This window comes from Cheilinus undulatus, linkage group 10 (assembly GCF_018320785.1).
Source record: "Cheilinus undulatus linkage group 10, ASM1832078v1, whole genome shotgun sequence".
Taxonomy (NCBI): domain Eukaryota; kingdom Metazoa; phylum Chordata; class Actinopteri; order Labriformes; family Labridae; genus Cheilinus; species Cheilinus undulatus.
Window position 1 is genome coordinate 27,919,133 of NC_054874.1, and position 576,716 is coordinate 28,495,848.

The 576,716-nt window shown below is 39.1% G+C and overlaps 5 protein-coding genes across 8 annotated transcripts; 2 read left to right on the forward strand and 3 right to left on the reverse strand.

The window, feature by feature from the left end:
• Positions 1–6,602: 6,602 nt before the first annotated feature.
• On the forward strand, positions 6,603–43,724 carry LOC121516557 (putative methyltransferase NSUN7). Its single transcript, XM_041797904.1, has 13 exons — positions 6,603–6,828; positions 9,046–9,421; positions 17,232–17,290; positions 21,157–21,287; positions 21,402–21,554; positions 22,155–22,338; positions 23,247–23,481; positions 26,604–26,747; positions 28,400–28,501; positions 31,792–31,927; positions 32,507–32,630; positions 41,282–41,546; positions 42,390–43,724. The coding sequence occupies exons 2-13, from the start codon at positions 9,076–9,078 to the stop codon at positions 42,818–42,820; spliced, it is 2,310 nt and encodes a 769-aa protein (XP_041653838.1). The 5' UTR covers positions 6,603–6,828; positions 9,046–9,075; the 3' UTR covers positions 42,821–43,724.
• A 137-nt stretch (positions 43,725–43,861) lies between these two features.
• LOC121516555 (amyloid-beta A4 precursor protein-binding family B member 2-like) lies at positions 43,862–121,888 on the reverse strand. 3 transcript variants are annotated; one of them, XM_041797902.1, is made up of 15 exons: positions 121,702–121,888; positions 112,905–114,151; positions 110,646–110,839; positions 108,621–108,764; positions 107,896–107,990; positions 107,678–107,738; positions 100,813–100,959; positions 100,363–100,490; positions 70,446–70,451; positions 62,379–62,493; positions 55,065–55,140; positions 48,442–48,522; positions 48,214–48,329; positions 47,925–48,107; positions 43,862–44,918 (listed from the first exon to the last, which is right to left on the reverse strand). In XM_041797902.1, the coding sequence occupies exons 2-15, from the start codon at positions 114,118–114,120 to the stop codon at positions 44,742–44,744; spliced, it is 2,739 nt and encodes a 912-aa protein (XP_041653836.1). In that variant the 5' UTR covers positions 114,121–114,151; positions 121,702–121,888; the 3' UTR covers positions 43,862–44,741. The 3 variants fall into 3 exon arrangements, with proteins under 3 accessions (XP_041653836.1, XP_041653835.1, XP_041653837.1); XM_041797901.1 differs by having other exon boundaries at positions 110,646–110,842; XM_041797903.1 differs by lacking the exon at positions 70,446–70,451 and having other exon boundaries at positions 110,646–110,842.
• A 1,526-nt stretch (positions 121,889–123,414) lies between these two features.
• On the reverse strand, positions 123,415–135,268 carry dele1 (DAP3 binding cell death enhancer 1). Of its 2 annotated transcripts, none has more exons than XM_041798136.1 (12): positions 135,062–135,268; positions 132,848–132,965; positions 132,325–132,427; positions 129,330–129,474; positions 128,969–129,172; positions 128,785–128,852; positions 128,568–128,661; positions 128,323–128,465; positions 128,069–128,227; positions 125,431–125,523; positions 124,496–124,655; positions 123,415–124,328 (listed from the first exon to the last, which is right to left on the reverse strand). In XM_041798136.1, the coding sequence occupies exons 1-12, from the start codon at positions 135,090–135,092 to the stop codon at positions 124,072–124,074; spliced, it is 1,575 nt and encodes a 524-aa protein (XP_041654070.1). In that variant the 5' UTR covers positions 135,093–135,268; the 3' UTR covers positions 123,415–124,071. The 2 variants fall into 2 exon arrangements, with proteins under 2 accessions (XP_041654070.1, XP_041654069.1); XM_041798135.1 differs by having other exon boundaries at positions 132,848–132,983.
• A 5,784-nt stretch (positions 135,269–141,052) lies between these two features.
• Positions 141,053–160,516, forward strand: bicc2 (bicaudal C homolog 2). The gene is made up of 19 exons (XM_041798208.1): positions 141,053–141,329; positions 145,219–145,265; positions 145,608–145,677; positions 145,800–145,879; positions 146,113–146,274; positions 146,369–146,422; positions 146,648–146,863; positions 148,172–148,423; positions 148,559–148,690; positions 148,989–149,178; positions 151,231–151,364; positions 151,460–151,665; positions 153,473–153,578; positions 154,055–154,094; positions 156,922–157,085; positions 157,753–157,975; positions 158,061–158,221; positions 159,735–159,834; positions 159,950–160,516. The coding sequence occupies exons 1-19, from the start codon at positions 141,053–141,055 to the stop codon at positions 160,078–160,080; spliced, it is 2,745 nt and encodes a 914-aa protein (XP_041654142.1). The 3' UTR covers positions 160,081–160,516.
• A 5,131-nt stretch (positions 160,517–165,647) lies between these two features.
• spock1 (SPARC (osteonectin), cwcv and kazal like domains proteoglycan 1) lies at positions 165,648–371,161 on the reverse strand. Its single transcript, XM_041797800.1, has 13 exons — positions 371,036–371,161; positions 370,397–370,531; positions 288,818–288,826; positions 273,271–273,316; positions 240,348–240,428; positions 216,849–216,963; positions 204,703–204,835; positions 196,831–196,951; positions 173,003–173,122; positions 172,532–172,753; positions 171,379–171,441; positions 170,740–170,877; positions 165,648–166,930 (listed from the first exon to the last, which is right to left on the reverse strand). Exons 2-13 carry the CDS (start codon positions 370,526–370,528, stop codon positions 166,734–166,736), a joined length of 1,377 nt encoding a protein of 458 aa, XP_041653734.1. The 5' UTR covers positions 370,529–370,531; positions 371,036–371,161; the 3' UTR covers positions 165,648–166,733.
• Between the last annotated feature and the right edge of the window lie 205,555 nt (positions 371,162–576,716).

Sequence of the window (576,716 nt, forward strand, 5' to 3'; positions counted from 1 at the left end):
ATCACATTTTATAAATTCTGTATTTTTGTGGCCTCTTGTTTTAGTTTAGATCTTACTGAACCTTATTAGACTTCTACAAAGGTATTAATAACTTGGTTTCCTTATCATTGGTATTGTTCCATTTATTTATATGCAAATTGTATTTTTAATGCAGTTTCCTATTGCTTCTAACACTTTAAAAAACAAGCAAACAAAAGTATATTTACCTGCTTCCCCATTAGTATCTGGTAGTCAGAGTGGTCTCAAGCCTTAAAGCCACATTTTTCATCACAGTACTGATTTGTGACAGTAGAGGGCGCTCATCTCACATCTACAGTGTGGCAGTGGCTCTTCAGAGCTTTCTTCACTGGGCTCCTTGAGGCAATGAGTGTACAAGATCTTCACCTCAGAATTATTCCCCCAGACTTTTCATTATCTACTCTGCTGTGATTCATTCACCGGCTTATTTTATTTCTGCTCATCCACTGAAGGACAAAACACATGTTTTATTTGCTGTCATTCCCTGATTAAACTCTGTTAGCGAATGTAAATTTGTCAGTAAAAATAAATAATCAGGCAGCAAGTGTGCTGATTTTTCTTTAATGCCTCTCCAGTCTCTGCTTTTTTAAGCAGTTATATTAAGCAGAGGAGACACTTTCATGTCCACCTCTCTTAAGTGGTTAGCATTCTGATTTCTATTCCGATATATGTGTGAATATATTCTGCTCCCAGCCTGAGGGAAGCCGACTAGATTACGTTCCATTAGTGCCCAGTGAGCTGCAGGGGCCACAGCAGGCTATATCACTGTAGGAGACCAGGAGTGGTGTGAACCAAGTAATTTGGACAGGTGTAGCTCAGTCACTGATGGAAAGACAGCTCTGGAAGAGCAACCCAAAGTCTCACTTGTATGTACTGTATATCACACATACATTTATAAACCAAATTGAAAAACCTTTTTTTTATTGTGCTATGAATTCCTATTCCTATTGTGCTATGAAAGTGCCCATTAGCACAGGAGTTGGCAAGCTATGCCATGCCAAGGACCCTCATGTTGCACTAGCTACTGGCAGGAACCCCCCTCTAGCAAAATTTCTTAAATTCCTGGTACATTTGGATGGCATGTTATGTATGCATTAGTTAGAACTGATAGGTCTTTGTCTTTCTCCTTTTAGTGGTATTTAAAAAGTACATAGATTCAGTGATCATGAACATCTGATCAGACATAAATTCTTTTATAAATGTAGGTGTAAGTTGTTTGTAATATTTTTTCTGTTTTGTACCTTTTCCCTTCAAGTGCTTGTTCAACTTTCCAAAGAGTCAATTGATCTTAGCTTTGCCCCCTGGGATTTCAAATCCAGGGGGGATGTGTGGGTATGTGTTTGCCCACTGGGCCCCAAAAATAACTAAATCCACCACAGTAATCAGACATTTTAAGTGAAAGTGAGTGGTTGTATTTAGTAGTTTCCTCTTCCCCACTGCTCCCTTTCCTAACAGGAAAACGTCCTGCTGTGAGGAACAAGTGTACCAAGAGGGTCTGGAAAATTTGCTGGCTATTTACCCTGGAAATTTCAGGTTTGCATGTGTAATAAAATTGTTAAGGTACATTTTGACATAGAACTCCCAGCTCTGCTATGTTTTATCTGTTGTGATCAAGGCTTGATTGCTCATGTCTATTGATGCTGCTGCTTTCCACAAAAGCTCCACTGTTAAACTTTCAGTCTTTAAACATTTCTACTGCATTTAGGAGTTAGACCACACTAATGTGTTCAAGTATAATTCAGACAACAGGGAATCAGAAAACTTTTACAGTTAATCGAGTTGGAAACTTTTGCTGATTGAGACCCGTTATTTCAGCTGTAAATAGTGGTCTCAGGTGCATGTGAAAACAAAGAGGGTGTTCAAAAAGCAGTTCTCCTTCATACCATCGGCAAACATGTGCTGTAAATGTACAACTTCCTTGCAGTTAACCAAGTCCTCAAGGCTTTTCAGACAACTGCAGCCCTCTGAGAAATGTGTTTGAGAGGCATCTGTTTTGGTCACATCAAATGACAGGAGGGAAATCTGTAGACAGTTTCATCACAGAGCTTCGGTAGAAAAACAAAAACTATGACTCTGGTAAAGTAAAATGAAATGCTTGGATAAACCAGACTATTGTATAAAAAAAATGGCATGATACTGCAGAGAGTCACAGAAATATGTAGAGCAACAGAGCAAGCTGCGACACAAAAAAACAATGCAGAAAGCACAAGTCATACACGAGGTTCCACTGATGCCGTAGAGAAGCAAAAAGAAAAAAGAGATTGGATGCATAGAACAAAAGCAGCAAGTTGCATGCATCAATCAGAAACAGGTGTGGAAGAAAGCATACGCTACATTAGAGTACTGCTTAATGAAGTAGTGTGTCATAAATGTAGAAAGAACAACCACTTCTTCAATGTATATCAAGCATCCACCAACAGTGCTTACAATAAACAATAAGGATGTTGAGTTGTAAGGACCGAAGTGAACTCCTGCTACATCAGACAGCTAAGAAGTCACAGAGGGTGCTGTGGGACAGACTAGGACTGGTATATGGTACACAACGGCCAACATCAGAGCCATGAATGGATTTGAAAGTCGAGCCTGACGCAAGGGCTGTCCATCTTCCAGTGGATGCCAGATCATAAACAGTGTAGGTTACTTTTGAAAGCCCTTGCCTGCCTCCAGAAGGCTCTGCATCCCTGGAATGCAAGACAGTGAAGCATGAAGCTACACTGAACATCCCTGTGACTAGTCAGACTGACATGTCAATCACAGGCAGGGCAGCACGTGTAGATTTGTACCTGGTAAAAAAGGGTGGAGATTCCAAAGCCACCAAAAGCTCCAGCCACCAAAGAGGAATTAATGAAGACGCATGCATCATTATTTACAGAGCTGGTTGAGTTTCCAGGGGTTTATCATAAACACATTAACTTTGAAGCTCTTCCTTTGGTGCATGGTTGCAGGAACATTCCCCTCTCAATTGTAGAAAAACTTAAAGATAGACTAAATGTACTAGAGAGACGAAGCTCATTAAGGCTTTCACAGAACCAAGAGAATGGGTGAAAAACTTCAATGAAGTTTTACTGTGTTTGGACTCTTGAGATCTGAATAAGGCTGAAAGAAGAATTACTTCAGTTCGACACACATGGAGATGTCTGCAGCAAACTATGGGTTAAATCCATCAGATTAATCTGGATGAGGCATCTTCAGAGTTGTGCACCTTGAAAAAAGTGCTATCTCCTTAGGTTCCCTTTTGGAGTTTAGTGAGGTGATCCAGCCAAAGAACTGTGGGATCACTGGTGACATTCAAGATGTATCATCATAGATGACATCATCATTTCTGTGTAGCGTATAAAATCAATAAAAGGGGGTAAGGGTGCAGAAATGAATATTTTATATAGGCACTGTACATCCAGAATCACTGTCACAAGAAATAGCATACAAGAAGATGAAGAGATAACCCAGGAGATAAAAGCACTGTATACTGCAGAAGCTAAGGACCCACTAAGTTGGCCCATACTGAAATGACAGGATGTACAGCAAAACACTGGAGACTGGATAGGATCACAGCTATGGGCCAATATGACACAACATCAACCAGCAGGGTGGTACTGTAATGGTTTGGGACAGAATTATCATTCCAGGACAATCATCTCATTCAAACTCCATCCAGCTCACCAAAGAGTACAGCAGACCAAGGCCAAAGCCAGAAGAATCCTCTCCTGGCCTAGAATATATCCCGTGACATTTAGAAGATGGTGGAGAAGTGTGCACAAAGTCAGAAGGAACCCTTCTTCACACATGAGATTTCAGAGAAAGACTTTCCGGAGAAAAGGTGTCATTTGAGGAAGATCAACCCAAATATAAGCCCTGTTGAACTGTCAGTGGAGTTGCTTCCTCAGGGTGTGGCCTCAAAGACTGTCCAGTTTGCATAGTAATTGATTGCTGTCTCCTGCAGGTGTCTGCAGGGAAACTGACACTTCTCTATCAGTTCCTATAGGGAACTCAGTGGTACAAGTTCTTTTTTGTCTGCTGTATTTTAATTAAAACATTTATTACAATTTTTGAAGATAGTGAAAACTCATAAAGCCTTTTTTTCTTTTACAAAATGCAGTTACTGCAGCTCTGTACTCTGCTCTGCTGATAGGATATCCAACAGTTTTTATATTTAAACAAACTTTGTCAAATGAAATGGCTTCCTGGTGAATGTATATGTGTTTTGAGGGATACTAAACCAGATCTGGGCTTAATTACTCATGTCTGTTTTTGTTGCTACATGCAACAAAAATGCTCAACAGTTAAACCTTCAGTCTTGTCTCAGTGTTTGACTGACTATGTGTTATAGTGGTTTATTAAACACTCATGCTACTTTTGAGAGATAGAGCACACTTAACACACAAGACAATGGGTTGTGTTCCCACAAAAAAGGTCCTACAGCATAGGAACGAGTCCCCAATTTCTAAATCAAGTCAAAGATGTAATCCATAAACAATACATCCATGAAGATCCATACAGTGCTTCCATCTTTAAATGATAGAAATATTTTAATTTTATTAACAGCCTACACTCTGGAAGAATTGTTGCAAGGCATGGATATGGGGAGGGCTGAAAAAATCTACTACCCTGAAGGTTCCCAAGAACACGGTAGCCTCCATTCTCAAACGGAAGAAGTTTGGCATAACTAGGATTCACCCAAGAGCTGGTCTAAGCAATCAGGGGAGAAGGGCCCTGGTGAGAGAGGTGACCAAGAACCCGATTTTCACCCTGACTGAGCCCCAGAGATCCTGTGTGGAGATGGGACAAAGTTCCAGAAGGACAAGCATAACTGCAGTCTTCCACTGATCTGAGCTTTACAGCAGTGACTAGAGGGCAGACTCTCCTCAGTGCAAAACACATGAAAGTCTGGAGTTTGTAAAGGAGCAACTGGAAGACTCTGACTGTGAGAAACAAATTTCTCTGGTCTGATAAAACCAAGATTGAACTCTTTGGCTTCAATTCTAAACCTTATGCCTGGAGGAAACTAGGCATTGCTCATCACCTGCCCAATTCCATCCCAACAGTGAAGCATGGTGATGGCAGCATCATGCTGTTTTTTTTTTTTTTTTTTTTTTTTCCAGCAGCAGGGACTGGGAGACTGGCCAGGGTTGACCATGACGATAGCCCTAAGCACACAGCCAAGACAACACAAGAATGGCTTAGGGACAACTCTGTGAATGTCCAGAGTGGCCCTGCCAGAGCCCTGGCTTGAACCCTAGTGAACACCTCTGGAGGGACCTGAAAATGACTGTCTAAAGGCAGTCCCTATCCAACCTGACTGAGTTTGAAAGGATTTGCAGAAGAATGGCAGGAAATCCCCCAGTTCAGATGTGCAAGGCTTGTTGTGTCCTATTAAAAAAAACCCTCAAAGCTGTTATTGCTGCCAAAGGTGCTTCAGCTGAATGCAAGGGACTGAATTAGTGCTGACAAAATTTTTGACGAATTTTTTATAAAAATTAGTCACAAGGGTGAAAAATGCAATTAAAAAAATGTATGGTGATTATTTTAGTCTGATGCCATCACATGACTGGCTAAAGATGCTTTGTAACTTCAATTGTTACACATGCAAAAAAATCTCTGTGCTCCTGATTTAAAAAAAAAATAATTCTATGGATAAAAACCATATCCTACAGATTAACACCATCCTAGATTGACTAGAAAGTGGACAATCTGTCCTTTGTCTCAAATTCTGCTGTTTCAAAAGCTAGTAGAAAGTTTTGATGTCATTCAGAAGCATGTCCCTTCTGACTGTTTTGTTGCCATTATCTTTAAATCTACCAGCGATGCAAGCTTCCTAAAATCATTGACATATAAGACTAATTGTGATTAATTAATAACAAAGCCTACAATTAATTTGATTATTTTTTTCAATCAACTCAGCACTAATCTGAATACTTTTTTCAGTGTGATATTTCCGTTTTTTCTTCTTAATAAATCACGTAAAATTTTCTAAAATCCTTTTTTCACTTTATCACTACAGGTAGAGTGTAGATCAAGGAGAGAAAAGATCAATTCAGTGAATCGTAGCATCAGGCTGCAATGTTACAAAATTGAAAAAAGTGAAGGGGGTCTGAAATATTTCTCAATGTATGGTAGATTACAGATTTCTGTGGAGTGTGGATCTGTTTCATATGCTGTCACCCAGTAGCCTAATTGACATGTCCCTTTTGCAGGTCACACAGGATCCCCCATGTTCCTCACTACCTACGCCCCTGCGTCTGCAGAAAAAAAACTTTCTTCATGCACCTTTCCTTTAAACCAGCAGTCAGCTGCACATCTGTAACTTATTTTGATATATTTGTGTCCAGCAGCATCACTATTGGCTTTCCTTCGACATACTGCTCTGTAAAATGTAACAAGCTGAATATGATCCGGAAAGACACGGACACCCAGAGTTAAGGAGATTAATTCTTCATCCGTGAAGAGCAGGACCTTCAAATTAGTATGCTGTTGCCATGGTGATGGAAGAACGCTAATCCGGAGAACTGCACAACGTTGTCAGTCTTTAGTAAAGTTTGTTTTCAGATGGAGAAACGACCCAACAACTGACAGGGAGCTTTAAGAATATACGGCAAAGCGACACAGGAGCAGGATTAGTGGGCTGCACAACATCTGTAAAGACGAGCCTCGCCTCATAACGGACCCAGATTTATAGTGAGAGCTGTTAAAAAGTTTGTGTCGAGTCAAAGTTAACATGACAACGAACGGCTTAACTACGTCGACACGCATCAACAGTAACGGATTCAGAAAACAGAACTTTTAGGAAAGAAGACGGGGCTGTCTGCTGTTGAGGTAACGTGAATTACACTATTTCTCAGCTGCAAACAGATAAAAACCCCTTTAATGCTTCTTGTTAAATACGACTGCTGAAAACGTAACGGACCCACAACGGTCGGCTAAACTATTTATCAGAAAACGTGAGCTAACGCTAATGGACCAGGAATTTTGAAGCCAATCCCTAGCATACTAAAATGTTCATCTATAACGTTAGCTTAACTAACATTAGCTACTGAAGTTGCTTCGTAAAAGTTAGTGTTTTCTTAGTAGGCTTTAATCTGACTGTGAAGGCTAGATTAATTTTTAGCCAACTGAAATTTGCTTATGGGTCATTCTACAGAATCCTGCGTTTTTGTGTCCTTAGTCTTTACTAAAATGTTTTACGTAGGAAAACAACTATAAAGACTTTCTGTCTGTTTTTTGGTATTTCAACATAAAACAACATATTAGTTGAACAGTTATACTTTCTTGAGCGATAAATTCTTTGATATTCTCATTTTAACCTGTGCTATAGATGCCAGACACCAAATACGTAATGAATGCCTGACCCTCCAGGTCATGTCAAGATGGCGAGAGCAGTATTTTGATTTTTCTGTCATTAAAAAACAAAAATGTATACATGATCAGTTATATAATGTAAAAGACATGAAACAACAAAATGGTAAATAAATATTATCTCAGAAGCATGTCTGGTGTTACTGTATTAAAAAGGGTAATTTATTTTGAAATTAAATCCCTTGACTTCCTGTAGCTTTTTCTTGATCATCTATGTAGAAATGCCCAGGATAAGTGCACTGACTATTCAGGGGTTTTTTCCTCAGAAATATTTCAAAAGTGTTTTGATCTCACATGAAGCCCTTTTATAGCATCACCGGCATTACCTACTTTTTTGTCAGAATATTGTACCAAAATAAAATAGAATAAAAAGCATAATTTTGTGAGTATATCCTAAATATAAACATATGGGTTGACTTCATGTAGCAGCATTTTTGTAAAATTAGTTTAAAAAATCTCGGTGGTATTACCTCATTGGTGTTACCTCCCCCCTGTGTAACACCACGATCAGACTGACTCCAAAGCACAGATGAACCTTATTCAAAGCTGATTATTACATTATTTTGCTTAAAATGATACCAAGATTTCACAACTTTTGACTTTATTTACCATTGTCAATCCTCTTTAGGTCAGGTATAACTAAATTAAGTGCAGTTGAGAAGCAGTGTCTGTACAAACACTGTGATGTCAGTGGAATCAGTATACGGTTGTCTTTAATAAAGTCAAACAATGTTTTTTAATCTTTTTACATGAACTTAGTGTAAATTCTGGTCTTTGATTTTTATGCTAATTGTGAAATTTAGACTTCTGTAGTAAATTCAGTTGAAGAATAAGGAACTTTGAACTTGTGTCACTGGTGTCATCTAATGCACTGGTGTTACTCTGGTGTTTTTTTATGTACATCACATTTGTCACTTCTGGCATAATTTTACTACAAAGACAAGAAAGAAAATTTGAAGCACTGTCTCTAAACATTTTTTTCATGATCATTTCTCAAAAATGTCATTTTTTACAGTAAATTTATGGTTGCAAAATTGAACCATTATCAGTAAGTAACACTTTAAACAACAATTTTGAAAAAAAACTTAAGGACCATTTTCAGCTTTTCACATTCCTATCATTCTTTTGTGACTCTCATTACATGTGCTAAATAGATTGAGATATAACTTTTCATAAAAACCCTCTAATATTGCTGACAGGTTAAGGTAACACCAGAGACAAAATCATTCTCATTGTTATCTTTAAGTGAAAACCAAAAAATATGAAAAATCATGAAGCTATTCTTAATGCAAATTCACAAAGCCAAAAAGTTACTTTAAGTGTTAGAAAAAGAAATACATTGTTTTTTTTTTAACATATTGCAACCTTTAAAGAGCATGTTTCTGTAGAATGAACCATTAACTAACGATTATGAAAGATTAGCCAGCCGAAACATAGCAAGATAGAAACATACGTTTGTAATTCAACATCAAAAGGAATTAAATGTTAGAATCTGCTGTAACCACAGTACTAAAGGTATCAAATTTGTTCCATTTCCTACTCTATTGAAATCCAGCTAATTCTGCGAACACTGAGTGATCATGTTAAATATTAGTTAATTCAGCTCAATGAACTCTTGATAAATGGCTATTATTTTAAGCCCTTGAAATAAGCCTAATACTTTACAATTCCTTTCAGGTCTCAGAGAGGAGATACATCTCTAGAAATATGGTGAAAAAGAAGACAACTACAGGGCATCCAAACAGCTCTTCCAAGACAAAAAAGTCAGGCCTCAACAATGCAAATGGCAAGGACCGGACTCCTGTGGATAACCCAACAGGGAATGATGCCCCTGCTGTTCCTACAGACCTCCAGACTGTTGGAAAAGGTCAGCTAGGCTTTCCAGACAGAGTTTACCTACTGGCATCTGTCATCTTCCAGAATAACCACCTTGATAAGCCTGCTGCACAGCGGTTGGTGAACTATGGCAAAGAGAGAGGGATCCCTTTACCTGCAATCAAAGATGAGGAAATGCAACACACAGCTTATGGGCTTGCTTTCAATACACTTAAGTGTGAGTATGTTCCTGATCAAGTGAGTAAATCTGGTACATTGTTTAACTCTTTGACTTTGTTTGTGTTAACTTTATAGTGAAAACATCAGCAACAGGACATCAGAAGCACCTATTTTGACTAATTTTAGGTATATTGAATTAAATCTTAAACCTATTTGATTCCAGGCAAGCAAACGGCCATTTGAAGTAAGAATGAATGGCCTTGGGGACGTTAATTGACAAGTAGAATTGGATATAGATTGATTGATGAAGGGCAAGTGGAAGAGAAAAAAGGCTTGAATGACCAGTGGGAATACTGTGCTCTGCTGCAAATCAGTTTTAGCCATGATCTGCTGTCTGGGACTTGGGTGGGGCCTGGGTGGCTAAAGTCACAGGGCTGTGTAATCACCATGGCGATAAGGGAAGGGAGGTGCGCCAACTGTCAGTGCAGGGAAGATGGCTAGAATCGATTTATGGGTTCTTAGTGGATGGAGAGGTCAGAGTGCTGGAACACCCCTGTAGCATTGAATGATTTTGTTCCTTCTCACGATTCATCTGCTGAACTTTGAAAAGCCGTGGGCCTACATGTCCTACAATTAATGTTAATCACCTGCAAATATCCATCATCACAAGCCTAAGTACCTTGTTGCAGTAACCCTTATTAGTCTTACAGCTGTAGGTCATAGAACTTACAGTACAAGGTGAGAAGGGCAATGATAATAAGAGAGAACTTGGACCTCTTTTTCTAAGACCTTATGCATCGACTTTTTTTAAATTTATCACTTTTTTCTCTGCTGTAAGAGGATGCATACACTTACCAGGATAAATAATTTGCTTCACTTTTGAATCAGGAGAAGTGTAACTTTTTAAAGAGTTTTGGACTTAAGCTAGAAAATGGTATGTATCTGCGTAATGAAAATACCACATTTGTTTTTGAATTTAATCCCCCTTTTTAAGGGCTTTCTAAAGACACATTTTCTTTGCCTTATCAGTTTGTGTAAGAACAGTCCAACTCTTTGGCTCCCATCCCTTTTTGTCTGACATTTCAACCTCAGACTTTTTTATTCTTAGATTTTCAGACTCAGAAGAAAGGAGGCATTAAAACATCATTGTATTGTTTTAGGATTATAATGTGATACCTGCACAGGTTGCATCATAAATGATTTTTAAGAACACATTTTTGCATGATGTTTTGGAAAAAGAACGACCCGTTTTTGTCTACCTTGAGCCAATTATGTGCCCTTTCATTGCAAGCTGACTGACATCACATCAAATAAGTCATGTCTATGATTATTTACGTTCAGATTCCCATAACCTAATACATATTTTAGTCACATGTTTGATTCACTCATGCTGCCCGTGTGATGAAATTGGGTGCAGATGAAATGACACAGCCTGGAAGCCAATGTTAATCTCTGCTTTTCCTCCTCCCACGGACAGCTAGACTTTTGGTGCAGAAATTGATTTTCTTGTGACACACACCCATGCTGGTAGTCAGGCATACATACGCAGACACACAAGGCACGTAATTCCTTCACTTCCTTGGAATGACTGATCCAAAATTGAGCTGAGGTGGGTTGTTGACCAAACCAAGAAATTCTTCCCTAGGGAAGAAAACATGCAGAGCAAAATGTCAATGAGCTCTTGCATTGATTTTTTTTATTATGACCCTTATCTGCTTAATACAAAACAGTGGCCAAATGAGCTCCAAAACAATATCTTAGGACACCAGATTGTCTGGTGCTGTTATTGTCAGTACTGTAAATACAAACTCATAGAACTGGTGATGATGTTTCCCCTGGTGTAGATTTGACATTTTATTGAGAACGACTTAGCTGAAATGAGAAATATTATGCACCAAATTCTTCACTCTCTTCTCCCTTCACTTTCACTTGACTCTGTCTTGTTTTTACATCCTCAGGGCTTTTCTATTTCATTGACCTCCATTGTCTCTTTGGAAAGTCTTTCACTCCAATCTGAGTGAGTGCCTGCTTGATCACTGACCTAGAGGCACTTTATGTTCTCAGGGTTCCTTTTCATATCTACTCATACCTTGTGCTCTCAGTTGAGGTCAGATATATTATGTTATTGTTTTTTTTTTTTTTTCGTAAGAATTCTTTTCGGTAACATTTAGTTGACCTTGTTGTTGGTCACAATCCTTCTCCACCATCTCCCTGCATTCTCTTTGTTTCCACTGGCTACTCCTCTGAGTATTTCTGCCTCATTGTCCATACTGTCCAACCAGGCATCCAGACGCCCTTGTCAAATGACTGTGGCTGCTCTCTGTGTGCGACAAGAAAGGTTCTTTGGACCACTTTGTGCTAGTCTGGATTTAGAGCTTGAGGAAAAGGCTGTTTTTTTTGTCCTTGACCACGGTCAGAGCGGTTACCACCAGTATACCTCAGCAAATATTAAATTGTCCTGGTAGTTACTATATAATAGAGTGAGATAGATTTATTTGAAAGGTGATTGTATAACTCATGGCAAATACCTTTTTTGGCTGGTTGTCTGGTAGATTAATGTGCGTCTGGGTGTACTGATGCAGTACAATGGGAAACAAAGAGCTAGCCAAAAGAAAAGGAGCCTGGATTCAGGTCTGGCTTCTTCACAAAGGATCTGTTTGATTGCAGTCACCATCAGTCACTGCTCATTGTGTAATACCTGGATGGATGCCACAAAACCCATCAGCTCAAAAGCTGGCCTGTGTTGACCAGTGCCTCTTGCTGGTAAATGACTGGACTGTTATATGACTGGGTTCATGACATTTTTTTCAGATGTTCTAATTCAAAATTCGGCGTCTGCTGTGTAAAAATTCACATGTCTAGTGATTAATAGCGGAATTTTCTCTGTGTTTTTACTCAGCCTGCTGTGTGTGATTTATAGCATGCTGAAGACTATGCCCTCTAAAGACTCAACCATGATGGGTCCCTCTGGGATCTGTACTGCTCTGTGTGCACTAAGTGCTTATCTCTACAGGGCTTATCTTTAAGACCTTCTGCAGTAATGACCACTATTATAACCCCCATTGACCTGTATCAGCTATAAATCTGACCACAGCTGATGTAATAAATTTATAAACAACAAAAGAAAGGCTCTTTTTTTTATTAAATGCAAACATTTTGATGCATACATGGCTGTTTTGTGTACATGTGGATGCAGCTAGAGCTTAAAATTGATATCCCGATATATTTTAGCTATATCCCGATACATGATATATATCGCGATACTTTGAAATGTCCTTTAAGTGTCTGTATAATATTTAATTCAGCGCCAAATGACACTAGTTTGGTGATTAAATAGACTGTTCTATTGTATTTTTAATAAAATTATATGCAGAAAGGGCAAAAATCAATATAAAGTCAAATTTAACACACTGTTTTATTTTGAAAAGGACTTCATTCAAACTTCTACTAATAAATCAAAAATACATAAATCATGAAATACTCGGTTTTCTACAGTGTATTCAGTTCTGAAATGTTTTCTGTGTTATGTTCATTATTGCTGATTATAAAATGATTATTTTCCTCATTAAGGGTGAAGCAAACTTTTAAAAAACTCACCAATCCTGCATGCAGACGATGGCTAAAGCCCTGCAGTCTAGTCCACCTTTCAGGCTCACAGCTGTGATTATGTTAGTCCGTTATCTGTGCTGATGAAAGCTGGACCAGTTTCTGACGAGATCATAACATGGGAGCATCTTTAGACCTTATTTATGAAGCTATCCTGTGGGATGATGGGGGGATAAAAAGCTCATTTGGAGGCAGGAACATTTTAACTTCTCGTTGTGGGTGTTTTGAACTGTTAGGCTGAGATAAGGCTCTGTAGTTGTGGAGAAGTGAATCACGTTTGTCCGCTGCTGGGCCGTCTTCTCTCTGACATGCAGGACTCTGGCAGGGAGTTTTAGCACAATGCTCGTGCCCAGGCAAATCATGTATTCTGGGTGGTGTCTTTATGAAATGTTTAAATCCTGGCTTTCCAACAACACTGGGCTCATGTCTTTAGTGGCATGTTGTGTTACTGCCACCATTATCTTCCTCATTAAAGCGGAACCCCTGGCAGATGACAGACTGGTGCTGTTTCCACACTGTTTCCGTCTCTGAACGCAGGTAACTAGCCGCTAACTCGCCACACTGCTCTGTTTACCCGTAGTGTTTACCCCCTCTTTCCACCACTGACACAAAACCTGCATGTCTTTGTTGTGAGAGATGCGTTCAGGGACAATGGGAGAAGCGAAACTCCAGTCTGGCTTTTTTATGTCTCTTTGTCAGCAGTGGGGTTCTCCTCAGTCTCCTGCCATAGTGCTTCATTTCATCCCTGTCCCTGGCCAGGGAGATTAGCCACAGTGCCATAGTTATAAACTTCTTGATTATAGTACGCACAGTGGACAAAGCAATTTCAAGATCTCTGGAGATGGTCTTGAAACCTTGAGATTGTTTATATTTTTCCACTATTTTGCTTCCTAAGTCCTCAGACAATTCTCAGCTCTCCTTTCTCTTCTCCATGATTGGTGTGACACACACAGGCACACAACACAAAGGTTGAGTCAACTTTTAGACATTCTAACTGGCTTCAGGTGTGATTTTTATATTGTCAGCACCTGTTACTGCTACAGGTGAGTTTAAATGAGCATCACATGCTTGAAATAAAATGATATACCCACAGTTTTAAAAGGGTGCCAATAATTTGTCTGGCCCATTTTTTAAGTTTGTGTGAAATTATGTCAATTTTGTCTTTTTTCTTCGGATTTTTTTGTGTTGTTCCAATGCACATAAAGGAAATAAACATGTGGATACAAAAACATTTGTAGATGCAACAATTTCTGGGAGAAATGGTGTATTTTCTGTAAAAATTCCAGGGGTGCCAATACTTTTGTCCATGACTATATTGCCCAGCTAGTAGATGGAGTACTACACAGATGTGTTTGTTTGCCCTGCCCTACATGCTATCTATCCAGAGTGCATCTGGCTGAGACCCAGAGTCTAGTTTGGCTCGGTTTGTGATGGTGTGATAAGTTAACAGCAGTGTCTGTGGTTTCCATGGTGTCTGGATGGGCTCTATCCTGAGCTTACCTTCTCCTTGCAGTTTGAGTGGTGAGTCTGTCAAGAATAAGAATTACTCTGCCTCAAACGATGTATATGTACTGAGCATGAATAATAGTGTTAATAGCAGGGTTTTACACGTGCCCAAATACCTTATTTTTGCCTTTTGTTAATACCGAGCTGGAAACACATGTGAATGTACACATTGTAGAGATGATCTTTTCTCCTCATCTCCAGTGTGGAATAAAGAAAGACTGTGCCTGCAGAGAGGCTATGGTATCTGCTGAACTTTAATCCTGATAAGCCATGATAAACAGATTTATTACAGATATTACAGATCATACTTAAAGGGAGAGCCCATTTTTCACAGATAGAAACCGGAGGGATATGTCTTTCTGATTTTATGTGTATTTATGAAGAAGAAGGCATCCTGTTGGTTGGCAAGACATCTGCGTTTCTCATGATATGACATGCAGGGCATGAGGATGCTAAACTCTTCAAACCATGCAGAGATCACCTCTCAAAATGTCATACCTATCCATTTCACACTGCTGTTGAGATTTGATGGAGGCCAGGCAAAGTGAAAATAAAAAGCATTTCCCAAATATACAGCACTGAATGAAAAATTAAGCTCAGAACTGATTATAGATCTAATCTTCATAAAATCTATGAAGATGACCTGCAGAAATATAACCACACATTCTCCAGCATCTATCATACTCTGGATTGTGTTTTTGTAAGGGTATATTCTCTCCACAAGTGAGAACTTGACGTGGTCGACTGCATTTCTACATTTTTTGTTAGTCTTACCATTAATTATGTCAATAAAAATCTTAATCAGACACACCTCCTTCTCTTCAGTATTTTTGATGTGTTTTCAAAGTAAGCTCTTAATTGTAGATACCAGTAGACATCCTGCCTCTCTAGGTTCCCTTTCAGTTGTTGAAAGGACTTCAAACCTTTATTATTTGATTTAGAAGGATTTGATGTGATCCCCTTATTGATTCATTGCTTAAATCTGATGTCTAGTTTGGCTGGTGTGAGGTCAGAGTCATGAGCAATCCAGCGTAGTATTCTAGTGGTTTTTTCACATTTTTTAACCTTATATTTTTTTATGCCAGATATTTAAAGGGACAACACTCCGTTAAGAAAGCTTATCTAAATATTTATTTTGGAGAGTTCTGTCTCCCAGAATAGATTGAAGTGGTATATTTGAGTCTGCTCCAAGTTCCTCCATTTCTTGTCAAAGCTGGGGTCACACCAGCAAACCAGTAGTTGTGCTGCTTTATAATAATTTTCCAGGAATGGCTTAGCCATTCACCTTGATCCTTTGGTAGTTGTGGAGTCAGAAGTCTAGTTCCTGGTCTTTCCTTTTCCCAGATAAAATTTGAGATCAGTCTGTTCCATTTTGTAAACTGTTTGGCAGGTGTCTCTCCAGGCAGAGACTTAAAGAGGAAAAGCAATCTGGGTAGTATATTCATGTAATAAATCTGTTTTGTATTGTTGTTAAGCTTTTTGGATGGTAGGCTCCCCAAATACTTTGAGTATAGCTTCCGTTTGCCAGAAGCACAAACAGGAATATGTGGCACTTTTTAAACAGGTTTTCTCTATCAGTATGTGAAATCCATCTGTGAAAATGAAACTTTGGTTGTTGTTCCTTCACCTTATGAAGTTCAATTTTTCCTCAATTAAAAAAGAAGACAACATATGTGGCTGGAGCACAGCGGCTCAAAGGATTACCACTTCTACATCAGCACTTGGAAAGGTTCAGTGAGATTGTAGATTCTGGATTAAAAAAATAAAGATGTCTAAGACTGCATTAAGGATGTTCAAGTGTGCATGTCTTTTGGATGTCTGATATCTACAGCCAGGAGCAAAATAATCTCAATCTCAATCTCAATCTCAAATAATCTGCTGTTGATGTACTATTCCTGCATGAACTCTCAGTTCCCCTGTGATCTCTTCCCTCTTGTCTGAGGCTGATCAGGGCTTCCAGTGTGCGAGGTTGCATGCTTTTAGTTGGGTCAAAACTGTAGTGCCATTGAACAAGTCGCTGCTGGTGTATGTGGAAATTACCCCAACAACTGTATGTTTTGCAAATAACCCAGTGTGCCAGAGTTAATTCACAATAATGTAAAAGTGTAAAATAAGACAACTATTTCTCTCCATAGAGTAAGAACAACATTATCTGTAAGCGAGCGGTGTTCAAGAAAACAATGTAGATAACAAGACTAATACAAATAATCTCACTAATGGTGTTTATATGCAGCTGTTTATTACTTCAGATGTCATTAGTGCCATTAGTCCTTCGATTTCATACACACACTTACCCAAGACACAATAAATGACAGAAATTAGGCAAATGAAGCATCAGATTACCTCTAATTAAGCTCCAAATAGGCATTTAATCACGGTAAATTTGCCCCCTGCATCTAATTGAATTATCCTTCTAAATTAAATCTTGATCATGGAGGGTGCCTCTAGGAACCTCTCCCTGTTCATCTTAGTCTCTTTTCTATCTTTTTCTTCTAGACACGTTCTCACCATTAGATATGGATTTGTCCTTTGTAGCATATATTTTACCAGTTAATGGATAGGAGTAATTTCTTGTGCCGCTTTCTCCTGCTCTCAATAAAAGAGTCAAGATTGGTTTCAAGGGATAATTAGATACTGATATGAAAGATGGCAGTAATTCACATTACTTTATCTCAGACCCATAATTAGTAATGGAAATTCTCATTTGCACTTTTCTACCCATTTACCCGAGATGGTTTGACTCTGGTTCTGCACAGATCAAGAGCTGCTGGAGGACATCATGACTGACAGCTGTTTTTACCTCTTCCGGCAAATGGTGAGTAGTATACATGCAGTGTTTTTAAACATAGTAGTTAAGAAAAAATGGGCTAAATCCCTTTATTTATGTTGTATTAACAGGCACAAATGTTATTCTGAGAGTAGCTTGACTTAAGTTTTCGAGCTTAACTTGTAAAGCATTTGTTAAGCACTTTGATTACCCTTTGTTGTTTTTGTGTGACAGAGTTTTACACATTGCTCTCAAATATTCATGTCCTGACATTCATACTCTATATAGTCTTTTTTTGGTTGTCTAGACATCTAATCAGAAACAGAAATATTGATGTATCACACAGATGCACTCCTCCTTTCATCAACTCACAAAGCACCTTGTGCCTTTTACTTCCCCACCCTAATCAATGGCAATTGCTCCCTTTGGAGTTACACATCTTAAAGGTACTTTGTGGCAATAGTTACGAGGATTTGCTTCTTCCTTTATTGCTCCTCTCAAACAAAACGTCCCATTAATTAGTGATGAAATGTAAATGCAGTAACAACCTGGGGGCACTGTGTTTGGATGTGGTGTCTGTATTCTGCAGAATATCTATCCCTACATATGGCCTAGAGCCTTGAGTTGAAAGTTATTAGCGCTCAGGCTATGCTCTGCTGTTGTAAACGATAGATTGCCAGCACAGCAGTGAACAGCAGGCTGTTTGACAGAGGAAAAACGCTCTGCTACTTAAATGCAGAGGCATCCACAGGAGGAAATTGGCATGTACTTTTGCCCTACTTTTAGCACTGCACATAAAAGAAGCTATGGAAACAGGAGGGTTCTAACCGTCTCCCTAGCAGTGTGGATGGTGATAAAACACACACAGAGGTGTGCAAGAAGCTGGTTGAGTAATGAAAGCAAGAGGTGGCAAATGTATAAACAGAAAACAGCTGTAATGGAGGGCAGAGATTTTAGACATCTAGTCTGTAGCAAATTTGTGTGGACATATTTATAGGCATAAATCGGTGGATTAGAGCAATCCCAACACAAACACAACCACAGACAGTACACTCCCACTGTAGCCTTGTGAAATATGGCCTGTGGTGAAATGAATGGGTCTCTCTATGTGTTGTTGGCAGGTCGTTACTCTGCATCGCTCTGGTGAGACAATAAAGCTCAGACACAATGAGACAGTCTTTAGAACTTACTCTCACCTCCTTTTACACTGCTGGCATCTATAAAGTTCAACCTTGATAGAGAAAGGAGAAAGAGGTGGTGAGAGGGAATAGGCAGGGAATAGAAGAGGGGGAATTACATGAGAGTATTGTGAAAAAAGAGGGTGAAAAATGGAGCTATAGATATACCTGCATGCCTAAAGAGCCTGAGGCACATTTGATCACAATGGAGAGAGAAAATGAAGCCTAAATGCTGCGGAGGAAGAAAATAGCTTGAGTGACAATATAGATGAGAGTTAGGTGTATTATATACATTTGCAGATTAAACATCATCCAGGTTCAAGCCAAAGTAAAATGAGCAGTATGAATACTGGTCTAATGTGATGTAACTGAATTCAATCATATTCAACATTTTTAGAATCTGGCATTAACAGGTTAAGTTAGGGCTGTTTGATTTTGGCAAAATCATAATCACTATTCTTCTGATTGATACTACATGATATCCCATGCATTTATTGACCTTAAAAACTCTTAACACTTAAAAAAAGATGCAAGAAATGAAAATAAATGAGTAAAAACATGAATATGTAAAGCATGGGCAGAGTGAGGGGGTGGCTTACAGGGCTGAAGCCCCGAAGGTTTTCTCAAAAGCCCTGAATCTTTTAGGCTTGACAAAGTATTTTTTCTGCTTAGTGTTATGATTAATACATGCAGAAAGAAATCATTTATAATATACATATGGGCATGGAATTTACATTCATGTAGACAAATTAAATTAACTTTTTAAATGTTTCTTCTTAGACTGTATGCTACAGTGTAAAATGTTTTTAACACTGTATTAGATATCAACATTTTCTGTATTTTTGAAAGTATATCTAAATCTAGAACACCACATCTAGTTTTTATTCTCTTTTTTAAATGAATTTTGTGAATTTGAAACTTTTATATTTTATTCATACACTCTCCGTGTTTTGTAAATAAAAAAAGAAGTAGCAGACTTACAGCTTATTGTGGTTTTTGGAATGATGGGCACACTTTGAGAACCAAATGAATTTAGATAAATGATGCTGGTCGTAAGGGATGTCATTTTAAAAGAGGGAACTGGATCATTTTTCCCACATGATGTATAGATGTGGTGGTGTTTTAAACCTAAATTTGCATTCAGGTTGTTTCAAAATAGTGCATATAACTGCCTGATGAACAAAAACTACCCTTGGACCCTCCTAAGTTTGAGCTAAGGCCCTGGTATCAAACACCTCTAGCTCTGTCCCTGATTTAAAGTAATGATTTACAATGAAAATGAACATACAAAAAGAATGACTTTCATGGCCAAAATATTACAGCAAATATTGAAACATTGCCATATCCATGGACAAAATGAACATAACAGCATGTGGTGCAATAAACTTTTATCACAAACATGATCTTGTTTTCCGATTGTAAGAAGCCAACAATGTGATTGAAATTTGGTCGATTGCCCAGCGCTAAGTTAAATCAGACCGTGTTTTGTTTTCCATGCAATAGACCTGCATATAAAGAGACTAAACACTGCCTGCATGTTTACTGTAGGCCAATTTCCCACCATGGGGCACAGTTGCCAGGCAACTTCATGACTGGGAATTTTCCCACACCCATGGGTTTAACCTTGGTAAAGGGCAAGTGGAACTTAAGGTAGAGTGACAAGAGAGGAAAGTGTGCTGCTGAACCTATTTCTGCAACTGACCTTTGCAAAAATTAGATGAGAAGCCCCTTGAATGAATACTGAGTACCTGATAATTCCTTAGCTGCTGCATAAACCCTGGTAGTTTACTGGAGACTTGGCCCATTAGCCCAGTAGTGCAGATGTTGCAAGCTGTTGCTGTGGTGGAACACCATCTGCCACTAAAGCGGCTGGTGCCCTCCCACCTTTGGAGACAGACAGGTGAAGAAATTAAAAGGGTGCGGGATGGGGTGGCTACAGGACGAACAACAGAGTTATTGATAGGGATGAGGGGGTCAAAACCCTGGAAGGTTGGAGATTTCCCCTATATTTAATGAAGTGGGGTCAGGTTAGGACAACTCTGTGCTTATGTGTGTGCATGTGTGTTTGTGTATGTGTGTAAGAGAGAGAAGAGTTTCTGCAAACTTAATAAATTAGTCTTCAAAAGAAATTAAAACATTGCACTGCACCATTAAAATAAATGCAAAATATAGCAGTCACCAGCATGCCATTAATATGTGGTTGCTCGCGCTATTTAGTTTCTTGTTCCTAAATGTAAATATGTATTGTAGAATTAGTGACTGCATAAATATTCACCCCCTTTAAAGTGACTGACCCAGTGCAACAGAGGTTCAGCCAATTGGCCTAGTAGTCTCACATTTGGTTAATTGGGTTCACTTGAGTGCAGTGAATGTGTCTGAAGTGATTGTAGTATGGAGACACCTGTGCCTGGAAGGTCCAGTCACTGGTAAGTCAGCATTCCTTGCTACCATTACAACATGAAGACAAAAGAATACTCCAAGGACCTCAGCCAAATGGGTATTGAAAAGTAAAAGCCAGGAGATGGATTCAAGAGAATTCCAAGGCACAAAACATCCCCAGAGTTTAGTTAAAATCATTATCAGTATGTACTTTAAGCAGCAGAACTTAAACTAAAATAAGAGCTTGTGTCTCACGTTATTTGAATTATAAATCAGCCTCTATGTATGTTTCTACAGAACCATTGTGTTAAGATTGAAGTCACCAGTTAATGGTATATTTTATTCCTTTTGCCTTAGCCAGATGATCAGATGAGCCTTGTTGCTGTAATGCTCTACGACTTTCAGGACAGAAAATTCCTCCCAAGGAAAAGCCACCAGAAGGAGGAAATCATACAGGAAGTAAGAGATGTGGAGAGTTGCCTCCTTAGGTAAGGGAAGAAATAGAACAAAGAGGCAATGACAACAAGGGAAGTTAGAAGCATATGCAGAGTGCATATGGAAATAAAGATGAATATCTCCTCTTTTGTGTGTGTTTTACAAAGATGTAAAACCAAGCTGGCAGCCTCACTTGCCCGCTGCAGGATCAGACGTGACCTCCTATCCATTGAATGTTTTCTGCCAGAGAGTGTGAAGAAGAAGCAGGAGAGGTCCAGCAGCCTTCCACTGTATGCATGGGTGAACACGCAGAGGAGCAGGTCAGCACACACACGCTTTCTTCCCCAAACAGAGCTGCAGATAACATCTACCTGTACCTGCACACCTGTATGTACACACAGAAATGCACTCTAAGCATATTTTGTGCAAGCCTCTAAACACACACCTACATCCACACAGACCTTTAACTTGGGGTGCTACCAAATGTTTTATGGGCCAGGTGCCTGGCTGACATCCAATTAAACCACTGGACTGTATGTGGGTGTGTGTGTGTGTGTGTGTGTATATGTCTCATTGGTTGTGTGTGTGTTAATGCGTGTTCTAGCACGCCCCCTGACAGGCTGATTCAGTTAGGTGTAAATCCTGCTGCTATGGACAGATTCAATCAGCAGCAACCCTCAGCAGCTCTAGGACTGTAAAGGTCACTTGTTGGGACTAGTGTTGTGTGTGTAGGCGTGTGTATTTCAATGGCTTTTACTGCTGAATTTCACCATAAAAGTTCTTTCAAAGGCCACATAGAAATTTGATGTTATTATTATCTATGATGACAGTCCTCTTTGCCTCCTTTCCCCTTCTCTCCTTCCCTTATCCCTTCTCTTGGGCTTTCACTAATCTCTTTTCCTCTTTTCCTTTGCTTTTAGCCTCAGTGAGGCCCAAAGTGTGCTGAAGACGGCAGGCTTCACGCAGGTGGAATCAATTGGGCAGCTGGAGGGCCAGACCTTCTGTCAGGATCCCCACTGTGGGGATGTACTGGTATTCCCTGCTCAGCTGAAGGCTCAGCTGTACTCCACTGAGCTGCTTAGCAACCACAAACTTATCATCCAGGTATGAGCTTCGCAGAGGGAGACGAGCGCTCTAACAAGAGCAGCCTTCCTCCCTGTAGACTTCAATATAGCTGCTGAAATCTGCTCAGCCTGTTCAATCTCTGATATTATGCAGAATTTCACTCTGGTAATGGCTCTGCTTGGATTGATTAGAAGACTGACATCCCATATGCCAATGAAGATTAGTTTGCCCAGATATAGATATTTCACACTACTTCCTCTCATCTGGCCATACTTCACTCGGAGCCGTAAAGATTTCTCCAGTCTGGGAGGGGGAGAGTGCTTTAATCATTTAATTTCTACTCCATTAAAGTCAAGCTGCCATACAAACTGGAGGCAGCACACAGCACCACAACACAATTAAATCAGATTTTGCAGCCAAATTCAATCAAATATTCAACACTGCTGCTTAATTTATCACCCCTCCCATTCTCTATTTTATGAGGCCTCATCACACTTTCTCTCCCCTTTTTCTTTTCTTTTTCATTGTCCTTGTTCTTCTCCTTGTTGGTTTGTCCTCCCTTGACAAACAATGTGATCTGGATACTAACTACAGAAACTCAAGCCATCCCAGTGCACCCTCAGGAATACATCTAGCTCTATTTTCAGAGGGCACCCCATTGATTGAAGGACATCTTGGCTGTAATCTGACTGTAGTGTTACTCCCAACCCCTGCCTGTATTCATCCTTTTTACAGCTCCTGAGTATACCTGCTTTGCAACAGCTACTCCCAACTCCCTCTCCTGTCTCATCTGTCCCTGTAGTAGTGAAATTTACCCCTTACATATAATGCTTACTTTCACAGCTACACCATCTTCTCCTGATACTTTCAATTCCAGTTTAAAGAACAGAATGTTTAGTGTGTTCATCTTATGCAAAAAGTAATACATAAATTCAATGTGACTCCAGGATAAATTCTGCAGCCTAGGCCCCAATGCAGTGTGCTCCCTGCTACCAGAAGAAGGAGATGTGCTCATGCTGGGATGTTTCTCAGGCCTCACTGTCTCCCACACTGCTTCCCTTGTTTCCAAGAGATATAAAGCCGAAAGCAATAACCAGCCCACGGTCTATGTTTGTGTCAGTGACCGGACAGACACTCAGAGGAAGGACCTACAGCAGGCTATGACTGCCACTGGCTGCAAGAGTATGCATAACACAGATGAGTACAATGCTTGTTGTGCCTTAATTCTGTGAGTCCCTAGGCAATGTTTGTATGAAACAGCTAAAGTGGGAGACTAAAATATATCAGAAATCCATACAGTGCCTAGAAAGTATTTGGCCCTTTGGATGTTTTTTCCCTTTAATTGATTTTATAAATCAATCATGCTCAATAAAATGTGTTTTTTTGTCAACAAAAAAATCTCTTTATGTCGAAGTGAAACAGGTTTCTACCAAGTAAATTCAAATTGTTAAATAAAAATATGTAAGGTAAACTAAGTGACTGCATACATATTCGTCCCCTTTGAAGTGACTGACCCAATTCAACAGAGGTCCAGCCAATTGATCTAGTAGTTTCACAATAAGGGAAATGGGGATCACATTTGTGCGGTCATTGTGTCTAAAGTGATTTTAGTATCTAGTACCTCTGTCTGGAAGGTCCACTCACTAGTTAATCAGTATTCCTGGCTGCCATTACACCACGGAGACTAAAGAACACTCCAAGCAACTCAGAGAAAAGGTTATTGAAAAGTTAATTCAGGGGACGGACACAAAAATAATTTCCAAGGCACCATAGGGGCATGCCAAAACCACTCATACACAGCGTTTGGGGAAGGGGAGAGCCTTTGAAAAAAAAAGAAAAACTCGGAGGGTGATTGGATGAATGTTCTGTCTGTCACATCTTTACGGGCCAATCAAAGCAACTAAACCCGTGATGTGGCTACCAGCGAGCTGCGCCCCTACTGAAGGAGTAAACTCCATTAGAGCTGCATAATGTGAATCATGGCGACTGTAGACATGTCAGGACACGACTTTTGTTATTTTTGAAAAGTAAACAACTCAGTGCTGTTCTTTGTTCTTCTTTTAACGAAGATATGTTTTCAAGTTCTGACAAAACTGGCGCTTTAGCAGCATCCACACTAATGTCTTCTGCCATAATTGCACCGGCCTCTTGTTGCTGCTTGTTTTGTTTTCACGACTCTGCTGCCCCCGAAAGTACTGCCCCTTGACGCTGATCGGTCCTGTCACTTTCTAACCGGGCCCAAATGGTTCAGACGGGAGCTTTGCAAGATGGATTGGCCAGTGAGAAACACAGAAACAGGTGTATCCATCTGCTTTGCAAGGTTTACATCCTCCTGGGTTCAGCTAAACCCATTATCAAGAAATGGAAGTAATATGGCACGTGTAAATCTGCCTAGATCAGGCTGTCTTTTCAAACTAAGTGACTGTGCAAGAGCAAGACTAGTGAGAGAGGCCACCAAGACACCTCTGACTACTTACCACTCAAAGCTTCATGGCGAACTAGAGTTCACCAAAAAGCATATGGGAGACTCCATGTTCAAATGGAAGAAAATTCATAGTCTGTTGAGACCGGAATAGTGCTTTTTGGCCAACAAAGACAAGACACTATGTTTGGTGAACACGAAACACTGCTCACCACCCCAAACACACCATCCCCACTGTGATTTATGGTGGTGGCAGCATCATGCTGTGGGGATGCTTCGTGACAGCTTGTAAATGTAGAGGGTAAAATGAATGTAGCAAAATGTAGGAAAACCCTGGAGGTAAATCTTTTTCAGTCTTCAAGAGAACTACAACATGAGAGGAGATTTATTTTCCAACAAGACAAAGCATACCCAAAGCATACAGCAAAAGCTACACAGAAATGGTTTAAAAACAATGAGGTGAATGATCTTGAGTGGCTGAATCTGTCACAGTGTCACTCCTCTGCTCACCTGCTGCTTTTTCACGCACACTGCCCTGCTGCTCCACTCTGCCAGTCAGTCACGCCCACCCAATCAGCCAACTCTGCTCACCTGTGCTCTTAGCTGCCTCTCATGCTCAATCAAGCCAGTTTTAAGCCTCCTCTGCTCAGCCAGACTCTGCCAGATTGTTCTTAGCCCTCATGCAAGACTTTCCAGCACTCTCTATAGGATTGACTACCCGGTACTGACCCTGCCTTTCTCTGACCTCTGAGCCTCGTCTCTGCCCCTGAAAAACACCTAAGCCTTCTATCCCTGACCTCAAGTTTTTGCCTCTGTGGATTGGATTCTGTCTGCTCGGCTCCTGGACTCCTCAGCTTGTGTGTGACAGCTCTGCTCAGATACAGTGAGTGTGTTCTCCTCCTGCTGGATCTTCTGGCTCTGACCCATCTTCTGTCTCTCCCCCAGCTGGGCAGGTCTTTAAGAAGTGATCATTTATTGTTGACCTGGTTGGTTCAAGTGCAGTTTGAGCTGTGATCATTAAAGGGCATTATGTCTAATTCTCCATCTCTAGTGTGTTTCTATCGGGCACTAAAACCACCTGTTACAGAATCAAAACCCAGACCTCAATCCAATAGAGAATTTGTGGCTGGACTTGAAAAAAGCTGTTCATGAGTGATCGCCTTGCAACTTGACAAAGCTTTCGCAACTTTCCAAAAAGAATGTAGTAAAGTTGTAGTGTCCAGATGTGCTAGCCTTATTGAGACCTATCTACTTAGACTCACGGATGTGATTGCAGCCAAAGATGCATCTACTAAATACTTATTTGATGAATATTTATGCAGTCACTTATTTTACCTTACATATTTTTTAAAATTTACATTACTTTGTAGAAATCTGTTTTAAATTTTACATTAAAGAGTTTTTTTGTTTTTTTTTTTTGTCAAAAAAACCCCACAAAAAACAAATTATGTTGACCATGATTGATTGATAAAATCGGTAAAACAGGTCCAAAGGAGTGAATACTTTTTATAGCCACTGTATGCTTTCTTTGTGAGCACGTTAATACAGCAAAGTGTTAAGTTTGTGTTTAGAAATGAGTGATTGCTTCCCACAACCAGGAATAAATGCTTGAAGGGTGGTTAGTTGTTCTTGTCAGTATACCTCAGATATTATTGTTTAGGAAACTTCAGCGCTGTATCTAAACATTAAATAGTGACAGAGGATGCGATTTCAGTTAGTCATAAGGGAAACAATTAGTGTCTGTGACAAGGCCGACATTTTTGTAATTGCAAAACACCCCCCCAGGCTGGCTATTTTTCTATACCGAAGTAAGTGGGGAAACTTGAGGCATTGAGCCAGTGTGTGTTTGTGTTTAATTAATCTTTACGTGCATCCTGCTTAGACGTAAAGCTGATACTAGAGGACTTCCACTCTTTGGATGGAGGTGATAAGCGGCTCCAGAAGGTGCGTGTTATCCTCTTGACCCCCAAGTGTTCTGTGTCTGCTGTCAGCAACGTGATGGAGTTCATACTACAAGAGATTGGAGGTAAAAAGTAAACACTCTTAGAAAGCTAGACATATGACTTTTAAATGTCCATACTGAAAAATGCCTAAGGATGCTCAGTAGTGAAAATTCAGAAACCAACTGAATGTGTTCTAAGACTCTGAGGTCCTACTGCAGAACCTGCTGAGCTCAAACTCAGGATCTGTGAGTGCAAAATTAGAGGAAAACTCCTAACCCACAGCACATACACTATATTGCCAAAAGTATTCGCTCACCTGCCTTGACTAGCATATGAACTTAAGCGACATCCCATTCTTAATCCATAGGGTTTAATATGACGTTGGTACACCTTTTGCAGCTATAACAGCTTCAACTCTTCTGGGAAGGCTTTCCACAAGGTTTAAGAGTGTGTTTGTGGGAATTTTTGACCATTATTCCAGAAGCGCATTGGTGAGGTCACACACTGATGTTGGACGAGAAGGCCTGGCTCTCAGTCTCAGCTCTAATTCATCCCAAAGGTGTTCTATCGGGTTGAGGTCAGGAATCTGTTCAGGCCAGTCAAGTTCATCCACATCAAACTCTCCCGTCCATGTCTATATGGACCTTGCTTTGTGCACTGGTGCACAGTCATGTTGGAACAGGAAGGGGCCATCCCCAAACTGTTCCCACAAAGTTGGGGGCATGGAATTGTCCAAAATCTCTTGGTATGCTGAAGCATTCAGAGTTCCTTTGACTGAAACTAAGGGGCCAAGCCCAGCTCCTGAAAAACAACCTCACACCATAATCCCCCCCCTCCACCAAACTTTACACTTGGCACAATGCAGTCAGACAAGTGCCGTTCTCCTGGCAACCGCCAAACCCAGACTCATCCATCAGATTGCCAGTGGAGAAGCACAATTCGTCACTCCAGAGAATGCGTCTCCACCGCTCTAGAGTCCAGTGGCGGCGTGCTTTACACCATTGCATCCAACGCTTTGCATTGCACTTGGTGATGTATGGCTTGGATGCAGCTGCTCGGCCATGGAAACCCATTCCATGAAGCTTTCTACGCACTGTTCTTGAGCTAATCTGAAGGCCACATGAAGTTTGGAGGTCTGTAGGGATTGCCTCTGCAGAAAGTTGCCGACCTCTGCGCACTATGCGCCTCAGCATCCACTAACCCCGCTCCGTCATTTTACATGGCCTACCACTTAGTGGCTGAGTTGCTGTTGTTCCCAATTGCTTCCACTTTGTTATAATACCACTGACAGTTGACTTTTGAATATTTAGGAGCGAGGAAATTTCACTGGACTTGTTGTACAGGTGGCATCCTATCACAGTACCACGCTGGAATTCACTGAGCTCCTGAGAGCGACCCATTCTTTCACAAATGTTTGTAGAAACAGTCTGCATGCCTAGGTGCTTGATTTTATACACCTGTGGCCATGGAAGTGATTGGAACACCTGATTTCAATTATTTGGATGGGTGAGTGAATACTTTTGTCAATATAGTGTATCTTACTTTTTTCTCTCCATTAAGGTCTTTTCTGTGCAAACAAAGACTATAAATATCAGATAAAGCAGTTTTCACTGAATATCTTTGTTGCCTAGGTCCTCAGTACTTACCTTTTCTTCTTCTCCAGAGTTTTATTGATTAAATTATTTTTATTACATTGCTCCTCTTTTGAAAAAAGCCATTTTAATTTTTTTCACAGACACAGACTTGCTCCAGGACTTATCCAGGGACTCCATAGCCCAGAGCAAACTGGAAGCTCTGGTCACCCAGCAGAAGAAGGATATTGATCATGCCTTGAAATGTGAGTGTTGAACCACCTGCTCTTATGTTGACATGTGCACACACGCCCACACGCAGTATGAGCTCAGTCTCCAGAGTGAGGCCTCTCTCACCTCTCTGACACACTGAAGCTTATACTTCCTAATTATCTAATCTGGTTTACCATTAGTTTGAAGCCTGTGGTGTCCCTAGGAGATTGTCTGAGTCTTAATTAGGAATGCTAATGTTTCTGTGCACTGGCCAGCCACAGTCTGATGAAGCATTCCTTGCATATTTTAATTAAGTGATTTGTGATATTGCTTTGTACTGCCCTGCCTTTAGATCTGATAGATTAGAGACCTGCTTTGGCAAGACATGATATTGTATTCTTTACAGATGTCCCAGTTTTAACTCGACATGACTTTTTGATGATTTTTTTTTTTAATCAATGTTCAATGCATTCTATGCTTTACTCCATTCAGCAGTGTTAAATGTATGTCCATAAGCTACACTCATTAGCCCCCTGTCTGTTGTGCTGTTCCTCTGTGTTTAGTCGATGTCATGCTCATCGAGCAGGTAGAGTCTTTCTGTAAGTGATGAAAACCAGCTGCTCTAATCACACTGACATCGATTGGCCTTTGTCTACATTTTTTGCTAGAGTAGATACTTTCTAATAGGACTGTTAATTAATGGTGGGTGTGTATCGAGTTCCTTAGCTTGGTTGAGTCAATGGTTTCATTTTAGCATCTCCACACAGGCACATGCACTGAAAAATGCTCACATCAACAGATACAAACACGTCTGTAGCTCTCAGTGTTACAGTTTTAAAGTGGTCCCTTTTAAGCCGGGCATCTCTTTAAAAATGTCGTTGCTGCATACCTCTGTCTTTGAGTCTTCATTGTTCTGCCTTGTTAAGACTGATTTTTTTTTTTACATTGGTTTTGATCCAATTCGTCAAATCTGAACGGGTTTATTTTTTTATCTGCTTGGTCTTAATTGTTTCTGTCTGGTTGTAATTAGATAGACACAAAGTAATAAACAGCTCAGATGAAGGAAATCAAATCAACAAGCCAGCAGCAGTTGAAATAGAAGTGCAATGCACATACATAAACAGCTCTAGAAATTAATATTCAATAGCCTTGTTCTTCAAAGGGGGGCCATTAATAAGGAGGATGGCTCTGTTTGAATAATCAAATTAAATGGCCTTAAAGTCAGATTAAAAAAAATCCAGGCATTTATGATCTTCTCTGCCTCTGGCTTAATGTGACTATATTTTAAGATTGCTGTAGAGCTAAAGTGTCAGTAAAGCTACTGTTGTTTTGTACTTTATAACTCTACACTAAAAGACAATCTATTGGAAAAACTTAATTAACTGTGAGCAGGATATTCTTCTGAAACAAATTAGTAACTCCAACACAAACTCAAATACATCCATGCATTACATTTTGTTTAAGTTAGTTAATCTCAATATTATTAGACATGTCTAATATAAGAAAGAACTCAAAACGATGTAGCTAGTACTGTATAACCTTATTAACTTGTTTCACAGAAACAAAATGATTTGACGTTGTTCCAGCTCAATGAAAGTGCTTCATGTTTGCATAAAATATTCAGAATGAGCTAAATCTATTCTGTTATTTTTAAATAGACTTAAATTCTAGAGTATGTGTTTCCCTTTCATTAAGTCCACTAATGCTGGCCTTACACTAGAGGACTTCAAAACTGTCAAAATGTTTTAAAAGACTTTTAAAAGACTTACATCTGATGCCCTCTTACATCTAAAGACAATTTGTCAGCAAGTCACTGAGTTTTTAGTCACAGACCTTTAAGATTTTACAAAGACTACAAGACTAAAATAAGATTCCTTTTGAGATTATATCCCATCGTGCACCTTTTAGAAATTCCCAATAGCAACATTTGGGCCGAGAAAAAGATGGAGAAGGAGATGGAGTTTGGATATGAGTTAATATCTCTTATGATTTGATATTTTTGAATAATTTACAAGGAGTAAAACAGAAGGAAAATCATAAAAACGGAAGCAACTGTGCAACAACTGAAGAAGTGTCCCAGACACACTTTAGAACAAAAGTACTGTATGAAAACATGATTTGTCTCACCACAGAAACAAACTGTTCGGGCTTATTCAAAAAAACCCAATGGGATTTACTTTACCTATGGTGTCAGTCTGGAATGAACTGACAGAGAAGATACACAGACAGCTGTGCAGAGAGTGTATCAGAGTGTAGCTCTGATCAGAAGTTTCTCTATCTCTTGAGTTCTGAGTGGACATGCTGCTACTTCATTGAAATGGCTCATGCTCATGTTTTGAAAAGTGAACTGTTTGGGCATGCTCATGCACAACACTGGCTGAAAGAATGCCCTGAAACTGCTCAGATTGAGTTTTATGACCACCTTACACCAAATGACTGAGAGCACTAGAACTTTAGCAAGGCTCTTTACTCCAACTTTGGAATTTTGTCTGTGATTTTGAAATCGCTTGAAAAGTCGTCAGCATAAGTCATAAACTTTCAAAGCAATGTAGTGTATTGCAAGGAGCAAGTGTCTTATCATAAAGGAAGAAATACAGGACATGCTCTTTAAATAAGAGTAGACCACCAATTTAATTGAAGCCTGATAATTACCACAGGTAGGAAGTCACTAACTGAGTGTCTCCACTTAAAAATGACAACAATCCACCAGCAAAAGAATCCCAACAGTGATCACTGCACAACAGGCAACATCCAAACACATCTTCACACATCTAAAATACAAATAAACACTCAGCCAAGGACATGATGGTAAACTGCACCCACATATCCCCCAACATGCTACAATATTTTCAATATATATTTGGTTTAACACAGCAGTGTTTTGTACATTTTCTTGACACAAATGAATTAGGTTTAAACAGCATATTTCAGAAATGTCCTTTATTATATACACAGAGCTGATACAGTTACTTAAGCACAGGTCATTCATATGTACAGTTTCAGGCAGTTTAGTCTACTTCTTTTTTGTTCTACTTGAACTACTGCCACATATCAGATTTTAGAATTGTCTCATAGCTAATTGACTGAATATAAACATTTTGTGTGAAAGCAGCACATGTCTATGTGTGCCATTCAGTTAGAATGAGTTAGTTAAATCATTAAAAAAAAAAAAAAAAAGAAAAAAATGCAAGAAATGCCTGAATTAGTTCTTGGAGTGTAGTTGTCACAGATGTTACTGATGTATATGAGCATAATGGTTGCAATGCAGAGGCAGAATAACTTTATTATCTAACTAGCATTTACGTACTTACAGTTTCATACAATATAATTTTTTTCTGTTAAGTTTCTAAGGTTTCGGCAGTTATATACTCCACCTGTTCATCGTACTCTGATGAGAATGAAGCGGTGGTGAGCAGAGCCCTGGAGCAAGCCAAGGCCCACTCTGAGCAGGAAGGAGAGCCAAGACAAGCAACCTTCAGGTCAATCTCAGTCTGTGTAGTGCCTCTGTGCTCTGGTGTGCGTTCTGCATCTGTCTCTGTCCTTGTTTTTGTTTTTTTGTTTACTCGCTGTCTGTCATCCTGCTGGGGTGTTTGTCTGTCTCCCTTCAGAGCAGAATCTGTCAAAGGCTTGGCGCACCTCAGGCACAAACTGAGGGAGATTCAGTAAAGATATAATCAAAGGTGCTGTTTTATGTATCTAAATACTGTGAAAAGGGCAGATAAAACGCTTTTCCGACTGCTTGCCCTCTCCTAGACACTTTTTTCATTTGTTTTTGTGTGTGTACATTGGTGTGGTTGAAAGTCTTGCTGAAGTTTACGATTCCTGTAGAGTTCAATATACCAAGACTGAATCCGCTCTGCGGTAAGCTGTCTCAGTGTGCTGCCAGTGCCTCAGGCTAGAAGAAATAAAACACAAGTATTATTAATGGAATGAATCACACTTGCTTTACCAAGCTAACTAAATGTATGTACATCTACTTAGCCAATGTAGTATGTGTTTTCTGCTGCAGCCTCTCTGTATTTTAGTATCCTGTATTTCTCTGCCTTTGTTTCATCTAGGCTGAGTCCATCCCCGTTCAGCAATCCTCACCACCCTCAGGGTCAGGAACAGACAAACTCTTTCTTCGTGTTGGAGCCCTCAGCACAAAGCAATGGTTGCTTTCTGGCTGTTCTCATGAAAGAGGTAAGCATCACTCGACAGAAGACCTTTCAGAGTCAGTGGTAAACACTGAGGAATTGACAAACAAAGTTGATATCTGCATCTATTATTTATTCTTGCACTCGAATAATCTAACACAGGGAGACTGGGGTCAATTAAGCATCTAAATATTTTATTATGTAAACTAAAGACCACAAGAAAGTATCATTGATAGCACAACAAAAAAAAGGTTCAGCATCACAGCCATTTCTTTTTTTGTCTTAATGTTTATATTAGGGCATTTTTGTGCCTTTATTTGATGGAGGAGGATAGTGGATAGATTTGGAAACAGGGATGAGAGCAGGGGAGAGACATGTGGTAAAGGGCCTCAGGCTGGATTCGAACCAGGGCCATCTGGGGTGTGCCTTAAACCGCTTGGCTACCTGTGCCCCATCACAGCCATTTTTTTATGATGTGGTTTCTCGGAGGTGCTGCCTCCACTTTAAAAGGGAATGATTAGTAAAAATACAATTTTTTTTTCATGATATGCAAAATTTAAAGCTCAGTTCAGACCAAAAATTTGTAACGAGATGAGTTTGAACTTGCAACTTCTTGGAACAGGCTGTTCTGCAATGTTCTAAACACCTGCCAGTTCATAACATAGTGACTAAAGGAGACGCTGCATCATGTAGGTGGCAATGACTCTCGAAGTCACTCAGTTTAAAAATTAGGGCTAACACCTTTCATCTGACTGGACAGATAGTTAGTCAGTATGCCCTCATCTGACCAAGATTCCTGTTCGTCGGTTGGTCATGTGCTTGCGTGCAAGAACAAAACAGCTGAGTGTGCAGCTGATTGACAGACACAGCAGGAGAGAGGAGCAATGCTGGGCAATACAGGCAGAGAGACACAGTGGTTAGGCTGCAAATAACTTGGAAACAACAGTTCTTAAACTCGACATGAAGATGCAGACTTTTTGTAGGCTACTGACATGGCACTGCTGATGGTCCCTGAGTCAGCTGTCATTTTAGTACAACAAAATGAGGATAAAAATAATCAATAGTGCCTCATAAAGCTTGTTATATTTATTTTTTTAAGGTCATCCAGACCACCAGAGGGTGCAATGAGGAGCAGGTTACGATTCAAGCAAAGTTTTTTTTTTTTGCCTTTTTTTTTTTTTTTTTTTTAACCTGTGTGGGTGTAATTCTAGTTGACCAAGATTTTCTTCGGTTGACTTAAGACCTATTAAAAATGATTTACTTTTGTTGTTACTGCACAATAATTCTGATTTTACAAGAGGGATAGTTTTATTTTTTATTTAATTCTTTTTATGTGTTTTTCTCCATCATATGTGGGTGCAAAACTGTGATTCATCAATAAATCCTCCTTCTCATCACCATCACAGGGTGGCAGCGCAATGTCATGGCACATATAAAGTCAAAAATGCTTTGCTAGCTCAGTCTTATTATGACACAGATATACTATTATAACGATTGATTTTCCATGGACACTCCTGCTTACAAGTGCAGTGTGAAAACTAGGGGAACAAGTTAACTGGTGTTAATAGCCCTTCAAAACAAGATTCATATTCCCCTTTTTCCCATTTAGCTAGTTGCAGGATGTTACAAATAGTTATCTGGGACTTGACTAGGTGAATAGCAGGCAACTGCATCAGACATCTTGATTAGAGCTGTGATGGCTTCAGACTGCTGCGACTGTTACCAGCTACATTATAAAAACATCCTTTTGTGTCGTTATTCTTTGGTCTACACTGGGCTTAAAGGTCGCATATTTTTCCCCTTCAAGACAAGTTTATATTGTTCTCAGAGGTCCTCAAAACATATCTTTGAAGTTAGTTGCTGAACAAACACTCCAGTATTGGATTTTTGCATGTCTAAAAACCCCTCTGTTTCTGCCCTGCACAGAACAAGCTGTTTCTGTGCCTGTGGCTTTAAATGTTAATGCTGTCTGACTCCACCCCTGACCACACCCCTTTCAGGAAATTGATGTGGCTTAATGGATAATGCTCTGCTGATCCTGGTCTTAGCTGCCAGCTCCCTGTATTTTCCTGTTTCTCTTCAGCTGTCTGATTGAATAACAGCAATAGCCTAAAAAAAATATTTAATAAATCTTTGTTGTGGTTTTTATTTTATTTGATTTAATAGTCACTGTTATTACTCCCTCAAAAGGTGACAACATCAGTCTACTGGTGCTGCCTCTGCTTTCTGGCAGTGCAGCCAAAATAATGAGCAGGGACTAATCTCACCCATTTAGTATCGGGCTCTGGCAGCTGCCTTTTCTTCAATTACATACTTGTGCCAACAGCAGACAAACACCTGATCATTGGCTTTCCCAGAGTCACAGACAGCTGAGGCCTGTACGACGAAGCTGGATTAACACACCCGGGATATCTCTCCGCTAGCTGGATTGACTTATCAAGATATTCGCAATCCAAAAACTTTCATGAGGGATTGAAGTTAGCACTACTGGTCTACGTTTCAGTGTGTTATATGCAGGACTTAATTTGGGCCGGATCCCGCCGTAACAAGATCCGGGACCTCTCAGATCGTGACCGGCACTTATTTGATTGGATCCAGCACTTCCAGGGGAGGCAGGTGCATAATACATTTCTGCCGGCGAGTGTGTAAACAAAACTTTGCGTGTTAGTTGTGTAGTGTGTAGAGGAGTACAGACTGTGTGTGACTGTATGTTGAAGCCTATGGTTAGGCAGGCTAAACAAAAAAAAGCGTCACTTCACATCCTGACTTGTGCGCAAAAGCATCATATCGGTAAACAACCGACCAATCACAGACAATCAAGCGCTATTTTCAAAGTTAACACTAGCAGCGAGAGTTAATTTCAGCTAACAAAATGGACAAACGAACATTTATGAAGGAACAAAATAAAAACAGCTGTGACTGAGAAGTCATCAGCAGCAGTCGCTGGAACAACAGCTGATGCACCTGCAGACACTGAGTTACCGTCACCTGTGAAGCAGGTGAGAGCTGAGATGAAGAGTTAGCAACACCCACTAGCAGGCTGCTATCACGGGGTACCTGAATAACAGCAGGACAAACGGGACAGCCCATAGAGAAAAAGGCAGCTGTTCGTCCGTGTCAAAGTGTCACATATTACTATATCAAGGCAAGACCAAGTTTAATTATAAATTTGGCCGCTGTGCCTTAACATGAGCTCTTTATTTTCGCTGACTATCATTATTTTTGGATGCATTTATAGCTTTATTACGAGATAAAACAAGCTGTCAGCAGATCATTCAGTGACGCCTGAAGTGTGTGAATTCTGACATGTGAGCAGTGCAGGGCTGTAGTTTTAGCCTTTCTCCTGTCTGTTTTGGCATAGATATAACGTTGGCATGTGTGCTGTGAACTGTGGAAGCAGTCCACAAATCTTTGAATGAAAAGGCACTAAGATGAGAGACAGAGGGTCATCCATAATCAGCTGATAGAAAAGTTTAGTTTTAGCAGACAAGCTCTGATTGGATAACAGAGTAATATCTACTAAATACTAAATGAAGTGACAGGTACAATTTGATAAATAATTATTTCAACAGAATAAGCTGTTTGTTGTGAAAGTTTAGTAATATTTATGCTGAGAGAGGCTAAGTGAGCTGTCCTTGGTGCTGAAATGCGGCAGATTTGACTGACAGCTGCCGCTCAGAGAGAGAGAGAGAGAGAGTGAGATGCTGTCCATCGATGGGCGATTGTACGTGCTTTTCTGCAGCTCATTCTTTTTTTTAATCATTTAAAGTAATAGGTTGTTTGCAGTCACACGATCTTCTTGGCCCGTTTTTACACAAGGCACTGACCAAAACCGGAACTTGAACATTTACAAATTAAGCACTGGTTATATGTCTTTTTATTAATTCTATGCGGAAATTAAACCCAAGGAGTGTCTCTAATTTGATTTAGGTTTATTGTAGTGATTCCCAATACTGTCTGTGGTGTCAGAATAACCTTCCAAAGCAGATGGATACCCCCGTTTCCTTGTTTCTCACTGGTAAATCCATCTTGCAAAGCTCCCATCTGAACCGTTTGGGCCAAGTTAGAAAGTGACAGGACCAATCAGCGACAAGGGGTATGTTATGGAGGAAGAGATTAGCATGGATGCTGCTGAAGTGTCAGTTTTATTAGAACTTGACATTTCAAGAAGAACAAAGAACAGCAGTGAGTTGCTTTCTTTTCAAAAACCACAAAAGTTGAGTACTTAAATGTCTATAGTCGTCATGTTTTCACGTTATTCCTCAGTAGCTGCTAACGCGCAGCTCGATAGTGGCTATGTCAAGGGTTTTGTTGCTCTGATTGGCCCGTAGAGATGTGACAGACAGGACGTTCATCCAGTCACACTCCGAGTTTTTTCAAAGCCTCTGCCTTTTCTCAGACGTTTCCTATTGAAGCTTTCCCAGATGGATGTGTGAAACACACCCATCTGGCGTGTCAGATTGGTGTCAGAAGCCTTTTAATACATTTTCTATCTCTGTTATGCGTGTTAATAATAAGGTTGCACTCTGCCTCTGTTTTGTTGTCAATGCATTCATTGCCTAATGTTTTTTTTTTCTGCAAAACTTACTTTCTCCTTTCTTTTATGTGGCTATCTGTTGAAATCTCTCTTCTCCTCTACCTCTTTAATAAGAACAGCTGGTTAGTCCAGCTCTTTCTAGCTATGGGTGCAGTTTGTTTTTAAAGGCAAGTCTTTTCAGGTCTTAGTGACCGGGTTTCCCCACATCCTCATAATCCACAGTATAGCCATGTTTACAACATACTCACATTATGAAATCTGGTTTTACACTTACGATAGCAGTGTGAGGTTATTAAGCCATTTCACCCCCATTGGGCATGACGGAGTTCTCATGCACCCTAGCGCCTGCTCCTTTCTGGCTGTTCATCATGTTTTATTCCTCCACAGATAGGAATGAAAAGATAATCAAACTGCTGTAATGGTGCCTCAAACAGGATTTTTTTTTCTCTCCACCTCCAATAAACTCAGCTAATCAAAAGTTATTGTGGCACTCTGAAAAATGCCATAAAAATAGCAATAATATAACTGTTTGAATGCTGTCTGGCTAACATTGACTTTGATAGCAGCACCCCGTAAAGCTCATTTATGAACACTCCATACTAAAACATCTGGGGACATTAAAGCAAGTCAAGTGATATGTTTCAGCCCTCATTTCCAAACAAAGCAGAGCAAATCACTGGCGAACTTAAAGAATGTAGGCATGAACAGAGGTTCAGAAACCTACACTTATTACTTTACCGTTATTTTTCCTCATTGTTTGGTAGTGTGAGCTTGCTTAGTTTGGATGTATGCATTGAAGAACAGCTGGTACTGTTCCAGAGGTTGGTTTGGCTCAGAGTAAGACGTTTTTGCTTAGTTTGGCACAGTGGTGAAGAAATGAGTGATTAACAGAGTATGGCATAGTTGGTTAGTAGAGATCGAGAGCATGTGAGATTTTCAGAGGTGAAGGGGAAAAACGGGAGGCAAGAGAGAGTGCCTGTTGAATAATTCAGCACCCCCTGTCTGTATGAGTTAGCATCAATGAAGTTCAGGGCGTCCACAAAAGACTGCATTAAAGCATGGCTTCTGAAGAATGTTTACCTGTGTGTACAGTGTCAACACACACGAGTAGCAGTAAACTTCTTGAATGCCTTTGCACAGCACTTTACAGTTAGTATGTACACACACACACACACACACACCCCCCCACCCACACCCCCCCACACCCACACACACACACAGATGTATAGAGGAAGACAAACATTTTATACAAGCTTAATACACATTTGCATTTAAGCGCATGCAAACACCCAAAACAAAATACACGCATAAACCCACACAAGCTGCATGTCCCAGTAGTGTGTGCAATGCTAGTGAATAATTCAGGTGTTGAAGAGAGCAGTAGGCTGCTGTGTGGGCTGCTGCTGAGACAGCAGGTGACCCTGCAGCCAACAGCAAGGACATGGTGGTCCTCTCCTCTCCTCTCCTCTCCTATCCTCTCCTCTTCGAGCTCTCTTTTCCTTCACTAATGTTTCCTATAGTGTATGGCACCTTGGCTATAACTTGTAAATTTATGTCAAAAAACTGTTTGCTTTATCTTTTTGGTGCAGACTTTGCAATATAATTATTGCAACAGCACTGATTTATGATTAGGTGCTTTTAGGACTGACAAAGCACTATGTTTGCATACATTTCTGTTTGTGTTGGTTGTTTTTCATTCATTACCTCTGCCAAGGAGGTTATGTGATCGGCAGGGTTTGTTAGTTTGTTAGTTTGTTTGTTAGCAACATAACTCAAAAAGTTATGGATGGATTTTGATGAAATTTACAGGAAATGTCAGAAATGGCATAAAGAAGAACTGATTAGATTTTGGGAGTGATCAGGATCACCGTCTGAATCCAGGAATTTTTTGAAGGATTCTTTACTATTGGGAGATAGGGCTAATGGTGGTGGTCTGCGCTCTCCGAGTGCTTTCTAGTTATAATTATTATGATTTCTAGCTGGCTGGCAGTGGGCTTATCTTGTACCTGCAGACTTGAGTTTTTATCTTTTAGAATAAATTATTTTTATTTACCTGCTTATACCATGGTACTGACCAAAACACTTATGACAAATAAATGTACATATTGTATCATTTAAAATTTTTGAAACAAATAAGGTCAATTTGTCACAAATTAATTTGTAATAACTAGGGCTGTCAAGATTATTTGGATTAATTGCAATTAACTACAATTTGCACTTTATGCACTAACTGTTTTTAATTGCAATTAATCACATGCTTTACTTTATCAAACATTGGTTTAGCCTCATCACCGCCCCTGCAGCCACAGTGTTGTAAAATATGTCTAACACTGCCCCTTAATGTCTTATTTCACCTTAAAAACTTACAGACAGCTCAGTAGACAAGTCAAAAGTCATCTTCACCTTTTGTTATCAAACATTTACCTTTTTTACTGTTCACTTATTCCTTACAATCCATAACAAGTTCCTTTTTCCATGGTTCGGTACATGAACCATGGAAAAATACATTTAACATACATTAAAGTCTTCACTCTAACTTTAAAGCAGGCCCTCACCAATAATAAGTCACTTACTCTTAGTTTAAGACAGTAGAAAAATCCAAAAATGACACAACAACAGTTTAGAATGCAAACTAGTGGAATTTTAAAATGTGATAAACAGGACACTTTTAATCGCTACTAACTACTGAAAAGCTGAGATTAACTGGGAATCAAAATTGTATTCTTTTGACAGCCCCAGTAATAACTTAGCCTCACACTGAAATTTACCATTCTGTAAAAATTGGGTAGTCAGAAGACATGAGACCACAAAGTAATGGAAATACAGTAAAATGGAGTTAAAGAGTTAATAAATTCAGGATTAGCTAAGGGACCAAAGCTATAAACATTAAAATCGAAATCACAGCAGCTTCATTCAACTGTAACATTTTTATCATCTAAAAAAGCTAGACCATATGACAGTGTGACCAGACTCACACGGGCCAATTCTGCTCCCTTTTGGAGGTGAATGCTTGCTGTGGCTCAGTGAAAGGGAAGTTTGACTCGGCACAAGGTCCTGCCTGTCTCTCTGTGGGATGGAAGGGTCACTGCTGGTTGGAGCAAGATGCATTCACTGCATTGGGTCTGATGAAGACTCTGGTAGAAACTGTTGACTTGATGCTGATCCCAAAGTTAATATATAGAAATACATCTTGATGGACAATCTTAATAAAGTTAAAAAGACACTTAATGTGTGAGAAGACTAAGAAAAAATAGGCAATGGTTATCACTGAAGAGAAGCTAAGCAAGTTTAAAAACTTTGCAACACAAAGAAAACGTTTGTCAAATATGTAAGACAAAGGAAAAGTTAATATTTTTACACACCAATCCCACTATTGGATATGCAGATTTACATTGTGGTAACAATTTTATTAAACACTGCAGAAAACAGGAGCAATCATGAGCAGAATATTAAAATGTTAAGTTGTGAATTTGAAAGAAAAACTTCTCTCCTTCTCTGAAATGTTTAAACTATCAACTTAACTGACAAAACACTTACGTAGCATAAAAGTAAATGATAAGGCTTCAAGAAGAAATAGTAATAATCTTGTACTATAGAAGTAGAATGAATGATTAAAGTAAATGCGTATACCTTATTTAGGGTAAAGTAGATAATGTCTTAACACAAAAAAAGTATTTAGAGTTTATTTAAGGTGTCATAACACTCTATTGACTAAAAATACGGATTTTCCCCTAATTGTATTAATAATTCTTCTATCACTAGACTTGCATTACTATGTTATTCAAAGCTGTAGATGGCATTAAGAGTTTATAAAAATTACTTTTTGTTTAACATTAGCTGTAACATGCTGTGACAAGCCTATAACATGTAAATTAAATGGAATTTTATTACCTTTAACTGGAACATCTTGCCCTGGTTAAAGTCATACTGTTCTGGCAAAACTCCCAATCAAGATTACTTTGACTGGTATTAGAAGGGTTGTGAAGTTAAAGAACAAAGATTGTGTGTGTGAAAGAAATATATCCAAGAAATGTTGTAAGTCCAAGGTCTCTGATTCAAATGGGGAGGCATTTTGTTGGATGGTTTCTTGTTAAAGTTTGATGTTTTGTGAAATGTGGTTGTATCATTTTGGTCATGAGTGCTTTCTCACTTTTCAAAAGCTGGAGCCAGTGGTCAAAGAGGAGCCTCATGAAGTGCTTCAAAGAGCCAAAGCCACAGGCATACTGGACAGGATCGGCTCAAACCAGCCTACCAGAAAAGAGCAGCATGGGCGTACCAACAAGATGATGAAAACAGCACATACTCGCAACTATTCACCCAACCTCACTGTTGGTGTACAATCTAAAAACCTGGAGCCTAAAGGCAGCAGCAGTTCAAGTTTGTGTGGAAATCAGAAGTTTATGAACATGCAGCAGTCATTACAAGGTCAGTTCCATATGTTCAGCCAGTTTTATTTTGGGACAGGTTAAAAGATTCATTTCAGTGACTGTATTTATACACTGTATTGCTAACACACAGCTACAAGAAGTAGTATTTTCTAACTTTGTATCCATGAAAGTACAACAGAAGTACAAATCAGCATATTTTTTTCAAAATTATATTATTCCAGCAAGATTTTGAATAAAGGAGAGGTAAGGATTAAAGTCAAGTTTTAGCTGAAGCAGTTTGATTTGTAACTTTAAAAATGGAATGTCTCTAGCTCAATGAAGCCTAGCATTAGTCAATGCAGGACAAGGTAGTCATATACCCAGCTGTGATCAGCTGACAGCCAGCTGATCCAAATTATCGCCTCCCAGCTCCCACAGCCAGTCACAGCTCTTTCTCTCAACACAGTGGTGTATTTAAATATGACATGCTTCTCACTGATCCCTGCTTCCATTAAAACTGATGCACCACGCTGCTGCTGGCAAATCTTAACCCCCCCCAAACTTCTCCTTTATAGCATCAAGCTTGTTGCACCCTCATATTCAGATTCATGCTTTACAGATTAATTGCTTTTGAACAATTTTCTTGTATTCAATATGCATTGTCATAAATGTATCTATCCATATGGGGGTTTCTAGCCATGTACTCCCTGGAAAATCAAAGCACACTGCTTGACTAACCCAGTGGGCATAGTCTTCTCTGCCAAGTAAAACTGTATATCCATTTTGCAAAAAAAGGTTAACTGTATGACAAGAGTGTTTTTGACTGAACTTTAGTTTTCCCCTTTCCTCGTGCACAAATCTGGGCCTCCACACCTGAACTCTCCTCATTTGTGTCTTTCAGGGAAAATTATAGCACCTAGCTTGCAGGCCTCAAAGAACCCCACCTCCAGCTCCTCCTCATCCTTAAAACCAGAAAACACCAACCCCCCCTCCTTGTCCAAACCAGAACACATCACATTAAAGAAAACCATCACTCCTGTATTCAAAACTACAACTTCCACAGACCGTCTGCATCCTGCACCTTCTCCTGCCTCTCTGACGGCCCATATTGTCCGTCCCCGCAAAGTTCAGCAGGAGGTGCTGAAGCCTGTTGTGCTGGTTTTCCCTCCTGTTCACTTCCCCAGCCTCTTTCCCCCTCAGTGCAGCCGAACAGGATGCAGCCCCAGCTTCAGCTGCAGCCAGTGGAGGACCCCAACTCACAATGAGCTCCTCCCCCGCACACATGGAAAAATTCCCAAGGACGCTTTGGTTAAATCTCGGCCTCTGTTTTAAGTCTGAACACCAGCACAGATATAAAATAAGTCTATACTTTTAGAACAAATATTTGCTCAAATAAAGCCAGAAGCAACTTAATCTTTGTCAAGACTGTATGCAGTATTATTGTAGTGCCAAACTCCACCAAGTCATGATAATGACTCCTCTTTAAGGCCTCTGGAGCCAATTGTAGTTATCATTATTATAGCAGGTCTTTGTGTGTCATGCTGGACAGACTTACCACTGTGAGAATCTAATCAAACTGCATATATTCATGGGGTAGAACCAATGTCATTTCAATGTCACTCTGATGAACAGCTATTACATGGGGTTCTAGTAAACTAAAAAATGAAAGAACATTCATGAATCTAACCCTTTTTTCTTTTGGTAATGCATTTATTGACACATCAGATTACATTTACATGGTGAAGAGATGAGTGAAGAACAGAACTGAAAAGTTTTACAGCATCTCTCTTGTTTTTATTTTCTGTGCATCTCCTTCATTCTGATTGGACTGCGTTCACAGAGTTCATGTCGAGTGCAGGTGACGGCTCCGAGCTATAGGAGCAGTGTTCACGTTTCTGATAGCTGTGACAGCAAACTTTTACTGCTGTATGTGTGTATTTGTGTGTGTTCATTTTGTGAGTGGGAGTCATCTGGCTGGATTTACTGAGAAAGAGAAATCAGAGTTAACCCTTCCTGTCTGGCACTGATTCTGCTTTTTCTGTGCCGTATTACCACTATTCATATAGCCCTGAGCGCTTCACATCTGCCAGAGTGAAAGCTGTGATCTGGATTTTCTTGCTTCTACATAAACCTTGGGTGTATGCAAAATGATTCCTGAGGAAATTGTAAATTCAAACATAGGCAATGTGACATTCATGAGCTTTTAAACTTGGCTTTTGAAGCATGTTTGCAAAACAATTACAATCTTTAATTTAAAGCTTAAAATACATTAAATGCTGCAAAATTTTTTGCTGATTTCATCCAATCAAGGAATGTGAAGTAAATATTTTTGATTCTTTAATTTTCCCTCATTGAATAAAGCACAGAGACAGCGTTGATTTAGGAACCAGATTGTTTGTGCCAGTGTAAATCCAGTCACGTTCAAATAGAGATGACTTGTGCTGAAAGCATCTATTTCATGTGTGTTCACCACTTCTATTTTTACTGCCACCCTTTTTTTAAACTCATCAAAAGAAAAGCATATCCTGTCAAGAAAACATGCAAAATCAATGCCCACATCCATCTCATTTTTCATTACTAACATCTCATCTTCCTCTCATATCTACAGATCTTGTGCCCAAAATTCTCTCTTCCTACGTACAATCATTTACATACACTTCATTATTACAATCATGTCATTCATCCTCATCGGAGATTTTATCTTTTTCCAGTCTTTCACACATTTAAGGGCACAAATATTTTATCTTTTGTTGTTTTGGTGTACTGAAAGGTTTTGCTTGGTATCTATCGTTTCTTCTTGTAAAAATCCAATGACAGCAAAACGACATCTTTTTTGTCCTTCAGAGCTCCTGTAGCTTGGTGTCGCTGTCCAGGAGCTCCCACTGTGCAGATGACTAATTTGACAGAGGAGAACAAAGCATGAAATACACTTAAGTACTAGAAATTTGATCCTTTTGAGTAAAACATCTGCACAGGAAATCCATAAGGAGTCAGCAGGTGGTTTCCACATAGAAGCCACAGTGCTCAAACATCAGTGACACCAGCACTTCTTCCTCCACACGAAACTGATTTTTTTGAAATCATCAGGCAAACTGGATGACTGCTCCTTTCCCCTCCTCTGCGGTGGTGTTTGTTATTATATATATACATCATCATTGGTCACCATGGCTGGCAATGATACTGTGTTGTTGTGGTGATAGTGTGTGAGTGGTTCAGGTGTCGGCCGGGTGGTTACTGTGGTCACCGGTGACGGTCATTGCTGGGGTAGTTCTGATGGCTGTTTCTTGGGTTTCAGAGTGTCTATGAGAGACTGAACGCCACGTTTCACGCTGGTGGTCACCCGTCGGGTCACTGAGTCTGCAGTGGGTGAGGTGGAAGAGCCAGCACGCTGGGAGGGCGGCCGTGCAACCAGACACTTCTGATACCGCAGCTGAGGATGAGAAAAGGGTTAACAGCATGTTAACATTTGGGAAAAAATAAGGAAGTATTTACTTCCTGAAGGTTTTGGGTACTTCAATAAAATATGGTCAGGGAAATGATAGCACTTATATATCCATAGAAGCAGTTGGAGGGCCTGTGTTTATTCATGGATTTTTTTTTTTGCACTTACAGCTCTTAAAACCTGAGTTTTGCATTAGGGATGTTGACATCTGTTTTCCTCAATAGTGTCTGGAACTTCCTTGGACTATCGTCAATTAAAGAACAACTTGGTCAACTAAAATTGCACCAATTCACTGACCATTTAAATAAGCATACTATCTCAACTTTGTTTATTTTTTTTTTTCAAGATTTATATTGGGGCTTTTCTGCTGTTAACAGGACAGTGCATAGAGTCGGAAACATGGATGAAAGACATGCGGTGATAGAGCCACAGGCCGTACTTGAACCCCCATTCACCTCCCATTCAGTTTCCACTCTGCCTGATTGTCTCCATGCATTTTCTCTGCCTGTTTCCCTCTTAAGGTGTTTGGAGTTGGCTGTGAAGGTCGTAGGCTGATTCCTGCTCAGCTGAGCAGGACCTTCAGAGAGGCACATAAACCTGCCTGATTGAGATTCTCATTCTCTCAACTGGGTTTGCCTGACATCTCATTCTTTTTCTCTTATTTGGTTTGATGCACATTTCACCACAATCACACCTCACACACTCATCCATGCATTTCAGATGTAACTGACATCTCATATTTACATAGCACATTATTTATCTAATATGTTTGATCATTTTGTGAGATAAACACCTATTTGTTATTCCTTTTAATCTGCATGTGGTCTTGCTCTCTGTTAACTCCCTGAGCCAGGTGGTAACAGCATACACGGGGCACGACGTAACCACTAGGCCATCTAAACTGTTATTTCTACTTTTACCTGATTAGTAGGTGCATGCTGGCTGGTAGTCTTAAAGAACTTTAAAAAATTCCACAATATTTCTGCAACATGATAAAGTATTTTGAACCTCATTGGTGAGATAACAGAGCTGATCAGTGTAAACCTGCCTATTTTCATTTAGTAACTAGTGGAGCTGGTGATGCAAAGGGTGTCCCTGCTGTCACTATGTCAACAGAACTATTCAACCATTATAAAGACAAAACACTCATGTTCAAATTCGTCTATGTTCAAGCTAATCAAGTGTTAAAGTCCCTGTAAAGTGAAATTGAAATTTGTGTTTTAACACACTAGTTATGTTGGAATAAGATTGCTGTAAACATGTGAAAACACTGAGAACTTTGTGTGACTGATTGTGGATTCAGACCGTTACAATGTTTTTCCACTTCTTTCCTGGCTTGGTTTTATTTGGGCAGGGCAACATAGGAGCCCACAACGTCACCAGTCCTTATGGAGAATTACCCCGCCCCCCAAATGCAAAGATATAAAATCACGAGCAGTTCATCTCAGCTCATCAGAGTCTGTTGTTAGCCGATGCCACTGCCTTCAGTGAAAGTTAACAGCCAGCTTAATGCTGTTTTTTTGTTCACTGTGAGGCAAAGTTCCTTAAATCTATCAGCCATGGTGGCCTGTAGATCATTTAAAGTATCATAATAGAGAGATCTGTACCAGAAAACATTACATTTAATCCCCAATTTCTGTCTTTCTGCTCTGGCAGAGACAGGCAGCTGCGCTCTGACAAGAGTTCACCGTAAGGTCAGGGGGCAGGCTAATTGCTGCGGTCGCACACCTTCAGCAGGAACAAACACATTACCTGCTGAAGGTGTGTTTTAATCCATATTTCATTTCTCTAAAGTCCTGAATGAGCAAAAGAAGCGGGCTGTGGCTGTCTCTCTACGAGCAGAGTTCAATCTCTCATGTCTGCATCGCTATGCTAAACTTAAGTAACATATCTGATAACTTTAAGCACAAAACAGAAGAACCATCCAACTGGAGTTAAACATAGGAAAAACTAACAAACTAACTAATGTTCACTCTATTTAGATGATATATTGATTGTTCAACTGTGAAAAGCAAACTATTATCAGCAAAGTTTACACTCAACCTTCTTTTCATCATTGATACTTTTTTTTACATGGGGTCCATCAATTGGAGGTGGAGCAGAAGAAGGATTAGACACTGAAATTCTGTCAAGTTGTTTTATTATCCAGATCTCATATTCATATCATGTCATCATCATATATCATTTTATGAAACTTTGCCTACAAATCCATGCACAAACTTTAAAAAATGTGCTCAATCAGTGTGCACAGAACAGATTCACAAAGGCTGTTCTTTCCATCTGAGCCTTCAGGGGCTCAGTAGAACTAGGCAAGACTCTCTGAACGTGGGATTTACTGATCCTGATAGTACTCCCTGCAGCAGAAGGAGATCCCGAAGATCTCCTTCTGGCTGTATCAACACACCCTGACTGATCAGTGATGGCCACAGATGAGCTTAAAGGCCTCCAGTCCAGTTCTAAGAAAACAATATAACTCAAAAACAAAATACATCAGGTGTCCTTCCCAATCCTGCAAAAACAACTTAAGCTCTTCCTCTCTATGAATCTAACATTAACCAATTAACCAAACAATTGAAGACTGTCAGCCATTGAAATTTCATCAAAAAGACTTTGAATTAATTTTAAAAACATCCTGCCCTGGTATTACTAGCAGCTCTAAACCTTGAAACTGATAAAATGATGAATAAAATTAGTTTCTCCACTGCCATTGTTCTTGATAAATCTGATATCAGAAGTCCATCCTGTTCTTGAGTTTGATTGTCAGTGAGGCAACAATTTGTCTTGATTTTTTCTTGATTTTTTTTCTTTATACTACAGCTAAGCTAATAGTTTCTTATTAACTGTAGTGATTTGAGCAGTATTAACACCTCTGGGCGGCAAAACAAATGTTTGTGACTTCTGACATCAGAATTGTCTGATAAATTCACAACTTGTGAAATTTTGACTGAGGATTAGAATATTTATTTTATCCCTAAAAGTGTATGTCGAACTCACCACACATGCTGCCTGCACAGCCTCCGACACACTGCCTGCGTTGGGGTCGCACCAGAAGATATGACACTGGAAATGCTGGTTCCCGGTGTCCATGATGAAGGCAAATGTGTGCACATCCCGTCCCACGCCCATGAAGGACAAGAATCTCACACGACACTCCACCAACACCTCCTCTTCCTCTTCCTGCACAGAAAGCAAAGAAGAGGATCAGATGTACCAAACTCAGTTCTATTAAATCTTCCACTCTGATCAAGTACATCTTTTATGACAGACACAAAAAGTGGCATGCCTTTTCTTTGATGACAGCCAGAGTTGTGTCAGCTATACTCAGTATGACAGGAGTCCAGTCCTCTTTGCCTGTGGAGGACACCAGGTTGTCTATGGCCCCGTTTATGATGTCCATCCCTGTGGCCCAAACAAAAATGTGTTTTTATTATGAGACAATTCAGAAAGTATTCATAACAAGCTGCAGTATGTGTTCAGATGTTTGCATGAATTTCATAAAGACCGGGTTTACCTATGGGGCGAGAAACAGATGTCATACCCAGATACAGAACATGAAACTTCTGCACCAACTCAGTCTTTGGCATGGGAAACTCTGCAGGAAGAAAACACAAACACACATTACAACACACACACAGACACACAGTTTTCTTGCGGGGGATTTGATCACACAACATCTAACACAAAATTCCCAAAGAGAAGTCCACACATGATAATTGGCTTAAAGTAGAGAAATAAACAAACACTGGTGCATATTTTAATATTTTAAGATGTTGTTGACATGATTAGGGCATGAAAAATATTTTCACACACCAGGATGCAGGGTTTCAGAGTTTTCTGGAAGACAAACCAGATGTTCTTTTTCCTGCAGTGAATGATGTTCAAAGTGTTATATCACCTGCATTTCAATCAGCAAAGAAGTTCACAACGTTCAACCTCAGGAGCTTGCTTTTAGCAGATCAGATGATTAACTTGTGTGACTTCACAGTTTAAGATCATTTAACTAGAGTGTCAAGACAAAATATTACAAATTCACCCCTCCATGGCTTAAAGTTGGGTGTTATTTATTAATTTTAAATTGGTGGTTTGAGTGTGCCCCAAAATTCATTTCACTGCTCTTTATTCAAACACTGAAAGCCCTGAAACGCAACTTAAACTGCTGAACATTAAAGCAGAGATGGTGTATTGTAGGTGTAATACAAAGGTGTATTACAAATTACACATATTAATGCCCCAATGACAACTGAATAATTATGTCACTTTATAGAATAACTTTGAAATTTTAATCATGATTTAAATGTGTAATTTTAACATAAAAAGACTGTAAAAATATTCACAAAACTACAGTCAATCAAGCAGATGTATGACCATTGCTTCATAACATATCATGACATGACATGCCATGAAATCACATCATATCTCTTGCCATACTTATGCAGATGACACATGACTTTACATGTAAATATGACTCCAGTCCCTTATACTCAATAGATGTATCGAAGGAATCAAGAATGGAAAGACAAAAATTTCTTACAGTAAAAAAGCTGAAATACTTGTCTTTGGCCCAAAAGAACAGACGTTAAAGTCAGTGACTCAATGCACTGTTAATTTTGCCAGCTATTTAACATTTACTTCTAGTCTTAAGATTAAAATGTCTTTTAGTTTTAGTCACATTCTAGTCATGTTTAACCTTTGAGTCTAGTTTAAGTTGACAAGAACTCAAAACACTTAAGTCTTTACTTCAAGTCAAGGTATTTATTTTATTTGAATTCATTTGATTAGCCAAATTCTAAAAATGTAAATGCGAAACTTTCATATTGATGTAGTATAAATATTTAAACTAAATTCAAAATAAACTTGTTAACAAAAGTGGACAACAGTAATCAACCACATATATTTTACTCTAATGTTTCAGATCATCAAACCAATTTTTATATTTCACAAAGACAAGCCAAGTAAATACAAAATGCAGTGTTTGAATGATTACTTCACATAGGGCCAGATAGGTTTGGAACCCCCTTCCTTAAAAAAATTTATAGTCATTCAAATTTAAGTGTGATAAATATGCAAAAAAGGGGGCAAATACTTTTTCACAGCACTGTACATGTACTTTCATATGGAGTTGGCCCCACTTTTGCTGCTATAACACCCTCCACTCTTCTTGCAAGGCTTTCCACATAAGTTTGGAGAGTTTCTGTTAAAGTCTGTGCCCATTCATGCTGTAGAGCATTTATGAGGTCAGGCACTGATGTTGGACAAGAAAGCCTGGCTCGCAATCTCCGTTCCAGTTCATGTCAAAGGTGCTCGATGGTGTTTAGGTCAGGGCTCTGTGTGGGCCAGTCAAATTCTTCCACACCAAACTCATTAAAACATGTTTTTAGAGTCCTTACTTTGTTGTGCACTCAGACACAGTCATGTTGAAACAGAAAGGGGCCTTCCACAAACTGTTGCCACAAAGTTGGAAGTATAGCATTGTCCAAACTGCCTTGTAATGCTGAAGCATTAAGATTGCCTTTCACTATAAGGGGCCCAGATGAAAACCCTTAAAAAAGCCCTTTACCATTATCCCTCCTCCACCATACTTCACAGATGGCACAAAGCAGTCACGCAGGTTCTCCAGACATCTGCCAAACCCAGACTCGCCCATCTGACTGCCAAACAGAGAAGTGTGAGTTTTCACTCCACAGAACACGTTTCCACTGCTCCACAGTCCACTACTTCATTTGACGGTTGGCATTAATCTTGGTGATGTGAGGTGTGCATGCAGCTGCTCAACCATGGAAACCCATTCATGAAGCTCCTGCCACACAGTTTTATGCTTACGTTAAGTGGAAGTTCAGAGCTCTTCAGCTATGGAATTAGCAGAACATCGGTGACTTTTATGCACCATGTGCTTTGGCAGCTGTTGACCTCACTCTGTGACCTTATGTGGTTTTCCACCTCATGGCTGAGTTGCTGTTGTTCCCAAATGCTTCCATTTTCTAATAATATCACCTACAGTTGACTGTTGAATATCTGTCTTATTGAGGGTGGCATCTATCACAGTACCATGCTTGAAGTCACTGAGCTCTTCAGAAGGACCCATTTTTATCACAAATGTTTGTAAATGGAGACTGCATGGAGATGCCTAGGTGCTTGATTTCATACACCTGGGGCATAGAGTCTGATTGAACACCTGTTCAATAGTTAACAGGTGTGGCCAAATACTTTTGTCCATATAATGTACCTTGAATGCAGAGGTAGATAAATATCATGAATTTTAAATGCCCAGGAATCCAGTACTAACAAAATAATCTCCTTGATGAAAACTCAGCTTACCTTTTGTCAGAGTTCTTATCTGCAAATATTTATTTTTAGCTAGTCTTGGTCTAGTCTCTCACAAAAATATACTAGAAAAAAAAAAAAGTAGTCAACTAACATTTTTAGTCCTAGTTTTTGTCCATTAATAAATCTATTACCATATTAAAGATACAATAAGAATATGAGGATTTCTGTCCAAAGAAGACAGAAAAACTTGTTCATGCTTTATTTTTAGCTGGCTGGGATATTGAAACAGTGCTTTTACAGGTCTGCCAGAAAAAAAAATAAGAAAAAAAAAAACATCAGGCAGTTGCAGCTCACCCACAAAGCTACAGCCAAAAGTCCTGAGCAACACCAAGAGAGAAGAGCACATAACACCAGTCCTCAGATCTCTACACTGGCTTCCTGTGAGTCAAAGGGTAGATTTTAAAATCTTACCCATGGTTCATAAAGCACTAAACTGACTTGGCTCAAAATACCTTAAAATACCTAGAATATCTTATTCTTCAGTCCCCTAAAAGGCTTCCAGACTGTCAGGTTCTCTGGTACAGTCTACTAACTGTAACCAGAACCTGAACCAAGCAGGGTGAAGCAGCTTTTAGTTTCTCCACTCCTCACCTGTAGAGCAAACTACCTGACAGTCTGACGCTCTTTACATCTGTTTGCACTTTTAATCAATTATTTCAGTTCATTCTCGTCTTAGCTTCTTTTAAACAGCTCTTTCAATTCATTTACTTTCTTTTTTTAATTAAACTATAACCAATATTCTTAAGAAGCACAGTTTAGTTTCCCATTAGCAATCATGAGACATTATCATATAGAACTTAACAAAGCATCATCAGTGTCACACATGCCAAGTCAAGCCAACTTACTGGTTTAGCAGGGGAAGAATTCAACTCTTTTCCACCATATTTTCAACAGTTAAGCTAATTCCTGGCCCATTGGTTTGATAACTTTTAATCTGATCCCTTTTTATCTACAGTATTATTTAACAATTCTCGAAGAAGTAAAATCATTGCAGTTTGTGGACTCATGGGCTATGTCTGAAATCACACACTATGCAGTGCGTTACATAGGGCAATGGTTTTCAAACTTGTTTGCCTATTACACACCTAGAATCAAGCCAAAATCTCAAAGCACACCTAGCTCAAGCCAAAATCCTAAAGAATACCACACTTTTATCTATGCAATATAGCCTCTTTAACACATTAAAGTGCCTTTAGTTGTTGTTGTAGTAGTAATTTATGGTTGTACAAATTCTCACAACACATCAAGACTTGACAATGGTACAAGCCATTTTGTAGTACTTCACAAGTTCTGAGCAAGTATCACCATTACCTAGGCGGAGAGCTCATTTTATCTCACAGTGCATTGTGACAGTGGTGAGGTACCAAAGCAAGCAATATCAACTTAGCACAAAAAGGTTGGAAAAATTATGTTTGGTAGTTTGTTACTCTGTTGTAACAATACTTCTTGGCAATAAATCTTATACTGTTGGGAAGCCTGTTTATTACCCTTTTAAATGGAGCTACATGTGTAAGGAACATGCATTTTTGGGATGAGCAGCAGATCTGAGTATGTGGGTTGTGCCCCGGGAAAAACTTGCCAAATCTTTGCCAGTGTCAAACAGCTTTTTCTGCCAATGACTCTTGTTGGGTGTTGTTTGGTGGATATTGGCAATTTGCCAATTTATTCAACCAAATTGGCTGACTTGTGACAAAAGCTGGTTGAAGAATGGGATGCCATCCCACAGCAGTGGGTGGCCAGGCTGGGGCCCGTCATGAGGAGTAGGTACCAGGGTTGTATGCTGTATATGATTCTTCCACATGCAACTGAGGCTTCTGTTTGTTAAATTAATTAATTGTAAAATTGCCAATATGTCTTGTTTCTCCAGACTTTAATCATCCAATCCACCACACAACATCAAACAAGAGTCAATGGTAGAATAAACTGTTTGGCATTGGCATAGAAGATGTGGCAATTTTTTCCAGGGGCACAATCCACATACTCAGCTCTGCTGCTCATCCCACAAATGCATGTTCCTTACAAATGTGGCACCATTTAAAAGGGAAATAAACAGGCTTTCCAATAATAAGATTTATTGTCAAGAAACATTGTTACAAAAAGAAAGAATCTACCAAACTTTCTTACTTTTTGTGCTAAGTTTATATACCTTCAAATATGCTGTGCAGAGCTTTGGTGAGCAGGCAGTACTGTCTGACTACTCGGAAGAGTGCAGCCAAGATGAATACAGTTCATATTTGTGGGCATTTTAACTGAGATCTAAAGGCTGTTTTAATAAAGAGTTATAGACTTATGAAGGAGTAACGCTTGTTTTTTCCTAATGATGATGACAGACCATAGCATGTATGCACAAATAAATGAGTGGCACAAATATGCTTCAATATCTTATCTTCAAATCAAAGTAATCCATATTTTTTTTAATTTAATAATTTAGTGAAAACACACTCAATAAAACATTGGTCAGTGAATTTCATGATGTTATTTATTATTGATTCCTAGCTTGAGTTGCTGCAATGTCATTGATATTGGCAGCTAGCAAGACAGAGAGGGTGATGTTACATGATCCAGGAAAATGTCTGCAAGTTAAACCAAAGTAAAACGGCCAAAATAAGTTTTATGTTAACTTTAAATAAAGATAAACCAGCCTATATAAAATAGTCCTTTTTGAGTGTATTGCCCATTTTGCACAATCCATACTTTAATTACTGATTTCCAAAGATTAACAATTCATCACAAGCTCATCTCCATGTGATTGGGGGGGGGCTCAATGAGGGGAATCAATCAGGCGTAATTGCTTTTGCCTAGACCCATCTCATCAATGAGCTCCATTAAAACATCCCTAATATCTCTCACATTTAGTACTGGCTGTTAAAGCACTGAAAACTATGGTTGGGTGAATTATGACCGTGCATTGGGGTTCACTCATTAACAAAATATTTAAAGCAGGGCTCAGACAGGCCAGATCCAATGAGCACAGCAGGGCCATTATCTGGGTATTGGCACTCATCTCAAATCATTTTGTGATAATCTGTGTCCCAACACAGGATTGTGTAGCCTCATCTACTCTAAAGAGATCTAATCCAAATTAGAATAACTCTTTTTTAGACTTTTTATGAGCTGGTTTATCCATGGCAAACTTCACACCTCTCATTGATATTTTTTCATTAAAAACATGACCAGCTCAAGCCTGTTATAGCTTTAAAGATGTGAAGGATGTTTCACAGATAGATTCTTTGATCCTGGGGTTGGGAAGGGTGCTGTGAAGCACCCTGCCTTGCCTCAAAGAAACACTAATTGGGTTTTAATGAGGTTGGCTGCCTCCGTAAGTAAGAGCCAATACAGTTCTTTTATATTCTGATGTCGGAGCTGCTATCCCCACTCGCTCAGCAGATACACACCAGCTGAAGTTACAGTGGAGGATGAATTGTGCTTGCAATTTTTTTTCTTTCTCCACATAATTACATGGGACTGAGAGGAACAAGCACTGGGATTTAACGAAATAGGAAACGGTGAATAGAATTAGCGCTGGGAGGATAAAGCTTGCAGACTGTGGAGCGGGAAGTTGTTCTGGAGTCAGCGTTATCAGGAGTGCCAGTGAACCAAACACTGCTATCTCCTCTATTAACAAATGTTCAGTCACTCCTGAGGCGATAAGGTCATTTGTGAAAAACATAAACATGGTTTCAGATGAGAAAAGCTGTAATGTGAGACAAGGAAGCACAGCAGGGAAGACGGGACACTGCTGACAAATCCACTTCTCTCACGAGGAAACAACAAAGAAGAAGAATCAAAGAAAAGTGCGGATGTGTATACCTTGTAGGGGTACATCTGAGCCGGTCTGGGAGGAGCTGCCAGCTGCAGCCTTGGCACTTTTCCTTTCAGCCATAATCTACACAAGAAGAAAGGGAAAAAATGGAGAAAGGAGAGAAGAAAATACAGGGGGAAAGGGTGGAGGAAGAAACAGGAAAAATGGATATCAGAATGTAAGTTGTCAGGAAAGATTGGTGCCACAGCAACAAGCAATATAAGCAAAGATTAAACAAGATTGTTTTCAGGCATTGCAACACTAAAACCAACACTGCCTGTCCCTCTATACATTCCTACTCCCTTGTCCTCATGCACTCTGACCTATTTTCTTTGTAATTAGGATGTAAATCTTTAAAACGGGGTCAGGAATACAAGCTTCCATTTTCAAAATAATCATTTTATTTAAGAAGCTGGGTGCTTAAACATTACTTTATGGGACTATTTTCAGCAGAGGAGTTGTTTTTGTGTATTTAGAGCAGCAGAGCAGTTTTTTATATTCTCTGGATAAATGTGGAGCTTTGTGTCACTGAGGATAAGCTTTATCAGGCTTTGGCTACATTGGTAATACTTGTCAGGATCAATTTCTTGTCACTTTTCACACAATTTCTGACAATAAGGAAAATAAGAGATACAGCCAGTCCTTTACAGTGCTCTCTTTAAAATGATACCATTGAATTTTACAGTTTTTTAATTCTTTACTTAGCTGCAGTGAACATGCACTTTAAAGAGTCTGCTGGCCTCTGCACTGAGCTGCTGCACTCTTCCAGCTACAGATACTTGATTAATTGTAGGTCTCATTAATCAAAGTCTGAGGTGAGTCTGCATCTCTGCTCACAAGGGAACATGTGACATATGCACACACTCACAGACACACACACACACACACACACACAGAGGAAGCCCGCTCAGCACCATGCACAGCTGCAAGACTCGGGTCACCAAGTTTCTCTGCTGCAGTAAAAAAAAAAAAAAAAAGCAACCATCCAACAAAGGTAGTGTAAGGAGTCATGGCCACACATTTACACATGCTACTACAGCGGATATAGATGCAAAACTCTCCCTTCAGTTAGGAGCTGGAGATATGAAATTAACAGAAAAAAAAATCTAAATGGGTCACTGTTCCTCTGGGGGAAAAGATCTGTAGCTCCAGGTAGATTCATCCTTCACAAGGTCACTTATGCTTCTCTTTGTGTATGGTACAAAAGGCTGTGTGGCCATAGGCGTCCTCAGGTTTTATAAATGACAGTGATTTTATACAAGTATACAGTGGCTTTGCAGTGAAAACATAAATTATAGTTCTCAACTCCAAAGAAAGCATTCATTTTCCAGACTTATGTTCATGGATTAACTTTCCTTTTGCATGATTAGCTGAGTGCACTTCTGACAATGTCTTCAAAAATCAGGCTGGCTGCCCCTGAAGTATTTGGGAGTTCATATACAGTGCCTATAAAAAGTATTCACCTACTTGGATGTTTTACCCTTATTGATTTCATAAATCCATCACAGTTGATATAATTTGGCTTTTTAACTTTTTTCTTTTACAAATATCCTCTTTAATGTCAAAATGAAAGCATAAAGCAAAGCAGTGTGAATTACATAAAAATATGTAATGTAAAATAAATTACTTCATAAACATTCACCCCCTTCAAGTCAGTATTTAATAGATGCACCTTTGGCTGCAATCTCAGCACTGAGTCTGAGTGGAAAGGACTCAATCGGGCGTGCTCCTTTCAAGTCCAGCCTCAAATTTCCACAGGAATGAGGTCTGGGCTTTGACTCTGCAGCTCCAGAACATTCACCTTGTTGTCTTTAAACCATTTCTGTGTAGCTTTTGCTGTATGCTTCAGGTCATTGTCTTGCTGGGACATAAATCTTCTTCCAAGCCATAGTTCTCTTGCAGACTGAATAAGATTGCCCTCCAGGATTTTCCAATATATTGCCACATTCATTTAACCCTCTACTTTTACAAGCCTTCCGAGGCCAGCTGCTGAGAAGCATCCCAACAGCATAATGCTGCCACTGCTGTGCTTCACAGTGGGGATGGTGCACTTTAGGCCTTTAGGTGCACTCTAGACAACATTTAATGTGTTTTCTTCAACAGTGGCTTTCTCAGTGAAGGACCCGGGCAACAGTTGTTGTATGCAGAGTCTCTCCCATCTCAGCTGCTGAAGCTTGTAATTCCTTCAGAGTAGTCATAGGTGTCTTGGTGGCCTCTTTCACAAGTCCCCTTCTTGCACGGTCTCTCAGTTTGTGAGGACAGCCTGATTTACGCATGCCTAATTCTTTTCATTTCTTGATAATGTATTTAACTGAACTCTTTTTTGTTTCAATCCCCTGACTTCACTTTTCAATAACCTTTTCTCTGAGTTGCTTGTGTTCTTTTGTCTTCATGGTGTAATGGTAGCCAGGAATACTTTTTAACTAGTGGCTGGACATTCCAGACACAGGTGTCTTTATAGTACAATCACTTAAGACACATCCACTCCCCTTAGATGATCCCCATTACACTAATTGTGACATACTAGCACCAACTGGCTGGACCTCAGTCAAATTAGGTTAGTTACTTTAAGGGGGGTGAATATGTATGCAATCATTTATTTTACATCACATTTATGTATTTTTGTTCTGCTGTATAGCAAAACGCTATTTGGAGAGGATCAAGATATCCTTGACCATTCTACTTTGAAAGCCTAAATAGATACAAAAAAGTCAGCTAAACACAAACTCAAAGGCTATAATGCTTTGCTGTTTAAATACACTTTTATTCAAAAGTTAATCTAGCTGTTCCATCTGTTGTTCCATTAGTGAGAAAAATCTATTCATCTGTAAAGTTCTGTCTCTTTTAGGACCATAAAGAAACAGATTTATGGACCAAATTCTTCCACAGTCCACTGGAAATGAGGCATTACAATACATCAAACTAGGAAGAATGCAGACCAGCATGCCCCCATTTATAAATAACGTTCATATAAATCCAGTGCCTTGAATGCAGATCAGTCATGTTGCTGTGGGAAACAGTAAGCCACAGGAATTAAGCAAGGGACTGACTACCTAAACCTTCTAGAGGAGTGACAGAGTCACTCCAACGCAACAAAACAACCCATAGATCTTAACCCTCCTATCTCATCAAATCACTTAAAAATCACAGTATGTTTGGTTACACAGAGGTTTCCATGTAATGGTACAGCTCAGATAAAGACTTACAATGAAATAAAGTCTCGTCTTGTGTCTTGTGGACCCAAATCTCTGCTCGTGAGATAAGCGTCTCGTCACACCCCTAGTAACTACCCCATGACTTCCTTTAGAAGTGTTTGTAAAATGTGCAAATGTTTATGCTTTTAGGGATGTTTGTCAAATATTAAGAGTCTAGTCTAATACAGGTGTACTCAACCCCTGGCTCTAGAGCCACATGTGCCTCTTTTGTGACAATCTGTGTCTCTTTTAGGTCTAAAAGAGCTTCTTTTGACAATGTATTTTTGCCCCTGCATGAAGGCTACGTATGAGAGAGCCAGGGGGAGCAACAAAGAGGGAGAAAGAGAGACGTTCGCTGGTGCTTCTTTCCAGTAAGTATACTAAATGAGCTGTGATGTATTCTGTTAAAACTGAAGCTTGTCAAGCCATTAGCAGTTATTTTTGCAGCTGATTGCTGCTGATGCTGTTGTGCACTCATACTGTCTGATTTTTTGTAATGCATCAACACAAACAAGCCTCCAAACACACAGATCACCTGATTTGTTAAAGGACTATCAAGAAATAAACATGTCAAAACGCAGGTAACTTTATTCTAGCCTCTATTGTGAATTGCTGAACCATCTGATAAAAGAGCAGAAACAAAAAAACAAAGCTGTGAAAAGAGGCAGGGTGTGACAAAGGGTGTCACTGTGGCTCTTGAAAAAAGTATTTTTTTCATCTATGTGGCTCCTGAGTCGGGCGAGGTTGAGTACCACTGGTCTAATATTTCAGCATTAGTGACAGGTGTAGGACAAAATAAGTGAGAGTTGTTTTTGATGAGTGTCCTGAGTTAAAGGGGAAGCTTGACATCTCACTTGATAATAATAACCTATAGGCTGAATGATTTAATCTCCTAACTTATCATACATCATACTGGCTGTCCATATTTTTTTTAAGTCCAAAAAAAACAAAAAATTACTCATTGCCTCTGGAAAACAGAGCAAAGGAAAAGGGCTTCCACATTGCATCCATTACATTGTTTCCTTTATTCATTTATTCACTTTTGGTTGTTTTATCTGTTGGTTGCTTTCTTCTAGCTTTGTTGCGTCTTTTTTGTTTTTTCTTCTTTTATGTCCTCTTGCATTGAACTTGAATCTCACAGTCTTCCAAGAGCAGGGCATGTGGAGATGTGTGGGAGTTGGAGACTGTTGTTTGTTGTACATTTCATGCCCTGAAATTGTCATCTCCATAAAATATATAGAAAACTAAAAGAAGTCAGAGCGTAGACTATTTTGACATTTCAGTTTTATCTTTCAACTTTAGACATAAAAGTTTAATTTCAATTTCACAATATATTTTCCAATTTTTTCAGTTTGCTCAGCCCTACAATCCTTAATTAAATAACCCTATGAATTTTTATGCCGCAACAGCATGTTTTAACATTATCCTTTTATGTGAAAAACTTGTAACTGTCTACTGTTTTTTTTTTTTTTTAAGATTTATTTTTGGCCTTTTTGCCTTTATTTTGATAGGACAGTGGAAAGAGTTGGAAACAGGGGAGATAGTGGGGAGAGACAAGCAGGAAATAGTGCCATGGGCTGGATTTGAACCCGGGTCACCTGCGTACATGGCGTGTGCCTTAACCACTCAACCACTGGCACGCCAAAAACTGTCTACTGTTTTAAAGAGAGTTTTTACAGCTTATGAAGAATTCTGTGCTCAGCACCAAGCACAGAACCTTACAGGAGAGGAAAGAACATGCACAGAAAAATGGTTCATTTACAAAACAAAGATTCTGATGCAGTTTGGAAGACAGAAAAAATGACTATTACAATAGAAAAACCTAGAGACAAATACAACTTAATAGAAATTAAAACTTCAAGAAAACATTATGAAGTTTCTGGTATTTAATCTAAACATTAGCATCAGAAGACAATGACTTCTGTTGGCCGATGCATACATCCTCCACTGTGAATAGACTATAGCTGCACCATCTGGCTAAAGGATAAGGAGATCTCTGCTACAAACTCCTTTAAATACTTTTCATACCCAATACGGTAGCTAATTATAATAATGTTAACTGAGGCTGTAAGGTTTGTGCAATTGCATCAGGATGCTGTTATCTTGTTTTAGTTTGTTGTGCCCAATATCACACTAAATCCCTACTCCCTACTCCCTATAGACATAGTAAGCTGTATGTAGTGCATTATATCAAGCTGATTGGCAAAATAAAATGATTTCAGACACTACTCTGGCCGCCAACAATGATGTCATCACTGTCACACATTAAAAGACTTCTCAGCAACAACTTTCACATATCTAATTACAGACAATGGTATCATATCTTGTCTATTAATTTATTTATCTATTTATTGTAGGGGACAGTGCACATTAATGAAAACAGACATGTTGAAGGGGACAAATTTTACCCTTTTATGACAAGTTTAGATTGGTCTCAGAGGCCCCCAAAACATGCCTGTGAAGTTTGTTGCTGCAAAAACATTTTTGCATGTCTAAAAAACCTTCTGTTTCTGAGTCTGTGGCTTTAAATGTTACTGATCTGTCTGACTCCGCCCCTGACCACGCCTCTCTCAGGAAATGGATGTGGCTGTACTGATCATCAGTAGTGAAGGGTGGAACTTTTTCCAAGCGGGGAGGGCGGGGTGGTGCTAACTCCCCACATGACATCATAAGGGGAAAATCTGAGAGCAATCACACTTAAAAATTTTCATAGCTTTGACAGCACTAGAATTTATTAAGCTCCACATTAATACATTTTCCTCAACCTGAGCATCACAGGCCTTCTGAGTGTAGTTCAGTTGGTTTCAGCCAAGTGACAGCCAAGAGGCTGTGTCTGTATGATGTTTTGCATCATGTTGGATTTTGCTTTGACCAAAATCAGAAAGCAGAGAGAAGGGGAGCAGAGACATAAAAAACATAATCGCAACTCACACTGGCATATTAAACAGTGGACACCATACTGAACAGTTCACTGTTATATTGAGAATCGTAACATCCCTTATGGAAACCCTACAACCCAGTAAGATTCAGAGGGAATCTAACTTTGAAAGCATCGACCTTTACCACCTGAAGTGAGACAGATCTAACTCAAAAACCTCTACTAAGTAAGGTATGCAAGCATAGCACATCCTCCAAAAACTATGTTTGCTACTGTATTGAGCCTGTATTGAAAAGGTGATTTGAAACTGTCTGAACTTTAAAAATGTGTGAGATTGTGGCTTTTAGGATGCACAAAAATAGTTTTTACAAAAGAAAGAGTAATACTGAAGCTGTCGAGGCTTTTAGCTGAGAGGAGAAAAAGAAAACAGTAGTTTGAGAAAAGCATAAATCCCTGAGTTCAGATAATACCAAGCAGCCAGACTTAATGGATTCATGCCTTCTGGCCTCCTTAAGCAAGTTTCTCTGTCCCTGTTTAACCTTCAGCCACAGATTGAATTAGAAGTCAAACTAATTCACCAAATGTTTGACTTTCAAAAATTTCTTCTCATAGTTAGATTTCATTCCAATCTGATTCTCACAAAACAAAGTCATTGAAGTCAAAGTCTCTGATTTAATCTCATTTTCCTCCTCATTCAGCTATACACAGGTGCAGAGACATCGAGCAGAGCCCAAGCGTATAACGTCCTTGTTCAAGAGGCAGACAGCAGACACTGAGTAGTTTGTATGTAAGTGTGTGACCTCACTTTATGCTGCACTGCATCTATAGGGATCAGAGGTTCCACGTCTCTGAGAGGGTTAACAAACCATCTACTCTTTTGCACACAAAAACACACTCACACAGTAAAACTCTCTAAAGGAAATAGTGCATGTTCTCTGCAACCTGAACCTTATCTCCTGACTAGAAAGGCTTAAAACTTCCTCTATCTCTCCCCTCAGCTCTGGAAAAGATAAGAGAAATCTTGTCAGGGCGCTCCCTTTGGGTTTTCCTCCTGCCTGTTTGTTTCATATAATGCACATGCAAGAGCAGCGTACAAGTAACAACCTTAAAAAGTGGCAGAGGACAAACTGCATCAACCATAAAACCTTTACTTCTCTCCTCAATAGCCTCCCTGATTAAAGCTTGATAGCTTGTTTCAGAGCAGCAGATCAGCTCGTTCATGCGGAGGTGGCCATGATAATGACACCCACCTTGGAGCAGATTTCGTGGAGACTTGTTGCGATGGCTGCGGCAGGAGTATCACATCGGAACACGTGGCACTTTAAAACCCGCGTGTTTTTGTCTCTCGCCACGTAGGCAAAGTCCCTGAAAACACACAAAGGAAAACATGAGTTATTGCACTACTTTCTGCAACAAATAGGAAACAAAAAGAAATTTTTTGCACCATCATACAGTTTTTTGTGTGGCCTAGTCTAACATATGTAATTCCAGACAAATAAATGTGTCCAAAGTCTTTGAAGAAAAATGTAAAATGTCTTTTAAGAGAGAGAAAAATGTTAAGAAATAAATAAGATAAATATTCTTTTAGAATGCAAAAATGTTATTTAAAAAATAAAAGCAGTTCATACTGGTATAAAAAAGAGGTTTTATCAGACCACAAAATCTTTGTCAATGTCTTAATAAAGTTAAAATTATATATGGAGGTATATACCCACTTATTATTTTGTCACCAGAGAGTATACCTACTTAAAAATGAAGAGTATACCCTCTTCTGCAGAGTATATAAATATACTTCAGCACACACCACTACACCACTGGTTAAAGTTCCTGTTTACTGTTAAAAAAGATCTGTATTTTAGGTTTGTTGTTTGACAGGCCATTGTGTTATGAACCACCATGCCAAATTTCAGTCATGAAAAACATTTCTACGTTTATAAAATCATTCTTAACAATCATGAAAAATTGGGTGTGTCGGATGAATGAGCCGAAGCCGCACCAGTTTATGAGAAACATAATGCTCTCAGTTTAAAAAAAACTACAATCTGACAGGAGGAATCATCTGTCTGCTATCCTGCTATATTACAACTCTCTGTTTTAAGCTGCCAGAGAAACAATCACATTTATGTCATTACAGATATTGTCGAGCTGAAAAGTTTCACTGTCAATCTCTCATTCTGTATTTGACTTTTGCCATGTTATGTAAACCAATACCACATCTTTACAGTGTAAATTTGTTTTCCTACTGCAGTGGCAAGTTGGTTTAAAAAATGTATTCACCTGACTTTTTTTGCTTTGTAAGATTGCAGAAATAGACTGCAGCTTATACAGACCTTTTGCAGATGCATCACTATTATGATGTCACTCACTACAGTGTAGGTACCAAGGTTATGATAGTTTTGGATTTTTTATTTGTTTTTATTTCTTTTTCTCTTTCTGTGTTCAATTTCAGCATAGTTATAATTAACTGCTGTTTTATTAGTTTAGTTTAGTTTTTATTTTGCAGAAATGCTTCATTTTAATTTATTTTTTATAAGTTTTAGTGTTTGTTTTTTTAGTTTATCTTTTTCAGATAGCTGTCAGGGTTGAGTAACCATCATACGTTTTCAAAACATATTTAAACAGGCTCCTCTTCACTTTTAACTTTATTGATTTAAAGTTTATGTCTGAACACAACTCCAGACATAAAACTACCACTGAGTGAAGTCTTAACCAATCAAATTAGACCATCTGACAGTTAGTTTTCGAAGCACACTTTAAAGTTTTAGAAAGTTTTAGTTTAGTTATTTAGTTTCAGTTATCTAAAATGATTTCCACATTTCAGTTTTAGTTATTTAGTTAGTTTTAGTTAACTATAATAACCTTGGTAGGTACTGCTGTTGACATCAGGTAACTACGCATTTTAGCTGACAATTGCATTATTAGTGTATTTGGGAACAATAAAACTAAGAGAAAGGAACAAAATAAAATCATGATTCTTAACAGTCAGTGGCTCTATTGAATTAAGTCATTCACTTAAGCTTGTGAAGAGCGTACTGAAACAAGCTTTTCTCCAAATACAGAGGCAACACTCTTAGAGCATAAATCCGTTGAAGCCTGTGTAGTTGTTTACATGAATACCTCTTTGTTTCAATGCTATTTCCAGATATGCTCATCAGACTACATGAAGAGACATTCCTGCTAACTCTTTTTGTCTTCAGTAAGCAGAGTCACACTTTAAACTGTAGAACTGATAATCACTAGCATTAGCATTAGCATTAGCCCATTCAGTGCTTCTGTTACAAATGAGACATTCCTATGGAAAATGCTGTTTTGTGCTTCACAAAATGATTTACAGGCATCTAATAATCACATTTCAAGCTTTCTAAACTTTCCATGCATAAAATGTGCACAACACAGATAAGTATGGGGAATTTGACTATCTGAATGTTTATACATCACGAGCATCAAGATTCCTATTCAGATTCTCTTTATTGTCCCACGAGGAGAAATTTGATTTACACATAGAAAATATACAATATAAAGAACAACATTCAGAAAATCAGCAACCAAAGGTCAGTCCAGTGCTCATACCAGGATGGAAAATATTACTACCAAGTAATGTAATTGAAATGCACAGGGGATAAATGAGACCTGGAGTCTTTTTGTCTTCCTCACAAGAGCCCTAAAACGACAATCTGAGGTCAAAAGCTCAAACTTACTCTGATGCAGATGATTAGGACTATCCCAAATAGCATTAGCCCTTCTCAAGACCTGCCTGTTATAAATGGCTGTTAACACGGCCTGCTGACTTCTTGAGACTTTTCCAGCAATTTTTACAAGAGTACTAAGACAATTCTTATCAGCTAAGTTTAGGCTTCCAAACCATGCAACAATACAAAAGCTTGGAAAAGATTCAATAAAACGCCTGCAAAAACAATTGTTGCAGAACATTTTTGGCGGTAACATGAACACAGTTTATGATCAAGGATGACACAAGATAGTGGAAAAGAAGAAAACTTCCAAAAATCAACAATTATGTCTTTAGTTTTTGACACATTTAACTGAAGATAAGATTCATCACACCAGACACATCACAAAGTCGTCCACAAAAGGACCATGGTCCTGGCTCATCTCCCTGAAGGAGACAAACAATTACCGTGTCATCATCAAGTTTTACAGTGAGTAACATGCTCCTTTGGCCATCTAGGCCAGGGTGGGGCTGGACAGAACAGACTGTGACATCAGATCCAGAAAGTATACTAAAAGGGGACTCTTATTCTGGATTTTATGGCAATTAGTATTTTTCAACTAAAAATCAAGCATATGATGCTAGTCTCGGCAGGCCATGAAGTCGAGCGCTGCCATAAATGAGATCACCTATCTTGTGCACGCTCTCATCAGCTGACGGCCAGCTGATTTGCTCTAAGCATGCTATTGGCTAATCGCTCTCAAACTGCCTTGAATTACTCAAGCCTGGCTGTGCTCTGCCGCTTTCTTTGCAAGCTGCTCTTACAACCCTCCTCCGCCCCAGCTCCTCTTTTATTCTGCCTCTAACTTAATCAGTGTCATCCTGTTGTCATTGATGCCTGCTCTGCTCTGGGTTTTGCTGCTTCTTTCCCTGCCTTAGACTTCCTTTATCAGCATAGGAAGAGCAGGAACGTATGCTGTTCCTGCTTAATGCTTTCCACATAGGCTTATGAAGCGCAGGAGGATCCTAGAACAACAACACTGACAAACATAAATAACAGTGTTTATAGCCGCAAATCATGTGTTTCTTGACAAGCGGTCCTGACTGAAATAAAATCCTGCTTTCTTTTAGCAAACAAGTTTATCACCAATAATCTTTGCTATGTTGGCAGTATTCAGTTAATCACTTTGACCTGCCTCCAACGGTCCCACAGTGCTTTCAGAAATTTATAATAGCAACATAGAAAACAATTTATCTTGCCACTGGTGGTCTGGTTTGCTTTTGTGGTTCACAAAGAGATATCAGATTAATTCTGTTTCATTGTTAAGCCCACTGATAACCAGTAAAAAAGAAATCCTCAAAGGAGCGTTAATGAAACACAAATGATAATAAAATAACCTCTTTGCATTTGTAGGCCCATCACAGAATCTCATCTTTTTGTAAATGAGCCTTTATGGCATTTGCTTTTATTCATAACCTTATTTAGTTCCATATTTTGTGTTAGGGACACTTTATCCACTTTACTCTAACACACTGCATGCTTACTTGTTTTTCAACAAACAGGGATAATTTGGCTCTTAAAAGCTCTTGGTATTTCTCCTTGGACAGCCACTTCCAGACATTGCTGCACATTAAGATTAAACTATTCTTTAAGGACTTCAAACACTTCTTCCCAGTGGAAACCTTAGGCTAATAAAAAGATATGAATGGAAATTGGTATATAACATCCCCTTCAGCACTTTTTCTTGTGTTTGTAAGGACCAATATTTGACAGCAGCTGCATCATGATTTCTTTCCATTTAAAACCCCTCCTGGTGATTTTGTTCTCATTCCTCTTCCAGAAACCTCTCTATTAGTGTTTTTCCATCTTTTTTCTGCTGTTTTGTGTGTTGTCAAATGTTTTTGCCTGCATAAAGATGTCTGTCCTTGGAGCTGTCTTCTGTTCTAAAACAAAAACTTTCTGTGTCTTTTCTCTGCACCTGTGTACACTGTCAGACATTTAACAATGGAACAAAGAGCTGTGAAAATCAGTTGCACAATACTTTATGTGGTGATTAAAAAAGAAAAAGACAACAAAATTAGCATTGCCCTATTTATGTTATATTTATCATGTTTCTTTTTGAGCGTTCCTCTTGTTAGGAACTGACTGATTTCGAAAATGTTGCTTCAACGATGGCGTCATTTACAGGCTGCCATAAGCACTGTTGATGTTTTTGCAGTGTCTTGAAAAACTATTAAGGTTTTTTTGTTAAAAAAGATTACTTAAAGCTCCTCTAACATGGTAGAGTGTGAGCCAGACACAGCAGGTTTCATTCTCCACACTCATTTCTTTACTAAAACAGCGCTTGCCAATTTTGGCAACAATAACAGATGCTAAAACGCACAGACAGCGCGGCTAATGTGTGTCAGTGCCTGAGGAAACACACACTGCTGAACCTTTTACGATGATACCACACACACCGAAACATAATGAGAGTAAGAGTGACACTTTGAGAAGAGCTTTCACCCAGATGGAAACTTTATGCTATCAGTAAGTGAGAGCTGAAGCACAACTACATGTTGGTAACAAACAGACACACAAATGAGATCAAAGAAAATCACTCCTCCTCATCACCAAGTCTTAGAAACTCAAACAAACACAATGGAAAACTCCTGCTAATCCATGCATGTACTCCAGCGCTATAGGGGGCGCTGTGGAAATAAATCTTAATGAAATTAAATTAACTGAAAGAGTAAATAAAAAACAGAGTTTCAGTTAAGGTGCATCTACCCTGAATGCTTTTAAAGCATCATGGAAAAGGCTGGTAAGGAGGGGGATAAGAAATGCCCACTCCCTCCTGCCTGCTGTCCCTTCTCAGCCACAACATTAAGTCCATGCAGCTTTTCAGATCTGATTATTAGAAATTCTGTCACGATCATTCAAGGTAGATTTACCATGAGCTACCTCAGCATGAAATGATGATATGTAGTCCTGTAGAAGACACAATTTTGTATGCTATCCACCTCATTTTAAGAAACACATGGTTTGAGGCACAGGTGAATTAGTGGTTTAAGGCGCGCCCCATGTATGTGGTTGGCCCAGGTTCAAATCCAGCCTGTGGCACTTTCCCACATGTCTCTCCCTAGCTCTCTCATCCCTGTTTCCAATTCTATCCACTGTCCCCCGCTATCAATAAAGGCATAAAAAGCCTGAAATAAATATTTAACATGAAAAACAGAAAGAAAAACATGGTTCATTAGCCATCTCAGTCAACAGCATTACATTATTCCTAGAATGTCCCCGTAGCACCTCTGATTGGCTGATCCAACCTTCACACGCAAAACTTCCACATCCCATCTTTTTCCGCAGCTTGTGGGGAATTTACTGTTCTTCAACAAAATGTGATTAGAATGGAGATATTAAGATATATAATTATGTTTGAAGACACAAGACATGGTTTATTTGCAATCTCAGGCAACAGCACTACATCACCCATAATCCTAGAGTGTGACAGCATTTTGATGTGGAGCTGAAAGTATTAGCTGTCAAGTGATGTAAATGGTTTAAATCTGTAGAGGGCAGTTGCTATGCACATTTTTAACACAATGTAGACTGCACTGTATATACTTTATGTTTATAAATCCCCATACCCAGACAGTGTCATTTTTTTTTCTTTTTTTGGCATATTTTTCACACTTAAATGTTTCAGTTCATCAAACAAATTTTAATATTAGACAAAGACAACTAGAGTAAAATAATGAAGTTATTCAAAAAGTATGTCAGGGTTCACAGTATCAAAGACCTTTTTTTTAAAGGAACCCTACATGAATAGACAAGTTCATCTTGTTGGATAGATATTTGTATCTCTCAAATGTATATTGAACTAAAAAACTCAATAGATATCTGCAGTTTGACTAAATTTGAGCCTATAAATTCACCAGGAGGCCGCCATGTTTTGGTCCGCGCTGGTGCTGTGACGTCAAAGTTCCGCAGCACTCCCTATGAGCGCTCCTCTCCGTTGCTTTGCAGTAGCCGCTGTTTCAGACAGTTTTTCTACTTGCAGCTGTTGCTGCCTTAACAGCTTTCATACCAGACACGACTTTGCTGCGTGTTGTTTTTTTTCTCCCTACCGTCAAAGCTCTGTCACTCTTCCTAAGTTTTACCTCAATTCAACTTCCTACAAGTGACTGGTTTCAGTGTATAGAGGAAGTGTGCCAGGAGCTTTTCAAAATAAAAGAATAACAAACAAAGCGAGTTTCTCCAACGAAATGCTAAGTGGTCTTTTACTTTGAAAAGTGTAAACCGGAAGTGCTTTTGCACTGTTACCTTTATCTGAACTGTGTGGAAACAGAAAGCTTCATAAAGAGTAGACATTTGGGGAACAACTTTGTAAAACAGACAAATTTTAGCTCATGGCCTTCATCTGGTTCAGCAAGAAACAGATTACAAACATATTCTGCAGATGTGGACATAAATGTTTGCTACAAGAAGGTAAATATGGCTCTGTATTGATCATTTTCCTGTCTAGATGGACAGGTGCAAATGAAAAATAGAAAAGATCTCAAATTTTAAACATTGGCTGCCAGTCTGAAACAGTGGTTACTGCCTAGGAACGGTGAGGAGCACTGTGGAACTGTGACATCACAGCACCACGCGGACCAAAACATGGCGGCCTCCTGGTGAGTTTAGAAACTCAAATTTACTCAAACTGCAGATATCTAGTGACTTTTTTAGTTCAATATACATACAAGAGATACAAAAAAACCTATCTGAGATGAATTTGTCTGATCGTGCAGGTCTGTTGCAGGATGAGTCTCATTTTTAATAGCTTGTGTAATATTTTAGCTGTCTTAGATGCATGCATGTTCTAATTTTGACTCCCTTTTTCCTGATAAAAACTTTTAAAGCTGTTGCTGCACATTTGCCCCCATCAGCCACCTTAGTGGTCTCATCTACAACTGAAATGAGTGAGTAAACAGATGAAGCAGTCAGAGAGCGAAGCAGGGGCATGTCTGTCGTGTCACCAGACTCTGCTGAGCAGCTTCATGCTCTCTGCTCACTTTCACATAACCACAGACACAAACAGAAGTATGGCACGCTCAGCTGGCATTTATCACAGCGGGCTCTTTGTGTTTATGAGTCCATTATCCGGCCCGTCTCCTCTGCTTAATTGTGTGCTCACACACTTTGGGTCGATAATGCTCACTGCCTGTGGCCTGAGAGGAAAAGCGCAGTGGTTCCTGTGTGTTAGTGTGTGTGTGTTCATTCAGGGACATCTGAGCAGTGTGTCACCGAAGCAGCATGAGTGGCCTTGCTTTTTGTTCTACAAATGCTTCTTTTATGACTTCTGCACCCTCTCTGGGGGATCAAAATGCTGTACAGCAGCATGCAGCTCTAAATAGGAAATAGCCTGTGGCCAGTGTGGCTCTCTGATGATTTAACAGCAGTGATTTAGACCTTCAGTTACTTCTGCTGCTCTCCTGCAAGGAGCAACAGTGAGTGTGGGCCAAGCAAAGCCGCTGATTTGGTGCCTGGTGTGACAGATGTGATTGCGCAGGAGAGGGTGGCGAGCAAGTGGTGGTGGTATAAGTGGAGGAGTCTTGACACAACCATTACTGGAAACAATGAAGAGGCACGATCACACTTGAGCACACCACAAAGAAAAATTACCTTTCTCTGGGTCCCAGGAAGCAGAAGGAGGAGAGATGGGAAAGGTGGGAAAAAGCAGGGTGAGGAAAGGAGAGGAAATGTGTAAAAGAAAGTTAAGAGATGGAAGAAACAACAGTGTGAGAAAAAGATAGGGAAGGTGGGGAAAAAAGAGGGAAAGAGACAAAAATCAGCATTAATACTAATCTTACTGAGTCAGAAACAGATGCAACACTTTTACCTCATTCACTGTCTTCGTGTACGGTGTATGTGTGATTTGAATATGTGCACAGAAGCTCAGCTCTGTGTACTTTTCATTTCAGAGGCTTAGTATGCTGCTACTTTATGACACAGCACAGCTTTGGTGTTAAATATGCCAACACACTAGCACACACACACCTTGTTACTGCAGCTTTTCCTCACCCACCTCCCCCATTTCCCTCCACCGTTACCTCCCCTCAATCTCTCTTTCATCCCCCTTTTTTGCTCTCACTCTTTAATCTTCCCTGCAGCTCTCTCAATCTCTGCTCACTCCATTTTTTTCTTTCCACCCCCCTGAAAACGATGCAACACAGAAGGATTCATATCAACTGTGTAACTTATCACAATCGTTCTCTCTGTGTATTGTGTGACGTTTCGTTATCAGGAGCACTACAAAGGAGACACGGGCTGAAAAAAGAACAGAGGGCTGATTCAAAAATCGACTGCCTTTGATTCTTTCATGATCCACTTAGTAAGGAACACTGCATGTGTGTGTGTGTGTGATAGCAGCTGGCAGATTATTTCAAACAGGAGTCTTCAGAGTCAGAGCTGCTTCTTTAACTTACTATCTGAACAGCCGGTGGCCACCCACATGCATGCACACATGATAAAATCATCACATGGGTAAACTGGCAAAAAATTCCAGCCAAACATATTTAAATGCACCACACGAGTTATATTAAAATGCATCCCTTTTCTCAGTTCGAATTCCATCCATTTATTTCACATTCTGCTCCATTAACAATTCAACTCAATCTATTTTGTCAGTCACTATGGTGGAATTGGATTTTTTGTGTCCAAACTCCGTACCCCCTAAAAGCTACTGCCCTTATTTATTGAGACACTGCAGCAGTTCTTCTCTTCCTACCAGTAATTTGCACAAGAGTGAGAATTAAAGTGTTGCAAATGTTTTATGGCTGGTTGATGAACTGCACTACACCTGATTCAAACTTCACACCATCCAAAAGCTCCACTGTTGTCATAATCACACTGACCTTATGACTTTGAGAGTGCAAGATTAAAGCAAAAGCAACTAAAGTGCATCCATAAAGGCATCCTTTTTTATGTTCTGGCCTTTTGTCACAACACATATTACATAGCTTATACAATACTATATATAAATATTTCTATGATTATACCATTATAACAATATTGAATATATATACCGTATGTTATATTTAATTATATTTCATAACTATAATATTACTATATATATAGTAATCTATCAAAGTAAATATACCGTGATAGAAGAGAAGTGCCTGGTACCATAAACAACTAGAGATGAGCTGAGTTACACCAGTACTACATGTGGGAAAACACCTCAGTCCCATGCAGGAAAAATCTGTGGTGTTACAGCAGCAAAAGGTTTAACGCAGCGGTAAAAACCAAGATATCATAAATAAGTAAACACACTAAAAATAAGTACACAGACCATAACCGGAGCTATAAACGAATGAAACGCATTAGAGCATGGAATAAAAAATTTAAACAGCTTGGACTCACTGACTGTCTGTCTGGGATGTTTCCAAAACTCAGGACTACACCCAGGACTGTAGAATATTTACATCGTAAGTGAGTAAAGTTTTAGCATCAATCTATACATTTAAACTCCCGAGACATCTTTATCTCCCAAAATACAATTTGGTGTAATGTATGTAATCCCTGAAATACTGCTTTTCTTTCATTATTCAGCATCTATTCTCTGGCAGAGCTGAAGCTTCAGCCTTAAGAAACCTAAATGGGTGATTTTGTGAAACCACAGAATAAGAACAACAGGAAACAACACCAGAAATATTATCAAGAACACACAGCAAAAGCCATGCATGACACATTATGTGTTTACATTATATTATGTTATGTAGCGTCGCCTGGCCTGACTAAAGACAACAAAACAACTATGGCTGTCAGCATTAATAGCAAATGATTAAGGTCCATAACTAGTGCATTATTTTTTCAAAATCATGATTAATCATATTTTTATCTCTTACAGTACACTTTAGTTAAGCCACAGCAGTTTCTCTCTGTAGATACAGTGATGCTAAAAAAGTCCATCACTGCTCTTTAATGTCTAATTTCACTATAAAAATCTTACAGACAGCTCAGTAGACAAGTTAAAAGTCATCTGTACCTTTAGATATAAAATATTTACCTTTTTACCCTATATTTAAAGTCAAAAGACATTTAAAGTTTTAATGGTTTGACAGCCCTTCTAAGGTAAGGTAAGATACAATATAATTGCACTGCATGTAACGACATAACATGCAAAAGCATCATGTGACATAAATTTATGTGAAACATAATGTAGGAAAATATAATGTAACATTAGGTAACATAAAGGAAATGTAATGAGAGGAAAGGCATTGCAACAGAGCTAAATGGAGCGAAATGAAACCAAACCAAAAGTCAGTCCTCTGAAATGATCAGACCGTAACTTCTGTTGTTTTGGGAATCATTTAAAATTGCTGCTAACTATCATTCAGCTAAAAAACATGTTGGTTATTGGCATGATTCAATGTTTTATGTGAATCACATGAAAATGTATCTTTTGGTTTGCCATTTTAGATCAGACTGGAGGTGTGGCCACTATGCACTGTTAAATCGTTGAGCCAGAAAGAAAAGCAAAAGAACAGTAAGACAATAGCTCACTGTGACATTAAGGTACCTATCTTACTGACCTCAGTTAACCAGAGGGTGGGGTGGGGTTACATGAGGTAAAGACAGACAGGCAGTAAATCAGCCAACATCTTAAGATGAATGACACATGCACCTGGGAGATGTAGGAAGAGCTTTTGGCAAGAATGTGAGCAGAAATAGATAAAAATGTCGAGAGAGAGAGCGGAATGATGGAGGCAGGAAGCCAAGGAGCCAAAATCAAAAAGTGGGAGTGGAGAGGAATGAGAACGAGGAGTGAGACTCAGGGGGGTGGAGAGAGAAGTGGAGGAAAGAAAGAAAAAAAGGTAAAAAAAAAAAAAAAAGATGAAAGGTATGAAAGCTCCAAAGCAGAGAGATGAGTTGAAGCAAGACTCCCACCGCTCATGTTGTTCTCTTTCTCTCTCACACTGTGCTCCACATATTTCCAGAGCCGAATAAAGGAGAACTGACTCACTACTACCCATCTCTCTTTGATCCTGATGGCTGTGAGGCAGGCTCGGCAGGAGAGGATGCCGACGACTCACAGATTAAATTAGTTCACAGCTGCAGATGTATGGCGGTGAACCGGGTTGGAGAAAAGTGGCACAGAGCTGTCAGTGTGAGCTGCTCTGACATCAGACTGTAGTAATAGTAGTAACATTAGAATACTGTATGTACAGCTGAATGAAAATCCCACCCTCACATACTAAAACATGCCTTCAGTTTATGATGTGACTCATGATATCATATGTCTTTATTCTAGTTGTGTTTTAAGGGCTCATCCTCCTGCTCTAACTTTTTATTTAAACTGCCATAAAAGTCTTCATATAAGGCGAGTAAATAATATGTGCTGATAACAAACACGAAAAGAAAATCTATTATACACAACACTGCAAATCATCGATGCTGAGGTTAGTCCAGAAATTAGTTTTCTCCACCTCCCTTACATTGGTTTTCTGCATGATTGATACTATTGATTGTTAGCATAGATGCTAAAAGCTGATTTAATTCATGTGTGAGCCCTTTTCAATGGTTCATGCAGCTTGAAGTATGAAATAGGTTATCAGTTTACTAAAGAGCATACAAATTAGGCTTTTATATTCTCATTAATCTAGATTTATAAGAAATCAGGGTGCTATGTGTAGATTTTGTCATTGTCTGAATAAACACATATACAGTACAAGTAGTGAAAATACCATTGTAAATTCATTTTACACAAAATAATTCCCTTTTGTAAAACTTCCTCAATGTTACTTTCAAGCTCTACTTGATATTATTTACTTATACTTATTTATAATAAGGCATCCCAGATATTTGAAAACAGTAGTAGTAGTAGTAGTACTAGTTTACAGTTTTTCCACAATTGCTGAAACACTTTTTTCCCATTCTCTGAACCAACTGGTCAGTTGTCTAAACTCATTTCATTCAGGAACACTCTTTATATACAGTATTTAACAATTTTATTACAAAACGCATAGTAAGACCTTCTCCGTTCTACTTGGCGGAGAAGACTTCGCTCAAAAGATGCTCCCTGGGTTAGTCAAGCAGCATGCTTTTACTGTCCAGGGCATGCATGGTTAGAAACTCCCATATGGATGGATACATTTATGACAATGCATATTGAATACAATAAAATTAGCTTAAAATCAATTATTCCATAGTAGCATGAATCTGAGTATGAGAGTACAACAGGCTTTATGCTATAAAGGAGAAGGCTGGGGTGGAGGAGGTTATGCTTTGCTAGCAGCAGCAGTGTGGTGTATCAGGATTAATGCAAGCAGGGTGAGAATTCTCATTTAGATACAGACAGAAACTGTGGGAGCTGGGAGGCTATCCTGTCCTGCCTGAACTAACAGCGAGCTTCATTTTTTGCCCCCCCCCCAGCCAAAAACTCATTTGCTCTTTTCCCCAAAACTTTTAACACAATCTCACTCATTAAAACACATTTTGCATAATGATTATAATGGTACCCACTGGTGGCAGAAGTTAGACATAATTTAAGCACACTCATCACTGTTTAAACACAGCCAGTCAAACCTGAATTTTCCAATACTGGTTCTTAATGATGTGGGTGTTAGGCCAGTTCAGCCAGTCAAAGTTGCTATCAAAAATGGATGGAGACAATCTGAGAGTCTAAGGAGGAGAAGTGTGTGAGAGGGGATGGCAGACTTTGAGCAGGAAGAGGACCAACAGACATCTCTAGGGATGCACATTATTACAGTTTTTTCCAATTGCTAAAAAACAATTTTGCAAACTAGGCTGGTTTTATCAAAATACTTAACACAATTCACAAAATCCCACACCCAAACTGCAAAATACCTCATATATCCTGCAAAATGAAGCACTGCAACCAAAACTACATATAGCATTATCGAAATCAAACTTTTGCACCAAATAGCACACACTTCTATCATATTGCCAGATTTTTGTCTAACTAACTACACACTGTTAGGCATAATGAAAAGCTCTCTCATCTTTAGTATGCCTTGCCATAGTACTAAAATAGGTAAAATTATAGAAAATTCTTCAGATTGTTCACTTGCACAGAAGTATTTGCAGATAAACACACGCTGTTGAAACATGTTTTTTGCTATTTTCACCAAACAAGTCAATGCAACATATGCATAGCAGATATAGTTACACTGGGGTGACCAAAAATAGGCTCACAAACTGAAAATAAACTGAAAAGGAAAATTGCAGAAAAAATATGCAGAAAAATATATAGGAAAAAAAAGAGGCAAGGAAAATAATTAGGCAGCATCTTGCCACACAGCTGGGTCTGGCCACAACGCCTCATCCACATCACAGACAATATCTTCCCTTGCCAGATATCGAGGGAAGAAGCGCCTTGGTGTCTTATCCATCCCTGAATCGCACCCACATCAATTTCATCACATGCCTCTCCCATAGTCTGCACAAGCCAACAAAGGTTGCTCTGATTTCATTTGAAAGTTGTTGTCTTCTTTGGCCATGAACTCCTCTGCCAGCTCTACCCCTACCTCTCACTCTTCCTCCCCCTCTCATTCTCACCCTCCCTCTTCCTCTCTCTGCAATGTCTTCCATTGTTGCTGTCAAAGAAAAAGGTGCTCACCTGTGGGCTTTTTATAGTGCTTACTTCCTGATTGAAATGCTAACAATTAACCATTGAGGTGTTTGGCCAGGTGGCACAAATATTGGCCGATTAACTCATGTAGTGTCATTTTGAATGGCAGTGTTTTGAAATGACAAACATGTGACTTTAGGTCAGATTGTTGTGTCTTATGCAGAGAACCGTGTTCAGTGCATTTAAAAAGTGCCATTTTGAATTGCAGGATGTGTGTAAAGCAGAAAATGTGTTAGAGTTTTGGAGACTTGAGAAGAGGTTTTGCTCTCTGTGTGTCTGTTTAAATAATTCTGCTATGCATGTCATTTTAGTGTGTTAGCAATCGGAAAAAAACTGTAAAAGTATTTTAGTAATATTGAAAGATACTATAGCTTAGAAAAAAGTGAATTATCATATTGGCAGAAATGATAATCATATTGATTGCAGACTGAATGCAGATATTTACAACTGTTAATCTGGTTATAAAATTTGCCTGTACCAGCTGAAATGTTGGCTGCATGAACAGGATGAATAGGTTAGTGGTGTTTTAGGCTGGACCAACAGATGTACCTCATCTTTATCCTTGTCCATCATCATTCTTTAGACTTTAAAGTTTGTTTTAAGGGTTTGAATTTGTTAACTTGTTCAACCTCAGACTTTCAGTTGTGTGTTTTAAGCACTGAAGTTTTAGGTCTGAACTACATGAAATTCAAATACCAGTAATGGACAAAGTTCTTTTTTATAGAAAGAAAAGGAGGGACACTGATGAAAAACCACCTACTGACATCAGATGTGTAAACTATGACTGAGTTGTAAATATTCATATGGGGAAACAATAGCTAAACAAAAACAAGTAGGAAACAAAGACTCTGACACACTCTTGAAATTCTAACAGCCTCCTCACTGTTGTTTGCTACAGTGACTCAACCTGATGAAGGTCTGAGAATGCAAGGTAGCAGCGCAGCAAATGTTGGAAATGTTGAATTTTAAGAGAGAAGTGTGTTGGAGTGTTTTGTTTTTTTGATTGCTGACTTTTTTCATACTCACCTCTCCAGAGGTACTGAAGGTTTTGTTCTTTAAATATTTATCTTATGTATTTGCTGTCTTAATAATTAACCTTTTCTTGGAGCAATCATTTGCCACGGTGTTATCTGTTTTGTTATGTAGTGTTTAATGAGTGCGCTGTAGTGTTTGACCTTTAAATGCTGAGTTCAGTGAGAACAGAGTTTAATTCTGAGTTCTGTTAAGACTGTTTTGATGTGATTGTTTGATTTTGACCAAAGAATCAGAGGTTTTGTGAAAATAGATGGAAAAGTGTTCAATGTTTTAAGAAAAGGGAGAAAGAGTTTGAGAAATGTCTTAACTATTATGAAAAACTGTAATGAGGACAATGCTGTGTAATACGCAAATATTTACACAATGTAAATGCTTAAAAGTAGTATCCCTTTCCAGCAGCAGCACTGCTGCCTGTGGATGAAGCAGCTATTGTTCACAGGAGGAGAGGAAAAAAAGACACATGATTTGATCCTCTGTCCTGTTGTAACACAGTTTACCTGTGTAATGTGAAAACAGTGCCGCAACTATAAATCTCTTCCTGTACCCCTGTAATAAAAGGACTTGTTTTTTTTAAAGGTCACATATTTTACCCCTTTAAGACAAGTTAATATTGGTCCCCAGAGGTCCCCAAAACATGCCTGTGAAGTTTGTTACTGAAATACACTCCAGTATTGGATTCTTGTATGTCTGAAAATCCCTCTGTTTCACCTCTGCTGAATGAGTCGTTTCTGTGTCTGTGGCTTTAAATGTTAATGAGCTGTCTGACTCCGCCCCTGTCAGGAAATGGATGTGGCTCTCCTGATCCTCCTCTCAGCTGGCAGCTGAAAGGAGGATCAGGAGAGGAGGGCGGAACTTCTTCTAAGTGGGGAGGGCCAACTGAAGCTGGGGGCGGTGCTAACTCTCCATATGACATCATGAGGGGAAAATCTGAGAACGGCTTGTTTCAGCACACATTGAACAGGTCTACACATGAAAGGGGGAGGATTGTAGGCAGGCCAAGTGCACATATTTTTGCTAGAAAAGCCTGAAAAAAGTGTATTTTGCATAATATGTGACCTTTAAGACCTGAAGTAAAAGAACTGAAGGACACGAGTGTAGAGACGTTGCACACTGGCAAATGCTTGGTCCAACCTGCTTCTTGTTCGCTGTGGTTTCACTTCTGATAAGAAAAATAGTCTATTTTCCAATGTGAGTCAATGACACTGAAAAACAGTAGGCAACATTAACTGTTGTGCATTACAGTTAACAGCAAATGCACATTAGCCATGTTTAATACACCTTGTGTACCCTTTTTGTTAAGAGGAGATTAACAAATAAATTAAATGAGCACCAAGCTGTTTTAACATTTAATCAGTTCGAGGAAACTGAAGACCAGGACTGCTCCCTACAGTTTGCAGTAGCTCAGGGACTTGAGTTGGGAACTTGAGGGTTGCTGGTTTAAATCCTGGTATAGGCCAATGTATGGAAATGGGTTGCTGCAGAGGTGTTGGTTTTATTACCGAGTTCAGCTAAGGTGCCTTTGTGCAAAATACAGAAACCCCAACAGCTCAGGGCACATGTAGCCCCTTATATTCCCCATAATGCATGCTCCTAGAATCATGTTTGTTTTTGTTTGTGTGTGCATGTCTGGTCTATGTGTGAGCATGGCCATGATTAATAAAAATTCAAACACTGAATTTCTCCTGTGATTTAAAAGGTACTGTACATCCTCTCTCATTCTAACTCAGCAGAACTACTATTTTCCTAATAATGCTGTCTTATTTAAATTCCAGCGACTATAACGTACAGTAAAGAAAACTGCTTCACTGCACATCTTCAGGTGCTTAAACAGAGAGAAAACAGCAGAGGAGCGGCAGTAAAAGTTTTAAGAGGCAGTGGAAACAACACAAATGTAACTTGTCCCCCGTCAGCTCTGCTGTACTTTCTACGCTCCGTAGCTTCCTGTATCACTCAGCAGAGACTCGTGTCCTCTCCCAACCATCTGTCACGCACACACATTTACACACACACTTCACACAGACTTCAATTATCAAACAGCAGAGTGTCTGGGTAGTGCTGCTCTATGCTAATGCTCTTACATATGCTAATAGAACAGCCAGATGCTGATTAGAAACGTCTGAGGAGGAAGCTCCGGTGACTCTGCTGTCAGCAGAAAGAAGACAGGCAGGTGTGTGTGTGTGTGTGAGTGTGTTATTATTATTGACTGAAACTAAACGGGTCACTCCACGACTGCTGACAGGGTTGTGACTTTGGCTTCTGTCCAAAATGGAGGTTGATGTGATCCACTTTCACACAGAGATTCAACACTGAAAAGGGAACAACAGCTGGTTTGTGATTTAGAGGAAAGCCCTTTCATCACACTGCAAAGAGAATTACTAAACACCTGGCAGGTACTGTTATAGTTAGCAGCTCTCTCTGTCCAAATCCTTCTCTTTTCAAAGCTTTTTAAAAATCTCTTTTTGCACCAGACTCTTTGTTTTATAAGCTCATTAAAACCCCATATGCATTCTAATTCCCTCCTGTGTAAAAAAAGACCTCTGCTATTTCTTAAAGTTGAATAACAATCAGCACTAATGCAAAGTACACAATGAGCACCATAATCATATTCATAAAAATTACAAGATGTGGTAAATCTAGCCTACAGCTTCCACTTTAAGTGCTTACAAAATGAAACATTTCTCCTGTCAAAGCTTACAATGAGCTTTTATTCCCAAACTCCTTAATCTATATGTGCTCTGTTGGGAAATTCTTCATTTTCATTTGTCCAAATCTAATAAACATCACAAAACACTGCTGAGAAAAAACTGTATTAAAAAGTAGACCCCTGAGACTAGATAATTGTGTTTGCAGGAAACAGCAAATGTTGCCCATGATTAAAGTTAATCGTGGTTTATTGTAATGGAATGTAGAATATGGTGATAAAAAGAAAAACAATAAAAACTGACAATAAAAGACGAAAGTGCACACTTTACTGAGCCATTAGTCGGGCTGTACAGAGCTGCTGACAGATATCGACTTAGTTTTACTCTGCGGCAATATTGATGATACGTTAGTGTCCACTCTGTGGTATTTACAGAGCTGTCTGTAGTCTGCTCAGATATCCAATATGTTCATTAGAGATTCACCAGTACTAGGGTTTGAGACCAATTCTGTAAGTCAAGGATCAAAAACATCACACAAACATTAATTATGTTTTTAACAGTATTTTTTGAAGAAACATGTCAGTGTGACTATTGAACCTTTAAGTCCTGATGCAAACATTTTTAGTGCCTACGAGCATTTAATAAGCTTCCAGTATGAAACTATGATACTTACTGTTTTTCTTTTGTTGTTTTTAGCCAAATAACGAATAACAAAGGGAGAAAATTTATAAGTGACATTTATGGTGAATTTGGTGAAAATCTCCATGCCCTCAAAGTCTGGTAACATTTTTAAATAGCTTTAATAAATATGTTAAATAAAATACAAACATGAACTTATTTGCTCTGTTTATTCTAAATCAAACTATCTTTTACAATGAACACTATGGGCTCTATTTTCATAGACCAGGAGCAGGTGCAGTGCACCTGCCCTGCGCCACGCCAACGGGGTGTGTCCAGGGCATTTTGCAATTTTCGTGCATGGCGCAGTCCGGCGCAGCGCGGCGCACTCACGCCTCTGTCCCTCCCACCGGCGCAAGTGGCAAAAGAGGAAGGAGAGAAGGCGTGAGTGGGTTTAACACAGCCGAGTGTAATCTTCACCAATCAAATGAACGACTCTCCTTGCCTTTAAATGCGCTGCAGGCAAGGCGCAGTGCCAATTTCATCTCGCCTTCCCAGGAGGAAACTGATGTGCTGGTCCGGGAGGTCCAAGCTCGCACTACCAGAATATATGATAATGCTAACAGACCTCCACGGGCTGATGATTCAAAAACTGCCTGGGAGGAAGTTACTAATATTGTCAATCAAGTTTGCCAGATATTCTGAGAACTGCTGCCCAATGTAAAAAATGGTTCAATGATGTAAGGAGAAGGGCCAAAAGAAAGCTGTCAGAGCAAAGAAGGCACACAGTGGCCACCGGGCTGCGCATCAGAGGCCACGATGCACTTCACCGTGTGGACCACCTCGCGGGACAGATGTAATCTGTTCCTGTGTCATGAATAGGAGTACAAAATTAAGTGACAATTACATTAAACACAGCAGCAGGCTAATCCAGGCATCATGCTTGTGATCCACCTGCATTCCTGCTCTGTCATCGCCAAATAGGAGAACCTTTGGTAATATATTCTCTCCCGGTATCTCCTCCTCATCCTCCTTGCAATAATGTACTCCATCTTTTTAGATCGGGTTAAGAATAAAGATTAAAACAGAGAAATATGGGCAATCACAGATAAATCCTTAAGACACCAACTGACTTACATTTATTCAGCGAGCGTCTCTCTCTTTTTTCTTTTCTTTTGAATTTCATGAGATGAGAGAAGCCGAATATATACTCCTTATCGGATGCCGTGGCTGTTTGTGGTTGGCTGAAAGATGTAAACTCGCTAGTTTATCACTCCCAGCTGCCATCAGGTTGAGTTTCAATTACGTGTGACAAACATCTTTGATCTGACATCAGATGTGACGGGACTATTTATATAGATACAAATGTATATGCTGCTTCAGACGGTTCCATTAAATAGTGGTTGCTGTGATTGTTTATTGCATTGAAATGTGCCTGACACTCTGGAAACCTGCCTGTGAGGTTTTGGTGACGTGTGCGCACTGCGCGCCTGTAAGCCAAATTACCACTACATTGGGCGCGCTTCGCCTGCGCCGAGAATAGACCAGGTTGGAGCTGGTGGGCTTTCAGCGCACCTTCCGCGCAGTGTTTTGGCACGAAATTGTCACTGCGCCAAGCTGAATCTGTCGACACCTCCCCCTGGTGCGCCGCCACACCCATCTCGGCTCAGCCTGGTCTACCAAATTGCCAAATTGGCTGCGCACAGTGGTGCACCGGACAAAATTACCACTGCACGGGGTGCGCCACACTCCGCCACCCTGTGCTGCGCCACGAAAATAGAGCCCTATGTCAGATTAGGTGAGCACAGAGCCGTAAATTCATGCTGTGACTTAACTGACAGACTATACAGAGACTAAAGGTGCTGGGCTAGAATATAACCTGAAGATAACCGTAAACAAATTTCCATTGCCATTCGGTTTGTTTACATTTGTGATTGCTGTGCATGAAGAGTGTTCTATATGCTCTTATTGGTCAATGTGACGGATGCCATGGAACAAACCATAAAAGGCAGGACAAAAAACAAACATGATAGAGTTTTTGTCTGGAAGGCCTCTCTCACGTGCTCTTGATTGTTGTCACTATGATAAACTACATTAGATGTGACAATAGACTTTCAGGCCCTAAAACTCTACAACTGTTATATCAGGCTAAAATTATGCTGAAACCTTGTGGTCTGACCTTGACTCAAAAAAACCTATCCTAATTTTTTTCCAGGTCAAATAGAGAATGTCTGCCACTGCAAATATTGAGCATATAGTGTTAGTTCAGGCAGTCTACTAGAAATAGTTGATGTTCTAAATGGTGGCCTCTTTTGATTTTAAAAGTCGTATAAAGAGACATCAGTATTAATTTTAGACAGTTTCATCACCACCTGACATAAAATTGAACTAGATACCATTTACTGAGTATTAAATACTCAAAAATATCATAACCAGTGAGTAAGAGCTATAACAGAGACAACAATCCACTGATCTACAACCATTAAGCAGAATGCCATACTAACCTGTAGACGGGTTATCCACACACTGTCAGTGAGAAGTGGATAAAGTCATACTGACATTTTCCAATTCCTTGAGCTTGGTTTCAAGTCTGTCAGCATCTTGTTTTTACAGAACCAGAAATCTCCCTATTTGTGTAAAAGAGGGCAAACATTACCATGCAGTCAAGCTGAATCCCCAGGCTGTCCTACTGGCAACTTTTCATACTAGGAAAGCTGTTTCAAAGTCTTTTTTAAAATGAGACTGAAATTTATGATACCCCCCTGCAAAGAAGATTACTTTTATGCTATAAAACTCCATACACAATATCACCATAAATAATGTCCAGACAGCATGCAACATAGGTTTGTTTACAGAGATGCATCAGCAAAAGCACACAGGTCAAAGGGAGGTGTAGAGAAAACTCTCAGGAAGAGATAGGAGACATTGCTGTCTCCCTCCTCTGCACCATAGCACCCTATGCTGTGTGCAGTGCAGAGACACTGAAAAGAAAGCTGCTTAGGAGCACTTTAGTAACTTTTTAAAGCCATTTCTAAGGCTTTGGGATTCCAGTGAACTAAAGTAAGAGCCATTATCCACAAATGGAGAAGAGTTGGAACAGTAAGGGACCTTCCCAGGAGTGGCTGGCCTACCAAAATTACTCCCAGAGTGCATCAATGACTCATCCAGGAGGTCACAAAAGAACGCAGAAAAAAAATCTAAAGACCTGCAGGCCTCACCCGCCTCTAAGGTCAGTGTTCATTATTCAGCAGTAAGAAAGAGGCTTGGCAAAAATGAAATCTATGTGAGAGTCCCATGGCCAAAACCACCGCTGACCACAAAGAAAGAAACAGTTCGTCTCACATTTGCCAAAGAAAATCTTGTAAATCAGTAAATATTCTGTGTACCGATGAGACAAAAGTTGAACTTTTCAACATGGGTAAAAATTACACAGCCTTTTAGAAAAAGAACATCACACATGGTGGTGGTAGTATGATGCTCTGGGGCTGCTTTGCTGTTCCAGGACCTGGATTACTTGCCGTTATTGATGGAATCATACATTTTTCTCTCTCCCGGAAAATCCAACAGGACATTGTCCAGCCATCAGTTCCTGACCTCAAGCTAAAGCACACTTGGGTTTTGCAGCAGGACAATGATCTGAAACACACCAGCAAGTCCACCTCTGAATGGATTAAAGGAACAAAATGAAAGTTTTGGAGTGGCCTGGTCAAAGTCCAGACTTAAATCCAATTAAGATGCTGTGGAATGACTTTCAACAGGCCGATCATGCTCAAAAACACTCCAATGTGGTGGCTGAATTGAAACAATTATGCAGAGTGGGCCAAAATTCCTCCACAGTGATGTGAGCACAACCAATCATTGGGTTTAGGGGCAATTACTTTTTCACATAGGGCCAGGCAGGTTTTGATGATTTTTTTCAACCTTAATAAATGAAATCATCATTTAAAAACTGCATTATGTATTTACTCCAGTTATCTTTGTCTAATAGTATAATTTGTTTGATGATCTAAAACATTTTAGTGTGGAAAATATTGTTATCTTCATTTTATTTATTTATCAATCAGGATTTGTGGTGTTTATTGGTACAGCTGTTGGTGCTTCCTTACTTCTACACCATGTTCCACATTATTATGCAAATTGAATTTTAGTGTCATAAACATTCAATGTTTTGTTTTTCAGTTAACTCATGGACAGTATTGTGTCTCAGGGCTCTTTGGGTCTCTGAAATCAATCTCAGACACCTGTGATAATTAGTTGCCAGGTGAGCCCAATTAAAGAAAAACTACTTAAGAAGGATGTTCCACATTATTGAGCAGGCCACAGGTTTCAGCAATATGGGAAAGAAAAATGATCTCTCTGCTGCCAAAATGCCTCAAATTGTGCAAGGTATGAAAACATTAGATTTCATGAAAACTTAAGCGTGATCATTGTACTGTGAAGAAATTTGTGGCTGATTCAGAGCACAGACTGGTTCTGCAGGTAAAGGCATAATGAAAAAGGTTTCTGTCAGACAAATTCATCAGATTAAGAGAGAATTTGCTAAAATGTCATTACAAAGCAGCAAACAGGTATTTGAAGCTGCCAGTGCCTCTGGAGTCCCACCAACCTCAAGGTGTAGGATCCTCCAGAGGCTTGCAATCGTGTATAAACCTACTATTCAGCCACCCCTAACAAATGCTCATGAGCCGAAATGGTTGCAGTGGGCCCAGAAATACATGAAGACTCTTTTTCAAATAGTCTTGTTTACTGAGTGCCATGCAACCCTGGATGGTCCAGATTGGAGGAGTAGTGGATGGTTGGTGAATGGCCGTCATGTCCCAACAAGGCTGTGACATCAGCGAGGAGGTGGGGGAGTTATGTTTTGGGAATCATGGGGAGAGAGCTGGTAAGCCCCTTTAGAGCAGTGCCCTCTGTAGCAAAATTATCTTTATGCATGACAATGCACCATCTCATGCTGCAAAGAATACCTCTGTGTCATTGGCTGCAATGGGCATAAAAGGAGAGAAACTCATGGTGTGGCCCCCATCCTCCCCTGACCTCAACCCTACTGAGAACCTTTGGAGCATCCTCAAGCTAAAGATCTGTGAGGGTGGGAGCCAGTTCACATCAAAACAGCAGCTCTGAGAGGCTATTCTGATATCCTGCAAAGAAATTCAAACAGAAACTCTCCAAAACTCACAAGTTCAATGGATGCAAGAATTGTGAAGGTGATATCAAAGAAGGGGTCCTATGGAACTTGGCCTGTTCAGATGTTTTTGATTGAAGTAGCTTTCAGTAAATATGACCTCCTAATGCTGCAAATTCAACAAATGACCATTTTCAGTTCTTTACAACCTATAAAATGTTTTTTTTTTTTTTTTAAATCATTAAGACATTTGTTCAACAAAATTTGAATTATGCTCTAATGGTCGATGACTTGAAAATTATACTGACTGTCATTTGCATCAACTATTTAGGAAAATCAGAGAAAAATATCATTTGCGTAATAATTTGGAACACGGTGCAAAATGTTGAACTTTCCTTTATTAGTCATGGAGTGTCTACAAAATATCAATGGAGCAGAGTTTCTGTGTTTATTTGGATCTCATGAAACATTACACCAGTAAATCCTCCTCTGTCCACAGCAGCTCAGCGGTGCTTAAAGCCTGTGTGACAATAGAGCGAGGTAAACCCCTCTGCGACCTGGTGAATTAGTCATGGCCCACAGCCATTAGGTCTAATGTTGAATGTCTGCGCGTAATTACCTCTCTCCACTATAAACTTGTTTACAGCACCAAGATGAGCAGTGAAATGAGCATCCAGAGCCACAGGGCTCAGCACAGCTCAGGAGAAGGAGGAGGAGGAAGAAACCCTCTTTGCATCTTTGTATCATATGACACACTCTCTGTCTCTCCACACACAAATTTACTCCCACAGATAGATAAAAACACTCACAATCACCAATATAGCCCAAGGCGGCAAAGAAGTAGGACAAAAATCAAGTAGAAGTAAAAATAAAGCTGTTGTCTGTGGAGTATTAAACTGAAGATGCTTGACGGCTGATTTTGTTTACAGCAGAAACAACTCTTGATTGATTCACCTCAAGCACCTTAGTGCATTTTCTAAGAAAACACAGAGATTCTCAAAGTCAGCGGTAAAAACTGTGTTTAACTAAAAAGGAAGAAAAACACACACAAACCCGGTTTATGTTCACGCAGCTTTGTGACCCAATTCTCTGAGTCTGGAGAGAGGGAGGGGCAACACGCAGCACACACCATACCCATGTGTCAACACTCTCCGTATTTCATTACATATTTAAGAGCAGTGCCAGGCGGGAGGGTCGGAGGGATGGGAAGACAGTGGTTGAGAGAGCGTGTGTGTGTTTGGGGGATGAGGGAGGATAGAAAAAAAGAGTGATTCTGGGTGGGCGAGAAAGGGAGAAAGACGATGTCCTGCTGTTCTCTCTGCTCTTGATCATTTATACATCATACTACACTGGAGTGTGTGTGGGGGAGTCCGTGTGTGTGGCTGTGAATGTGATTTGTACGCGAGCACCAATACTCTCAACTGAGAAAAAGCTTCAGTGAGATGTCACATCAGCAAGACGCCCCCATTCATGTGTCTTACTAATGTGTATGTGTGCATCTGTGAGAGAGAGAGAGAGAGAGAGAGAGAGAGAGAGAGAGAGATAAAGGGTGAGTGGGAGATTGCAGGGATTTGGTGTGGAGTTCTGCATTTCTCTGCTCACTGGGATCATACTGTATGCATGTAGCCTAATTAGCTGCATGTGCTATAAATCATTTTGTTTCAGGCTCTCAGTAATTAGCATCCTCTCTCTAACTCTACCAACACTGGATATTCTGAATATTCCAAACACTTCACCAGAATACATGCAGATTAAGTTTTCCACTTGAGTTGAATAAGAAGTCAAATTAGGATAGACAAGAGTTTGCAAACTTTTTGATCATCAAGAAAGCATCTGCTTTTTCAAGAACATGTTTTTCTAATGTGATAGCAGAGTGATCATTCTGAGGATCTGGACCTGCCATGACATAGGGGCCGACTAATACTAGTTACTCAGGGCTGCAAGCAATACTGGTTAGAAGTATTTGATGAGACTGATAAACGTCTCCTAGGATCAGCATGCATTTATTAGGAGAAACAAAATTTATTTATGGCTGCAGAAGTAAAACTGCATGATCAACAAACAAGAATAAGTTAAAACCTAGTATGTGGCTGACCGCAACTATCTGGAGTTCCTGTTGAAATGCCTGACTGGCACAGTGATTTTGTCATTATTGTTGTTTTTTGTGAGCCAAATTTATTGTGGCAACTTAAATGTACATAGCTACATGCTGTCCTCTCTCACCCTGTCTCTCTTCTTAATAAAGCTCTTCTCTGTGTACATATGAAACACTACAGAGACATGCCCCATACTTCACTGATAGAGACAGTGTCACTGGACATTGTTTTTTTTGTTTTTTTTTGGCAGATATAAGTTGTTAATGGTTGTAAGTTTAAACAAATAGTAAAACACTAACTGTTAATAACTTTTCATTCTAAAATAAAAGAAAAACTGAGAAGGAGAATCAATTTTTTGAACCCAGGCCCAATGTATGGCTCTAGTTACCACAGTGGAGGCAGCCATCACTGCGAGCATTCAGTACAAGCAAACGCAAGTCTGTATTGCAGGGCTTATAAATATGTGTCACTCACTCAGTCAGTTACTATTTTTTTCTTACTTACTTACTTACTTATTCAGACACAGACATTACCATGTGTAGAGCTGACCTCAGCGGTCAGCCAAAGAGGAAGGAAATTAGAGGAGGAAACAGAACAAAGCAACACAGTGGCAGCAGGAAAATGCAAAGTGGTGCCATATACTCACTGTGTCAGTGGTATTCAGGCTTCATTGCTGATTGGTTAGTACTTGTGTGGCATTCAGCGAATCAGATAGTGCTGTGGCCAGGACATTAGGTAAGACCATGGAGAATGTAAAAGAAGCCAGAGGGGGAGACACATCTTGCAGCGAAGCCCAAGTAGTGGCAAAGTAGTGGTTGCAGTAGTGCCAAGTGCCATAAAAAAAAACTACCAATATTTACAACTGAAATTCTGGCAGTAAATATCTGCTTTCATCAGCTGTTAATATCTGCTTTCATCAGCTGTTAATATGTTCTTTATATATAGTGAATATAGGCCTTTGTCAGCCGTTTATATGGCCTTTATCAGCCATTTATATGGCCTTTATCTGCAGTAAACACCGGCTTTGATCAGCTGTTAATATCTGCCTTTATCAGCCATTTTTATGGCCTTTATTTGCAGTAAATATTGGCTTTCATCAGCTGTTCATATCTGCCGTTGTCAGCCGTTTATATGGCCTTTATCTGCAGTAAACATTGCCTTTCATCAGCCGCTAATTTGGCCTATATCTACAGTAAATATCGACTTTCATCAGCTGTTAATATGGCCTTTATCAGCTGTAAAAAAAAGCCTGTATCAGTTGTAAACATTGGCCTTTATCAGCTGTTAATATCTGCCTTTATCAGCTGTTAATATGGCCTTTACCTGCAGTAAATATTGGCTTTCATCAGCTGTTAATATCTGCCTTTATCAGCCATTTATATGGCCTTTATCTACAGTAAATATTGGCTTTCATCAGCTGTTAATATCTGCCTTTATCAGCTGTTTATATGGCCTTTATCTACAGTAAATATAGGCTTTCATCAGCTGTAAATATCTGCCTTTATCAGCCGTTTATATGGCCTTTATCTGCAGTAAATAGTGGCTTTCATCAGCTGTTAATATCTGCCTTTATCAGCCGTTTATATGGCTTTTATCTACAGTAAATAGTGGCTTTCATCAGCTGTAAATATCTGCCTTTATCAGCCATTTATGTGGCGTTTATCTGCAGTAAATATCGGCTTTCATCAGCTGTTAATATGGCCTTCATCAGATGTTTAAAAGGCCTTTATCTATAGTTAATATAGGCTTTCATCAGCTGTTAATATGGCCTTTATCAGCTGTAAATATAAGCCTGTATCAGTTGTAAACATTGGCCTTTATCAGCTGTAAATATCAGCCTGTATCAGCTGTTTATATGGCCTTTGTCTGCTGTAAATATCTGCCTCTATCCGCTGTAAACATTGGTATTTGTCAGCAGTAAATATCAGCCTGTATCATTTGTAAACAATGGTATTAATCAGCTGTAAATATTGGCCTTCATCAGGTGTAAATAATGTCAATGTGCCATGATTGGTATGTGGGTATGATGTGAGCCTGATATGCTGTGTAGAGGGTAGCTAACATTAGCAGCTAGCTCCACCATCCTTCATTCCTTTTAGCAGATTAATATGGTGCTTTGATATGTGGCTTGAGTATTTATACACAAGTGTAACCCTCAACATCCTACATAACACTTATTTCCATTTTCTACTTCAGAAAACGGTCATACTGCGCTGTTCCTACAATATGCTAACAGCTAAGCTCTTCATGTTTATGCTTGGCTGAGTGCCGGGAGGCTCAGACGGAGAGGCAGTGGTCATTAACTCCAACTATAGAGGCTATTAGTGGCGGGAGGCTTCATAACAGTTTTAATAGCAAATTTTTCCCAGATTTCATCCCCATATTTACAAAAAAAATGATGGGTTATTAGTTTAACTGACTTTTAAATCTTGGGCTGGCTAATTTGATAAATCAATTTAACCATTTAGCTGGTTAAACTTTATCAGGGTTAAATGTCTTGCCTTAGGACACTGACCCACCAACATGTGACTACAGGAGCTGGGGACTGAACCTACGACCTTCCTGCGAGACGACCGTCTCTACCTACTGAGCTACTGTCACCCCACCACTGGCAGTGGTAACCACTGCCTTCAAATCTGTTTATTCCCTTTGTGGACAAAAGAGTCCATCTTTCTACTGTGGATGTTTAATTTTTCAGACGCCAGCAACAACCCTCTAACCAAATTCCTATCACATCTAACATGCCGCTCAGAGGAGGAACTGGGCCTGTGCTGCGTGAATACTGAGGTTTTGAGGAGATAATTAATGTTTAGACCTGCCTCTGCATCTCTACTCACTGACAAATACCCAAAATTGTGCTTGACCACCTCTTCAATCACTCAGGCCTTACACTGTTGGGCTCACACTGATCAAATAAAATGAACTTTGGGGTCAAGAGTTAAAACTTGCCACTGCTTGCAACAGGCCACTCTGCAACAATCCTAAAAGGCTCTGTGTTCACACTGGTGCAACTTGAGGCGACGGCAGCATGGTTTTATCATTCTACTTTGAACAATTTGTTGTTGGCTTTAAAAGTCTAAAACCAGCTGTTTGACAAGCTGAAGGCAATCAACATTATCAGACTGTCTGATTCAAGCTGCAATTGTCATCAAAGCTGTCTTGTTTTGTTGCAAATCTTTGCTCTAAACCGGGCTGAAGTCTTTCTAAACATGTTCAAGTAAAATTGACATTTTGTCTTTACCATACAACCATTTTCTGGCATGGAGATTGCAGGTCTGTTCCCATTGATCCGGTTTATCTAAGAATATAAACTGATATATTATGATCCCTCATCAATCATTAAATAGACATATTCAAAACAAACCCTCCGGTTATAAAGTTTATTGCATTTAAATGAGAGAGGTTGGTATTTTCAGCCAATCAGGGGAGAGGATTGGGAATCTTTGCCCTGTTGAGATTCATATTTCACTTCAATTTCAGGTTAATCAAAAGCTGATCAGGATCTGCAAACATTTTTTGAATCATGATGATGAAATGTGAAAAATGCAGCCACACACTGTCACTCTGTTCATATAAAATATTAGAATAAAGTGTGCTATTGATCCTGAAGTCACTAAAAGGAGATTTATTTACCAGCTTCTGCAGGGCACATCAACAGCATCGCCCCCTTAAAACATAATAAAACACCTCCATCAGAGACTCCCAGACATGTTGAGTATTCAAATAAATTCAGCCTCAACATCTAAGTCCACTTCTGTAGTCTGATTGACGGGCTGCAGGCAGTGGCAGGCGTCCCGTTGTGTTCAGCCCTGTACGATCAGCCAACATCAGCATCAACTCTCATCGCTGCCCGCCGCAGCCCAGACTAGCCAGGGCTTCATCGGGGGGAGATTTATCGGCTGGTGGGGTGAGGGAGGGGCGGGGATCTATAGGGGGAACAGGGGAGTAATCCGTCAGGAAGACAGGGATTACAGCAGGTGTGCCTAACAATGCTAATGTAAGAAAAGGAGGGGAAGTAAAGGAGAAAAAGAAGATATGTTTGTGTTTTGAAGCTTTTCGTGTACCTGTGTGCATGTGTTTGAAATCTACAACTCTCTCCAGCAGACTGAGTGGGGACAGCTCCCCCCATAATGACCCTTTAGAGAATGAGCTTTTCAGGGAGGCAGGGTGGACACATCCTGACATGAGGCGTGTGTACGTGAGTGTTGAATGGAGGTGATGGATTGTGGGCAGATGTAAGGAGCTGATGTGGAGGACCGATGACTTGTACTGGGGGTGGAAGACGTAGGGCTCAAAAACGGGAGCAGGAGTGGGAAGGAAAAGGTAATCAATCACCTTGGCGTCTATATTGAGTGGGTCGAGGTGTTCGGGCTACGTCCCTGTGGGACGTCAGAGGGCGCCATGCATGTTAATTAAGGCGACTGGTGTTGACATCAGCAGGGAAGTTGAAGCTAAATTGGGAGGACTGACTGGAAAGCCAGAAACATGCATATAAACTCACTTAATTGACATAAATGGAGATGATCGCTGGAGTGTGTTCAGCGTTGAAATATTTATGATAGTGGAGGCTTGCGTGTCACTTCTCTTCTCTCCTTTTCTTTTATTTCCTTGTCTTCTTTACTTCTCTCTACCATCATTTCTGCATGCCACAGTTGTCCACAGAAGGTCAACATTGAGGGGAAATAAGTAAGAGCTGTGGGGAATAAGCAAACAGAGCCCCTCTGCTGCCTGCTAATGAATATGAATAAAATGCATGTTTGTAGCTCTGTGTCATGTGTTTTCTTCCTTCATAGAAGAAGCTCACTTTGATAGCAGGGCAAATACATAGACATGAGGGCTGCAGAAAGACACTATAAATGGTGTATGACAGAGTGTTGTCTCAATCCTAATAAGTGTCACAAGCCAAGGACGAGAAAACAAGCTGCGACTGTCCCCTGATGTTGTAAATCATCTCACTCTGGCTTTTTGTTCTTCGCTTACTGCTCCCCTGCTCATCCCTCCTTCTCAGCTTGTTTTGATATAAACACTAGGGAAGAGAGAGAGGGAAAAGTCATGCACACTATGATGCAGCTATGCACCTTCACTTAGGAGTGCATCCTCACTTGAATGAATCCAGAACACAGCAAAAGATGGATACTTCAAAAGTAGTAACATTTCAGCACTGCAGAACACACACACACATGAGATGAGTGCAGTATCAAACAGCTCCAAACAGCCGTCTCACACACACTTTGAAAATCCCTGCAGCACATCCAAACTCTTTAATCCTGTCTTTCTCAATCCCCCTCTTTGCTTACTTCATCCCTCTCTCATTCACTCTTATTTTTTTCACAAACCTGCTGCTGCTGCCAGCCTGCACCCCTACACCTGACAGCAAGGAGAGAGGGAGAGCTGGACACAGCAGGGGGCCAAGGAGTAAATGAGTGAAATAATAAAGCACAGGCTAATAAATGAAAGTGAGGCTGCTGTTAGAGACAGGGGGTCATGTGAAGACACAGAGGGAGGCAGTGATGGGTATTTCTAAATGGATGGATGGAGGGGTGAATGAATAAGAGATAGGGGTACTCACACAGCCAGACATCCTCGCTCCGATTCAGATGACTACTCTTCCTTTGCCTTGTTAGCTCCTCCGTCACGGTGACATTGCCTCAGCCCCCTTCGCCGTGATACCCAGGGAAAAATCTCTTTCTCTTCTTTTTCTTCTCCTATTTTAATCCTCCAGGGTTCTTTTTCCCCTCTTTTCTTCCTTTCCTTCCACTCCTCCTCCTCCTCTTCTTCCCTCAGCTACACCTTTCCCCCCCTTATCTCCCTCTCTGCTTGGCTCCCTTTGCTTCTCCCTCCTGGTCCGAAGAGCAAAGTCTGGCTGTATCCTGTTCAGTGCGAGCAGGAAAGCATGCGCTGCCTCTTCCTCACTCACCCCTCTCTCTCTTCCCCCCTCTCACACTCTCTCAGCACAGATTCTTCCCCTCTTCCTCAGTTGCTGCTATCTTTGTCTCTCCCTCTGTTGTCTGACTGAAGCCGAGGGAAAACGGAGAGGCTAATGATGGGACATAGAAAGAAGGAAGAAAAGGCAAAGCTGTGCAGCCAGTGGCACAGACAGAAAGAGCGCTGGAGACAAAGAGTCGAAATAGCGCAGGAGCGTAACGGACAGAGAGAGAGAAGGGGATGGAGAAGTGGGGGGAAACACAGGCACACCCACTCATTCAGCATCACCCACACACAAACAGAGTGCTCCAGATTTAGACCTATGACTTCATCAATTCAAGCCCACGTGCAGACATGCATGCACATGCAAACACACACAGGTGTGCACGTTGTTGGACTTGCTGAGTGCTCCAGATTTAGCATTATGACTTCATCCAAGAGCAACATCCCCCTTCCCAACCCGCTTAAGAGACAGGGGGACTCATTCATATTGAATTGAGCAAAGGGAGAGAGAGCGTGCAGGACAGGATGAGGCAGATAGATGGAGAGAGAAAGAGACAGGAGACAGAAAGAGAGATGGATGGAGAGAGCACAGAGAGATTAACTCATCCCAGTCGATGTCCTCCATGCATGCACGCTCAAATATATCTTTAACTCTGGTTTAAATTCACTCGTACCTAATTTCTCCATCTCCCATTTTCACCCTTGATAAGACAGGCAAAGCTGTTTTTGTTAACTTTTTGACAGTAAATCTACCTTCAGGGTTAGACAATCATAACCTGTTTGACTTTAAACAAGCACATTGTTCAGGAAAGTCATCCTGTCACATTCCGACATGCTGCTTCTTCAATCATGCACTTCACAGTTTCTAGGAGCATCAACACAACTCCACTTTTCAACAAGATTTATGAGCCTGGCTGCAGGGATTTGATAAAAAGTCAGAGTGTTTCACTTCCTTTTTGAAGGTGAAAGTGTTGAGGCCAAAATCTTCAAAACCAAAATCATAAAAACATTTAGTAAGAATTTAGACTGACCATCTCACAGCAGTGGCACTGGTCAGTAAAAGCAGCAGAACATGTTTTAAATAGTACAAAGGGTAATAATCATAATAAACCTTTCCCCTTCAAATCACTGTAATATAATGAACCCTGTGCCTCGATAGACAGCTGAACACTCCCACGCAGTAGCAGGCAGACAAGCTGTATGCATGATATAATGGTCTCCTGACTATACATTTCCCTGAGGTTTCTGCGGTTAATGTGTCCACCTCATCAGTCACTTACAGCGGCTCTAAAAGTCTGCACACCCCTGTTAAAATTCCACATTTTAGCATTGAAAATAATGCCAAGATATATCATTCCACAACTTTTTCACCTTCAATGTAACCTTTATCATGTAATAATCTATTGAAAAACCACCAAAATTTTTAAGGAGGCATAGATTTTTAAAAAAAGAAACATGGTTGCATAAATATGCACATTCCTAGTCTAACACTACATCAAATACCTTCTGATTTCTTTACAGCACTCAGTCTCTGGGTAGGAGCTGAACAGCAAAACTTTTCTCAACTTTGCAAAATGCATTCACTCTTCTTTTCAAAAGCACTCAGACTCAGATTATGAGGGTATTTCCTGTGCACAACCCTCTCCAGGTCACCCCAGAGCTTTTTTATTATATACTGTTCATGCCACATTGTGTAAATGTGTTTCCTTTCAGTTTTGGGAAAAAAAATATACTGATGGGAAGAAGATATTATTTCATTGTGTTTGGCTTTGCAGTAAGATTTAAAATTATTAAAAGAATATTTCAGATTGAAGCTTTACACGATGGACCCGCCTGATGACAGACATGGAAACTGGCCAATCCATTGGCTTTGCAAGGTTACATGTGTATGTCTCACGTGCCTTTTAAAAAATCTGTTGCAATATTTGGGGAAAAATACACTGCAGACCAAGCATTACATATTGTATCAGACAAAAGCTTATAAGACTACCTTTGGAGGAAAGTGACATATAAAAGAATAAAACAGGATGTGTGTCAAAACACAGACTGTTTACTTTCTTAGTGAAGTCTTGATTTGTCGGGTGATGAAGAGGAGGAATGAGTTTTCTAATCTGTATAGTTGTTGAGAAATGTTTCTCAACTGGAGGGTCACAATGCTGTATTCAGCAGGTCACAACAGTATGCTTAAATAAAAAAATAAAATATAAGAGCCTTTCACGCACCACGGCCCTAAGCAGACGTACATCACAAGTTTTATTTGAGCAAATTTTGGTTGCTTTCTGGACTCATTTATCTTGGGATAAAAAAGTTGGTTTCCCAACCTTAATAGTTTAATTTCTTGAGATCTCTAGAAAAGAAAAAGTTCATATAAATGTAACGAATGTAATGATGTGCATTTTAAACATGCTAGTTTTGTCCTGTCTCCTGGTTTAATCACGTTTTGTTCCATCCAAGGTAGAAACTGCAGTATTTTTCACTGAATAACTCTAACTGTTTGGGCATTTGGATTGCAAATTGTCATCCAGGAGGTAGTGGTGATCTAAGGGCTTAAACAGTTTAGAGTTTAAATGTGTGATATCAGTGGTTGCTTTAGTTGATAAAAATCAACTAGTACATTAATGGAGGAAATGTGGTTCTTTTTTGTTTAAATGGCATACATTTGTATCCTGAAACGCCACGTTTCACACATCCATCTGGGAAACCTTCGATAGGAAACATTTGGAAAAAGGCAGAGGCTTTGAAAAAAACTTGGAGTGTGACTGGATGAACGTTCTGTCTGTCACATCTCTACGGGCCAATCAGAGCAACAAAACACGTGACGTAGCCACTATCAAGCTGCGCGTGCACAGCTACCAAGGAATAACACGAAACATGGCCACTAAGGACTTGTAAGTACTCGACTTTTGTTATTTTTAAAAAGAAAACAACTCACTGCTGTTCTTTGTTCTTCTTTTAACCAAGAAATGTCGTCAAGTTCTGATAAAACTGGCGCTTTAACGCATCCACACTAAGCTCTTCCTCCATAACTGCACCAGCTCTTGCTGCTGCTTGTTTATGTCACGACTCTGCTGCGCCTGAAAGTACTGCCCCTTGTCACTGATTGGTCCTGTCAGTTTCTAACCGGGCTCAAACGGTTCAGATGGGAGCTTTGCAAGATGGATTTGCCAGTGAAAAACAAGGAAACAGGCTTATCCATTTGCTTTGCAAGGTTAATACATTTGCATATTTGTAAATCAAACAAATGTTTGCCATTTGCATACAAAGACAAAGCATTAACTGTTTTATTTTTGCAGTTTTTTTTCCTTTGATAGAAGACAAAAAATGGTACAGACAAGCAGAAATAATTCTTACGTGTAGCTGTTCTCAACAAACCTGACACACCAGATGGATTTGTTTCATACATCCATCTGGGGAACCTTCAACATTTGAAAAAAGGCAGAGGCTTTGAAAAAAACTTGGAGTGTGACTGGATTAACGTTCTGTCTGTCACATCTCCACGGGCAAATCAGAGCAACAAAACACGTGACGTAGCCACTGTCAAGCTGCGCGTGCACAGCTACCAAGGAATAACACGAAACGTGGCCACTGAAGACTTGTAAGTACTCGACTTTTGTTGTTTTTGAAAAGAAAACAACTCACTGCTGTTCTTTGCTCTTCTTTTAACTAAGAAATGTCATCAAGTTCTGATAAGCTCTTCCACAAATTGCACCGGCCTCTTGCTGCTGCCTGTTTGCGTCACAACTCCGCGCGCCTGAAAGTACTGCTCCTCGTCACTGATTGGTCCTGTCACTTTCTAACCGCGCCCAAACAGTTCAGATGGGAGCTTTGCAAGATGGATATGCCAGTGAGAAACAAGGAAACAGGCTTATCCATCTGCTTTGCAAGGTTAGTTCTCAACTGGTCTAGCACCAGAACTTACCACCACCTGCTTCATGACATTTAGCAACCCAAATCTCCTTAAATTTCAATCATAACCAAATGTTTTTAGTGAGAAAGGGGGCAGTTTAGACTTGCTATGGGGCAAAAGATTTGACAGAACAAAGATCCTTGAAAATTAAAGCACATACAGACTTTTTGCATGTTTTTTCCAGGCACACATCAGCAACTCACTGACAGTGATAGGGCACTCAAAATTTCTGCCAATATTTACATCCGATATTTTAGCCATGAATGTCAGCATATATCAACTGTAAAATTTGGCCAGCAGGCTGCATGGTAGCGCAGGGGTTAGCGCTGTTGCCTCACAGCAAGAAGATCGCTGGTTCGCCCTGTGCATGCTTGGGTTTCTGGCTTCCGCCCACCACCAAAAACATAACTTTGCAAAGCAGATGGATATGCCTGTTTCCTTGTTTTTCTCTGATGTATGTGAAACAAATCCATCTGGCGTGTCAGGTTACCAAAAACATGCACATGAGGTAAATTGATCACTCTAAATTGGTGCCTAGTTGTCTGTCTCTATATGTCAGCCCTTTGATTGACTGGCAACCAGTCCAGGGTGTACCCCACCTCTTGCCCAATGACAGGTGGGATAGGCTCCAGACTCAATAGGCTTCATCCTCAAACCTTAAATTGTGTTCAAAGGACTCAGTTCTTTAGTTAAGTAAAACATATTTAAATATCAGTATCAATACTGGTATTGGCGAAAATGAATCTGTAAATATCGGCATATCGGATATCGGCAAAATCCAAAATCATGCATCCCTAGAATATGGATCTCACTTTTGGGTCCTATACTCAGCAGTTGAGAACCAAGGCTTTACTGTACAGCCTGTACTTGATGATTATACAGAATGTAAATGATGGAGATTTAGCTACCCAAACACTCCCTGACATTATGTAATGCTTTCGTTTATCTAATTTTTTAATGACCTGGCTTTGTGGACATGCACATTTTCAAGTTCAAATACATTAAACTGTAATAATCTTTTGTTGAAATATTGTTTAAATTTGCCAAAATATGAAGAACAGCCTCACAGATCCCGAGGTGTTGACATCTGTGTAGAAAGCTGAAAAGGCAAACTTTGATTGTAGTGCACTCTAGTGGTAAGACTATGCCACTTAAACCACTGACCAAACATCTTGTCTCAGAAAAACCCAAACATACACACACTTAGACCATCCCTCTTCAGATGTGGGCTACAGTGAAGCGTGCATTGTGGTCTCACAGCATCAAATGTCATCTAAGTTACACATTATTCACCACACAATTACAGAAGATTCATGAAAGAGAATACATGACTGCAGACTTGAAACTGCAGATATTACAGTGCTGCTCAGAAGAAAAAAAAATGTAATGCTGCAAGAGAGAGACAGATTAAGTGAAAAAGAAAAAGGCTGAAGGGCAGAGCTAGCCTGGGCCAACCCTCCCCTTTCCTCTCTGCTACATGCTTTATCCATTACCGCTGAGAGAGACACACTGAAAAGTTTCTCAATCCTCTGAGACAGGAGAAAGTGGAGAGAGTCTCTTTCTTTCTCTCCCTCTTTTCATCTGCCTCTCACACACACACGCATACACAGAGCTAACATTGTGCCATTGTTATTGGCGAGAGAACAGAAAAAGACAATATGGAGAGAATGGGCAAGATAGAGACCTAAGCATCACTTAGAAGACAAAAAGCAATCATCTAAACTAAGATAGACACAGAGATAAATGAGAGAGGAAGAAAAAAACAAGGTAACAAGACATCTGTGAGTCAAGCCGTTTGCACAGCAGTTATTTTAGACTCCATTTTCACCCAATCCCTTAACAGCTGATTACACATGTCAGGAGCAGACAGCTTACTGGACTGCAAACCTCCAGCACTCCTCTCATTTGTGTGACACACATCTCTAAAGTGGATCTCCCAGAGTCTCTGAGCTCTTAGGGGTTTAACATTTAGCACTGAGAAAGGATTTTCACAGCTGGTGTCGGGATGGTGTGTGCATGTAAAGCTGTTATAGGTACATGTATCTCATACATACAAAATGCATGCATGTATGTGTTTTATATAAGCGCTAATGTCTCCAGATGTGTTTTGGCCTTGTATATGAAGTGGTTGCTGCTTGAGTTCAGCCCTGAGGGGCCCATATCAATAAGGGTTTATCCTGCACTCCCTCCAATAAGCAGCTGTGCTAACATCAGCACACTGTCAGCTCAATAGTGAAAGGTTAAGTCCACGGGACATCGCCAAATGACTGAAGGCCCCTAAGGTCCCTAGTCTGCAATGAAAACATGCAGCAATGAGCACAATTATGGTGATGTGAATGCAGTTTGTGCAAATATGCACTGAATAATAATGAGGCTGATTTCATTCTGTAATGATTAGTAAAATCTCCTGAATCAGCTTCTTACAGCCAGAAATAAATGCTCCATTCATGCATTCTAGTGTGTTTGATATGCTGTGTGTCTGCAAGAAGGAATGTGAAACCTGGAAATGCTACAAAAGCCTTATCATACAGCAACAAATTCTACTCTCCAGCCATAAAAAGATGTAAGAAAAGGAGAGAAAACGGTTTCCCTTACCTGTCGTGGTCTCGGCCAACACCCCAGACACGGATGCTACTGATTGGTTGAGAGTGAAGCAGGCTGTGGTCATCGGGATCAACAAGGGTCAGCATGCGGTCCTGAAGCACTAACAGCATCCCCTTACCCTGCAAGACCACAAATGAGGATGCACTTTAAGTTGTGCTCAAAACATATAGAACAGGGGTGTTTCCTGCTTCTCTTCAGCTCTCAAAACAGTGACAGTAAAAAGGCCAAAAACAGTGATAAAAGAGACTGAAAAATGTTGAGGGACAGGACCCCTGAAGGGCACCATATAGGGAAGATAATAAACATATTTTTGGTTACTCTATTAAGTTACATAATTGACATTTTAAATTTTGAGTTGTTAAACAGCTGCAAAAAAAGGAACAAAAAAGAACACTTGATTCACATGGAACAATTACATACTAATACAAATATGTGACTGACCTCTCCCCACACCCCAGCTGAGTCTCGTATGTCCCTCCTGCAGTAGGACAGCTGTCTGATGCAGTGGTGTACAGCCACACTGCTTCTCCCTTCACATAGGTCCTGTTCTGCCATCTCCACCCAGCCCAGAGATCGCACAGGGAATGACTGAAAGCAGCACAACACATACACATAATCATATAGACTTTTTTCACAAATATATCCAAAACAAGCCTAAGATAACCTTTAGTTGGCAGGTGAAATGTGTGTCTACAAAATATCACACTTAAAGTAGCCTATAGTGTCATGTGAAGACCTTTATGGGGAGGAACTGCCTTTTTTTTATTGAAAGCTTATTTCTGGTCAAAAATCCACAAAAATCCAAAATGTTACTGAGCAAAAACCTAACGTTCAATTCAGTTTATTCTGGGTGTTGGGATCAACCATGTGGGAGACAAAGACTCTGCCCACATGAAACTGTTAAAGTCCGTTTTTTAAATTTGGGGAAAATCTTCAACAACAACAGACCATAAACACAGATCTTCCCAGTAGCCCTTTCAGCACTTCACACTGAGGTGTGAAAAGAACACATTCTCCTGCCCCATTGGAGGAAATAGCAGGAAAACCGCAGGGGTCCTTATGATGTGGCACAGGTTATAAACGGTCCTCTTTCCTATATTTCATTCCATCACCTGTAGCCATACCATCTTCCTGCATTTTCAGCAGCCTTGCACAGAAGCCACTGTTCACTGCAACTACTGACCTGTGTTGCTTCATGGGTGTTTCCCAGCTTCAGCTTAAGTTTGAGCACAGACAGCAACTATCTGGTTGAGCACAGAGTTTTCTTCTCTCATTCCTTTTAAGGAACTTATCTGGATAGGAGAGCTACAGACAGTCCCTTGAATTTGAAGGACATCGAAAAAAAAAACTCATCTGCTGCCCCCAGAAAAATGATAGAGCCTTATTTCTCGTCAGAAAGTTTGATCCCACTACTGTTTACCTTTAGTTTGCTAGAGAAGCACCCTCAAGCCTATGTAAGAGTCATCAACACCCTCTTTTGCCTCCTGGAGTAAGAGGAGTAAGTAAGAGGCTTTGATCTGGGTAACTGTTTTGTGAAGTGTTTCATGAGCATTTGTTAAAAGCTTCATTTGTCGACCTGTTTTCTCTGCTTATGTGTTGTTGATTTACTTTGCTGTGTCCATTTATATCCATTACAGTGTCTTCACCTTCACAAACATTAGTGTGACTGCTGTAGAATGAAAGTTGCCACTGGGTTTCTGTGTGGTGAAGTGACCATACTGAGTTTGTAGAAGCAAGTTAAAGCTTTTTTTTTTTTTGCCAAACCGCACTGTCTTTTTTTCCATGACCGCCATTTTAAAAATCTCATGTGTAGAAACATCGGCTTTTTGTTTTCTCTCTCTCTCTTTCTTTCACACACATTTCGCCATGTTTAGTTTTGTAAATAGCTTGATTGTTTTAGTATATTTTAGTTGTTTGCTTGATAAGGGGTCATTGACTCTGATGTGTACTATTTTGTTGAATAATTTCTACAATAACATTTAAAGAGAAATTGTGATAATTGTGCATACACATTGTAATAAACGTTGGTTGAAGGGTCAGTGTACAATTTCACATCTTCAGTTTATTTAAATACAAATATTTATTAATTATTAATAATATTAGTATATAAGATTTAACTTTGAGACTAATTTTTGCTCATTTTTGGTTGATGTTCCTGTCTTCAGGATAGTGCCCCATTATTTATTAATCCTGATTAATTTTTGTCTTTATTTACATATATTATTTTAATAATCATTATTAATATTTGAACAACAACCAAACTTAGCATTACAAATCCCAACATGGGGGACCTGATGCCCCTTAGGGACCTTGCTCCCTGAAGCAGCCTGGCTGCAGACTCATCTGATATCCTCTCTGTAAAATCTTTGGCATTGTCATTTAGGTAGACTGGCTCAGCTAGAGGGTCTATCAGGTAGACGTATAAACAGAAAAAAATGGAGATTGGAGCAAAACTTGTCTATAATTAATGGAGCATTTGAGATTCAGGAGCAGGGGACGCTTAGGGAATCTTATTCTTGACAGGTCTCTAATGCCCCCTGCACCCCCTGTCTGTGAAGCACAGGAATTGATCTACTTCATACTCTGTCAATGTGTCTGTCATTTCTAGCACTGTGTGTATTGCTTTTTTTCAGTTGTTCTTTTATTGCTTTTTTATGCTTTTTAGTTTGTGGGATTGTCCCAATTGTTTGTTTCCCTCCTTTCTCCTGAAATACAAGAACAAAAATAATTATCTGCTACAATAAATCGTGCATGTTCTTGATGTTAAAAAATATTAAAATGTTAATAAAAAAAAACAACATAAAGCTTATTATGATAATTTCTGCAGCCAGAGTAAAAAAATGTTTGATGTTTTTGTAAGGTAGTATGTGATCACAGTTGTTTTCTTTAACATGAATCAACCACCATGACTGAAATATGTTTCTGTGAATCAAAAAGAAAACATGTCAGACACAAGATTATAGAAATTTCTGAAGTCCATTTTCCATTGTTTCATTTTACTGAATGATCTTAAAAGAGCGCACTTGTGTAAAGTTTTCAAACAGTTTGCAGTAGCCTATACCAACCAACACTCTCAATAACTCAACATAAAAGTAAAATAAAAAAATCTGTCTTGAGCTTCATGATCTTTCAGCAATGAACACCAGAAAATGTTTGGGCTTTTTCAGAGAAGTATGCACCTTACATCTCCCTGAGTTGCTTATCCCCATGTCTCCCACTAATACTTCCAGAGGTCACATATTGGATCACCTCAACTTCACAGAAGTATTTCAGGTAAAATCTAGGGGAAACTTTGCTTTCACACATGCAGCCAACCCCCAAAAAGTGGGAAATCTGGAGTGTTATGTGAAAAGAAAGACCATCCATCCATCCATCCATCCATCCATCCATCCATCCATCCATCCATCCATCCATCCATCCATCTGCATAGTTTATCCTGTTCTGGGTTGAAAGGGCCTGAAGCTGATCTCTACTGTCACTGGGTGAGAGCACCTGAACTGGTCACTGGTCAACCATAAGGCTGACATGTAGAGACAAACACCCAGTCACACTCACACCTATGGACAATTTAGAGTCATCATTAACCTGATGAGTATGTCTTTGGACCCTGGGAAGAAGCCAGAATACCCGACAAGAACCCACACATGCATGGGGAGAACATGCAACCCCACTCACAAAGGTCCTGTCCAACCTGGGATTTGAACCTTCGTTCTGTGAGGCAACAGTGCTTACTGCTGTACCAACATTCAGGAGAAAGAGGGAGACAGGGAGCTGCAGCTTCTGCTTGGGATACTCCAAAAACCCTCCAAACAGCTTGTACTGATGCAAAAGAAAAATAGATAAAACAGGTAATTGGACCTTCCACGATAAAAATGGCCAACAAAGGTCTTGGCCTCAGTGTGCAAGCACTAAAATCATATTTCTTTTTTAACTGTGTGGCAATTTCAGGTGAAAATGATTGACTCAGTATACAAAGACCTTAGATGGAGTCACACAAAGGCTTAAAGTAGAACACAGTAAGCAGCGGCAGCTACTGTACCAACACACGGCAGCCATCAGAACAATTACTGGGAGATGTTTGATTGGGGGGACAACACATGAAATATGAAGGACAGTGCGTGTATGTAGACTACCTCAGGCCAGTAGGCATTACAATCCTCTCTCTCTTCATCTCTTTGTCTCTCTGTCTCTGCCCCAGCAGGAAGGAAAACCTCAGGATACAGCCCCAACAATGCCAAGTAAACATGCACTAACATAAAGACATGCACCCAGCTGACCATGTTACTCTCTCTTGGAATTCTTCTCATTAAACTTTCAAATGCATCTGCAAAAATATCTGAATTTCAAACCCCTTCCCTGCAGGTCTCTATTCTCTAACTACCCTGCAGCTTTTATTTTACCTGAGGATCCTGAGGAAGTCAGATGAGTGAAAAGCATTTTAATTTTTTAATTAAACTAATACAAGGAAATTCTTCAAAAGCTGCATGCAACATACAGCTTCGTTTTACTCCTTTCTGCAAAAAAGTGAGTACAGTTTTTGAAGAAGTTCAGAGCTGGAGGATTGTCTCCTTGGAAATGATTGGGAAACAATTCACTTAAAGTGTTTTCAAAATATTGAACTTCCGCTTTCATCAAACATACATGTTTGAGTTTGGTTGTGATGAAAGATGGCTGCATATCTCACTGAGAAATATCCCATATCTCATATTAAATACTGCTCTCTTTCTTGATGCTGTTCTTCCACCTTAACCTCATCACTATGGGAAGACCTCTACCACAGCTCAGTTCACAAAGTAACCACTAAGTGGCACTGCAACAAACACAATGAGAAATCTGGGACAGGGAGCATGAGCTGGTTCATTACATCATTAAAAAAAGATGACTTCCATCTGTCAACTAACATTTTTTTATATTTTTTAGTATTATTACACTTTCAAACTAATTTACCGGCAAATATAGGTGCTGATTAAATGTTAAGATGTTTTGTTTCAGTATTGTTTAATTAAGGTGAATACTGTAGGTCTCTAAATAGCACTCAATTAAACACAGATTCTGGATTAAAACCCAAACAGAACTCAAGTCTTTGCAAACAAATGTCAATCACCCTAACCCTCATATTAGATTTTCCTTGTATAGTTTTGGAATTTTGCCTGAAACACATGATGTTACATGACTGTATGTTTGTTTGTTTGTTTATTAGGATCCCCATTAGCTTTTGTCAAGACAAAAGCTAGTCTTTCTGGGGTCCAACACAAAAAAAACATTACATAAATATTCATTCAACAATTATGCAATCATCAGTCTTCAAAAAAGAAAGAAGGCCTACCTGCTTAAGCTGTAAACTATCACATAATACCACCTTTACTGAGAATAATATAAAGATGATACTTCCAAGAAGTAGTAGGAGAAGTTTTCTGAGCCTTCATTCAGTTAAAGCAACATCACATCATTGTTAAAATACGGAATATGAATAGGAAGTGTGATATGGAAAAGGTTTTTAATATCAAAATTTAAAGTAATCAGTTCAGATATATTGTTAAAGAAAATAAATAATGTATTTTATAGTAATTAATTTCTATCCTTCTGGTGTTTGTTTTAATACATTTTCCTGGTGTACGGTTTGTAAATCCCCCCAAAAAAGTTGGCACAACAAGATACAATACCAAACCACACCGCACCATACCAGACCATAGCATAGGGCATAGTAGATATGATAAATGATATAATATGATAGGATATGATATGTAGCTCTAGTGAGACACGAAGAAGAAATAACAACAGCGGAACTTTTTGAGGAAAAGTTGTGCGAGTTGGTTGGAAACGCTGCCTCCGTGTTTGTCTTTTATGGAAGAGGTACATTATCAATACCTCCTCCACAGTCACCATGTTTGTTTTTGATTTTGTTGTTATCATAAACTTTGGCTCTGGGCTGCCCCCCCCCCGTGGATGTATTGGTTAACATCCATGCCAACGTAACGGACGCATGGAAGTATGAGAACAGTGACAGTAACATCGTTTGAAAAGGACATATACATTTTCGTACGTAAAGGGAGTATAAATGGGCCTTAACACAGAATCCATATGACCCAAGATGCTGTGGCATCAGTCTCAAAATATATTTCCCCCAAGGTGCAGTTAACAGAAAAGCCAGCAGATGGCAGCGGTTGTAAAACTGCATTTATGCCTCACACACCAAAAGTAGTTGGTACTCAGACCAGTAACATGAATATCAAATTTTATGTAAAGTCAGCTGGCTAAAAGCAAAGACACTGGATCATTATGGGTTTCTTTAAACACCAGAAAAGAGTAAGAATGAGTTTGACATAACTCATTTAAGCTGTAAGAAGGCAAAACACTGCAGAAACACCAATCTACACTGACACACCAGGCTGGTTAGCAGTTAGCAACAACAGCTAGGTTCACAGGGCTAATCTGTGTCATTCCAACCAGCACTTAATAACACCGTTAACTCAAAGTTTCCCTCAATCTCTGATAAGGAGACCTAAAGCAGCATGAGCTGAACAGCAGCGCTAATAAGAATGACTTCAGGCAGCTGCGTCAGAAGTGACAATAAAGCTGTCTAATCTGTAGAACTAAGGCAAAAACTCATTCATATGAATCAAGTGGGCTTATAGTAAAGTGAAACCAGAACATAATATGTAAAGTATGAAAAACAACCGCAAGAGAGACAACAGAGAGGCTATTTAAAGTTTAAAAAAAGTTAAATTTGTATTTTTAACTGTATTTGTATGTATTAATAGCTAAGTGATTATAAATAGACTATTTTACTTGGATCTCAGTGGATCTGAATTTACATTTTTTAAACTGTAAAAAAAAAAAATGTTAATCTATACCTCTTCTGCTATCCTCTAAAATAAAGAATAGTTGTTGTAGGGAATTCAGTGTAGGACATGTTTATCAGGACATTTATTTCTCCAATTATGATGCATTTTGTAAGGTAAGGTAGTGGGAAATAACCAGCCCAATACCATCCCCTACGATAAGATAAGATTCAAAGCATTACAACACAGTTCCCTTTGGATAATTTGACAACTTTGATTGATTTGTTTTGGCTTTGTTGAGCAATTATCCAAATTTAAAAAATATTATTTTTTCCCTTCAGTCATTTGGACACAATGACTATTTTCTTTTCTTGGGCATACAATCTTGTTCATAAAGTTTAAAAAAATAACCAAGTCCGTCAGAGTGAATACATTACGCTGCAAAAAAGTGGACATTTAAAATGACATGCAGCTCTGGTTCTGTGTTACATGCATGAAGAGTTAGTGTGTTGTTATGCTCTTACCATTTCTTCTGAATCAGAGACAGTGTTATTCAGGTCAACAGTCTCAAGCTGTGCTGCAGGGCTGCAGAGAAACATCAGACATCACAAACAAGTCACAACTTATAACTATTACACAAATATATTATCATGACCTCACTTAAGCAGAAGCTGAAGAATAACCAGTAGTCTTATTTCTCTGCTGTTTAATATGCACATGCACTCGGCTGTGTTTGTCTTACTTGAGTTTAAGAGAGGCATAGCGGAGTGTGGCCCCTTCAAACGCCTTCAGACTGGGATCAGGATAGACCGGATAGTCCTTCAGGTCCTGGACAGACTAACATCAGTGGAAAACAATTTTTTAAAAAGAGATTGTGTTGATTTTTCTGGTTTTACTCATTAAATTTTTTTTTGGGTAATAACTTGAAGAGAAAAAAAGTGATTTTAAGGGAGTATGAGATATTCATCTTTGTTAAATTAGCTCTTCAGTGTGACCTAGAAAATGATTACCATGTGCTACTTCCAGCTTAATAAAAGCTGCAAAGATAGCGCAGATATATCTTTCGAACTATCAAGCTCGAAGAGGAAAAAGCTTAATAAAGACAGCTATGCTGGCTGTAATTAAGGTTAACCAAAGCCAGTAATCTTACTGTGATGTGATATCTTGAGGCTATAAATTTTACAATCATGGTAATGAAGAAATATATGATCCTCTGCAGTATGCAGTGTGATTCTTCATGTTTCTAAATAGGAGGAACAGTCATAATTGTTCAGCCTGGAATTGTCAAGAACAGCAAAGGATAAAACAAAGCAAGTGCAATTACAAGCACTTCGGTTTACTTCCATTCATAGTCCATTCATTTCATTCACACAAAATAACTGTCACACGCTCATAAAAACAATACAAATATCACAAAATGTGTTTTGACATGAAAACAACCAGTGTAGATGTGGCTGTGTGTCTCACATTGGCTGTGCAGGTGGTGATGTTGAGGTTTGGTCCAGAAGAGGTGACGTCATTGGACGGGGTGGAGGAAGAGGAGGAGGGGGAGGAGCCAGAGGGCGAGGGGACCGGCTCCACAGAGCTGTCAGATATCAGACTGCTGGGGCGCTGCGGGAGAGAGAGCGAGAGAGAGAGAGAGAGAGGAGTTGAAGCATGAGAGAAAAACAGGGACAGACTGAGATGATACATTATTTATCACAAACAACTTTCTAATATAATGGACCAAGCCTATATATATTATGATGTTAAAATGGCTTTTTAAGGTTTATTTTCCTTCTTCTAAGTTCAATATTTGAACATTGAACTCTAAAAAGTAGTTTAGTGATTTCCGAAGCTTTAAAATAGTGTCTATAAACAGATAAAAGTCCCTACAGACACTGTTAGATTCAATGGAAACTCCACAAAACAGGTGGGTGGCCGTTAAGATTATTTCTCCTACTACAGTTTAGAAAATTATGGTATACGATATAAACAGTTTATAATATATACAACTAGAGCAAACTTGCACAAATTAATACATAAATGTTTTGTTAAAATGCTGGTACTCCACAGAGACACCAATGTTTGAAGAAATCAGAACTCTCTCGTTCATTTCCTGAATCACAACTTGAGACTAACCCTCCACCCCCATCAGGGTACATTAATGTCACAATTTACAAAATGCTTTAGCATGACCTTTAAGTATAATTTGCCACAGGGGCTCTTTTGTAATCAAAGCCCTTGTCCCAGCAGGCAAATTTGTTTTTACTTGAAGAAATGTTTGTGTAGATGTTTAGTATTCATATTTATACTTAAATATGCTTCAAACATTTGATTATCATGTGCCATTTCACTTCTCTAAATTAGACTTCAGCATGTTCAATGTTATATGCAAAGTTCCTTTCACAGCACTACAGTGCCTTGAAAAAGTATTCTCCCCCTTGGGTGTTTTACCATTTTGTTGACTTTATAAATCAATCATGGTCAATATAAATTTCCTTTTTGACAAACCCCCCCCCCCCACGAAAAAAAAAAAAAAACCTCTTAATAGATGTCAGTCAGTCAGATTTCAATCAGTTTGCAAGGACGGTCTGATCCAGGCAGATTTACACACATGTGCCATATTGCTGCAATTTCTTGATGATGGATTCAATTGAACTCTGTTAAGTGCCTTGGGCATTTTTTTTAAATTCCCATCCCCTGACTTAGACTTTCAATAACTTTTTCTGAGTTGACTGGAGTGTTCTTTTGTCTTCATTTTGTAATGGTAGCCAAGAATACTGATTAACCAGCGTCTGGACCAGGTGACTTTATACTGCAAACACTTGAGACACATTCACTGCACTCAGGTGATCCCCATTTCACTATTTGTGACACTACTAAACCAAATCGTCACCTTAAAAGGCGGTGAATATTTATGCAATCAATTATTTTAACTTTCATATTTTTATTTAATTAAAATTACTTTGTAGAAATCTATTTTCACTTTGACATGAAAGGGGATTTTTGAAATTTTTTGTCAAAAAAGTCAATTATATTGACCATTACTGATTTATAAAATCAGTAAAAGGGTAAAACATCCAAGGGGGTGAATACTTCTTTCTGTATTTTGTATTTCACATGTTTGACACTTTTTGTGCTCATAATTGTATCGTTATATTGGAGTAACCCAGAACCAGAGTTTCCTGTTTTCTTTTGGTTAAAATTAGTTAAATCACATTACGTTACTATATTTAATTTTATCATATCATATTACATATCACATCATATAACAATGTAATGTATCATATCTTTAAAGTTAAGTCTTCATTTGCTATTGTTTCATTGATATTTGTCCACATAAAAGTTTTTTTGTCTAAGGGACAAAGTACATTTACACTGAACCATCTGCAGTCTGTCAAACAAATAGTTCTTTGAAACTCACAAGAACTAAGTTGAATTCTTTGTTAACAGAAGGCACACATGAATATAATTCACCAGGGGACGTGTGTGCTACATGTGTCGTCTCACCTCATTGGGCGGTTTCAGGGTGTCCTGTGTGTCCTGTTGTGGGTCTGCCTCAGCTTTGGCAGAGGTGTGTGGGTTGCCAGCAGCAACAGGTCTGTGATACTGTGTGGTGCCAGTGGGGACATGCCAGAAATAGACCTCTGATGAGTCTGAGATCTCTCGCCAGCCTGGGGGCAGATCCCCCTCATCCCAAACATCTGCTGCAGGATGACAGTAGCACAAACATTGTTCATGAGTTTATCACACAAACACATACATGATGATTCATACAGACAAAAACATTTAAAGAGCCTACACACACAAACAGGGATGCTCAGGGTACATTTCAGAGATGGTCAGCCTGTCCTTACTTAGTGTCTGTTGTCATAGCAACTCCAGGGCTCATCCCCTGTAGGACGAATCAGTCCTGCCCTCTCTCTCCTGGTTTCTATTTCTCTGTTGTCCTCCTTATATTTTCTACATACACTCATTTTCTAACCATTGCTTTGTCATACAATCTCAGTAGTCATGGCGTACTAATTCCAGCTCTGCTTTCTCTGTCCGCTCACTCTGCAGTACCCCTCCCTCTGTCCAACCAACTCACTCTCTGCGACATAAGGTGCCTCACTGGGGCCTTAAAGGTTACAGCATTACTGCTGGAGGATCTGGCTTACAGAGAGGATGTCTATTTCCAAATAGGAGAAGGAGGAAGAGTGAGAGAGAGAGACAAAGACAGGTGTAGCAGATGAGAGTGACAAGTACAGGTGCATCTCAAAATGTTGGAATATCATATAAAAGTTCATTTTTCCTTCAGTGTAATTCAGAAAGTTACATTTCTATGTATTCTAGATTCATCTAATATAAAGGGACATATTTCAAGACTTTTTTTTGTTTAAATCTCAATGATTATGGCTTAAAGCTCACTAAAATCCACTATCTCTAAATATTAGAATATTGTGGAAAAGTCCAAATTACAAAGGTTTCCTAAGCCTTTGTTCACTCACTCTGGCTCAGTACACACAACCACAATCATGGGGATGACTGCTGACTTGATTGTTATCCAGAAGATGATCACTGGCACCCTTCACAAGGAGGGTAAGCCACAGAAGGTGACTGCTGAAAGGGCAGGCTGTTCTCAGAAGCTGTATCAAAGTATATTTGTTGAAAGTGACTGGAAAAGAAGAGTGTTGAAAAAAGATGTACTCAAACAAAAGTGACGAGCTTAGCCTTCAGATGACTGTCAAACAAGGCAGATTAAAGAACTTAGGGGAGCTTCACAAGGAGCAGACTGAGGATGGAGTCACTGGATCAAGAACCGCCACACACATGGGTCCATGAAATGGACTAAAACTGTCATGTTCCTAGTGTCAAGCCACCCCCAAACCATAGATGTTATAAGTGTCTCACCAGGGCAAAGGAGACATAGAACTGGGCCGCTGCTCAGTGGTCCAAATTCCTTTTTTTTTCAGATGAAAGTCAATTTCCAATTTCATTTGGAAATCAAGGTCCCAGAGTCTGGAAAGAGATCAGAGAGGCACAGAGTCCAAGGTGCTTGAAGTCTGGTGTTTTCAGTTTGAACAGTCAGTGAAGGTTTGAGGTCTCATGTCATCTGCTGCTGTTGGTCCACTGTGTTTATTAAGTCCAGAGTTGATGCTGTCAATGTCTACCAGTGGATTTTAGAGCACTTCATACTTCCATCTGCTGAGAAACTTTATGGAGATACTGATTTCCTTTTACAGCAGGACTCTTTACCTGCCTACAGTGAAGCCAAAACTATCAGAAACTGGCTTGTTGACCATAGTATTACTGTGTTTGATTAGCAAGCCAGCTGGCCTGACCTGAGCCCTATTGAAAATTTCTGGGGAAATGTCAAGAGGAAGATGAGAGACACCAGACTCAACAATCCAGACGGACTGATTGGCTCAATGGCAAAAGAAGCACCAAACAATTACTGGATGGAAAAATGAGCAGAATGTTCCAGAAGGTCAACATTTCTGTAGTCTAAATCCTTTTTTTTGGACTGATGTTTTGTGATATACTAATACTTTGAGATAGTGATTTTTTGTGTGAGCTTTAAGCTGTAATCATCAAGATTAAGACAAAAAGTCTTGAAATATTTCATTTCCTAATGATGACTATCATAAAACTTTTTCATAATATCCAAATTTTATTTACATGCACCTGTATATGGCAGAAGAAAGAAAGAAAGAAAGAAAGAAAGAAAGAAAGAAAGAAAGAAAAAAAGAAAGAAAAAAAGAAAAAAAGAAAGAATGAACAGATAACCTGTTTCCTGTGGAGTCTGAGGAGAGGGCGTCTCCTGCGACAGGGTGGTCCAGCTGGAGTCCTCATCCTCTGAAGGTGTGTCAGGAGTCAGGTCCATTCTCAGGCCCACCTTAGGGAGCCCAGTCTCAGGTTCAGGATCAGGTAGAGCAGGAGGCGCTGGTCGGTTCCTGGTCGGGGTATTCCTCTCTGCAGCTCGGGCCTGTTTAGGAGAAGAAGGCGGGTACTGCTGCAGAAACTGGTTCTCATTGTTGGGGTGCAACTCCACCTTGATCACTCTGGGCTGGGAGCTGCGTGGAGGCTTTGCAGGGCTGCGTGGACTTCCCTGGACGGGGACACATAGCTCCTCTTTGACCTGGTTCTGGTTGTCTGGGATCCACTCTGGGCTGTTTGAGGAGGAAGAGGAGGTGGCAGAAAGAGGGGCTTCAACCACCACAGGTAGCAAGGGCTGTCTTGGAGTTGGTGTGGGATCATCGTCCTCCTCTTCCTCCTCCACCACTGGCTCCACCTCCTCCTTCTCCTCCTCGCAGCTCTGCTTGATGCTGGTCTTCTCCTCCTTCTCAATCTCCTTGTCATTGTCAGGACTGGCCTGTTCTTTCTCAGGAGAGGGCTGCTGCTTCTTCTCCTCCTTTTCCTCCTTTTTCCCCCAGCTGACATCCAGATCCCAGCCCTTTTCGTGGTAACTGAGAAAGCTCTTGGTCCGTCGTCTAAAAGGAGGCAGCTGGGAGTTGTCTAGCCAATCAGAACAGGGGTTATTGATGACATCACTGTGAATCTTGCCCTCCGTATTGGCTCTGCTCAACTCTAGCTGCTGGCTTTCGGCTCTCCTCTGCATGTTGGCCCCGTTCTTCGCCAGTTTAGGGTTGGTTGTATTAAAGAGCGAAGATGAGGAAGAGGAGGAGTAGAGGGCGGAGCTAGAGGAGGACTTGGTAGGGAGGCCCCGTCCTCTAGTCACAGGCTGGTTTTTAAAGAGGTTGTCACTAATCCCCACGGCGCTCCGCACGCTGGTCATGGCGTACCTCTGACGACTCTTTGGCAAAGTGGCCGAACTTCCTGTTTCCATTGACTCTTTGATGACATCCCGCCCAAGCAACTGGTTGTATGAGGAGCGAAGGCTGAGAGAGGTGGGAGGGGTGGCGGAGGGTCCACTGCGGTTTGCCAGGCCCACGTTAGAGGGGGAGGAGCCAGAGCGTGAGAGAGGGGTTTGTACTGACATCATGACTGACTGAAGATACTCTGCAGTGATGACGCTGATGGAAGAGACACAAAGGATTAAATGATATTATTTTTCACTCTAACAAACAAATTTCAACATAACAAACTGCGTTTACACAACCAGTTAACATTGCTTACTCAGGTGTAGTCATATTGTGCTTTAGCCACAACAGTAGCACTGTGGACTTTAACAGAAACTGGATACAAATGACAAAAAAAAAACAGAGTTATTTTAACTTCTTCTTCCTTTTGGAAAACGTGCTAGAGTGGCATCATGAACAGCTGCAGATTAGAGTCGTGCTAGGTAGTAGCTGTAGGCTGATGTTGTTTTTCATGGCAGTTTTAGACTGATAAATATTAATGTCTGTCAAAAAGCAAAATTCACCAAATTACTGGCCAAGCTGCTTCATTCGTGACTCTGTCAATTTAATGTATTCAAACAAATAAAGTCTCATTTTGACTTAATTTGTCAAATTTCCTTGTAATAAATTACAGTTATGTCTGTAAATAAAATCAATTAACATATGCATAAAGCAGAGAGAATTTGTGAAAGCAAGCTGGCCTTATTTATATTGACACAGGCACGAGAAGAGTAGATATCTTCATTGTCCTCTTAATCAAAGCTGCTAGCTGTTTAAAATTTCCCATAAGCAGCTAGCTTATTTAAAAAGTTCAGGCTGGAAAATGTAAAACAGGCCCTCAGGAGGAATTTCAATAAATAAAGGTGTGGCTTATTCAACAGACCGATGTTTTGACTTTCTCTAAATTTGATTGGATAAGTGGTCAACCAATCATTGGATCATTATATACCTACTAAATAACTGGAGTTACTATTGAAAATGCCTAAATGTATGCCTACTGAATAATCACATCTAACTAAAATGCTGATGTTTAGGGAACCTTAGACTTTTAACACCCTCATGAATCATGTTCAGAGCCCTAAGGCTGAAAGATGGTGTAAAAAAAAAAGAAATGCTATGCTAACATTGCTAACATTTTCTCTCACATTTAATCATGACAACAGTTCAGAGTTGTCTAACAAGTATAGGGCTGGGCAAATAATCGAAAGCGCAGAATTTCTTTAACCTGAAATGTGTGTGTCAAAATAAGTTTTATACTTGTTGCTGCAGAGATTTTATGTTTTACACATCATGCAAACAATCAGCTGTCTTTTTTAAAACAGTTCATCTGCTCATCCTGAATTTCACGGGGTCAAAATGATCACAGTTGGATACTTTTTCAAAGACGTTCAGCCCTAATTGAGTCTAATATTATGCTGGTTACATTGTAGAGCTTTCCCTTGGAGCCCCCTGCATGTTAAAGCTGAGCCCTCTCAAAACCCGCACCAAAAGAAAAAGTGACAAAAGTGTCAAAAATCTACATTGATTCTCATTTTTTTTACTGATTAAGCCCTAAAAAGATCGATGCATGTTTTTCTTATCAACAGACCTTTGTGTAAGTCACTTTACAACTGTTTAATATCCTTTATTTTAGTCGACATGTGCAAATCTAATTTGGCACCCTCAGAGCACACAAAGCCTTGCGCTCCCCCCTGATCTTTGGTGACACATTATTTGCTGATAGCTATTACCAATTTCAAACCAATCCATCTGTGCCTGCCGAGTTTCCCTGTATTTGAAAAGCTGTAGGAATCAGCTTTTAACATTATTTACCAAAGAAACAGTCAGGGCTCAACATTTTGTGATTTTTTGTGAGTAGAATGTTTTTTTGCTTGCTTGTGAAAAGGTTGTCTAAAAATAGTTGATAATTGGGTTAGAGTATTTTTAACGCCATTTTTTTCTGGCCTATCTGCTGCTCCTGTACTAGACTACAGAGACCCCATATAACTTATTTTTCTAACAGACAGTATAAAGTATAGGCTAATATATCTATTATTAACTTGAATCAAACACACTGGATCAGTGCTTTCCAAAGTGTGGCCCGTGGCCTCCTCATGTGCTCGCAAAGGTGGGCTGGAAGAGGTCATTTACAATAAATCTAAACAATTGGCATGAGTTAAAAAAAATAAAACTGCAAATCACTTTAAAGTGAACTGACAAAAACACAGCCAGAAGAAATAACTTACATTTAACCTTTTTTTCATTTATAATGTCTGATGTAAAGAGGTGATGTAACATTTTAACTGGTGTTAATTTAACTGGACACACTCCATTAAAAATTCTACTATGTAGCTTGTTTTCTGATTAAAACAATTTATCAATACGTTCTGAGACATTCCCTTTAAGCATTGTAATTCTCTGTTAATGAAACAAGAAATGCAGAGGTAAATACTTCAGCATGGCTGTATAAAGGCTTTGGTGGACCACAGAAGATTCCCAGGTCTTCAGTTGAGCTGTAGTAATCGAGATTAGAAAAAGCTGCACTGAAGATTTCTTTTGTCTGTGTGGACATGACATCATCAGGGATGGATGACATCATCAAGTTGAGACCGTTCTGCAGGGCTGATCTGCATTTCTGATGTTGAATATAAAGTTGATGAAAAGGCTTTCTATCTGGTCTCTTAGGGGCTTTTACTGACACACTAAGGTGTGAATATTTCACACAAAAGGTGTCACTGTGGTTGTGTAAAAATATTACACAGCATCAAAGTCATTAGGATGGACTGAATTTGCATTACACTGGGGGTGAGTCACACCCTTGATGTATTCATCCAGGACTGACATTCAGCAGCCAGATAGCGCTAACTAGCTAGTCATGTCTCTTTCATCTCTGGGTGGATCAGTCATGTGATCATGAAACAGACTCACAGAGAAATAAAAACAGTGGCAGGAAATCAACAAAGACTGTGCAGATACACCAACTGCATCTGTCACCTTTGTTTCCGAATCTCTGGGAGGAAGCTGGTGAACATAGATCCACGTTTGCATGCATAGTGTATAAATATATTCTGTCAACAGATCATAAACACACACACCTCAAACAATGCTGCAGTCATCACCAGTGCTGTTTCTCAGAAACATGGAAAATACAAGCGCAGCAGATCTGGAAGCATGACAAGATCTTGGGAAAAGGCAGAAGCAGGATTTTGGAGAAAATAAAAATCCCTGGGCAGTGCACTTTGTTCATGAGGGTCCCCTATCCAGCCCCCAACCCCCTCCCTTTCACTCCCTGGGTGGCTGTCTTGGTGTCCTTCTGTCGCTGAGCCAGACAACTACAACAACCTGTTTGTGCTGAATCTGCAGTCACACTCCCGGCCTGTGACTCAGACACCAAACACTATCAACAAGTATTCTCTATCTGCACCGTGTTTGGAGCAGCGTTATCAGGATTCTCAATTAGCAGCACCTATCGCTCTTCCTACTTGGGATGTACAATGTTGGTTTTGCTAATATCGGATATGAAGATATCTCTGAACTGATTTCAGCCTTTTATTGCTGTAAAAAACCCAAGACACTGTGCAAAGAGAGGCTGAGTCAAACGGAGCTGGGAGAGGAGAGGGGAAGTAGACAGTCATGTCATTGTTTTACATTTGAGGCATTATTCAAAATGCTCAGGGCTCACAGTAAGCCTCCTTGAATGTGTGGCACCCTAGTCAGCCACATATAACCGATGACAGTTGAGTTGTGGATATTTAAGGCGGATATATGATTTATACTAGCGCTGCACATTTTGATAATAATGTGAGATTGCGATTATACTGGACAATATGGCAATTTGCGATTGTAATTATGATTATACACAAAAGCTATGATGAGTCTACTTCAGGGGTGTCCAGACTTTTTTCACTGAGGGTCACATACAAAAATATATAAGGATGGTGGGGCCACTTTCATATGTCTCACTCTGAGGATAATACAGTTAGTAAAAACCCATCTTATGATGGTTAAGATATGCTTAGTGATTGGGTATGCTTAAATGGCTAAATGGCCCTGGTCAGCCCTGGCTACTACTAGTTCTGCCCCTACAACACCATCAGTACTGCTATTGGCCTTTGCAATCCACCAGGGCATTATAAATAAAAATAATGTTATTATTTTGGTTGCCAATATGTTTTCCATTTACAGTGCTGTCTTCATTCAGTCACAAAAAATGCGAATCAATAAATTCTTGTTTGTTTACAGAATTAACATGGTAGCCCTGCCTTGTGCTGAAACCAAGCATCAAGTTCAAATGTGGGCCATATTTCATCAAAAATTTAGAATTTGCTGCAGGCCAATCAGAAATGGCAGCATTTGGCCCCGGGCCAAAGTTTGGACACCCTGGTCTACTTTCTTAGTTATCAGGGAAAATGTAGAGAATAATGAAAGTTTTGAAGTGAGTATTTCTCAACTCAGAACATTCAAATATTAACTAGCATAGAAAACCCTGACATTTTTACAGTACTGCTTTCAAAATAACTTTAAAAAGTAAATAAATAGTGGCACTATTTCAAGCTTAAAGGTCCTTCTAAGGCCTTTCATGTAAACCTTCCAATTACTACTTACAAAAATTAACTGATATTTTTTCAACGTATTAGTGCTGACATAGGACATTTATGTATGCTTTTCTGGTGCAATATTTACTCACATCTGCATGTGCAACCGTGTGCTATGCGCATTGTGCAATACTACATTTCCCACAGTACTTTATAATCTTAGACAGTAGGGTAATGTGCAATACTACATATAATTCTATATTTCTGCGAATTAATTTTGGCTATGTGCAATTAAACGAGGACCTGATTGTTACAGGCAGCTAGCATTATGCACCTTAGCACTTGGCACTTGAGCACTACAGCACTTTAATAAACACTAGCACTTTATAATTTACTGTATAATTATTGTGGTTCCCCTACTCCTAGCCTGTTTTTATTTCAGACTGTGTGTCGTTCAGGTTGTCCACGGTTAATGTTTGTTGCTTGTCTTTTAATGTGCTCTGTGTGTTTTACTCCTATTTACTGATGTTTCTTTTTTACCCACGCCGATGAAATCGGCAGGGGGTTATGTAAAGGGTTCTGTTTCTTTGTTTGTTTGTTTATATGTGTACAAGATAACTCCAGAACAGAAAGTCGGATCTTCACCAAACTTTCAGGGAATATTGGGATAGTGACAAGGAAGAATCAATTAGATTTTGGTGATGATCCGCCCACCCGTTCGGTTTTTCTTGGACTTCGAATTTTGAACACCATAGTAATCAATGGGAGTTCCTCGGTGGTGCTGCTTAGGCGTGGGTCATTCTAGTTTGTTCTATGCGTTTTACATCAACCTGCTAATGGGACTGGGGATGGAAATTAGCCATCGGGCTATAATTCCATGTATCTACATGTAAATGTCCATTAATGCATATTGTCCCATTTAAAAAAAAAAAAAAAAATCTCAAATCTCAAAACAGTTGATATTGATACCTATTATTATTAGTGCATGTGGCTGATAACCAATATTTTGAACCAAATTTATCGTAAATAACTAACTACATGATTAACTTGAATTTTATTTTGTAATTGTACTTAATTTGACAAACATCCCCTCATCTGCATAGTTTTCCCAGAATGCCTTTAGGCATCAGACACTTCTGCACCATGAGTAAAGTTACTGACTCAGTCAGAGAAGCTCCCCTGTGTTGAGCAGCTATAATACACAATGGGGGGTGTACTGATCATGACGGAGGAGGACATTCTGGTGAAGAATGCACTCCTCAGTTAATCTTACTTAAGTTGTCCAACCTTAGGTGGTATAAATGTGCAAAGTGGCACACTTTTGAATTCAATCATTTTGACAGATTATTGGTACATAAAATTCCAATACTCATCAGCTAAATGGCGATAATCGCTCTACCCCTAAAAAAAGCAGTAGCCTTTTATGCAGTCATGTTAATGCAAAACCTTACATGGCAACTGCGCTTTCATTAATCGTGCAGCACTAATTTATACTGACAATAAATTGGCTTTAAATGTCAGCAGAAGTTTTCATATCTGCTGCTATTAAACTTTTTAGGCTAATACCTGCTAACACTAATGTCATGCCAATAATAATGTGCGTCCCTCCCTACTATATACATTTCTCAAGCTAACGTTTTTGCTAACCTTTAATTATAAGGAGGCTCTTGGGGACATGCCTTCATACGTTTTGAATATTTTCTTAAGTTCTTAACTTTTTATCTCCTTAGCAAACTATGTTTTTCTTTTTTTTTTCATAAGTTGAGAATCCTGAAAAAAATCATAAAAATTTAGGCTACTCTCTCTCATGGGAAAACCATTGTTGTTATCCAGACAAGAGATAGTCATCTCTGGTCCTCAAAACGGAGTATACTAAAGTGTATGGATGAATGTCCTCTTCAGGCTTACATAGAATTATTTAGTCAGTTGTAGGAGTAAATTTATTCCTGAACCCTATCAAAGTGAGATCATTTTAGCCAGAAGCCCAGAAACCTGGAGATATTAGCCTTCTACCAGACAACAACAAACTGTGCCTGCAGCCACCAAAGCAGAAAATCAGAGCAAATAAGATGCATGACTCAGAGGATGAATTACACATCATGATACAATCCCCGAAACTCAATATGAGTAACATGCAAACAAAATCTCAGCTCTTTGTAGTCCCTTCCTTGAAATTTCAATGAGTCAAAGACATACTGGATCATCTACAGATTACAGTGCAGCCACATCTCCATTAGTTGAACATGGTGGGCCTGAGAGAGGACGAAAGAGGGGGTGTGTTGGGAGGGGAACGACTGGTTATTAGAGGGAGAACGCGGGGAGAATGACACAGCAGTTTGCAGGACAGTGGGGGCACAGTGAACAGACAACAGTAGTAAAAGCTGTTTGTCCTCAGTGAATCTGTTGTGCTCTCAAACAGCAGAGGTCATTCATGAGATGCAGCAGCTGGTCACAAGACAGCAGCAAGTTGTATACTAATTAAATAATGCATAATTAACTGCTTTCTTTTGGGCCATTTCTGCACTTTTGATGTGTAGTATGTTGTTGCTTACACTGGAGAAACATTATTAGAGAGAATATGAAGTAATCTATGTGCTCTTCTGGAGATTTACATGGATAAAATCACAGTACCACGTTTCCTTATTATTCTAGTATGTGGTGTCAAAAGAGAATCATTATTTACTCATTTGTTTACACTGTCAGCTGACCTGAAGGTCAGCCTGAAGAGACAGAACAAACATCTTTACATCAATAAACTTTCATAATCAGATCATTTCTGGATTTATACAGAGATCTTGGCCTTTCAGATGAAGCTTTTCTTTATAAACTTCCATTCTGTAATTTCTAAGGCCTCTTTCCCCAACTCTGAGCTGCACCCACTGTCTCAGAAAGGAAATGCAACAGATGAAAGCACGAGCAAGGGAGAAAATGAACTTGAAAAAGTCGATGATGTCATGGGTGGAGTATCCTAGCCCCTCGTTTCTTACAGCCATATCAATAAAACTCCCCTCTCTAAAAGGTCTCAAACAGCGACAGACTGTCTTGAAACGTAGCACAGCACTGAGGACGCAGAGGTGGAGTTGTCTGTAATGCGGAAAGAAAGCTGTCGATATGCGAGACGCAGTAAATCTTCAGCATCCAGCCCCATCACCAGCGCCGCACTGGGAGGGGAGCGCATCCCAACGAGGGCATCTATTTACATCCACTCACCGCTTCGGTCAGCCTCCGGGCTTCTGCGCCTCCGCTCCCACGACGACACACGGGCAGAGTAAAGAGCAGGGCCCGCGTCGACAGCCGCTTTTAAGTGCCAGTCCACCCGTAGCTGCAGCCGGCCGCCCGTATACGATCACATCACATCATCTAACCCTCCCAGCCCGGCTCGGTGCTAGCTGGCGGCCAGGCTGCGCTTTCTCTCTGCGCCAGAAGATCCCGGAGCGACACGGGGCGCTGTGGAGCTGCCACCCAGTCGACCAATCAGAGACGAGGACGCAGGACGCTGGGCGCGAGGACGAGACGCAACCACAATAAATCTACCGGTGTTATTTTTCCAACTCAGGTAATGAAATCACACATCATCGGGTGTTACGTCATGCAGCAGTCTGATGTGAATAGTGTGAAGAGCTATAGCAGCCTCTGTCCTTTAAACACAGCCTGTTAATTCTCATAAATTTTGTATGAGAATTTGACCCAAACTAAATATGCTAGTCTCTCTGAAGTTACTTTCGTATAGATGATGTTTACCTCCAAATACACCCATTAGTGTAGTGGTGCCTCCAGAAGTTGGTTAACTCTTAATTCATCCCCCACGTTATAAGCAGCCCAACATGTCTTCCCTGTGTTACAAACACTTGTAAGAGCATCTTGGTTCACTTAAAATGGCTTTTAGTATTTGCACATTGTCACTTTAGCTGCTTGAGGAGCATGGTAAAGTTCACAACAAAAGCATAGAAGACTACCATAGCCACTGTCCCACATACTATAGTGTAGCATGATTTGATAATAATTCTCAATTGCGATTAAACCGGACAATTATGTGATTTTCAATTGCAATTTAAAAAAAGGTATCATTAGTCTATTAGCAGAGAATAACAACAGTTTGGTGTGCATTTCTCAGTGGAAACCTACAAATATTTATTAGCATAAAAATACAAAACTACGTTTTTACAGTACTGCTTCACACATACCCCAAGAAAGGTAAGGTACCTCTGCAATGTGCAAATGCAGTGACACTATTGGAAACCTAAAAGATGATGCATTGTGAGTGAATTATTACATATTCCAGAGCAGTGTTGGGAGTAACTACAAAATGCCGTTCTAAGATTTTTTTTTGTGTTGCATTGGCGAGGATTTTGAAGTGGGTATACACTATAGAGAAAGAAATATAAGTGGGTATGTGTGGTATACCCTACAGTACATCAGTGAATATACCTGAAAACTGTCTACTCCTCAATAAATTCTTACCACTACAATTTGTGTGCCTTTAAAGCTTTTATTCTTCCTCAGTGAACATTTACAGAGATTTCAAAGTAACGTTATGTCTATTATGTAGATTTTTGTATTATGTAGGTTTATTCTTTTTAATTTTTTTACTCAGTTTGTGCGTTAAGCAGCAGAACATCCTCCTCTTAGTGCATATTTCTCTTTGGTAGCTGTAATCAACAGGCCAAACCTTCAGAAAACAGTCATTTTTCCTCTATCCTCTGAAGATACTGAGTTAAGATGACTTATGCACTTAACTATGAAGAAACAGTATGACTGAAGGTTAATTAAGACACTAAAGTAGAGCAGTATTGGACACTTCTTGCCACATTTACCATGATCCCATCTTGGTAGGAAAAAGAAATAAGCAGCCCCCTGAGATGTCTGCCACATCTAAAAGGCACCAAGATCACATTATAACAAAAGGAGATGCAATGTAGAGTATAAAACAGAAAAGCTTAGGTTGTATTACCTTGAAATAATATGAATTTGAATCCAACAACTCTTTCAGACATAAAAATGAACAACATATTCAGTTCTACACTCACAGTCAGGCACAGGCAACATATAAAATCTACTCTAATCCACATTTCACATCATATACACATCTCTAAGGCTGTTTACACCCTGCATGAAGACCCTTCAAGAGTGATCTGATAACAAGACGTAAGCCTTAATGCTAACACCTCAATGTGTTCTGTGGATGGACTGAGATTTGATTGATTGGAGACGGTCTTGCACCCATTTATTTAACCAAATTAGCCTGGTACACTCGTGTCCTGGGCAAGACAATGCCACTCAACAGGAGGAACACCTTGCTCTGGGTGTAAATGATGATGCATTTAGTCTTTTCAAACAGGTAGGTGCTGACTGCATGTTTAGGCATGGAAGTTAGCTCTGATCTCCAGGGCTTAATGAAGATGCATTAAAAATACAAAAAGTAAATGCCCACTAATAAGTGCTATCTGCTTTCAATCAGATCACCCAGGATGGATGTTAATGCAAGTTGTAAACATCCTCTTTGACCTTTCTCCTCTCAGAACTTCACATAAACACTATCAAAATACATTCCTTAGTCTGACCCTCTCACTCAAGAGAGCACTATCCTATCCCTACAGTCCACTGGCAGGCCCCTCCCACACTGCTGTTAGTGTGAAGGTGTAGAGTCGTGGTGGAAAACGCTGTGGGGGCACAAAGACTCCCAGTGCTCCAGGAGTGAGGCAGGACAGAAGCAGCAACTGTGTGACGGGTAGAGAGGGAAGCACAACTGGCTAGAGCAGCAAGAGGCTTCTGCAGTCGATGATCTGTCACAGAGAAACATGGAGCTGAGCGGATGGAGCGCAACACCACATCTTCTGCTGCAGAGGAGAGAGACAGAGAAGTAAATTACTCATTCCCACAGATATAATCGTTGCTGTCTTGGCTCATTAGGGGCTCACCACATGAAGTGTCACCGTGAACAAATGCATCAAAATGCAATGACTAATACAAATGTGATTCTCTCCATCAGAGCATGTGTGCTTACCCTTACTCTCTGTGTCAGTAGGAGATGTCAGTATGCTCTTAGCCTGCTTGTTGCCCGCTCGAGCTGCTCGCTTGTAGTATTCCACCGCTGTCTTCAGATTTTGCTGCACCCCAAAGCCACTCTCAAAACACTGACCAAGGAGGAGCAGGGCATTGTTGTCCTGCACACATGAACAGAAGTTAGCAGATTTTTTTTCTAAAACTATATTCAAAATTTACAAAATATAAGCCCTTGTGGCTGCAGCTTAAAGCCTCGCTGAAACTTTTGGTTTTATAAGGTCTGGCACCCCCTGTGGACAAAGCGCTGCACTTTCTGCTTTCCTGTTGATGTCCTGTACATGTGATAAGTAGTGTTTAACTCCCTTTTCCTAAATTCTTTCAACAGAAAGTCATATCATATATTTATTGTTTTTTTTTTTTTGTGTGTGAATGGCATACAAAGTTTTTTTTTTCTGCATAGATGCTTATCTTCTCATCTAACACCAACCCCCAGCAGCAGATTTAGGCATCAAAAACAACTCAACAGAAATCATCAACCCTACGCTGATTTTTTTGTTTGCTGTTGTTAATCATATAAGGGCATCAGTATCAATGTCTGTGTGATTTACAGCCAGCTAAAAACTCCATGCAGGAGCTTTAATGTCCCCAGATGTAAATGAAAGGACAGAAAATTGGACATTTATTATTAAAATCAAAGGAAGTCACAATAGCTCTGAGACATTTAGCAAAGGCTCTAGATCACAATGTGATATGCAGCAAAGGGGAATATGGTCCTACATTGACACCAGAGTAACTGATTGTTTTATAAATCTAGAAACAGGGATAGATGGGGTTCTCTGTCTCCTAATGCAGAGTGACTGAGGCATTACACTGGGAGGGGAAAGAAAACCGATGAAGCTGAGGATGAACCCTCGAAGCATCTAGAAAGACACTCACCCCACTCTCTGCTGCCATCTTCAGGTACTGCACAGACTTGCTCCCGTCTCTTACAGGCTCCTGAGAGTAAACGGAGGCCAAGCAGATTTGAGCCTGAAGAGGGAGAGACACAGCAAGTTTGTTTAATTCTGAGTAAAACAAACAGCAGCTTCAGATGATAGCTGTGGATTCTTTACACATCCACAGCAGTCCAACATGGCAAACAGCAATACAGACTTTATTTGTTGTAGCACAGTTTCATGCTTTCTGAGGCTTCACAGTCCTTTTTCATTTCCAGTTTTAACATTTATTCTTTGTTGTGCATGATCATGTTTGAAAATAAAACATGGGTTTGTTAAATCCCAGATAATTACAACCAAGAAATAAGAGCTTGAAAGATTTCTCTATAAACTAATCAGTCTACAGAAATAATTAACAAAGAGCTTCCTCTTTGTGGGCACTATTTTTTTGTTTGTTTTTACATTTTAATTTGCCACTTCTTTCTTTAGAAAACTGTGAAAACTTTGGCATTTTAGAGGCTGCCTGTAGACTTTTCTATGTGAATCACAATCCAGAAATTATCAGCAGAAAACTGACAGGGATGATAGGCAAACACATACGGTAGGTGTTGATGTATTTAGAGATGTCACCAAAATGCCACAATGCTAAATACAAGGCTAAAAACGCTCTAATGAAAACATTTCAGCCAGTATCATGAAATGATACTATGTTGTTGGAAAGCTTTTTATCAGTCAGGACAAAATAAGGTATAGAGGTACTCTCTCTCATTTTCATTGATTTCAAATTAAACTGATATTTAAGATTTTTTGAGCTTTTTGCTGAAAACACGTCTTTTTGAAGGGTTATTTTTTCGGCTTTTTGCTTTTATTAGAAAGGATGGTCAAAGAGAGACAGGAATACAGCAGGAGGCAGAGAGAGTGGTGGAAGATGTGCACCAAGCAAGCACCGCAACTGGGAATCATCCCCATGACAGGGGTGTCAATGACTACAGGCGCCCTGGCTAGTCATATTTCCAACAGCTTCTTCCCTCATAGGGTCACATGCTTGCTTAAATGCTTAAACAGTTAAAAATTATATGATAAAAAGACCTTGAGTGATGCTGGTTTGATTGACATTTCTCCAAAATTTAAGACAATTAACCACTAAGGCGCTAAGCTAAGGTGCTTGTGTTTTGTTTTCAACAGCTTGTCTCCCTATTTTTCTCATTATTATTCATGTAAAGAAAACCGTGAAAAAAATATTTTTTAAATATTGCCTGTAGGCTGCTGGTTTGATTGACATTATCCCTCTATTCATGACAAAAAATAACTGGTGAGACTGGAAAAGAACAAAACTGGGCCACACTAAGTCTGTGAGCCTGAGCCCTGGGCTCATCATTCCCACAGACATTTGGATCTTTGGACAGCAGAAATCACATGTTAACTTAAAGCCAACCGAGAGACCCACCTTAGTGTTCACTCATGACAGTGCATTTCACTTCTAAGAGTAAAAACACTCAAGACTTCAGTTATTAATAATTTTTCACAGATTTACAGACTGATCTTCATATTTGAAGATATGTCAATGCATTTGTATATCTATATGAGCATTTGAAAACAGTTTTGTGAAAATAATTTCTCCATTCCTTTTCACTTAAATATCACATTTAACCATGGAAGTGTGAAAGTGAGCCAAAATGCACAGTAAAGGAAAATTAAATACAAGTGATGTCATTAGTTAAGTTCTGCTTTTCCTACAATGAATTTAAAAAAAATTTGATTACTGAATTGTGATGAATGCCTAACACCAGCAATGCCTAAGTTAATGTTATTGTTATTAATTAAAAACAAACAAAATAAAACTAAAATAGAAAACTCAGTCTACTTAACTGAAACTAAGATAAAAACAAGGCTAAAAAAACCCCAAACTCACTAAAACTACACTGTGCTTACAAAACCAGCTGAAGTAAAATAAAATTAGAGACAAAGTATCCTTAGTTTCAGTCTTTGACAAGGGGGAACTGACTAACACTTCTATGATTTGGCTCAGGCATGGTGATCTTTTTTTTTTTTTATTGTAGAAGTTAAAATGGGGTCTTAACTTAAACAATAATCTTATTTTTTTAGAACTTGGGGGCACCTGGGAAACTGACTTATGGCCTTATTCAGGACTGACATTATGTGCACCTATGAGTGAATAGTTCTTATTTTACCTTCTACAATATATCTCCAATGATAGCAACGACTTTGAGCCCTACTATTAGCATAGGTATATCCTGCTGCCCCCCCTTCCCCAGCCATTGAAGTCTGCGAGTGAAATTGCCTGATTCGATCACCAACACGTCAAACAATTATCATTTTAAAATATAAAGTGAAGAGGAGCTTATTTTAAAATATTTTTGAATATTTACTTTTTCTTGCCCTTTTGGGTCTTCCTCCTAGTATAAAATTAAGAAACACAAGAACACTAAAACCAATAAAAACTAGTTTAAAATTAAAATACATTAAAAAAAACAAAAAACAGCAGTAAAAAAAAAAAAACTAAACTTCAATTAAAAACATAAATAGACTAAATAGCAATAAAAAAAGAAAAGTTCAAAACTATTATATTTAAAGGTATTCTGATGAAAGAGGTTTTGAGCTTTTGCCATGCTTTCTACCTTGGTGAGTCCGTCTGCAGCAGCCTGTTCCAGCAACTTGATGGCCTTGTTCAGTTCCTCTAAACTCTGGTGCCCTCTGCTGGTAAGGAGCAGTTTTGCATAGCGGTACTGAGCCTGCTTGTGACCCCCTGCTGCAGCCTGCTGGTAGTAATGAAGAGCCTTAAAGAGAAAACACAAGAGAATCATTGGCAGACTGATTTCTGATACAGGAGAAGGATTTGCAGTCTTACAGGAGGTTCTGCCTGAATCCTCACCTTCTCTTTGTCCTTGGCGACTCCTCTTCCTTTCTCATAACACACACCTGTGTTGAACTGGGCCTTGTTGTAACCGTGTCGAGCAGCAGCCAAAAAACATATGAAAGCTTGTTCGTAGTTGCCACTTTTGGCGCTCTCTAGACCTGCCACCAAGGAAGAGATGAAGACAGTAAATACTCATCTTTCACATTCTTTTATAAGTAAAAAGGGAGAACATACAACATGCACTCTTCATTCATTATTACCCATGATGTTTAGGATGACAGGAATACTGGTGTCTCCTACATGTCTGAAGTTCAGTGCTGCTCCTGTCAGCTTCTCCTCATCAGACAACACTGCCTGGAAATACACAGAAGGATTAAAAAAACAGTAAAGATCAGATGACAAGTCTGCTTGCTTTTTAAAACACTGTAAAAATGTGTGTGTGTGTGTGTGTGTGTGGGGTGGGGGGGGTGGGGTCACCTTGTCGTTTGCATCTCGTGTCTCGGTGTCATTTTGCCTGGCATTATTCTGCAGAGGACAGGGTTCTTCTGTGGGTAAGGACAGAAACACAGGGGGCATCAAAAACAAAACATTTCCAATAATTTAAAAAAAAGTTAGATATTTTAACATTTTAATTATAACAAGCTTAGAGAACATAGCAAACCTGGTGTAAGAGATTCCTGGTTTAAGAGCACCCTCTGTTGGTCAGAGCTGGAACAGTCAGCAGTCAGATGCTCCTGCTCACTGCTGCTGTAAACACTCGCATCTCCTGAACTACTGCTGTTTTGAGTTGCAGACTGATCCTGAATCTGTCTCTCTGGCAGGCATGAGACTCTCCTTCCTCTGGGCAGGACATCCCGCCTAGACACTAGAGAAACCAAGCAGATGCAAAACACAAATCATCAGGGTTCTGATCATACAAGCTGTAAAATAGCAAAGGCTGAGATGGCATTATGATTTGATATAACTATGATTAACATGTAGTGGGACTATGGTTCCTTCAAACCAAGGCAAACAGAACTCACAGGTCTCCATAAGGATGCGGTAGCCACACTTGTGCAGGCTGGAGGGTGCTGTTAAGGACCCAGGGCTTGGACTCAGCTCAGTGCCCGAGGAAAACTTAGAGTGGATCCTCCTGCAGATCTGCATGAAGAGAACCGCTGCAGCTCCCTGAGGAAACATTTGAGACATTAGTTCCACTGTTACTGCTGGAGTAATCAGACAGCATGTTTAAGTGCATTTGAGTGTTTAATGTGATGGCTGTAAATTCTGAGTGAAATCTGTCTTGATAAAAAACCTTTAGACTGCGTTGAGAGTTGAAAGGTTTAGAATTCTATCATAAATGCAATAATTCTTTGTGCATAGTAAGTACAAAAAGATCCGTGTTTTCAAAGGCTTGAGATAATGCCATAAAGTCATTGTCTAAAGCCCAAAGACATGCCATTTACTGTTTCAAATGTGTTGAGATATCAGGAAATATCACATTTAAGAGTCACTTTAAAGTCACTCATGCTGAACAGAAAAAAAACAGTTGTCTACTAGTGGATAACTAATCAAAACTGTTGCACCCAAAGCTTGATGGTCCTCCATGACAAACTGTTGGTAACTCCTCCTAACTCTGTAAAGCTTCTGGTACTGAGATGTTTTTCAGAGCTTTTCTCTTGTAATAAGTCGGCTGAAGCTCTGATTTTCATATTTTTGGATTATTGAGCAAAATGCTTTGAATTCATGCTCTAATTTAAAGACTTAGTAGCAGTTTAGATGCCACTTTACATTTCTGTCACCCTCATCTTTGATGTCTCTAGTGAATAATCATTTATTCCCCCCACCTTTAGTCAAAACCTTCTATATCTAATGGCAGAATCAAGGCATCTAAGATTTTAGACACATCTGCTAGGACAGCACTTTGGTACGTTATCAGATTAATCTTGAAATTTTAATCTACTTACATCCCATGTATTCTCTATTTTCAAATTAGACATAGTGAATCCTCCCTTTTCCCATGTTACCCTACCCTCCCCACTATTAAAATATGGGATGACTTTCTGACCAATCTTATCAGAAATCACTGATATCTAAAATTTGTGACAAACTCAAGAGTCTTGAAGATAATCTGTTTGTCAAAACTAAAACTGCTTGGGAGCTGAGTTCGGGGTGAATGTGACTGATAAATGGTGGGGTAAAGCTGCACATAGTAAATGTTCAATTACACCTTTTGCCAGGCTGCAGATAGTCCAATTTAAGGTAATAAACAGGGTTCTGAAACATCTTGCTGTCTTTAAACATGGGATATATGAAAAGAACATTATTGTAAGACAACAAAACAACCCTTTGCACAGTCTTAAACTTGTAATGACCGACCTAATGTCCTGACTTAATCTTACAGCCTGATTATAACCAAGGGCTTCCTAGGACATATGAAAAACAAACAGGAGAACAAAATAGAAGCTCATAAAAGTTAATTGGTTATCTTGCATCTCAGTTGAGGTTTAGTTGCAGTGAAATCTGCCTCTGAAGACCTGAATGCAGTGGAGACTCTAACCAGCCTTAAAATAATAAAAAAAAACAAACTTGTTTTCTGTTTATGAACAAGACAGCATCCCATTATTTTCTTAAAGCTTAAACATTACCATTAATCAAACAGCTTAAAACTTGAATACTAAAAGCCTCCATCATTATGCTAAATCTCATTACCTTACTGTACTCTTTTAAATAAAGTGGCGGGTACAAAAAAAAAAAGGTAAGTGGCTGGTACATTTTTAATCCATCAGCCAGAACTGGCTATCTAGTAGGGGTGGGAATCACTAGTGGCTCCACGATATGATATTATCACGATACTTGGGACACAATTCGATATTATTGCAGTTTTAAACATTTTGCAAAACAGTGAGTATTGCAATACCATATATTGAGATATACTGCAATCTGTACTATTCAACAGTTCAGCTGATTTAGCATTAGTCTTGCCATCATGTTTGTCATATTCTCGCAGTATTTTGTTTTCATGTAGCACTTCTTGCAAACCTCATGTGTCATATCCATCTCATTCATGCCCTGCTTGCATTCCTAATGTCCTTCCCCTGGTGCTCCCAGTTTGTTGTTCTAACTTTCTTGCTCAATGACCATCACCTCTCCCGATCTCAAAGGACGAACAATTGTCCAGGCAACTGATTTTATTTTTCCAGTATCATAGACTTCAGTTCATATTAGCAAAAAATTTGAAAAAATCAATACTTGGTGGACGAGATGATACGATTGATCACCAGACAAAATATCGCAATACCATGCTGTATCGATTTTTTCTCCCACCCCTACTATCTAGCTCTGGTACTGAGGTGAACTGGGGTGGGGCCTGTGCGGTCCTATTTGCTCTCTTTTTTTGTCTGGGGATTGTTATCATGATTATTTTCAGCATGGTCTAATTAGTCTTAACTGTTTCAACCCAAAGATTTAAGGTTAACCTGTGGATTTTTGAGAGAGGTAAGTGAAGCCAGTCCTCCAGAAGCTGCTTCTCTACTAAAGCAATATTAAAACACCGTCCCCTCACCCAGAGTGGGAGAGAGGCTTACCAAGGCTGTTCCTGGCTACCACCAAATAGTAGCAGGGCAAAGAGTTTATTATTTTCTCTACTACACTTATTCTCTTGTGGAGTGTTTCTTACTTTCTTGAGTAGTAGGAGGGCTTCTCGAGGGAAAACAAGTGGAACTTCAGGCAGTTTTCCTCTCTCCTGTTTAATCTGTGACTAAGATTAATGTAAGCAGCTCCTATGTTACAGGAAGACCGCTCCCTTTTTAATGCCCATAGCATATGGTATATCGATCTAACAACTATCTCACTAGATTCAGCTGTGCTAAACAGAAAACAGGATATGAACCAGATGCTTGTGCAGGAAAAAAGGCCAAAGGTGTAAGGCCTAGGAGAGCAGTTTTCAACTTCAACATAGTGATTAACTGATGAAGTCCAAAAAGCCAAACTGGACATGCTGTAAAAATAAGAAACTACTCCAAAAAAGGAACATACCCATCCCACAGCATCCAGAGCTGTGTAACGAGGAATCCCGGCATAACCAAACTGAAAGGTCCTCTGTTTCTTCCTCCCCTCTCCATCCTCTTCTCTCTGAGAGCTGAAGACAGAAAAACAGCTTTAAATAAAATAAAATAAAACAATTACATGCCTGTTTCTACTAAGAGTCTCTTTGATTAAAGCTTCATAGACATATACAGTATTTTTAAAGCTATTAACTTTTGTTTCTCTTTCCTCGACAGACTGAAGCTGGATGATGAAACCAGCTGAAAGGGAAGCACAGAGTGTGTGCCTCAAGCACAGATTGGGTTCAAAGATGGAAAAAGAGAAAAAACAAGAGAGAATCTGAGGTTTGACCTTTAAACAGGGGCTCTTTCTTCATCAAATATTGGTCAGTGCTCTGAGGGACGATAACCATACATTAAATTGAGATGCTCAGCACTTTTCTCTTTGTTCATTTCTGTCTGAGCTTCAGTCATCAGAGTAGGACAAAGAAAGAGGGAGGAGTTGTGGAGGGTACCTGCTGTCAGAGGAGTGCCGGGACGTTGAGAGGAGAGTCGAACTGTTGATGACCTCGTCCTCCACATGGTGGCTCTGTGTTAGCCGCAGGGGGACGCTGCCATGGCAACGATGCAGGACTGAGGAGCACAGGGAGGCAAAAGAAAAAATAGAAATAGCAGAATTTATGCATCGGAGATCAGCGTTTGATAGATGCTAGAGAGAGAGAAAGTCGAGTATCATATACACATCATACACTAATTATGCTTCTTAGTTCTTGTAGATTTTAGATGGAGAACTGCTACATTAAGGCTAAAACACAAATATTTTTATGTACCTCTGCACCGAAGTCAAGTTTTGGTACAGTTTCAGTATGGTAAGTAAAGCAAAACCAAACACAGAATTTATTTTTCTCAAACTGGAACTTGGAAACTTCCCTTGAACACATTGTCTAAATTGAAGCATTGCCAGTTTAAGCTCTCAGTCCTACTATGTTTTTTCTTTTTACATTTTAAAAAAATAAACTAAAGTAAATGGGCTAAATATATATATTTAAAATTAGGAATAATGCTGAAACCTCCTTCCGAAAAGTCTTTAATGAATAAAAATACTAAAACACATTTTTCAAATACAAGGTTATCTATTTTCATTGATATATTGACATATTGATACCCTTTCCTCTAGGTTGCAAATGTGTGAGTTTTGCTCCGCATGTATTACTCCAGTATATGTCTGTACTGAGAGGCCTTGGAGTATGAATTCGTGCACCTTTACATCCCTAATTTCAAGAGGTTTTTTTAGTGAGAAATATTAAACAGACAAATTTCACATTGTTGCAGCTATATGTGTCTAGAATAATTTTGCATCAATTAAAAAACAATTCATATATAGAAGAAATCAGTAATATTTACTGAAAGAAACTTGGTATTTTTTTAAATAACACATTACTTTAACCACTTCATATTTAATGAATTCAGATTATGTTTAAGGAAGCACTGCACAATTCATCTAATCGCAATTGCAAAGTCAAACTGTTAAATTAAAAAATCACATAAAAGGCAATTATTTCGGTATTTACGAAAACTTAGCCTAAATGGTTTACAAAAATGCTCACAATAGTGTTACTCTTGTACATTGTAAAAGTTTTTTTTTTAAAGAAAAGATTTTATTTTTTGAAAATATTAACTTATTTTGACAGTACTGTAAAAATGTTATGTTTTGTATTTTAATGCTATTTAATATTCGTATATTTTGAGTTGAGAAATACAGACTTCAGACTTTCAGCATTTTTCAATATTTTCTTTGACAACCAAGCAAGTCGACTCATGATACCATTATATAATTATCATACATATCATTATCGTTTTGTAGCCAATCGCAAATAGCATTATTGTCCAATATAATCACACATTATCACCAAATCCTGCAGCACTATTTTAAAGAAAAACACAGTAAATCCTAGGGACTTATGAGTACTGCAGGAGGGCATCAATCAAGAATCTGTTTGGACAAATGATTAAATTAACACTAACAACAGGCCTACAGAACAACTATTATGACCACTTGCAAAGCACAAAACTGAGCAAGCATAAAACTGCAACTCAAGTATTGTGATCTCATTTATTTACAGTGTAAATCTCGTAACAAACAGACCTACTGTCCGGGTTTACTAAAGACGAAGGCTTAGTTCTGCACCACAGCAGTGACTTTGTGGGTTTCCAATTACGTTCACACCCAAAGACATCTGAGAGACCAGAAAAACGGAGAGACGAGTTTTGTAAATCAGTGTTTAATTGCCCTACCACCAAACTACAGAGGAATATGTTGCATTATTAAAACATTAAAGCAATGACTAGTTGGAAGGAATGGCAAACAAATAGACTAACATTAAAATGGCGTACAGTAGATTATTTTATACACCCAGAATAGCATGTGTGCAAGTGTTTCACGCAAGTCAGGTTGTGTGCTTGTGCAAGCGTGCTTTTTGTATACCATGGATGGAAACGTCTTAACAGGAGCAACCTTACCGGCAGGGACCACAATAAACCGGTTTACGATGGCAGCACAGACTGCGTTATATAACGTGAAGATAAATATTTTTCCCATGACTTAGCTTGAATATGCAAAACACTATGCAGCGTGTCCTGTCACTGAACTCGACACCTGTTAATCCTTAACCTCTGTGAAAAAAAGCACTGTCGGGGACAGTCTCCAGTTCTAGTGACATTAGCCTCACCTCTCCCGACGAAACCGTGAACTCTCCACATGATGACGCTTCTTCTTCACAGGAGATTTAACGGAACGGTTGTCTCCGAAAAGGCATGTTCAGCTTCTTCACGAGGTCTTCAGGCCCCATGAACAACAGCCGAGTCCGTTTTTCTCTTTGAGGTTTGGCTTGTGGTAAATAGAGACTGTCACGAGTTGTGTCGGCAAAACACCAGACCGGAAGTGTTTTAAGTGATGCAACTAAGGAAGTTTGAGGAGGGCCGCAAACGCTTGGCAGCGCCCCCGTGTGGTTTTATTCAGAATAACAAGCAGACGGAGGAACTGCAGGGATGAGATGGCTGCAATGTGTTCGTGATTTCAGTTTGTAAACAGGTAAATTAAATTAAATTACCAAAATATCAAAATACAAAATAATAAAAACACATAAATAACATTAGATATCAATATGAAAATAAATTTTAAAGCCGTGATTATACAAAATAAAAAACAATAAAAAACTAAAATAACATAACATAGATCAAATAAATGATAAAAATGATAATTAATAAAGGAAAAATAATATGAGTCATGGTAATTCAATCTTTTGAAATTTAACGTTGCTGCCAGGCCAACAACCTATCATATTTTATTACAACATGCATTTTATATAAAAAGCATATTAACATATAAATTGATGGGCGTAGATTTAATTTTGAACAATTTAGTTTTAGATTTAATTTAGACACAGTTATATCCATTACCTTGGCCTGGGACATGGGGGTTGGGGGTGGGTTGGCATTAAAATATGTTTGTAATTTAATTAATTTCATAGTTTTTATGTGCAGTGAAGATTATGCATGAATTATAAATTTGTGGAACCTTTTATCTAGGTCATACAAAAATATGTGAATAAATTTTGTCTGCCCACAGGGCCGGGCCCCTGAAAAACATGCATGCATGTGTGTTGTATCTGAAGTATAAGTGCTAATGTCCTGGCTAACAGTCACTTGATTTTTGAGCTGAAATTGTATCAAACTATTACTTGGTTGTTCACATTATTCATTCATGGTGCTACTTTTTAACCCCTTTCCACACATTTTGCAAAATCCTTTCTTGCCACATTTTTTCTTCTTTAAATCCATTTTGCCACTGCTTTGCCACGTTTAGCCACAATTCAGCCACTGTTTTGCTCCTTTATGTCCATTTTCGCCTCTGTTTTGCAGCAATTAAACAGTTTTGCTGTTGATCACTCTTTTTGCCACTTCATGCCTATTAATGCCACTCTTTTTCAATGTTTTGCCACCAAGTTTTGTGACTTCTTTTTCACACTTTTATCTCCAGATTGCTTTTTTTTTTTAGTGTCTTTTTTTTTTTTAACCATTTTTCCCCTATTTCTATTTTTCCCTTAAATCCAATTTTTTACCATTTGTCCACACACTTTCTGCTTTGCACCTATTTTGCCACTGTAATAAGAGTGGTTATTATTAAGGATAAACATAAACATAAAATATGCTTATCACAGCTTCACTTTACAATACACCATATTTTTCATGACCTCCACTGAGCCCCCCCCCCCCCTTACAGGCAGTCTTGTGTCATGTCTAGTGGGACATGACAGTGGAGTGAAGCACCAGCCAACATAAAAAAAAATTTGTTGTGAGAATGAAATGACGCTTTACATTGCAGGAAGGAGATGCATTTAATACTAGTACCATAAGCATGAGTGTCAAAAAGTCCAAATAAAAGAAAGCATCTACGATACAACAGATCACATATCACAATTAAAAGTTTTAGACACTGCAACACATGAATACTTTTAGGGTTATTGAATTTCTTCTTTCTTAAATCAATCCTTTTTAAAAATTAAGATCACAGAGGGAAGAAATGTTGTTTAAAATGCTAGTATCTCATAAAAAAGGCACAAAAACCAGCAGGATTTATTATGAGGTTTCTAATCCAAAATTAACCACAGTTCTTTTTCCCAGTGAATCCTTCGTTTTGATTCTGCAGCACGTTCTTTAAAATACATGAATTCTCTAAGAGCAGAGGATATTTGTAACATTTAGTTCAGGTTTCTAATTCATGTGTAAATGTCAAATGATTGGTGTTGTAAGATGAATATAACCAAAAAAGTGAAGAAAGTTTCTCTCCGTCCATCAGGATGCACAAAGCGCTCAGTCCTGGATTCAGGAGTTGATTTAGTAAAGTCCAGAGCTCATCAGTCACTCTGCAGGATGGTCTGGCTTTTGTTTCCTCAGCCTGCAGATCAAAGAGTGACGCATGCACCGGCTCTTACTGGAAACACACACTCCTCCTGTCAGACAGGGGGCTTCACGAGGGGCTGCAGGGAGGAGATCTGTTGTTTTGTATTCTGATTTAACTTGGAATTATTCACTCTTTGACCAGTTTCCATGGTGACACAATCATCATGTCTTTCACTTACAATCCTCGCTGGGCAAATAAGCCTCGCCTGCAGTGGTTTCTAATGTTAGTAAGATCTGTGCACTGCCAAATAATGTTCGCTGATTCGCCGGGGGCCAAATTAGTTAGGCCAATATGGAAAACACAGCGCTGAGCTGGAAACAGAGTCCCTTAGGATCTGACTAATTGAGCAGTTTGTTTTTGCCCATGTTTCAGTCTGTGATCAGGCACTAAAGTTTGAGAAATTTAAATCAGGAATGGGGATTTAATAAGTGCTCAGCAATATTTGAAAACTCATTTACACTTTTTTGGTAACTTTTAAATAATTTCTCCCAATGCCCCTAGAGTTTCTGCTTCCTGTCTGATTTTTTAAAAACATGGACAGATGGTGCAGACAGTTTGTCTAGTGTTATCCTTACCTTTTAAAATATTTATAATTAGCATTAAAAGTGTCTGTGAGGAGGATATGATGGATATGAAACATGCTGAAGTGAATACTAATGTCTCTGTATGATCAGCAGAAGCCAGAAAGATCAGGCCAAGACTGATCATTTCAAGATTGTTATTATAAATGCCAAGAATTACTGCCACAGTTAAAAATGGTTTTATTTGTATATGTTATCTATTAACATTTAAACCTTTAAAAAGGCCAATATGTGAATGTAAAGGACTTGTTGCTCCTGAAACATTTGCCTTAATACCTTGCAGTCACTTCAGTGAATTGTCAAGGTGGCCCTTGGACTGATCATGGACTGTTTATCAGTAAGGACATAAAGTCTCCTTCCATTGTTCCATTGTGCAAATGAGAACTGAAAGTGAAGCCATCCCGCCCCCAAGGGTGCAGACGTATTCCACTATTCTCATAATTTGTAGCCAAGCCACGTGGAGGCTGGAGCTGGTGGTTTCAAGACAGTCTGGCTGCAGACAACAGATCTCAGATGCTTCCCCCCTGCAGACCTCTCTGGAGAGATTCTGCATCTGTCGGGATGAAAATACACTCTACAACTTGCAAAATAAAATTGGATTAAACTTTTGGTAAGGGTCAGAGTAAGGGTTAAGGTGAGGGTGAGGATACAAAAAGTTAAAAGTAAAAAATATATATTTTCAAATTCTAATTATAGTCTGCTTACAGGAAAAGAGCTTGTCCTCCACGAATAAAACTCTAACGTCACAAACATAACTAAGGCCAAAGATAACAAAGCTACATTAGCTATGTAGATTATGTATCTTAATCTAAATCCAATGCAGCTACATTAGCCACTTAGCTATATATCTAAATCTAAAGCAAAGGAAGCTATGATAGCTGCATAAGCTTTGAAGTAATGCAGCTACAAAACTAAAGTAGCTAAAGCTAAAGAAAACAAAGCTACATTAGTTATGTTAGATTGTGCTACATTTGCTAAAGCTAGACCCATCTTAGAGGGAGTTGTGAAAACACTGGCTCATTTTAGTTACAACAGCTAACATAGCTACATTGGCTTACTAAGTAGCTAGCAAAGCTATGTTAGCTTTAGCAAATGTCAGTGCAACTTAAGCAGGCCACCATTCACAAAACTACTTCTAAAACTAGTCTATACATAATTTAATCCCAGATTAGACAGCAGACCTTATTCTGTTTTATTTATGAAATGTGTCTTGCTCTGTAATGTTTGCAATGTGTTTTTTCATGAATGTAGCTGCCAAACTTTGTTTATGAATAGAGCTGGAAAAAAAAAAATCCTCCTTAAACGTTTTACAAAATACGTCCCTGCTGTTCTGACAGAGGAGGCGTCTCACAGTTGTCTGAGCTCTGTGGTCTGCAGCCAGACTCTTCTAATATCTGTTTGTTTGGATAAAACATTAAAGATCCCTCAGGTCAGAACAGTCCACAGAGAGGAGCTACTTGTGTTGGGTTAAAGCAGTAACTCATGGTAATCAAAAGTTCACTGATTGTTTACATATGTCTTTTGTTGTTTTCTCCCTCCACTCTGCCAAATGGGTAGAGAATGCCTCCAGGAGCCACAGTGGTCAGCAACCATGAAAATCTATCAGTCATTACATTTTTGTCACAACTCGTTAAGCTAGTAAGGTTATGTTTATATTTTCTTGCACATTATGATGTTTATTTCCTGTTATATTTTGAAATCACCTACCCTTCTCTGTGTCATCTAAGTCCTGTTCCTTATTGTCCTCCCTTCTGTGTCTGCTTTTTCCAGCAGACTGTTTACTTGGCTTTATTTAAAGCTTTGTAATCAGGTTTTGCAAATCAAGTTTTTGACTTTAAACTTTTGGAATCCAAACCCTTACCTTAGCCCTGTGCATAAATGTGCCTTTACGCACAGACCGGAGTAGAGAAAGAGCAAGAAACTTCCTTTTATCTTCCGCTCCAATATACATCACTGTTTATCAGAGGACAGGAGAAAACACAGGGCAGACTTTTGCAGCAGGAAGGTTTTTTTAGAATGTGCATAATTTACTTGCAAAATCGTGTCCTGATGTGCATAGAAAGCCGCGACAATATCACTTCAGAATTATTTGCATTTTTGTGCCGTTTATTTCCGTCGCCCTTAATGTGCAAAGGCCATAAGGCAAAAGGAAAGGATTCAAGTGAGAGATGCATGGATGCAACTTTCTGTATGAAATCAGCATGAAAGTGACATTAATGTCAGATTAGCTTGTGTTTAATGTTATAGTTTGACCGATGTCTGAGCTGTCAACACTGAGATAGCAGAGTTTATGACCTATACAGTAACCAGTCAGCAGAGGGCACTCCAAACAGTTGGCTACACTCCCAGACGACTGTTTCCCTGTCCACCATAATATACAGTTATATTCACCATGACATACAGTTAATGTACAGTCTAATGATATACTTTTCTGGAAAATAACTGCTTTTACTTTAAATAAGTTCATTTTTTACTTTCACTTTAGTAAAGGATCTAAATATTCCTCTACCCCCTGACTGGACTGGACCCCCCCCCCCCAAACACCAAACACTCACTGCAGCGTACACCCTCCGCCCTCCTCACCCATCTCACCTCAACCTCTGGAATCTCAAGCCCTCGTACGTTCCATTCAGGGGAAGGGGAGGGAGGGCAGACGCTGACTGCTGTGTGGATAAACCTAACTGGATGACCCATTTGTTTTGTTAGCTGTGTGATTTGGATGCTTTCCAAGATGTGTGCAAGTCTGGGAGTGTGTGAGATGTGTGTCTTGTCCTATCAAAGGTCCAAACTATCTATCTGTGTAATCTGTGGATGTTATTCTGGGGATTACAGAGGATTTGTTTACATAAGAGTGAGCTTCAGCTTCAGCTGTGGTTATTGTTTGTCTGCTTTTACAGTCCTCTCATAATAGAAAAAATGTATTAAAGAAGTAAAGTCATTATTCTTGTGTAAATGTATATTACAGAAGACACAAATCCTTTCAAACTGTTTGAAAAAAGGAGACCCAGAAAGATTTGTGTACTAAATTAAGTGAAAGGGGCGGGGGGTTGAAAGAAAAAGCACAAGGGGGTGTTTCTCAGCCCTTTCTTCTCTTTTCTCTCTCTGCTGGTCTCCTTGGTCACACACACTCACACATCCTCACTCACACAAACACTGACGAAGGGCTCAGTCCTGCTATGGCATCCACCAGCCCAGCCGAGGACAGCTCCCTGGCCCCGGCCCCCACAGCAACCCAGCAGCCCGACCTGGAAACTAGAATAGAACCCGGCTCAGCAGTGAAGCCTGAGCCCAGCAAGGCCCAACAAGACAGAGAGGACAGGGAGGATGAGGAGGAGGAGGAAGGTGGTGGCAGCCCTATGCAGGAGGAGAACAGCAGAGGGCAGAATCTGGACCCGGAGTGGGTGGAGGAGAGGTTCAGGATTGACCGGAAGAAGCTGGAGAGCATGTTGTATGGTGAGAGTTTGATCATTCTGTTTAACCTGATTTTTCTGGAAGTTATGTCCTTATTTCTTTTTTTTTCTGTTATCTATTTGACCCTGTGTGTCAGTCATGGCCTCCAGCAGGCTGCACTCTTGTTGTTTCCTCCATCCTCTAAACTCCTGTAACAGTGTCACCATGATTTATGACCTGTAGCAGCTCATGCATTCAGAAGTCATTTCTGCTATTATCATTCCTATCAGTGAAGCAGAGGTAGCCGTGTAAGTTATTGCTGCTCGACAGGTTGATGACAAACGCTGCCCCAGTGTCACTGCAGAAAACTCTTCCTGACAGAGAGTGACAGTCTCAGATAGAGACCCATGTTTGTCCTCACGCACTCCTGATGGGAAAACTGGAGTGTTTCTGCTGATAACTGTGAGCTGCTTAAACAAGTGTGTAAGGTAGGACAGGAAGTAGATATCTCATCCCTTCAGGATATAAACTGTAAGACAGCACCACAGACCGTAGTCTGATAGAGCCATGTTTTCTGATTAGTATATTTCCTTTTTTCTTTTTTTCCTCATTTTTGTCTCCGTTCTTTAATTTTGGTTTGACAAAACATCAATAAAACAAAATAATAAAAAAAAAAAACAAAAAAAAAACGAAACACTCAAACGTTCTTAAGGGCTCCATATCAGTAGATGAAGAAGAAAAAACGTTACCTACGGTGTGGAAGTTTGGGGGAGAATGTTTTAAACAATCACAATCCTATTTTAATGCTTCAAAAGAAAGAGATCTGGCTCAGAAACAGCACTAATTATGAACCAAAACACAAATTACTCATTAATCTACCGACTCAAATTTAATGAACTTGTAGATTTTGAAATAACTCCTCTAATGTACAAAGTCAACAGTATGATGTTACCAGACAGAGAGCTGTATGTCTGCAGACTCAAGATGTGTTTTAGTTTTATGAAGACAATCTGTAGAACAGGTTAGAAGTAGAAAAAAAAACAAAATGAGACACAGTGTAGGTTTAAAAAACTGTTTTAATATAAGATGATTATCAAATATAAAAGTAAAGTATGAACACTGGAGCGCACACGTGTCTCAGAGTTTGGATGTACAAAAGGTCTAAATATAATTCATATATATTCCAGTTCTGTGTACTTTCTTTAATGCTGTATAGAAATTTAACAGGAGCTGAGCAAAAAATGAATGTGAAAAAGGCAGGTGCAATAAGTGAAGGCTTTACCCTACACCCTTTTTTGTCTGTTTTTTTGTATATCTTTTGGTGTTTCACTAAAAAAGTATTGACTCTTTGTTTCTTTATTGTCATTTGACTAGTGTAACTGAGTTTTAATGTTAACCAATCCAAACCACAATCAACTACATTAAACTGATCAAAACAAGCATAAATTAAACTGAACTAAATCAAACCAAGCAAAAACAGAGTAAATTAAACCAGACTAAACTAAACCAAACTGAACTGAACAAAGCGAACCAAACCGAACCAAACCTAACCAAGATTAACTAGACTAGACTAAACAAGAGTTGACTAAACTAGATTAGACTAGACCAAGTTCGACTTAACTAAACTAGACTAGACTAGGGTAAACAAGACTACAATAAATAAACTAAACTAAACCAGACTACACTCAGTTAGACTAAACTAAACTAAACCAAACAAGACTAAACTAAACTAAACTAAACTAAACTAAACTAAACTAAACTAAACTAAACTAAACTAAACAAGACTAGACTTAGTTAGACTTAAGTAAACTAGACTAGACAAGAGTAAACAAGACTAAACTACAATAAATAAACTAAACTAAACCAGACTACACTCAGTTAGACTAAACTAAACTAGACCAAACAAGAATAAACTAAACTAAACTAAACAAGACTAGACTAAGTTAGACTTAAGTAAACTAGAATAGACAAGGGTAAACAAGACTAAACTACACTAGAATAAACTAAACTAAACTAAACTAGACTAGACTAAGTTAAACTAAGCTATACTAGAGTAGACTTAACTAGAATAGACTAGACTAAATTAGACTAAATTAAGCCAGACTAAATGAGAATAGACTAAACTAGACTAGACTAGACTTAGTTAGACTAAACTAAACTTGAAGAGAATAAACTAAACTAGACTAGACTAGATTAGACTAGATTAGATTAAGTTACACAAAACTAAACTAGACTAGACTAATTTAGACTAAACTAAACTACACTAAAAGAGAATAAACTAAACTAAATTAGACTTCAAGAGAATAAACTAAACTAGACTAGACTAGACTAAGTTAGACTAGACTAGACTAGACTAAAAGGGAATAAACTAAACTAAACAAGACTAGATTGGATAAGACTAAACTAAACAAAACTAGCCAGATTTAGATTTTAGCATTACTTTTACTTTTAATATATGAAGTTCTATTTTGATTGATTTTACTTATTGATAGAGATGTATTCTTGTTTTATGTTTTGCTTACTGTAAAGCACTTTTGTCAACCGTGGTTGTTTAAAATGTGCTATATAAATAAAGTTGAATTGAATTGAATTAACTAGACTTAACCAAACATAACAAAACCAGACTAGACAAGACTAAAGACAAGACTAAAAAGCAACTAAATTTGATTAAACTCAACTTTTCCAGACAAGACTAAAATAGAATTAACTAAACTAGAATGAATTAGATCAGAATAAACTAAACTTAACTAAATGTAGCTTAACTAGACCAGACCAGACTAGAATAACTTGAACTAGAATAAACTAAACTTAACTAAACTAAACTAGACTAGACTAAACATAACAGAACAAGAATAAACTAAACTAGAATAAACTCAATTTAACTTGAATAATATAAACAAGAAAAAACGTAGGCAAACTTTTTTCCATTTTGTTTTATTCTTTCATTTTCATTTTTTTGGTCTATCTTCTATTTTGAGCTAATCAGGTTCTTCATTTTCTTTTTCTTTTTTTTTTCTTTTTTCTGATATTTATCTAATTTGACTTCAATTCTGTTTTTTTAGTTTTTTTTCTTGATAATCTATTTATTTTGTTTTTGCAATGTCTTTCTTTCATTTTTGCTTTAATTTTGTCTTTTTTGTCTTTTTTGTTTGATTAGATTTCTATCTTCTTTTTACATAGTTTCTTTATCTTATGACTCTTTGATTCTTATTTCTTTATTTCTTATTTTTGATATTTATGTGATCTGACATCTTTTTATTTTTTTTAATCTTTCTTTATTGGCATTTATTTAATGTTTCCACCCTATTTTTTTTCATATTCTTTATACTGTATTTGCTTTTTGTTGTTGTTTATTTTTCTTTTCTATTTTTTTTTTTTTAATTGTTTCTAATGTGTTATAAATATTATATATTAAAAATGTGTATATACAAAAACCAAAAACTATATTTAGGTCTTTTATATCTTATATTTCATCTAATTTTAAAACTTTATTTTAAAAATTGTTTCCATCATTTTGGACTAGTGGGAGGTCCATGCGTCACCAAATGCCACAATGTGATTAGCTGTCTCCAGGCTAATTTGTGGTGGCCCCGTCCTCAGCCGCCACCTTCTCTCTCCACCCCACACTGTTCTCTTCCCATTCTTCAGCTCCAGCCAGCGTAACCCATGGTGATGGAGGTGGGGTTTGAGGGTGTTTCTTGGTGACCCCCTCCCTCTCTGTACCCTGTAAATGTCACTGAGGATCAATGGCCTTTTAAAATTGTTTATGTTCCCGGCAACCTCTTGTTCAAGTCACTCTGCAAATTTGAACCGAGTCAACATTTGCATGTTGACTTTCCACACATACACATACACTGTAAACAGAGGAATATTGTTCTGCTGACCAACACCACATGACAAATCAGACAGCAGAAATGTTTGATTTTTTGTTTTTTCACTTTGTGTCTTTCAGCTCCAACAAATGGAGAAGGTGAAACAGGAGAGCAGTTTTTTGAGAGAGTAAGTACTCCACATCAGGAAATTCATATTTAATTCCCAAAGATCAAACAATAAAACATATAATCAGCTCTGCTCAATAAAAGAGCCTAGTGTGCAGCGTTGCCACCATTTTAACATTTGCTCCATCCTCTGCATCAGCTGATAACTGGTTTTATAAAGCTGGTAATTACAGTCTTTGAAATGCAAATCAGGCTTTGTATTCTCAGATTGAACACTGTGTCTGGATGTGTTTATGGGTGTTTAGTGGTTGTATATGTAGGAAGGAGTTTGTGTATCTCTGTGGCATACAATGGCTCTCTTGTCTTTGTTTAACACACTCACCTATTGTGTTTTTTCCCACAGGTGATGAGAGAAACCGACACTCAGGTGAAATGGCCATCCAAGCTGAAGATCGGAGCCAAGTCAAAAAAAGGTTACAGCTTCAATGTTTTACACTCATCCTAGTGTTGTTTAGTTTCTTACAGATTGATTTCCCGTTGACCATTAAATGCAACACAATCATTGATTAGCATTTAAACTAAACTTTCCTTCTAGATCCACATGTGAAGGTGGAAGGAAAGAGAGCCAATGTTTTAGAAGCAAAAAAGAGGATACTGGAAGTGCTTGAAACCAGGGTGAGAGCTCTGATTTACAGAAGTCAGATATAGACATGCTTTTGTATGTTTCATGATTTCTGCTTTGCTGTCTTGAAGAGTCTTCAGCATGTTTAAATACAGCGTTTAACTTGTGTGCTTGCAGCCAAAGGGCTCAAAGTGTTATAATTTCTAATTCTTATGTTGAATCTGCCCCCATGGACATCTTTACAAGTAGTACGCATAAATCAGAGCACTGTTTCTTTATTATTCAGGTGAATAAAGTGACTCTAAAGATGGACGTGGCCTATACAGAACACTCCCATGTGATTGGAAAAGGTGGAGGTAACATCAAAAAGGTGATGGAGGTCACATCCTGTCACATCCATTTCCCAGACTCCAACCGCCACAATGCAACTGGAGAGAAAAGCAACCAGGTGAATAAGATAAGAGACTTGCAGGGAGCTGCTAAAAAAATATAGGAATTAAAACAAACTGAGTTTTAAGAATTTATTTTTGAACTTTGGGCAGGTCTCCATTGCTGGTCCCATCAATGGAGTGGAGGAGGCCAGGAGGAGGATACGAGTGAGTGGTCAATGTTTAATCTGAGCTGAGACTGCTCAGGACTGACTTTTATTTGTCCCACAGCTTAATTTCTTCAGTCCTGTCAAAACACAGTGATCAATAAAAGAAAAAATAGAAAGGCTGACTTAAAGAAGACAGATATCACTCCATCTGACTCATAGCTCTTCTTTGATTTCTGTTACATCACACCATTTTTTTCTTTCTATCCACTCTTCCTCGTCCTAGGATTTGCAGCCTCTGTCAATGGCATTTGACCTTCCTGTCAGCTTGGTGCCCCAGGCTCTGCCAGATGCGAGCTCCCCCCTTATCCAGCAGGTAGTGCAGACTCTGGGGGTCAGTGTGAGCTTCAGGGCAGTGCCACCACATCCTCAGGCTCAACCGGCTTTCTATGAAAGCTGCTGTACCGTGTGGGGCCTACAGGGCAACGCAACTGCTGTCAAGGTCAGTGTCCATATATTTTAATGATAATTTGCCTCATACTGAAAGTAGTGTTTCTTCATACCCCATCTTCTGTCAAACATATTACACGTAATTATGTTCATAAAGAGACTCTTCAACAGCTCATCCACAGATGACTGATGAATGAAGCTAACTTAAGATGATCTTGACAATCTGCATTAGTATAAACCATGCTAAAATAAAATAAAATTAACAAAACTATGCTGGTCTAAGGTTATCTAAGTGCAGATAAGCCTAAAACTCCACCAATGTAAAACTAAACTAATCTTAAATAAAGTAAACCAATATAAAGTAAGAGGAGATGAGCAAAGCTAGGCTATGCTAGGTTAGGCTAAAAGATGCTAGTAGCTTTTTGTTAACTAATTTAAATGAAAGTAAAGGTAACTAAACTGCTAAGATTAGCATAGCAAATCAAAGTACAATAAACTAGACAAATCAAAACTTAGTTCAGATAGGTTATACAACATTAAAATAACCTCAACACATCCAAGCAAATCTAAACCAAACTTTAGTAAGCTTAAATTAACACACTGACATGAGTAGATAGGTAACATTGTGTTGTGCTAACCTTAGATAAGCTAACATTTGATAGAATGAAATTAAATGAACTTAATTTACATTTACTGAATAAAACAACTGAAAAATCTTTATGTCATATTATTTTATGTCTTTAATACTGTCATTATCATATAGCCTATGACATTTTTTATATTTTGTAAACCATCTTAATCAAATAGTAAACAGTTTTTACATCTTGTATACCATCTTTATCAAATAGACATTTTGAAATTTTGTACATCATTTTTATCATATATGAGCCAATGTTTACATTTTGTAAACCACCTTTACAAATATTAGACAGTTCTTACATCTCTTATACCATCTTTATCATGTATTAGAAGCATTTTTCATCTTGTATACCATCTTTATGAAATATTAGTTGATGTTTTACATCTTGCACACTATTTTTTATCAAATATTGGACAGTTGCATCTTATACCATCTTCATCATATTTTAGATGATGTTTTACATCCTGTAATGCATCTTATGATATTCTAATATTACATGAGTTTTACTTCTTGTATCTCTTGTTGTAATTTACATAGTTTTTAAATCTTGTATACAGTTTTATTTTATTTGCATGATTGTTACATCTTGTTTACCCTCTGTATTGTTTATAAATTACTTTTGTATGTTGTATACCCTCTTTTATCAGAATTTTACGTCTTGTATTCTGTCTTTATTATGCACACATGATATTTCAATCTTTACGACTTACCCTCTTTCAGAAGGCGACGTGCATCCTGATGGAGCTGCTTCTTGGCTCTGAGCTTTCAGGTGGGATAGTGAGCAGTCAGCTGGACGTCACTTCCCAGCAGCACCTCTTCTTGCTGGGCCAGAATGGAGCTCACTTCCTGAGCATCATGCACCAGACACAGACCCAGATCATCCTACCAGACCTCAGTGCCCCTCAAAGCCCGCACTCTCTCCTCATCCAGGGAAGCCCTGATGGGGTGTGTCTCGCCCGGCAGCAGCTCATGGTAGAATGGACTACTTTTGCTTTATTTTAGGAGAGAATTATGTTTTATAATTTTTCTGTGTTTCTCTGTGATCTGTGTATCCTACCTTACTACTGCGTTAAATATTCTGTGATTTTTTTGTATGTGCCCATCCAGGACTGTCTGCCTGTGTGTTTGATGTTTGACATGCGAGAAGATGGGGAGGCAGATCCCTGTAAACTGGCTCAGATGATGCAAAACCTGGGAGTCTTTATCAGTGTCAAACCCAAAATAAAACAGACCAACAAGGTACACCTTTATCCTGTTCTGCCTTACACAGAAAAACAACAATCTAAAAAGAGAGGGTAATCTTATTTTTTTGTTTGCTTGAAGTTTTTTCATTTGTAAAATAACTTTCATTCTCAGAGTTGACTGTGGAGTTTGTGACTGCTTATTTCATATGCAGCGGATTAAATAAATAATGTTTATTGAAATATTTCTTCAATATTCACTTTGATATTGGATGCAAATCCTCTGCCCTGCAGTCCTATGTGCTGAGTTGCGTTGAATACTGATGCAGAACTTTGTATTGGTGTGTGTCTTTCAGTCAGTGGTTGTAAAAGGTTTGGAGAGGAACATTTCCTGTCTTTATGAGGCTCGTCATTTGCTCCTTGGTTTGGATTCCTGTGAAGCCTCCAAGGGAACCGAGATGACCCCTGACCCTAAACTGGCCAGCAGTGAGATCACCAACTATTGGCTCAACATGCTGCTGCAGCAGCTTCGACTATCAGAGCAGGGTGAGCGTACATATATGTAAGTGTTTGTGTAAATTTGTCTTCATTCAGATGTCATGGTGGTTGAAAAGCTAATGTGGGCAGGGTTAAAGGAAAATCCACAAAGGCATTATTGCTCACAGCAGTGCTGGCTGCTACCTCTCTTCATAACCAACTTGTGGATACTAAGGTGACTGTGATAAAAACAGTAAGTAGACTTGAACTCAGATTGGTCCTCCACAAACATACAGGTGGGAAAAGAAAAGAAAACAAATACTGCTGCATTACTTTACTTTGCACATGCAAGAAATCTTAATTTTGATTTAAAGTGAGTGTAAAGGTGATGGAGACACATTCAAGTATAATCATATAAATACTCTCAAAAGAACTTGTGACCGGAAAAGAAACACAAGCGTCTCTGACAGTGTAGGGTCATCTTTTCATCCTAGCATATTATTTCAGTGTCGCACCTTTTGCTGCATTTTTGTTCAATGCATAAAGTAATTACATCTTCTCTGCTCCACTTCCCAGTTATTTCTATTAAAAAATACAATTTCTTTCTTGGGTTTTCTGGTGAAGGATGACAGTAGTTCTTTGATGCTTCTAAACCAATTTACAAAAAGAAGGCATCTATACTCATTAATCATCCCATATTCTATAAGATTTTTGTGGATAAAAGTTTGTTCTCTCCAGCTAGTGGTATTTGATTGAAGCACACTGTTGCTGACACTTGTATTTTTAAAATCGACTGCATGGCTACAGTGCCTATAAAAAGTATTCACCCCTCTTGGATGTTTTACCTTTTTATTTATTTTATAAATAAATGGTGATCAATATAATTTGGCTTTTTTTTGACAAAACAAAAGTACAAAAAGACTCTTTAATGTCAGTGAAAATATATTTCTACAAAGTAATGTCAAAATAAGTGACAGCATAAATATTCACTCCCTTTAAGTCAGTATTTAGTAGATGCACCTTTGGCTGCAATCACAGCTCTGAGTCTGTGTGGACAGGTCTCAACCAGAATTGCACATCTGAACACTGCTCAATCTCTGTTAGGTTGGATAGGGATCGGGCGTGAACAGCCCTTTTCAAGTCCAGCCACAAAATCCCTATTACTGTAGGTTAAGGTCTAGGCTTTGACTCGGTCGCTCCAGAATATTCACCTGTTTGTCTTAAAACCATTTCCGTGTAGCTTTTTCTGAGTGCTTTATTCATTTTACACTCTACCTTTACAAACCTTCCAGGGCTGGTTGCTGAAGGCATCCCCACAGCATGACGCTGCCACCACTGTGCTTCCCAGAGAGGATGATATGTTTGTGGTGATGTGCAGTGCTCGGTGTTCCATACATAGTGTTTGTCTGATGGCCAGAAAGCACCATTTTAGTCTCATCGGACCAAAGAGCTTTTTCCACTTGACCATGAAGCCTCCCAGAGACCTTTTGGCAAACTCTAATCCAGATTTAATATGATTTTTCTTCAACATGCCACTCTCCAATAAAGCTTCTGGGATGTTCAGTGCCTTGAAAATATTTTTGTATCCATCCCCTGAATTATACTTTTCAATAACCTTTTCTCTCAGTGGGTTGGAGTGTTCTTTTGTCTTCATGGGGAAATGGTAGCCAGAGATGCTGATAACCAGTGACTGGACCTTCACAGATGTCTTCATACTAAAATCACTTGAGACACATTCACTGCACTCAGGTGATCCCAATTTCACTTATTGTGAGACTAGCACCAACTGGCTGAACCTCTGTTGAATCAGGTCACTTACTTTAAAGGGGGTGGATTTTTATGCAGTCAGTAATTTTACACTACATATTTTTATTTAATTGACATTACTTTACAGAAATCTGTTTTCACTTTGACAGTAAAGAGGGGTTTTGTATTTTTTTTCATAAAGTCCAAATTATATTGACCATGGTTGATCTGTAAAATAAATAAAAGGGTAAAACATCCAAAGGGGTGAATACTTTTTATGAGTTTTGTGAAAAGCGGTTGCTTGTGTTTCATCATGTGAAGGCAATTTTTTAAAGCAATTAAACTGTTCCTTTAATGTCCCCTCTTGTGGAACAGGCTCAGTGTCTGCTCCCATTCCAGAGGTGCTGACAGGCACTAAGCCCCGCCCATCACCTCCGCCAGGCCTACCCCCTCCTGCTGATGAGGGAAGAACAGTGCTGAAAGGAAATGACAGCCGGCCACTCGAAAAGGTTTGCTCATATCCTGTTAGTTAAATGTAACAGTTCTTAAAAATCAAATCGGGTCAAATTAAAAACCAAGAACTAAACTTTCTCCTCCTCTTCAGATTCTTGAAAATGAAGACCTGTCCGGCCAGTCAGAGGATGAGAGCTCTAAGGTCAACGTGATGGCATCGTCTGAGGTGTGTGATACAGTCAGCAGCATCAGCAGGGTGGGACAGATGGGTCGAAGGGGGAGCCTCCAGGGTCCTGAAATCACCAAGGTTTTTGTCCAGGGCAGACGCCATTCAACAGGCCAGGTGCTAACATACAGGTTAGCATTCACACCACTAACTTACACACCCAAGACATGTAATGTGTGATGTACATTGTTTCTTGTGATGGCACTGTCTGAATGACTAATATTGACCAATTTATCTTTTGTTTTGGTTTTCTGGTGCCACTAAATATCATGTAAACATCATATATGGGTTTTATTTTGAGCAGCATTAGACTGCAACTGTTTTTTATCTTTACTTGGACAATTCCAATGTCTTACTAATTCTCTAATTGATCCTGTGGGACTTCTGAGTGCACACAGCCCTGTAGTCTTATGGCCATATATGGACATTAAAGGTCAACCATCCATCCATCCATTCATTGGATGGATGGTTGGAAATGCCTTAAAGACAGGAGGGCATCCTGATCAGATGACTGAACCACCTCAACTGGCTCCTTCTGACATAAAAGAGCAGCAGCTGTACTCCAAGCTCCCTCTGGTTATCAAAGTTCCTCCCGCTATCTCTAAGGCAGAGCCAAGCCACCTTCCTGAGGAATCTTATTTTGACGGCTTGTATCTGGGACCTCATTCTTCCGGTCGTTACACAAAGCTCATGAGCATAAGTGAGCATAGACTGACCAGTAAATCTTCACCACAACAGTCTGCAGCACTACTGCAGCAATCCATCTGTCAATCTCACTGTATCAGCTGCAAACTGCTCCAGTGCCTAATGGAGGTTCCCAGCTAAGGATGCCAACAGAACCACATCATCTGCAAACAGCAGAGATGAAATTCTAAGGTCCCTGAACTGGAAACCTCCCTACCACGCCCAGAGATCCTGTCCAGGAAAATTACAAACAGAATTGGTGGCAAAGGCCAGCCCTGGTGGAGGTCAACACACACCAGGAACGTGTCTGACTATGTTGAGACTCTCACAATCATAATAATTCTCCACGTCCACAAAACACACGTGGTCATGATGAGCAAACTGCCATGCTCCCTCAAGAAGCCCTGCAAGGGTCAAGAGCTGATCCACTGTCCCACAGCCAGGAGGGAACCCACATTGTTCCTTCTGTATCCTACAATCAGAAAAGCCTCCTTTCTAGCAGCTTGGAGTAAACTTCCCCTATAGCCTCCTGTGGAAAGTTTTACATTAAAGGTACAGTGTGTAAAACTTGGGGTATTAGCAACATAAAACAGTCAGATTCTAGATCTTCATGCTAACTTATAGTTGTAGCTGTGAGCCTGTGTAGGATCTAAAAATGCACCTCTGTTCTTTTGTCCCTTCTGTGGTACTGTTGAAACATACAAAATGCAAAATTCCAAGATGATGGAGTCCATGGTGGGACCCTGTGTATGAATAAATCTCTTATCATAAGTTAATGAAAATAGAACATTTTGATATATTTACGTGGTTAAATACTAATTTAGACAGGCCTACTTATAAATACTATGTTTCAATTTTACCAAGTTTGATCTGCTAAATGCCCCTAGTGGAAATATTACACACTGTACCTTTAAGGATGTTACTAATCTGTCATGCAGCATGGTAAAAACATGTAAACACACAAACTGAGAGATCCTCCTGTGTAGGATTTCTCTAGAATCTACAAATGTTACAACCACAGAAAACTGACATAAAGAGAGGGCAGCTAGTAACCTTTTCAAGATTCATTTTTTTAGCTGAGTGTCTGCCCCTAAATGCCCTTCTCTTTGAGGCACAGTGCACTTTAAATGGAGCCGCTCCTCTTTTATACCATCTGTAATTATAGAGCATCACCGCCCTGTCTTTGAAATCCTTTGATACTTGCCATCACAGTTTAACCTTACCTTGTCTTTCTGTGTGTCCTCAATGTACTAGATTGCTGAATACAGACATGGAGGGAGGGAGGAGTGAGCGGAGGAATAGCCTGAGGAGAGATGTGGTGCTGGCTCAGGACATAACCGCTGACTCATCTAAGGCTGAGGTGAGGAAAAACAGGGATTGTAGGTCTACTTTACTGCCCCCACAAAATGATGCACTACATTTACTGACAGATTTATCTGGCCAACGTTATTCTCAGAGGACTGACAATCAGGTCTTCCTGTACAGCGTTTAGAGAGGGACAAAAGTTATATCCTTATACTTTCTGCCTCAGACTGAAGAGAAATAGAAAACAGTAGCACCATTTCATTTGTTGTGTTATGTAACCTTTCAATTTACAAATCCCTGACCCTGATGCAGTCTGATTTTAAAACCAATTCCTGTGTTTGTTTGCTCTCCGTCTTACTGTTTTTGTCATCTCTCACTCTCAAAGGTTATTGCATGGAGGATTAACGAGTTTACTGTCGTAGCACCATGATGTGTTAGCCTCTATGTGCCTGTTCTCAGCAACCAGAGGAAAAAAAACAATTCAATTTCATGCATTATTTACTCACCCTATTTCCTGTTTGTGCTTTGCAGGATTATGACTATGAGAAGAAGAAACTGCTTGCAACCCGAGGTAAGCACTTTTAAATGTTTGATTTCTCTTTTGGTCCAACTTTTGTTACAGGGTATGCACAGGCTACTGCAGCAAAGCAAAAAATGTGTTTTTATTGACCTAAAAACACATTTGGTTCAAAATAATTACTTTATATTGGTTTTTTGGTCATCAAGCAGCTGCACATATAAACCCAAGCTGTTGCTGAGGAGGGCACATACTAGTTAGTATTTCTGCTCAGCTGTTTAAACATCATATCAAGAGAAAAAATAGAGTTTCTGCACAATTGAACACATTTAAGTCATTTTATTAAGACATGATTTAATGTTATGTGATCATCCATGATAAAGTATCTTTTTTAGTTTATTCAAAGACATTATGGAAGTGACACATTAATATCCCGAGTAGAGAGAGGCCCTTGATATCTGCACTGCTCACTGCCAGCACAGCTGATGAAGGGGATCTGTTTATGTGCTGCACTGTGCCAGAGTTATAATAGAGCAGCACCGGCACTCCCTCTTAATTCACACGGGGCAGATTCACAATGCATCCAGACACAGTTGGTAAGAGCCTCTCACACACATGCACACACTCACAGGAGACAAGACTTCATCCGTCTTGTAGAGTGAGAGATACTGCAAAGATCTGCAGCCAAACACTGCTAAATTCCCTCAGTGTTGCTTTATGGGATTATGAATTAGCAGTTTGAATGGGCCATCTGCCTCACAGTCATTAAGATGCCCATATGCCAGTATATGAATGGGACATTTACTCACATAAACACACAGAAAAAACGACCCACCAGTTAAAATCAGATTGATATCACAGTCTCTGCAGTGCTTTTCAAGTTTTTATCACATTCACACATGCTCTCTGTTTCAGTGCTAAGTGTCGTGTGACTCATTGTATCAGTTGGTCATTCGGTCTGCAACATGCTGGATAAAAGCACTGTCTGTTCATCATTGAACACCTGAACCCTGGATGAGTCACTGACTTATAAGGCATTTTTGTGATTGGCACACTATGTAGGCCTCTGTTTGACACAATGTCAGAGTGAATTTAGAGTTGTGTCATTAATGCAGCTTGGTAAATGCATAAATAATTTGATGTTGAGTGAAAACTCTGCAGAGAATCAACACTCCATTCAGGACTGCCCACAAAAATGGCTAGGTCCTCACTGATGTGATTTGATAATATTGAGAATACATGCATATTGCCTCAGTAGCTAGAGTTAGTGGTAGCCTCCCCACCTTCAGTCAGATCAGCATTTTTGACCTGAAAAGTTTAGGGTTAAATTCTTCAACCAGCTCTTTCCTTTTCTACTCCTTTCTTTTCTGTAATCCCAGCTTTTGGCAGGTCCTGCCATGGCTAATTGTAGTCTGACATTACAGCTTTACTGTGTCTCAAATACTGAAAGAAAGCTCATTGTGATAAAAGCGTAATCTCATATGCACATTTGCAATAATTAATCTATTTACCATACTAATTACTAATTTACTCCATTTGCCATACTCAAATGCTGTAAGTAATTTCTCTATTCACTGTAACTCAATTACTTTAAGAAGGCACTCTGTGGTAAAGTGTCTCTCTGCATATGCACCAATCAACTATCCTTAATTATCTGATCTACCTCATATACTGTAAATCTACCCACATCCTTTGCAAATTTTATTCCTCTGATCATAGCTAATCACCTTTCTTGCACCCCTTGCACATCCCACAACTATACTATCAATGCACACCGACTTGTTTGTACTAGAAAAAATACCTAACAAGTGCGTGTACATATTTAAATCCTAATTTTGTTCTCTATAAAACACAGCTGTACTCTGCTGTAATTTTGTGTTGTCTCAAATCACCCATTGCCATTTTGCACAAACAGGAAGTGATGACAGTTTAACTGCCTGTTTTCTTCTTCTAATTCTTTTTAAACAGCAATTTAGGCAATAGTAATCCAAACTTTGTCAGCTATTTTCACCAACTATTAAATCAACATAGCTTGTGTTTTATGTTAACATTATTCACTAAAAGACCATTTATTAAATTTGCAATAAATGCCTTTACTTGATTGAAACCGTTGCTGTTAGCAGGTTAGCTAGCTAGCTAGTAAATGCTGATGTTAGCTAGCATGCTAACAGTACAATATAGGCTACACCACCAATAAGGCGTTCATTTAGGGTGCATTGTTCCACACTCAAGTCTCGGACGCTTTTTAGTGTGAGTACTGCATTTGAATATACTACACAGTGTGAATGCACTTTTTGCACTTATGCACTTAGTGTGTGATTTGGGACACGCTGCAGGTCTTTGCTGACCTCCATGCCCCCTCCATTCTGGGCTTCAGACGGTTTTCTCTTTTTTCCCAAATTATGGACAGCCTTGATCCACTCTGCTTTTTCTGTCAAGATCACAGATAAATTTAGCATCCTAAGCTTATTGTTTACTAGCATAAGTTTTTCAAATTACACACAAATGCTGGGATATACTCTGTGTTGCCCGTCCTGCATTAAAACTATCAAAACACATTCTAGCTAATAAACTATGGCAGCAAGAGACAAAACTAGCTACAAGCTGGTGAATTTTCCGTTCTGCAGCAAATATCTTTCAGGAGTTGGTTGGAAGAAAATCAGCTGAAAATGGGGAAAGATTTTAATCAGAAGTGGGTTAGCAAGTGACTCTTAAATAAATGGAAATACTACTCTTCGTCTGCTGAGTATGTTAATTAGCATGCTACCTAATGCATTAGCTGGTAAGATATCAGTTTGTGGTTCATAGCTTTAGTCTACTGTGACCAAAGTAGTTGGTGAAAGACAGTTACGATAATTTTTGTCTGTTTGTGTCATTACAGCCATGCAGAGGAAGCCTGTGGTCACAGAGGTCCGCACGCCCACAGACACCTGGAGTGGTCTCGGTTTCTCCAAGTCCATGCCAGCTGAGGCCGTCAAAGAGCTTCGCAATGTTAGCCGACGCAGCTACAAACCTTACCTGAGCACTATTAACAGCCAGCAAGAGGTACTTACGTCTTAATGCCTGCTTTAAAATAATTTGAAGTTTTAGCTGTTACTTTTACACTGAGGCAGTCTGACTTTAAGTTGAATCCATTTTGGCAACCACAGCTGTTTTTAGTTGCAGTGTAGAGAAACAAGCACCCCCACTGTGGCCCACAACATAGTCTCATTTATTGGTCCTGCCCTCTAACTTTTTAAAATATTTATCTCCATGTGTGGTAAGTGCTGCCAATTTGTACGCTCAATTACCTGAGGTTTGATACCATCGCCTCACTCAACGCAGCCACTCCTTAGCAACCTGTTGACCTATTTCAGCTCTTTAAAAGCCTTCTGAATGGGTGCTCTTTGAATGCTTAGTAGCCAGTGATGGAGATGCAGACTCACTTAGGTTAATAAGAGCAAGATTTTCACTCAGTTCAGCCAGCAGTGGCAAATGAGCTATTTTAGAATGATTAAATACCTGCCTAATGAAATCTGTGAATGGAGGAGTATAATGTCCTCTGAAACTTCTTGCAATTTGTGATCGCTTGAAGTAGTTTGTCATTTGACATCTAAGAAAACAGTGAGATGGATAGAGCGATAAAAGAAGAAGGGGATATGAACAGAGGAGAGGAAATATTTGAAGAAAAGAGACCCTATTAAATATTCAATAACACCTTATTTTCTTTAAGACATGGTCTGCACAGGTGGGTAAAGTGTGTAACGGCAGCGACTCTGACAACTGGAGGGACCGACGTGGATCCATACCTTCATCTCTGCCTGTTTCTGCCTCCTCCTCCTCTTCTTCCTCTGCTTCATCCTCCCCCTCTTCACCTCCATTGACCTTCTCCTCCAACACCTCCTCTTTCCCTGTGTTTGCATCTTCAATGAATAGAAGCAGAAATGACAAAGCCTGTAAGTACCACTTCTGTTTTTTGATTAAGTACAGATAGTCTCTATTGATTAACCTTTCCTGTGATCGTTTACTTCTTATGTGTAGCTGAGACCTACTCAAATGGCTACTTTGAAGGCGGGTGCTCATCGCGAAGGGCATCAACCTGCAGTCAGCGAAGCCCTTCCCCCCAGATGACCGATGACCTGCCTGAGCTGCTCAGCCAAATTGGCCTGATTAAATACATTGATGTGTTTGAGCAACAAGAGGTATAGAGACTACAGACTGTATATCAATATGGATGACATACGTATCTTTGTTTAGTTTAATTTATTCATTTATTTATCAAGGGACAGAGTGCAATGACACTGATCATTCATATAAAGTAGATGAAAACATGGTTGCACAGATTTAGCGAGTGGCTAATTTCCATCTGTTGTCCCATATAAAACTGACACAAAACATACATAAAAAGTCCCAAAACAAGGGCAGACACCTGACAGGACCACAGCTGACAAGACAAAGTACAAAAAAATACACTAGTGATCATTATAAAGGACGATAAATAAGTCCTATTATGTACAAATTGTATAAAGGTAAGAAAGTAGTCTATAATGTTCACATATGTATTTTAAAGTCTAAGGCCTAACACACTAGAGAAATAAAACCGTAAATAGACCCTGTTCTATGAGATATATAAAGTGCAGTGCATTATCATAAAATGACCATGGCACAGTATTTTCAATGTAGAAATACAGGAAGGCAATTGATATGTCATGACCATTACACATTAGCAACATTGAAGTAAAAGTAGTAATAAGAGTAGTAGTAAAAGAGTAACCAAAATTCATCAGTAGCATTATGTTGACAAAAGTAAAGCCAAAATACCATCTCAACAGGAACTAACACTATGCTGTTGAAGTCATTTGATAAATCAGTGTGATGGTGACAAACCTTTACGACCGACTATGGGTTTGACAAAAATTATTTGACAAGTATTTCAACTGTATTTCCCATCTGTTAACATGGAGGAGCTGGGAATGATGAATTAAACTGCAGCCAGTTAGCTTAGCGAGCTCTAAATGTTTTGGCTTCACTCCCAGGCAGCTGTCTATGGTAGCAACTTTCAATGAACCCTTTCCATCCATATTTACTTTGATCATCACTTACAGCAGTGGTTTTAAAGTGCCTGTAAAAGTATTCACCCTTTTATTGATTTTGTAAATCTCCCATGGTCAATATAATTTGGCTTTTTTTTGACCAAAACATCTCTTTAATGTCGAAGTGAAAACAGATTTCTACAAAGTAATGTCAGTCAAATAAAAAATATGTAAGTCAAATGAGTGACTGTGTAAATATTAACCCACTTCAAGTCAACATTTAGTTGTGTTTGTGGTGATGTGCAGTGTTTGGTGTCCGCTAAACTTAGCATCTTGTCTAATGGCCAAAAAGCAACATTTTGGTCTCATCTGACCAAAGAAGTTTCTTCCACTTGACCATGGAGTCTCCCACATGCCTTTTGGTGAACTCTAGTCAGGACTTAATAAGTTTTCTTCTTCCGTGGCTTTCTCTTTGCCAATCTCCCACAAAGCTTTGACTGATGAAGCGTCTGTCAAGATCAAATCTGGCCCTTGTGCAATTGTAGTTGATGACACCTGCTGTAGAGCCTAAACCACCTTTCCCACAAAACAAACAAGAACACACACTTCTGTCCCTCATCGATAAATGTGTCATTTATTATAAATGAGCCTCATGATTTAGCCTTTATCTGCTCTCATCCAGATTGACTACCAGACATTCCTCACTCTGTCTGATGACGACCTGAAGGAAGTTGGAGTGTCCACCTTTGGAGCCAGGCGCAAGATGTTACTGGCGATCTCAGGTGAGAATCTGCTGCTCCAGCTTGGACTCTGATCTGTGTCTCCATCTGTATGTTTTCTGGCTGTTGCCTCCTTTTGTGTTGGGAATTTAATGAAGTTATTTATCTTCCTGTCCAGACTTGAACAGGAGCAAGAGGAGGCTCTCAGACACACCTGCGGTGAAGCCTGGATATCTGGAGGGAGGGGCAAGCGGTCGGCTACCCAGAATCATGGATCTGGAGGTTGCTGCTCAGAGTAATCGCTGGTAAAAGCAGCCAGCAATGAGCTCCATCCTGCTGGAGATAATTCACCTCAGAGAAAGTATACAGATGTCTAATCTGCTTTCTATTTACCATAAATGGGTGAGCATGAAGTTGCCCTGAAGAGCAGCAAAGATAAGGAAACGTTTGAATCCATTGCCTTTAATCTACAGCCATACCCCAAAGGTTTTTATACGATTTTAGACAAGGAGGTCTTCTTCTCTCAAACCTCTGATTCTACAGAAACAAACTGTAAGAAACACAACAAAGACAGGACCATGTTGATCTTTTGTGGTGTCTTTTATCATGATAAGTGCCTTTCTTTAGGAAACTTCTATGCTTTGACCAGTGTTTAAAATGGTTTAACCAATATTATGCATTTGTACATAGAGATTTAAAAGAATAAATGACATTGTATTATAGTAGTAAGTGTGATTAAAATGCTAAAATCAAGGATATCCATCTTAAAAGGTTTTTTATTAATATTATCTATAGATATATGTGGAACTGGAAATTACCCATATTGCAAGGTTAGCAGGGAATCCATTAGAGAACCATTTTTTATTGAAATCCAGTGTAAACAGACCTTGCTCTTATATTCATGATCCCACCACCAGAGGGCACTGGTGTTACACTTTGTGTTCAGAAATTCAAGTCACATTTGTGTTGCAAGAAAAATGTGTTTGAGAAATAAACAGTGGAAACAGCATGAAAGAGCTTGGGGAAAAGGTGGATTTAACTTTGAAAAACACTCTTTCAATAATCAGATAAGAATGAAAAATACTTGTAGTGGTTTAAAAGGTAATGTGATGCTCTTTTAATGTCATTTCTCCTGCCTGAGTGCTCACCTGAAAGTCCTAATTCAATTTATCACCTGTGCCAGGAGTGAAGCCACCGGAACAGCTTATGAGTTGTTTAATTTATTTAACAGAGGGATTCAAACAGCTATTTAGCACTTTCAGAGGGACTTCACTGGCAGAAATTTCACCAGAACGGGATAATCTCTCTAAATGTGTAAATTTGGAGTAAGGTTTTGGTAACCACATTTAGGCAAGAGATCCAAGAAACTTCCACCGGGGGGCACGACATGAGGGGGGTCTGATCCGTTCAGATGCTCCACAAGCTGGCGGGTGCAGCTGAAGCCAGGCATGAGAGAGAGAGAGAGACACAGAGAGAGAGAGAGAGAGCGGAAGTGGTGGGCTGTGACAGATTAGTGCAAGATGATCCCTGCTTATTACAATGTCTCTGCCAATTACATAGGCAGGATTTAGACCAGTGATCCTCAAATCTGCTCCTCACGCTCTGGGAGCACTGCTGGATTTCTCTTCTGTCAGGTACTTAATTGCTCTCTCCCGTGGCTCTGACTTCAAATCGGTGCTTGATCACACAGCTAGAATGAAAACTACCTGGAAGGACCTGCAGCAATCTGCAGCCGGAGGACTTTGGAGAGCTGTTCGGACTCTTCACTGGGTAGAGTTGAAGTCTTTGCACATGGCTGAGTTCAAACTTGAAATGATCCCATGAGCTGCCGTGACAAACAGTTGAACTTCTTATTTCTAAAAATGAATCTCAAGCTGCAGCTTTATTTTGTATAAGAGCAACTGGAATAAGTAAAGATGGCACTTTTAAAGCTGCTTTAATCCTTTTTTTAATATCAATAATAGATCAAATGGTGTACCTTTGCAGTGTATACGCCTCTTGCACTTAATTGTTTTCATTTTATGGCTCATTTTGCATCACTCTTACTCTCATTAGTGTTGTTTTTGGCCACTGCTGGTTATTCTTTTTAAGCCCAAAATTTTGAACTGCATGCTATTTACTCCACCAAACAGCAGGCAGAGAAGTGAGCATATTGCTGCTGAGCACAGTCAAAGAATCATCTAATATAAGAAAAGAACCGCAGAATCTTGATCTGAAAGGGCATTTAAATGAAAGTGGAGTTGTTACAATGATCAATATTGATGGTTAAAGGCAAACAGTCTCCTAATGGAAAAATTGAAAGCAAAATTTATAATCAAACTTCCCTAAAATGAACACCTATGGGGCCAACACCTCCTCTCTTGTTGCCAGTCACTGGTCCCCATGGAGACCCCGGCCTGATGGGAGGATCCACCTGACAGTGAAACCATCTGTGGATAATAAAAAAGCAGCCAATAGAGAAATGAAACAGAGGAACTGAGTGCCCCGAGGATAAAAGAAAACAGCACATCTCCCTGACTGAGATGAAGATGGAACTCACTCCGGGAGAGTGAGTGGGTGAGAGGAGGGAGGAAACAGTAATGAGTGTGTTTATGTGTGCATGAGTATGTGTGAAAACAACATGGCTGTGTAAAAGATGTGCCTTGATGTGGCTGAATTTACAAGTCAGGAAAAATGCCCACAGAGTTCCATATGTGGATGTATCGTAATATTAACTTTCTGAATTTATATAAAAAAAATATTTCTTGCAATACTTGTAATGATTAATAGAGGTGATCCGTTATTCTGGTATGAAGATAAATGTGACTAATTTTATAAGGTTCCTATGGATTTTGTGAAAATTACATGATCAGGGAACAAAGCTTACCACATCTGAGCAACTGGTGTTAGAACCAACAGAAATAACCTGGATAATAAATGTTTTGCTGTGTTATTGATCCTGTTCCGACTGACTGTGTGGTGTTGAATTATTTAAAAAAGCTTTTAGGCTTATTGGGACTTCCAAGTAAAACATGTTTATTGAAGTTCCCATGAAAATCACAAGCAGAGTCTATCATTCAGTGGTCGGGGAATATAGGGAAGCAACATGCTGACTTCTCTGCTCTCTATTTTAGTTACTCTCACAGATATAAATGGCTGATTATAGGCAAACTTGACAATAAGTGAGTAATGTGATGTTCAGATATAAGTATGACAACAAGGATGTTGTCAGATAGACACTCAAAAACATTTCCACCTGGTAATAAATGGTTTGGTTCAGTCCAGTCCAGTAAACTATGATCTTGCTTGCACTTCCATAGCCAATGTCCATCCAGCCTCACTCATACTGATGGCATTTCGAGTAATGGATCACGTGGCTCAGCTTAGTAATAAGAGTAGGTCATACTTAGCAGAAAAAGTAAGGAAATTTGCGTTTGGTAGATTATTTCTTTGTTGTAACAATGCTTCTTGGCATTAAGTCTTATACTGCTGGAAAGCCTGTTTATGACCCTTTTGAATGGAGCCACATTTATAAGGAACATGAATTTGTGGGATGAGCAGCAGAGCTGAGTATGTGCGTTGCGCCCATGAAAAATGTGCCAAATCTTCTCTGCCAATGCCTAGTGCAACATGACAAACACGATCCCTCAGCACATCAATCAATCATAAAGTAAAATACAGTCGAATTGACAGGGTTAATTGAAACTCATAAAAAGTTAAATCTGTGGCAAGGTGGGTCTCCTCTGGCAAGAACAAAGCAGAGCCAGCCTTATGCTATGGAAATACATACTGATAAAGTATACCTAAAGTTACAGGTGCTACTCTAACACAGTGGATAACTTTACTCATGGTGCAAATGTGTCTCACATCAAAAACAACAATCCACCAGAAACATGAGCAAAAAATGTCAGCAGGGATCCCTATACAACAGGCAACATCGAAACACAACTAAACACTTATGAATAACATCTAAACTCTCTGCCCAAGGGCATGATGGGGAACTCTACCCCACAGATTGGCAGAGCATAAACCAACTGACTCTTTACAGTGGATCAACACTGAATGACTCCAAAACTGAAGACCATTTTACTCAGAATGGAGTTGACATTCATTCCATAAAGTTTTACCCGGAGATATGACCACTTGAGTTTTTGAGGTGTAAAAACTGCTGTTATAGGATGTGGAATCATTCTCTTGCTGTGTGCTACTGTGTATTCAACAGAGGTAGAACAAGTACAAGAGTATTGTACACAAGTTAAAGGTCTGTTACTCTGGTTAAAAATCAGGTAGAAGTTAACAGTACTGATAACCAAAAGTACCCAAAAACCTGCTTAATTACAGTAATCTGATGGTTTGTAGGATTTATCTCAATTCAGATTTGCAGTCACAGTTCTCATTTCTTTGAAAATGAAATTGTACTTTTGCCATGAAACTCAACCATTATGTCTCTACATACATTGTCCCTCAGTGGGTGAGGACTTCTCTCTTGCCCCATGTGTGGGGAGAGTGATTGGTTAGAGAAACCTTAAAACAACGTGAATAAACATGTATGAAACATGTATCTCTCAGTGAAGTGCCGTCTGACCAGTGTGAACTCAGCACTATAAACAACAATCTGAGGAAGTTTGACATAACTGTTCTTATCAAGTCAATGTTAAATGTAGTTAAACTATATATTTGACGTTATTACACCTTTAAAGGAGTTGGAACAAAACATCCATCTCACATCATACTACTGTAAGCAGACATGGAATTTGTGATTGTACTGAACTTGCGACGTTTTGTCCCAAACTAAAGGCTTATAACATGGCGAAGCTAACCAGGCTTCATGATATACGGTAATAATGGGGCTCTAAAGTTCAGGAATGTTGATTTTAATAACCTTTAGTGGAGACAAGCCCTGTTTCCCACATTTTTTGGTGTTCTGGCTTCATAATCCATGAAGAAGCCTGCTAGTTGTGTTAATCCCCACACAGTATTTCCCTCTTGCATGAGAGGCTATTATGTTGTCTAAAGGTCTAACTTTTTCTTGAAATTCTGTTCTCCCTAAACTCATTTCTCAATTAAAAAAGCACAGTAAAACTAACTAAAAAGTAATGTCTAATGTTTGAGTGTAATTTGTGCATCACAGAAAAACAGTCATGCACAATGCGGAGGAAAATGGCAAACACTGCATGTACTGAAGAAAGATACAATTTCTGCACAGCTTTTGTCAGAGAGGACCCTGCATTAGAAAGTTCTGCACCATCCACAATACAATGTGATGCTCGTAGTTAAACCTTTTGTCTTCTTTATCCCAAAAAGGGTGTTTGAGCTGCTGAATAGGCTGTTTGAAGCTAGAAGATTCTGTTGTCCTTTTTAGCCTCTGATTGTTGGTTCAATGTGCTTCCAAAGTGCTGAGTGGGCTGTTTAAAGGCAGCGGGGTCAGTTGTCCTATTAGCCAGTGATATCACAAAAACACTCATTAAGCTTTTATGTCCTCATGGGCCCTGCTGGCTTTCTGATTCTGCTCACTTCAAGGCGAGTGATAAAGAGTATTTTCTGCTGCTTCCATTTATGTCTGTTTCGAACAGACAAGGCTGCCATCTCAAGGTTGGAAAAGGTCAGAATTGATGGAGGGCTTTGATTGTTCTACTACAGAGAAATCTGAGCTTCAGATAAAAAAAATAGAACTAAAAGCATGAGAATGTCTCATGAATGTGTTTGTGGTCTAAAGCAGGGAAAGAGATGTGTTTTTATTTCATCATAAATCAGTGAAACCAGATGAAATGTGAGGCTTGTGCCAGCCATGGAAGAACAACAGACTTGTAAGGTTCAAAAGACACCCAAAGTGCCACTTTACTTAAATGTTCAAAGTTACAAATAAAATTTCACTTGGATGACATGGTAGAGATCTCAATTTTTAGCTTTTTACTAAACATATCCAACGTTGAGAAGCTGAACGGAGCCTCCTCTCTGCTCACCTTCACATGTCCTCCCAGCTCAGGAGCAGCTTCTTCTTCAAGTGTCCTTGCACAGTCAGTCAAACAGCCTCAGCAGCCCTACTTTTTCTTTAGCTAAAGCTGAGATGCTGCACATCTGGACTGTAGGCATTGCAGTTCACTTTTCCTACACTGCTATCACTCTGTGATGCAATTTCCTACCTCCTAAGGTTGGGAGAAGAAACCAAAAAAAGACACTAGACAGCATCAACATAGCAACAAAGTATTGTAGCAGCCAAATAGGCATCACTTTCTGTTTGAGATGCATAGAGCTAGACTTTACCAGGTAAATCTCTCTTTTACAGAAACACGATGAGAAACATGCAACAACAACGACAATACATCATTAATCTCATTGCTTCCTGGGCTTTCTGGGACATTCAAGATCAACGGTAAGTAATTTACAGTCCTCCATGGAGAAACAGAGCGAGAGAGAGTGGGGGAGAGCATCTCAGAGCCTGGGAACCTGGTGTGGGAGCATTTTTGAACACTGGGAGGAGCCCGACGGAGGAAAACACAGAACATGAGGATGAACCGCTGATTGAAGTACAGAGTAGGTAATCCACAGGCAGGCGTTCCTGGAGGGGACATATTTACATCCAGCTAATGTATCGGGGCTCACAGACAGACAAGAGGTTCTGACTTGGACATACAGAAGGAGGAGGGGGGGAGAATGAGAGATAGAGGGAATGATGGAGAATTTAGAGAGCACAGGTTTAGGGAAAAACTGAGGGAGGAAATGGATAAGATTCTCACAGGGCTTCAACAGTTGCTGAAATCAAATAGTCCCTCTGTTCTCTGTCTGAAGAAAGAGCCAAACACTTGAAAAATAAGAGGTCAGATGAGGCTCACTGAAGTAGGATTTATGGATAAGGGACAGGAGTTCAGGAGTCAAAGGATGAACTGCAGCTGAAGAGGAGGAGAGACTGGAATGGCTTCAGATCTGTGCTGAGTTAACGGGAGTTTCCTGGTCAGCTGATGGCAGATTGAAATGGAGCAGAGCTACCAAACGTAGCCCATTTCGTCATCCTTGTCATCTTCTTCGTCCTCGTCGTCCTCGATGGCTCCTCGGGGATGGATTCTTCCCCGCCTCTTCTTCTGCCGGCTCCGTCCGCTCTGCGATGGCTCCTCCTCCTGGTCGTCAAGGAGAATGACAGCACCACCGCTGCCGAAATCCCCCGATGTTTCCTGTTCCTCGTCTACAGATAGAGAAAAAGAGAAGGATGAGTTTGAAGAATCAACCACTGTACAGTGGCATGGCTCATGTTAACCTTCTTTGCTTAAGTAAATGCACACAGCTGCTGCAAAAGGCTGCTAACAAGTGGTCAGAGAGAAGGAGCTGAGGTGGCCCTTTAGCCTCCTGACAAACAGCTACTACCTGCATGCTTGCAGTCAGATCAGTCACCACCCTATTCATTTGGAACTCTTATCCTTTTTGAAGCAAAACAGATGGGCTATAAAAATGCTCAGAGAAAGACTTAGCTTTAGCCAGTCTTAAGTGGATGGTGGAGGAACTGCAGGTTTTTTGCATTCCTGCATTGTCTTCATTTCAACACCAGAGGTTGCTACTTGGGATGACTTTTTTCTTACAATTTCAATACCAATTTCACAAGATCAATTTCTGGATGAATTGTAATTTTTTTTCCTTATTATTGCAGTTGCTTTTAAAAAAGATATCGCCTTAACAGTTTCAGATGTAATTTGAAAATAGTTAAAACTTGCTATTTTTTTATTGCAATACACTCAACTCAGATGTATAGCCATTTAGGTTGGTACAACACAAAATCACTGCTACCAAGGCTGTGGCTTTCTACAGGTGAATACACAAAAAAGACAAAAGCGTTTGGTCACCTAACCATTACACCAGCAGGGACTGTAATGACAATGAATTCAAATACATGCACTTTAATATGGTGTTGTCCTCCCTTTTGCAGCTATAACAGCCTCCACTCTTCCTGGAAGGCTTCCCACAAGTTTTTGGAGTGTTTGAGGGAATTAATTCTGTAGAGCATTTATGAGGCACTGATATCAGACGAGAAGGCCTGACTCTTAATCTCCTTCCCAGTTCATCCCAAAGGTGTGCAGTGGGTTTGAGGTAAGGTCTTTGTGCAGGCCAATCAAGTTCTTCCATACCGACCTCATCAAACCATGTTGCAATAGTCCTTCCTTTGTGAACTTGGACACAGTCATGTTGGAATAGAAAAGGGCCTTCCCAAACTGTTGCCACAAAGTTGGAATCATAGCATTGTCCAAAATGTCTTGGTATTTCGAAGCATTTTCACTGACGTTAAGGGGCTATGCCCAAACCCTGAAAAACAGCCCTATATCTCCTCCACCAAACTTCACTGTTGGTACAATGCAGTCAGGCAGGTAACGTTCTCCCAACATTTGCCAAACCCATGTGTGATAGCCATTATCCCTGTGCAAATAAACTATATTTATATTTATAATCTGTACCAAAGTCTGTATCATATATATATATTTATATATTTATATGCAGTGCTTAACAAATTTATTAGACCACACTAACCCTAACCAATGTAAGGTTTATACCACAGCTGCCCTAAATTAACAGCATTGGTAATTACCAAAATTATTTTTTATGTTTTTGCAATGGTTAATACACCAATATGTAGAAGTTCTTTAACCCAAATGATATTTTTAATGCTAAGACATAATTATTACTGTTTTCCATAAATGTTTAAATTTACTGATTTACAAAAAAATTGAAAAAATAGTAAAGCACATTAATATTTCTTGATTAATATGTCAAATTATAGCTATTTACTTGCATTCCTGAACAGAAAAAGGAATTTTTGTGGTTGAATGTTGTGCTTGATTAATTTCTGACTTCTCAGAGAAGCCCAGTGAGCCGGCTCAAATTTGGGTGAATTCAGTTTGAAATCCCTCATTCCTGTTCAAAATGGAAAAATGGGAGAGCTCACTTAAAATGAAAGAGTCCACATTAAAGCACTTCATGATGCTGGATGGTCTCTGAGACAAATATGACAGGTGGTCTAATAAATTTGTTAAGCACTGTATGTGTGTATATTTGTGTATATAGGTGTGCATATAAATATCACTATCCAATCCTTAAAATATCCAACATGTACATAACAGCTGTAAATACTATTTAGATTCTTTTTAATTTGTAAGTTACATTTTAATATTTTTTATTTTGTATTTATTCATTGAACTAAATGAATGCTCTTGTTACTCTCTTGCATGCTTTGTTTACACCACTCCTGCTGCTGTAAATTTGGAATTTTCCCTTGTGGGACTAATAAAGGAATATCTTATCTTGTCTGTGATAATATCTGGTCTTCTGCTTCTTGGCTGAGTTGCTGTTGTTCTTAAACACTTCCACTTCTAATAATGTCACTTACAGTTGATTGTGGAATATCCAGCAGGGATGAAATTTCATGTATTTTCTTACTGTAAAGGTGGCATCCATCACAGTACCATGTTAGAAGTCTTGGAGCTCTTCAGAACAACTCATTTTGTATCACAAATATTTGTAAATGGAGACTGCATGGCTAGCTGCTTGATTTTATACACCTGTGGCAATGAGTCTGACTCAACTGAATACTTTTGAATACTTTTGTTCATATAGTGCATTTATCAATACAGTAAATAGTTGCAAAGGCAAAAAGGGAAAAGTTTAGGACCATCCTTTGTCCATCATTTATCTATTGCTGGTTGCCTGACTAACCCCATTTTAATGTGTCTGGATTAGCTTAGCAACATCAAACTAATTCTCATATTTCATATTCTACAGCACTGACATTAAATCCTGTCTCACAGCAGTGTGAACAGAAGTCGTCATCTCATCAGCTGCCTCCAGCATTTTGAGAGATTAGGGCTTTAAAATCCTTGTGAAGTTCAGTCCAAACAGCCTCTTTACACCTGATACAAGTGTACTCTGGTTGAGTAGTGCTTATGGTGTTAAAATCAGTTTGCTGTCCTTGTGTTTGGGCTGTGGAGCAGAAGCTGCTGAATCTCTACCTGTTTGTTATGTGCAAGGCCAAAAGGGAGAAGTCCAGACCGCTCCTGCCTGAGGCCACTCAGCCAGAGTCAGATGAGCTTGTTAGAGCGGAGACAAAGGACTGCTGCTGTCAGTGTCTGTGTGTGTGTGAGTATGTGTAAAGTGTGTGTGTGGTGGCCGGAGAGACTCCTCATCAATATTTGAAGCTGCAATTACTGGCTGTGGACCGGACTGGCATTGGAGCGAGCTCTAATCTGTGACTGTGAGTTGGCTGTTTGATTGATAATCAGTATGTCTGCCCAGATTCTTTCGCGCTAATTATTGTTCTCTTATTTTCACAGAGAAATGCCTCGGCTATTGATTTGCTGCAAAGTGCTTCTATTGGCTTTCGAACATCCCATTTGAATTTCCATAGCTGGTTTGTTAACTATGATTCTGACATACCAAAATTCTTGATTATAGATATTCTCTGTCTAAAAGCATCCTTTGCATGTGAACACCAGCCAGAAGTTCAAGTATTTATCCTCTGTGCGTTGCTTTTTATCCATGTATTAAAAATTCTTTTGACATTTCTCTCTGCTGACAAGTGTGATGGATTTTCCTACCTACTTCTCGCAAGGATTTTGTGTTTCATCAGATCTCCATAAGCAGAATATTGGATGGAACCAGGTGTATGACTGATGGCTGATAATGCAGACAGACGGGCTCTAGAGGCCTGCCTAATGCTTTCTATTCCCTACAAAATCACTGATGCATGGATAGTTCTAGAGAGGAAAAGACAAGATGCTGAAAAAAGAAGTACAGCAAATGAAAGTGAAACTGAAGCTCTTTTCTTGCTAAAGAGAAGCTCAGCAGCCTCCCTTGTCAGCAGCAGAGACAGAAGACAGACAGAGAGCAGTCCACCTGGATCAAAGTGTTAACTCTGAGAGACAGTTGGACAATAAGGGCAAATACACAGCCAGAACTGTTGTTTGGCTTTATGTGAGCATGTACTGCATAGCAGTGCTATGCGTTTGGTCCTACCGCAGTTCGGGTTGCCTTGTTTCCTAGAGCCAGCGATCTCATTGCCATATTTGTCCACGCACCAACACTGGCCAGTGCTGCCGTGACACTGGGTTGGTTTGAAGTAGCCCTCTTCAGTACAACGAGGAATATAAGAGCCTGAAGAAAGACGGAGAGGAGGATGTCATAAAGCAAGGGAGGAGGAAGAAGAGAAGTTTGGTGTCCTGTAGTTCTACCTGCCGTTGTTGTGTATTCACACAGGGAGATCAACAATCAATTACTGCTCTGAAGGTTGCAGAAAAACAACCATACATCCTGCTTAAAGAGAACCCCTCACTTTCAATAACACACCCATACACACAAACACACACCCAGCTCAGTTACCTTCATTTGACCCAGTCCCTGCTCATTTTTCATGCTGTTTTGTTGTGAGCCGAGCTGAATGATATGCCCAGTGAGGACGGATGACACGAGTACAAAATGTCAGGATGCGCTTTGAAGTGTGTGTACAGTGTGTTTAATGCTTTCATTTTGTTGTGTTGCCTTTAAAATATTGAGGTGGAGGTTACATCTTTTATGTAGACATGAGTTTGATAGCATAAAAAGTGGTCATGTGGTTAACATGACACAGACAGCCAGCTGTAAACCATGCAGACTCACCTATGAGGCCCTTCCTTCGACCTGGACTCTGGATCCTGCTCTTCTCACTTTGACACGGCAGTCCTGTAACCAAAAAATATAGAGTAGTTTTCAGATAAACATAGATTTTACATGCTGGTTTACTTTCTTACACTTCTCTATAAATCCTCCTTATAAGCCTCTGTCTGCACATTTACTGTTCATTTTACTAAATCACCTCCAACCACAGGTTCGCAGTTTTTACCTGTACATAACCAGCAGTCATTTTACTGGTAAAAAGACACATGGTACTTCTAGAGGTCAACTTTTATTTCTATTCCGCTGCCTATTTTTTCCATTGTTTTGGTAGATGAACCCCTGTGGACCTTCAGGAACTTAAGCAGCTCTGATAACTGGTAGAGTCAAACGTCTTTCAACCAGAAGGTCAGCTGAGGAGGACTGAACCCCACCCCTGCAGTCACATGGCAAAGTGTCCGTGAGGAAGAAACCATGTTACCTGAGTGTAAATGTCTAGACTGGTATTTGGATTGGGCGTGAACGGCCCTTTTCAAGTCTAGCCACAAATTCTCTATTCTAATTGTCCAGAACGTTCACCTTGTTGTGTTTAAACCATTTCTGTGTAGCGTTCGCCGTATGCTTCAGGTCAATGTCTTGCTGTCAGTAGCATTTGGTACAGAAGAGTGTTAATGAAGACAGCTAAAGGTAAATGTGAGAACTTGTTAAATAGCTGTAAAAAGGCCCTAAAAGATGTTATGTTTTTTTTCGAAATATGTCTCTATAGTATATCTCCATTTTTTTTAAGATGGAAGTTGAAATAAATGCATTAAAATGAGAATTTTAGGTCTTTGATGTATCGTTCAGCCAGCTTTAAGAGAGTGCCATCTCCTAAAAACCAATTAAGCATTGTCTCTGAAATCCTTTGTATGAGTTCAATAACTATTAGGGGGTGGTTACAGCCTCTCTCAAGGCCACCATGTCATCAGATGTGAATTTAGGAAGGAAAAAACACATTCATTTGATTTGTTTAGTTATTTATATTTTTTCCATTTTAAAATTTTCATGATGCGACAATTACATTTTTATCAATACTTGTCCTGAGAAGTCTAAATCATTTCTTGCCTTAGTTTACCATACTGTCACATCAGTGTCCAGCTTTCTGTCTCCCCCTCCTCACCTTCAGGCTTCTGGAAGCAGTAACACCACTCGTTGTTTGACAGCTTGCCATCCTTGAAAGAGTCACAGGAGTTGAAGAGGGGCTTCATGCACAACTCATACTTGTCCAGGTAAATGGCACTCAGCTCTGATTGGTCCAGCAGGAGGTCAAAATTCATGTCGAGCTTGTTGAACATCCAACCAAGCGAGTCCTTACAGATGGGCAAGATGCTTGTGTCGAAATCTAGAGGAGACAAGGAGGGAAAAACACTGACTGAGAAAAGTAGGAGTACTATGTTTTTTTTAACCACACTGAGATTTGACTGGATGTGTGTGAAGTGTGTGTGTGGTGAAAAGCTGACATGTGCAAACATGCTAACATTACAGAGAACAGAGCAGGGCTGCTGTCAAAATCACTGGCAGGCTTCACAAGGACAGAAAAGCAGGACTTTTCAATAAAAAATGCACGCATATTGAGAAAGGATGTACTCACGTCCAGCAGCGGTGTTGAGGCTGTCAGGGGATTTGAGGTCCCTGTTTGCATCAAGGTGGAGAACGCCAAACCAGTCCTTGAGTCTTGCAGCCAGGCTGTGCAGCTCTGTGTCAGTGCATGCTACATACACACAAACAAACAAAAAATAGAAAAAGGGAAGCTGTCAATCTGCTTCTATCGTCAGAGAAGGAAAAAAAAGCTCTTTTCATGGTCGTTATCAAACCTTAATTTCATTTCAGCTGTGTATTTTTCCTTACTGTGTTCTTTCTTTTCTCATTCTTGTCAAACTTCTCCTCGAGTAAACACACTGGAGTGATAACACACCGAACTGCAGCTATCTCTTGACAGTTACCATAGGAACCAATCTAACATGCCTATAATGTGCCTAAAAATACAGCACACAAACATTAGATCTGCCTGTCTGCTGTCATCTCCTCAGGTTGACTTTAAATCATGAAACACAGGCACGTGCACGCTCACACCATCAGCCGACAACTGTGTGTGCAAAATCCCAGTGGTCATCTTTCCCTTGTAGAAAAAAAGACAGATATTTTGTAGTGAGGCTACTTGAAGCTGAATGTAATCTTTCCTGGAGATAAATCTGTGTGTGTGTATGTGTTTGTGTTGTTATGCACAATCACACTCCTCTGCAGAACTAAGGACAGCTTATCAAGAAAGTCCACGCTACTCTCCACGCTACCAGCCAAAGAAAGCACAAACTGAACAATATGATCCCTCTAATTAAAAGTGTAAACCAGCCTCTGTTGCTGCCTTTCATCAAACCCCATGTTTTTTCACTCCCTCGTCCTCCGTGGGACTTACAGGGTATGCATATAACTCAAGAAAAACCTCTGCCTCAGCCTGTCTCTCTCCGCTCCTCTGTCTGTCAATCTTAGGCTTCCTCTTTTCTCTTTCTCTCCTCTGTTTGATTGACACATATTTTTCCCATTCTGTTTCTTTCTGAGTGCTTGATAAATGTGCCTGAAGGACAAGAGCCGTTATCCAACCTCGTGCTGAGGCCTCCCATCCAAACACTCCAGCTCTGCGGTGGCGGATAGAAAATACAGTAAGAGGTAGTTAGCATTACTGTGGAGTTCTCATTTCAGGATAGAGGAAGTTTGCTGATGTTTATAGATAGTTATGAGCATTTAAAGAGCCACATCTTAAACAAGATCCCAGAACTTTATTATGAGAAGAAGGAAATATGAAGAATTTAAACTGAATAAACAAAATACATATTGCAATATATTTTGACAGCACTGGGCGCCTCCTTCCTTTTGTGTCTCTATAGCTGCATTTCCATCAGGTAGTCCAGTTTGATTGAGCACAGTTTGTATGATTCAGTACACTAAACCCCAAAATAGCATGTGTTTCCACAGACACCCGTACCCTCACCTGGTGGATGAGCTGTGAAGGTCATGCATGCAACGTCACATGCATCGCGAGCCTGCCAATTCAGCCACTGAGTTGAAAAACGGTTGAGTAACAGTAATCAGTAGGAAATAAGCAGCGAACAGCTTTATTTAAGTGCTGTTTTTTTGATAACTGCATCTTAACTTTGTTAACTGTGGAGAGCACAGACCTTCAGCTGATGGAGAATGTGGATAGAAATGTTTTGAGACGTAACAGTACATTACAGTTTTTCTCCATTGGTTTGGCTCATTTCTTGAAACAGAAATTACATTCTCAAAATAACATGGACAAATCTCCAAACCACTTAGAAATTGTTCACAACAGAACTGAATTTCTCCTTCATTTCATCAAATTGCAAATGTCTTAGTACATGTCTCAATGTCTCAGTACATCTTTGCAAATGATTAAGTACAGATAGCCTGCATTTAGCACAATTTCCAAGTGAATAGATCTTGTTGATCTAAACTGATTGTTGACTTTTCAGTCTAATGGTTGTTCTCTCCAAAACATGTCAGCATCATTTCATTGTATAAGTCATCACATGCACAATAGTCTGTTTAATTCTCAAAATCAGTCAAGAACAGACTGTAAAACCATGATACCATACAGGTCTCTGGTTCACTACTCATCCAAGGATGATCATGGTGTTCCTACTATCTTACGCTCCTTTCCTCAATCTTATTGAGGAGTTTTTCTCTGCTTGGAGTTGGAGAGTGTATGAGCATCAGGCTAAAAATCAGAGGTCCCTGCTCAATGCAATGGACCCTGCATGTGAAGACATTACAGGTGATCAGTGTGGGGGATGGTTGCGACATTCACACTGTTCCTTCCCTTGTTGCATTGCAAGGGAGAATATACGCTGTGATGTGGATGAAAATCTCTGGCCAGACAAGCAGCAGGAGAGGGAGGGTGAGGACAGCGACCAGTGAAGAAGTGTTAGTTGTGAAACTCCAGCTTTATTTACAGCACTGTAGGCTACATATAATTTTCCTTGTTTTTAGTTTATGTGTTTATATTACAGAATGTTACGCTGTCTACATTTTCATTTTACTCTGATGTATGGAAGTTACTACAGTAATATGTGTGAATACAAAGTTACAGTTTCCTTGGCAGTATGAGTGCAATGTGTGATGTCAAACTATGGAGGCTACTCATACTGCAAAGTCCTATTTATTTATTCATTTATTTTATTTTCAGTTTTATACACAATTGTATTCTGTTAGCTAGACAAAAAAACTAGCACAGTAGCCACTGTCAGTGAAGGACTGGGCTATGGCTGAGAGGTGAACATGAGGGATATTTCAATGGTCATCTGCCATAGTGACAAAACATCAAAACATTTTGACTTGCAGTGCTTACACAATGCCAAAGGAACAATGCTTTTTGGGGGCACTGGCTATTTATATGACAATAGAATTTAGTTTTGACTAATAGGTGAACTGCTTTGGGAGAGATATGAGCTTTTGTCAGGTGAACTGTGGTGTTGTGCTGAACCATCCAGGTTATTTTGGCAAAAGCACCAAGAGTGTTGAGAATGTCCGGTCTGTGTTAAGAAATGAGCTAAACAAAACTCTATACTCCTTCTTCTTACCTTGAAGGAAAATTAAGACCTTAAATTTCAGCAGATCAAGCAGACAGTTAATAATATCTAATGACAACAGATCATGTATTTTAGCTTTATAAATGGTCCCCAGATGTCTGATTAAAAAGTCTGGTTTTAATTTGAAAGACTAAAAATCAGTCAAATCCATCAATACTTATCACAGAATAAATAAAGTAGACTTTGTAAATTTATTTGATTTCTATTTGGTTAAATATTGAAGTTATTTCCATGAATCCTTCATGAAGTGAACATATCTAAAGCTTAAACAGTTATGAAAAAAGTTGTGAGCTGTACCATGAGAATTTGTCAAATTAAAAATAAACTAAAGGTTTAACTGGTGTTAAAATCAAACAACATTAAGTCAGAAATCCTGGGAGCATTAATCTTATTTTAAAAAACACTGCAACCTTAAGTTTTGAAAACATGTTCAACAACCACAGAGAGATCTCTTTACAGATTACATAAAGTAAAAAGTAGATGAAAAACTAGCTACAATACAGATTGAAAACTTTGTATTTACAAAACTTCAACATAAATTCAGTTTCACATCCATGAACTGGGTGATAATGTGTACCTTCAGGCTCTGCTTTGTGTACGTTAAATCAGGTCCAGATAGAGGTTAAGAAACTTAATTTGTGGCCTCATATCAATATCCAGGGTCCAGGAAACAGGATGGATCTCTGTCCTGTCCAAATATCCTTAATTACAGTGTGCCTAAGTGCAGTTCACAGCCTGCACTTTTTTATACTTTTACTTAAGGACTTGAATCAATACTTATTCTTTCACTTGGGTGTTTTTTTCACACAAGTATCTGTACTTCTACTTTAGTAGAGAATGTGGGTATTTTTGCCATCCCTGTGTTTGCCGCTTAAGCCTACACAATTTATTCATGTTTAGCTATTCATATTCATCTCCAATAAACATAAAACAAAAAGTAAGGCAATTTATGTTTGGTACATTAATTCTTTGTTGTATCAAAACTTCTTTGTGATAAATCTTATACCGTTGGAAAGCCTGCCAGTGCCAATCAACTTATTTTGCTGTTGCTATTGACTCTTGTTTTGAGCTTCTGCTGCCAGTCAGGCATCTGATTAGCAGCACCTGTGAGCATGGGCCCTGCTACAGTGGTCAGTAGGTGTCTGCTTGAAGAAGCGGCATGCCACGTTTGACTGATCTGGATAGGGCCCGTTGGTTGGGCAACTTCAAGCTGGTGTTCCGCAAAACCAAGTTGTTTGGAGTGAGCCCTAATACCATCTCCAGACTGAGGTGCCAGGCTGTTGTGGCTGTGTACGGTTCTTCACACACTACTGAGGCTCCTGTTTATTAAATGAATAAATTGTTAAATTGTCAAAATATCAAACACCCAACAAGAGTCGATGGCAGAATCAGCTGTTTGGCATTGGCAGAGAAGATTTGGCACATTTTTCATGGGTGCAACCCACATACTCAGCTCTGTTGCTCATCCCACAAATGCATGATCCTTACAAATGTGGCATCAATTAAAAGGGTAATAAACAGGCTTTCCAACGGTATAAGATTTATTACCAAGAAGCATTGTTACCACAAAGAAATAATGTACCAAACATAAATTGCCTTACTTTTTGTTTTAAGTTTAGAATCAGTTTGATAATCCTTGTATTGTGAACTGGTTTGAAAAAGGATCTTTTTATAAGATGATGTAGCATTGTTACTTTATAAAAAGAAAAATGTAGATTTCTTATTAGTAACAATGCAACATCTGAATAAAAAATGCATCTTATTTTGAAAAGACAAAAAGGAAAAGGGTTTATTCTGCATTTTTATGGTCAGGGATAGAAAAATTAACATACTGGTTTATTATGAAATGAGCTTAAATCTGAATAAAATTTGACAGTATTCCTAACAATATCAGGAAAATCCTCATGAATCCAGTATCATAGGTCATGACATGACTGTCCTATTTGTCCTTACTGCTTTTAAATGACTTCCTTTTTGATACAAAAGAAGAAAGAGAACTGCTGTAACTCAAATGCAAATACACTGAATCCTAGAGACACACCAGGGACAGGAAATGCAAATCTCACCCAAAATCTCTGTCTCTCCCACACACGTGTGCTCTTACACTCTGATATTTACTCTAATAGAGACAACAGAGAAGATCTGTCCCTGTGTGAAGGCCTGGATAACACTTAGCTGTCAGAGGATAAAGATGTCAGCAGCACTGCATCAAAGGAGCATGCAACTACATGCAAAAACATTTTACATGCACAAACAACACAGACACAAAAACACACTACAGGGCCAGCGGGAGGGTTTTAGCAGGCATTTCAGTGATCTGTAGAGAGATGCTATCACATCTCTTATTAGAGCTGTCGGTGTTTTTTGTTGTCGAGTAATACTCCTGCTTTTTCCCCCAAACTGAGTCTACATCCAAGCATGGATGCAAAAATGCACACAGACATTTTTTATAGACAGTCTAGGATGGTGTGGTTATTGCAGCTGCTATAAAACAGAGGATGCCCCAGGTAACAGACAGCAGCCGCTGAGAGGACAAATAACATCGATCTGGCTGACTATCCGTGTGGTATTACCTCTGCTGGTATGTTACTGTGTGTGAGTTGTGTGCCAAAGTCTAAGTGTTTGTGATATAACCCTTCAGGAGGAGACAGATAACATTTCGGAGTGCTCTTCATTTCCACGGTCTGCAGCAGAGAACAAGAGAGAAAAATACCAATAGCTAAATATTTTCTGTCTCCAATTAAAAATTGTCCTCTGGCAGAGGTAAAGTGCAGATCACATTTTTTATCCTCTCTTTAATCGTTTTTTTTTTTTTTTTTTTTTTTTACCATTCTTCAAGCCCCCACTAGGATTTTCCATTGTTGTTTTTTTTTTCTAATTGTGTCATTAAAGTCATTCTTCTTTGGCTCTTTTGTTGCCTTTCAGGACTTTTTACGCACTTCTCTCCATGTCTCCATTTCAATCTCTCACCCTCTCTCTCTCTCTCTTTATTACTCTGTCATCTTTTGAGCTTCTATAGAAGCCTCTTATAACACCTTGCTCTTCCTAACTCAGGTTCTCTCGGGCTTAGAGAAGCACTTTGATATACTGTATACACCTCTCTTTCGACTTCTTTTTCTCAGCTAAATTGCTCTGAGTGCTTTGTTTCCCATCTCTCTCTTCTCACGTCCACCTATAGACTCCAGAGCCTTAAGTGTTTGTAGTTCTTCTTTGATATTGACTCCTTCAGTCCCTCTCCTCTCGCTTTCACTTTTTTCAAACTTTTGACTCTAATGCTATCTCTATCTTCTCTCTCTCTCTCTCTCTCTCTCTCCCTCAGTAAATGGGTAATAGAGTGTTTGGGACAGGCCCAACTCTGCTGCCTGTGTCTCTTTTGTTGGGCAATGAGTCAGAAAAGTTGAACTGAAAACATTCACAAGCTGAAGGGCACTATGTGCAGATTTAGGGTATGTTGGCCATTTATTTTTCTCTCACAAACATTTTCCAAGCCACAGCAGGGTCAGGCTGGCTGAAGCTGTCGGACACACTTCAAAGACTTTCCATGGACGGTTATAAAGATTACATTGCTACGGTAGAACTGGATTTGATGTAGGACTTAACAACTAATGTTGCTGCTGTCAGGAAAACTCTGATGTTTAGAAACATCTTACATAACAAAACTCAAAGGTCAAATTAAAGAAGTAAATTTAGTCATCTCATAGCTGAAGAGGTTGCTGCTTAATTCAGGGGTCACATCCTTTGAAGGACCCATCCTGCACTGGTCACTCAGTGATGCAGTCTGCTCTTAAGAGACTGCATCACTGAGTGACATAACAACCTCAAAACCAGCTGCACAGGAAAAAGCCAACATAGCTATCTGAAGATTATGTGAAGTTGAAAGGCCCCTTTTACTTTTTAAACATTAGTATTGTGGCTATCCAATTACATGTAAAAGTGTATTATGTGCAACTGTATCCTGATTAATCTACACAGTATATCAGAAAAAGAGAGGTGCACTGGATTGAACCTTTGGGGACAGAAAAATGCATTTGTTGTGTGGAGTCTTCAATGTAGGACCGCCCTTAACATGCTGGATTTATTTATTTATTTATTCCATTTAACCTTTATTTAACCAGATGGACACCCGTTGAGATTGAGATTTCTTTCACAGGCTAACTTGCAGCTGTCAGTCTGACATCCAGCAAAGATCTGTCCAACACAGCCAGAGGATCCAGGGGGAGTCAAGAAGGCAAGAAACATGGAAGACTAACAGCCCACAGCCGGCATGAAGCGACCTGCACACCAACACAGCCAGAAGCCTCAGACAGCAGCACAGACAGCCAGCAGCGATCCCTGAGCATAGCAGGCTGGACATGGAACAACCGTTACACTGGTCTGCACCCAGCAAGGACCCGAACTGGCACAAGCCCGGACAGCAGACCTACAGGACCAATAGGTTTGTAATAGGACTCCAAAGTGGAAACAACGTGACTAATTGTTCCGTAGAGAGGATTCGCAGTGGAAAAACCCAGTAAAATAGTCGTTGCACTTCTGGTTGGCAGACAGCAGGAGTGGATCCCCAGCAGCAGAGCAGGCACACGACCAGCAGGGCTGTACCAGCACCTATGCAGTACTGGAAGACGTAAGAACACTTTGCTCAAGTTTAGTTCTGGCTCAATTTAGACTGGCAATGGGTTGAATTCTGAAAAAGGCTAAAACAAGAAGTAAAAACTCAGTAAAGTTTGTTAAAATAACGATCAGAAGACGTCCAATTCAGAGAGTAAACAAATGCTATGACGTGTGGGTGGCCATCTTGGATTTTGCATTGCCATCAACTGCCTTTAAATGTTTACTCCGAAGTATGCAGTCATTCAATTTGGACATTAGCAGTGATCTTTACTTCCTTCTTGGATACAGATCTGCTTTTATTTTGACAGAAAATAAGAAACTTTAGGCTGATTGAAGATTATCACATGAAAAGGGGAATGCTATGTGTTGAAAAGGAAATAACAGAAAAGTTGAGAGGGGAAATATTTGATAATACAAGGTGAAGATAAATTTTGACTCGTCCACTGAGCTGTCTGTGAATTTTTGAAGTATATTCAGACGTTAAGGAGTGGTGGTGAACTTGTGGCTAGTGGGACAATGCAGTGACTTTATCAAAACTTCCTTTAAGGGACAAAAAAGTATGTGATTAATGCAATAAAAAAATCAGTGCACTAATTATGGATCTTAAATGCATTGCAATTAGTACATTAATGCTGATGACCCTAGTTTGGTCATAAATCAAGGCACAGAGATAATCAGCTTCAATCTGATGATGATGCAACATTTAAAGGCAGTGTGTTGCAAATGTTACATAGGCTAGTTTTCTTGGAACCTTGTGCCGCCTGTTAGAAATTTCTTGGTGATAAATCAACTATGTGTAAGTCATAGAGAAACATCTCAGGGAAACACACATTTCTGAGTGAATTTGAAAGGATGGTCACTAAAGTTGTTGCAAGCTCAGAGAAGAGCCCTGTTATTATCAGAAGAGGCTTAGAAAAACAACTGTACCACCACAACTACAGTGGCATCAACCATGTCCATGGAGGATGGTGAAAGCTGCACAGTACAGAGCAGAGCTGCTATTCATGAAGAGCCTGTACACCCAGGGGTGCAGGATAAAGTCCAACAAGATCATCAAAACCACCCTGTTGAGGCTAGTTACAAACCATTTGCCAGCTGCCACAGGGCTGTATCAGCACCACACCAGCGGGCTCAAGGATAGCTTCATCCCTCAGGCCTCAAAAAATCTTGAGCTGCCAGGCTCCAAACCATGCCACTGTCACTTTACTGTAATATCCTCACTTTAATGTAAATACATCTATATTTTTGACTACCACTTGTTTTTAATACCCCTTTAATGTCAAAATGACTTCTATTTCTATAATTAGCACAGTTTTTGTCTTACATTCTCAGTCCATATCTATTTTACTCAGTTTTCTACAGATGCTTTTACTATTTGTGCAAACTAATGGACACATCAGTAGAGAAAGTGTCAAATGAAAAATTGGAAAAAGAAAAAAAAATAATTGAGAAAAGATTTTGTGAAGATCTTTAATAAATTTGTCCCTTCTTGATTTAAAATATTTATAGAGGCTCTGTTAATTATATCATTATCATAGGGCTGTGCAAAACTACAAAAACTACAGTATGTTTGTGGGAGAGTGTAAGAAAGATAATCTGAAATCTGTGAAATCTTTCCTACATTCTCCCCCTCCTGCCCAACTCACAATGTCAAAGAAAACTGTATTAATTTCTGCTGAAAAAAATTAGAAGAAGAAACTAAGCTACCATGACTGACACCACCTCTGTAGCTCCAAGGAGCTAAAGAAAAACTTGTTTTAGATATGGAGAGTTTCAGGGTTTTGTCTGTATATATAACTGTTCAATACATTAAAAGCTTAACTATGATAGCAAATTGAAGGAAGCAGAGCAGCAAGAAGCCTTACTGTTAAAGATCTCCTCTTCTCAAATCAAACAGCTACTTCTTCACTGCTCCAGTTTATATGCCGCTGTGCACTGAGACAGAGAGAGTCTCAGAACTGATATTATTGGCTCCACTTCCAACCCATCACAGGTTGTTTGACAGTGAACTTTTACCCGGGTTGAAGTTGTAGTCGACAGACAGCCCGACACAGCGGCTGCTTTTCCTCAGGAGAAGAAGAATTGATCAGCGCTGCGTCAAATATCAAACACTGAATCGTGGCTGGGAATTACCTTCTTATCCTTCTCCTTTCCTCCCACCTGCCCCTTCACCCAACACTTCCTCACTACTTCGCCTGTGCTGTCTTTTATGTCTTCAAACTCAGATCAGCAGAATCTGGCAGCCAAAGAAATCCCACAAGCGATCACTTTCTCACAGGCTGGTGTGTACATAAACTACCAGCTGAATGTGGAAAAACAGGACTAAACTGCACACCAGCGCACATAATAAAATGAAGTAACATGTTTCCTCCTTCTTTCTGGTAAAAACACAATGAAAACATTCCCTTTTTTATACATTCAGCTCATTTTTTTAACAGACCAACACCAGCATACACTGATCTGATAACACAGGAGGGTTTGTGATATAGCCAGCATTAAAAGAATGGTATAAAGGTAACCTTGACATGTTTTTTTAAATATCCATGTTTTTCCACCCAATTTTCATTTATTGCTTGTTTTTCAACTTATTGAGAGTGTCTAGGTTTGATAAATCCATCCATCAGTCCATCCATCAAACCTAGACACTCTCAATAAGTTGAAAATCTTTTGCTTATCCAGGGCTGGGTCACGGTGGCAGCAGGCTGAGCAAGCCAGCCCAGACATCCCTCTGCCCAGCAACACTTTCCAACTCCTGTTGTGGTACCCCAAGGTGCTCCCAGACTAGACAGGATATATAATCCCTCCAGTGCATTCTTGGTCTTCCCAAAGGTCTCCTACAAACTGGATGTGCCCGGCGGACCTCCAAAGGGAGGCGCCCAGGAGACTTCCTGATCAGATGCCTGAACCACCTTAACTGTGTCCTTTTGATGGACAAGAGCAGCACCTCTACTCTTAGTTCCCTCCAGAAGTCTGAACTCCTCACCCTGTCTCTAAGGCTAAGCCCAGGCACCCTTAGGAGAAAACTAATTTCAGCTGCTTGTATCTCATTCTTTCGGTCATTATCCAGGGTTCATGACTTTAGGTGAGGGTTGGGAAGTTCAGCTCCCTCTTCCCCACAACAGACCAGCACAATGCCTGCAGTACTTCTGATGCTGCACCAATTCGCCTGTCAATCTCACACTCCCTTTAACCCTCACTCCTGAACAGGCCCAGAGACACTTCACCTGAGGCAGACTCACTCCCCACCCAGAGGGAGCAATCCACCATTTTCCACCAGAGAACCATGGCCTCAGACTTGGAGGTGCTGACCCTCATCACGACCGCTTCTCACTCAGCTGCAAAGCACCCCAGTGCCTGCTGCTGGAAGTCCCCAGCTGAGGTACCAACAAAACTGCATCATTTGCAAAAAGCAGAGATGGAATTCTGAGGTCTCTGAGCAGGAAACCCTCCTCCGCCTCCTGACTGCACCTCGAGGTCCTGTCCATGAAATAACAAACAGATTCGTGATAAGGGGAAGCCCTGGCGAAGGCCAACATGCACTAGTAATGTGTCTGACTTTGTGCTGAGAATGCAGACACGACCTCTCCAAGTCCACAAAGCACATGTGGACTGGATGAGCAAACTCCAATGCTCCCTCAAGAAGCCCTGCGAGAGTAAAGACCCAGTCCACTGTTGCAAGACTGGAATCTGCATTGTTCCTCCTGTGGCCGATGATCGACAATCGAACAATGGAGCACTCCTTTTTAGCACCCTGGAGGATGCTGAGTAGTGTAATACCCTGCATGCAATGCAGATGTTGTAAAATCAACATCTGACTTGTTTTATAACCAAGATCTCAATATCAGTCAAAATAACCATGATTATGATTTTTACCATAAAGCGAATATGGATGGGTTATAAACAAATCTTACAAGGCTAGAACTTTGTTTTTCTTTTAAAGTTGTTAAACACTTGGATAGGTCATTGATTTTCAAAATATGATGTTGTGAGCCCCCTCCCACAAACTCATACTCATATTGAAAAGGAAGTAGTGTCACTCTGGATATAATTAGTTAGCCTGTGGGCTTTACAGTCAGATTTGTGCTGTTATAAGTGTGCTGGAACAGGAATGATTCATAGTTTCAATGCATCAAAAAACACTGGGTTACTATTTCACTTAAAAACTCTCAAATGTTGCCACCTTCTTTTTTGCTAGGTCTAATTTTAGAGCAATTTCAAATATGATTTTTGCACTGTTACAGAAGTGTGTTCAGGAGCTGAGTCATACACTCCATATTTAACATAAAACATACATTTTTACTCAGATTTCACACAGTAATGGCTTAGAGGTATATGACATTTCTGACACCAGTTGTGACAACTGGCCATAAGATTGTCTAGAAGAGTCATTGCCTCCATCAGACATGTGTCACAAACATTGCTGCACATGCTGAAAGGTGAGTGGAATCAGCTGACCAAATATCAACAGTTGCCAGTTCCCTAACAGTTTGCCTCACACACATTATACCTTTGAATTTCCAGGGTACCTTTATCATTTCTGAAAGGCAAACTGAGGGACCTCATAACCTTTAGGAGAAGTTGAGAGTATGACAAATTTGAATATTAGAAACCAGAATGAGACATGTCTGAAATGTGTGCAATGAAACACAACATGGATTAAAAATCATTAAAGTCCCTAACAAAAATGAAAGCACATAAAAAGACATAATGTATGCATTTGTGTATTTGGCTCCTGTAAGGATGCTTGACTGAAAGTGTGACCAGAAAACACAGAAATCTGCATAATCCTTTGAAATACAACTTATTTGAACTATATTCAAACTGGATCTCAAATGTGCCATATATACTTAAAACATCCTGTTTAACTAGGCATATAGTATTCAGATGTGAGACTTATGCTAATCAATCATTTTTGTCCGTTGAATTAACCAGAATCTTTTCAACAGTATATTTTGCCCTAACTTTGCCTTAAATATGCAAAGTTTTAGTTTCTAAAATCCACTAGGAAGTGTCTGGGTGCAACTTTCTTCAATTGCATTTTTCCTCTGGTGCCTCCAGGCTGGTTCAGGTCATAAGATAAATGTTCCCTTCAGACGTCCTAATATTTAACTCCAACCATCAGAAGAAGCTGGGCCTGGAAACCCTCCCCAGGTCTCCTTTATCACCTTTAAATGATTAACCAAGTTTGTCACATAAAAGAGAAGGAGTGCCTCTTAATCTAGACGGAGAGGAGGTTGGTAGTGATCACCTTGAGACATCAGGGAGTGAGTTCTGATCAGATCAAGATGAAAGGCAGATGGAGAGAGAGAAAGAGGAGAAATGGGAGGCAGTGGTGTGAGGTGACACTTCTTAACAAGGTAACAGAAGGAAAATGGAATGTAGTGAGACAGTTTGATAGGAGATATGAGGAAGACAGAAGGTCAGATTCATTAAAAAGATACAAGGGTATGTTTGATTTTCTTTGCCCCAAGCTATCAGCTCTCCAGAACAATCTCTTCGGCAGTGTGTTAGTGTTAGCCCGATAATGATCAGTAATACGCTGTCTGCAGGGACAGAGAGACGGATAGAGATATAGAAGTGAGACAGGTACAGAAAGAGAGCCTGATAGAGGACCATTTTGACAGAGAAAACTTTTAAGAGCGAGGCTGTGCTTCTTGTGATTTTTGTTGTGTAGGGTTGGGTATCGTTTTACGTTACCAGCGCTGAATCCATATTTCTTAAAAGGTGCCAGTGCCTGAACAGTGCTTGAATCCAGGGATGGAGGTAGGGATTTTGGGCCCCTAGAAAGAAAATTACACAGGGGCCCCCTAGCCAGCCAGCCAAGCAAAATGTTGTGATGTTTTATCAATATCTATATGTTTTTATGCATTTTTGAACTATAATTTACGATACTTATACTTAAACTAAACTATATTAATGAGCTCTATTTTTGCTTTGGTTAAATTGAATTCACTCGTATTATTTCCTTCACATTACATTATATTATATGTTTATTAGCCTCTTCTCGCACTCTATCGCTGCCCTTTTCACCTCCAGCGTCCTCATCTTGCCCTATGTCCCTGCTTTCTCCTCCTCCAACATAATCATCTCGCTTTATGCCCCTGTTTCTTCTCCTCTCTTTGTCCCTGCCTTCTTCTCCCCAATAAAGCTCATCTCGCCCTCTACCTCTGCTTTCTTCTCCTTCATCATCCTCATCTTGCTCTCTGCCTAAGCCTTCTGTGTTTTTACCAGATTTCAATAGTCGTTGCATAGCGTTGCATAGCGTTGGACAAAGTGAGTTACAAAACACTGCTTAAAATGTCTGTTTCAGTCTTTGTAAGTGGATAGAAGGTGCCAGAGCACTGCCCCCCTTCCCTCCTCCAGAAAATAAGAGAATTTGGTTAAAAAATTAGAAATACTTGTATGAAATACGGTACAAACACCTTAAAAAACAATATAAATATGATGGTAATGAAGACTACAATGTGCAATATGCATGCCCAAGTCACATGTTTCCAGTCAGGGCACTCAGGTTTGCTCTTGTAAGTTGCACATTTGCTTCTCTTAGCATACCAGATAAAATTTGTTGCTTCAGAGGTGAAAAATTTGGGAAATATACAGTACCAGTCAAAAGTTTGGACACAACTTATTATCCACATTTTTCTCTATTTTTTATTATTTTCTACATTGTAGATCAATACTGAAAACATCACAACTATGAAAGAAAATGTATTATATAGTAAAAAAAAAAGTGTTAAACAAACAAGAACATGTTTAATTTTTTAGATTCTTCTAAGTATTTACCTTTTGCTGTGATGACTGCTTGGCACACTCTTGGCTTTCTCTCAGTCAAACTCAGGAGGTAGTCACCTGGAATAGCTTTCAGTTAACAGGTGTGACTTGTCAAGAGTTAATCTGTGGAATTTCTTGACTTCATAATGTGTTTGAGACCTTTAGTTATGTTATGCAGGGGTAGGGTTGGTGCACAGTTCCACACAGTGAAAAGACCTATTCAACTGTTCTAAGCCATATTACGGCAAGAACCAAACTAAGCAAGGTCCTTTTTCCCGCTTGTGTTTAGCTGCGTTTAGACTATTGTAATGTCCTTCTCTCAGGTTTTCCAAAAAGAGTCTTCATGATCTACTGAAGGTACAGAACGTAGCAAGTTGTGTTCAGACTAGAGCAAGTAAATATGAGCACATTACTCCAATGCTGGCCTCTCTTAATTGGCTTCCTGTTCAGTTTAGAGCTGAATTTAAGGTGCTGCTGCTAACTTATAAAATTGTGAATGGCATTTCACCATCACACCTGTCTTGGTGAACCTGTATGTACCTACACGTGTTTTGCGTTCCCAAGAGACTGGGCTCCTGAGTGTCCCAAAGGTCCTTACAAAGACGATTGGTGAGTGGGCTTTTTCCTTCTGTGCAGTTTACAGTAGAAAATAATGTATGTGATGTTGATTGATTGTTTACTGTTGCATAAGTCTTTAATTGTTTCTCAGTTTTATTGATGTCTTTTTTATTGTTTCAGTATGTTTCTATATCTGTTGATTCTTTAATGTTTTAATTGTAAAGTGTTTTTATTTGTATTCTTTTCATCTCTATTTACAGCACTTTAATTGAAAGCGCTTTATAAATACATTTATTATTATCAGTATTATTATTAACAACTTGGAAATAAAGAAAAAAATGTCATTGGTTTAATACAATTACCTATTAAGTTTTAACTGCTGGCAGTGATAGCTTTTCAGCTGTGAATTCATTTTAAAAGATAATTAGGATATCCATCCAAATCCCAGACTTCTCCATTTTGAAGGGATGGGAGTAATCTGAGGTCTGGTGCTGAAGTTGTTTGCCCCACTCTTCACATGACACTCTCTCTACAAAGTTTTGCGTCACCATAGCAGCGTTTCAGTCACACAAGGAACCTTGTCAGGATGCTGTGAAACATTTGTTTGAAGTATTTCTCTAGTACTTTTGTTGGTGAGGACAGTCTCAACAGGAGACACAAGAAATCCTCTACAGGCACTCTGCACACTGGTCAGCTTGCCTGAAAGAATCCTTGAGCAATTGGCATGTGTTTGGAGAGGATAGGAAATGTGGAGGCAGAAGAGAGGACAGCACAATCTGTCCTCCTGTGTGCTCTCTGTGGAGCTGTGAGACAGAATTGCCAGAAAATGTTTAATTTAGCAAGGGGATTTAGCCCATTCAGTCTAACAGCTCTCTTTGTTTTGACAATGTCTTTATTCAACAGTAGCTGACGGCAAATTCACAAGAAGTATTTAAATAAATCTTATTGTCCATAACTAGCACTCTTACACATGATCACTAGCAGGATCTTTTGTGACAACTTGAGACAATGTGGCTGTGTTAAATGAAGAAGCAGTGCTGCCACGGGGAGGGGGGAAGGATAAACCAAATTAATCTGTCGACGGATTAACCTTTTTCAAACAAACAGATAAACAGCAGGAATCAATTTTCTGAGCAAATCAGGTTTACAGCTCAACAGAGATTACACAAAATATAGCGATGAGAATATATAATTAACCTGTGATAACAGCCTCATCTTTGGCAGTTCTCACCATTTACCTCAGTTCCAGACTACATCTGCCTGGTGTCTTTGTAAAACAATACTGCAGAGATTTTGCAGGATCTATTTCTGCCAGTCTGACACAATGTCAAAAGCTAAGGAGATAATATAAACCTAGTCCTGTTGGCAATGGATAAAAAAGGGCAGAACCTGTAGAAAAATACAAAATTGAAGATGAAACTTGAACCCAGCACTCTGTAGAATGATTGATTGGATGTTTGAGACGGAAAATAAATGAACAGCAGATAGCGAGCGAGAAGGAGTGTGGGAGAGATGTGACTGACACACACAAAAACACACACTCCCCACACAGCCTCTAACAGAGTGAAAAATAAAGGTTATTAGTGTGGCTGAAGCAAAGGTACTCATATCTGAAACCTCCTTCTCTGCCGCGACTAATAAAAAACAATATTTGGCCTGCACTCCAAATAAACAGTATCCTTCAGCACTCACTGTATCATCTACAACTATCCATCAAAATCGATCAAGGCAGTGAGTGAGAGAGAAGATGGAGAGACAGAAACTCAACCATTAAAGAACTAGAGTGTCTCATACTTTTTCTCCTCTGCTCTTCCCACACTTCTTATTACAGCAGTGTTATCGGCAGATGGGTTGGGACCCAAGAGTGGGTCATGAAGCCCTTCTCAGCGGGTTACAGGTGTGTTCCAGGTAGCAAAAATCAGACCAAAAAGTCCATGAAACTCTTTTTATCTGTTTATTTTGTCCTGTCTTACTGATTTGTTACATGCTTTGTGCTGTATGATGTTCAACCCATGCTATCTGTCAATGAATAAATCCTATTGGTTGAAAAACATGAGAACTTTTGGTCACAATTTCACATTAAAAAATTGTGTGTCCTGAGGCTCGACCTGCTGAGAACTCATAGGTCAAGCCTCAGGTTAGTTGGTTGTTTGAGTGGCAGAGATAAACAAAACTGTAAGCTTAACAGAGCACAGCTTATGTTTGAATGCATAAGTCAGTGCTCATTTTTAACCTGAAAGGATTGGTATAAATCATTAATATTTTAATTTTCTTGCACTTCTGTAATATTACAGTTATTTTACTGAAAAGACTGTGAATTATCTAAAAAGACCCCTCCACTGCTAATAGATAATATAATAATAACTATATACTATAATAATAACTAGATAATAATGATTAATATGAAAATATGAGTGAGCCTTATGGCCTCAGCAAAGCAATTAGCTGTGCCATGATGATGAGACCTGAGATGTTTTCATGTCTAACAAAGCTTCTACAAGATCATTTATTATCTAAACTCTTATATTTCAGCTCCATGCCACTTCACTTATGTTAATTCTGCTTGTCTCACTCATTTCTCCTGATGTAAACGCCAAGTCCTCCCACACACAGATGAAGGTACACATTCACACACTCACACAAACCCATAGCACACACTTGATACCTTTAGAAATCTAGCTATCATTTTTCATAATACTTTCACAAGGAACAAAGCAAATATTCATTATTTCTATTCCGCTGGTCCATGATGACATTTTATATTGTGACTGGAAATGCTTTAAAGAAAGTGACTTCAAAAAATATCTCCCAACACTTTCAACCAATGAAATAAAGTATTTGAAATACCATTATTAAAGAATAACTAAACCTGAGAGTTTCAACTGAGGCACATCCTCCCTTTAGAATGCCATGGAAAGGACTGGGAGTGAGAAGGGATCAGACACACCCATTCACTCCTTCCTACTGTCCCTCATCAGCCACAACATAATTCATTTGATGCTACTTTTTATATCTGATTATTAACCATTCAAGGTAGATGTACCACAAGCTACCACTACCTACCTCATTTCAGAAAAAAACATGATTAATTTGCAATGATGGCCAACAATACTACATTACCCACAGTCCAACTGTGTCAGCAATGTCTCTGATTTGCAGCTAGAGGCAAATGTAATGTCTGTTTTTCAACAAAAATGAAGATATATGGATATGTTGAGCAGTATTTTCTCAAATTTTGGGTCGGGACCCAAAATTGGGTCATGAAACTGCTTTCAGTTGATTGTGAATTGGTGCCTGCTGGAAAAAAAATTGTGGCAAGGTAGTAACGATGTACAAAAGTTTTTCATTTACATGTTTCCATTCATTTTTGTTTCACTCAGTTTTCCTGGAGAAGGAGTAAAAATTAGTGTTTTCCCCTTGCAATTTTGACTTAATTATCCTGTCATTTTGGATTGAAATGATATTAAAGTCCCTCTAAAGTGAAATCCAAAATATGTGTCTTAACACACTAGATATGTTAGAACAAGTTTGCTTTAAACATGTTCAAAACACTGAGAGCTGTGTGTGACTGAATTTTGGATTTAGACTGTTAGAAAGTTGTTCACCTCTTTTCTGGCATCACCCATGGCAACACAGGGCACTATGAGGAATTACCCCTCCCCCCAACACTACAACGATATATAAAATCATCTAGCAGTTCATCTTAGTATTGTTTGTTGTTAGCTGATGTCACTGCCTTCATTGAAAGTTATCAGCCAACCAAATGCTGTTATCTGTTCATGGTGAGGTAAATTTGCAAACCTATCAGCCACAGTAATTTGTGGATCATGAAAAGCAACATAACAGACAGAAAACCCACCTCCGTCTCTCTGCTCTGGCACAGAGCCAGGCAGCCAAGCTCTGGCCAGAGTTCACCATAATTTCAGAGGGCAGGTTAATTACTGGACTGCTTGTCAATTTTCACTCGAACAAGGCACAGCAGAAACAAACATCTTTCCTACTGAAAGTGGGTTTAAATCCATATTTTACTTGTCATTAGTCCTGGATGATTAGAAGAAGCAGGCTGTGACTGTCTCTCTCCAAGCAGCCACAGTTCAATCCCACCTGTCTGTTAGCTTAGCGATGCCAAAGTTCAGAGAAGCATCCGACAATAGACACGTTCTATTCCCGCCAGGTCTGTCACAATAATACTAACACTAATCATCTCTGAAGACTTTTATTTCGGGGATCAACATCAGGAAATGAAGTGTTTTAAGCAGCAACTTAACAACAAAGACGTCTCATAGATGGGAGAAGGACAGAATTTCATATTAATAAGAAATGGAGATATAAGGAATACCTGAAGAATTAAATACAGGATGAGAAAATAAAACAGACTCTTCAGCTACTAACTACCTGTCTGTCATGATATGAATGTGATTCTCCGGGGGCTCAAAAAAAGAGTTGTAACACAGCAGCAAAAAGCAGACAGAGAAGAATGGGCGTAGCTTCGGCTCATTCGACCAACACCCAGACCATCATCAAATTTTACTGCCTTGTTTTTCATGATTTGAGGCTTAATTTTAAACTTGAAGATGTTTCTTCATGACTGAAAATTGGCCTGATGATTCATAACACAGTGACCTGTCATACAAAAAACCTAAGATACATTTATTCTTTTTAGCACTTTAAAAGGAACTTTTTAAAATGCTCAATTTCCCATGAAGTGTCTTCATCTTTAAAAATAACTAAAAAAAAAAAACCAAAATCTAAGTTATCATGGTAAAACAGAATGAAATGCCATGTTTGCAGTTATGTCCAAAATGCAACATTTTTTTAGTAGATCAATGTTAGTGTTTAAAATTTCGTGAAAATGTGAGATTTCACATTAGGGATGTGGTGGTGGGTCACTTTGACCAGTTGAGAACCACTGATGTCAAAAACACAAGCAAGTCTTTTAACAACCTTCTTTAAAGAAAGACAGTTTATTTATGATCTCAGGCAATAGCACCACATTACCCACAATCCTTCAGTGTCACATTAATATCTCTGAGTGGCGAAGCACAAATTTCGGCTGTGGGCTCTTGAGTGAAATGAACAGTTGGTTACTGTTGAGCTCTGTGGTGACAACAGATGGCACCAGATCAGCAGGTAGAAATCTGTCAAAGTAATTCAGTTGAAGTGGACTATTTTATGCTCTAGAGGGCAGTCACCACACACATTTAACAATAATGTAGAAAGTGCTAACATTTTAAAAATATTTGATTAAAAGATAATTATATCTTATATTATAGTGCTGTCAAAATTGATGCATTAATGGGGATTAATCCATCATTATGATTAATCTGATTAAAAATTTTAATGCAATTAACCCATCTACAGCGCAGATTGACCCAAAATCCCTGAAATGTCTCTGGCAATGCATTTCGGGCAGTTTGTCCAAGTAGGGTTACCGTCAAGCATGTGCAAATGGGCCGTTGATCTGGTAGTGACCAACCAACTGCACATACTGCAAGAAGGAGTTTTCTTTTCAACGACGCGCTTCCAGCTTAAAATACAACATTAACGCGAAGCATATGTTTGTCGGGGATTCTGCTAACCCTTTGGCTAATGCGTTGCCAAGCTTGCAAAATGAAATGCCATTAATATAGATTAAAAATGAATGTTATTAAATCATGATTTAATCGAAATTAATCCACAGCAACCCTGTGGTTAATCTGAATAAAAATCTAAATCGTTCGACAGCACTAACCAAAACATAAATCCTATATGCTGAAATGTCAAGATTTGGACCCTTAAGGATTTATATTACTACTAAAAACCTATGTACATGAGTTTTAGTCTGAAAAAAGTGGTCTGAGGTTTTAGTAACTTTTTTGACATCCCATTCTCTTAACAACATTATCCTCTGGAGCTTGAATTATGTCGAATGCATATTTTTTGATTTCCCAAGACTTGTGAGCATTTTTTTTACATTAACACACTTTATGTAAACATAAGCATGACATCTTCTCTGCTTCTTATGGAGCAACAGTTGTAGACACAGGTGTTGTGTGATCACATATATTTAACAGTCTAGTACAAATGTTCAAACACAACCTGAACCTGTGGCTATCAGTAAACACAGAGGAGTGATTGCACATTCAAAACTACTGCAATCTTTTTATCGTTACCATAGCAACATGATCCGACTCCACACGGTGTTTTCCTCACCTACTGCCACATCCATCTGTTTACCATTTCGTGTTGCTGATCTAATGACTGATTCTATCAGGTTTGGGAGACGACAAACACTCACTTCACTCACTCCTGCTGCCTCTGAACGAGCAAACATTTGGATGTGCTATCTCACAGCCGGTTTGAAGACTGGCTGTACTGAGAAACATACTGGCATTCATGAGAAGAAAGGGCCAAAGAATATTTTTCTATCAGAAATATGGTCAAAAGAAAACTTTGAAAGAAAAAGTTGAAGAAAATAAGACTGTATGTAGACTATGTCCAAGATCTGGGTTTCTAAAATCTCTGTTCACTCTTTAGATCAGTTCACTCACAGTCAGGCTTTCACCAGCACAAACACATAATTACTGTATATTTTCTTATGATGGTAGATAATAATTAGACAGCGCTCACATTGGTAAAGCACTTCTCTCTTACAGCAGCACTCTTTTTCCTTCATCATTCAGCCTGAAACTAATGGAGGACAGTGTCAGATAATAAGAGAGCATTAGTTAATTAGCAGACACTTTTCTTTTGTGCTTAATGTGTCTGATGAACCTCGGGATTCTTTCAAATGCTTCGCAATCATGAAGTGATTAGAAGAGACCTGTGAGGACTGAAGGGTATATGAATGGCGAACTGTTAAATATTGAAAAAGAAAGAAAAAAAAAAGAAAGATAGTGGGGATGGGTAGGAGCAATGATTGCTGATGTCATTCTAGAGTTGTTTCAGTGATCCAGCACATGCACCGTTTTAGTCTCTAACTGCTCCATTTAGTAACCTGCAGTTTTCACAGGGCCCATCTACGCTGTGCTTAAAGTGACTCAACTTGACTGAGCTGTTGCCAGCATGTGTTAAGTTGCTGTTAAAACAAGCATAATGAAAGAGTGATCCACTTTTCCTAACACACATGCCTTTGCTGTGTGTATGTGTGCTTTAGGGAAATTGATAAAAAAACACTTCTTTCTTTATTGACTCATCATACCTCGTATCAGTGTTGCCTCTACCCCATGCACATCATTTGACCATTTATCTCAGTTGTAACTGGATTAGTTTCAATAAAACTAAAGGAAAATCTAAATTTCTAACACTTTTCTATGGAGGTCTGCCAGCAGAATGTCTGACTGTATTATGGGACTTGCATGGAAAATGATCCTAGAAATGATCATAGAAATATTACTCTAACCATATTTGCTTAAAACTAGTGGAGCCCAGTGTTTCCCATCATCTACCATAAAATCAGTGTATTTAACTTCAAAATGTCAAACACTTTCTTCTGGGGGGCATGCCTCTGGACCCCTCTAGAAGGTTCAGGGTCCCCCCACCATAGTCTCCTAAAATCCCTTGTGGAAACACAGGCAATCTTGCACCAAGTTATTATCAAACCTTGTGGGCACATGCCGTTGTTCTGGCATCAAAGACGAGAAGATCACACTGCTAATGATTTAAAAAACTGGATGAAAATGAGCTATCATTAAGTTTGAGGGAGAAGAAATGCTTCTGTAAGCTGATTGGTGGTATTACAATCCAGCCATTACAGTGAATGACAGCTAGAAGAGTGTAAAATATGCATGACTAAAGCACAGTAAAGGCTGGTTTGCAATGTGTCCACAAAGTGGCTGTTAATACAATCATGCCTCATCACAGAGTTAAATCTTACCATAACTCATCATTTCATTCAGAAATGAAGCACTAGCTCATAAAGGAATGAAAGAAGCTATAATTAGAAATGATTGAAAATTACCGTCCCATGTAGATAGACAGACAGACAGACAGACAGACAGTAAGATGTATCAAACCCCTCCTTCTTCAAAAAGAGAGGAAGTCTGTAACGATAACAATCCATCCTTTTTTGAGCTGCTTTCCTGTAGATTGCATTTCTTCTCCTAAATCTCTCCATCCATCTACTGAAATCCTATTTTCATGACAAACAATAAGACAGACACACTCACTCCGTCACTGCTCCCTGAAGCTGACAGAGGAGGGTGATGGGATAGGTGGTGAGAGGGAGAGGAAATAACTTGAGTAAGGGGGAGGAGTGACAGAAAAGGAATGGAAAGACCGTGAATCACCCAAGAATTTGAGGGATTACCTGTAAAAGGGTTTGTGTGTGCATGTGTGTGGTATGAACAGTGTGTCTCTGAGAAATTCCTGCGAACCTGAAAATGGCTAAAATATAGATAACCTTCTCGCTGTGTGCACATTTATCCTCACGTAATGCTATGCTACCTTTTTCACCTCAATCTATCCATCCATCTGCCTGTTTACAACAATTTACACATGATATCAGAAGATGGAAAAAAGAGGTTAGCTTTAGTTTGAACTGTTTAGTCATTAATTTTGTAGCTTTTAAACATTATGAGACATTTGGAATATTAATATAGCAAAAATCAAATATACTCTATGTTGATAAATTATGAAGTGACAACTGCCTTAAAAGGGAGCAAAGTCAGACTCAGTCCATCTGGTGTGTCAGGTTATTGCTGCTCTCTGTCTCACTGAAACTTGCTGGTGAAAAGGGAGAAGATGAAGATCGTATTTTTGTCTGTTTTTGAGCAAAGGAGGACTACTGTGTGCAACTGCTGAAATAACAAATTAGCCAAAATTTAAAGTGTATGTATAGTCAGAGGTATGGATGATTACAGAGTTTGCTGGCAATCCCAGCATGAGCAGAGCTACTCACCAGCCTTACTAGTCCTGTGTGATGGTTTGCTGAGCTCCTGGCCAGGCAAACAAGGACAAAGCCCATCACATCTTACGGAGATCTGCTTCCCTGACAGGCAGCTCTGAAACTCCAACTTACACTGAAAAAAAGACAGAAACCCATATTATGAGTAAATGGCGGACAAAACTTTTGCCATCGTCATGGTCAGCAATGGGCCAACAAAACAGTTATGTAATGGTATCAGCTTTGAAGGTGCTTTAAAGTAAATAAACCATTCAACGCCATCAAGGTTATTCCCAGACACAACCCAAACTAAAGAAAATCAATCTGAATAGGGCAATGTTTGATCTCTCCAGTCTTTAATTTTTTTTTAATATTATCATCAAATTCCAGTACCAAACAAGAATCTTTACTCCTTCAACAACCTTTCTGAGGACAGCACTTTTAAAGATATGAACTGTTGCATTACATTCATAGAGTTTTCACTCCTACACGAAGTTCTTAGAGGTTTTCTGAAATTTTCATAGTGGGCTGATTGCAAATGGTTGATTTCTTCTTCTTCATGTCTTTCCAGACTTTTTCCTGCCAGGCCCCCAGTAAAATTTATGCATGAACTCTGGGTGAGCCAGTGGATGAACACAGAAGGAAATCCTGTGAACTCAGTGAAGCTGCTTCACACTCTTACTAGTAAGTTCTTCATCACTCATCTAGTAAAACTGTGGAGGGCTAAAATTGATATTATAGTAATTTTTTTGCCTTTTGCCTGAACAGCATAACAGCAGGATATTACAAAATAAAAAGAGGCAACGCATACATATGAATACAGTCATTACACCTTTCCCTCTAAATCAAAGCCTGTCATGATGTTCTCAACTCATTTCACAGAAAAATGATTTCATAAGTATCTGTGTTCAATTTATTTAACTGTACCTGAAGTTTGAAGTTTAATTTCTCTCAAACTGAGGTGTGTCAAGCTTCTACTGAAAACAACACATTTCCCAATGTGGGCATTCACAATAAAAGCACTCATGGCAAATAACAACTTTGTGCTACCAGTTCTGCACAATAAAAGTCCATAGTTGAAGTAGCGTGGTTATCATTTATTTAACTTAGCTTTAGCAGAAATGCCAGATAATGTACTGGGCTTCTACTTGTTGTTTCTACAATCTCATTTAACACCACTGCGACACTTAAAATAAGAAAGTCATGAGTTAAAACACACACATTTAAACAGCTGTTAAAGCCATTACACATGAATCCCTGCAACGCTGGACTCTCAAGATGAACCGAGTCGATCACTTGCAGCTCACAGCTTATGTTAAAGCCCCAGACAGGCCAACAGAGATGCTCTGCACAACAAGCACTCGCTGTATGTTGCTGTTATTACATACAGGGCAGAGAACACACACTGAACTCATTGCTGTTAATGAAACTGACTCAAACAGGTGACGTTTTCCGTGTTAAATACGCTGATAACAGGACTGGGTTATCACCTGTCACATACCACTTTACTACACTAACTGTGGCCTCGGTTATGCCTTGTGTGCAGTACAACACAATGCATGAGTCTAAACTGGTGATGTTGATCTGTCAAATTAAATTGGTTTTAAGGCAGGAACTTTCATTATACTGTTGGATTCTGCTTCATTTAGCTGTTCTTTGTACATCATATCCTGAATCCTGAGACCCCTTTATGTCTGTAAGGTACATGTGCAAATAGGCTTGTCAGAGAGATTTCAGGGGCAGCCTGTCCTAAATCTTCAGAGTTCAAGTGGGATAACGGCTATAGGGGATTTTCTTTAAGGCCAGATATGTTGACTCCACACATTTCAGTCAGGTTTGAATAATAAAAAAACAGCATTAAATCACTGTAAATCCCTTTTAATAAAAGTATAGCACCAATTAGGAGGAGTTATGCAACTATCTATGAGAAAAACTTTAGAATTAACTTTCTTTGTCAGGCTGATTAAAGGGAAAAATTTGCTGAGACAGAGTAAGTCATTTATCTCCCATGAACAGACATGTCCATTAGGAAGCCATCTAGATGTACCATTAGAAACAGAGATGCCCGCTGACTTTGTATTATTCTCTGGAGTGCAAGCCTAATACCGTCAAAAAGCAAGATGGACGACTTCAGAATGTAATTTAACTGTATAAATCTCATTTCAGGTAAGTGAGGAGTAAGAAATTGTTTGGGCTAGTTGAAGGAAAAATCCAATTACAAGATCCTACCAAGAGGAATAATGAAAACTGAAATGAGTTATGTAAATTCTATTTGTAAGATGATGACGATGTTTTGTCGGCGTACGACCATGACTGTGCATAAACATCTGTGCACATATCGTGCCATACACTGCCTTAGCGTTATGCTGCCAGCACTTTCATTTCCCATGTGTAGATCCATCATTTCCTTTCTGTCACATATGTGAAAGTGCTACTAATGCTGCTTGATGAAATTTGTTGACAAAGGAACAGTAGTCTGTCCTGTTCCTGACATATTAAATTAGCTGTCTGGGGAAGGAGACAGAGGGACAGAGAGAGAGAGAGAAAGCCCAGGAAATAGATGACCTCCCCCAGTCACTGTCAGCACACAGAAAAGCCCCATGAATCTTTATGTTTGTCTCTCTTCAGGGGTTAATGTGGTTTTGATGAAACAGTGTTTTAACACCTGACTCAGTGGAGTAAAAGAGAGGAAAGGAGAGATTGGGAGAGGACAAGGGAGGAGAGGAGAATAAAGGACAGGAGAGGAGAGGAGAGAAAGAATGATTTAAGAGGAAGAAAGTAATGGACTTAACTTTGTGGGCTGAGGCCTCTCAGGAGATAAGAGCTCTGTCCTCTTAATAGGATACTGAATGTGTGTTTGAGAGTGTGTGTGGTTACGATGAGGGAGGCATGTAATGTAATAATAAAACATGAATAAGCTCAGGACCAGCAGCTCACTGGTGAGCAGAGTTTAAGTTGGGCCACAGGGACCCATCACTCCACCAGCTAACTGAACCCCTCCAACTAAATTACCACAGAGAGCAGCGGGACTCCCCTGCCCTCCTCTCCTTTGTTCCTCCTCTTGTTCCTCATTTTACAATTTTCCCTCAGTCCAGCTTCAGGCAGCTGTGATATTAAAAAAATCTATATGTCCTGACTTCCTCTGATTCAAGGAGTCCAAGCTCAATTTACTCAGCTTGTTTCACTCTGAGGTTAAAGGCTTAACTCAGAATTTAATTGATAAACAACTAGGGATGAGATGAAGATCTTTAATTCCCATTGATACAGATACCATTGTCAAAACTCCTTAGCAACCTAAGTCTTCATTTATACAACTGTGGAGAGTTGTGTATTACTCTGTGGAAAGACTACTACTGGTAAATCCATATATAACAACTACAAACAACTGCAGATCAGGAGGAAATCATTAGCCCCCTATCAAAACTTCATTTTTTAAGTATTTCCCAGGTGCTGTTAAACAGAGAAAGGAATTTTAAACATGGCTTTTCCAAACACCCTGGTTTTATTTTTGATGATAACGTTATTTTACTCTGCACACAGAAATAATTTCACAAACCCCAAAAACTACCAGGATAAAAATTATCAGCCCCCCATTAGCTAAGCTGAAGTATGCTGAGGACAACCTAGAGAAAGATTACGCATACTGGAACATGTCTTTTGGTCAGATGAGACCAAACTAGAGCTATTTGGCTGTAGAGATGTTGCTTAAGTTTGGAGAAATAAGGAAGAGGCGTATAAACCAAAGAACACCATCCACACAGTGAGAGTAAAAGTACTATAATGTGGGGATCTTTCAAATAAATAGGAATCTTGTAATGGTAGAAGGAATCATGAAGAAACAAGGATATGTGGAGATTTTGAAAGAAAACCTCAAGCAGTCGGCAGCAAAGCTGGGTCATCCCTCTTCCAACACGACAACGATCCAAAACATACGTGGCTTCTGGGGAAGATCTACCTCAAGAAAACCAAATTGAATGTTACTGACTGGACTGCACAAAGCCCTGAGTTAAATCCCATTGAAAATCTGTGGGTTAAACTGAAGACCAAGGTCCATGCCAGAAGATCATCAAATCTAGAGAGGCTTGAGAGATTCACCAATGAAGAATGGGTGGGGATTCTTCAGGAAACGTGTCTGACACTTGATAAAAACACTACATGAACGGCTGCAGGCTGTCATCCCAAATAAAAAAAAAAAAACAAAAAAAAAAAAACAAAACAAACAAACAAAAAAAAAAACAGAATAGAAAGAGGTCTTGCACACTGCAAGGCTCCAAAAATATAACTATTTATTGCACCAATGTGACGTTTCGAGCAGAGTAGCTCTTCATCAGACTAAAGTGCAGAGCACCTCATTATATACAGGTGAAGGTAATCACATAGACAGTCACATGATCTGATTTAAGAGTCATCATGTGAACATGTTTCAAGGACAAATAAATAAACACGTAAACATACAATCCAGTGGTTATGTGCGATATTTTCAATTTCAAATGTTCAAGATATGGTGCTTATTTGTTAACCTCATTATAGAGATAAGTAAAATGTAAAAAATCCTGCACATGTATAGCTAGGAAAAGAACATATGACTGTGTAGATTGCAAAAAAAAAAAAAAAAATTACACTCTTTAAAAGTAAACAGAAACAAACACATAACTCGACTGAGAACCTTCATGGTATAATGTAATGAGCATCAGACTAGAAGCCGTCGTAAAATTACATTATTAAACTGGAGAGGCGCCTTTAAGTACTGTGGGTGCTATTGATGAATCAGAGATGAACCATCATCCTATCATATGAGGTAAATGGGGTATTGTTCATCTGATCCTGTCATTCTATGAAGCTATTACTCTGAATAATCTTAAGAAACAGATAATTGATAAAGCATGGTAATAAATAGCAAAACAGAACAGTTTATAGACAATATTACATGACTTGCACAACTAGCAGAGTATCTGCGTCTTTCTGTTCTCTGTAGGTCAGTAATGCTGCCATTTGGGAAGTGGAGGTAAAAAATTCGTCATCACCAAAGTAAATGTTAGTGATAATTAGATAGCATAAGCTAGTTAATGTTGCCTAACAATGACATTATGAAAGTATGAAATGGACCAATGAGACTCCATCACAGATCCAGGAAGTAAATGTTAAATACTTTCAGATTTGGAAGAATGCAGAATTAGGTCCTCAATATTACAATGTTTCAATCCTCAACGTGTTACCCTTTTATCAGAGTAATAACAAAGTATCTGCTATTTCATTTATTTCCATCATTAGAAAAAAAACATTTTTTTATATGTGAATAACAGGCTTTCTAGTAAAGATAACATAAACACAGTTGAACTTCTCCCCTCATAGCGTTGCTTTTATTGATTCTGTCTCCTCAAAAAGATAAAACTAAGTGTGTTGGGGTCAGCTGAAGGAACGTCCCTGACTGTAATACTGCTATTATGAAACTACAAAGAGCAAGTGACAATAGTGTGTGAGAGTCCTGAAAGCTCCCAGCTCCCAGTATTATGCCAATATTTCTTCCAAAGAAAAAGATAATAGCACAGAAGAGATGTTAATGTCTACTTATTGAAGCTGTACTGTATTGTGTTACACCACTGACATCCAGTAACTTGGTAATAATGTGAATATGGATGTATGCAACAATATGCAATGAAAGAAACTAAGTACAGACCCCATAATTCTGCTCTCCTTCACTTGAATCCACATTGACTCCAAGGTTAAATCTAGCTCTTTTTTCTGCTTTACCGTGGTATTTTTACTTTGTGGCTGAGCATTATTTAATGAAACTCAGAATGAAATTAGAGTGCATGTGTGGAAAAACATGCTGAAAAGACTAGTTATTTGTGAGCTGTTACTCAATCATTATCATGGAAATAAACAGATTAGTGAAAATGTAAAAAAGGATAAGGTTCAGAATATTATCTCACTAAAAAACAAGAAAATAACATGAAATTTTACAATGGAGCAGCTCCCAAAGTGCATTTGTTTGGAGGCCCTGCTTTCAAAACAGCAAACAATTTGAATAATGATGACGGTCACTGAGGAAAAGGTCCACATAAACCACAAATTATGAGATTTTAAAATGAGCTTTTCCTCCAAATTATGCAGCTCAATACACATTATACAGTAATCCGAATTTCTGGTCAGGTTTGAGTGAGTGAAAACCAGGTTAGTTTTCTTTCATAAAAAACTGTAAATCACAAACTTCATATTTTAATGTAGTTACTTCTAAAATAATAATGTACCAGAGGATGATGCTATTGTGTTTTTGTCCAGAATATCAGGAGAGATGTCACCCTGGTATATGAAGTCCACAAGCAGTTTCTGTGCAGCTGTGTTGCTAAATAAATACCATCTGTTTTCATGGTTTGGAATGTGTTCATCTACTAGGTATGGTAAGTTACACTGTAAAACCAAAACAGTTGAAACTGCTCAAAATTTTTTGTTGAAATTGGTAATGTTGAAGATTTTATGTAGTGGAAATACATTTTAAAGTGATTATTACTCATTCCTTTCCTACTTTAAAATAATTTTAAATCCAAATCAAAACAACATATTTAAATATTTTTGTAAAGCTACATGTTTTTTTGTCAACTGCAATTTTCTCTTATTTATATCACATCCTTTAAGCTTGAACATTTATACTCAAGGTTGGCCAATTTAAGGAACTTCAAGTGACAATGAGTGAAAAACACACAGTGAACCAGAAAGTCCTCTTCTATCGTGTTCAGCGTATCATCCATTGTATTTTACATTTGCTCCCCACAGGCGGGACTTCTCTAGCTGAGTCAGTGACTGCACTCATGGTACAAAAGTGTCTAATGCCCAAAGGCATTCTGGAAAAACTATGCAGATTAAAGATGATTTTCAAATAATATGAGTACAATGAAAAAGAATTATTAAATACTGTCTGCTTAAAACTAAAAATGCGTTCAATCATCTCAGAAAAATAGAGCTGCACCAACCCCTGCTGCTGCGGTTACTGTTGTTATGTATTCCAACAGTAAAGCCAAAGCGGCAATACACAATGAAGGGGATGAATTTTTGAGAGTGTTAGGTCTTATGCATTTGTGGTGATGATGTTGTGTCTTACAACTTCATACTCATCATTTAAAGCTGTCCTGGTATATACGCTACCCACAGCCAATTTTTTTAGATAAAAAGAGATGTAGCAAAAGTGCAGGTTATACATACTGGATTAAACAGGATTCATAAAGCTACTGGAATTTATGAATTAGTTGTAGGCAGCAGCATGTCATCATTACCATACGCAATTCTGCTTGGCTGAAACACGCCCCTCCAGTGGGATATGATCACTCTTTTGCACTCATCATTGCTATGATCAATTCCTTCACTGTGTAACCACAAGGTGATTTTGTCACACCATTATTAGCTAAGCTACTTAGATAGCCACGCGGGTAACATGAAGACTAATCTAGTACCATACAGGCAAACATATCTAATTTTGCATTTATTTGCTGCATCTATGGCCAAGGCCTCTTTCTTTCATTTTCTTACCCCCTTTACTCCACCCTTGTTCTTCTTGTGACTGCCCATTTCCCCTAGCAATAATGTTATCAGTGTCATTTGAGAAGCTGCAGGTAGACAGTTGATGCATCCCGAGGAATGCTACAATGTCATTTTTTCCAAATGGCGACTAGGACACTGCATCAACTCAGTGAGAACAGTAAACTAACCCTAGATCGTTGCACTTGCATTCAATGATGCGTGCATTCAGAGTGGTCTACTCACTCATTTTCGCTACTCATCCATCAACTGCTCACAGCAGGACAAACCCCTGAGCTCCTGATGTGTGATTCACATCTGTTAGAAAGATAGGAAGAACAATCAAAGAGAGCTAAATGGAAGGGGAGTTCTCACCTTGGAAGAGTAAGTGTGCCCATCAGAGCCACACACAGGACTTGACTGAAGTGATGAGCAGAGCCTACATTTCCCATGAGCACCAGCTTCAACTCTGTGCTTATGTCCTGCACTGCCTTTCCTGGGTTTCACACTGAAAAAGACAGAGAAAGAGGGTCAGTTATTTGGATTTGTTGAAGAGAGAGTGGCTCCTAATTATTCCTTCCATCATCTTTAGTAATAACTATGTGGGATCCAAAGCATGCTGCCATTTTCTAAGTGCTCTCACTGAACACTTCTCGCCTCTTTATCTTTGGAGCGAAGGTAGAATTAGAGCCAGACAGACTCTATACCATGAACAACTACAAAGTGAAGACTGCTGATTCTGTCCAATAAAAATATCAGAATTCATTTATAATGTCTTTTATTATATATAACAGATACTATTTCCCTTTTGTTCAAAATTTTTTTTCAGAAACTCTGCCTCATGTTTTTCTGTCAGAGACACATCTTCAATATCTGCACTAAAACTGACTGTAACAACAAAAAAGAGAACAGGTACAAAAACTCACACAAAAGCTACCGAATTAATTCTGTAATAATATAAAGTCTAATTAAATGGTACTTTAACTAACTTAAACCAGAAGCAACATTTGTGTGTAAAAAATATTAAGACCAGATGAGATGCTGCTGTGCTTTCACCTTTACCTGATGCAACTCCAGAGCGGTTTGGATGATGTTGGTTTTAAGAAACATGACTGATGATTGATTTTAAAACCTTCAAGAACTTTAGGGTAAAGGACAGTATTTACAGTTAAAGCTCAGAGTTTCAGTCCTTGGCTCTGAACTTGTGGGTCTGGACCCAAAAGTGGGTCACAATTTCATTTTCAGTGGGTGGCAGATGTGTGCCTAGAACCAAAATATGTGACAACAAGTCAGCAAAACAACCCCAAAACATCTTTGAACCTCCACCATGTTTGACTGTAGGTACTGTGTTCTTTTCTTTGTAGGCCTCATTCCGTTTCTGTAAACAGTAGAATGACATGCTTTTCCAAAAAGCTCTACCTTAGTCTTATCTATCCATAAATGTCCCAGAAGGACTGAGGCTTAGTCAGGTACATTTTTGCAAACTCCAGTCTGGCTTTTTTATGTCTCTTTGTCAGCAGTGGGGTTCTCCTCGGTCTCCTGCCATAACGCTTCGTCTCATTCAGTTGATCACATACGGTCCGAGCTGACACTTTTGCTCCCTGAGTCTGCAGGTCAGCCTGAATTTGTGTAGAAGTTGACTGAGGATGTTTATCCAACATCTCAACTATCCTGGGTTGCATTCTTTTGTCAGTTGTTCTCTTCTGTCCCCGTCCAGGGAGATTAGCCACAGTTCCATGGGTTATAAACTTCTTGATGATATTACACACAGTGGACAAAGGAATTTCAAGATCTCTCGAGATGGTCTTGTAACCTTGAGATTGTTCATATTTTTCCACAATTTTGCTTCTTAAGTCCTCAATTCTGGGCTCTTCTTTCTCTTCTCCATGCTTGGTGTGACACACACAGGCACACAACACAACGGTTGAGTCAACTTTTATACATTCTAACTGGCTTCAGGTGTGATTTCTTTATTGCCAGCACCTGTTACTGCCACAGGTGAGTTGAAATGAACATCACATGCTTGAAATAAATTGATTTACCCACAGTTGTAAATGGGTGCCAATAATTTTGTCCAGACCGTTTTTGTGTAAAATTATGCAAATTTTTGCTTTTTCTTCATGTTTTTTGTGCTGTTCCAATGCACATAAATTAAATAAACATGTGTATACCAAAAACATTTGTAATTACAACAATTTCTGGGAGAAATCGTGTATTTTCTGTAAAAATTCCAGGGGTGCCAATCCTTTCATCCATGACTATATTGGAAAGTAAGACGCAGCCACAGTCGCTGAGACAATGATGACATCGGCATACGATGAGCTGTCGGAATCAAACTTGTAATGTGGCCAGGCTGTCAGCCAAGACGGGACAAGAGCTTTGTTGCATAGTCTGACATGATGCAGCCCTTTGGAAGTACAAATGAACTACAAACACCTTTCTCCCTTTAAAGTTAACTTTTAGACTCCCGCGTGAACGACTTTCATGGTGGCTGCATGTCTTTGAGGCAGCAACTTACCCTTTAACTTTTTTCCAGCAGTGCAATGCTAGGTTAGCTTTAGCCAGTGCTAAAGCTAACCTCGAGATCAGTCAACAAAAGGAGGAAACTGTTGGCGCTACAATACTTTCAGAGCTCAAAACATTCAGATGGGAGAATAATGAGAAGTTGGCAGCATTGACTTCAGATACAAATTCTCTGGAACAATCTGTCGAGAAAATGGGGGAACGTTTAGCCCATGCCGGGACTGGATTAACCAGGTGGAGGAGGGATCTGTCTGCTCGGCTGACATGGGAATTAAACTACATATTTGCCAACAACACTGGCGAGGGCTCTTTGTGTCTGGCAAGGGTTTTCCCTCAGAGTTAAATCCAACTGGCTCTCGTAAAGTCATAGGTCAGACCTACCATGTGGAAGCCTAAAGGGTTAAAATCAAAATGTTCTATTTCTGTTCTCTATGTTACTCAATAATTTTCTTTGTTAAAATGGAGGAATGTGTGAAGGTTCTTGAATTCAAAACATCAGAAGATGAGATACTGAAAAATGCAAGGTATTCAGGAGATTAATAGAATTTCTTTCGATATAAATGGGGTACATAATCCAGTTAAGAGGAGTAAAATACTTTCAAGGTTAAAAAAACAAAAAAGAAAAATACACATTGCCTTCCTACAGGAGACTAATTTAAATGAAGTTGAACATAAAAAACTGGGGTGACTGGGATTAAGAAATGTTTTTTCATCATCACATAAATCTGGTAACAAAAGGGGAGTTGCAATTTTAAAAAAAACATTGCTATCATTTACAAACCAATTTTGGAGATAAAAGATAAGGAGGGGAGGTATGTCCTCACAAAGTTTCTGTGAGTACTTCCTTGCAGCCCAGCTGAGACCTGTTATATACTGGAGCAATCCCAGATACTCTGAAAGGTGGAAAGAGTTGAAGTTCAGACTATCTGATAAGATTCCACTACAAGCGACTGTTTCTGATGAAACACTGATTGAACATCTCATGGACAGGGCAAATCCTTTCATTCATTTATCTCTCATTTATTTGCATCACCAAAATGATTAACCTTTTTTTTTTGTGAATACGCTTATCTGTTGGACACAAAAAAGGAAATGCAAAATTAAGGAGTAGAAACATCACTTGATGAATAAAACTGATGCTTTTGACAATGGAAGCCTTGGAAATGTATTTGAAGCTGGAAAATGTATTTAATATACAATGTATCCATCCATCCATTTTCCAAACCACTTATCCTGTTTGGGTCGCCGGGGGGGGGGGGGGGCTGGAGCCTATCCCAGTTGTTATACACCCTGGATTGTTCACCAGTCAATCACAGGGATGACATTTACAGAGCTCACATTCACACCTTAGGCCAATTTTAGAGTTACCAATTCACCTGATGAGCATGTTTTTGGTGGTGGGAGGAAGCCGGAGTATCTGGAGAGAACCCACACATGCACGGGGAGAACATGCAAACTCCACACAGAAAGGCCCTGACTGGGAAGCGAACCAGGGACCTTCTTGCTGTGAGGCAACAGCGCTAATCCCTGCACTGCCGTGCAGTCCTCTTTATACAACGTAGAGCTGTCTAATTTTCTTATTTTATTCTTAATTTATTCATTTTAACGTTTACGTAAAATTTGTAAAAGCAGGCACAACATGTTAATAATGTTTTGTATTTTTCTCTTTGTGAATACTCTGGATGCCAGTATAAACAATAAAATAAAAAAAGATTTAACTTTTAATGCAGTTCAGTACAGTGGTTTTCAACCTGGGAAGGTCTTAAAGTATGCCAGTCTTTTTGAGAAACCATCTAACTTGCATGATAAAGAAAAAAAAAAAACAAAAAACAAAAAAGCTTTGTTAAAATATCTAACAGCTTACAAATAATGAATAAAACCATTAAGAGTCCCTCAATCAGTCCCTTAAGAGACAATTATACTCTGAAGAACTTCATATCACATGGAGCACATCATCTTCTTTCCTGTTTCTTTTAAAAGCTTCAGACTACAAAGCCCCATCACTGCCCAAACATTAAATATTTCCATTGCACTGATAAATAAAACAGTAAACGTAGATAAAAAATACTGTGCTATAATAATCCTGTGAGTTGATGTTTAAGATGTTTTCCTTCATCTACCGCCACATTAATCCTCCTCCTCCACTGTCAGGATCTCTGCATAAATGCAGTGAAGCAAATGAAAGTGCTCTAGTTGTAAGTGTGAGCTGAAGGACTGGATCTGCTTCGCTGGGGAATTTGGTGCATGATAAATATTTACAGAGCAAAAAAGCCACAAAAAGAAATCGATATAAAAGCCTACCCCAAATAGAAACAAGCTTGTGATCTCTCTGCTCATATTTTAATGTTCTTCTAGGTCTTACTGAGGGTTTTCCATGTTGTTTTAATTTGGAAAGCCTCTAAATTGATTTGAGAGAGACAGATTTACAAAATGACTGAAATCCTTCATGGTGTTTTTCATTATATATGAATTTTGCTTCTTATGATGCTGTGAATTAACTAACTAGGACTCAATCGTTTCAGCAAAGGAGAACAATTTATGCTTGAGACATTCTGTTTGATGGCCTCTTAATAGAAAATAAAAATCAATTTGATGGTGAATTTGAGTGAAAACAGTTAAATTAAAATGGGGGGTGGGTTTGTGAGAGGGGGCTAAGTTAGAGCAATGTTAAGAGGATTCTTTCTAGGAAAATTTGGTAAGTATATACCATTTTCTGCATTTTCAATAGACAAGAATCAAAGGCATAATGCTTCTTATTTCTTTATCAGTCTGGAAGTCTGAGGAAAACCTCTAAATAGAAACATTTTTTTACAAACTAATAGCTTTTTTCATTGTAGCACTGATTTATTAGATCAATCCCATAAATGAAATCACTAACCCTAACTGACTATATCTAACACAGTACTCTGACAAAGTACAGCATTTATATTTATGTATAATAATTAAGCCAGCCACTGTTAATGGTTTAAATCATGTCTTTCATCATAATAATTGTTTTATCAATATAAGGCCATAATGTTGACCTTCCTCCCACAAATCAGCAGTTTTACCTCCACATCACCATCACATCTTCTGAAAAAGTCAAACAACAAAGAAAGCTTTTAAAAGGATCTAATGCAAGAGAAGAAGTACATTTGAATGGCAGTAAGGATTGTAGGCATGAATTATATAGGCTAGTATATCAATTATAAATTGTGTTCTTATATCCAAAAATACAACTTACTTTACAGAATCCCATTAAAGGTGCAGTATGTAGTATTTAGCTTAATAGCAGTTAGCGAAATAAACATGGTAAAAAATTAAACATACATTTAGTTCCTTCTAAACACGTCTTTTATCACATGATTATATAAAATTGTTTTTGTTTTTTTTTTAATTAACTTGGAATAAGCTTTACATTTAAACATAGCGACCGTCCCCTCCATAGACTCCACCATCTTGGATTTTTGCATTTTGCACATTTTGTACTGTACCACAGAAGGGACTTAAATAACAGACATTTATTTTGTGCACCTCTTGTTATTAAGGCTATCAATCTTTCTCTACAGTCCAAAACCAATTTCATTTCTTATTATTTGTAGATTTCAAATCATTTTTGAATATTTATGCACAAATACTATTATTTAATTCATATTTACAAAAGATTCAGTTCACCACTTTCCAGCATGATGACTTCTACAATGTTCTATAAAATTTGCATTATTTTCTCTCACACTGCCATAACAACACAAATGTGTACAATAATGAGGAATGAAGCAAAAAAAGTAACCCGAGTTACTTTTCAAAGTAACTAGTTACTTTTACAATGCACTAACTAACTAACTGACTGACTGACTGACTGACTGACTGACTAACTAACTAACTCAGTTTTTGCTAGCAGTAATTAGTAACTATTACTATTTTTCAGAAACTTGCCCAACACTGCTCAAAACTGATCCTCAAATTCCACATACTCTGCAGCGATCTGCACTCCAAGCACTCCAGTCAGTTTTTGCACTTCCACAGCACTAATTCTGTCCATGGCACATGCCAGAAGCCCAACTTAGGCATCAATCCACAGAGAGAAGATCAACCCAAAAAAGGAATGAGAACCCACAAAGCACCCAGTCAACTTCAAAACAACACAATGCACAGACTCTCAATAGTGGCATCTTATCACTATACCAACATAATATCTTATTCTGTTCAAGCAACAGGTCACCAATTGGTCACAAAGATAACACAACACCATGGACAAAGAAGAGATTATTTTTTGAAAGATACAGGGTTTCTATGATAACATGCATCCTTTCAAAAAAAAAAAAAAAAACCCATAAAACTTTAAATGTCCTCACCCATAATAGAAGAAGAAAAAGAAGAAAGACATTGAAAAGTTTCAAAATGAAAAGCACATCCACTTTAGAAAGGCAAAGTAATCTTTTAGAAATTACTTTCAAGTTGGACTCATTATCATGCAGTTTCACAGTTCCCACACAAACTTGTAGTTCTCCTGTGATTTTATGATTTCTGGTCTCCTGATGCTAAGGACACAGGATTATTTGTATTAGCATTATCTGAATGCAATAGTTAAGGACATTTTACTCTGACTCGTTACCAATGCTAAATTTCTATTATTTTTCTGATGATTTAACTCTTATATAAAGTTTTGTTTGCTTGCAGGACTTAACACTGTATGTCTACAATATGTGGTATTAGTCTTGGACTATGCCCCCCTCCCCTGGCGGTAACATTTTCTGTATTATTTAATTATCCTACCAAAACAACCGGTTGCATTTTCAAAGTATGCAGCTGCATTTTTTTTAAGAAGAAAGCTATTTCACTCTAAATCCTGATCTGAGACTTGATGTTGTATTTAGTTTTTTGCTACCTTTTTCTTCAGATGTGATGATAAAAAAGTTTCTTGCCTGTTCTCTTCCTGCCTTAAAGCTTCACTATAAAGCTCTTTATCTACAGTGCTATGAAAAAGCACTTGCCCCCTGCCTGGTTTCCTTTTTTGTTTTTTTGCACATTTGTCACACTTACACGTTTCAGATCATCAAAAACAAATTTTAATATTAGACAAAGATAACACAAGTAAATAAAATGGATTTTTCAAATGATGATTTCAAAAAGGGAAGAAAAAAGCCATCCAAGCCTACCTGGCCCCATAAGAAAATGTCATTGCCCTCTTACCTAATAACTTGTTGTGCCACACTTGATGGCATATTTGAAAGCATTTATGATAACCAAATTAGTCTCTCTCCACATCGCTGTGGAGGAAATCCACCCCTTTCTTCTTTACAGAATTGTTCAAATTCAGCCACATTGGAGGGTTTTCGAGCATGAATGGCCTGATTAAAGTGCCATGCCACAGCATCTAAATCAGCTGTAAGTCAACTGGGTCAAGTAGGACCCTCCAAAACCTTCATTTTGTTTTTTTCAAGCCATTCAAAGGGGGACTTGCATGGTGTATTTCGGATAATTACCCAAGCGTGCTTAAGCTTGAGCTCACAAACTGATGGCCGGACATTCTCCTTCAGGGTTTTCTTGCAGAGAGCAGAAAACATTGTTCCATCGATTACACCAAGTCTTCCAGGTCCTGAAGCAGCAAAGCAGTCCCAGACCATCACACCACCACCACAATGTTTGACTGTTGGTACGTCTTTCCTTTTTATAAAATGCTGTGTAATGGGACACATACCTTTCAAAAAGTTCAACTTCTGTCTCGTCAGTCCACAGAACATTTTCCCAAAAATGTTGGGGATCATCAAGGTGTTGTTTAACTAGTGTGAGATGAGCTTTTGTCTTCTTTCTGGTCAGCAGTTGATTTGGCCTTGGAACTCTACATGGATGCCATTTTTGACTAGTGTCTTTCTTATTGTTGAATCATCACTGAGTCAAGTGAGTTTTTTTTATGTTGTTCTGGGTTCTTCTGTGACCTCCTGGATGTCATTGTGGACCTGGAGTAATTTTGGTAGGCTGGCCACCCCTGGGTTTCACAACTGTTCCAAGTTTTCTCCACTTGTGGATAATGGCTCTCACTGTGGTTTGCTGGAGTCTCAAAGCCTGCTCTCGACCAGCCATCAGTCTGTGACCTCAAGCTCAGGCGGGTTATGATCCAAATCACACCAGCAAGTCCACCACTGAATGGCTTGGAAATATTTAATAGACACATCTGATCAAAAGTGTAATTTTGTTCGAAGGAAGTGACCAAGTATCCAAATCTTCATCAAAGTGCCACTGGATGTGATTGAGGTTCTTGAAGATGTTCTACCTCTCTTCCAAAAGGGTTCTTCTGTTCTCATGTGACTGAGGCCTAAGTAAGTGAGTGTGAGTCATATTTGTGGTATCTATGCTACGGTAGTTTGTTCTTCAACAACTGTCTGCAAATATTTAGAAAGTCTGGTTTTGACCTCACAGGCCACTTAACCTCTGTTCTGCTTCCTTTAACTGAATTAACTCACAAATAAAATAATATCACACTCCATGGCTTCAGTGAGTGATGCTGCTGGGAATAATACAAACTTCAAGCAAACAGTTTGACATATTATGCAGCCAACAGGAGGAGAAATTAATAAAAAAACAAAGAAACGCCTTAAACCTAGTTCTTAGGAGCTAATGACTTGAGGAAATCAATTAAAGCCAAGATGGAGAAAATACATTCAGAAGTCTTCTGGGGGGAAATGCTTCTTCAAGTGAAAAATTGAAAACCTTAAAATTGGCAACATAACAAGGTTGAAAACACAAACAAATTGGGTGCTGACAAAATCAAAAGAGCAAGAAGATAGTTTTATTCAAATTAATTGGTTTTGAGAACACATTTCTGTACATCTGTCACTGAAGCAGATTTGATTTTCACACACTGCTAACACACAACATATTGACTTGATTTATTTTTCTGCTGAGTGTAATACGGTACGTCTGGACTTAAAGAGACAGAAGTAAAACAGCATCAAGTACACTTTTTGCGGTCATCTTATATACACTGGACAAAGACAGCCTCTCTTCTTTCACACCCAGTCTTCGTAAACAATAATACTCAGATGTCACTGATTCTGAATGCCTTACCTCAGGTAGGTGGTTCAAAAGTTGAGAGGCCCTGACGGCGAAGTCCCTGTTAGATTTAGTTTTGAGTCTCGACTTTGGAACTACCAGGGGGCCCCCTCCTGAGGTTTGAGGCTGTGGGCTGGCTTGTAGGGGGTTAAAAGTTCAGTTAAGTAGCTTGGAGCCAGACCCTTAAGTACTTTAAAAGTGATGAATAAAATCTTAACATTAATTCTAAAACTGGGGTGATGTGATGCTGTCTGTTAAAACCAACAGCAGAGATGGATTTTTCTTGGCACCAGAGAGAAAAGAGCTAGAGTGGTCAAGTCTTGAGAAGATGAGAGCTTAGATTATTTTTCCAGGGTCTTATCGGGTGAGTATTGCCTTTATTTTGGCAATGGTCCGGATATGGAAAAAGCATGGCTGGACAACTTCATTGATATGGGTTATGAAGGTGAGGTCTGGGTTAAATACTAGTTCAAGATTTTTGACTGTGGGTCTGATGTTTTCTGAGAAGGTACCAAAATTGGATTTGATGATGTGAGAGGAGTTCTGAGTGTTAAAAAGCATTTTATCAGATTTTGAGTTGTTGAGTTGAAGAAAATACTGAGCCATCCAGCAGTTAAGACACTAAGACAGCCTGTAACAGCAGCTAGGCTTACAGGATTCTCAGGTCTCAGAGGAAGATTTATCTGTGTGTCATCTGTGTAGCAGTGAAAGGAGGCTTTGCGGTTATGAAAGATTTGGCCAAGGGGCAGCAAACCCAACCTTGCAGGACACCACAGGTAAAAGTGGAAATAGAGGGGAGTAGTGACCACAAACATTAGTTCTAAAGGAAGGGATCAAAATGGCGCAGAGAAGTTGGTGAGAGATAAGAAGCTAGCAGGTCTGCTGCTATTACAGCTGAAGCCAACTTTTCTTTTTTTGTGTGTTTGTTGTGCCTGCTTCTTTCTATTCTTCACTGAGAAAAGAAGAAAGGTTGATCAGTAGTGGTTAGCACACAGTTACAAGTATTACTACCACCTAGACTGGCGGGTAATACTGTCATCTGTGGTGCTTTTTATTTTCCATTTGACTAATTTGTTGTGGGACTACGAGCACCGACCCATGACCCAAAATATCAGACTCAGTCGTGTTTACATCGAGGGCACCAAGAGCTAATGCTACTAGTGTTAAAAGCACAGCTTACATGCCTCACATCTCCTGCCGCATCTGTGTACCAGGAAGTTGGAGAGTTGGAAAAATAAGTACCACGGATGATAAAAGTACATTTAAAAGTCATGATTTTCGGGCATTTAGAATCTTAGAAAAAATATTTGTGATTCTGACGATAAAAGGATATATTTCCAGCATCTCCAGGGTCGGAAGAACAGAATAGTTAGATAAAGAGTTGTCCAGAGTGTTAAAGATTTTGCTTCTTTTAATTTTCTACTGATAAGCTAAACCAGTAACACTAAGAACGGGTACCTCTGAGGCTTAAAAGGGAGTAATGCTTTTTCAGGGTCTCACTGACCCAAATACTTTTTAAATTGCTTGATATTAACAGAATTTTCCTCATAAAATAACTTTAACATCTCATCTAACACCTTCATCTCACAGTTCACAGAGGTCTGGTTTGGTTCACACCTTGGTTTTGGGCTCGCGGTTCAGTATGGGTTCGGTTCATTGACAAAAAGCAACATAAAGTCCCAGACTTGTATATCATTCTAGATTTCCCTCTTTCATTATTATTGACTTGAAACTGACATTGGCGAGTCTTATACTTTGTTCCATTGAGTGTTATTTAGAACTATCTGTGATAGTTGGTACAGCTTGTGATGTATCAGACATAACACAAAACAGAAAAACAAAGAATGGGCATAATAAAAGCAAAACACAAACCAGCCTAATATCTCCTTATTTCAAGGTCACATATTTGACCCCTTTAAGACAAGTTTATATTGGTCTCAGAGGTCCACAAAACATGCTTATGAAGTTTGTTGCTGAAAATACACTCCAGCATTGTTAATGAGCTGTCTGTCTACACCCCTCTCAGGAAATGGATGTGGCTTAATGGATGTGGCTCTCGTGATCCTCCCAGCTGAGAGAAGGATCAGCCAACCGAACCTAGGGGCGGTGCTAACTCCCCACATGACATCATAGAGGGAAAATCTGAGAATGGCTTGTTTCAGCACACATTTTCTGAAAGATGGAGAAAGAGAGGGGGGGAGGGAATGGATTTTTCTGATTCTTGGGGGGTTGTGGACAGGCTAGGGGCACATAAAAAGGGGCCTGGAAAAGTGTATTTTGCATAATATGTGACCTTTGAAAGAATACAAATAAAGAGCACATCAAAATATGTGCATTTTAGAGCAATGGATAAAATTTTGGATTAACTAAGTGTGCTGCGACACTTGTTAGAAAGCCAGTGCAGTGGTTACTCAGGCAAAATCCTCGCTCATTTATGTCAGTGAAGGACCGCAGACTTTTTTTGTACACAGAGGATGAGATGTCACAATGGAGTCTGAGCAGAGAACTTAAATACATGCTTACAGTACTGCTCTTTACTTCATATGTATTTGCAACAGTAATGTCTACATTAATCGATGGCACAAGCAGTAGAGTCACCACTTGATTTATTTCCTACTGCTGGTTTAATAAGGTCAAAGAATAAAGAATATATTAAAGGGAAGAAAATTAGCTTAATCTGCAATTATGTCCACAGTTTTAAATGTCCTGCACTGTTGTCAGTGATACACTTAACAATGAGTAAAACGGTTAATGGCTGCTTTTATATTGTTTTGAAATTCTAAATACACACTTTCACACATAGGACAACAAATCACAATCCTATATTTCCATCTTCTATTAAGAGTTAAATGTCTGGTGTAGATTAGGGTGATTTGAATTAATAAGCATGGCAGCCTGCACGGCTTTCTAAAGCCAATATGAAGAAAATAGACGATTAATTTTATGATAATATGTCACATTCTTACCTGTGAGTCGGCTGTTTGTGATTGGTGCAGATTGCCGTCTGGTAGTCATGGCTAACACACACCTTGTGAGGCGGGCATCTCACCTTCAGACAGGGGTCCTTGGTGGCATCTGAACCTACAGGAAAAGATCAGGGGCACACTAATCACTGAGCTGCAAAGATAAAGTGGAAGCATGTGGAGCAAGAGAACACTCAAGTTGAATGTTGATGCAACAAAATATCAGGCAGTTCTTTTGATTCCACATTCATTCGTTCCACGAACTCAAGCAGACAGAAAAATAATGAGTTGGAGCAGAGAGCAAGAGGAAGGATGGTTAAAGGTATGAAGTAAGCATAGAGTTTTCCGCAGTGTGAGTTGCTTAATGAGGACTATTCTCCCTGAGTGTCAACCTCATCTTCTTCCAAATCAATCTCTGCAGTGACATTATCGCTGTGGCAGCCAGGCACAGCTGGCTGGTGTCCAGGGTGACAAAAGATCAAAGCAGCTCATTGACTCTGAGCATTGTGTCATTTCACACTAGGCTAACAGCACAAACCCACTTTCCTTTGACAGACACAAGAAAAGAAAAAAACTGAAGTAGAGGAGCTGGAAAAGACACAGTGGTAGTAAAAGAGAGACAATAGGTTTTTACTTGCAAGGACCACACCCCACATGTTTACATATAATAAAAAAAGGAAGTATGTTTGAAGGAATATGAAGATTGGGATTAAGGTGGAGGAGGAAGCATCTATTTAAAGCTATTAGAGATGCATTATACTGAAGCCTAGGTAGGTGGGAACTCAGTAAGGAGGATTTATATGGGAAATTTAGGAGTCTAAACTGATGAGGATCACCAAAATGAGTCCTAGAACTAAAAGTGAGTTTTTGGGTGACAAAAGAGATTGTGCTTATGTAGGAGCAGCATGTCTGAGAGGACTAGTGTCAAAGGGCTTGAATTGTTTGATCTGAGATGCCCAGTCTGGCTGCCTTTCAAGCCGTATGCTGCAGTAGTAAAAGCTGGAATAATGATCTGATTATAGGTGATAAATAAGGAGAACTTGGCAAGAATGTGTGTAAAACCAGAATCGAATGGCCCTTTTCCTTATTCAGAGAGAGGGAGTGGATCCCAAGCCTTTAATCTAAATGGAAATTTTGAAAAAGAAACTTGACAGTCAACACTGTTTTTTCAAATGCAATAAAAAAAAAGACAAGACTTTTCTGAAATAATAAACTGACAGTGTATAGCATTTTTACAAAACTAAAACAAATAAGTCATAGAGTAACATGTATAATTTTTATTGCAGTTCTTAAATTCTTAAGCTTAGACTATATTCATACATCGAATAAGAAAAAATAAAGCTACGAGCAAAGTATAAGGATGGTATCACATTAAGAAATGTGTATCATGCTCGAGGACGTTTGACCCAAAGTCCATCCTGCTGCATTAGTGTGTGAGTGCTCCATACTGTGCTCAAGCACTCTACAGTTCCTTTGCCCTGGCATGGACAAAGTTAATGTTTAAGTGAATTTAAGAACTGTTTAAAACCCTGTTAATTTGAGCCCAATTAACATACTTTAACTTCTGTAATTTTTCATAATTGTTTTCTCTCAGTCATCATCATCCTAGCTGCTTATCATATATTGCATTGTTCTGTTTTCTAGCAATCATGGTGGTTATTGTTTATTTCAACAAACATTTCTACTATCATTATTGATGGTCTATCCATATACTTCACAATAGGAGTTTCTTTTATGGCCATTACAGCTATAAATGTATCTTCCATTTGTTGTTTTGTTGTTTCTCTTGTCCCTCTTTCTGCTTCCACCTGATTCTCACCCACCCCCCTACGGATTTTCCAACCTGAGCACAGCTTTGGCAGATGGCTGTCAACTTGAGTCTGGCTCTGCTCGAGGTTCCTGTCCATTACAGGGAAGGTTTTCCTCGCCACCATAACAAGACTAAATACTGCTAGTGCTGAGCTCATGATAATAAGCATTGGTCTTTATAATAATAGTCTACATCAAAGTGTACAGTCCAGACCTGCCCTCCTTGCAAAGTGTCTTGAAATAACTTTGGCTATGAAATGGTGCTATACAAACATAGAATAATTGATTGAATATTTTTGAACGGTGAAATGATAGAAGGCTTTATCTGACCAAGATGAGTTCAAAAACAACCAACAGCGAGTGAAGCTAATGTTATTTTGTCTGTGTTTCAGTATCATAACAGTTCTGTGACCGTGCTTCTTGTAAACTGTGTGTCATGTCGTGATGTTGTGCATTACCATGCTAACACCTGGTTGGGCCTGGAGCAATGTGAGCGCAGGTCAGCAGGTGACTGGGCAAGGAGGACTATCGTGCCACAGCACAGTATGGGGCAACTGGCCTAATGAAAATGCGTCCTTTTGGATATTAATCCAGATTCTTATGTTACAAAACTAAAACTAATAAAGTAAGAAAACGTAAACTAAAAACAGGCATTTTCAAAAATGAAACCTGAACTAACAAACCACCATTGATAAGTAAAAAATAAAAACAAAAGTCAAAGTGAAATAAAGTACTACAGTATCATAACAGAGGTATGACCTTGGTGGCAGGCCTGGAACTGATGTATAATCTGGCCCTATAGGTTGAGACAGAGGTTAAGATGGGCATTTTAGTATGCAGATTTAGGCACATGGGTTTGTCAGCTGATTTATGATTGAAGACTGCGAGTTCAGGGTGCACACAAAAAACAAAAGAAGCCAGCATCAACATGGAATTGATTGAAATTAACTAAGCTGAATCAGTAGCCTGAACAAAAAAAGTGTGTGTGGAGACTAAGAAGGCAAAAAAGGGAAAAGAATTCAAACATGGGAATTAGGAGTGGAGGGACAATGGCTGCCAGTGAATAGTTGAATGATAGAGTTAGATGGTCGAGTGGTGACTCTTTCAGTCAAATACTCAAGTGTTGTTGATGGAACAAACCATCAACAAATAATGATAGACAAATATATAAGGAATTGGTATGGCCTATGTCTTAATTAACTTGAACAGTTGGATAGGTTCAGTGAATACATGGGACAAGGTTGTTCAGGAAACAGTCTTTTGAGGTTTTCCAGTCATGGACCAGGTGAATACCAAGGTTGAAATAGGACAGGTGAATATGGGATGCCAGTGCACCTCTACAGCCAAGAGCACATTTCTTTTTACAAGGATTTATTGGGAAATTAAGTGAAGAAATGGGATATGAGTGAGCTGGAAGATACATGGTAGTAGACTTTTGTGGCAGTAGCTTTCCAAATTGGTTAAATGAGGCTGTACAATGACAGCTTGCAAACAAACTTAACTGTCTCATCATCCTAAAAAGGCAGTCAAACACTTTAATGGAAAAAAAATCTAAAGGACCACAGCCATGCATTAAATCACCACTCTGGACTTTTGCCTACAGGGCAGAGATACAAATTCCCTAATACCAAGAAAAACATCTTTACAAATTGTTTATCCAAGTTTACATTAAATAACTTAATCAGCAAGACCACTTAGAAGTCAGTCTGTTACCTCATACTGCAGGTACCACTTACTACCATTCAGTATTTGCTTTTAGGACCTGGTGCCTAGCTTTAATGTAATACTATGCTGCCTTTGTATTCTGCTGTGTTATGTATATGTTGTGTTTAAAGTGTGTTCAGTGGAGTTTGAATAAGCCTCCTTGCCTAAATGTATTGCCTTGTTTTTAAATGAGCATACAACTGTCTGTGCAAGAAAGAATTTCCTGCTCTTTCTATTATGATGTACCTTAGAAAGTATGCTATGAAACTTGGGATGTGTGAGCTGCAAGAATGCTGCACGAGAGGGCTCAAGAGCACCAGGGTAATGCAAAGCAACTTGCTAAGGAAGATACACTAGACCACCATTACGCTTTGATCTTGAGAGCAGATAGTAGATAGACTTGTGATGCTATTGTGCTGCTGCTTGTCTTGGCCAGGGCACTCTTGTAAATGAGATTCTTGATCTTAATGAGGTTCTTGTTAAATAAATTTAAAAACAGAAAACAATCTCTTATAGCATCTTCACACACAAGCAATGGTGCTGCTGCTGGAAATAGACACACACTCAGTGCATTTATTATAAGCATGCACTCATTACACAGTACTGTCTTCATGGTAGTGGTCATGTTTGAATTCCCCACAGTACTGTTTTACTGCCTATTCCTGTTGGTTAGAGTTGATAACAGAAGGCTGAAAGAGCAAGCTGGGCCTCACTGAGAGGTGAGCTGAATTATGATGATAATGGGTGTGTTCTTGAAGGGATTGCAGGGGCTGTATGATGATGATAAAAGCACGGGTGGGTCTGTGTTTGTTGAACTTGGAGTCAAAGAAATTGTATATTATGTTACATTAGATGTTGTTTTATGTTATGTTACTGTTTCATGATTGTGTTGGAACTGACTGCAGTCTAAGCTCTAATGTGAAGTTAACCCTGCTGTTACAGCTAGGAGAATTTGTTACCTTCATTAGTATGGGTGGACTGGTGGTCACTGGGACCAAATCACCAAGGCTGTACCAGATGTATGAAAGAAGATAAAAGCCTGAATAATGAACAAAACAAACAAAAAAGCTGAAGCTTTATATCATGATCAAAGACAATCATGATTTTAAACCACACACAGAGAGTACATTTATTAACCATCGTGATCAAACCAAAAATTCATTTAAAACCCTAGTTAATTAAGACAGATAACAGAGTTTATGGATCAAAGCCTTACGCACCAGACATTAGCATGTGGTGGCTAACATCCTAAAACGAGAGTGGCCCTGTCTCCATTAGGAGCCTAATGGGATGTGTTTGAGTCACAGCTGGTGTCTGCTGTGAACATCAACTATTCTGACCTGATCAAACGATGTTCACATGCTGCTTTATCAGTGTTTAATCAGTCACAGAGGCAAACACGGAAGCAGATTTCTTGCTCGCAGTATGCCTTAAATCTAACAAACCGTCTACAAGAATGAATGTCAGCTTTTAATTTGTAACTTCTAAAAGTGTTTTTGTCAAAAGATACAGGAGATTTTTCTTTATCTTGGAGTTAGAAGAGCAAGCACACAAAGAAGATGGTAAATGTCAGAAGGCAAGAGATTCATAGCACACTAAGCAGCACATTAGTTTTCTTATAATCTGCAGAACACATACATAGATAGAACAACATATTAACAAGCCTGTGTGCCCGCTCATATTTCCCTGAATGCAGAGAGATGAAATGTCAACCTTCCCTCGTGATAGCTGTCCACTCTGCTGTGCGCTTCCAGTGCCTGCTTATTTGGGCCTGTCCTCACCTCCATCTATCAGAGCTGCTGGAAAACCATCTTATTTCACTTTGCTGCAAAATGACTTTATCACGGCGAGGAAATGAGAGATGAAGGGATCAAGGAGAGAATAGAGAGAGAAGGACTTGGAGGAAAGGGAGGCTCATTTCTGGTTAACAGAGGATTGGAGGACAATTTGGGATTATTGTATGACCTCCACCCTGCGACAAACTAGCAGCATTTCTACAAATAAATAAATAAACACAAAAAAATTATCACATGACTACAGATATTTTCATTAACAATAAGGGATTTACTTTGAAGAGACAGTGATGCCTTAAGCATGAAATCATTTTTGCTATTGTGGTGTGAGGATAGAAGTGAGGGAAATAAAGAGAAGACTGAAGAGCAGAGAATGGAATGAGGAGAAAGTGACAAGGCGAAGAGGGGGAGGAAGAAGAGGAGTGAATGGAGGAGTCTAGGCTAAAAGAGAGTTTTATTCGTCTATTTAAAGCTTGAGTGAGCAGCATTGGCGGTTAAACCAGCCAATCAATTGTAATGCAGGCGCACTGCAGCACACTCTTGCCACCTTTCTTTCACTTACCACAGTAAGAGTCTCTCATCTCCTTTATTCCTGCTCTCTTTTCTCTAATCTTAAGCATGACTTTGTTCTTGTTTGTGTGTGCTTTAATAATATCCGTGAGCAATATGAATTGACAAGCCTTACTGCATATCCACTCATCCCAAAGTGCCAAATAAAGCTCCCTTTCACACCCTACACACTGAAAATGCTATTGATTTTATGTAAATGGACAAGGTTGTCTAATGCTGATAAGACTATGCCAAATGAACAAGTGTGAAGGATTCAAGCCAGTGTGTATGTATATTAGGATTCTTCATGAGACTTTGCTTGAAAGAAAACATCAATGATACAATACTTTAGAATCCGTAGCTGATAAAGGAGAGGAAAGATGGGCATGTTTTCAATAATGTTGCAGTTATAGTTTCTAATAAGGAGCAACAGTTCTGCCACCACAAATGTGTTTAACCATTGTCCTTGGCCATGTGTAAGGGTGACTGAGGACCCCTGGGGGCTGGGTTAACACTCTGTAGTGGGTAGACAGATGGATGAGTTGGCAGAGCTGAAGCAGAGGGCAGTGAGTGTACAAAATAACAGCAGATCACTAACAAATGAGTGCAAGTAGTTCGGAATATCTATACATTTATAACACAATAATAATGCTCATGGTCGTTGTTTACATGTGCTTTTAGACATTGTTTTGTGTTGGAGAGGAGGCTGTCTGGGTTTTTTTTTTGTTATTTCTCTCTGCAGGCTGGCTGGGCATGGCAGAACTGGCAGTCTCAGCTGCAGCTCATCAAGGTTCTCAGCTGCAGCTTGTTGTTGGCCAGTCAGGATCTCCTTTTTACCACCTTGGATTGAAGCTTCAGTTGTCAGAGTATTCCTTCAGCTACTGAGTAGCAACTTGACTCTCAACCACTGCTGTGCCTATACTAGTGATTTCAACTGTGATTTTTTGTAGTTTGGATTTTTCTAATCCTGCTGTCTTTTTCTTGCAGTGCCTCCAAAACCCTGTCAGTTTCTGCCTGCCACCAGCCAGCTCACCATTGTTTGCACCTTTGTTAACAAACCTCTTCATCATCTAGCTAGTGCTCTGCTTCTGGGTCCTAATCAGCATAAACGTCACAGAATACTAGGACCTGAAATGGATCCAGCAGACATGAACACTCTTCACCAGGCTCTCTCCAACCAGGGTGCTTTAGTTGGAAGACATGACCAAATGCTAGGTGAGATAATGGACTCTCTTCAAGGACTCAGTGCTAATGTTGCTATGCTCAACACTCAGCTCAACCAGCTCTCAACACAGCCTTCTGCCACCAGTCCTCCTTCCCCAATCCCACAACTCCCATTACTCAAACTCCAGTTTAACCTCTCCTTAAAGAACCTTATGTGCCACCTCCAGAGCATTATTCCAGTGATTTAGTCACCTGTAAAGGTTTCCTACTACAATGCAATGTTGTTTTTGACCAGCAGCCCTCTAGCTACCCTTCTGATAGAGTGAAGATAGCATATGTTATCAATTAGCTTAGGGGAAAGGCGGTGCAGTGGGCTACAGCCTTATGGGAGAGTAATTCTGGGGTGTTAGCTCCTTTCCAAAGTTTCACTGCTGAGAAAAGAAAGGTATTTCACCATCCAGTGCAGGGACAGGAAGCCGCTGAATGGCTTCTCTCCTTACATCAGGGATAGTCCTCAGTTGCAACATATTCCATTGATTTTCACACTCTAGCTGCTCAGAGTGGGTGGGATGAGCAAGCATTACGGGGTGTGTTTTTCAAGGGCTTATCTGAACCGTTAAAGAATGAGTTAGCTCTCCGAAATGAAGCTGACTCTCTTGAGGGGCTTATTTCTCTAGCTATTAGGTTGGATAATTGTCTTAGAGAGAGAAACAGAGAGAAAGCAGGCCGTTCCTGTAGCCTAGCACCACCTGTACTTACTCCAGTTGCCCCTAGTACTCACTCACAGCCTCCTCCTCTTACTAACAGTGATTCATCTGCCCCCCCCCAAAAAAAATAGTTAATGCTCAGGATGGTCAGTTGATAGCCCATGTTACTAGTCGGACTGTTCCCCTAAACCTCACTGTCTCTGGAAATCATCATGAAAACATCCAGCCATATTCCACTGCATCTCCAGTGGTTCTTGGCCTCCCTTGGTTGAAACGGCACAACCCCCAGGTAGACTGGTCCACCTCCTCCATCACCATCTGGAGTCTTAGCTGTCATGCTAACTGCTGGAGGTCGGCCATTCCCACTTCCTGCAAGCTCCCCTCTTGTAACTCCTGACCTGTCACAAGTACCTCCAGAATATCATTACCTGAAACTGGTTTTCAGTAAGGACATGGCTCTGTCTTTACCCCCTCACCATCCATATGACCGTTCCATCGAACTTCTCCCTGGTGCCCCCCTCCCTTCTAGTCAGCTGTATAACCCGTCACATCCTGAGTGAGAGGCCATGGAGGAGTACATCACCACTTCACTGGCAGCAGGCCTCATCAGACTCTCCTCTTCACCCCCGGGAGCTGGCTTCTTTTATGTAGCCAAGAAAGACAAGTCACTGCGCCTCTGTATCAACTATCGAGGGTTAAATGACATCACCGTGAAAAACAAGTACCCTCTCCCACTTATCGATCCCTCCTTTGAGCCACTCTGTAAAGCTACCGTCTTCACCAAGTTGGACCTCAGGAATGCCTACCACCTTATCCGAATGCGGAGGGGCGATGAGTGGAAAGTGGCCTTCAACACACCCCTAGGACACCCCAACTGTTTTGTTTTTGTTTACCTGGACGACATCCTGATCTTCTCCAGAGACCTAGAGGAACACCACCAGCATGTCCACATGGTCCTTCAGCACCTCCTAGAGAACAAGCTCTTCGTGAAACCTGAGAAGTGTGACTTTCATGTCTCCTTTGTCAGCTTCCTAGGGTATATAGTTGCCAGTGGCCAAATACAACCTGATCCGAGAAGCAATTACAGCGTTTCCTGGGCATCGCCAACTTTTATCGCAGATTCATCCGAGACTACAGCAAGGTTGCTGGAGTTGCTGTGACTCACCTCCCCTGGATCAAATACGCCCATTACTCCCTCACCTGCTTGGCCACAAGTATGTCCCCCGTCATGGTGGCTAATGGTTTCCAACCCCCGTTGTTCCCTACACAGGAAGAGGCAGTGGCGGTGCCCTCTGTAGAAGAACACCTCAGGTGAGTCTAGGAGGTCTGAAAGACGACCACAGCTGCTCTTCGGTGCACTGCTGAAAGGAATCAGCGCCTAGGAATCGTTCCCCTCCTCCCGACTACCAGTCAGGCCAACGGGTCTGGCTCTCCACCAAGGACCTCCTCTTGCAGACAGAATCATGGAAATTGGCACCCCACTTCATCAGACCTTTCGAGATTGACAGCGTGATAAATTCCACTGCTGTACGTTTAAAATTACCCCGCTCTTTGAACGTTCACCCCACATTTCATGTCTCCCTGCTCAAACCAGTTTCTTTCAGTGACCTGCTAGTGCTCTGCTTCTGAGTTCTAGTCAGCATTAAGTCACAGCTCATTATACCGTGCATTCAGAAAAGATTTAGATCTCCTTCACCTTTTTTCTATTGTTTTTTATGTTGCAGTCTGATGCTACAGTTAGTACTGTCAGTTCATTTTTTCTCTCATTAATCTACACTCAGTATCCAAAACAATTACAAAGTGAAAACAGAATTTCAGATTTTTTTCGAATATATGAAAAATTAAAAAACAGAAGTATCACATTGACATGATTATTCAGATCCTTTGCAACAACACTTGAAATTGAGCTCAGGTGCATCCCATTTCTCTGAATTGTTGCTGAGATGTTTCTACACCTTGGAGTCCACCTGTTGGAAATTTAATTGATTGGGCAGGATTGGAATAGCACACAATTTTCAATAGAAGGCCTCACAGCTGACAATGCATATCAGAGAAAAAAATCAAGCCGTGAGGTCAAAGGAACTTCATGGCTTGAACCAATCATTAGTTATGTTTACACGGACCACTTGCAATCAGAAAAAATGCCTGATCTGAAAAATAACTGCTTCATCGACACTTTATTCTGAATTAAATTCTTAGATCCAGCTCATTTGGAAAGAAATTTCATTCCGATTGAAGGGGTGGTTTATGCAGACAGTCACTTGGATCAGCATCCATTTAAACATTTAATCTGATTGTCTCTCACTGTTTGGGGGGATTTTTGTCTTATTGTGCATGTCTGCCCCACAGACAGAAACATGGTGGGAGCAGGAAAAAACACACTAGTCTGTTGCTGAGACAACTTTTATACTTAAAACTTTAAAAAGGCTCAAAATTGTTGATCAGATAACATAAGGTACCGACACGAGACAGTAGAACAATCCAATATTTTTGTGCAGGGAAGAGTGGAAAAAATGAGCGAGTGATGGCGGTATATTTACAACAAAGAACATTTCTTTCTTCTACAGCAATTTTTCAGCTGAAGTCCAATTAGTTCAACAAGATTTGAGCCAGGTGTAGAGCTAATTTTTTGAGTTTTCTCTTCACAAGAAGCATCTGCTGATGTGAGCCATGTCTTGCAAGAACAAAAAATCTCAGAAGACCTTATAACAAGAATTGTTGAATTGCATAAGACTGTAAGGGGTTACAAAATCACCTCAAAGACCAGTCCACAGTTAAACTGTCTACAAATGGAGATGATACAGTACCGTGGTTACTCTCCCTAGATGTGGGTGCCTAGCCACATCAGCTCTAAGGGCACAACGCAGAATGCTCAGAAAGGCGCCTAGAGTAACAGCTTAAGTCTTAAAGGGATCACTGCAACAAGTCAATGTCTCTGTTCACGAGCCTACCATAGGCTAAACAGGCATGGTGTCCTTGGCAGGTCACCATGGAGGAAGCAGCTGTTTTCCAAAAAACACATCACTGCACACCAGAAGTTTGTCAAGGTGCTCCTTGACACTCCACAACGCTATCAGACTTATGTTTTGTGGACTGATGAAACTAAGGTTGGGTGTAGGAAGAACATGCAGCATTATGTATTGTGTAAAAAATGCACCAAGTACCAATATGACAACATCATCCTCACAGTGAAGTACAGTGGAGGAAACATCATGATTTGTGGTTGCTTTCCTGCCTCAGGGCCTGGGCTGCTTGCCATCTTCGAAGGGAAAATGAATTCCCAAGTTTATCAAGGTATCCTTCAAGATAATGTCAGGGAGGCTGTCCGCCAGCTGAAGCTCAGAGGAAGTTGGGTGATGCACCAGGACAATGACCCTCAACATCAAAGTAAATCTGCTACAGCATGGCTTAAAAAAAAAACAAAAAAAAAAACAAAAAACAACTTTTGGAGCACCAGCCCTGAATCCAAGAGAGACGCTGTGGACCTCACAGCTATCCATATAGTAAATCTAAGAAGTGAATTATCCATTTCTTTAAAGAAACTCTTATTAAAACCAGAATATTTCTCTAATTGCTTTTACTTTGCAGCTGTCCTACACTTGCACATATCCCATCTAACAATCTAAAATACACTATATTGCCAAACGTATTCACTCACCTGCCTTGACTTGCATATGAACTTATGTGACACCCCATTCTTAATCCATAGGGTTTAATATGATGTCCGTCCACCCTTTGCAGCTATAACAGCTTCAACTCTTCTGGGAAGGCTTTCCACAAGGTTTAGGAGTGTGTTTATGGGAATTTTTGACCATTCTTCCAGAAGTGCATTTGGGAGGTCACACACTGATGTTGGACGAGAAGGCCTGATTCTCAGTCTCCGCTCTAATTCATCCCAAAGGTGTCCTCTCGGGTTTAGGTCAGGACTCTGTGCAGGCAAGTCAAGTTCATCCACACCAAACTCTCTCATCGATGTCTTTATGGACCTTGCTTTGTGCACTGGTGCACAGTCATGTTGGAACAGGAAGGGGTCATCCCCAAACTGTTCCCACAAAGTTGGGAGTATGGAATTGTCCAAAATCTCTTGGTTTGCTGAAGCATTCAGAGTTCCTTTGACTGGAACTCAGGGGCCAAGCCCAGCTCCTGAAAAACAAGCCCACACCATAATCCCCCCTCCACCAAACTTTACACTTGGCACAATGCAGTCAGACAAGTACCATTCTCCTGGCAACCGCCAAACCCAGACTCATCCATCAGATTGCCAGATGGAGAAGCAAGATTCGTCACTCTAGAGCTCCACTGCTCTAGAGTCCAGTGGCGGCGTGCTTTACACCACTGCATCCGACGCTTTGCATTGCACTCGGTGATGTATGGCTTGGATGCAGCTGGGAAACCCATTCCATGAAGCTCTCTACACATTGTTCCTGAGCTAATCCGAAGGCCACATGAAGTTTGGAGGTCTGTAGCGATTGACTCTGCAGTAAGTTGATGACCTCTGCGCCTCAGCATCTGCTGACCGTGCTCCGTCACTTTACGTGGCCTACCACTTCGTGGTTGAGTATCACTTCCACTTTGTTATAATACCACTGACAGTTAACTGTGGAATATTTAGGACCGAGGTCCTTTCCCGACTAGACTTTTTTTTGCACAGGTAGCATCCTATCACAGTACCACACTGGAATTCAATGAGCTCCTGAGAGCGACCCATTCTTTCACAAATGTTTGAAGAAACAGTCTGCATGCCTAGGTGCTTGATTGATACATCTGTGGCCATGAAAGTGACTGGAATACCTGATTTCAATTATTTGGATGCATGAATGAATACTTTTGGAAATATAGAGTACAATTTCAGAAAACAAAATGTTGATTTTGATATGCTCCTTAAAAACTGGTTGAAGCTGGACTAATGATTATGCTTTTTTGTGATGTGCAAAGTGTTTCAATAAGAACAAACAAGAATTTAAAGGAGGTGGGTTTTTGAAAAATCAGATCGGTTACTGATACCAGCAGACACGTTATACTAGGTAAATGTGATCTTAAATCTGTGCCAATATCAGATTTATGATGCAGCCTTTCTCTTGCAGTGTGATATTAGGCCACTGATTTTGATTCTTTCATTGCAGAGTGTAAAGTGACTGTCAGGAGGCTGGTAAATGGGACTGTAGCAGCAAGTCTGGGAAGTATCTGCAGAGTGCATGTGCATGAATATGATTGCATGGTGTCAGTAAGTTGAAATTAGCAGTTTTTTTTATGTAATGCAATAGTTTCTTTATATGATTTTATTGGTTTTACAATGACCAGTTCAGTCCCGGGTGTACCCTGCCTCTCACCAAATGACAGCTGGAATAGGCCTAGGCCCCTGAGACCCCCAACAGGATAAGTGGTGTAGCTTATGGATTGATGGTTTTACAATAAACATTAGCAACATTCGTCACTATTTGACAGCTGTGTTTGAGAACTTAGGATCCTTCAAGATAGCATTGTGGTGAGACTTTTACAATCTGACTTTTAAAAACTTTTAACATGGCAAACATTATGAAATGTATGTTATACATTTCACTGCTGAGCACTGACAGCTCTGCCGTGGATGCAAACCCAGCCCAGCATCATCCCAGCTACCATCTGGTCAGACCTGCTTTCGTGCACTGAGGGGGATCAATATATTCCTTGGTTGGAACCTCATGCTGGCACAGCATGGACATAAAAGGAAATATAAACCCTGCTGAAATCAAAAGTTTGCTGCATCCAGGAAAAAAATCTATGATATTATAGTTTCATCTGCTAGAACGCAGAGATCAAAGTCATTATTAAACTCAGGAAAATATGAGCTTATATAAGCACATTTTATTTTTGTTTTTTTGTTTTGTTATCTTTGAGGGATTGAAAACTCTGTTTAAATGTACAGGGATGTTTAGATACTGTAAGAAGCTGCTATAAACCCACAAACCTGCCCTTATTCTTACTACTGTTGCAGTCCTCTACTATGTGACTTTAAGTATTGAACGTCCAATTCCCAACAGTGTACCAAATCTATTTACATATCGATTTCCTAAGTCCTCCTCCCTCCCTTCCTCCACCCACAGCTTGGTGTCCACAGGGAGTCCAAATGCAAACACAGCCGGTCAGAGGGGAATGTGACACATTCTGCATTCATGAGAAAATTAATAGATATATTATTATTCAGCGTTGTGCTTCTGTGTATAAAAAGTTGCATGCAAAAGATGAAAATATACTTTTCTGACATTAAACAAAATGAGTTCATTTGTTTCTGCTACAGCTGTATTTTTTATTTGCGTAAATGTCAAGTTTTCATTTTTAATCTTGGAATGAAAGTTTATCCCTCTGACATTCAAACTGATTCATACCTAAAACTTACAGTCTCACAACAAAGTGAAGATTTTAAAGTTGAAGTGGCTCAGTTGCTAGTCAGCTGCTAGTCAGCAATAGGAAGGTTGTGGGTTTGATCCCCAGCTCCTACAGTCACATGTGGATGTGTCTTTGGGCAAGACACTTAACTCTTTTTGCTGCCACTGCCTTGTCGGTGGCATGTAAATGGGTATGGAAGCATACGAATGGGATTAGCTAATACTGATGGCCAATTCTCCATAGCAACCTCTGCCATCAGTGAGTGAATGGGAGTGAATGAGTTGGTGTGAAAGTTTCCAATCTATTTATTACTAACCTAAATACTTTAAAATATTTTAAAACAATACAATTTCCGTCATTTTTTCATGTGAAAGCACTGAAAAGTACAAAAGCTTCAGAAACAACAGATCTACAGGTATACTTTTCACCCAAAACTTCCCTGATAAAAAGAAGACTGCAGCTGAGGTAAAGAGAAAAGAAACTACAACCTCTTTGTTAAAGGAACACTTTTAATCTAATAGTCACTGGGGGGGTCTTTCACCAATTGTCGTTAAAAAGGTATTTGCTTTACAAGCCTCTTACATAGTTTTTAAGATTCTGACACTCAGTTTTCTTGTCTGTTGATTTTCTTTTTAGCTGAGAAAATAATTTCTAGAGAACTCTAAAGAACATTTGCATGCTGATATGCGAGGATAAAATGTTTAATTTTGTACTCATTAGCACTCAGATGTTCTAGAATAAGAAGGACAAAATAAAGTATATTTTTAAATTGCATTTTACAGCATTCTATCGATTCAACACCTTTATATGGTGCAGTTTTAACTGAAGCATGCTGTGTTTGATGTTGGCTGCAATATGTAAGTTATAAATATTTATTTAGGAAGTGTAGGTGTTCTGTCATTTGACATGTATTTAAAACAATAAAAACAGATCATCACAAACGGGTATGTGATGTGCACATACCCGTTTACATGATCTACTGTCATTTAACCCCCAGACCCTATTGGATTGGCAGCAATCCTAAGCAGTAGGTAATATGTTATTTACAATATCTCAGGAAACATGAGATGGATCTCTATAGAGTAAATTGTTATCGGAAGCTCACCTTTTTGTCTACCTAGGATGGCGTTCTTATCGCTTTCAAAACATTTTTAGTCCAGCCGCAAAGCGCAATGTTTATTCAGAGCTTTGATACAACAAATCCACGCTACTAAATCCATGATATCGTGACTATTTATTATGATTTTTGTGATAAAAACTATGGAAACAGAAGTAGAAGACAACTTCCAGTAAGCCTGTTGGCCAATAGTGATGCTCCAGTTTCTTCTTCTATTGTTTTCTTGGCTATAGTGACCAATCAGGGCCAGAGACAAGACTGTCATCTGCAAGTTTGAAAAGGTAAGAAAAAATAGTTCTTTATGGCTCGCATAATGAAAAGAAGGACCTGTGCTCCTAAGATGGGATTCAGGCGCATATTACACACTGGAATACGACACTGATTTTCCAGAGATAAATGACAGTGATCATTTCTGTTATGTGCTTATCAGAAAGATTGTTTTTGTCTTATAGATAAGGCCTGTAGGAAATAAATGCAGGAAATATATGCCATTTTTAAAGTGACTCTCAGATGAAAAAGGTTAGAGATCCTTGCTGTATAGGAATTTCAGTGAGCAACACTGCAATAAATGAAGTAGAGGTTTGAATCATACAGTAACTGAACCACTGTTACCTTCACTGCTGCATTGATGTACAATTATTCATTAACACAAGTGAAAGTGCAAACAGGCTCTAAATGTTCCTGACAGATCCAGCTCTGAAAATATCTCTCAGCCATTTAATTGCCTCAACATTACCCAGTTCATGCCCACCAGGAAACACATTACAATTACAGCTGTAAGATTTTATAACAATTAAAGTTGACTGAAAATTGCCCTTTTCATTGACTTTTTTGTCTCCTTTAGTATTTCTCATCCTTTTTCACCCTCAGTGCTCCTCAAGAGACAAGGAAGAGACAGGGTTAGATAAAAACACTCTTCCTGCGTCCTCTAATGCTGGACGGAGGCCAGAATGGAGAGCAGTGATTGGATAACAAAGATAGTTCGAGTCCAATAACAGAGGCCGTGTCGCCAACAAGCCCCGTCAGACAGCAAAGGGTGACCTTAAATTAATTGCTGCTGCTGAGCCGGACACGGGTCAGCAGGGTGTTTTTGTAATCTCTAAGTATGGGTGTGTGTGTGCATTCTTTATAGACATCCTGCTCCATTGCTTTCCATTGTTTGCTCTCCCCAAGTACTGTTTCTAATAGCAAATAAACAAGTTTGATATAAGTAAACATGAGTTTCAACAACTGTTCCCAAAGGACAAATTCTCCACTGTTATCTGAAAAATGAGCATCACTTTCACGCTTTGATAAACTAATTAAAAAGGTGTTTCTTCTCTTTTACCTGGGGGGCTACAGAGGAAAACAAGAGATAGAGTGAAGAAGAGAGTGAGGGAGAAAAAAGGCAAACAGATGAGGAGGAGATAAAATCTCCTTGTCTATCTGCTTTGTGAACGCTCTTTGGGGTCTGACTGTTTGGCCTGTGAAGGCACTAGAGGATGACAGAGAGGAATGATGGAGGGATGAAAGAAATGGAGGAGGCCTCTGGGATGATGCAGAGATAGAACGGATTCACCATCCATAAAATTAATTATTGAAAACATGGGCAATCATATTATTGTGGATGTAGCTGAGGAATGGAGAAGATAAACAGGCTGCCTTCAGTTTGAATGTCAGAGAAAAAAGCGCAGTGGCTTGCGGGAGAGAAAAATATCTGGAGAGAAGAGGGCTATTGACTATCGCTTACAGACTGAATATTCATCACTGCCACAGAACCATTACACACACACTGCAGCATATGCACACACACACTTAATTCTGAAAAGCTCCAAAAGAGGATGTTTTGTGAGGCAGTTGCTGGCAGCTAATTTTTTAAGGGAACACTGTGAAGGAAAATAATAAAACGGCCTTTGAAGGCAGCTTGAAAGCAGAGGAGCATTTAAGGACAGCACACACCAAGAAAGCGACATTTATTTCAGGTGAAAGTCACTCATTGTAAACACCTGAATACATTTATATGAAACCTTCTCAGCTTGAGGCATGCTCACAATTCTTACTGTCATAGAAAATTAAAAGCTCTCTATGACAGAATGCACGCAAGTTACCTGGTTGGAGGGAGCACAACTACACACAAAATCTGCTGTAATGGGACATTTTGAATAATAATAATAATAATAATAATAATAATAGTATTAATAGCTTTGACTTATATAGCGCCTTTCATGAGACCCAAGGTTGCTTTACAGAGGAGTGGAAAACAAGACACAACACAAAAGACAAACACTAAGTTGAGTGTATGTAGGGGGCAGGTTTAGGAGAGACTGTAAGCTGTGGTGAACAGGTGGTGCTTGAGGAGTTTTTTAAATGTAACATCAACCCCAAAGTCAAAATATTCAGCTCTAAATAACAGCAAGTTTTAACCATGCTATAAGGTATTCACCTGGTCCTTTTGACAAGACTAAAATTTTTGTTCTTAATAATAATAATTAATGATAATTTGACTTTTTTGGCAAAAACACAACAAAAACCCTTTAATGTCAAAGTAAAAACAGATTTCTACAAAGTCATGTATATTTAAGAAAAATATATAATATAAAATAAGTATTCAGTAGCAGAAGTATTTCAGAAGTATTCAGAAGTATTATTATTATTATTTTTTTTACAAACCTGCTCTTGCTCTGTCAGGATGCACGAGGATCGGCGTGAACAGCCCATTCAAGTCTAGCAAAAATTCTCCATTGACTCAAGAACATTCACCTTGCTGTCTTTAAACCATTTCTGTGTAGCTTTTACTGTTCGCTTCAGGTCAATGTCTTGCTAGAATATAAATCTTCGCAAAAGCTGTAGTTCTCTTGCAGACTGAATAAGATTGTCCTCCATGATTTTACTATATTTTGCTGCATTCATTTTACCCTCTACCTTTACAATCCCTCCAGGGCCAGCTGCCCAGAAGCATCCCCACAACATGATGCTGCCACCACAATGCTTCACAGTGGGGATGGTTTGTTTGTGGTGATTTGCAGTGTTTGGTGTCCCTCAAACATTGAGCCTTTCTGATGGCCAAAAAGCACCATTGTGGTCACATTAGACCAAAGACCTTCCATTCTACCTCAAAACCTCAAACATGGCTTCAGGCTAACTCTAGTCAAGATTTACCATGAGTTTTCTTCAACAGTGGCTTTCTCTTTGCCACTCTCCCATAAGGCTTTGACTGATAAAGAACCCATGCAACATTTGTTGTTTGCAGAGTCTCTCTCAGCTGCTGAAGCTTGTAACTCCTTCAGATTAGTCCCATGTTTCTTGATGGCCTCTCTCCTACTTGCATGGTCACTCAGTTTGTGCGGACAGTCTGATCTAGGCAGATTTACACATGCACCATATTCCTTCCATTTCTTGATAATAGATTTAACTGAACACCGGGGAGATGTTTATTGCCTTAGAAATGTTTTTGTATCCATCACCTGACTTGTACTTTTCAAAAACCTTGCCAGTTGCCGGTTTTGCAGGCTCTGCAAACCAGATGCGGACAGGACAGACATGGACCAGCCTTAAATTGTTGGGCTCGTCCTGGAATTAAAACGCATGGTCCAGTGGAACTTCTTGTATGGTGTCAGAAGCTACTTTGGTTGGCCTGGTGGATCACTTGTGCAGCTCGGGTGGAGGGTAGCGAGTCCGGAGGATCACCTGCACAACCCATGCTGTGAGCAGCCAAGCCGGTGTGTGGATGTTCAGTAGGCTGCACCAACAGCAGCTGATCTAGCCTCTGCTGGCTACCACACAACGGGAAGAAGTCCTGGTGAGTGTCCGGCTCCACTGTTACTTGCGACTCAGTAACTTGATACCGCTTCACTGTGCCGATAATCCTTGTCGGCATCCTGAGGATTTCTCTCTGTGAGCATTTCTGTGGATATTACTGTGACTCTCCCGCTCCGGGTGTGAGGCTAAGACCTAACTTCAAGTCTCCCGGGTCCCTTCTCTGTGGCAGATTGGCACTGGATAGACCATGATGCTGCTACTCATGGTGCTGTGTTTTCTATTCTTGCATGATCATGCCACAACCGCCTGCAGCGCTATTGCGGGGTGCACGTCATTGCAGCGGGAGTGCTCTGCCTGTCAATTGTAGTTTCTCTCGCTTTTGCATGAACACTGCAGGCGTATTTCCCTTCACTCTTGGCGGCTTGTCTATATTGACTCTGGATATATTCAAATGGTTGCTTAAAGACAGTGAGTCACTGCACTCTTACTGCACTCTACTTATTATGAAAAATCATTTTTACCTTGCGCTGCCTCTTCTGCTGCACCCTCCCCACCTGCTCAAGCAGCTCACTTTGAAAATAGTAACAATAAGTGCAAAATCCTTATACTGTTGTTATTGCCATCAGGAAATGTTGAATCAAACCCTGGACCTGACACTCCTGTAAAGTGTTTTACACCTGCTGATTTTAAATTATGATCTGGTCTTAGGATAATACATATTAATGCAAGGAGCATGCTTTCCAAACTGGACATGATAAAAATCTGGATCAACTCAACTAATGCAGACATCGTTGTCTTATCTGAAAGGTGGCTTAAAAAGTCTGTTCATGATAAAGACATTTCTATTGATGGTTATAATGTGTTTCACACAGACCCCCAAAGAAAAGGTAGTGGGTTGGCAATTTATATTAAGTCCAACTTTGGTCTACAACTGTTGTTTTCAGAGTCTGTGAGTAAAGAGCTGGATCTGTTGGCCCTTGATGCAGAGGTGTCCAAAGATCACCATATTATGCTGGTGGGATGTTATAGGCCCCCATCTGCTCCGAGTTGTTCTCTGAACACTCTTGTAACGTTTCTGTCTAAACTGAAATTCAAGGAACTTGTGTTGGCTGGGGACTTAAACTGGGACTGGCCTTCTCCAGCTTCTGAGGTGTTTAAAGCCCAATGTGATGTTTTAAATTTGACAGAGTTAATTCAGTCACCAACAAGGCAAAAATTAAAATGTCCACAAAAATCAACACTGACTGATTTGGTTCTGATAAGTATTTCTCATAAAAATATGTCTCTTGTCCTTTTTCCAAATGATGTCAGTGATCACAGTGTGATAGGTGTTGTTTGGGACACAAGGGTACTGAAGAGTATCCCTCATTTTATTGAAAAATGCAATTTTAATGAAAAAAAGAGGCTTTCTTGCATTGCTTTCTTGCTTTCACTGCTACATAATAAAGAGGAACTGCAACTGAAAGCTGCCCGTCTGTTGCTGGGTGTAGCTGAGCAACACTGGTCTACTTATTTCACCGCATTACTGACTTGATTGAGAAAATGAATGGTTTGCAGGTGGGTGAAGCAGGAAGAGAATGGCTGGTTTTGCAATTGATCAATGTCAAGTGTTCACCTTCTTCCACTAAAAAAGGTTCCTCTTCCTCTTACTGACCAGGTGCTGCTGTCAGATGAGGAGGGTGGGTCAGTTTGATCTTCTGTCAACTTGAGCACACATCACGGAGGAGGACCACACACAGAATTTACAACCCAATTCTTCTGGCTTCTGTCTGTTTGACACATCACAATCCCTTCCTTCTTTTCTGCAGTCATACACACATGTGTATATATATATATATATATATATACACACACACACTCACACAGGAGGATGACAGACCTGGCCTCTTGGCTCACCTTCAGTGTCAGAGTTAATTAAATGTTTTTGCACTGTCCCGGACAGAGGCATTCATTAATCTGAGGCTGAAGGGTGTGTGTGTGAGTTTGTGTCTTCTCAATGAATAAAACAGGATCAGAACCATGTATCTCATCTTCTACATCTCCTCTCCTCCCCCGTCATTATCCACTTATATGAAATAGTGTTATTGTTTTCATACAACAGCACCTGATGGATTAAACAAAGCTCTCCCATTTTTTTCTTTTTCATTAAAGCATGCTGTGAAATGACTGATAAGAGAAGCCTCAAATTCTATTCTCTCTATCTGGATTTAAAGCCCTTTTAATTCTTCTTTCTTTTTTTAGCATTTTTCCTCTATAAACATAACCTGTGGACTAAAATGAACCCATTAAACTCCCAGCGAGGCCACATCACCACACAGTGACTCACACTACAGAGCGGAGAGACAGAAGAAAAATGGGGAGAAAGCTGACACAGTATGTACTGTAATTCAAAAACATCCATTTTGCTCCTTTTAAAGGGAAAACTGAGTGTTTGCTCATTCGTTACATCGGGGTCAACACCAGTGCCTTACTCATACTTATACATGCGCTACTGAGATTTGTGGCTTTCATAAGTCATGTTAAACCATTTTCTGAACAAACATACCAAAAGATTGTTGAAATTTACATCAAGAGAGCAACACTTCCTAAAAACTGACTCAGGTTTTTACAGTTTGACTTCAAAAAGATGATTTAAAACGCCACTTCTTTTCTTCTGTGGTGTTTTTTTGAACATTTAAATTTGTAATTTTATGAAATAAATTCAATTGTGTATTATCTTTTATGTCTTGAGGGAGCATGAGTTTTCACATGTAGTCTACATGTCTTTTGTGGACCTAGAGGAGACTAATGATTGTGTCCCTCAGAGGGTCATGTGAGGGTACTGTGGGAATATGCAGCCCCAGGTCGTTGTGTCCGGTGATCAGGTCCCTGTATAACCAAAGATATAGTTTTGTCTGCATTCTTAGCACAAAGTCAGACATGTTCCCAGTGTGTGTTCACCTCTGCCAGGGCTGCCCCTCATCACTGATTCTGTTCGTAATTTTCATCGACAGGATCTCGAAGCTCAGCAAGGGCGAAGAGGGTTTCTGGTTTGGGGCCTCAGAATTCCATTTCTGCTTTTTGAAGATGATGTGGTTCTGTTGGCTTCTTCAGCTGGTCGGGATGAGAGTTAGCACCCCCAAATCTGAGGCCATGTTTCTCTGCCAGACAGTGATGAAGATTTCAATTCACCGGTCAATCTACTTCCCAACCCTCACCTATGGTCATGAACTCTGGGTAATGACTGAAAGAATGAGATCATGGATACAAGCAGCTGAAATGAGTTTTCACCTGAGGCTGTCTGGGCTTAGCCTTAGAGATAGGGTGAGGAGTTCAGACATCCAGAGGGAACTTGGAGTAGAGCAGCTGTTCCTTTGCATCGCAAGAGAGGTTTGGGCATCTGATCAGGATGCATCTTGGGTGCCTTCCTGTGGAGGTCTTCCAGGCAAGTCCAGCTGGTAGGAGACCTTGGGGAAGACCCAGAATGTGCTGTAGGGATTATATATCCTGTCTGGTCTGGGAACTCCCAGAAGGAGTTGGAAAGTGTTAATTGGGGGGAGGGATGTATGGATTGGCTTGCTCAGCCTGCTCCGGCCATGACCAGGCCCCAGATAAAGGGAAGCAGATGGATGGATGGATGGTTGGATGAGCAAGTTTCTATCACACCCTCACACGGGCTTATATTCTCCTCATGTAGTTTCAATATGTTATATTTTTGTGCAAATAAAATAAGCTATATTGAACTGGAAAGCCTGTGATTTAATTTAGAATAAGCAAACCTTTACCACCAACCCCAACATGTAGGCTGAAATGACTCACTGATGTTATAAATACTCAACCTCAATCAGAGATTTGGCTACGGCTCTCTTTAAACATCAGTTAAATTTGATGGAATCCTTTGTTGTTGCACTCACTAACAAACATGAGAACAAGAACTGTCTGTGTGTTCTTCTAAAGGAGTAAAGTGTTAATCAAATACACTCAATGAATCTGAAACTTCTGGTTTCATGTTTTCTTCCACAAATAGATCCTGATGTAAGTACTGAACCCAATGATGACAATAGCTTCTTGTTGCTGAACAAGCTTACTTTGATCATCGTGTCGTGTTCAGTCATCGAGCTGCAAGCTTTATTATCTCTCTAGTCCACACAGACATCTCTGCACACAACCTCAGACAGGACTGAGAACTAAAAGTGCAAAACAGTGCTTCTTTGTACTCATGTTTTTTTTAGGATCACTGCTGACAGTAGACAAGAGCAATTCGAACTAAAGTAATGCAACAATCCATCTGAAACAACATTTACCGACTACCAAGGGCTTTACTTCCTCATTAAACCTGACAAACTCTTATAAAAACTCAAAGACAAAACTGTGAGTCAAGGACAAATCATTCAGCAATGAAATTATTATACAGCTGAATATCATGTGTACACATCAGAGCTGAATTTTATTACCCAAGTCAGATGTATCAGTAGGAACAGGTTTTCAAATGATTTAAATCTGGAGTCTTTTCTGTGGCTTTACCTTAAAATCATTCATAAATCTCCCTTATTAAAATGATGCTGTCTGAACTCACCGTCTTGTACCGCCTTTTTAGCCTGGCTGGAGTGAGCTTTGGTTCCTGGGTCTCCATGTCTACCAGGATCAGCTCCATGTTCTAAAAGAAAGAAAAAACAAATTTAAATTCTGAGGAGCTGACTCACAAAAGGATTTTGCTACTTTTGCATACACTAACCCTGTGCAAATGAAAGGAAAAAGATGTGTGAAATCCACAGAGCACATTCAAAGGGGGAAATCAACACAAACTACACTGCTAAATAGAAGGTGAACTGGATGTGCCTCTTTTGTTTGCATGTATGTAAATGAGTGAATTCATAAATTTGGAGCAAAATTGCTCCCTTTCTTTGTAAATAAGCCTTGTTTCATACAGTATCTACATCACAAAGACCTGTGATGATTGCCAACAGTAATGATTGTGCTATTTAACACCGTAGAGATCTTGTGTGTTAAATAAGGGATCGAGCTCTCTCTGTTTCTTACTCTCCTTCTCTGTCTGCTGTATTATTACAGTCTGTGTCTTAAGATAAACTTTTTATTTACAACCATATCAGTCTAATTAAAAGCTTCTCAACAGGTGCAGCACAAGGATAAGGTTTTGGCTGGGCCAATGTAATTTAGCTGAGCCTGTGATTATCAGTATAAACTGTTGCCAGTTTTATATTCTAGACTTAAAAGAACTTATCTGAGATGTTAAGAAAACATGTCTTGTCTGGTGTCAAAAAGAATGTAATTTCAAATGTAATTCTCACCAGAAACAGTGTCAGTCACTGTGGATGACAGCGATAAATACAAGGTGGTCATAAATCTTTGAAAAGTCGACCAATGTTTAACTGGGTAAAAGCCGTATCCGTGTCATTCACATTAAGCCCTCTCTCTGTTCCCCCTGGATTAAAATAAAGCTTGGTATGATCGGAATGAGTTCACTCATGTTAGTTTTATATGCCTGTGTAGCATAAAAGGGCATAAAAAGGTCAAGAAAGAATTTTTTCCTCTTAGTTGATTAGTATGGAAAAATAAAATAGGTGGCCTATCCTTAACACCTTGGTTGCTTCGTAGCGTTTATTGAAAGCAGAAATAATACACAGTCATGGATGACAGGATTGGCATCCCTTGAATTTTTACAGAAAATACACCATTCCTCCCAGAAATTCTTGCAATTACAAATGTTTTTGGACAACATGTGTTTACTTAATTTATGTGCATTGGAACAACACAAAAAAAATGAAGAAAAAAGCAAAAATTTGCATAATTTTAAACAAAACTCAAAAATGGTCTGGACAAAATTATTGGCACCCATTTACAACTGTGGGTAAATCAATTTATTTCAAGCATGTGATGTTCATTTAAACTCACCTGTGGCAGTAACGGGTGCTGGCAATAAAGAAATCACACCTGAAGCCAGTTAGAATGTCTAAAAGTTGACTCAACCTTTGTGTTGTGTGCCTGTGTGTGTCACACCAAGCATGGAGAAGAGAAAGGAGAGCTGAGAATTGTCTGAGGCAAAATTGTGGAAAAATATGAACAATTTCAAGGTTTCAAGACCATCTCCAGAGATCTTGAAATCTCTTTGTCTACTGTGCATAATATAATCAAGAAGTTTATAACCCATGGAACTGTGGCTAATCTCCCTGGACATGGACAGAAGACAAAAATTTACAAAAGAATGCAACGCAGGATAGTTGGAATGTGGATAAACATCCTCAGTCAACTTCCACATATATTCAGGTTGTCCTGCAGACTCAGGGTGCAAAAGTGTCAGCTCAGACCATACATCGTAATCTGAATGAGATGAAGCCCTATGACAGGAGACTGAGGAGAACCCCAGACACATAAAAAAAGCCAGACTGGAGTTTGCAAAAATGTACCTGAGTAAGCCTCAATCCTTCTGGGAGAACATTTTGTCGACAGATGAGACTAAGGTAGAGCTTTTGGAAAAGCAGTCATTCTACTGTTCACAGAAAACAGAATGAGGCCTACAAAGGAAAGAACACAGTACCTACAGTCAAACATGGTGGAGGTTCAAAGATGTTTTGGGGTTATTTTGCTGCCTCTGGCACTGGGTGCCTTGACTATGTGAGAGGAATACATTGCAATGTAGTGCCTAGTGTCAGAAAGCTGGGTCAGTGTCAGAGGTCATGGGTGTTCCAGCAGGACCATGACCCAAGCATACCTCAAAAAGCACCAAGAAATGGTTGGAGTCAAAGCGCTGGAGAATTCTGAAATGGCCAGCAATGAGTCCGGATCTAAATCCCATTGAATACCTATGGAGAGATCTCAAAACTGCTGTTGAAGGAAGCACCCTTCAAATCTGAGAGACCTGGAGCAGTTTGCAAAAGAGGAGTTGTCCAAAAATCCAGTTGATAGGTTTAAGAAGCTTGATGATGGTTAAAGCAAGCCATTGGTTTCAGTTATTTTTTCCCAAGGGTGTGCAACCAAATATTAAGTTGAGGGTGACAATAATTTTGACTGGCCCGTTTTTTAAGTTTTGTGTGAAATTATGTCAATTATGTCTTTTTTCCTCAGTTTTTTTGTGTTGTTCCAATGCACACAAAGGAAATAAACATGTGTATACCAAAAAACATTTGTAATTGCAACAATTTCTGGGAGAAATGGTGTATTTTCTGTAAAAATTCCAGGGGTGCCAGTACTTTCGTCCATGACTGTACTGTTGTGATTCATGAACAAGTGGTGCATGTACAGTACGTGAAGGTTCAATAACTTTCAGCACCATGGGCAGCTCGAAGTTAATGAACATATATTGACGAACAGTAGGCATCTGTTCTTCAGCCTCAAAAATGTCCTGCCACTATGATGTCAGATTGTAAAATCTGTCAACCCTTTTAATTCAAGTGAGTTTGTTGTATGATTATGACTTTCTGTGTGTGCGCTCAGGTATGCATGAGTTCATGTCAGTCTTTGGCATTTAATTATCTTAGGTGCTGAGACCTGTGTTTGCTGCTTTGGCGAAATCGAAAACAGTCATGTTATGTTTTAATCATCTGGCAGAATAAACTTAAGTCATCGCCTCTGTTCTCATAAACATTTTCTCTCTCTTGACTGATGTTTGGATGCATGTTTCTGCAGTTCTTGGTCTGATCATTGTGGTTTTCTTTTCTCTGTCTGACTCTATCGCTGTCCTGTCTTCTGTGATCTTGGCACAAAGCCAGTGATTTGCCAAATGGCTAGTGGCGATACAGGCACAAAGTGCACTCAGCTTCCAAGCTTTTCAGACATGCAAGCACGATTAGGATAAGGTGCTAAACAGAGCAGACAGCAGGTGCTAATTCTGCACAATGGTGCATGCCATTCTCTGAGATTTGGCCCAGCTTTTGTAGTCACATGTTGATGTGCCCTGTGGCAAGATGCTTAACCCAACAAAAAACAGTCCAACTTGCAATAGAGAGGTAATTTATTTGCAATGTTTGTGTACTAGACCTTCATCAGGCAAACAGTATGTTAAAAAAGGGAGGACAAATAACATAGGAAGTGGCCACACACCTGCAACCAACTTGTATTCATGACGTCAGATCTCATCAGAAAATTAGCAAAATGAACAACAATCATCATCTTCCTGATTAAGGCTTCTAAACACATAAAATGCAATTTTCAACAAGTATAAAATTAATGATTTCAAATAAGGGGACCAATGTTATTATAGTGTCAGATTTTTCATTATTTTTTTTTACTTTTTTATTTATTTTTTACTTTTTGGGTACAATTTCAGTTTACTTTTAAATTAGGGTGTACTCACACTAGGCCATCCGTGCCGTATTCTAACCGTGCTGAAGCCCATTTGACCCCCTTCCCTGTCCCCCCTTTGGCCCGCATTTAGACTGCTCAACGCATCCAGGCCTAGGCACAGATACGTCACGCGCCGACATCATGACATGAAGCATCCACCGTTGATGACCCAGTATGCATAATTGTTGTTTTTTAGGCTATAAAATAGTTACAGATTTATACGATATCTGATCTGACACCAGAATTAATTCCCCTGACCTGGAATCAGCTACATTAACTATACAGAGCCCAGTGAGGAGAGAGAGAGAAAAAGTGGTTCCTAACAGAGAGTTATCGCTCACAGCATATAATCTGGAGCCTGCTCAGAGTTCCAAGCACTTCTGCTGAATGAAACCCAGACTTTTTAAGCCTCAGGGTTAATAAACGATGTTCCGTTCAAACGTCAGCGCTCAAGATCCCACTTTCACTTCCTGGTGACATGAAATAGAATCACAGGTAGGTTATTTCAGTGGATGATAGTTTGGCATTTTAATTTTTTAATAAGAGAGGTTAAATCAGGTGTGTGATTAACCCCAGCACACATTTGTCCGCGTATTTGGCATTCTCCTTTTTGCACGGAGGATGAACTGTGTTTGTTATCCTGTCAGCTGCTGTTTGTGACTAAAACAAGGGAAGACGCTTTATTTTACAAACCAAAAATCCTCTTACAGTCATTTAAGTCTGACTTTGCCAGAAACTGGTCAAAAATGTGGACTGGACTGGGATCCTGCTGTCTCTAGCATGCAGCTGCTGCCTGGTGTGCTCTCTGCGCTCTGGAGCAGGTCCTCTTGTTGTTACTTCACACTACGTCACATTCCTGTGCTTGTGCTCCTTCATTTGCATCCGTGCCGTGCCTGCGCCCACCTCGTCCATCCGTGCCGGGGCTGCGAAGCATGCCGTGCTGAAGCATGGAACGATTGCACTGACACTGGCCAAACATACCGGACTTTAGGCTGAAATGAGCCCAGGCACGGTACGGTGGCCTAGTGTGAGTACACCCTTAGTGTTTGCTGCTGGTTTGTTAGTTTAGATCAGTTCTTATTCAGCAAAAATGCCTTGTTTTTTTATTTTAAGTTGATTTTTTTTTCTTTTGCATTAATTGATATTTGTTAGGGGTGAGACCCAAAAAGGAAAAAAAAGTAAACACCATAGAATTGTAATTACAGATTGAAAAAGGCTACTCTTCACTCATTTTATGTATTCAAATTTTATGTGAACACAACTCAAGGCCTAAAATTGCCATTGTGTAGAGTCTTCTGCAATCAAATCAGACCATTACACTCTCTAAAGGCTTTGATGTACATGCCAGTTGATATGCTGCAGTCAAAGACCAAAACTACGGAGATTTTGTTCCTAGTTTTATTCTATGTTAGCTACTTTTGTCAGCACACCATATAGTGTTAGTTTATTTAATATATTTAATTAGTTTTAGCTAACTATAATAGGCTTGAAGGGGACTACGAGTCCCAAAAGACAGACAATTTTCAGTAAATACAGGAAACAGTCCAGTAAAGCAGCGGGATTTCCAATTCTATTTCAAAACTCTAGTTTAACCTCCCATTTATGAAAAGGACCCCAAAGATGAGACACCCCTAAAAAAATCAACAATAGTTCTGAAACTTAGCAAATAAATAACCTTTCTAGTGCAAGCTGGACAGTTTGTGGGAGTTTTCTTCATATCTTGTTGGATATGTTTCCCTCAGACGTACCTGTCATAAGGAAAAGATCTTGCAAAGCAACTTCTCCAAGATACTTATCCCAAAGAACCTCCTTCTGCTGCATCACTGGCGTGTGAATGTATAAGTATGCAAATGAATAGAATAAGCTAATACTGATGGCTACCCTGTATAACGGCCTTTGCCATCAGTGTGAATGTACTGTGATTAGTGGCCTACAGTGTAAAAGCGCTTTCATTAGTCAAGATGATGAGAAAAGAGTAGCACAAGCTCCCATTTACCATTCATGCTTGATTTAAGCCATATTTCAAGAAAATGAGAAAAAAATATTGGTGTCATTGAAGAATATTTTAGCCAGTGTTTAAGAGGAGCTGGAATATGGCAATATATGTTAGCAAACTAAAAAAAAAAAAAAAATCAACAGCACATTTTAAATGTTTTGTTGTTGTTTGTATGTTTTTCAAAGACAACTCTAACATAAAACTACAACACCTCATATTTTCAAACTGGCTCTCCCCACTTTCTTGACTGATGGCTTGTTTGCCAAGAAGTAGTCAATTTAATAAAGAATAATAAAGATCTGGAAAACTACTGTTTTAGTCCAGGCTGTACAGTTGTACAAATAAGCAAAAGTGAAGTCAATAGAAAGTGTTGCTAAAGGTCTGGTTCTTTGTTTTTCTTTTCAACTAGCCAGGCTCCCTGGATGGAACCCCCTTTAAGGTTTTCTTCCTAGCTGAGCTGAGCTAGATTGAGCTTAAAGCTTCCAGGCACATGTGACTGGATTTAACTTAACCTTTTCAGAAAATCAAAGTGTTAATTCTGATTATCAACATCCTTATATTAGACAAATGTTTCGTTTTTGGGTTCGAAGCTTCACAGTCCAAACCATGGGTTTGTATTTTCGTTTTCCTGATTACCCCTTAAATCCAAAACCAGATTTAGTACATGTTTTTTTGTCTGAAGGAATAATCATGGCAGTATCATTACCACACAAACACAAGACTGAGCCAAGAGGGAGATGAGTAATGCCCCTATCCATCCAGATACAAAAACAATAATCCATCCTCGCTCTAACAAACACACTGCAGAACAAGATCCCGTGTGGACACAGGCCAGCAGAGCAAGAGCCTCAGGGAGTGAGCAGAGCAGGCAAACACTGAGGTACAAGAGGTTTGTCATATCTGTCTGTAGGCTATGACATTAACACCCTGAGATGATTAACCTGAACTCGTTTCTCTCTTATACTTATTTGGGAATACAGCTTTGATAAAGGACAGACCATAGATTGTAAATAATGCAGGAAAAGTTTTTGTCAATATGCCCTCTGCTCTGATGTCAATTTGGATTGTTAGCATTTATTCCAAGGCCTCCTGCTTTGACTGCAAGATGTCTGTCCATATATCCTCTAAGGCAGTGGCTCTTACATCTCACACTGGTGTACCCTGATGAAGTTTAGGTGTCGTGGGAATTTGTACAACCATATATAACTATATGATAACTAAATATACTTTCACATGTTTTAAAGAGGTGATTTTATAGTACATGGATAAGTATAAAGTGTGCCTTGAGATCCTGGCTTGATTTTAGGTGTGCTTTGGGCAAATTAAGTGTGAGAACCACTACTCTAAGGTTTATTTATCTTAAATAATCTTTGGGGGCTTTTATTGCAAAAAAACAGCTCAAAGGGCAGAATCCACTCTTTCTATGATCTACTACAGAAGGCATCTCCCCTTGAAAATGTGTTCAGCACTGTCTGCACACTGCAGTCTATTGATTCACAGCTTCATTTTGCTTTGAGTTCGCAGCTGTTGGTTTTGGCTCAGCCTTTCTAAACTCGAGGTGTAGGGCAGTTACAATTCACTGTGCTCCCTGTGGCTCTGTCTGCAAACATTAACCCTTTCCTAATCCCTAATTTTCTTCCATTCCAAGCTACACAGAAATGAACCTGCTTAGCTGATACAATTAGATTCATTTGCTCATTAAAATTAACAATACCCTCGGTGTGTATTTGTTTCCTCTGTGTCCCAGCATGCTCTATGCATCACTGATTACCTCCTCTGTGAGTGTGTGGTTAATTTACTACATAGGCTTAAAATCACTGTAAAATGCACTTGTTCGTTTCAGCTCTAGAGAGACTTAACACTGCGAATGCTTACCCTTCTGAAGGAACGAGATAACAGCAGAGCTGTGAGGTCGTGGATGTTGAGTCACTCTTTATGATGTGGCCAACAGGCCATTAAAAATCAGAGTGGTAAACAATGTTTAGAGAGCGCCGAGAGAGCCCGCCACAAGACCTTAGCACATTACGCCAAAATGAGATATCTGTTCCTGCTCCAGCTCACACTCCATTTAATGCACAGACCCGAGGTGCTCACGGTTGTTTGTCGTCCTATCTGTCTCCTTTCTTATCAGCTTCTCTCTTTCAGATTCTTTTAGCAGCTCCAGGCGCAGATCAAAGATGGTTATATGAGAATGTATTAAGTAGCGGCGACAGAGTTAGAGGAGATTAAAGACGGGCCGATGAGGAATGGGAGCAGACAGACAGCATATCTTCAGAGAGACTTGGGCTCAGCGAGATGGAGAAATAACTGATGAAATATAGAACAACGACGAGCCCTCTGCTGGGAAAACACAATGTCACGTCTAATCACGCTGATTGGCAATTTGGAAGCTCCAGATTTTTGAGGCTTTGTATTTGTGGCGGCTGCTGCTGCTGCCAAACCAGAGTCCATCACAAATGACTCTCTGCAGCCAAATCTGTTCCTATAGCAACCACTTATTCACCATGTAATCCAATTAGGCAGATGGACAAGAGAAATAAACACCTGAAATGAAAATTATAAACTTAACTTGTATTTTTCCCTCTGTCTGTGTCTGTGTTATGTCCTCTGTTTGTGCCAGTTCGACTCTTCCTGCTCCTCTGGACTGGCAGTGATAACTGCCCACTGGCGGCCATTTGTAATCCTCCCTTTGACTTCGCTCTCTGGATAATGCACCGCAATCACAGCCTCACAAATCTGTTGGGCATGCCCATATACAAGAAGCCAGAATGAAACAGGCTGATTCTAACACTGGTCAGGCTTACAGTGCAGCTGTTATCTGCTGCCAAGGACTCTTTCTACAGCTTCAAGGCCTTTTCAGGGCAACTCTCCAACCATTACAGATGGGACCAAGCAGATAATAATGCAGTTTATATAAACATTCAAAGAACGACTCCGAAAAGTCATAGGAATGAACAATAGCATACATGGTTTTCAGGGTGTCTGCAAGGCTAGTTGTTTCTTGTTGCATCTCAGCTCAATTAAAAACTGAAAAATCTGTTTTAATATTAATATTACAGACAGGAAGTGTGGCTGTGTAGTCAAACTTTTACGGACAAGTGTGTTCAAGACTGAAATTATGTGTTTGTTTTGTAAAAAGAGAGAGAGAGAGAAAGAGAGAGAGAGAGAGAGAGAGAGAGAAAGAGAGAGAGAGAGAGAGAGAGAGAGAGAGAGAGAGTGTGTGTGGATGTGCTAATTTTTCTCTCTTGTGGTTCTGATAGTGCCTTTACAAAGAAACGGTTGGAAGTAGAAAAGAAAGGAGCACTAATGTATTTATATATATTTTTACCTCCATCAACATGGACATGAGTAACTTAATTAAAGTTTTGGACTTTATAGACTTTGAAGGACACACGCCTGGTCGAGGGGACGAGTCAGAGCGTAACAGAGAGAAAGACAGTGAATTGTAGTGAAAATACTCACAAAGCTGGGAGGAATAGAGGAATATTCACCCTCTGTCATGACTTCCAGTCAAGTGGTGAGACCATGGGTGTTTCTGCCATGACAGTCCACACGTAGCGAAGCTAATGCTTTGTCTCACCGTGTCTCCTCCCCATCGGGGAGGGAGTAATTGGCAAATTAGTTTGACATAAAGATAAAATCTTTATATCAAAGATCTCATTAGTTACGGAGCCCTGGGTCAGTAAAGTAGAGAGGGGTCTAGCTGCAGACCATACACTGCATGGCCACTCTCACAGACCATTCATGTGAGATGCTGTCTCATTCAGAATGGAAATAAACACTAAAGTTTTCAACATAAATTCAGATTAAAAGTTAAAGTTAAAAACCTGACCTGTAAAGCCTAATGACTGAACGTAATAAATAAAGCTGTGCAAACAGTCTGCTCACAGGACAAAAGCTTGTCCTCCATGAAGAGTGTAACTTAGGAAGCTACATCAGCTGCATAAGCTGTGTAGAAAATGTAGCAAAGTTGCTAAAGCTGGCATCACAAAGCAGCTACATACTCTACATGGCAACGTTAGCTTTAACTATGTGTGCAAAACCTCACATTGCTAAAGCTAACTTAGCTACGTTAGCTTATGTAGCTAGCATAGCTATGTCAGCTTTAGCTAAAGCTAAAAAAGCTAAAGCTCCACCATTTGTGCAACTGCTTCTAAAACTTTTTTCTACACAATAGTTTAATTAGCATTTGATAATGCTGTATATTTCTCTCTCTTTTTTTTCAAGATTTGGCTTTTTGCCGTTATTTAGATAGAACACCTGAAGAGAGACAGGAAACATGGGAAGAGAGTGAGGGAAAGACATGCACTCACTCACTCCCCTAATGCTCATTATAAAGGACAACCAATGGACTAGTGCCCCTGCTATAAGAGCCAGTGCTTCACGGGGGAAATAATTAAAATTAAAAAAAAAAATAAATAAATATATATATATATATATATATATATATATATATATATATAATTTATAAATTAAATTATTTATAAAGGATAAATAATACTGGCCCCAAAGTGTGTCCTGGTATGCCAGATTACCAATCCAGCTCTGGCTCTGTTACTGTAATTGCTCAAAACTCCTTTAATTACTAAAATGGCTTTAATCTGTGCTTCATGAGCAAATCTAAAAATTTAATTTAACTGTTTGGATTAAGAAAGCCAGTGAATTTACTAAGACTTCAGTTCATGAACAAAATGTCAGAATGTTGGCCTGGTGTTTTTTCCTCTTTAATAGATAAACACAAAGACACTAATTCTATTTTGAAATGATCTTGTTTTCCACCTTTGGCTCAGTTAAATAAAGTAAAAAGTTATTGGGATTCACACCTGTACGGCACATTCATCTTAACATAAGGTCCTAGAGTGTATTATAGTGCATTATAGAAGTCTGTAACTTCTTACAGTCAGTTACGTCTTTGTTACACCTCATTTTTTTTTGTCCTGCACAGAGACAGAGTGATAGGTCAAAGTTGTTCCACCTCTTATTTACCATTGAAGGTAGTAGCAGAGGTGTATTATGTTGGCAGTGTGTATTTATTCAGAGCCTGCATGGTGGAACAGTGCTGTGTGAGCTCCTGCTGTGTTTTACATGACATACCTCTCACACTTCAACAATGCTGTAATATGCAGGTAATGTGATAAACCAGTGGGATACCAAAATTATGCAGTATTACATGCTATGTATGAGTACAAAGGCATAATGACGGCAAGAATCTGTTTTGATGCTGCCTGAGGTAACTGCAATCCAAAAGGCTGTATGTCAGTCTAGGTGTCTTCAAAGTTGGATTGAAGGAAGCCAACTGATCAGTCTTTAACTGAGTTTGTTGTCTTGGCTGATAAAGGTGGGGCAATATGATTAAAAGCACATTCAGAGTTAAACTACCTTTGGATAATGATAATTGACATCTATATAAACAGGCTACGTGTCAATCTTTAATCACACTTTATGCTTTGACCATTACTGATTTGTTATGTTTGTTAGTGGCCTGTACTTGCATCATTCACATCACACTCAACTGTAGATTATATCATGAATGCCAGACTTAAGGGTAAATTGTTCATCTTTTTGTAATAAATCAATTTTCCTTCTGAATAACAGTGCTTGCTTTTTTTTAAATTCAGTGTATTTTTTACTTCATAAAATTGCCTGTTACACATGCATTGATCTATTCATTATCTCTAGCACTTATTGTACTCAGGGCTGCATGGGGCTGGAGCCCAGTTGTCATTAGGCAAGAGCCAGAGATCACCCTGGACTGGTTGCCAGTCATTAACAGTCCAAAATTTTTTTGGGGGGTTTGAAATTTCAAGCCACAAAAGAAGCTCTGATTCTGATGGATCCAGTAGCAGATGCAACCCCATAAATGTTTGTAAGGAGCACTCTAAAAACAGCAGTCTTAACAAGTTTTTAGACAGCAGGGATTGTAACAAAAAAGTTGAAAAACAGCATGTTCAGCACAGTTTGCACACTGCGGTCCATTGATTCTCAGCTTGGTTTGGCTCTGCCTTTCTAAACTTGAGGTGTAGTGCAGTAACAATTCTCTCTGTTCTCTGGGAACCCTCTCCTAATATCTATTCCTCTGAATCGCTACTCTTCAGTGCCTCTCCTTCTGCAACACTCTATACTTCAACCCAAACAGAAACTTAGTTGTGTAGCTGATATAATTATCTTAATCTGCTCATTAAATGAGCAGTACCCTTGCTGTGACTGTGTGTATTTGCTTCTTCTGCATCCCAGCAGGCTCCAGGTATCATTGATTACTGCCTGGGATGTTTACTGACTGCACCTCCTTTCTGTCTTACAACAGTTTTTACTTTAACAAATTCAGTGGGTAAAAAACATCTGCACACCCTTCTTAAAAATAGTAGGATTTTGTGATGTAAAAGACGAGGATATAATTTCCGAACTTTTTTCGCCTTTAATGTAACCTATAACATGTACAATTCAACTGAAAACAACCAAATCTCTAAGGAGGAATTACTGAAAAACAGACAAAAAAGAAAACCCTGGCTGGATAAGTATAGGTTAGGATATGTTGTAAGATTATGTTGAAATTTAGTTCTGAATTAATTCTGCAGGGATGTACACTCTTCTGTCAAGTTGCTAGTTTTTGGCCAGCTTTTTGTTCTCTCACAATTCCTCTTACTCTTTCAGCTTCATCCACATTGTGATAAACTAACAGGATTCTTTTAGCTGAAAGCTAGAGTATGAACTTGTAACAACAAGCTGTAGATGCATTAACTGCAGCCTGCTGCCAAAGCTGCACAGTGATGAAAGCAGGCAACCAGGATAGTGTGTGGAAATGGGACAGATGCCATTCTTCCTGTTCAAAGTTATTGCACCATTAGATCAGCACTGCACTACTATTTCATAGGCCTGTAGTTGACCAAAGAAATACTTGCTTGGCTGCAATAACACCCACTCAACCAATCAATAAGTCTTTGGGGCATAAAAACACAGAAACAAACAAACAAAAAGGCATGCTATTAAAGAAACCCTGCACGTTATCACAAGATCAGTTATATCAGTGACACGCTCACGTATAATCATTGATTTACGTGGTTTCTTAACTGACATGCATGATGCTGCAGCATATCAGCCTTCATCTCCTCTTCCTCTCTGCTCCATTGTGAGCAGGTATGAGTGTGACAGGTAGACTTCCTCACCGCTCATCACAGCCAGATTCACTGCTGTAAATTTACCTTCTTCACGACCCTTTTTAACATAAAACTCAAGTTTGTGTTGAAGTAACATACAGTCACTACTTCACTGCACAACCACATGTCTCAAAAATACATCAATTTCTGGGATATATTTATATTTTCTTACTTAGCAGTATGTAAACAAGACTGAAGTAACTCTGCAATATAAAAATGTATATGATTAGACTACTTGTTTTAAGCTTTAGGGATTCTATTTATAGTCCGCGCTTTAAAATGAAAATCAAGATGTTAAATATGCCCAATAAACACTAAAGAAGAACTACACAAAAACAAAACAACAACACAAAAATAATCATTTAAAGTGGTGCAGAAATTGGTTTCATTTAATAGATCAGAATGCAGGAAAATAAAAGTTTGGGGCTTGAATATATTGTGGGAGAAGACCTCCAGACTCCCTTACCTCATAGTGCCAACTATAAAATAAATTTAAAAAAGAAAAAAAAATTAAGGATTTAATACATTGGCCAACAGGTTAGTGCAGAACGAAAAGAAAAAAAACTGACTTCTTGACACAGTATTTAAAGGGAAAAATGTTGTTTTTCTTCTCAAAACTTACAAATTTGTCTTAAAATTGAATGGAAAAAAAGTGATAAAATCAAGGTCATGATCTGGCCATACAAAAAAGTGTGATACCTTTTTTTCCATATCGTCCACCCCTACATTGAGTACGATCCCTACACTTTGTCAAAGTTATTTTTCCAGTTTAATCAATTTACCTGGTGTGGAGGCGATAAATATCACAAATGTAATCAGTCCTGCACACCTCCTAGCGTTGTCAATCCAAATTAATGGAGACAAGATTCTGGAAGAGTCTTGTAAGGAGCTAAGAGGCTAGCTGAATTTCTTTAACATTTATATAAAAAAAATCCTCATTTTGTCACAAACATGCTTTTAATTAAATGGTGGTACCCTATCAACCCAATAAATCTTGTGGAATAAGAAACTGAGCGATGATGTGCCGTTTACGAACGAGACTTTTCTATGAAACAGCTCTTTGATGTGAGCCACTGTAGCTAGCTCCCACTTGAGCGCCAGTTTACTTTCCTCCATCCTTTGAGATTATTTAATGCACATTTAAAAAAGCCAAACTGCTGCCAAATAAAGAGCCATTTGAGAGCCAAACAACCAGCTCTACTAAGCTGAGCCTAATTTCCCATCACAACAAAGAAGACTGGATGGACATCAGCTGAGGAAACGTGGACAGGATCAGTATTTAATGTGCTAATCTATGGAGAAACTGTGCTGAACCAAACTGGACTGCTTTCATGGAAACGGACCATACATGAGCAGAGTGTGACACTGCTCATCAAGGCAATAGATGGAGGCTTTTTAAATTCCTGCTTGCTGTCGTACACTGTGAGATTTTAAACGTTATTTTTTGCCTGAATCTTGCTATGTTTGGGACACAAAAATAGCTTAAGAATAAAATGTTTTTACTTTTGCACTTTGAACACTTGGCATAGCCGTAAACAGCTCAAAACAGAACCTTTTCGGTAAAATTTCTCTATGTAGAAATCACTTCTTGTCCCCAAGGGAATTTAACCGCTGCTGTGTGATGTCATTTGCAAAAAACCTATATAACAACAGCTATCAACAGATATCAACTATCAAAGCCAGCACTGTGTAATTTATCAGCATATGCAGGATAGCACGCACGTATTTGCTGAGTTGAAGCAACAAAAATGTTGTCAAATGAGGATCTTTAAAGACCAGGAGGCATTACCATCTTAAAAAGCATTTTACCATTGCTTTAACTTCATTGGATGAGACTAAAACTTCATTGAATTGTAGTTGAAACATGATCAAGTGAAAATGTTCACTTGATCCTGGCGGTAAATATTTCCATAAGAAAGCACCTGTGCAAGCTGAAGGGAGCCGATCTGTGAACACAGCAGGTAAGTCAGGGAAATACAATGCAAGTGTGTGGGTGGTGTTGATGTGACAGTTAGTTATTACTTCATTTGGCAGATGCTTTTCTCCAAAGCAACACTGATCTGAGAGGGATCAATAAACATGCATGATCAGTTAGTGTCATGATCATTAATATCATGCAACCTGTGAAAAAAAGGGATTTTCCCGCACTTGATGAGGCTTCTTCATACTCTCTTCTACTCACTACTGAAATATTTTCCACTCTATTTGTTATACTGTGAAAAATAAAACATGATGACATGAATATGTACCCATACTGTAGCACTGTAAGGCTCATGTGTGAAAGAGGGACTTTGGGGCAGAATTTTTCTTTATATTTTCAGGAGTGCATGTGTGAAAGAGGCAACAGAAAACAACAGTGCCTATAAAAAGTATTCACCTCCTTGCATGTTTTATCCTGTTATTGATTTCATAAATAAATTATTGTCAACATAATTTTGCTTTTTTGACAGAAAAACTCTTAAATGTTAAAGTGAAAACAGACTTCCACAAAGTAATGTTAATTCAACAAAAATATGTAAGGTAAAATAAGTGGTTGCATAAATATTCGGTCCCTTAAAGTCAGTATTTAGTAGATGCACCTTTGGCTGCAATCACAGCACTGAGACTGTGGATAGGTCTCAATCAGGCTTGCACATCTGGACTCTGCAATTTCACTCTATTATTCTTTGCAAAACTGCTCAAGATCTGTTGGGCTGCACAGGGATCAGGTGTGAACAGTCCTTTTCAAACCCAGCCACAAATTCTCTGCTGGATTAAGGCCTGGGCTTTGACTCATCCTCTCCAGAACATTCACCCTTTTTGTCTTGAAACCATTTCTGTGTAGCTTTCGCTGTATGCCTTGGATCATTGCCTTGCTGGAATATAAATCTCCCAAGCTGTAGTTCTCTTGCAGACTAATAAGATTGTCCTCCAGGACTTTCCTATAGTTTGCCACATTAATTTTACTCTCTACCATTACAAGCTTTCCAGGGTGGCTGCCCAGAAGCATCCCCACATCGTGATGCTGCCACCACCATGCTTCAAAGTGAGGATGGTTTGTTTGTGGTGATGTGCAGTGTTTGGTGTCCACCAAACTTAACATCTTGCCTGATGGCCAAAAAGCACCATTTTGGTCTCATAGGATCAAAGAACTTTCTCACACTTGACCATGGAGACTCCCACATGCCTTTTGGTGAAGTCTAGTCGAGATTTAATATGAGTTTTCTTAAACAATGGCTTTCTTTTTGCCACTCCCATAAAGCTTTGACTGATTAAAATCCTGGGCAACAGTTGTTGTATATAGAATCTCTCCATCCCTGCAGCTGAAGCTTGTAACTCCTTCAGAGTCGTCATTAGTGTCTTGGTGACCTCTCTCACAAGTCTCCTTGTTGCACAGTCACTTAGTTTGTGAGGATGGTCTGATCTAGGCAGATTTACGCATGTGTCATATTGCTTCCATTTCTTGATGATAGGTTTAACTGAACAATTAAATGTTGAGTGTCTTGGAATTTTTTGTTCCCATCCCCTGATTTGTACTTTTCAACAACCTTTTCTCTGAGTTGCTTGGAGTGTTTCTTTTGTATTCATGGTGTAATGGTAGTCAGGAATACTAATTAACCGGTGACTGGACCTTCCAGACACAGACACATTCCCTGTATTCAGCGGATCCCACTTTCACTAATTAAGAGACTACTAGCACCAAGTGGCTGGACCTCTATTGAATTAAGTGAGTCTCTTTAAAAAGGGTGAATATTTCTGCAGTCACTTATTTTACCTTACATATTTTTGTTGAATTGACATTACTTTGTAGAAATCTGTTTTCACTTTGACATTTAAGGGGTTTTAGTATATTTTTTTGTCAACCAGTCAGATCATATTGACCATGATTGAATTATACAATCAATAAAAGGGTAAAACATCTTACATCTTGGTATCTCATATCTTCAAGAAGATAAGAAACCAAGATATCAAACCAGATTGAAAACAGTATAAGTAAAACTGAATCAAAACTTCAGATCTCTATTGAGAAAGTTTTTCACCACGATATAACTTCGCCCTCTTAGTACTGGGTCAGCTCAGGCCACTTTGTGCCAGGAACATATGAGTCTGAGTACAGCAGATGTCTGTTCAGTGACACCCACAGGGAGAGCTAGGCTGCCTGGGACACAGGCCAGTGTCACCCACACATACACCTACTACCTCACACAGATTTAAATTTCAGCATTGAACACAACATAGGCAGAGGCCTTACAGGTTCAGCAGGCACGACCAATAAATAGGCTGGTCAATGAGCTGTCATCACGGTAACAGGTTCAAGAGGCAGTGGGAAACAAAACTATTCTAATGTGAAATAAAGAAAAGAAAGGTTGTGACATTTGAATGGGACATGTAATTTCTAGAAGTCAGCTTAATATCACGCTCTGTGTGCTTGGAGAGCAGGAGAAACATTTGGAATACAAATTAAAGTTTGTGTTTCTCGTCTCACAGGGGGTTTAGATTTCACAAAGTTAAATGAACAGCCAAACTGAAGTGCAGACAAATACTGAAATATGGCTCTTTTGATAACTGGTGCATATTATGTATTAATCCTTTTCACAACTGACATATGAAAACTGTTTGGCCCTTAGAGTGCAAAATATGAAATATTTATCACACACATTAAGGTTGCATCTTACTGCTGACAAGCAGATCTGATCAACTAGAATTTTTAGAGAGGAAAACCCCAGAGCCTGTCAGCTTGAAACGTGAATGAAGTGCAATTTACTGAGAAAATATGAAGGAAAACCTGTTGACCTATTGTCACATGATCAAGGTGTGGATATGAGCCATGTTAATGTAGAACGTGTAAGTGGAACTGGAAGGGAAAGTATTGTTTTTTATGTTAATGATTTTCTGCAGAACTAAAAAAAAAGCTGATGAAAGACAAACAACAATAAGACAACAGTTATACAGAGGGGGATGTGATAATTATAGCTAAAACTCCTACAATATTAATCAGATAGGTATGAAAACAAGAAACAAAAGATTCTCACAGGCTTTTGGTCTGTGAGTGTGTCTATGAATTTACGTAAGTGTGCCATGTTGATGACAGTCACCAATTGTTAGCTGTTATGTAACTCCCATTTGATGATCTCAATCTATCAGAAACAATAAAAACAAACTCAGAAGACACAATGAGCAGACACACACGCTGTGTGAAGTGAAGAGGTGACCCGGAAGAATGAAGAAGAAGCTGATGAGAGAACAGGGAGGAAGCGGGGGTAACGTTTAAAGAAAAGACACACAGAGAAGATGTGCACTGCAGTGAGGAAAACACACACACATAAAGCAGGGAGGCAGGGTACACTTTAATTCTCTATGAATACATTTAGAAGAGAGCAGTGCTTTAGAAAAGACTCTGTTAGTTTAGTAAATTGCCTGTCAGCAAAAAGTGACATAAAACCTCCTCTGACTCCATCGGATGCATATTGGGACTTCTTTTAACTCCAAGAAATGTGTTAAATTTTTAATGCTCAGAATAGGCTACCGTGTTGCAATGATCCACATTATATATACAAGAAAACAACTGGATCATTGATCCTTACAACATTAAATGGATCCATGTTTTGGTTTGAAAGACATTTAATGCCAAATAAGCAAAACAGTTTAAAAAATCGTATAGATAGCAATATGTGGTATTGCAATACTTTGTGTATTGCAAAATGTCTAAAATCACAATAATATCATATTGGCATAAGTATCGGGATAATATCGTATCGCGAGGCCACTAGTGATTCCCAACCCTAATTCTTCAACATTACTTTGTAAGAGTTATGGGGAGAACGAGTAAATTGTGTGAGCTCTTGTATACAATAGCTGCTAATGGAGTGATTTGTTTGGACTTTGCCACTGGGGAGGTTTTGTCAGAACTGGACATTTCTTTATTACAACAAGGAAAGAGCCCCACTGAAAGCTTTTCATGACAGAAAAGATGTTTTCTGCTCTTCTCTTGGCCTGCTTCGGCATGGGTTTGTAATCATTACAGGTGGGGTTTGCTGTGCATCCAAGGACTGCTGCCATGGTAGCTATTAGCTTAGATCTGTAGGAAAGCAGCAATTCAATGCAAACTGGGCCACATCTATTTTTAAAACAAGAGCAAAGAGACACACTGAAAGCTTGTCTTGGCAGAGATGTTTTTGCACAGCTCCAGACCGGCTTTGGCATCAATTTTTATCCACCAGGAAGCTCAACCACTAACAATCTGTGGGAGCAATGGCCTGTCACCTCAACAGTAGCGTACGTCATTTTGTTTTGTCAGGTTCCATAGAGGTGAAAAAAATAATGGTCCATTGTAAAGTTAAAGTTACCTGAATAATAACCACTCTTATTGGGGCAACAAAAATGAGTTTCATTTATGGATGCTGTAGTACAATACAAACTTTTTTTTAACAAGGAAACCCCTTTCCTAAAAACAGAACTAACTTTTTGAGGTAACTGTAACAATGTGGACATGCACATAGAAGTAAACCATTTGGAAAGATACGTCAGACGTCAGCATGCCAGAAAAATCAAGAGGAAGAAAATGAGACAACTATGATGTAAAAATTACTAAATGTAAAATGGTGTGACAAGTGGAGAAAGTGGTAAAAAGGGTTAAAAGTGGCAAAAAAGTGGTGAATATGGGTTAAACCCTTCAAAGCCCATTGTGTCATGTTTGAAAGAAGAATATGTGAGACCACTGTTCAGTTAACATGAGCAATAATTTTAGAAAAACATAATGCAATTTCCTTGCAAAACACCTAATGTATCAAATGTAATACAAAAAAGGGGGATATTTTATGGCAACTTTTTTGGGGGGGATTTTGTTAGGAGTGTTACGTTTCCCCCCAAAGAAAACACAAATTTTATAACAAAGGGCACTAATGGGGAAACTAACAAAAACTGCATGAACAAAACAAAATGGATCTTGGGTTTCTAAAAGGTGGCAGGGGTTTATTTCTCCACACTGCCACCCAGTAAGTCTATCAAAATGACAGAATAACTACAAAATTGACCCAAAATAAGGATAGGTGGGAGTCATTTCAAATAAGGGGTAAGTGAAATAAAAATATTTTTTCAATTTCCACCTCACACACAAACGAAAGGCCCTGAAACAATGTTTTTTCTTTTTCTTTAAATTAAAACACAAATAGAGAGCCAACTGATGATGCTGACCCTCAGCAACCTGCTCCCTATATAACTTCCCAGCCCTGCTGATTACCAACAGCTCTCAGCTGGGAGCAGACACATCAGGTGCGCCAAGTTTGCCTAAACGAGCAGGGTGAATTTTTTCAACGGGTTTTTGTGGGGAAAAAAAGCCATCTAGTTTCTTAAAAATCTAGGAACTTTTAAGACAAGGTTAAGTAAACAGTTCCAAAAAAATGGTAATTTTCTGGCTATCAGTTGAACTATTGGGCTTTACAGGCTTAAAGTTGCAAAAAAGGTTTTAAAAGTGGTGAAAAAGTGGCCAAAATCATGGAAAAGTTGCAAAGAGCAGCAAAAATGGGTTAATAGTGGTAAAAAGTGGCAAAAATAGACTAGAAGTGGCAAAAAGGTATAAAAGTTGAAAAATTAGTGTAAAAAATAGTTTAAGAGTGACGAAGAGGAGTGAAAAGGGGTAAAGTTGCAAAAAAAAGTGTCATAAAGGGGTTAAAAGTGGCATAAATTGGCAAAAATTTGCTAAAAGTGGGAAAAAGTGGCAAAAATGGATTTACATTGGCAAAAAGGTGTTGAAACTTTCAAAAACATGGTGAAAATGGATTAAGAATGACAAAAATCGGCAAAAAGTGGAGGAACGGTGATAAAAAGTGCCACAGTGAAACAATTTCAACATCAGCCTCAATATTAGCTTGACATTTTTTTCAGCTCCAAAATAATGGAACTGCTAGTCAGGGTGATTGGTAGAACCAATGCTACTGATCCAGCACATCATTAATAATTCACATCTGGAAAAGGCCCATTCACTGGGTTTTACACCCAATTCGTTGGGCAGGCCTGGGTACAAGTACTCAAGTACTTAATGTGGCATCATTACTCAAGTAATATTTTATCACTAGCATTCTGTACATATGCTGTTTTAAACTGCAATATTCTGACTTATTTACAGTGTGTGAGTATAATCTGACCTAGCCTACTAACATTATCTCGATTTTCTGGATCTAAATAGTGCTGAACCATGCTGTTCCTGCAAGATGCTACCAGTGCTATCACTTCACTGTAGTTTACAGGTTTAAGAGGACCCACTGACAAACTCTTTAAAGCATTTAGACCACAATATAAATGCTCAATATGTGGCCCAGGATAACAGGGCAATACAGCGACTCTGAAAAAACTGATGTTTTACAGTTTTACCATTAAATGATACAGCAGTAAGAGAAAAATATAACACACCCCTGAAAAAGGAAAGTGCAGGACTTATTGATTTAATCTCTGCAGTTTGGAGTCAGTTCCCCTTTTTAATGCATCATCTTTTGACTTCTTTTCACTGCTGTTCAAAATTATACTGCTGTCTTCTTCTTTTGCCCATTAGCTTCCATTCATATTACCCTGATTGAGGTCAGAAGCCTTACAATGAGGAGTCATGAAGTTGTGAGGAAGTGAGTCACACTGCCAGGGGGAATTTCTTTAGAGTGCCATTTAAAATAATAATAATAATACATGTATAGTAATATCTGGCACCATTTACTGGACTATCACAGGAGTCAGGACAACAATATATTTCTGTACATTTCTTCCACCTTTAAATGAAACTTAGATTCAAACCATTAACGGTCAGCACCCCCCTGGTTTAATATGGTATGTTATTATACTGATCAAATTACTGTCATACAAAAAGATCCTACAGTTGTTTGTGGTTGTTGCATTTTTAAAGCAAAAACATGCTGTGCTTAAAACCCCTTTTCAGATCTGAAACTAAACAGCTTCTTCCTCCACAGCTAATTATCACAGCTACAGTTAAATGAAAGCAACAGGATTTCTGGGGGGTTAAATACAAGAAAGGCTTAACTTATTACACACTCTCAGCATCTAATATGCACAAGTTAAATGTAAAATGCAGCTCATTTGCTGTTCAACCTTTCTAGTCTAACACAGGCAGCTCTGACTGAAGAAATAAATTAAAGTTTGGAAAAAATAATTAAAATCAAAAGGTCCCTGTTGCATTTAGAAATGATCTCTGCCCTACGGTCCACTAACAGGAAAATAAAAACTACATAAAGCAACACCAGATGCATGAAAAACTAAATCAACCAAATAATCCTGATATGGTGGTTGTATCAGTATGCTCGTGAGCAGAACAGATGCTAATTTCAGTGAAACAACTGGGCTTACACAGTGCAGTTGATTCTGATTCTTAAATTCAACAGGACTATTTTGGATCCAAATACTTGTTTACAACAACAGCTCCACAAAAACCGCTGGACCTCATTAAGCCACAAGATGCCTCAGAAAAACATTAACCACTGGTGGATTTGATGGCTTTCTGTTCTGCATCACCAACAAGTAATTCGTGATCCAGCTGATTTTATTCATTAGATGTTATGAAGGTGGGGGGAAGTGTTAACAGGAAAGTCATTCATCAGCGGACTGAATTTGCCCCCTTCAACCTTCCTGCTGCTGATTGGTCTCCAAGGGTGAACAATGACTCATTAGTCAAAGTGAGACTAGCAAGAGGTGACTGATGACACTTTGTATTGAGCTATATTGACCCCTGATCTGACCCTACAATCAGAATTGATGAGATTATAAAACTCTTATGTGCACACTCAAATGTGCAGTTCCCAGAAATTCTGTTCTTTCAAAGCTGTTATCTAGAATCTACAATGATCCACATTGTCAAAAACAGAAATATAATGTAATGTCACACCAATTTTTTTAGTATCTTTACCTTTCTCAGTCCAGGCAGATGGCTAGTGTGTACCACTGAGTCTGGCTGCAGACCATACATCTTTGATAGTCACTCTTATGGACCATTCATCTGAGATGCTATACATCTCTGAACGGAAATACATGCTAAACCTTTTGAAATAAAATTGGATTGAACATCTGTTAAAGGCATTGGTTCCCAACCTGGGGTTCGGGAGCCCTCGGGGGGGCGCCAATGATCTTGGGGGGGGTGTGAGGCTTTGTCTGCTCTGAGGCTACCAAAATTAGATTAGCAAATATTGACTTAAACCATGATAAAGCTATTAAATGTTATTGAATAGATTATACAAAGGTCTTTTGTTAAGAAAAGCATGCATAAGCCTTTTTTAGTGTTTTGTCAGTGAAACAATTCAAATCTATGTTGACTTTTGCCTGCAGTGTGTCACTTTTTCTTTTCTCTTGGGTGGGGGGCCTCTCTTTTCTTAGGTACATGTAGGGGGGCTCAGAAGAAAAATGGGTGGGAAACACTGGTTTAAGGTAAGGATTAAAGTAACAGTTAGGATACCAAAAGTTAAAAGTTAAAAACTTGACCTGCAGAACCTTAATACAAAATGTTTAATAAGGCAGAGTAAACAGCCAGCTTACAGGAAAAAAGCTTGTCTTTCTTAAAACTTTGTAAGCAAGTGCAACTTATGTAGCTCTGTTAGGTGCACAAGCTATGTAGCCAACGTAGCTATGTAGCAAAAGTCAGGCTCACAAAGCAGCTTTGTAAACTATGTATCTGCGTTATCTAAACAGCTAAGTTAGCTTTAGCTTTCTTAGCTACAGCTCACATTGCTAAATTTAACTTAGCTACTTTAGCTTATTTTATAATAACATAGCCAGCGTAGCTATGTTAGCTTCAGCTAAAGTAACAAATCTGGAGTGAGTCAACTTTCATTTAACTACTTCTAAATGGCATCTATACATGATTTAACCCTGGATTAGACCTCTGACCTTTTTCTCTGTTTTGTTTAAAATTGTTCTTTAGTCTCCAATGTTTACAATGTGCTATTTCATGAATGTAACTGCCAGACTTTGTTTATGAATAATTGTGAATTTAAAAAAAAATCTTAAACTGGAAATACATTGTACTGGCAATTACGGCAGTTCTGTTCTAAGATATATGGCATCTCAGATAAACGTCTGCGGCCAGAGTGCCACAGGGATTTCTGCCTCTTTAAATGTTTATGGTGGACTGTGAGCCTCTCTGCTTATTAAATCAGAACCATGTTGACTTTCTTTTTATGTGAAGTTTTGAGGGAGAAGTTATGTTTGGTTATAAAAAGCTGCGTAAATGAGTGATGTCATTGTCATAGATTTGTTTAGGGTGGGGGTTAGGAGAAGACGAGAAGTTTCTAAAAGCATGCTCTTCACTGAATGACCCCAATGAGTTTGACATGTTTACACTGGCTGTGCTGAAAAAAGTGAAGCTACAAGAAGGCATGGCAACCGTTGTATCAGCTGGGTAAAACTGAGACCCAGTAGGAGTGATTCAGACACAGCAAATGTTCCCAAAGCACTCTAGATTGTCTGATTGATTTCCATTATTTATTCGCAGCGTAATTGTTATGCTGTCCAAGTGCTGTTTGCGTAGGAGTGACTGCATTGTACATAGTGATGCTAGCAGCTCTGCAGCAGGGGAGCAGTCTGATTGCAGCTGAAGAGCATTACTGCAGCAGAAAGCCAAGGTAGAAAAGACAAAAGAAAGAAAACATTTTTGCTCTCTTCCATATAGAGTCTAATTGGCACAAAGCTTCTCTTTGCTCCGACTACATTGAACCTTTCTCTAGAGACATGCACAGATGTCATCTTCTCAAGAGGACAGAGTCACCTCATTATGTCCTGGACAGATGTAGCAGTGACTCACATGCACGGGGAGAACCATGGTGTGTGGGCTAGTAAGACATTAAATATTCTAGAGATAGAACATGCTTCCAGGAAGAATTCTAAATATTTCGCTAGAAAATCAAGACATGTTTCACTGTGGCCTTCAGAAAACTCACTGTCTCCCATTTGAGGAAAAACGAGAACTATAAAATGTATAACATGCATTTTTTTCTTAGCTACTGTCATCAGTTTAATCAGCTATGGTAAAGTATAGGTCTGGTTATACTAACTACATTAATATCTCTACTAGTTACTTCATGAGAGATTTATTTCACTGAAACATAAACATGTTTTATGGGGAGCCTTGTTGGTGTTCTCTAAAAGTTATTCTAAAAACACAGAAAATCCACATTAGTATTTTTGCAAGCTTTTTGCACTTAAGGGTTGTGTAAGGATTGAATCAATTCACTAAATTGTGATTTTATCCTAAAATATAGCTCTTGTACAACCTTTATGAATGTCTGACTGCTTGTGTTTTTCCTTCAAAAGCCCTCTTTTCTTCTCCTTGTCCTGCCCTCGTCCTTCTTGATGGATCAGAAGAATTTAGTTGTTTCCACTGATTGTGCCCCTGTCCTGAATTTGAAAGTGAAAAATGATGTTACTTTATTGGAAGTTTCTTTTTTTCTTAAAGCATGCGTTTAAGTATCTTAATATGATTTGTCTTTGCTCTGCTCATTAGAACAGCTTCAAATTAAGGAAATGTGTATCTGACACACATTTTTTGCCACTGATGTTTTGTACAACTCTGAACCCAACCCTGACCAAGCCCTCTCCCAGTCACAACTTGTTTTCAATACTTGTCAATTAAAGATTTGTGATTTAAAACTTGTTTTAAATGCAGTGATGGCTGCCACTTTTATGTCTGTGCTGGACTATGGTGATATTTTAGACATAAACGCCTCATCTCAGAGCTGACATGCTCTAGATATGGTTTACTACAGCATTTCGATAACCTTGCAAAGCAGATGGATACACCCATTTCCTTGTTTTTCACTGGTGAATCCATCTTGCAAAGCTCCCATCTGAACCGTTTGGGCCCTGTTAGAAAGTGACAGGACCAATCAGCGACGAGGGGCAGTACTTTCAGGCACAGCAGAGTCGTGACGTTAACAAGAGCTGGTGCAGTTATGGAGGAAGAGATTAGCGTGGATGCTGCTAAAGTGCCAGTTTTATCAGAACTTGACAACATTTCTTTGTTAAAAGAAGAACAAAGAACAGCAGTGAGTTGTTTTCTTTTCAAAAACGGCAACAGTCGAATACTTACATGTCTATAGTCGCCATGTTTCACGTTATTCCTCAGTAGCTGCGCACATGCAGCTTGATAGCGGCTGCATCACATGTTTTGTTGCTCTGATTGGCCCGTAGAGATGTGACATAGGCTGTTTTCGAATTTGCCTTCTATACTAGCAGTGCATACTGATTTGCCCAAAATGCAGTATGCAGTATGTGAACAAATGCAAAAGTTACAGTATGCCAAAAATACCCGGATGACGTACTGATTCGGGAAAATTTCACAGTATGCATCAGACCAGTCTGCTTCGCCTACTGTTACCCACAATGCAAAGTGCCGGGTCAGAGTTCGTAATAGTGGAGAAGGGCGGAACTTTAACCGGAGTGGCCGACGGTTACAAAAAGTGCCACTACCTTTTATCTTTACCTTTTTAACATGTACTATAGCGAAATAAGTTGTAATAGGGTCACTGTTGTTTTTGTTTAGCTGTCACAGCTCGTAACGGCCAGAAAGGTGCTGTCATGTGTGTCCTTTCACTGCACTATACATGCTAAGCTAAAAACAACGGCTATAGTAATCCCGAAAAATCAAATAAAAATACCTCCCAGATTTTTTCTGTGCGTAAATAGATGGAAAACACTGTAGCGTCGTTTAATATTGACCACGGTATGACGTACTTCTGTATACCTTAAACCAGCTAAACCAGGCCAAGCATACTACAGAATAACGTCCGACTGGCAGTCATACTGCATACTTCTGTCAAACGCAGTACACAGTGTGCACTACATACTGCATACTGTGTTTGGCAGGAGTATGTAGTAGGCCAGTTCGAAAACAGCAAGACAGAACGTCCACCCAATCACGTTTTCTTCAAATCCCCTCCTTTTCTCAAACATTTCCTATTGAAGCTTTACCAGATGGATGTGTGAAACACATCCATCTGGCGTGCCAGGTTAGCATTTTGAGGTTCATCACTAATTTTAAAGCTCTAACCCATCAGTGTTTGTTGTATTAATGTATTGTAACCTGGTCAAAACAGAATAGAAATTCCAGCCATCAAGACTGCCTGCCCAAGGGGTGATGTGCCACCTTCATAAAAAAACAATTGGTTTATTTTCTTTTCCATTATTAGTTTAGTATCTATTTTTCTTAGATTCTTTTACTGTTGATTTCAAAACTTTTATACCCAAAGTCAACTCCATAACTAATTATCCAAAATGAGCTTGACCTATAATTTACAAGTAAGGTCATCTTCTCCTTTACCTGATGACAACAAGTAAGGCACAAACATGCCTGGATGGTGTCTTCAGGGTTTTCGCCAACTTCAGCCAACGACTGATTGTTTGTAGAAACAAGAAACACTCAGTGGTGAGTTCAATGTTTTTGTTACAGTTGATATTGTGTGAATTCTTAATTTAAAATTCTCACCGAATGAATCTACTGGATAAGTCTACGCTGGAACCCCGGTATATAAATACAAAATCCTGTTGACGAATCAGCTAGTATGAGCCCAGTGCAGTTACACGCCATCAGTGGTAAAATATAAATGCATGCACTACTGTTTGTACTTACTTTTTAATTGAAAAGGTAAGTTGTCTTGCCAAATCTACGGATTTGTCTGATTTGAAGGTCTTTGTCCAAAATCCCTGGAATATTCATATTTTAAAAGACGTTCTCTGTCTTCTTCCTGCTTGGAGCTAATCTTCATTCAAAGGATGTTTTATCTCTGTCTGTTTCAAGGGTAAGAACTCAACTAGGAAAAAAGACCTTTATATTTGCTGTTCCTTTTGCTTGGAAAAGAGTATAAAACTGAAACTTACAGCATCTCATCTCTTTGAAGGCTGTTATTTTGTACATTGTCCCTCAAACAATTTAACTAAATAAAGTGATGACTTGGTCTCATGGGTATTTTTAAGAGGATACTAAATGACCCAGAAGCAGAAACATCTGCTGGTTGATGTTCTGTGTCATTTTTTTTTTTTTTTTTTTATGATTGTAGCTTAACTTGACCAATATTTGCTTATTTGCTCATTCATGTCCTGTTTTCTGATGTACTATTTTGCTTGTGGCTGTTCATGCTCTGTCTTTGATTACTGTAATGCTGCCTGTCTTGGCCAGAGCACTCTTGAAAATAGCTTCTTCAATCTCAGTGAAGTTTATCTGGTTAAATCAAAATTAAATAAAAAATAAAATAAAATAAATATGCACATGCTTTGCTGATGTGACATACGTTTTTTGCAGTCACAGGATTTTGATGATTTGAGGATTTTCATTATTTAATCCACATTTAAAAAGCCAAGCTGTGACCAAATGAAGAGCTGACGGGAGCCAAACAACCAGCCTCCACTGGCCTGAGCCGAATGATCAGGATCTCAAAAAAGAAAGATATTTCTTGTCACAACAAGCAAGACTTGACTGACATCAGCTGAGGAAACATGAGTAAGATCAGAGTTTAGTGAGCTAAACTATGGCAAAACTGTACTGAACCAAACCGGACCACTTGGTGGAAACAGACGTCTGTTTATACATATAAATCATATAAGAGCGCTGTGTGACACAGATCGTCCAGACTTGAGACAGAGGTTTTGTAATTCCTGCCTTCTGCTGTTTCTTTGAGATCTTTAAACTTTTTCTTTCTTTTGCCTGAATATTTCACTATTTTAGGACACACAAGTAGCTTAAGAACAAAGAATGTTTTAATTTTTACACTTTGAACACTTGGCATAGCTGCAAACAGCTCAAACATGGACTTTTTGTTACTGTTTCTCCAGGTAGAAATGACTACTTTCTCTCATCAGGAGTTATTTGCTGCTCTGTGACATCCTCTGAAAAGAGCCTATACTTTGGTTAGTCAAATGTTATTAAAACCTAAACAGCACAAGACTGGAGCAAAATGTTAAAATCTGGGGACACATGAGTTGATCAAATGAAAATTAGCATAAGGTAACAGCAGTTCTCCTGACAAACTCTGACCCAGTGAAAATAATGCTCTAATGTCAGAACAGATATTGATCTGTTGGTTGCATCGTTAAAGCACTGGCAGATAAACTACTGATTCAAAGAAAAAGCTTTTTATGGGGCAAAAGAAGTTACATGTTGGAAAAACTCAGAAATGTTTTTCATTGCCAAATGTGAAAGAAAATGACGGTGGTGTGGGAGTCTTACAGCGTCTCTAAAAAAGATTATTGGCATGTATTTTTAAGACATGCTCCTGTGGCATTTGAAGAGGACGGACAACATTAAAATACAACCAATCTCATACAAAAGTAGACAGCCGTACCCGAATTGGCCTTGATTTTCACTATAGGTTCACCATTCAAGGAAGCAAGGATGTAGCTGAAAGTTAAAGTTGTCCTTGGTTCTCAGAATACACATTCAATAAAACATAGAAATGATATACTGTGTTAATTTCTGGCCTTTTTGTGCTAAAAGACACCTTCCACTACATGCAGATTTTGCCTTTTTTTGAAAACAAAATAGAGTACAGTATGTTTGGATGCAATTTTTCAGTATGTACTCTGTTACACTACATTATTGAAATCAGGCCTGTGTGCATGAGCTACAACTACTCTCCTGCCTTCTCCGTTGCATCTGCTGTGTGGAGTCTCTGCTCAGTCAAAAGAAGCTGTGTTTTCTTTCTGGTCTCCAGCACTCTCTGAGAAAGGAGAGAAACTACAGTAAGGGGAGGCTGCTCTCATTAGGGCTCAGTATCCACGAGGAGCTGGCCCAGATAAACCTGCTCAGCAAGTCTTTCCCTGCAGAGTTACAGTTACTGTGCTAGATATGCAAAACCAAGACAGCACACATACTCTGTTACAAAGATTTAAAGTCTGTGTGCTGCTCACAGAGCTGCAGACCAATCAACTCCCTAAACTATGTGTGTGTGTGCCCATGTAAGCAAGACAGTGTGACTAAGAGTGTGAGTCAAAGTAAGCTGCTTTTTGTAATAATTGGGTTTAGTCAAGAGTTACATGCTTCTAAGAGCATTAAATACTCGGCTGTGATTGATAAAATAGGCTTGGCATTGTTGACATAGTAGATCTGTACCTCACAGGCTCACCATCACATGGTAAAACATTGGGCCATCAAAAATACTAATAAATTATCATATTAAACTACATTATAATATAATGTATTATAACATCATATTATATATTCAAAAGGCCTGCAGTAAACCAGGAGAAAAACTTGGTCAACTGAAATTACACCCACACACCGACCATTTGATTGATCGTTCAGGTATAAAAATAAAGAGAGAGTGAGAAACCTTTACTTTTATCTCAAAATCAATTCAATCCCTTACAGGTTCCTCATTGGATCCTCCTGGTAGACAAAATGATCCTCAAAATATACATAAAAAGCTATAAAAAGCATAAATAATTACTTTTAACCTCTTTATGTTGTACTAAAACAACATCTGACGCAGACACGATCAGCGAGGACCAGCCATTAATCATATGATTTTTGAAACAATGGCAAGATAACTATGTAGTATCATAGAGCCTAGAAAATATCCTCAGATCATTGTGTGTTGTTAGGAATGATATGCATGTTAGATAAAGTTCCTCTTCTTTTCCTTTCTCTTGTCTTTGTAAATTGTTTTGGACTGGTTTTCATGTGGGAAATCAACATTGGGTTAAAATATATTGGAATGTCCCACAGTCTTGAATGCACCATGGCAGCAGTGAGCACGAAGTTGTGACTGTGTCACCTTTAAATGACGTCACAAGACTCAGGTAGTGGGCAATGCTGCCACTGAGAGAATGAGAAGATGCCAACTTGTCCACGGACTGCAGGAAACCATTTCCCATGGATTTGAATAAGACTAGTCAGTGTTGTTGAGTTGAAGCCCAACCAACCTAAAATTGAATTGAACAGAGCTTGAGCCCGCCAAACCACGCAACGCTTCAACAGTGAACTAGGCCGAAGACCCAGATGACAACGGCATGCAGGTGAGCTAACCAAGCCTGTGTTTCCATACTGAAAACCAGTCCTGTTTTCTTTCCTGCTTTCTTTAATATATTGGATGTTAGGGCTTTGGTTTCTGGCACTGTTTATTTACACAGGTTTATCCCGTAACAGTGTAATAATCAATAACAATAATGATTAACAGAATGTAAGCATATATCAGACCTCATGCAGCTTCTATTTACGAAGGTGATGTGGAAAAAGGTTAGCAGGTCTTAATGACAGGGAAACATCATCTCTTCTCTCTTCTCTCTTCTGCTCTCTGTCTGAATGTAACAGACACTAATGCTGATGTGTTAATTCTAATAAGATGATAAAGGGACTTTATACAATGCTGGCCGGTGAATTAACAGGCTGTGGGAGTTGATGCTTTAATGGAGGGCAGAGCAGAGACGCGGTCAGCACCAATTCAATCCAAAAACCCTGCATCTTTGTGTTGAGTTAAAGATGTGTTGTTTCCCATTTGCTTAAATCGTAACCGTTGTGAAACATACCTCTCTGCACACACGCATGCATGTGACCAACCGACAAGCACAGTCTTGGTCAGATGAGAGTTTATTGATCAACAAATCGACCAACCAGCTGACAGGTGTCAGCCCTAATATTCAATTTTCTAATAAAGTGATATAATAGTTACTGCAAAGGTAAAAAACAAACAAACAAACAAACACAATACTGAGGTATGAATTTAAGGCCATATAAACCTAGCCCAACTGCACGTATACTGTACCATCCATGCACAGTATATTTACAGCTGCCAAGGTATTTTTGCCAATGATATATATTTTTTTCTATTTCTACAAGAATGTCGTGCAAGATGATTAAACTACTGGTCTGTGTGAACAAGCTCTATTGCATACAAGTAGTGTCTGATACAGGCTCTGCAGGCAAACAGAGAGACAAAAACCAAACAATGAAAGAGAGAGATGTCAGCTGATACAGCCCTCCTTCAGTGCATGCTACTGGGATGTAAAACTGTGTGTAGCTTTAAAAATTGTGGGAGGTAAACACATTGATGTAATCTATGGGCAAACATAAATGTGAGTAAGAAATTAAAGCACAGTTTACATAATGTACAACCTAACCATATACACATGAACACAGTATATAACCTAACCTACTATTATTCTGCGGGAAACACTGGACAATAAATACGCTTGATATTTTTGAAACTAATCGAAAAAGGAAACTGAAGCTTAACCCTCCTCAGCCATAATAACAGCACTTACAGCCTGGGTTAATTTGCAATCCCTTCCAAGGACGACATTCATTATGATGCTCATAAAAATGTACAATAAAAGACTAAGGGGAAGAAGTCTGTGTAGGTTCTCAGTCATCCAGGTTATGGTTATCCAACGCTGATCAAAGGGCAACTGGACTGGGAACAAATTCTTGAAGACGTTACACCTCTTTTCCAAAAGGCTTCTTCAGTTCTGAGAGTGACTGGGTAAGAGTCAGAGTAGCATAGGACGACTATAGCTATGCAGATGAACTGTGTGTTCACCTGACAGCCATTAGCAGAGTCGTTTCCTCCTCTGTTCAGGGAGGGGGTGCTAAGACACTTCCTATCACCTACATACAATGCAGTGCTGGATTCCTTCTGTAAACGATCCAAACAACGCCTCCATCAGAGAACCAAAGACCACGTGACCCTAACGACCCCTGAAAATCCCCACTTAGCCACACCCCCAGAAGAAACAACTCTGCTAATGGCTGTCAGGTAGAGAAGAGATGGAATGTCTTCAAGAATAAGTTACCAGTGCAGTTGCCCTTTGATCAGCGTTGGGTGTAGGGTAAGAAGGTACTAAGGATATCAAACTTTTACCTTCATCAGAATTGTTCTACATCATTTTAGGTGCTGTTGAAACCTGAATGAAAGTAAATGAGGCTCATTTGTTTGGAAAAGCTTCTAAAGGGGTTTTAAAAGGGTACTACAACAACTTCAAACAGAGCAGTATGCTAGAAAGGGCCAGGTTTTCCTCTTTTATCGTGTTTCCCTTATTAAGGTCACTGCAAAGCAAGAGCTCAATAGTAGAGGTTTTCATAGTGTAAAACTCACCTTGGTCTAGAGACTTGGCGGGAGCCCAGCTTTTGAAGTAGTCATCCTGAGTGGAAACACATCACAAGAAATTGGGTTATGAAAAAATAACTCAACACACCAAGAATATCATTGACTTATTTTGTAGAGTAGAAAGAGAACAGCCCAAATACTGAACCAGACTGCTGATAAAACATGGCCTTATTCTTTCTACTTTTGTTCTTTTATACATGTGTTCTGTTCAAATGAATGATTGCAGTTACAGAGAGGGGGGAGGCTGGTTGAGAGCTTTAGAAATGGGACACATAAATGGAACAGAGAAACATGCAGAGCACACAATGGAAGTAAAACACTTCAGTTAATACATGTATTTACGTGACAAAATTTAATTTAATTCCAAGGTCAGTGGGAAGTATTGCAGTTAAAAAAAGTAAAAAAAATGTTTAGAAAACCATGACAAAAATGAAGGTATTTCAGGAAAAACGTGTGGTTTTCATTTCAACTTATGAAGTAGTAACTAAAAATTCATGTTTGAAAGAGAAGAAGAGCACATTATTCCAATGGTTAACAAAGACTAGAGTCACAGAAAGAAGCAAATAAAATATTCAAACCAAAAATAATTGGCTTGTGTCAGCTAAGCTTAGTAGAGAAGAGGTTTGGATTTATTAAACTAAATTTTCTTTCAGAGTGGATTCCCTGCCCAGAAGTCTACCATTCTGCAGAGCAATTAAAAGCCCATTACATAAAGAGGCAGAGCTTCACCATTATTGTTCAGAGCTGCATGCATCCAACATGGTGAAACATTGGCCAATAATGCAGACAGGGCCAGCAGAGGTGTAGTGGTTTCAAGAGTGCAGTGAAGCATTAGACAGCTGTGAATGTACACTAGTCCCTCTGCTATGTGAGCTGGCTAACGTTTAGGATGGTCATTTTATCTCACTGTAAGCACGAACTTTGTGTCAGCCAACTATATTTTGCATTAAAAAGGCACTATATGTGCTTTCTAACACTCTGTGATGAGAGGCAATTTTGAGTTTTGATTGTAGACAGTGTTGCTAGCTATTTAAACTTCTCAGGGATTTTTTTGGATGACAAAGGACAAAGTAGAGCCCTGCACGGGACTGTTTTCTTCATCCCACTCCCGCTGAATTTCTGACCATTACTGCCAGCACCCGCAACTTGTGTGTTTCACTCCCACCCGCACCCGCGATGTGTATGTTCACTCCCGCCCGCACCCGCAAAACCCTGAGAATTCATGCCCGCACAGTAATAGAGATGCACTGATTTTGTGTCTTCTCCTGCAGGAGAAAACACGTCATTTTATAGGCCATTAATAGAGATTCAGACTGGGTGTTGTTCCGGCGGTAAAGGAGAAACAAAAGTGTCAGAATACATCAAAAACGAAAAACAGTGCCTTGTGCAATAACGGGCCAAGAAAATCATGTGAGTGCAAACAACCTATTAATCTAAATGATCAAGAAAAAGAATCAGCTGCAGAAAAGCACATACCATCGACACAGAGCATCTCTCTCCCTCAGTCTCTCTCTGAGCAGCAGCTGTCAGTCAAATCTGCTGCAGTTCAGCACCAAGGACGGCTCATTTAGCCACTCTAAGCATAAACATTAATGTTCACAACACAAAAACCCACTTTTTCAGTTGAAATAATTATTTATAAAACTGTACTTATCTCGCCATTTAGTATTCAGTCGTAGACATTAATCTGTTATTCCATCAGAGCTTGAAGGGCATGAAGGACAGCTGAATGGAGCAAATTACAGAAATATCCTTTATAAAAACCTGGTCCGCAGCGCTCAAGACCTCAGAAGGTTCATCTTCCAACATGACAATGACCCTATGCACAAAGCCACGACAACCCAGGAGGTCAAATCAGAGTCCTGTCTTGAACTCAATCAAACATCTCTGGAAAAAAAAAAATCATCAAGTTAATCACATCACTACGCTGTGATTTTCATAGTTTAAGTATATTTTTAGGATTTTAGATTTTTAAAGGTTGTTATTGTCAAGTGTTTTATTTTTATTCTTTTAATTCTATATACAGCACATTAAAAGTGCTGATCTGAGTCCTTTTCAATTCCACTATCGATACGTTCTATAGTTTGGCAAATATCTAAACTACAAGTGGTCTTAGCTGAGTAGTGTTTGTGTTAAAAAGCTGTGATTCAGTCTGTCACATCTATTGTATATCCCAAAAATATAAACACATTTACAACTGTATTTATTGTAGTTTCTTATCAGAAAATAAATTTTCCCATTTTTATCTGACATTGGAACCCATCATAACATATAGAATACAGATGTCTGTTTTACTGAGGTTCCCTGAACGCATCATATTTTCCGTCTTTCATCCTGTAGAGTTTGTTAATTAACTTCAATTTTGCCTATATTTTTGCCAGATTTCTACACTGGATTAATATTGGTAACAAACAGGGCTTGCTCAAAGTTTTGGAGCACTTTTCAGCATTTATCTTAGCAGCTGAAGAGAGTGGTATGATGACCATGGCTTGATCCCGTGTTGTTTTTAGCATCTTTGCTAACATTAGCAAAGACATGCTTTGCCCAAAGAGGGTACTTAAGACTCACTGTGCTTTGGTGTGAAGACCATTCCTCAGTGCATGTACCCACAATTTTGGCTCTAGCCTAACTAACATTCACCAGCTTTTTAATAGAAAATTGCTGTTAAGCAGACCTGGGTCTGTCTCCTCACTCATCACTGCTGGCTGTGTTTGACTGGCCTGTCACCTCTTCACCCTCAGGCACGTTTACAAAAATCTGCGCAGCAGGACGACAGGAGCAAGTTGTGGTCAAACTTAGTCATGATTAAATTGCATTAATATTATTATTTTTTAACACATTAAGGTTTTAAGATTGACCACAAGCGTTAACGCGGTAATGTTAACAGCCCTAATTATCACATTTGCAAAAAACAATCTAAAATTCAGTTTTTAGTGTGTCATCATGGTACTAAGACTAGATTAATTAGAGAAAAAATGAATTTAAATAATTTTAGCATCAGCCTGAAACATAGCAAAATTGAAAAAAAGTGTAACAGCTGGTAATAAAAAAAGCTACATGAGTAAAGCGAAACATTTTCTCTCTTTAGAAGCCTCCAAAAACAGACTGGGTCTAATATGCAAGCGCAATGTATGCTCCAGATTTTATGGTTATCTTTTTCATTTACCTTGAACTTCATTTGACTCCAAAAAAAAAAAAAAAAAGGTGTAAACACAAGCCTATCATACAGAAGACTCTGACAGGAAAATATGCTAGCATACACCAAGAAAGATGGCATTTTGTCACTGATTCTAAATTTTTGGTTTTATTTATTGCTGTGAATTCAGACTTTTGTGATGCTCATATTGCAAATCCACTTAGCCAGATAACAATGTGATTAGCTGAAGAGCCCTACGGTAAACAATGAATCAAATACTTACACAGTGGTTAAAATTGTTCAAAATGAAGGGTATGGGTAATTATGGATCAAAATGAATTATACTAAACATGTTTATTGATTAGGCAGTGGAACTGTTTTGAGCTGTATACCAGCACAACACAAGCGCACACAGTGGTGGTGTCTGCATCTAAAATAGTGCCTGCAGCAAACCATATGTGTGTCAGCGGGGAGTGAGCCTGTGTCAGTGACACTATGAACTGGGTAGAGAGGACCTGCTGGGTCTGAAAGCAAAGTCCCTGCCTCCTTTATTATTAAATAAAATACAGAGAGAGAGAGAGAGAGAGAGAGAGAGAGAGAGAGGTAGAGGGTGTAAGGGGTTTAAATTAAACAGTTGTAGAAAAGAGTGCAGAAAATGGACAGTTGACCTACTCATTCAGTCCTTGCTCTTTAAAATGACGACTGGCGATACTTGAGCTGGAGCCTCTAAGTTTGAAATGAGGAGATGAAACATAATTAGCTTCTCCCTTAGGTCCTCTCTTCTTTTTTCTTATTTTATGTCCATCTCTCTCTCACTATGTGCCTACATTAATGATCCTTTATGACTGTATAAGTGCAAAATAGGACATTACTGTGGCAGAAGTCTTTTCTGACTGACTCCTTTCAGACAAATCTGAGTTCATAGTAACTGAAATCTATGCTTTTACTTTAGAGCTGGGTATTTTCCACAGGATCACGATATCATACACATCACCATACAAAGACCACAATACATTAAGATACAATTGTGATTCATGATTATTTGAGATAATAAACAGCAAAAACATACAGGTACATCTCAAAAAATCTGAATATCATGAAAAAGTTCAATATATTTTGTCACTCATTTCAGAAAGTGAAACCCATATATTATATAGACTCGTTACACATAGAGTGAAATATTTCAAGCCTTTATTTCTTGAAATGTTGATGATTATGGCGTACAGATATTGAAAACCCAAAATTCAGAGACTCAGATAATTAGAATATTACAGAAGATGAATATAAAAAGGATATTTTAAACAGAAATGTCAGGCTTCTGAAAAGTATGTTCATTTCTATGCACTCAGTACTTGGTTGGGCCTCCTTTTGCATGATTTACTGCATCAGTGGCATGGAGGCGATCAGCCTGTGGCACTGTTCAGGTGTAATGGAGGCCCAGGTTGCTTTGATAGCAGCCTTCAGGTCATCTGCACTGTTGGGTCTGGTGTCTTTCATCTTCCTCTTGACAATACCAAAAATGTCTTTGTTTTACATTGGCGTTAAACGTCATCATTACAGTTTCAGTGAACTGGTGAGTGAGGATTAAACAGTGGCATACTCAATAATCGGTAGCTGCCTGAGCCTTGGTAACTAGCAACCCTGTACGTACCAAGCCTTTACAAATAGAACATAAAGTGCAGCTTGTGATCTGATCTCAGTATTGCAGTACTGTATGCCTCGTTTACTTGCATATCACATGACTCATGTCCAACTTCTTGCAGCCACTTTATTAGGTACACCTTTGACCCCCTTGTGTCCTCAGGACTGCCTTAATTCTTCATAGCATGGTTTCAACAAGGTTTTTGAAACATTCCTGAGATTTTGGTCCATATTGACCCATACTGAGTCATTTATTAACCAGAAGCAGTCACAAATGAAGAAAGCAAACACTGTCAAAATGTTGCTGAAATATCTGTGTAATTTTGAAAGTGTGAACAAGTTTGCTTGAATATTTAAAAATCACAAACAAAATGAGAAACAATCATTATTGGGTGCCTGGATCCTAGCTTGTTGTTCTGCTGTCAAATCCATATCATTGGATTAAATCTAGTATCAGGGGATGCACAACACTGATCATTTTCAAAATAATTTTAGCCAATACATTATTTCAATGTAGTTTTGAAACTTCATTCATTAAAACACATATTTTCAAGTTTGAGGTTGAACAAATTAACAATTTTCAGTCCTTAAAACACACTTAAAAGTGTGAGGAATGAAGATTAATGAAAAAAGCCTTCAGCTGACATAAGTCTGTTGGCCCAGCCTAAAAATCCACAAACATATTTGTTTGTAAGGCAAATATTTGCAGCTGATAAAAGAAGATATTTATGGCCAAAACATAATTTGTATATCAGCAGACGTTTTCATATCTGCAGATACAGACACCATCCAGTGTTTATTTATTAATTTATTTAGCAAATGCATGAAAGCACAGTCAGACAAAGAAAAGTGAATAAAATTAAATCACATGTGCATACCATGTAGTAGCATCCTTACTGTAAGTCTGGATCTCTGCTATTGTGGCAGGCCAACACTATCAATTAATATAAATTGTGGCCTGTAAACAAAAGATGTCAAAGCAACAGAAACTGCAAGTTTTAGGCAATAAATGCCAGTGTGATGTGATAAATGGTGGTTATCTAAATAGTAAATTATCACTTTTATGATTAGTTCTGTTACAGACCACTTCTAAAGGCAGTGCTTTATCTCCTCGCCCTAACTTTGTGTTTTTTTCAGTCTGATTGACTCTTACTTGTGGGACTCTGCTGCTGATTGAAGACAGAAATGATCAAACTGCTGTATCACATGGGGACTCATCTAATAGGAACACTACTTAAAGGGAATCCTGTACATTTTCACCCACTACACACCATGTTAATTGGTTGGTGCTCTCTTTGCATGTATTTTAGGCGAAGCTTCTATTTTGGAAAAGTCAGTCCAGCCTTTTGTTTGTTCTGTTTGTTCTGTTTATGGTGTTTGGTTGGACAGACCTTGTTATTTTGGCATGACCACCCTGTCCCATCTTCCTCCCCCACTTTTTGAAAACTTTCGTTGATAATTTATGCTATCAAAAATAATAATAAATATCTGTTTTGCTCACTGACACTCTTCTTTTTTGGTTGTAGTGCTGTTTTTCTTGTGCATTACAGCAGGGACATAAATTCGCACATATTTAACCACTTAATAGCTCACATATTTTCATTGCTTAATATTTTTATTCCCATGCAATTTTCAATGCCAACAGTTTTGAAAAGAGATAATACAAAGTAAGCGTGGATGTAAAAAACAAGTGTCCACATATTTGTGGCAATGAACCTTTTTGACTACATTTCCATCAGTGTGACAGACATGAAAAGCAATAGTTGTAGCTAGATATAACTTCAGTTCTGTACATAGCCAGACCTGGAGTGGTTTGACTGGATAACCAGGCCGATTCTCTGGGGGCCAGTATACAGTAACAAACAGATCATACTCTTGCAAAGCATGGGCACCAGCATTTGGGTAGTGTTTCTCCTCTCAACTTCCATCTCTTTCTGCAGCCCTCTCTCCCTCTCCCTCTCCCTCTCCCTCGACATCTCTGTATCCCTATCTTACTGACAGCCAATCAGTTTGCTTGGTTTTGAGGTCTGTCTATGTCTGTCTGACGGGAAACAAAAGCATAGAACACTGGTTCCTTTAAAATGCTTAATCCCCCCACCCAAATAGAGGACAGCGTAAAGGAGGGGATGGACAATAACTCTGGGGCACTGTGGCTCAGTAGGAAGAGTCAGTCATCTTGTAACCAGAAGGTCATTGGTTTGATCCACAGCTCCTTCAGCCACATGTCAATGTGTCCTTGGGCAAGTCACTTAACCTCAATTTGCTGCCATTGCTCTGTTGGTGTATGGATGCATTTGGATGGGATTAATACTGATGGCCAATGCTCCATAGGAACCTCTGCACAAGTATATGAACGTGTGAGTGAAAGGGTGTGAATGTGAGGCACAAGGGTTAATGTGACCTGCAGTGTAAAGGTGCTCTGAGTAGTCAGATGATTAGAAAAGTGCTATACAAGCTAAAGTCCATTTAAAAAGAGCAAGTTTTTTTGTTTTGTTTTGTTTTTTTCAAAAATCAGAACAAGTTCACAGCTTGATGGAAATGTGCCAGGTAGAGATGAATCAGGTAAGCTAGCAGTACCAGATGTACAATATAAAACACGGCTCATAACATGCAAACCACCGTCCACGTTACGAATTAATTCAGTGAGTAATGTGGTGTTATATAGCCAGACGGGTCAAAAGTATTCACATTCATTACTCAGGTAGAAGTATAGATACTAGGGTTTAAAAAGACTTCTGTAGAAGTTGAAGTATCAACTCAAGCTTTTTACTAAAGTAAAAGTATAAAAGTACTGGTTTCAAAATTATTTAAAGTATAAAAGTAAAAGTAATGTAAGGGGGAAAAAAATGCCATTAAGGACAAAAGCTTAGGCCACACCACAGGAGCCAATTCCATTCTACCATTCCATTTCATTCCACCATTCCATTCTAACCTGACATGCCAGATGGATTTGTTTCACACATCCATCTGGGAAAGCTTCAACAGGAAACGTTTGAGAAAAGGCGGAGGATTTGAAAAAAATTCAGAGGGTGATTGGGTGATCGTTCTGTCTGTGACATCTCTACGGGCCAATCACAGCAACAAAACACACGACATAGCCGCTCTCTAGCTGCATGTGCGCAGCTACTGAGGAATAACACGAAACATAGCGACTACAGACATGTAAGTACTCGACTTTTGCCGTTTTTGAAAAGAAAACAACTCACTGCTGTTCTTTGTTCATCTTTTAACAAAGAAATGTTGTCAAGTTCTGATAAAACTGGCACTTTAGCAGCATCCACGCTAAGCTTTTCTTCCATAACTGCACCAGCTCTTGCTGCTGCTTGTTTACGTCACCACTCTGCTGCGCCTGAAAGTACTGCCCCTCATCACTGATTGGTCCTGTCACTTTCTAACCGGGCCCAAATGGTTCAGATGGGAGCTTTGCAAGATGGATTCCCCAGTAAAAAAAAACAAGAAAACGGGCATATCCATCTGCTTTGCAAGGTTAATTCCATTATACTTTCCATTCCATTCTACTCTACCATTCCATTATACATTCTATTCCATTCTACCATTCCATTCTACCATTCCATTTCATTCCACCATTCCATTCCATTATACTTTCCATTCCATTCTATTCTACCATTTCATTATACATTCTATTCCATTTTGCCATTCCATTCCATTCTACCATAGTGCACTACCCCACCTCCTCAAAAAAAAAAAAAAAAAGTTTTTCTAAAGGCCATAATGACTATATTGTTATATTAAAATGTTAATGTTGAAAAATTTGGGATGCACCTGTTTCAGCCGTATTTATGCCCATTGAAAATGAACGTATTTTAGTACAATGCAAATACATTCAAGAACCATATATGTGTACTACCAACCTCCTCGCTGGTGCTTGGTTGGGACATTTCACTCCAGTTCTCTTGAGTCTCTGCCACGGACATCTTCGTACTAGGCTACATACGTCTGATATTTCCTTGCTGAAGAGTGAGGTAATCAATGCATGTTCGAAGGTGCAATGGATCGCGTACAAACAATACAGTGTCAGAATGGTGTTATGTTTATACTTCTCATCCAACCACGATCAAATTCACTCTATCTGGTGAGCTGACAGCTTCAATTCGATTGGTCAATTAATTGATCGGAAAGCTTAGGTCGACCAAGATCACCCTGGTCGGCGAATTCCCCCCCCCAAGACGCTGGTCTGGGGGCAAAAGCGTGTGAGCAGCAAAGAGAGACGTGCTGCTGGGAACAGGAACAATGCAGCTCTTGGAATTAGAGGTAGAGAAGCACACAAAGCTACCAGAGTGGGATGTTTTCTGATATTTTACAGCACTAACACTCAGAAACAACACATCAACTCGTCACAAAGTTGCAGGCTGTTTGTGTTGAAGTGGCACTGCTGAGTCTCTCTGCTCTGCCCTCCCTCACTGTATCAACTCCCGTGGTCAGTTTAATTTACCTGTCGGCAAAGAGGCTGCGTAGTATAATCTCGTTTTATAATCTCCTTAAAGTGTTCACGTTAGCGTTAGCTTCTCTTCCAGCCACACAGAAAGGACAGGTGATAAAAGGCAATGTCTGATGGTCATAAAGTCCTAACAAGAAAACTTCTTTCCTCTCACCTCTGTAAATAAACGCTGCATGCCGCCTGCTTTATGCTTGTAAATGACACAGTGTGGGCTGGATCAAGTGATCCTGTTATTAGTTACCGTTACAAACGAATGAAAAACGATGATCTGAGGTTATTTTGTAGGCTGTGTGAGTTTAAAGAGTTACCGCGCCGGGATCACAGAGATCAGAGGCAGGTGGGCGCTTATATTATATAGTAAAACGTGATGAGTCGAAAAGATACATTAATGCTTCCAAACGCTTGTTACATTCATTTTAGGATCATTAAGAGTATCAAGCAGGTGCAGTGAGGAGCCTGGATGGATTGAATTAGTCCCCAACGAGGTAAATTCTTATACTGAATGACATTTTTTTACCTGAACAACCAATCGATTAATTGGTGCCTGGGTGCGATTTTGGTCGACCAAGTTTTTCTTTGGTTGACTACAGCCCTACTATCCGGATGGCGCGATTTATCTGGATAGTTTTTGGTTTTTTTTTGAATGATGCCAAGCCGGAATGAAAACAAGCTAAAATGAAATAGCAGTAACAAGGCTATTTTTAAAATGTAAGCAGTAGAAGGTACAGATAATTGTGTGAAAATGTAAGGAGTAGAAGTAAAAAGTCAGCTGAAAAATAATTACTCCAGTAAAGTATAGATACCCAAAAATTCTACTTGAGTAAGGTAACGAAGTATGTGTACTTAGTTACTTGACACCTCTGTATATAGCCTAATGTATACAATAATAACTTCTTGGCAAATAGTTAAATGTGAAACATTGACATGTTGTACCCCTACAGCAGCTGCAGCACCAGAGTTTGCTGCTGACAGTCAGTGAGGAGGAGTCACCTCTATCAGGCAGAAAGATGACTGGGGCTTATAAAACAGCAAGACTTGTTAAACTATTAAACATGACCTTGTTATAAAAAGATAATATCATAATCCCATGGTAAGACATGATTACGAGCTAGTAATAAATATGAGACCATTTTTAAACTTGATCTTTGTGTCAGAGGCAGAGCCAGGAACCAGTAGTGAGCCCAATGCAATTGTTAGTCATAAGACACCAATGAGCCATTTTCCCAGAGTGTAACTGCTGTACATCAAATCATTTCAAATACCATTAGTAGTAATATCAAAATGTTAAAAGTGACCTTATATACTTTTAAAAAGAACAGTATGATAAAAAAATACTACAGGGTATATAGAAAATCTGATGTTGGGTTTAATACTTTTAAAGACATCTTCAGTTACATTAACAACACAGTTGCGTATGTGTCTTGTGCTGATGGTAAGACAAGAATGTGTAGTATATATATCATTGTAGTATGTAAATTAAGCTTTCTTGGAGTATTTAGAGATTAGACTATGAGAAAAAAGAAGCAGATACCATATGAAGTAGCTGAATAGAAGGTCTAATTTTAAATTAAGTGGCCTAAAAGTGGCTACCTTGAATCTAGAAGTCTCTATTTACAAGCACTGCCATTAAATTAAAAAAATGAACCACCTACAATAAGGTATAAAGAAAAACAAGATTAAAACTAGGATAATTAAGATCTTTAATTCTGATTTTAAAGCATTGATGTGTCATTGATTGACTTCTCTCTCAGCTGATCAGCCATAGTTCCCAATAATTGAGTTGCATTCATTTCAATAATTCATCTCCATAAGTCTGGAAATAATTCAGGTCAGATCTGGTCGCATCAAAAATCCCATGTGTGACTAATTTCAAATTTAAAAAACAAAAGCAGGAAAACTACAACCTCTTTAGAGGCTAAAAAAAGTAACAAAATACAAAATTCAAGACCTTCTAGACTTGCATTTTAATACTTTTTTAACACCTTAATTTTGGTTGAATTGATTGACTTTAAATACTTTTTACGACCCAGTGGACACAGTTTACTCACTCCACAGTTAAATAGCTCCAGTAAAGTGTAACTGGGAACTGGAGCAGGCTGGTCTAAACCATGAAACTCCAGGGTGGAAAATGAGTTCCAGTCCAGCTTTCACCCTTCTGAGGCTCCACCTCAGCACCCAGGGGAAACGTTCACTCACTGCCCAGTTGAGAGGTAGCCCTGGCACATGCACCTGTCCTATAAAACCCCTAAAACCCCCATGCAGGATTAATGGTTTCATGCTTTTAAATAATCAGGTGGTTCAAACAGTAATGGCAGAATCAAACTAACCTTAACAATAAAGAAATACCGAAACTAAATGCAACCACAACAACACACAAGAGACTAAAAAGTGATAAAGAAAACAAGACACAAATAAATAAAGACTTTAAAAGTGATCCATTGGCAGCTTCATCGTTTACAGCACTATTTTATCTGCTTCTAACACAGTATTCTGCACAGGTAGTCACATTTGATGTCTGCTTTTTCTTTGCAGGGCTTTAAACATCATCAAACAGACATTAACACGAGTGGTACTGCCCACATTTCAATCCATAGTCCTCGACCTTATCAAGCTACCTTTATGATCATCACCCTCGGGTGGCACACTGGCCTAAAGAGTGCCAAGAGGTAGCGGAGGAAGCTTTCCATTTCTAAACAAGAAGTTTCCCCCTAACATGAGGACAGCCTGGGTCTGAGTGGTGGAGTTAGCTTGCTCAAAGCAGAGAGGTCACCCAAGAAAAGCAGACATGGGGTGAAGGGGGTATCCTGGCCAGGGATTTTTTGCTAGAGTGGTATGTTTCACACAGCAAAATTCATGAACTTTGGGGCAACTCTCAAGCATATGTTGTTAAGACACCTCTAACACCCCAGGTTTTCATCAGACTTCCTCTATGAAGCCTGGCTGACATTCAATAGACTCTTTTTATGATTTTAAATTGGGTCAATCCTGTGCGCAGTTCCCCTGACATTTTTATTTCCACTCCTAGGAATTCTTCCACACTCTGCCTCTGTACTTGTGAGTTAGTTTCCCATGTTGATTTCAGAAACCAGGTATTTAAAATCAGAGGCCCTAAGGATGATATGGTAGTAGGTGCTCTTAACCACATCCAGACATGTTTAGGACTGTTTCTCTAACTGTGGGATTATTGAGAGAGAGAGAGACAAATGTCTCTACAAAGTTTCTTAATTGTAAATACTTTCAAAATTGATTGAGTGGAAGGTTGAATTGTTGTCTAAGTGCCTCGAGATGTTTTAATATTTCACTGTGATACAAGTCCCCAAGAACACTAATCCCTTTATAAAATCAAAACTTCAAGTGTAACGGTGATTTATCTTTGCAGAGCCCAGGATTTGACCAGATCCTGAGAGACAGATGGAGAAAGAGATAAGGGCTAAACAATAAATTGTTTTGGAAACACGATTGTAAAGTGTGTATGTTCTGACGAGAAGCTTCTGTCATTTGGTGAAATCCAGCGGCACAAGTTTTTCAATTAAAGTCTTTAATATCAATATCAGCAGTCAGAGAACAGAGCACTTTCTATGTGAGCCCTGCATGTGAAAATGCTCTGTCTACAGGTGACACTGCTGTCAGAACAGATACACTGACATGACGCTCAAAGCAGACACCCAGTTACACAAAGCCGATCTCAGATGAGTGTATTCCCTCTATCAGCAGCACCCCATCCTGGTTCTCGTTAATGCTGTAGCCACATATGGCACAGATGTGCTGCTGATTGTTTCTATTACAGCTGCCTGTGTCTGTTGGAGTGTGTGGGTCACAGCCACTGTGTAAAGTAGAAGTTACACTCATGGGGTTTGTCATGTAGCTAAATGTGACTTTGAACCTCAGTAGGAATTAGTGGTGTAATGGAACAGAAAAATTTTGGTTTGGTATGTACCTCAGTTTTGAAGTCACGGTTTGGTACGTTTTTGGTACGATAGTTCAAGCAAATAAAGAAAATTTAATTTTTAATTTTTTTTCAAAACTAAATTGTATAAAAATAAATAGGCTGAATAAATAACATTTAAATTATAAATATCACACAACCGCTAGTTAGCTTGTTAAATACGCAAATTAGCGTCTATCCTGCCAATTTCAACACGAACTTCAGCACTGGATTACTTTTTTAACCAATGGGACCTACTACAAAGTTTGGGAGAACTTTTCACAGCCCATCTAGACAGATAAAGAGGTTAGAGCCGTGTGAAATCTGAGTATAACTTTACCTATGACACAGCTGCAGACATGATGGAGACTCTCTCCCCCCTCCGAGGCTGACATTTGAAGGTAAAATTAATTTGATTCACAGAGCCAGAGCACCAGTGTTATAATTAAAACTATCTTAAAGAATAGGAAATTCATAACTAGCAGGTGAGACTTTTTGTTAATCCTCCTCTTAAAAGTGATGTTCTAGTTTGAGTGTAGCATTTTTAAACTTTAATTGATCTGCTGGATGATGTGCTGTCAGCTGCTGAACAAAGTAAGCGCGATTGTTGTTGTCTTTGTCCACTGTTGTATTTTACTGGGCAACAAAGTGTCCCTTAACAGGACATTTTTTTCTGGGCATATTCAGGCTGTTGCTGTCGTTTGATGTGGTTGTGTGGTTGCCAGGACATTGTGACAGTGAGTTGCGCTCTGGTTTTCTGTCTGTGTATGAGCTTCGTTCCACATGTATTAATTTGGTACACGTTTGTACCGTACCGAGAGGCCCGTACTGAATCGGTACGGTACGAATATATATACCTTTACACCCCTAGTAGGAAAGGTTGATGACATTCAAGCTAAACAATAACAAGAGAAAGGTGTGCCTTTTCCCCCTTTCTCCCCCTTCTTCTACACTAGTAAAGCCATTAGTCTGCGCTGTGGTCTTTGCACAGCAGTGGCTTCTTCCTCTACTCTGGGGCTTAATGATGGCCACATACTGCAAAGCCACCTACTGATTCAGAATGTGGAGTCTCGTGAAGGAGCTAGCAAATGCATTTGTTATTGGTGGATTTTACTGGTCAATAGTTGATTATCCGGATAATAAAATTCTGTTGAATAATTTCAATATCATACGATTATTTATTAGTACCAATGATCATTGTGCATCTCATAGATATAGTGGGGATCATCGCTCTACATCAGCCTGAGGAGTTTGGGACAGTTTGATGTCAGAGGAAGACTTTGTTTGGTTCACTTTAAATAAAAATTAATAAAAAAAAAAAAAAAAAAACAGAAAGACGAAAATCTATCATTAATCTTAAACATGGAGGTGAGGAAGTGCTCAGAATCTGAGAAAAAAACAAAAGAATTTCATCTACATACATCAATATTTAAATACCTGTATATAAAAGGTGCGTGTGTGTGTGTGTGTGTGTGTGGGGCTGTTTGTCTGGTGCTTCTACCCAGTTCAATTTAGGGAGAGAACATAACATTAGTCACCACAGATACCTTGAGATTATTGTATTTAAAGACTAACCCAGTCTATAAACTTCACACTGAAGTCAAAACATTCCAGGGTGGAGATCAAATAAAGTTATTCCATCAAGCCAAATGCATTTTTTGCCATCCTGCAAGATGACTGCTATAGGGAAGGTGTTGTCCTGAATAGCCCATACAATATGAACTAGTCTGCCTGGTCAGGATGAATTTATGAGGTTCTAACCCTGTTTGATAAGTTAGCTAATATTTGTAGAAATGTTGCTATGCCAGGTCACAGAAAGGATTAATTTACTCCTTTTTTCTTACGTGAGCCTCCAGGGGCTGACTTGAACTAAGCTGACTTTCTGGATGTGGGATTCTAAAAGCAATCACTGCAGCAGGAGGAGACCCTCACCACAATGGCGACTTCAGTGCCTTGTGACTGCCCCCATAGTTGTCATGAATGCACTTAAAGACCTCCAGTCCAGTTCTTATCACTCCATATCGCAGTACAGCTCCAAAGAAATACAGTAGCTCTCTCTCCAACCCTGCAAATAATGGGTTAAGTGCTTCTTTCCTATGAAAACAGCACGTGTAATTGTCTGACTGGTAACATTTTGTAGAGAACAGAGCTCATTGACCAGGTAATCGATCAAATCAACTGGAGGGTTTCAGCCCCAGTAATGACAGAAACATGCCCAGCTACCAAACCTGCATTGAAACGGTCAAACCTTCTCTGCAACAATGTCTGAAAGGAAGTGCTAGACAAACACTGCATTACGTGTGGCTTCCATGAGGTTACTGCAGTATGTTTTGGAAAATTGTTATCAAATTACAAACACAATGGATTTACTTACCTCTGCTTCCTTTAAATGGTTACAGAGCAGAGAGGCAGAGGAATAGAGGGGAGAGAGGAGAGAGAGAAAGAAAGGTCAGTGATAACGGCACAGTATGCTCTGTCTGTCAGATCCATTACAACCCGGTGTTACTCATTCTGAACACTGAGCTCAGCTCCAGAGACTCGTTTAATAGGAATCTGATTCTGAGGGTGGTGAAATACCAAAGGACTCACACAAACACATTCTCTCACACACAACCTTATAAGAAAGGCTTATTTGATGAGGCATGTAATTTGAAACACATCTAGGACAAATTGTACAGGCTTAGAGTGGAGGCATGGTTGAGAGAGAGAGAGAGAGAGAATATAAGCAGGTAGGTGGGGTTATGACTAAAAATGTGTATGGATTAAGTGTTGTTTGAATATGCTAAAAGGTGGCTTAAAGGAGAGTGATGGAGGTTTAGTGTGTTGATGGTGTTGTGTGCATGCAAAGCCAAAACAGGCCAACCTCTTGACAGCATCCAGGAATTTTGGCACCTTTTTGACATATAGAGCTTTTATGTGTAAAATAAGATAAATAAGATTTATGACGTTTGTAATACCAACATAATTTCCAAACAGCCACCAAGATATTTCCACAGCTTCCTAGGAATAGTTGCTTCTTTAAAGTCATATGTAACAATGTGAAAAAGAGAGTGTGTCTGAAGAGAGAGAGAGAGAGAGAGAGAGAGAGGGGCTCACTGGTTATCATCATGCAGTAAATTAAGAAAAATTCAGTTTGGATATCTCATGTTGAAACTGAAGCTCTCTATGGCTTTGCTTAGTATTTTTCTGCAGCTGCTTACAGTTGATGTTGTCTTACACTCTTGGTTTGAATAATCACTTCTAGATGCAACATCATCAATAACTGACATGAAGACTACCTTTTGTATCGGTGCAGTATGAGGCAAAATGTTTCAAACTGTGGGGAGTATTATTTGGAGGGGCTCACTGTTGATGAAATGGTTAAAAGACAAAAATAAATATAAATAAAGCTATGAAATCAGTCAGGGCAGGACAGGCCTGTTGTCTAGTTCTGATCAAACTACTGCTACAGCTACATTCAAGCAAATTGCTTCACCTGCACTAGCAACTGTTGACTGGCTTTCAATGCAACTAAACCATGCCAGTAATCTCGTCAACCTAACTCAAGGCCGGTTGGGAGAGGAGAAAAATTTTCTTTACCTAGAAAGGCTTTTGGTGTTGTTCTTTTCTCCACTTTCAACTAAAAAAGAAAAGCTTTCCAGAGCAGTTAAACTGCCGCTATAACTACATCTGAGCTAATCGCTCCACAAGCAGTCATCGATCACCGGCTTGCATAACAACTAAACAACGCCCATAGCTACCATCTCCATTCATGCTGGCTTTGTAAGGTTCTGTAAGTATCACAACTAACCAATTCCAAAAAGTTGACTTAACTACCCCTGGAGTCCATAGCTACAATATCCATTTTATCCATAGAGCATGGACCAGTCTCAGTGACATCACCAGTCATTTATCTAAAAAAGAGGTCTGAAGCCCAACAATGGTGGCCGCCATATTAGTAATACTTATCTAACTTTTTGGTCAGTCTAAAACAGACACAGAGATGGAGCTGAGGCAGGTTTTAAGCTTTTTGCCACAAAGTTACAACGTAGTCACCTTTCAGTGTACTCAAATAAAATGTTTAAAAAGGGGATGTTTAGATTTGCATAGTTATTTTAATACAATCTAACCATCAGTTAGCAGATCATTTATAGAACAGATATACATTGCTACATCAATGGAAAAAAAGCTGTTTTTCCTATTTGTATTGTACAAATTCTGTATCTCCACTATGTCAAGTTTGGTTTTACAGATTGTCATTACTGCAGAGGCTAGTTAGCACTTTGCATTTTTTGTGTCTCATTAATATAATTCATTTAAGCTAACTTAAGATGAAAAAGAGGTATTACTGCATCTGTGCTAACTTACCACATAGCATGTAACCCCGCCTCAGTAGCTTGGTTTGACCACCTGATGCGCCTCAGCTGTGAAGCTACCAGAAAAATACTGGACTGGATAAACAAGACCTTGTAGAATAAACACTTGTTGTTTTGTTGATTTTTTACCATCTGTTCAATGTGTGACATGTTTTCTAGCTCAGTTCATTTTGACCTGCAGCTACAAACATGTTGTGTTTACAAGAGGAAGTGTTTCATCTGTTATCATCAGATAACAGCTTTTCCCATCGTTTTCTCTGTCCAGTGGAGGACTGCAGCTGAGGTGCTGCTGCCTGAGATGTAAGGTCACAGATTTTTTAGTAGCTGGTTTTATTGTAGCTTTCAGAGGTTGCTATTAGACTTCTTATTATTCCCCCTAAGTCTCAGGGATGACCTTTCTTTGCCTTGGACCTCCATTAATATTTTAGTGCGCTCATCTTAGAAGCATTAACTTGCTGTTTAGCTCTCTGCGACACTGCCCCAATGTCATTCAAACCCTTTAAAGTGATTACAAGGAGATAAAACTCTGTCGTTATAATCATAGTGTCTTTGATGGAGGTGGTGCTGGATTTTTTTAATAGGACAGAGACTTTCAGAGTGAAGGGAGTCTTTCAGCTGGATCCATTTGAAATAGAAACACTGTGGACGGCAACCAAAAATTTAAAATGTTTAATTAAGTTGTTCATGGGGTTTAATTAAAATGTGGCACAACATCTGTCAGTGGAAATGAGATTCCTTTATTATCAAACTGTACATGTTGCAGTTTATTTAGCAGCGCCTCCATTTTAATTATAGTTAATTGACTGCATGTTTGTGTTCTAACACCTCCATGTCGCAGTGATTAAATCCATTAGATGCTGGTGTTTAGCAGCTGAATGATCAAGAGAATCTAGGCTGCAGTGTTCAGACAGTATCCTCTAAGGAGGAGAGGGACAGACACGTAATAGGAAAAAAGCTACAAATCAGCATGTCTGGCTGTATTGTGCTCATTGTGAACCCCAGATTGTTGTGTCAAGGTCAGAAATTTGAGTTCTGCTGTAGTAAACATAAAACCTAATACTTTGTTTTTGCAGACAAACACAAACATAGTTGGATTTATGAGCTATAAATGGCTTGAGCTGAGGAAAGCACTTCAACTGTGGGATAAAACACAAAATTATCACATTGTCCCAAAATAACAGAGTAGTAAATCAACAAAATAGAAATTTGGTTAAACAAATAATGCCTCGTATGTTGATATCAAAATTAAAGCTCCTATGATGACATTTTAGCTCTTAATGAAACAGTCTGAATGAAAACTGATGCTTCTTTAACACCTAAAAAGAGTGCACAAGACTCAGCAACAACGTAAGCAATAGAGTGGTGCAGTCACAATGTAATTTCGTAGGGAAAACCCAGACATTAGCATTGCATGGGTTCCCTCTGCGGTGAGCCTATGGGATTTTACAATGGGTTTTTGAATCATTTTAGAAAATAAGATCTGTGTCCGATAAAAGTTTAGGAAACTTTCACTTTTTGATATATAAACATCATAGCTGGTCCGTAAATATAACTTACCAAAGTAAAAAGCTAATGGCATGCTTTACTGAACTACAACACGGTCAACTGAATTTAACGTCATCACCCATGGATCGAGTGAGCGGCAGGTTCAGTTGCCGCTGATTGGGGCGATGGTGTTTACGATCACAACAAACGCTGTAGTCTTAGTTAGCAACCGCCTTTATTAGGACATGAAAAAATATACAATTCAAAGGATCTTTTCAGATGTATTTTATGTCATAGGACAAAACGTCAAACTCTCTTGAGCTTGTGTTCACCACAGACCTTATTTCAGGCTTTTAACCAGAAACTCGGTCAAAAATCCCATAGACTTTCAGATGAGGGAACTGGATGTGTTAAAATGCTAACTGACTGCTGCGTTTTAGGACTCATTCCTGAACCACTGTATTACACCTGCATTTTAAATTGAAAGACATCAGGAAGAATGTGCATTTGTTGCCAGCGCTTAACAGTGATGTCCAAAACACTCTGTCACTGAAACACTTCCTTCCAGCTCCTTCTCCTTCCATGCACTTTAACTCTGATGAAAAAAATGATTCCTGGTTTCCGTGCAAAATCACACATTACCTTTTGCATTGATATATGTGTGTCATGGTCGACTACTGTACAAATGACTTTGCTGTCTGGTTTCTGCAGTGTTTGATTAACCTTGCGAAGCAGATAATTTGCCAGACTCCACGTCTGTCATCAGACAAATCTATCTTGAGAAGCTCCACTTGGAAAATGTGTTTTTCCACTTCTGCTGACATTCTTCGGTACGAGTTTGTCATGGTTACAGAGTGGTGATTACACTCCTCTTCAAAAGTATTGGAACAGTGGGGCCAATTCCTTTATTTTTGCTGTAGACTGTAAATATTTGGGTTTTACATCAAAAGATAAATATGAGGCACTAGATCAGCATTTCAGCTTTTATTTCTTGGTATTTACATCTGGATCTGAAGATAGCACTTTTTGTTTGAACCCAGCCATTTTTCATGTGAGCAAAAGTATTGGAACGTGTGACTGACAGGTGTGTTTTGTTGTTTGTGTCAGGTTAATGTTTGGTGAGGATGCCTGCATATTTGTGTGGGTGTGCATCAACCTGCTATGAGACCTCAGACGGACGTTGGCATATGGCTTTAATCTGGCTTATGTTCATTAAATGTGAATGAAAACCAATAAACAAAAAAGTAAATAAAGAAGATTGATTATTTCAATAAAGTCACTTTAAAAGTTTGTACATACTGTTGCTGGGTGGGAATAATACAATGATATTCACAGCCAATTTGAGAAACAGCCTTTATAAAAACATACATGGACATATTCAGAGTGATGTGTTGGATTGTTAAAAGAAAGCAGAATGAACTTTTTCATTCATTTGATGATTACATAAGAAAAGCTAAATCCAGCAAGAACAGTACAAGCTAAGCTGCCAGAAACCAAACCGGGTTTGTCATCAGGCTGCCCCAAATACTGGACCATACATAAGTCATGAAGAGTGTAATCTTCATCAGTCTTGTTGCACATACACATTGTCTGATGTTTGAATATTTTTGCACCTGTTATGCAACTTTACTGTCTCACACTATTCTCAGCCATCTGCTGAGGATGACGTGTTAGCAACAACACGCCAGGCTGCAGCCATGAAATCAGACTAAAGACACCAGTTTCAAGATGCACAACTCTACCCATCGAGTCACAGTCTCCTTTGCTGTTATGTCCCTCCTGTTGATGCACAACAGAGAACTGATGTCAAGCCTTCCTCAAACATTATATTTTAATAGTTTTCTACAGCAGATCACTGATCAATACAGATCAGTAAAAATCCTCATCCACACCAGCATCAGCTGTTGTGATAACTGAATTTTTAGTGACAGGTTTCAAAAGGCAAGTTGTGTTATTAATGAAATGCACTACTAGAGAATATTGACATAAGATTAGGCAAAAGTAGAGAGAAACTGGAGAAGGCGGGGTGGGAAAAGTGCTGTGTCTGTATTAAGAGTAGCAGAGGAGAGGCGTATTTAAGCACCACAAATATCTTACACTTGTCAAACCTCTGTTTACAATGTACAACCTTGGCTCTGCTTGTTTTTGGACCATTAAAAGGTGCAGAAAAAGCCTGCACAGTCTATCAACAAACAAAGTATCATTGCTATTACGGCTTTATCTATAAGCAATTCGTCCCCCCCTGAACCATATAAATGAAATTCAAATAAAGAAGTGAAAAAATACTTGCTTTGGGGCAGGTTTAGTTCCTTTTGTTTTTAGCTACTAAATCAGTAAAGAAAAGGATGCATTTGCATCACATGAACACAGATAAACCTTTGATTTCATTTTACTTTAAGATACAATCTGTCAAAGTCCTTCACATCCAAGATAACCTCTTCACAGCTGCTGTCTCTTGAGTCTCCAGCAGGTCAGTTCATCTTTTCCACCCCTCCAGTTAAAAGTCAAGGGCTCCAGAACTCATCTGATAGCTGGTCTCTGAGGAAGTGTGTGACAGGAAAACGTATAGAGGGATTGGAATTGATTAAGAGGGGAAACAAGGTGTGGATGGACGGTCTCAGCCCGATGAGCTGCTCTCAGCAGAAGTAACCTCCACTTAATGTGTATCTATGTGTATTTGTGGACACGCTTCTACTCACAAGTTAGTATTGGTTTGCACAAATACTCGCATTAGGATTAAAATAGGCAAAGCAGAGCCCGGAGTGCTGACTGAGGATGTCATAATCAGGGGATGAGGATGCAAATTGGGGCCTCTCTGTGGAAACTAAACAGCATTAAAAATTTACTCTGTACTATCAGCATTATATTCATCCATCTGGATGCTTGCCCAATTCCCTCCCTCCCTCATCTTTCCTCCATAGTGCCTTATTCATTCCTCTCTTTTCTCTCTCTCTGCTCTCCACTAAAACTGTATCCTACTTATAGACAAGAACTGGTCTGGGATCTGATCAGTATGATCTTTTCAAGCTGATTTATGAGTTTTAGATAACAGAGCAGGGGAGGGAGTGGATTTTAGACACACTGCATTAGATGTCTTCATTTTTTGCTTCTGCAGCTTGAAGGAAGAGAGTGTAGATAAAAAAACACAAAAGCAATAAGATATGGTGCATTCAAGAACAAGTTATGAAACCTCATCAGTAGGTAAAATTCTGATTTGATAGAATAATATTATGCGGACAGCACTTGAGAATACGGATTGAGATCAGGATCTGAACAGAAACAGACGCCATCGCATACTACAAGTTGATTACTCATGGCAAATGAGATGTTATATTTTAAAATAAGAATATATTTAACATTAGGGATGCACAATATTGGATTTTTGTCGATAGCTGATGTGCCGATATTTTAAAACTCATTTTGGCTGATACGATACGAAGGTCAATGGAAGGCTGTGGGTGCAGGAGCCCTGTGCCCCAAGGAGGGATTGAGTGAACAGGAAGTAAAGGCAAACGCTTAGAACATTCGTGTTCTACTAATTTATTGCAAATTATACGTTAGAATCTCTTAATAAATCATCTTTATACAGTGCATGGTAGAGTTTATCTATATTCATATAAATGTATTGATTTCAAAGCAAATGTTTAAAAAACTATTCAATGAACTTAAGATCTGTCCTCTCTTTGAGGAGAGTCATGGGGGTACAGCGCCCTAGCACCACCCTGTTGACCAGCCGCCACTGATCCCTATTGTAAGGCTTGATGGTGGCAGCAGCATGCTGTGGGGATGCTTCTCAGCTGCTGGCCCTGGAAGGCTTTTGAAGGTAGAGGGTAAAATGAATGTGGCAAAATGTGGGAAAATCCTGGAGGACAATCTTATTCAGTCTGAAAGAAAACTACTGCTTGGGAGAAGATTTATTTTCCAGCAAGGCAATGACCAGAAGCACACAGCCAATGCTATCTAGAACTACAACAAGGTGAATGTTCTGGAGTGGCCAAGTCAAAATCCCAGACCTCAGTCTAAAAGAGAATTCGTGGCTGGACTTGAAATGGGATGTTTATGCTCGATCCCAGTGCAACATGACAGCTTGAACAGTCCTGAAAAGACAAGTGGAGTAATATGGCAGTGTCCAGATGCATAAACCTAATCTAGACCTATCCACACAGACTCACTGTGATTACTGCCAAAGGTGCATTGACTAAATACTGAAGGGGGAGAATATTTATGCAGTCACTTATTTTACAGTAATATTCTATTTTAATTGACATTACTTTGTATAAATGTTTTCACTTTGACATTAGAGGGTTTTGTTGTATGTTTTTGTCAAAAAACACATTTATATTGGCCATGATTGATTTCTAAAATCAATAAAACTGTAAAAAACCCGAGGGGGGGAATACTTTTTATAGGCACTGTAAGTGATGTCCTATGCACCAGCATTGTGTTCAGGTTGATGAATAAAAGAAGTTCTCAATTTGGTGCTTAGGATTTCTACTTTTTGTGCCTTTGTATCAAAACCAGTATCAGTATTGTCTGATTTTTACCAGTACCATGTTGACGTTCAAAATTTTGCTGTTGAAAACACGTTATTCACTAATAAACACTATGAAATAAATAACTGACACAATAACAGCAAGCTATTTTCTCTGTTCTATCTGTAAAATGTCAGTCAATGATGAAAATTCAGAAAATTGACAGGGCAAAAATATGGCATGCTTTAGTTTAACTTTTTTCCTTGAAGTTTAAATAAAACCTTCAGCCCAGCAGCTTATCAGACAAGAAGCAAACTAGTCTTTCTGTAATTTGGCAAAGTAAAAACAAACTTATTATTGTTATCTTAAACAAAGTTGCAGTTTCTGGTATTAATTTTCCACATGAGACTCTTTAAGAGTGCAGTTCTCCCCTCTTGGAATCTTCACAGAAGATCAGTTTCCAGCACATGTCTTTGACCAATCAGGACACAGCATATTAGCATCAAACTCAGTGATAGACACCAAGAGGGCTCCAGAAAAATGTAGCTAAACATCTTAATTGTTCCTTGTGGCTGGCTGCAGGAGAGGCGATAGGGACTGACCTCACTGTGAAAGGCCTATAAAGTTCCATTCATTTCAGAAGGACACTTTTACAAGAATATGTTAATTAGACGAAAAAGTTGATTTTATTTCTGTCTATTTCAATGTCCGACCCCCACAGCTTCAGTCAGGAAAAAGCTGGTCCTTGTGAAAATGGACTTGATGACCCCTGATGTAAAGTGTTGCTTGTGTTTAATGCTGCGATGTCATTTAGCAAATGCTTTTGTCCAAAGCTACAACATATGAGAGTAAAAACAAACCAAGCAAAGATTGAGACATGAGGAAACAATATCAGTAAGTGCCATGTATCATATTGTGACCCATGTATGGTGATACATATCATTTCACAATCACAGTGATTATGATGTTGGGGTTATGTGTTCATGGGTAACTTCTGTCGTTGGGGTTTTGTCCTTCCTGTTGCGTTCTTTCCTTGTGTTTTGCTGCTTTTTCTTAATTGTAACTCTGTTTAATGTTAAGCACTTTGTAAACCTCTGTTTTTAAAAGGTGCTATACAAATAAAGTTATTATTATTATTATTATTATTATTATTATTATTATTATTATTATCATTATTATTATTATTATTTAACGAAGAAGTAGCAAACACCATTTCCTACTGTGTGATTTCAACTGTGCACTGAACAATAATCAGGAAAATGCTTGTCTGGTAAAACTTAATTTGAAGTTTTACCAGGGAAATTAAATTAATTCCCACATAAATATTTTGGACAATGTCTTGTACATTCCATGTAAATAAGACAATCTGGGCTTTTTGAAGAGTGCTGCATGAACCACTTCATAACAAATATATAGTGCAGACTTGTGCAAGTGTTAGAATTTCTGCATAGTAATTTCATGTAGACAGATTACTTGGATCAGTAGTTGGCTAATGAGTTTGGGGCATTACAAGTTAATAGCAGTGTGACAGGAGCTCAAGCTCATTTTAATTTTAGGTCATGAAGATCAGCCTTAACTGGCTGAGTATGAACTCATCTGTCAGTGGTTCCATTACTGCTGCTGCAGGGTCACACTGAGAGCATTTACAGCAACAGAGAGAGCAGACATGTTTGCTTCATCATGGTCAGCAGGTTTATTTACTGACAGATGGTAATATGTGTGAATGGCTTAAAGCCTGGTGTGGAAAAGACTGTTAAAGACAAAAACATATCTAAGTTCTTTCCTTCTATTATGTTTTTACAAATCAACTAACAGCATAAAAAGACTTCAATCTGTAAAAGACGAGAAATGAAGTGGATCAGCTTCAAAGAACAGACAGAAAAATGAGAGATTTCTTTGAGTGCCTTTGCAGGATTTAATGGAGATGTGTAAACATGAGAGAAATTTCACTGGGGGAGCCAGTAGCCTTGTGGTTTTGTCTGTGCACCCCATTTACAGAGGCTGTTGTCTTTGAAGCAGGAAGCCTGGGTTCAAATCTTGCTTTTGGCTTCTTCCCCATCATTCCCTACCATCTCTCCCTTGTTTTCAATTTTATCCCACCGTCCTGTCTGCAATAAAGGCATAAAAGCCCAAAAGTAACAGAAAAATGACTCTGGTATTGGGGATTTTACAGCTAACAAGAAGTTTAAATGTCTATTCAAACCGTGCAAAGTTGAGTTCTTTTGTGTTTGCTTTACAGCCTGTATCTAAAGGTACATGATAGCTCTTCTCACTAAATGTAATGTTACACATTCTGCAGTATATGCTGAGCTTTTTTTCAGTTCTTGCAAAAGATTTAACAGTGAGATTCTCCAGTGTCTCTACAGCTGAGATATGAAATAGAGAATGCAGGATAATGGAGGTCAGAGTCAGTCAGTGTCACTAAGTATTATTGTTCCCATGAAAATATAACACAAAAGATGCCATTACCACAGTCCAAACCAACCCTGCACAATTGGTACAACAACACCATGGTTACACAAATGACACAAAGTGCCTGACATTTTCAGAGACAATGTCACTTGAAAAAGCCAGCAGCAACAAAGGGGCGAACAGCTCTGGCTGCTTTGCAAATCTAACAGCTAAACCAGGTGACAGAAAAAGGTGTGAGGTGCCATTTCAAGAGGCGCACAGCCTGAGGGGTAGATTGAAACAATTTCAGTTTATTTGTAGTTGTTTAAAATTGTTTTGAAAAGTTGGTGAAATCTGGTGCTGCTTTACAGAAATCCCTAAATACCAGAATGTGAGCGAGCTTCAGAAACAAAATCATCCTGATTACCCTCGTTCCTATTACACTATCTTACCAGCCAGCAAGCGATGCAGCTTTAAGCAGAAATATGTGGCACACCAAGATTTTTTTGGTTTCCTCTCACTTCCCTTTCTCAACAGAGCTTGTTAGCTTGTTTTACAAAGTGGAGATAACTGTGCATTAATAATAATGTTCGGCCAAGCACCTTAAAATATTTTTTGAAAAGTCCTGTCCTTCCAAAACACTTTGTATGGCTGCTTTCCCAGGCTAATGTGAAATATATCCCATGCAATGCATACATGAAACCATAGTTAATCCATAATCAATTATGTCATAAACTTATACTTTACTGTATACTTTAGTAATAGCTGAAACACTCGACTGGACCAAAGCATGAAGCCTCAGCTTGTTCAATCTCATAACAATAGAACAGAAAATGAGGATTTTACACCTGTTTTTATGAGCAAAAGTCCAGGTTTTTTCCAACTGGAGACTCTAAAAAGCCACTACTAATATGACTTGATCTGGTGACATCACAAGGGAGGGCGGAGACTTCCCTTCAGCCCAGGCCCTTACTGGCTATTGTTGGCTCTCGAAAGAGTAAGAAAGTTTCCTCGGAATTCTAAGGGATAAATATCCCTTACATTTCAGGCTAATTTATTTTCTTTTAACTTCTTTAATAAGCTATTTTGTCAAATTTATATAAAAGTTAAACACTAATGCACTATCAATACTTCACTTAAAAATATACTGAAGAAAATACTGGCAAAACCTAAATGTTCCAACACCTCATCTCTGTTTCTGTTCCTACCAATTAAACACACACTGAAGAAATATTACTGATTTTGAATGTCCAACAGTCCAGTACTAACATCTTTGTCTTGTTTTAGTCTCCATGATGAAACTGAATGTTGTTTTTTAATCAGATATTTTCCCATTAAAGATCTATTTCTAGCTTGTCTTACTCTAGTCTTTCTCATGGGAAATATAGGTTTAGTCAACATTAACTCAATGCAATGCCAGCAGCAAAGATAGATGATTTCACAAACAAGAAGAAAGACAAAGCATAGATTGAGGCTAGGCCCAAAGGAAACAGAAGAAAGATTGTGGACTCATAAAAAAAGGTAAGATGTCAAGGATACGTAATCATGGAGGGGAGAAAGGATGAGGCACAAGAGAGTACGGATATTGGAGTGTATTCTTCAAGGGTCTATTCAATATCGCGACTACAGTCTCAAGACTGACAGGAAGCAGCTCATTCATATGAACACACAGGTAACACTGAATATGAAATAGGGCGCTGGGAACGTACTGTTATGTATGTTCGCACAAGTTTGCCTCTTGGTTTGTGGTTAGCTATACTACCATAACACCCAACCTTGCTTTTACTAACAACAAACCCAGCTTTATCATTTCATTACAGTGTAGTGTTACCTCCACAGTGTGACCTTCTTTACAGAGAATCTGACCAAACAATAACACTTGTACTCACAACCAGTTCAGGTGCTTTAAACTTGTACAAAACTTCTTTTCTCTAGGCTTACATCCCACTGATTCCTTTCAGCTCTCTATTTTTACACTCTCCCTCATTCATCAACTCTCTTCCCCTCTCCTCCACAGCTGAAAACATCCCACAACTGAACAATATGGCTCATAGCCAAGAATCAAAAATGTGCTTCCTTTTCAATCTGTGCTTTCTTTTCACATTAATGAGGGAAAAACCTTCACTGAGCATCCTGCTATTCTGAATATCCCTCTATCTTCCCACTCTTTAGAGTTCTTTTCCTTTAGTAAACTCTCCAAGCTGGCTTTTTGTCCATTTTCCTCTTATTTCCTCACAGTTTCTGGATATTTGAAACAAAAATCAATTGATCAAGGTCTGGAACAGGAGTCTTTTTAGTTTAGCTTGGAGAGGCATCTGGCTGCAGACTGCGATGGGGGGGGCATTTTGGGCTCATCTGTTGCAGACTTCCACATCCCAGCAACCTTCAACGTGGGGTGGAAAGTACCAACATCGATTAGGGTTTTTATTAGTGTCTGATGTGTTATTTTGAATTCCATCCTCCTCCCCCTAATCTTTAGGGTTCGGGTGCCTAAACCTGATCCTCTTTGAGTTTGCCTTAGTTTGTGCTGTATTAAATTGAAATGTACACTTCTCCCTCTCACCTTTAGGGTTCAGGTAATTAAACCTTAACCCTCTTTGGGTTTTCCTTAGTTTGTGGTGTTAAATTTAAATGTATACATCCCTCCCCATCCCCCTAACCTTTAGGATTCAGGTGCCTGATCCTAAACCTTGTTGGGTGGTCCTTAGTTTGTGGTGTGTTACTTTGAATTTTATCCCCCTCCCTCTTACCCAAACCTTAACCTTTAGGGTTCAGGTACCTAACCCTTACCCTCTTTGGGTTTTCCTTAGTTTGTGGTATCTTAAATTTTATTTTATCCCCCTTGGTAAATTCTTGTTTTTTATCCTTAAAAATCTCCTGTGGTGAGAAATACACAGTCCAACCTCTGACAGTGAGTGGAAAATATACAAATTCAGTACATCATTCGCTCCACTGCAGAGGTCTGCAACAGATGAGTCCAAGACGCCCCACTAAAGAGGACTGCTGCCAGATCCTCTAGTCAAGTTGGGGCTTAAAACGGAATGAACAAAAAAAACAAAAAAAACAAAAGAAAAAAAGAAGAAAACAGGATCCACGATAAATGTGCTTGTATTAGAGTTCCAAATCACAGCCATTTTTTGATTGTTCTCTATTTCAGATGAGGTGGTTTCAAGCAGGTAATGCAAAACAAGAGAGCTAGAGACACAAGAAGAGCATAAATGACAGAAACAATTGGTACAGAAAGGCAGACAGTGAATGACACTTTGGACTTATCAAAATGACTGGCTGTCTGGGTATATGCAGGGCCATTTCAGTCCTAATGTCAAGTGACTGTAAAGCCAAACGTTTGAAGAGATGAGTGAAGAGGAAGATTACTTTAAAAAATAAAAGGCGCGAGGTAGCAAGCAAAGAAAGAAATACACTTCTGAAGGCTGAAGAGTGGTAAAAAGCACCATGAGAAAACGTGACTCACTGAAACTGGGTAAATGCGGCAACAAAACCCCTTTTAGCTATCCCGACTAACCTGCCCATGTCATTTAATGTACCTCAAAGAAAGGCATCACAAATGGGGTACTGTCACATGCACATTTTGATAATGTCTCAGCAGAGAGCCTTAAAAGGTTTGAACTTTGAAAAGGGTAAAGAAGGTGTAGTCAATAAATAAACCATAAAACTGAAAAAATGACTAAAATTTAAATAATGTTTTGTATAAAAGTTATGTTACACCCCTGGTACTGTCCTTATTTAGATGAAATTAACTGTTACTGGTGACTTAAAATCACATAGCTCCTTTTTCTCCTCTCTCCCTCCCTCTCTCTGTGTGGAGACTGAATGTTACACGGAGCCCTGAGCAACATCATCCCCCTTCCCCTCCTGCTCATCTTTTGTTGCATCTGTTTGGCAACACAGAAATACACGCCCCTACACACACACGAGTCAACCACAGCGCTGATGTTGTTGTCAGAACAGTGAGGAGAAAATATCCTCCCTTTATTCTGTGCTCTTGTATGTGGGGAGGGGACACATCACTACAGGAGACGCGCAAGACATTTTCTACCAAGACAAGCTTTCAGTGTGGCTCTCTGCTGTAGTTGTAACAAGAAATGTGGTCCAGTTCTGAGTAGATAAACCTAGATAAACCCAACAAGCCGACCGTAATGATACCAAAACAGACCGGGGATAGAGTGAAAACATCTTCTCTGTCACATAAAGCTTTCAGTTGTTGTATGCAATCACTCACGACAACTAACCCTTTCTCCCTTAACTATCACATACTCATGCCAAAGCAGGTCAGCAGAAGAGCGACAACATCTGTTGCGGAAAGTTTTCAGTGCTTCTCCCTGTGCTTGCTTTGATAAAGGAATGCTGTCTGTTTCTTACAAAAGTGTCGCTGTGGCTAACTTGAGCTAACCGTTCCACTAGCAGGCCTTGTATACAAGCACTCACACAACAAGTAACCCATCCCTCCCTAATAATTACATACTCATGCCGAAGTAGGTTGGCAAAAATGACATTCTTCATTGTATTTTAAGCACAATAAATGGCACATTATATTTTGTAATTCAGTCGTCCTTACTGTAGAATACTTGTTGCATTGCTCCTTGTGGGTTTTTGTGCTGCTCTGTTAAACAGACTGAGTAAAAGCATCTTGTTGACTGATTAAGGATGACTATTGTGCTCCTTTTATGAGGTTATTCTACCACTTGATGGTCTCAGGACATGAAAATGGGTAACAGATCGACCACTAAACCAGCTGAAATATCAAAACAAAACATGATCAGTACTGTGCCGTTGATCAGCTGATCTCACTCATAGGTGATTAACGATTGGGTGTAAGTAACCTGATCAGAGCATCCCTATATTCAACACTGAAAATACACATGCCTAAAATTTAGACATTGCTTTTCAGAGTCTTAAGAGAGACTTTAAAACAGAAAAGCAGCCTGTTCTCACATTTTAGAAAAGGAAACTTTAATTATCTTTCAATTAGCGTCTTCTTATTTTAGCAATCTTATAAGATCGATACACTGCTGTGCCCCACCACAGAGGTATTCATGGCAGCACCACCGACCTTTTGACTGACACACCATCTGAAACAGTGGCTGTTAGAGTAAGTGACGGGGATTGAGAGGAGGAAAGCAGGTGAGAAACTGAGCCACATGGTGGAGTTAAACACAGTGATGGAGACTGAACAGAGCAGAATGAGATCAAGGTGGAGGCAGAAAGAAACCGACAGGGAAGGAATAAAAAAGTCTGAAACCTTCAGCTTGTTATTCACACATTTTCTCCACACACCTCGCTTCATGTCGTGTTTGTTGCTGTTAGATCATTGCCTCCTCACAGTGTAAGCCTCGCAGCAACTCACAGTTGTGTCGAGGTCAACCTATAGATCTAAAGCTGGAGGGAAGACAGGCTGCCGGACACAGTGTGATAAATAATAGATAAGAAAGCATGTCACCAGATTAGCTTGACACGGCTACAGGTCTGCTGCCTGCTGCCTCTGGGTGTTTGACTGGGTCAAGAAACGAGCTGCAGAGAAAAATAATAGGGAAGTGCTGTTGCTTGTCTTTTTGTCTACTTGACTGCAGCTCTGTCAGACTTAGTGCACTGCCAGTCCAGGTCCTTGATTTTTCTTATCTGCGGGGTGAGCTCCACCAGAGAGTGTGCAGCCATGAGCAAGATGATGATGAAGAATAGACTGCTGCTGCTGCTAACAGTCTAAGCTCTCACACGGTGCTTTCCTGTCACTGCCATGCTTCCATAACCTCGACTGGGTGTGAAAAACAAAGCTGTAGCTGCCTGTTTCTCCTGGTAGCAGAAAAATACTCAACAGCTTGTCCTGAACATTTCCATTTTCCTTCACATTGTCTCTTTTTCTAGCAGGCAGATGTTGCCTTGTTGTCACTGTTGAGTGGTAACAAGATCTTTAGAATGAAAATTACAAACAGGGAACAACCCACCTGCTATGCTATGCTTGTGTTGTCTTCAGTGCATCTAAAGCTAAATCATATGAGAAAGTGTGTAAAGGGATTTTTTTGGAATAAAACCAGAGAGAGAAAATAACACTGAGCATCTCCTTTTCTATTTCTACTCTCTAACTGGTGGATAGATCTTCAATTTGCTACATTAGAGGGAACCTACGCTGATAGAAAGGGAAAAAAAAAACTGACTGTAATTGAATCCATATATTTGCATTGATGAGTTGTGAAAAAATGGCTCCAGAATAGAGATAAATGAAAACAGGGATGAGAAAAGCACTAAACTGAGAGCAGGGATTCACTGCAGACATAATGTATTCATATGGCAGCTATGTTTTTCTCTCTCTGTAAGTCCCCTAAACAGAGATCGCAGTGAAAACGTGTTTTTAAAAAAATGAGGAAATTGTGCAAAATAGCGTGATCGGACTAACGATAGACACTGTGTTTCTTTCGCAAGTTCTTGTCCTGGTTCAAGTTCACGCAGAGAATTCAAATACACCGATTTAAATTCAGTTAGGCTAACTTCCTGCACAAAACTGCCCTATCTTTACTTTAATACCATCCTATCTGACACAATCCCTCAGCTCCTGTCGGTATCCCATGGTGATAGCACTGCTGTGGCAAAGGACCAAGTGTTAAGCCAATCATACACAAGCTCTCTTATCTGTCCGCTCCACCGGGGAAACAAGGGGAGAGCTCAGGAGGATGCAGAGATAAATGTCCTTTCTTTACTCCACGTGCATTACTGTGTGCTGTTTAATCCTTTTCTCCTCCACATCTCTCTCCTCCACCTCAGTCCCCCTCGATAATTTTGCATTTTTCCTCTTTATTGTCACATTACGGCTGTCCTACGCTCAGCTTTTTCCCTTACATCTTGTTTCCCAACTCTTTATAACTAGCCTTCATTCTGGGCTGACTCTTTCTTGTTTCTGCTGTTGTCTGTTTACGGAGTAAATGCCAGAGGAAAATTCAAAATAAGCCTGTGGCTAGAAGGGCTCACATCACACTACGTGTGTATGTAAATGTGAGTGCGTGTCTTTATGCAGATACACACCTGTCTCTAAGGCTTTGTCAAACTAAATGCAAGTCAAATGAATGCAGAGGCAACATCCACACTAGGCCCCAGACAAGGGCTTGAACTAAACTTTCTACCAAATGTTTCTATGCTTGCTGAATGTGAACAGGAAAACAAACATTCAACTCTTTGAAGAGGATAAACAGTTGTGTGGGTTTTTCTGAAGGTCGCAAAACTATATCTACAATAAAACTAAGTTCAGAAGGATGCAAACCAACGAGTATACCAGCAAAATTTACTGGCTGATATGTACAATACTCCTTATATATGGATTGAGCTTGTTGTGTGTTGAATGAACAGAACGTTTGCCTGAACAAAAAAGTTAACAAAGCATCTTCTCTTAATATCCCCACTAACCGATGCTTTGACAGCATTTAATGCTGTGTGAAGAGCTTGAACTGCAGTCAAACTGGGGATGTTCCCCGGCAACTAATTTCAAAGTCAATTAAACACAAATTTAAATTCAGACTTGTTGACTAGTCTAAAGGTAAGAAAACTCTCATAAAAATATTCAATACTGAGCCTAAATTATTCAACACAGCTTAACGTAGAATCACTGCGTGTGCAGGTAACCAAATTGGTTTGCTGAGTGCTGCTTAATTGGCCACAAGTCACAAAACGACCAGAACTTTTTCATAAATGTATTAACAGAAAAAAATAGAATTCAAAAGTGTGACTTTTTATGTTCTGGTTTAAAAAAAGTGTTCAAAATATTGTTTAATCTCACACTATACAGTCACTGTAGTTACATGTAACATATAGTAGCCCTACTGTAAGCTATTTAGCTATTCAGTCATTTAAAAGCAACAGACACCTCATTTCTTTGGTATCATACATTTCTTGTTTTAGAGCTCACATTTCCCTGTCAGCCTGTCAAGTCTGCTGCAGGGTGACGGTGATAGCGACATGCCACCAGTGGCGGAGCCATACAATTTTCATTGGGGTGGCCGGACTGAGACCAAAGCTCACACAGGGGTGGCACAGAAACGGATATCTTTTTTTGTCCCTACCTGTGACCTCTTCTATGGCGGCAGGAAACAGAGCTGCAAACTGTGACTGCAAACAACCTATTAACCCAAATGATTAAAAAAAAAAAAAAAGAATCAGCTGCAGAGAAGCACGTACAATCGCCCATCGATGGAGAGCGTCTCTCTTCCTCACTCTCTCTCTGAGCGGCAGCTGTCAGTCAAACCTGCCATGTTTCAGCACCAAGGACAGCGCAAAATCGACACCAGTTCATTTAGCCTCTCTCAGCATAAACATGACTAAACTTTCACAACACAAAAACTCACTTATTCAGTTGAAATAATTTTTACCTCTGCCAAGGAGGTTATGTGATCGTCAGGGTTTGTTATTTAGTTAGTTTGTTAGCAACATAACTGATGACATTTTCAGGAAATGTCAGAAACGGCATAAGGAAGAACTGATTAGATGTTGGGAGTGATCCGGATCACTGTCGGGATCCAGGAATTTTTTTACGGATTCCTTACTATTTGGAGATAGGGCTAATGGCGGAGGTCTGCGCTCTCTGAGTGCTTTTCTAGTTTATGAAATTCTACCTGTCACATCATTTAGTATTCAGCAGAAATTATTCTGTTATTCAATCAGAGCTTGTCTGCTAAAACGGCACTTTTCTATCAGCTGACTGCCCGAGTAAACTTCCACGTCTATGGTCCAATCATGGATGACCCTCTGTCTCTCATCTGAATGCCTTTTCATTCAAAGATCTGTGGACTGATCCACAGTTCACAGCACACATGCCCATGTTAGTAGGGACATTAACCATATCCATGCCAAAAAAGACAGCAGAAAGGCCGAACCCAGAGCCTGCAGCTCACATATCAGAATTCACTGAATGATCTGCTGACAGCTTGTTTTTATCTCGTAATAAAGCTATAAATGCATTTAAACATAATTATGGGCTGCAAAAATAAAGAGCTCATGTTAAGGCACGGCGGCCAAATTTATAATTAAAACATCGTCTGACCTTAATATAGCAGTATGTGACACTTTGACATGGATGAACCACTGTTTTTCTCAGCTCTCTTAGTCATTCTGTGATCCAGGCATCCACTGATAGCAGCCTGCTAGCGGATATTGCTAACTCTTCATCTCAGCTCTCATCCACCTGTACAGGTGAGCTCTGACTCAGTGTCTGCAGGTGCAGCAGCTGCTGATGACTTCTGAGTCAAAGCTGTTTTTATCTTTTATCTTCAGAAATGTTCGTTTGTCCACTTTGTTAGCTGAAATTAACTCTCGCTGCTAATGTTAACTTTGAAAATAGCGCTTTATTGTCTGTGAATGGTCAGTTGTTTACCGATATGATGCTTTTATGCACAAGTCAGGATGTGATATGCTGATATGACGCTTTTTTGTTTAACCTACCTACCCATAGGCTGCAACATACAATCACACACAGTTGGTACTCCTCTGCACACTAGACAACTAACACGCAATGTTACGTTTACACACACTGCAGAGATTTATTATGTACCCGCCTCCCCTTGAAGTGCTGGATCCAATCAATTAAGTGCTGGACACGTCCTCCTCGTGTATCTATCTTCACTCACATGCACACCTTCTTCTTCTTCTGTAGTTGTGTTGGTGGTTGACATTCACACGTTGAGTGTATTACCGCCACCATCTGTTTGGGTGGGTAACTATTTGTTTGAGGTGCGTTGTTGAAATGCGTCCATATGGGAACACCTGCGTCCAAAAATGGTTCCGCATAAAAGTTGCCGGTAAAGCAATGGGTGGAGGGGGGTGGCCAAAGATTAATCCCCTGGCTCCGCCCCTGCATGCCACGGCTACGCTAGGCTCACTATCTTCCTACTAGTAGGCAAGCTAGCTAGCTTCTATGCTAACCTGATGAGTTTTCTAGACAGCTCTGTTTGTGAAACTGGAGTCAGGTGACAGCTGTTTACTTCGCTGTTGACAGTCTGCCTATCTTGCTCACACTGCTATCTGGTGGAAGATCCATGTTTATGTTTTTAATCCTCCCAGCCTGTTTAATATCCACTGGTGACATGAACCAGAGCTATATGTGACCAACGAGTGGTACCGAATGCTAGGAAATTCTGTAAGTTGATCACTGAAGAACTGTGTTGTAGAAAACCTTAAGTGTCCTTTTTTTAATGTCTTAATGGTGTTTGGCGATGGTCATTTTGAAGGTTTCGAGAATCCAACAAGGTTTAATATTAAACTATATTGTCACTTTATGCTGTGAATTATAAGCCAGCAAACAGAATATTTCTCATACTGAATAAAATTTCTACACAATGTTTTTGGTGTTTTGAAAAGAACACTCAAAACTGTGCTTGTACAAAAATGCTGCAAAGTCTCCCTGATTTCCATATTCATCACCTAAGGGTGAATCTTGTACAAGGAAAGGACAGTACATGGGGCAGGGGTCAAGATCTGACCTACAGAAAGACAACTCGGCTATTACAACAGGTCCCATACACACATGCACACAGATGGAGAAACGATTAGAATAATTTCAGATTAATACAGCACTGCTGCAGCTGAACAGAGGGAAAAAAGGATTTTAGGAACGGGTACAAAAACTCTCCTTTTTCACGGTTACACCTACCACCTTAAAAAAAAAAACATCAAGGAAACAACAGTCTGTATTAAGTCTGATCAAAGTTGGTAAAATTTCTTATAGCTACTCACTGAAACAGCATACACACACAAGGACACACACGAAACTCCACCACCCACAGCAGCCAGTAGCTAATTTCACAGTCTCGCGGGAGTGTAAAAGGCTTACTCAGGAACAGAGTCAGAGAGGGAAACAAAGGGAAAAGTGGGAAAGATGCTGATGAAGGAAAAATGGGGAGAATGGATTGGAACGGGGAATGCAGAATAAAAAAACACAAAGGGGGAGGAAAGGAGAAGAGCAGACAGAAATGAAGCAAACATGCTGGCTGATAAAGATGATGTAGAAGAGAGCTGCAACTTCAGGTTAGCCACAGTTAAGAGATGTCTGCATGGGAAATAGTACAGACTGTCAAAACTAGCACCTTCACAGTCAATGTATAAGATTTTTTTCTAACGAAGTACAAGAAATGCTGGGTCACTTTTCCATTACTTTCTAGAGGTTAGGTTGAGTTTAACCCACATGGGTCAGTCTTACAAGGGAAACCTCTATGAACAGACCTTGATTAAACCAGCTGTTGGGTCAACTGTGTGTTCTCTCTGTTAACAGCTCATTCCTCTTTGGACATTTAACGTGAACCAGAAGTGAAAAAAAAGGTTTTTCTGCAGTGTTCAACCTTCCTAATCTAATGATCATGTTACTTTGTTTTTGATCACTGCTGTTATGTCTTTGCTGTACATCTGTTTGCATGTTATCATGAAGCACTTGCTCTGCAGCTGATGTGTTAGTTATTTTTTTTTAACTACAGATTATCTTAGCTTAGTTCAGCCCTTAGCTTCTTTCATCATTGCTTGTTTTTCTGTCTCTTTGGTGTGCCAAATGTTTAGTTATTCCTCATCCTCCTTTACTGATGATGGTGTAATGATGTTATTTCTAGCTTTAGAGATGAGGATTTCTCAACTGGGAATGCAGATCTGCACCAAAGCCTTCCTTTGCAGCCCCCAATGGTGTGTGTGTTACTACATGTCATCAGGCTGGCAGAAGAAGGAATGTAAACAGCTAAAAAAATGGCATACGAGATCTTCCTTGGTAAATGATGTGGACAGAATCCAACGGCTAACAGTTCAATATTTGGGCAACAAATAGATTCCTTTACCATAGTGCGACTGGGATTACACCGTCTGTTGTATGTACCACCTTAGTGCAATCTCAGTCAGTCTGGAAGTTGTGTTCGTCACGTTGCAGTCAGGATCATTCCGGAGGCCTGTACGACAAAGCTGGATTTACTCTTGTCGAGATATCTTCAGGATTAACCCTGGATTTTCTGTACGACAAAGCTGGCTCACTTATTACCGGGATAAATCACTGCGGTAACTTATGCTGAACGGCTAACCTGCTCCGGAGCAGGTTATGTTCTGGATAAGAGATCAGCGAGTATAAAAGCACCGCCTTCTGACCAATCAGTTCTCTTGGAAAATGGCCTGCCCATTCTTAGAAGATCCTGTAGATGTTGGTGCATGGAAGAGCGCTTACAAGAGAAAGAATATTTAGGGATAGATGCAATCCTTTCAATTTACCTGATTTACCCGATGACAACCTATATGAAAGGTATAGATCAGTGATACTCAACCTGTGGTTCTGGAGCCACATGTGGCTCTATTGTGATGATTTGTGGCTGTCTTATGCCTTAATTTCAAATATTACCCCCCCCCAAAAACCATAAAAAAGAGAAACTTTGACTTCAGAAATTATCCATAGCAAGTCACATTAATCTGTTTGTTTCCCACAATTATACAGTTTGCTTTAATTGTCATCCAATTTCTGCCCTTGTTTGCCACTTGTAATCATTTTTTACTGCTTTAAGCCCACTTTGGAAACCTCTTTTTGCCACTTTCATCCTGTTATTGTCAGTTTTTCACCAGTTTTTGCCTGTTTCGTCCTGCTTTTTGCAAATGTTTGCCCTTTTTGGCATTTTTTTTCACCCACATTTCACTCATTGAAGCTGCATTTTGCTATCTATTCCCCCATTTTTCCCACCCTTTTACTAATTTCTGCCACCTCTTTCACTTATTTTAATTGCCACTTTTCACCACTTAGATTGTGGCTCTTGCAAATGTATTTTGTAGTAATTTTTGAAGAAAAAACTTTCACAGCCTCAACATTCAGGTACTTCACATAATACAGAAACATTTGCAGTGCTCTAACATTTCACATTCAGTTAGTCCATTATCAATATGTCTTGTCTCAATTTCCATAATTGATATCATAATCATTTTAAATTGTAAACAGTCCACATATACAAAGAGGCCCACACAGCACTGTTGTCACAGTTGAGCTTTATTCAAGTCTTTTCAAGTGCACCTTGACTAATGTGAACCCCAAATGGTTCTGCAGATGACATGTGACCATCAAATGATGGTCACCAGCCTTGTGGCTAAGTGGCCAGGGTCCGTTAATGACTCCCGGATCTTCAGGGAGTCTGCACTGTTGCAGAAACATGAGCCGGGTATGACGACTGTACATTTAATATTCTAATCATGTTCATAAACTGTGTTTTGTGGTACTAATCAAGGTGAGGAATTAATATTACAACACAAAATTGGCTGAGGAAGCTCTGCCTCAAACATCTGTGCCGTAATAAAGTGAAACTGAGTGATCAGAGTGCTGTCCGTTTATATTGTCCGATGAATTAATATTGTATAATCTGATGAATTTACGCATTAACAGAGTTGGCAATTTTCTGCCAGCATTCATTCCTAGTTTTGCTGTGGCAACAGTGTTGCTTCTGGTCTGGATTATTGATTTAAATTCCTCCTATTTTTGAAAAATGATTGTCTGTTCCTCCATTGAAAAATACGCTGCTCTGCAGGCTTTCTCCACGTTTGCGATTGGTCAGATGCTGCAAACACCACCCCTTTCATGTAAGCGGGCACCGATCCAGATTGGAAACCCCGGCTGCAATTGGCGAGTTGATAACCAGCTTCATCGTACAGCTAATCCGGATTGTGAATGTCTTGATAAGTCAATCCAGCTAACGGAGATATCCCGGCCTTGTTAATCCAGCTTCGTCGTACAGGCCTCTGGTGCAGCCACATTTCAGTGAAACACATCATGCTGCACTAACAACACTCCCTCTGACTCCCTGCTTACACTATCACCTGTCTATTTTATTTGCCCATGATGAGAGAGATGGCTTATAACTCCTCTCCATAAGCCTGCCTCTGGTGTCTTGGTCCAATTCTCTTCCCTTGCAGCTTTTCTCCTCCTCTGCATCCTGTTTATCCTGAATTTCAAACTCTCTGTAGGAGTATCCAGTATTGTGGTCCTTGAACCAGCAGCGTGAACAGTTGATCCCAGGTGTAAACAAAACAGGGTTGCTGCACTATGGTAAATAAGAATAAACAAGTTGGTCTTGGTTTAAAATTGCATGATTTGTTGTGAATTTCTGTTGGGAAACTCTTCAGTCCAATGAGTTCATATTTTAAACAAAAAGGGAGAAATCAGGAATTCCAAGAATAAAAAAATATAACAGATAGGTAGAAAATACTGACAAGTCTTTCATTTTATCACAAAATAACTTAAAAAGCCACCATGCTTTGAACATTGCGGTCTTCATCATAATAGTTCATAACATTTCACAATAATTTTCCCTTTAAACTGAATGCCCATTGGCAAAAGCAGCTACATCGCTGGGTTTTTCCTGGCTGAAAATAAAGCTGATAAAAGGTAGTGTCTGTCTTATTTTGGTACACATGTGCAGCTTATTTTTTATGAATTCTGATGATGGTAAAATATACATTTCTTCTATCAAAAAACATTTTGATAAAATGAAAGTGCTCTGTTCAAAATAAAATACAATATAAAATTCTGGGTGCCTATAGTTTAGAAACTTTATTTCTTTTACTCTAGAGAGGATTTATTTCTCTCTTGTCATTCTGTGAAAAAAAAACTTCTTTTTAAATACAAAATTTCTTCAAGCATGTATGTCAAATTTCATCACTCATGGAAAGTCTAATGTTGCCTATTAAAGATACAAGAGGCAAGAAGTTTACTTCTTTACCTTAACTTTAGTCTAATCTTACATAAATATAAATTATCCACTTTCCAGTTGATTCCAATAGGAAACACTCTTTGGTTAAATTAGGTCATTACAGATATGCTTTTTTCAACCATCGCAATCCTTGAAACAGTTTTTTAAAAGTGTCAAGCTGTTTGTTGACCTATTTATCAAATTCTGATTTTACGTTTAAGAAATAACCTTAGCAGCACAAAAAGTAAGGAAATCTGTGTTTGGTAGATTATTTCTTTGCTGTAACAATGCTTCTTGGCAATAAATTGTATCCCATTGGAATGCCTGTTTATTTCCCTTTTCTAAATTTGTTAGGAACATGCATTTGTGGGATGAGCAGCAGAGCTGAGTATGTGGCTTATGCCCATGAAAATTTTGCCAAACGTTTTTTGCCAATACCAAACAGCTTACATTACTGTTGCTATCGACTCTTGTTTTGAGCTTCTGGAACCCCCAGGTGCTGCCAATCAGGTGTCTGATCAGCACCTGTTATGTTCAGCAATGAGTCCAGATTCTGCCTATAGCAGTTGGATTGTAGGGTCAAAGTGTGGAGAAGATGTGGAGCCAGCTATGCTGACTGCTGCCCCGATAGAGTAACATCTTTTGGTGGAGGCACTGTGATGGTGTGGGACAGCATCTCCCTGACGGGAAAAAACAAGGCTTGTTGTCTTTGAAGGCAATCTCAATGTAGAGATATCCAGATGAGATTCTGCAGCCAGTGACAATACCATATTTCCACAGTCTGCGATGAAACTCTAAAATCCAAGATGACAACGCTCGCCCCCACAGTGGGATTTATCAGAGACTACCTCCAGAATTTTGGAGTGGAGAGCCTGCCAGCAGTCCTGACCTCAACCTCGTTGAACACTTGTGGGATCAGCTTGGGCATGCTGTTCATGCCAGAGTGACCAGCACAAGCACTGGCTGACTTACGACTAGGGGTGTGGCGAGATCTTGTACCATGAGATCTCATGAGATCAAAACACCACGAGATTTCTTGTTGAGGAAAAATCCATCTCGTGAGATCAATACTGTGCAGACAGTAGGAGCAGCAGCTCTCCTGACATTAAACAATATCAAACTGGAAGTTTAAAAGTCAAAAAGATCCCATAGTCACTTTAAAACTGTTGGTTTGACAGCTAATGAATTACCAGAGCTGATTTGTGACCCATTCAGATCATCCCTCCAACCCCCACCCCTCTTCCGCGTGCACTACTCTGACCCGCCTGTGCATAATAACTTCATCATAACGGTGTGAAATGATGAAATGCTGCTGCTGGAAACCTCCATGAGGAGAAATCAGCAATTATTTAGTTAGTATGTAGTTTCAGACTCGCTCATAGTGTTGGTATCTGTGACTTCATAACTTTGATTCAGTCGCTTTTCGCCATGTCTACTTCTCTTCTCGCCGTCTGTCAGTCACACATCCATCAGCTGTTGGCTGTTTGTATCATCAGTCTGAAGCTTAACATGTGTAGCGCAACGGGCCGTCGTATACTGCAGCAGTAAACTTAGCAAAATAAACTCTGTTTGAGTGCCATAGAGTCCACTGTTAGCTCCAAAAAGCAAAGTTAAAGCCCCAGTTAAATGTGCCCTGTTTGTTGTCTGACACCAGACAGAGCAGAGACACACACTTGCTCACCAATGCACACACATTAACACACATACATTTGAAGCATCTGTGCATCGTGTCTAACACTGTCAAAGCTCATCTGAGAAAAAAAGACCACAAAACAATAAAATAATCTATTTCTCTAAATGCCAGCAAACATGTTACTGACAGAAAGATTTCTTTTGAGTCTTTAAACATGGATGTAGGATGAGAAATAGTTCAATTTTACTAATGCAGCTCTTTCTATTTAGGTCTGTTACAAACTGTTTTAAAAATACTTTCAAAATAATCTAAATACTTTTATTATTATCCTTGTAATTGTAGCAATGAGTGCATAGTGTAGTGAATTAAAGATGTGGTAGACTATCAAAATGAAAGGTTTGATGTGAAGAGCATTTAAATGTACAGTTTGAGTCAGAGTTAGACAGGACAAACTGTGTGTAAGCATTGATAGTCTATTCAGTACAAAAGGAGTTAGTTTAAGTTTTTCTGAATAGACCTGAATGCTTTGCAGTTAGGATTTTCAGTTGTATGGTAGGTTGTAAGGACATATTATCCACCCATGTATTTTTTTTTTACAAGATTTAAAAAAGTGTAAAATCTCGTCTCGTGATGTAAGAGTTGTTAAATGAATAAATTGTTAAACTGCCAATATGTCTTGTTTCTTTAGACTTTGATCATCCAATCCACCAAACAACACCAAAAAGTCAATGGTAGAATAAGCTGTTTGGCACTGACAACCAACCCACATACTCAGCTCTGCTGCTCATCCTATAAATGCATCTTAAAAGAGAAATAAACAGGCTTTCCAACGGTTTAAGATTATTGCCAGAAAGCATTGTTTCAACAAAGAAATAATCTACCAAACACAAATTTCCTTACTCTTTGTGTTAAGTTTGGATTGCTTGTGCCTCAGAGACAGGATTTTGTGGAACAGGCCTTTATATTGTTTTTATCAGGATGTATTCCTCTCCAGTACTTGGTATGGTCGCGCTTTTTACTCATGCCAACTGGCTGTAATAAATGTGAGACCACTGGATATTAAAGGTATGATTAATATAGTACTCAGAAGCTGCGGGTAATAAATGGACAGATGGATGGACAGATAGACAGACAGCTTGATAAATAAATGTTTCCCATTTTGCAATTGATCTGTGTAACAGAACAGACTTGGTAGATAGGTTTCCCAAACTCAATTCTACGTTCTTGCTGAAGTGCAGAAACTCTGCCTGAACTTTACATTTCTCCTCTCCTGACACTTTCTTCTTTCCTGGTTGTTTTAGCAGCATCTCTTCTGCTGCACTGGACAGATTATGACAAAGTGCCGCCAACCACATTGGTGTAATGCTGGTGTTGCAGTTAGAAGTGACAAAGTCACACTCCTCTGAAAACAGTATTCTTATTAAAAAATCCTTGACAGACTTTGACAAGAGCCAAGGGCAGTGGTATGCCTGAGGGGGCTGCCCTGCAGTTTTGTATGAAGGACAAACCTGCATTTATAATGATCTTTTACCAGTTGACACCCTCGTGACAAATCACAAATTACATCCATCGCCAAGTTTGGTCAGCAAAAAGAGAGTCGGTTGTGGAGTTGTTTTCAGATATTTGCTGATCTAGGTGATCTGTTACTACAGCAGAACAGAAGAAAAAATGATGGATGTCTACCACTGAACTTTTAAATATGTTTAAATTGAATGAAAAATCAGGAAGAAAAGAACCAAACAGAAAATCACAATCCATATATAGCAGAAGAATCACACATTTTCAAACCAAGTGCTACAAATGTTGGAACTATTTTAACCAAATGTCATTTTGTATCTTCACTAACTGTCACTGAATCTTTTCAAACTGTGGACCAGAACAACACACAACCAGGCACTTTACTTTCTTTATACAACTACGAACTATACCACACTCAGTTACTGTGTTTTCCAAACCTCCACTATCAATCTAACCTTCTGTTATCTCAGCTCTCTCTCTCTTGATCTTTCACAAACAAACAACACCAGGTCCCTAACAAGCCCACATGGGGATTAGCCCCTTCAACTGGGTGATCTCTATACTGATTGGCTGAGGCATGAGCTTTCACCCAGGGGTGATACAATGTTTTAAACTGGTCATTAGATGATATCATAACCACTACATTTCAACAATCTCTGAAACCTTGTTCTGCATGAAGAGGTCCTATAAGCATGACTTTAATCTATATCATGTTAGAAATGACATAGAAGGGCTTTTCTACTTTATTCCGAGTCAATAAAAAACAAGATAAAATTTAATGAGGCCTCCTGAGAGAAGCACCCTCCCACTGCTTTCATAGGTCGATGGAAGTCTGACTGTACCTTATAGAAGTCAAACAAGGCTGCACAATACTCCCTGAACTTCTGTTAGCAAAGAAAATGACATAGGATTGCAGGATTAGTCTAGGCATGATTGCTGACACCAGAGTTATATCAATCTTTATGCAAATTTAGGAGGATCCACACTGCTTTGAGTCATATTCAGTTATAATAGGATGTAAAGTTAAAATTTAGAAATAAAGTACAGCTGTATGGCCAAATAACTGAGTACTTCGAACAGTCTCTTTGTGGAGAATTAATTTAGATATTTAGGATGTATAAAAAGGGACAAATGAGTGGCTTCTGATGAAGACGATATTATTTTCTGACATGACTGAAGTCTGATCTTTCCTTTGTTCCAAAGATTTTCCGACAAACTGTATTTTTACAAAAATATATCAGTCAGTACAGACCTTACATTTCAAAACGTGATAAAGAAATTATCCTGACTGACAGTATCAGCCTGACTTTATCCTTCTGCATGGTACTGATCACTGTTGGCGTGATCAAAGATTTCATTAGTTACTCCTAAATCATGGTGGAGGTAATGCCTGTAGCTGTTTGCTGGCAACTATGAAACAACAAATGAAGATAAAGTTCAACAAAATACACTAAGAGTTAAAGAGCAAGATATTAAGTACAACAAGATGACAAAGAGAAGTCAGGAGACCCGCTGGCTTCATATCCCCCTCCTCACCTTATGCCTGCAAATCAAGCCTCTGGATTTAATACCAGAAAGGGTTAAAGACATTAACAAAGATTTGCACACATGTACAGAAGAAATTAAAATAAAAGAGATCAAGCCTTTTTCTAAAATCTGATCCTGTGTGTGTGCACATGAGCCAGTTGGTAAACAAGTAGTGTCCATCCAATTGGTCCATCCACCAGTTGTTAATGAACAGAAGCTGCAGTAGTCATTTCCTTTGGTGGCCAGGAAGTTTCACACTTCTGCATGAAATGCTTTCGTTAACAGAAAAGCCCTTTACGTTAACAGAAAGAATTGTTGCAAAAAGCCCAGAAACAGGCACAGCATCAAATTCATATTCAAAACACATTGTATTGACAGAAAACAAGCATGAATAGCTTCGAAACAGAAATAGTCTGACCGACAGACGCACTACGAATCCAATGATGATGTTCCCAACAGATGATTGTTGTGACTGAAGTCTAAGAAAGAGTTGAGAAAATAACTGAAGCATTACCTACAGTTTACTTTAAGTATTATACCTCTATGTGGCCTTCACACATCAGAATGTTGTTCAAAGCCATGCACAGCAAAATCCCTAGTGTCAATCTAACTACTACAGAATTGAGTGAATTTAATATTCATGAGGCTCATTAGTTCAATTTACACCTTAGAAAGTATTAATATTCAAACTATCTTATAATGCCACATAATTTCCACATTAAAGTGTAATTTAAACACAACAATGTGTTTGTCCCTTTAACTTGAGGTGTTAATTTTAGTAGGCGTGTTACATAATTTGATATTAACAACTTCTGACGATTTTCATAATTAACTTTGCTACTTCATGTTGGACACCTGTGACAAGATGGGTTGTCCTCTGGTTTTAGAGAAATAGAAAGACACTCAAAGGTAGATGAAGCATCTATACCATAGAATCCAACATGCTGGAAGTGACTAGCTCAGTGCATAACTTCACTCATGGGGCAAAACAACAATCGAAATATGATTAAAGGAATCTCAGCAATGATCACCGTACAAACAGCAACATCTATAGGGCTTGTCAACTGGAATTACACCCACACACCGACCAATCAATTGGTAGCAGGGGTTTAAAAAAAAAAAAAAAAAAGAAAAATCACAAAATCAGCTTAATCAGTGACAGGCTTCTCATTGCACCCTCTGGTAGTCTGAATGGTCTTGAAAACTACTATAAGAGGATTTATGGGGTGATGTTTACTGAAAGGGCTGGTACTGGTCGATACTGAGTTTCAACAGGTGAATCTGTGCATCCCTACTTCTTCTCAGGTAATTTAATGATAATCCCTAATCAATTCTTTGGCAGTGTCTTTGTTAGGCTTTCAGAGTAAAAGAGGCTTACCTCCTTTAAAGACGTGAGTCAGCACTTGATAAAATCTCGGTTCATTTAAAGTTCAGTGTGTTAGACACCAACACTTAGAGGCTGATCTGTTCTCGTTGTGTGTGACTGCACAGTGGAGTTCTGAACGTTGTCTGTGTTGTCATGGATACTTTTTAAGAAGTCATCTTTAGTTATCTACCAGCAGACTATAAAATGTGCACTGATCTGTAGACCCATGTTGTGATATTTATTGTGACATGCAAAGTTAATGACAATGAATTTTAAATGAGCCTTCAAACAGTGAGAGAGAGCTAACTGGGGTAAACACTCTCATCATTACTCTCTCTGCTCTCTGTCCTGAACTCTCAGTCCAGTCACTCTTCTTTCAGCTGTGCTCCAGAGGAGCTGCTTTTACACGCACCATCAACTCAACTCTCTCCAGCCGCTTACTGCAAAAACACTGTATTTCTGCTCTCAGTAGCTCAGCTTTCAGAGGCCTATTCACTATCTTATACCCACTTAGATCAGTTTAGTGCCTTAATGCTTCTATTAAAACTGTTCTGTTTGATGTGCAATTAGGAGATCAGTGTAATTAGACTTAAAACATGCTGAAAATACTGGGAAGATACTGAGGATTCAAACGATCCACTTACCAGAGCAGAGAACCCTGTTACAGATACAGTATATACTAGTGCATCTCAAAAAAATTAGAATATCATGAAAAAGTTCAATATTTTTGGTCACTTGTTTCTGAAAGTGAAACCCATATATTATATAGACTCATTACACACAGAGTGAAGTATTTAAAGCCTTTATTTCTTGAAATGTTGATGATTATGGCTTACAGATAAGAAAACCCAAAATTCAGTGTCTCAAAAAATTAGAATATTACATAAGATCAATTAAAAAAATGATATTTTCAACAGAAATGTCAGGCTTCTGATAAGTATGTTCATTTCTATGCACTCATTACTTGGTTGGGCCTCCTTTTGCATGAATTACTGCATCAATGCAGCGTGGCATGGAGGAGATCAGCCTGTGGCACTGCTCAGGTGTAATGGAAGCCCAGGTTGCTTTAATAGCGGCCTTCAGGTCGTCTGCATTGTTGGGTCTAGTGTCTCTCATCTTCCTCTTGACAATATCCCATAGGTTCTCTATGGGGTTCAGGTCAGGTGAGTTTGCTGGCCAATCAAGCACAGTAACACCATGGCCATTGAACCAAGCTTTTGGTACCTTTGGCGGTTTGGGCAGGTGCCAAGTCCTGCTGGAAAATGAAATCAGCATCTCCATAAAGCTTTGTCAACAGAAGGAAGCATGAAGTGCTCTAAAATGTCCTGCTAGATGGCTGCGTTGACTGTGGACTTCAGAAAACACAGTGGACCAAAACCAGCAGATGCCATGGCGGCCCAAATCATCACTGACTGTGGAAACTTCACACTGGACTTCACAAAACGTGGATTCTGTGCATCCCCACTCTTCCTCCAGACTCTGGGACCTTGATTTCCAAATGATATGCAAAATTTATTTTCATCTGAAAAGAGGACTTTGGACCACTGAGCAACAGTCCAGTTCTTTTTCTCCACAGCCCAGGTAAGACGCTTCTGACATTGTCTCTGGTTCAGGAGTGGATTGACACGAGGAAGGAGACATTTGTAGCCCATGTCTAGGATTGGTCTGTGCGTAGTGGCTCTTGATGCGCTGACTCCAGCCTCAGTCCACTCCTTGTGAAGCTCCCCCAAATTCTTGAATGGATTTTGCTTGACAATCCTCTCAAGGCTGCGGTTCTCCCTTATGCTGGTGCACCTTTTCCCACCACACTTTTTCCTTCCACTTAACTTTCTATGAATATGCTTGGATACAGCACTCTGTGAACAACCAGCTTCTTTAGCAATGACCTTTTGTGGCTTACCCTCCCTGTGGAGGGTGTCAATGACTGTCTTCTGGACATCAGTCAAGTCTGCAGTCTTCCCCATGATTGTGTAGCCTACTGACCCAGACTGAGAGACCATTTAAAGGCTCAGGAAACCTTTCCAGGTGTTTGGAGTTAATTAGCTGATTAAAGTGTGACACCATGACTTTCCAATATTGACCTTTTTCACAGTATTCTAATTTATTGAGACACTGAATTTTGGGTTTTCTTATCTGTAAGCCATAATCATCAACATTTCAAGAAATAAAGGCTTTAAATACTTCACTGTGTGTGTAATGAGTCTATATAATATATGGGTTTCACTTTCAGAAACAAGTGACAAAAAATATTGAACTTTTTCATGATATTCAAATTTTTTGAGATGCACTAGTAGAATGTAGAACTGAAATGTCTACATTAATTCAAAAAATGTCTGTTTTTTAGGTATACTTAATCTGCTCTTGGATGGGTTGGGTGTGCCTGTTGAAGGTGTTAAAGCTACACCCCCTTATGAGAAATATGACCATCTCTCAAATAAAAAGGAAATGCTACAACTTGATGGAGGACTCATCTGTCTGCTCTACTGGTTACAGATCTCCTTATGAGCCCTCAGAGAAACAATCACATTTAAACATGATGGGCAGGCAGTTTATAGTTTTCGTTTTGTAAAATGAAAATGAAAATGTAGATATTTAATCTCTAACATTATCTTGACAGCTTTGGAAAATCCATGTTCACTGTTTTTACTAAGAGATTTAGTACCCCCCCACCGCCCCAGGAAAAAACCCCATCCGATTCATCAACGAATCAAGACAATAATCATCCGATGAAACGATGATTGAAACCATCATTCGTTACAACCCTAGCCATTCTGTTGCTGTATCTCATTCATATTTTGTTCTGCCTATTTGTGATGGACCATGATCCGTCTGTCACTTTACCCTCCATCGTCCAAGCCCCAACATGGAACTCCATCTTCCCAACCCAAACAGACACTTTCAGGTCAAGTAGATGGGCCCCAGATGTGCATCTCAGTGCCAACCACCTCAAGAATTACTTCTCGTTTTGAATTGGGAAATCTTATAGCACAAAACTGCAGTCCTCTAAGTGTATTAACTGAAGGGAGAAAGGGAGAAAAACAGATGCCAATGGCTTTAATACTGCTGATCTTTTGTTACTGTTTTGATTGAGTGCCCTCTGGTGGCAGAATTTGCAAACTGCCTCTTTATAAGCTTGCAAAGAACTCCCCTCACACTCTCTTCTTGTCAAACTTTTTCTACAGTAATTGAGTCATAGTGATGGATGACATTTCTAGAACTCAGCTGTAAATGCAGATTTGTTTTGCTTGAAGCCCTAAGACAGGAGGGTGAGGTGTTAAGAGCTGCTGTGAATAACCAAAAAGGTCTACATTGCATCTTGACATATATGCTGTTTGACATTCAGTGCAGGGGCAGAAATGTGCTGTGTTGGTCTGTCAGACGGGTTATTTACAGACGCTTCGTCAGGAAAGATCTACATAGAATGCATGATACCATACTGTCTGTTTTTCATCGTTTTCATTTTGAAGAAAATCACAGTGTCCATTTTTCTGTTCCTTGTTGCCATAGTCGTCTTTTTTCATTCAACAGTCATTTCCTTTTCCTCTGACTTCTGGAGAGCAGGCTCACCATGCAAAACTCTAACATATCTATTTGTCATGTCATCTTTTCTTGCTTATATCCTTTATTTCATTCCATTTCCTTCCAATAGCAGTCAAATAAGATTTGACACTCTGCATGCAGACGCCACACTCATAGGCTGATGGATATTTTTCATCTTTGTTGTAATTTTATAATGCTTGTTGTACCTTGTTGATGGGTATCTTACACTTTCTAAAGACACGCACTTAAGCTTAAGACAACCATTGAACAAAGCATCATTTGTGAAACAAGGGACACACCTTGAGTAGAAGCTATTTTGTCTTTATTCCTTCTTTGTCTTCTGTTCCTCATAATTATCTCCAGGCCTCCTGCTGTGGTCTTGCTTCATTTTGTAAACCCTGACACAAAAGGATATTATGCTTGCTTTGATTTGTTTTTTAATGAAGTGAACTACTTTGATTGGTAACAAGAGGATTTCTTCTTTTTTAAAAATTTATCTTGGGCTTGTTGCCTTTATTTGAAGAGGACAGGACAGTGGATAGCGTATGAAATCAGGGAGGGGGTGTGGGCAATGTCAAGCAGGGAGAGAAGCTGAATCTGGTCTACCTGGGAGACAACCTAACTGCTGTGATCCACCCACACACATTAAGTTTTAAAGAAAACATACGGTTGAGGCCTGCTTGGATGATAATCAAAGCAAAACTATGCAACTTTTGGAAGAATGAACATACTTTCTCTTTTTAAAATAAAATGTTAAATTAATAAGCAATAAAATCCCCCCTTACTTAATTCAATACACTGAGCGGTTTTGCTGATACAGCATTTCTTTGTCTGGTAGCAGTATAGCTTACGTCAGCTAATTTAAGATCATTTGGAGAAAGCTTTGGCACATTAATGCTTCATAACTGACCCTCATACGTCTATTCACATTATTTTTTTACTTAATGTCTTCTTAATTATACTTGCAGGACTTTCTGTTACAAATGTTTTGGCTTGAAAGTGTGAACTATTTTTAAGCATTCTAACAGACTAAAAAGAGTCAGTCAATTAAGGTGAACATGCATGCAGAGGAAAAGCATGTTGACAAAAAGATACTCAAGTCCTCACATTAGCTTACACTTACAATCATAAATAATGACATAATATGATGCATTTTGTTCGAGTCAGCTCTATCACTTCATGAAATATGGACAGACACTGATGATATTAAAGTGCATAAAAACACTGAAGCACATTTATGCCACTGGTGGCCCAGTGGTCAGTCTCACAGCCCAAGTGAGCGTCAGATCAGAATTAGCGTGGTTACACTGATTCCTGTTCTAGTGTTCGGACAGCATTCGAATGGCTCATTCAAGAGGGATAGCAGCTGAGAAATGAGAAAAGAAGATGGGTCTCTAAAATGGCAGACAACTTGTTTATTTAAAATGCCCATTATTACACATGGCACAGGTCCTTTAACGAAAGTAGATTTTAAATTTGCATTTCAGTTCTAAGGATATAAAGCTGTTTGAAATTTAAAAGGAAAATTAAATATGTATTTAAATACATTAAATATATATACATATTTCTGTAACCATGTTTGGGGATCCTCTATGGAAAGTTTGAGTATATTTCTGTAACTGCTGCAGACTCTAGCTGTGTTTCCATTACCTTTAGAAATGCACAAAATCTAAATAAGGCAATAAAAAATGGTACTGGAAACAATTTAAATTTCAAAAAACCTCTCAAATATTGCCAAAAAGTTGTTGTGCTCTCATGGCACAGTACATGTTGACATAAGAGAAGACAAGACTTTTCTTAGCATTATACTTACACCCCTATCTGTGGCTTTTGCCATATGTACAGACCTTGCCTCTGTACTATCAACAGTTTGTCTTTTGTTCAAAATTAAAAAGGCAACCACTGTAGATGTAATCATAACCGTGCCAACATACAACAGGTTTTAGGCTTCCAGCTTTCTTGCAGCGGAGTCTCACGAGATGAGATTTTATGAGAATTATGAGGTTCATGGCCAAAACTCTCAATGGAAACATATTAGAAGTTTTAGAAATACTGTTCTTATTTTGTGAACTATTGTAATGGAAACACAGCTAATGTTTGTGTGAAAGCACAGGACGTGGACCTTACAACATCACTGCATCATCTTCTCTCTCCTACTTGATTTTCATACATCGCATCATCTTTAAGACACATTATGTTATGGCAACAGTGAAAGTAAGTTCATTGTGCCTCACAAATAATGCTCAGTGTCAAACATAGTATGCCGTGTGACACAAAGTGAAATGTCCATGCTTTAACCATGGGCATATATGGGTAGTGACCGATTTAAACAAGGTATTGCTGCATATAATTTTCCTCAAGGAATTTTTGTAAATGAGTGTTTGAATTACTGAAGGAATCGTTCAGCCCTATTGCTGTCCCTTCAAAATAAAAGGGCCTGACGCTGTTTTTTTTCAAGAGGAAGTCTGATATTTACAGCACAGAGCACTGACTGTTGAATGGATGCAGTGTCGACAGCAAGCATGTGATGCTGTGTAATGCAGCAGGATGTTTGTATGCAGTAGGAACATGGTTTGAGGCGGACAATTAAAGTTAAAACCGAACCTGTGGTTGATTTTCAGCATGTCCCTCTCTGTCACTAATTTTTGACAGTATTCACAGCCCTGTCTCTCAGATAAAGGAATTTAATATTACTTTATTAAAAAATGCATTGAAGAGTTGATACTGCTGCTCTCAAATCTCTGCCTTGTCTTTATCTGCTTGATCCAAAGGGGTGCACTATACAGAAAATACATCGTTTACATTAATTCACATTTCCTTTTTTCTCTCCTTTGTGATTAAGTATAAAAGTATGATATTGTCTTCTGATTTCCATTTTCCTGTAGGATGCAACACACACTTTGTTAGGGCTATCTTTTCTTTAATTGAAATTTAACATTTAAAATGATTCATGATGCCAAATTTAAACTCTCCTTAATTGAAAAATTCTTGTTTACACTGCTGGTAAATTAAATCTTACTCTTTATCTTCACATCTCCAGTGGGTTCCAGTTTCTCTGTACTAGATTGTAAATTTCACACTGACTTGATTTGCTCGGATGAGAGATCATGTGAGTGAAACGGCCACGGCAAATAAGCAGCGTAATCACAAACACAATCAACAACGCTGGCATCACTGCAGTTATGATCACCATAACTGGCATCATTATCATAAAGCTGACAGAGAAGCTAATCAAAATGTTGAAAGTGGAGTAGGGAAGTAATTGAAATGGACGTAGAGGTATCTATCTTCATTTCAAGGACTAAGTGTATTTTTTATTACAAACAGGAGTAAAGCAAGGGAGCCTGTGTTTAATTTTGTGTACCTATGAGATTGTTGCAACAATGTTTATAACAGAGACTATATGTGTCAAGGCTAGAGGGAGGCAGACGCAGTAAATACTGAAACATGTTAAATCAGAAATGTTTTTGAAAGAAAGATAAACAAGAAAGAAATGGAAAAGCTCCAAAATATAGTTGATTTACTGGCAGAGGAAACTGTAAACTCTTAATAGTCAGAAATTAAGAAGCTAAATTGGATGTTTTTTACTTAAGAAGCATAAGAAGAAAACGATCATAATCAAAGCTATTGCTGGATAATTTTTGATCACATGATTTCAGTTACAGAGGAGACCAACACCACAATATCATGGCTCATGAATACAAAGAAGCACAGCATTAGTTCATGCAGGACTCAGAAGTCAACTGTCCAGCTGTAATCAGCTCACTTCAGCTGATTTATCCATCATCTCCAAGCTCTCGCAACTAATCACAGCTCATTCTCTCAGCGAGAAGGTCCACCTTACTGATCCCTTCTTCATCAATGCCAATCAAAACTTCACCTCCACCACCCCAGCGTCCTTCTGGTTATCCTGACGACATTCTGACTTATATGCTGGAGCTTCTGTTCACCGCTGACATTTACTCCTTCTAAGTCCTCCTCATTACTTCTAGTTGAATTTCACCTAAGATGCACTGTGAATAACTTTATTTTACCAAGGATCTCTATCTTTGAAGAAAAAAATTCTTTGAAAACATCAAAATCTAAGAATTTTCTGAAGAAATTATGAATATGACCCCTGAACATTTTTGGCGTTGCTGCTTGTTTGAGTGCAAACAACCACATGGTCGGTGGACAGATTTGGAAACAGGGATGAGAAAGCTGGGGAGAGACATGCAGCAAAGTGCCACACACCGTGTTCAAACCCAGGCTGACCACGTACATGGGGCGCACCTTAAACCACTATGCTGCCTGTGCCCTGACTTTCGGTATGAAACAAAAATAAGCATTTGAGAACAAAAAATGTGACCAAAGCAAAAAACTTCCGCCAAAAGTAAAATTTTAAACTTGCGAATAGATTGTCTTTAAATTTTGAAGGTTAATCTTTTTTTACAGTTCCTGTTTTTTCTCTCACAGTGATCAGACTTTCACTCTCGCTATTTAGTTTTGCATTACGCTGTCTGCTCCTTTGTTTGCGCTCCTTGAGTTTTTGCTTTGACTGACATAAATGTCCCATATGGGTGGGCTTTTTTTGGGGGTGTATCCCTATTGGCCAATGAGTTTTTGAGTGACAGCTTAGTCACTCCACATACTCCATAAGTTGTTCAGTTCATGACTAGAAAATTTAAGAAGGAAACCAGTGTTTTTGCATCAGTTTGACTGAATAATTTATGCTTCATTACATGTAACTACTGATGAAGCATGTATTTTGTCTGTGCCGTATCTGATGTTTTGTTGTTCCATACACACGTGTAGTGTGTTTTTTCAGCCACTTTAGGTGTCATCTTCTGTTTGTAAGAAAACTAGATCTATATCATCAGCTAATCCAATAGTTCAGTTGTATATTAGGTGACTGTCTCAGTAGTTTAACTTTATTTTAGAATCAATACACATTTTCATGCTCTTATCCTAAATATTCAGTACTGATGAGCATCTCCCATCAGTGTTCACGAAACCTTCACAACAGCCACAATAATAACACTGCAGTTTATTTTTTCACTTGCAAAAAAACATGTAGTTCTGAGTGGTTATGTAAAGTACAGAAAATAAATAAATAATTAAAAAAAAAAACTTGAGAAACTCAGGATCAGGACCTGAAATTGAACACAAAACCCTTAGACTCCACAACAGAGGTTAAGCATGCAGCAGCAGCTAATTTGCTTTACAAATTGAAGATGCTGAATAATTCAAAAACACGGTCCTCTAAACAATCTGAAAGTGTTTGCCAAAATCCAAGTGCATGTTGTGAGGAAGATTTGTTAAGGGATGAAAGGGGGCTCATGATTTCTCTGGAGTGCACTTGTTAAAAGTGTAGATAAGTCAATAAGCTCTGTCTTATCTGGCAGGGTAACAACACATTGAGCTCCATATGGCTGAAGGCTCATGTCAACATGCACTCAAGGGTGTTCATTTTATTCTGTTTGGAGGGCCTCTTGTAAAAACAGATCTAAGCCCCAAACATACCAACAAATAACATCATATTTATGAAACAAGAAGAACAACTTGTAAGTGCAACAGTTCACTGTTTTAACTGTATCAACCTTTAGGAAGTGAATCAAGGACAACTCACTCTTAAGTTGGCACGATAAACACAGCCCATTAGAACTAATGTCTTTACTTTCCTCTTACGCTACATTATATGAGCACTTTAGATCACTATAATAGAGAGTTTATTGCTGGAGCCTCAAGAGCTAAACAAGAGGGGTAGTATGATAAGGACAAAAACTCTACCTTGACAATGAATGCCATTATCGAGGCATAAAACTTCTAATCATGGAGTACAGCTGAGGCTCTTAATTAAAATAAACAGCTTTTAAATAAGCCTGGGTTGTTGCAGACATCAGACAACCTCATTGTGTTAATGTGGCCATGAGTTGTGGCCACGACAAGTAAAAAAATATGTCCCTTAGATAATAAAACAAACAGAAACTCTTGCAGTTGATGAGTTTGTGTTCACAGTGTTTAACAGTATCATGTCCTTGATACTTTTGGTATACTATTGCAGTAAGCAACATGAGCATCCTTGAGTGAAAAACTTTCTGTATCTCCTCTTCAAGTTTATATCATTACGCCAAGCCCCTCCCACTCCAGGATAAATTGGTTATTGGATACAGACTGTAAAAACACTGACAGCAGATCAATATATATACCACGCTTATGAAAAGTAGGAACAGGTGAGCTGCTCTGCTGCTGCTCTATGAGGACTAAATGAAAGATTGTGTGAAAGAAAAAGAGAGCTGCCAACATAACTCATATAGAAGCAAATGATGCAAGTTTGTACAGACTTGATGTGATATATATGTAGAAGGGGGCTGGTAAGCAGACACCTGATTTTTCATTTTGATCTCTTTTTTTTATAACCTGAACGCCAGATAGACTGCTTCTTATATCCATTACATTGGGTATATTTCACATTCATCTGGGCAACATCCCATACAAAACCTTTGGAAAGGGCAGGACTTTAAAAAAACTTCTTGGAATGTGATTGGACAAACATGTCCGTCAGACTAATTAAGGGCTAATCAGAGCAAAATGACAAAATGAGATAGTAGGCATGCACCGGTAGTAAACTGAGATAAGACAGTGAATAGGACTGGATTAGCAACTAGGCTTCTGGTACCCCTCAGTGTGAGTTTTTTGGTGAGATGCAATCATCAGAGTTTGTTATTTTAACCAAAATTCTGACAAAATGCTTTTGGAGCTTTAAGACTGGTCTGCAGATGCCTTCTGTTACAGTTTTCAAACAACAGATAAAACAGTGCAGGTGACATTCAATCAAATATCAACAATTATCTTATGAAACTTTACAAAGATGGCAGGTCTAGTCCACACTCTTAAGTATATTATTTACAAAGAAAGACCCAACATTAATCCACCATAAGCTCAGAATTAAGCAACATTTAGCACAGTTTCAGTTTTGAGGTAAAAGTACCATTTATCAGGGAGAAGAGAGAGGCACAGAAAGCAAGAAAATAAAAGAGCTACAACAATGAATAAGAGAAATTGGTGGCTGTCCCGGCCGTAAAGCCATCTTCCATTTTCTTGGATATGTCTAAAATGTCAGTAATGATGGTAATACTATGTAAAGAGTTAGCAGTAAAAGCATGCTTGACAGAGACTGATCATTCTAATTGTAGCCATCAGCAAAGATGATAATGAAATAGACTGGCATCTTGTTTCCCTCTCTGTAACCTGTGCATTAGTTTTGCTTTTGCTGTTTCCACTTTTTCCCCAGGAGTGTTTTTCTTTGGTGTTTAAATTCTGCACAAATATGCAAATACACCAAATGCTTAGTTTGAATTGTTTGTTGGTAAACACTGATTAAAGTTGCTGTTGCTCTGCCTAAATGTTGCTTTGGCCACTGGCTGTGCAGACACTGTTGCTGTCATGTCACAGTTGCCTGTCTTCTGCATTGGTTTCTAGTGATAAATGCACCGGTAAGCTGGTAGACACAGACAGAAAAGAGGAAACATAGATTGCAGCTTATCATGGATCTCTAAATGAACCTTGTTTTATGTCGAGATCAAGCATTTTGGTGTAATTTCTGAGCCTGCCTCTTTATAAACTAAGTGAACCAAAGTTAATTCTGAGCTCAGTTAATGGTTTGATTCGCAGGGAGAGGTTGGAGTTAGGCCAATCTCCATAGAAGAGGGAGTGATTCAGCCGTTAAAAAGTAGCCTGACAGCAAAAGGCAAGTTGATCCTACCAAGATACAGACGAGGAACACACCATTCTCTTGCTGGTGGCATAATTCAGAGCATGATGTGAGCTGGTGACTGGCCTGTTAGTATTTGGTAAAACCCTACGGCTTAGTGGCAATGAAATCTCCTACATAACTGGATGCACTGACCTGTGGAAAAAATATACAATTTTTGGCTGGATCACAATCGAAGAGTCTGGTGTATTTTATTTTTTTTGCAACAACTTGCTCGTTAGTTTATGAGGCATTTACATTTTTGCCATTTTTTGCCATTTTGTCTGGATGTGCTCTCCAGAATATTCTAAGCATCAAACATTTATTCCCTGCGGTCTTATCGATCTTATGGAACCAATCTGTGCATTTTAACCAAGTGAAAGGCACAGATTACTCTACACAGCATTGCTTTACATAGATTTACACACATATTATACGTTACAGTTACGTTAGCTTGTTTTATAGATAAGAATGACGAAATGAGTCAATGTAAACATGGCCTAACATGGGATTAATTTCTGTGGAACGTGGCGTTTCAAATTTCAACGCAATCTTGATTTAATTCATAGAGATCAGGAAAACATTAATTAGCAGGCATGAAGGAGTGATGCTAGTGTCACACTCACACCTGCCTTTACAATCAACTAAAACAGAGAGCTGCATACATGCAAATGTAAAGGCAGGGAAATCAGTGATTACTCTATTTGAAACATTTTTAGAAGGACCAAGGTCTGGACCTTGTGAACAGCACCACATCCCTCAATAAATAGGGACCCTGATTTAAAGAAATTTCCCTTCTGATTAAATAATTCTGACAAGTTAAGACTCATGCAGAGAGGTGGAGATCCTTGATAATAACTTGTTAAAACAATGAAAGAGCAGAATAATAGCAGCTTTAGATCTGTCTCTGCCACACTCTCTCCTCTGCTGACTACAGTGTGTCTAATTTCCTCTCCACTGTTTGAATCTCAGCAGTCCGTTTAGGACGCTGTCGCTTGAGATCGTCATAAGAGTTTGAAAACTTTCTGCAGAATGTCCAAAACCCTTTTTCTCAGTTTTTCTTGCACCCTGACATTTAAAAAAACAAAGCAGCGTACAGGATGGCTGGCATTCTTTGTTAGGACCAAGTCTTCTAAGCCCTCAGTTTTTTTTTAACTATTGTGTCTTGTTTGGACTTTTTTGTCTTAAAAAGTGTGAAAACATCAACCCTGTCATACACAGTCAAGCTTTAAACATCCTTTTCTTCAGGGCAATCTTGGCTTAAAGAATATATGTGCTGCAGCAATGTTATAGTCCTATGAAGATAAAAGAAGAAAAACTAAAGGAAATTATTTTAAGAAGAACTTGCAGATCAATAGCCAGGTCTGGTTTGACTTGTTTCTTCTGCACTTACTGAATGATTTTCCATTCTATCATCTACTATTTGAGTTGAAGTGCTGTAAAGTACAATATAAAAGGAAACATAGACAGGCTAATGGTAAACTACTCAAAGTGGGGCTCACAGTGAGTGTGCCCAGAGGTCAGAGACAAAGACATTGTTGCAGTAAAGAGGTGGCAAATATAACATAGCTCAGGGACAGTACATTTCATGTGGAGGCTGCGGTGGGTATCTGCTGTTTAATACTGTAGTCTGAAGGTTCTTTAATTCACAGGAGGATTTTTTCTCCTATCCTCTTTTCGATATTTAATCTAAGACTGGAGCTATACCAATTTCATTTAGAAATGAAGAACAGCAAAGGACACTGGTTCATTCACTCACAGAGGCATACAGGCTTCGCAGCAAAGAGTACAGTTGGTGCTTTTTCCACTTCACATACAGTCCAGTGTGAGATTATCCAAACAAGCAACATACTGATGACAAACTACGCCAATGACAAATGTGTAAAAAAAACAGAATGAAGGAAAGAAAAGAGAAGAGAAAGAGCTTCATACTTTAACCTCTATTATCTGCTGTGGCACAGACTATGACTGTGTGGTAACAAAGCTGTTTTCACTGTTTTTCTTCAGTGACTGTGTCTGTTTGGAGAAATCACGTCTTTGGATAAACAGTTTGGCACTGAGGTGGGTGGAGGTGGTGTTTATTCAGATCAGGCATCAAACACAATTTTAGCTCTTTCTTTGGCCTTAAATTTTGATTCTGTTTCAGCTTGCTAACACCTCCTCTTATCACAAACAAAAGCATAAAGAAGAGTTGCTGCAGCTTTACTGGTGTTGTCACAAATACAAACATCTGTGAAATAAAGTCTTCAATGTATGTATAATAAGGTCAATATGGCATTTAGAAATACTCATACTATTCTTAATAGTTAATAGTTCTAGGATCTTACAGCCCTGACTGATAATAACATCACTATTACTCTTCTTTCTCACGTCTTTACCTCATATAATTACTCAGCAGCAGGTTGCTTTTCCAACTCAAGAGTGTGATTTGAGCACAGGCAGGTCAAAAGCATGTTCTGCACCTCTGCAGAAATCGATTACACAGGAACAAGATCAACAGGTACAAGACCTTGTGTGTTTCTTACCCAGATTGAATATAAGTAAATAAAGTGAAGCTTGAATTGAACCGGACCTCTGTCAAGAGATTGGACATTATTAACTGTTAACCAACTTGAGACTCCTGCAGAGTCTCTAGCTGTAAAGAAAAGGACACACAGTAGACCGATGAATGATCTTCAAGGTTATAACAGTTACATTTTTCATTAATTTTTATCTATATTTCTTTTCACACTTTCATTTTCATTTTAGTTATTTTGATCTTTTGATCTGCTCATTTGTTAGTTTAGTTCACATTTTATTTTTAAGAAAACCCTTGATTCAGTGTGTTTTATTAGTTTAGGGGTGCATGACATTATTGGCATAATATCAGCATAGGCACATATTAGCCTAGAAAGGGAAATATCAAATATTATATAATATAATAATAATATATGAAAATTTCCATTGCCAGTTGCCAATATCAACAACTGATGTTTTTGGCTATAAAATCTGCTGATATAAACTGCAAATATTAGCAAAAAAACAAAAAAGTTAGTGGAATTTAAGGCTGGACGAACAGATCCATGACAGCTTAAGTATTTTTCTTTATTGATCATCATTCCTTACATTTTACAGTGTATTTTAGTGGATTTATTCATTTAATTTGTTCATCTTCAAACTTTAATGGTGAGTTTTAAGGACTGTGGTTTTAGGTCTCAACAACATTTAATATCAGTTTTGGCTAAAGTTAATTTGTAAATATATAATATCGGAAAACATATTGTGTCATGCATCCTTAGTTTTAGTGTAAGGTTTTTTCTTTCTTTCTTCTAAATGTATTTTATTTTAGTTAGCCTTGTGTGAACACAGTTTTAATTTGTTTTCTTTTGTGTAAAGCCTCATTTTTTATTCTTGTTCCAGTTGACTAAAAATTATTTTTATATTTAATTTGTGTTATTTCATTATATTTAGCCTAATCAATTATAACCTTGAATTGGACCAAAACATTCTGTTTTCATAAATCACCTGTGAATTAGATCTTGTTTTGAAAAGCAGAGCATCACACCCATAAAACATCAAGATCTTAAGAATTTTAGCTGGTTATGAAACTGAACAAAATTAAATTGATGAATTTATATGACAATCAAAAGCAAATGCAACCATTAGGACTAGCACTGGTAATATCTACATAGTTATTTTCTAACACTGTGAAATTGCTGCCATGGAGTTGGTGTTAGACAAGGTGTTTTTCAACATGTAGACTAAATATCATTTTTGTACACTTTCTATAGCAAAGACAATCTGGAGGTATACACCTGACTGTTGAGAGGTTGGTAAACATCACACACATGTACAAAACAAGTTCAGCATAAAAATAAGAGTAACAGCATTGTCAACACAAGGCGCTAAAATCAACACAAACCACAAGTTCTTTCCAGGAACTTTAAATACACATGTGCATCATGAAACATTTGAATATCTTTTTTTTTTTTTTTTTTTTTTCATTTGGAATTAAAGTCCCCAGAGTCTGGGGGATGATCAGTGAGGCACAGAATTCAAGTAATTATTTTTTTTTTAATCCATTGTTGTCAGTGTTTACAGTCAGTGATTGTTTGGGGTGCCGTGTCATTTGCTACTGTTGGTCCACTGTGCTTTATCAAGTCCACAGTCAACACTGTCAACTGTCTACCAGGAGATTTTAGAGCCCTCCATGCTTCCATCTGCTAAGAAGCTTTATGGAGGTACTGATTTCCTTCTCCAGCAGGACTTGGCACCTGCCCACAGTGAAGATATAATACTTGAAACTGGTTTGCTGTCGTTACTGTGCTGGGTCAGTCAACTAACCAGCCATTGGTTGGCCAACTGGTCTGACCTAAACCCCATAGAGAATCCCTAGGGAAATGTCATGAGGAAGATGAAGGACACCAGATTCAATGATACAGATGAGCTAAATGCTGCTATCAAAGCAACCTGGGCTTCATAACAACCCAGCAGTGCCACGGACTGATTGGCTCCTTTACAGGCTACATAGATGCAGTTATCCATGCAGAAGGAGCTCCAAGCAATTACTAAGTGCACAAATAAGCATAATTTTCAGAAAGTCAACACTTCTGTATTATAAATCATTTTGGACTGATATTTTGTGATATTCTAATATACTAAAATGGTGGTGAATTAAATCAAAGGAAGAGAAATTACTTTTTCTTGATATTCTTATTTAATTGGGATGCACCTGTATTTGGAAGAGCTTTGTTCATACGGGATAACGGCTTGTGTTACAGCACAGCAGGAGAGACATGGATGGGCACATATTAAAGAGCACAGAGCATGCAAACCCTGTGTGCTAATCACTAAATTAAACAAGAAACACAGAAGGTGATAATGAAACAAGCATTACTCTAATTGTACTCTCATTGCGCACAGAGAAATGTTTCTGACGAGCCTGACCTCCGCTCTCCTCCTGACTCATTAAAAAACTGTCCGCTGCCATCTGAGAGGCTAAGAGAAGCTGATGTGATTGGTTATTATACTGCAGCTTGCCCCCGTCTCCACCTTCTGATACTGTATTCCTCCTACTAATAATGTGCTCATCCTGCTTACTGCCAGGGCTGCATCACAGCCTCCGGTCACAGAAATCTGAATTGTTAATTGGACCCTCCTTCTAAAAATGTGTGTGTTGACACCACTGCAGTAATAAGGCTGCAGGCTGGCTCCAAACACAAATCCAATACAGGCTGAGTGTCACAAAGCCGAATCGAAATGATCAAAACAGACACTCTGTGGTTATATAGGCCAATGTGTGTGTGAACAACAATGTGTGTATCAGCATGCACATGCAGCACCAGTTTGCTGCTCCAAGACATAATCAAGAGTAATCTGAATGTCTTACACACTGATACATCAAAGCTAAACTAATTATACCAAACAATCTATGCTGCAAATGATCCAGTTGGGTTTTAATTTATTTTCCAGCACATTCTGTCAAAACTTGAAAATGCCAAGGATGAAATTAAAGAGCATTATAAATGGTTCTGGGTTTCAGAAGACCTAAATGCTCCCTGCTGCGTCTAAATTCTTAACTCAGAAAATAGTTACTCTGCAGCAAACCGCATTTATCTCAGGCTTTTTTTGACTAACAGCTCACAAAGTTTTGGGAAGCATCATATCAGGAAATTCAGAGTTAAATTTACCCATAGATAAATAACAGGATACATATTGAACAGCACAAACTAATAAATCCTAACTTTTGCACTTGACTTCCATGTTGTTAAATTACTGGAGAGCTTCAGTCCAAAGTTTATGTTCAACTATAAAATTTTAATGTTGCATTTGTGCTTATATTCTGATATCGCTGTGTTTTTCAAGTTACATTTTTCCGTCTTGATTGAAACCTTTTAAAGTATATTATTTTAGATACTGCAGATATCTAATTCCCCCATGGGGATCAATAAAGTTTTATTTTGTCTTGTGTCATCTTCTACAGTCAGCGACATCTGCAGATTTAGTTTGTAGCTGTTTTCCACTTTACTGTCATCTGCCAGCATGCTCACACACACACGCTCACACACACAGGCTCCTTTCACACAAACAAAACTATGTGAAGGTTTTGTCCTTGCACATCAGCAGGATATGTGTTATTATCAAAACCATAAAGTAGCCCTGTATGATCCCTCTTTTCAGTGCCACACAGGAAGAAAGACCTCTGAGAAGTGTGTGAGGTAAGGGCTGATAATAGAGCAATTATATAAAAAAATAGAGCAGTGGAAAAGGCAGTGACAGGCAGGTGGGAAAAGTAGAATGGAAGAAAATGAAGATTGATGGAAAAAAAAACATTAAAAAAATCAGTGTAGGATGTAGGAATAAAGGGTAAAGTACAAAGAGGCTTTTCTTCCTGTCTTATCATTCTAGTGTGGTAATGATGCGGAAAGCATGTTTAAAGATGTCTTTTTTTCCCACCTCACTCACAGTTTAATAACCATTCATTAAAAAACACATGTGGCTTTTGATTGGCATTCTGTTTGAGGCTGAAGATCAACGCTGTGTTTGTTTATCTCGATTCAGAAGGGCTCAGCTGGCTCTGCACAGGTGCTGGAAATAATGGAGCTGTCATCATACAAAATTAAAGAAAGTCTTCTTTCCTCTTTGTTCCCTTCCTTCTCACTCTCATTAACCTTTTTTGATATCATCAACATCAGTTCCCAGTCGTCAGCGATTCATTTGTCTGTCACACTCCGTCTTCTCTTGTCTCCTTTCCTATATATGACCTCTCCGCTCACTTTCCAATCCCTTCATTTATGTCGAGCTGTTGACACTCTGTTTGAGAAGTGAGATTAGCATTGTGTTTGTTTGTCTCTGCAAGTGCCTGGATTCATTTCTCACAGTAATGACCTGGCTGGTTATTAATGGATGATAGCAGTAATGGAGCTGTCACTTTCAAAACTCATTCTCCTCACTTTCTGCCCTTCCTTCAATCCTGCTTTTCTCTGGTAATTCTTTTCCACATTTCTTTTCAACTTTCAAGTTCCATATTTGATCAAATTCACTCTGTAGGTGTCATGGATGTAAAGTGTCTGTACATACTGTTTTATGGATATAATTAGGTCTATTTTTGTTCAATATACTTTTGATTACTATACTACACCAACCATATTTATTTAAAAGAGACTCAAAAAGCAAAATACTTTTTTTTAACTGCCTGAAAGGGTTGTATCGTATGTCCAGTTCAAATATGGTTGTTATTATGGATGAGTGTAGAGCAATACTGTTTTGAATTGCAGTGGTTACTGTACTGAAAGAGCTATAGATCTGACTGAAGGGAGCTGATAAAATTGAAGTCCTTCAATTGTTTTTGTTGTTCTGTTTTGTGTGTCTTCTCTGATCAAATGCCAATTATCAGGCATATCAATATTCTTAATCTTACATCACATTTGTTGGAGACATTAGTTGGAGGATGAGGAGATCCAGATCAGACGTACCTGTTATTGATAACTGTACAAGAGTGAGGTGGAAGCAGACAATAAGCAAAAGTTAACATTTTGTTTTGGTATAAAACTAAAAAAGCCAAGTGATGATGTTTGTAATATTCAACAGAAGTACTTCAATAAAGGCACTCATACCTAAGAGATCAGTTTCTCTGGTACACTGGAGCATTTGTAGCTAACAGCCTCAATATGATAGTTACTACTGACCACTTAACATGGAAAAAATATAGGTATATATGTTTTTGCCATGTTTCCTTATTACTTAACAATATTGAATCAACAGGTATAACTTGATATATGGCATGATACATTACAGTACGATATCATCAGATACATTATGATACAATACGTCACAATATGATGCAGTACGATATATGTTTCAGATGGAAGGTTATGTTTCACTGTAATACAATATACTAAATATGGCCCATGAATATGACGATATCACCACACAGCAATAAATGGTACATTGTAAGGTAATGACACATTTAGGCCTGTAGTCAAACAAACAAAAACTTAGTTGACAGAAATTACACCCAGGCACCAACCAATCAACTGGTCGTACATTAAAAAAAAAAAAAAACTTTACCTTATCTGAGTTTTAGTTTGATCCATGAAAGTTTCCCTACTGCGTCCCTTTTGAAGTCTAAATTATCTTCAAAATTAGCATAACAAGCTTTTTGAACACATTTTGATCACATTGAACTAAAAGAAAAAAACAAAAAAAAAACAATCATTTTAGAGACGATAAGCGGCACCTGCCTGTGACCATATGATCTCTGTGACCATGGTGCAATAACCCTTTAAACTCATATAGCCTTCAAAATAATCTGAAAAAATTGTTTTTGTATGAATGTATAACTTTAAATATTAATGAAACCACGTGTTCCTGCCTGCTCCATGGCATTTATGGGCATACATCAGACCACATGCAGTGTTTATTTACAGAGTTAGGATGAAAAAATGTTCCCAGGTTGGGCCTTAATGACCAGAAAACTTTGTCTTTTCTGTCCTCTTTTGTCTCTCTGTCTATAAGAGACACTATTGCTAATGCTTAAACTTTAATTAGATGATAAAGGGAGATGATACCATATAGCCTATTTGCTCGTCAGTGAATTAAACTGGCCATTGGAGTTGACGGAGGGCAAAGCAGAGACACTCAGCAGCTCCACTACAATACTAACAGAAAGTCTTTGTGTTGAGTTGTTGATGTCAAATTCTTTCCAAGTTATTTGGAGCCTAACTGAAATAATATAAAAAGAAAATAATACATTCTCTGTGTCACTCTGTGTGCTTCTCTCTACCTGGATTTCCCAGAGCTGAATTACTCCTCTCTTTCTCCTGCAATGTTTCTCTTTAATCAGTCAGCCACACGCTCATACCCTTTCTCACTCCATCTTACAACCCCCCAAACTGGCATTGGAAATGTGTTTAAAGCATTTGTCATAAGGATATTTATTTTTGCAGGCAAAGATGAAATGCCAAAATGTAAGAAATCATCATCGAGCTAAGCTCTGACAAAAGGTTTTGCCATGGCAAATAATCCTCCATGTCCATTTTTATTGGAATAGACAGTACTGAGTAGAACGGCCAGCTATGAGTGGGTAACTTGTAGAGTGGCTTATGCCCCAGATTGGTATGAATGATTAATGCTGTTTATACTAAGATCAGGTACATGATGCATTTCCTGCATGCATGAAAGGGATGAGCATGAGGCCAAATGTCCTTTGACCTATAACCTCCAAAATCTGATCAGTTCATCCTTCAGTCAGAGCTGATATTGATGCAGAGTTTTAAGAAAAAGTGTCCAATATATTAGTGATCAGGTCTGATCCCAGTGGGGTATTTACACATCATTTAAGAATAGACTGTGCAGTTGTGTCATCAGCTGAATGCTTGTTAACAGCAGTCAAACTAGAGGCCACAGATTTCTACCAAGTGAATTAAAATCAGACTGCACTGTAAGTTTGGGGGAGAGCCAAGCACAGAGCGACAAATCTCAGCTGCCACACTCAAGCCTGCAGGCCAAAACTGTAGCAACCAAGGCTGAACCTGCAGAGACACATGCAGACACCCTCACACGCACAAAGCCGACAAACCATCTTGCCTGGGGCGTAGTATGTGTGTGTTTGTGAATCTAGCCCAGGTTTAAATTCACCCTTCAGCAACAATTTCACACCAACCGTAAAACATGCAAAACACACGCACGCTCGCTCATTACCATGCAGGCATGTTGTGTTTTTTGCTGCAATTTACCGTTGGGAAGCTGTTATTGGAAAGCTATTTTTACTTCATGACTTCATGATTAGAGCTCAGAAAATGTGTGCTATCCTCAAACATGAAAACAACACAAAAATGAAAAGTGAAAAAGAAAGACTTACCTGTTGTGCCATCAGTGAAGAAAAAGGATCAAATGAGGCATGAAAAAAAAAACATGTTAGGTTAGAGACTGACACACTGAACGATTGTCTATTGTACACACAAGCACATTGGCACACTCACTCTCACAAAGGGTCATAAAAATATCTTCACAGCTGAGGAGAAATCCCCAAATCTCTTTTTGAAAAAGTTGCCATTCTTGTTACTCATCCTCAAAAATATCAAGTATCTCACAGCGTTACTCTCATAATAAAGCAAACTCTTCAAATTCATAAACACACAAACAAATAAAATCACACTAAATTGAGGTTTGTGATCAAAAGTGTATGCCCCAAAAAAGTTGCTGCCAAAAACAGTAGTAATCCCTCCACACCATGGCTGCATGAAACATGAATTTTCTTTGTCTCAGTTGGAAACATCAGCAGCAGGAAGAAGTGTTTCACCCACATGTACATTGCACCCACACCTTCACACAATGTCGACTTTTACTCTGACCTTTGCTGTAAAAGTAACAAACTAGGCCAGCTTTAAAGTCTGAGTCAGGAATATCACAGGCTGGAAATCCTGACCTGTTTTTCACTCCCTTGCTGAGCGTCCTTGTTAACCAGGATGGGGGAGGAAGTGTCAGAAATGTGAAGAAACAGCGCACACAAACACACAGTCATACCAACACAGACAGCAGTCAGTGAAGACACCGACTTTTAACTTTGGAGCACATCAACTAATCTGAAGAATATGTCTTTGTGGCACTATTCACTGAAAGCAGCGGTGGACATGAAGGATGCCAACATTTTGATGCTTTAATACTTTTTAAAACGTTACAACACTTTGTGTTTTGAAACAATAGAATATTCATTATTTCAATGGTCCAAATTAGTAAGCTGTACCAAATGACATCATAAGCTTTTTGTCACGATGAAATCTGAAAAAACAATTGAATGACTGATGACCAACATGCACCCACCTATATTCATATTTTCTTGATCACACCCCAATACAGTACCTGTAAAAAGGATTCAGCCCCTTGGATGTGTATAAATAATACTGGTTCAAATTTTGTTTTAACCAATATAGACATTGACAAGATACATTACTCTAGATTGGACTTTAAACTTCAGTCTTAAATACACTTAGTAGGTTAAGGAATGAGGATGAATAAAGAAAAAGACTGAAGTAGGTCTTTTGGTCCAGCCTAAAGGGGGGACAACAACACTGCCCTTAACCCCTCTCAATGAACACCAATCCAGCTTTAGCCAAAGCTAGTCTATGATTAGGTGAAAATAACTGGTACAACTTTCTTGGTCTCACTTTAGCTTGGTTGCCATGACGAGTGGCCAATGTTAATATAAAAAGTACCAGTAAGCTCCCGTCTTTCAGAAACATGATTCACATCCCCATATAACTTTTCTCCCTGAGGATCAGTCATCATGGCAGAATAATGCATTTCCTGTTTCACAGGCAGCTTAAATTCCCAGACAGAATTTCTGCTCGAATAGGCAACATACAGGGTGCCATATGGGCACAAACACATCCTGCACACAAATACAGGCAGCATTATAACAAAAGTACATTCAGCAGAAGTAAAGTGCAGAAGCCCTCACCCACTCTGTCGTTCTGAGACACAGACGGTGAGAAGCAGAGTGGGTTGCTATTGGCTGTTTCCATCTAAATGTCAATGCTCTCGCCATGAAAAGTTGTAGTAATATAGAAAGCGGACGCACAAGAGCCAAGAACATATTCTATGCTGTGTGTGTGTGTGTGTCACTGGATGAAAGTAGTTTACAGTCTTGTTCATAACTGAAAGTGCAATCAGCTGACAATCATTAAAATACCTCTTAGAGAATATTAAACATCAGACTAATTATGTTGAGTACGAGGTTGTTAATACCACTGTGTGAGTGACTGCATGTGTGTACATACCATTCATTTCTTGTTTTTAAATTAACGCTGCATTAACCTTTACACCATGTGTTTTAAAATTAAGTCAATATTCAGCAGTTTGAGAAGAACTTGCTGATGTTTGCTTTTTTACACCACAAAACATGAAGTGAAGATTTTTAAAAGGAAGGTTTTTAAACCATAATCCTCATCTTGTGCTTGGTCCCTGCTCTCCTCTCCATCATCCACATCTTCCATCACCCTATCTTCATCAAGGTCCTTCTAGAAGCATCAATTGATACCAGCCTCTTACTTAATTAGAGCTAACATATAGTAAAACAGGTTAGTGAGGCTACATGATGCTAGTGTTGCTATCCAGCTATCAACCATTAACAACAGCATGGCCTAATTCTGTTACAGTACATGCATCAAATAATTTTTGTAATGCCACTGTAGCTCAACAACAGCAAGAATATCAGGAGGGCCTAAACTGAAATGACATTCAATAACTACAGACTTGACCTAATTCTGAAAAAAAAAAAAAAGCAAACAGGTAATAAATTAAGGACAGAATCATGTATTTCCAAAGCCCTTGTTTGGAGAATCTCATGGATAGGTCTGTTGATTTCATAGCAAAATTCTGACGTAAATTTAGAAAAAAAGATGTCTAGGCAATGACAGACTTACGTTGCCCGAATGATAATAAAAAGCTTGACCTGGAGACTGAGTTGGTCAATAAATAAGCAACCCAGAACAACCAAACAACGTTCAATATAATCACTACTGTGCAAATTACAGCACAGCAAAATTACACATAAAAAACTCCAGTATTTTCTTTTTTGATTATGTATCAAAACTGTCCATAGAAATATATTAACGAAACAATCACTCAGAATATACAGGAGAGAAGCAGAGAATCAGCTGTTTACAGTGAGCCTGTCAGTCTCAGTCTTCAGCATCAAGGACAGCTCCATATCAGCACTCATTTAGCCCAAATATTTAGAAATCAAAAGCTATTAACAACAATGCATCTACCAGCAAACGCAGAAGGATCACTCTGATTCACCATCTCACCATTAATCTCGTCGATCTTCTCATTCATTATTAAGACGTCACAGCACAGCTGAGAATACAATGTGAGCTTACCTGTTCTCTTGGCCCAAACAGCCCATGACTGACAATCCTTTTGCCTCCTTAGACCCTCCTTTAACATGTGTGATGCTACTAAAAGTTCCTTAGTTTAAGTTTTTCATACTGTAGTCAATGTAATCTCCATCATCCTCTCTGCTGGCACAATTTTTGTCTACTTGACACACTGGTTATATCGCCTAAAACATCTACTTTTACGTTTCCCTTGTCCGCTCTTGTTGGACAAAAGCAAAGCTCAGATGACAACAACTTAGCTCTTCTTTTTATGTGCGAAAAATGCCCAGGACCTGACCTTTCGCCATCGGGACAGGAGCGTACCAGTTCTTGCTGCATGGCTTTGGTGCAGCGGGTTCTGATCCCCTAGCAAACCAAACATTTAGGCTTTGTCTGCGTGTGTGTTTATTGGGGATTTCTTGAGTTAGCGAGCTTTTGGACTGAATAAGGTTGCTATATGCGGGCAGCATATCCTCTCCAAGCAGCCTTATTATAGTCTAGAGCAGTCAAAGGGTTAAGACATAAAAAGGCTTCAGTTGAAAATTCATATTATCAGTGTATTTGCGCCTTCGTATAAAGTGGTGATTAATTAACAGTAAAAAGAGGTGTAACGTCGAGGACCGCAGCTTCCACTTCCTTGAACTCAGAGCCAATGTAACGAACACCTGTGCAGTGAGCCAGATTACAACAAACGCTTTATGGCAGCTACGGTAACTCTCTGAAGACAATTAACTCCAAAAGGCAAACATATAACAAACACAGAAAAGTCTGTTACACGAGCATTTCTCCCCTTTTTTTTAAATCAGTAGAATGAGGAGCCATTCTCATTGGCCAAAAACTGTCCCATAGCTGGGCGCCTCTCCTAGCATTTGCCCAAAACTGGCGCTGTCTGTCACTGCTGACCTCTCTTTAACTTTGTGAAGACTCGTTTCCCCTCATTCTGCCTCCTTTCTCCTTCATTTCTTTTGGGCACCTGATTTTAAGTGTAAGGGCAGCATCACTCCCCCAGTTTACAGTCACCATCCTCCCCTCCTCCGGGCTCGCTTCGCCTGCTTAAATAGTAATCGTCAAAGAAACTCAATTAATAATCCAGCTCTCCGTCTGCGTGATGCTGTTTGATATTCATTTGCTTTTTTAATGTGTTTGTAATGGGTGTGGATACTGCCATGTGTGATTGCCTATTTTATCAACTCAGACACATTTTTCACATTAATCCCTGCACTTAACTAAAATGTCCAAACAGTGATGGTTCAGGATGAATATAAACACTGTTACAGTCTATATCATATTTTCTACCTGCCACTCCCGTCACTTCATAAAGAAATTTAATTAAAACTTTTACTATTCTATAGTCTATTCTATATCTCTATATCTCTTGCAGAAGGTGAATGAAATTAAATATTTTCAAAGCCAGGGAAAATTAATACATCTACAGATAATGTACATGCAGAAACACCTCTATAAATTTAAAACCCCTCCATCAGAGATTTAATTTTGCATACCTTCATAAATGATTAGTAACATTATATCTGTGATAAGGAAATTCAGCTGATAATAGGTCCCTGTGCATACACATCAGTCAGGTCCCCTGCACTTTAAATGAAAAGTTCTGGCTGAATTAATCCCCTAATAGCACGTAGCCTTTGCTCAAATGGTGCCATCCAAAGTAATGCAATGTGTTCCAGTGCTGGCAGGATGGACCCGTTTTATCTGTCAGTTCCAGATAGAAGAGGCTCCTTGTATCGATCAGCAGCCTCCCTGCTCACCTTATTATCCAACTCAAAATCCATGAGACAGTCACTGGGAACGTGCCAAAGGCTGCTGCTATCAAGGTTAGAACAACACACACACACACACACACACACAAAAAAACCAAAGGAACGCAGGGAGTAAAAGAGGAGGTTTAAAGAGATGGACCTTAGTCCATGTAGGCTGCTCAGTGCATGTGGCTCATTAAAATGTGATTGAAGCTGCAGCTCCAAGGCTGACTCAGCTGAGTTTAATTAAAGCTGTCAAACAATTCTTCTGTTATCCTTAAAATTATACATGCATAAATGCATTCATTCTCACACCCACACCCATCTCGCTCTGTCTCTCTAATCAATTGAAGTGTGATGTTCCCATAATCAAACTGTCTTCATTCATTTCAGACACCTGACCAGCCGTTTGGCTTTCACTATTATTTCTGTGTCTTACCCCCCACCCACGCCTCAATCCCTGGGACCACTGCTGCCAACACAGACGTGGATGCGTCACCATTAGCGTACAGGGATGGGTGATGGAAAGAAGATGGAACTGAGAAAGGAGAAAATGAGGAGGGTGAATCCATTGCCGTGGTTGGTAGTAAGTGGAAATGTTTCCTGCCATGAGAAAACACAACCAAGAGAGCAGCAGCTTTCACTAACAACAGAAAGCTCCAGACGTCATGCAAAGACATTTTAAAAGCTACACTGTAAGACTGAGCAGTTAAAGGTTGTTTAAATAAATTAGTTGTGTTAACTTAAAAATCAAGTAAATAGTACTCAGCCACTCTAAGTATTTAACTTTTTATTCTCATAAAATCCTTACTAGGAAAGGGTGGTGTAAATTAGCATTTGCTATAAACACTATAATACTTGCATGGGGTGGCTGCTCATAGTTTGTCTCTGTATACTGTATATGTCCCTAACAAATAAACTATAATTTTTTTTTTTTTTTTTTTTTGTGGGGAGCAACTTCAACACAGCAAGGAGGATGTACTGAACCCTTTACAAGAGCAGTCTTTGTTACTTGTAGTCCATCAAATTAGCTTACTTTGGGTGGCATGATTAATCAAAGTTAAAATATGTGAAAGACATGAGTAAAAATTACAGTGGATGGGAAATATAAACTATATATTTGAACTTGAGTCATACGCAAAACTGTATTTCCACTACTTAAAACTTTTACTTCATAAGTCACATCAATTATTTAATTTTCAACTTGTGCCATTTTACAGTGAATGATCCTTTATCCAGTACTAATACATACCTATCGAGGATGGTAACCCTGTGTTTGAGAAGAGAGTTTTTAAAATGCTGTTTTCATGCATTTTGATGAGTGCAATGACTAAAGTTCAGAACATTTTGAAACAACAGTAAGTATAAATAATTATTCTACATGTCTAACCCACACAAACTTAAAATATTGTTTTGAATGACAGGTCGTAAGGTTTAATTGAAAAGATTCCTACGGATATTCAATTGAAAAACACTTCATACTCAGTAGAAAGTACAGAATCAAGTATATTGACCCTTAAAGAAGTACAAAGAGGTTGGATGGTGGCTCTTATTATTTAGCCTTTCTTACATAGACCTCCATATTTCTACTCTGTAACATTAATACTGGAAATCCTATCAAATTGTTTCAATAAGTGATGATTTTTAAATTATTCTTTCTCCTTCAAGCCTGTAATTATGTGTTAAAAACCAGAGAGTTCAAATAGGATAGAGGGGATATAACACCATCTGGTGTAAATCTGGTTACTGATGTGTCTCTGGATTTGAAAGTCAGCCTGAAACAGGACGTCCAGCCAGCTGTTACTCTCACAACACTGGGGAAGCGGACTCGCGAGCAGTTGTGCAGTGCCAGCAGAGACGGCGATTGGGTAAATTTTACTCCTACACAACCACTATTGGTCAGATCAGCAGCAGTCCATCTACCACAGAGAGTAAAAATACAACACTATGTTCAATACTTTTATCCACTTGAACTTTTCATCTTTGACCCTTGACCTGAGCAGGAATTACTCACATACTACTGACAGCAAAAAGACAGTCCAACAGAGACCAATAATAAACAGGATTCTTGCTGCAGTGGCAGGCAGAGAGGGCACTGACCATGGAGCTGAAATGTAATGCATGATTACAGCTGGAGGACTTGTTCCATCAAGGACCCTGAGAAGAACATTGATTAAACTAATATAATTCAATGTTTTAAGCAATGCTAAGTGCATGATGTTTTTTTTTTCCATCAGTCTAGTACTTCCTTTTAGACAGGCATATCTAAACTAGGGTTGCCACAACAGCAGATTATTTAACAGTTCCAGTTAAAATTGAACTGCATCAATGTTTTTTAGGATACCAGCGTTACTAAAGTACAAGTCAGTACAGGTGCTGGAAAAGGTAACTCATGTCTGAAAAGCATCTATTGATTTCCTCAACACTAAATCAATACAAAAACGTCAAAAACTAGAATTTTTTAAAACATAGTTTTGTCCTGAACAAGTTTTCACCAGCAGCAAGTTAAAGAACAGTAGAGCTGCTGGTGGCATTTTCTTTTATGCATTCCCTCTGTCGGCACATGCAGCAGCAGGGGGTGCATCACATGCTAACATTAGAAGTGCTAGTTCTTTGCATCAGTAATGTACAACTGTGTTGGGCTCATTCATGTACTGCTTGTTCTGTTTATGGCAGTAAGCAGCAAGACTTTTAGCCTCTCGTTCTTTCATCAAACAAAAGCTTTTGGGCTCTCTGTTGATTTTGTAATTCCACTGATTCAAGGAACCCTGAGCCAACATAGCTAAGTCTGCTAGACAAAAGTGAATGATTTAAAAGCTTGAGTTCATTTCTTCAATCACAAGTTTGTGATGAATGCCTAAATATCTGGGTTATGACAACATATTTTATTCATAATGATGTACATTTATCTTCTTATGTTTTAAATGTATGCACAGATGCTGATGTAAATTCAGTTAGTTATTGTGTTTAATAACCAGCATCTTGATATCAATCAAAATCAATCATCTTTAATTCTGCTTTCTGGGGCTGAATTAATGATGAGAAATGATCTGAAGTTTAATGTAAATAACCATACATGCCACGCTCTGCAGCAGAAATAACAGGGACAATAAACCATGAAAACATTTTAAAAACATTTAAAAGTATCAGTACCTCTTTTATGTAGGGGTGTAAGGATACAATCAACCTAAAATTTGATTTGAATCGCAATTTTGGGTCCATGACATGTTTGAATCAGATTACTCTTCAAAGTAAACTTTAAACTCAAAGTGTAAATTAATTTCTTTTATTTCACTTTTCAGAAGAAAATTTGAAAAATGAATTTTCTTGTGTTTTTTTTCCAACAAAGTAGTCCTATCAATTTGTAACTTTACTTTATGATTTTAAAATCTACACATTTTTCTTATTCATTTCCTTGAAGAGAATTAAACTGAGAATATCTCTATAAAATAAATAAAGCTTTTTCTAGAGAAGAAAGTAGTGTTTTCTTTCCACCACTGAAGTGGATAGCTCCACTTCACAATGCTACATTGATGATTAGCTTATACAGGGGCAGTTACATTATTTTCTGTTTGGATGAATACAATGGTGGCTGCTGAGCTCTTTTGGAAGAAAGTTGCAACTCGTCTCATTTGTTCCAGTAAACAACTGATGCAGGGTTCAGACCGTCTCAGATGGCCAAATTAAGAGTGTGGGCAAAGCACTTCATGCGCTAGTTCAGCCTGCCCCTCAGCAACGTTTACCGTGGGTTAGGGATGACAGCAGCAATTCCTGGATTTTCCCAGTCAAGCTCCCTTTCAGTAATAGCAGAACCTCTGAATTGTTTTCTCCCAGTATGTGTTGAAGACAAAGCGAGTTTGTAAAATAAAATTTGCTATTTTGCACTCACTGGTTATAAGATGAGCAGTGTTAGTCAGAGGTCCAGATGTCTGTTATTGAAACATTGTCTGCATCTCTGCTTGACTTTAAAGAGGACAGCACATCCACAACAAAGATTTCTTCTGCTTCTGCCATGACGGCTTAGTTAACCTGCTGCTCTCAGGTCAGCTGAAGAGACTTTACGTATGATGCTGGATAAGCAGAGTTAAAGACACACAGCAGCGCCTACTGTTCAAACGAAGTATCACGACACAAATTGTGCTGTATCGTTTTAAATCCCCCTTTATTTGTGTCAATTTTTGCCCTCATGATGACGGTGCTGTGTAATAAGTGCACATACAATAAATTTCTCAAAAATGTGTGCCTTTTTCCACCAGCAGCAGCACTGCCTGTGTATCAAGATGTTTTAAAAAAGTGATGAAAGAACTCCACTTTATGGTGCCGGGCCAATTTTGCAAAAGAGGAATGTGAAAAAAATATAATGACACATATAAACCTGCACGTCATGGTTTTGGATTTTTACTTCTCATTTTACCTCCACAAGGAGAGAAGGGAAGAGAGAGGAAAGGAGCCATCTGTGCCGTGGACAGGCAAAAGAGAAGACATCCGTTTGCTCCTCAGTCCTGATGTTGCTTATTTCACTTTTACTATTTACAGATGTTTATAAATATCTGCTCAAATCAGTTGGTTAGTAACATCATATTACTTGAAAAGCTTACAGATAGTAATGCTATGATTTTCTCAAAGTCAGCCACTTGGAAAATTTGAATAATTTTTCCTGAGGTGTTCAGATGAAACATCAAGACAGAGAAAATTCAGTTTTTGATAAAACTACAATAAATAAGGAAGACAAATTTATATATATATATATAAAAAAAAGAATTCATGGGCTTTTTGTGCTTTTATTGATAGAGGAGGAAAGTGGATAGAGTGGGAAACAGGGATGAGAGAGCGGGGGAGACATGCGGGAGGGCCACAGGCCGAATTTGAACCCTTGAACCACTAGGCTACCTAAACCCCAGAAATTTTTATCACAAATATAAAATAGAGATTGGCTCATATCTTTTTCGATTCATTCACTCAACCTGTCTCAACTTGTACCGCTTCTGTTAAAGATGCGTTGTCATTTTGTCTTTCCACCAAACAATGGAAAAGTGATAGTAGTACTGACAAGTATTGATAGTAGTGATGTAACGGTATTAAAAAGTGCAAAAGACAAGAACAGAGAGATATGTAGCGAATGATATCAAGGTAGTTTTTATACCATAAAATGAATCCCAAATAACTAGTAAAGATATCCAAAGTGGATGTTTTAAGGATAAAAAATCACTAGTTCCCTTGTAAAGTGACTGAAGCTACACTTATTTTTTTAGTCATTCCTCTGGCAAAAATCTTAACTACATTGCACAGAGATGTTGGTTCAGCTGTCCACACACACCTATAGAGAGCCTGGCTATTCATATATATTTTTATGTAAGGCATTATGTCAGTCTCTCAGGGCTGACGTGTTTTGTTGTCACTACCTACAGTTCCCAAGAGCTTGTAACTGTCATAAACAAGTGCACATTGATATCACGGAGTTACTAAGCTGCAAAGAACTACAAAATGATGCACTAAGGAATAAGGAATGGCACTTAGAGCTACAAGGAACAGGTCTGCCATTTCTCTATGTCTGTGCACCCCCCCCCCCCCCTTCCCAGGAGTATCAGATGAGCTGTGGTAGCAGAAACCTCCTGAATTATTGAAGCATGCAGGACATCTCTCACAACCACACATCCACACACGCACACAAATACAGTTACTGTACCCCAGCCCTCAGGGGGGAAATGAGATAATGACCAGTTCAATCTGACATGGTTTTAGAGACCATAAACATCATAGTAAGGGGGGGACTGATTGATAGGAGAAGAGTGGAGGTGAAAACAAGAGGAACAGAAAGCCAATGCTGAGTCTATGACACTCTGGGCTTTAAGGGATACTTTAAAATATGATCAGTGCAAGATGGCCTGCTTGTAAACAAAATCTGCAACATTACATAGAAATGAAGCACAATATGCTGAGCAATGTATTCAAGAGAGCAATTTGTAATTTGAATTCTGTCCATATGATCATCATCTGCTCTCATGATGGGCGAAGCAATAATTATATGCATCATCTCAATAATAATGACAGTGATTGCAGGGAACAGGCAGAGCAGGCATGTACAATCAATACAAGCATGAAGTCTCCTTATAAATCTCAAGATACAACCTCATTGTGACAGTGAAATAAAGGAAACATTCATTTATTTAAATTTATTTAACCAGGAAAAAAAACTCCTTGAGACTGAGAATCTCATTTGCAATTGTCCTGGCCAAGACAGGCAGCAGCACAGTAAAAGACATAGACATAAAAAACAATCAATTACAATCACAGTAAAAGCCACATCCAGGGTCACAGAGCAGAAAGAGGTAGAGAAATAGTAGGAATCACCATCACACTAGTCGCAGAAAAAGGATCATCATGGAAATATAAATATGTACTCTCACATGTCTGCTGATCTAGACCACAATGCTTAAGATGGACGTAGGTTTGTCTGTTTTCTCTAGATACATGGATTTCAACCATTGTAATGACATTGTTAGAAAGATGGAAAAAATGGTTGGTCAATCCACCACATTGGCAAAATAATATCTGAACCTCTATTGTTATAGATGTATTTAATATCAAATTACTTTACTCTTATTGAAATATCTTTACATGCAATCCTGCATTCAGTTTCTACAAAGACAAGCCTCTCCAGTTTCACAGTTACACCACTGAAATAGCCTGAATAGTGAACGTTGTTTCACTGCTAACTAGAGCTGAAGGATTTGGGAAAATAATCTAACTGCAATTTTTTTACGCTATATTGTGATTGTGATTTAATATACGATTATTTCTTAAGTTCCTCATCTCATGCATTTTACAAAAAAACACAAGCAATAATTCATTGTATACTTTAACCAACAAAATATCAGATAAAACCAGGGCAGATGAAATTTGATATGAACTGTTGTATTAAAGGGAATTGTAATTTTTATAGTTTTTAATAAAAACATACAAAAATGAAGAAAACAGGATTTTATTGTAGACTATTCTTAAAATATATCCCGAGAATGATTGCATGATATGTAATGCATAATATCTCTGCTGCAGGAAAAGTTCTAAATTGATATTTTGACACAAATTTCAGGTTAAAGAAATATTCCACCATCTGTGATTTGAAATTTGCAGCAGGCCATATTGCGATTAATCTAATTTTTGATTAATTTCCCAGCCCTAGTGCTAACAGTAGCATTCAGTGTAACTAAGTGGGGTTTAAAAAGATGTATAAATCCACAGCTGATGTTGGTGCCACTGAGACTGGGACATATTTAAGCTTCATGTCGGCAACTGTAACATTATTCAGCTGTTTGGGAAAACATTTTAATCATGTTCTTTAATGCAACATTGACCAACAATCACGTTTGATATTAAGTCTCTTATAATGTGTTGAAACATCTTTTACTGGTTTATCATTTAACCAGATGAATCAGATTTGATAGATGGTGACATTTTTTTCTTACAATAAACATATTAGAGTTCCCTGGTAATAGTCAGGGGGCTGAAATATCCTGAAGCTATTCCTGCTAACGTTAGAAATGTATTGAAATGTATTTGTAGAAATAAGAGAAATTGCTGTAATAGACTTTGGACATAATACTGAATCTAAGGCCTCTTTTAATCCAAATGGTGGAGTATAAAAGTCTTTTAGGACATTCAGTTACTGTAAATTTGAAGTACTTATCTCATAAAAACGTGCATATAACTGTACTCCACCAGATTTAAGAGGCAAAAATATTTATTTTTTAATTAACTGAACTAAAAAATGTAATCAAATTTGATTTGTATGGCTAAGTTAATATACAGCCTGCTGATTTAGGTTATAAAATGCATTTCTACTTACAAATTCATGTGCTATTATCATTAAGCTACTCATCTTAATAAGCTACATTTTATCATTTAAGTGATTAAAAAATGAATGCATCAGTGGTTATAATCAATATGTTATTATGAAATGACATAATTGTATTTACTTTAATAAAAATCTCTAATAGTGAGTGGTTAGTGATTGAGCATTGATTTTTGTTAAACTCTGTTTACTTAGTTTTATTTCTTGTGTTTTTGGTTTTACAGTGCAGCAGTTTGGTGAGTGCAATGTCTTTAAAAATGTAGAAGTGGAAATAAATAAGAGTGGACTGGATTAGATAGACTACAGCGTGCTATTGAGAGAGAAGGAGGTTAGTCTGTAGCCAGTAAGAATCAAATCCATAAAACATCAGTGTAAAGCTGGTCCACAGAGAATGACTTGAGACCACTTTGATTTTTGACCTTTCATATAGCACCTTCTTGGGGCGAATTATTCAAATCCCCTTCATTATTTTGGTTTCACATTAAATAACTGAAGAGAAAAAGATGTCCTCAGAAGATACAACTTTACTTTGTGTTTTGTGCTAATTAGCAAGTGTTAGAACATGATTAATCTTAGCCTGCTTACTATCAGTATGTGCCGTCATTATGAGTATGTTGATGTTAGTGCAAAGCTGACATAATAGTGATAAATAACAACAATTAATGAATTCTGACTGATGAAAAAAATGTCCATCCCAGGCCTCATTTCTTAGCTCTTTTATTTCTGATCGGGTCATATTCCACGGTAATCTTTTAGAACCAAAAGTATAAATAATGGTATTAAATAACATATTTAAGAGCCCAAGACCTCAAACTCCCAAATTAGCAAAAATTCAGCTGTGTGGACAAGCTCTTCTTGTGTTGCAGGGTACCAAGTGGGCAAATGAGGCTGCTATGAGTCATCTCCCTATCTCAGAGGTTCAACAGATTAAAAAAGAAACCAAATGCTGGCATGTGGAGTGATGTAGAGGGAGCTGAATCTCCAGGAAGAAACCTCTGATCTTACAGAACCAGAGCACCATGGGAGCTTCATTACTTGTAACACTGACAGGAACCCTCAATCAAGCACATGAAAATTTCTCACATGTATACAGTTCTGTATCTCATTTTGACATGTGTACATGATGATCAAAAACACTAGGCATGTTTTATGCATGAGATTATCCCCAGTTTTGTTCAGATGCTGGTTTCTGAAACGCATACATCCTCCCTGTCAGTTAATGCCAGCTGGTAGTCACATAGGCATGTTGACATCAAACTGGCTGCCTTTCACCAGGAAAATGAAGATATTTACAAACAACTGCAGAAATCCATGAAAATGGCATATGGTGGAAAGATAATGAGAACAACTTGAAGCCATACGGATCACCACTGCATGTTTTCATTGGCAATAATTACAAACATAACGCTTTTTCAGTGATGCAATGAAAGGCCCAATGACCAATGAGGTGTTTGACAGATTTTAAGTCAACAGCTAGTTTCAATCATTTAAATGTTTATATAAAAATTCACTGACTCCACCCCTGTCAACAGGTGTGTGGGGGCAATTTTAAGCATAGCTTGAGGCATTGATTTAGATCAGTGTTTAGACTTTTCATTGATCTGATTGGATCGTTAATCAAGCAATTGATATATCGAAATACACTGATGAATCGTCGAACCTCTAGTGGTAAGGATAGGGAAGATAAAGAATGTCTCTTTGTTCGCATGATTGGCAGTGAGAGCTGGCACAGAGGGGGGTGGCTCTGGGATGCTGGAGAATACCAATACTGATAATCAACCAAATGCCAAATATTGGCCTCAATAGGCGTCAGGCTGATAGTCTGTGTCGGGCCCAAATATACATCATCAGTACTTGACTCTGGTAAAGGAATGATTGTTGGTAGTTATATACAGTACTGTGCAGAAATTTTAGGCTAACGGTTCTTCACAGGTCCTGATGTTCCACAACTCCGGGCTGAAGAGAGGAGGGAGGGTGTCCAGAGTCAGTGTGGACACATTTGACATGTACGTGTGTCGCTCAGCAGCCAAGGTCGAGCTTAACAGCATTTCTTTTGTCTGGGCCAATGCACACCTGGTAACATGGCCAGCAACCACCAACAGTTTTCAGGTGTTTAGAACGTACACACAACAACCAGGGGGTTATGACAACCCTCCTACCCGCCCTAACAGTACCCTAGGCGATGTTTAGGGGCCACATCTACCCATAACTCCGCCCTAAAGCTGTGGTTTTTGTTTTGTTTTCATCAGATTATTTTCCCATGTCCTAAGTAATGTACAAAGACATCCAGAGCATGACCTGGGTTGTGTCAATCTTCCTTCCCACCCAATGGGGCCCTCAGGTGGGCGTACTTGCCATTACATGCCTTACTTCAGCCTCAAATTTCAGCCCAAACATGCCTAAAACCTCTGCACAGTACTGTAAATGTGATTATTTAGTCCTGCTCCCATAAGACATGTAAAAGATAGGTCTCTCCTGTTTAGTTTGGTGATAAAATATAAAAAAAGAAAAACATTCACTTTCTCACAGACTGTGACTCAAAGTCAAGGACTCAAAAAGTGTGTCTCTTGTATCAGGCTTTTTCTGAAGTTTGCGGGTAGTTTTTCCATCTCTGTAAATCTTCAGAGTAAATGAGTGAAATCAAACAGGAGCTCTTCAAAAGCATCAGCAGCTTAGCAGGACAGCTTCATATCAGTGCCAAAAAAGACTGACACACAGACAATCCCCGCAAACAGATAGAGAGAAAGAGAGAGAGACATGATGGAGAGATGAGGGAGTGCGGAGGAGCTGCCATGACAAAGCTCACTGAAAAACACACACACCATGTATTGATGATGAATTCCACGTGTCTCCCGTGTTTCCTTCTGCCCATCTGCTCTGCCCACAGTGTTGATGGGCTTCACACTGAATCCTCTCCTCTTTCTCTGTTTTTACCATTGCTCTTTTTCCCCATTTCCTCTTTCTTATCAGCCAAAATTGCACTGGTAGTCTTTTAGCTCTCCAAGATTTCTGTCTCAGTCTGTTCCACACACACAAACACACACTAGAAGTGGGTGGTAAAGTGGTATCAATACTTTCCCCAGTTAATTTCTGCTACAGAATACATTTTTTAACACCATCCCCACCTGTTTAAACTAGTGTTATGCTGTAATGCACATATGAGGCTGTCATTCTGGAACAGGCACTGATGATGACATGAACATTTTAATGAGATGATAAAGGGACTTAATACCTGTTTTTGCTGAATGGGCAATAAATCAGGGAGTTGATACTTTAATGTAGCAGAGACACGCTCAGTGCCACTTCAGTTCAAGCAGCCTGCATCTTCATGTTTCTGATGTTGTTTCTGAGTTGTTTACAGCTGTGAAACAATCAGAATATAATATGCTCTGGTGTCAGCCCTCAGACAGATGCAATCATTTCCTAAATTTACAGCATGAATAAGACTATTTTCCCTGAAAGAAATATTTGTTGGTGTTTATAGCCTCTAAAAATGAGATTCCCATTAACATTTATCTGTTTGCAATGTCTTGCAACCAGCTGTAAGCAACTCAATGTGCTGAATCCCAGGTAACATCTTCAGATGGACTGATTCGAGCTGGGACAGTTTGGTTCAGACAGCTGCAACTGTCTGTGAGGCAGTGATGTTCTTAAATGGTCCTGTCGCATCATGAATCTTTGGTCTAAACTGAGTTTTAGATGTCGCTAATAGGGGTGTGAATCTCTCCTTCTCAAGACGATTTGATTCAAAACTCGATTCACAAGCTACTATACGATTTACTGACAATTCATTAAAATACAGAACAATCTGGTCAGATCCGATCCAATTGGGTTTGGTCCGATTTCATCCAGTTAGAAACTGATTATGGAATCAAAATAACTTTTTGCTTTAACAAAAATGAGTAAAAGGGGAAAAAAGATAATTTAATAATAATCTTAGTTCATTTTGAGCTCATTTATAAAAGAGACTTAATCCAAGGCCCCCCGTGCAAACATACTGAAATCATGTTCAAGAAAGTTCTTATCACACATATGCCCAGGTGTATAAGAAGATGTGGATTGCTAGTACAAGAGAGCAAGGGGTTAAAATAATATTGAAAACAATAAAATAAAAACAGCTCTCCATACATTTTTTTTCCTTTCAAAATTCCTCTTAATGTGAGTATTCAGTCTACATGTTGCCAGAACATTGTTATCTCCCCTCTCTGTGTCTAACCGTTCTTGATTGTTTTCGTTCTTGAATTAATTCACTGGAGAACAGCTGATCTCGAGCTCAGTGAAGTCCTCCCTGTTCAATATCAATCAGTGGGCTCAGACGTATTGATTATGTCCAATCAATCAGTCTGGTTAAAACGTTACAGTTGTAAACCCCTTGAAAAAAACAGGCTGTTTCATGGTGATAACTGGGGACTTCCCCCCGAGTTTTAACTCAGAAAAGTGTTCATTTTCGGCTCTGTTTGTGCTACGTTTGGTGTATCTTAGCTAAACTTTAGCTCCGCCGTCTCAACAGGTGAGATTTATGAGCTGCTGATGTCCTTAATCAATTTTCCCTAAAGCGTACAGACGGGCAGACATTTCAAAAGTTTGCCTTCCGTCATATTAAGTCCACATGACTTGATTCCGAGGTGCAGAACTGTAACTTTAAGATGTTTTGGCGATGACCGGTGCAACACATCCAGCTACCTAGCGAGCACCTACCCTGAACAGAAATCTTGCCTAAGGGTAAAAGGTCACAGTGGGTCCTGTGAGATTAAAGACACTGAGCCAAAGCATGGCAGAATGGAAACAAGCAGCAGAGCCTCAGTGAACCAATCTCTAATGTTAAAACCGGTCCAAAGACTGATTCATACCTAGTTTTTACTAATCCAGGGCTATGCGGACTGATGCACTCGGACTTTTGACGTTAAGACCTGTTAACTGATTTATATCATATTATCTTTACACCATTAGTCCCAATTTTACACACTGTACCTTTAAATGTATTATCCCTTTAAATGCCTTATCCCTTTATCATCCTTTTATTATCCCTCACTTTTATAATGCTGGGATATAACACTGTAACTCAAAAGGGCAAAAAGATAGTGATATAAATGATCCACCTCTAACACACATACACGTATTGAAAACTTAGTCATCCTGGTCATGGGGAACAGTGATCTCTGCGTAGCTTGGATAGTCAAATCCTCCAGTGTGCTAATACATGTGTTTGTGTGCTGGTGTGTGTCCTATTGCATTTTCACACTCTTATAGATTATACCAAGGCTCCAATCAGGGTAACCAGTCCCAGTAAATATCACAAATTGATCTCTCCAAGAGCCTCAGGGAGGATGGGAAGCTGTGTGTATTTGCATAAGCATCGACACATGTGCAGAGAGAGGAGTTACATGAACATGTTCCAGCAGCCAGCTCAGAGGACCTACATGGCGCAGAAATGTGTTCAATATAGATTGGAATCTGCATTCTCATTTGAAATCAATAGCTCAAGGGAAAAATTTGAAAGCAGAAGGAAAGCAAAGAAAAAAGGAAATGGATGAAAGTATGTGTGGTGAGAGAGAGAAAGAGAGCGAGAGAGGGAGACAGTTTATTTTGAAGGGCACTGTTTCATCAGGAATTAGTCGGGTATAAAACGAGAGAGAGGAAGAGCCAGGAGAGCAGAGATGATAAACGCTATGAAGAAAAGAGAGGAGGAATAGAGAAAGAGAAATGGAGGACAGAGGAAGGAGGGGGGAGATAAGGAAGAATGGCAGGTGTTCCTCCACGTCTCAGCTTTAATTGACGGAAATACAGTGTGTCTACTGGAGAGGAGTGACTCAGAAGGTTTATGTATGTGTGTTTGTTCGAGAAGGTGAAGGTGACTCTAGGGTTCGTCATGTCTAAGCTGTTTCTCTAAACTGCATCCTGTCCCTCCCCCATTCAGCTGTGCAACCAACCAATCAGGAAAGGTGCATACACGATGGGTGCAAACATAGATACAACAGAGGACAGGCAGTTAATTTGGATGCAGTAGGAAGCTCCCAGGTGTGAATTTGGGACTAAAAAAGAATATGCAAGCTCAACAAAAAACTCATTTCTCTCCAGAAGTGGGAAAATAGGGGAAAATATGTATTACAAGGCAGCCCAAAAACCAGCTTTGAAATGAAAATAAACCGTCACTGCAGCTGTAAAACATAGTGTAACTGAAAAAAAATCAGAACACACACAAAGGAAATGCACACACATGCATGCACAAGCCTCTTGTTTTGATAAAGGGAGACAGAGGGGGTCTGTGACTGGCAGCCCCGGAGAGACTGTCATCTTGGAAAAGAGAATACCGAAGATAAGAGATGACAGCGTTTAATTCTCACTGTGAGAATGAGCAGAGACAGGCCGCAAGCTGACACAACACAGTCACAACGCACATGCAAACACACACTGAGGTTTAAAACTTGCTGAGATTTTCAATCAGATCCAACAACTAATGAATAGACAATCTGGTGAAGACTGGCATTTACACAAACGTATGCAAAAATATGCAGTGCACATCTGATGGCACTGAAAGAAAAGGTTTAGCTCGTTTCTGTAAACCTGGCAGTGTGCAAGCAGGATTGAAGACAGGATTTAGAAGAAGAGGGGGAAAGAAACGGAAGGAAAGGTGGACAGGGATGAGAAAAGCCTCTTTTAGGAGAAACAAACCAGCAGCTCAGGCGAGTGAAAACAACTTTTCCTCCTCATGGGGCCTGCCTGAATGTCAATGACAGCTTTTCTGTCACTGTTTGTTTCAGATTCTACCGAGGGACAAAGGAGGAGAGGAGACAAAACAAGATGAGAGGGGACAAAATGGAACAAACAAGGATGTTAAACTGTTTGAATTAAGAGCTGCACCAATTGTGATAGTTAGGGCCAATACTGATAGTAATGTTTCAAGAGGCAATTTAGTCAATGACGAACACAGATCACAATGTTTTTATGACTTCTTCTGGTGTGAGACTCACTATGCCAACATTTAACCTCGTGTTTGACCATGAAAACACAAGGGCTGACATCCTTCAGTCAGTTAGTGGAGTAGTTGATCTATGAGCTTTTATCCAATAAAAATCTAATTTGGTTGGGAAATTGTACGGGAGACACAGCAGAGTGAGAGTGGAGCATGCAGTTGTGGGCAGTAGGGATGTATCTAGTGACTATCTTGATAGTCAACTAATCGCCAGCTGTGGAAGATAGGTTAGCTAATCAGTTTATCCCTTTCAATTACTCCATTACTCTTACTGACATTATGTGGAATGAAAGATCTAAATACAAGCTTTAGTCTGGTAATGTTGTTAAAATGTTCTAATAAATGAAGTTTCATTTAAGTTAAGAGTTTGCTCTGCTGCATTGTAAGAGTGGACGTGCAGTGCAGCACTCTAGACACGCTTCCAGTGTGTGAGGTTGCTTCCCTTCGGTTGGAGCAAAACTGCTGAGGAGTGTGTCACAGACGTCATATATGGAAACCGGGGGTAATTTGTATACAACTCTCAAGAAGGAGAATAAGAAGGAGAGATGGCTCACTCCTCATCAATCTTTACTCTAGAAAACAATGTCATGTAAGTATCTAACATCAAAAGCACACAATGACGCAGCCAGTGAATCATCATTGATTAAATCCATCAGTGACAAATTTTGTTTTCTGGAGTGGCTGAGTCCCATGCAACCTGACAGAGCTTGAGCAGTCTGGCAAAGAAAAATTACAGTGTCCCGATGTACAAGCCAGATGGAGACATATCCACACAGAGTCAGTGCTGTGATTGCAGCCAAAGGCGCATCTACTAATTTAAAGGGGGTGACAATTTATGTAATCACTAATTTTGCATTACATATTTTGTAGAAATCAGTTTTCACTTTGACATTTAAGGGGGGGGGGGGGGGGGCAAAAAAGCCAAATTATGATCATAACTAATTTATGAAATCAAGGGGGTAACTACTTTTTATAGGCCCTGTAACTGTGAGCTGTAATTACGTTTGTTATGGTAGGAACACTTCAGTTATGTCCTCACATTCTCTCAGCTCACAATGTTTTAAAATACAGTTTTTCTAAAGACAGTCGAAGACCTTCTATATCTACTAATACATACTAAAGAATACACCCCTAAGCAGCACCTCCAAGCTGCAATGAGCTAAAATACTGGAGTTACATATGCACTAAGGCCTCTGCCCTACGTCCCACTATTACCACATTTCTGCTGATACCAAATTGGCTTGCCTATAATGATCTTCTGCTTTGTTGCTGCTGCTGCTGCTGCATCTGCCATTGTTCCAGCTGGGCCCCTCATTTTCACTTTTGTCCCAAGCAGATAACACTTTGATGTAGCAAACAGCGCAAGGCAGTCACACGCTTACACAACAAAGATGACCCTGCCTGAAACAGAAACACAGTCAGACTCAGTGCTGCATACAAATGTGTGTATATTCACTGCAGCCATTTGATTTGCATAAAAGCTCATGAAAATTAAAATGATGATCATAACTGAAGGAAAATTGAAATACCGCTGGCACAAATTATGACAACAAGTGTTTTGGAAGAAGAGCAAAAAGAGGATGTATTTACAAATTTTGGGAATTAGAAACTATAAAATTGGTCCAGAAAATGGATATGCTCTGAGAGAAAGCTCCAAGCCATCCCTATATGATGTTGGAAATAAGGCCACTTCCCTAAAAAATACAACAAATCAAAGCACTAATTGTGTTTTGGACTAAACTGGTAACACAGCGGTGGCAGTTGTCTGAAAATTATGCTTGCATGTGGTTTGCTAAGCTTACTACAGAACCCAGTTTGTTGTCATTTATTGCAAAAATGCATTGTTTAGTTTCCTGAAACCATCAAAAATTCACTAAAGAATGTCTGAATCAAGTAAACAAGCAAAAAACAAAGACAGTAACTTTGAAGGGAAAATGCTTTTGAACTGACAAAATGTGTTGGTAATGAGGACATTTTTTTCTACTTGAAGTCCTTTCCTAAAACAAGTAGACCAGACCAGAACTGCCTGCATTACTCACATCTCTCTTTATATTACAGCCCAGTTAATTTGAATAAGACAAGCAAAAGAATAAATAATAATATAATGTCCTTATGTTTCTAAATAAACCCCCTGAACTTTGACTGTCTAACGATTGCACCAGCTCCCAAGCCAACAAATAGATGCTCATGCATTATGCAGCAGGGAGCAAGTGGCTCATCAGGGATGCAGAGGGAAACATGGCTGCCAGGGGAGAACGGCAGAGAGGAGGAGCCATGGGTGAGGGCCAGGGGGGAGAGAGTGGGGGGGGTGCTATGGTTGAGGAAGCACAGGGTCATCCGCAGCTCCAGAGACAGAGGCAGAAAATGAGAGGAAGAGAGAAGAAAAATGTGAAGTTCATGACTTAATAAGAAACGAGAGGAGGGGGTGAGATTTATTGAGTGGCTGAGAAGTTGATGGACAGCTGTCATGGAGAGCTACAGTGATTCATGAATAAAAAGAAATAAAAAAGTCAAAGCATGAAGCCAACTCTGATATCAAATCAACAGTTTCACAGTAAATAAGGGTTAAGCAACAGGTACATTTGTACATTTGGAGTTGACAAGGACAAAATTGTTCCTTTTTAATTTGCACTGCAATCAATGAATTCAAGGAGTGGCATAACAAAAGACGTCTACCTCCCTGATCAGTTGCAGAGTATTCAGATGATAAACACAACACTAACTTCAGTGGTACAGAGAATAAAATATTTTTTAATTCTAAAGATAGATCTCTGCTGTATTCAGGCAAATACAGCTGCCCAGGTATAGTCTATGAGTGAAAAAAACACGTGTGGATAATCTAAGCCTTGTGGGGGGAATCTGGAATCCTTCATAACTCCCATAGGATCCCTTTCATTTTCAATTTTTTTTTACTTATTTTTTAACAAATATGGCCATTAGTTAGGAAAGACAAAACAATGTCTTATGGTATTTAAAAGTTTGAGGAAAAAAGATCCCGTTCACTGTAAAAAATTCACAACATATTCTGAGATATGTGCATGGTGTGGCTGAACAATTGACTGCATTTTCATCTTCACTATGAAAATGTGTGATATACTCCTAAAAGATGATTAAATAAATGATCCACAACTTTTATATACAAACCATGCATTCACTTATTCAATCAGCATACATTATTAGACCAACCAGAGTCCTGGTTAATCAGATGATGCTCTGGCTAACAAACATACTCCTCTGAAGTTACTTGATGCAATTTGATATGTTACATGTGAGCTAGTGCAATAACTTAACTGTGAAATATAACTGGGCAAGTCTGGTCACTGAATACAAACACTGAGGGAGAATAGATTTCTTGAAGGTTTGACAGAGACTTTGGCTATCTTGGTGGACGATTCAGGATGCAAATGTGGAATTTCAAGACTATGGTGCACATGAACAGCACCTATTTAGAATTTTTGGGATTTAGGAGATGTAACACAACCATAAAGAACTAACCAGAACACTCAAAACGATTCACTATAATCAGAAAGCAGCAACAAGTCAAGATTTAGAACATGGTGACCATTACTTTTGATGTACCTATGGACATAATGCCTGTATAGTCTACGTAGGGATGGTGAATCTGAGTCTGACTTTGCTCATGGAATGGAAGTGTGTGTGCGCAGCTACCGAGTAATAAACCCCATAGAGAACTGCGTGACGTGAACCATGGCAACTACAGACATATCAGTACACAACTTTTGTCGTTTTTGAAAAGAAAACAACTTAATGCTGTTCTTTGTTTTTTTTTTAATGAAGAAATGTCATCGAGTTCTGAGAAAACTGCAGCATCCACGCTAGAGTCCGACTGATTGATTGGCGGGCCGATTAATTGGGCCGATTATGGCTCATCACAAATTTAATCAGCATCGGCCAGTATGTAGCCAATATATTAACTTTTTTGCTGCGCGGGGATTCTGTCGCTCTGCTCCTATGTGTCCCTGCTGAACTCAACCCGAGTGCCTGGCCCCTCCCCCTCCCCTACTCAGTGTTGCCAACTTAGTGACTTTGTCGCTATATTTAGCGATTTAGAGTTTTCAGACCCCTCTAGTGACTCTTTTTCAAAAACGTGACTAGCGACAAATCTAGCAACTTTTCTGGTGTTATTGGAGAGTTTTGGAGACTCTGACATGAAAGCACGTATCGTTGTTGCTCTTCTCAGTGAGCAGCGGGTGCTGCCGTGGTCCCCTCCCCGTCCCTAAGCACTCACAGGCAGCCCAGTCCTCGCACAGCAGTCCCTCTCAGCTGCAGTTGGACTCACTCGGCTGCAGCAGAGAAGAGGACTTAAGACCAGAGAAACAATGGAAGAAACTGCGTTTTCTTTACTCCACGGTAAGCTGTGACTTTATGAAACAATATAACTCTACACTTTAGTTGCGGAAACACGCTGTTAGGGCACTTGAAGGACAGCATACTAGTTTTTACACATAAGTTTTAGAGAGCATATTGCAGCGTTTTAATGTTGTCTAAGTTGCATCTTTGTGAAATAAACAATGATAAATGCAACTGTTAAGTCACATGTCCACCATTATCTAATATAAGACTATTATACAGCGTTTTAACATCGTCTAAGTTGCATCTTTGTGAAATAAACAATGATAAATGCAGCTGTTAATTCACATGTCCACATTTGTGTTCATGTATAGTATATATGTTCTTTATTTAACCTTTGTTTAACCAGGATTTATTCCCATTGAGATACAAAAATCTCTTTTACAAGGGAGTCCTGGCCAATATATCAGTCCGCCAATATATCAGTTGACCTGTTTTGCAAGGTTAATTTTACATACTACGTGACTCTCAACAGTCTTAACACTATGATCCCGAAGGCACAGATATATTCTCATGATTGGGAAATGAGTGGTGTTTGTTTGTTTGTTTGTTTGAGTGAATGTTTAATGGAGTGTAGGGCTGACAGCTTCAATTTGGTTGGCCGATTTTTGGTCAAAAGCTTTTGTCCAATCAAGATCACCCTGGTCGGCGAGTCCCCACCTATGTGATTTTTTTTTTTTTTCAACCTGAATGACCAATCAATTGGTTGGTGCCTGGGTGTGATTTCAGGCGACTACGTTTTTCTTTGGTTGACTACGTGCCTTATGGAGCGTCACAAATTAATCCAGTACCAGTTGTGGAACCAGTATGAGAACAGGTCTCTTCTCAAACAAAATAAATGACAAAAGGCGACATGAAAGTTAAATGTTCTGTTTGTGTTTTGTTGGTTCTGGGACATTTCAGAGCAATATGGTCTCCTGTGGCCCACCTGCAGATTCTTCAGGGCCCACAAGAGGGTCACGACCCACACTTTGGGAAGCACTGATCTCAAATTTAGCCTGATTAGTCTCACATTAATATTCTTATAAGGGCAAACCAAAAGTCTCAAATTGGGTTCAATACAGAAAAACTGACATCAAATTTAGTACTTTTTAAGACCTTTTTTAATCTCAATTTATTTAAAGACTCAGTTGCATCTTCAATTTCTAACCCAAAGCTGCTTTTTATTTGCAAAATCCTGTAAAACTTTAACAAGTATCAGCCCCAGCCTCAGAAAACATGCATTTACCTATCATTAACGTGCACACATGCCTCATCACATAGTGCTGTTAACTTGCTAGCTAGAGACGAAGTGGAGCTTTAAGGGTGCACAGAACATAAACAAGCGAGCAGGCTAATGTCGGATGTGGTGGAGCTCTATCAGAATCTCACTTGTGGGCTACTACTAATAGCTACAAAATTTAAGACCTGATGGTGCTGCATTTAAGACTTTTTTTAAAGTTTTTTTTTTTTTACTTTTGAAGACCCTGTAGACACCCTGTTGAAGAATATACTGTACATCCTCTTCATAACTGCAGTACCTTAAGCTCAGGTTTCCCTAGTGACTGCATTTAGATGGATACGAAGAAACACTGTTGAGGTTTGAGGTGAATTCACTTGTAAAAGTGTTGCCCTGATTAAAAGCCTTGCTGTCTGTGGTTTTGGTGCCAGACAGGAGGAAAGAGAGCTAACTCAGAAAGAAAGAAGGAAAGAAGATACAATGGGACAAGAGACAGACAATGTAGCAGACAAATAACAACCCTAAGGTTCCCTATGTGATAGAGCAGACAATACACACACGGTCAAACACACACGTATACACACACAATAACAGCTCCTGCATTCAGTTGGTAGCAAAGCTTGAAATATTAAACATAAATGTCACAGCCTCTCCTCCTATTCATTGCTCCTCTCCTTCGCTCCTCCTTCCTATGACAGTTTCCTGTTAATGAGTTTCATTTGCACAGGGGACCACACTGCAGGTAGCAGCCTGCCTGAGCATGTACAGACATAACTTAGTGGCTCTCACATCACTGCTCCGGTACTGTAAGGGGAGCCTCAGCTCTAATAATGTTAAAGTTAGAACACTGTCTACCGAAATCTGTCGCCTAGAGAACATGTAGACAAAGACACAAACAATAGGGCTCTACGTATGAAATCAGGTTTGTTTGTTTGTTTGTTTTTGTTCAAATTCCATTGTTTAAATTTTGATTTTTGGAATTCTAATTCACAATATTGCTCAATTTTCCTCAGCCAATACGGTGCTAATGCTTCACTAGAAACAGACAGCTTTGCTAACTTTTCCAAAGGGATGTCAGCCTTAGTACACTTATCCACAAAATCCTTTACAAACTTTCTTCTTGAATCCACTGACTTGTATGAAGCAGCATTGCTTGCCTGCAGGGGTGAGGTGGCAGCAGTGTTTTTCCTCCTTGTTTTTCACAATACTTTTGGACAACAAGTATTGCGTATTTTTACTTTACAATCAATGGTATGCTTACAGAATTTACAAATCAGCATATCACCTGACACATAGAAGTCATCAGGATTTGCTGGGCTCTGTATTTTGGGGTAAGCATTGAGTTGTGTAGCTTTTTTGATGACTTAGCCAGTGATACAGGTGAACACTTCAACATGCTTGTATTGTTTGGGAGGTGGGTTGATGGGTGTTTGTTAAGTGATGCACAGGTTGAGCCACGCATACCATTTAATCATCCTTTCAAATTTCTATTTAATGATAATAGAAACCTGACCCTTTTACCCTTTAATAACTGTCTGCTATTGTGCGGCCCTATTTGGTGGGTAATACTATCATCTGTGATTGCTGTTTTTTCTCCATTCTTCACAGACTGTAGAACTGTGATGGTTCGGGACAAATACCGTTAAACCACTACCACATACTACAGCATTTATAGCCAGAGCTAATCTGCAAAGCCCATCCCTAGTCAGCTTTTAAGATACTTAAACTCAACAAAAAATACACACACAGAATACATAAAATACACAATATTCCACAATGACACAAAGTAAAAAAAGAAGCACAAGATCCCACATTACTAAAACACTGTTCAAAAACAAACTGCTTCAGTCCAATTTTAAAATAAGCCCAGTATGGATCCATTTTGAGTTCTTCTTGTTAACCATTCTTCATTTTCATCCCTAGCATAGCAGAGATCATGTTGTTGAAACACACCGTTGTTTGTCTTCCTTCAGATATTACCATAAGTGCAAGGGATAGCGTACAATGCACCAAAAGATGTAATGTTGTCATTGTTTTTACACCTAGCATACAACTAGTTTGAGACTTGCTTGCTAATTGGTCGACTATTTGGTATGTGATGTAAAAGGTCACTGGAAGAAGGTCCAATGGTAACTAGATGAAATGGAGATAACAGCATCTACTGTAGTGGAGTGAGATATATTTTGGTCGGTACATCTATTCCCTAACCTTGCATAGCAGACGGATACACCCGTTTCCGTGTTTCTCACTGGTGAATCCATCTTGCAAAGCTCCCGTCTGAACCGTTTGGGCCCGGTTAGAAAGTGACAGGGCCAATCAGCGTCAAGGGGCAATACTCCTGGCGTGGCGGGGTCATGGCATAAGCAAACAGCAACAAGAGACTGGTGCAATTATGGCGGAAGAGATTAGCGTGAAAGTTGCTAAAGTACCAGTTTTCTCAGAACTTGATGACATTTCTTTGTTAAAAGAAGAACAAAGAACAGCAGCGAGTTGTTTACTTTTCAAAAACGATAAAAGTCGTGTACTTACATGTCTACACTTGCCGTGGTTCGCGTCATGCAGTTCTATATGGAGTTTACTCCTTCAGTAGGGGCGCAGCTTGGTAGCAGCTATGTCATGTGTTTTGTTGCTCTGATTGGCCCGTAAAGATCCAACACAGAAAGTTCATCCAATTATCCTCCAAGTTTTTTTCAAAGGCTCTGCCCTCTCCCAAACGCTGTATCTCAAAGGTTCCAGATGAATGTGTGAAACAAATTCATCAGTATTAAATTTACACAATAGCATACATGCAGCCCTGTACCTATAGCCTGATGTGCAAATTTAACTACTGATTGAAAGAACTCCGACTGCAAGGCAAGCCCTGTGCTTGTCAGCTGGGTAGCATTTTGTTCCTTGCATTTCTAACATTTATGCTATTGTGGGAAAAAAATCCACTGTCCTCTGCCTCAGCACACCAAGGGTTTTTTCTCTTTCATTAACTGCACTATTAAAAATTGCTCAGTTTTATGTTTTTCAGCTACAATTCAAACATCATATGTTACTTTTCATTCACCATGGTTGTCTGACCCGAGCAAGCAAAGAATGAGGCCACGCAGGGAACTTATGATAATACTAGAATAGAAATTTCACTGAAAACCAGCAGTAAGGTGGAGTATTATGTAGCTATAGCACACCGTTGCACAAGTATGTGGTGCTCACAAAGGTGACGTATGTATAAATCAGGCTTTTAAGGTGCATATTTGGTGAAATGTGAAATGTTCTGAGAAGCTCTTTCTGTGTCTTTGATTAATTAATAGCAAGTGCAAACATTTCCAGAAAGTAAAACAAAGCTCCAGAGGTACTGTGACCTATCCAGGAGTCAACATCAGACAGCAAGTAGAGGTCATCCCTATCAATCAAAGTAGGTAAGATAAACTAATGCATGCCTCTGATATGTAGGATGTTAAACACTTTCATTCAGCTTTAAGTAGCTGTAAGGCTGTTCATATACCTGTCTGTTAGCTGTACATTTTCTTTTCCCGCTTCTCACTGAAGCTGCAAGAATGAAATATTAACGCAAACAAGAGAGCATCCATATATACTGGTTAGTTTGCATATAGAGTAAGCTTGCCAAAATGGCCTAACTTTTATGTAAAGCACTACCCTGACAGAAACCTGACTTTTTTGGATTCTTCATAATGGATTTTATGTTTTGTCCAAGAAAGGGTAAACAAAAATCATTGGTAAGGTGGAACAGAAAGGCAGGGATGGCAATTAAGATCCATTACTATTGAAGACTACCACTACATCTCTCCAGTTAAGATAGTATATTTTCACTGCACTTCTATGTACAGACTGACTTATTCGGTGTCAGGATGAAATAGGAATGCTTGCTCGCAATGGCGTAGCAGCTTCCTAACAGAGTGAAAAGATGACATTTCCTCCTTTTTTCTCTGAAAAACTTCAATAGTTCAAATGAAAGCTACCATTTCCCCATGACACTAACAAGTTTGATGTGCTCTGTCAATGAATCTGTCTGTCAAACCAGAGTCTGAACCTGCTGACTCTCTGGAAGGTGGATTATACCTGGTGGAAAGTGCTCAACCACTCACAGGGTGCATCAAGGGCGTAGTGGGCTTTCCTTCCTCACTTTCTCACTCACACATCACAAACACACACTGTAAAGCTGAAAACGAGGACCCGTTTTGGCTCGATGTTGCGTCTGTCAGTGCTACTCACATCTCTGAATCGGTTCCAGGATCTGTCCTTGTACTGGGAGACGGTGCTCAGCCATTTGTCGTTACTGTTACCGGAGACCGTCGTTTCTCTGCTCAGCAGGAGGGCCACGACAGGCAGCAGAAAGAAGAACATCTTCTACAACCAAAATAGAAAGAAGGACAACAATAAGAGGAATGTAAGAGAAGTGAGAAAAACGGAAGTAGAGGAGAGGAGGATGCAGAAAAGTGAGTTAAGAGTGGGATAAAGTGATAATATTCACTTTAGAGATGACAGAACTGTTTTTGGACGCGTTACAGCTAAAAAAAAAATGTAAGGAGGGGTAAATGAAGCACTCTTTGGTGGTGGAGGGCGCTCTTTTTATCAGACTAATCGGATTATAAACATTGGAGAGTTGTCTCCGCGGCAGATGGGGCACCGCGAAAACGATTAGCCCGCTAGCTTCCCCTCCGCTAATTTAAAAAGCAATTAGCGGCGTCAACACAATTGCCACCCCCACAGAGCTTTGTCTCCGCTTTCCCGGGCTCTCTTCTCCATCCTCAGCGCCGTGAAAGTCGACAAAATGGTCAATTTGATACTAAAATTTGCATTTTTATTGGTTCTTCCGTTAAAAAAGCCTCCCTTGCGCGGTGTTTCACCTACCTGGGAGAGTTTCTTGGTGTCTAATTCCGATTCCCGGGGGAAAATAAGTCCACAACCCCGGGTACTCCGGTGGTACCCGACTGTTAGCAGGATTGACGGTTGAAAGAAGGGAAGCTGCGAGCACGAGCGGACCGGCAGCTTTCTCCTCCTCCTCGGTCACCAGACACCGCCTCCTCTCTCTCTCTCTCTCTCTCTCTTTCTCTTTCTCTCTCTCTCTCTCTCTCTCTCGCCGTGTCATTGATTTTCAGCGGGGAGGAATTTTTTATGTTCACACACCAGAGCCCAAGCGGGATTTGAACGCCGTGTCAAAGCGCTGTTCCGGATGTACAAACACAAATTTCATTTTAGTCACGCGCCTCTGTGGTGGAATTGGAGCTCGTGTCCACCATAATAAATATAATTAAGACCCAAAGAGCATAAAATGAGCGCTGTAACGTTGCCTGAGTGGGTTTGTTCTGCTGGGGGTATGAGGAGCTTTTTCAGCACCATGGATAGAGGCATGCCGTGTTAAACTATCCCTTTATGTAAAAATGGCATAGAGCACAAATGGGCCACATAACTAGGACGATCATTTTAGACCAGGAATAACGATGTATGTGTAAATGTTTAATCTGTGACTCTCTGCTTGTCTTTCATCCAGTTTTCTTCACTTCGCCAGCACTACTGGTTGTCTTTCTCTCAGCTCAGCAAGAAAGGGAACTACTTCACTTCAAAAACACAAATCAAATCTGTGACAGTCACTTTAATGGTTCAATTTTTGCCAAGGGTTTGGTTTAGTTTCTTATCTACCTCAATTTCACATTAATGGCTTTCTTATCTTACTCTTCTGGCTGACATCACAATTTTCTTTTCTTTTGTTTGCACAGTTGGAAAGTATCCATTTAGCTGGGTACAGCAGTCAAAAAAGGAAATTGTCCCTTTTTTTTTTTTTTTTTCAAATCTGTTTTTACAAAATCCAGCCACATTGCAAAACTCACTGCCCCTGTAGGGATATGTTGATTTTTTTGTATTCTAAAAACAATGAATTTTATGTTTAATAAATTATATATTTATTGTGCTATTCTAATAAAACTTGATTGTATGTCACCTAAAGATCAGCAGTGTTCAATCAATGAATGTTTACCCCAAAATGAACCCAATCTTTCAGGTTGTACATCCACTTTAAGATGTCTTTGGTCATCTTTGTAAGATGTTCTTGGTCTAGGGAAGGAGCTCATAAAAATGGAACAGGTTAAACACAAAGGAAATTCATGTTTTTTCCTATTTGTGTATTTTTAATGTTTGCCCAGTTTTGTTTTGGGTTGAAAAGTCATCTCACTAATAGTCTTTACTGGGGTTTTGTTTTCTGATGCCGGTAGAGCTTTAAAAACTCAGAATATGTTCAGCAAGTCTGTGAGGTTAAATAAAGCAAAGCAGGCTAAAGAGCTGTCCAAGGTGCTGAAGTGAACATCTAAAACATTAGGCACACTGAAGACTTACCTAGGCTCTTATTTGATTAGTTGAGTTAGTGCCTGTTTTTTCCTGGGTTACTTTATCTGGGCATGAAATATGAAACAGTTTAAATGAGTTAGGGTTCAAAGTGCATTGTGGTGTCTTGGCTTGAGGCTTGCTTTCAGCATTTTCTAGTTTTCAGTACCAGTCAGAAGTTTGGATTGACCATGTTATTCAAAGGTTTTATCTTTTTTTAATAATTGTTATTATTTTCTACAATGAAGATTAATATCAAAGACATCAACACTACAAAAGAAAAAGTATGGAATTATGTAGCAAACAAAAAAATTGTAACACCAGAATATGTTTTATATTTTAGATTCTTCAGAGTAGCCACCCTTTTGATCTGATGACAGCTAGTCATCCAGGTAGTCACCTGGAATGTTTTTTTCAATAGTCTTAAAGGAGTTCCCAGAGATGTTGAGCACTTATTGGCTGTTTAGCCTTCACTTTGCAGTCCAACTCATCCCAAACCATCTCAGTTGGGTTAAGGTCTGGTGTTTGCAGATGCCAATACATCTGATGCATCACCCCATCACTCTCTTTCTTGATCAAATAGCCCTTACTTAGTTTGGAGGTGTGTTTGGGGTCATTGTCCTGTGAAAAACTAATGATAGTCCCACTAAGTGGAAACCAGATGAAATGGCTTGTCCCCTACAGAATTCTATGGTAGCCATGCTGGTTAAATGTGCCTTGATTTTTAAATAAATCACCAAAAGTGTCACCAGCAAAGCAGCCCCACACCATCACAGCTCCTCCTCCATGCTTCACAGTGGGAACAACACAGGTAAAAGCCATCCGCTAACCTTTTCTTTATTTCACAAAGACATTGCAGGTGGAACCAAAAAAAAAACAGGTAGTACAGATTTCCACTGGTTTACTGCCCATTCCTTGTGTTTTTTTTTTTTTTTTTTTTGGCCCAAGCAATTCTCTTCTTCTTCTTGTTCTTTCTCAGTAGAGGCTTCTTTGCAGCAATTTCACCTTGAAAGCCAGATTCACACTGTGAGACTGTTGATTTACAGTCTCTGAGGCTGGAAACTCTAATGAACTCATCCTCTGCAGCAGAGGTAACTCTTGGTCTTCCTTTCCAAAAATTGTTGGTACTCTTCCATTAAAGAAAGAAAACCCACAATGGTCACTGAAATAATTTGAAAGTGACAAAAGTAATAAATAAAAGTGATCTGAAAATGAACTAATGAAAATCAGACAGTGTTTTTGAACTGTGGTTCAACAGAATCATTTTTAAAAAACATAGTATCTTTAACTTTAATATTTTGTTGCATAACTTTTGGAGGCAATTACTGCAATCAAGTGATTTCTGAAACTCTCAATGAGACTTATGCACCTGCACACAGGCATTTTGGCCCCCTACATATGAGCAAACTGCTCCAGCTGTCTTACGTTAGATCAGGACTCATCCAAAACCACTTCAGAGAAGCCCAGTGTTTAGTTTTTATTAATTCTTGGGTGTTTTTAGCTGTGTTTTTAAAGTTATCCTGTTGGAGGACAGATTCAAGACACCCTGTGCCAGATGCAGCAAAGCAGCCCTAAAGCATAACCGAGCCTCCTGCATGTTTCACACTAGGTACTGTGATCTTTTCTTTGTAGGTTTCATTTTTGTGTCTGTGAACATAGAGCTGATGTGTCTTTCCCAAAAGCTCCAGTTTTGTCTCAACTGTCCAAAGGACATTCTCACAGAAGATTTGTGGCTTGTCAAAAGGCATTTTGGCAAATTCCAGTCTCACTTTTTTATGATTTGCTTTCATCAGGGAGGTCTTCCACTATTGTCTTCCATTAAGTCCACTTTGGCTCAAACAGCGGCAGATGGTGCATCTGACACTGATGTACCTTGACCATGGAGTTCACCTCTAATCTCTTTGGAAGTTGTCCTGCAGTCTTTAGTTACCATTCATACTATCTGTCTTTGCAATCAATTTTCTTCTTATGACCACATCCAGGGAGTTTCTCCACAGTCCTGTGGACCTTAAACTTCTGAATAATATGTGCAACTGTAGTCACAAGAACATCAAGCTGCTTGGAGATGGTCTCATAGCCTTTACCTTTAACATGCTTGTCTATATTTGTCTTTCCAGTCTCCAAGGACAGCTGTCTCCTTAGCTTTCTGTTGGTCCACATTAAGCGTGTTACACACCATTATACCAAACAGCACAGTAACTAATTTTCACCCTTTAAATAGGCAGACTGATTAAAGTTTGAAGACACCTGTGATGCTAATTACAAGACACATTTTATTTTAACATGTCCCTATGGTCAAATTATTTTCTAGGGGTACCACCAATGTTGCCTGTTTCATTAGCTAGTTTGTTTTTTAAAATGATTCTGTTGAACCACAATTCAAAAGCAATGTCTGATTGTCATTACTTAATTTTTGGTAATTTCTTATTCATTATTACGTTAATCAGTTTCAGTTCAGTTACCATTCCAGGTTTTTCTTTTGTTAATGAAGGGGTACCAACAATTATGTCCACATCGTATAAACTTTTAAAATTGAATTTGTATACTGTACTGTATGTGTTGTTAACACTGTGTTTGACATCCTTTTAGTGTTTTTTTTTTTTTTTTTTGCAGTTTAGTTTCCTAGTCTGAGTTTAAGCACACGCTAAATGTGGCTGTGGCTAAATCTGTTTCATTCATGTTTATTTATCCCTCAGAGTGTGACAGGATGAGATAATGTGTTCTAAAGCCACACAAGCATTTAGGTGTAATGTCTGCATATGCAACAAAAGGCTGGTTTGGGCTTGCAAGTTATGTCCAACTTGTTTTCTAAATGTGCAAATGTGTTGGTTAACTCATTTGACTGAATCACAGTAAAAACTACAAAAAGCCTACGAAGCACAAACTGTATTCAAAATGATGCAATTCAACATATTATTTGTCTTTATACCATCCTAACCGTGAAGTATTGTCCAACATAGAGAGATCATTAACAATGCAATACTGACAGAGTGCAGCTTTTCATATCCAGCTCTTTTTCTTTCATTTATTGCAACACGTTTTAAGAGAAAAGATGCAAAAAGCCCTACGAACAAACATTAAGTTTATATTTTAAAGCTACAGAGACAATCAGCCTTCACTTTTGTTTTTGTTTTTAAGGAGATGTTTGTAATAAACTTTTATATTAAGCTCTCTTTTGTGTTTATAACTGCAATCTTTTACAATATGCTGCAATGTTTAGGAGAGACTATGTAGTTTTCATTCGTGTATCAAAGCTATCAGGACACACACTTGTTTATGCCTCTGTTTTTCAATAAGATCCTTAACAGAGATCAGTCATGACAGCTGAATTAAAGTGTGAAATATCCTCTTATGGGTATTTAGGAGACAGAAAAGCTCAAAATATTTCTGTAGGAGTTTGTTGTTACATTTGTTGCTATAATATAAATCCGTTAACTCTATCTTGTTTTCTGTTGCACTACAGTCAAAGGATTGACATAAAATTTTGTATAATGCAATCTTATAATGAGTCTTTCCTCTTTAAAACACATTTTCCACTTAATGCTGTTGAACACTGCTGGAAAAGGGAAGTCTAATAAGCAGCTCATGGGCTGAATGGTTATGAGACACTTGATTTTGACATTTAGAAGCTTGTATGAGATATTTATATGCGGTATATGTTAACAGTTCAGTGGCCTGTGTGTTAAATGGCAGCCCTGACATTTATGGTAAAGCTGAGGAAAGTTGTGACACTTATTTCAGTCTTGGAAATGACACTGAGTATTTGTCCTCCAGCTATCAGCCAATGGCTTATTTACATTTACATTCACATTTAGACTCTACAGTCTGGGCCATTAACACCCACCGGCTAACATTTATCATATCATCCAAGGCGCTGTTAAGATCCAGAAAGATTAGTTGTAGCTTTAGACAGCGGTAGAGATGTGAAGTTTGCAATTACACATTTACACTAAAGTTGGCACCTTCAATGCATTAAGGTTTTTCACATCCTCCACTTTGAGTCTGAGCTAGCACCATCTGTAAGACAATATAGCATCCCCCACTGCACACTGAATCATTTCAAAAACTAGTTTGTGCTCACCATTATCAATGTTTTGGATGTTTCTTTAAGCTGTGTAAGTTGTGCAATAACATTATGGCTTTCTCATCCATTCATGCCCTTTTGCTATCTTTTCTATCATCATTTCTTTTAAATGTTTTTTTGTAATTAATGTTTGCAAAAATTAAATGGACTGCTTTGAGTATTTAAAGTGCTTTTCTAGCTGAAAATGAAGAATTAACTACAACCATTGCCTTAAACAGAGTTTAAAAATCTGACTCTCTGAAGATGTAACCTGACATGCCTGATAGACTATTTCAAATATCCATTGCATGGATATATTTCACATTTATCTGGGAAAGCCCCCATAGAAAGCATTTGGGAAGGGCAGGACTTAAAAAAAAATTTCTCAAAAGGTGATTGGAAGAATGTTCTGTCTGTTGCATTCAAGACGGGCCAATTAGAGCGACAAGACAAAATTGCATTGTATGCATGTAATTCTCCAGGGCCGACAGGCGACCGCTGCTGTAGATTGTTAATGGCAGAACTTCTCTGTGAATAAAACTGATGCCAAAGCCAGTCAGGAGACACGCAAAAACATCTCCTCTGCAGAGACAAGCTTTGGCTGTGGCTCTTTGCTCTTATTTTAAAGGTGACATATTATACAAAAATCAATTTTTCAGGCTTTTCAAACACAAATATGTGTCCCTGGCCTGTCTACAATCCCCTCAAGTACCAGAAAAATCCATTCCCTCTCCCCCTCTCTTTCTCCACCTTTCAGAAAATGTGTGCTGAAACAAGTCATTTTCAGATTTTACAACTAGTGACCTCACCAGGGGCGTAAGCACCTGCCCTCAGGTTTGGTTGGAGGAAAGTTCCGCCCTCCTCTACTGATTCTCTCAGCTGCCAGTTGAGATGCTGGATAGCTCAGTGGGTTACCCTGCTGACTACGGTCTGGGAGATTGATGTTTTGAATCCCAGTCTACACTTTGGAAAAAAAAAGTGTCTGTATTATCACGAGTGCTGCATTCATTTCCTGAGAGGGGTGTGGTAAGACGCGGAGTCAGACAGCTAATTACCATTTAAAGCCACAGACAGAAACAGCTCATTCTGAGAAGGGCTGAAACAGAGGGGTTTTTAGACATGCAAAAATCCAATACTGGAGTGTTTTTTTTTTAGCAATGAACTTCACAGGCATGTTTTGGGGACCTCTGAAAACAATATAAACTTGTCTTAAAAGGGTAAACTATGTCACCTTTAGCAAAGAATGTGGTCCGGTTCTTGTTAAACTCAAACCGCTGCTTTCCTATTGCTACGTCCGAGTTAATCACTACTGTGGCAGCAGCCAATGGATACACCAGCAAACCTGACTCATAACGATCACAAACCCATGCAGAAGCAGATCAGAATAAAGAGCAATATTGTCAAGTTCTGGTAAAAAGATGCTTTACAAGAGCTATATCCAAGCTAATCATCCCACTGGAGGCAGCCATTGCAAACAGCTTCGTGTACGACTGAGCCTTGCCTTTAGCTACCGCCTAGTTCACCTCAAATGACACTGATTGGTCCCAACAGTGTTCAGCTCTGCACAAAACCCGTGTATTGAAGCTTTTCAAGATGGGTCTGCCTGATGAAAGATTTGGAGTCAGGCAAATATATCTGCTTTGCAAGGTTATTGAAGATGAACAATTACCCCGAAATAAAACTTAGTTAACACTTTTTAAGATTTATACTTATAGTCCTACAATAAAGTCAGTGACGACTGTGGGTTTGTTTTATGCCACAGATCTTGGAGGTAGCTGTGAGACTGCCACTCTCAGTATATTTTCGATGTCCAGTTTTGATCTGTATTTTGTCTTAATTGTGGCAACAGCAGAAAAACTTGTCTTACATAGGTAGGATGTTGCAAAAAGGAGGAGTGTCTCCTGCCTAACATGAGTACTCCTTTTCCACTCCAATCCAAAATGCAGACAATGTCTTGGACTTGAACTGCAACTGCATTGTTGAATCTGAGGTTACATCGATGAACTGCTCCTCTTCCTCTCTTCGGTGCTGAAGTCATCAGCAGGTGTTGCTTAGCCTTGTTTTGCAACACCGTCATGACAACGCGCCCCCCTTGGGGGTGGACCTGCCCCACTTTGGGAACCACTGCCTTAACCTTAATCTTATCATATTCTTTTATCTTGAAAGTATTATAATAACACGTTATTAACAAATACATGCTGATAAACTACAGGAGAAAAGACCTGACACAGTGAAAGACACTCAACAATAGGCAGTACTGTGCTTCTCATAATATATATTTTGAAAAAATATATCATTTGGACTAGTTTATAGGGGGGCACAGATGGCCTGGTGGGTAGGTCCTGCCCCATGCATGTGGGCAGCTGGTCAAATCTGACCTGTGTTTCCTTTCCTATGTCATTCTCTGCTCTCTCATCCCTGCTTCTCTAGCCATTCTCTATCCACTCTCCTTTGTAACAAAGGCACAAAAAAGCTCAAAAATAAATGTTAAAAAAGATTAATTGGTACCTTAAAATAAGGATGAAAATTTTTTTGATTGTCCTTTCCAGCAACATGCCTACATGTTTATGTTATGTTTTGAATAGAGAACCTGATGCTGATGTTATGTGTCCATTTATGACAATTTTTCATTGTTTTTTTTGTTTTTAGATCTGCTTAGCCAGATACTCACCGCTCCCTGAGTTCAAAGGATCTGCTGCAGTCCCACTTCAGTCAGATTTTCTCCTGATCTTCTCTCCCAGTTTGTCTCCAAATCCCAGCATCCACTGGGGAGGAAGATGAAGGATAAGAGCAGCTGTAAGAGATCCAATTTTAAATAATAAGGATCAAAATATATGAAACAACACATAGGGGAGAAGCATCCCAGTAGTAAATTGAACGTCATACATCCCCCACATTGCAGTTGTAGATGGTGAAAGGAAAAGAGGGAGGTGGGAGGGAGAGAGTGATGAAACCAGATTACATTTTCGTAGTTAAGTGAGTGTGTGCTGTAGACAAGTGTGGAAGAGGCGAGAAGGGAGAAGTGTGCCAGAGATGTTTGAAAGTGAGCAGTGGGGTGTGATGGACTGTTTCTTAATGAGCTGTGTGTCTCTTACTTAACTTGTGCATGAGAAGTTCAGTTTTGCTCGGGCGGCTCCAGAGAAAAGCTGCCTGAGAGTGGACTGGGATAATAAAGCAGATCAGCCTCCATGATGGCTTCTCCCTGTGCTGTCCTACTGTGCAAGGCGCAAAGTGTTGCAAAAATTAGGCATTTCCATCACTCAATAACTCTTTTTTTCCTTCTCTGTTCTCTCAGGGGGGTTTTGTAAATCCAATCATGTATCCCTCGTTCCACATAGGATGAAAAGAAAAACTCACTGAGCATGAAACTCACCAGCAAATAGGATAAAAAGTATAAATAACACTTTCTTTCTTTTTTTTTGTTGTTTTTTATCCCAGGTGTGTATCCAAATCAGCTTGTTATCATCTTCAGCAATGGGACACAGAAATTGCTGTTAACTTGCCCAATCAAAAAACAACACAGACTTTTATAGAAACAACCCTAAATCAGATTTAATGCTTCCTCTCTTTGGGGCATTACTTTATTTATATGTCTTGTTTTTCAAAGATGGTCACGTCTATTTTGTCCTTCCACTAATGCTTGTTTAAAAATGGGTTTGTAATGGTTTGGAAAAGTAGTTCACAATCAGATTTTTTCCTAATTTTAGCCTGACAATGATACTAATGCAGAATCTATATTAGAAACTCTTCAGAAATCAATTTTGAAAAATGAAGTACTTAAAAATGAATGTGTGTAGATAAGTTTTTTATCTCCACTATAAATGCTCTGGAGGGTGTGACACTGAAAACAGCACAATTGTCAAATACAGATGTAAGAGAAGAAATTATTTATACATAACTTTTTTTTAAAGTGATCAAGTGACATTTAAATTCTGGATATCAGATGTTTTTGCCTTAAATTACAGGATTATCCTCTTCCAGAGCAGATACACAGTATAATCCAGTAAACTACGGAGGAATCTCTGTAAATCATATGAGGAAATTGGATTTTTGAATTGAATGTGGAACAAAATCACTTGTTTTTTTTTTTTTTTTTTTTGGTTCTGATTACACAAAAATGACCCGTCATTGTATCTTTCTCGACCAGACTAAGAGGACTCTAGAACCAAGGTTATAAACGTTTTTGATTTTTCATTTGTTTTTATTTTTATTTTGTTTTCAATCTCTGTGTTTGACTTCAGTTTAGTTTTAATTCGTTTTTACTACTGGTTTGATAAGTTTAGTTTTTATTTTGCAAAAATGCTTCGTTTTAGTTTAGTTTTTGTTAGTTTTAGTGTTAGTTTTAGTTTTTTCAGATAGATGTCAGGGCTGAGTAAATGTCATACATTTTTTAAAACATATTCTAACAGGCTACTCATCACTTATCATTTTATTTATTTAAAGATGATGTTTGAATACAACTCCAGAGTTAAACTACCACTTTGTGAAGTCTTAACCAATCAGATCAGGCAATTTTACTCTCCCCAGACTTGTGTGTAGAAGCCAGTTAGTATGATTGTGTCAAAGACTAAAACTAAGGATATATTGTCTCCATTTTTATTTTTAGTTCGTTTTGTAAGCGCACTATGAAGTTTAGTTAGTTTATGTTTTTTTTTTTTTTTTGGTAAAGCGTAGTTTTAATTAGTTTCACTTAACTAAAATGATTTTTGAATTTAGTGTTAGTAATTTCGTTTTAGTTAACTATAATAACCTTGTCTAGGACTCCATGATGTATTTATGTTGGGACAATAGGTAAAAATTTTCAAGGGGAGGTAGAGCCTCAGCCTAGTCCTGCAGGAAAGAGTGCTAGCCCCAGTCAGGACACCTAACCCTCTGCTTCTCCTACCCTCTTGCTAAGCCGGGGTCTGTTGAAGGTGGCAATGCTGTTTGGTCATGTTGTAGGGTAGGTAAGAAAGACAATGTCTCCATGTTGGCATGGTGAGCATTGAGAGTTAGCATGGAGGGGGTGGCTCTGGGATGCTTCTTCTGGACCATCTGTCAGTGTGGTTGACTCTTGGAGGCAAATCGTAAGGATTTAACTATCCATTCTGAAGAGCACAGGTATCTTGTGTTTGCTTCAAATTCAAGATGCAGTTGTTTGTACCAATCCATGTATAACAGAGAATTGACCCACAAGATATTGATGCCTTTGTTGGGGTACTTTTGGAGGGAAAACAGAACAAAAAACCTGATAAAGAATCAGAGGACTCAGTCTCCAAATGCCTCACAGCGCTTCACGTTTCTCATCAGAGGACACCAGGGCTGGGGGATAGGACCTAAAACTCGTGTAATGGTATTTATTTTGCAACTCTTAGCGCTATTAAATCACACACTATTACAAAATTGAAATGCAACAACCCCCCTTCTCCCCCAAAATAGACCTTTGAAGGCGTACTGAACTTTTGTCTGAGTATAAGATCTGTTCTTGCTACACACAGTTAACAATAATGACTAAAACTTATTTTGCACAAACTTGTTCTCCCATCTCTTAGGGACCAAAGAGTGGGAAACAAATCATTCTCTGACAAAAGTCTTCAAAATATTCAAATTTTTAAAAAGAAGGTCACTTTCTGAATTGGCTGTTTTTGTGCCATTATTCAAAGCAGTGACAAAGAGGGCCACATCACAGGCTCTCTGTCTCTATTTCTCTCTATTATGAGCTATTCAGGCCATCTCCACTGTTAAGACAAGTGCAGTTTGGCAAAGCATGATGCGATAATGGAACAGCCTACCGTCACAGAGATGTCCAATATCAGAGTTACTGGCTTGAAAAGTCAGCTAAGTCCCAGGCTCACTTGAGGAATGACCATAACTGCCACAAAGGCACAGATAGCGTCATTAGAACAGCAAAAGGGGGGCTTCCAGAGGGGAAAAAAAGTGGTTATGATTGATGGTTTAAAATTTAATTCAATTTTTGATACCTGTGTCTCTTCTTGTTGTAAACAAAAATGTTGTTCTCAGGGGGTTAATGCCAGAGCCTACTTCTTTGATCATCATGAAGTAAAAACCAAGCATCAGTTTAGGCTGTTGTTTTATGATATGCTGTAGTGTGTAGCTGCTAAAGAAAGACCTGAGCCTGGCTTGTGTTAAAGCCTCAGATGGACCGACAGAGACACTGTGCAAAGCAAGCATACTTGCTGTATGTTGCTGTTATTAGAGAAATCAGACTTGGAGAGGTAGTTCACATAAATCATACACTGACACAAACAGGTGATATTTGGCTTGTTACCTGGCTTTAGTGTCAGAGTGAAACATGCTGATGACTGGACTCAACAGAGCTGTTGTCTGTCATTTATCACTCTGCTATATTAACACTGGAATCAGTTATACCTCTTGTGTGCACTACAACACAGCATATGCATTTGAAACGGTGATGACGGTGTTGGAAAAATCCATTCCATGGTAGAAATTTTACTAATGGCAGAATTCATACTGGTTTACCGCGTACCACTAGAGAAGACCTGAAAAGAAACCACAGGAGGTCCAAGGCTGCAAAAGCTCTTGCATCCCTCCTTGCCATACCATCACCCTCCCACAGCAGCTACTGCCTTCAGCTGTGTTGGTTTTCAGGATGTTTCTTTTGTTATCCTGGCTTCAACTGTAAGTTTGGTGCATTTAGTAATTGGCTGGTTGAACACCAAGGGTTTTTCTTCCCTGCTGTTTTTCTTCAATGTCAAGGAACATAAAGAAGCACCACACAGCCTTAATAAGGATGCAGAGAGATCTCTTCCACTGCCACCAGAAAGATGATAAAGCCCGGCTATTTAATGTTTTGTTTTCCACGTTCATGTCTAAGGGTAGGGTGTCCTGATTCTTGCTGAATGAATGGGTAGAGTTAAGTGCCAGAAGTTAGGCTGTTTTTAAGTTTCAGTCAGTCATTGCTTTCACGTTTGCAGTATATACAGAACATCGCTGCCAGGTACCAAAAAAGTGTAGGCACATCACCCCACTGCTCTTCTCCTTCCACTGGCTCCCTTTCCATTTAAGATATAATTTTAGAATTTCATTTCTTGTTTTAACAAGAATCACCACATAGTGTCGATAAACAGTGCGTCATCAGAGGTAACAATAAAGCATCGATCATCTTGTTCATACTATGGATCTCCATGTTGATGTTCTCCATATATTTATATAGTTAAAAGCCCTGGTTTACATGTGTACATACTAAAAAATACCATAAATTCCCATCCTTAGTAGCTAGAACTTGAATATATGAGAAAACACAACTGTCAAATTTTATATAATCATTTATAAATGCCGAAAATATTTACATGTACACACCTCCTTCCTCTGTTGTGCCGTTTCACAAGTGAGTGTAGTGCATGTAGGGAAATTCATCATACCCCTTGGTCTCAAGTTTGGTCCTGAAAAATCTTTGTTTCAAGGGCTATGTAGTCCTTGGCCCTTAGCTCTTGATTCAAAAGAAAATTGGGATACCCCTTCACCTGATGTGAACGCGCAAAACCAAAGGGAAGGGCTAAGGGGGAGAAATGGGACTGACCCCAGGCCTGCACACACACTTTGTTTTTCAAATCATGGCTCAAAGCTCACTTTTTTACCTTGGCTTTTGAGTCTAATTAGACTGTCTTTCATATGCCTGTCTGTTAACAGAACATTGCTCAGTATTATTGTTTCCGCACTTCCTCTGTTATTACATTTTGTTACATGTGTATACTATTTATTTTCATCTTGCCTTTCTCTGTAAAATCTACTAAAGAAAATACAGATATCATAATGGTGCAGCTGGGCTTTCATGTAAAAAGCCACAGGTGCTGGACAGTGCTGTAATTAGAGCTGTCCATGGTGCTGATAGCTTCAGCAGTAAAACAGACCTGTATTAAGAAATCGACCAACTGTTATCCTGCTTTAGTCTCAACATTAGCAGACAGAATAAAGTCCTGTAAGAAAAGGTGTTTTTGTGACAATCTTCAGATACTTTAGACCTCCTGTAAACCCACAAATGAAGCAAATAAAAGCACTGAACATCAATTGTTAAAACATAGAGGGCTGTGAAAAACTAATTGCCCCCCTACACCTAATGACTGGTTGTGCCACCCTTGGTGGAAACAACTCCAAACAAAGATTTGCCATAACTGGCAATAACTCACATCGCTGTGGAGGAATTTTGGCCCACTCTTCTTTGCAGAATTGTTTTCGTTCAGCCACACTGGAGGGTATTCGGACATGAATATGGCATACCTTTTCATATAGAGCCACCTAGTTTTGGATCTCTCTCTTCTTTATCTTTACAAATATAATCATCATTAAACAACTGTATTTTGTATTTACTCAGGTTAACTTTATCTCATATTAAGATTTGTCTGAAGATCTGAAACTTCACAGTGTGGAAAATATGCAAAAAGCAACAAATAAAAAATCAGGGAGGGGCAAATACTCTTTCACAGCAAATGTAGGGAACACAGCAGAGTAGGGCTACTAAAATCATAAAACTAATTTGCTTCAAGTTCTTGGTGAAATATCCTGAGGAGTATCTCTAACATTAGCTCATAAACTAAGAAAGAGACATGAAACATAGCGGAAGTAAGAGAAAAGCATACGTGTAAAATCAAGAATTACATTACCCTTCTCTCTATGAAGACACGCGCAGCTCAGATGCTGAGGTTATGGCCAAGAGCAGGAAAACTAGCTGTGAATAGGTAAGGATTTAGAAAAAGATCTGATTAAGATCAGAGACTAAGCAGGCATGGAAGCCTTTTGTAAGCTCTTACAGCACTCTATACTGCTGCTTATATTGTGTTCAGATATCTAAAGACTCCCAAGATACTCCAGAGTAGCAGAGGACACAGATGAGGAGAACACGGTTTAGTGTTATAAGGCAGCAATGACACAGAAAGGTTATCTTCTTACAGCAGCTCACTGTCTGAGAGGACACAACAGAAAGAGAGATGCACTGCAATGCAGCAACGCACGAAAACACTGCTGGGTCTCCCTCCAGTGTAGCAGGGATGAGACAGAATGCAAGGTGACAAAGGTTTCTGGATGAGGGTGCTTGAAGGGGAGAAATTCTCAGGAGGAGATTCTCTCCAGGGACTTGGACCTGAAAACAACAGCACCCCAGGGTGGGATAGTTGAACCCATGTCAGAGCTATTATCTGCAGCGGAGAAGAAAGGCCTCCCTTTTTGCTATCTGCACAGATTAACAACTTACAGAGAATAATTTCAACTATTAGTGAGTTATTCATTGGTAAAATTCCACTGAGAGGAGAATAAAGGAAGCCAATCTTATCTTTTTCTGGCTTATTTTTGTCTGTTTTGTTGAGCTAAAATTAAACTTGCTGATACTGTGCAATTATATACTGTATTGTAGTTGTGGTGCTGTCAGTGCTGCCAACAGCAGTCAGATGTAAACCCAGCAAAACACCTGAGAAGATTTAAGGGGCCGTGCTAATGCACACCTTGTCCCTATTGCTTTGCCCTTTTTTTTTGTATGTTAATATCTGGAGAATGATGATGATTCTTGATGGGATGGAGGGATAGGGTGGGGCTTGAGGACATGGCCTGTCAATGTCCAATTTGACACTGGCACACTCCAAACTGAATACTTGATTTATATCTAATTTTGAAAAGGTAAAATGACTACTTAAATAGGTGGTAAAACAAATACAAATGAACAACAAGAAATAAGACAATAGCTTCCACCTGCAAACACACAGATCAGTTTACTTGAAAGTAGTAGGAAGAAGCATTCATTTATTTAATCCTTCTCCTTCATTTTGCACTGGTAGTTTATATATAGTTCACTGATAAATCATCATAAGTTTTTTTGTCTAACAATTATCATTATTAAATTGGCCTGTTATAGTGAGCCTAGCTGTTTTTTCTAATGGCTAATAAGGCAGTAAGTCTTGTCATGTGTAGATGAAGATAACACAGCATTCAGAATTATTATGCAAATTGGATTTTAGAGTCAAACTTTTTTTTTCAATTAAACTCATGTGTGGTGTTGTGTCTCAGGGCTCTTTGATCACTGAAATCAATCTCAGACACCTGTGATAATTAGTTTGCCAGGTGAGCTCAATTAAAGGAAAACTACTTAGAAGGACATTCCACATTATTAAGCAGGCCACAGGTTTCAGCAATATGGGAAAGAAAAAGGATCTCTCTGCTGCTAAAAAGCATCAAATAGTGCAATGCCTTGGGCAAGGTATGAAAACATTAGATATTTCATGAAAACTTAGGCACAATCATAGTACTGTGAAGAAATTTGTGGCTGATTCAGAGCACACACGGGTTCATGCAGATAAAGGCATAATGACGAAGGTTTCTGACAAGAAAAATTCAACAGATTACGAGAGCAGATGCTAAAATGCCATTACAAAGCAGCAAACAGGTATTTGAAGCTGCTGGTGCCTCTGGAGTCCCACCAACCTCAAGGTGTAGGATCCTCCAGAGGCTTGCAGTCGTGTATAAACCTACTATTCGGCCACCCCTAACCAATGCTCACAAGCAGAAACGGTTGCAGTGGGACCAGAAATATATGAAGATTCAGTTACAGACAGTCTTGTTTACTGATGGGTGCCGTGCAACCCTGGATGGCCCAGATGTAGGAGTAGTGGATGGTTGGTGGATGGCCACCATGTCCCAACAAGGCTGCAACCTTAGCAAGGAGGTGGCGGAGTCACGGGGAGAGAGCTGGTAGGCCCCTTTAGGGTCCCTGAAGGTGTGAAAATGACCCTAGCTAAGAATATAGAGTTTCTGGCTGACCACTTTCTTCCATGGCACAAAAAGAAAAACAATGCTTTCCATGGCAAAATTATCTTCATGTAGGACAATGCACTGTTGCAAAGAATAGCTCTGTGTCATTGGCTGCTATGGGCATAAAAGGAGAGAAACTCATGGTGTGGCCCCCATCCTCTCCTGACCTCAACCCTATTGAGAACCTTTAGAGCATCCTCAAGCAAAAGATCTATGAGGGTGGGAGCCAGTTCACATCAAAACAGCAGCTCTGGGAGGCTATTCTGACATCTTGCAGAGAAATTCATGCAAAAACTCTCCAAAAACTCATAAGTTCAATGGATGCAAGAATTGTGAGGGTGATATCAAAGAAGGGGTTCATATGTTAACATGTAATTTTGCCTGTTAAGGTGTTTTTGATTTAAATAGCTTTTGATTTCCATTAATTTGACCTTCTAATGCTGTAAATTCAACAAATGACCATTTTCAGTTCTTTAGAACCTATTAAATGTTATGAAACTCTGTTGTGCTTAACAATGTGGAACAGTGCATTTAGAGTTTTTTATTTAAAAAAAAAGTAATCGCTGGGAGGTTTGTTTGAACAAAATCTGAATTATGTTCTAACAATTGATGACTTGAAAATTATACTGTCATTGAATGTTTCGGAAAATCAGAGAAAAATATCATTTGCACAGTAATTTGGAACACGGTGTAGTGTTGCTGCAGTATTTTACCTTATTTTTACACAGCCCTGCATAACCCAGATTTCAGCTCTCTGGGAAATTTGAGGAAATCTAAAATAATCCAGTATTGTTGCTTTCAGTCTTGCTGGCAGCCAACAGACTTTCTAATCCATATTACTGGTGGTCTTGTTTTTATGTGAAGCATGCGCTGCATCATGCAGTTAAGCATCTGCTGCTGGCTTTTTTTTTAAACTGCACTGTAGGGGATATGTATTTTAAACTGCTGTCAAAGCATTTATGGCCAAATTGATTCTGTAACATCTGCATCGATTTACGTATCAGCAAGGAGCATGTGATGATAAATTACCATATCAATTGTTTTGCATGCAAGCCTGTTATGTAAGGGGGGAGATTTTAAATCTTCCCCTTGTAACTCTGGCTCAAGGGGGCAATCAAAAATTAGGAGTAGAGGATAAGCCAGAAATGGGACTGAACCCTGTTTTTTAAAAAAATATATTTCGTATAGCATGTGGGTAATTCCTACCTTGCAAACAAAACTCCATTTCATTAATTTGTTATTTCTGTGCTTGTTAGAGAAGCAGAGAAGAAAGTCAGTATGGGCACAGTTTTGTTTTTCTGTGAATGAAAGAGCACACTGTGTTGAGGGAGGACAAGCAGTGGCCACTGAAACAGTCTCGTCATGACTCACAGGCTGTTGGGTCAATGTTTTTTTCTGATTATTTCTAAGGGTCAATCTTTTAATAGGTTGTGTATACTGCACAAAAATGTGTTGTGTTTTTGGGCGATAATCCAAAATAATGGTGTTTCATTAAATCCAACTGGGTGGAAAAGATACAGGGTCTTTACAGAGAGGAAATTCTTTTAGTGACCACAGTGGCAAGCTCATAGTTGCCTCAGTAAAATAGATTAAACTTATCAGGGTTCTCTCAGAGCAGAGATGCAGCCTTGAAAGCTAATTTTAGTCTCGATCTGCAGAGAAAAACGGTAACAGCCACTGATGCCTTACTTTTTATCTCTGGACTTCAATGATATGCATGTGCATAAATTCTTACTTTTAGTTCTATTTTATGCTACAATTCCAACTGATCCAGATCCAAAAATTGAGTACCATGCGGATAACTGGTTTACTATCATGACATGAACCCAAAATACCTCGATTTAAAGCATATTGGCAAATTCTGCCTGTCAGTGTCTTTCTCTGCCCTACAAATCACTCAATCCTTCAAACATCTGACACTGACGGAGTCAGACTGTCAATTAAGACAACTTTCCCCCTCTCTGTCTATCATTCTATCTCCATGTGTCTTCTCTTCATTTCCTTTAGAGCAGGTCAGAATAATCCATGAAGAGCTCTCTCTACCTCATACTAACACAATCAACTCAATAAATTCTTGGCATGCCTGATCAAAAATGTATTAATATTCCACGAGAAGGCGTTTAACATTCAACTGGCTGCATCTTCAAGTCAAAAAGCACTCTGACGTTCTGATCCTCTAGGCAAGACAAGAAGAATACCACAAGAATTAATTGGTATGTGCGTGAACAGGATGAAATATCTGAAATAACTGTCTCTTACACTATTAAACTGGCAACAACTGTCAGTATGTAAGTTATCTAATAAAGACTGATTCCTTAGCAACATCTAAGAATCTGAAAAATAGCCCAGAATCAAATCCTACACATAAAAATATCAACTCATTTAGAAGAACTTTCTCAGTTTCCAAGAGATGCTCAATCACAGCAGGGAAACAGGAGCTATTCCTGTTTTTTACCATCAGGGAGGAAAAATCTCCAGCTCAAGATGCAAGAGATATTTGTTGTTGTTTATTCACACCTGAGCCACACAGGAAATCCAGTTTCCTCTACTATCTGCCCAGGAGCTGGTTATTTTAGAAAAGAGCAACAAATTCTCTCTGCATTCCTGAGAGTTATATTTTAACTAGAGTAAACTCATGGAAAGACTGACTTCAAGTGCTCTTTGGAGATACTTTGTTCCACTAATGAAGTCCAGACACTGCTGAGGGGTAGATGAAGGGAGAAGAGCCAATAGAAGAAGGCATGGATGAATTTGATGTGGAGTAGGATAGAAGGAGCTAGTTCTGATGAAACTGCTTTTTAATAGCTAACCAAAGGAGGAAGTTACTTTTGAGGGGAAAGGGAAACTGAATTAAGCAAAAAAAAAAAAAAAAAAAGCAAAAAAAAAAAGAAAAAAGAAAAAAAGCATGAAAATGTGTGTGGAATTGAAAGATCATATTTAGCTTTGGTCCCTTTGCAACAACTCCAAAGTCATTTACAAAACATCAAAAGTCATTTTATTTGTAATGTAAAGTTTCTTCAGGTTTCAGGAAAGTAGTTTCATACCTTTCTTTTTCTCTTTATTCTAAAACACATTTTTTTTGACTGTCATGTATAACAAGAACAAACTTGATTTTATATATTTTACTCAAACATATTTTTAACCTTAATTCACAACAAATAAATACAATCTGTGTGATTAATTCTAGTTTAGAGTGAATGAACACATGAAACAAATAAGATTAGGTTCATCCAGTAAGTGGCAGCATGTTTCTGTACTGTTGTTTTTGGTCAGCCGGTAAAACCAAAGAAGAAGAGCATTAAAATGCGGCACTCCACCTCATTTAAAGCTCCAGCCTGCGTCTTTGACTCATCCTGTCCTTTAAACAAGCAAGTCATGAGTTAAATTCGCCTTTAAACATTTTTTTCAAGCTGTTATAAGATGAATTACAGCAGTGCTTAGCTCAAGACACACCAAGACAATTCAGTGCAGCATGCAGTGTGCGACAGCCTCAGACAGGCTGACAGAGTCACTCTGCAAAGCAAACATACTCGCTGTATGTTGCTGTTATTATACACATTAAACTTTGAGAGGAGAGAAAAAAAAATTTACCTGTTAACTGTTAATAAAAACGACACAAGAGATGCCTCAAATTCTTGCAGGTCTGCAGGTCGGTGGCTTTGAAGGAAGAAGAATGGAGTAAAGCCCTAAAGGAGATACACAACTTTAATTTGTGCTGAACATAGCATAATTCAGTTTAAGGTGTTTACTCATCTACATTTCTCAAAAGTCATGCTTGAATGTTGACTTGAGTTCTCAGAGTTATTTATCGGTTTAACTTAGAATTACTTCACTCACTTTGATGGGAATTTGTCATGTAATTGAAACAGATTCAATTGGCAAAAGTGGCATGATTATATTTTTGAGTTTCTTTCTTTCTTCATATGACTCTAAAATGCAGAAGCCTTCTCCAGTCTCAGAAGACTTTTTAAGTACTACTTTTGAATTTGTTTTTCTTTCTTCAAGATAGAAATGATGAAGCGATGAGAAATGAAGGGGGGAGATTGGGGACTGACTACTACTATAGTACATCAGGACTGGGAGTGGAACCTGTGCAAAGAGCACTGTAGCCTCTGCACAATGGGCATATTTTCTTCCAACTGGGCTTCACTGGCACGCCATCTCTAACCTCTAACACACAGTGAGCAATTTTACCATTAAAGGTTCCTTATTCTTAACGCTAAAAAGAGACAAACTTTTATGACAAAACGGGATCATAAAAGATTTTATCTTTGTAAACTATCAACAGTGCTTGTGAAAATATATTTGCTATGAATCAGGCAGACGCCAGTGTGCTATATCAGGTGTTGTTAATGAGTACAATCCTCAAGGGAAGCAACCAAACAAAAGTCACTGTTACCTTGAATTAAATTACAGATTTATCTGGGTGTAAATTAGGGCTGCAAATGAACATTGGCAATAAACAATAGCAATAATCTGAATGTATCACAATAAAAAAGAAAAACTGGGCACAAACGGTGCTTTTCACTCAGCATGGGTGCATTTTAACTGCTGGATGGTGGCTTGGTTGTTGTTATCATGCTTTCACATCATTATGATTCAGTCAAATAGAGCTCAAGCTAGAAATCAAATACCCTTAGATCAATCTGTACCAATTTAGGGATAAATGAGATGTTTGGCTTTATTTTGGATTTAGGAGAAACCTGTTTAAACCCATCTAAATCTCATATGGATTCTTTATCATAGAAACATTTATTGCCTCATAAATCCTTATCACAACATTAAACAATGTTATTGCATATCACTATTGTCATACTGTGCAGGGTGGTAAAAAAAAGTCGATAAAGGCATAAAATATTGAAGTTATGATTGTATTATTCAAAAGTCAACAGCGCGTGTTTAAGCCAATTTGAGATGGATGTAGGAAGCTCTTTCATACAAACGAAGGAACCATGTCAGTTTTTCTTTCATTTTGGATATGATAGTACATTCACTGCATTTATTTACAATGCATTCCTGTATTTTTCCATGTCTCAGTTTATATCATAGAAAAAAAAAATAACCTGGACTGTAGCACATTTCCATCGCATGGGATGTCTTGGAAGCCTTACATACATGTATGTTGGGCAGAATGTTCTGGTTCACTGAAAATATCTCAGAGGATGACTGGACAAACATTCTGTCTTTTACAATCACTAGGGGCCAGTCAGAGTGGACATTTACAACCCAGCCCAGAGAGTAAACTACATAACATGAGCTCAACAGTAGCTGTTACCACTGTTAACTTATAAGTTAGGCTGAGGTCACTCTGGAGCAGAGAAAAATCCTCTTTTCCACTTCATTGAATAAATAAATGTTGTTCTGCTAAAAACTGCAACTAGAGCTACATCCAAGCCAAAGGCATCACTTGTAGCCATTGTTTACCAGCTTGCAGTACAACTAAATCAGCCCTTTAATTACTGCTTTGTTCTCTTCAACTGATGCTGGTTCATCTGTCTTTCCTCAGACCAGGGACAAATGTCACATAATGGAGTTTTGCAAGATGGATCTGTCTGATGACAGACATGAAATATGGCCAATCCATAGGCTCTGCAAAGTCAGAATGACAGGATGCCAGTTTATTACAGTGTTCTTGGGCTTGGCTTTTATTGGGAGTTGTTTGCAAACTCTAAGCTGGCTATGTCTCTGTCTAGCCACCCTGACATTAAGCCCAGATCCATGATGGTTGTCCTTCTGGAACTTTGTCCGATCCCCACACAGGACCTCTGGAGCCCAGTCAGAGTGGCCATCGGGTTCTTCGTCACCTCTCTTACTAAGGCCTTCTCCCCGATTGCTCAGTTTGGCCTGGCAACCAGCTCTTGCATTGGTTGTGCCAAACTTCTTCCATTTGAGAATTATAGAGGCCACTGTGCTCTTGGGAACCTTCAGTGCAGCTTAACTTTTTTGTGGTCTCCCCCGGATCTGTGCCTTGCAACAATCCTGTGTCTGAGATCTGAGGGCAGTTCCAGTGTGCTTTTCCACTTCATGTCCAAATAACTTAATTTACCACAGGTGTAGAAACATTTCAGCAAAGACTGGGAGAAATGGGAGAAACCTGAACTAAATTTTGAGTGTTTTTGCAAAGGGTCTAAATACTACAATGTGATATTTCAAATCTTTATTTTTTAAATGAATTTGTAGAAAATCTAAAATTCAGTTTACACTTTGTGATACTGGTGTATTGAGTGCAACGCAATAAGAATAAGAAAAAAAAGGCAGTTAATTGATTGTAGCATCAGGCTGGAACATAACAAAATAGAAAAAAAGTGAATGAGGTCTGAATAATTTCTGAATGCAGTGTATGTCTGTGTTTGATTTAATCATATTTCCCACAGGAAATATAAAATAAGCAGTTTAAAAAGCTATCATTGCTTCTTCTGCAATGTCTTCTCATTTCGGTGGGATGAAAATAAAATGATAAACTAAACACAATGACCTGAAGTTGAATGGGATTGAAATCGTCTTTATATGAAGACCAACATTGTATAGTGGCCGCTGACTGTGTAAACTCTGTATCTTCATATTTCCACTTTAAAAGCTTGACTACAGAGCCTGAAAGACGACTCAAACCCTCCACAGAAACATTTGAGTCTTCCAACAATCTGGACAAGAGATACTTTCAAATTCCAGGATAAATACTATTGACCTTATCTTTTTAGTCTCTGCCTGACTTTTTCCACCTGTTCTTTGGCTAATTTCAGTTTTCTTGGTTTATTTCTCCCTTTTCCACTACAACTATTATCTAGCTCTAGTCTGTCTCCCATCTGGTTTCTGTAGCTCATGATAAATTCCTTCAAGGGTCTCATCATCCGACCTGTCATCCTCCCTCTTTCTTTTCCTTTATCCAGCTTAAACTCTTTTTTGGTCTTTGTCAGAATGTCTAATTTTTTTTTCTTTGAAAACTTATTGTTTTGACTTCAACCTTCTTCTCTTGTCCCTCTTCACTTCTCTAAAAGCTTTAACACTGGTTGATTATTTACACTTTTTCCTCCTTTGACATTAGAAGGCCCTGACTCTCAAACAATCGCCCTAAACCCTCTGAAGACTTCACATCGAGGCTGAAGATGAATCCCAGTGCACCCTTCTCTTCTGTTTCCCATGGCGTGACCCAAATTGTTTAGGACAGGCTCGTCACGGCTTCCTGTGCTAGAGGTCCTTTTGTTGGGCAATGATTCAGAAAGCAGGAGTTGAAAACATTCATGCAGGCATTCAGGCACACAGATACAAGGATACAACACAGCCTGTTAGCTGTCTCTGTCTGAACTAAACTGCAGGGTCAGGCAGGTTTAGACTTTTAATGACAAAAAGGGGATTCAAAATTTTACAAGGGCAGAGGACAGGTTTCATAGGTTCAACTGTTGAGCAGAATTAAATTCTATGTTGCTAAAGAAAACAACCCTGAAAAATTAAAAAAATCTAATTCAACTAAGGGGTTATTGGCTACTCAGCGTCATCAGACATTGAAATGAAGCTCAGCAGAAGTTCAAGCAGGAAGGCTGTTCCTACTGTCACCACTTGTTCATGTCTCTCCCTTCTTCCTTGCCTTCTCTCTTCCTGCTCTGGTGATCATCTGATTATGGGGTTCTCTCTCTAAAGTACTGAGCTAATCAGACACCACAACTTCATTTAACCAATCATCGCACACCTGTCATACTTTAAATTTTTATTCTCTACCCTCCTCCACCCCATCCACCTCAATTCAGGTCATCAGCATCTAGTCCAGATCCTCACAAGTCTTCTGCTCATCTCATACTGCACAACTCAGTCTCCTCCTCCAGCCCACATCGTTGGTTTACCAGTCCAGATTCTCAGGAGTCTACTCTTCATCTGATCCTGCATCCCTCATCAGCATTACCAACAGTATCTAGAGGTTGTCCTATCCTTGCCGTTTGGGTAACTACCCCTTCAACTACATGAAGTCATCACGATGGAGTCGAATTGCCAAAGATTTTGCACATTTCTCTTTCATTAAAAATTGTGAAATAAATTAGGGCTGGGCGATACATCGAGTATACTCAACGCGATACATCGAGTATACTCGATGTATCGCGGCTTTTGCCACGCACAATGTATAAAATGACAATATCGCGAGCGCTGAGTATAAATTATGTGTACGTTTTGAGCCGTCAGTGTGAATTTCTCGCTGGAGTTTCGCTTCTCCCATTGTCCCTGAACGCATCTCTCACAGCAGAGAGCTCTCTCTCCTTCACACACGAGCATTTTTGTATCTGTGGCTAGAGAGGGAGAGGAAGGTAAACAGAGCAGTGTGGCAAGTTAACGGTGAGTTAGCTGCATGTTGAGAAGGACAACAAGAGACTGCGCTGGATCTGCAGTGTTGAGCAGTCATTCAACTTTGAAAAGGAAGAGGTAAAACTCACTCGGGATTCGTTAAAATACGCTGCAAGATGACTGCGATAATGGCGACAGTAACACAACACGTCGCTAAGGACATGAGTCCAGTGTTGTTGAAAAGCCAGGATTTAAAAATTCATAAAGACACTCTACCCAGAATACGTGATTTGCCTGGGCGCAAACATTTTGCTGAAAACTCCCTGCCAGAGTCGTACATGTCAGAGAGAAGACGGCCCAGCAGCTGACAAACGTGATCCACCTCTCCACAACTATGGTGCCCTATCTCAGCCTAACTGTAGCTCCCTCCAAAGAATGCAAGAGTCATGAGGTCTTGGTTAAAAAACGGGGTGTACTTTTATTTCTGGCCAACCCGTGAGAACTGGAAACAAAATAAACAAGAAAAGAAATGAATTACAATGTTTAACAATGTAGCTTCCATAGCTTTCAATGCTGCTACTTAAACTCAAGAACTGCAGCTCTTATTTACATCATTAAACAAACACATTGTTTACTGTCTTAATACTTACAGATCGTATAACCTATGCACTTAAAAACAGCACCAATATTACATCTATAACACGACATTACGTTCTAATTAGTATGATAATACGAATGTAATTTGCATAGCAATTCACACTTTTAAACTAAGTGCTCTACATTGTCACACAAAACAAACGGAAACTTAGAAACATACCTCACAGGCTGCTTGTCATTAAAGGGGGCTTAATCTTGGATATCTTCTTGTCTTTGTCTTCCCTTTTGTTTTCTTTACAGTATTTTGTGTGAGTTCAAACTTTACTCTTAACTTAATCATGTCTTCTTGCGCTTCTCCTAAGGTGCGTTCTAATAACGTGCAGGACGGAACACTATTTACCAAACATTAGTTCTGCCTCGGTACTTAAGTTGGGAAACAAAAATAAATGGTTGGACAACTAAAAAATAACACAGGGACTGACTATGAGAGGCAGTTACACTAACAGTTCAAACACCATCAGCAAGGGATTAAGATGTTCCTGCCTCCAGACAAACTTTTCTCCCCCCATGATCACACAGGAGAGCTTCTTGGATAAGGTCTAAAGACACTCTCATGTTATGAACTTGTCAGAAACTGCTCCAGCTCATTAGCACAGATAACAGACTCATATAATCACAGCTGTGAGCCTGAATGGTGGACCAGACTGCAGGGTTTTGGCCTTTGGCTGCATGAAGGATTGGTGAGTTTTGTGTCGATTTGCTTCACCCTTAATGAGGAAAAAAATCATTTTATAATCAGCAATAGAATACATTACACAGAAAACATTTCAGGACTTTCCATACACTGTAAAAGACTGAGTATTTCATGATTTATGTATTTTTGATTTATTAGTAAAAAAAAAAAAAAGAATGAAGTAATTTCCAAAATAGAACTGCTAAATACAACTTTATATTGATTTTTGCCTTTTCTGCAAACAATTCTATTAAAGACCCTGTAAAGTGAAATCCAAAGTTTTTGTCTTAACACTCTAGAAATGTTGGAATATGGTTGCTGTAAACATGTGAAAACTCTGAGATCTATATGAGACTGAATTCTGGATTTAAGCCATTTCATCTCTTTCCTGGCTTGGTCTCATGTGGGAGGGGCCAATATGTGGGCTCACGATGTAATGAGCCCACAGTAGAGAATGACCCCGCCCCTCTAACACTACAATATTATGGAAGGAAGCAGTCACCTGGAGCAGGGACTTCTGGTTCATTTTGTGCAAAAGAATTCAGTCTAGTACTCTTGTACCATTCTATAATGTTCATGTTTCATTGCAAAGTTATAGTTAGGCATGTTTTGTTTATTGGTTCATGTTTTTAGGGGAAAATATTTTTCCAAGTATGACACCATGAGTGAAGGGGTTAATGCTGTAGACTACCAATGTCCTCAGTGAGCGTGGTTTCAGCTCATTCAACAGACACGCCCACACCATCCTGGAGCAGATTTTACTGTCATTTTTCAGGATTTGAAGTTTAATTTTATAAACCTGGAGATGCTTTGTGTGACTGAAACTTGACCTGGGGGTTCATAACACAGTGATCTATCATACCACAAACCTAAATACAGATTTATTTTTACTTTACAGGGTCTTTAAAAATCCAACTGAACAGTCTATTTTAATCACCAAACTAGTGTAATTTGAGGCCAAATTAAATACAGCTGCTGAGAGGGCATTTCAAAATATTGCAATATATATTATGTATCGGGATATAGCAAAAAAATATTGGGATATCAATTTTAGGCTGTATTGCCCAGCTCTAAAATAAATCATTGTTAAACTCATGTAAAGTCTCTCCCGATTAAATTATTTGTATCTCTATAAACAAGAACCTGCATGCACCTGCTGATTTAGACAAATCTAGGGAAATCTAGATCCAGATAAATGATCTAACTGAAGCGACAAATCTGCTTGATACTGTGTTGTGTAAGTCAAGCAGCATTTTGATTTCCTGACATCCTGGAAGAATCAGAATTAACCAAGCGGCAACCTCCGGTCCTGAAACATGAAGCCAATGCGGAAGTGCAAAAAAATGCAATACAGTGAGTGTCCACTTGAGGCTGGCTGCAGGAACACTGGAAGTCCCGTCTGAACACATGTTAAAAAGCTTTAAAAAGCTGTTTTTTTTTTTTTTTTTTTTTACACAAGAAATGAACTGGTTTACAGCCAGGTTCAAAAACCCAAACACATCCCATTAGCAAATGTCTTCATGTCCTCTCACTGTACAGGGGGTGAATTTTTTTGTAATACAATCGTTTCGATTATGTTAGGAAAAACCTCACTACACACTGCTTGTTGGTCTCATTTGACTGACAGATAGCTTGACAGGCAAAAGCTACATTTCTGTCAACCAGAATGCTAGCTAGCTAGCTGGCAGGAAGTCAAGTTTAGTGGGTGGGCCGTTAGGTTGACCCAAAGTTCGGTTGAGACAGTGATTTCAGTATGGAGCCCGCCACAGCCTGCTGGCTTCAAAAGTAGTTTGAGTCCACCTATTGTAAGCAGACAGCTGACGTCACACAGGCTTTGTCCAATTCTTTCTACAGTCTGTGGACTTAACCTGCATTCAGCCAACAAACAGTCTCTATCCAAAGCTGATGACCACAGGTGTGGGTTTGAATAAAGAACATCATTACTAAAGGACATGCAAGCATTCTCTATTTTCCCAAGATGGCATGGAGATTTGGTTATTTCTTGAAGAATTTCCTTGATCTTGGAAAAACCAGCCGTGTATCTAAAGAAAATGTGATATGTAAGTAGAATGCTCAAAATAAATACTGAAATCATAAGAAAACCTAAAAAAAATCTATGTATGATTTGACTGTATATATCCACTAGGGCTTCTGTACGTAGAATTCTTGCCCCTATTATTTTACGGGCAAACATTCAAGGACCACAGGAATGAGCTTTGTGAACCACTTTTGGGTTGCAAGCTACCAGTTGAGAACCATTGCTGTGTGTTGCTCGCTGTTGACCCCCCCGCAAACCATTCAACCACCATAAAACCATTTAATGCAAAAAAAAAAAATATATATATATATATATAAAACACTGGGTTTCATTTTGAGTAAAGAGCAAAACCTCTGTGAAGCTTAATATTTGCAGTTAAAGTCAGCCTCACCAGAAACTGATGAACTGCTGCTCTATGGGGATGTAATGAATTAATAAATGACAGTGGTTGTTTTACAGACACTTCTGGGAGGTATGCTTAGCTTTTATCCCAGCATGCAGTCACTTTTCAAGTTGTTAATTGGGCTGCCGCTATTAGAAAAAAACAAGTCTTTCGCTTTCACTTCAGTTGATAGCTGAAAGATTGGCACACAGTTTTATCAAAACACTCTAACTATGACATTTCTTTGTAAAACTGCCTAAAATCTGTTGATAAATTGTAAAAATTTACAATGCTTGATGCATAAAGAGAGGAATAAGACAAGAGAAGATAAAGGCATTCACCAGGTGAGGAGTGGGTCTGTCAGGATCTGTGCTGAATTTGAAAATCCTGTGTGTTGGCCAAATATAAAGGCAGTGCTAAAATCTACTGAGACAATGGCTTAGATTTTCCATAATCTTTTATCCAGCTCAAAGAAATAACTTTGTACACACATACAAACACACAGAGGGTGCGAAATCTAATCCCCACCACCTGTTACCAGAGCAGCCACCTGTGAAGATGCCTTCCTCCTGTCCTCATCTCTTTCTACAGCAAAAACAAATGAATCACTGGTGAAAGGAAGAGAGAAGGAGAACAGAGAAAAAGGGAGGCAAACAAATGAAACGTAGCCAGGGGTGCCAGGTTGGCAGCTTATCAGCATCTCGTAACTTCAAAACAACACAAGAGGCTGGAGGAAGACACAAGCTGCTGGAGAAAACATATGATAATGCAGCAACTGTTGAAACAAGGATAAACAAGTGAGGCTGTTACACAATAGACAACACTGGGGGCTTAAAGCAGTTCATATATAGAAAGGCATTACCTATGCCTATTCAAGTACTGTCCTTGAGTTCAGTTTTATGGTTCTTTTATGAATCAGGTTCATGTTACATCCATAGGTAGACTTGTTTTCTGCCAGGTAAATGGAATCATCAGTTATGATACACAGTTACAAACCAGATGTAAAATAAAACATCATGGTACAGAGAGAAAAAACATTGAAAGTCACTAAAAATAACCTCTAGAATTAAATCAGGGTAAAGACAAGTTAAGGGCCAATGAATCAATTATTTTTAAAAAGATGTGCAAATATTGAAGCAGCTTGCTCAGCTCAGGGAGAGCAGCAAGAACAAAGCTATTTTTGAATTGTTTTGTTTTTCACCTGGGGACTTAAAACCTCCGTCCTGAAGGAAGAAGCTAAGAGTTTCTCTGCAAGGGGTGGGAATCATCATCTAAAATTGATGTTTGGATCCGCTGTAACTGCCAGCAGGGGCCCCATGTAGTGCTGGGACTCACCATTCAGGCAAACAAGACCATTTGAATATCTGATTTGAGGAATTTCTGTCTTTTAATGATGTGTTCCTAAACAACACCAACACAAAGACAAGATTTATTAAAAAAAAAAAAAAAAGCCTGAAAAAGCAGGCTCATGGGTTTGATTAGTTCAAATATGAGAGTCCTCGAAAGCAATACAAACACTGGTGACAGGTTTTTCAGCAGCAAACATCCAAGCTCTTGAAGCTTATTTTTCTAGACTTGATTTTATATGATATCATTTTTGTAATTTATTCTATTAAGTCTTTAGAGCAGGCTGTGCTGATATATACTATATGGACAAAATAATTTTGCCACACCTATTAATTACTGAATTCAGGGGATTCATTTGTGATACAGCATAGGACATTCTGAAGAGCTCAGTGACTCCAAGCATGGTACTTTGATGGATGCAGCCTTTGCAATAAGACTGTTTGTGAAATTTGAACCCTGCTTGACATTCCACAGTGTTATACAATTGCGGAAGTGTTTAGGAACAACAGCAACATAGCCACAAAGAAGAACACTGTTTAATCACAGAGCGGGGTCAGCAACTGCTAAGGTGCATGGTGCATAAAAGTCGCCAATGCTTTGCTGATTCCATTGCTGAAGATTTTTAAATTCACTCTGGCATTATTGTTAGCACCAAGAACTGTGTGGGAGGAGTTTCATGGAATAGGTTACTATGACCTAGCAGCTAAATGCAAGATCACCAAGTCCAATGCCAAGTTTAAGCTGGAGTGGTGGAAAGCAAACCAACACTGGACTGTGGAGCAGTGGAAATGTGTTCTGTGGAGTGAAGAATCACATTTCCCTGTTTGGCAGTCAGGTGGGTGAGTCTGGGTTTGGTGGATGCCGGGAAAACATTACTCACATGACAACATTGTGCCAGTTGTGAAGTTTAGTGGGGGAGGGATAATGGTATGACACAGTTTTTCAGGGTTTGGGGGAGGCCCCTTATCTCCAGTAAAGGCCAATCTTCATGCCTCATCATAACAAGACATTTTGGACAATGCTGTACCCTCGACTTTGTGGCAACAGTTTGTGGAAGGCCCTGTTCTATTTCAACATGACTGTGCCCCAGTGCACAAATCAAGGACTATAAAGACATGGTTTGAAGAGTTCTGTATGGAAGAACTTGGCTGTCCTGCACAATAACCCGGCCTTAACCCCATCAAGCACCTTTGAGATGAACTAGAATGGAGAGCCAGGTCATCAGTACCTGACCTCATAAATGCTCTAGGGCAGTGGTTCTCATCTGGTGGGTTGGGAGCCAAAATTGGACACGGGTTGAGTGAGTGAGTGACGTTAGTGGCTGCTTTTACTGCTAGAGAGAAACTTACTGCTGGCTGGACTCAGAATAAGCCCTTTTCCATCACCTTGCTAGCTAGTGGCTATGTTATACATCGTGTGGGCTCTACAGCTGAATGCACTCATTTAAAAACTGGTAATGATGGCGATGCAGAGATACATTCCGGTGCAGAATTTTTGTAGTTAACAATATTGATACTGGTTTTGCCCACCACTAGAATTCAGTGCAATTGACTGCTTTAAGTGTGTGTTTGATGGTTGTAGCGGTCTTGTCAATTCTGCAGTGAGACACACTTTGCCGTGCTGCTGACTTTAGTTGTCACAGCTTTAAAACAAATAATGCAGTGTGCTGTGGTTTGTGTATGGTCTGAAGCTGCAAACCTGAACCAGTTCCACACAGCTGATGAAAAATACAGCTCTTACGGGATGAAACTCAACACAGAATTTGCACCGGTAGCCGTGCTGTTGTGTGTGCATCTCTGTGGTGAAGGAGTGTGGGGATTGAAAACTACAAGCACCCCAGGGGAACGGAGAGAGGAGCTTGGAGGAATTTCAGAAAATATAGATTTTTATTTTTTAATTCGTCCAACACAAAAAAATTCAAATGAATCGATAAAACTGATATATCGCACAGGCCTATGCTGGACCAGTTGAGAACTACTGCTCTAGTGAATAAATGGGCACAAATTCCCACAGAAAAACTGAAAAATCTTGTGGAAAGCTGCCCAAGAAGAGTTGAGGCTGTTTCAGCTGCATAAGGGAGGCCAACTCTATATTAAAGTGTATTTGAATACAATGGCATAAGAGATCCTTTTATAGTATCTGTTACACAGATGATACTTTTGTCCATATAGTTACCTCAAAATCATCAAAGAGCTTCTCCTGAACCCCCTACAGATCTATAGAAGATGCTGTAAACCTGGCCCTTTCCTTCATCTTTGACCATCTGGACTCAGCAGGTGCCTAAATGTCAGAATCCTGTTTGTAGATTTCTATGTACTTTAAATTTGATTTATAGTGTATTTTAAAATCAAACTTGATGAAATGATTTAAAATTACAACTCTGTACTTTTTTTTTGATTTTCAGCAAACTATAACAATACCATGGTGATACTGATAATGGGATATTTTAGGTTATGATTATCGTGATATGAAATTTTAATATTGTTACATCTTGTATATTTTAGAAAGGACGCGGCTCATGCTCATGCCCCCACCTTCTGGGGCCCATTATTGCCAAGGACCTCAAGTCGGAGCTGAACATCACCCCCCTCATCAAGATAGAGGATGTTGCCTTTCTTACCCCGTCATCAATGAATCCATCTTCACAATCTCCATCGCAGACTGGGACGCTGCAGCCGCGGCACCGGACAAGAACAGGCTGCAGCGTATCCGCCACTCTGCAGAGAGGGTGACTGGCTACAATCCACCATCACTACATCACCTGTTTACTCTGGGACTTTCTTCCTCTCTACTGTCAGCCTCATGAATAAAACTCCAGCAACCCCCCCCCCCCAACCAACCAACCACCACCACCACTACATAACAGACTCCTATGAAGGCATAGAGCCAATAGAGACAAAAATAATGCACATATATATATATATATATATATATATATATATACACACACACCTATAGGAGTTTCATTAAACAGCACCAGATTTAAGCTTCCCTATACAACTTTACTGTTGTTTACTTAATTCCTTAACTATTACATAATCACTGCCGAAACATCTCTATAGCCCCCTAAATGCACCCTGTGCACATGCATTTTGTATTCTTTACACTATCTACAGTACTTATGCTAAATCACTGTTATAATTCTATCGTCTCTCTCTTGTCTGTGTCTCGTTACATGTAGTGTAAAACTAAAACAGCATCAAACCAACAGTCTTGCACAGTTGCTGCTTCAGGACCTGGACCAGGACCTGCTGTAATTGATGGAACCCTGAATTCTGCACTCTACCAAAAAATCCTTTTAAAATCAGTCCATCAAAAAATGTCAAGTCAAAGTCCAGATTTAAATCTGATTGAGATACTAAGGCATAACTTTAAACAAACCGTTCATGATTGAAAACCCTCCAGTGTGTCTGAATTAAAATAATTCTGAAAAGAAGAGTGAGTCAGGGCCTTCTCCATCAGGGCCTCTGGACTCTGGAAAGAGTAAGGAGATAAGGCATGCAGAAAATGTTTTTAAAAAACTTGTGATGTTACTTTACAAATGGTGTACGATGTTGTTTTGATATATTTGATATACGTTAGTGTTTTGATATTGAAAATTCAGAAGTTTACAGGTCATATAACATTTATTGTTGCATATTATTCACACATTTAAAAGTACTGAAAATGGGTACCGCTGTGTACCAGTACTGGTTTATAGGTACCAGGAATCGGTACCATACTGGTTCAAATGTGAATGGTACCCATCCCTAATGACACACACAAAAAGGAACACCAAAGACAGGACAACCAAACCTCTTGAAATATCATCGGTCCAAAGGGTATTAAACATTTCAAAACAGCTATCCATTTTAAATTTATCAGCTTGTGATGCTCTATAACCAGTTCTTGGCAACCTGACAAACTGATCCGTAGACGTCCACTGACCGGATTTAAGCTGCAACGGCTCAGTTCAACCAGCTGCCCCCTTAAACGTGCAGAAAGGGTCTAGCTGCGGTACAAATGTTAGGTCTGAACTGGGCTTGAGGAACAAACTGTAGGTTTTTTTTTCCTATTTTCTACCAATTAGAGGTATCATTAAACCTAAGGTGCAACTTTTGACCCTATGTCATGGGTCTGACCTTTATGTTGAGCACCTCTAGAATAGAGCAAAGCCATAATAAAACTAGCTCTTTCACAAAGACTGACTGCCACTTATCTTACTGCGATGCCCATTAAGTAACAAAACTCATCTGATGTGGTATGAGCACTTCATATATAGCATAAGTCAGACGATAACTTTGTCACTATATTGTACAGTATACTTCTCATTGTTATTTGTACGAATGAAATCTTTAGCTACCAGGGAAAAATGTTGACAGTTTGAAGTCTCTTTACTACAGAGAGGACCAAAACCAACCACTTCTGTTACAGCAGGGCAAACTGATACAAATCACTACAAAGTGCAGTGATTACAAGTCAGAATGGAGAGTTCATTGCTCTTTTAGATGTTATCAGGAAATGTAATGGTAGATTCACAGCTCAAACTATAGCAAAGCATCCTATAACACGGGTAAAACTACATTAAAGATAAGCGCTACATGCACCCATAGGGATGTGAAGTACGCAAAAAGGTGGAAGTGTAGCTGTAGGTCACCAGCTCTAATCACCGGTGCTTCAGGAAGAAGTTAGTGCGACCCACATTGGAGGTGTTACTATGAGTCAAAGAAGTAATGATCACACCCGTATAGAAGCAGTGGCCATAAGAGAAGCCTTATTAGGTAATAAAAAGCAATTGGGGTGAAGGAGAGAGCAAGTCTGAGAGGTGGCTACTGCTCTTCCACAAACATTTAAAGAGCAGATGAGAAGATCTGGTCTACAGCAGTGAAAAAACATACAAAAATTACATGAGGAATCTATTTAAAGATTATGTGTTTTTGATTTCATCAAGACTTCATAATGAAGAAATGAATAGAATAAGATACGTTATCATTAGGCTTGTTTTAAGTTGATAATAGATGCTGGATGATACAACATAAAGCCACGCTTTACTGCGCAGTGAGCCACAGAGAGGATGGTTTGCTTGCCACTGAACAAGTCAGCTTACAATGCAATACAAATGCTTCCCACACATTCTTCATCTTTGATGTGATAGCCTGAGCACAGAGCTGCCACACCGAATCTAAAACCTTTTTTTTTTTACTTCACTCTGTATTGCAACCGTTCACAAGTACCTGCTCAGCAGAAGCATTGATCTGTGCCACAGATCAAATATCACACACTGGGTTATAAACCGAGGTCAGATGACTTGATATAACAGTGAAAAAACAGAAGTTGCTTTTCGTTTTACCAACAAAAACACCAGAAAGAATATAGAACCTGAGATTCATCAGGGTGTTAAAGCTTTTGAGAAACAAAGTCATTGACATCCATCAGTCTGGAAAGGCTTACAAAGCCATTTCTAAGGCTTTGGGACTCTATCAAACTATGATGAGAGCCATTATTCACAAATAGAGAAAACAGAGATGAACCTCAGCCTCCCAAAATTACTCCAAGACTATATTGATGTCTATCCAGGAGGTCCCAAAAAGACCCAGAACAACATCTTACATCCTGCAGGCCTCACATGACTCAGTTATGTTCATGATTCAGTAATTCAAAACCACTGCTGACCAAAATTTTGGGAAAATATTCTCTGGACTTATAAGACAAAAGTAGAACTTTTTGGAAGGTGTGTCTCCATCAGGGCCTCTCGACTCTGTGACGACCTGCCCGAGGAGATAAGGTGTGCAGAAACAGTGACATCTTTTAAATCACTTCTTAAAACTCATTTTTTAGACTTGCTTTTTGTTATATCGTCTTCTTATTTGTTTTTTATCTTCTCAAAGATTTTTAGCTTCTCAGCATGTTTCATTTCCTCTTAATCATACACATCTTTACTCCCTGCCAACCACATTTTAGTTCCTTGCCTCTTTGGCTGTTTTTAATCATTACTGTCTTCCTTACTTTATAGCTTTTATCTCTTTATGGCCTCTTTTTTGTATACCTATTTTGATCAATTTTGCCACCTTTACAGTTGTAGAGCTTGTTTTAACTTGCTTTCTTTGTTAATCTACTTTTGCCTTTTGTTTGGGTTATGTTGCTTTGTTCTTCTGCTTGCTTCTGCACATGTCAAAGCTCTTTGTAAACCCATTTTTTAAGTGCTATACAAATAAAGTTATTATTATTATTACTTTCTGTATATATTTACCTGATGAAAGTGTCCAAAATATATAACAGCAGTCATGCTACTCTGATACCTTCAGACTAATGTCCTTTTTGAAGCTACTTGAGTTCACCTGAGCATCTGTATCACAGAATTTATGGCAAATTAAACCAAACTTGAAAACAACACAAAGCCATCGGCGCTTTTGCCTGCGTATACAGCATGTTTACAGCGCAGCTGCACTATTTTAAGCCAGTTAACTAAAGAGTGAAAACCATGCGCCTCCCTCGTTGTTACTTGATATGACAAGCAGTTTTAACATTTAAAAGCTAAGTCTGACTATCCAGAATTAACATTGTAGATATCTGTAATTCAATTTTGCCTAGTCAAAAAGAATGTTTCAGATTTCCGCAAATACATTCTGCCTATCCACAATTGTCATTTCAGATATCTACAACATCATTTTGACTAGGCGAAATGACGTCACTTTAATTTAAAAAAATCTCCCCAATGCATGGCCCAAGCCATGAAGCCCCAAGTTCATAAGAAAATTCTGGCATAATAGTCAGTGGCTTTTAAATTATTGACATGCTGTCTCAGCTTTGAGGTTCCACAATGTCCTTTATTCTTTTAAGGTTTTCTTGCATGAATCCCTTTATTCCCCATGCTTTGCTCTGTCTTTAACACAGTCTCACCATGTTTCTTTTTCTTTCTCTTGACACTGTGTTCTCATTGGCCTGTATCTTTCTCTCTGCAACTGCACTTCCTGGTTTTGTTTGTTTTAAAAGGCATCTTTGAAGTGTGAAAAAAAAAAAACACTGAATGGAGTTGTGCCCATCATCTAGAAGAGTTTGCTGAACAGAATAGGCAAATAAGAATGATGGACCCTTGCCAGCTCCACTCACAGTAGACCTGTTTTAACCATGTATCTTTATTTAGTTAAAAAAAATAAAAATAAAATCTGGGACTGTGATTGTCACAGGCAGATTTGGTTAGATTTACCTATACTTACTGCATTCAAAAATGGGAGATGAACGCAAGCTTATAAAAATGTGCAGAGCTAACTGAGTCAACTGGTGGTTTTGATGTTGAAAATGCAAACCCATGCTCAGAATCTCTCCTGCTCAAAACTTTCAAATAAAGGTTCTCTGCTCTCTCTTTCAGCCCGCTGACTCTTCATCTGTATACGCTCTTCTTTGGTGTACTCCAGTTCATACAAATATCCTCTCGTATCCACAGTAAATGGCACATCATTATCACTAGAGTCATAATCACTCACGTTATCATTGTTTTAGCTTGGTGTGGTGTTATAATCCTGTAGAAGCTCGCAGACCCACACAACTGATCAGAGGATATCAGTGCGCGGCGGAAGGACACAAAATGCCGAAAGCTGCCTGACACAAGGGGGATTTTTGGAAGAAATGAGGGGCTTTGTACGTTTTTGACAAAGCGTACAGGCAAGCCAACATATTTTCTTGGCCCATTTTTTCATACAACTCATTGAACTACCCGGATAAAACATTCCCATCTACAGCCACTATGCTCCAGATGTCTATGAGCTTGTAATAACCAGCAGAGAAACTTCACAGAAATCACTGGAGGCTAATGCCACTACTATAGCCAAGTAGGTCATATGACCCAACTTTAAAAATCCTGAAATATCCCTTTAAAGTTTCTCAGTATCTCTCTCAAAGAGCTGGTGTATGTTTTTGAATCTTTTCACTGCACATATCTTAAATCCAGCATTTAGTTTATTTGACATGAAGTCTGCAATCCATGCATTTTAATAAGTTAATCTAAAGTTAGTTCTGCATTCAAAAAGTATTACATAATTATTAGGGCAATTAAAATATGTAATCTTGAATCTCATTTATCATTTATAAGGGAAAGGAGATATTAAGGAGCAGCTGTGTTCTTATTTTATATCACTGTGACTGCAGAGCGACACTTCAGGGTTTTAACCAAAGTGTGTGTTGAAAGGGACAGTCAGGTATGTGATCAATCTTGATTGAAAAAATAATCAATCAATCACACTTAGTGTTTGTAGTCCAGATTAATAAGATATTTAATTATTTTCTTTATTTCAATGATATTTCATGTTTAAAAAATGCTGTGGAATTCCTCCTTGAACTGCAGCCAACAAAATAATGGTGTTTGTTGTAATCTCTTGACATTTGCCGTATTATATCAGAGGTTTTTATGCTGCAGTATCTGCCAATATTTCATCTGACTTACTGGAATGTGTTTAAGTGTAGCTTGGATTAATTTGGTGAGGCTGATACGTCTTCACTCACACACCATCTGGTCAGATTCTACAACATCGAATTGTAGTTTTATCTTTATATATCCTCATGAACATCTGACCTGCCACTGGAAAAATAGAAATTGAAGAAAGTAAAATAAGTGCAGAGGCACTGTAAAGTGAGATATAGCTGGACTGGGTGATGATGGATATGAAATTTGTTGACAGCACTTAAATAGGTGAGATATGGAGAGAAGTGAAGTGAGTGTAAAAAAATGAGGTTGGTAGAATTGACTGACAAGCACTCCCCACACACTCAGGAGTGGAATAGGTGTTGTCAGCAATCTGGGGGAAGTAATACTTAATCTGCATGATATCTGACAGCATCTACCTTGACTGGAAAGATACTGCATCCTGCATTTCAGAATGCTGATTTTATTTACTTGCGTTTGCAGAACACAAGCAAGAGTTACACAGCCTAAAAGCAAAGAGTTGTAGTTTGCATGCTATTTTTGACAAATTAAATGGAAAAGGGACAGCATGAGCTTGATGGAAAGTCAAAGGTGTTTATTTGGAAGTCTACTGAACAGAAGCAATTGATACCCTTAAGTCATTGTAGCAATGTGTTTTTAGATACAAGGATACTTATAAAAATGGGTGAACTTATAGAGAATTACATCATATATACAGTGCATTTAGACAGTACTCAGTCTCCTACAGTAGTTTAAATTAATTTTTCATCTCATGAATCTACACTCAGTGCCCCATAATGACAAAGAAAACAAAATTTAAGAAATGTTTTCAAACGTATTAAAAAGAAAAAACTGAAATCTCACATTGACAAAAGCATTCAGGCCATTTGCAACAACACTGACATCTAGCTCAGGTTGCTCCAATTTCTCTTGATCTTTGCTGACTTTGATAAGGGTCCACCCGTGTTAAAATAAATTGATTGGACATGGTTTGGAAAGGCACACACCTCTCTATAGAAGGCCTCACAGCTGACAATGCATACCAGAAATCAAGCCATGAGGTCAAAGGAGCAACCTGCAGAGCTCAGAGACAGGATTGTTGCAAGGCACTGATCTGGGGAAGTTTACAAAAAAGTTCTGCTGCACTGAAGGTTTGCAAGAGTACAGTGGCCATGATAATCCAGTAATAGAAAGTTTGGTACAACCAGGACCCTTCCAGGAGCTGGTCGCCCAGACAAACGGAGTTAATATAATATAACATATAATATATAATATAATATAATAGCTAATTTGGGGAGAGGGGCCTTAGTGACAGAGGTGACCAAGAACCCGATGGTCACTCTGACTGAGCTCCAGAGATCTTGTGTGGAGATGGAGCAAAGTTCCAGAAGGACAAACATCACTGCAGCCCCCCACCAATCTCAGCAAACCACATGAAAGACTACTCAAGGTTTGCAAAAATGCACCTGAAAGACTGTGAGAAGCAAGATCCTCTGGTCTGATGAAACCAAGATTCAACTTTCTGGCCTCAATTCTAAACATTATTTTTTGGAGGAAAACAGGCGCCGCTCATCACCTGCCCAGTACCATCCCAACAGTGAAGCATAGAGGTGGCAGCATCATGCTGCTGGGGTACTTTTCAGCAACAGTGACTGGGAGACGGCCCAGGGTTGAGGGAAAGCTGAATGAAGCAAAGTACTGAGATATCCTTAATGAAAACCTTTTCTGCAGACCTCAGACCTCAGACTGGGCCAAAGGTTCACCTTCAAACATGACCATGACCCAGTTAAGCACAAAGGAAAGCCCCAATCCAGGTGGGCAAAGCTTTTTCATCATATTCAAAAAGACTTTATCCCTGCCAAGTACTAAAGGCTCTGAAATCTTATGTCAATGTGATATTTTTTATTTTTTAGATAAATTTGCATAAAAAAATCTAAAATTCTGTTTTTGCTTTGTTGTTCTGGGGAACTGTGTGTAGATTAGTGAGAGAAATAAATGATTCAAACGATTACAGCATCAGGTTGCAACATTAACAAAACAGAAAAACTGAAGGGGCAGAATACTTTCTGAAGGCACTGGATTCGGCAGATAAAATCTTTGAGTAAAAGCAGAGTGCAAACATCAGTGTAATGCTGTTGAAACAGCCCAAATCAGGAAGAAGATCTTGTTTCTCTTCACTCATCCACTAAGCCCTCGTGAAACCAAACATATTATAATTATAGTTTCCATTGAACAAAGATGAGGAGGAATTAATTATGTAGCAGTCAAGTTGGTAAAACACTTCTCTCTTACATCAGTCTCTTCTCCCTCCATCATCCAGCTTTAAAGTAATTAAGGAGAGAATGAGATAAAGAGGCTTTTTGTTGGAGGATGCTTTTCTTTTGTGTCATTAGCTAAATGTGCTCGATGGACGTCAGGATTCATTTTAATGCTTTCTTATCACAAAGTGATAGAGAAGACTCTTGAAGGCAGACTTCCACTACCCATGCATGCACTTAAGTGTGTGGAGTATGAATGAATGAAATATAGCAGTTAAATGGTTCATATGAGCTTATAATAAAGAGAGCTAGAATTTTCTGACTACATTCCTCTTTTCTCAGCCTATTTGTACATCTCTGAGGAGAAAAAACCTTGATGATGACAAATGGTATGTCACCAGTAGTCTACAACTGCACTGTGCTTCAAGAGCACTGGAAAATCAATCTGTTAGAGAGGAGAATGGGTGAAAGAGGGCTATGCCCAACCCTTTGTTTTAGATTGGTTTGAAAAACACAACTGATGTTAATTTTAATGATATCCATTGGCCATTGTTGTTGGAGCTGCACTGCAATAGACAAGGTCTGATAGTAACCTTTTGGCTCTATATAAACACAGTTAAAGATAGTTTTTGTTATTTTGTTACATAAGTACTCTCACTGTACTTGCAGTGATGGCTGATAGGGGAGTTGTTTGTTCCTTTGAGCAGGCTAAAGGTCATATGAGAGCTACTATTGAAAATCTGCCACGGGCTGTATACAGTTTAAATGCAGAAAAGATGATGGATTTTTGAGTGATTTTTAAAGGGTCATGCAGGTCAAAGGTCAAATTAAAAGGAGATAGCCTAAAGTCATGCTGTTCATTTCCATAGTATAAGACAATACCAAGCTGATGTTTGTGATTTCAACTTTGAAATGTACAGAAATATGGATGTAGAGACAGATTGATATATGGATAGTGGGGCTGATGTGTCATTCAATCAGTGCAGTCGTGATGTGCACGTGTGCAAAATTGCAGGAAGTGAAACAAACATATGATCTGCTGTGTTGATGCTTCATGCAAAATTAAAACTCACCAGTTTCTGTTCTCTTATAATTTAGCCATGAGAAAAGTCTGTCTAATATCACATAATTGCAGCCCCTCATCAGATCAGAATGAACTGGCTGCTGTGCTCTTTCTGTGGAATAAGGAAATGGGATATCCCTTTGAAACTGAGATTTAACGTCACGGCTCATTACACTTTAGCGAAAAAACAATGGTTTAAGCGTGTTTTTTAAAACTCTGACATACCACAAGATGCATTACCACATGCACTATAGACCAATTGATAAACAGTTTATCAATGACTGAACCGCAAAAAAAAGACAAATGGCCAGAAAAACTTAAAAAATTCATCAGTGATGCAGGGAGAGACAGAATGGCATGAAGAGTTTGCATGCTATAACCATTTGACATTTCATTTAACAGTACATTGAATGAAAAAAATTCAGTCCTGTCTGGTGTACTGAGAAATGTCGTGTTTTTTTCATTTTTTTGAAAAAATCGATCGATTGATCGATCACCTTTTTAAATGCTACCCAGCTAAGCACTGGCTGTTAACAGACTGATAAGCTCCAAAAAGCCTCTTTTTTTAGGTTCAGTGCTCAGTGATGTCTGTCCACTCTTCATCCCTGCTGCTCTTTTGATCAGAAACAATAATGAGCCATGGCTGTAATACATGCTTCCTTGCTGCACTCAATACGATCTTATCTGACAGATTTCTGTCTACATTTCAACTCAGAAATGTAGTGTAAAAACCTTTATTTTAAAAGCTAACTTGTTATATTAAAAAAAGAAATTTGGGTTTAAATCAGGCTCCACCCAAAGAATAGAGTTAACAGGATGGGACGGGTTAGGCTTTGAGAGGACCTGCACAGATTTGACTAAGATCCAGCTGGAATTTTTGGCCCAATCTAATCTCTTGTAAGGTGACACTGGAGCAGACAGTATTATCTCAACATATCTGATACTGATGCAAACAGCAGTGAGTCATCTACTGTGAGGTGTCCTCCCTGTCTTGTACAGGTGAGCGAACAGCCTGCCAAAGCCTTCCATGGGACTACTTTACCTGCAGAACTGACGAAGAATGTGATGGCTTATCAAACCTTTTTGCAAAACTGTATGACAAAGTTTCATACCCTTCAAACCTCAGCAAGGCCTCTCAGTGACACCCAGACCATCCTGAAGGTTACAAAACACAAAAGGATAGCATATAAGCAAGCCTATAATGAGGCGTTAAACTGTGTTTTATGAGAAACATGATGTTAATGTTTTAGTAGCAAGTCAGTATCATTCAGAAGGTGGTATAGAAATAACCAGTTATGCTTCAGCTAAACAGGATAATCCTCTGTGTCCATGCGTTCGTGGGTTGTACTGTATATGTTTCACAGAAAATATCAGATCATGGTTCATTTGTTTGGCTTCACCTTAGGTTTTTCTTCTTTCTGCTGTCTTTCCACATCACATTCTACACTTGTCAAACATAAAGCACACACGCATGAATTAATTTAAATCTGGACACATTCCAGCATATACCACAGATCATGAGTGAGACTGCACACTCTCTCCCACACATAAGAGAACAATCAAGTCTGATACTCCCCTATGTGGGAGAGGGACACCAGTAATCATAACAATCCATTTTTCTGGGTGTACTCTCATTCATAGTCTCTCCATCCATCTACTGAAATCTTGTTTTTATGACAAACACCCAGACACGCACTCACTCACTTCGACACTACCCCCTGTAGCTGCCAGAGAGCCGAATGAAGGACAGAAGATGGTAATATACGTGGACAGGAAGTGGCAAAAGTGATGGGAACTATATGAATCGCAGGACAGTTTGAGGGATTATTAATACGTGTATTGCCTTGTGTTATAGTGTACTGGTATATGTGAGTTTATAGGTTTTGATGATGTTTGCTAGTAGTGAGGCAGAATGATAGATGTGATTGCAGGAATCACGATGCAGTGTCCATTATGGAACTTTCCTGCATGTAACTGTGGAGTGTGATTTGTAAAAGGCAAGTAGATGACCTTTAATATGAAAAGCTTGCTGATGAATTGCCTTGCCTTCAGACTTGCCTTCCCCTTTAGTCAACTGCACTATATACAGTGCCTATAAAAAGAATTCAGAAATTTAATAGGCAATATACTTTGGCTTTTTTGACACAAAACCAGGCCACCAAGACACCTATGACTACTCTGAGGGAGTTACAAGCTCAGCAGCTGAGATAGGAGAGACTCTGCAAACAATAATTGTTGACCAGGCCTGTCACCAGTCAAAGATCTGTGGGTGACTGGCAAAGAGAAAGCCACTGTTGAAGAAAACTTAAATTAAATCTTAACAGGAGTTCACCAAAAGGCCTGAGGGAGACTCCATGGTCAAACGGAAGGAAGTGATGACACCAGAATGGCGTCAAACCAAACCAAACACTACACATCACCACAAACACACCATCCCCACTGTGAAGCCCAGTGGTGACAGCATCATGCAGTGGGGATGCTTCTCGGTAGCTGGCCCTGGAAGGCTTGCAAAGGTAGAGGGTAAAATGAATGTGGCAAAATATAGGAAAATCCTAGAGGACAGTCTTATTCAGTCTGCAAGAAAACTAAAGCTTGGGAGAAGATTTATTTTCCAGCAAGACAATGACCTGAAGCATACGGCGAAAACTACACATAAATGGTTTAAAGACAACAAGGTGAATGCTCTGGAGGGGCAGAGTCAAAGTCCAGACCTCAGTCCATTAGCAAATTTGTGGCTGGACTTATAAAGGTCTGTTCACACCTTATCCCTTTGCAACCTGACAGAGATTGATCAGTTTTGCAAAGAAGAATGGAGAGTCCAGATGGGAAAGCCTAGTTGAGACCTATCCACAAAGACTCAGTGCTGTGATTACAACCAAAGGTGCACGAATATTTATGCAGTGTCTTATTTTATCGTACACATTTTTATTTAATTGACATTACTTTGTAGAAATCTGTTTTCACTTTGACATCAAAGATTTTTTTTTTTTTACATTTTTGTGTCAAAAAAGCCAAATTACATTGACCATTATTGATCTAAAAAGTCAGTAAAAGAGTTAGACATCCAAGGGGGTGTATAACTTTCATGGGCACAGACAATCTCCCTGCAAGGGAAAATTTACAAAGAAAAAGCGTTCCATACAAAAGAGATGATTTTCTCCACAGACATGCCAAATGGGGCTTTTTACTTTGAAAAGCAGATGTGTAATCATACTGTGTTTAGTTTCCTTGTGACATATTCTACCAACAAACACGAAGAAAGCATCACCAACAGTTGATTTTTAGAGCACTGATTCTAAATGTACACACATCCATAGATTTAATTTAACACTGTTTCCTGATGATGGTGGGTTGTTTCATGCAATTTCAGTGCTTTATTTCCAGTTCTTAGGTTTTCAAAGCTGTTTTTTTCCCATGGCAATGAAGAAATTCCTCAAGATCTCTTGAAAAATTACCTAAATTTAAACTAAGCCAATGGACAATAGGAAAAGATACTATATACATGCAAGTCCTCAGGGATTCTATAATAATATAATCTTTGTTATTACAATTATTATAACTTGACTAACCTCTTATTTTCAGTTGTTTTTTGTCTGATCTGTAGTACAAACTTTTTCTTTAGTTTAGTTTGGTGGGCTGTGGTGGGCCCTGAGGCTCGACCATAAATAACTTTACTAGACTGCTGCAGTTCTAGCCTTCACTGGGTTTATCAAGAAATGGATTGCAATCATTCTACATAGTCAATTTAGCTGTCTAGTTATCATTTTCCTGTCTATTTAGGCCAAGGGACACTCAGGTAAAAAGCAGGCGAACCATCAATTCTCTAGATTCCCTGCCCGTGAGATGCATGGGCAAGTGAAACAAGGTGCTCATTCATGCAGTCTTAAATCCCTTACTTGTTAACATGCAGACCAAAATGAAGTTAAGCTGTGCCACTGCCAAGTGCATGCCCAGTTTGAAACGGGCTTCAGTGTGAGTTTGTAATTCATCTTAGACATAGCTCTGCTTCAATCCAGCGTTGTTTTCCAAAGTCTACTGAATAATTCTGAATAATGGGATGTCCCATGTCTGTTTTAAATCAGAACATTATTTTTTAAACTGAAAAATGCTCTCTATGGGGCAGGACACAAAGTTCAGCGGAGTGCCCACATGCTCATACACACATTTATATGTATGTGACAAGAAGATCCTTCATAGACCACAAGTCTTTCTGCTGTGATTACCATACACAGAGGTTTCCTATAGGAATTTTTAGGTCAGAATTTTTGTCGACTAATTGACTAGACCAAGAAAATTTCATTCAAGAACTGCAAGCCTCAGGTAATCAGATTGGCCAATTCTCCATGCAGCTAAATCTTTGTCAGTGTGATGTGTGTGTTAGTGCAGACAGATGGAGAGTAGAGAAGTATTAAAAACAGCTGGTAGTGTCTTATCTTTGTCACACTCACACATTTTTGATGTGTTTGAATAAAGCCTTTGTTGAGTGTAGGCTGATCCTCTTTTCATGCACAGACAAACAGATGTTGGTTTGAATTTAATCCTTTTCTAAAAGTTGCATCTGTGTCTCACTTTGTCAGCATGTGTAATGCATTTAAATGCAGTTAAGTCAATTTTACTTTTACAATAAATCTTATATTTAACTTTCCACCTCACTTTGTGTATCACTGAAGATTTATAAAGCTCAGTGCTGTTTAGCAATACATGTTTATGCATTACCTGTTGCTCTTACAGCTAAGAAAGGGTTAATCTGAAGCCTTGCTCCTGCATGAATCTCCTGTGGTACAGGCCACCTTCATTTAGCTCCATAAAGGTCATGTTTACATCTGTGCTATGCCTAGTAGAAGAAAACCTTCTATTTAAATTTGTCAAGTGCAAACACTTTAAAACTCTGTCATATCTATGAGAAATCATATCACATATAATAGGAAATAATTTTTCTACAAGCTACAAGCTTCAGCAGCTGAGATGGGAGACAGTGTGTTATTAAAGCAGTTATCATAATCAGATATGAACAGTATGATAAGTGTGGGAAAATTTTTATCATGGTGTGTGGTGTGCTGTGTTGTTCCTGCCATTTGACACCACACACTATATGAACAAAACAGTTAAATCTGTGGTTATTTGACACTATGTGTGAAGTATCTCACATGGAAAATTTCAGTTTAGATTAAAAAATGAGTATGGTAGGCTCAATAAAGTTCAAAGCCAATTTACAACAGAACAAACATGATTGGTCCAATCTAAACCTGTTTCCTATTGGTTGGTTCGTTTTGTACATGTGCACAGAGGAAATCAGAGAGTGGCAGTTTCACAAACAAACAACCTGAATGAAAAGAGATTGGTTTGAGCATGAGCACATGAAATCTGAGCGAGCAACCAAAGATTTAAGAGCAAGCAGAACTTTTGAGCACAAAAAACCTTAGCAAAAGGAGGCAGTTTTGAGCACAAAAGCAGGTTTTAATGGAAATATTTTAGATTGCCATATTCACCACATAGTTGTAAGAATATATAGCAACTTATTCACATAAGATTTACATTGTTAAAGCCACTTTTAAGGAATCAAATAAATCTCCTCAACTTGCTCCAGTTCTCCCAGCCTTCACACTAACCTTCACTGTCTCTGTTTCTACTTAACTATATGTCTGTTCTGTTCACTCTTTCCATCTCTTGTATCATTAAATCACCTCACAACACAACTCAAGTTTTAATTTGTTTTCACCTGGGATCTGTTGATTCAGCAGCTGAGATGCGTGAGGAGAACAAGATTGCTTCATGTAAATTACAAATGTTCAAAACAAATGCACTAGTGTTATGTAAGTACATCTTGTACAGACATTTATTAACAACAATCACGTAAGCTGACATTTAACCAGCCAAGTCCAAAAACAACCAGCAAATTTACATGAGGAGCGTGGAAAGAAAGATTTTCAGCACAGCGTGTGCATAACAGTCACAGTGAGCTGGACTAGGAGAGGCTGAGCGAGCAGACATGTGCACCACTTGAGTCCTCGCTCTGAAAGTTAACGAATGAATTGAAAGGCCTGTTGACCATTAATATCCCTGGTTGTGATGTTATGGTTAAGTCTAGTTATGGAAACGGCTGGATGTTTATTGCCTATTATTACTGCAGGCAACCAGCCAAACAGGAAGTCAGTTGAGGGAGAGCAAGACAGGGATAAACTGTCTCTCTTTCTTGTGCCTGTTGGGAGATGGCCAACTGCATTTTTAGGAATTGGATGGAATGGTGGTCCAAGCAACCACACAATAAAATCAAAGATCTTAATAAGACAAGTTGATAAGAGATGAAAAGGATTAATAGAAAAAGGATACATTTACCCCTGGTGCAAACCCCCAAAGCCCCATCTAAGGATACATATCCAAGGAAAAGCCTGAACGCCACTACCCCCAACAACTCTGCCTGTTACTTTTTTTTGGACAGGAACCAAATCTCCCCTCTGAAAGCCTAGAACAACAGACATCTAAGACAAACTGCACATGGAAGGGAAAAAGAAGAAGACCAAAGCAGCCATCTATGGACCAGACTCCCAGGCTAGGACAGAAATCAGCTGTTATCAAGTTAAGCAACACTGAACTTCCATCCAGTCAACTCTCAGTTCTTTAGCTTGGTCTGTCCTTTCACCTGGGCTAAGCAGGCAATGAACTTGACAGTTGCTCAGTGGTCTAAAGTCCCGTTTTCAAATGAAAGTAAATTTTGAAGTTTATTTCCCAGTCTGGAGTAAGATCAAGGAGAGCCCGAATCCCTCAGAGCTTGAAGTCCAGTGTTTCCAGTTTTTATTGTCAGTGATGGATGCCATGTCATCAGCTGCTGTTGGTCCACTGTGCGTTATCAAGTCCAAAGTCAACACTGTCAGCCATCTACCAGGAGATGTTAGAGCACTTCATACTTCCATCTGCTGAGAAGATTCATGAGATTCTGATCTTCTTTTCCAGCAGGACTTGGCACCTGCCCACAGTGAAGCCAAAACTCTCCAAAACGGGTTTGCTGACCATGGTATTATTGTGTTTGATTGGTCAGCCACCTGAACTCCATAGAGAACCTCTGGGAAAAGAAAAGAGGAAGATGAGAGACACCAGACTCAACAACACAGATGAGCTGAAGGCTGCTATCAGAGCAACCTGGACTTCATAACACCCCAGCAGTGCCACAGACTGATCGGCCCCATGCTATGTTGCATAGCTGCAGTAATTTGTGCAAAAGGAGCTCCAACCAAGTACTGAATGCAGAAATGAAGATTATTTTCCAGAATGTCAACATTTCTGTATCATTAATCTTTTGTTTTGACTAATGTTTTGCAATATTCTAAATATCTTGAGATAGTGGATGTTTAATTTTTATAGTGATGAATCTAGAGTATATGGAAGTTTCACTTGTTGAATTAAATCACAGGGAAAATTACCTTTTTTATGATATTTAATTTTTTTAGATGCACCTGTACATACCCTATTTACATGATGTTTGCTTGTTGATGACCCTGATGAAGCTACAGGCAAGATGTGTCAATCTGATAGAATATACCTGGGGCTTTCTGTTTCCTTTTGTACAGTAGATAAAATTATTTATTTGCACTTTCCATTGTACTGTAAAACATTCAGGAATCGAATTGATTCATAGAAAGCATCTTCACACATTTTTTACATAAGGATTCAGTAACAGTTTGACTAATGTGATATCAAATCATCCGATTTCAAGATTTTAAAGTGAATCCTTTGTGAATATTAGGACAGAAATCCTCCCACTATCCCATTTGCTCCTATTGTTAATAACACTATCAGAGCAGAACATTTGCTATCACACCCAACTTTAACTACTGAAAAAGCCCCAGTCATTTAACTGTAGTCCTCCCCCTCCTGGGTAAGTATTGGCTCAGAAATTCTGTGAGAAAGAAAATCCAATTACAAAATCCTTCGAAGAGAAATAATGAAAATTCAAATGGGTTATGTAAATTCTGCCTGTTAAGTGGCTGGGGACAAGTGTGGCAAGTATGAGATTGCGCACAGATGCACGCACGCTTACACACATTGTTCTCGAGCACTTTCATTTTCAATATTCTAATCTGAATCCATCATTTCCTCCCTGTCACCTCTTTGATAGCACTGCTAATGTTGCTTAATGAAATTTGTTGACAAAGGAACAGCACGCTGTCCTGTTCTCAAATGTATTGAATTAGCTGTCTGGAGAGAAGGAGGAGAAAAAAATAAAAAACACCCAGAAGATAGATGACCTCCTCTAGTCACTGTCAGCACACTGAAAACTTCTAAGAATCTCTTTAGGTCTGTCTCTCTCAGTCTCTCTCTCTCCTGATCTCGCCTTCTCTCCCTGAGTTAATATGGTTTCTATACACTGCTCACTGGCTTAATGCAGCATGAAAATAGAAGAGTGAAAGAGGGAGAGGACAGGAAAAGAGAGAATGTTTGGAGAAAAGGATGGCACTGGGGGATAAGCAGGAGATAAACAGAGAGGAGGGTGAGGGAGAGGAAGGGGTTGAGAAGGCAGGAGAAAAAGAGACAAGCGAGAGTGGACAAGCGAGATAGAGGCTCTAATGAGAGGCAGAGTCAGAATGAAATATGGGGGCAGAAAGTGAGAGATAGCAGCCACCAGAGAGGAGAGGGCTGAATGAGAGTGAGGCAGAAACTCAGAGAGAGAAAACACCCAAGAGAGAGTGAAAGAGATCAGGGGGGAAATGGATTGGAAAAACAGCCATGACGTGAAATAAAGGCGAATTGTTTTGGGGGGGAAAGACTGGAGGAAGGCAGAGCAGAAGAATGATGGCTTTAAGGACGGAGGCGGAAGAAGGCACTGGACTTGGTCACTCACACCATCATGAGTGATAACCTGTTAAATCTGAGTCTCAGACCCTATTTGTTCCATTTATTGTGCTTCTATATGTTCTATGGGAATAGTGTTATATTGCTGTGATCTCTCTCCCGCTCCTGCCTTCATTTAAACCACCAGGGTCCTTGACACTTCACTTCAGTCTTTCCTCTCCATCTTCAGGACGGATCGGGTCATGATAAGATTTATGGGAGAGTGTTTCTTAGTAAAAGAGGAGGCATTTGTACCACTGGGGTGAGTTTTTTTGTCATTTAATCACGAAAAATAAAAGAAGAGTCAAAAGAGTGACAATGAGAGGATGAGAGAATAAATAAAATAAGTGATGGATAGAGGATGATAGCGAGAAGTTAGGTAAGGTAACAAAGAAACTTCAGGGGCTGAAATTTACAAGTCTGCTGTGTACAGGTGCATTGCAGAAATTAGTTTTTTCTACTAATTTGATTAAAAAAGTGAAACTTCCCTAAATTCTAGATTCATCACACATGAAGTGACATATTTTAAGGCATGTGTTATTTAATCCTGACACTTAAAAAAACACCATCTCATATTAAAACCCAAGTCCAGGTTGCTCTGATAGCAGCCTTCAGCTCATCTGTATTGTTGACTCTGGTGTCTCTCATCTTCCTCTTCACAACACCTTAGAGTTTTTCTGCAGGGTTCAGGTCAGACCAGCTGTCTGGCTAATCAAACACAGCAACACCATGGTCAGCAAACCAGTTTCTGGCAGTTTGGGCTTCACTGTGGCCAGATGCCAAGTCCTGCTGGAAAAGGAAATCAGTATCTCCATTAAGCCTCTCAGCAGAGGGAAGCATGAAGAGCTCCAAAATCTCCTAGGAGATGGCTGACAGTGTTGAGTCTGGACTTGATAAAGCACAGAGGACCAACAGCGGAACATGACATGGCATGCCAAACCATCACTGACTGTGGAAACTGGAAACACTCCTTAGTGAGACGCTTCTGATGCTGTCGGTGGTTCAGGAGGGGCTCCACGCTGAGAACATGAGTGAGAGGATGAAGGCTCAGGAAACAAATATTCTAATAGTTTGAGATGGTGGATTTTGTTTTTTATGAGCTGTAAGCCATAATCATACAAATTTAAATAAAAAAAATCTTGAAATATTTAATGAGATGAATCTTGAATGTATATAAATGTAACTTTCTGAATCACGGGGGAAAAAATGAACTTTTACATAGTAGATGTTCATCTCATTCAGTTTGCTGCTTTTATGTAAAGGCAAGTTTTTATTTGGTTTCAGTTAATTAAAATGATTTTTACCCATTAGTTAAAGTTATTTAGTTAGCTTGAGTTAACTATTATAACTTTGGTGTGTACTGAACCAGAATGAGAAAATGAAAGGCTCAGTAAACCTTTGCAGGCCCTTTGAGTTAATTAGCTGAATAGAGCGCTTTTCAGGACTTTAATTACTAAAATAAATTGGATTCTTTCACTGTATTCTAATAACTTGACAGTGTTTTTTTTTTATTTCAATGAGCTGTAAACATCAAGATTAATCAAAATTAAAATGAGGGGAAAACACATTTGAAATATTTCTTTTTGTGTGTGATGAATCCTGAATACATGTTTGTTTCACGTTTTCAATTGAAGGAAAAAAATAACTTGTTATATGATTTTTATATGCACCTGTATACAGGATACAGAATATATCTATGTATATCTTTTATTAGAAGCCATTTTAATGTAAGACAAAAAAGTGTCTTACATTAAAATAGACACATTATCTTTCTACACAACTGGCTTACAAAAAAGTCATGCAAAGTATTTTTCCATCCCTACAAAGTTTCTTGAATGAGCAGTAGTTGTTTTTCATGTTTGATTAAAAGAAAAATGTTTTAAGAAATAATTTCTTCCTTGGAGACAGACCCAGACCATTATCACCATGACAAAATATGCCTTTCAAAATCTTCACTGAATACCAGAGTCATTTCTGGCACTTTTTCTTGTCATCTTTCTTAGTCTTTCTCATATTCCTTCCCCTCTTTCCTAATTAGGGCCCGAGCACCGACCAAGGGTCAACGAGGACCCTACTGAAACTGAAGGAATTCTTATTATTATTTCATGCTCAAAACTTGCATTTTTGGGGGGGCTTTATCATGCTCCAAAACTGACCAAATTTGGCAGCTTGTTAGATCCTGATGAAAAATTTTGTATTCTGGTGGATCCATTGAACTCGCTAAAAAAATGACCCTTCAGGGGCCGACCACAGGTTTGGCTCACATGCATGAAATCAGTACACATATATATCATGACTGGACAAACAAAAAAATCCTCAGGGACCATCTTCTAAAATGCACAGGAAGTGATATCATAAAGGAAAAGTGTCCAATTTTGGCTGTTTTTTGGTCAATTTACAGTCCTCACATCTGATCGAACTAGTCCGAAGGGACTTAATTTTTTCGCTCAACAATGGCTTTGCCTGAAACTACACAAGATGGACACCTAAAGTCATCAAAAGTGGGACTTTTTACCACAGGGCATAGCAATTATTAACTTCCAAAGTTGGACCACGATTTTTGGCACTGTGCCAAAAATCTTTTTCTTAATAACTCAGCTGTGATGATGTGTGAATCTTCATGAAACTTCACAGGCATGTCAACAACTGCACCCTGAATACGTCAATGCTCATTTCATCTCATGTCATCACAGCGCCCCCTGCTGGCAACAAAAATTACTATTTTCAAAAAGTGTGGCCTCATTCCTACATGGGTGGCCTGATCTCAAAGTTGTTCTGGAACAGTCCTAACACCTTGGGCATTGTAGACCTGTCTCTAACCCTGTCGCCATGGCGACGCCTCAAATGTCAAAAAGCAGGAAGTAGTGTTTTCATTGCCTTATCAGCATTGCACAGTCACCAAATTTCATATGCATGACCCTTCTTGGTTGCTCATACCAACCACATAACTTTTATCAGGGGGCGTGGCCTAATGGCTCAATAGCGCCCCTAAAATATTTCAAACCATCAGCCCCCAAATGAGATTGAACCTAGCACTCTGGAAATCGATAAAAATATGTATCATAACTAGACCTACAAAAATCCTCTTGGGGCCATCCTCTTAATGCACAGGAAATTAAGTCATAGCCTTTTTTGGCCCAATTTTGGCCATTTTCAGTAAATTTGCATCTGAGCAAACTTGTCTGAGGGGACTTCTCTGCCTCAATCCAGCATGATTTTTCGTAGAACTACACAAGTAGGAGGTATCAGCTTATCAAATACAAGTCTGTTCACCAGTGGGCAGGGCCATAAAATGGGCACAAAATAATGATTGTTTTTGGAAAATTATTCACTAAAAATTGATATAACTTTGAGGGAGATCATTCTATGGTCTTCAGCTTGTTACAGCAACACACCAGTATCACATTGAACACGCCCACATAAAAACAGCTCATCATAGTGCCCTCTACTGCCAACAGGAAGTGAAGCAAATGGGCCATTTTTGTATTCCTCTTACTGTGTTGAACCTATCATGCACTGATTTTGACCTGAACTCCTCAATATTTATCCCATTATTGACATGCTTCTTTAACAGATAACCCAGTGGTCATGTTGACATTTTGATCCTTCGCCATGACACAGGAAGTGGTTGTAAGTCTCATAAGAAACATCTGATTGCCTTCACATTTCACGTGTATGATCAGGGTTTGCCTCTACAAATTTCAATGTTCATTTCATGCACTGTAAAATCCAATAGCAATCCCAACTCAGATAAATAAGTTGAAGTAACTCATTTTCAAAAATGTGTACCTCTTACTAAGTTCCATTGAGTACCACTAAATTACAGGGTAGAAAAATCATCCATACTCCTCTTTTGAGTGATGCCAACTAAAAAGAATCAAGTAAAGCCAAAGCTGAGTTTCAAACCTGCTCACTAACACCCAAAGGCCAGTAGGTGGCAGTGACTACATCAAGTTAGGACTGAGCGATAAAGAAGAAGAAGAACTGCATTTGTTTGTAGAAGAAAATACGTGTGTTTGAGCTTGCGCAGAAGCCAATGTGAAGTCCGCCCGCACTTTGGCTTTACAAGCAGCTTGTATTTTTACCTCCGAGGAAGCCTTTATTTTTGACGACAGACCACACAGCATGTTGTTTAGCAGGTAGCAAGTATTTCTTTATTAATTGTTTCAACTGATATCAGTGAGCTTTTAACACAGTGTTGATTAACTGAACAGATATGGCACTGCAGCACTATGACCCCAGAAGCTTTTACCTGACCTGCTTTGTAAGTTATCATTAAGTTGTGAGGAAGACTTTGTGTTTCATTGTTTGTTTCGCTGTTTATCTGAGCTGGGATTAGTATGTGGTGACCTCTGGTAATTTATGAATCTTTCCCTGACATCAGTAGTTAATTTAGCACAATCGCACTGTATGAGCAAAGCCCATCATTTACTCAGATTTACAGATATATGTGAATATTTTAGAGAATTTTCTTCTTAACATGAGTTTTAAAGCCTCAATTGAATGCCTCAGGTTCAAAGTTAGCCAACAGATAAAAAAAAAATGTTGGGTCATAGTAACCTCTCACGAGAGACTAATGTTGGATTATGAAAGTTACGTATGACATTTGTAACTTTACTTTAAGATAAAAAAATATCTTTAATAATACACAATCTGTTTGCATTACAAAGGCAATTAACTTGTTAAAAATGACATCTTAGGATGTTTAGCTCATTTATCAACAAACCTCCATACTGTATAGTGAAAAAATATGGTGAGTGATTTGCCCTGCAAAAAATTATTCAATAAATTACAGACATTGTCAGTCAACACAGGATTGAAAAGACAGACATCTGATGCAATTTTCCAAAGTTATCCACAGGTAATGCTAATCCTGTGAAGGGGGCTGAGTATTATTTTTGACTCAGTAACTGATTCTGTGCAAACTGTAGTGAAAGTGAAAAGCAACATTTCACAGAAAATAGTTGGGGGAAAAGTAGAATTACCTACTTTAACAACTGCCTTAAAAAGCAGAAATAATTTGTTGCCTTCTGCCCTTGGCTTTATCCTTTTGTCATGACTTGTCTGGTTTTGTACAGGATTCAGAGAGTGATGAGACTTGGGCACAAGTATCTGTTGGGGTGCTGACCATAATTCATGAAGATGCTCCACAGCCTTTCAAGACTCCCCAGTTTCACCCAGCAATGACAGCCGTCATCGTTGAGGGAGGTACTGTAATGGAAGATCTCAGAAATCTACCTCAGGAACTTTGCCCCTGTTTGGACTGTCATCTTTATGCACTGCACTTGGACTATCCTAAAGCCATGAAAAACACATTTGGATTCCTCTAAAGAGTGATGCTTGGCTTGGGCCAGAACAAACTCCCCCCAAAACTACAGTCACTCAAAAATCTTCTGAGTTAAAATGCATTTCACTATGCAGAAGTGGTGATGTTTGGCTAAGGTTTTAACTTGTTGGTTTGGTATATTTCAGCTAAATGGCAGTTACACTGAATCTGGGCCATAACTGTTACAAACCCTCTTGTGACTCTCCTCCAGTTTGTTTTGAAAAAGAGCTAATGTTGATCCAAAGTCAAACCTATTTTTGCCTTGTACTGTAATACTCCTGATACAGTAATTGGGACTGATTACCACGGTTCACAAAAGGGGAAATAACACAATGTACTAAATTAATCTTCTAACCGTGTTGCTGATTTTTTTATGTGAACTGTCATTAAGTGAAAGGTAATGTCTGTTTGATGCATAACGGATGTTAGCAGCGCTCGGGTTGTATTAGTGACATTTACTTGATTTTTCTACGGCAATCGGTTTACATGGTTTTACCAAGTAAATCTCATTGCTGTTCCTAGTACAAACAACTGAGAAATCCTAAGTTGCCATAAATATCTTTTGAGAAATCTGAAATTAAATAAATGAGCTATAAACAGAGTTTATAGCACTTAAATTTATTTAGCTATTTGAAATTGCAATTCCTAGTAGTCTGTACTAAACCTTGAGCACTAATAACTTCCTTACTTAAGTACTCTACACAAAGTATTTTTAGTTATTTTAACTGAAGTGCAATTTTTCTTTACTTAAAAGCCTTTTTAAGTACAATGCAAAAATCTTTATCATACTTTACTAGGGTCATAAAGTTAAAGTTACTTGGTTTTTTCAAGGCAATCAGTTTGCATTTTCTTTTAAGTAAGGTTAACTAATTGGATTTAACAGTGTGGTTTTGCTGTATCGCCTCCTACTGGAAGATACCTTCAGCACCTTGAAAAATAAATGCAACTTTTTTTACATGATAAATAGTCCTTCCCTCAACTTCTACAAATCAACATCCAACTCTGACACATTGCCACCTACTGTTGAGGGGCAGTACTACCTCATATACAAAGTGCACCGTATTGATTTCTTTTTATGTAGTGATGTTCAGTGGAGGATCTCTGTGGTCTCTCTGCATAGCTGCAGCACACTGCACAGGTTTGCTAACGCCCCAATACTGCCACGCATAGGTGGATGGCCCACACATGTGCCGGGGTGTGAGGGCCCTTCAGTACTGCTTGCAGCAGTAGTTCTTTGCTGTTCTTCTTTTAGTTTTGACTCAGCAAATTTGAGGAGTGCTCAACATGTCTGTGTGTACTGAGCTGTGTTATTTACTTGGTCAGAAAGACTGTCATGTGTGGATAGTGTATGTTAATACAGAAGCTCACACTAATCAGTAAAGAGCCACAGAGGGGATTAGTATAAGGCCCAAGAGTGTCTTTTTAATAAGCTTATTGTGCACTGCTAGAGGCTGGATGGACTATTTGCTGTATGTATATGCTCTGCCCTTTCAGTGATGTGCTAAATGTCATCCTGCTGTGGAGCTGTCAAAACCAGCTGCCACTTAACCCTGAGAAATGCCCCTCGCCCCTCTCTGTCAGGCATTTTTATGACCAACTCACATCTGGCAAAAGCTGACACAGTACTAAAAGAACTGTATAAAGCCAGATGTACACTGCATGATTTCACCTGATTGGATTTTTGAGTTTTGGACCTTCTAGTCAGCCACAGTGAGAGAAGAGCCACATGCAGATTCCCAAACTTGTGTTAACCACATATATTAACATGAAAACAACATAAATGCCTGTGTGATGCACCTTCCCGATCTGTAATAAAGGAAATGAAAGAACAGGAAATAGGCCTACCTGCAGACCTCCTGCTTACACTGTTTATTCATTCTTATTTAGCCACTAGTTCTGTTTGCTTCCTGTATGGTTGTGTAAGAGAGCGTGAGAGGTGTTTTTACTGTTTGTCACTTTTTGAACCATGCTAATGAGATAGTAGATGTAACTTCAACATCTGTGTGAGACTTTTCAAAGGAAACTTGATGCAGTCTACTCCATCTTCACTCATGCAGTGTGATTACTGGAGCTGCTTGATCCTGGCAATAATCATAACCACAATTATTTTGGTTGATATTGATATCACAATCCAAATTATTAGGTTTGAGTAAATAATGTTACCTTGACAGGCAGCCACAGCTTTGTTACATGAAGTGTAAACATTATTGTTTTTCATAGACTTCTTAGGAAATGATTCTTTATATAAAAGGTTCAAGAGAATTGTATTCAACTAAACTATAATTGATGCATGGTGCATGCATGGTGGTGAATCACTGCACTTTTTTAATTTCTGAAGCCAGCTTGAGTGATATAGATGGGAAAGAGCTGGCAGAAGACAATCGGTTTGATAAAGTTGTCAGCAGAATATCTTTATTGAATTCTAATTCAAATCAAAAAATAAAAGGTTACAAAGTAAAAACAAAAAGCCAGATTCGTGTTCAGATTGGCTCTATGCATTTGACAATTACAGAGAAGGCCTGATAATAACCAGATGGATAAGAGCTCAATCACTTCTCTTTAGTGTAAAACATCCATTAAAGATGTTTGTGTGTCTTATACAAAGGTGAGGTGGGCAGTCTCCTCTCATTCACAAAGCAAACATGTAATTGAAGGCACTGTTTTCGGATAGAGTACTTCTTTTCTTTCTATTGTGCCATAGAAATCACTTCAATGAAATACTGTGAATAGAAAAGAAAAAACAGGGGCGGGGGACTTTGAAAGAACAACAACAAAAGAGATGGAGACGAACAGATTCTTCTTTCTGCGGCAGCACTGTCAGGCATCCATGGTCTTGGAGTTCAAACAGCTTATTGACTCTGAGCAAAAATGGAGAAGCACAAAGTCAACACAGGTGGCGTACTGTAGAAGAAAAAACCTTTTTAGAGGTTGAAGAAAGAGAGAGAAAGAGAGAATTCCAGAGAATGCTTTTAGTAACAATAAAAAGAAACAAGAGGAGGTCAAGCCGACTTCAGGCCGCGAACCTGCTCTATAGTCCTCCATCTGTCAATATCACAGTAGAGTTGTGAGGATAACAGAATTACGAATTTCTATAGTACAAGTAAAAATCAAACCATAGTGATACCTGTTTCAATGCCAGGAAAACAAAAAAACTTTCTCATGGACACCCAAAGTGGCTGATTTAGCAGTTTTAAATACCAACCTGCCCATTAAGAGTCACTGAAAGCATACTGTAACTAGGCACTAACTAAAATGAAAATAACTCCTCTGAATTATCAATAATCTGCAGAAGTATCTGTAGTCATTCTGCTCTGTCTGGATTTTTTTTTTTTAGATTTTTGGACATTTTATGGGTGTGAATGTTTGCGCAGATATGTGACTCAGTCCTCAGTCAGCAGGTTTTGACATAAATAAATCCTTTAGTGATCCGGAAACGTTGCTGTCCGTCTCCTCTGCCCTGAATCTGTCTGCCCTGACATCATGTGAATCTTTTTAGGACTGTAAAGGACTTAATAAAACATCTTTGCTAAATTAAAGAGTTTATGGGCTGTCACAGCGGGTGGACACTGAGTAACATCTTGAACCTTCCTTCATGTCTGAACAGGGATGCTAGTGTTTTTCAAAGTTCTTATGAGCATAAACCACCTTAAAACAATCATAAAATAATATCTTATTTCTCTGTTTATTGCTCAGTGTTTCTCTAGTGGAGCTCTCTCTTGTTTGAGTGTCCACTGCTGAGCACTGTCTCTCTGCCCTGGGTTAAAATGTTTCTGTATATCTGTATTCTTCTCTCAAATGTTTGTACTTTCAATACTATTAAACATAAATATAATGGATATTGTGTTGTTTAAAGCAGTGGTTCTTAACATGGTCTAGCCTCCAGACCCAACACATCCTCTTAAAGGAGTAATCATGACCTGAATTCCTGGAAACGATCTGCAACTTGAATCTATTTAACAAAGAATATTGAGGTTTGTACAATATATAGAACAAAACATGACTCAACAAAGAGACTGGACCAGTGTGTAATTGTTGAAACACTAAACTAACATGCATGAATACACTAGATTTTATTCCTTTCCCATGGTAAGGTGTACATTTTTGTTGTTATTTGATGTTTTGAGAGATTAGCACATCAAAATCAGAACCAGATTGTTTCCCCTCAAAAACTGGATCTTAAAATTTGTTAATCAGCAGAGACCCTGTGTACATTATGAACTTGATGCCATGTGACCCACTAAAAATAGCTCTGTGACACTCTTTTGGATCATGACTCAGAAGTTGAGAACCACTGGTTTAGAGAGGGACCCAACTGCAGTCAAGATGGCCGATGCTATACATCCAATCCATGCCGGAAGTCCCAAGCAGAAGTTTCTTCTTCGTGTTGGACTCAGCTGCCAGTGTTTGTCAGTCTTTTTCGCGCCTAAGCCTAACCCTTGGTGCTGGATCTCAAATATATCCCCTTCCCCACTGCCTTACCCTGAACCTAACCACTTGAGTTTTAATGCCTAAGCCTAACCTTAGACGTACGGACTTCCAGTTGAGACTTCCGGTATGGATTGGATGTATGTCGGCCATCTTGTCTGCAGCAAGGTACTCTCGCTGGATTAAAGCACATGTTGTCCATGAAATTTTAAAGTAGCAAATATTTCAACACCATCCATCACAGAGAGATTTTAGGTAACAAAAGTCAAGCTGCTAATGAAGTACAAATAATAAAAGTGCAGTTTTACATATACACAAAAATAATTGCATAGTGTTTATTCATAAAGAGGATGAAATATGCCATGCTGACATTTAAAGACGTGTGTATGCATGCTTCATTAGACACAATGTTTTATTAACTATCAGATTTGTCTTTGAGTAATCAGGTGGAATCCCACAGGTTTACCTGTTTGCAAGTTGTACATTTAAATAAAATACTTTAAAAACTGTACGTGAATTGGAATCATAATAACATATGTATTGACATTAGAAAATAAGACACAGCATTTACACAATGCAAAATAATGTTGCAGAAGTCATTAATGCTATTTACGTATGCAGTTGATATCAAACATATCTGCTGGGAAAGGTGTTAGCATTATATCATGCTTGTTTAAACTCATATATGAAGTCATGTGGAAGCCAAGAATATAACGTATGTACAAACACAGCTCTAAAAATACATGCAACTGTACGTCCTCATTCAAACTAGAGCCCCCCAAAGAAGTGAGAGTGTCAAATTAGATTCTATTTGCAAAAAGACAGCGGTGATCATTTAATTCTGACATAATTCAGGACAGGCAGCAGGACTTTTGTTTCTTTGTGTAGTGTCATTCTGATCAATATTTGTTTCCCTTATTACTTTTCTAATTTAGGATTTTAGTTGCATTTTTCTGTATGTTTATTTAAGGTTTTAAATACATTTTCTGTAAATATAGTTATATGTCAAACTAGGGACACCTGTGAGCTAGTTCAGTCAGTCAACTTGAGCATGCTGAGTTCACACCTGACATGCATCATAATCTAATCAGATGACAAACATCCTCCTAATTCAGCAGCCTCTTTAAACTGAAAGATTTCCGGTCTCTTCCTCTGATCTGCAGTTGCCAACTGTGCCCTGAATCAGCACTGTGATCAGCACTGTATGAACCTACCTACACCCCAGCTTCCACCTGTAGTCCTTCCCTCATCACTTCTACAAATCAACATCCAACTCTGACATATTGTCACCTACTGTTGAGTGGCAGTACTACCTCATATACAAAGTGCACCGTGTTGATTTCTTTTTACGCAATGACGCTCAATGGATGATCTCTGTGGTCTCTCTGCAGTGCTGCAGTACACTGCACAGGTTTGCTAAGGCGATGAGATGTTATCTCATCACTCCTAAATCTGTGAGGAGTGATGAAGTTGGGGCTTGATGCCAAACAATCGTGTTATTTTGCCATAATAAATGCTTTAACATTGACAAACGTGAGCTGTCTGAATTAACATTAATACTGTGTATGTGCGGTAAAGACATATCTGATTATTTGATCAGAATCTTGACATTGGTCTGTTTCATTTACTCATTCTTTATTACATCGATAAACATAAGTTATAATAAACTTTGAAGATCATAAGACACAGTGAGCAGACACTAGCTTTAGCATTAAATACATGTCTTAGGGTTGTTGTTTTCATCTATAATTATAATAGGGTGGATTTTAAATCATCTGATAACAAGGCCTCTCTTCCAGATGGCTGAACTCACCTATCTTCCTCAATTAACATTTTCAAACTCTTTTTAAATGAGGAAAAAGGATGGTGACTTTCGACTAATAAAACAGAGCTCAGCTCATCCTGTGTAGGCAGCGTGTGATTTGTCTGTCAAGGTTGACATCCCCACTCACCATAAAGGGCAGCAGGGTGAACAGAAGACCTTGAACCGATTAATATAGACATCTTTTGAAGTCAGTCATCTGATGAAAACAGTTTTCAGTCAGTCTCCAGACACCAATAAAGATAGAGATTAATCGCAGAAGAATCCAAGGCTTCTGCCATAAAAGTGACCAGGCAGATGAATAAAATAAAGAGTAAGGGCTTTTGACAGAAAGCACACTGAAATGTCAGTATTTATTTAATTTTGTGTTTAACTTTTTGGGTGGATTTGTTAAAAAAAAAATGGAGTTTCAGAGCGACAAAGAAGTTTAATAATAAAGCAGATATTTCAAACAGGTTTCTGCCTTTATCTGGTATATTTCCATGGTTGATATCCACATGATAAACAGGCAAATCACTGTGTTTAAAGTGAGGATTCAGTACTTCAGAGAGAGAGAGGGAGGCGAACAACGCTGTGTTCGTGTCCAGCATGAAAAATTGACTACTCTTCCACTCTCTTACAGTCACAAGGATGCGTTTTACTGAAATGTGGTACTGTTTGATTTTACGTGAATCAGTACTCTGGAGTAACAACGGAATTTGGTCAGAACCTATGAAAGTACATAATTCAGTACCCATCCCTACTAGTTACAACATTGGATTTAGTGTGAACCTATGCTATAGCTTGTAATAGAACTTAAACATAGCTGGTGAAACAGTCTGAATCCGACAAATCATCTACTTACCATTTCCAAACTGATAAACAAGTGAAATGATAGTGGATTTTTTTAATTGTAAAGAGTCGGGATGGAGATCAAAAACCTGGTGCCTAAATACCTAGTTCTGTGTCTCCAAAGCCTAAAAAATTAATAAATAAATTAGCATATTGGTACTGTTATTAAGTCTCAAGGATTCTGCAAAGGGTGGCTCTCTCACTTCACTAGTGGGAGGGGGGCGGGGGACACCAAAGATGCCATCATTCTTACTACTGGTCAGTTGGCATCAAAACTAGTAAAACTGGATTAAATGTATCCAGAGGAAAAAACTGTCTGAATAATTAAAAGGGAAATCACTTAAAGGCTGTACTACTATGCTACACTCCATAATAATAAATCCCACAAACACAAGCAAGCAGATCCACTCTATTTACTTATTTGCAAGTATAAATCAGAGAGGGATTTCCATTGAATAAGTGGCAAATGTTTATCATACTTGCCTAAGACTCTATTGGGCTGGCTAACTGTCTCTGCCTCTCTGTGATCAGCTTTGCTCACGCTTGTTGCCGGATGGAAACATTAAGAAACATTTTCATCAATTTCTTATGAAGATTTTATCAAATTGCCCTTGATATTTCTGGTTTCTCTCTACCTACTTGATATTTTGGTGCACTGACAGTGATAGGACAGAAGCAATGCCAAGAAACTCCCACTGCACAAATGATTTTTCTCTTATTTTTTGAATTTTCTTTCTCCGAGTGTCCGCAGCTGTAGGATGATGCCACTTTTGGATGAATGAAACTGCACAGAGAGGGTAGCAGAGTTGGATTGAACCACGGGAAACACTGGAGGGGGGGACTGGACAATCTTTAAAATTTTAAACATATTGTTTTGCTTCTACAATTTGCACAAGTTATTCAGTGCATATTACATGATACACAATTACATGTTAACATTGACATGAGGATTGAGGGAACAATTCAAGGATTTTCTAGGACTGGACCCCTCTGTCCCCCCGACATTTCTGCACATGGGTTCTGTGATGTTATATATATCTTATCAGGTCTGACCAGGTATTGGTGCATATGCATGTCGGGCACTTTGCTGCATCAACCTTGGTCCTGTACTGCTCTGGCCTCCTGATGACCATTGTCCAGGCCTGTACCAGGCCCATACCCCATCACTCCAGGTATCCTCCCAGCTGCCTCCTCCACAAAGCATGCAGCCACCCCAATGTCTGGTCAAGCCCACCAGGTGCCAATAGAAGTGTTTCCAATCCTACATCCAGGAGCTGACCCTTCCTATCCCTGAGCTCCAAAGGAAATCAACACTGGACACCCAAGTATGGACTGAAGAGATGAAGAGAAGCCATCACTTAAAGTCCAGCTGGTCTCAAATCAGTCAGGCCTCACAAGAGTAAGACCAGGAGGACCAAGGACCCAAAGACTGACTTATATCCACATACTCAGATACCCAGAACACCATGCTACTTTGGCCAGCAACCCATCACCCCCTGCATGAGTCAGAGTCTGCAGTTGATCTCAGCCTTGCTGTTAGTAGATCAATGGATCATACAGCTTATTACTGGTGCAAAACATAGGCCTACATTAGTTCTTCCAAGGGGAACATAAGCTCGAAGAACACCAGCACTGTGCATCAAATTGCACCAAAATGAAGAAAAAGACTGTCTGCGCTGGGAGTCATAACACCAGTTTAATACCGCTACAGAACAATTCCCTTACTCATCTGCTCAGATCAGGAATGTAAGCGCTCCCAAACTTTGTAGAAAGTCCCTTTAGGTAGAAATTTTAACCCAGTGTTGCAATCTGTGTTGAAATTGGCAGAATAAAAATTAATTTGCTTGCTTGACAAGGGAACAGTTATACAGTAATGCATTCATGATCAACTCAGTAAATAAAGCTAATGTAAAAAAATGTCATGATGTGTTCAAATATTGCACAAATAAAAATGAAACTGTAGTTTTTGATGAGAGACTTGAATAAATACAGTTGTGAAGACGGGGGACATGTTTGTAATTTTAGCTGTATAAATGGTATTTTTTGCTTTCCCTCATCAAACTCATCAAATACACAATCCAACAACTCCAAAACGCCCTTGTGGACAAGTTGTGACCTGCATATTCACCACGCTATGAAATAATAACTTATAATTATGTAACATTACGACACATGAAGCAAATACTCTGAACTATCTCTTGAGTAAACCACTGGGCAGAGTGACACAGTGCAGCAGCCATGTCTGGAGTGTAGTTTCGGCTTTGCATTTAACTTTAAAACATCTCCGTCTCGTAATGTTCCATGATTATTTCATAGCGCGGTGAATGTGCAGGCCACAGCTTGTCCATGAGAGCGTTTTGGAGTTGTTGGATTGAGTATTTGATGAGTTTGATGAGGGAAAGCAAAAAATACCATCTGCTTACATAGCGTTAACGGTGCAGCTGGTATATCGGTCCCCCCAGATCTAGAAACAGCTTGCACCGACAAATAACGGAAACGAACCTATTACTAAGACTATAGGAATTATGGCAATGGGGGAATTTGCCAAAATGTTGAAGTATCCCTTTAAATGGTGCCACATTTGTAAGGAACATGCATTTGTGGGATGAGCAGCAGAGCTGAGTATGTGGGTTGCGCCCATGAAAAATGTGCCAGATCTTCTCTGCCAATGCCAAACAACTTATTTTGCTGTTGCTTCTGACTCTTGCTTTGAGCTTCTGGTACCCCCAGGTGCTGCTAGTCAGGTGCCTGATTAGCAACACCTGTGAGCATGGGCCCTGCTACAGTGGTCAGTAGATGTCTGCTTCAAGAATCGGCATGCTACGTTTGACTGATCTGGATAGGGCCCGTTGGTTGGGCAACTTCAAGCTGGTGTTGTGCAACACCAAGTTTCGGCACTGTTTGGAGTGAACCATAGTACCATCTCCAAACTGAAGGCCAAGCTCCATATAACGGAGGATGTCAGAGACAGGCCGCGAAGTGGGCGTCCCAAGAAGACAACACCCCAAGAATACTGTTTTCTCACCCTGTCAGCAAGAACTCTATCCTCCAAGATGACAACACTCGCCCCCACACAGTGGGGTGTATCAGAGACTATCTTCAAGAATTTGGGAGTGGAGAGGATGGAATGGCCTGCCAGCAGTCCTGACCTTAACCCCATTGAACACTTGTGGGATCAGCTTGGGTGTGCTGTTCGTGCCAGAGTGAATAACACAACCACACTGGCTGACTTGCGACAAATGCTGGTTGAAGAATGGGATGCCATCCCACAGCAGTGTGTGACCAGGCTGGTGACCAGCATGAGGAGGAAGTGCCAGGCTGTTGTGGCTGTGTATGGTTCTTCCACACGCTACTGAGGCTCCTGTTTGTTAAATGAATAAATTGTTAAATTTTCAATATGTCTTGTTTCTTCAAACTTCAATCATCCAACCCACCAAACACCCAACAAGAGTCAATGGCAGATTCAGCTGTTTGGCATTGGCAGAGAAGATTTGGCACATTTTTCATGGGCACAACCCACATACTCAGCGCTGCTGCTCATCCCACAAATGCATGATCCTTACAAATGTGGCATCATTTAAAAGGGTAATAAACAGGCTTTCCAACGGTATAAAATTTATTGCTAAGATGCATTGTTACAACAAAGAAATAATGTACCAAACACAAATTGCCTGACTTTTTGTTTTAAGTTTATATACAGTACATTGTTTTCAATATTTTACTCTGTTCTTCTTATCATTAAGAGCGAATTTATAATGTACTGCTGTCCCCAACGGTGTTAACTTCACTGTCTTGTCTTCCCTATTCTTCTCCTCTGTGTTCAACTTTATTTCTCTCTTTTGCTTTATCTAAAATGTGAACATATATACTTTATCAACCTTTATGAAACCTGGAAGTACAATATTAACACAATATCAGAGGCTGACTCCTTGAATTGCACTCTTAGGTCAAACCTCTGCCACACATACAGCATCCCTGAGGGGGCGGGGCCATCTGTCTTCCCCATGTGATGCCAGAGCTAACCGTTGGGGGGGGGGTCCATGCACCTGGGCATCGTCCTGGACTCCATCCCTCTCCTTCCAGTCCCACGTTAAATCAGTAACCACCTCAAAAAATGTCTCCAGACTAAGACAATCAATCTCAGACTCTTTGGTTGAAACCTTTATCCATGCGTTCATCACCTCCCATCTGGATTACTGCATTAGAGTTCTGTCTGGAGTATCCAGGGACATGATCTGGGGAAGGATATTAAATTCTGCTGTATTGAAGGGTCCCAGCAGCACAGTGGCCTCCAGATTTCTTAAATGGAAGTTTGGTACAACCAGGACTTCCAAGAACTGGTTGTCGAGTCAAAGTGAGCAGTAAGGGGAGATGGTCTTAGCAAGTGAGACCAAGAACCTGATGGTAATTCAGACTGAGCTCCACAGATCGTGTGTGGAGATCGGAGAACGTTCCAGAAGGATAACCATCACTGAAACCCTCCACTGATCTGGCCTTAAGGGAGAGTGGCTAGACGAAAGCCTCTCCTCATCTTAAAACGATGAAGATCTTCCATACAGATGGTCTCAAAAACCATATATGTTGTATTTTATTTATACAGCTAGATTTAGCAAACGCTAATAATGATTTAAAAAAGTGATATTACAAATAGGCAGTTAAGCATCATCATGTGTGGGCAGCTGCTCAACCAACCTGCCGTACACTCAGCTATGCCTTCTGGCTACATTTCCAATACAGAAACATTGGATCTTGCTACAATGATTTTTAGAAAACTCTGAAGAATTAACACTTTTCTCTTTCTACTTTCAGAGAAAAGAAAGTAGATGTTGTTGATAACAGCGTCCATGATGTATAAGATTTATTTCCAGCTACCTAAAGATCAAGGATGTCATTATTATCCCTAAGGGGAAACTTGCTTTACAGCAGGCAGGCACCCAACAATCACACATGCTACAAAAAGAAAATAAAAGACATTGGGCCAAGCTGATGTAATTATTGTTTTAGGTGGGAGAAAAGGACTTCCAACATCATGCCTTGTTGGATAACGGTGTATATTTGTACTGAAAGAGAGGTGTTTGTACAAATTAAACATTTTTTTTATTCCCCATGATGAATAAATACCAAAAATGAATACAGCAATCTTTTTTAACTTCAAATCATGGGAGGTTTTCATGCATTTTACTGATATTTGATCTCAACCCACATGAGAAAGCTTCACGTTCACCCTTATTCAGGACCAGCTGCGTTTTTTTTAATGTGACAAATGAAAATGCTGGACCAAAACACAGCACAGAGCAAGAATTTTGAAAACCTATTCTTAGCAAACAAAATATTTCCCATTCACCAGTTTTGGTATATTTGTCCCAGGACAGTCTATTATCCCTAATAACTTTTAAATTGTTTGCTTCTTCAACTTCATTCAATAAAATCTGGTTGATACTGAGCCCAAGCTGTAGCTTAGAACATAAAGAAAAATAAATTCCCACCACTAAAGCAGTTGTTTTTGAAGACATTTAAAATAAGATTGTTGCTGTATTTAAATTTATTGATGGGGGGGGGGTCCTTCATTGTTGGGACAAGCTGAGTTGACTGAACTGACAATCGATGACAAAATAATCATAACTGATCACAGCAGAGCAGCAGAAAACATAAATGAGACGCAGCAACAGAAGAGCAGCTGGCATCAATGAGCAAGTCATGTCTGACTCCATCATGGCAGCAACTGCTACGACACGTCCCTTTACAACTCTGTAAATGAGGAATTTCTCTGTTTTTGAAAACTGATGGAAATATTTGAGATGAAACAAGACCTTAAATATGAAATACATATAACTAGGAGTGGTCATATTTGGTTAATATAGATATTTCAGGTCAAACATTCTGTATATTTTACCTCAAATTGATCTGTCTGACACTACCCCCCCACAACAGTATTATTATCAATGTGTTTCATAACCTAACAGCTACACTTCAACTGTAAGAAAAAAATGAATAAATTAGGGATTCAAGTATCAGAACGCCAGTCATACAGAGGGCGGGAAAGAGACTGAAAGTGCAAAAATAAAGCCAGCGATGTGGATGAGGACAATGAGGACCTCTTCATCATTTTATTTGTCTGTGCATGAAGGATCAGAGACCCAGACAAACATTTCTGTCCCTGGATGTAATATAACAAGGAGTGTGAAATCACTGTTATTATTGCTAAGGGACCACAATATGAAGTTTTATGTGAAAATATCAAACATTGTGAGTCACTTCAGTGCCTTCCGGCAAAAAAAGATGCTGCCAAATAAAACACCAGCAAGGCTAAACCTCATCTGTTTTCATTTGTGAATAAACAGTCTGCTTTGTTCTGAAATCTGGCATCCCAGTATGAGTTTGTATTTGTTGTATAGGAAACCATATAAATGATCAAAATCAAATATTCTCTTAAAATCACTATTGTCCCAATGTTCAGCTGCTGCTTCAAATATTTGAACACTTGTTAAAACTTAGTTTAATATATTGCAAAAGTTTCTTAAAGTCAGAGTGCACTTATTAGCATTTCTATTGATTTCCTTTTCTTTAGGATGGAGAGGACAGATTTGTAAAAGTTCTTTCATTGGAAGAGATCTGAATCTGAACAGTGACTTGTCAGAGAGTGGTAGCATCTCTGCTGAGTGAGCAGTAATGGATTGAAATCATTAAAGAGCAGATGCCTGCAGGATTAAAGGAAAATCAGTCCCACCGCAGACTTTTAAAGAAAGGTAGGCTGTTTGGCAACAGCTACAGTTGATGTTTATAGATTATCTGCCATTGAAAGAATCACTAAGTACAAAACCAAACAAGACAGGACTTTCACTCTAAAATCAGCTAATGTTTGCATGTGTCTGTTTATGTCCATGTGTGCATGTGTAGTTTCCATCACAGCTCCCAGTAAGAATCTATTAATGATCACTTAAAGCAGCTCCTTTCAGCTGAGAAAGAAAATGGACTCGAGTCTGTAACGCCTCGATGAACAGCAAATGGAGCCATTCAGTGGATGACAACGTGCTGACTGAGGCAATACAGAATTTTACAGGTTTGAATCATGTCATAGCGAGTCTTTCATTTGGCGTCATACTTTAATATTATGAAGATAATCATGTTAGCCTGCTGCTAATGTAGTCTTCAAATCAATGAACTGAATAGATAAGATTCAGTGCTGAGCCATATAAAGTTAATAAGGTATACGGGCAAAGAAAGGAAAATTAGTTCCTGGTCAGTTTTTACATCTTTATGTAACTTAAATTGAACGGATTGTTGTGCACCCTTTGTAGTTCTCAGCTTTAATGTTGTAAGACTGGACTCTTTCAGTTTCCTTCAGTTTAATTTGTGCAAGAATTTGTTCAACCCTGTCCTCATCGGAGGGCTACATTTACTGAGAAGAGGCTTCAGTCCAGCAACTCTGCCGTTAAGCCCAGGGCGGGGGAGACTTCAGAGATGGTTGTCCTTCTGGAACTTTGCTCCATCTCCACATGATCTCTGGAGCTCAGTCAGAGTGACCATCAGGTTGTTGGTCACCTCTCTTACTAAGGCCCTTCCTCCCCGATTGCTCAGTTTGGCTGGGCGACCAGCTCTTTGACGAGTCCTGGTTGTATCAACCTTATTCCATTTGGAAATGATGGCGGTTCCTTTGACCTCATGGCTTGGTTTTTAATTAATTGGTTTAAATTAATTTAATGGGAGAAACCTGAGCTAAAACTAAAGTGATTTTGCAAGGTATACATTTTTAAAAAATGTGAAAAAATAAATCTAAAATTCTGTTTTCACTTGGGATAAGGTGTTCTGATTAATGAGAGAAAAATTTGTTGTGGTTTTTTTCAACTATAGCATCAGGCTGCAACATAACAAACAACATAAATGAAGGAGGTCTGAATACTTTCTGAATGCAGTGTACAAAATTTTGTATCTTTACCATTTCCACATTGAATCAAATGTTTTATAGTCATGAGTACTCAGGTAGCTGGTTAACTTGGTTCATGCATTAAGAGCACGGTAATGAAGATTTTATGAAATGTCCATAGGAGATTTGAATGTTTAATTTTACTTCCAAAACCAGAGCCACCCTCTTCCTTGACTACTTTAAGAGGCAGGGAGCTTTCTTGTTTGACATTTTTTTCTTGGGTACAGTTGAAGGGTTTGGAGCCACAGGCAGTAGCACAGGGGCTTTCATCAGTGATTGAAAGCCCCCTACTGATTGGTCACTTTCTTTTCTCTCACCAGTTCTTTGGGCTGGTTTCACAGGAATCGAGGACCTGATTGGTTGAGCCCCATCCCTGTTTTGCTTAGGAACACTTAGAGGTGTTTAAGGAGGTGTTTAATTCTGGGACCTTGGTATATAAAAGGTCACCCTCTGGATTGGTGCTGTTTTTTTCTGTACTGCCTGCTGCATCATCTTCTAGGTCCAGGTCCATAGAAAGGAGATCCTGCAGTGGACCTAAGACGTCCTGGTTTCATAGGAGAAATCAGACTGAAGGTCTTCCACCTCATTGATAAGAAGATCATTAAATAGATGTGCCTTCTTGGAGGAACTCTGCGTGGTCCTTTATCATAGCCTGTACATTTTCAAGGTGAGCATTTTGATCGACCAGTTCTCAGGGGTGAACATAACTAAATTCTCCCTCAGCCTCTCTGTGGCATTTTTGAAAGTTGCTTCATCAGAGTTTATTTGTGTTTTCTTGCCTCTTCTTTGAGGGGTTGAACAGAAGGCAGGGACTGCCTTGGCTTAGCTTCTCTGTTTTCCTTTGGAGTAGTTTTCAGAGGTGTTGGAGCCGAAGGTGGCAGTTAGCAGCTTGCTGAGTTGAAACTTGGAGCTAATGCTCAGGGACCAAGTTTTGTATACTGAACCCCTGTTCTTACTCCTTCTCTGCTCTCTCAATGCTGCAGGCAGGTATTTCCAAACCAGCAAGTTTTGGAACCAGAAGGAATCGCCTTGCAGGGGATGCTCTTTTAAATGGTGGGAGCTTTGGGCCCAAGGTGGCAGCACTGAGACTTTAGTTGTACCAGTAGTATCAATACACAACTCAAGAGCTAATGCAGTCCAAAAAGCTCCTTTGCACTACATGGACTGCTGTTTGGTCTGTGGCTCTAAGTGGTGGACCCAACATTAATCTTGGGTGAGGAAATGTTCCAGAAAACCAGCTGGATCTGCTTCAAAAAGTGCCAAGTCTGCCTGCAACATTACCAGCCTGGTGTGCTTTTGACCAGGTGTCAAAAGCTGTAGCACCCACCAAGTGGAAACCTTTGATGTGCAGCATTGTGCAGAATGTTCTGTACTTGTTCATGGAGAATGCCTTCAGCATAAGCTATCTGATTAACAGTTAAACATCTGTCATCCATCATCACATGGTGAACACGGTCAAGGTTTTTGTGGGTGGTGGCTGTGGCAGGATGTCTAAACCTGGGTCACCTTCAAGACTCTGCCAACCCCTCTTGCATTCAGCTGCCCTCTTTTGCACAGTTGATCAAGCTGAAGCATCATCTCCTAATGCAGCAGCCATGTCAGCATGGATGTCCTTAGGTCTAAACCCTGTTTCTGCAGATATTTGATAATACATCCTGAATTGCAAAGTATCTACTAAGTAGTAAGTTTCAGGAAAGATTAAATTTAATGCGTGCTTATTCTTGGTCAACCTTAGACTCTTCAGCTTACCCTGGTCTAAACTTTGCAGCATGCTTTGGAGGTACTGACGGTGTTGTAAAGGGCAATGGGTAGCATAGTTAAGAACGCCAGTTTTTGCCTTGCACAATTGCCTTAATGCCTCCCTATCTAGTTTGTTCTAGCACCAACTCTGCAGTATGCGCCTGTTATAATAGAAGTTAATTTGTTCAGACGTGGTCTGACCATCATTTATTTGGTTATTTCAAGCATGGCCTATGTTCTTTCAGTGGCTTGATTTGCTTAATGAATGTTTCATTTTCATAACAACATGCAAAAATCAAACCAAACATTCTATCTTTTTCTCTTGATAACTGTAAAGTTATCAAATCCTTGATCAGTAATGGGTGTGTTTATGTGCAAGCACATGGCCTGACCCCACACTCCCTCCTCTCAGAAAACAAGAGGGAATGAGAAGGTTCTAAACAGAGTTAGGGGAAAAACAAGCAATGGGAAACATTTACACATTTAAAAAGAGTACATGAGTGCCAATAATAATAGAAGACAGAGGCAGAAAGAAGAACAGAGACCATACTGGAGGAAGAGAAGCAGAGAAAAAAGGAGGAGAAGAAGTAACTAATCTGGATTCAATGCAGTATTCATGTCTACAGCTTGTAGATTGACAGGGAGCGTCTCATTCATATGAATTCACAGGTAGTGCTAAATATTAGATATGCTGCTTAGGATATGAAGCAGCACGCAGAACCACATTATTTTTACATATAATGATCAATGATTCATTGTTTTGACTGATATGTGCATACATATTCCAATCAATAGTTTATGAGGAGATCAAATTGATCAAGAGAAGGAGGATAATCAGTGGAATTGAATGGCCAGGATAAATCAAGCCAATGAAGAAAAAACTTACTTTACCCAATAAATTAAAAGTGGCTGCTGCATCCATCAATGGTATCCAGAAAACGGTCTGGTAAAGAAGCAGCATTAACAGTAAATGAAACTATATATTTTCATTGATGAGCTGGGAGGAGGCAGCAATGAAGGGAGATAAATGAAAACACAGAGAGAAATTAGAAAATAGGGAGTTTGTGTTTTTTTTTTTTTCCACGTTTTGCAACTTTGAAGCTATCCCAAGGTGCTGCGGTTATGGGCCACAAGTGTTAAGCTGATCCGACACAGATGCTGTTATCTGTCTGCTTCTATGAGGAACAAGGGACGAGCTCAGGGGGAAAGAGAAAGAAATGTGCTCTAGTCTAGCATGGAATAATTCTCCTCAAAGCTGTCATAACAACTTCCCTTTAGTCTGTAATGTTTCCATAGTATCAGTTACTTTATTTGCAGAGGCTTTGGCAGATCTCTGTAACATTTAGGCGTTGCCACTGTTGTGTTGTATGTTTTATTTACAGAAAAACGCCAAATTAAATGCTAATACCACCCAAAGGTTTCTAAAACCCAGTGATAAAAAGTCATATAAACTGCTGTTGTGATGCAGTCCAGAGAAATTCAATTAAACTACAAACGCAACCTGATGTACCTTTACATGGAAAAGAAGCTGATGTGTTCATATGCGTGCATGCTGCTATAAAACTCAGGGACCACATCCAACAAATTAAGGTTTCTGCTCTCTTTCATGTCCTGAGAACACCCACAGGGAGGAGAGGGAGTCACACGGTGCAGAAACACACTGAAGGCAAGAAAACAACAACAAACAAACTATAACGAAACCTGTTTACTTCCATGACAGAGTCAAGACCTCAGGTCAGGTGCAACAAGTTGCATCATCTTTGTACCGGAGTTGCATAAGAGGTTGGCGTTTAAGGCGTTAGTCTGGACATGAGTCTTATGTTAACGGGAAAAGGTTTTTATTTAAACAATATAAGAGAGTATACTGTAAGTGCAGGAGTTATTTATTTATTAAACCAGGACTATTCCTATTGAGATACAAACTCTCTTTTACAAGAGAGTCATGGCCAAGACAGCAGCATGATAAGTTTCACACCTTTGACAAAAAACAGAACATACAACAAGGTTACATCAATCAACAAGTCAGCAGCTTTAAGTAGAAAAAAAACATGCATACACTAGTCAAATACTCCCTAATTTTAGCTTTAAAACCTCCTAAACTAACACAGTGCTTAAAATGAAGATGACCCTGTAACTCAGACCAAGATGGCAGATCAAAAAAATTAAAAGCTCTTTGGCCAAAGACAGCAGGGTTCAAGGAATCTCATGCATGATGAATCCAAGCTTACAGCTCCTGGCAGCTTTTGGAGTCAGTAGAGAACATAAATAAAAAAGGTCATTCATGTAAAATAGACTTATAAAGAAAGCTATATCAATGTTCCATCCCTCTACTATCTTGGAAGACAAACCAACTTTCACATACAAAACACAGTGATGGATGCCAAAACCCAGACTGGAGACAAACCGCAAGGCAGCATGGTACACTGAGACTACCATACAACAGTCGTGGTAGAATATCTCATACTGTGCCACTGAATCGTTTACAACGCACGACCATCATGCACGACCTGAGTGCTCACACTGTGCGACTGAAGTCGGGATGGACTGTGACAGAGACCCGCGGAGTTTCCTTTAAAAAAGTCTCAGGGTCTGAGGTTGACGTGTTTCCAGTCATATTCTCTCTCTCTCCCCCCTCTATCTCTCCCCCTTTCTCTCTCTCTCTCACACACACAATCAACATCACCTGTGTCAGCTGCAGGTCCACGGAAGGAATATTTCCTGCTCGTTTATTTCCTTTATCATGGGGATGCATCAGAAAGTGATTCCAGCCATTGTCATGGTAATTTAGGACGCTGTCTGACTGTTAACAAAGGAAAACAATCCCCCAAAGTTGTTTATTCTGCTCATGTTTCTACTACCACTGTAAAGTGTCTGCAGTCGTATGACCAAAATATCAAACATGCCAGAAATCCTTCCGACCAGTCCGGAGCAGGTCAGGGGATCTAAGCTGGGCTGTGGTCGGCCATCATACCCCCCTGTACACAGCAAGACAAACAACGCCCGGTCAGAGGTGTCAAAAGTATTCACATTCATTACTCAGGTAGAAGTATAGATACTAGTCTTAAAAAGACTTCGGTAGAAGTCGAAGTGTCAACTTAAGCTTTTTACTCAAGTAAAAGTATAAAAGTACCGGTTTCAAAACTACTTAAAGTACATAAGTAAAAGTAATGTAAAGGGAAAAATATGCCATTAAGGACAAAAGCTTAGGCCACGCCACAGGGGCCTATTCCATTCTACCATTCCATTATTTTCTACTATTCCATTCCATTATACTTTCCATTCCACTCTACCATTCCATTCCATTCTACCATTCCATTCCATTGCATTCCATTCTACCATAGTGCACTACCCCACCTCCCCCAAAAATTTTTTTCTAAAGGCCATAATGACTATAATGTTATATTAAAATGCTAATGTTAAAAACTTGGGATGTACCTGTTTCAGCTGCATTTATGCTCATTGAAAATGAACGTATTTTAGTACAATACAAATACATTCAAGAACCATATATGTGTATTACTGAGCATTAACATGTGTTTCATGGAGCAGAAGATATGATGACTAATTGCCTGTAAGTATCGGTCTTCCTGGCTACCAACCTCCTCGCTGGCGCTTAGTTGGGACATTTCGCTCGAGTTCTCTTGAGTCTCTGCCATGGACATCTTCGTATTAGGGCTACATCCGTCTGCTATTTCCTTGCTGGAGTGTGACGTGATTGTGTCATGTGCGCAGGTGCGATGGATCGCGTACAAACGAATAGGGTGTCAGAATGGTATTATGTTCATACTTCTCATCCAACCATAATCAAATTCACTCTATCCGGATGGGGCGATTTATCTGGATAGGTTTTGGGATTTTTTATTTGTGTTTTTTTGAACAATGCCGAGCCGGAATGAAAACAAGCTGAAATGAAATAGCAGTAACGAGGCTATTTTTAAAATGTAAGGAGTAGAAAGTACAGATAATTGCGTGAAAATGTAATGAGTAGAAATAAAAAGTCGGCTGAAAAATAATTACTCCAGTAAAGACTAGATACCAAAATTTCTACTTAAGTAAGGTAATGAAGTATCTGTACTTCATTACTTGACACCTCTGTGCCCGATCCAACTGAAAGTCTGCCTGACTTCAGAGTGAGTTGTGTGACTCAAAATTCGTGGCTGAATCGCAGGAAAATCGCACAGTGGACACCCAGCTTTAGACAAAAATGTTGTTAGAATGAGGAAGAATGAAGGAGAAGCACGATTTCACCCTCAGTTTATTTGTAAGACTATCCATGTGTTGATTTAAAGACAGATTTTCTTCCAGCAAAAAGCCCAAGTATTTTTTTGAACATATTCAATTGCCTCATTGTTTAGGGTCAAAATCTGAGCACTGTCTTGAATTTGTGACTTTGACCTTGAGAAGTGTTTCATTTTGGTCTTACTGGCATTAGGAACAAGTCTAAAGTCTCAGAGGTTTCTCTGGACAACATTAAAGGCCGCCTCCCTTTAACTGGTTATAGATTAGCCCTTCCAGCACTTTTGCCACAGCTGAGAGTTTAGAAATCGGTCTACTGTCATTTGGGCTACAAGGATAACCCGCTTTCAAAACTGGAGTGACAAAATCAGCTCTCCAAGTCTCCAGTAGTATACCATTTTCCGAAGTTAGGTTAAGAAAATATGTCAAAGGCTCAGACTGTATTTCAGCTGCAGTTTTTAAGGGTCTAGGCTGTTGGATCCAGTTGATTTCTTTAAATCCAACTTTTTTAATTCATTGTCAACTTCATTGATGTTAAAGGGAATTAGATTAAAATGTGGGTTTAGAGGGACATCTTCCAAATTTGAAGAGGTTTCAGGGAGATACAAGGTTTTTTTCCTTTCAAAAAAGCAGTCCAGAAGACACAAAATGGTCATTTAAGAAGTTTAGATTTTTCATTTTCATTGCCAAGCTTTATCATTTGAGGCAGGAAAAAGTATTTCCAGTGCCAGGGGACTTTCCTTTTACAGTCTTCCAAAACTTAGAAGAATGATTTGCATTTTTGGTCATTTGATTTATGTCTGATTTGGCTTTGCAGATAAAAATGAAATACATTTATTTCTTAATTGTCTCAATTATGTCCAATCTCATTCGGACTTAGATTTCTTCGTAGTTACCTATGCAACATTTCATTCATGGATGAGATCAGAAAGTTTGTCTGAGAACCAGGGGTTTTCACAACCTTTAAACTTGTATTTTTGAGAGAAGCATGTTTATTTACAACATCTAAAAATAAAGTAGTTAAAATTTAATCAGTAAATTTGAGGCACTGTCATTCCAAAGGAAAAAAAAAAAAAACTCTGACTGTCAAGAACTCCCAAAAAGGTGTTAATGGTTTTGAGTACCAGTGATAAGGACTTGATGAACTCAGGGAACTTCTGGGGAGAAGCAGGATTCAAAGTTACCCGCAAATTCCACATACTCCCTGTCTTCAAAGGTATTTTGGAAGGAACAGTCGTGTTTTGGGTTATTTTATTTTTGCTTTTAATGATAAAAAAAATCAAATTAAAGTGTATTTTTGACAGCTATATATCACTTTTTTATGCTGGTCCCTTAGCTCTCCTTAGATAAGAGAAGGGCTCTTATGGCTGGTTAATTCAAGATCATAATCCCTGTAGACCAATTCCTAGTTAGCATATGCAAACTAAAAAAAATAAGGCTTCTCAGTGGACTGTATTTCTACCAGGATCATCTGAATATTTTACCAATCACATCAATGTCACTGAAAGAAGAAAAAGAGCTTAATTTCAGGTCCTTAGCTCCTTCAACAGTAAAGCCTATATATATGTGTCTTTCCTCAGCTGGAGAACATTGAAGATGCAGTTTGTTGTCAACTGCATATTGTCTTAATGTCAACACAGCAGGAGCACAGCAGCAGTGTTATCACTGATCAAAGAGAGCTATTTTCAAAGACTAAGTCCTCCTCAACACATGCGTACACTCGGATCTCAGTCTCACTGCAGCTGTGGTCTGATTTAATATCTATTTAAAAAAGAAAAGTATTACCTGGCAACACATTCAGAGCAGAAAGGATGGAAGAGAGAAAATAGATGCTGCAAAAAGTAGACAATGCTGTCCATATAGTTGAATACATACAATTACATAGGTGTCAGTTTCACAATAACAGTGGCCATGTAAGTGAACATGTGTAATGGGAAAAAAATGAGCACTGTAGAGTTTTAAAAGTGTATCTTCAACTTCCTTGGAATCAATGATATAAACTAAAAGTTCAAGAAGAAGTCAATGAAAAATACTGAAAAATTGTCTAGTCCTATTTAAAATCTGTGTTGTTCTTTTCCCCTCTTTTTCTGCTATATATCAAAGCAGTGATGAGTCAGTCCCTACATAATACAACATTTAATCCCAAAGCGTTTCATTTCTCTGAACAAACACTACAAAGGATCTAATGAGTCCCCCTGAGATTATATGCCGCTCCACAGCAGCCTCCATTGTATTCAACATCACTCTGATCAGCCAAAGCTGTGCTACAGCTCACATGCTGGAGGAGTCAGACATGTTCAGTGTTCTGTGGTTACTCATTGTTAGCTCTGTGTAAAACCAGTTTGACATCATCACAGCACGTGATTGGTCAGTACGACCAGGTTCACTGCATTCGATGATGATGCTAAAAGCCCCAAATCTATTTTCTTTACCTGCTCGAACTTGTAATAAAATGTCACTCTGGGTCAGTTTTTCTCTCATCAGGCTTCAGGGAATAGCTCTGATAAAATATTTCGGACAAAAGTTTCTGCAAATTTCCAACAAAAGTTTTTGATAACTTCAGACTACATTTACCCAAAATAAACGTTTCTGAAGATTCACAACATGCTTTAACCAAACAAATTCCAGCACTGATTTCAAAAAAATTCTACAACAGTTTCCAAAAATTTCAAAGAATTTTGATTGAAGTCTGCAAACGTTTCTGACCAAAAATCTCTTGAAGCGTTATGGAAAGCTGATTCAAATCTATTCAGATGGCCTGTTTAATAATTTCACACCTTCCTGTCACAGTAAGTCTGATCACTGGAAGGTTTTTCCCTTGTTTATGTTTTACTCTTTTAATGATTTGATAAATCCATCATAGTTGATATAATTTGGCTTTTTTGATGTTTAAACAATAACAAAAAAGTATTCTCTTTAATGTCAAAGTGAAAACAGATTTCTACAAAGCAGCATCAACTTAATCAAATATGTAAAATAAGTGACTGCATAAATATTCAACCCTTCTTGTTGCTATTAGTAGATACAACTTTGCCTGCAATCATAGCACCAAGTCTGTGTGGATAGGTCTCAATCAGGCTTGCACATCAGGACGCTGCAATTTTTGTCCATTCGTCTTTGCAGAACTGCTGAAACTCTGTCAGGTTGCACAGGGATGATAAGAGTATTCATAGGTGTCATCTTGGTAGCCGTGTGGATGAACTTTCATGAAGTTCTTCAGCTAAAGGTTGTTTGGAGGTTTGGGAGCTGATGTGGCCAAATGAACATGTGAACATTAGGTTCTTAAAGGGATGGGTAATCGACTGATGTAGTTAAAGACACTAAGGGCGCATTCACATCAGAGCCTTTTGGTCCACCTTAAACAAACTCTAGTCCATTTTCCTGGATAGTCTGGTATGGACCAAACAAGCGAAGAATGCAAAAGCAGAAACCCCAATACAGTGTAAATTTTGTTATTTCATTGTTTATGTGGAAAAAAAGACAGGCAGAAGGAGAATTTGTCTTCTTCTACGTCTCCTTTTCCTTTTTACCGCTCTTTGTTTGGGATGGCATCACTACAAACGTATGGTTTGGTTTGTTTAAACAAGGGTAATGTAAATTCAAACCAAATTGTAAGAAAGAGCAACAATGTTACAATTTCAGTTCCAAAATGAACCGAGTCCCCCGGACTATCAGGTGTGAAAACGACATAACAGAATAGGACATAAGAGAACAGTGTGCCCTGAATAAATGAGTCTTCAGCTTAACCTTTAGATTACAGGAATATGGTCTATTTTTTTTAAAGGATTTTCACTTTTAATCTTTGCACATTTTTGTATGTGAGTTCACCATAAAAATATGACCTTTTAAGACCATCCACCGACATGGAGAACACATTTTAAGGGATAAAGCTGCTTCTATGACCTGTTGAATCCTGACTGTATGATGATCTTTAACCTATTTAGTCTAAGTCAAGGCAGCAAAAGCCTGTTTCTATTTTATTGGTGTCAATTTATTATCAATATAAGTCTTATCAAATTATTTGGGATGCTGAAACTTTTTGGAAAAAACACTGCAATCATGACGTCAGTGCACTGAATTTTAAATTATTTAAAATTAAATGTATAATGTGTACACGCAGAGGAGAGAGAGAGAGAGAGAGAAAGCACCAGAGCAGGACTTGAATAGTGATGCCTGACGGTGTTCTGTGAAACCGTCGGGTCAATCAGAGAAGTTGATGAATTTCCCTGAAGTCTGAAGACACAAACTGAGCGCTGTTACACCAGCCAGTCATGCGAGTGAGATCAACCCAGAGATCTGCGTAGGTTCACCGGTGCAGGCGTACTGCCATATCTGCCATAAAGCCGCGACCAGTGGATGCGTAAAAACGCAGGATGAGTGCCTGTAAACATCACTGCATCAACTTCTCTTTCTTTGTGATTTTCACGCCTCAAATCATGCATGTTATGTTATAGTAACAGCGAAAACAAGTGCACTGTGTCAAACAAATAGCCGTGCAAAACACAGCACGCTGTGCAATGCACTGCGTGCGATGTCCAGGCTACAGCATGGGTGTATATGGATACAGGACTGATTTCAGCGATAATTTGCCTCAAGGAATTTTTTGATTCGAATCACCCGGATAATACGAGGCCCTAGTTTAATTACTTGAAGTATTTCTTAAAACTCTTGATTGTATTTCTGATAACATACCTGATAACATATTTCCTCCTGCACAAACCTGTGCTCTCAGTCTGTCTCATGTTTGTTTTAGAACACAGCATTAAGCATGCAGCTTAATGAAATCAGGGAAAAGCCCTCAATAAATAATAAAGCAAAAGGGTAAATAGAAAGACAGGAGGGGATAAGAGACTGCAAACAAACAGTGCCACCCTCACAATATTAATGCTACCAAAACAAATTGAGGTCTCATTGCACATGACTGATTATAAGAGGCTTTCCTGGCAGAAAAAAAAAAAAAAAAAAATCAATAATCCTCATAGCCATATAAATCCTGCACTGACTTAAAAGGCAACAGGAGCATCTCTGGTATTTTACCCTGATCAATATTGAATAAACAAGCCTGATCACATCTGTAGAGGTATAAGGATTGCTGACGGCCAAAAAGCCACTTTCCTAACACTCTCATTAAGCAAAAGCTTGTTTTGTCTTCATTATGACTGATCTGTTTGTATGCAAAGTGAATGCACTTCCGAAAAGCAAAAATGGAGTTTAAGTCTTTGTTATAGCTACAATCTGAACCAATGGGTGGTCATTACAAGCTTTAGTCGAAGGGTTTTTATGCTGTTACCATACAGCAGCTAGTCACTGTTGTATGTTAGTACTGCATGTAACAAGATTGAAACAGCTTGAGGAAAAGTCCTACATTTCTACTAAGACTCCACAATGAGAGTAGAAATTAAACAAAAAATAGCTCAAATACACAGTGAAAGAATATACAGAGGAAGATCAAACAAGCTGGCTGCCTTTCAGCACAGAGTAAAATGTAAGATTTTAAAGAAGTCAAGTCAGTCCTACATTTGTCATCCTCCTCATTTTACATAAGTCATTCCAATCCTCCATGCATCTGGCTGGCTCACCAGATTTCTCTGCACCTGCATCTTTCCAGGAAACAATCACATATGGTAGGTTAAAGAGGGGTGTCCTTGGGGTGGGTTGCTATGTTTTGGCTCCCACAGTGCCAGCTGACTGGCCTGAAGCTTCATGTGTCTCGATGGCCAGCCGCTGTCATCCTCCTGCATGCTGCTTTTACACTGACCCTTGGCAACTCCACATATGGAGCCTTGACGGTGACATATGAATGCTGCTTCATCTTAAGAGCTGCCTGCAGTATACCGAGGTGCACGTGCGCAGCTATCAAGGAATAAACTCCATAAAGAACTGCATAATGTGAACCATGGCGACTTTTCGTCCTCATCTAATCAGATCAGTTGTGAAAAGTACTCCTAAAACTTTGAAGCAAGTCCCGTTAGTTAAAAACATTAATCAGATGTTAAAATCTGTGTTGAAAACAGAAGATTGACGTTAATAAGTTAACTTAAGGAGCAAATGGATGGTTAAATCATAATGCATTCATGGTCAGTTCAGTAAAAATTCAAAATTTGCAAATGTAAATAAAATATCATTGAATATTCAAAAGTCCATCTATCCATCCATCCATCCATCCATTTTCTATACCACTTATCCCGTTGGGGGTCGTGGGGGTGCTGGAGCCTATCCCAGCTGTCATCGGGCGAGAGGCAGGGTACACCCTGGACTGGTCACCAGTCAATCGCAGGGCTGGCATATAAAGACAGACAACCAGGCACGCTCACATTCACACTTAGGTTACACCTAAGTCCAACAGTATAAACAAAACATAAATTCAGTTAATGAAGAGAAACTTGAATACTTAACCCTGTGAAGATTATTTCCTTAGATCGAAATAGATGTATCAGATGGAATCAAGACCTTTGAACCTTTATTTACTCAATCTTTACTCAGCCCTTGTTTTTGTTTTGTCTTTCCAAAAACAGAATAGAAAGGCATCAATAGTGTACAGTATATTTACCCAAGTAAGTTTGAGCCAAACAAAATAAAAATTTACTCTGAAAAATATAACATTTGGTCCCAGTCTATTTTGAGTAAAACTCGAATGATTTCAGGGTTGTTTTTACTCTAAATGATGATTATGTAGTCTATGATGAACAAAATAAAACAATTACAGAAATGTACTAAATACAGAGTAATACAGAATATAGTTTGTTTATATAGTTTTTTCCTCAATACAGTGTAGATTTAAGTCCTTTCTGAGCTGTTTTCAATACAGTATAAAGCACTTTTTTCATTCATTTCATAGAAATGTTTCTGACTCATTAAAGAAGGAATTCTTCTCCATCTAGAAATGTGTAATGCTTTATGAAGAATAATCCTGCTTCCTTTTAAACCTATCAATGGAGGAACAATAAAAGACGTTTTTTGCTGATATATATGTATTAGACTTAATTTTCTAATATCACAGAAACAATTGTGATAAACATATGAAAAGGACCCAGGAGCAGAGCAAAAGACGAGTTAGTAAGGTCAAAGGAGTTAATTTGACAACAACAACAGTGAATGTCCTAGCTGGTGGTTGGCGGAAGCTCTGGCAGAGAGATCAGGACTCTGCAACAAAAGAGGACAAAAGGGAGTTAGACTGGACAAAAAACTCACTGAAAAATCACAAGATCCAGTATAGTATACTGGTGTCTGAAAGCGCAAAACAAGGTGAAGAGATCTCATTTGCCAAGGATAAACTGCAGCTGGTACCCCTAACGAGCTGCAGCTGTGACGGGCGATGAGTGATGGCAGCTGAATTAAAACTTGAGTTGTTTGCATTCCTTTTTGTCACCACGACCAGTTGGAAAAAACACTATGTTAGCCAGTCAGTGTTTTTTGCAACATGGACCAGTTGCTATCTGATGAGCCATTAAAACAACACCTTGTCCGGTACTTTATGCATTACAAGACTGTCGCTACACTCTACATTCAACTGCAGGGTAGTGCTGTGTCTACAATTTCTAAAGATGCACAAAGAAACAGCAAAAGCTTCTGAAAACAGGTCAAAATCAGCTTTTACCACACTTAATGCTTTGTGCACCATGTTGTATCGTTGTGTCGTATCATCAGGTACTCCTGTGAAAGAACCAATTTGTGAGTTGTAAATATGACTTTGGGTGACGTTCCATTTGCCACTTCCAGTCAGAAGTTGGAAAAACAAGTCAGGATACGAGTTAGGATGACAAAAAGAATGCAGCATTAAAACCCTAAAAAAAAAAAAGTACATTTGACTATTTTTGAGTAAAATATTGGTAACTCTGGAAAAATTACTCCCCAGGTTTTCCTGTGTGGTATTGTTCGGGACTCAGATTGAAAAGGAGTACTGATTAAGAAATCAATATCAATTAAACTTAATGATCTCCATCCCTGTCTGGGACTTCTGCAGGACCGGCTTCAGAGTCCAGCATTCACATCCATATTGGAAGAACAGACTCCACACTTGATATTTGCCAGGGTATGTTGAACTTGTGAACCTCTTTAGTGCAGTCCTGCTGTTCCACCCTGTGGGCTGTTAGACTCCTGGAAAGATCTCTCCATGGTTTCATAAACTACTGTTAGCCATTTTTTTCTCAGCGGTATTACCATGAAAAACATCCCAAAGTTTATAAAATCAAGCTTCAAAATCATTGGAAAAAAATGAGGCAGTGGCGTCTACTCTAGGACGGTGTGGCCGTGCTGGTTGATCAGAGTTTGACGCAGTATGATTTCATGGTTCAGGAAGATAGAGGAGAGTAAATGTGAACGCATGTTTAGAGGACTTCAGAGAGACGCACTTCAAATTGTGTTTTATCAATGACTATTAAGACTGTGCCTATCCACTTACCTGTTACCTACAGATGATAATAAATTCATCATTTGTAAATACACTCACTAAACACTTCACACATCTGTGTGATGTAATACACACAAATAACAATATCTGTATCACGAATTCTACTTCAATAAATGTATGACTTTGTAAATGCTGACATTGTCAGAGAGATAATTATTCTTTACTGAGATTAAAGTGAGTGTTGTTGTTGTTGTTATAAGAGGTGTTCCTAATATTTTGACCCTCTGGTGCATGTGAGTGGAGTTGGCAAAATTGCACACTCAATATGATGCTCCTTATACCTACTCCCACTATAGCCTCAATACAGAGCATACAGAAGAATTATCAGCTTTCTGACAGTCTAGCTATTTGATTTATCTATTAAGGAATTAAAAAAAAATGTATGTAGAAATTTAATTGGCCAATATACTTGGTTATCGTAATTTTTCATTCACATTATACTGGTATCTGCATCGGTCACCAAAAATCAATATCAGATAGGCCCTGTTTAATTTTCTGAGTTATGTAAAGTTATGTCTCTTCTGTTTATGAGACCTCTTTGTTGTTGAGTTGCTGCTAAAAACACTCCATTTCCTGATGTTGCTGTCAAAATAAAAGTCTTCAATGATGATTAGCATTGGAGGCTTTAATTGTGACAGACTTTGGAGGAACAGAAAGTGTCTATAATCCGATACTTTACTAAACTTTAGCACTGTGACGCTAACAGGCATGAAAGATTAAACTGTTTCTGGTCTACTTCTTTTAATCATATAGGACTAGAGACAAGTGAAATATCAATTAAAACACACCTTCAGATTGTAAGATGTTTGTTCAAGTAAAAATAAGATAAGCACTCCAGCAATTAGCATGCCCTTTGACCTTAAAGTGAACTATGACCAGAGAACAGCTACCTGGCTCTGTGTGAAAGCAGAGACACAAGTTGGGAATTAAATTTACAGTTTTCTGGCACAATTCTCTCTGTTATGATACTTTCGCTGACTTGTAGGCCACCGTGGCTAAGACACTTGGGAAATTTACCTCACAATGAACAAAAACACAGAGTATAGCTTATCGTTAATTTTCAGTGAGGACAGTGACATCAGCTAACAACACACTATATAGAGATGAACTGCTCAGTTATTTTATATTATTGGAGCATTAGGGAGGCTGGGTAATTCTCCATAGTGACCAGTTATGCACCACAAAAAACAGTGGGCCAGCAAGTGTCTGTGTTCTTGTTCATAAGGTAACAAAAGCTCTTAGGCACTGATTGCTGTAAATTCACATCCCTACATTTTAAAACAGTAATCATGAGCACGAAAGGTTAGTGATATGCTAAGATATTAGCAACAATTTTGCAATAAGTATATGAGTCAGTTCTGATGAGAGCAGTCCAGAATATAAATAGTTGCTTGGTTGGTCTTCTGTGACAAGAACATTTTTTTTTTTTTTTTAATGTGAATTAAAAAGCTCTGTAAATGTCAGTATGACTCATAGATGAATTAAGTTAATAATCACAACATACTGAGCCAAAATAAATAATTACACATTATTATGGTGCTTTATTTTAGTAAGATAATGACACAGTGTAAATACCACTAACAGAGTACATGATTACAATTCTTATTCTTGATAAGCATGATAGGACGAGTGCCGTTAAAGTTATAAACAAGAACTGGTTGTACCGTAATTGACATATTCCACTCCAAGTTAGAATGTAAAAAAACAGAGTACAGTGATGCATAATTAAAGGGAGAGAATGGGACATTATAAGATCGAGTCAATCTATAAACGAGTGGCTGTGACTGTTGCTATGGTACTGGAAAACAAATAAAACAGCACTGTGAACTATCTTAACTTTGACATCTGGATGGACTCGCAGCTGATGGAAAACACTGAGAAAAGAACAGAAATAATGCAGAAAATTATAGCAGAAAAAAAACACAGAGAATGAATCTGAACAAGCAGAGAATAAGAAATGAAATGTATGTCTGTGAAGTGTAATGATTAAAGAAAGAACTGATGATGGGAAGTGTCCCATGTCCCACTGGCTCTGTGATAAGTGACGCTGTGGTCTCTGCTGGTCAGGGACAGAAAATCAGCCCTGACTCTCAAGCTGCAGGCCAAACAGCCGACAGGCTTCACTCAGCTTATCAGTGCACCGCACTGCTCAAAACCCAGAGGACACACAAGCACAGGGACACACTTGGACGCTCGAAAGACCTGAGGTTCAGGAGTTAGTCTCTAGTTATGTGTGTGCATGTGAGTGTGTTTCTCAAACAAGGGAAGAGCTGCTGCAAATTTACTCCTGTATAACAGTGGTTGTGTCAAAGCTGTCAACATTTTTATTAATCATTAAAGATCATAATCTCTGTTATTTTATTGAAAAGTGGTATCACAAAGTACCATAACTTTAAAACAGGGACCGATATGTATTTTTCAAATTACCATATTACCATATTCAATTTAGTTCAAAGTAGTGAATAAAACAGCTAGAGCTAGAAAATATCATTTCATAATAAAATGTTTTCTGTGTAGAGCACAAAAGCCACTGTTTTGAAATGTGCTGACATAGCAGGCCTACACAGACTTCATGCTTTTCCCTGAACTTTTAACTTTTCAGCAAACCTTTGCAGAAGCAGTTTAAATTTCACCACCTGCAGTGGTACAAACTCACGCACACATAGTCACACTCACATACACACAAACACACACACCCGGGTGATACTGTTCCTGACTTGGCACCAATACGGCTCACACACGGCTTCACAGTCATTAAAATAAATTCCATTATGCCTCCTGTCACAGTTTCAATAAATAAAAAGTCGCTCTGTGAGAACACCAAAGCAAAAAGAGAATAGGTAAGAGAGGTGATAACGAGGGAGAGGAAGGATGAAAGCAACAGAAATGGAAACTATGTCGAAAAGAAAACACGGGTGTGGAGGAAGCAGAGGGGTAAAAGAAAGGGCAGGGGGAGGGGAGGAAGGGAACAAAAAACTCCTAAAGAAACGAATCAGGAGCAGAAACAACAGATATTCAGACTCATTCTGTTTAGTTTAGAGAGAAAGTTTGAAACCTACTTTTACTTCTCACCAGTGGCGTAAATATCAACAGTGCAACTGATGCAGCTGCACCAGGGCCCAGACGCTGTCAGGGGCCCATGAAGGAAGAAGAAAAAAGCAGTTGTCAAGAATTGCCACAGGCCCCTGTTTTTGTGAATGGAATAGCTCAGAGTGGGTCGGTAAGGTAACGCTGAGTGGCTGGTATGGGACCAGGAAATGATTATTTTTTCAATCACCGCCGGAGGCTAGTGGTAGCTTGCCAGCTGGCTCCATAAATGAAGTGGCTTCGACCCTACTGCCACGTCGCGCTTCTCCAGGCAGCCAGAAGGAGACTTCCCCACCACAGCAGCCTCAGAGGTCGGAGTCGGTGGACTCGGCTGTGCCCACCAGTGGACCTGTTGCAGGGATTATTCTGCCCACAGGTTGAGGACTCTACGACATTACTCTGCCTCCTGACGCCAAGACAAAAAGCTATATAATAGCAACTGGTTCATGTAGGCCTACCTGGCCATTCCCCAGAGACAAAAGGCAAGGAAACAGGTGTTTCTCAGACACATACTACACCCCCGCCTTTGATACCAAGGCAGGTATCAAACTCCCGCAACCATGGCTGTGTTATTTGCCCACACTGGACTGTGCCTATTGTGAGCCAGGCTGGCTGTTTGCAGACCGACATGCACCTTTCTACAGTGATGCGTGCAATGAGATGTGTTTTTCTTGATGGTTATGCTTATGGACATACTGTGCAAGACATCTTTGTGTAGCTTTGTTAGTGTTGGCTACATTTGAATGTTTGATAGTTTGGAGACATCATCAGGCTGTGGTAGTTTGAGCCCAGGTCAGGGCAGGCTGTTAGATAAGTGTTGATATGGAGATTTGGCCACTGTCTGTGGTGCTGAAAGGCTGGTTTGCAGGATGAGTGTGTAGACAGTCACCTGTAACGTTAGCCTACATGTTGACAAAAGTAGTTCTCTCGAGTGGCTGTGTGTGTGGGTGTCCAAGCGCGTGTGTGTGTGTGTGTGTGCGCTTGTATTTAGGGCAGGGGTGGGGGGCACAAAAAATATATTTGCACCGAGGCCTATCACCATGTTACGCTACTGCTTCTCACTCTCTGTAGTAAGGTTGGCTGATCAATATACAGCTGAATCCCTGATCACCCACAATGAAACATTATTGATATGAATTCACGCTGTTTGCTTCTCCTAAATTCATCAAATCTAGCCTTTAAATCATAACAGCAAATGCTAGTAGTGAGCAGCCTTTGAAGCTCAGGAATAGAAACTGGACAGACTTTCTTTTACGGCGTTCTAAGTCCCCCATTGCCAAAAGAAGAATGCTCTCAGAGTCAGAGAATGACAAAGAAGACATGCAAACATTTCTGACTTTGTGGCTTGTTTCTCAGTCATTTTTGGTCAGATACAGCCCTCTAATGCTTCTGGAGTTCTCTATTATGCAAGATGGCATATAGATTTTCTTCTATTTATGGACCCGTATTCATGCGTATGGTTGAGTTACCATACTATGCCAAAGCCCGCTTCTGTCATCTGTGCCAGGGCCAAGAAAGTCTACCATACCTAAGTGTGAGACAAAGTCTGACCCTGGGGGTTGACTGTGCTTGGGCATGGTTCAGCTTGCCTTGTGAGAGTGTACCAATATTGAAACTGCATTAAGTGAACAACAGAAAAGTATTTGCTATATTGTAGACATTATTATAAATTCTATTTAAAAAGTCTCCAGTTTTTCTCTATTGTTTACTTGTATTAACAACATACAGCTAGCCATTAATATAAACATTACTCTAAGTATTACAATATAATTTTCATTAATGTTTGACGTAATGAAGCCCCTAGTCTTTCCATTTACCCCTTTTATTTCTCTGTCATTCACAGCTTGCTGGCATTAATCCTATTTACTTTATAACTAGTTGGACCTGTTGAAAGAAGAGAGTATTGCCTTTTGTTTTCTCTTCAGCCTGGTCTTAGATAGAGATTTCAATGTCAAGTTATAAAGTAAAATAATCCCACGTTTCTATTCTCTTCTCAGTTTTGATAACTTTCTTCACATTTTATGTTTCCCCTTACCTTGCCTCAGGCAAGAGCAAAAATATCCGAAACTCAAGCTCAGTTTAAGTCATCTTTATATTAGACACTTGTATGGAAAAAAGAAGCAATTTTTAAGTTACAAAATGATCTTTTCCTGTTAAACTTCTCCATAAATCTGCAACTAGCACATAATGGTTGTCTTGTGCACGTTGATATAATTATTCTGAAAGTCAAACAAATCTCTACCTGCTTTAAAACTACAAAAACAAAAACAGAATACTAAGCATCCAAAAACTGTTTAATTTCATGGTTTTAATTAAAGAAAATTGCAAACATGTGTGCATACTGTCTTAATGGCACCAATACTTCCCCAAGGTGTCAATATGCATATTTGCAACTTTTGCTCTGTCAAATAAATTAATGGTGAAATGTTGCCAGTGTACTGGAACAAGAGAGAGCCTCCATGGTCAGGTTAGAGAACGTTCTTTGGTCTGATGAGTCAAAGCCCAGACCTCAATCCAACAGCGAATTTGTGGCTGAACTGTTAACACCTGATCCCTGTGCAACCTGACAAAGCTTGAGCAGTTTTGCAAAGAAGAATTGAGTAAAATTGTAGAGTCAAGATGTGCAAGCCTGACAGTTCTCAGTGCTGTGATTGCAGCCAAAGCTGCATCTTAATATTCTGACTTGGGGGGGGGGGGGGTATTTACAAGTCACTTATTTTACATTATATATTTTTATTCATTTGTCTTTACTCTGTGGAAATCTGTTTCCACTTTGACTATAGTTTTTTTTTAATCAACTATATGAACTGATTTATGAAATCAATAAAAGAGTAAAACATCCGCGCTGTAAATAGTTGTAATATGCACTGTATGTCAATTGCAGGCTCTACCATCCTTCTTGACAAGTGGAAGTTATTGTTTTCCTTTAACCTGATTAAAACCTGCAGTTGTAAGCTGAACTTTCTCTTAATTAAAATCAAATAACAATCTTGACATGATATGCTGAGTGATCATAAAGGTTGACAGTGAAATGATGAACATTGTGACTTTGCTGCAGTACACTACTGTTTGGAAAGCTTTAATAGGACACTTCAGCTTCTGAAAGTCTATTAACATCCAAGTGCCAAGTGCTCTATCTGGTTTTCACAGTACTGTTATGAGCTCTGTAAACATCACAGTGGCTTTTCAAATCTTTTATTCAGCTGATCTGACTGGTGGCAGAGCTAGTAAAGATGAGAGTATCAAGCCATCCATCCATCCATCTTCTTCCGCTTATCCGAGGTCAGGCCTCGGGGGGGCAGCAGCTTAAGCATGGAAGCCCAGACTTCCCTCTCCACGGACTCTTTGTCCAGCTCTTCCCGGGGATCCCAAGATGTTCCCAGGCCAGCCGTGAGACAAATTCTCTCTAGTGTGTCCTGGGTCTTTTCAAAGGCCTCCTCCTGGTGGGACCTGCCCGGAACACCTCACCAAGGAGGCGCCCAGGAGGCATCTGGCCCAGGTGCCCGAGCCACCTCATCTGGCTCCTCTTGATGTGGAGGAGCAGCGGCTCTACTCCGTGTCCCTCCCATATGGCTGAGCTTCTCACCCTATCTCTAAGGGAGACCCCAGACACCCTGTGGAGGAAACTCATTTCGGCCACCTGTATCCGCGATTTTGTTCTTCTGGTCACTATCCACAGTTCATGACCATAGGTGAGGGTAGGAACTTAGATTGACCGGTAAATTGAGAGCTTCGCCTTTCGACTCAGCTCTTTCTTCACCACAACAGATGGATGCAGAGACCACATCACTGCCGATGCCACACTGATCCGCCTGTCAATCTCCAGCACCATTCTTCCCTCACTCGTGAACAAGACTTGAGATACTTGAACTCCTCCACTTGGGGCAGGATCTCATTCACAACCTGGAGAGGGCATTCCACCCTTTTCTGACTGAGGACCATGGCCTCAGATTTGGAGGTGCTGATTCTCATCCCAGTCGCTTCACACTCGGTTTCGAACTGTTCCAGTGAGAGCTGAAGGTCGCGGCCTGATGAAGCCAACAGAACCACATCATCTGCAAAAAGCAGAGACCTAATCCTGAGGCCACCAAACTGGACCCCTTCAACGCCCTGGCTGCACCTAGAAATTCTGTCCATAAAAGTTATGGACAAAACCGGTGCTAAGGGCAGCCCAGGCAGAGTCCAACCCTCACCGGAAACAAGTCTGACTTACTTCCAGCAATGCAGACCAAGCTCTGACAACGGTTGTACAGGGAACGAACAGCCCCTATCAGGGGGTCTGGTACCCCATACTACCGGAGCACCCTCCACAGCATTCCCTGAGGGACACAGTCAAATGCCTTCTCCATGTCCACAAAACACATGTAGATTGGCTGGGCAAAATCCAATGCACCCTCCAGGACCATACTGAGAGTGCAGAGCTGGTCCACTGTTCCACGACCAGGACCAAAACCACATTACTCCTCTTGAATCCGAGGTTTGACTATCTGACGAACCCTCCTCTCCAGGACCCCCGAATAGACCTTACCAGGGAGGCTGAGAAGTGTGATCCCCCTGTAGTTGGAACACACATTACGGTCCCCCTTCTTAAAGAGGGGAACCACCACCTCAGTCTGCCAGTCCAGGGGCACTGTCCCTGATGTCCATGCGATGTTGCAAAGGCATGTCAACCAAGACAGCCCTACAACATCCAGAGCCTTGAGAAACTTAGGGCGGATCTCATCCACCCCCGGGGCCCTGCCACGAGGAACTTTGTGACCACCTCTGCGAACCTCAGCCCAAGAGATAGGAGAGCCCACACCCAAGCCCCCAGACTCTGCTTCCCCATCAGAAGACGTGTCAGTGGGATTGAGGAGGTCTTCCAAGTATTCCTTCCACCGACCCACAACGTCCCGAGTCGAGTCAACAGCACACCATCCCCACCATACAAGGTGTTGACAGTGCACTGCTTCCCCCTCCTGAGAAGCCGGATGGTGGACTAAAATCTCCTCGAAGCCATACGGAAGTTGTTCTCCATGGCCTCTCCGTACTCCTCCCATGTCCAAGATTTTGCCTTAGCAACCTCTGAAGCCACAAACCACTTGGCCTGCTGCTTGGTCAGCTGTCTCTGGAGTCCCACAGGCCAAAAAGGCCCAATAAGACTCCTTCTTCAGCTTGACAGCATCCCTCACCGCCGGAGTCCACCAGCGGGTTTTGGGGTTACCGCAATGACAGGCACCGACCACCTTACGGCCACAGCTTCTATTAGCAGCCTTGACAATAGAGGCATGCAGCATGGCCAACTCAGACTCAATGGCCCCCACCTCCCCCCGGGACATGGTTGAAGCTCTGTCGGAGGTTAAAGTTGAAGCGCCTTATGACAGTGGATTCCGCCAGATGTTCTCAGCAGACCCTCACAATATGTTTGGGCCTGCCAGGTCTGACCTGCATCCTCCTCCGCCAACTCATCACCAGGTGGTGATTAGTTGACAGCTCCGTCCCTCTCTTCGCTCAGGTGTCCAGGACATGTGGCCCCAAGTACGATGATACGACTAGAAAGTCGATTATCAAACTGCGACCTAGGGTGTCCTGGCACCAAGTGCACCCATGGACACCCTTATGCCTGAACATGGTGTTCGTTATGGACAATCCATGGCGAGCACAGAAGTCCGATAACATAACACCACTCAGGTTCAGATCAGGGGGCCGTTCCTCCCAATCAGCTCCTTCCAGGTCTCACTGTCATTGCTCACGTTGTTTTGGTGAATGGTCAACAGGCATATCACTTTAAATGAAGCTGACACAAAGTCTTATGGATTGCCCTTTCTTCTCTCCCCTCTTTAAGGATGATCCAGTGTATTCTATGCTAAAAGAGACAATAAAGGAAGCAATGTAAAGTCCTAATCATAGCACACACTCAAATACTTATGGCTTGTTTCACTCAGCTAGGGGCTGTCCTAACAAAAAAAGGAGTATTTGAACAAACCCTTCCACCAATCTACCAAACTGACCAAAATAAAATGTATACAGAACGGTCACAGTAAGACATGTCCTGTCTCCACTGAGGTGAAAGCAACAGGTTGTTTGGTTTCAGGTAAATCCATAACAGGAAATGAAATCGGGCCATTAACACCAGCTGATAGTTCTGATAGATGCAAACACAAACAACAGGATAAATTCAGAGGTCACACAGCACAATGACGTGCTAGAAAAACTGATTGGCCTTTTGGGACATAAATCCTTCAGGTATTTTGTCCTTGAACACAATGGAGCAGGGGGTGTAGACATAAATCTGTAACTATAAATCCAAATAACAATTTTAATCACAATTTTGTTGTATGAATGGGATGCAGGTTGGCAATGGAAATTCAACTGAAAACCTTCATTTCTCTGAAAAAGAAAATCCTCACTTCTGAGAGATTAACAAACGAGACCCAACACAATAGGACAGCACACTATACTGGTACATGTTTGTGTGTATTTAGGTGTGTACACTAAAATCACAGCCTCCCTCAGAGTGTTGATCCAAGCGACCCCTCTGTGATAAACAAAGCGCTGCAGGCAGCAAGTGGCCACGTACGTGTGCATGTGGAACATCACCTTTGAATATCTTTTCTCCTGTTGGCGGCTTCTCCCACTAAAGGAGAGCAGAGCAATTTACCTCTGACACAATGCAGCTGCAGAGTCAGCAGCACACATGCACCAGCACACACAAATCCATTGTTTACAGCCTGAAGTCTCCAGTATACTTCAAGAGGAAAAGGGTACAAAGGGGAGGAGAGAGGGAGCTGATGGAGAAACCATGTTAGATTTCGCAGCAACATGAAGGAGGAACCACAAATAGAACAAACTTAATAATCAGGTCTAAGGAGGATGTTAAAATGTCTTCATCGCTTCGAAATAGGTCAGTGTTATCATAATTTTACCCTCTGCTTTTACAAGCCTTCAGCAGGGCAGGCTGTTGAGAGGCCTCCCCACAGCATGATGCTGCCACCATTAGGGATGGTGTGTTTGTGGTGATGTGCAGTGTTTGGCATCCCCCAAACACAGTGTTTTGTCTGATGGCCAAAAAGCACCATTTTGGTCTCATCACACCAAAGAACTTTCTTCCACTTGACCATGGAGTCTCCCATCTCAGCTGCTGAAGCTTGTAACTCGTTCAGTGTAGTCATTGGTGTCTCTGTGCCTCTCTCACTCTCCTTCTAGCATAGTCGCTCAGTTTGTGAGGACGGTCTGATCTAGGCAGATTTACCGATGTGCCATATTCCTTCCATTTCTTGATGATGGATTTAAATGAACACCGGGGGGTATTCCATGTATTGGATTTTTGTATCCATCTCCTGACTTATACTTTTCAATAACCATTTCTTGGAGTTGCTTGGAGTGTTCTTTTATCTTCAAGGTGTAATGGTTGCCAGGAATACTGATTAACCTGTGACTGGACCTTCCAGACTCAGGTATCTATACTGTAATCACAAGACATATTCACTGCACTCAGGTGATCCCCATTTCACTAATTGTGGAATTACTAGCACCAATTGGACCTCTGTCCAATTAGGGGAACTAGTTTAAAGGGGGTGAATATTTCAGCAGTTATTTTGCATTACATATTTTTATTTAACTGACATTAATTTGTTGAAATTTTGTTTCATTTTGACATTAAAGGAGGCTTTTTTTAATGTTTTGTTCAGAAAAGCCAAATTACATTGACCATGACTGATTTATGAAATCAATAAATGGTGAAACATCCAAGGGGGTCAATATTTAGTCACGGTATACCTCTGAGAGTGGATGAAATCTCTCAGTGACTCCAGTGCAGCCTTGGGTGAATGGTTAAATGACCTTCAGACAAGACTTACATTTGGGCAGTGTTTACTTTGCAGATGTAAGTGTCTTACTCTTTGGTTCATAACATCCTGGAGAGGTGTTCTTTCATGAAGTAACACAGAAGCTTTACTCCAGCTTACTTCAGTAGAAGAGCATATGCAAAGAAGGAAAACAGCTGTTAAGTGATTTTCAGGCAATTAATGATCCTGTAAGTAAAAGCTGGGTAATTTGAAGTGGGTCTGTTTATGACACTTTCAATGGTGAACATATTTGCCACAGATTTTGGTCAGTGTAGTTTGGTTTAGGATGGGCCATCGAGGATACAAGCACAGGGAAAAGGCTTCATAACTAGGTAGAAGGGATCATTAAGTAGTTTAGAAAGTTTAAAAAAAAACTGAGCTAAGAAGCAATGATGGGGTAAATGTACACAACAAAGAAAATCTGAGGTGCTTTACCCTTGCATCAGCACGCTGCTGTATTTTGGCATTGCTCAGAGGTTAAGGTTCAGGTTACTTGATTTGAACCTGTAGGTAGATTTGTTTTGCAGCCAGTGAGATTGCAGCAACCATTATGACATACAGGACAGAAGAAACATGAAACAAACACCAGGAAGAATGAAGTGGGTCTGCTTGGCTCTAATCATGAAGCTGGTAGGAACAAACAGAAAAACAGGACTCAATTTATGTTGTTTACTGTCACAAAATATGTTACTTTTATTTACCTGCTCCAATGGCAGGTAGGTTGAGCCCATTCATTTGACACTGCTCAAAAAATACCTGCAATTAGCTAGTAGCAGGTGCTGATTTCCTACCCTGGCAAGAATAATTTAAGACAGAGTAAACTATCTGCAGTAACCAATAGAGCTGCGGCTCACCAATCAGCTGATGTATCCATTTCACTACCTGGTTCAACAAAGTTTTATCTTTCAAGGAGGTCTGACTGAACCCCGACATCATGACACCACAACACCAAAGAGAAAGAGAAGACTGATTCAATCAAAGCACATTAAAACATGGTCATTAAAGTTCAATCAGTGTGAAAATATTACAGTTTACTTCTTACACACTACTTCAAAGTTAAATTTTGGATCAATGATGGTCCCAAGACAACACACACTTTCTATGGTCTGACCTTTGATTTAAGTTAAATCATTTAGGTGAGGTTTCTTTGTAACATTAATCAACATGTCTTTGGTTTTCACTGCATTTAGCAGGGGGGTAAGACTTATCACACCAAAGAACAAAATCATCAACAAATGGGTGCCCTACGGCGCTCGAGGCATGCACTGCCACCAAGGAGTAAACTAAAGGACATGAGCTGCACAGGTAGCGACTGTCATGGTAATACATGATTCTTTACCATCAGTAGTAAATTAAACTCTTGCAGCAGCCGCTCAAACAAAGAGCAAACATCCTTTCCACTAAGAAAAGTTCAGTGAGGGACTTTGTTCTTCTTTTAAGAAAGAAATGTTTTCCATTTGGCTAAATCTACCACTATATCTGCATCTACACTAGTCTCTTCACCAGCTGTCTTTGTCAGGCTTGCAGTCTTTTTAAATTAACTGCACTTGTAGCTACAGACCCTTTCTCCTTAAATGACGCTGATTGGTCCAGACATTCTGTGACCAGGAACAAGTGTACCAGACCGAAACTTTGTAAGATGGATCCAACTGATGATGGGCATGGAATCTGGCCAATCCATCTGCTTTGCAAGGTGGTGACATTCTGCTTTGACCTTGCAAAGCAGATGGATACGCCCATTTCCATGTTTCTCACTGGCAAATCTACCTTGCAAAGCTCCCATATGAACAGTTTGGGCCCAGTTAGAAAGTGACAGGACAAATCAGTGATGAGGGACAGTACTTTTGGGAACGGCGGAGTCGTGACATGGGCAAACAGCAACAACGGGCCGGTGCAGTTATGGCAGAAGAGATCAGCGTGGATGCTGCCCGTGCCAGCGACAGTTTTATTAGATCTTGACGACATTTCTTCATTAAAAGAAGAACTCTATGGAATCCACAACTTGACAGCAGTTAGGTCACATCTTTTGTTGCTTGGCCCATAAAGATGTGACAGACAGAATGTTAATACAATCGCCCTCTAAGTTTTTTTTTTTTTTTTAAGGCTCTGCCCTTTCCCAAATGCTGTCTATGAGAGGTTTACCAGATGGATGTGTGAAACAAATCAATCTGGCGAGTGAGGTTAAGAATGCCATTACCTAAGAAAATGTTGTGTATTTGCTGTCCACTCGGTGTCTTTCTCCTGCACACACCAAAAGCCTAAACCACAAATGTAATACAAACAGAGACCACAACAATTCTAATTTCAGTAGCATACAGTATGTGAGTGAAGATTATTTACAATTTTGTATACAATTAAGAAGCTTTTTAAAAATTGTTAAGGATTTTGATGGCTGGGGAACATGGTCTTTGTAGTTTATTCCCACTTTAATTCTTAATCTAACATCATATCAGTGGTATGTAACATAGCTTCAGAGACTAAGGACTACAGTCCTCACACTGGCACGTCTGAATGTCAGCTTTTTCTTTCTACTGAAAAAAGGAGTTTTCCTACCCTTAACCTTTCTGTCACTCTCACTTTTTTCTTCTTTTATTTATGTCTTACTACAGACCCTCAGTAGAAACACAACACAGTCATCCTCTGAATGATTAAAGCAGACAGATCGCCTCGATCTCTCTCACGCACATGCACACAGACCCAGTGCTGTGCCTTCCCTCCCTGTCTGTTGTTCACCTTTACCTCCTGCCTATCCTGATCTCTGTCTCTCCCACTCTCATGTCTCTGAAATAACCTGAACTGTGTCAGACTGAATTGGTCATTATCCGCTTTTATCCCACGAGGGCAGGCATGTAAGTTTCCTGTGGTGATGTGAGTGTGTGTTGGAGTGTATTTAAGTGTGTAAGCTGAGCAAAGGAAAAAAGATTTCAGAAGAGATTAAGTTTCATAGGGAGAAACATGAAGAAGACATGGGTCTGTAAATGAACTTCATTTACACTTTTAATCTTTACTTTCAATTTCAACCAAGGTTTGAACTGCTACTCTGTTGATTGGATAACAATGGCAGATAGAAATAAAATAATTTCAGTGAAAACAATGCATTTATTCATTTTTTTTAAGTTATTGAATATCACAGTTCCTTTTCTAAGCATTTTTGCCCTTACTTTTTTGAAGCTTTGCTTGAATTCATTCATGGGAATCCCTCTAAATCAGGGGTGTCCTAACTTTTCTCAATGAGGGGCATATACATAAAAATTAGGGCTGTCAAAGTGAACGCGTTAATATCGTGTTAACTCAAATTACTTTTAACGCCACTAATTTTTTTTGTTGCACGATTAACGCATGCGCGTTCTGTGTGACCCTCGACCCATCCCGTAGTTTGCCAGACCAGGAAGTGGCGCCGTCATGATGCGGTACAAGCGAGCAGAAATGGATACAGGACAGAGACTTTTGAATGACAGGTTCAGCTTTCAGATCATGTCAGATAAGACTGAAGTTATTTTCTCCTACTGTCGACATGAACAGAGTTACAAGGAGTTCACAGAGTCTTATATAGCCCGCACCACTTGCTGGCCATGCACACCGCTAATGCAGAGAGCTGCCCCCCTCGTCATGCTGGATTTGTTTACAATGGAGACACTCAGACAACTCTGCAGGGATGGACTCGCTATCCAGCATACCGGGCTTTTTCCAGTGTGCCGTCGCACTTTTGGGCCAGTATGATTTATTCATTTATTTAGGCTATTATATCTGCCATGAACCGGCACCACAGATGCGCAGACTATTTATAATGACTTTTGACAAAAACGAAACTTACTAAAACAATTGACTGGGACTGTAAATAAACGCCAAAATTAAAAAAAAAAAAAAAAAAAAAAACAGTCCATCAAGATGCTACAAAAATGTCAAAGACTCTGCAGGAGATTGTCTGATGCATGGTGAATATACAGCTGCATCATGAGGAGGAGTAGACACAGCAGCAGAGGCTGGTGTGTAACATGAGAGCAGAGGTTAGTGAATGAGCTCTGTAGAGCATCATAATATAAACTGAAAGCATTATTAGACTGTGGGTCTCCTTTATTTAGGAAGAAAAAAAAATGGTTTTAGATTAAATCTGTAGCTCTTCTATGATCTGAAGAATGAAGAGATGGTTAAGTCCTCTTACTTTACCTTAAAAGTTCTCCACTCAGACTTCTTTCAGTTTGTGTGTTCATGAGTTTTGAAAAGCAGCTTCATATGTGTGTTTATTGACTTCATGCCAGTAAATCTACTGGACTGATGACAGTCATTTCTTACTGTCAGCATTTATTTTACATTTGGACTACATTTTTTAGTTTGAAAGTAAAAATATGATAAATAATAGCAGACATGTTTTAAGTAATTACTGGCTTTTTCTCTTGAGCAAGGCAGGTGTGTCCACCTTACTCACATCAGAACAGTGAAACACCATTAGATGTGTCTGTGCCTTACTGCTGAGCTCTCAGCAGAGACTTGACTTCTTTATGTCCATGTGTGATGATGAGATCTGTTGTTTGGTGTTAAGCTGCTGAGAACAGAGGATTTAACTTCTAGAAGTCTAAAGTTTGACTCTACATTGTGGTATTATTCAGTAATGTTACATTAAGGTCAGTATCTCCAACTGTTGTGGCTTGAGTTTACCGTGTTATGCTCTCAGCATATTTTGCAGCGTTCAGTATCTTTAAGCTCAGACTAGAAAATTTTCTGGACTTTATCTGTTGTTGTTTTGGGTTGTTGATATGAACAAACATTTGCATAAAGAAAGCATTTTTGTCCACTTGTGTTGATAAGGGTATTTAAATCTTGAGAAATAGTACTGTAAGGTACATTTAGAACAGACAAAAAAAAAGTGGGATTGATTTGCGATTAATCACGAGTTAACTATGGAATTTGTGAGATTAATCACCAATAAAAATTTTAATCTATTGACAGCCCTAATAAAAAAATAAGGATGGCTGGGCCACTTTGACAAACTTTAGCTGTAATGTATTACAGTGAGTAAAACTAATCCAATGTAAAGTCAGAAAGTTTTCTATTTAGCTTGTTGTCTCGACATAGTCGTGAACAAAAGCCCATCAGCAAATTTTTCTTGTCAAAAATGTTGATAGAATCAACACAGCAGCACCATCTAGTCTCAAAGCCAAGAGGTACAATATAGAACCAATATTCATGCTCTAATATTACATTTTATTTTTAAAAGGCCAATGAAAAGTGAAACACAGGCTATAGTATCTGCTTGTGGATATAAAGATCTAACCTGACACGCCAGGTTACACATAAAGATGGATGTGTGAAACACATCCATCTGGAGAAGCTTCAATAGGAAACGTTTGAGAAAAGGCAGAGGCTTTGAAAAATCCTCAGAGTATGATTGGGTGAACTTTCTGTCTGTCACATCTCTGTGGGCCATTTAGAGCAACAAAGCATGTAACGAAGCTGCTAGCAAGCTGGGCGTGCGCAGCTACTGAGGAATAACGCAAAACATGGCAACTATAGACATGTAACTTCTTCACTTTTGTTGTTTTTGAAAAGAAAACAACTCACTGCTGTTCTTTGCTTTTCTTTTAATGAAGAAATATTGTCAAGTTCTGATAAAACTGGTGCTTTAGCAACATCCACGCTAATCTCTTCCTCCATAACTGCACCAGCTCTTGCTGCTGCTTGTTTATGTCACGACTCTGCTGCGCCTGAAAGTATTGCTCCTCGTAGCTGATTAGCCCTGTCACCTTCTAACTGGGTCCAAACGGTTCAGAAGGGAGCTTTGCAAGATGGATTCGCCAGTGAGAAACATGGAAATGGATATATCCATCTGCTTTGCAAGGTTAATAAAGATCTGCTTTGATTTAAATTAAACAACACTTTAGGACTTCATAAATGAATGGGGAACAAGCTCAAGTATGCACCATAGTATACTTGCAAACAGCAAAATAAAATCATGTCACCATTAATTTCTCATCAGATCAATCTTTAGACCAGTACTGTGATGCTCTGATGGTCTTTATGTTGTGTACGGTGCTTTGAATGGATGTTTGCTTTCAGTCAAAACGACAGCAGTGATTCTACGAAGTAGCGTCACAGCTGATAAAACTGGCTGTCTGTCATTTTTAGCACAATGCAGATCTTTCTATAATTACTTAAAGCAGTAACAATGTGGATGATATACAGCCTGAGAGAAAAGCAGGAAAGCCAGAAGCTGAAAATTATTCGTACTGCAGTCTGCATGCAGGGTAATGATGATAAATGATTCAGGGAAGCTGGCTCTATGAGCTTTCTCTCTATTGTGTTTAATATTCCTCACAGTAAAGGATAGAAAGAAAATGACTATGTGAAAAGATGGCATCATGAAAAAGTTAATTGCTCTACTTTTATGGGGTAATTTTACCACCATAGTAATGATTTTGGTAAAAGTAGGACTGGACTCAATGGTCCTTTAGGGAGGCTGCTGTTCAATTTGAGCCTGCAAAGCTAAAAGCTACTCACTCTTCAAGCACCAACCAAGTGAAGACAAGCATATAATGTATAATGACGTCTCTGCATTTACTGCTGTTTGATTTTGGAATAAGCAGCTGAAAACTGCAGGACCATCAAACTCAGATATGCCTATGGAGTGTCAGCCAGTGTTTGTATAGTCTATACTTCCTCAACAACTAATGTAGAATGAAACAAGAGGGTGACACAGCACCATTAAAAGATACACAGAGACAGTGGCAGTAATTGTTTGGTGCTAAGAGAGATTGCTAAATATACAAGACTTTTGGCTTGTACACTTAAATATCTGGTCAGAGAGCAACTGTTGATTCACCATTTACACTTATCTAGAAAAAAAACAATCTTGTCATTTCTGTCTGCCATAGTCTCTCCTGGTAAAGTTCAAAAACATACCTGGATCCTAAACACGAGCTGTCAACCACTTTTGTGCTCTCTCATAGTCAAGTCATAATGAGCTGTTCACATCTTATATCTAATAGCACTGCTCCACTCCCTCTCTGCTAGCCTATCATATTGCTGCTGTGATCAGCCTCTGTATCTGTTAGTAAGTATGATTCATTATCACATATATGTAAAATAAACATTTATCTTCCCATCAGTCACTAGTCTCTCCTGATTGAAATGAATTATGGACAGTAAGCAAGCATGAGTCCACACTTTTCAGAGACCCAGTTATGGTCACAGACAGCACAAAGAGTTATAAGATAATCATCTAATTTTTGAATAAAAAACACCAAAAACATAAATGTTGCTAAGGGGCTAGGTTTAGTGACTGATACTCTGTGGTAATGCTTAGCAGACCATTGGCATATCCAACTGTCAATCAAAGCAACAATGCTTCATAACTCTACCACTTATTTACCGGGAAAACCAGAGTATAAGTTTCCCTGATTTATTATTTACAGTCTGTGTTTTTTAGAGGATCTCAAGGGCAAAATGGGTTCAACTGTCCACATGTCTGGTTATTTCCATATCAATCATCAAAGCCTAAAATATGCAGCTTCTGTGCAGCTGTGTCTCTCTTAAGTACAGTGTTAATTTCATTGACTAATACTATGACTAAAAATCTTAGTTGAATACCTTTTTTCCATGAGAAAGACTAGACTAAGACTAGCCAATAATACATCTTTGATGACTAAAACTGACTAAAAGTATGTCAAGTTTTCTAAGAGATGACTAACACTAGACCAAAATGTAACCCAGTTTTCACTGTATATTCAAACTTCATCATATTTCTCCACTGTGGCTAATTCTGCAAAAATACAATGCATCTGTTGCTACTCTGTGTCTCAGCTGTAGAGAGCAGGGACCCAGACTTTGCAGGGTGCACAGAACATACTACCATAATTTGCAACCAGATTCAGACAAGAGAATAATTTCTTGGACTAAAAGTAAAGACTAAAATGTGAGGGCTTTAGACTGAAATGTTTTTGAGTTTTTGTTGACTAAAACTGGACTAAAACTTTAACGGTAGAAAATGTGACTAAAATTTAAATGCATTTAATCTAAAGACGAAGACTGAAACTAAAATTAAATATAGCTGTCAAAATTAACACTACTTAAGTACCATCATTTTTTGCTATATGGTTTGCGCATCCACTACCTACAGTACGGTTGAGCTCTCAACTACCAATCACTCCACCCTCCTCTGCCCGTCACTTCTTATCCTCCCTGAGCAGTCTTTTCAGCCAAACCAGCATTTAACAGTAATGGTAACACCAACAATACTCCTCAGGTTTTCTATTAAATGCATGATAAGTGGTGCCAAACCCTGGTGTGTGTAAAGTACTTCAGGATATAAGAGTGTCATCTCCAAATGTAGACCAGAGAGAAGAGATGAGATATCTAAGAATGGTTTTAAAGCACTAAGGAGTCAGGGCAGATCATATTTGATCTGATAAGCCTTTCCATATACAGTATTACTTTGAAGGTTCATTCACCCCTGCTTTATTAGCTCATCCAACTGAAAATAGGCCACAAAGACCAAATCATTTTCTTTTCCTTTTTTTGGATATACTACATGGGCACTCAGACAAATCGAAAGTTCAGTCAGTCCACAGAGTCAGCTGATCTCACCCAAGCCCTCATCAGCTAACAGCCAGCTGATTTGCTCTAAGCATGCCATTGGTAAATCGCTCTCATGCTGCCTTATTTAAACTTCTCTAGCCAGGCTACACTTTGCTGCTCTCTGCAAGCTGCTCTTGCAACCCTCATCCACCCCAGCACCTCCTTAGTCTTCTTCTGGCTTAATCAGTGTCATTCTGATGTCACTGATGCCTGCTCTTCTCTGGGTTTTTTCCAGCTTTGTCTCTGCCTCAGGCTTTCCTAATGGGCACAGGAGGAGTAGGAACAGCAATAAGTGCTAATTTATAACTGCTAATAAAGAAATATTTATGGCTGCAAATCATGTGTGTTTCTTGACAAAGTGGTCCTGACTGAACTACGTTTTTTGGGTTTCTGCATTGGCTTCATTTCCTAAACCCTGACGTTGTGGCTTGTACACTCCAAACCAGGAGGAGCTAGATGTGCCTTATAAGTCCCCTTCCTCAGCCAAATGACTCAGACAACAACAACAGATTAACCCCTACTGATTCCAAAGAACAGGTTCTAATGTGTTTTTCTGTCTCCATATTACATGATTAGAATTTACCCTTGAAACACTTGCCGATTAGCGACGCCTCCTCTTTTCTTGGTACCCTTTCTCATCCTCTCTGCTGCCTTTGGGAATTAGATTATCTCTGCAGCAGACCTAGTTTCCTTGTTCCTCAGCATCAACTGATCTAATTGATCTTGTTTGTTACAGCCTAAGAGAACATTAAACAACATTAAATCTCTCAACTGTCCATGTTAGTCTGCATAATTATTGAACGCCGTACCCTTGTAATATAAGGAAGACAGACACGCACATAGACACAAGGGGATTTAATATACATTAAAATGCATACGTCTGATGAGCGTCTTCTAAAGATGGTGATAAATACACTACTTTTTATCTGTCAGAGTTAGTTAAGCTCACTACAGTCCTAAACTCTACTGATGCAGAGCACCAATGTAAGAATAAAACATCCTGTTCAAGTCTAAAGCTCAAACTCTAGAGGGGAAAAGTTACCTTCAAGATGTTCTTAAAATGTGCTTTTGGACATAAACACAAAAAATGTGGGACTTAAAAATATGCTAAATCTACATGGGCTAGAAACACAAAAACACGCAAGTATGCGAGAGAAAGACATTATGGCAAATGGCAGCCCCTGAGAGACTGTCAGAGCTTGGAAAAGAGACAAGAGCTGATAAAAGATGACAATATCTAATCCTCGTCAGGGGACTCAGCTGAGACTGGATCTCTGTCTCTTTCATATACAGAGAGCAGACAAGAGCTTTGTTGGTGCCACACAAGCAGGCACAACTTGGCACACAAGAAGATGATTACACACAGAGATGTAGGAAGCAGAAATATTCTTCACACGTAAGACACCTGCTTTCCTTGACAGTAAACTGGAGAAGTGTCTGTCAGCTCTGCAGAGAAAAAAGAGGGACAGAGTGAAGTTGTAGAGGGTGGTAGAGGAGCGGAACAGCCTTTGAGGGAGGAACAATAATCTTATAGACAGAATACATATTATCCACATCTTGAAGATCAAAGTAAGGGTGTTTGATAGATCTGGCTTTGTGCTGCAGATTCTCACTAGAGACAGAAGAGGAGGAGAAGAGTGTCAATGCTGATTTACACAATGCTCAGCAGGAATTTGTCAAATTCTCTGGTAAACCTTGTTATCACACAATTTTCGCATCTGTCCATGTCTGTTATACAAATATATGTTGCAAAGGAGAGCCAAGAAATACGTCTCTCACAAGCAGTCTCAGGTTATTCCCAGGCTAGATGGGATATAAAGTCTCAACAGCGTGTTCAGGGTCAACCAACATGCCTCCTCCCAGTAAGATATGCCCTACTAACTTCTTCTCAACTGGTTCCTTTCAACTCTTTTTTTAAATAGATGACAGCTTCTTCTTTGAGCTCCCTCTGGATGTTTGAACTCCTCAACTCATCCCTGTGGGTGAGTCCAGACAGGCTGCAGAAGAAACTCTTCAGCACATTCTGTCTGCAGTTTTCCCTCTGTCAGTCGTAACCTCAGTGTGGATTTGAACTGCTACCTACTCTTTCTCTTCTCTCTCTTAGCTGAAAGTTCTGGTACAATGACAGGTAAATGAGAAAATCAGAGCAGTTGGTTCCACAAACATCAGATCTGCTATAAAATGCATCACATTAACAATTTTACCGAAGGAAATGCAAAGTATAATAGTAACGTAGTGTTGTTTGAAAAACTGCTATATGTTATCACAGGACAATGTCACCAGGAAATAAGTGTTGCTTTTTCACCTCCACAGGGAAAATGAGGATATCAATACATGCTGCTTCCCTGCTGAGTTTACCTGGCATGTCCTCTCAGTGATTTTTTTTCACACATCTTCTCTGAAGGTAGTTGAAAATGTCTGAATGGCATTTGGGATTAGAGGCTCTTCCTCTCTCGTCCTTTCAATACCATTCAAGCTGAAGACATCTTCACCTGACAGCATCTTTTACCAGAGACACCTTGTACCTGAACTTAAAAGTTGAAAACATTTCATGAAAAAATAAGTGCCACTCAAGCTGAACCTAAGATTTCACTGGTGTGGGCCACAGTTGTCATCAGGTTCCTGTAAAACATGACGACTAAAACATTTTTTGATCAGAAGTGTTACAATGAATCTTAGCTGCTCAATTTATTTGATATAATTACCAATACCAGTCCTCTCCACTTCATTATTATTGTTTATCGCTTATGAGAACATCCAGTTGGTTATCACACATGATTAGTACTGATTATATTTTTGCCATTTTACTGACATTGTAGCTATACAGAACAAGTTTAAAATGGATGTCTGGTCAAGACAGCCATGACTTAATGCTGTTCATTAAAGTTGCTGTGTATTTGTCTCTACCAATCTCTTGCCACGTACATCTACATATCTAAACAGGTGAAAGTGCACAATGATAAACATGGGCATGTAAATATGCCAGATTGTAGCCATGTAGTCCCCATGTATATGGCATATATATAAATGTGTATCTCAAGCATGGACATGTACATAATGAAAAGTAAAACAATCAGAGACTCAACAGCTTAAACTACATTAATATCCACATATAACAACACAAAAGGTGGCTCTATGACGATGCTTAAGACTGAACAGTAATTAAAGTACATAAGGGGAATGGAAAAGCCATAGTTATCAATGTGCTTGTGTAAATTGCATATCTGCCATAGGACTGTTTATTCAAAGGCCCTGTAAAGTTACCTCCAAATTGGGTGTTTCAACACACTACGTATGTTGGAATAAATAGCTGGAATAAGGAAATATAGTGTTTTCACATAACTCAGAAAAAGAGATATAGGGAATACCTGAAGGGTCAGATATAGGATGAGAAAATGGAAATTGAACTTTCTGAAACTGTCTGTCATTACACAAATGTGATTGTTTCTCTGGTAACTGACACAGAGACAGGTTCTAGCAGAACAGATACAGTAGATCAGGGGTCATCAACTACATGTGTGTAAGGGCCAGCTTGTGTTTATGCAGGCCATATTATGTGAGGGCCATTGTGTTAAATAAACTAAAAACAATAATTTAAAAAATAGTCTAAGTAATTGTATTTTCTTTGAAATGTATCTTATTTTTTGCTGTTAGCAGTGAACTCAGCCCTTATTCACACTGTCCAATCCCTATACTTCAGCAAGCCACAAGGGGGCGATTGAGGTATTTTAGCCACATATTTCTGGAGCTGCAATGTAGTTTAATATGAAAATTCTGAATCCTCACTGGTTAAAAACACATGAAGGGAAAAGATATTTTGTTTAAAGTCTCAGGCAGTGAAAAATGAACACTCAACCCCTCTGAACTGTTAAATTTACACAGAAATCTGCTATTTAAATCAAGAATTAACTTATGAGTAAGTTTGTCATGTATGATATTTGCTAAAAATGGTTAGTTATAGTTGGATTATAGTTGGAACACTAAGTCAATCTTTAAAACAAGTTTCACTCTAACTTATTTTTGGAGTTGAATATCTGTAGATATCATATAATGAAAGTAAGAAAAGATACCCTAAATATAGCAATGCATTTTTTCCTCAGCATTTTTTCTGAATCTAAATGAGCTTCCGGGGGCCAGTTGGGAAGCTGTGGGGGGCCTGATGTGGCCCCCAGGCCTCCAGTTGATGATCAGTGCAGTAGATGATTCCTCTATTCAGGTTGTAGCATTTTTTTGTATTTGAGAGGATCATATTTCTTGTCAGTGGATGTGGCTTCGGCTCATCCAACCAACACACCCTAGGCATCCTAGAGCAGATTTTACTGCTTCATTTTATAAATGTAGAGATGTTTTTGCCTGAAGTTTGGCCCAGAGATTCATAACACACTGGCCGATATACAAAAAATCTAAAATGAAGATGGATGGATGGATGGATGGATGGATGGAGGCATAACAAAGATTGTATGATGGAATTCTGTTTTATTTTGCATCAGTCACTGTATGTCTATGGTTTATCAAGCATTTAAAATGCTACAAAAATATATTTTTCGTACATTAGGAAGAATTTCTAAATTGGTGATGTTGTTCAAACAAATGAGAGAAAGCAGCAAAACTAGAAAGCTGAAAGCAGAGAATAGCCAATGACTGGTAATCGAAGTAGTTTGTAAACAATTTTCAGCCACTCAAATAATGAATGGACTACTATAGTGGTTTGGCTGCATGAGCTACATAATATAATTTAGCAAAAATAATGTTTCATTGAAAGGTCAGTCAAAAACAGGGTTGATTATAGATGCTTCACAAATTCAAAGAGGCCTTGAGTTTTCCAAAAATGTATGCTAAAATGAATGCCTGAAAAGAATTTTCTAAGCTAAAAAGCTCTTGACTCAGTAGAACAATTCAAACAGGCAGTTTGTCTAAAGGCAGGCACACAAAACCAGGCAGTGATTTTAGATTTGAGAGCAAAAAAGGAACACTAGAATGAGGGAAAACAAGGAAATCACAATAAAAGGGACGTGTCCAAAGAGAGCATTTGTTTTGGTCTAAATACCTGCTCTGTAACATCAGGTGTTTACATTAACACAGCATGTATTGTTTCTGTCTGTAATTCTGTCATGTTTTTGTGTATTACTGCTGAATCAGATCAGTCCTGCAAAGAAGACGCCTGCTGGACTTCTGTTTCCCTTGTGCATCTTTTTTCATAGACCGGGGGCGTTCAGGTGAGTGGGGTTACTGCTGATCAATACTTGGAGCACAGAGGAACTCAAATTGATGAGGATCTTTGATTTTCCTTGTCTTCCTTTCATCACTCCACCAGCATGCCATCCCAGCTAGCTGCTTGTGGACGGATTTTCTGTGAAATGCACCTCCTTGATGGCTGCTGCAGGCTCATTTGGCTAGTGCACTTGACTGAATTTCGCTGTGGGCTACATGGATGTACTGTATATGTTCCAATGAAGAGAGACTCACAGTGGCTAATGTTCCTGCAAAAGCACAGAAGTCAAATATATTCATTTACAGCAAGATTTACTGCTCAGCTTGAATTAAGCTCCCCCATTGATGGGCTCATGTCGAGGTAAATTAAGCTGTTAACTGCTTTTTTGAAATAATAATAAAAAAAACCTTGTTGTCAAAGTGAAAACAGATTTTTGCAAAGTGTTGTAAATTAAACAAATGTATGTAAGGTAAAATAACTAGTTGCATATATATTTACCCCTTTTAAGTGACTGACCTAATTCAGCAAAGGTCCAGCTAGTAGTCTCACAATTAGTGAAATGGGGATCACTTGAGTGCAGTGAATGTGTCTCAAGTGATTGTAGTATAAAGACACCTGTGTCTGGAAGGTCCAGTCACTGGTTAATCAGAATTCCTGGCTACAATTACACCATGAATACAAGAGAACACTCCAAGCAACTTGGAGAAAAGGTTATTGAAAAGTTTGTTAGGGAATGAATACTAAAAAACAAATCCAAGGCACTGAACATCCCCCGGTGTTCATTTAAATCCATCATTAAGAAAGAATATGGCATGTGTTAATCTGCCTAGATCAGACCATCCTGACAAACTGTGTGACTGTGCAAGGAGACCAGTAAGTTCTTCATCAGTCAAAGCTTTATGGGAGAGTGGGGAAGAGAAAGACACTTTTGGAATAAAAAGACTCATGATAAATAGGGATGGGGATCAAAACCCGGGTCTGTTCTGTATTTTTCTAATACCTGAAAATCAATAATGTTTTAGCTTATCAATACTGCTATTGAGTCTCACGGGCTCTGTGATGTAACATCATTTTAAGATACAACTGGCATAAAAAAAATAAATCAGTTCTTTCAAGGGGAACATAAACTAAAAGCACATCAGTGTTGCCAGTCAACAGAATGTTGTATCTTCATCTGTCGGCTTGAGGAAATAAAGACTCAGCCTTTGAGTCGCATGCAATCATATCCACCTGCGCTAGACACTCATCCCACCCTTTTTAGCTGCTTCAGAACAGTTTTCTTCTTCAGCTGCTCAGATAAATGCTGAAAAGTGCTCCCAAACTTTGTAGCAAGTCCTGTTTGTTAGAAGTATTAATCCAGTGTAGAAATCTGTGGTGGAATCGGCAGAATTGAAGTTAATTAGCAAACTTAATGAGCTGGAGGATGGAGAATATGATGTGTTCAGTAACCTCAGTGAATAAGACGACTATACTCTATATGTTATGATATGTTTAAATGTCACATAAAAATGGGAAAATGTAGTTTTTGACGAGAAACCTCAATAAATATAGTTGTGAATATAAAGGATATGTTTGAGTTTGAGGGATATAAAATAGATGTGAGTCTTTTTAACTCAAGCACAACTCAGAATAGACCACTTTGAGAGTAAATATTTGTCCTCATTTTGTCTTTCCACCAAACTATAGAAAAGTATCGATAAGAACTCGGATCAATAAGGAGTATCGATAAGGGTATCAATATCAATAAAAATGAGCAATTCCCATCTCTAATGATAAATCTAGAATAGAGTTCACCAAATGGCTTGTGAGAGACTCCATGGCAAAGTGGAAGAAAATTCTTTGGTCTAATGAGACCACAATGTATCTTTTTGGCGATCAGTAAAGGCACTATGTTGGTGGACACCAAACACTGCACATCCTCACTGTGAATCATGGGGGTGGCATCATATCATGGGGATACTTGTCGGCAGCAACCTGGAAGGTTTGTAAAAGTAGGGGATAAAATGAATGAGGCAAAATATAGTAAAATCATGGAGGACAATCCTATTCAGTCCGTAAGAGAACTAAGGCCTGGGAGAAGATTGACTTTCCAGTGACCTGAAGCAAACAGCAAAAGCTACAGAAATTGTTTAGAGAACACAAGGAATATGTTCTGGAGTGACACATCAAAGCCCAGACCTCAATCCAATAGAGAATATGTGGCTGGACTTGAAAAGGGCCAATCATGTCTTTACCCCGTCCAACCTGACAGAACTTGAGCAGTTTTGCAAAGAAGAACGGAGGAAAATGTCAGTGTCCAGATGTGCAAGTCTGATTGAGACCTATCCACACAAACTCAGTGCTGTGATTGCAGCCAAAGGTGCATCTACTAAATACTGACTTGAAGGGGGCAGATATTTATGCAGTTACTTATTTTACCCTTTTATGTAAATGGCATTAATTTAGGCCTACTTATCAATTTTATGTTCAATTTCTAACTAATTTTATTCAGCTAAATGCTATTTAGCTAAATATTACACTGTGCCTTTAAATATGCAGCAATTTCTTTCAGCACTCAAGCTCCCCAGATTGCAAACCTGACTCGTCAAACCAAATTTTCTGATTAACAGTTATTTTAAGAAAGGCACCTTAATGCTTATTTGCCCATTTAACATATTGTCCAGGGGGAAAACCTAAAAAAAACACACACAAATAAGTCCACTGTGTCTTTGCTTATGACTGACTTGTCTAAACTGCTTGCTTGAACACAAGGCTACTTCATGTTACTGTACTCCATGTAAAATTTACAACAGCAATCATAACAAGCATGGCTGTTAGAGCAAAGCACTTTGGGAAAATGTGTCTCCTTACTCTGCACCAGGTCAGCCTTGTCGGGCTCAGGTGCTCTCAGGGGCATGATTATCAGCTGCCAAGTCACATTGAGCAGCTCGGCTCAATGAGAAGCAGCAGCGGCTCAGTTCATTCACACTTCCTCCTGACTGCAGAGCTCCTCATCCTGTCAGAACAAGTTAGGACCATTTCCCTATAGAGAAAGCCTCCACACATCCACCTGTGTGTGTGTGGTCTCAGAGCAAAGTTTTATCACCTCTCTTTTCCCTCAGGATCACTTGTCTGATCACAGCTCCAACAGAGACACAGTGGGAACAAATGCAGCTTGAGATCACAGCCAAATCCCTGGCATCTAACCTCAACATTACTCATAAATAAATGTCTGAGTCATCTGATGATGATGCAATATGCTCAGAAATACATGCATATGTAGATCCACAGTCCAACTTTTTGTTTGAAATTCACTGCACTGGTTTGATTTTATTCAACTCAGCTGTGAATCAATTTAACAGGTTTTGAGCTGATACTGCATTTGAACAATAATATGTTCACAGTCATTTACTGATTTAGTGACCTCAAATGAGGAAGGTTGACAAAGAACTATGCAAATATATGTGGAAACAGTTCTAATAAACTTGGGAAGTATAAAATGAATTTGATATGAAAAATAAGTGCTACACCTATCATGAATAGTCATGCATACTAAAGTTGGCTGGAAAAAATAATGCAGCCCTCTACTTCTAGAAGCAAGCTTTTCAAGATCCAATCAGCTGAATAAGTGATCTCTTGTATCCCCTTGATATTACATCAATTTTTAAAAATATTTTTATTTTTGAAATCATTTTAAACTAGTCTAATATATATCAAAATATATGTTACTTCTTCATCATTCCTTTGCTTTTGACATTACAATAAAAATTGTTCTGTTGTCTAGTTTCATAAATTGGGTGTATAGTGTTAGTTCAGGCAGGCCACAGAGTCTAGGACTGCTATACTTTAGATCAGCTAATCTCACACAAGCCCTCATCAGCTGACGGCCAGCTGATTTGCTCTAAGCATGCTATTTTATCGCTAGTTTATTGCTAGTTTATCGCTCTCATGCTGCCTTATTCAAACTGCTCTTGCATGGCTGCACTTTGCTGCTCTCTGCAAGCTGCTTTTGCAACGCTCCTCCACCCCAGCTCCTCCTTATTCTGCTTTTGACTTAATCAGTGTGATACTGTTGTCATTGATGCCTGCTCTGCCCTGGGTTTTTGCTGCTTGTCTGCCTTTGGAGAAACTTGTGCTGTCTCTGTTTGATGTTTTCCACATAGACTCATGGAAGGGCAGGGGAATCCCAGAACAGCCACACTGCAAAATATAAATAACAGCATAAGTGCTGTAAATAAGTTCTAATAAATAAATATTTATAGCAGCAAATCATGTGTGTTTCTTGACAAAATGGTCCTGACTAAACTATATAAGAATATGAGTATTTTCATACAATATATGGTCTTAGACAGAAATGCTAACACACTGAACCTCAGTCAGCTGATCTCCTAATTTCCAGTGACTAAACTTTAATATTGCACTAAAGCTTTCTGTGACTGAGCACAGGATAATTGTGGACAACAGCTGTCTAAATTCATATTTTCATCACTTGAAGGAAAACTGAACTTTACTTCAGCATTCAAAAGGCTAAAACTTGAACAATAAAAAGTTTCACAGTCCATCTGTCTGTTTGTGAGTCTGTTTCTTTTCTGGCAGAGCTTTTATGAGTGCTTCACACTCTGGCTGGGATTGTGGCAGATGTGATTTGTAACCAAACCTCTCTTTTTCTCTGAGGCCGAGTCTGAGTTTCATTTCACCACTGTTTCATATTTACTCTGGCTGTAACCAAAGAGCATAACCATTGATTTAACTCTTTAAAGCTAGTCTGGGCTTCAAAACGCCCAATGGTCCAAATAAAACCACAGTACACTTCTGCTTTTTGTCCTGAGGCTGTGTCTTGTGAATCCACTGCATGGCTTTATTGTACTTCTGTCACAAACACATGCACAGCCAAGTCCAGTAATGTGTTTAGCTAGTGTAGCAGAGCAAATTATTGCAAAGAAATCCCCATGCACACAGTGTGAATTTGCACAAACACTGTCTCTGACCAGCAAGGGACAGTTAAATCTGTTCTGCTTCATTTTGTTCTTCTGTGGATCCCTTTTCCCAGCTCAGCTCTGTGCCTAAAGAGGCATCCTGGGATTAATCCCCGAGAGACATCTTCCTGCACGGCATTTGTGTTACTGACTTACAAAACCCACACACACACATAGTGAGGAGGAAGCTGACTGTGATTGACAATTTTTGCATAACAAACATTTGCACCATAGATTCCTGCTCTCCCTTCAAGTCTCATTATATTGCTGGATGTGCAATTGTCACAACATCAGAAAAGCTGACACCAGCATACAATGACTGCTGTTATAACAGGAGAAGAAGAGAAGAGGAAGAAGTCCTCCTGAGGCTTTCCAGACGGATGGGAAAGAGTCTTCAACATAGAGCTTGAAATCCAGATCCGCTGTGCTGCTTCAGATCTGTCTGCTTTCATCAAGTTTTTTTTGCAACAAATGCTCAACTGTGAATCCAGAAAACACAGTCAAAAAAGACATTGGTGAATACCCTACTTGACAAGTCAAATCATAAAGTCTCTATCTCTGAGCTGCTTGTCTCAGTGGGTGCTGCTGATGTTATTGATTATTCACGATGCCTCTCTAAACCTGAAGACTCAAACACTCGGATAAAAAAGCTTGTTGGAAAGAGAACTGCAACCAAAACAAATCCACATCTACAGCAGGAACCCTCTGGAAATGTTGTCAAGCTCCTCTGTGACCCTGACTGAATCACTGAAGAGGGATTTCAACATCTGAATGAAGAGATTGTGCAAAAAAGCTTGGAGCACTGATTTATCATGACTGTAAAGCTCCCCTGAGTCCTCTACTGAAATTTACCGCTATTTTAAGAGTTCAGCCTTCAATATCTGAAAGGATCAGAGAGATTCTGCATTTCTACTGCAACCACTTCTTCTAAGCATCAAAGCTAACCCATTTATGATCCTGGCTCTTTGCAGTTCTTTTTCTCTGAATGATCAGGTTTTTGACTGCTTAAATCTAAGGTAATGATTTAGACCACTAGGGGCTAGAAAAACATCAGAGCAAGGACACATTAACACAAGCTTTGGAGGATTTTCTAGCATTTTATGAACCAGACTTAAAATCAGCATTGTCAGCAAACATTGACCTGTTCTGGTAAGTTCACATTGCACTGCAGCAACATACAGGTCTATCTGAAAAAAATGAGGATCCTATCACACCCCAGTCATAGTCCCCATGATTGTTACATGTGCAGTAAACCAGAGAGAGAGAATAAAGGTTCAGGAAACTTTTGCAGATTGGACTTCTCCCAATATTCTATTATTCTGAGATAGTGGAGTTTTGATTTGTGTTGACTGTAAGATATAATCATCAAGAGTTAAACAAATAAAGTCTTGGAATATTTCACTTTGTTTGAAATGAATCATGACATTAATCATGGGAGAAAATGAACCTACATGTAATATTCTAATCTTTTACAGAGATAAAATACTTATTCAACTTACACTTTTACAGAAAGAAATGAAATAATAATGATATTAAAAAGAAGTGCCACTCCATCCAAAAGGGGTTTGGGGTTAAATCAGCATAAACAAATTCCTCAAAAAGTATTTAAAGAAAGACTTGGTAAATACATCACATTATTATCAAGGTTCAAAACACTGTGATGGGATGAAGGTGATGAGTTTTTAGCTACTTTATCACCATGGTTGTGTTTTGGTTCTGAATGGCAATAAACCAACCTGACACTAGGGCTGAACGATTTTGGAAAATAATCCAATTGCATTTTTTTTCCCCCAGACTTGCGATTGCAATTTGATATGTGATTATTTCTGAAGTTCCTCATCTTTTGCATTTTCCAACACATGAGCATTAAATCATTCTATATTAAAACCAACACAATATTACATTAAAGAGGGGCTGAACAATTTTGAGGAAATACCTCATTGTGATGATTTTGACTTGTACTACAAATTGGATATGAATTCTTGTATTGAGGGGAGTGATCATTTTTATGTCATTCTCAAATTCAATGAGAAAATGTGATTTTTTTGTGGACTATTCTAAAAAATGGCACTTGAGTGATTGCATGATATTTAATGCAAAACATCTCTGCTGCAAAAAGTTTGAATCTGGTATTTTGACAAAAATTTTAGGTCAAAGAAATATTGCACCTTCCGTGATCTGAAAATTGCAGCGTGCCATATTGCAATTTAATCTAATTTAAGATTAATTTTACCAGCCCTGCCTGATACGTCAGATGGATGTGTGAAACACATCCATCTGAAAAACCTCCCATAGAGATTCCCCATTTGGGAAAAGGGCAAAGCCTTTGAAAAAAATCTGAAAAAGGGTGACTGTCTGTCACATCCTTAAAGGGCCAATCAGAGCAACAAAGCATGTGACATCACAGCTACTGAGGAGTAAACTCCATAGAGAACTGCATAACACAAACCATGGTGACTATAGACATGTCAGTACACGACTTTTGTTGTTTTTATAAAGAAGACAACTCACTGCTGTTCTTTGTTCTATTTTTAACGAAGAAATGTCGCCAAGTTCTGATAAAAGTGACGCTTTAGCAGCATCCATGCTAATGTTTTCCACCCTAATTGCACCGGCCTCTTGTCGCCACTTGCTCACGTCACAACTCTGCTAAGCCCAGAAGTACTGCCTCTTACTCCTGATTGGTCCTGTCACTTTCTTACAGGGCCCAGCCAGTTCAGATGGGAGCTTTGCAAGATGGATTCACCAGTGAGAAATACAGAAACTGGTAAATCCATCTGCTTTGCAAGGTTAGCAACAAACCTGATTATTGTAAAATACAAGGAAAACTTGGAAGAATCTATAAGAATAATATATCTACCTTTTGAAGTTCTTTATCTTCCATATGAATGAATACTTTTTTGAAGTAGAAGCCTATAAGCAGAAATGTAAGAACTGTATAATTACTGATTTGTTAAGTTATGTAAAATAATGAAACTAAAAAGTAGGGCTTGGTAATGTTGCCAAAAATGTAATGGTTTTTATAATCATTAAATTGATAAACAGTGCTTAAAAAATTTATTAGACCACCTGTCATATTTGTCTCAAAGACCATCCAGCATCATGAAGTGCTTTAATGTGGACTCTTTCATTTTCAGTGAGCTCTCCAGGTTTCACCATTTTGAACAGGAATGAAGGATTTCAAACTGAATTCACCCAAATTTGAGCCAGCTAACTGGGCTTCTCTGAGAAGTCAGAAATGAATCAAGCATAATATTCAACCACTAAAACTAATTTTTCTGTTCAGGAATGCAAGTAAATAACTATAATTTGACATATTAATCAAGAAATATGAATGTGCTTTACTATTTTTTTCAGCTTTTTTGTAAATCAGTAAATTTGAAAGTTCATAGATAACAATAATAATTATATTTTAGCATTAAAAATATCATTTTGGTTAAACCAGCTAACGTAGCCTAAACTCTGCTCACACTCGCCAACGAATGATATGGTGAATGTAGCTTTCACCACTATATTGTGGGTGTTTCTGTCTAAATCTAATTTTTTCAACCCTTTTTTCCCTAAAAAAAGATACCCCTTATACTGTGGAAAATCAATATTCAATGGGATGGGTGTGCTTTAGCTTTGCACAATGTAAATATTTATGAAGCTATTTTATTTGAACCAAATTCCAATGTTAAGCATCTGAAATTGAACTAAAAATTAACTCATTTTAAGTCAATTGTTGTACAACAACTGTAATAAAGAATAAGATAAGTGATAGAGAAGCTAATTTAATATTTATGGAGACAGAACTAAAGACAGGTCGGACTGTTGGTTGAGTGAGAAAATTCCAGTGGAGAAGATCTGAAGATCCATTAGATAGTGAAACTCCCAGCTGATTCCCAGAATCTAGATCTAAATATCCAGTGAAACAGACAAATGAACTATCAGCTTGTGGTAGGATTGTGCCGGTCATCTGGATTGAACCCTGCTTGAACACACTGATACTGAGAGCACTCAGACCAGACTCTAACTCCCTAACTCTGTAAGACCAAATCCAAAACCACTCTGACAAACCATTCGAGAAGGACGTCACAGCAAGAAACATATCCTTTTTTTCTAAAAGGCCCGTTTTAAAACTTATTCAAATGTGAAGTGCTTTTGCTTTTTAACAAGTTTCAGTAAAGTACACAACAGTTTTAAAACTATTGCGTGTGTTTGGTTCTTATACACTCAATTCTAGCTCCAGTCTAGAGTGACAATTCATTATCCAGAAGTGGGTCACACTTGCCTAAACAATAGACAAATATCTTCTCTGATTGCCTGGAAGAGAAAATAAAGCACGTATAGATTGTTAAGTCAACCCCTTCCCTTCTTTCCTTCTGTTTTTATCTCAACCCTCATGTCTCCACATAAATTTAATGTGAATGCCTGAAGCAAACAGCTGTGACCTCGCAATACTACAGTGTGCATGGAGCACTGTGTAGTTTGCCCTGTGTGTGTTTATCGAGTCTTGGCAGTCAATCTGGATCACCTGTGAGGGACCAAACAGTCTGTGGTTTTATGGGTCTAATTCCAGCAGGCTGCTGTGAGCCAGTCAGCTCTTTTTACAGCAACCTGTCTCAGGCTGGTTTCTCTTCTCGCTGATTCACCACTAATCTATCAAACACTATCTGCAGAGCACAACATGAGCACACCAACGGGAGGGAGGGAGCTGGAAGTGACAATTAAGGAAAAGGGAGGATGTAACTCAGAGCAGCGCTGAAAAGGGAAACCATGTTTTATCCTCTTTCCTATTTGTCTTAGAGAAGAAACTGAAGCTTTTTTCAAGAGTTCTAAGGTGGAGATGATCTTTGCGAGAGTTTGATGTTGACTTTGATCAGGAGGGATGATTTCTAAGAGCTAGAGGTCAACACCATCAAAGTGAGACATTACTCTGAAACTAAAGGCCCTTTCTTACGGCTGCTTGGTCCCCGTTTTTGAGCAAATTCCTCTTGTAGGATCAATAGACCAATTTGGAGGAGATGTTACAATTGCATCACCACAGTCACACATGAACAGTGGGGACAGAGCAACTAGTGGGAGCCAGTGGAGAAGCAAATCCCTGGTATCAGGTTGTAAAGTGGCTTATTAGGCTCACATAAAAGTGCAGTTCTCAGTCTTATTTCTAACTTTTTCCCCTATCCCTCCATTTCAAGAGCTCTCTTGTATCTTAAAAAATATTTACAAGGTGTAGTGGTGAAAATTTCTCTACAGACAGTGGTGGACAGCATTTATTTAAACAGATATAACAACAAGACCAGATATTTCTACTCTGATAAAAATTATAATAGTGGGTGTTCAAAATCAAAAGGACTACAGTGTGTTGGAACAAAACAAAATTTTGATATGAGATTGTTGTAAATTTGAACTTGCTAATATTTTGTCACTCTGGGAGATGTCCTGTAACACTGGGTTTTATGTGTGCCTCCGGAAAATCTCTGTTTGAAGGGCCATGTAGCTGTAGCACTTCACCCAACCTCTCCATTCCAACAATACTCAGGGCACCCCAAGCCCAAGAAATGACTGTTCAAAATGTAAGGGTTGGGCTAAGTAGAAGGGGAAACTGGTGTGCTGGGATTGAGCCTTCATGTTCTTGCTGCTGGCTGCAGAAGGGGGGGTGGTCCACAAATTACCAATCTAATGCAGTAAGAGATTTTGTATGGCTTCAATTTTTCTCCAGTCCAGACTCTGGGTTTCCTCACAGGGTATGGACAGTGCTTTAAAAGGGCCGGTACACACCAATACACAGCACCTCCACTTCTAAATTTTACCCCTTGGTGTATTGGGACTTCTTCTGGCATACCAGAACTTCTCACCAGTTGCCGGTACGCTCTCCTATCCTCTCTACTGCTTTGAGATTTTATGAATGATTCAGGATAGCATCTAAATAGGTGCATTGCCTTTATTTGGAGAGGACAGGATAGTTGATGAAGTAGGAAATCATGAAGAGAAAGTCAGGAATACTTGGAGTATGAACCATTAACAGAAATATTCTTACTAACCACAAAACAATCTATTTTAAATGTTGAGTCTACTGGGGAAAAAGCTTTTTATTGTAAAACCTTGTTTTAAAATGTGAAACAACCGCATCTTACATTTCCCCCTTTCAACAAGAAAATATATCACGGTGCAGTGTTTGGATCAAAACTCAGCTCTTAATAATATAAATCAGGATGTTTCGTATTTTAAAACATAAGTAAAATAGTTGTCATAGTTGTTTGGTTGGTTTGTTCCATTAATATTCAACAATTTACATCATTATGACACTTAAAAACATCTCAGAGCCTGAGAGAATGACCTTTATTTGTCCTTAAAGTGATTGTGTGTGCCTCATGCTACTTTCTCAGGCTCTTATTGATCCCATCCAGGTTCCAATCAAGGCTGTCAGTCAGCACAGATTAACTAATTGATCACTATGGATCCTGAGGAATGCAGCTGTGTGTGTGTGTGTGTGTGTGTGTACTGGGAAAGCAGTTGAGGAAGGGGTGTGTGGGTTTTGTCCCTTATTGACTTTGGCTCCTTTGTCAAAGACTTCCTCCTTCCTTTACTCTCCGTTGTTATCTTCATGATAGGCTATGGGGATTTCAACACACACAAACACGTAGGTGCACACGCGCACACAGTGAGAGCTTGTTTCATGGGGAAATGTATATTAGCTTCTGTTTGTGCTTGAATTGATTTTCTGTTGTCCAATTTGCAGACCTAACAGAAGCCTAATCTCTCCCTGTCCCTCTTTGTATTAACCACGAGGCTTTCTTCCTCAGCAAGGTGACAATTATGTGTGTGTGCTAAATTAGACAATTAAGTGGAGTGAGAGGACAGACTGTTGGCTTTTCTCTACCTCTATTTTTCTAAAAGAGTAGAAAATGTGGAGTAACACAAACACAGCAGTTACTGAATTATTGCTGGTTTGAAATAAGCAGAGGACAAAAAAACAAAACAAAACAAAACAAAAAAAAAAAAAACAACAAATCAGACAATGACGAGAATCAGTTAAAGCCATCCAGACAATAAGATACCTGGATTTGAAGTTAACACAACATACTTGTAAACTTGTAAAGCAGATAGACTGCCAGATTCCATGTCATCAGGCAAATCAATTTTGCAAAGCTCCAATCTAAAATGATTGTGCCTGGTCTGAAAACAGACTTGACCAATCAGCATCACTTGATGAGAATGAGGTGGTAGCTATGGGCGGGGTTTAGTTGAACTGGTAGCTGATAGCAATGGCTGCTGCTGGTGCAGTGTTTAGGTTGGATGTAGCTATAGTTTATGGGCAATTTTATCAGAACTGGGCTGCATTTCTTTTCTTTAAAACCAGAGAGAAAAGCCACACTGAAAGCTTTTCTTGGTAGAGAAGATATTGTTGCACTTCTCTCAACCGGCCTCAGCATGACTTTTATCCACCAACAGGCTCCTCCGTTCAAAAACTTCTGCATGCCTGCCTGTCGAGCTCAGGTTACTCTCATTTTGTCTCTAATTTGCCCATGAAAGATGTGGCAGACACAACTTTCATCCAATCACCTTCTGAGAAATGTTTTGAAAAGTCTTGACCCTCTCAAATGCTTTGTATGGTTTCCCAGGTGAATATGAAATATACCCATGCAATAGATATATGTAACAGTCTATCTGTTTACCTGACGGAGGCTTAGAACCAAAACAATGCGAATAAATAACTTTTTTAGCAAGTTGGACAGTGTGCAGGAGTTTCCTTTGGATTTTTTGTTGGGTACTTTGCCCCCAACACATCTGTCTTCAAAAATAGATGTGTGGAGCAATTTTTCCAGAGTGAACTGCTGTGAAATGATCAGAAAATAACATCTGATGTACCATTTCTGCTTCTTTGTCTACCAGCATTCACTCTTTCTTCCTCCTCTTTCTCTCTCTCTCTCTCTCTCCCTCTCTCTCTCTCCCCCTCTCTCTGTCTGCCTGCACAGTTGTTCACCCAATGAGATTTTGGTCAGATGAGTGTAGGAATAGGTGGTAAAATAGTAATACCATACCCTGGGCTATTAAAAAAAGCCATGGTATTGCTTTGATTACCCTCATGAAGATGGTGCTGTGTAATGAGTGCATGTCTGTAATAAATGCCTGAAGAATGTGTGTCTGTATCCAGCAGCAGCACCAGATGCTTTAAAAGTGACAGAACTCCTGCTGTTGATGTCAGGCCAATTTGGTAAACGATGAACATGCACATACAGTATATACTGGTGCTTATGTTGGTTGTTTGCAATCATGTGATACCAAATATCCTATGGGGGTCAGGGAGAGGGGGACAGCTGCGAGGAATGAAAGGGAATGGAGAAAAGTTAGTACTTAACAGCTCTAAATGGACCTGCACTCTGCAGTTATCATCATCATGGCCTTTTTCTCAATGCAGAAATCCTATCTTTCCCCCCATCTGGAATTCTCTGCTGCTACGTGACGGCATCTATTAGATAATAAATACCGCTGAATCCTAAACAAGAGCTCATCGACCAACTAATAAGCCAATGAGCTGGAGGAGTTTCAAAACTCATGAATTGTGATAAATTAGTTAATATTAAAGACTTACTATTTGCTATAGCTATAGCTGTATGCAACATGTTTTCATTGATCTTGAATAAATAAAAAAATGTTTACATTTTTAACATCTACTCTACTCTGAGAACAACTGAGCTATCCTGAGTTCCATCTGACTATTTATATGGTGCTATAAGGTATAAAATATACTCTTTTTGAGTAAGAAAGCTTTCTTTTTCTTGCATAAAATACATTCATATTTTGTGTTATAAATTCAGCATAAATCAATCTCGGCATACGCCCTCCACCAGTTCTCCTCTATAAGTGTTAGGATCCGTTAAAATAAAGCTTTACAAGGCCAACAAAGAACGCTTAAAATTCATTAAATGTGAAGTAAAATATAACTGTAATCTGGGATCTGAGGAAATGTTGGGCATTACTGGTCCAGTTATATGTAAAACGACCAAAGTTAATCCATCTAAACATTTCTATCATCTTAATGAGCATTCTTGTTAAATGGTGAGGCTGATCTGGACTGATCTGGTTTGTTTTATATATTTAAACTTCAAATGGTTGAAGAGAGAGACATGAATTAATGCAAACACACATATATCCGCACACACTTTGAACCTTTCTTCCCTCTGACATTTGCACTCTGGGTCCAAGAAGTCAGAGAGAAGAAAGAGAGCAGGATTGAAGATCTGGTTTAATGAACTGACGGGGCAGAGAGCCTCAGAAAAAAAAAAAAAAATACTCAACAGAATGAGAATTAAAAAAAAAAAAAAAGATATATTCCATCCATCCATCCATGCTATATGGAGATTTAATTTCTATGATTTTCTACAATTAGATCTGATTATGCTGAGAGAATGATTCAAGACTGGTTTGAATGATAAACATAACATTGCAAATATTCTCAAAGGATAGAAATTGTGTGAAGACAAGGGATATGAGGCATAACTAGAGGGTGATTGACTTCGTGAGATGATTCTTTGATCAGAGTATTGGAACTTTTCCACTACTTTTGGCTGTGCCAATCCACACCAAGCTGTGCTGATGCTGCAGTGATGTCACGGCAGTTTGTCATGATTCTGGGACGGCTCACAGGCATGTTTGAATAGCAATGACTGCACCAAACTCTGAAATACCTACTAGACCAATAGAAGAAGAAGAAACTTCAGAGTAGAAACAAGGGGAGCTTCTTCTGGTGGAACAGAACAATGTTTACTGGAGCGCAGCTATTTAACGTCATCAATTCGAAACTGTGTCATTAGCTCTGGGCGTCCCCTGCTGCACAGGGCTGCGATGCCATATCAAACCAAGTAGAGCCAAGCTGCTCAGTGTAATGGAAAGCCCCATAAGTTTAAGGACACAATTACTCTAGGGTCAGTTCAATCAGTCAATCTTTGTTTCTTTCGCACCAACTCCTTACTGAAGTTATCTCAAGACACTTTACAAAGAGGGCAGGTCTAGACCATACTCTCTGTTGTGGCTTTTTATAATCAAGACCAATGTTGATTATTAATTTTATAAAAAAGACTATACCCTATTATAATAAAGACCAGCATTAATCACCATGAGAACACAGGAGAAATGCCAAAATGCCAAATGAAAGACAAATTCATGGCAGTCGTCGCCATAAACTTCTCTCCCTATCATTCAGATAGATAGATAGATAGATAGATAGATAGATAGAATATGGTGCGGCCTACTAGCTCCACGGGTAGGTCCGGACTGTTTTCGTGCAGTCAGGTCTGTCTTATTATCAAGACACAGTCGTCCAAGCGATGGTTAGAAATTTGGAGCCTTATGTTGTCCATCTTGTTGGCGAGGGAGCGGGCATCCGCGGGAAAGATGTTTGGTACGGCAGGTTTGTGTGGGGCTGCTCTTATAGCCTCCAGCCTGGCTTGCCCCGCTTCCGCCTTATCATACAACGCCATCTCTGCCTCCTCCCCACCTGGCTGTATGCGTCGTGCTGCTTCCACGCCCTCCTCCTTTTAGTCTCCAAGTGCCCTGTGTCCCGGATAATCTCCTTGAGGAAAGATGCAAACTCCGCGGGCACGCTTCCTTTGCAGTAGTCAGAAGCAGTCTCTTAAACACAGAATGTCAGTTTGTAGGGCTTTGTTTTGCTGCTAGAGATGGCGCACCAGGCCTCTGTGTCAGTACATGCCGCCGCCATGCTACCTCAGTAGGTAGCATTCAGTAGTCTCCTGGTGATCAGGTAGTGTTCCATGGCAGTTACTAACCGTTGTTGTTAGCTTTTAAGCTAGCCAGGAGTTGTAGTTGAGACTGAGGTCTTCTCAAATATGGTCGAATTGTGAATCTAGTTTGTTTCATCTCACAAAGAACCTCACACTAAGAGCTTTTTTTTGTCCTCAGGATCCAGTTAGCATGATTGCATTCCTAAAATCAATCCAATAGTGGCGTCATCATCCCTATTTAATCAAGCTCAGTATGGATGTTTTCTCCTCTACTTCTTAAACTGAATGACTGTACATCACTTTATCTCTCTATTTTGAAGCTTTAATTAGTGTCTCACAGCAATCAGTGCAAATGTATCGATGCAGTTACTGTATAATCTATTAGTATTCATCCCCATCCACCTACCTATGGGATTAATCATTTAATCATATAGATTAGAGGAATGACTGTGCTGCAGGTATGGATTCTGCTGCAGGAAGTGTGAAGAGGAAGGCAGATTCAGGACTTAGAGGACAGAGATGTGGAAAGTCTCTGCTGCTTACTTTAATGTTATAAATAGCTCAGACACTAATGTGCACACACAAAACTGCAGTATAGAAACAGGTGGGTTATTAACAGCTCTTAACGTAGGCTCTTTTCAACCTGATCTTGCTCAGTGCTGATGAGATGGAACCAGAAATGTCTGTCAGCAAGAAGAATAAGAGAAAAGCTGAAACCAACAACCACACAGAGTGCACAGCTTTGTCTTCTACGGGGAACACAACAGTGGAGGTTTTATTTGATTCAGGAGTTTTGTTATGCAAAGCTGATACATCAATCTGTCCGCAGGTTAAAACTACATGCTTTCAGTCTTGTTTTATTTATGTTTTGCTCTTTTCCTTATACATCCATCATAGATGCGTCATACTTTTTTCTCTTTGATAAGTTTTTCCATTTCCCATCTGTATGGACAGAATTACCATACTGAGAACCAGACTGATCTGTGAGATCATATTTTATTTACTCTGGCATTTTGGTTTTATAGTTGGACCAGTCAAAACCCTATATGTAATATCAAGTGCATTTGATAAGATTGCAGAGGAGTATTATGAGGCATTTTAAAATAATCAAGAAGACTGCCTCCAGTGTGTGGAAATTCACCAAAGATATGAAACAAATTAGACAGAAGTTCTCATTAAAACTCATGTTTTGCTGACTGATTCTAGTGTCAAGAGGTATTTAGATCTGCATTAGTCAAAAAAAGCCCTAGGAAATTATTAGCAGCAAACTGGTAAAAGAAAAATTATTTGAAATGAATTCAATAAAACTTAAATCATCCAGCTAAGTCATCAAAACAGTAAGTTACTCTATCATCCAACATGTAACTGAGCTGTATGGTAAAAAACCTGTATTCATTTTAACAGAAGAAACCAAAAGAAGGATGCACGGATGCTTTGGTATCAGTTAGTATCGGATGATTTGACAAAAATCCACCATTGGTAAATAATGTGTGCAGGGGCAGAGCTAGGGGATGTCAACATTAGGGGCTTAGCCTGAGACTAGGGGGTTCTTCTCCTTACTTCTGTTGTTTCACTCCTTCCTCACTCTCTTCATCAGCATTCCTTTTCCTGGGGCATCATCTTCTTCAGCATTGTCTTTCACTCAGCATCTTTATTTCTTTTATCAATCTAAAAACCAAGCTCTGAAACATGTTACTATGTGAATCCCTTTGATGTTCAACAAAACAATGAATATTAAAAAAGTATTCACCCTCTTGGATATTTTACTCTATTATTGATTTTAGAAATCAACCATGGTCAATATAATTAGACTTTTTTGACAAAAAAAAAATTGCAAAAATCTTCTTTAATATGAAAGTGGAAAAAGATTTCTGCACAGTAATATCAATAAAACATAAATATATAATGTAAAATGACTGAATGCTACATTCATTTTACCCTCTGCCTTTACAAGCCATCCAAGGCCAGCTGCCCAGAAGTATCCCCACAGCATGATGCTGCACCCACCACGCTTCACAGTGGGCATTGTGTTTGTGGTCACGTGCAGTGTTTGGTGTCCGCCAAACATAGTGTCTTTTCTAGTGGCCAATTTTTGTCTCATCACACCAAGTCACTTTCTTCCACTTGACCAGCAGTGGCTTACCCCTTACCACCTTCCCTTAAAGCTTTGACTGGTGAAGAACCTGGGCAACAGTTGTTGTTTGCAGACTTTCTCCCATCTCAGCTGCTTAAGCTTGTGACCCCTTCAGAGTGGTCATAGGTGTCTTGTTGGCCTCTCTCACTAGTCTCCTTCTTACACAGTCACTCAGTTTGTCAGTACAGTCTGATCTAGGCAGATTTACACATGCACCATATTCCTTCCGTTTCTTGATGATGAATTTAACTGAACTGAACTGATGTTCATTGCTTTGGAAATGTTTTAGCATCTATCACCTGACTTATACCTTATAATAACCTTTTCTCTGAGTTGCTTGAGGTGTACTTTTGTCTTCACGGCGTAGCCAGGAAGACTAATTAACCAGGGACTGGACCTTCCAGGCACAGGTGTCTTTACACCACAATCACTTGAGGCACATTCACTGCACTAAGGGGATCCCCATTTCACTAAATGTGAGATGACTAGCGCTAACTGACTTGACTAATTGAATTAGTTCTGTCACTTTAAAGGGGATTAATATTTATGCAGTAACTTATTTACTTGACATACTTTTGTTTCATTAACATTACTTTGTAGAAACCTAATTTCACTTTGACTTTTTTTTTTTATCAAATATATTGACCATGATTGATTTATAAAGTCAATGAAAGGGTAAAACACCCAAGGGAGTGAATACTTTTTATAGGCACTGTTCATCTAAAATCTTTGAACCAAACAAAAAACTACATCTAACTTCTCAGGTAAAGATACAGTACCATGTTAACCATTTGCTATCTAAATGCACTAATTCCCCTCCATTTGATTTGCAGATGTATGGAGGCTGAATAAGAATAAGAAACCAAGAATTCAGAGATCCGAAGTTTTAGGATTTATTATTCTAACAACAAGGTAAAAAATCACATTAGAATTCAAAAGTCAAAAATGGAATTATTTGAATTCTGAGTATTCTGAATTAGGTCTTTGAACTCTAACATGAATCATGTTAGATTTCTGAGTTTAAAGTCAGACAACAAATAATACATTTTCAGAATTCTGAAAACTGCCAGAATACAAAAGGTCAGACAAAACAATGAGGAAAATAAGTCCAAGTGGAAAAGAGGTAGTAACCATTGGCTGTACCTCTGAGGGCACTGCATGTAGAAGGTATTCAACATGACATGAGACCAAAAAGACTCTGGGCTTTTGAAGAAATAATCTGTGGCTTAAGCCTTTGAAGCCACCCCCACTCTGTCGATGTGGAAACCAACAGACTTTTAAAAAATCATAACAAGTATAAAAATATTAATAAAGAGGTATGACTATAAAGCAGTGTTTTTACAATGGTCAGGGGGTCTCCAGCCAAACTGCAGCGAACACTCATATCACAGACTGTAATTTTATAATAATCTCCTATTTAAACCACTGAATCCTACTGAAAGAGCAGCCTTTATCCATTTTTTAAAATAGTGCTTGAACTTTTCATCTCCATTCTCCAGTAAGTTACTGTTCTCCTCAGACCTTCAGAGTGTTTACATCTCCTCTAACTCCATCTTCTTTCTAAAACATACTTTTACTTAGAGAAAGACTTGTCTCCACTCTCTTTGTTTCCACTCTCAGTAGCTTCTGTCAGTTTCTTATATTCTTTCTGACTTGATCCCACTCTTTGTCTTTGATCGCCTCTGTAGCTCAAAGTAAAAGCTCAGCAGCCTGCTCCTTCTCATAACACTTTCAACACAGATTTGCCTCTGACAATATAATTTCCCTGGAGAGGAGCTGCCTCCAGTAAATGCCATATCTGTTTCTTGTTTGGATTGGCAGTAACTAAATAAATGATGTTGATGCATGGGCACAATTTTACTTGGCCGGATAGAGCGTCTCGGCCACTAAAGGAAAATAAGCACTTAGGAATTACTGCGCTGCAGGGGGAGCTATCCTCAGATGGAAACAAGAATTAAAAAACCTTCAGTGATGGCGAAAGAAAATTAAATACGATTTTGTACAAACAGGAAAAAGTTGCATCCTGGAATATATTCACAAAGTCGGACAAGTTCCCAGTGTGTATTGGCTTCCGCCTCCTGCTTGGGATTTTCATGGACAAGATCTCAAGGAGTAGCCAGGGGAAAGGAGGGTTTCCAATTCGGAGACCTTTGGTCTTTGGTTTTTGTTGATGATATGGTGAGACCTCCTGCAGGCATTGGAGCAGATTGCAGTGGATTGCAAAGCGGTCGGCACTTCCAAGTCCGAGGCAATGGTTGTCTGCCAGAAATCAGTGGATTGCTCCTGGTGGGGAGTGAATCTCTGCCTCAGATGAAGAAGTTCAAGTATCCTGGGGTCTTGTTCGTGAGTGAGGGTAAAAGGGAGTGTGGGATTGGTGCAGCATCAGCAGCACTGCGGGCGTTGTGCCAGTTCATTGTGGTGAAGTGGGAGCTAGGCCGAAAGGCAAATACCTCCCAACCCTCACATATGGGTGTAAACTCTGGGTAATGATCAAAAGAAGGAAACTGCATTGAATGAATTTTCTCTAAAGGATTAGGAGTTCAGACATCCAGATGGAACTAAGAGTAGAGCTGCTGCTCTAATCAGGATGCCTCCAGGGCACCTACCTTTGGAGGTCTTCAGCTGGGAGGAGACATCAGGGGAGGACCCAGAATGCACTGCAGTTATCATATATGCTTTTGGTTGGGGAACACCTCAGGATCCCCCAGAAGGAGTTCACTGGGGAGAGGGATGTCTGGGTTGATTTGCTCAGTCTGCTGCCACCATGATCCAGCCCTGGATAAGCAGAACAAGATGGACATCTTAAAATTTATTTCTTCTCTAGTTTCTTTTAACACACAGCAGACATGCAGTAATACAGATAAACATGTATTTTCTTGATTGGACTATTTGGTGACTGTCATTCTGCATCATCAGGGTCCACACAGAGATATTATGAATAAAGCTACATCAGTTAAAAAAATGGAGCGTTACTGGAGGTGAAATTGTTAGTGTTTGACTGACTAACTTTTCTGATTTGATTCAGCATACTGTCATAACCATTCAAGGTAAACTTGCCAGAAGATACCTGAATGTGAAACAACACACATTAACATGTAGAAGACAGAAGAAGCTTAGTAGAAGCTTAGACATTATTGGCCTTGATAGAAAAAAAACAAACAAGGTTTATTCACAATTTCAGTCAACAGCCCTCAAACAATTCTTGGATTTCACAGCAACATCTCTGATTGGTTGATTGAGTGGTAACTGTCTTTATCAACAATGGACAGGAAAAGAAGGGATTTGGTCATGCTGAGGCCACAAGCAAGTATATCACTGGCCTAAGGCATCTTTGGCATCCATAATGTTAGCTTTTAACTTGTATCATATCTATTGGTATTGTGACAACCCTAGAGCACTTTAATCCATCTCCAGCAGCAGGGCATTACACACTGGCTGGACAGAATGATTCAGGACAGCTTTTCAACTTCAGTTGTCCAACTTTTAGAGCCTGGTTTTAAGATTTTACAGAAGAAAACCAGAAAAGGGGGTTTACAAGATTACTGATGAGGAAGAACTCTTCCCTTCCCCACAGGGACTTGTCCTTTTACTTTTGTTTCTGCCTATTTCAGCTTCTCTTTTGTGCTCACACTTATTTTGTTACATCTTTCTCATTTTCCTTCTCACCTTGTTTTTGCTGCCTCAACTTTTACATGCTGCTATTCTCATATGAATCACACTTTCTGTTTCAAGCAGCCTGGCAGAGATGCTGATCCCTCCATTCTTTTATGTTGCTCAAAAAGACTTTGGGAGACGAGGCTCAACTCGAGAAAAGCGACAGCGACTTAGAGGAGGAAAAGATTCTGTGGAAGAGGAAAAGCGAGAGGAAAAATTGGTATTAACATCAGTGCTTGTTTTGACAAGTGTGTAAAGTGTGAGTTATTTTGACTGACGCAGCAGTTTGTAGTTGACTCAAGGTTTTCCTCCTAATTACTCTGAATGAGGAATGAGACAGAGCAAGAACTCACGGAAGAAAACAAGACCAGTGAGATGTTTGGATCAACTGAAGGACACTTTCAGATGTTTTATTTTAAAGGAACTAGAGAAAACTGGCACATCAAAAACAGGCATGGTTTACTTCTCCCTCATGCTAAAGAGTTATTCATTACTCTGGACAGGTGGTCTGTTTGAAAAGTCAAAAAACTGACTCACAGAGAAACTACACCCTCACACCACTTTTTTTGGATATCTAACATCCCTACATGTATGAATGTAGAGATTTAGTAGTACTGTTGATCAGTTAGAGTTGAAATCTTTGCTCAAAGTATTTAAATTTTATATTTTGAGTTAAACATGTCCAAAGTGATTGCTCCCTACAGATTGATACCTACTGCAACTGAATTTTGGTGCTGTCTGTCGTCACCCACATTTTCCCTGACTGATAACCTTTACTCTTAGTAGCCGACAGCTAAAGTTCACATTGAGAGACATTGCTGTGACACCCTAGGATTGTGGGTAATGTAGTTTGTTGCCTGACATTGCAAATAAACCATAATTTTCCTAAAAAAAATTGTTGATAACATCTGCAGTTGTGTCTTCTACATGCCCATCTATCTTTATTTTACACCTGTGTAGCTTGTGATAAGTCTGCCTTGAATAGTTATGACATAACAGCTAATGATCAAATCTAAAAAGCAGTTTGGACTGATTTATGTTGTGGCCCATTAGGGTCAGCAGAAAGGAGGTAGTAGGTCTGTCTTACCTCCCTCCATCCCAGGCATTTCCATTTTCTAAAGGCATTTTTTGAAATTCCAAGGTAGATGCACATTACTTGAAACCTTCAGGTTTAGTTACTCTTTACACAGTGAGTGACGTGAAGTGATATGATATGAATTTATACGGAGAGAGACAGATAGAGAGAGGAGCTCAGTGTGCTAGTAGGTCCCAGCAGTGTAAGTCTATAACAGCACAACATGGGCTGGCCCAGTGAGTCCAGCTCTATAACCATTAGCAAAATGTTCTACCATTGGCATTAGTAGAAGGGATGCACAGTATTGGATTTCTGCAGATCAATGCATTAATTGTCAAAGCCAAAGTCAATACTGATAGAGATATTGATATATATAGCTCTGACCTTAAACCTCAGTCCTTAAAACACACTTTAAAGTTGAAGGAATGAGGATAAGCAAAGAAAATGAGTTCAGCTGATGTAGGTCTGTTGATCCTGCCTTAAATTCCATAAACTTGTTTCTACGTAGCTACCGCTGATGTTCACTTCTGATTCAGTCCAATATTTGCAATTGATACATCGGCAATACATAATGGCAGAATGTTTTTTTAAATGAACATTTTAAGCTAATATCTGCCAATACTGATACCATGCCAATAATATAGTGCATCCCTAATTGGTCAAAAACTGTTAGAGTATGGACTAACATTTAGAAATGTTTATAATGCTTACCTCTCATGAGTCAGTTGGTTAAACAAAGTAATATGTTCATCTCCAGTAACTCTTTTTTTTCATTGTTGAAAGTCAGTTTAGAGAACACGATATATGCTATCTTAGCTAGCTGTTTTTCACCTGCAGCTGCTCATGTCGGTAACACAGAAATTAAGCCCTTGAGACTCTATTTTGGTGTTTCAATGGATCCTTTCTAACAAATTTAATCAGGTGTAGAGGACTTACATTTCAATGCTCACTGACTTCATCAGAGTTAAACAAAAAGTTAAAAACCTGACCTGCAAAACTGAATTACAAAATGTTTAGCAAAACCAGTAAACAGTCTGTTTACAGGAAAAGCTTGTCCTCCATGAGTACATTCTAACATAGCAAATGTAGCTTATCTAGCGCAATTGAGCTTCCTAGCTACATCTAAAGCTTAGTTTACAAAGCAGCTACATAAACTATGTATGTATATTCTCATACATAGCTATGTTAGCTTTAGCTACATTTGCTACAGCTCACATTGCTAAAGCTAACATTGCTAGGGATCACACTGCTAAAGGTAACTCAGCTAAATTAGCTTATGTAGTCACATTAATTACGTAGCTAGTGTAACTATATTAGCTTTGGCTCAAGCGAAACAATGCCAAAGTGAGCCACTGTTTGTGTAATTACTTCTAAAACTGGTCTAAGCATAATTCAATCCTGGATTAGAGCTCTGAGGTGTTTTTTTTTTCTACTAACAACACTGAAAAATGTTCTTTTCCGCTTTTTGATTGTTTTCAGTTCGTATGGTTTAAAATAAGCTTCACATGCAGAATTTTTCTGAATGTGAGAGATGTTGAAACTGGGTGCAAAATGGATGCATTCATTTTCATTCACTGGCCAGGCATCATTGTGTCGGCTTATTAAAGGGTAACCTATTTACAGCAGTGATTGTGCATGTACTATTAGAAAAAAATCTTTTACAGTTAGGAGGTTATGAGCTTTTCAAAACCACACACACACTGTTTTTTAAGCTTAAACCCCAGTCCTCTCTCCCCAGCCCTTATCCTCTCCTTACTCCCCTCTCTTATCCGTACTTCTTCACCTTTTAAAATCAATCTTAATACCCGTCTAACTTGGAAATCCACATGAGCTCTTATTCATTCACTCATTCTCTCTCCTTTCACTGTGATCTTCCCTCATCTGTGTCTCTTATCTGACCTCTCCTTCCCTCCTCTACATCTTTTACATCTTATCTCCCTCACAATGGCTGAATATCACTGAGACAAAATGCAACAAAAGCAGAGAGCCCATGTGTCTGTAAAAGAAGGAAAGCCCTCCCTAAGGCTGTGCTGTTATGTTATCTGATGACTGAAATGAAGTCAGATTACTCTATAGTCCATCATGAAACTGATCTTGTACTAATTCTAGTATTTAGTTTATACGGGACTGAAGACACAAACCCTCCTGGATCATGACCAAAGTCAACTTATTATCTATTAAATAGCCCTCATGGTCTTCTGCTTTGTTTGTTAAAGTGTGGGCACATAAATACCAATGAATCAATATTAAAATTGGCAAAGTCATGGGTGAAGTGCTAACGGACGATGTCACAGTAAACAGCATTAAAGATTAACTGCCTCCTTTATTCATTATATTCATGGGCCTGGAGACTCGCCATCTCCACACATTGCTTTGTCTGCTTTTAATATTAATGCAGATATTTGTTGTGCAGGGTCACACATCCACACCCATAGAAACACACGCACACATGCAGAGCTCTCTGAATAAAAAAAAAGGTTTCTATCTCAGATGGCTCCACGGAGAATTCCCCATTTGTTGACTTTTTAATTGGTATGCTGAGCCACCAATCAGAGAGCTCCCTCTCATAGCCACCACTGCTGGGCTACTTCTGGTTAGACAAACTTTTGCCCAGGCCAAATGTCTTTAGAGTGTGGTGTTACATTGTGATATCAATGTAATTATTTTAACAGGGTTAAAAGGTTCCAGTGTCTGCTAGAGTGACTCAGATGACCATGTCTTAATCCAGCGTACTGCCTCCTTTGGATTCAACTCTGTGGACAAATAATGGTAATTTAACCTATCCACCTTTACCAATAATTGTTCCTTTTGTTAAAAATTAGAGAGAGCATCTTTAATAATGACAATATGTGATATAACATTGTATTATGACTAACATTAGCATAAGGTAGAGTTACAAACTTACAGCTAGTGATGCAGGATACATATTCATTTGTGCCAATACCAAAAAGTGAGATTTCCTACTCTTGATAACCAATAGGATAATCAAAACCTTGTTTTTCACAGTTTTTCAAAAGGTACCAACTTAAACAATTACTGAACATTTTAACATAATCTGACAAATTCAGCCTCAAGTTAGTTAGACTAGCTGTAATCCTACAAAGTTAAAGCATACAAATTCTAGATTTTGAAGCCTACACAAAAATTGCAGTGAAGTAAGGTACTAAATTATATGGACACATTGATGAGTGGCTGAGGCTGGAAAAATGCTATAATTGTTTAGGGCTGCAACAAATTATTATTTTTTATGTCGACTAATCTGGCAGTTATTTTTACGATTGGTCGACTGATCGTGGCTTTTGGCATACTATTTTGGATCCCCGTTTTACCTTGCCTTCTTATGCATGCACACCTGTGAAAACTTAATGGTTTAGCAAATTAACATGACATGTCATGCTGCCATGGTACGAGAGTTTTACTTGACACAGTTTGCAGTTGACTTGTTTCACCAATTTGTTTTCTGTAACATGTTCCCAAACTTTGGAAGCTCTGGGTCGACTTTTTGGTGCGTTCTCCGTGCTTTCTGCCATGCTTAACTTCTTCTTCTCAGTGTCTGTGAATAATGTAAACAGTGGGAGCGATACTGCCCCCACCACTTCCTGTAGTGAACTGCAAGTACAGATGAGTCCTTACCGGCCAGTACTAGATTTTACCAATATAAAAAAACAATAATACGACACGTCGACACTTGAATTCCCGTGTTGACTAATTTTTATAGTCGACACAAACGATTATGTCGATGAATCGTTGCAGCCCTATAATTGTTGTAGAAATGGAGCTCAGCGAAAGTTCAAGCAAGAAGACTGTTTCTGCTCATTCTTCAGTCATTCACATCTCTCCTTCTTGCAATTTTTCCTCTCCTCCCATTCTGACGATCAGCTGATTATGGGCATTCACTCTCTTAAGTACTCAGCTCATCAGATTCTGCCACAACCTCATTTGACCAATCATCATGCACCTGTCAGATCTTAAATCTGTCATTCTCTCTTTGACAGTCAGCCAGTTGTTCTGTGCAGACGCTGCAACCCTCCTCCACCCCGGCCACCTCCATTCAGTTGTTCAGCAGCTAGTCCAGATCCTCACAGGTCTCCTGCTCATCCTGCACAGCTCAGTCTCCTCATCCATGCCACCTCTTTGGTTCCTGGGCAGCTTCTCAGAAGTCTACTCCTCATCTGATCCTGCATCTCTTAACACCACCACCAATGTCTAGACTCCATAGGGGGGTATCCTATTTCTGACCTATGCTTCACTACCCCTTCAAATACATGAAATCATCGTGGTGGAGTCTAATAGCCAAGGACTTTGCATAATTCTTTCATACAATTTGTAAAATAAATTATTGTTAAACTTGTACTAAGTCTCTCCTGAGTGAAATGCACCCAAAAGAAATGGTGAAAAAAATACAACTACATATACTGCACATCCAGTCATTCCCATAAATGAGTCAGTGGACAGAACATGGGTGAAAAGCCAAAAACAGAGAGAGAAAGAAACAAAGATGAGCCTGGGGAAACTGACAGTAGGGAAGAGACAAAAAAGTGGGATTAGTTTGGGATAGGAGGGAATGAAGTAAAACACCTCAGGGGATCTTTAATTGAGTTTCATCTCCCGAGTCAAACTAATGGATTTGTTAACAAAGACCTCAGCAGTAATTTGCAGAAAAAGGATTTAAGAGGTGAACAGGTCCACACTTGGGTTTTTTTTCATGTAAAACTCTGAGCTTAATGCAAAAGAGTGTGAGGAACCACTTTCCAGAACATTTCAGATTTTTTTTTCTCTGTGCGCCTTTAAATTCATTGTGGTTGTGCCACAATTTCCTTCTTTTCTTCTATGATGCACACAGACATAAAATCTGAAGCCTCTGACCTTCAAGCACTCAGTTTTTTTGATCAATTGGTGTTTTTTCCTAAAACCTCTAAAAGCTAAGTGAGAACTTACCTCACAGACAATAATCTTCAAGGACACAAGCCTCTTAACTTTAACTAAAATAAATCTAATACAGATAAGATTTCATTTTCATTTCATCTCAAACTTATCCTTGAAAGGACATGGAGGTTTCCCTCATTTCCAATGCTGTTGAGAATCACATAAGGATAAGCAAGACAAAACAACAAACAAATCCAGTCAATAGGAAAACAGTAGAAATCAATAAAAAACAATAACTGGAAACATAGTCCTAATCTGTGCAAGAGGGGCAGAACTTTAATCTTTAGAGCTGGTTGGAGGGCTTTCCATGAGCTTGGGCATCAAAGGAAAATGCAGTTTTACAGAATGCAGTTTAAGCTTGAGGAACTTTAAGAACCAACCAATCATGAGAGTGGACCAGGTCAAAGTCTACTGCAACTTTGAGATGTAAGGTGGCAGTTTTTCAATGAGGGCCTTAGAAATGTCTTCTTCAAGAGAAGGCCAATGAATCTTCTTATACAGGACACAATAATGAGTGCTTTTTCCATCACCAGAAATAAATGTGAGGGCAGAGTGACAGTGTCCAGGGCTTAAGTGTTGATGTTGCTGCATGCCTATAAATTACAGCCCCATAGTCTAGAACTGATAGTAACACAGCTTTAACTCCTCCTTTCTGCTGCACCCTGGAGATTAGACTGTTCACATGGAGCTTAAATGCCCTCATCAAGCCACATGCCAAGATTTTTAAACTCTGTGGGCCAGATCTACTAAGATCCCGCAATCTAGAATTTTGTGTTTTGGGTTGGACCGTGGTTTGCAGGTGATTTACTAAGAGTGAATGCGCAAAAGACAAGAAGAGCAAACGTGTTGGAGACACGCCTATTTAAATGAGGATTTTGCATGTTTCATGGGTTGTAGCATGAAAGCCGAACAGGCAAAATGAAATTTGACCTTACAGAATTAGAGGAGTTGATGGATGAAGCCAAACACTTAAATGAGCTACAGCAAAGAAGCCCTCGGGGGAGTTCGGGAGAAGAAAAAAGAGTTTTCCCTGTTAGATTTTACTTCCTGGATTTGGCTGTTTTGGGGTTTTTTGCTGTGTGGATATATTGTGGGTTTTTTTCTGAGGAGACTGGTGGATTATAGACTTTTGCGTTTACGTTTACCTGCGTCATAGACATTTTAAAATAGACTTAAAAGACACTTAAAAGTGCTCGGATAAGAACGAGGTTGCTGTTTTCGTTAGATTTGGACCTTTAGTTTATTATGAAATTATAAAGACTGAGATAAAATGTTTTTGTTGTGACCTACTTTTCATTTGAGTTTACGCACGACGTGCGCTTATTTTCTGGGGAGGTGTTAATTAAATGGGAAGTGCTTTAAACTCTTTACATTCTCTTGAGAGATTAATTGATTATATTTGTTCAGAATTGTTGTTTATTGTATTTTGATATATTCTTTACTTTAAAATGTTTTCTATTTTCCTTTAAAGTTCCCCTTGTGTGAGTTTAACGCTATAGCTTGAGAAGAAAAGTTGAGTGTTAGAACTTCACACAGAACATCAGAAAAAATGGGATTGGGAGATCCCAGCTGTAATAGCAACGTATGCTGGAATGACCCAGATGCAAAAAAAAAAAAAGTAATGTAGGAGTTGTAACTTTGCAAGTTACTGTGTCTTGAGGCTGTGGGTTAGCAAAGAGCACGGGGACAACTTCTGTATTTCTTCTTGAACACTTTAATGGCTCCTTTTGCTTAGCATAACAAACTTTTTTTCTCTTGTCCACCGGAACAGCCACTTCTCATCATTACACGTCTTAAAGCTGTATTACTCCACTAGCTGTTACCAGGAGCAACCTTAAAGGGAAAGTGTACCATATGAACTAGTACCCTTTTACATATAGTATTAAGCTCACACAATGGATATAATTCAAATTAACCCTTACATCAATTGGTATTAATTACCTTACATGGTAATAAGAAAAACTTAACAAAATAAAACTTAGCCAAAAATAAATCTCATCTTACAGTAAACTTGAAAGGAGTTTTATCATTGCAGGTACTGCGTGACTCCTTCTCGTGGCTGGCTCCAAATCTGCTCTGAGTTCCTCCTACAGCTCCAAAATGGCATGGCTGGATAGGCAATATGTTTTAATGACTGTTTCCTCATTCATTCCAAAAATGTTCACACGAGGGTGAAAAATGCGTTCTTCTTCGTCTTCTTTCATCGTTTCATGTCTCCTTCTTTCCCCAAAAAAACGCAGACATGTGTGCGCAATTACGCATACGACAGTTGCACAAACAGTTTGCACCTCCCTTCAAGACGTGTTAAATAAGGACGCAGTTTCTATGAGCAAAATTGCTTTCAGGTTTGTTAAATCGCTTTGCGTGCGCTAAAATAATATATTTACATTTTCTCCTCCCTGTACACGCACAATTGCATGTAAACACCCCATATTGCATATTCATTGCAGCGAACGTCCTAAATGGATGCAGCGCGCGCTGTTAGTAAATCAGTTTGTACATTTTTTTACGTGTGAGATGAGTTTGCACATGTTTTTATATACGCAAACCTTTAGTAGATCTGGCCCTGTGACTCTTAATGAGTCGTTTATGCTCTACTAGATACGTGCATATTCCCATTATCAGGGTTTCTGGCTCTGGAAAACAATATAAACTTTGCTTTACTAGCATTAAGTGCAAGTTTGTGGGTGATTTAAGAGTCTTGGAGACAATTAAACATGAGCTGCAAGTTTTCAAGAGTCTTTCATACCATACAAGATAATGTATCTACATATAGATGGGCACGACAACCATTCAAAGAAACAACATCATTTACGTAAAAGGAGAAGAGCTTGGGGACCATAACTGACCTTTGTGGCACACCTCTATTTACCTGCAAAAAAATATTTTCAATTTAATACACTGATGCCTGTCAGATAAATAATCCTCAAACTAGGCACATGCATTCTCATCCAAACCTTACTTTTTAAAAGAAGCTGGTGATCAACTGTATCAAATGCTTTTGACAGGTCTATGAAAAGTTCTGCACAATGATACCTCTTATCTAATGCTGAAACTATATCATTTGTTACCAGTGTGAGGGCAGAGATTGTGCTATGGGTTGCTCTGAAGCCCAGGGACAGACTGGGTCAGAAATTTGGCCAAGGACTTAAAGATGAGAGAGGCACTGATGCAAGGGTGCACACTTTGTGCATGGAAAATAGCATTTCATGAAATTGCTGCAGTTCTCTAATGCTGCCATCAAGTTTAGATACTTAAGAAAAGTGAAACTCAGCCTTGAAGGACTCATCTCATCACCAAAATCAAAGCAATTATTAGTAGACAGAGAAAAACAACTGCCAAGGTGTAAAGGCCAACATGTGTTTGATTGGATCTTAGACCTCATTCTGGGGATTTTATGTTTGCCTATCTAGCCCCACTCATTATACCTGCACCGGCACCTGCCTGTGCTGGTTTCTGCTCTGTTTTCCTCATCATCAACACAATTGACATCAATCTGTCCATCATCCCCCTCAAAAGTGACTCTGGCCAACTATGGCTAAATATTTGTTGATGATGAGTTGGAAGGATTTGATGCCTTCTGTGCTGTCTCTGTTGTCACAGCTGGTTGATGTGTAGTGCTGTCCATGGTGCTGATCTTGTGATTGCCATGATTTCATGGTGTAACAGACTTAACCATGTACTACATCCTGGCTGAGGCCTCAGACCCTAAGACCCAGGCTATCAAGTGTATTTTCATAGGTCACCTTACTATGCAGCTAATAGGCTGCACTACTGGGTGCCACTGTGAGTCGCAGGTGTGTCATGATGTGTAGTGATGTGCAAAGGCAGGTAAACCCATGTGTGTACACAAACCACACACAAGGGAAAGAGTGCAGTATAAAGGAGAAGAGAGGAACAGTCATGTGAAACCATACTGCTGTTCCAGCTGCACACAGCTGGCCTACATGTCTGTCTCCCCTTCTCTGTGCAGCCTAATCAGAAACAGCCTGTCCCACAGTCACAGCAAGACTGACTTTTTTTTGTCCTTGCCCTGGCCATCAGCCCACTGGCCCACCAAGAAACTCCCTGGTGTCCCCGTACATCAGTGAAGCTGAAGCCTGATTGAGATGGGTTAAGTACTGAGTGATATGTGAAATTTTAATTTAGCATTTACCAAGCATTCAATGAGTTTTGCCAGACAGGGCAATTTGGAAAGGAGATAAATCCTGTGTTTTTATGTCCTTCTAAATTGTTGTTATTAATATGTCAAAGTGAAAGGTAGTTGTCATCTACTGAATAAATGTACTGTCCAGACTTTAGTAAGGCCATAGTTTAGGTGTCAGTATTAACAAATTGCATGTAATTTGAGTATTCCATCCCTTTTATTTACCACTGATCCTAGATGATACATCTTATATCAGCAGCAGCAATCTTGGTTGTTTAGAAAACTGCCTCAGAGGCATTGGAAGTTGCCCAATGTTAGATAAAACAGCAAGTGAAGTCCCTTTAAATTACAATCCACAGTATTGGCAGTTGCTAATCCTTAAGGTGGAGAGGGAGCAGCCAAGCATTTGTTTTAGTGCAGTTCTGTGGACAGTTTGACAGTCTCGAGCTGCTTTTGAAAATGATAACTCCAAATTATTTTGGAGCAGGGCTTGCAGTACTTTTGCCGCAGTGGAGTTTAGCAAACTATTGACCAGAAAATAAAGAAAGAATGCAGTTGATATCAACAGCTGATCCTTTGCAACCCTTCTGAAAGAAGGTGTAAGAGTCCTGTCACACAATATTTGTTCTTTCATTTGATAGATTCTTGACTTTTCATGCAGTGCAGCATCATTTTTCTTGCAGCAGAGAAATAGTTGCATTGCATCAAAATGATCCTGGACCTGAAAAAAGCATGCATCTAGTAGTTTTACAGTCACCGCAATCACTTAACATAGTTATGCCTAACAAATTGGAAAATATAGGAATTGGAAAAAAAAACTTTTAACTGCTTTTGAGACCAGATGAGATGAAACCGCAACCTACCACTGTTGACTTAGACAAAGACATGTGACAGTAGAGAAATTGATCTTAATGTAAAGCTTTAATAATACAACCTCATTCTAAAAAAAATGGGACACTGATCCCAATAGAAAAGAATGCAATAATTTGTAAACCTTTAAACCGCTTATATTTAATTCACAATGGGGTGTTAACAACATATCAGATGTTAAACTGACATTTTCTTGAAATATATTAGCTCACTTCTGCAACAAACTCAAAAAGTAAGGATGGCGCAACAATAGGCTGGAGAAGTAAATGGTACTAATGAAAAACCAATGTAGAAGCATTTTGTAACTCACGTTTACATGGCAACAGGTCAGTAACATGACTGGGTATAAAATGAGAATTTTAGAAAGGCAGGTTTCTCAGAAGTAGAATTGGGAAGACGTTGACCTATCTGCAACAAAAAATATGTTCAATGTAAAATTGTGGAGATTTTCAGTATATCACCATGTACAGCCCATAATAATATCATCAAACATTCAAGAGACAAGGTCAAAGGTCAGTACTGGATGTTGGTAACCTTCAGGCCCTTTGGCGGCACAACAGACATCAACAGAAAACATTAGGCATTTCATAAAATGGAAAATCTTGCGAACAGCTAGAATCCTACATTGGGACAGAGTGGGACAACTTTCCTCTCCTGAAACTCAACTGGTCTCCTCACTTCCCAGACATTTGCAGACTGTTACTAAAAGAAGAGAGGATGCTACACAAAGGTAAACACTGCCCTGTCCCTACTTTGTTGAGTTGTGTCAATGCCATAGAATTCAAAATATTTATAATATTTTTTTCTGAAATGGTCAAATGTTTCAGTTTCAACATCTGATATGCTGTTTATCCTCTACTGTGAATAAAATGTGGGTGTATGAGATTTAGAAATCATTGCATTCTTTCTATTTTCACATTTATAGTGTCCCAGCTTTTTTGGAATTGGGATTGCACATTATCATCAAAACATAAATATAATAAAATAAAATAAAAGTATACATTAGCAGACATCAGTTGCTTAATGCACAACTTTTCCTCCAAGTCCTGAATGAAATTGCATAAATGACACTAATTACAGTTTCTCTTGACAAAATAATTACAGCACTGTTGTCAAACATACACACCTCTAATCCAACATCTGTTGACACTAAGTCACAAAAACACAGAGTGAACTTTAATAACCTGCTTCTTTAACCACTTAAGCACATCAGATTAGTCCTGGAAATGGAGATAAATATCTCCAGCACTAGATTTCTTTTCAAACTGTTCTTAATACTGCATGCGAGGCATAAACAGCAGTCAGCAGTAGGTACACTGTTAAATGTATACATTAATTGAGATGAATTCACTCAGAGCAGACTTACACTTCATTTAAACTGGAGCAAAACCACTCTGCTACAGAAAATAAACCTTATTTCTCAGAGCTTGTGAATAATAAAACACTTAAATCTGGGACCAACTTAAATGATTAAATAAGCAAATAAAGTATTCGTACCAAATACCCAAGTGTTTAATTACAGCTCACAAGATTAAATATGTCTTATTTTTATATTCAAAGTCCCATAAGAGCAATATTTGGAACATGAAGGAATCTCTGTTGTGCATGAATGTTTATCGATATATTAACCACCATCTGTGAGCCGTCTCTGCCATGACAGCACCACATGGCTCAGTCATGTCATTAAATGTTAAAGGAAGTGATCTCTTAGGCAATATCACACACATTTCCCTCCCTCATCAATGACTTTCCCCTCCTCTCTCACCAGCTCATCATTCTGTCTTTGCACAGGACAAGATAAAGAATCATCTCAGTACACACATACACAAACAGAAACACACCTGTGCTTATTGGCACACTCATTTATCAACAACACAAGTCCTCACTTCATTTGAGCCCCTCTGATAGCGTTGTCAAGGCAACCACCACAGAGAACAGAAGGAGCTGTGAAATTGTTTTGAAGTCATGAGAGTTTTCTGTGTCATCTCAAAATAAAAAAATCATGTGATTTATATTGATGACATCATCAGATATATTTGGACTGGTATGCTACTCCTAATGGATTACTAGTTAGAATAATCGCTGAATAAAGAACTTTTCTGAAGCAGAAAGTATTCGGACCCCTTCACTTTTTTCAATTTTATGTTTCAGCCTGATGCTACAGCTGAAAAAAAAACTTCTTTCATTAATCTACACAGCACCCCATCATGACAAAGTAAAAACAGAATTTCAGAAATATCACATTGACATAAATATTCAGACCCTTCGCAAAATTATTGGAAATTTAACTCAGGTTCCTCCCAGTTGTCTTGATCTTCGCTGACATGTTTCTACATCTTGACTGGAGATCCTTTGTGGAGATGAGACAAAGTTCAAGAAGGACAGCCATCACTGCAGCCCTCCACCAATCTGGGCTTTGTGGCAGCGTGGCTAGATGGAAGCCTCTCCTGCAAATCACATGAAAGCTCACTTGGAGTTTGTAACAAACTCCATGTGAATGCAAGGCAAACTTCTAGTGTTTTACACTGAAGTTGCTGCACTCAATAAAGTGCATCCTGCACTTCCAGCATCGTCAAGACCCATCCTGCCCTGCTTGTGACTGGCTAAAAGCATTGGTTAAGAGGAGGCTGAGAGCTAGAACTGCCAATAGGTCGGTGAACTCAAACTCAAACATGACAAACTGTGACCACAGCAAATTCCCACGTGTTTGTTTTCATTTTTTTCCATCACAGCCTCACACTGAGATCAGGCATGTTGCTGGAGTACTTTAAGCCTTGTGATTTGAGTAAATATTTAGCTTTAATTTATAAACTTGGCACAAAAAGTAAGGACATTTGTGTTTGGTAGATTATTTCTTTGAAGGCAATAAATCTAAAACTGTTGGAAAGTCAGTCTATTTCCCTTTTAAATGTTTCCATATTTGTAAAGAAGATGCATTTGTGGGATGAGCAGCAGAGCTGAGTATGTGGGTTGCACCCATGAAAAATTTGCCAATCTTCTCTGCCAGTGTCAAACTGCTGATTCTGTTGTTCTGACTCTTGTCTGGTGGATTGGATTATGGAAGTTTGAAGAAACAAGACATATATAACAAACAGGAGCCTCAGTAGTGTGTGGTAGTCTCTGATAAATCCCACTCTGTCGGGGCAAGCATTGCCATATTGGAGGATAGAGTTCAGTCTCAGATTGTGGGGATATGGGATATGCCAGCAGAATCTCATCTCCTTATCTTCCTGCATTGAGATTGCCTCTAATGATGACCCACACCACCACACTGTCTCCACCAAAAGATTCTATTCTTTCAGCGCAGCAATCAGCCTAGCATTTTCAACATCTAAATCAGCTGTGACTCAGTAGGTAAAGTTGGTTGTCTCATAATCAGAAGGTTGTGGGTTTGAGCTCCTGCTGTCACATTTTGATGTGTCCTTGAACACGCAAGACACTTAACCCCAATTTGCTCCCACTGCTGCATTAGTGGCATGTGATGGGTATGGAAGCCTAGGAATGGGATTAGCTAATACTGGTCCTCCATAGCACCCGCTACCATCAGTTTATGAATGTGTAAGTGAATGGGTATGAATGAGGTAGGTGTGACCTGCGATGTAAAAGCACTAGAAAGCATTAATCAAGCTCAAGTTCAATTATGACCCTGTGCTGTCCTGTGTGTGACTGCTGTAAGATGAATCCGGACTCATGGCTGAACATAATGCTCCTCCACTTGTTCAGGTTCCAGCGTTTCAGTGTTGCTGGCACCAGTGCAAACGGGCCTGATGGCGAAACAGTCTTCTTAGGGTGTCAAAACAAGAGTCAATAGCAAGAGAAAAATAAGCTGTTTGGCATCAGCAGAGGTTTGACAATTTTTTTCATGGGCACAACCCAAATAAGAAAGAACTCATTAGAAAATGAGAGACTGCTATGAACGTCAGTGGATATGAAGCAGAGAAATTAGTTTAACTTTAACAGCAACCGTAATTTTTCTTCAGCAAATGTTCGTCAACAGGGTTAAAGTTACCACCTGTTGAGATCATGAACAGAAACTGTCATCCTTAATCCTCTGACTGGCTGAAATCTGTTTGATATGCTGTTGCTCATATCTGTCCCCAAGCATCCAATCTCCAAGCAAGGTTGAAAAGGACATGCCTCCTGGTGACTGAGACAATATTATCTCCAAAACTGTAAGACCTGATCTGATATCAGCCTCTGGCACAGAAGCTGTACCTCTTATCCTGTCATACATTATGTAAATGCAGCCTTGCTTATCCAGGGTCAGCAGAGGGGAGTGGTGGCAGACATGAAGCCCCAAGGATCTGATGTGAGTTCAGCAGATAGCTCACGAAACCACCCACAGGGTGAGCAGGGCTGTCTGCAAGATACGGCTGGACTGACCTCAGAGCAGCCTGTCAGCTTATCGCTATCCTTAGGGATGCACACACACAACCATTTCCATCTTCATGTATTTTAATGCTTTCAGTGGGAGCTACTTCATTTACACCTAATATTTAAATAAGCCTCTCATCAAGCACTGTTACTAAAACCATTACCCTGCTACAGAGCTAAACTCTTTAAAACAAAGTTAAAAGTGTAGCAGAGAGTGGGTTAGGACATTCTGACCCATGAAGAAGGATAACAATATAAAGTGGATGATAAGAGCGAGATTAGAGAGCTGGATGTGGTATTGGTTTATGAAATGTTAAGTTTTGTGGCCATGACAGTGTAATTTAGCTATGGACAAGATTAGAAAGACCTTTCTATCATTGAGGGGAGAAGTGAGCGAAAGGAGAAAACTGAATCCCCAGCAGACGCGAGAGTAAGGTGTTCAGGCCTAGACCATGGCCAAGAGGTAAAGTATGGGCAGCCCTGAGAGAAACAACAGGGTCTGAAATTAAATTTCAGCGGGCTGTCAGCACCTAGTGTGGGGAGTATGAGGAGGAGACGACATTAAAGGATTTAGAGACCCATGGGGCTGTAGCATTTTAGGGAGGATGTAAAAGCTAAATGAAATCTAGGGGCCATCTAGGTGAGATTTGATTCTACACAATAATGTAGGATAAAATGTGATTCAAAACCATACTGCCATTGCTATACTCACTGTGTAAGTGGGAGGATTTTTATGTTGACTTAAAGCTAATGTAACTTTAATGTAGAGTTGTTGGCATGTTGGTCAATGAATGATTGTGCCAGGATTCTGATAGATCGATTTTCCCCAAACTTTTCCTAACGAAGAAGTAAGTGGTATAGACACATCTAATGGCGTGTTTTACCTCTATTTTGAGTGACTACCTTGTGGTCATGGGTGAGTATGGTGGACACAAGATCCCTTGTCAAGTGGAAGTGCTTATAAAGTACACACTTATTTACCTTTAAAAAAGGCAAATCATACTGACCCCATAGTGCATCAGCCCTGTATGCCAGATTACCAGTCCATCCTTGCATATCATTGATTTTTTCACATCTATAGATGCTTCTGGAGTCGTCAGGATGCCTGAATTTGGATTTTTAATAAGATTAAGATCAAACAATACTGATAATTGTTTCGATACCACAGCAACAAAAATGATTCCCTGGACACCCAAACTGCCTGATTTGGTTTTACATTTTAATTCCAACCTGCAAACAAGAGAGGTTCTGAGAGTAAACACATATCAAAATTTGACATTCTATGTATACTATTTTTATAGCTAAAAAAATGTATAAGGCCCACTTAAAATGTAATATTTCCTCTGAATTTTCATCAATAATACAGAGGAAGTGTATACAGTGATTCTGCTCTGTCTGCTGTTTCTTTCTTCTTCCTAAGGTGGATTTATGGGTCTCTGATGTTTGAGCAGGGCATCAAAGCTGTAATCAGTCCACAGGTCAGGATGTCAAGGGAAAGTTTAAGGGACCAGGAGACACTTGTTGTCTATTTAGAGCAGGGGTGCCCAAACTATGGCCCAGGGGCCAAATGTGGCTCACCGTCCATTTTTGATTGGCCTGCAGCAAATTCTAGAAATAAAATCGAATATGGCCCACATAAGTTGACGAAGCTTGTGTTCAACTGTATTGTACTTTTTAGTTTCAGCACAGGGCAGTGCTACCATGTTGATTCTGTAAACAAACATTTTGACAGGAGATATTGATTAATAATGTCTTGATATATTATTTTGGCAAAAAGCAGCACCAACAGCATTTCAGAGGCAGAGCCAGTGGTAGCCAGAGCCAAACAGGGCCCCCCAAAATCGTATAGGGTCCCCGAAATCTTGAAAATGACTATCTGTTTTCCTTGTCAGCCATTTACAAGCCATTTAGGCATAATCGCTAAGCACTGATTAACTTACAATGGATTCGTCATACCCTCAAGGCGAGGAATATGAAAGCGGTCCAACCATTCTTATATATTTCTGCATACGGCCCTCAGTGGAAAAAGTTTCGACACCCCTGGTTTAGATCATAACTGCTGTGAAACATTCAGGAAATAAAATCTTATCTCTTTGCATCACTGCTCTTTAGCAACAGGACACCAATACTCTCTCCTATTTGATCACTTCGCATTGTTTCTCTCTGAGCTCATGGCATCTTTGGTTTGAAATACAGAAGTTGACTTTTTTTCATCAAGACATCTGTACTTTGGTACTACTCAACAAAAGAATAATGGATATACTGTATTGAAAAATTTGATTATCCTGTTCTTCCTTTGGCAAAATTTGACGTGTCACACAGAAAGTGTAAGCATTTACAAATGAAGCTCAGGGAAAGTTCAAGCAGGAGGACTGTTTATACTAATTCATTAGTCAGCAATCATTCATATCTCTCCCTGCTCTCAGCTGATTATGGCCGTCCACTCTCTTAAGTTCTCACTAATCAGATTCTGCCACAGCCTGGTTTGACCAATCATCATGGACCATTTAGAAATCTGTCATTCTCTCTTTCACAGTCAGCCTGTCATTTCAGTGTGAATGCTGCAACACTCCTCCACCTCAGCCACCTCCATTTAGTACCAGTTCTTTCATCTGATCCTGCATCAACACCAGTGTCTAGAATCCATAAGAGGATATCCTATTCTTGCCCCTTCAACTACATGTGTTCATCACAACGGAGTCTACTATCACGAAATGCCAGATAAAGGATCCACATACAGACACAGGACACAGGGAAAAGTTAATGGAGGCAGTGTTCAGTACACAGAAGGTCAGTCGTCTCAGGCAAAAGTACAAAACGGCAAAAAAAATTGGAAACTAAGGTCAAACACTGGGTCTAAACATGAAGGATCTATCAGGATAATAAGGGTCGAAGTAGAACAAGGCAATCTCACGCAGAGGGAAGGGAGTGAATGGTATAAATACACAAGGAGAGGGAAGACAACCAGACGAGGGTCACCAGGTGTAGCTATGTAGACAATCAATGCAGGTGAAACACATGAGGTGATTACAGGCGCAGGGACCAGGTAGGGATGGGCAGGAAGGAGTGATCTGGAAAAGAGACACAAAGCAAGTATACAAAATAAAACAGGAAATAACAAGACTGGAACTATGAGGGAAAAATAAAACTTAACTAACTCAACCAGAGGATGTGACATCTAATCAGTGGACTTTGCACATTCCTTTTTCATTCAAATTTGTCAAATAAATGATTTTTAAACTTTTATCTAGTCTGTCCTGATTGAAATAATAGCATGTTTGGTTTGGCCTAAGTGGAGATTACTTTAAAGTCCAATATGTTTGCACAGGTTTTATTTTTATTTTGATATCCAGTAATCAAATAGCAGCATTTTATGTGGGCCATATTTAGGTTTTGGTGAATTAAACATAAACTTGGTTAGGGTTAGGGACAATATCTCCTTTTTCTTTTTTTGTTGGAGCTTAAACCCCATCTCATGGCTGAAAGTCCTGCATTGTTTTGGTTAACTATTGCCTTTGACAGCCTCCCTTGGCAAACATTACTGGGTTTTCTACTGTTTTTAAGAACCATTTCTCTGAATAGCTAATACTGTCACACATAAGATACCTCTGTGCAAGACTAACCTTTGGCAAAGCCTTGTGTAAAGCTTAAAACTCCCTGAACCTGGCTAAAATAAATACCACAGAGTAGTTCTAACTAATACTAAATTAGTGCCAAAAAAAATCATATTGATAACTTTTTAATAGTATATCAGCTTGTTATACGCCTTGAAACTTTCTCTAAAACTCGACCGTCATCATTCCCTCAGTACCTGTAGAAACTTCCCTGACCCAGTGCAGCCTCATATAAATGAGGGGTCTCTTTCTGAATGCAAATCCTGCAGAGGGAAATGGGGAGGGCATCTCAGAGGACTCAAGTATCTTATAAATATATATTTTAACATCTTCCTAACCTCGCACGCTCATGTACTTAAACTTTCTGCACATTGGGAAACAGCAATGATGACGGTGCACATTGCGTTATGCAATGAGTTTTTTCATGCTGCTGTTTGCAGCTGATTTTGTGATAACATCTGAATTCATCATTTACTGACAGCTCTGTCATTACCAACCAGGCACTGCAAACTGACTGTAGTACATTTGTCAACAGCAGTGGAGTGGTTATGTTATGTGATGGGCAGTTAGACAAAAAAATGTTCTCTCTCTCTCTCTATTGCTCTCGCTCTTTTTTTTTTTTACAGCAAACATTTACATATAAAAAGCCAATACGTCCAACGAAGAACAAACAAAACAATGACTCACCCTCACTCACGGCCAAATCTCTGTTCTTAAAAATAAACGAATAAATGAAAATGCTAAAAATTCACTACAGGACAATAATGCAGATAAAAGAAGAGACTGCAGTCACCAGAGAACAATTAAGGAGAGAATAGAGAGTGTAATAAATAAACCTTTTTAATAAAATATGAGTGTATGAAAAGCTAACAAAGGATTCCCACAGGATTTAAATGTGTGTGCAGCATATCAGTGTGTTTATACACACTTAGCATAGTTCATGCAAACCTACCATGATGTTATTTTTAAAATTCTGATGAATTAAAAATGCAAGAACTCCTATAATATTGTGCATGAAAAGGGAGACTAAGGGGTCTGTGGTAGAAACCCAGTAATGCGGTGGGAATAAAAGCATGTATGCATGAGGCTAAAAATGAGAAACAAGACTGGAAACAAACAAATATATCCGTAGAGAAAAAGAGAGTTGGAGCCAGGAATAAAATAAATAAAAGGGAACAAAAGAAGAGGGATGATAATGAGGGGAAAAAACACTGAGTGAGGCCCCAGGCTGAAAGCTCGGTCCTCCCTGCAACAAAGGAAACTAAACAGATAAGCTCTTGTAACTGAAGGTGCTGACCATTTAATAAATTACCAGCCATGTAAAGAATACTGTACAACCATGAGGAAACACTGGTGGAGAAGAAAAGTAATTAAAGGGACTATACAAACGAGAGACAAGAGGAATAATTCAATAGAACAAACAGAGCAGGGTGTTGTAATTTAAAACGCTCTAACACCTATCCTGGATCTTGTTACGAATAATGGCATATATACAGCAAAGAATAAAAGTCAATGACAAAATCCTGACAAGATAATAATAGAAATATATTAGCACGAAAGGCTGTGTGCTCAGGTGTATAATCCACTCTGTAGCTTGGTGGGAAACAAAATAGAAGTCATAAAGTGGAAGTAATGTCCTCATCATTGGCTGTTTTTTATTTGTCCTGTTTTACAGACTCGCCCTTATTTCATAACACTTCAGAGATAAATGATATTAATGACAATCACTGAGATCATAGAAGAGCTTAACAGCTCTCCAGCAATTATACCCCATTAAGGTTTTTAAGCATGTAAAAAAAGAGGTCAAGAGAAGCTGAAGGAGTCATTATGTACTCGTAATTAGCTGAAAGGGCCTTTCTCTGTTGCTATAGTGAACAGTTGTAGTAGATCAACAACTACATCAACACCAACAGGTGCATGCATTTGATGCAGTGCTTATTAAAATATTCATCTCCTTGGATGTTTTACTGATTTCATAAATCAATCATGGTTGATTAAATTTGGCTTTTATGAATTTTTTAAACAAAAGAAACCCCTCTTTAATATCAGAATGAAAACAGATTTCTACAAAGTAATGTCAATTACATAAAAATACATCATGCAAACTAGTGATAGCATAAATATTCACCCCCTGCAAGTCAGTGTTTAGATGCACCTTAAGCTGCAATCACAGTGCTGAGTGTGTATGGATAGGTCTCAGTCAGGCTTGCACATCTAGACACTGCAATCCTACTCCATTCATCTTTGCAAAACTGCTAAAGCTCTGTCAGGTTGTACAGGGATTGGGCATGAACAGCCCTTTTCAAGTCCAGCCACAAATTCTCTGTGCGCTGATTGACATGACTGTTCCTCAGCCACAGTGACCAATTGGAGGGGAGAGCGCTGAGGAGAGCGAGATTTAAGAGGCCGGCAGACCGTGACTCGTCAGAGAGCTGTAGCCAGCCATGCTGGTGTGCCTCTTGGTGATCACTTATTGATCGTAAATTGTTCTGTGTGGACACTTTAGACCTTAGTGGACCCACTTGTTAGTTTTAGAGCACATTACACATACTTTACTTTTGTTGGTCACATTAGTTTTGGATGCTGTTTAGTTTTTGAATTTCCTGTTGCTTCGTTAGAGTACTTTAGCCAGGTTTTTGTTTCTTTTCTTTTGCTAAAAATCCAAGCAGTAAGCTTGAAAACTCTAACCTGACATGCCAGATGGATTTGATTCACACATTCAACTAGAAAACCTTCCATAGACGGCATTTGGGAAAAGGCTTTGTTAAGGCTTTCTTTGAAAAAAAAAAAAAAAACTCGGAGGGTGATTGGATGAATGTTCTGTCTGTCACATCTTTTCAGGCCAATCAGAGCAACAAAACGCGTGATGTTGTAGCCTCAAACCGAGCTGTGTAGCTACCAATGAGTGAACTCAACTCAAACAACTCACTGCTGTTCTTTGTTCTTCTTTTAACAAAGAAATGGCATCAAGTTCTGATAAAACTGGCACTTTAGCAGCATCCAAGCTAATGTCTTCCGCCATAATTCAAACCTGCCTCTTGTTGCTTCTTGCATACGTCACGACACCACCGTGCCTGAAAGTACAGCCCCTTGATGTTTACTGGTCTTGTCATTTTCTTACCGGGCCCAAACTGTTCGGATGGGAGCTTTGCAAGATGGATTCTCCAGTAAGAAATATGGAAACAGGTGAATCTATCTGCTTTTCAAGGTTATCTGCTTGGTGCCTGTCTCCATTTTTTACTTGACTACATAAAATCCTATTAGAGACAAAAATAACTAAACACTGACTGGAGACACATATGACAAGGGAAATAAAACACAGTGTTTAAGGAAGGGGGACATTCTTGCTTCTCTGTCTGTTTTACTACTACTACTACGTCTTTCTACAGGCTAAAAAACAAACGGGCTCTTAAAAGACTCTTAAATTGCCCATAATTGTGAGTGTGCTTGGTATGTGTCTCAACATATCAGCCTTGTGATTGAATGGCCACCAGTCCGGGGTGTATCCTGCCTTTTTCCCAGTGACAGTTCAGAATGACTCCAGGTCCCTGCAACCCAAAACAAGATAAGAGGTATAGATAATGGATGGCCTATTTTCCATTTGAAGGGGTTAAACATTCTTCATATAATGAAACATCATGATATATCAATTTATGATTGTTTTCCATCATTGTAAATTATGTAGAATCTTTATCATGTCATCATTTTTATTATGGGCCACATAGTGAGGATCTTATTGCCTCTCGTTAAATGGTGTTAAATCACATCCAATCACATGGTGTAGTCTGTGCTGTGTCGTATTGTGAGTGACTGTAAGATTCTGACAGCTGAAACATTACAGAACTAATTCTAGTTAGTAAATCCAAACAACCCACAACTTGCCTTAACAAGAACTATTGCTAAAATTGTAATTATGAGGTAAATAAGCAGAGAGTAAAGTTGAAATAATAGTTGACAAAAAAATGATTTATGACATTTCCCTGTTTCTTTATCATCTTAATAATTCACATCAACATAGCACATAAAAAGAAGACTGATTTCAAAGGTGCAAATGTCATTCTCTTAGACACTAATGCATACAGGCACAATGACTTCATATCTTATTTAAAAAGGATCCAAACAATGCTCTGCTCCAATCCATCAATGTTTCCTCCACATTTTTTATTTCTTGCATTTCTCCCTCAGTCTAGTTTTTTTTATCTTCTTCCTGCACTTGTCTTTGCCCTAAATTTCATGAAAACAAAGCCAAACTACTTTTATAGACCTTGAGGGAGTCAGTAAATTCTCTCCCCACTTCTCCTCTGCTCTCTTTTTGCACTCATCTGTGTTCAGGAGGGCAGATATTTTAGAGGAAGAGAACGTCCCTGACAAAATGATGGACAGAGAGTCACAGAAACAAAGAGAAGGACCAAGACACCACGACCTGGATGCCAAGCTTGACTGAGCAGAAACTTTTACAAAATGGACCAACAGACGCAGATAAAGCTCTCTTTTTCCCTACATCAAACACAACAGTCTCACTCACCCACACCCACATACTGCTGAAGTAAATCCTAAATTTATTAAAAAGTACAGAAAGTACACATCAGAATCCTTCTTGAAGCCCAGATCTGATGTTTACAGCGTTACCTTTATGAACAACAACATCTCATGTGTTGATGATGAAAAACAGTAAAGATGCACATGTTCAGATCAGGAGAATTTAAACTATTTTCAGAGGTAGCGTGCCACCAAACCCTCCTAGTTAACTCAGGTTTTGGACCTTGTTATTTCTAAAACCCTGTCGGTGCACATACATAAGTGTTTTGATATTCAATATTCAGGGCCCTCACATCTTTGTTACAGCTTGGCTTCAATATGCTACAGTTTTACTGACTAATACATGTTAATCAGATAAAATCATTTTTCCTTAACAGTTACTGAGGCAGAGAGACAGGAAGTAAGAGTTCATAGTTATACAGCTAGGACTCAACTGTTTTCTATTTCTGGTGAAAATTATTTATTTTATTGTGGACCAACTAGTGTACCGTCTGGATAGTTCATAATTCTGCAATAAGAGTACAGCTGAGCTACAGCTGTCTGAGGTACTTGGCAATAGTAGTGGCATTAGCCTCCAGTGATTCAGAAATAGGTTGCTTCCACCGAGCAGTCCCGTTCAGTTTGGCATGGCACACTTATTTTTTTGTTTCTATAGAGCAAAAGTAGGACAGGGTCCCAAAAATGAACCCGCACCATCCTACTTTTTGGCACTCTTCTGTAGGGGAACCAATCTTACCTATCTGGCCCAAAAGCTACACACACAACAAAGGGGTTTGCAGTGACTTCACATGGGCACGCAACATGACTGCTCAGCTCCGGGCTGCAAAACACGTCAAGTCTCTGTGAGAAACTGCTTAAATTTGGAGTACTGCAATCCACACTATTTCCTAGTCTGTGGATATTGATATGTGGCCACAAGTTTCCTGACGTTTACCTGAACCTGATTTTAAGCACACAAAGCAGAGCCTGAAGGCTCACATCAGCCTGGTTTATCCGCGATGGATATGAAACTAAATAAATGCTGAGGTTTTGTAAATATGAAGCCTTAGATCAGTTGTATCTCTGTATTGAAACTAGTTATTCATCTACTTCTTACTTTAGGCAACCTGTGAAAACATCGCTTTGTGTTTGTTGAACGTGCTTTTAAACCTTCGTGCTGCAGCCTATTTTAAAATGAGATCAGCACACCCAGGATTTCTGACTTAATCTAGTTAGATTTTAACACCAGCTGAACCTTTAGTTTGTTTCTAATGTGGCAAATTCTCATGGTCTAGCTCTAGGCTTTTGTATTATGCTGTATAAACTGTTATAGGCTTGATTTATTTGCATATTAACATACTGTTACAATTCAAAATGTGTCTGTACACCTACTCCATCAGCTGAGGATCTGTACTGACCGCGGTTAGAAAAATTAAGATGTAGCTAATTAAAAAGAAAAACAGCACCTTCTGACTCAGTTGAAATAAAGCTGTTTCCTGCTCATTCCCTACTGATTTCTGTCACTCATCCTTTCTACAACTCAGCAGCTGGACTAGCAGACTCGCACTGCATGTGTCTTCACATGCATGTCTTTACAGTCTGTGGAAACGCAGACTATTTTGGTGTTAAGCCTACCAAACCGTACTCAATCAAGCCTGACCACCTGATGGAAATGCGGCTAAAGTGTTGCCTCTTCAAACCCGTCACTCTAGAGGGAGCTAGGCTATATGGGTTTAAAAAACTGGTCGGATAACAATGCTGGCTCAGTTGTTCACTATATCAAGAATATTTGTGGTCTTTTATTTTTCACCCAGGGGCCTTTGTGTTTGGCACTATTTTTGCAATCTGAGCTTCAGCTATTAACTATGTGTTCTTCCGCCATAGCATATCTGAACAGCTGCTAGTGCCAAACACAGAGGCTTTTTGGGTGAATAATAAAACACTTCAAACATTTTTGATACAGGGTACAATTGGGTAAACATTGTTTTTTGGCTTATAGTTACCTTAAACGCGTTGAATTATGCGGTGAAACTGTACCTACACTGTATACACTGTATAGCCTAGCTGCTCTAGTTGCTTTCTGTATGAAGGGGCAATGCACACTGAAATCACTGGAGGCTAATGCCACTATTATTGTCAAATATTTTATACAACTCAACTTAGAAAAATACAGAAATGTTCCTTTAAGATGGTAAAAAACACATAACAAAAATGACACAAGCACAGTTTTGAATGCAAACAGTTGAATTTTAAAATGCAACATAAAAGTATTCAATTAATCATGATTAACTAAAGAAATTCTGAGATAAATCACAATTAAGAAATGTAATCTTTTTACAATCCTAATTATAACACAAATATCAACTGGAGTTACTTAAAAGCCTTTAACAAGTTGAGGAAAAGTTCCTGTCAGCACAGTGACCAAAAAACTAAACAAGTAAATCAAAAAGAACATATCTCCAAGTTTATGCTGATATTCTGCCAGTAAAACATTTATAGTGCTGAATAACATTTGAGTAAATGTGTTTTATCATTCAATGAATTGGATTTGCAACACCAGACAAGCCTAATTCACTTTCACACTGAGTACCTAATTGTCACTGTCAATATGATGATACACAGGTAATGCCAGAATAAATGGAATTAAGAGCTAAAAGTTTCAACTGTGCTCTGGCTAATGACATGCTGGCATGTTCTAACTTTGCTCAGTTTTGAGTGTCAGTCACAACCCCAGGTATAATTAAAGGCCAATTCTTACTAATGGCATAACACATGTCAAAGTCCAGGACTGAAAGCTCTTTGAACAAAGAGCCTAACAATGAACCATGATGAAGAACACTGAGGAACAATAGTGAGTAATCCAGGTCTTTATCAGGTAATGCACTGGAATTATTCAGTCAAAGAAAGAACAAATGTCATTTCAATTTAAATACAAGGGCTTTGGGGCTCATTCTTTTGGCAATTTATTCTTATTGTTTACCAGTCTCATTTTTTAATAGCTTGGTAGGTGTATCATTAAAAGCAACTCAGAATTTATTTATTTATTTACTTACATTGGGTTTCAATTCATTGTTAGCACAGTAACAGCTATTCTTCCTGGAGTTCATATAAAGAAACAAGCCAGTACACACAAAATCAATACACAAACAGTAACAAGACACAATAAAATACAGTAAAAAAAAAAAAAAAATACATTAACAACAAACCAAGAGCTAAAATATTTTATAGAGACTGAAAAACAAAGATGGTTGAAAAGTTTGATCACATAAGTATTATAACTTGGTTTTCTATCACAGTGTTTTTAACATCAGTCACATTCATTTTTTAAATAATGGCTTTCTCTTTGAAAGAAATTATATTAGTATTCTGAACCAAACGGGCAGCTCTGTTCTGGGTAAGCTGGATCTTATTTATGTCTCGGTTCAAGACATTAGACCAGACAGCTGGACACTAATCAAGGAGGGAAAAGACTAGGGATTGTATAACTTTCTTTTTAAAATTTTATGTTAGAAAGTAGCAATTCCTTCTAATAGTAGAAATGCTTCTGCTCATCTTAGCAACTATATATATATATATATATTATAAATGTGACTCACACATTATTACATGCACAATATTCTCCCACAACACATCATCTACATCTTGTAGCCTGTTTTTAAAGCTATACATACAGTGCTGTGAAAAAGTATTTACCCCTTTCTGATTCCTGAGTTTTTTGCATATTTATCACACTTAAATTTTTCAGATCATCAAACTATTTTTTATATTTCACAAAGACAACTCAAGTAAATACAAAATGCAGCGTCTGAATAATTATTTCATTTTTTAAGAGGGGGAAAAAAAATCCAAACCTATCTGGCCCTGTGTGAAAAAATAACTGCCCCCTGACCCTAATAACTGATTGTGCCACCTTGGCAGCTGGTGATGAGTCTTTCACATCACTGTGGAGGAATTTTGGCCCAGTCTTCTTTGCAGAATTGTTTTAACTCAGCCATATTGGAGGGTTTTCCAGCATGAACTGCCCGTTTAAAGTAACACCACAGCATCTCAATTAGATTTAGATCCGGACTTTTTATTTGGCCACTCCAAAACCTTAATTTTGTATTTTGAGCCATTCAGAGGTGGACTTGCTGGTATATTTTGGGTTGTTGTCCTGCTGCATAACCCAAGAACACTTGAGCTTGAGGGCATGAACTGATGGCTGGACATTGGGCTTCAGGATTTTCTGGTAGACAGCAGAATTCATTGTTCCATTAATCACAGCAAGTGGTCCAGGTCTTGAAGCAGCAAAGCAGTCCCAGACCATCACACTGCCACCACCATGTTTGACTGTTGGTATGATGCTCTTTTTATCAAATGCTGTGTTATTTTTATGCCAGACATAACGGGCCACACACCTTCCAAAAAGTTCAACTTTTGTCTCGTCAGTTCAAGGAGTATTTCTCTAAAAATCTCGGGGATCATCAGGATGTTTCTTGGCAAATGTGAGTTTGAGCCTTTGTGTTCTTTTTTGTCAGCAGTGGTTTTGGCCTTGGAACTCTCCCATGATGCCATTTTTGCCCAGTGTCTTTCTTATGGTTGTGTTATGAACTCTGACCTTAACTGAGGCCAGTGAGGCCTGCAGTTCTTTGGATGCCATTCTGGGTTCTTTTGTGACTTCCTGGATGAGTCGTTGTTGCACTCTCAGTCCTTTTGGTTGTCCGGCCACTCCTGGGAAGGTTCATCACTGTTCCCAGTTTTCTCCATTTGTGGATAATGGCTCTGACCGTGGTTCGCTGGAGTCCCAAAGCCTTGGAAATGGCTTTGTAACCTTTTCCAGACTGAAAATTTCAATCACTTGTTTCTCATTTGTTCTTGAATTTCTTTGGATCGTGGCATGATGCGTTTCTTTTTGAGATCTTGTTGCCTACTTCTGTTTGTCGGAGAGCTTCTATGTAAGTGATTTCTTGATTCAACAAAACTGGTGGTGATCAGGCCTGGGTGTGGCCAGTGAAACTGAACTCAGCTTTCCAAGAACTGTGGTTAATCAAAGTTATCTCATGATTTAACAAGGGGGGCAAGTACTTTTTCCACACAGGGCCAGATAGGTTTGGATTTTTTCCCCCCTTAAAAAATTTGATAATCATTCAGACACTGCATTTTGTATCTAATTGGGTTGTCTTTGTGAAATATAACAACTGCTTTGATGATCTGAAACATCTAAGAGTGATAAATATGCAAAAAATAAAAAATAAATAAAAAATCAGGGATCAGAAAAGGGGGCAAATACTTGAGCTTGTTGTTGAGCTGGAAGGTTTGGGACAATATTTAATGCCAGAGAGACTGGCCATAATCTGGCCATACCAGTCAGAGGGAAGTAAGCCCAAAACACACCATCACTGGCATGTCATTTGAGGTGGCTCAATTGCCGTCCCTAACATACACCAACAGCAGCGTCAGCAGTTGAAATCCCAACCAGCTACTGCTGGGTTGGGCGCTTGATACCAACTGCAGACCAGTGGCATCAGAGAATAAAGCAGTGGTCTAAAGTGCCACGGCATGGCATGTCCACTGGCGTCTGGCTGGTGTGGATTTGTTCATCAAAAATAATGGGGGTGATTGTTTTGACACATGTCAGATTGTGCTGCTGTGTTTTGAGCTATTCAGTTGGGTATCATCTGCATAAAAATGAAATTCAAAATTGTGGTTCCAAATAATGGTCCCCAGAAGAGGCATGGTTTGATGGGAGGAAATTCTCCCATCAAATCAGAAAAAAGTCTACAAGGTAAACAAGAATGAAAACAGTTCAGAGTAGGTCATTGGTAACTTTTGTAAGAGCAGTTTCTGTGCTGTAGAGGTTCAGAATCTTGATTGACATTGCTTGAATGTCCTACAACTTGTAATAACTGCAATTTGGTAAAATACAGCTCACTTTTTCTAATATTTTATAAATGGTTAATTTTAATTGGTCTGAATAACAGTGGTTGAAGTGTAGGGTTCTCAGGAGGGGTATGTATATCAAAGGCATTTTCCCTTTAGTGTGTGGAAAAAAAGTTCCAGTGACCGTGTGCTAGTCTACAGTGAAAATAGTCACACAATAATATCCACATAACAAAAATACCATGAGGTTGGCAGCATTTAAACCCATCTATCAGTCATTTATGGGACCTAGACAGGCACAAACACAGGAAAAGAGAGAAACAGAGAGAGTCAGAATAAATCAGGGCTCTGATCGAGGTCTGAAGCTAGGTAATGTTTCTAATTAGATATGGCGGACTCTGAAATGTTTCACTCCAGGAACCTTGAGGTAGTTAACTGCCGCTGTGTGTCTGTTTGTGAATGATCTGAAGTAAGAGGCTCTTCCACAAGCAGTCAAAATTGCCTAGAAAAACTTGTTTTCCACTTCTCCCTCTCACTTCTTCTGTGTACCTGAGACAAGTCTTCACTTTTCATGGTTGACGGAGCAGTAAACAAGGAAGAGGAAGAGACAGGAAATGAAATAAAAGAGGAAATTAATAAGCTAAAAAAAGGAGAAAGGCAGAGGCATAGCCACTGGAAGTGAAAACATAGGAAGAGTGATAGGCAGAAATACCCGAACTATAGGATATTTCATCAATGATTACTGAAGCATGAAACTGGTGAGGAAAGAGCGGAGAGATTTACAGAGGGAACAAGAGATGAGATGAGAAGAAGACTGATGAGGACAGCAGGAAGGAGTGGAAAACAGGAAAGAGATAGCAGAGAATGATAAAGTACACATCCTTACTGCCCCGTAAAAAACCTAACACCCCATAGAACGGTAAAAGGTGTGTGTGTGCTGTGATACTACCATGTTGTAAAGCCTGGAGGGACCAACTGCAGCAAAAGATCTGAGTGTCAGATACAGTAAAATGTTTTTAGCACACACAATGAAAGGACTACCTGTGTGATAGTTTTTAACAGCTGGAAACGACAATTCATGACACACTGCTTGCACATATAATACACAAACAGATGGGGAATCTTCTTTCATACATGTAGCATTGTTGTGTAATGGCTTTTTCAAAATCTAAAACACTCCAATCAGCATGTAGAATGCACATGACGGTCAAAGGACAAAAAGTAGAAATCACACAAGGAGAAACACAACAAAAGAGCTATCCACTTCTTGAGGATGAAATCAGCTGTACTTGTTCAGCAACAACAAGGTTTATTTTCCACAAAGGCAATCTCACAAAGGATGCCAGAAAAAAAAGCGGAGCGGAGAGGAGGCTGCGGTCAATTTGACTCAGGTCTACTCTCTCACAAGTAAGCATTTAAAGACTTCACAGCAGATACAACTGTAGCACACATTTCTGTATAATGTTCTTTCTATTATCAGCACATGAAGCTCTCTCACAGAGGACCAAACTGTGCATGATTACTTTACACAATAAAAAAGCCAAGCAGACTGCAGAAGTAGCTGATCCTGGTGGGAAATTTTTTTCTCTATTGTAGCTCATGCAAGAGCTGTGGCAGATTGAATCAGCTCACTGCTAACCATCAGAAAGCAATATGCTACAAAAATGCTCAATCTAACTTTTCTCGGTTGTTCATGTCTAAACCTTGAATGTGCATACAGTCAAATGTATTCAGCTGCCTGAACATTACACCAGCAGGGACTGAAATGACATTGTATTCAAATACAAGTACTTTCATACAGAGTTTGCAGCTATAACATCTTCTACTCTTCTTGGAAGGCTTTCCACAAGATTTTGGACTGTTTTTGAGGGAATTTGGGCCCATTCATTCTGTCGAGCATTTATGAGATCAGGCTGAATGTTGGACAAGAAGGCATGGCTCACGATCTCCATTCCTGCTCATACCAACTTAAAGGGGGGGAATATTAATGCAGTCACTTATTTTACCTTACATATTTTCATCTTACAGACTTACTTTGCAGAAATCTGTTTTCACTTTGACATGAAAGAAGTTTTTCTTCTTTTTTTTTTCTCAAAAAGCCACATTTTATCCAGCATGATTGATAAAGTCAATAAAAGCGTAAAACTTCTCAAAATTCAAGTATAGTTTGAGTTCTTCCAAATAAAAGAATAATGCCATATAGAATTATTACTCTGCATTTCAAGAGCTAGTATCAAGAGTTGACAAACAAGTAAATAAATAAGAGATTTATGAACATCTCTGCACTGTGATATCAAGATGGAAATAAAAAAGTCATCCAACTTGTCTTACCATCGGTGCAAAGAGATAGTCATCATATAACAACAGCATATCTAACTTTTTATATTCTTAATCAGATAAAGGGCATTGTACTGTACTAAAACTATAAGTCTGGACTTACAGCTTTTCCAGTGTTGGCATTTTAAGACTTTTACAAGGATGCAAGGACTTCTTTGGTGCTAGTTTCCAATCTCATCACTGCCTGGTTGGGTAAACAGTCATCATCTTAAATAAATTTACCCTAGAACAAAGTTAATGTGTCAACTTTCTACCACCACTTCCTAAGGTATCCTTCTCTGCTCTCAGAGTCAGTGAGCAAGATTAAATTTTCAATCACAACTACTTAATAGTCCGGTGCAGGTGTTCATCAAAGACAGATAAAGTAAACTTAAGATTTAGGTCTATGCTCTGCAGGTTTCTTTAAATATATCAGTCTAATCATGCAATCTGTCTTCTTTTCATAGCAGCTTTCAAAGTGATTTGCAGTCTCAGCTGTCAACCATTATCCCTGAGGGAAGAAATCCTGCTAATGCACTCATGCACGTCCAAGTCTAGAAAATATGGAAACTACATTAGGGTCACCAAAGTATGGAGCCCAAAGAATCCAAAAAGTTTTACATTATGTGGAGGTTATCTTGTATGCCTAGCATAATTATCTTGCACACAAGATGCACTTTCACTCTTCGGGACCTTATTGGCTCCACACTTAACCTCTTCAGTGCAAAAGTAAAAACAGATTTCTGCAAAGTAATGTCAAGAGGATAAAAATATGTAGGGTAAAATAAGTGATTGCAGAAATATTTACCCCTTTCAAGTCAAAATGTAGTAGATGCACCTTTGGCTGCAATCAGAGCACTGTGGATAGGTCTCAGTCAGGCTTGCACATCTGAACATTGCAATTTTCCTCCATTCTTCTTTTCAGTACCACTCAAGCTCTGTTAGGTTGCATAGGGATTGGGCATGAACAGCCCTTTTTTAAGTCCAGCCACAAACTTTCTATTGGATTGAGATCTTAGCTTTGACTCTTAGAGCTTTGTTGGAAACTTTTTAGTATTCATCCCCTTACTTATACTTTTCAATAACCTTTTCTCTGAGTTGCTTTGTGTTCATGGTGTAATGGTAGCCAGGAATACTGATTAACCAGTGACTGGACTGCCAGATACAGGTGCCTTTATACTGCAATCACTTGAGACACATTCAATGCACTCCCCATTTCACTAAACCTGTGACTACTGGCACCAACTGGCTTTACATCTCTTGAATTAGGTCAATCACTTTAAAGAAAGTGAATATACACGCAATCCCTTTTTCTACCTGACATGTTTTTCTTTGTAGAAATCTCTTTTAACTTTGACATTAAAGAAGGGGGATTTTTTTGTAAATTATTTTGTCAACAATCAGATTTTATTGACCTCGGGGCAACATATCAATGATGCAATTGAGCAAAACAATGCCAAGCCACATTCTGCATGAGTTATAACAACATGGCTTTTTTTTTTTTTTTTGAGTATGTAGTATAAGGAGGACATATTTTGTTGTGCAGAGAAGTCTGAAAAATTTCGATCTAAACTTGAAAAAATGATTCAGCACTGACTGTGAGGAAGTATTTTGTCAAATTAAATTGCTGCAAGTCTTGAAGAGAGAGAGATAATGAAACAGGGAGCTTTAAAAGTCACGTTGTTCTTCAGCTTATCATCACATATCCAGTGTAAACCTCCCACCTCTGAATGTAGGTGTCGTGTCTCAGAGAAAGCACTTGTTACTCTGATGTTGCCCACATTTCAATATTAAAGAGGCTCTGCGGGCTGTCTCAAGACGGAGAGAAGACAATCACACAGCAGTCCAACTGGATCAAAGAGCTAACTCTGACAGACAGCTGCACAAATGGAAACCAATCTAGCCATAAAATAAAATAACTGCAAAAGAAAAATGTTACTAGACTGAACAGTGCAGAGAGAGGGGTTGAATTGTGTTCAGTCTTCATGCTGTATCACCTGTCCTGCATACAAACAAAGACCAGTGATGCAAGAAAGAGAAAGAACAAAGACACATAAGACAACAGGGGGCATAAAAACAATGCTGGAGGGCTTAAAAGAATTTATGATAAAAGAAAGAAAAAGTAAATTACAAGACTGAGGCAATAGAAAGGAGTTGCTGTTGTTTGCTACAGGTAGCTCCTCAGTATTAAAAGTTTAAAGCCTCCAATTGATTAGAATTATAAAGACTGCATCCTGCAGAATGATAACTGCAGGCTGCACTGGAGGAAGAAAGGGGTAAATATCACTCTCACTTCCAGTGAGAATGTGTGATAAAAGGTGGAAGCATTAAAAAGGGAAGAGCATACAAGGGTCAGAAAATGAATAAAAAAAAAACAGAGCAGAAGGAGAGATATTGTGACCATTTTTCATGGATTAAAAAGATTAAAGTCTCCTCAGCTGAGGTATCTCAGGTGAAATGAGCAATGTAAAAATCAGCAGTGGGAGGCATCCTGAGGACTCAATTATGAAACTACAAAGAGGGCTTCTTCAACATTATGCAACAAGTAGATGACACCACAACAAAGCTTGGTATTTCATAAGCACAACCTAAACCTGCCAATTTTTTCTCAATAAAGAGATGCTGCATGTGACTCATGTAGTCTTTGTTTTAGTTGTGAAGGCTGTAAAAAAGCTAGATGCAAAAGCAGTCTTGCCTTATTTTCTCTAAGACAACCAAAAGTCAGACACAGTCAACAAACGAACAATAATAATGTCTGAACACTCCTCAAGGATATGAATGAGTGGGTTTATGTTTTTACTTAAAAGATTTTTTTTGTTATAGAAAAGCAAAGAACTCTCTCAACCCCAGCACTCACACAGAAAATGTTAAAAGCCACAACACACTGAGAAGAATCAACAATATTATGTGATCATATTTAAAAAGGAATTGATTACAGGCTTCTTAAACTGATGACGTCCAGGAAAAAGATCCTAACAGAGAGGAAAAAAAATTGGCTTGCTATTAGAAAAGTGACATTAGAGATTAAATATATTGATTCTCAAAGCCAAACATGATCTACCTCCACCTTTTGAAATGATTTCTCCTCAGGCAGAGATAGATCTGTAGCATTCTGCCCTTTTTCAAACATGCTCATTGAAAATCCTGTCACTCTATTACGTCCTATTGTCACTCCTTAGGACTTGTTCATTTCTTTCTATATTGCCCATCCATTCTCTATTTCTCTCTCTAACTGTCAATCTCCTGCCAGTCAATAGAGGCCCACTTATCCCATCTCTACCTGGCCCACTTTTGCTCAGATCATTACATCTATTGAGCTCCCTCTCTTTACTTTTATTTCTTCTTCTCATGAGCGTGAGTGCTCGGAGTGCTTTCTTTCTCATTTCTCTCATCACTCCCTCTACAGCTTTAAAGTGTTGAAATATATCTCTTGTTACATTTGATACTCACTGCCTTCACAAATCCAATTCTCTTCTCCTGACTCCTACTCATCTTTGGACTCCACTGTGAGGCCCAGAGTCAGTCTAGAGGGACTCACTCTTTTTTATCTGAACTGTTTGAAAAGATTCCAAACTTGTTAGCTATCTGGGACACGATATGATATATGGTATAATATGATATGGTACATTATGCTACGACACAATGCGATATGATATGTAATGGTACATTATGGTAGAATACAATAGATATGATACCATGTGATACAATATGATAAGACAGATATACAATATATGATACAATACAGTATGATACGACCGATACAATATTATGTGATATGATTCAATGCAATACTGTACCATGTAATACAATATGATACGATATGATGTAATACACAATAATATGATATGATCTGATATGATACAATATGATACCACAAGAAGGGATATGATACAATACAATAGGATACGATACGATACAATATGATAAAACACAATGTGATATGATGTGATATGATATGATATGATATGCTAGATAAAAAAAAACAATATGATCTGATTTGATACGATCAAAACAACATATGACACAATAGGATACCATGTAATACAATACCATTTGATACAATATGCAATAATACAATATGATAAATGAGATTTTTGATACGATATGATACCATAAGATGTTACATGATGTGACACAATATGAAACAATTCATAATGATGGATATATTATATGAAACGATATAATACAATATGATCTGATATGATACAATATGACAGAAAAGATATTATATGATACGATAAGATACAAAATGATACGTTGTAACAGGAAACGATAACATAAAATGCAGAATGGTATGATATGATTTAATACAGTATTAACTGATTTGATATGAAAGATATGATACAAAATGATACAATATGATATGAAACAATATGTCCTGATATAATACAAGAGATACAATATTATATTATATGATATGATGCACTATGATATGATTAGTTCTGTTACTCGATTAAAAAACATTAATCAAGTTAATCACGTCACTGTGATTAATTTTTATTCTTTTAAGTCTATGAAAAGCACATTGAAAGCGCTGATCTGAGTCCTTATCGATACCACTATTGATACGTTCTATAGTTTGGTGGGAAGACAAAATAAGGGCAAATATTTAAACTACAAGTGGTCTTAGCTGAGTAGTGTTATGATCCAGATTTTGATTTGTTATCTTCGAGTTTCTCTGGTGTTTTCCTGTGTTTATTCTGTATATTTCATGTTTCTAGTGTTTAGTTTATGACCTTTTGTGTTTCATTATTTCTTGTAAAGTTCTAGTGTGTTTTGAAAATTCTTTTCCCTCCCTGTGATTGAGTTTCCCTCCTTGTGTTGTGTTCTTTGTATTCCCTTTGGCTGATAGTTTGTTGCCTTTGTATCCTTTTGTGTTTTCAGCAAGCGGCAACCTACGGCCCTGAAAAATGAAGCCAATGCAGAAGTGCAAAAAATTGCTATACTGCGAGTGTCCACTTGAGGCTGGCTGCAGGAACACCGGAACCCCCGTCTGGACACCCGTTAAACAGCTGGTTTTTACATTATAAATAAACTGTTTTACAGCCTGGTTCAAAATACCAAACATGTCTCATTAGCTAGTGTCTTACTGTGCTCTCACTGTACGGGGAGATTTTTTGTACCATGATTGTTTGGATTGTATTTAAGATAAACAATACAATCCAAACAACACTTCGCAGTGATTGGCGCGTCTCATTTGACTGACAGATGGCTCGACAGGCAGAGGCTATGTTTCTGTCGACCGGAATGCTAGCTAGCTAGCTGACAGGAAGTCGTGCTTAGTGGGCGGGCCATTATGTTGATTTAAAGTTCTGTTGAGACTGCGATTTCAATATGGAAGCCTTGGTGGATTGGCTTCAAAAACTGTTTGAGTCCTCCTATTGTAAGCAGACGGCTGACGTTACACGGGGTTCGTCCAATTCTTTCTACAGTCTATGGTTGTGAATGTTTCCTTAGTTTTAGTTTCAGGTGTACTGTTTTGTTGTACTTCAGTCCTTGTGCATTTCTTGTATATTGTGAAGTGTTCCTGTTTTATTTTGTATTTGCCTTCCCTTGTGTGTGATTACAGTTTTCTTCCTGTTTCAGTTTCCCTCCACTGTGATTACCCTTGCTAGTCTCACCTGAGTCTTGTTAACCACACCTGTCTCTCCTTGTGCAATCACTCCCTATGTATTTAGGTTCTGTGTTTCTCCCTGTCCCTTGTCAGTTCGTCAGATGTCTTCTGCCTAGTTACTCTTTGTGATTCTCCTTGTGTTAAGTAAGTCATTGTTCCAGACCAGACAGCCAATGAATGCCCGAAGCTGAGCTTGTGAAGATCACCTATGTAACAAAGTTGAAGTGGCTTCTTCCAGGCTTGTAAAACAAAAAGTGCCAGGTCAGGACCAGATTAAGTATGGAATTAAGATTATCCAAGCTAGGATTAGGCATCAACTCAACCAACCACCCATGGACAACACAGAAGGCAGACTTGATAAGGGATAATGCATGGAAAACTAAGTTGGTGGGTCATAAAGGACTTGTACCTTGTAAAAGGTGGGGCACCTAAAAAAAGGCTGGGAAATATTGAGCTAAACAATGAAAAACTGTACTGAAACAAACCGGATGGCTTTGTGGAAACAGACCATACACAGGTGCTGTGTGAAAATGCTCTGCCAGGCTTCGGACAGAGGCTTTTTATTTCCTGCCTTCTGCTGTTTCTCCATAAGTATTTAAATTTTTTTTCTTCTGTTTGAATATTTCATTAGTTTGGGACACAAAAGTAGCTAAAGTGTTAAGGTTTATGTTTTCATACTTTAAACACTTGGCATAGTTGAAAACGGCTTAAAACATGGCTTTTTTTAGTAGCATTTCTTTATGTAGAAATCACCTTTTGCCCCCCAAAGGCAGTTCTCTGCTGCTGTGTGGCATCATCTGCAAAGAACCTGTAGTTGCAAAGAGGCCAGATATTTCATAAGATGTTTCTTTGGCCTGTAACTATTAGAACCTTTGCATATTTCCAACAAAATATACCGCAACAGACTTCTAGGTCTCGCCTTGTAGAAATTATTTTATAAAGAGAGCTGTACCAGAAATATTCATGCACTTTAGAAACTGCAGTGGTACAGCAAGGTCAAAACACTTAAGAATGCCAAACACAAAAGATATTTCCTTAAGCAGCAGCCATGGTGGAGCACATTTGAACTTGGACTATTGCTATTGTTGCTTAACTTAGAATCAGGTAGAAAACATACCTGCTAGGAAAAAGGCTTTCAGTTTCATTTGATTTTGCATATTTGTGATTCTTTCATGAAAAGGATGTTAAGAGTTAAAGTGAATTAGATATACTGCATATTTATTGTTTTTTTAAGTTAGCTGGAAGAGCAGAGGTGCATTACAACAAACATGTTTGCTTCTGTGTGGTTTCTTTATTGCATTTAACGCTTATTTGCATTGAAACGTTTGTACTATTCAGTCCTTTTCAGTGTGTTAAATGTCATGTTTTGAGAAAATTCATCAGAGAAATTAACACTCCTAACATCTCAAAAAATACCCATAAAACACGCTTTTCAGTCAGGACTACTTTGTCAAGAAACACACATGACATACGGTTATACACATTTTCTATATTAGCACTTAGCGCTGTTATTCATATTTGGCAGTGTGGCTGTTCTGGCATACCCCTGCCCCTCCACAAGCATATGTGGAAAGCGTCAAGCAGGAATGGCACACATTCCTGCCTTTCCTGTGCCAAAGGAATGCCTGAGGCAGGGAGAGAAGCAGCAAAAACAAATAAAAAAACAGAGTAGAGCAGGCATCAGTGACAACAGAATGATATAGGTTAAGTCAGAAGCAGAGGAGGAGCTGGGGTGGAGGAGGGAGCAGCAAAGCACAGCCAAGCTACAGTAGTTTTAATATGATGCTATGAGTGTACTTAGCCAAAACATGCTAGAACAAATCAGCTGACAGTCAGCTGATGAAGGCTTGCATGAGATCAGCTGATCTCAACTCCTGGACTCTGTGGCCTGCCTGGACTAATGGTATATGCTTGTTTTTGTTTTTTTGTACTGCCAGATACTGACACAGAGATGAGGACACAGGAAAATTTTAATAAAAACACAAGGTTTCAATTTCACGGGGAAAATGAAGGTGTTAAAAAAAAAGATGCATATTTATTTGTCAACAAGTTAAAAGATCTTTAAAGTAACAACATTAGAAGTCCTCAAAAGAAAATGAGGCAGTAAAGGCTAACAGGATAAAGCTTAGCCAGGGCACATTACCATTGATCCCTGGTGTGTTAGTCAGGTTTAGAGGCTGTTTTAGACTCTACATTTTCTGTACAAGTGCATACATACACAGACACACCAAAACCCTTTTAGCATAAATGATTACCCACAAAGGCATGAGATTGTGCAGATACAAACACATCGATGCCTGAACTTAAAGAATTGAGAAATCAATAGGTCATCTTCCTGATGGATAGACAGGAGGAGAGTTATTGTATCTTACTTGTCTACTTTTCCTTGTGAATCTCAGCCCACAGACTATTAAAGCTGAGTGTAAAAGCTCCCATCTGTTAGCTGTAACAACAGCTTCCACTCCACCCTGATCCCTCTTCACCCTGTTGGACTGAAGCATATTGGTTTCAAGGGAAAGGAAGAAAAGAGCAAGCAAATTAAGGAGGAGAAACATATCTGAAGTTGCCAGGTTGGCATCTTATCTGCTTCTAGGTAGTTTTTCACTACAACAAATAGGAACCAGACACAAACAGAAACTATTACCAGAGGATCTATCTTGTAGTAAAGGAAATGAGAGTCACTGTAAGAAATGTTGCCATTTTGGACTGACAGTGGTTCAGAAGGGGAGTTAGCATGTTCAGAAAGTAAAGGGCTTCATGCTCAAGGGATGTGCAATTATAATTTTGTGAGGATTTAAAATATGTCAGAAGGTTGCACTAAATTAAAAGTTAAAAATTCATGAAATATCTCAAGATTTGCTATTATAACTGACTGAATGTGCACAGTAGCAGCCTTAAGCCTTGCTTCAAGCTCATAGCTTCAGGCAAGCAAACCTGTCCAGTTAATATGTGGAGGCTAATATTTAACTTCCTCAGGCAGACTATGAATTGTATTTTTTTTGAGCCAGAATTTCATGCCCCAGCCATAATCAGCTACAGCACATACTGTTTGTTTTTTGGGGAAAATGTCTTCACAGCACCCAGGAGGGAAGCGATAGTAAGAAGCAGCCAGACAGTCAGTGTTTCTCTCACAGGAGAAGCTATCGATCAGCTGCAGGTCAGATATGAGAAAACTGGTTTATGGCTGGAAATTACCTTCTTTTCTTTTTGAGTTTCCTGTGTCTCTCCCCGACAACCTGTCTTCTCTACTCTCTTCACCTCCACGTCTTTCATGTCTGCTGTTTCAGATCGATAGAGACTCCTCCTGAGGCACGGAGCTGACAGCTCCCACTGGTCAGTGTGTTTATCCCAAAAATGCACAGAGCGAACATGCACATACACATACACATTCATGCTTAACTTACGCTAAGCATTGTGTCCTTCAGGAAAGTGCCACATCCACAACTATTTCCATCACAAGGCAACTCTGGCTCAGCAGGCAGAGATGATCACCCTAAACCAGGTCACAAGTCTGTGTGTCCTTGGACAAGTCACTTAAGCCCATCATGTGAAATGTGTTTGAATATGTATGAATGAGACTGATGGCCACTCTGCAAAGCAGCCTTCATCATGGAAATGGATGTAAATGATCAAGTGTTAGCTTCTATGGTGTAATAACGGTGCTTAGAGTTGTCTTGGAAAGCACTATACTAGCTCAAGTCCATTTACCATTTACAATGTTTATATTATTACTGAGCAAAATGTAATTAAGTGATCCTTCCTCAAATACAGCAGACAGCAGTCTTGAGTTAACAGCTGCCATGCTCACATCACAGAAGAACTACTTTATATACACCTTCATATACAAGACCTCATCTACCTAAAAGACTGATTCAAGACACATTTAAATCATGTTTACTTAAAGGTACAGAGTGTGAAACTGGGAATATTAGTGACCTCTAACTGTCAGGTTCTGGATTGCAGTGGCCACTTCTGGGAACCAGTGGAATTTGAAATGATGCATATCTGTTATTTGGCCCCTTCTGTGACTCTGTGGAAACATGCAAGATGCAAAAATCCAAGATGACAGAAGGATTATTCTGAGTTAATGACATAGTAAAAATATATATTTAGGTGATTAAACACTTATTTACTTATAAATATTATGTTTAACTTTTACCAAGTTTGCCCTGCTAAATGCCACTAGGCTAAATATTACAAACTTTACTTTAAACTAAAATGTATTAAGTTAAATGATAATAATGTATATTTTACAGATGTGACACAAAATAAATTAATTAATAAGAAGGCACTGAGACAAAATATATTAAATTAGGTGATCACATCTTCATGCATCCTCTTTGTAATTTATTTAACCTCTCCCTCTCTACCTGTGCACTCCCTTCAGCATGGAAAAGTGCCATTATCAATCCACTTCTTAAGGAAGGCAACCCTCTTGAATTACAAAATTACTGCCCAATTTTACTCAGTAATCAAGATTTTAATGAAATTGATCTTCATCCATCATCTCAGTATTGTACAGAGTTTAAAATTTTGTCAAAGTGCCAGTGTGGGTTCAGACCTTACTTTTCAATCACTACAGCTCTGCTAAATGTAACAAATGATTTATGTACTGCTTCTGAGAATGAAAAGCTCACTAGTGCAATATTCTTTTATCTAACCAAGGCATTTGATACTGTTGACCATTATCTGCTTCTTGACAAACTTAACTCTTTAGGTATCTTTCACAGTGCCTTATTCTCGTTCAAATTCTACCTGCATGGACGTCAGCGTGTTAAATTCATTGGAAGCCAGTCAGACTATTTAATTGTTAGAAAGGGAGTCCCTAAAGGTTCATTCCTGAGCCCTTTATTTTTGTCTATCTTCATTAATGACCTCCCCAGGGCCTGTTCAAACTCAACATTTGCATTTATATGCTGATGATATAGTAATTTATTTTAGTGGTGTAAAAAGAGCAGAAATTGAAAGCTCTCTCCAGAGTGAGTTTGCCTCACTTGCCTTGTGGTAATGAAAGGTTTACATGAAGAAAAAAGAGTAAAGAGACTGCACAGGTGAAACTACTCAGATCTTGTGTTGCCTTCAAGACTCGCTCATATGAGACAGCTGTCCTTTTGCGTCTGCAGACCTCAGGAGATTTTATAAACGTCACTGGTTGACCAAATCAGTACTCTCTCTTCTACGTAACACATTTAATTATGTTTTATTTAAAATTTAGCACCCTCACATCTTTATAACATTGTATTTTTCAAAAGCCTTCGGCATCCCAAAGCATTTAATAAGACTTGTACCATGGTCTTAGTAAATACTCAATTCTGACTGGCTCTGGAAATCCCATTGATGTGTCCATTAACTTCTAATATGGATACCGTTCAAACTTCGCAAGTAGTTCCAGTCAAAAAAATCATTACACTGTTCCAAATTAATGCGCAGCAGCCATTACTCCACGAGGAACAACTATAACAACCTGAGACAGTCATATTTTCTGAGCTGGGAATACAGTGCTGCCAGCCTAAGGAGCCTGCAGAAGGCATCAACCATCACTTAGCTGACATAAAATGAAAGACTCCAGGTTTAAGACCAGTAACGTAAGACTGTGTTATCTCCAACGTAAGCCTTGTTTCCAGGCTCACCTTAACTCTTTCAACCCCACTTCCCTCTTGTTCTAACTTCTATAACTTCACTTGATCTTTGTAGAGCCAAAGGAAACACTTCTGATTAACCAGCATGATAATATCTGATGGAGAATCAGCACCTGCAGGACGTGGACAGCTCCATTTCACCTCTGTTACCTTGTAGTGAAGAAGGGATATTATTCTGTTTATTCAAACAGCTGGTCTGCTAAAACTAAGCTACTTATCAAATGACTGGTTATGTTAATGTTAAGGTTTATAGTCTGACCACAGATGACTCTCCGTAATCCCTGATAACTGGACACCTTGTCGAGCATTAACCCTTACAAAGTGACCAAATAGCTCAGAGTTCATCAGTCAGGATTCAACAGGTCACTGAAGCAGCTTTATCCCTTAAAAGGTGTTCTCTAGGTCCAGAGATGGTTTTAAAAAGTCATAGTTTTATTGAAGATAATCTTACAAACAAAAATGTGCTGCAAAAAAAAGTAAACACCCTTTGAAAAATAAATCTGATTCCTGTAATGTAAAAGTTCAGCTTTCAGGCATCATTAGACAAGTGTGTGAATGATAGGACCTTTATTTCCTGCTAGAATGTGAAATATGACACTCATGCATGAAGTAGAGGATGTTAAAATGTCTAAGTGCCCCGTTACTTTAACTGCAAATTGGAAAACAAAAATAAACAACAATATAAGAAATGAAATGCTAGCACCCAAAACTTCCTGGGAGAGAATCTTTTAACCCCAATTATGGCATAATTTTATTATTTAACTTCCTTTCCTTTAACTTTGATAAATGTAAATTGCCACCACTTTGTAAAATATATTTTCTTTAGAGGACCTGTTAATACCAATTTTTAACCATGTAAGTAATTGATTTCAGAGAGCTGTATTCTTTTCCCATTTGTCTAGTATTGTTTCAAATGCAATACTTCTTTTTAGAGCTCTCGATTAATCAACAGCAAAATCGATAGACTACTTGATTACAAAAAGAATCACCTACTGCAGCCCAACAATGAGTAAATATTGTGGCTTGCTGGGAGACATGCTATGCAGAAACACCTGTTATTTAATGAATTCAGGTGTTTTAATCAGATATGTTGTCACAGGTGTAGAAAATCAAGCACTAACAATGCAGTCTCCATTTGCAAATATTTGTGATACAGAATGGGTCGTTCTGAAGAGCTCAGTGACTTCAAGCGTGGTACTGTGATGGATTCCATGTTTTGCAATGAGACAGTTTGTGAAAGTTCATCCCTGCTGGATGCTCCACAGTCAACTGTCAATGATGTTTTTAGGAAGTGGAAGCATTTAGGAACAACAACAACTCAGCCACAGAGCCAAAGACTACATGAAATCACATAGTGGGATCAACAACTGCTAAGTTGAAGAGTTTAAGAGTTCTGGATCTTCCACTAGCATTAATGTAAGCACAAAAACTGTGCAGCGGGGGCTTCATACTCGGCCATGGAACAGGTTTCCAGAAGATTGGAAGCTGTTATATCTGCATAATTGGGGCCAACTCCATATTAAGGTCCACGTCTTTGAATACAATGTCATTACAGTCCCTGTTTGTGTAATGGTGAATACTTTTGTCCATATGGTGCATGTGGTTATTGAGGTTTCTCCATCATACCCTTGGGCAGAGTGTATAGATGGGTTCAGATGTTGCCTGTTGTACAGAGACCACAGTTGGGATTCTTTTGCACGTGTATCTAGTGGGTTGTTGACATTTTTTAGGTTAGACTCATTTGCACCATGAGTGAAGTTATCCACCCTGCTCATGGGGAGGACTAGTCAACATAGGTTTGCTCCTCTTTATTAAAAAGCATGTCTTGGTTTAGAGTATTAGAGTATTTCTTTTCATCTCTTCTTTGCAGTAGGAGATATTAGCTTCTCACAGAATACAATACATTGGTTGAAGAACTGAACAAAAGGAAAACATAAAACCTTAAAATGTCTTCTTTTTGTATGTGGAACATGTCTGAATAAATTGATGTCATTCTGAATGTTTAATTTTGATCTGAAGCACGGACCAATGAAAAATCATCTTGTTTCCAGGAAGCAAGTTATTCTAGCTATTTCTTTGTCTAGTTATAGTAACCTAACTTTTTCATATTTGACGTGTCTAGTAAAAGGGATTTGGACCAATGTAAATAATTCTAATATTTATTTATTTATTGGATCGTTAAATTGAGTTTGTCCAGTGAGGTTTTTTTTTTTTTTTTTTTTTTGTCTTTTTGAGAGCAGACCTCATCTTTATTGCTCTCACATTTGTGGTGTAACATTTGCTAATTCAACTCATGCTTTACATAAAACTAAAGACGGCATTAAACATGAACAGCTATTGATATGGATGACTTGATAAATGCAAATTTATAACTCTGGGCATACATTTTAATTGAACATTAACAACCCCTGAGCCTCTGTCCATACACCAGAGACCGCTACGATTGGTTGATAGAATACATTCAAAATTCAAGGATATGTTTATTAGCCCTGTGAAGGACAATTTGCCTTTGCATCCATCAATTTGCATCCATCAGACCACATTCATCCAAAAGGCCAACAAACAGATACAAAGTCCAATGACAAAAAAAAAACAAAACAAAACAAAAAAAAAACATGCTGGCATCAAGCCAAAACCTTGTATCTCAATTTTGATTTTTTTTTTTTTTTTTTTTTTTTTTTTTTTTTTTTAAATCAGTGCTATTGATAATCCACAACATCTGTTAGTGGGGTTTAGCCAATTTCTAAAGCAATAAAAGTATTAAAAAGATGCTGCGATACAGTGTTTTTGTTTTTTTCCATGAAAAGTGGTGTTTTGGAGTTAAGAGGTTTTGGCCTAACACCAGAGATTTACCAGAACAAAATCACAATTTATTACCATAAAGACAAGCTCACAAACTTGGCTCCTCCTCCATGATTCTGCCAACCTATTCCTGCTACTGCAGCAACACTTCCTCTATTTTCAAAGTCACATTTTCACTGCACATGTTCCCATTACTTTTTATAGCTTTTTTGATCCACCCATATAATTGGTGACACCATAAATGTGCTATGGCTGGATAAAAGGCAGGGATTAGACAAGACAGAAAAGGAGGATATGGGTGTGAAAAAGAACCTTTAAAAGCAATGTTAAAGCTCCAGTCAGCTCTCTACTGCAACACATTTTCATTCAGTCTGCAGTTTGGATGTTAATCAAGAGAATATTGAAAGGTGAACCAACTATCTGCTCGGCATTACAACAGAAGCAAAACTAAACTTTAATCTGATGCAACAAAAAAAGATTACTCTGATTAAGGGGATCTCTTTCAAAAGAATTAACTCAAAGCAAAGAATAAAAGGGAACAAAGAAGAAACCATGTTATTTGGAGCCAAAAGTCTTTGTCAGTGACTACCTCGCAGTGCAAACAGAGGTCGTGTGCTTAGAATAACTCACTTGTATGACTGAAGCAGGTCCTACTGTGCTGCTGAATTGTTCTGAGAGAGTTTACAAGTGCTGCCTGGGGTTTCTGACACCCAGTTGTGAAGGATGAGGATGTGACAGTTATCGTCATGGGAACACTGAGGGATCAGCACTGTCACATAGATCTTTCTGTCAGACGGTGTACTGTGTTTCTCGATGTCTTCATTTAGCTAAAGTTCCCCTCAGTGTCTCCACTTGTCTCCTGACTACTACCTTACTTCTTCAGTGAATAATCTCTTCAAATGCAAAACAAAAAAAAAAAAAAAAAACACCCAGAATCAATCAACATGTTCTCATGCCAGCATGCTGGTTTTATTCAGTAACAAGTCGTCTCTGTTAATGGAAACACTGACATGATAAAAAAAATGATAATTCACACGGTGGGAAATAAACAGTTAAGCAAACATGACTTAAAGATTTTTTTAAGTGTTATTACTGATCTTAAACCTGATGGTGCAGACTTTACCCACATTTATATAACAATTTTACCCAAATAACAGCAAAGCTTTGGCTGTTTGCTTACACTACAACAGCAATCTGGATGCTAAGAGTGACTAAGAGTGACCCTTAAAACTCCAATCAATTGTAAAAGTTCTCATACGTGCACATGTTGTTCAGTACAAAGCCACACCACCAATTACCAGCCTGGTGTGAATACTGCAGCGTTTTCGTCATTTTTGTCAGCCTGTGTGCACAGAGTGTGTTATTCAAAATGTCTGAATGCAGAATATTTTTGAAACTGATGATGGAGAGTGATTAGGTTTTTAGCTCTCAACAAATGTGGCCTTTAACACTCGGTCTACCAGAATTCTGTAACTACTAGAACTACCATAGCAGTCATTTTGACTGCTCAGACATTATTTGCATATAATTTGGATAATCAATTAAAATATCTAAGATAAATTGATGGAAAAGGTAAAAAACACCTCAGGGACAAAAAACTAAAATTATAATGAATGAGATTTGTATTTATTTAATTGACATCAACATACAGTTCATCCAAAAAGTATTTGTAGCGCTTCACTTTTTCCACATTTTGTTATGTTACAGCCTCATTCCAAAATGGAATACATTTATTTTTTTCCACAAACTTCTACTCACAACACCCCATAATGACAATGTAAAAAAAGTTTGTTTGAAATTTTTTGCAAATTTATCAAAACTAAAAAACCAAGACATCACATGTACATAAGTATTCACAGCCTCTGCCACGAAGCTCAAAATTGAGCTCAGGTCCTGTTTCCACTGATCATCCTTGAGATGTTCCTACAGCTTAATTAGAGTCCACCAGTGATAAATTCAGTTGATCGGACATGATTTGGAAAGGCACACATCTGTCTATATAAGGTCCCACAGGTGACAGTGCATGTCAGAGCTAGAATCGATCCATTCAAATCCATTCCAATGGAAATCATTCATTTTCACCTTTATAGCTCCAATTTGAACATTTGATGAACTTTAAAAAAGAGAGAGAGACATTTACAGCCAAATGAGTTCATTCCAGCTCTGGTGAGAGAGAATTGTCTGTAGACCTCCGAGACAGGATTGTCTCAAGGCAAAAATCTGGAGAAGGGTACAGAAACATTTCTGCTGCTTTGAAGGTCCCAATGAGCACAGTGGCCTCCATCATCCGTAAACGGAAGAAGTTCAGAACCACCAGGACTCTTCCTAGAGCTGGCCTCCCGTCTAAACTAAATGATCGGGGGAGAAGGGCCTTAGTCAGGGAGGTGACCAAGAACCCGATGGTCACTCTGTCAGAGCTCCAGCAGTCCTCTGTGGAGAGAGGAGAACCTTCCAGAAGGTCAACCATCTCTGCAGCAATCCACCAATCAGGCCTGTATGATGGACTGGCCAGACAGAAGCCACTCCTCAGTACAAGGCACATGGCAGCCCTCCTGGAGTTGGCCAAAAGGCATCTGAAGGACTCTCAGACCATGAGAAACAAAATTCCCTGGTCTGATGAGACAAAGATTGAACTCTTTGGTTTGAATGCCAGACGTCATGTTTGAAGGAAACCAGGCACCGCTCATCACCTGGCCAATACCATCCCTACAGTGAAGCATGGTGGTGGCAGCATCATGCTGTGGGGATGTTTTTCAGGAACTGGGAGACTAGTCAGGATTGAGGGAATGATGAATGCAGCAATGTACAGAGACATCCTGGATGAAAACCTGCTCCAGAGTGCTTTTGACCTCAGACTGGGGTGATGGTTCATCTTTCAGCAGGACAATGACCCTAAGCACACAGCCAAGATATCAAAGGAGTGTCTTCAGGACAACTCTGTGTATGTCCTATAGTGGCCCAGCCAGAACCCAGACTTGAATCCGATCGAACATCTCTCGAGAGATCTGAAAATGGCTGGGCACCGATGCTCCCCATCCAACCTGATGGAGCTGGAGAGGTGCTGCAAAGAGGAATGGGCGAAACTGCCCAAAGAGACATGTGCCAAGCTTGTGGCATCATACTCAAAAACACTTGAGGCTGTTATTGCTGCCAAAGGTGCATCAACACAGTATTGAGCAAAGGCTGTGAATACGTACGTGATGTTTTCTATTTTTAATAAATTTGCAAAGATTTAAGAAAACAAAAAACTTTTTTCACGTTGTCATTATGGGGTGTTGTGTGTAGAATTTTGAGGAAATAAATGAATTTATTCTATTTTGGAATGAGGCTGTAACATAACAGAATATGGAAAAAGTGAAGCTTTGTGAATACTTTCTGGATGCACTGTATAGCTAGATTTTTGCCTCACAGAGTATGCTGCAGGACAGCTGCTCAGCAGCTTCACAGGGTATAAAAAAACAAACAATAGAGCAGGAGAAAGAGTGGGAAAAATTTAGCAAATAGTGAGATATGACACCCACTGGAAACAGCATGCAGTCAATTTGACTGCTATGGTAGTTCGAGGTAGTAATACTCAGATCTTTGTTGTGTTTTGAAATTTTAATGATAAAACAATGTTAGAATAAAGTATACACACATTTAGGAAAAGTCAGGGTCCTATTGGTACAAAGGTTTTATTTAGTCAAAGTTATGATGTTGCAAATTTTGAAAGCAGTCAAAATGACTGCCTTGGTAGTTCAATGTTAATTCAGGCAGTTCAGAAAGATAGGGCTTGAACTGCAAACACCTAACTAGGGTTGTGATTCCCTCCTTCTCGACGATTTGATTCATTCTTGACTCTCTGGCTATGAACGGATTCACTGATGATTCATTAAAATATAATATGACTGTCAGATCAGATTCAATTCAATCTGATGCAAACTGATGATAAACAAAGACTTCTCCTGTGACTGAGAAAAATGTCTCAAACTCGGGTCTGTTAGTGCTGCTTGCTAGTGTTAGCATCTCAGCTAATTCTGTTCCAAAGGGTACAGATGGGCAGACATTTGCAAAGTTATCCCTCCTTCATATTAAGTCAATGCGTCTTGATATCTACGGGAGAAAACTGTAACTGCAAGACACTTTAGCAATTCTCCATCTAACACAGCTGCCTAAGAAGCACCTGCTGGTAACCTTAATATCATGTAAAGGTTAGAGGTCAACGTGAGTCGCAGGAGATTGCAAGCATAGAGGTAAGGCATGGCAGAACGAGCCAGGATCAAGCAGTGGAGCCAATAAACCCAATAAACCGATCTCTAACATGGTGAATTAAGGGCTTCACAGACCGATGCACTCACATCTTTTTAGGTAAAAATCAATAATTTGATCCAGATCGCTGTTATTATTACACCATAACTGTTAACCTGTTTTTTCCACATGGACTTATGAAGGACACAGAATGAGGATAAAGGATCTAATTGTTGGCCTGTAGGTAAGCTAGAGTTTGGTAACCAGAATCCAAACCATAAAGCAAACTATATACTAATCAGCTAGAGAAGTTTATTTTTTCTTTCTTGATGACTAACTTCAATGTTCAAAGTTTTTCAGCTGCTTTATATACAGGTTTTTGACTGACATTTTATAAAGTGACTTCAGTGAAAAATAAAAGGGATCAAATCTGTCACTATTAAGCTGCTTTTATGTAGGTCAGGTATGAATTTCTACACTCAGTATGTGTAAAAAAACATGCATGTTTTGCTACTGACACATCCCTTTTTTAAAAAATAACAAGGGATACTGTGTACAGTATGAATCTATACAGATTGTGATGATTTGTAAGACATTTACAACAAATCAAATGTTGAATGGTCATGTGAGCACCCTGTCGTTTCAACACTCTGTAAGCCTGTGGTAACCGAGGAGACCAAAGGCTGTAATTTTGAAGGAGGAATGTTTTACTTTTTTTTTTGCTTGACATGTGTAAAACATTTTCAGAGAGTGACAAGTCATTACTGCAGGAAGGCCATATCAGCACACAGGCTCTTTAACTATGGAGTCATGCTGTTGTGATACATGCAGGATGTGGTTTGGCATGATCTTGCTGAAATCCCAGCCTTCTGATCCTGATTTTCAGCTTTGGCCCTGGTGTCTTCAAATTGTCTGAATTATTTAATTACATTATGAACTACAGACGATGAAATCCACAGTTACTTTGCTTTTTTTCATGGAGAAACATACTTCTTGAATTGTTGGGCAGTTTTCCATTGCAATCTTTCACAGACCTCCAGGGATGCGCTTTCTGTAACCCAGTCATGCTACTAGTCCATCAGGGGATTTATCTTCATGTTTTACAACTTTATCTGCGTTTCTACATTTGTTTTGTGCTGTCTAATAATAAATATGGGGTTTCAATGTTATATAAATCATGTTGTGTTTTGATTTTATTTTTGATTTTACAGTTTACACAATGTTCTAACATTTTTGGAAAAGAGTTTTACATAAATCATCTTTTCATGGTCATTGTAAACAAAATTTCAATTGTGACTTATGTTCATTGGTCACTGCTTAACAATGAGCATCTGTGTGTGTGTTATGGTCATGCCCTTGCCTCTACACCTTTAACTACACACAGGTTAAAAGACTTTATTAAAGAGCACAGAGAATGGAGGGGAAGAGCAGTAGTATAATCCATCCTCCTGTGAGCTCTCTGCCTGTCAGACAATGTCACAAGGACAAATTTAATTTAGTCAGGGGATTTATCCCATTCGGTGGCTGACTTTGCTTTGTTAATGTCTCCTCTCCTTTGGCTGCTGTGAGCTGATGAATAGGAAGGGTTAAGGGATCCAAACCATTTTCACCTTTATAGCTCCAATTTGAACATTTAATGAACTTTAAAAAAGAGAGAGAGACATTTACGGCCAAATGAGTTCATTCCAGCTCTGGTGACAATTTATAGGATTGACGAATGCTTACATATCTTTACTACAGTAATTACACTTACCATGAGTGTGCAGCAACAGAGTAATTGCTTTATAGAGAGTAGAATATCGTTTTGTAAATAAGCAAAGAAAATGAGGAGAGGCAATGCAAAGAGTGCACAAGAAAATAGTGTGTAGTTCTGTATCTAGTCAGACAGCAGCTGACGCTAAGCCAGATTCGGCCTCAACTCACAAAATTCACCTAGCAATCACACCTGTTTAGAGCCTACACACCAAATAAGGGCCTATGTCCATCACTGGCTGATTTAGCACTGGCAGCAGTTATTTTCAATTCAAAGCGCCCTGGGCAAACAAAAAAAAAAAAGAAAAAAAAAAAACACACTCAGCGGCAGCTGTTTAGTCACTGTGCTCAAAGCTCTCTCAGTTGAAGAGCATTCAACTTTTTGAACACCTAAAAAAGCTGGCTATGGACACAGGCCCTATGGCTGGGATCATCAGAAGGACAGTAGTGTTGGTAGGTTAGGGGCTGATAACAGGTGGTCATTGCAGATTAGATGGCATTGAATTAAGAAAAACAAATGGATTCAATGACGTCATTTTACAGCAGCAATCTTCTCTGACTGTGCTCTTACTATTGGAGAATATATCCTCATGTTTTTTTTTTTCTTTTACCCCAGATTTATTATTGACATTTCTATGATTTTAAAAGTTTATTTGCATTTAACTTAGCTTTTGTCATGTGTGGACCAGTTTAAATGTTTGGTATAAATGAGGCTTGGTTCCGGGAATGGTATGAAGTTTGGTCCGTTACTCACATGTGGGCCCTTTAAACACCATAATTCCATACCAAGACTCCCCCATTAGGGGTTTCCATAAGTGGTCCAGCTTTTATTTTGTGTAGTTTTTTAAGGGGTCTGGCTTTCTTGTAGTTCTTTGTTGTAGCAGATTTGGGCTGTTATTCACTTCCCAAATATGGACCATATATTTGTTTTTTGTTTTTTGTGTTTTCATCTGGCCCATATTCGAGCCAATCAGGGTAGTTTTAGACAACATTCAGGAAAGCAAATTCATCCCAGATCTGGCTCAGTGCTGGCACAGCTATCAGGGACATAGCTGAGACATTTGGCCCAGATCTGGCTCAAAGCTGGCACAGCTATCAGGGACATGGCTGAGACATTTGGCCCAGATCTGGCTCAAAGCTGGCACAGCTATCAGGCAGTGTTAATTTTGGCAACTATTTTAAATTTTAGTCTTAGTCTTTACATTAAAAGTCTTCTAGTTTTAGTCACATTTTAGTCATTTCTACATTTTGAGTTTCAGTCTAGTTTTAGTCGACAAAAACTCCAAAACACTTTAGTTTAGTCGTAGTCCATAAAAAGTCCTCACATTTTAGTCTTTACTTTTAGTCCAAGCATTTATTTTCTTGCCTAAATCTGGTACCAAGCCATGATAGTGTGTTCTATGCACTCTGCCAGACCTGGGGTCTCTGCCTTCTAATGCTGAGAGGCAGAAGAGGTACAGATGTACTGTGTCTGGACAGATTTACCCACAGTGGAGAAATATCACAGATTTTGAATGTCCTACGAAAACTACATTACATTTTAGTCCAGTTTTAGTCATCTTGACAAAAACTAAATTTACTTATTGTCAGTTTTAGTCATCGCAGATCTATTTTTGTTAGTCATAGTCTAGTTTTTGTCATCGGAAAAAAGGCTGTCGACTACCATTTAAGTCATAGTTTTAGTCGACAAAATTAGCACTGCTATTTAGGGGACATAGCTAAAACATATGGCCCAGATCTGCCCTCAAGCTGGCACAGCTATCAGGTACATAGGTGTAACATTTGACCCAGATTGGGGCCAAATATCAGGGACATAGCAGAAACATTTGGCCCAGATCTGGCCCAAAGGTGGCACAGCTATTAGGGACATAACTGATACATCTGGCCCAGATCTGGCTCAGAAGTGGCCCAGCTATCAGGGACATCTGAAACATTTGGTCGAGATCTGGCCTCAAGCTGGCACAGCTATCAGGTACATAGCTGAAACATTTGACCAAGATCGGGGCCAAATATCAGGGACTTAGCTGTAACATCTGGCCCAGATCTGGCCAAAAGACGGCACAGCTATCAGGGACATAGCAGAAACATTTGGCCCAGATCTGGTCTCAAACTGGCACAGCTATCAGGTACATAACTGTAACATGTGGCCGAGATCGGGGCTAAATGTCTTTGCTGTCAGTCATATTTGCACTAAATTTGGGACAAAATGGACTTGATTTCTGTTAGGCTGGACCCGTTCTGCTCCAAGACTGCTACAGATCTGTCACCTGACTCTACATGAGATCTGGCCCATTTTGCAAAAAGACACTGATGTGCCCATTTCCCCAGTTTGGATGGAAAACTGGAGTACATATGGCCTATGTCTGGTCTAGTCATGTTTTGCTATCTAGGTATGTATACAGCTGCAGAGCAATGAAGTATCCTGCAAGGGAGCCAGTCAGCTTTTCAGGGATAAGCCTGAGGGATTCAGGATGGGAGCTCAAAGATTCCAGACCTCTAGGAAAAATGGAAAAAAGTAAAACAACATTCTTTTCAATGATGTACAGATCCATTCTGTGTGCTAGAGAGGAGGGCATGGCCTCATCACAACCCTGCTCACCTCCATCTACCCACCAGCAGGCCCCCAACGCATTAAGCTGGCAGGTGCAGAGGTATGAAAGAGTTTAAATACTGCAGTGTTATCCCAGCATGCAGCAGACGGTCCCAAAACATGCAGGGGAAGACAGAAATCGATAAAAATAACTGAAGAAAGTTCTTCGGCCTGAAAAAAGTGAGTAAACATCCCTCATGGCTTTAGCTGTCACTTACAACATTTGGTGTTGTATCAAAGTAGAGAAACTCAGTAGAGGTAGAAATGGAAAATCCTTCCCCTTCTTTACACCTTCCCATCAATCTCATTAAAGAATTGTGCAGAGAAATGACAACAACACAGAAACTGCTAGCTGAGATAGAGAGGGGGAGAGAAAATGCAAGGATGTCTTGGAGGAAAACTTAAGATAGAGGACTTTTTAAAGTTTCAGATCAAAATGAGTGAGGAAAGAGTAGAAAATGAAAGTGACGAGTAATTAGTGAGAATCCTCAGATTAAAAGCGGGACATTTAAAACAGCTGCCAGGATGAAGAAGCAAAAAAGGGAAGAAAGATCACAGAATGATGTGAGGCAGATAAAGACAAGAGTTTGGACTTTAAAAATAAAGTGGTGCTTTCCAGGGTCCTCTCTCTGAATATCAGCTCAATGGCTGTCTAATATCTCTGATATTAATACCTCACATCTAGGCTCTAACTTTTCACCAAAGACACAAAGCAAACAAACAACAAAAAGACTTAAAATCATCACTAGAAGGCCATGCAAAGCTCTTTCTAAAGTCCTGGACCTTGAGGAGGATCTTTTTCCTCTTCACACCGACTCATCCACTTCCTTAACTCCCTCAGCAAAGCTCTGAGCAAACTGAACACATAATTATAGTTTCCACTGATCAAACATGGAGACAAGTTAATTAGGCAGCCGTCAAGATGTGAAAATCACTTCTCTGTATATCATCACTCTGTTCCTCCATCGCCAGCCTGACTAGATGGTTTTCAATCATGGCTCTTATTTTGTGGTTCCGAAAATGATCTTTGGATTGGTAAGGGTATGTTTTATTTACAGATTTATTTTTTTATCCTAAGACAGTATTAAGAATATAATTAAATCATTAAAACTTGATTCTACCAACACTTTGTTCCTACAGGGATGCATGAATAAACAGAACACTGTTGTGGCCTTTCCCTCCAAAATACCCTTTAATTTTGAAACATACTCTCTTCAGGAAAAATAAATACAGATGCACCAACCTGAGCCTGATGTTAGATAGTGGTCTGACATTCACTCCCAAAGCTAGATTGGCTTTTTTGGGACAATGAACTGATCCTTAGTGTGGATCTATAAATTTTCTCTGTTATTAGTCTTACTTGTACAGAAACTCAGCTGGTATCCTAACCCTTAAATTTCACATTAAAATTACAAACTCCATGTCTGCAGTGTTTGATGCACACCTTGCCAACTGGGTCTGTTTTTGAAGTGCAGTGCAGTTGAGCTAAATCAAGAACAGCTGGAGACAAGAGATCATAAGATCAAGAAAGAACTGTAAGTTCATGGAGGAATTACAAGATCATAACAACCAAATACAAAATGAGAGCAACAGCTTACTTTGTCTGACTGAGGCTCATTTGCTTTCCATATTCAATAGTCACAATCTTTTTCTTCTGCCATAGGTGAGTATTTTAGAAACTTTGATAACACTTTATTTAAAGGGGCATATATATAACTGCAGTCAAAATCATGACATGACACCTGTCATTCACATGAAGCAGGCCTTTATGATAAAATAACCTACCAATGTCTTTGTCATGACAACTTGACATTAACAGGTCATAGCAGACCTGATCAACAAACTTAAATAAACTTTTCAAGATTTAAGGAGTCACTTTGGACTCCTATCGAGGGACCCTAAGTATCTCATTTCACTTTAGGCTTAAGGAAATTGTTCATTACACTGCTAAAAAAACTCATTCGTCTGTGTCATAACATTGAAAATATCTTAATGAATAGTCCAAAGTGTTTCACTTCCTTGAGGTCAAGGAATATTTCTTTACACTTTTAAAGGCCCAAGGACAGCCAATGTCAAGACCAATCACATATGAAATTATAATGTAATGTTAAAAGATAAAGCTAAATAATTTCTTTAAGTTTGATGATGAGGTCTGCTATGACGTCTGACATCATAGCAGCTACAATTACTTCATTTTCATTTCCTTTCTGCATCAACCTACTCTTCCTGGATGGACATATGCTGGCAGAAGGCTTCTCTGAAAACAGACTTGGCATTCATCTCCAGTGGAGCAGAGTGGAGTGGCACTTCTGGCACACTACAGAGACAAGTGGCTGCTGTGGATATTCAAAGACTGACTTTACTCCAGGGTGCACAGATCCCCGTGCAGACAGTTCTCGGAGTTCAGGGATATATCATGTCATTAGTGCATCTGTGGACAGGCGGAGCCAACATTATATGGAAGGAAATAGCAGCTCCTTAAGCAGCAGACTGTTCCACCCTACTACAGATCTTTCATTCCTACTGCTGTCAGGGTTTTTAAACACCCTCAGGTAAGTTTTCCCTGCACCTCATATACATAAGGGTACTTAGATATATGCATGTGAATATACCTGTAGGTATACTAGTATGTATACTGTATGCAAAGATACAGCCACTGACCCAATGTGTACAATTTTTCTTTGCTCCTAGTATTACCATTATTTTTCAGATGTGTAATGTTACCTGGAAATGTAGTCCCTCATTCACGTCTATATCATACACATTGTTTTTCCTCAGAATTTGGTCTTGATTTTTCCACAAGTGCAGGTATGTAGATGTCAATATGTAAATAATACTGTTGTTGAAAATGATGTCACCTTCAGAATTTTCTTCTGTTTTGAAAATCTGCCTAATAACATTAAAACTGACTTAAAAGTGTTTCTAAAATTAAATAAAAGGAAAATCTGCATATGACATTGTTGACTACACCTGTGACTTTGAATCTTTGAGCTGCTGTTCTGATAACAAGATAAACCTCTTTTAGGGAGCAGAATATCCTGGTCATATTCTAAACTGTCACAACCTGAAGCGTAACTCAGTTACCTTGAAAGAAAAACAGGACCCAGATGTGAAGTCAGCACATGCTGTCACAACAGAACTGCCCTCCAACATCAGTGTGAGCTACAGCGATACTGTGGGAGCTATTATTGCACAATCAATGCTATCACTCACAACAATGACTCACCTGGGAACAAACCTTCTTACCTGACTTGGATTTGCTCTGCGTTTCATTATCTGTTGCTTCAGTCTCTCTGCAGCTTTCAGACTTGAGCAGACTTATTTCTGTTATTCTCCCTTGTGATTGGTGCAACAAAAGAGAAACAATCACAGCTGTAATTCATTCCCAAATTGGAGATTCTGTTTGATAACAGAAGACAATGTGCACTATTTTGGCATCTGATAGGTGTTCAGATTTATGTATGGAGAAAATGTTACTCAAATGAGACCATCCTGTTTGAATTTGATGTGTCACAGGTACAAGAAGCTATATAACAGTCTGTATGTTTACTATTGTAGAGTCCAGACACCCTGCAGATAGGTCATTTAAGGTGTTTGTACAGGTTTCTGATGCTTACATCTATCAGTTAGCTCAGATGGAGACCCAGCTCCTTAAAGCTTGTTAAGCTGTTGAATTGTGTTTAAAGCAACAGTCCATAAAGCTCCAAAATTAGCTAGTACTACAGTCTGCAAATAAAGATCATATTCAGCGTGTTAACTTTAATTAGAAATGCCTAAAAGACATGGGATGAGGCTAAGGCATCCTACTTTACAGGGTGACAGTTGACACTGTTTTAAAATGGTGCTAACTGGATATTTTTAAAATGGTACCAGTGCTCAAACGGTGCCGCATTGGTGTTTTAGAATGGAAAAAATAAAAAATATACAAGATTATCCATTTTCTATACCACTTATTGCAGGGAGCTGGAGCCTATCCCAGCTTTGATTGGGCGAGAGGCAGGGTACACCCTGGACTGGTCGCCAGTCAACCGCAGGGCTGACGTATAGAGACACACAACCAGGCATGCTCACATTCACACCTACAGCCAATTTAGAGTCACAAATTAACCTAACAAGCATGTCTTTGGTGGTGGGGGGAACATGCAAAGCACAGCAAAGCGAACCAGGGACCTTCTTGCTGTGAGGCAACAGCGCTAACTTAAATTCAGTTTTCACTTTGTCATGATCAGGTACTGAGTGCAGATTAATGAGAATATTTTTATTTTGACTGTAGCATCAGGCTCATATTCTAAAAAAATGACAAAAGTGCACTGTATCTTTAGTTACAGAATATAGTTGGCAAGAACACAGTGCCTTCAAAACAGCAAGGTTATCAATTTCTACCAAGGGGAACTCAGAGCAACATCTTTCGCTTATTTTCTGAAAAGGCTTCATTGAAACAGATGGGCTTGGAATAACTTGCTAGGTGTTAAAGGAATGGAAAAGGCAGGTTTCAAGCTTTCTTAAGCTTTGCCGCAACACAGAGCAACAAAGGTTCACTTGATATTGTACTGGATATGCAAAATCAAATTTTTATGTCTACCTTCTCATAATCAAATTCTAACTTTGTCAACTTGACAACTACCTATGAAACCAAGCAAAGCAATCAGCCATTTTCTATCACATGACTGCAGCTTAACACTTGGAGGTGCTGACTCTCACTCCAGCTGTTTACAAATGGCTGAAAACCAGCTCAGCACAAACGGCAGGTTGAAACCTAATGATGCCGAAACAAACTAAACAATCAGCAGAATGCAGTGTGGTCCTGGGGGTTAGAAACAACCCCCTCACCTGCTGGCGATTCTCTTACCTTGGGCAACTGTGAACCCATCCTGGAGTTGGGTTACAGAAGCAGTGCAGTGTAAGTGTGATTTTAGTGATCTTGCTTCAACTTCACCTCCTTTTACTCGAGCTCATTTCCCATTAGAGATAGAATTCCATCTTAAAACTGCCAGTTTATATATGAAGGGGTCAAAACAGCAGTGCTTTTTTTCTTCTTTTAGATGGATAGCAAATCCCTCAAGAGCTGCACACACAGAGTAGATTTGCACATTTGCAAAGAAACACAATAAAGCCAATATCCTCGAGTGTGGGATGTGAGACAAAGCTAATACCCCAGAATGCTTTTTAATAGCATCATCTGCCTCTGAAGAATACATGGGGTTAGAAACTGGTATGGAAAAAAAATCCAATCATAAGATCCTCAGAGGAGAAATAACCTAAGTAGGTTATGTAAATGCAGCTGTTGGAGGCTGAGGACATGTGTTGGTTATGTGACACAGAGCTGGACACACCATTCTCCTGAAGAACTTCTAGTTTAAAATCATTTCCTTCCTGTCACCTCTCTGATAGCACCACTAATGTCGCTTAATAAAATTATGCAAAGGAACAGCTCTCTGGTTGCTTTTGAGCATATTGAATTATCTGTCAAGGGGGGAGAGAAAATGAGGGGAAACACAGGAGATGTATGACCTCTTGCAGTCACTGGCAGGTCTCCCTCCTCCACTCTCTGGGGGTTAATATGGCTTTAATAAAACTCTGCTCCCACAGCTATTTATGTCATGGTTGAAAATGAGTGACAAATGATGCACAGGCTCAGTTTTGTGTATTTTAAATGCAGGATGAAAAGTGGAAAACAGGCTGAGAAAGGGGACCTTAATGTGTAACAACATATTAAGAGCAGCAACTGAGCCAAGATTTTGCATAAACCCGTGGGATTCATCACTTAACCACTTACCTTAATCCCTCCAAATGACGTACAGTTTTTTCAGAGTAGCTTTGGGTCTTTCTCTGTTGCCTAATGGGGTTTAGATGCTTCATTTTTATGCTGCGTGAACAGAAAATTAAAGTCAGAGTGGGCAAGGGATGACAGTTGCTGAGGGGTTCAATCTGGAGCTGCTCCACTTAACTGGAGGATGAACAGAAGAGAGGCAAGGGAAGGAGGACAGATGATGATTTAAGAGGGCTGAGGAAAAATGTACTGCAGTCAGTAGGCTGCAGTCTCTTTACTGAGGATGGCATTGTCGTATTAATGTGAACACGTGTGTTTATATGTCTGTGAAGATGAGCAGAGCTATCATATAAAGAAAAAATAGCAAATAATGGAGCATCCAGGTCTGCTTAGTGGACAAAGAGAGGAATTAATAAATAGATTATACGTAGATAAAACAAGACAGGAAGGAGGAGAGAGAGTGAAGACAGACGAGTTAAAGAGAAAAAAGAAGTCAGACAAAGGGAAAGGAACTCAGAAGGAAGACGGAAAGACAAAATTAGATTGGACAAAATGACACAAAGGACAAATTAACTGAAGTTTACATAAAAAGAAAGTTAAAAAGAAATGACCTTCATTACCATGAAGGAAAAGGAAATTAGAAATAAGATGGCGACAGAGAGACAATGTAAGAAAGGGAGAGGAAAAATGAGACAAACTAGAGATTTAAAGGGCGGGAAAGGAGTGTCTCAAATTAAGGTCAATCAGGATAATATGACTGGGTACTTTGACTTTTGTTGGGTTGACAACATAAGTCTGTAATTGCTTTTTTCAAAGTTATGCCTAAATAATTGCAAACCAAGGAGAGAAAAAAACTGTAGTAGTAAAGGGAAGTTTGGGATGAGTCGGAAAAATACTCATGCATGCTTTTGAAATTTTTCTTTTTTATGGTGACTTTGCACTTTAAATGAAGTAAGAACCAAGGCCCGGTTAGCTCAGCCAGTAGAGCATAGGACTCTTAATCTCAGGGTTGTGGGTTCACATTGGTCATTGTGTTAGCAGCTGGGTAGCTCAGTGGTTTACATTACTGACTGTTGTATGGGAGAGTGCGGGTTAAAATCCTAGTCAGAGTGTCCAGAGTGGGCCCTTAAGGTCCTTAATGCCAGCAACATCTGTCCCAGATGTAAGCTGCTTTGGATATAAGCATACAAACATATGCTAAATGACATTGTGAGAAGTTGTGGAAAGAAAAAAAAACTAATCAGAATGTGAATAAGCTTCATCAACCAAGAATGTGATAGCAGTGTATAGGATAAGTAACAGTGATGGGAATTCCTGCTCATGAAGTAATTTGGATCAATTTGCCTGAATCAGCAAGAAGAGCAGGATCTCCCAAACGGCTCTGCATTTGGTCACTAGTTTGGCTTCATGCCATGACCTATGACTGATATTTGTGCTGGCATTTTAACTCCATCTATGCTCAGTTGTTTTGAATAATGAAAATATTATGTCATTATTAAAAAAAAAAAAAAAAAACTCTCTCCCTATAACACCTTGTGGGTCAGATGAAATTTGCTCACTTGCTGGGTTGTATGACACACCTGATATAAACATATCAGTGCCTGTGGTATAGTACTGGGAAGAAAACAGCATCCAATCTCACACACAGACACATACATATACAGTATATTTAATAGTAATAGTAATAATGCAACAAACGTCTCTTGAACAGAATCCAGATCTGATCGTTCCAGCTCTTTGAACCCATCACTAACCCAACAAAGCATTTGACTCTGGTTAGCTTTGCTCTCAATGCACAGGAACATTAAATATTAAGAAAGTATATAGAGCCATGGCACGTGCTACGGCATGGAGCTATTGTCTTAAAAGGCAAACTTAAAACCACTTGTTACAATTTGATCCACAGCAATGCAAGTCTAAAAGATCATGCTAATTCCTCTTACAGGGTTAGAACAGTGATGGTAAATGATCTGAAGGTTTTGTTTATAACTCAACCTGCTGCAGCAGCAACATCAAGCAAAATACAAACCATCAACATTTTTACAAAGGTTAAATGTATGTTAATCTTTGATCTTTGATGAAATTAAACTGTACTTCTTGGTTTGTTGTGCATGGGAAGCATTACATCACATTCCTACATCCTGTCTGATAATCATTTTGGATTACTATTTCTCATATTACCCTTTGGATCTGTTTTAATATCAATCATACTCCAGCTGCGCTTAAGAAAAAAATGTGTTTTTCATGAGTAGCTATAAAAAATATTATACATTGATATTTTATTCTCCTTTCATTGAGTTAATTTTTCCACCTAAAACCAACCTAATTATTGATATCAAATTTTCAACAATAAATATTCAATATTTTAACCCTTTGTAAGCCATTTTTTACATGATGCCACCATGTTTTTTACTGAATTTTTTTTTTCAATACATTAATGCAAAGTTAAAAAATAAAAAATGGTGTCGAAGTATTACAGCCTGGGAAATGTCAATGACCAGCAGCAACATTGATTTTTTTTTGCATTATAACTTTTAGCATGTTAAGCATGTTATTCTCCATACTCCAAATATGATGAAAATAACGGCATCTGGTAGAGAGTAGTAAAAAGGATCATTTCCAAGGCAAAGGCCCACCCAGATATAATAAAATGTATTATGTACATTTGCTTTAATATATTATGCTTTAATGGAAGTTAAACACAAACACATGGCATCAATACATTAAACAGTAAAATAGTATGACTGTTTCTTCGTGTTTATATTGGACCTTGGAAACACAACAATGCAGACAAGTGTTCAGCACAGAGTCTGTTGATTTTTTCAAACGTATTATCCATAAAAGCCTGCATTACAACGTGTGACTTTGTTTCACAGTAGGGAGCAGCAGAGGGGGAGCGAATGTGGAAGAAATCTCTTTTTTAAACAAAGACACAAAGACAAACACATTTTAAAAAGTGTATGGGTGTTGAATCTGAGTTGGAGGAGAGAGGATGTATGGGTGACACTGTATGTTCCATCCAGCTGTTATACCATAAACACTTTTGGTATTTGCCTTTTCATATTTATCAGCAATAAACTAAACCACAATATTTGCCTCTTACTCTCCTTTAAAGTCATCTCTACCACAGCAATGAAATAAAAAAATACCAAACCTCTGATTGAAACCCACTTGTAGTTGTTAATAATGAACTGACTTTGTTTATACAGTGCTGAATGTGTGCTACCACCGCAAGGCTCTCCATCATTGTTATATTAATTACAGCTCAGTCAAATTGAATGAGATTAAACAGTTGCATTGCTCAAAGCCTCAATGAATGATACTCTGGAGAAGATAAAGTTATGGTGTGCATAATTTATTAGATGAATGTCAGAGGTAATAGTAAATGAAGTAATTCACTGTTTTCTTTCTCATACCCGATGATCTGCAGCACTGTATGCAACTCAAGTATTTTATGGGCAGCAATTGCACTTAAGATGGAGGAATAAAAGACACTAAGAAACAGTGGATAATGGAAAAAATTACATTTATGAAGGAAAACTTCGTGTCGTTTTCTTGCACTGAGAAACAATGATGCGCTGAATGATAAAACAGGTTGTACCCATAAGCCTTTCATCTGCATGAGCTGTGATATTTGAGGCTTTTCATCTAGGAGCATCACTTCCATGTTTTTCTTCAAGAGGCCACGTGTGGTCGGTAAGAAAAGAAACTGAATCCCTCTTGATGTCATACTTACTAACTTTACAGCAGACATTAAAATGTTTCTGGCAAACTAAGGCCCATTTTGACTGCAGATAACCAACATTAGAGCCACTGCAGAGAAACCAAAGGGTGGTGGCCTCCACCATTATTTATGTCCATAGTTGAAGTGAAGAGAGCTACACCTGTATTATTTCATCTCTCATTTTCCCTTGCCCTTTTCTTTCATTGCAGACTGTGAGCCCGTGCCGAGGTCAGGTTCTATAGAGTGGTGTGAAGGAAACATGTCATTACTGCTGATTGCAGGCTTAGTTAAACAAAAAAAAAACAAAACACAAAAAACTGCAGCTCCAGGGCAGAGTGTGTAGGTTGCAGCCATTTTTATTTCACAATAACAGCGCAACACAGTCAATTATTTGTCAGACAGGAATTCATGTCACTTCTTTCTGAAAATATATGAGCTTTTTCTCCTTTCCTTATCCTTCAGCTTCATCTCTTTTCTTTATTTGCTTAATAAGCACTTTATATCTTTTTGCATTGTTGTATGAAAGGGTTCTCAGATTAAAGTGAATACATGCCGTACGTTGTCCTACATTTACCATCTAAATTTGACAAGATCACTGAGATAGTTTTTGTTATTTGTATTTTAAACACTACATGTAATGTTGTGATGTTTTTCATCAGGTGAAATGAAGACAGCAGGTGCCCCCCCTCTTTGTACATCATTTTCACCTGATTAAAGAAACAGCTTAAGCATCACAGGATTAGTATTACCTTGGGACCTCTGATAATTTGTAATAATTGTGGAGGACATCTGTGTCTTCAATCCCCAGTGAATCAACCATGTCTGTAATTTATAAAAACTCAATTCCAGGCCATTTCACCTGCCATGTTTCAACATACACAGGTATCTACGGGTAATGCTACTCCCATTTCAATCAGTGTATTCATCATTTGGGGTGGTAATTCTGTTTTTTTACAGTCAGTGAAGCTTTTAACTGTTTTCGCACTTTAATTTGACCAAGAAGATGAAAGAGGCTGCATAGGTCATCGTAAAACTAAGTTCTGACACTTAATGGCTATTTAAAGAGCTTTTCTTTCAGTTCATATCAGCTGATGTATAAAAATTACTTTAATTCACAAAAAATTCATTCAAACACTACTGTCCATACTAACATGTATGTGTCACTACTTTGATCTGCTCTGCCCAGGGTTGCTTCACACTTTCAGACATCAAATTTGAGACTTTTTAAGACCTTTTTAAGACCTGATATGAGAAGAATTCTTAGTTTTTGCATGGTAAAATAAATATTTATTCAATTATTTAACTTCCTTTCCTTTTAAATTTAACAAATGTAAATTTTCAGCAGAACTGTATTACACTTTGTAAAATGTATTTTCTTTAGAGAACCTCTTCACACCAATTTTTAAAACACATGTAGTTAATTTAAGGGACCCATCTAATATTTTTAGTCATCTAGTCTTATTGCTCTTGAAAACAAGACTAGGTTAAAACTAGGGATGCACCGATCCCGATCCTGGTATCGGGTATCGGCCCGATACAGCCCCTCAAAGCTGGATCGGGTATCGGTGGGACAGGGCTGATCCGTGGTGCCGATCTAGGCATCCTGCTCTATGCCTTTTTTGGTTTTTTTTACCGGCGCCCTCGTATGACGTCACATGCGTGCGCCTGTCAAGAAAAGAGCAACAATAGCACGGCGGCAGCCAACAGCAGAGGCTCCGCGGTGTGGAGGCATTTCACTGTCAGTACACCGACAACAGCGACATGCAATATATGCAAAGCGAATGTTTCGAGAGGGGGCGGTCACTCAGCAAGATTCAACACAACGAACTTAATTAAGCATCTAAAGAAGCACCACGCCAAAGAATATGAGGACTACGAACAAACGAAAAAGACCGACAAAATGAAGCAGCTAACTTTGTCAGCTACTCTGCAAAGACGAGAGAAGCTTTCCGCTGACAGTATGAAAGCGTCAAAAATAACAGAGAAAGTGCTGGAATTTATAGTTTTAGACAGCCAGCCCCTGCAAGTGGTTGAAAACGAGGGGTTTCGTCGCCTTCTTGAACACTTGGAACCACAGTACTGTCTGCCATCTCGTAAATATTTTTCTGAGAATGCTCTGCCTGAACTCTACAAAAAAGTATGTGGACAATTATTGTTAGAACTAAAAGATGTTACTGCAATGAGCTTTACAACGGACATATGGAGACTGTTGAGAGACTTTTCAGCACAGTCTCTGACATTGTGGATGAAAAAAGAAACAGACTAACAGCAGAAAGGGCTGAAATGCTTGTGTTTTTGAGAAAGAACCTGTCATTGCTCTTCAATGAGCATTCTGAATAAAAAAAAGTGACCCCTACTCATATGTGAAATGGACACTTAAGCTGCTGTAACAATTGTTACAGGAATTCAAAGGCTACTTGATTTGGACATTTTTTAGGTGGTTGTTACTTCAGGCGAATTTTTATTTTACTTAACTGTTAAGATTGGACTTTATTTTTTACTATTATTTTTGTTGTCACTTAAAGAACCTGACACTAAGGCTAAATTATGATTTGATCAAACAAGGTTGTTTGCACTATATTCTCATGAATTGTCACTTTGTATACAGTGTGTGGTTATAAACACTTGTGTAATACAGTTTTGTACTGGAATGTTACCTCACTTTCTTTGTTTTTTGCTGCATTACCAGTCTACAGGGTATAAAAGTTTATGCTGGACAAGCCCACCATCATGATTGGAAAGCCATGCTGAAACAGACCGGGAGTAGAGCAAAAAACATTTTTTTGTGATGGAAAGCTTTCAGTGTTGCTGTCTGCGCTTGTTTAAAGAAAGACACGTTGTCCAGTTCAGAAAAAAAAGCCACTGCGGCTAAGTCTCAGCGAATGAGTCCACTAGCAGGTCTTGTATACAAAAACTTGTGACAACTAACCCTTTCCCTGTAACTATCACATACTTTTATGCCAAAGCAGGTCGGCAGAAGAGCGAGAACATCGTTTCTGTTGCAGAATGATTTCCATGTTGCTTTCAGCGCTTGCTTAAATAAAGAAATGCTGTGCATTAATGACAAAAGTGCTGTTGTTGCTCAGTCCAAGCCAACCGCTCCACTAGCAGGCATTGTATACAAGCACTCACATATAACAATAAACCCCTTCCCCCTTAACTATCACATAGCCATGCAGAAGCAGGTCAGCAGAAGAGTGAAAACATCTTTTCCAACATGAGAAGCAGATAGGGCTGTTTTCATTCTTTATTCCATGCAGAAACGTAGTCCAATTCTAGTAAAACAGACTCCATGCTAGAGCAACACCTGAGGTATTTTTAGTGGTCATTAGAGGGCCTTCAGTACAACTAAACCCTGCCCATAGCGCAACTTTGTGTGTATGGCTCTATTTACCAAAACAGAGACAGCCATTACTGAGATCTTTCCGTACAAGCAAACCCAACTCTGTATGGTATGACTCTGAAAGTAGCATCACTCAGTCACTCAGTCAGATACAGACAGAGCCATCTGTAGGGCTGACCTCAGCAGTCAGCCAAAAAGCAAAAGTGACTGATAAAAAAATGCAATATTTCTTACAGGAGTACTCGAAATAACTGAATAACTGAGTTGATTTTTTATAGGGACACAGCAGTTTCACCTAGTTTCACCACAGAGCATGAAGCTGATGTGCTGCACAGAGAATTTATAGCCATTGCTAGTTTTAATTCTTGTCCCTATTTGGGTCTTTGAGATAACAGTTCATAAATTATACAACATCTAAAAATATAAAATGGATATGTAGTTCACAGGATAAAGAGACGATAAACACAAAAACAAAGAAAAAGCAATACATAAGTTCTATAAACCAGTCCAAAAAGGAAGTTTAGAAGTTTAGAAGAGCTCTGGTTCACTTCTACCCAGCACTTGACCTCTGTAGTGAATTATTTTAATCTGTGATTAGTTATATTTCAGTTGGCAATTAATTCCAGAGTTTATAGCCTTTAATGGAGAAAGCGGAGCATCCAAAAAATTCATCTTGACAGTTGTATTGTTCCTGTACATGGGGTTAATAGGCTGACACTTTTATAGAAGTCTGCCGAATGCTGTAGAAAGTTAAAATCAATGTTAGGTCTTGCTGTCAGCCAGATTTCCATTTAAAAGCATTTTCAACAAATCCAAACCTGATTTTAAAAGTAATTTTCTAAGTCTTTCAGTGTTGGTATTTGATGCCAACCAAAAATAAACCCTTGCCACATTTTTAAGTTTTATGCCAAATCAAGGTAAGCTGAGTTGACTCAATTCAAGCCAAAGCACATCTATGTTCAATGATGAGGTTGATTTCATTTTATTGTAAAAGTTTAATGTGAAACCTTTTTTTTTTTCCATTCCCAACCACTTTTTTTAACATCTGTCAAGTCCACTGTGTTTCTAAAGCTAAGTTTTAACAGATGATGTGCTGCTAACCACAAATGAATGTTTAATGACGGTTGATGAAAATGGCTAGTTGGTGGTGAATTAGAACTTGAGGTCTGCACAAAACAAAGCATGAATAAAGCAGACAAAGGTGTGCTGTAATTGGGTAATAATGAGGGGCGTGGCAGAGCTATCGGAATACAAAAACAGACAGTCAAAATGTAGTCTCTAATGGTTTTACTACCCAAGTGAACTTGTGAAAGAAATTCTTTAATATTTTGTTTGATTGGGGAATTGTTAAATGTGGGATAACTGAGCTGGATTTATATACCCTGGCAAATTTAGATGTTTGCAGCACATCTTTTAAACGGGATCATTAGTAATCACATTGAAGCCTGCTAAAAAAAACAAACAAAACCAAATCTAAAAGAAAGAAACAGCAGAAGAATGATCAAGACAATGTAGCAGACTCTGAGTTTTGTAAAGTATCACAGGCTTAATAAGGAGATTAATTTCAGGGATTTAGCTGGCTGGTGTCTTACTCCAAAACAGATCAAAGAGGCTTTGACTTTGGGCCATTGTTCATTTTTTCCCACTATAAACCCTTACACACGTGCCCTTAATGAGAAAAAGGAGCCAAACATGATTTCAAAGCAAGTTAATCATCAGCTAATAATGATAAGGATGTAGATCAAAGCAGCTGTGTAGACATTAATGTCTATTAGTGGGCTGATGGGATGGGTTTAAAGCACAGCTGGAGCCTCTTTGTTATGAAGATGAAGTCGGACTAGGTTAGTCACTGTTTTCATGACATTAATATTCAGTCTGATATTCAGTCACGATAACTTGTCATGTCTCTGATCCAAAGAGTAAACACTTTTTAGATTGGTGTTAGCAAAAATTAATGGGATGGTGGTTCAATTAGAGTGCAGAAATTGTGGGTCAATTAGAGTGCAGAATTTCATCATGTGTCATCGCCTGAGTGAATAGAAATACTTCAGAAAATCAGATCCAAAGCAGCTCGTCCCCTCAGACACCTCTTGGGCGAAAGCAGCGGCAACATTTTCAAAGCACACAAGTCAAACAACAAAGTTACATCATGCTGTCACTCTAACGAGACTAAAAGGCCAAACATATTGAACCTTTAACATCTCCGTATTCTTTAAGCAGAGGTGAGCTCTTTTAAAGTTAATGCTAGATATAAAACAAAGCCAGGCCAAGGGCATAGAAAGCTAAGTTAGACTGCAAAGCTGTTAAACTAGCTTACATTCTTTTTAGGATGATAATTTTCTTAGATTAGACAGGAGGTAGTGCTTAAAGGTCCTGCATGGTCTGATCATTTGTAAATGACCTTTCCTCCTGAGACGAGTTCACCAGTAGACCACGCAGAGTGCCAGGCTATCTCTCATCAAAGGCCATCGCTCACTGATGTCTGCTCCCTCCTTATGCTTTGAAAATAAAACTACAATAATCCTTCAAGTACGTTTAAGAGAAGGGAATTTCTGAAACAGAATTAGAATGATCTGCAACATAGATACTATTTTTTTTTTTTTTTTGCACTTTAACATCAGCATGCTGTAGCGCACTTGCATTAGTCGATTAAAACATTAAAGACAGCGAGCGAATGAATGATAATCTCAGAACTCTAGGCCTAAATAATTCAGTTAAATACCTTAAGATTCCAATTGGGTATGCAATAAGAAAAAAAACAATAGTGACTTAAGACTCCGCTGAAATTCACTTCCTGGTGCTGCGTCAGTAGCCGAAATAAGACAGAGCAGAGACATTGCTCCAAAACGAAATGCCTTAAAGGGATACTTCAACATTTTGGCAAATTCGCCCGTTGCCATAATTCCTATAGTCTTAGTAATAGGTTTGTTTCCTTTAGTTGTCGGTGCAAGCTGTTTCTAGATCTGGGGGCCTGTTAAACCTGCTGCACTATTCACGCTATTTTAGCAGACGGTATTTTTGCTTTCCCTCATCAAATTCATCAAAAACACAATCCAACAACTCCAAAATGCTCTCGTGGACAAGTTGTGACCTGCACATTCACCACGCTATGAAATAATAACATATAATTATGGAACATTACAATGCATGAAGCAAATACTCAGAACTATTTCTTGAGTAAACCACTGGGCGGAGTGACACAGTGCAGCAGCCATGTCTGGAGTGTAGCTCTGGCTTTGCATTTAACTTTAAAACATCTCCGTCTCGTAATGTTCCATGATTATTTCATAGCGTGGAGAGTGTACAGGTCACAACTTGTTCATGAGAGCGTTTTGGAGTTGTTGGATTGTGTATTTGATGAGTTTGATGAGGGAAAGCAAAAATTTCATCTGCTAAAATAGCGTTAACGGTGCAGCTGGTTTTAACAGTCCCCCAGATCTAGAAATAGCTTGCACCGACGACTAAACGAAACGAACCTATTACTAAGACTATAGAAATTATGACAATGGGCGAATTTGCCAAAATGTTGAAGTATCCCTTTAAGGATGTTCATACTCTGCTAAAATAAAATGTGTGGGCCTACATAAATTACATTTTTTCCAGTTTGTAATTTTTTTTTTACTTTTCATTTGAAGTGGCAGGAGTCACACTGGAATGGTAAGGTACCGAAAAGGGGCACCCAAATCTGTCTTTTGATTCAGCTCAGTAGGTTTCTGTTGGCACTGATACCACATTGGTACCAGACTTAGGCAATCATCCCCATTTATCATGGGAATGAGAAAACTGGCGGTTTTGGTTTACACTCATCAACACAGAAGTGACAGCCTGATGTGTTTCAGGTCACATGACTAACATCACATTTGACTATTTCACACACACACATCACCATGGTGGTTGTAAAATGATATATTGTTCATTCATTGTTTGTCACATAATATATATGTTCTGCTGATGATATGAGTCAAAACATTTTTGCAAGATGGTGTATAGTTAGTCTTGTCATGGACAGGATTTCATTCTTTGAGGATGGAGTGTTTTGTCCTGTAAACCCCCAATAACTCAGCTCCCTCCTAAATGAATCAGGTATGCTGCAGCCAGATGTGACCTTAATGTAGTCAGGTACATACTTGTTTTATTGGGTTTTGGTGCTGCATTTAAAACAATTCATCATCAATTTCTATTACAGAGACTTGAGGAATTACTTGGAATTAAAGGAGTTTATTATGCATAGAGCTTTGACACACAATTCTCTAGGTGACACTATGAGAAAACATGTCATAGATTTCCTTGCAATGCTGATGACACCCAACTGTATGTGTTCATGAAGTCTGATGATAAAATTCAGTTATTCAAAGCATGGCTTTGCATTTATAATACCTGGATGACTAGAACTGTCCTGCTTCTTAACTCAGACAAGGCTGAAATTATCATGCTCAGTCCCAAACACCTCTGACTGGCCTTTTTCTAATAGTGTCAGCTAATAATAAATAATTGTCTAACCACCTTAGATAGCATCAGCCTGGCATCCAGCACCACTGTGAGAAATCTCTGGGTTTGATCAGGATATGACCTTTAACACATGAGGCATGTTTGAAGGGCAGTCTCGCAACATTGCTAAAATCAAGCACATCTTGTCAAAAAGCAATGCAGAACAACTTCTCCAGGCTGTCCTAGTAAGTCACTTAAGGCCGGTAGGCTGGTCCAAAATGCTGCAGCACATCTACTGACAAGAACCATTGGCTCCCTATTATTTGAAACAAAAACGAGGTACTTGTGCTCTTCAGGAAGGATAAGTGCTCAGTGAAGAAGTCCCCAAACCAGTTACAGTAAATCTCTACTGTTTGCTTCTACAAGTCAGTGGTGCTGTCAGATGGGCAGAGGAAGCCAACACTTCACTAGGGTTGTCAAGCTGGGACCCTGCTTCATCTGTGTTTTGCCCTATAGAGGGTATGTGTTTACGTCACTTCCTCCTTAGGACTAACCCCTATCAGTTGGACTGAGTGGCAAAAACAAAAAAGACGGTGTTCACAGGCAGGAGAGACAGGGAATTTGGGGGAGAAACATGGATTATGTGATGAAATTAAGGACAGTTGGACTTGGAAATGACCCGTACAAACTACCAAAAAAAGAATTGGTCCACTGATATTGAGATGTGGCCAGATATCGGGTATCCTGACATAGGGCTGGGCGATATGGACCAAGATGGATATCTCGATATATTTTAGCTATATCTTGATATTCGATATATATCTTGATATATTTGTCCGTGAAGAAGGAATAAAAACAGATTAAGTTTTGAGTTAAATCCACACGAACTGAATGCTGTCTTTTATTGAACCAGTTGCATAGGTTGACATGTACATTAATTACATGAAAAGAAACTACCTGTGTATAAATCAATAAAGAATTAAATAAAATTAAATCAAGAAATAAAGTAAATTATTAAAGTAATAAGTAAAGTAATAAGTAGTTATATAAAGTACATTTCTTCTCTGCAAAACAAAATACATATAGCTGTGCAAATAAGCAAAATGTAAAAAGAGATAACACAAAACACAAATAACATTTACTTCATCTGACAAAGTAGCTTTTCTCTAAAATATGTGCCCGTTAGGGGCGGTGTTGTCAAAAACAAACGGCAACCAGGAAGAAAAGATGGCGTAGAAGAAGACGAAACCAGAAATTCAGCCTTTTCCGCCGGTCTTTTTTTCCCACATAAACAATGAAAAAACACATAATTTACACTGTCTTGGGGTTTCTGCTTTTGCACTGGGGCATTGTGAGCAGCCAGCAAGGCAGTGAGCTGTCCAGCATGTCGTTCTTTACATGATACGAATAAATCAGCACAGAGTACGACGTGTTGCTAGACGCCAAGCAAGGTGCGGACATGTATTTGAGTGTATTAAATCACATATAAATCCCTATATCATTATTATCTTTATGCCTCTTCCTGCCTTTGGTTCACAAGTTGGTCCGCTTTGCTTTCACACCTCAAACGAACCGCACCAGCGGTTTTGTTAGTGGTCTCCATGTTGTCTCTCTGCTGTTTTGGTGAGAGGGGGAGGGTGAGGGGTGAGTCATTGAGTTTTGTGAAGTTTCGGAGGGGGAGGGAGGTGGGGAAGGACAAAGAGCAACACAGAGTCAAGAGAAGTGGGCGAAATGGCAACTCATGTTTAAGTATTTAAACGTAAAACTAATTATACCAATAAAATGATATTGTCCGTTGTCATATCTCGTATAGAAATATATCAAAATTATATAAATTAAAATCATGAGATATTGCCCAGCCCTATCCTGACATTTATATGTACCGGATTACAACTGCCGGAAAATACACAAGGCAAAGCCTGAAGGCATACGAAAGTCTAGACGCTTGGTTATATTTCAAGGCGGGATTTGTTGGTGAAATTAAAGTGATGAGAAGACCGATGGATATCCTGGTTATCTGTGGACAGGTTTGTATAACATTATGGAATATACAAACTGCGAGTGAGCTACTGTCAGACATGCTTTGTTCAAAGCTAACACTGCTACTTACTAATTGTGCAGGTGAAAAACAGCCAGAGAATGAATGAGCCCTTATTGAAACCTTGAATAGCTGAAGAAGAGACAGGGACAGCTTTGACAGCTCATTGTACCTGTATGGCAGGACTTGGAGAGACGTGTTCACATGCAGCAGCGTTGATGTTTGCAGTAATGTCTGGGGTGAGGATGCATGATGACACGTCGTGTACTTCACTGCCATGTTAGTGGCTTCAGCCAATACCAGCAAAGAAAATCTCTTGCTCTGAGCTGTCCCCTATAGATATGACATGTCCCAGAATGCAGAGTAGAAAGGTCTTAAGTCAAGGTGACATGAATGTGGTCAATGAAGCTACTGGGCCCTGTGATGCTACACCAAAACCTACACATGATGAACTGGCAGGTTTTCTGGATAAGCTGAAGCATGCAAACCCAAGAGCTGTTGTGCTCTCTGTAGCTCCAAAACATTCCAAAGATTTTGTCCCTATGGCTCTGAAAGATGGTTATCCTATACCACTAGGACATTTTTATGAAGCTGAGAATGCTGCTTTGACGCACCATGAACTTACTGAAAAATGTGAGTGTTTGATGACTTGAAGATGACAGATGCCCAGTGTAAGCTTGTGGAGCAGGAGACAAAGGGACAAGCTTCATCAAAAATGTGGCAGGATAACAGCTTCCAAGTTTGGTGCAGTTATCAAGAGCAATGAAAACCAGCCCCTGAAATCACTTGTGAAAGTCATATGCTATCCAGAGTCAGCAAAGTTTACAACTGCAGCAACAAGGTATTATTTAACAACATAGAGAAATTACGAAATTTCAAAGATTTTCTAGTTTAGCTAACTAATGAATGATACAATCTCTCATAAAACCCGTTTCAGATTATATGGGCATGTATATATGTGTGCCCTGAATCAAACCTAA

Excerpts from the sequence above, each read along its gene's own strand:
- LOC121516557 (XM_041797904.1), top strand. The coding sequence starts at position 9,076 with ATGGTGAAAAAGAAGACAACTACAGGGCATCCAAACAGCTCTTCCAAG. Across the intron at positions 9,422-17,231 it reads TGCTTTCAATACACTTAAGT|ATCAAGAGCTGCTGGAGGAC; the intron begins GTGAGTATGTTC and ends GGTTCTGCACAG. Across the intron at positions 28,502-31,791 it reads TATTGATCATGCCTTGAAAT|TTTCTAAGGTTTCGGCAGTT; the intron begins GTGAGTGTTGAA and ends TTTTCTGTTAAG.
- spock1 (XM_041797800.1), bottom strand. The coding sequence starts at position 370,528 with ATGTTCTTCTTTCTGCTGCCTGTCGTGGCCCTCCTGCTGAGCAGAGAA. Across the intron at positions 173,123-196,830 it reads ACACAGGACTAGTAAGGCTG|CATGCACTGACACAGAGCTG; the intron begins GTGAGTAGCTCT and ends GTGTGTATGTAG. Across the intron at positions 170,878-171,378 it reads TCGAAGGAAGGGCCTCATAG|GCTCTTATATTCCTCGTTGT; the intron begins GTGAGTCTGCAT and ends GTCTTTCTTCAG.
- dele1 (XM_041798135.1), bottom strand. The coding sequence starts at position 135,092 with ATGTGGAGAGTTCACGGTTTCGTCGGGAGAG. Across the intron at positions 129,475-132,324 it reads CTCTGGATGCTGTGGGATGG|GGAGCTGCAGCGGTTCTCTT; the intron begins GTATGTTCCTTT and ends ATGTTTCCTCAG. Across the intron at positions 125,524-128,068 it reads CTGCAGACGGACTCACCAAG|GCTCAAATCTGCTTGGCCTC; the intron begins GTAGAAAGCATG and ends CTCCCTCTTCAG.
- LOC121516555 (XM_041797901.1), bottom strand. The coding sequence starts at position 114,120 with ATGATGTCAGTACAAACCCCTCTCTCACGCTCTGGCTCCTCCCCCTCT. Across the intron at positions 110,843-112,904 it reads TCAGACTCCACAGGAAACAG|CAGATGTTTGGGATGAGGGG; the intron begins GTTATCTGTTCA and ends GTCATCCTGCAG. Across the intron at positions 44,919-47,924 it reads CTGTGCAGGCAGCATGTGTG|CTGCGGTATCAGAAGTGTCT; the intron begins GTGAGTTCGACA and ends TCTCATCCTCAG.
- bicc2 (XM_041798208.1), top strand. The coding sequence starts at position 141,053 with ATGGCATCCACCAGCCCAGCCGAGGACAGCTCCCTGGCCCCGGCCCCC. Across the intron at positions 145,678-145,799 it reads CGGAGCCAAGTCAAAAAAAG|ATCCACATGTGAAGGTGGAA; the intron begins GTTACAGCTTCA and ends CTTTCCTTCTAG. Across the intron at positions 151,365-151,459 it reads ACAGCCGGCCACTCGAAAAG|ATTCTTGAAAATGAAGACCT; the intron begins GTTTGCTCATAT and ends CCTCCTCTTCAG.